The following is a 565,139-nucleotide window of genomic DNA, read 5'->3' on the forward strand; positions in this document are numbered from 1 at the left end:
ATTGTCTTTACAGATATTAATTACCATTGATTTAAGTTTTTCTTTGGTTTTACAATTATTTGCAGTGACATAATTTTCTATGCTTTTGTAGTCATTTCTGCATCAGTAGGCATGGCTACTACCTGCATCCCTTTGGTCACCTGCTGAAAGAATTGCACTCAGCAAGGTGTCATGCAAAAAGATTAGAGTTGCTATAGCACAGAAGAGTAGAAATAGTATTCATTTAACCCATAGATTGCCAGGTATCCATGACAACATGTCCCACTCCCATCCTTCCCACCTTCGGACTGCTACACGAACTTGATTTTCTTTGTTATTTGTTTGACCACTTTTCTGTTGCCATTTCTTTGCAACAGCAGTTTGAAGAATTTCATTTGCCACAAACTCCTCCTCCTTCTGCTAATAGATAATCTTATACCATCCAATGCTGAAATATTGCATTCCTCATTTGAGTGGATTGGTCGCCAAGAAGGTCAAGAGCTGTAGCTGTCTGGTTGCTTATTATTGCAGACAGCTTGTAACCTAAATAGCCCATTCAAATTATAAATGGGTTCTCTGGCACCTCATATTAATTCATAAGGATTTAAAGTGGCTGGTCCATAGTGTGGTATCATTTTTTCTGGTGGCCATTCATCTTTTCCCCATTTTGGGGTGCTCCCTCCAGCGAGGGCTGCATCAATTGGTTGCTTTTTCTAATAAAATCATCTTAGATTTTGATTCCTAAGTGATTTCCCTGAACTTGTGGTAGGTCTAATACGCCCCATATAACATCCTTGAGCAGTTTGGAGGTAAGCTGCAATACTCCTGTTGGCCGCAACGCCAATGGTGTCTTTTCAAAGCCCATGTTCCATTAAGGAGCCTTCCTACATTCTGTCATCAATTGGTGGGTCAAAGGATCACTCGTTTCCTGGCCCTAGCAGTCCTCCAATAGTAGTTACCCCACCCTAAGAGTTACAACATTTTGATTTCCAAGCTTCCCTGCAGGATTTCCAGCTACATTTAGGTCTGCAATCTGTTTGCTTGGATTTGGAGTACTCACTAAAAAGGGCTCAAGTTCCATTCTGTTGTTGACATTTGCACTGATAATCACAAACAACATGTGTTCTACTTGTGGAACTTTCTCGGAGGCAGCTTAAAAATAGGTAGTCAAAAAAACCCTTGTCTGTCCCCACTGCTTTACAGCCATCAAAGTCTTTTTGGTAATGATGGTGGGAACACCTCAGCCAGCTACCTTTAGTGAGCTTCATAGGCATTTGATTGCATTTGCTTAATGTTTGGAACAACTGCAAGAAGGGTAATTGGGAGTCCAGACCCAGTTGTTTAAACCCAAAGATAAAGTCAAATCACAATGCTTTTCCTACAAAGACACCCCCTGTCCTTTTTAGGCTATAAGTGCCTGATTCAGAAGAATGAAGTCACCATGGGCTTCCTTCTTTGTCCCCAAATCCTGTCCCATTATGGACCTCACTTAGGGTATTGACCCACCATTTAGATTCCACTGAGGTAGTCACCCATAGCCACTCTTCAAATCCTTCTGGCCCTCTGCAGACCCAACAACAGCTAAGGTTAAAAATTTTGGCTGCTTCTTCTCCTAAGGCTGGAAATGGATTCTTCCATTCCTGGCCTAAACTTAGCTGACAATAGAAAAGTAGAATTAGTAAGGAAAATATTCTAATAGTGTATTCTAATGACCTAGTCTAATTTTCACCTTGTCTTCCACGCCACCTGTGGCCAGTGAATGCACAAAAACCACCTAAGATAAAGAAAACAATGACAGCAAGTAGTAGCCCCCCAATGAGTGGAGATTCTAAAGGAAGATGTCCATACAGACTATTTCAGCAGACAGTCTGTGGGTAGGTACACGCAGCTTGCCCCAATGTCAACGCATTGGCTGCTGCTCCAGACCACTCCTGTGGAGTGTCAGTCAGAGGCTGCTGACCTTCTATTCTAGCTGAGATGTCCAAATCTCTGGGGCCTTAGAGACCTTGACCAGAGTGCGATAAGTCCACCTGTGTTCAGCTGTCTTGATGGATATTTCTGTGGTCAGTAATACTTGGAAAGTTCCATACCACTTCACCACCAGTGGTATGTCTTTCCACTCCTTAAGCAGGACTAAATCCCCTGGTTGGATGCTATGAACAGCCAAAGTCCAAAGGCAGGGGCTGTGCCAGCTGAGCTTCCCATTGAAGGGATTTCACAAGAGACAGTATCCTGGCCAAATATTGCTTTAAATATATATCACTTATCTCTATACCCACTAGGCTGAGAATTACCTGGGGGAGGAATTCCAAACAATAATTCAAAGGAAGAGAACTGATTCTGTCTTCTGGGTCTGGCCTTCATTCTTGCCAAAACCAATGGCAAAAGCCCTACCCATGGCATCTTGGTGGCTATTACTAGCTTCAAAAGGTGTTTCTTTATTTCTCTCTTCATTTTTTTTCTACCTGACACAGGCTCTGGCGTTGCCAGGGGGTATGGAAGATCCATTGTTTTCCTAAAGTAGTCATAACTCCTTGAAGGATCTTTTCTGTAAAATGAGTTCCCCTGAGTCTGTTGCTTCTGCAGTTCTGGTTCTTGGAATAATTTGTTCCAAAAAATTATCTTAATAGGTAATGCTGTAGGTGCTGAAGCAGTTGGGAATGCTTCTAGCCACCTTGTTATCTGATATACTATTACCAAAAGATATTTAAGCCTTCCCACTTGAGACATCTCAGTAAAATTTAAGCCTTCTCACTTGGCATCTTTAGAAGGGACATACAGCCCAAGGCCTCCCTCCTGGGGCAGCTTTCTTTGTAAGCCTGTTATTGGTTTCATCACAAGTCAAAGAAACTTCAACAGCTGCTTTAGCCAGACTAAAAAGATCCACAGCAAAATACATCTTAAAGAAGGCTTCTGCCAATCCTCCAGAATTCCAATGACTCCCTTCATGGAGTTGTTCTAATACTCGTATGGCCAAAGCTTCTGGTCTCCATTGTTTGCCATTCCTTGTAAACCAATTATTCCATTTTTTTCTCTGCCCAGCTCTTTTAAATTATCTCCAGCTCCTCTGGGGGAAAAGACAGTTTCTCTGGCAGTGGGAGCAAAGTATTTGGCAAATACTTTTGCCAAAACTGTCCCTTTGCTCCCCAAAACTGAGCAAAGGGACAGTTTTGGCAAAAGTATTTCTTTCTGAGTTTCTTCATTTGCCAGTCAACTGCCTATTGCCTCCTCTGAGTACCTTGCCTGATGTCCCCTAATGTACATAATTGTCCCCCTTTTTGGTAAATTCACCACCTCCATGAGAGGAGTAATAAAACTCTCATGCGCTAATGTATTTTCCCCTGCAGGTTAATAAACCTCTTTCCTCCCACAGATTTCTAAATGTGTATACCACTCCACATGCATGCTTAGAATCAGTACAAATGTGAATTCACAGGCTCTTACAAGCACATACAGCTTCACATGTCTGATCAGACCATGTGGGCAGCAACATCCTCCCTTTTTCTAATTCCCTTCCCTTAATAATAGCATCTCCTGTAACTTGCTTCTCTTCTACTTCCCGTGAAGGCTCATTTATGAACACATTTTCTCCCTTAGGCCAGGGGGCATCTCCTAAATTTTCCCTAGCCCAGGCCTGAAGATATATCACTTGAATGCAGTCATAGGTTTCTTACCAGTGCCCCTCTCCAGGACTGTTCAAAGACCTTGTTTAACGGGAAGCTGGGTTAAACCCTTCCCCATTTCCCAATCCTGAATCTTTCTGTTCCACTCAATAAGTTTTAGACCATATTAACCAAACCCTGGACATCCACTTAGAGGCTTTTTTGCTTCACAAAACTTTAATTTGATGTAAGACTTTCATAAGTCTCACAAAACCTTTTCCTGTCATCAGTTTTCAGGCTTCGGTTACTACTAAAGCCATAGCTGCAAAATTCTGCAGACAATGAGGCCAGCCTCCTGGTCTCTGGGTTTAATATCTTAGAAAAGTAGGCAACAAGCCTACCGGTAATCCATTGTTCCCACAGTAAAATTATTTTAGTATGGTCCTCTTTAACACATATATAGAATTCAAATTCTTTTTCCCTGTCAAGAAGGGCTAGGGCATGAGCTTCAGTTTTTTCCCCCTAACACTTTAAAATTCTGAGCTCCTTCTGGTGTCCATTCATTCAGTTTCTTAACTGGCAGGACAGGAGTATTCTAGGGAGACATGCATGGCTCCAAAAGACCTGCCTTTAACAAGGATTCAGTAATAGACTGCAGCCCCTTCTTTCTCTGTGTATTGCTTTTTAGACATCACTTATCCTGGTTGCTTCAAAGTAGTTTGGAGAGGCTCCATAGCTCATTTTCCAGATTTCCCTGGCACTGCCCACTCTTGTGGGTTTATCACAGCATAGGGTCTCTCAGACATTTGACACAAACTTACAATACGGTTAGTTTCTGTATCACTTTTTACAATGTTTTTTGCATTCCCCATGTAACTAGCAAATCCCTCTCCAGTAACTTATAATTACAAGTAGGAACAAATAGAAATTCATGCATTTCAAACCTAATCCCCACATGCTCTAATTGTGGTTGAAAGAAGACATCCCCACCTCTTTTCCACTTACCCCCTGAAGAATTAACGAACTTCTTGACAATTTTTCCCTTGAAGGGATAAAATTCAAAGTGGATTGAGAAGCCCCTGTGTCTATCAGAAAAACACCTCCTCCCTTTCCAGACCCACCCTAAATGTTATCAAAGGCTCCGATGTGGTGGGTCCCTGATATAACAGGAACCTCTGACACCCCTAACAATCCATCTCCGTTCATTGCTGGACTTGATCCTCCTGAGGATCCAGTTGTTTCTGTGGGCAAGCTTGCTTCCAGTGTTCTTGTGTTGCTGCCACTACAGGGCTATGGGTGTGGTGTCCCAGGTCGAGCACGGCTCTGTGGCAGCACCCCTGCCACACGGACCAAGACACATGCTGACACCAATGTGGTGGACGGTGAAATGGCATTTATTAACTGCCAACAGGGGTAATTTATAACAGGGGGGTAACGGCAGGGCAACGGTGAAGGGAGACGGATTAGGTGTAATATCACCAGCTGTCCAAGATAACGTGATATCTTAAGCCCACAGTACACAGATAGTACACTGATTCCTTCCAAGACACTCTTTAGGTGAGCTCTCCACTGCTGAGGAGGGAAAGCCTCCGCTCTGTTCTTGTGGCCAAACTCATCCCTTCTGTCCCGGCAGACCCCTTGCGCCCTGTGGTTTATCCCTCCACAGCAGTAAGAACACTGCCATCACCTTTGCCTTTATCTTTTCCTCATCATTTTTTACATACACTTGCTGTACCTTCCTAACCAGTTCCATCCAGGAGCTTTATTCTGCCCTTTCTTTAGCCCCCAGCCCCACTACTGCCTGTGAGTGCTCAGTCTTGCACAGCTCAAAATCATTTGTTTCTCCAGTGACCTAAATCAAATCCTTAAAAGAAAATCCAAATCCTACCACATACAATTTGCATTTCCCAAATATTCTTTGTTGCTCCTCTTTGTGCTCACCCTCTGCCATACGTCATATACTAGAGCCAGTCTCTGTCTTGCCATAGTGTACAAATGCAGCCCCAGCCGGCACACTCAGTGGACACAGCCAGAAGCACCACAGGCAGCTGGGGTGTCTGGCAGCCAGCTGGGGTGTCATGGGGGCCAGGACATCTAGCAGCCTTATGGAGCTTGGGGGGCCACTGCCATCCCTGCCTGGGGAGGCGGGGGTGGTGGGGTCAGGTACTGCCTGGAGCTGAGCCCTGGCTGCCCCACAGCCCCAGCCTGGGCCTGCACCTCCCCACAAGCCCCAAGCCCATGCTCACAGTCCCGCACTTCCGTGCCTGGTCCTGCCACTTCCAACCATAAAGAAACACCTCTTCATCATGACTTCCTTGTTTTTTCAGTCCTGGAAGCAGGGGATACAAAGAACCTGCAGCTGAATCAGGTGGCAAATTTTGATGATAAATGCCTTCTGCTACTACATGCCTTAACCATATTCATCCACATTCCACTTCAACCAGTCAATATACCCAACATACCAATACCATCTGTCCCCTGTTGCCGAAATCCCTTCTCAACTCTCCTTATTGCTCCTCGGGCGTGGATTGTCCTTAATTACCTCTAGGGGAAGGTGCAAATTATCTCAACATTCTCCCAAGAGATTCTTCAGAGATCTTACTGGATCATCATCCCTTTTGCTAGGACCCGTTGCTGGCTTTACCTATGGAAACCTCTATGGGTGTCGTCTCAGGTTTACTCCAAAAATCCCACTGATTGGTGACATTTTCAGTGGTCCTTCCCTGTGGACTCTTCATGGACCCTCTAGTCCACTACTCATCTGTCTTGAGCGGACACTATCGGGTACTCAACCAATTGCCCAGTGCTGGCTGCCACCAAACTGATCACCAAAGCTGGCTGAGGGGCACCTTGAGTTTCCACTCACTGCCATGGGATGGTGGAAGGACCCCGGATGAGTGCTCATTTTCTTAGGAAAGTTAATCACTCATTCCAGAGGTTTTTGTCCCAAAAAGAGACAGAGGAGTCCTGTAACTCTATTGGAATAAAGAGAGAGGCCGTGGGCCATTTCCCATAGGGTTTTTTAAGTGACTGGGGATTGCAGACTCCTTTTTATCCTAAGTTTCCCCCTGCATCACCCTCTTCTTTGCCCCATTGGCTGAGGTAATCAGACAGTACAGACTTCCAAAATCGCCTACTGTATGCCCTACTCTAATATGCACTCTCCCTTTTGCTATATAAAAGAAAGAAAAAGAAACTTCCTAATTCTATCAAGTCACTATTCTCTTGCTCTGGCTTCAGGAATTTAACACAGCTTTGGCTGAGCAACAGTCTGTGTCGATTAGTAACAGTTTCTAGAACTAAGGATCTCTTCTATTACTTCACTAGCCGAAAGTGACATAATGAGTCCTCGTCATAACAAACTTCGGAGCTCAAGAAAAAGGAGAGAGAGAATGAGATCAAGGCCATTGCATGCAGAAATGGAGTATTTATTCCTGGGACGTGGGGAGTTAGACCTGAGCAGTGGAAACAAACAAAGCAAAGGTGGGAGGAGAAGAACCAAAGGAGACAGAATAGGAGAAGAGCACAAAGAGCAAGAGGCACAGTCAGTTTGGATTCTTCCCCTAATCTCATAGGGGATGGGTTCTTTGCCAATGTTAAGGATGAAGGACAGTCTTAAATTAGTTGTGCGAGTTTTTGGAAATTTCTCTCTGTTCCTTGTGATATGTAGCCACATCTGTAGTGTGGATGGCATCAACAAAATATGTGGCTTACTTGGGCCAATGCTACTGGGGTGGATTTCTTTAGTTTATCCTTAACCATGCCAGGAGATCCTTTCCACGCATGTTTAATTGGTATCCCAATTGGTAACTGTACTGGTTTTGCAAAATGGGTAGGAGTTGGAGGAAAACCGTAGGTCAAAGCAATTAAACCAAGGACGAAGGATCGCTGGTGTAACATAGTCAGCGGTGGTACAAAATTGGACACATGCTAAATGTTGGGGATTAAGGCAAACGGCGAGGGCTTCCAAGCAGGTATAATAACACAATCACAGAATGAAAGCAGACTAGAGCCCCAAGAATTAGATTTGTTAGGATCAGTACCTGGAAGCTATTGCCTGTTTTTTAACTACTTTTTAAACCCACAACCAACTTCTATGAGCAATGTCCTAGTCCCATGACCCAAAAATAATAGTGTCATTCTTAATCCCAATTCTCCATGGTATCAGAATGTGAACAAATATTGCCATAATTGGACTTATACTGGAAGCCCAGGTGCAATTTCGACTGTAAGAAAGCTTCCACCAGGTGTCTTTTTAATCTGTGGGGACAGGGCATGGCCTGCAATTCCAACTAATTTGTTTGGTCATTCTTGTTACTTAGGAAAAATAACCATGTTTGCTGCTAGCATGTGCAAAATGCTGAATGAGACTATTTGGGTGGGAGGGAGGGCGAAACATAGCAAGAGAACTGAAAGAAAAATCACAAGCTTAAGACATGATAGCAACAATCATGTAGAGTTTTGGGGCACTCCAGCCAGAATAATAGCATCATTCCTTACTTCTGGTGTTGCTGCTGTCCAAGCTCTGGCTATGCTTAGTAAGTTGGGATGCTGGATGGTCAAACATCTAAAAGTAATTTCAGCTATTTTAAATCATATCCTCACTGACATAGATGCTATTAGACATGGCACACTGCAAAATAGAGCTGCTATAGATTTGTTGTTGTTCGCACATGGGCACGAGTGCGAGGAGTTTGAAGGAATATGTTGTATGAACCTCTCTGACCATTCTGCATCCATTCACAGGAAATTCAAACAACTACAAGATAACATGAAGAAATTGACTGCAAATGACTGGGGTTTGGATGAATGGTTTGAGGGATGGGAAATAACTGGATGGTTGAACGATCTTCTACAGGGATCTTTGTTATTACTAGCAGTCATTATTATATTGCTTTGTGTTTTTCCATGTATCATGAAGTTGGTGAGCTGCTTGGCAAAAAATATGGTGGAAAGGGTCTGTCTGGTGCAAGAAGAAGAAGGGAATTGTAGCAATGTATCTGAACCACTTAGACTACAGGGTGCACCAGCCATGGAGTTTGGAACTGTTCTTATCTGAATTTTCTCAGGGCCCTCTGGAATTCATTAATGTTACTAAGACATGAGCTGTGCTAAAATAAGACAGTAGAAGCTGAGAAACCAAATTCCAAGACCATGAGAACTCAATAACAGGGGGTGGTAAAGCACCTGGAGTGTAACCATACACATCTTCTGAGTGGTGCACGCAGAATGAGTGGACAAGACAAAGGCACCAATAAGAAATGTGTGACTAGCATGCGCAGAGTGTTAGAATGTGTAAATGCATCATGTCAACAATAAACGGCTTCTGCTTAATCCTCTTGGTCCATTGTCCAGGAGTCCTGAATTTCCCACAAGTGATACTTACTAAAAGGGCTCCGATTTTAATGATAGAGTTACTGTCTAGATGATGATTAATGGGAATAGTTCTTTAAAATCCTTTCCTTGCTGACATCAATAAGTTTCATCTTTTCCAGATTGTACTGGTATATTACTTACGAATATAAGGGAATGAGTTGTAGGGATATGTTGCAAGTAAGCAGATTGGTAGCTCTGGTTCCATTTCCACAGTCTAAGAAGAACTCTGATTATTTTTGGACTTTTCCTGGACCTCTGACTAGATTAGCATTTGTTTTTTATCGACCCCATAAATTTTAGGCTACTAGGCTTGACCAATGAATGGAAAGGGGAAAGTTACAGAGCTTAGGTGGTTCCTGTGTCAGCAATTTCTCAGTGGTAGGGAGATTTCTGTTCTCAAGTTTGTTACTTCCGCTAGCAGATTATGCTCACTCTAAAAAAGGTGAGAAGGTTGCTTCCCTAAATGGTCCAATAATTCTTCCTGTTATTTGTGACTCTTTTGTATTACTGGATTTTGTATTACTTTGTATTATTTTGTATATTGGATTTTGTCACAGAAAGTTGGATTAAATTGCATGTATCTGGGTTTGAGGGAAACAGAGTATTCTTTAGCCAATGGCATGTAGTCTTTTATCAAATAGTGATTGTCTTAACGGACTGGACACCTAAAACCCAGTAATACCTGCTAGTTCCAATTCCATTTTTAGGCTCAACAAACTGAATGGTAAACCTGCACCAGTAGGGCGGGACATTTAATTGGACTTTCTCCTTTTAGAGAAAAGCTAATGAAAAAGTTTCACCAGAATCAGAGCAGGCTGTAAAACAAGAAGAGAGTCATGAAAAGAGGCCAATCCTATCCTCTTAGTATTGCTAGTTCTGATTGGACAAGAATGAAATGTGTCAACTCTGTGTTCCTGGGTGTCACATCAGTAACAGATACTTCAGCTGCAGTACTTCTGTCCTAAAGCTAAGAACAGAATCCAAAGAATTGCGATTCCATGGTCACAATTCACCCTATGGTGCTGACAGGGGAAAAAGGAGTGGAAGGTGCACAGGTAAATTAACTTGAATGGCCTATCTAAATCAGAGGCCACTGATTTCCTGAAGGCTTCAACAGGTCAGTTGCCTATGTTTTTCTTGGAATTCTTTTAATCTTTGGTCATGTTTTTCTTGGGATTCTATTACCGTTTCCCCATTAGTTCAGCCTCTGCTCTCAAGCCTTTGCTGACATTTCAAGTATCCTGATAGCCTGGAAATGTGTTGTCTTTATTGATCATGTTGATCATTGATCATTCCCTTCCAAGGGTTGTTTGCCTCAAGTCTCATTTTTGCTGGTTTTCTGCTAGTTCATCAACAGAGGGCAGCAGGTGTTTTGTAAGAGCAAGTACACAATCCTATAACTTGCTTTTCTTTTGATTTGGCCTGTCTAGAAAATGGAATGACTGAATATCTCTGACAAGATTTTCTCTCTCCGTTATGTTTCACTGGAAGGGCAGATGCAAATCGTCCACCTAAACTCTTGGCACGGAAGAAACTAGTGGTTTGCTGTTGCGTATAGGTAGAACTTTGCAAAAGGAAGGCCTTGTAAAACCATGGCCAAGGCCTGTTACTTTGGCTAAGTAGAAAAGGAGTATGGGGAAGCGATGCAGCTGAATTAGAGGTAGATCAACAAGTTCTAGACTTAGAGGTAGATCAACAGGTTCTAGAAAACGCCTGTTCACAGCGTGGTATGTGGTGGTTGGTTCAATGATGTTTGTTATGGCTTAAAGCTATGTAACTGATAAAGGCCTGAGTGCTTCAAAAGCCTGATTTTTGCAATAAAGCGGCTTGCCTTTGCACTCGCCTGGGAACTCTGTGTCACTATGGACCCTCACTCCCAGTTTGCCAAGGAGATGATTGTTGTGTTTGTACAAGTTGGACTGTTCCATTTCCCCTTTTCATGTAATGGTTCTGTCCTGGTTCTCTCCTCCCTCCCTTGTGCTGCCAGTTATCCCCACTCCTCCCCAGATGCCTTGGAGACTAATTATCCTTTCTCAAATCCCTCTCCAGTGCCCTGTCCATCACTCGGCGCTCCCACCCTTCTCTCTAGAAACTTCCAGCTAGAGCATTGAGTGATTGGTTCAGGGGCCTCACCCTCAAGTTATCCTCATTGTTGTTCTCCCTAAGTCAATCTTTTGTATACCACTCCCTTCTAAAACTCTATTCGCCAGAGGACCGACTCCTCCCCTGTCTCCCTCTCTCCTTATAAGCTGCTGCAACCTCCCTGACTTTCTCTTCAGCTATTGGTTCCCCTGAGAGCCAATAAACTGTGATTCACTACAGCTGGAGCATGCTCTCTTTTTCTGCTGACTGTAGCCACAAGCCAAGCCACATCCTACGACAAGGTAGCGCTGCTGTCGTAGCACAGGGCATTTGCCTTAGGTGCTGTCCCGAACCACGGAGATTGGATTAGTGCGCCCCTGCTGCTGGCAGAGCTGGATAGCTAGCCCAGACGTCCAAGAAGGACAATCCTTCTCCAGCTTGACCGCTTCAAATGATCAGTAGGAATGTTGCAGAGTTGCTGTGTGCATATTACCGGAATGGCAGAGAGTGAAGCAGTGAACATTTCTGGGGTTTAGTACAATGCTGCTGCATTGGTGCCAGTTTAGTCAGTTTTCCATCAGTGGCCTTTCTGTCTGGAAGTACACTGCCCAGAGTCTTTCTAGCATTTGATGTCATTTCCTTCCTGTTGTTTTCATACCTTCCTTCAGTTGAAAGGATGATACAATCTTTACATTTTGAAGATCCCTGTTAGGAAACACTGCCAGGGGAGTCATCACTGCCTTTCTTTTGCCTCATTTGTAATTTTCATAGACTCATTTCAAATTTCTGCAAATGTCAGTAATACCGAGACCATTAACAGGGTTGACACTCGCAGCTGCTTTCCTCTTTCATACTGCTTCATACTGTATGTGATTTAATGGCCTCGTTTCGTCATCTGCATTTTGCTGTAGTTTGCTAAAACCTGGCATGCACTGCCAACTCACAATTGGGTGTTGGCATTTCAAGGACTTTGATAAGTTCCTTTCTGAGATTGCCATGCACTGGACTTTTACATTCACAAAGACTTCATCTTCCATTGGTCGTATTTCAGTATTTAATACTCTTTTCTGGAATGTAGGCAATATAGCAGGAAGTACTAAATTCCCTGCAAACCCTGTCTTCCCAAAGGACCATTTTAAGAGGTTTCTTTTATCCTCTGACTAATCTGGCTGTAATTAGATGGAGAATTTGGTACCTTAAATGAACCTCTTAGAAGGGATCTCATCAGAGGCAATATCTCAGGCTTTCTTGAAATGCTCACTCCTTTGGATCCTAATTCCATTTGGAGTGCACTGATGATTTTTTTTTACTGAAGCCATTCAACAATGCCTCTTGTCTTATAAAATGTGATATGCGTGACAAAGATGGATCCCCATGAAAGGTTATGCACATATCACAGTTCAGCGTAAGAATGGTGGCTCCCTCCTGCACTTCCATTTGTAACTGAGTTGATATTCCAAAGCTAAATATTCCAAGCCTGTGTACACAAAAGGAACTCTAGGCCTTTTGCAAGAACTACCCCTAGGAGGATTTGTGTTAATTTTGATTTCGACGGTGTTAGCTCTGTTGCAGAAAAAAAGGAGACTGTACTCTTCATGTGTACTTTCTTCTTGTGCTCTCATTCCCCCCCTCTCTGCTTTGCATGCCCTAGTTAATCTACCGGCATGACTCATTTGGCATCATCTCATAGTGAAAATTCTGCATAGTTTCATGTACTTGCAAATGCCAGTTGCCAAGGAGCCTATCTAACCATTCAAGGGGCAAAGAACTGTAGGGCTGGACAAGTTCAGGTGCTGAAACTCTAAGTGGTTAAGTCATGCCATATCAAAGTGACAGAGCAAATCAATTGATCTAGGACTTTCAGCTGAACACCTCTGAGAATAGCAGCTTGTCAGCAATGACACAGCCACCTTCCTAGCTGTATTTCAGAAAGAGAAAAGGGACACCTTCAATGCTTAATATGTTTGGCCTGAGAAAACAGCAAGCAATGTACCACAAAATATTTCAGCCAGATAAAGTGTGGTTTTCTAGTGAGAATTTTGCACTTGTTCTTTCTTGTCTGTGCCTTTACTTTTCACAGAAAACAGGGGGAGGGTTTAATTATTATTTTTCCTTTTGTTTTGTTTTGTTGGCCTTCTTCTTTCCATCTGCAATTAACAATTTTGCCTTTCTTTACTGGCTTCTCTTTCTTTACCTATAGAGGTTTGCATGAGGTCCTCCAACCTTGTCATAAACATTCTCATACTGTGGAAAAAAGTAGAAGATACATCTAAATGGATAAAACAAACTCACAAAAATAGAGGTTTTTTACAGTCTTCTGTGAGAACATTAAGACACAAGATATCTTTGAACTGTTTTATGCTGTATTGATTTACCTTTTAGTCCACTCATTAAAGAGTTTAGCCTTTAGTACATAGCCTTTGAAAACATCCAGCCCAATATTTTGGCTAATTTTGTTTTATTTCTAGCAAGGACTTTGTTTCTTAAGGAATAGTCCAGAGCAAGAGCATCCATGGCAGAGTTATGCTGCCATAATAAAAGGCGTCGTAAAAGCTGGTACAGTTTGTGCTGGTAATACGTCTAGACATGAAAGGTTTTAGATTGTTTTGACTTTCAAATGTAATCATTATTTGAAATAGTTAAGAGTTGGGTGTTGCCCCCCAAATACTTCTCCCTGAAATATTACTCAGGGTTTACACATAAAAGTCCACCCTGTAAAAAAAATTGCCGGATACTCTGCAGTAAGTGCAGCTTAGTAGCTAGAGATGATAATGTGGGTTAAATAACATTGCTTCTGCAGTGATGGAAACTCTGTCTACGCAGACATACTCAACAAAGGTTACAATGGCTTAGCTCCTGTGCTCAAGTTAACGTGCATTTTACAACTTCCCAAGAAGGTGAATTCAACCTCCTTCATTGCTCTCTGCTGGAGTCCCAAGAGAATTTCAGTCTGCTTTGTCATTTACAGCTGTCATTTTGTCATTTACAGCTGTCACTGCTTAGCTCTTGAACATGAGACTCCCTCATGACTGATGAAAGTTGTCTAGTTAAGAGTGGCTGAAAGACATGGTATTGCTCTAGAAGGAGATGAGAAGGTTTCTGCAGTCTTTGTCATCTCTACTGCTTGTGATTTCTAGACAAAACCCGTGGGAAGTTTTCTGAAGGCAGTCCAGAAGCTGGCAATATGGACAGCTTACAGCCGAACACTTGCTGCAGTGCAACCATGGTGACACCAGAAAGGACTTCAAAAATTAAAAAAGGCAAACAAAGCAGTTGGAAGGAGAAGAACACTACCATTATTCCATTTTTCTAATCTATCCTTCTTTAAATCATAATTTTCATACAGTTTCAGGGCTTGTGTTGGTATCCCTCAAAAGGAATTTGAGATAGAGTAAGCGTTTAATGGAGTAGAAGTGAGAAACGCAGGCCACGTTGCCTTTTTTGCCATCAAATACCGGCTATGCTAGAGCTACCCTTTGCTTAAGGTTCTTAGATCACACTAAGAATTTTATTCATGATTGAGTAAATTTTACTGTCACTCAGAATTTTACTGTCATGCTTGGCATTGAAACCTTTCAAGGAAAGCTCTGAATAACAATGCTTGTGTAAAAATAGTATTTTATCTGCTGTATTTGTGTGAAGCAGGTAAGCCTTTTGCTGTCAGCAGTGTTTCTTAAACTTTCATGTCATATCCCTCTTCATATCCATGTTGTGTTTTAGGGTTATTAATCTACTTCAGAATCAGCACATAGAATAAGACTACATTATCTTTTTGAAAGTTCATGTCATTTGACCTACATAAAGCAAATAATTCATTAATTGCAAGTCCCCAGCTAGCATCTTTTATGCATGTTCTAACCTTCTAAAGAAGTAACAAAAGCACTCTCCAATACTTTACCTACTTAAGCACACAAAATGCTTCCCTCCTTTGCAGTTGGCATCTCTAAAATGAACCATGTCTGCAGAATCTTAATGTGCACCATATTTAGCCAAGTAATTCAAAACAAACATAAAGCAGTCCCTTCAATTAAGAAATAGTTTTAAATTGTTTTTGAATATACAAAACATACCCTTACCATATGCATTGCATGCAGATTTAATGGTCGTGAAAGCAAACCCTATGTTTCTGTTCAGATAGTACAGCTTTCCACAGTTTTCCACAATTGTTCTTGGCACAATTTTCTAACACGACTGTGAGCACACTCAAAGGTACTTCTAAGGTACTGTAGTAAGCAGAAAAAGAGGAGAGGTTGTGCCTTATTTCTGGCTTCCTTTGGTTTTCTTTTTGGTTTTCTTCCTCTTGCTCTTTTTCATGTCACCTTTCTAAATATTGTGATTTAGATTTGCAGTATACGAAGCCATGTTTTTCATCTGGAATTCTTGTAAATTCTGAAAGGAACCCAACCAGTAAATATGCATCTTTTTATGATTTGCTAGCAGCTACATGTAAAATCTTCCTGCTGCTCTAAAATGCTTTTATTTGATATGCATTTTTATCACCATTCAAATGAAAAGAGAACGGTTCCTCTATTCACTGCTTTTCTACTGGATTTAGTTCAATGCATGCAAATTGACCAAGACACATGCTACAAGGGTCTTGTAAAGGTTTAAAGTTTCTCTTCCTTTCTGGCAGTCTGTCTTCACAGCAAGACTTGATGAGGTATTACGCTAGTATTTATTTGACAGAAAGTGATAGCAAAGCAAGAAAAATGGAGCAGCAAAAGAAGATAGCAGCCAAAGGTACATTATCCCCTCTGTTATTTATCGTTGTCAAAACAATTATTTTCTCACCATGTTACATAAAATACCTTAGTAGAGCTAAAGACTAAAAAAATGCCACTGTGTTCTGGATTCAGTAAAAGCAAAGCTGTCTGTGGGCAGAAGTGCCCAGCGTGATGCTGGGAACTCCTAGCTGGTTTCAGTAAGCTGCCTGGAGAACTGCATTTTTCAGTGGGCTTTACTTGCATGTCTGTAAGGTGGGGAGTTTATGTGCGGCCTTGAGCCCTGAGAGTGTGTGTTGGGCACAGACACCCATCGTGTAGCTCTCTGACCAGCCACAGCACACTGAGGCATGATGGATTATTCCCAGAGTTCACATGGTAGAAAGGTTTTCTGCCCCCATGTCCATTTTCTTGCTTAGACCCATTCTGTATGTTACAATGGTACCTTGAATTCATCAAGTGCTATTGACACAATGGCCAGTGATCTTGGATTCTTAAGCTTCTCGTGTTTGATATGTTTCCTGCTTCAGTAAATAGCAAAACTTCCAAGGACTGCAACAACAAGAAGATTGCTACCGTATTTCAAATGTTTGAGTAATAAAATGGTGATTCTTGCAATAATTGCAATGGTAATTTCAGGTACTGAAACAACAGCTCTGCTCAGGGCAATTCTGAAATTGACTTTAGCTGTTTTCCATATGTCTCTGGTGAACTGAGACCCTTCTAGATTTCAAGGCAAGGCCTTTGACAGCAGCCTCAAAAAGGCTCAGGCTGCTGGATGAAAAGGTGAAAAAACTGGGGTAAATGGGGGGAAATTTCACTTCTGGTTTATGTCATGATCAACAATCATTAGTTTAATGAGGTACTAGCATAGTCTTTCACTCTCCCAGATCCCCAAAAGCTTAAACCATCCAGCAGCTTCTTCCTTGCAACAAGTGCCACAGTCAAAAGCCAGGCCTGGCCGTCACCTTCTCCTCGCAGTCTACAAACTCTGCCAAACCTACTGTTTATTCTCATTTTCCTTCTCAGCTACATGGACAAGAACATCCTCCTCCATGTCGCTGAGTCCTTAGTGAAACCACACAGTGGTTCACCTTCAAACAGCTCAGTGTGCCAGGACAGAAAGCTTCCACTGACCTGTCCCCTTGCCTTTTCCTTGCAGCCTTTTATTTTCAGAGCATGCACCGAGGCATTGCACTTTGCTTCTCAGCTGAGTGCATTGCCATATTGCTGGAGTCCCACGCATCCATCTCCTTCTTGCACAAACTGCTTCTGTTGAAACATGCTCATGTGATGTACTTTCCTGCTCAGCTATTCACACCGTCACATTCTGTGTCCTGCTTGCAGCCTAAATCTAAATGGAGAAGTTTCTGGCTATATCTCACACACACAGATGTGCCTGGATGAAAAGGTTGCTTGGACCTTGCCACTTACGTTCAAATACATTCATTCACACACACACAGACACACACAGACACACAGACACACACACACACACACACACACACACACACACAAAAGAGCTATGTGCTTTCTTGCTTTCTTTCTTTCTTATCTGCATTCACCTATTTCCCACTTTGACCTCTCTACCACTTTGCTCTTGGCCTTGCTGTGCATGGACATTTCCTGTTAAAATACCCATTGTATTGCCTATACCTCCCCCACATTGCCTTGCCTTTCCTACCCAACCTTGCATTTCCTTGTCATTGCTGACCATTCCTTTCCTTTCCTTTGCCTTCCTGACTCATGCATGTCCTTCCGTTGCCCTTCATACCAACCCAGTGCCTTGCATTGACTTGCTCACCTATCCTTCTTTTCCTTCCCAGTTGTCCAGCTCCAATCTTTCATTTCCTTCTCCTTCTAGGACTCTTATTGCCTTGCCTCCCTCTCTTTTGTGTTGCCTGGCAAAGCCGCCACTTGTCTTGCCTTGCCCTTGAACCCCCTGCTCACCTGTCCCCCACCTGGAATTCACCACCTCTCTTTTTGTGGAATTTTATCAACTTGCATTGCCTTGCCTGCTTCTCCTAGGATTCTCCAAGCTTCTACTGGCTTTTTTTCTCAAGGCCCCAGTGTTTCAAGAGCATGTGAGAGGAAGCCTGGAGGAGGTCACGTGCAAGCGCACCTATCTGTCCTGATAGCTTTCTTCTGACATCTATCCATACATGTCTTGAATTTTGACACAAAATTCATCTTTCACCCTTGGGCTACAGGAGCAGAATGGCAGTTCTTTTGCATACAAAGGAAAGCAGGCAACCCAAGTGTCTTAGGTGCAGATTAGAGATGGCCCATACAAGATCAAGGCTGGACAGAGTGGTCTGTCCTGGCCGCTTTTGTGTACCAGCAATCTTTGAATGGACCTGCCACTTGCCTTTCTTTGGCAACCCAACAGTTTCCTTGCCTTGCCCTGATGATTCTCCATTGCTTTGCATTCCTTTGCATGCCCATGCCCCACATTTGACCTGCCTACAGTTTTCCTACAGGGCTCTGCCTTGCCTAGCCTTTCCTGTTACCATGACTTCCTATGCCCAGACTTGCCTCTAACTTCTGGGACTTCTCTCATCTCCCATTCCATTGGCTTCCCCTCACAGCTTCATCCTTGCCAACCTCTCCCTTGACTCGCCTACAATTGCCTACACTTGCTTTGCATTGCCTTACCTGCATGGAAGGCAAGGCAAAGAGTGGTAGGCAAGGCAAAGCAAAGCCAGGAAGTTATTTGTAGGGCTAGGCAAGGCAGACATAGGCAAACATGCAAAGCAAGGTTAGGCTAGGAAAACTAGGCATGGTACTAGAGGCAAGGCAAAGCCAAGTGACTTGAAGTGCTTTTCCCAGGGAAGTAAAAGATATGGTGGCAATGTTGGTAGGGGAGCTGAAAAGGTACCATGGGGAGGTACAGTCCAGCAAGTCATTTCTGTCCTGGCTCCTTGTGTTTCAGGTACATTACATTTGACTTAACATACAAGCAAGAAAACTGAAACATAACTAAAGTACACCTCCAGCTATTTACAGAGATCCTGGTGCTCCTTTCTGTATGTTGAACAGGTCTGAAGTTCCCATGCTACTGCGTTTACTCCTTTGAATGGAGGAATGAATAAAGGCAGTTTTTTCCTGACATGAGTGCTGATGAAAGGTTGACTAATAACTTTCTTTAGCAGTTCTGCAAAGAGCCTTCCTGGGACACAAGAAGAGAGAAACCATGACACATTTTCAAGATGAAGGCAGTTTGTTTAACCACAAAAATATATTCTCCCTATTAAACAGAGAAATATTTTAAATACATGTGTGCATACATATGTGCAAAGAATGGTGAAATATTTGAGAAATGCCTTGTTCTGGTCGTAATGTCTCTATAAGGGGATAAACATATAAAGACAGTGCCAAAAGGATAATACGATGATGAAATAGTTCCTAAGAGGAGGAGGAACAACAAATCCAACACAGCTGTGTGCATGTTATGGACCTGGCAGGGCTGATTCCTCGACAGACCACCAAGACTGCCATCAGCACACTATATACTGCCACGAACAGGGACGGGACACCCGAAATCAGTGCCGTGAGCTGTTTATTTCAAACATCAGTCTCAGTACATTGTTAGGACAACGGAGGCAACAGATGTGAACAGCTCGCTGATTCAAATGGAATGCCCAGGAAATGTAACGCTACAGCATAGCATAAAGCCATCTCAGTCCAAGTTTCAGCCAATCACACATAGAGAAACAACAAATTGACAATAATTCTATCCAATCATATGAAGCACACGTAACTGTAGTTAACACAATAGAGACTTATTCTTTAACACAATGGCTTGTTTATGAGAGACAAAGCACAGAAACTCATTCATATTAACCTTCTACAGATATACATTAAATAAACTTGTTGCAACCTCAAAGGGCAAATCACAGAGGCTTATTCTATTTCACACATCTGCCCTACAGCTTAGAAAACTTTTTCTGCTGCATTAGCACTGTTCACAAATCTGCTGTCTGAGGCCTGTCTTTTTTATAATTTTCTCAAAACCCTCTAATTTTATGGATCCAAACAACTCCCCCTCTCTCTTGTCAGGTCAAAATGCTTTAGGAAAAACACTGGAAGATGATTTGACATAATGAGTGGATAAAATTGAAAAGCTTTTAGAAAAAGAAGAAAAAAATTGGGAAAATTCTGTTAGCACTGTGCGGTTGGACTCTGATAAAAGGCCTTCCTTCTTTGCTTGTGGTAAACCGGGTCACCTTAAAAAGGATTGCTGTGTGACAACATTTCCACCAAATCAATTTTCTATCTGCCCTTGATGCTGAAAAGGGATTATCATGTGAAAACATTCCAACCAAAACAGTCAAAGTTGCGGGGGACAGGATAGGTATAAGTCCAATTGTGTCAGGAACCCACGCCTTAAAAAAGGAACCCACTAGGCCGCGGCAAAATATCCAAATATGGATAACATTGTAACCAGAGCAGTGAAGAGATTTTTGCTTTTATTTCCAGCACATCAGTCTCAAAATACAAAATGGAGACATGACAGCTCACTGATCCACACCAAAAAAAAGTCTCCTCCAGCAGCGCTGGTACAGAAATACATAAAATCATCTCAGACCAGAATTCAGCCAATCAGACACAGAAAACACGCATTGACAAGCATTCTATCCAATCCCACAAAGCACACGCAATGATAGTTAAAACAAAGACTAGTTCATAAGAGACAAAGAACAAAGTCCTATTCATGCTAACCTTCTAAAGATATACATTAAATAACCTTGTTGCCATCCTAAAGCCAATTCTACAGAAGCCTATTGTTATTTGTCACGTCTACTGCTTGGGAAACTTTTCTGCTTGCATGGGAAACTTTTCTGCAATGCTAACAAAACTCCAATCTAAGGCCTACATACTTTTTTTAACCATTTCTTAAAAATCCTCTAACCTTATGGATTCCAACATTTCCCCCTCTCTGTTTGACCCAGAAGCTTTCATTTTCTTGTCGCTTGCTACTTGCGTTTCATAGCTCTATTGCAAAATTTCTGCTTATTATCTGTTGAAGACCTATTTTTACTGAACTGAAGCATTGCTATATTACGGCACAGCAACTTCATGCTGTGAAGACTCAATCCCTGAAAGAGAGATATGAATCACGTTTGGCAACAGTCACAAGTTATCGTTCCAAAAACTCTGGTCGATTCCAAGGCCTTAATTCAAAACCTTCGTTCATGTCAATACCTTCATCTACCGCTTTTGTGAGATTTCGTACACTCTCCGTGCTTCTACTTCCTACTTCTCCTGCTTGAATGACAAAAACTTCTCGGACTGTTTTGTTCATCATTCGCCGAACACAACAGAGTATGCAAGGTACCACTATCAATATCAGTATTAGAACACCTAATACGTAAAGACCTATCTTGCAAAGTTGCCTTAGCCAAGGTGCAAAACTCCAATTTTGAAACAAATCATCCAGCCAGGAACCTCCATCTTCTTTAATTTGGGCTGTCAGATCCTTTAATTTTTGAATGCTTTTGTGAATGGATTCAGAATGATCAGACAAATTCATACAACACAATCCTTCAAATTCCTCACAACCATGTCCTTGTGCCAGTAAAAGAAAATCAATGGCTGCTCTGTTTTGAAGAGTAGCATGTCTAATACTATCAACATCGGTCAACATATCACTGATTGCAGAGGATGTGGCATTAGCTTGTTTGCTCAGCCAACATCCAACTCGATCTAATTGTCTCAATGCCACAGCTGACGCCAATTGGGGTAGAAATATGCCTGCTGAAACCCTTCTGGCGGCATTCCAAGGCATAAAATCACTCTGACAGTTCTCATCATAATGAGGAACAGCTCTTCTTTTCCTTTGTTTCTTTTTCATCACTGCTTTGGCAGTGGGGGCAATTATGGTGAGCATACCAATGCTACAAGGGCCACCTTCAAGGTGGGCTGGAATGCCTTGCCAAGCTCTGTCTCCGCAAATGAACCAATACCTTTTTGGCAATTGCCATGGATATTGATCCGTCTCTGGAACCACATCCCAACTGTTTGAAACATTACACCAAAACCTCAAATTTTTATATGCAAAATAATGAGGAGTAACACTGAACTTTGGGGGATCACCTTTTCGCCAGGCACGAGTCATGAAAGTAAAACAAAAATCCATGGTCAAAGAACCAAGGATTTCCAATTCTTGAGATTCAGATGCTGCCCTAAGGAGTTTTTTGGACCAAATGTTCCAATTGAAGGAAGGACTGTTTCCATTGTCAATTCCACCTGGTTTATCAGTAGATTTGGTTTTTTGACCAAAGGAAACTCTTTCACTGGCACACCAACCAGACAGGTTGAAAAAGGCTTTTCTGGTTCCGAATTAGACAGACATATAGTATCCGATCCGGCAGCCTTGGCTAAGGTCACCCAAACATTCGTTTTTCGTTGATCCACAGGCAAATCTGCACGACAAAAAACAATTAAAATCAAACAATCAAACAAGTATACCATTTGATTCTGCCCCATCTCTTTCAAGAACTAAGTTTTGGCAGAATTCTTTCTAAACAAAAACAACAACCTAAATTTTCAGCCAAAAATTAGCTTTGTTAAACAAACATTCAGCATTCAATTCGTATACTCATAAATAACATTGGCACAAAATCAGAGTTCATGGGTTCCACCGATGCACAAAGAACGTCAGGCACAAGAGGCGTCAGGCGAGACCCGGGATCCTTCCATTCGGTCCACGTCTGCGTACTCGCTTCCTCAGTTCTAGGCTCGACAACAGGTTCTGAAGTGCGATACGGTTTGACGTTTTTGGCAGGAACCCATTTAATTCCAACACCTGTGGAGACAAAAGCATACCCTTTCCCCAAATTATTAATCAAAATGGACCTTCACTTGAACTGTTTAAAAAATTAAAAACGTACAGAGCCTTGCTCAGTCTCATCTGTGGGGTGATCTCCATTCCCCCTCTCTGTTGATCTAATATGCATTTTAGGGTTTGATGTGTTCTTTCAATGATTGCTTGGCTTGTGGAAGAGTGGGGAATGCAAAAAATGTGTCAAACATCCCCTTCATTTAAAAATGTGGCCAATTTTTGAGATATGTATGCGGGACCATTGTCAGTTTTTACTTCTTGGGGTATACCAAATGAAACAAAAGCTTGCAGGAAATGATGACAGGCATGGCTGCCAGTTTCACCTGTGTGAAGGGAAGCAAAAACTGCACCAGAGAATGTGTCTACGGAAACATGAATACCCTAATGTGAGAAACAAAGCATGGATTAGTTATATATTGCGAAGTTATAAAAAGACAGGAAAGCCAACGATGTAAAGTTTCATTACTAACATCCTTTAAAATTGAACCTTCTATTCATTAAATTAAATTAAAAGATTGAGGGAAAAAGCTGAAATACTCGAACCACAGTCGGAGTCCAGTGATGAGGTTGTCTTCTTTGAAGAGTTGATGGTCTTCTTTGAAGAGATGATGTCTCAGTCTTGAATCTTTGTTGCATCCTTGGAATTTAGTTGTAGAAATGTCAAGTCCAGCACTTTTGGATTTCAGTCCCAACACCAGCACAGGTTTGCTGCATCTCTGTCTGTGTTGAGGCTGTGATGAGCAGATCATCCATGTAGTAGTAGAATCTTGAATCCTGGAAAATTCTGTGAACTGAGGACAAAACTTGTACAACAAGACATTAGCAGTTCATATATATCATGACAATCACATCCTATGACACGTAAAAAGTCACTTTGATTGAAATCTTTACAGATGACAATCCTTTTGTGACATGACCAGCCCAGTGGGAATATTCACCCATTGCCAGTGGGTACCACAAGTTGTGTCTGAGCGCAGTGGAACGCGCTGTTTTTGAAGTTTAATGACAGTGGGTTGCCATTGATATCAAATAGTGAGTGACAGAATTTAGCAAGATGCCTTCCTTTTCGGCATCGAGGGCAAATAGAAATTTGATTTGATGTCCCACAACAATCCTTTTTAAGGTGCCCTAGTTTACCACAACCAAAGCAGACAGGCTTTTTGTTAGAGTCCACTTGTACAGCATTAACAGAATTTTCCCAATGTTTTTCTTGTTTTTCTAAAAGCTTTTCAATTTTATCCATTCATTGTGTCAAATTATGTTCCAGTGTTTTTTCCAAAGCATTGACCTGTGAATTTGCAGCATTTTGTGAACCCCTAAGTCTACTGCAAGCTGTTAGCATCTGTGTAATTGTTGGAGGCTGATCAGGCAAAGCTAAAATAATTTTTCTACATTCATTATTAGCATTTACAGAAGCAAGATTTTGAATGATATAAGAGTGGGCTTGTTCATCTGGACATTGCCTTTCAACCGCTTGAGTTAATCTATCCAAAAAAGAGCCATAAGATTCAGTTTCACCTTGTTTGATCAGTGGATAAGAGCTTAAATGTGAGCCCGAAGGCTCAAGTGAAAGCAAGGCCTTTCTAGCAGCATCTTTAATGTCTGTTAACACAGGCCGAGGCAGTTCAGCTGCTTGATTTTCAGGCCTATTGTAAGGTGAATCACCAGCTAATTGAGCAACATCTAGATTAGCATAATCAGTATTTGCATATCCTTCAACCAACTTGTTAAGTAGTTTTTTCCATTGTAATTCCCATAGTAGGTACTGTGAATTGGTTAAGATCAGAGAAGCCACATTCCTGCAATCAGCAGGAACTAAGTCATAAGAGTTAAAAGTATTTTTCAACACACTATTAAAATAGGGAGAAGAAAATCCACTCTCTTTCAAAGCCTGTCACAACTCCTTTATATCATGATGATCAAGTCTTTCATATTTTGGATTTCTGTCATTTCTTCCACATTTTACTGGTAAAGCAAGATATTGTTCCTTTAAATCCGAATCTTTTTCCAGTTTCTGATTAATGTATGACCAATCAGGTAAATTTAATGGAAAATCAAAATTCTCACTTCGATCAATGACAGGTTGACCTTTACTTCTAATCAATATATTTTCTGATTCTGAGAAATCACTAAATCCAAACCTTCCAGGCCCTCTGCCCAAATCCAAATTCCTGACAGGGACACTGTACTCTTGTCCAGGAGTTCTGCCAACTCGGCCAGCTCTGGGAATTTGGCCAACTCCTTGGCGAACTCTGGGAACTCGGCCATAAAAGGCAGGGGTGGACTCCCACAAACAACACGCCTCCTCTGAAGCCCGGCCCAAAGGGGCCAGGACAGAGGCGTGTTCCTCTCTTCGGGCAACAGTGCCATTTAACCTTGAGTTCAATACTTTACTACAAGTTTCACATTGTCTCCCTGCCAAGAAAAACTCAGCTTGGGAGTCCCCAGATCTAGGTTTTAAATTTACATGGTTTTGTTTTAAAATACAAGAATTAGGATCATGACATTTTAAAAACTCAACCCGTGTTTTTTCAGGTTTTTCAGAGTTATCCATCCTTTCAAAGGACTCCACCCTTAAAGCCAATTCTTCTTTCTCTGTACCTATAGATTGACCAACACCAGAACAACCATGTTTTTGCTTAACTAAAAAAGAGTTCCCCGGAACCACAATTTCCCGAGTGGAAGCAGCCACCTCAGCCTCCACCCCAGGCCCAACAGAATCCAATTCAGGTTTCAGTGTCCCTGCACAAACAATTTTAGGAAGTACAGTCACCTTTTCATTCCCATCTTTTACACATTTTGTCCCATCCCCCTTACAAGAGTCACATATTTTTACGTTAACAGAACAACGCAAAGAAAAGTCCAAAAGAGTCTCATTTTTTCCCAGAGAAAGAGAAGAAAGATTTTGTTCAACAGAGTTCAAAGCAATACTTTCAGCATTTGCAACAACACTTGTAACATTCTCTGATACACACACAGTCTCCGGTTTACTGGAATTTAATGAGACAGAACCAGAAGCTTTGTTTTCCGAGTCCAAGTTGATCTTATTATCAGTTTGTTTAAAACACTCCAACAGCACTCTACAAATCGGCATAAGCTCTCTTAAGCTTTCATCTTTTTTGAGAGAGACTAGATTATAGATTCTCCAGTTTATCTGATCCCAAAAATGAAAAGTAAAAGCAGACTGCAGATTTAAATCTTGCGTATTCGCCTTAACCCAGACAAGTAAGTTTTAAGCTCAGTTTTTGAGACTGCAGAACGAGCTTTCTCTTGTAACATTGTCTTTTTATACAGTCTCTTGTAACATCCAACTTTTGATAACTTTGTTCCCATTTTAGTTTTCTTGTTACCCAAGCCTCTCCTGAGAAAAGTTACTTACAATTTTCTTGGCTTCGGCGGGAGAGATGTTACAGTGTCCTCCTTGTTAACACTTGGGTCTCCGCGGCCGGGACATCCACGATTTTTTTCTTCTATTCTATGTCCTCGGACGGACGGGGCGCCAATATGCGGGGGACAGGATAGGTATAAGTCCAATTGTGTCAGGAACCCACGCCTTAAAAAAGGAACCCACTAGGCCGCGGCAAAATATCCAAATATGGATAACATTGTAACCAGACCAGTGAAGAGATTTTTGCTTTTATTTCCAGCACATCAGTCTCAAAATACAAAATGGAGACATGACAGCTCACTGATCCACACCAAAAAAAAGTCTCCTCCAGCAGCGCTGGTACAGAAATACATAAAATCATCTCAGACCAGAATTCAGCCAATCAGACACAGAAAACACGCATTGACAAGCATTCTATCCAATCCCACAAAGCACACGCAATGATAGTTAAAACAAAGACTAGTTCATAAGAGACAAAGAACAAAGTTCTATTCATGCTAACCTTCTAAAGATATACATTAAATAACCTTGTTGCCATCCTAAAGCCAATTCTACAGAAGCCTGTTGTTATTTGACACGTCTACTGCTTGGGAAACTTTTCTGCTTGCTTTGAAAACTTTTCTGCTTGCATGGGAAACTTTTCTGCAATGCTAGCAAAACTCCAATCTAAGGCCTACATACTTTTTTTAACCATTTCTTAAAAATCCTCTAACCTTATGGATTCCAACAAAAGTTGTCATGATGTATATGATTTGCTAATATCTTTTTGTACAAGTTTTGTCCTCAGTTCACAGAAGTTTCCAAGATTCCAGATTCTACACTACATGGATGATTTGCTCATCGCAGCTTCAACGCAGACAGAGATGGAGCGAACCCATGCTAGTGTTGGGACTGAAATCCAAAATGCTGGACTTGACATTTCTACGACAAAAATTCAAGGCTACAACAAAGATCCAAGGCTGAGACATCAGCTCTTCAAAGACGACAAGCTCATCGCTGCATTCCGGACATGCCTTTCTTTTTCGCAGTTTTAGGAGAGAAGATGCAACTTTGTGGTCTCATTTTTCAGTGGCACCCTTCGAAGCCAGATCCTTTGTTGATAATAGAGTAGATTTTTCCTCCCTACAGGTTTCCAAAGACTATTTTCACAATTTTAGAAATGGTTGCATACGTTGTAATTAAGGCCAGAACCAGATTGTTAACTTTAGCAGGCCAAGAATTTTCAGTTATCTATTTACCATTGAAAAAAGATTACCTCAATTGGGCAATGCAAAATTCTGATGATTTACAATATGCATTCTTGGGTTTCCCAGGTGTTTGTTCTGTTCACTACCCAGCTCACAAACTATTGCAGGCAAAATTGAGTTTCAGAGAAAAACCTAAATTAAGTGAAGAACCTTTACATGCTGTGACTCTCTTCACTGATGGCTCTGGGAAAAGTCACAAATCAGTCGTAACTTGGTTGAATCAAAAAACTAATGCTTGGGAGTCTGATATTCAAATAGTAGAAGGGTCTCCTCAAATTGTTGAGCTTGCTGCTGTGGTTCAGGCTTTGCAGCTTTTCCCTCAACCTTTTAATTTAATCACAGATTCTGCTTATATTGCTAATGTTGTTAGGAGATCAGAAGGGTCAATTCTAAAGGATGTTAGTAATGAAACTTTATATCGTTGGCTTTCATGTCTTTTTACAACTTTGCAATATAGAACTAATCCATATTTTGTTTCTCACATGAGGGCTCATTCTTCACTTCCTGGATTTTTAGTGGAAGGGAACGTGAGAGCAGACAAACTGACAATGGTTATTTCAAACTTTGCCAAACATTTTTGAACAAGCAAAATTGAGTCATGATTTTTTCCACCAAAACGCACAAGCACTTGTGCGAATGTTTCAAATCTCTAAAAGTCAAGCTAAAGCTATCATCAGTACTTGCCCTGACTGTCAGCTTGTGCAACCTCCAGTTTCTACAGGAGCTGTCAAGCCACGAGGTTTGCAAAGTCTGTAGTTGTGGCAAACAGACATCACTAAATACCCTTCCTTTGGTAAATTCAAAAATATTCATGTCTCAGTGGACACATTCTCTGGTGCAATTTTTGCTTCTCTTCACACAGGTGAAACCGGCAATCATGCCTGTCATCATTTTCTGCAAGCTTTTGCTTCATTGGGTGTACCCCAAGAAGTAAAAACTGACAGTTGTCCCGCATACATATCTCAAAAATTGGCCACGTTTCTAAATGAATGGGGTGTTCGTCACATCTTTGGTATTCCTCACTCTCCCACAAGCCACGCATTTATTGAAAGGGCACATCAAACATTAAAATGCATTTTAGATCAACAGAGAGGGGGAGTTGAGGTCACACCACAGATGAGGCTGAACAAGGCTTTGTATGTTTTTAATTTTCTAAACAGTTCAAGTGCAGAACCTGATCCACCAATCTTTAGGCACTTTTCAAATAACACGCAGGCAAAATTGAAAGAAAATCCTCCTGTTTTAATTAGAAACCCTGAATCTGGACAAATTGAAGGTCCTTTTCGATTAATAACGTGAGGCAAAGGGTATGCTTCTGTCTCTACAGGTGCTGGAATTAACTGGGTCCCTGCCAAAAACGTCAAACCATATCACACCCCAGAATGTGTTGGCAAGTCCAGAACCGAGGAAGCAAGTACACAGACGTGAGCCGAGCAGAGGGATCCTGAGTCACGCCTGACATTCCATGTGCCTGCCGTTCTTTGTGCATCGGTGGAGCCTGAAAACTCTGATTTTGTGTTAATGTTATTTATGAGTATGCCAACTGTATGTTAAATGTTTTTTTAACAGGGCTGATTTTTGGAAAAAGTTTAGGTTTTTGTTTTTGCGGAGAACAAAATTTTAAGATTGATATATGTGTAAGGATTCTGCCAAAACTTAGCTCATGAAAAAGATGGAGCAAATGCAAGTTGTATGTTGGTATTGGTGGATTTCAATTGTTTTTTGTCGTGCAGATTTGCCTGTGGAACAACCGAAAACAAATGTTTGGGTGACCTTAGCCAAGGCAGCCAGCTTGGATACTATATGTTTGTCTAATTCGGAACCAGAAAAACCTTTTTCAACCTGTCTGGTTGGTGTGCCAGTAAAAGAGTTGCCTTTGGTCAAAAAACAATCCAATGGTAAGCCAGGTGGAATTGACAATGCAAACAATCCCTCATTGAATTGGAACGTTTGGTCCAAAAAACTTCCCAGGGCAGCATCTGAACTCCAAGAATTGGAAATCCTTGGCTCTTTAACATTTTTGCTTTACCTTCATAGCTAGTGCTTGGTGAAAAGGTGATCCTCCAAAGTACAATGTTACTCCTCATTATTTTGCATACAGAAATGTGAGGTTTTGGTGTAATTTTTCAAATAGTTGGGATGTGCTTTCTGAGGCTGACCAATATCCACAGCAATTGATGAAGGGGTATTGGTGCATTTGTGGAGATAGAGCTTGGCAAGGCATTGCAGCACACCTTGAAGGTGGCCCTTGTAGCATTGGGATGCTCACTATAATTGCACTCACTGCCAAAGCGGTCATGAAAAAGAAACAAAGGAGAACAAGAGCTGTTCCTCCTTATGAAGAGAACTGTCAGAGTGATTTTAGGCCTTGGAAAGCTGCCAGAAGGGTTTCAGCAGGTTTGTTTTTACCCCAATTGGCGTCAGCTGTGGCATTGAGACAATTAGATCGAGTTGGATGCTGGCTGAGCAAATAAGCTAATGTCACATCCTCTGCAATCAGTGATATGTTAACTGATATTGATAGTGTTAGACATGCTACTCTTCAAAACAGAGCAGCCATTGATTTTCTTTTACTGGCACAAGGACATGGTTGTGAGGAATATGAAGGATTGTGTTGTATGTATTTGTCTGATCATTCTGAATCCATTCACAAAAGCATACAAAAACTGAAAGATTTGACAACTCAAATTAAAGAAGATGGTGGTTCCTGGCTGGATGATTTGTTTCAAGAATGGAGCTTTTCACCTTGGCTAAGGCAACTTTGCAAGATAGGTCTTTATGTATTGGGTGCTCTGGTAGTGATATTGATAGTGATACCCTGCATACTTCAGTGCGTGCAGCGAATGATGAACAAAACAGTCCGAGAAGTTTTTGTCATACAAGAGAGAGAATTAGGAAGTAGAAGCACAGAGAGTATTCGAAATCTCACAAGGTAGTAGATGAAGGTATAGACATGGAGGAAGGTTTTGAATTAAGACCCTGGAAGCCACCAGAGTTTTTTGAACAATGACTTGTAACTATTGTCAGACGTGATTCATATCTCTTTCACTGACTGGGCCTTCACGGCACTAAGTTGCTGTGCTGTAACATAGCAATGCTTAGGATCAGCAAGAATAGGCCTCCAGCAGATAGTAAGCAGAAATTTTATAGTAGGGCTATGAAACGCAAGTAGTAAACGACATGACTATGAAGGTTTCAGATTTTGTGAACCCATGAGTCTGCTGCAAGCTGTTAGCATTTGTGTGACAGTTGGAGGCTGATCCGGCAAAGTTAAAATAATTTTTCTACATTCATCATTAGCATTTACAAAAGCAAGGTTTTGAACAATATAGGAACGGGCCTGTTCATCTGGACATTGCCTTTCAACAGCTTGAGTTAATCTATCCAAAAATGAACCATAGGATTCTGCTTCACCTTGTCTAAGTGTAGTTTGCATTTTATTTCTATCATTCATCAATACTTTTTCTGATTCAGGGGAACAGTCAATTTCACTGACAGTAGCTGTCCTGGGAATCCTGCCAGTGTCCGAGTTCTTGGCAGAGACGTTGTGGTAGTAACGAACTTTCCTGGAAACTCTGCCAGTGTGGGCAGGAGAAGACTCCGAATTCTTGGCAGAGACACTGTTGAGAGAACACATCCCCTCAGGAGCCCTGCCCAGAGGGGCAGGGGAGGAGGCGTGGTCTCCAGACCATGGACAAAAGCCAGAATTTGCCTTTGGCAGGGAAAATAACCTTGAATTTTTATCTCTGATAATTTTTAAAAAACAATGGCATGTTTCACAAAGTCCCTTTGCCTGTGGAGACTCAGCTGGAGAACAGCCAACATCAGACTGAGAATTTAACATCCTATCCTTTCTCTCAACAGCAAAAGAAATAGATTTTGAATTCTACAAAAACTCAGCTTGTTTCTCCCCCAGAAACCCTTCGAAAATCTCCTGCTCTTTCCTGAAGCCTCTGACCAGGCAGAGTCCCCCTAGTTTGGCTCAATTCCTAGCTGCTGCCTGCCGCATTTGTCCTCCCCCCTGCCCTGTCCTGTGAAGGAATCCCACTCACTGCTATTTCATCTGGTACATCAAAAGGCTGGCGAACAGCAGAAAAACCTGGCAGAAGCTTATTTGAACAATTTATCAAATTTCAGAACACATAATTCCTTTATCACAAAACCTCTGCAAATTCTCATCTCCCCCCTCCGCGCAGCTTGCACCCACCCCCAAACAAATTTCACAAACTCTTATGTTCCCGGAACACAAGGAAAATTCTGAACACTTTTCCCGACATGGAAAGAGTTCATCATTTCCCGGAGAGGTGCTAGAGAGATTCTTTTCTGCCGCAGGGACACAGAGAGACCCGGGGGAAACAGAAGATATGACCCAATCTGAAAGCCGTTCCAGTTCCCAGTTTCCGGAGGACGGGATGCAGCCAGCATTTCTGGGAGAAGCACCAGACGAATTAGGAGGGAGAAAATCATCCCGACTGAAACCCGAAAATTTCCCCCAGAGGGATGCAGGCTCAATTTTACTTGGATTTAAAGAGTCTGAGCAAGATATTTTGTTTTGTGGTTCAGAACTGTCTTGGTTACTGTCAGTTTGTTTGAAACACTCCAGCAAAGCAGGGATAAGTCAACTTAGACTCTCATCTTTTTTGAGAGAGAACACATTATAGATTTTCCAGTTTATTTGATCCCAAAAATCAAAGGTAAAAGCAGGCTGTAAATTTATATTTTGAGTGTTCGCTTTCACCCAGATGAGCAAATCTATAAGTTCAGTTTTTGAGATATCTGAATGTCCTTTATCCAGTTAAATTTTCTCAAGCTGGTAAAAAACGTCCCATTCTGTTTTAGATAAATGACTTCCTATTTCCATAACCCAGGAACCCCTAGAAAAATTACTTACAAACACATAAGATGCAAATGACGAGGGGATGAAATATTTCTCCTGATTAACACCTGGGTGTCCGACGGCTGGGTTTTTCCATGATTTTCTTTTTTATCCTAGTCTAGTTATATTCCTCACAGAGGAGAGGCACCATTTTGCACACTGCATACTGCCACGAACAGGGACGGGACACCCGAAATCAGTGCCGTGAGCTGTTTATTTCAAACATCAGTCTCAGTACATTGTTAGGACAACGGAGACAACAGATGTGAACAGCTCGCTGATTCAAATGGAATGCCCAGGAAATGTAACGCTACAGCATAGCATAAAGCCATCTCAGTCCAAGTTTCAGCCAATCACACATAGAGCAACAACATATTGACAATAATTCTATCCAATCATATGAAGCACACGTAACTGTAGTTAACACAATAGAGACTTATTCTTTAACACAATGGCTTGTTTATGAGAGACAAAGCACAGAAATTCATTCATATTAACCTTCTACAGATATACATTAAATAAACTTGTTGCAACCTCAAAGGGTAAATCATAGAGGCTTATTGTTCTATTTCTCACGTCTGCTCTACAGCTGAGAAAACTTTTTCTGCTGCATTAGCACTGTTCACAAATCTGCTGTCTGAGGCCTGTCTTTTTTACCATTTTCTCAAAACCCTCTAATTTTATGGATCCCAACAAGGACAAGCTCTCGCCCAGCAAATCCAGCCCCAGTCCTGCAGCTCCACCACTCTGGTTCTTTCCTCCTCCCGTGCTGTTAGGCAGGGGAGGGCAAAAAGAAAACACACTATTTAAAGCTTAATGTCTTCTCTTCAAAACCTTTTATACCTTCATGCCTCTGTTCTTGAGCAAAACAAGTGGCTGTGGGCAGAAATGGTCTTAGCCACAGAAATATGTTGCTGCAGATGCAGATTTCTAGTGATACTGAAACTTACAGAGTTTTCAGTATTTGAAGACTCAAGGAGAGTTTCATAATGATCACAACATGGTTGTTTTATCTGTACAAAGATTCTTCTACAAATACAAATATTCATCGTAACTAATTTTTTCCCTTAGTGGTGGGCTCCTTAAAATCCATTCTCTTCTGTGAATTCTTCTACTATAAAGATATAGAGCATTAAACATTAATGAACACCTTGCAAATTTCAAAAATATTTGATGAGGGGGACACACCACAGATTACAGACTTTTCAACAGTGCCAGCTACAATGAAATCATCAGCCTCCAGAGAAATGGAATAAAGACAACCAAAAGCCAAATTACACCTGAAGAACAAATACTTTCCTCCAAACTTCAAACATTAGTAGTTTAATCCTGGTTGTATGTAGCTACTGTTAAAATTTTCTAATATTTGGATAATCAGCTTGAAAAGCTAGCTACTGACAGCATATTTTTTGTTTGTTTCATATTCACACTCAGTCCCAGATGTTGCAGAACATCTTGTGTAAGTGGCTTTGCCTTCAGTTCGTGCTGTACACACAGTTTTTAGTCCCTGATGCAGACACTGCAGAGGGGGTGAGTATAAACTCTCAATGTATTGTTTTAAAAGATACCACTTAATCTTAAGTCATAGAGAATGCAGATACGTAGTTCTTCATATTTCCAATGCATTATTATGTAGGAAAGATAAGGCTCCATTTGGTGGTACAAACTTCAGACCATATTAATTATTCTCACAAAAAATCACTCACGTATCTTTTTCAAATACAGTATGGCCGTAAATGGCTGATTAGCAGTGACGTGACTTAAAACATTTTAATTATCTATGAACAAAAATGTAACTTGTGTTAGTAGCAGATTTCAAGTTAACTGTGTACTAAGAGAGGTGATATTCTGAAATTGCAAACTCGCTGTTTAGTTTTATGGCTTCCTTATGTTTGCGCCTATGTACAATATCTTTGTCCTATGTAATTTACATCCCAGGTGCAGCCCACCACCACAAAAACCAGAATATCATCTTCTCTTAGCCACAAACTCCTGCTCTTTACTGTTCAGCCTGTGCCTAATATAAGCTGATTTAATTACCAAGTATTTTGCTGGGCCAGAGAGTTAAATCAGTTCAGGAAAAATCAGAGCCAAAGTAGGGCAGTGAAAGGAGGACTGGCTCACTGTTATAGATGGAGCCCAGAAAGATTAGCTGGCTAATTTAACTGGTTAAGTCCAATACCCACAGTCAGGTCTTACAGACTCCTCTCAATTTATCTCCACAGCTGTTTCTGTAAAGGTTATGCTTCTTGCTAATTCCAACATCATGTTGGAATCCCATGGCCTGCTTCAGAGAGGTGACTTCCACACTGACATGGGGCTGACCTGATCAAGTTGCTTTCAATGGACTGGAAAGGGGCTGTCTCTGCTGTTTGCATGGGAGGAGATGCTGCCTGTATTCCATTCCTTTTATCACCACAGGACCCTGAATTTTTACTTAACACAGAAAAGCACTGTGCTAAAATAGACTATTTCAATTGTTATGCACACAATTATCAAAACATTTCTAATTGCTTTATAGACCTCTGTAATGCAGCTAAGTTGCTGAAGAACTATCACCACTTGACAGTTACATCTCCCCTTTGGTATTAATTCCTGAAAGGTGATATTCAGACTTCTTTTGAATGGCAGCAGTAGTCAGTGCAACTAAGAGCTTAAAAGCTCTCTTAAGTTTTTAAGCAGAAATAAAGCTGAAATTTTCTCCAGTTTACAGCCTCCTTGTAGAGAGAATAAACTTACTTTCTGAGAGCATAAGTACTCGCTGCCTCATTCTTGCCTATCAGTTTTGTCCTGGGTAATCCAAATTGGCATTCATGAAAGCAAACTGTGTAATCTACACCAAGCAATCAATGCTGGAAAACTCATTACAATTCTTACTAGTCTAGCCTTTAAATTCAACAGACAAACACCGATTTACCTGGTTTTGTATTTCCTTCAAAAGCAACATTCTACACTGCATAATCATAAGGGCAAAGTAACCAATAAAATTTGAATTCCACAAAACTTAATCAAAAATCTGTGTTGGTTTAGCACAATCAATAACAGAATTGGTTTGCATTCTTACTACTCCAGCTACCAATATTCAAAATGATTGCCACAAAGCATTCAATTTTCCTGCTGCCAGCGAAATGACTGCTAAAACAGAAATGCCAGAAAAATCTTCTAATGCAGGAATTCTACAAGACAGAGATAACTACTCTGTTTATCTCTGTGTCCTTCAAATGCCTATTCACAGTCATAAAGCAACATATGTCGCTCTGGGAATCACAGAGGCACAATTAGGAAATCAAATCCTGATCTGCTTGTAGGTGAGTCTTAGAAAAAATAAACTTTCTGTGCTTAGACTCCTGAATAATGAAATTGTATTTTCAAACAAGACTACTCTTCAGAAAATAATTCTTCAACTTCACACAAATCTTTACAAAAACCTGACAGGTTTTTTTTACTTACAACCCTGACCTCTCATATTTATTTTTCACAGTGATTTTCACATGTTGGAAGAGTAACCGTCCTTTTTTTTCTCATATAATTTGTGATCTGTGAGGAACAGATTAAAACTGCAAATCCTATAGAAAAGTTTCATGAGTCTTTTAAAGATGTTACAATTGAATTTTGCCTTCTTGTGCTGGTATTGGCTGGGCTAGAGTTAATTTTCTTCACAGTAGCTAGCACAGGGCTCTCTTGTGGATTTGGGGTGGAAACAGTGCTGATAACTCAGGGATTTTTGGTTATTGCTGAGCAGTGCTTGCACAGAGTCGAGACCTTTTCTGCCCCTCACACCACCCCAGCACCAAGGAGGTTGGAGGTGCACAAGAAGATGGGAGGGGACACAGCCAGAACAGCTGAGCCCAACTGACCCAAAGGACCTTCTGTGCCATATGGCACCATGGTCAGTGTAGAGAGCTGGGAGAAGGGGGAGGAAGGGGAGGATGTTGGGAGTGATGGTGTCTTCCTAAGCCACTGCTGTGTGTGCTTGAGCCCTGCTGTCCTGGAGATGGCTGAACATCTGCTTGCCCATGGGGAATGGTGAATTAATTCCTCGTTTTGCTTTGCTTGCATGCATGGCTTTTGCTTACCTATTAAACTTTTATCTCATCCCATGAGTTTTCCCACTTTTACTCTTCTGATTCTCTCCCTCAGCCCAAGAGGAGGAGAGAGGAAGTAGCTGCACAGGACTTTGTGGCCAGGTGGGGTTAAAGCACGACATTTCATTAAGAAAAACCCAAAGATAGTCATTATTTACTCCGGTTCTTTACTGGAAAGAATTGGAGTAAAGTTCCATAAACATTAGTTATCAGGAGAACAGAAAGGTACAAGATTGAGTTTTAGAGTTTAAAAAAAAAAGATCTATCTGGCCCATTGTATAACTAAAGATGATAAACATATTTTTGCCAAGACTTTCAGCTACTGATAGACTAAGCTCTGTTTGTGAAATTGTCAACACAGTGAGGGCTTTTATTTTTTGCCTTGAACATTGCCGGTCAATCTCTTTCAAATACATTCCTCTCCAAGTACAAAGTTCATCACTTGCAAGTTTGCTTTTTTGGTATTCGGTGTTTTTTTTCCCCCAGTCTAGAGTTAAACATGTAAGACGAAACAGGTGACCCGCACACGCAAGCCTGGGCAGACTTCTTCAGAGTGATGAGGAGGGGTGTAAGTTACTTCAAGTCGCTTATTAACATAAGCTGTTAACAGCGGTGCATTGCAGAAGTTGCACAGGCTGCATTTCATCTCCCAAGCTGCAACCCCTGCCAGGGACACTGGAAATGCATGGGAAAGGTGTCTGGAGCAGCAGAGCTCCTTTTTAGCGTGCCACAGATCGCAACTGCCCTCACACTGACCGTGCCCGGCAGGGTGGCACTGGGGCGGCAGGTCCCGAGTCCCCTCACACCACAGGCGGCTGCTGGAGCCGCCACTCCCCGGGGAGAAGAGAGGGCCGCGGGTGGATAAACAAAGGCCCCCAAGGTAGGCTAAGGAGCGCTAATGAGCTCCCGGGAGAATGGCTGCCCTGACGAGCGCTGGAAACCGGAAGACAGAAACCTGCCGCACAAGGACAACAGCGGGGCCGTGAGGAGCACCCAGCCATGGCAGGGGGCGCTACTGAACATCGACAGCGCGAACTACAGCTCCCGACATGCAATGCGCAGAAAGGCGCATGAGGCCCCCGTCGTTCCCGCCTTTACTCGGTGGGGCAGACAGCAGGACTCGTCAGCGCCTCCCTGCCCCTGCCGGCAGCTACGGCGGCCCAGGCCTGGTTCTGCTCCCGCTGCTCGGCCCAGCCGGTTATGACTCAAATCATTACTTTTAGCTCTTCTCAGCACCCGGGAGTGCCGCCGCGACCGGATGAGCATCCCGGGCGTCCCCGGAAGCGGTCGTAGGCGGTGTTTCGCGCTTTGTGCCGCCGTTAAACACCGCGCATCGTTCATTGCAGCGCCGCGCGGGGCCACGCTGACCACGCCCCCCCGCGCAAGCCATTGGCCGCGCAAGCCATTGGCGCTGCTCCGCCCGCCAATGGGCGCAGGCCACGCTCCGACAGCAGGAAACCGCACATGGAAAGTTATGATTGGCGGCGCCAGTCGAAAGCCCCGCCTTTCAAAGCTCTCCATTGGCTGCGTGTTTGGCGTGGTGCGCTGCTATTGGGCCGAATGGCGCGGTCCCCCCCACCCGGGGGTTGATAAGGCGGAGGGGGAGGGCTGCGGGCGCTCCAGTAGAATCGGCGGCTGCGCGGAACGGATTCCGGGGCGGCGGCGGCTCTTCGCTTGTCACTACGGCCGCCATGAAGTCGGTCTGGGGGCTCGCTCTGGCGTGTGTGCTGCTCCTGGCCGGTGAGCGCCTGCGGGTTTCTAGAAGGTTCTGGCGGAGGGGTGTCCGGGCCCCAGCCAACAGGCCCAACCCCTCTCCCCCCCTCCCCCCCCCCCCCCCCCCCCCGCTGTTTGCTGGGGTGAGGGGGACGGAGGCCGCCGAGGGGAGGTGGAGGGAGTCTCCGGCGGGACCCCTCAGTCTGGCCCACGGGGAGGGAAGCGATGCTCGAGCCCTCGCATGACCTACCCGGGCCTGGCCCTCTCCGGAGATGGGGCGGCGGGGGGAGGGGGCTGCGCCACTCTTGCGCTATCACGGGCGAGGGCGGAGGGTAGGAGGGTGCCTCCCACTGCCCATCTCCCGTGTCTCTGGTTGGGCTGAACTCTCCTAGGGAGGGGGATTCGAGGGGCAGCGCTGAGCCTGAAGGCGTGGGGAGGGGTAAGCGAAGAAGTTGGGCAGTGCTTAGTGTGGGGATCGGGCTCAGAACGCTGGTTTCCTTGTTTTCCCAGTGTCGGTCAGAGCTGATGAGGTGGATGTGGATGGGACTGTGGAAGATGACTTGGGCAAAAGCAGAGAAGGGTCTCGAACGGATGATGAAGTTGTTCAGAGGTTGGTACCCGGGGCGCTCTGATTTTGAATGGGTCAGTTTGAGCACCAGTAATGTCTCAAGTAAGGGGTGAATGCTGTTCGAAAGAGAGACCCAGTCAGTTGGGGGAAATAAAACGTTCCTGTCAAGACTGTTTCCTTCTAAGTAAAAATGAGCTGAGAACTTGGATTCAGAAAAGTTCAACTTGTTTTTATAGAGTATCGATAACTCAATTTGGGTTTTCTCGTGCACATCATAAATCATGTCAGTTTAGTGCCTGTGGATGAAATAGCTCTGTAACCATGAAATGCCTCACCCCTGTGAGGTGTACCACATGCTGAGGATTGCAGTAGCTTTAAGACTACCAGTATTATTCCCTGAATCTTTTATTAAAAAAGTCTTACTTGCAAGCATGAATTTTCAGTCAAGTTTTTGGATTATGGTAATGTAGTTGAGGATTGCTGCTCTTGCACCTGACTCATGTGATCATGTAATTTTGTACTGCATCAGTAGTTAAGTGCTATTGCTGCTGCTTCGTGATTAAATTAGTCTTGCTGTTTGTGGACGGGACTCCTTGATAGGTTTTTCACTGTCTTAACAGAGAGGAAGAAGCTATCCAGCTAGATGGCCTAAATGCATCCCAGATCAAAGAAATCAGAGAAAAATCTGAGAAGTTTGCATTTCAAGCAGAAGTGAACAGAATGATGAAGCTAATTATCAATTCTTTATATAAAAATAAAGAGGTTAGTGCCTTCATCTTCATATCATGTTAGAATTTTGGGAGGTGTGTGTCTGTTTCTCTCCTGCCATTCCTGACTACTGGTTCCTATTTCAGATTTTCCTGCGGGAACTTATTTCAAATGCATCAGATGCTTTAGATAAGATACGGTTGATATCGTTAACTGATGAAAATGCTCTTGCTGGCAATGAGGAACTTACAGTCAAAATCAAGGTAAGAAGGATTAGATACAAACATACTTTTTAAAGAAGTGGTGGAAGAATGTAAAAATACGCTCCATCGTTAAATTTCTTTTTTTTTGCTTAATACTGATGCAAATATAAACTAGGACCACATGAGGACCCTTGCAATTAACGCTACCAAAGACTACTCCTCTTCTAGTGGTAAAGATATGTTTCTGGTTTTATAAAGAGCAGCTGAAGTATTGGACTGCTTTGAAGGAGAGTCTTCCTCATTTCTATAGTTACTGCAGATTCAGTTTATTGTAGCTCGTCATGTTTGAATACCTACTATATACCAAGTTTCCTTGGCATGTACTAAAGATCACAGTGAAGTCAAACTGCATTTTTGTCTTCTTTTTTTTCAGTGTGATAAAGAGAAGAACATGCTTCATGTTACAGACACGGGTATTGGCATGACAAAGGAGGAGTTAGTTAAAAACCTGGGTACCATTGCAAAGTCTGGTACAAGTGAATTCTTAAACAAGATGACTGAAATGCAGGATGATAGCCAGTCAACATCTGAGTTAATTGGCCAGTTTGGTGTTGGCTTTTATTCTGCTTTCTTAGTAGCAGACAGAGTTATTGTCACATCAAAACACAACAATGATACTCAGCATATTTGGGAGTCAGATTCAAATGAATTCTCTGTGATCAATGACCCAAGAGGGAACACCTTAGGACGTGGCACAACCATAACGTAAGTATTAAGTTTCTTTAGTCTTAAAATAAAAAAGATTGTGTGGGTACACTTTGCTTACTGGAATAAGTGAGTGACTTTAGCTTTGTGACTGATTGACTTCTTGTAATACAGCTTTATTCAGTTTAATAGAAATATGCAAAATACAAACTGCATCCAAAAATAAATGTAGTAATGTAGTTTATGTTCTGTTAGATGAGCTAACAAAGCTATGAATGTCTTTACAACTGTCAGCAAGTAATTCCAGACAGTTCAGCTCCCTTCAGGCTCATTCTGGCCTGGCAAAACCTGTACAGGGGCTGTAGAGCTTTGCTGGGAATCTGGCTGCTGTTTATATATCAGTGAGGCTAGTCTGATGCAAAGTTCAAACTGGAGGTAGTTTGCTAGTCCTATTCTCTTTGCTTTCATGAGTAGGTAAATTTATTTGGCCTGAATTTAGAGGATGTCTTTCTGGAGGATGCACTCAGTGTAAAAAAATTGATCTTGATGCTCTAGTTTTGAAGTAAAGCCCATGGGGGTGCATCAAGATCCTGATAAGTATCAATATGATTTGATGTTTTCATTTAAACTTTTGAATATTGTGTTCTGCCTCAGTCAGTGAAAGCAATTGCTGGTTGAGTAAGAATTGCGTTTTTTAAGAGCTACTGGGAGCTGAACTAATAAAAAAGCTCACTTGCATAAATCTGAATTGCTACGGCTGCAGCAAAAATCACAGATTGTTCCGAGCTGGGACCCACAGTGATCATCAAGTCCAGCTCTTAAATGAATGATCCCATATGTGGCTCAACCCTCACTCTTGGTTATTAGCACCATGCTCTGGCTCAGTTGGTTGATCTCAGAGGCATAAGAAATGTATATTCTGCTATAAAACTGTCTAATACTTGTCCAGCACTTAAAAGGGTTTGGTTTTGTTTGGTTTTTTTTTCTTAAGCCTTGTCTTGAAGGAGGAAGCATCTGATTACCTTGAGCTGGACACAGTTAAAAATCTAGTGAAGAAATACTCCCAGTTCATAAACTTCCCCATATATGTGTGGAGCAGCAAGGTAAGTGTATTTAACTGAGCGTTGTTCAGTATAAGGTTTGGTTAAGATCTTCATGGCCAGATCTTTCATGAAGGCTGAGGGCCTGCCATAGAGCTGCTTCTTGTGCAGTTTCTAAAACTCTTCTGTTCCTGACTCTTTTGGCTACTATTTTACTAGGGAGTTTTCTTTTGTTTGTTAGTTTTTTTTTTTTTTCAAATGCTGATCTGTTGCTAAAATCACAAACTTGATAGGAACTTGGTTTTATTCTGATTCAAACAATTTTACCAAAGAAAAAACACTGCTAATTAATAATAAGGATGTTTCTTCCACTGGCTTTGGTAGATGGAAGCTCTGTTAAGTTTTCAAGCAGAGCCATAGCTAGATACCCTTCTATAAGAAACAGGGCAGTGTCTTAGATTTTAAGCTTGTTGTGATGTTTTCTTAGTGTAGCACCAACTTAAAATCCACCAAGTCTCTGATAAGCATTATGTGTAAAGCATTGAGAAACTTAAGTTTGAGTGTGGTGATCTCCCAGTGTATTGAAGGGAAGTATGTATTAATGAAAAAGTAACTGAAAAATATTAGTTGTAGAAAAGTTTGGTACAGACAAGTAGCAGAAATCAGGCTAGTGCTGGGAAAGATTAAACTGTTTGAGAGAATGCTACAACATACCTGGTAGGAAGTCAAGGTCTTCAAATCTCCACCTGTGGTTGTCTCTTTAGACAGAGACTGTTGAAGAACCCATTGAAGAGGAGGAAGCAAAGGAGAAAGAAGAAGAAGAAACAGATGATGAAGCAGCAGTTGAAGAAGAGGAGGAAGAAAAGAAACCAAAAACTAAGAAGGTGAGCTTTGTTAGCTTTGGTATCTTGTAGCTCACGTCAGATAGTAATTTTCCTAGGTAGTCTTGCAGAGGTGCATTTCAGTAGTGTGTGCTTTCAAGGAGCAAATCTTTTTAATGTGAGATGGTAGGAGAGAAGGTTTTAAATGAAACAGACTAGGTAGAAGTCAGGCAGATGATTGGCAGTAGCCTTGTGAAGCTGTGGTCACAGCTAATTATAAGTACTTGCATGAATTGCTGGAAATGGTAGTGGAATTTTGTAACCTGATGCTGTTGATAAGTTTAAATTTAAACATACTCTGCTGGGAAGATTTTTCCAGAGTAACATTAGAACAGAAGTGCTGGTGCTTAGTGAATGTGTTAAATGAACATGGAACACACTACATTGTAGACTAAAGTTTTGTTCCCATGTGTTGCACTAGTGTGTATGCTTAAAATGAGAATGTCCAGGTCATTGCATAATTTTGAGAGCATGTTTGGGATTTTTACATGCTATTTTATGTTTTGCTTCAGTGGAGTACATTTAATTGGCCTAACCTGAAGTAAAGAATGAGTCTTTTTAATACTATTGTGTTTATTTACCTAGGTTGAAAAGACTGTCTGGGATTGGGAGCTCATGAATGACATAAAACCAATCTGGCAGAGACCATCTAAAGAAGTTGAAGAAGATGAATACAAAGCTTTTTACAAAACCTTTTCCAAGGTAAACGCTGGGCTTCAAGATAATTCCAAAGCAAGAGGCTTGCTATAGTATCTCTTGCTATGTAAATAAAACTAAGTGCTTATAGAATGGGTTATTTGAGAAGAATTAATTAGTTGTCATCAGTAGATGGAACTGCAGAGAGCTTGGAAGGTATAACATCTCAGTCAGGAATTAATCTTTCTTCCAGAGAGAAGATACTGCCATCTGAGTGTTAATTTGTCTAGGTTTGTATATTATGTTGCAGCTCATGGGGAGCTTACTGATGTGTTTAAATGTTACAGGGAAATTTGTATTTAGTCTGAGAGTTGTGCTGTTTGTTGCATGTGGTAGAAGAAAGGAGGAGACAGTTTCTTAGAAGTGTTGTCTTTGTATCATACAGTGTAACGTGCAACTTGAGAGTATCTTAACTGTGGTATGATGATAACACTATTGGTTATTGTCCTGTTGGTAACTTTTTTTGTGACTAGCTTATTAAAATCCAGCAAAACTTGGGAGAGGTCTCCAGGAGGGTTACTTAGGAAAGCTATTTTTACATGAGTAACTCAGCTCTTGTAACTTAAACTTCTGTCTCCATGACAGACTCTTGCAAAGCATAGCTACCTGGATTAGTTGTAAAATAATTGCACTTATTTGCCAAACTCTTTCTTGTTATTGGAAACCTATTAATTCACTGGTATTTTCCCCATGTTAATTGGAAGTGTTTTCTCATCACAGGAACATGATGACCCGATGGCATACATCCACTTCACTGCTGAAGGGGAAGTCACTTTCAAATCCATCTTGTTTGTTCCTAATTCTGCTCCACGTGGACTGTTTGATGAATATGGATCCAAAAAAAGTGATTTCATTAAGGTAGGACAGAAAAGTGTGTGGGTATGGTTTTGTGGAAAAGCAAAAACCCCTAAAGTAACTTGGGTGCTCTCTGCTCTTGTAATTTAGCTGTATGTTCGAAGAGTGTTCATCACCGATGACTTCCATGACATGATGCCCAAGTATCTTAACTTTGTTAAGGGTGTTGTAAGTATTATAAATATTACTTTAATTTTTTTTTTTAGCTTCAGATATTGTCAGATATACTGAAAATTTTATTTCTTAATTAGGTGGATTCTGATGATCTTCCTTTGAATGTATCCCGTGAAACACTTCAGCAGCATAAATTGTTAAAGGTAAGCTAACTGGTTTTAAATTCCTTCATTGTAAGCACAACAGCAGCAAAGTTTAGGAGACTTAATAGCTTGATGAATTTTGTTGCATGGCTCTGAAATTAATGTGAAGGAAACTCAGTTATTGCTGTTTACAGATTACTTGTCTATTTCAGATCAGGGATACAAAGTGGAATTTGTATTGAAGTAAGGTTGCATTGAGGGCTATTCAAAATACTTATTGTTGTAACTCAGTATTACTGCTTTTTTTTTTTTTAGGTGATCAGAAAGAAACTTGTTCGCAAAACTCTTGATATGATCAAGAAAATTGCAGAGGAAAAATACAACGACACATTCTGGAAAGAGTTTGGCACTAATGTGAAGCTTGGTGTTATTGAGGATCACTCCAATCGTACCCGGCTCGCTAAACTTCTGCGCTTCCAGTCGTCTCATCATGAAAGTAACCTCACAAGCCTTGATCAGTATGTGGAAAGAATGAAAGAGAAGCAAGACAAAATCTATTTCATGGCTGGTGCCAGCAGAAAGGAGGTGTGTAAGAGTGAAAGAAAGAGGGAAGGAGTGCAGTATATTATAGCTTGTCATCTTAGTACCGTAGATGCTATGAATTGTCTATTTACTGTAAATGTGGAGACTCTATATTTATGTTACTACTGCAGTATTTGCCAGATAGTTGTACAGGTTTTCGTAGCTGCTATTATGAATGCAATTAAACTGATATCTGAAATGTTTCATCCTAGGCTGAGTCCTCACCATTTGTTGAGCGTTTGCTGAAAAAGGGCTATGAAGTGATCTATCTGACTGAACCTGTGGATGAATACTGTATTCAGGCTTTGCCAGAGTTCGATGGCAAGAGGTTTCAGAATGTAGCAAAAGAAGGAGTTAAGTTTGAAGAAAGTGAAAAGTCTAAAGAGAGTCGGGAAGCCTTGGAAAAGGAATTTGAGCCCCTCTTAAACTGGATGAAAGACAAAGCTCTCAAAGACAAGGTAAAATATTGTGTTATATGTAGTGATTATTTTTGTCATACTTGCTACAACATACCTTGCAGATTATTTGAGCACAGACTTGACAGTAGCTTCTCTGTCTTCATGGGTGAATCTTTATGGATAACATCTTTATTCAGGAAGATAAAGAGTTAAAATGTCACCTTAGACATTTTTCAGAGATTCTTGAATTGACAGGGAAGTGCGAGTTATTTACTTTATTAAGTATAAGCTATTAGCTCTGAGAACTAACATTAGGGTGTTTTGGGGTTTTTTCTTTACAGATTGAGAAAGCTGTGCTATCTCAACGTTTAACCCAATCTCCATGTGCTCTTGTGGCTAGTCAGTATGGATGGTCTGGTAACATGGAAAGAATCATGAAGGCTCAAGCTTACCAGACTGGGAAGGATATATCTACAAAGTAAGCTTCCAGTACTGTAGTAGCAGACAAGAAATGGCTTGGTGTGCCCAGTAACAAGCTTCTGCCCAGTTCAAATGATCCTGGGTGTTTTTAAGGTCATTTTACAACCAAGTTAGTCTCCATTATAGCCTTAAATTGTTATTTTCAAGCCCAGTATGTAAAACTACCTGGTGAGCAAGACTCATTGGTGGCATGTGGTATCTGCCATTTGTTTGCAAAAGATGAACTTAGTAACTGGAATGCTTTCTATAGTTGCACCAGTATTAAAGGAGGAGGGGATTTCACTTGTTACTGTGACTGTAACCAGTGCATGTAGATTTAAAGATCTCATTGGGTCCTGTATTTTGAAACTTAGCACTTAGTGCTGTAATTTCTCATCTCAGTTATTATGCCAGCCAAAAGAAGACATTTGAAATTAACCCCAGGCATCCACTGATCAAGGACATGCTGAGGAGGGTCAAGGTAATTAAATACAGTAGTGAAACATTGGCTGACTTGGCTGCATATAACCTGCTTTAACAGGTCTCTCTTGATTTTCTGGTGTTCTTCCATGCTAGGAAAATGAAGATGACAAAACTCTTTCAGATCTTGCAGTGGTATTGTTTGAAACTGCAACTCTGAGATCAGGATATATGTTGCCGGACACTAAGGAATATGGGGACAGAATAGAAAGGATGCTTCGTTTGAGTTTAAACATTGACCTGGATGCAAAGGTTAGTTTGTCTTCCACTTAGACTGATAATTGACCTACTGTTGCTCCATCTTAAAAAGTGCAGCTGCTTCATTCACTTGCATAAAATGAAATGTATCCAGCTTCCTGCAGTTAAGTGGGCCACCAAAAGTCCAGCCATGAATCTGTACTTAAAGCTCATGTTCTCCTTCCTTGCGCTTCTTTGTAGCTGCTTGAGATTCTGCTGTTTCATTATGCTACTTAAGCATATTCCTGTCCTTAGTCAAGTGCTGGCTCTACAGGAGTAAACTAGGCACACAGGCCTTTGGCTCCAGTCTCTATAATGAGGAGAAATTCCTAAATGGGTACAAGTAATACAGGTTCTCCTAATGCTGTGCAAGAACTTCTGCTGGCTGTTTTGCTGGAGTGGACCAGTGCTAAACAGATTTTACTTTTTCTTTCAGGTAGCTGGTGGCAAATGTTAGGAAATAATAGTGAATACTTCCATAGCCTGTATTTAGCTAGTGCACAACTAATTAAACAACCTAAGCAAGTAAAGCTAATTGCTTGTGACCTTTGTGTACAGGTGGATGAGGAACCTGAAGAGCCTGAAGATGCAGCTGAGGAGGCAGAGCAGGATGAAGAGGAACTGGATGCTGATGCTGAGGACAGTGATACACAGAAGGTAGGGTCTCAGGTTTGATGCTTTCTTGCCAATATTTATGTGCACCTTAATCTGTGGATGCTACCTGGCAATAAAGTTCACTTTGCCTTTCATGACACTAGATGTTAGTGTCAGGTGTTCCAGGCTTTTCTTGGAGGGGGAAGAAAACTGCAGAACAAATTTATTATTAAACTAGTATTTTGAAAAGATGACACTGAGGTATGTTCAAAGCTGGAGCTGAGTTAAGCTTTAGAGATGGTAACGGTGCCCAGTGGCAAGAAAAGGGTAGCAAATCCTCTAGTAAAGATAATTATCCATGGTACTTCCACAGCTTGTGGGCAAAAACATGAACAGTTGTTTGTAATTGTGTAATTTTAAATGCTTATAATACAGGCTTGGAACAACATTCCAGACAATACCATTGCTTCTGAACAGTTCACCTGTCATGTGAAGTCAGCCATCACTTAGCTCATGGCTGCAGTTTTAATTATGTCTTGATGATATGCTGAACTCCTCTAATACCATAGCTTCTTGATAGTACTAACTTGTAAAGTTGCTATGAGGTCCAAACTGGGCCTGCTTTCTTGGGTTGCTTTTGGAAGAGACCTGCAAGATGATACCCTGTGACTAGTGCAAATATATAGATTACAGCAATGTAATTTCCTACTGTTAAATGTCAGATTAGGTAAGAATAAATTTGAGAAACAGTATTTATTGTACTATACCTACTTAATTTTGATGCCACTGCTGTTATGTTTGCATAGCAGGATAATCTAATGTGCAGTGACGGTAATAAAAAATTCTGTTCTTCTGGGGCAGTTCTTGTTACCTTTTTCCACTTTCCAAAAGTAATATTCTAATTCTCTTTTTTGTCTTCACAGGAATCCACAGATGTGAAAGATGAACTGTAAACTACACTCAACTACTGTCCTGCATTGGGGGGTTAGGAGGGAATGTGAATTAGATTGTTTTGTTTTTTTCCACTGTAAAATGTTGATGGGTGGTATGGGGTTTTAAGGGTAAAGGAGATCTTTTTTTTTAAGTTGACTTTTCTAAAAACATTCCTCATGAATGTAAATTTGTATTATTTAACTGACATGGTGTCAAATCTTGTCATGTACAAAATAAAATGTTCCCAAACACCACCAACTCTAAATTTATACATAGCAAGCTGATTTTGTGGGCTGGCAGAAAGAAATGAAGGTATGGTCCTGGGTGTTCAGGTCCTCTGTGCAAACAGGCTGTTTGTTGGCAATACTTGGGCCTTCCTATGCTGGCACAGCCACACCTATTTGTCGCATCTGCCTGTGGCTGGGATTTATATTTCCAAACCTGCTGTGCTGCTTAAATACAAATACACCTGGGAGCTGAGAGCTGTATTGAACTTGCTAATTGAAATAAGACTTTCAGTTAGGTATCTTCTGCAAGCCTGAGAAAGAGGAGATTGGATGTTTAAAAATAGCATTGGAAATGAAGCTGACAGCTTGTGCTGGATTCTGACTTGACTCCATAGGATAGGCAGCAGGAGCTTTACAGATGAGGGGAGGAAAAAACATTTCCTTTCACTTACTATGTGGACAACTACCACCAGAACTGTCTTACTACCTATGAGCTGGTACCATCCTGCATGGCACTTAGAAACCCTGCCTTTGACTTGTGTAGCTACAGCAGTTCTATTTTCTACAAGCTTTTTTAAAGGTGGAAGTTCTTTTCACATACTCTTAATGCTGTTACTCCTAAATGTTTTCACTCTTGTTCTTGGTCTCTTATGGCAAAGCACTGTAGTTACTTAATGTTACTGAAGCTAAAGCTGGATAGTTTTAGACATGTTGAGCTTCCAATCATGTTAGCTTTATGTAGTGGTTGGATGAAGCACTACATTTTTTCACTAGTGCCTCTACTTGAAAACATCTTCCCAGACTTGGTAGAAAGTGTTTACAGTGAGGATTTGGGGGATTTTGCAGTGAGAATTTGGGTTTTGTTTTTTTTTCCTTCTTCTGTGGAAGAAGGATTCAGGAGGGATGCTTCTGCACAGTGATTCTACTTAAGAACCGATCTTTTCTGTTTTGTTAACAGAAGTTCTTAGAAGTTACAAGTTTCTGCAGCCTGAGGCAAGAAAAGCTTTCTTACTAGGTGAGGGCACTAAATACTGACCTGAAGCACTTGCTTTCCATTTACTAGGCTTCTGTATTGCCCAAAATATGCCATGTATGAGTGTGATTGTTGTGTCAGGATTTTAGAGTTGAAGTCTGAGATGTCAAGGAAAGGGAGCTTAGTTGGGGGGAGGGGGGGGTCTGGAGGGGGGTGGGGGGCTCTGGTTTCTGCTCACTGCAGTGGTATCCTAGAGAAAAGCCTTTTTGTTACTGGCCCGCCCTGAGTGGCCCGACATGAGTTTCAGCAGCTGGCACTGTCAGTTTTAGAAGCGGCCTTTAGCACTGTTACTAAATGGCAGAAAGGGCCTATCCCCTTACTTTAGGAGTGAAACTTTGTGCTCTGTAGCAATCAACCTCCTAAAGTATCACTTATTTTCAGTGATACACTCAGAAATGTATCATTACTACCTACATCTCTCTATTTGACTTCTGAGTTAACAAAGGTTGCTCCCACCTCCTGTATGATTTGGAAGTTTAGTTTGCCTAACAAACTAAAGGGAAAGGGTGGCCTCCTCCAGTATTTTTAATCTGTAAGTTACTTGTAGATTTAAGCAAACCTAGTTCTGTTGTATAGCTGAAATTCTCATTGCTTTGGTTGGTTTGAGGGTGACAAAACTGATTAAATTTCAGAAATAATAAAGAGCATACTTGAGAGTTATGCTTTCTGCCTCTTCATATACTCCAGCTGAGAATATCATGTGCAACATAGCTGTGGTCCAGCGGCTTTCTCTACAAGCTGCTGTGACAAGTGTTGTCTATTAATAAGCACAAAATGCACTTGTAAGTTGCCTTTTTTTTTTTGTCAGCTCTCAAGCAAAATGGTGGCAGTAGTGGAAGTTCACTCAGCACTGTTTCTTTCAGTGCTGCAGTTATGCTGATTCTAGGGCTGTCACCTCTGCTGTTAAAACTTGGTGCATTGTCAGCTTTGCTATTCTGAGATGGGCACTAATGAGGACATTTCCCTCAGTGCTAGAAAAGGCAGAGCTCCCTGTTGCTCAGTTTCTAGTAGCAGCAGGATACACTTAGAAATCCTAGCCTAATTAGTAGAAGCTTCCCTCTGCAGCCTTAAGATCTGAAAAACCTTTAGAAAATAGAGAAAAATGCATCTTGCATGTCAGAAATCAACAACATAAGAGGTGATAATCTGACAAAGTGCGAGGGCTGGTGAATGCTGGCTTGTTAAAGGGATCATCAAAAAACTGCTGTTCATGCCTCAGTTAGAAAAGAAACAAAATACTGAACTGTCCCATTTTCTCTCCAATAAACTTTATCTTCTGCTGAACTAGAAGGTTGACAATCTCAGCTTTGTTTAGGTGCAGTAAAGGAAAAAGGCTTTTCACTGGACGTCGATCTATTAAGATTTTCTCATTGATAGATTTTGTTTGGGCTTAACATCTTTTTTTTACCAGAACCTCTCTCTCACTGCCTGCTGTCATTAATAGAGATGCCTGAGAGGATGTGATTTAGTTATATAAAAAGTGCAGACATGGGCATACAAGAGCAGGAGGGGAGCTCATCCCACCAACAGCTGTAAAACTTGGTGAGAGCAGACACATACACATGCATAAGAACTATAAACCTTTTTTCCTAGGAAAACCACTCCAGCTTATGTAGGCACAAATAAAATAATAGCTTCATAGCGAGAACTGATGTAAATGTAGCACTTACTGTGATAATTTCTGGATCCCTCTGCTCTTACAAGACTTCCAAGTACTTTGGCAGTAGGAATTAGGGAGCTTTTTTGTTTCCTTACTGGGTAATGTGTCAGACTCTGTTTTTACATGTTAAACTTAAGGGACAACTGAGGATGAAGTCTGTGCTTTGTCCTGGCACCTTTCTCAAGTAAAACAATCCCAAACTTCCCAAATTCTATGTACTATTCAAAACTGGGTTGTTGAGCCATCTTCACAGGACGGTGACTGAATCTTAAAGTTCCTAGTGCAAGTGTTGTGGTGATTCTATTTCCAAACTGAAAGGTAAAGCTGCACTTTCTATTTCAGAGTTTTGCATATTTACAGCTATCAAAAGCAACCATAGACAGATGAAGATGCCCAAATGGAGCAAAAACAAATCTGATTTCAGTGTAATCTGCCCCATTTTAACGGAGATGACCAAACGGTAAGATTCCAGCCTTACAGTGGACCAAAGCAGATTTCCTGTCAGTGATACATCTGTGTCATGGTTTGATACCTTATTCTGAAGTATACTTAAAATGTAATCCAGATTTATGAACTCACAAGCATTTTGGCACACAACTGATGGGACAGCATTCACTGTATGTTTGTTTTTATTGCTGCCTGCAACTCTGCTCAAAGGAAAGCAAAGACAGGAGCACAGTATTTCACATATGTATTTCTGGAACTTAAATAGTTGGATAAATATTTTATCAGTTCTAGTTTTTACAACAAAAATAAACTCTGGTCAGTGTTGTGAAGTCTGAACTTCGCTTGATCTTTCTTTTAGACCCAACAGTTCAGTTCTCAGTTCTCCAGGCTTAGGAGGTATTTCAGGTATGCTCTATTAAAAACAGAGAAAGACATCAGTGTTGTGGCAGAGGAAAAACTAAACTCCCAAAACAGTAAATGAGCTTACTCTGCAAGAGCATGACAGCTAAACTGTGATTTTACCACCCTCTTTTCTGAGCAGAATATCATTCCTACATGCAAAAAACCTTAAGAATTATTACCTTTTTGAAACTTCACTTATTTTATAGTAGCAAAATACAATTTGGAAAAAAAAAAACAAGATAAAAGGAAGAACAGACTGTTTTAAAGGAGCAAAGCTTATTTTTGCCATTAAAGTGAGTTTGGTAAAGATAATTGATAAATACATCAGAATTCTAGCACAGCTGAAGTTTCCTCACATACGCTTGGTGATAGAAGAAAATGTTTCACTGCTTCTACTGCCCTGATTTAGAAATAAGGCACTGAAACTGGAGTTAAAATTTTAAAAAGGCACCAGATAACATGACATTTCAAGAACTGCACCTCTTCAAAATTCATGCTACTTAAGAGATATAGATCATTTGATCATTCTGAATAAATATGTCGATTTGCCAGTAATGAAGACTACAGTAGAGACTACTAAAACACAGAAATTCTGATGTATTTATAAATGACTGAAGCATCATTGCTTCAATTTTGACCTGACAGCTCAAGCATGGTAATTTTTTAAACTTGTTTCCCATTTGAAAGTAGCCCAGAGAATTAAAAAACCCAAGAATATGTGAGCAGAAGGATGAGAGAAAGCTTTCAAGTCAGACCTCCAGGAGGCTAAACTAAACTATTACTATTCCTAGTGGATGATCTCATTTAGAGTTTAATTCTGTGACTGCCATTTTTACATCCTCATCTGTCATTATTTCTAATGTTAACTTTTGATCACCTTCTTTTCCACTACTGGAGGAAATAAAGTCTGTTTTAAATCTAGTACAGCCCCTACTTGCCACTTTTGCACACACTTTTCAAAACCCAGCTTCCCACAGCAGAGACCCCTTCTCGACATGTGGTATTATGTCCACAGTGTCACAGTCACAGCATTTTTAAGAGTTGCAAGATCATCCTCTGGAGATCATCCAGTCCTAGCCCCCTTTCAAGAAGGGTCACCTAGAGCAGATCACACACGAATGTGTTCAGGTGGGTTGGAATGTGTCTAGGGAGGGAGCCTCCATGACCTCCGTGGACAGGCTGTTCCAGTGCTCTACCATCCTCAATGGAAAGAAGTTCTTCCTCATATTAAGGTGGAACTCCTTACCGTTTAGTTTATGGCCCTTGCTCCTCATCCTGTCGCTGGTACCACTGAAAACAGTCTGGCACCACTCTCCTGGCACCCACCTCTGAGGTATTTATAAACATTAATGAGATCCCCTCTCAATCGTCTCTCCCAAGAGACGCCGCAGACCCTGTATCATCTTCGTGACCCTTCACTGGACCCGCTCCAGCAGCTCCTTGTCTTTCTTGTACTGAGGAGCCCAGAACCGGCCACAATGAAATCCTGGCGGCCTGGCCAATGCCTCTGATCTCTGCTCACCGCCAGGCCAGAGAGCTCCCCGAGGCACAGCCTCTCCAGCACACCTTCCATCCCGCACACACCCTACCAGCGACTGGGACCCTCCCAGCACTTACAAGGTCAGGCCTGTAGTACCTGTGCACGACCTCGGCCCCCGCGAACATGGCCAGCATGCTGGCCGCCAGCGCCCGCAGATAGGCGGGCCACGGCGCGCCGGCGGGCATGGCTGCGGGGGCGGGCCCTGTGCATAGACCGTGCCGGACGTGCGTCATCCCCGGGGCCGTCAGGAGGGGGAACGGAACAGGGAAGAGGGTGCGAAGGCCCGCCCTTACCGGGGAGTATCGCGTCCGGCGGGGTGAGTCGCGACACATCGCCCGCACCTCGGCTCGGCCGCCCCCTCATGCCCCCGGCCCGGGGCGGCCGCGGCCCCGCCCTGCGCCCCCATTGGCCGGCATGGTCACGTGAGCGAGGCGCCCGGCCGGTCAGTGGGATCGTAGGGGCAGCCGGCGGTGACGACCGTGGCGACAGCGACGGGCCCGGCGGGCGCGCCCGGCATGGAGGGCCCGCAGCTGGGCAGGTACCGGCGGGCCGCCGCAGCCGCTCTCGGGCCTCGCGGTGGGGATCACCCATTGTCCTTCTCCTTTCCCGCATCCCGCGGGAAGCCGGGGCCGCCCTGTGGCGGCTGCCTTCCTCCCTGGGCACAAAGAGGGAGGAAAGGCGCTCCCGGGGCTCTGAGGCTCCCGGGCCTGCGGCTGGGGGAGCGCGGCGGCCCTAGGCAGCGTGGGCGCGATCGTGTCTCTGCCCCGAAAGGGATTTGAAAATTACTTAATACCTGGTTTTGTTGCAGTGAGCATATATTTTTCTTTTACCTTTTTCTTTTTTTCCTTTGTTTTTAGCGTGAACGGAAGGGGAGGGGCGGGGAGAGGAAAAAATAATGAACTGAAGGGAGGGGAGAGGAACAAATCACTACCTTTTCATGGTGATACTAAAAGTACTTAATTAAATGTTCTGTCATATGTATACATCAATACAAAAAATATTTCTGAACCCACGCAAGAAATCTGGCCTAAAGTATATACAAATCTGAAAATCAGCTTTTTTTTGGTTCGTTAACTGTACAAGTATTTTAAATAAAATGGAACTCGTCTAGCAGAGGGTTTAAAGTATTCCCTGTACTCAAAAAATCTCCTATAGCTTCGTTAGGCAACTTCCCTGGAATCTGACAGATGTATGTTCATATTCTCCTTGTTTCAGGATAGATATCTGGGTTAAAATTAGTGTCTTGATCACAAGACTGTGGGTTTCTTAAAAATCCAGTGTGTAGTAGGGACTGGTCCCCCCTTTTGAGAAATTTAAAATCAGAATCATTTAGGTTTGATAAGACCTCTAAAATTGTCAAATCCAGCCATTAGCACAGCACTGCCAAGCCCACCACTAAACCCTGTCCATAAATTTACACATCTGCAACATATTTTAAATACCTCCAGTGTGGTGACTCTGGGCAGTTCCCTGGGCAGCCTATTCCAATAGTTGACAAGCCTTTCCATGAAGAAATTTGTCCTAATATCCAATCTAAACCTACCCTGGCACAATATGAGGTAATTTCCCCTTCTCTTGTCACTTGTTGCTTGAGACCAACCCAGCTTCAACCTCTTTTCAACCTTCCTTATCATTGTGGAAAATTATAAGGTCACCCCTGAATTTCCTTTTCTTCAGGGTAAACACCCCCAGCTCCCTCAGCTGCTCCAGACCTTTCCCCAGATCTGTTGCCTTTCTCTGGGCATGCTCCAGCACCTTCCTGTAGTGAAAGGCCCAAAACTGAACATAGGGCTCAAGATGTGCCACAAGCAGTGCCAAGTCCAGGGGGACAATCCCTGCCCTGGTCCCACTGGCCGCACTATTGCTAACACAGGATACCATTGGCCTTCTTGGACAAATATCTCTATATCAGAAAATTATTTTGTGTTTTTAATTATAGCTCTGAGATGATAAAATTAATTCCTGAAAATCTACTGTTCACCAAGTCCTTGCTATATATTTGTGAGGCAGTAGAAGCTATGGACAAGAAGGTGGCTGTGTAGATAGAAGGGAGTGACAGAATAAAGTAGAAATGGGTGTGAGGGCTGTATATGACTAATAAATGTGTGGAGAGAGAGAACTGTCTATGGAAAAATGTCTTTATGCATAGGATCTCTGTATGTGTGAACACTGCCATATGGAATAAGTGCAATACTTGTGTTGGGATCCAGTGTGTGATAGCAGGACAACATCTGCCACACAATTTGTTAAAGCTGTTTAATAATCTGCATAGTGGCAAATCCTGTGTGTATTCTTAATGCTTTATAGCCCTGAATGATTCATCCATTCTGTATCTTATCAGATCAAGCAACTTTTTTATCAACCACATGAAAAAGATCTAAAATTTAGGGAACTTCTGGAAGCCCAGAGATCTTTAGCTCAACATGCGTTATAAATTGTTGGTCTGTTTGATAGACAGTTTGCTTTGGAAATATGTGCTACCATGATTTGACAAAAAAAAAGAAAAGATAAAAGCTCTATTCTGCCCTTACGAATGCTGTGTTAATTCCACATCATAGCAATTACAGGAGAACTGTGCTGTTAATGTTGGGGTTAACTGATACCAGCTAAGCAGCTAGACTGCTTTGATGTTGTGGGTTAACAGAGTCATCAGAGAATGTAAGTGCAGTACATGCCAGCCTTGATAAAGTTTGACCTTTACATTCTGTTTGGTACATCGGTAAGTTTCTAAATTGTTGATAAATTATTTCTTTCTTTCTTCCTCTCTAAGATACTGCACATATCTTCAGCAAGCTCAAGCATTTTACTCGTTTCCATTCCATCAGAGGATGACTGCAGTGCCCAGCATGGAAATGATGACTGAGCAGCCAACTCTAGAGGGCATTCCAGAGGCAAACATTGCTCAGGAGCCTCCAAAAGGTAGCTTGACTGGGCTATGTGAGTGAGCTGAAGTAAGAGTGAGTGATTGGGAAAAAAATATTGCTCTTAAATTGCTTCCTTGGACCTATTGGATTTCCTTTCCTTGATGGTCACTGCAGAAGTATTGATTAATTGTATTCTTTAAGAAACATGTTCTAACAGACAATTAAAAGAGAGGAAGTAAATGGATGTGAATATATGCACATTGTTCAGTCTCACATAATTATCTTGTTCCAAGAGAAGTAGATTTTTTTTTTCAATAGGTAAATGCATTATCTTTGCTGAAGTAGTGGGTTTTAGTATTGTGTTAGAGAAGGTTTTTTTAAGATTCTGGCTTCAAAATACCTATTTTTTAAAACTTTCTGCAAGAGAAGTACAGTATAATTTATTTGAAATATTTTTGTTTGAATGGTTGCTTAGTTTGTGTAGTAATCACAGGTAGGGAATTGGTTACTAAGAATTGTTTTGTATAGTGTGGCTTATTTAAATAAAGACTTACTGTTGGAAAGTGAGACTGTTCTACAGCTCAACATTATTAATGAACATAGAGAGAGCAATCTCTGGGTGGTCATGTCATGGCCAGTGCCTGTGCTGCCTGAATCTCTAAACTTTTAAGAGCCAGAAGATGAGAAAGCTTCAGGTGTGTTGCTTAAATTAATTAATTTTGAAGGTAAATTTACCTCTTTGCCTTCTCCTTGTGTCCATACATTTAGCTGAGTCTATTTGAATATCCACACTGCAACATGGGAAATGTACAAAAAGAGTATTTGTTGTGTGTTTCAGAAGTTAAAAAAGGAGGAAGGAAAAGAAAAGCCAAAGCAACTGAGCCAAAGCAACCCAAAAAGCCTGCTGCTAAAAAAGAAAAACCAGCCAAGTCCAAAGGCAAACAAGAAAAGATCACAGATACTTTTAAAGTCAAAAGAAAAGTGGACCGTTTTAATGGTGTATCTGAAGCTGAACTTCTGACCAAGACTTTGCCTGATATTTTGACCTTTGATCTGGATATTGTGATAGTGAGTAATTCAATTTCAAGATTAGGTAGAAAAGTCCTGTATTTACTTGTTGTGATTTATATTCTTTCTGCCTACTCATCTATATTGCTTATATGGCAAGATCTTGCAAGATAAAGTACATAAACTTTCCTGTGTGTAGAGCTGCTTTGCATTTTATGTTAAAACTTAGTCCTAATTTCTGAGGAATCTAAGGCTCATGTTTAGTACAGATTCATGAGAGCCCATAACTCAGTGCTTTATTTCCTGGAAGCTCTGCACCGTCTGAGCTGCTCTTTTGACCTTGCACATCTGAATGAGGCACTGCTGCAAAATTGTTAGGTTTTTTAAAAAATGATGGAAGGTGCCATTAATACATTTTTGTTTATTAACAGTAACTTTGTGAGAATTGAATAAGCATCCTTACTGTAACTTGATTAAATTCTTGACTAGCAAGCCATGTTGTCATTGTTAAAATGGACTGCTGTCTTTGTAGATTGGCATAAACCCTGGCCTGATGGCAGCTTACAAAGGACATCATTACCCAGGACCTGGAAACCATTTTTGTACGTTTTTGTTTTTCTTTCTTCTTTTAGCATTTGCAGAACTTTATTAGAACTTGTGGCATTTTAACTAAACTAGTTTGTTTTTTGTTTTTCTCCTGGGTTTTGGTTTGTTGGTTTTTGGGTATTTTTTCTTCAGAGAGGGATTTTTTTATGCTAAATATGAGTTCAAGACAGCAAGTTCTGTCAGAGAGGCCCAGTGAAAGGAGAAGCAACGGTAAATTGTCAAAGAAAGCTGACACATAGTATTTGCCACACTCTTTCCCCCCAAATCCATATTGATCGCTGCTTAAATGAATCACAAAATCTAAAGCTCTGTACTGAGCTTCTAGAATAGAAGACTGGTTTGCCTGATCATGATAAGGAATTCCTGTTCACTGGGGCCTTCGGAAGAGGTAAAGTAATATTGACTACTTTAAAACTTTCTGGATAGGTCAGTAGTCTTCCCAAATTAACTGATACTTTGTTAAAATAGATTCTTCCTTTAGCATTCCAGTAGTGCAGTAGTCAAGTGGAATTTTTTGGCTCTGTTTTCTTTTCCTTGGAAAAAGGTAAATGCATATCTGTCTTCCTACTTCACAGGGAAGTGTCTGTTCATGTCTGGTCTAAGTAATGAACAGCTGAACCACATGGATGACCACACCTTGCCACATAAATATGGGATTGGATTTACAAACATGGTTGAAAGGACAACACCTGGAAGCAAAGACCTCTCCAGGTAAGACAATAAAAGGAAATATCAGGCTTGTTATTGAATTAATAGTTGTGATTATAATTTTGAGTATTTTGTCTTTTAGCAAAGAGTTTCGGGAAGGAGGGCGAATTCTGATGCAGAAGCTACAAAAGTATAAACCTCGTATAGCAGCTTTTAATGGAAAATGTGAGGAACTTATACTTTTAAATGAATCTTTTTCTGCTGGTAGCTTTTTTTTTTCACTTACCTTATATTTTCATTTTAGGTATTTATGAAATTTTCAGTAAAGAAGTTTTTGGAATTAAAGTTAAGAACTTGGAATTTGGACTGCAGCCACACAAAGTGCCAGATACAGAAACTGTAAGTATTGAGACTGAGAAACAAAACTAGGGCACTCCATATTGATTATTTTAAAATTAATGAAATCTCAGCCTTTGCACACACTTAGGATTGCACCAGTCTGACCAGAGTACAAGAGGTGTGAAAGGTTTTTACTTAGAGAAAGGGGAGTAGTGCAGTTTTTGACACATCTTTAATGCAGCTTCTTCAGCCTTGCAGACTTCTTTTGAGAAATGGCTTGTTATGGTTCGTAGGTTGGTGCATTCTCTGAGGACTGCATAAAATACAAGTAACACGTGCCTGCTTTTATGATAATTTTCATCTGATCCCGTGTCCAATTCCCTGGGTATTTGTATTACTGGATTTTGATACTGACCGTAACCATGCCACAGTGCCACAGTGGGGGAGAAAGAACAGCAAGTCCATCCTTATGCTACTGCACGTGACCCTTCAACATTGCTGCATCTTGGCATGCCCAAGCTTTTCTGTCAGACTGGGTTTCCTTAACTTCCTGCAGTTTGAAGTTAAATTGGATGCTTAAGATAAAACAAGCAATTTGATGAAGAGTGCATTAGTCATAGAACTCTAATGCTTGAAAATATCTCAAGAGACCAGCTATGTATCATTAATAATTGGATTGTTTAATGTGTTCTTTAAATAAGTTTGAGCAAAGGCGATTACACTGCTTGCCAAGGTAGCTTATTCTAAAGCTTCATTATCTTGTCATTTCAAAAGTTTGGATTGTTTTTCTTCTTATTTCTATCCTCAATTACCTGTGCTGCAAGGTTCAGCTGCCTTTCTCTGAAGGTGGAAGTGTTGCCATTAGAGCCTGAAGAATCATTGGATAAAATATTTTCTCCTTAGGTAGCCCTTAAGGACTTCTACAGTAGATGTATTTGTAAGAAAAATAATCCCCTTTACTGGTACTTGTTCATAAAGACTGCATGATAATAGAAGTATTGAATACAGTTTGTTTTTCTTAAACTAACTTGATATCTTTAGTTAGGGTCGTAGGCAGAGGTAGAAACACTGAAGCTGGCTCCAACCGCACTAACAACAATTTCACACCCTGGTTTACATCATGCAGATGCACTTCGCCAATAGGCCAGGCTAATTAACCTGTGCTGCTTCCCTCACTGCTTTGGGATCTTTGCTTGCTATCATGTACTCCTCTATGCCTTGGCTTAGAGCTCTGCTTGTTCAGGGAGTTCTGGAGTGTGCTCTGCTCTCTTGTAACACACATGTTGTTGCTTCTCCTGCAGCACATAAATAACTGGTGAAAATTGTGCTCACTTAGCAGCTGGTAATCAGCCTTGTCTTCAGGGCAAGACAGATGGCTAGCCAAGAAAAATGAAAACTCATTTTAGCCCCTTCCACAACCACCTGTGGCATTAGTTGAAGTTTGTACAAATAGTTAGAACAGTTAAGTTGTTCTGAATGCACTAAGTATTAACTCATAGCTCAGGGATCAGTAATGCTTTTTTTCTTGGTCTTTGTCTCAAGCTCTGCTACGTTATGCCATCTTCCAGTGCAAGATGTGCTCAGTTTCCTCGGGCACAAGATAAAGTCCATTATTACATTAAGCTGAAAGACTTAAGGGATCAACTGAAAGGCATCGCACCCAACATGGAGGTCCAGGAGGTGCAGTACACGTTTGACTTGCAACTTGCACAAGGTATTGTTTTTATTTTGTTAACACTTCATTAAAACGTAATGTAGTGTACAATACTAACAGTTTCCCAAGCAGAAAGTAATAAAGAATTTTTTAATGGGGAGATGTGATTCACTAAACTGTGTGGTATAGAATTATAGATTCTGTTCTCTGTAGTACAGCCTACATTTTTTAAGGAGAGCAGGTAGAATCTTGTACAATTTGTGGCTTTTCTGATAAAAGTCCTCTTTGATAATTTTTATTCTAAATATTAATGCTTGAGCTGTTCTGTTTGTCCAGAGGATGCTAAAAAGATGGCTGTCAAAGAAGAAAAGTATGACCCAGGCTATGAAGCAGCGTATGGAGGAGCTTACTGTGACCGTGTGCTGTATGACACTGACCAGTGCAGCTTGTCTTCAAATGGAACTGGTAAAGTGCTTGGGGCATTCAGTCTGCAGCCATTGCTGGGGAACAAAGAGCCTGTGGTGTCAACTGCTGTTACAGGGCTTGCAAGGATCTTTCAGGGGTGAAGAGATAGATGAGATTGTTGACTTCATGATCAGAAAGCTGGATTTATTGATTTATGATATATGTTACATTAAAACTATACTAAAAGGAATAGAGAGAAAAGTTCAGAAGCTTGCTATCCTAACAATAGAAAAGGACAAGAATAAACAAAGGAGCTCTCTCTGACTCTGTCCCAGAGAGAGCTCGGCCTTTGATTGGCCCTTAATTGTACACATCCAACATGGGCCAATCACAGGTGCACCTGTTGCATTCCACAACAGCAGGTAACCATTGTTTACATTCCCCTTCTGGGGCCTCAGCTTCCCAGAAGGGGGAAAAATCCTAAAGAAAGGATTTTTCACAAAAGATGTCTGTGACAAACTGCCTTTAAAAATTGTGTGATTTTTGTTTGTTCAGCAGGAAGCAATCCACAGTACTGCAAAGGCTCATCCTTCAGTGAGGTTCCTAACGGACAGTGGATGACACAGTCCTTTGCAGACCAGATTCCAGAGTTCAATGCTGGCATGACACAAGAAAAGGAAGGAAGCAGCATGTAGGAGCTGTTTCTTCTTGGCTACGCACACATGCTGCAGTTTTAATGCAGTGATCAAGATTGGTACCTCAGTTCTCCAACTGAAGCATCTGAATAGTATTTTATTTCCCCTAGTTATTTTATTGTAGTCCAAAGTAAGTGTGTGGTAGGCTGAAATCCACGAACTAGATAATTTTAAGGAACTGTCCAAACTTTTTAAAAAAAGTTGGCCCCTTTTTGTATATGAGTTTTATATTTAACGTATACCATTTCTTCCAGTTTTAACAAATTGCTTTCTCATTTCTGAAGATTTCTTTGGGGTGTTAATTTTATTCCATAAATGGCAACGTGGTAGGAACAGCAGCAGTATACTTTTTACTGATGCCTCAATATTTGGATATCTCTTAGTATTTTTATATCCAGAGGAGAAAATGGAAAATGCACCCTTACCTTGTGTGAAACAGTGTTTTTAATCATGCACAGTTAAGGAAATAGCGCTTTTTAAGCCTGCCTTTTACCGTCTTAAAAAGCATAGAAAGTTGTGTTCTGCAGCTATTGGTGCTGTCTTCTGGGTGGGATGAGAGAGCTCTTTCTGTTCAGTTAGTGTACCATAATTAAGGATGAAGGGAGTGAAGACATAATCTCAAGTCACAACACTGGGGAGGAAAACTTGTGTCACACAGGACAGGGCCTAAATATTCTAGCTGAGATCTCTTAGGATAAGGTTTCTCTACCACTCCATCTCTTTCCTCCTTAAATTCCAATGTAAGGAACCAGAATTGCTTTTATAAAAAAAGCAAAAACAAAGAGCAGTGGTAGTTCTTGAATTCTGTGGTATTTAAACCCCATCATTTCCATAAAGTTAGTCCCTTTGCCTGACCTTTAGCAGGAGACAACCCCTTTGAATGAGACAGAGAACTGAAAGACTGCTTTGTCTTTAAAAGTCATGTACAGCTATGTTATTTACATCATGTACAATTAGCACTGGGTGAAATAGATTTGCAGTTTAGCATTTTTTAACATTAAGCTCTCTTCAATCTGTCCTACCTTAGAGGGTCTTCCCTTTATTCCACTTAAAAGTTAAAAACACTAAGTTGAATACAGGGACAGCAGTTCCATGAATAAGTTGTCTGTAGAAACTATAACTCTCTTCTGAGGAACTTGCCTAAATTATACACATTTTTGGCCAATATTAGTGACTGAGAAAAAAAAAAATTCATCCTGGTGCCTAACTCTCATCTTCTTTCCTTCTTTTATCATGTGAGGAAAAGATGAAGTAAAAGCAATAAGCTGATGAAAACACTAAAGTTTTGATAATCTTATGACATTTGGTGCTTCACGTACTTGAAAACAGACACAAACAGTATCTCCACACTCCATGCTGGTCAGAGATTCCTGTACCAGTATATTTATCCTCTCTTCACAGCTAGTGACATTTGTCAGTTGTGTGTAACTGGTTAATGTAGGTTCTAATCCTGCTGTAACACCTCTTACAGAGATCACATACTGTCAGCCTGTTGTGAGGCAGGCGTGTTTACAGTTTCTTCCCAAATTATGTGGGTTAATTCTGAAAATCTTCAATCGAGTGAGGGTGCATTATGATTCTGATTGTGTTTATTAGCTGCAGCAAAAAGCTATTCCACATATTGTCAGAAAGGTATAGGACTTGTCTTGTCTGTTATTTAAAGTGTACTGAAGCATGTATTGCTGTTTACATGGATGTTTTCCTGCAGGTGCTTGAAGTATCTTGTATCAGGGATTTGTTTAAATTTAGTTTTATTTTCAATAAAATTAGAAGCATGAAATTAGCACTGCTGCTTATGTAGCACAGTAGGATGTAACTCCTGAAAGGCTATCCTGTTTGATTGGAAGGGAAAGGTCTCTTCCTTAATGGAATCACCCACTTGGTTATCTGGATATAAAATACAGTTAAGTGTACAATGACCATTCCACTAAATACTGCAGTTCTGTGTCCTTCCTCAAAACTGGTGCTCTTTTTGTTACAGTGATACAGAAGTTCTTAATTTGTCTTAAATCTATCAATAAAATTGGGAATTGTACTTCAGTGTATTGGAATGTATTTTGCATCTTGATAGGATGTGTTATACACAGAGATGCCACAAAACAGTCACCCCACAACAGAACACAGTAACATCTGCCCAGGTTTTCAATTCAGGCTGTTTAATGTGGGCTAGATAACTAAACACTTCTTGTACATAACACTGCAGCTATCTCCTGTGTAGATTTTTTCCTCTTAGAAGATACGGGAATCTTACTTAGAAAGACCTTAAATTAAAGCACTCTTTCTGACACTGAATTTCACCTCTGTGTTTAATGAAAATACTTCATTGTCAAATACATTTGTTTCCTCACCTTACGGGAAAAATCTGAACCATGTATTCGTCACTCCAGCCTCCCTCAGCTGCCATAAGCACACAAAACTGATGGTCAGTTTTTCATATTTTTAACAAATACTTTGTTTTCTAAAATCATACAACATGTTGAATCTCAAACTATTAAATGCGTCCCATACACTATGTTATGCAGTATTTCAGTATCAGCTGTCAGGACAAGTTAATTTGAACTTCCCTGAGGGGTCAGGAATAAACCAGTTTTCCCAGAGATCAGTGTGGACACTGGGGTAGTCCCAAGGTTTGTATCTCCCATTCCAGTGAAGTAATTTAGCTTCTTGAAGAAATTGCTCTGAGTAACGGGCATCAGGACTCCAACCTGCATAGGTAGATTAAAAAAAAAATTTAAATGCAATTTTGATAATGGAAGACACTGTAGAGTGAGTCAAATTCAGGTGACTGTTTTCAGAAATCTGATAGGTATGCTTTCATGTTAGTTTACAACTAGTTGTATGATACAGCAGCTATTTTCAGCTTGATGCCTCTTATGCAGCATCGGCAAAAACTCTGAGGAAGTTTTCTCTCTCAACACTTTTAACATCTTGGCATAGCTGGGATTAAAAACAAAGTAAAATCTATTAATTTTACCATACCAGCTAAGCCATTATGTTTTTCCTAGGGTAATTCACCACTCCCTAGATGAAAGGTAACTACATCCTCCAAAATGTTGATAACAAACACTGCCAGGTCTCCCCTTTTCTTCCATTGCACCTGACTTTTTTCAGTCTCACTATATTCAGGTATTTCATATGTTCCTTCCATGTAAGTGGCACATGAGGTAAAGTCACCTAAGGTCTTGCACCGGAATCTCACAGATTCATCTTAGTTCCAACTTGCAAACAGTGATCAATCAACTTGTTGCAATCAACTTACCAAGATGCCTTATGTGCCACATAGGATTAATAGAGGAATATTTTCCATGAAATACAATCAGCATTGGGGAGGTTGCCACACCTCCCCCAAGGGTACTGCTATAGAGGTTTTCCCTGCAAAAGGAAAAATAAAATAATATGTTCAAAACCCCAAGGAATCTTTAGTACAAAAGGCAGATTAAAAATAAGTATCTGGCAAGAAGAAAATACTCCTCCTTCTTTAAGCTAGCCTCAGGAAGGGAAGATCATTCAGTGGCTTCATCCCAGGCTAAGTTGGTCACCCAAAATGAGAACCACATGTTCTCAATGTCCCTCAGGATTAAGTGTGGCTTGTGATTGAACACAAGACTAAAATTCCAAGTGGCCATTTTCTGGTACAGGATTGGTCAGATTTAAACAGATGGAAATGCTGGAACACAAGTTACTTCACTTGACAAGATCTCAAAAGAAAGACTGCTTGGAGTTAAAAAAACCTGTAAGAGCTTTTAAATGTAAAACTGTAAAACAAGTATTAAAAGTACAGTGTGAAGCTAGATTTCTACACATACTCTACATTTCTTCGCATCCACTTTTCCAATTGCTGTGTGATCCACTGATGTTTCCATTCAGTCATGTTACCAACAATTACTCCAGGATTAAAGGAGCAGGTGCTGGGGCTGATGCCAAGATCTCTAATGGCTTGCTTTCTGTAGTCCAGGAATCCCATGTATGTGTTCTAAGAAATAAAAAAGTATGTTCATCCCCTATGAATCTCTGTAAAGATATATTTAAATGCACCTCACTCTCACTGAGAAGGAGATTAAATATGCTCTTCCCAAGATAAGTTTCTAGATGGTAGTTACCTGTTGTTAGTTCTGTAAGACAAGACTGTAAGGCAGGATACTTCCAGATATTAAATTACTTTTTCCACAATATTGTACCATGGAAGTTTGATAAGCCTTTTCTCTTGCTATGTTTGTCTTTTGGTAGCCCACATTAAGTCATGCAGCATCACAATTGTACCAGTACAAAAAGTCCTTAATTACCTATACTATTACAAAGCTATCTATATCTACATATATAAAACTTTCACTTTGGGGAAAACACATAAAATCATCTTACCTTTATGGGCAAACAAATTTGTTATTAGTATTCCAGAATGGCATCTTACCTGCATCCCTACACTTCTAACCATTTCATGTGTAGAAGGCAGGTCACAATCATCTGAAAAAGCTGCTGCATGTCCAGGAGCTAACTTAGTATTGTAGAGTTCCTGAATGTCACCTGATTACAGAAAGGTCACAAGCATGAGACAACACCTACTGCACTGCTGCAGACCTGATAGGACAACATCAGCTCTCATATCTTATAAACACACCAGTCTTAAGGATAGCCCCTACTGAATTTTGTAATATGGTGTCCTAGGGTGACTTTATAATGCTTTTATCCCCAGTCATGTGTTCTGTTCATGCTGGATATTATATTCTGTGCCTTCAAAACTGGCTCTCAGAGCAAAGGCAGAGAGAAGAAGCACAAGGTTTTTGTTAGCAGCCTCACTCACTCCTCCACATTTGGCTGGACTGTTGGTATCTGGGCATAGATGGGGCAGAACATCATGCTCCTTTTGCTTTCTAGTTAGTTAGTTTAGCTAGCTGAGGCAGTCTGAGCTTTCCCTGGACTGTTTTTCTTTCCCTCTTCTTGGAACCATTTGAACCTGCTCCAGACCAGGCCCCGGGGAAACATCAAGAACACTTCACAGCCTGCTGGGACCCACTCTGCAGCCTTTTCCAGTGCCAGAGGGACTGATAACAGAGCAACCACCCACCAGAGAGACTTTCTGAATCTGTCATCTCTTCAGAGCAGTGAATGAGTTTCGTCATCTGGTATTGTTCATTTTGTGTGCTGGAGAGTGCTTTGCCTGTTAAATGAACGAACCAGTTGCGGGGAGGGGCCCCCTTTGGAGGTTTTCTCCCAAATTTGCTCTAAACCAGCACATATGGGACCATTTCCAAATTTGCACTTGGATATCTAAGGTCTATCTTTAGATAGGATCATTGGTATTCAATACATTGATATTGTTGTCCAAAATCAGCTACAGCAGAAGCCAACAGGACTGTTAAAAAGCCTGGTTACAAACTTATGCATTCATAGAGCTTCTCTATGGAGAGAGAGGGCAAAGGCAATTTTTCTGAGCCTCTTTAAGTCTCACAAAAGCTCCACTTCAGTGTTTTGCACAGATGAGGTTTTTCCTGTTATGGTGTATTTATCTCCTGGGAAGATACCTGGATTCCCAGCAATGGCTGATTGAGATGTGTCTGTCATTTGACCATCCCTGCTGGCTTCACATCCCACCCAGCTCCTTCTTGGTGGAGGGAAACATTGCAATGCCTGGCACCTCACTCATCACCTGACTGTCACATACCCAAGATGTGCCAGGATAGTTTCAAAGCAGGTAGGAAGCAGAACACACCCACAGCAATCAAGTGAGCCTGCATCTCAACCCCTTACAGCTTCCAGTTTTACTTTTGCTTTTATCTCTTTTACTTTTTGTACTGCTGGTCTTCTGCCAGGTCAAACAGCTGAATCAGCTGCTTCTGAAGCTGCACAACTGCATTTTACACACATAAAAGGAGCTGTCTGGGGACAGGAAAGGCCACTTGGTCAGCAGCAGCCCACCATGAGGTTTTATGTGAAACTACACCTTTACCCCGCAGCTCCACGATTATCATCAGCTGACACCCCCAGGGAAGGGGAGAGCCCTGTGCTGGTGAACACAAGTGCAGGGAGGGGTGACAGGGGAGTGGCAGGCTCAGCTTGAGCTGCTCCTGAAATTGGAGTCTAAAGGAAGACCTGGAACCTTTCAAAGAGTTAAATATTGCTGCTGCCCATTGATGACAGACAGAACAACAAAACCAAAAAAAAAGCAGAGATTGCCACTGGAAGCACCTGTACTGGAGAACTCTGATAGGAAATCTATGGCAAATTAAAATGAGGCAGAACAGATTAGTTGCCTTTTACAAAGCAGGAAATAGTGACCCCTTTAAGTGCAGGTTGTCTGAAATCTGCCTCTAGGGAGACAAAACTATAAAAAGGTGCAGAAAAGCAGTGGAGAATTACACGTTTGCCATTTGCAAATTCACTGGTCTTAGTGTTCTTACAGCAAAGACTAATAAAGGCCCAAAAATTTATTGTACTTATACCTTCCAAAGGAAATTTTGCTTAGTTGCCCACCAGGGTTAAAGCACAACACTCTGGTTAAAAAGTGCTTTAAAGTTACAAGAAAATATGATAAAACAAATATGAAGACAACAGCTCTACAGAGAAAAAAACCCCAACGATTTGGAAACAGAACAGAAAAAACTCACAGGAAATTAATCTTTAAAAAGAGATCAAAAGAGATCACTTAGATGATAAGAAAAAAAAAATAAAATATTTTTTCAGGATTTCAATGCCTTCTAAGTGCTCCCATTTGACTAGGAAGTCTGAAATCTTCGTGATTCTGCAAATTACATTCTGAGCTGAAGATGCTCAAAACCATATTTTGAGTGTTTGGAGCTTCCATCCACGTTTTTGACTAAATTTCTCTTGCTCTCAAGAACAGCAATTCTGGATAAAGAATTGGTAGCATTTGTGGGAATTTAAATACCAGAAGGAAATGCATGTCACACACTTAATAGACATTGCAGCTTCTGAGTGAAATCTATGGTATCTTCTAGCAATTAACCAGAATCAATTAAAATGAAACTCGCATACAATTTTGATCAAAATTATTCAAAATATATGCAGGTAAGTTCTTCTTCAAACTTTCATTTAAACAAACAGATCATTTGTAGTTTCCCCAACACTCCTACTAGCTGCCTCAGTTTCTGTCTCATAATTCCAAATGGCTGTAAAAGCTGCAATAACTTGGATTTTAATTCTGTTAGAAACTGGTTTTTAACAGCTTACCTTGAACAATGACATCATCATCCAAATATATTACTTTCTCATGCTTCTGGATAAGCAAAGGAAGATAAAATCGAACAAAGTTCAACTATTAAGGAGAAAGAAAAGGTAAAGACTAAATGGTAAAGCTATTTATCACAGCAGTCTCAGGCGTCTGTCTCTCTTAAGTCAGCTGGAATTTCTCTCTATTGAGCACTAATCAGTGACCATTTGCTTCTTCCCCCATAGCTTTACTGCTATCTCAAATCTGGTATTATTACTGTTATTGCTGTTATTACTTATCCACTATGGCCCTAACCATGCAACTCAAATATGTTGCTTCCTCACAGAATCCTTTAGGCTACAAGGGGCCTTTTGAGATCCTCTTGTTCAACCCCCTTGAGAGGGCTCAGCTGCAGCAGAGCCAACTCAAGCAGACTGACAAGGACCATGCCCAGTTGGGTTCTGAATATGTCCACAGATGGAGACCCAACAGTCTCTCTGGGCAACCTGAGACTTCTAAACTCATGCTTTAAAAAGCCTTTTCTTTAGCTCAGAGGGAATTTCATGTTATTTGTGCCCATTGTCTCTTGTTGCTCCCCTCAAGTATTTACACACATTGATAAGACCCTCCTGAATCTTGTCTTCTCCAGACTGAAACAGCCTCAACTCTTTCAGCCTCCCATATAAAAGATGCTTCAGCCTCTTAATCATCTTTGTAGCCCATGTCACACTCGCCCCAGTGAGCCCATTTCTTTCTTATACTGGTGGACTCAGAACTGGGCATTTTCAGATGCAGCCTCACCAGTGCAGAGCAGAGTGGAAAGAGCACCTTTCTGGACCTGCTGCCAATGTTCTTCCTAGTGCATTTTTACAGCATAAATCACACCAAACATTTAAAAATGTGATAGTACCATCAATCCACTCTAAAAGAATTATTTGACTAGTGACACAGACATGGGATAACTTCTACAACAGCAATGAAGAACAGAGCAGAGGGAAAGGGGACTGAGAATGTAAGAACAACCATAAGAATTCAGATAATTTTACCCAGCCCCTGCCTTCAGAGTGGTCCTAAAATAAAAATAGAGCAAGCACCCAGAACAGTTGCTCCATGTATTCTTCTAGCTTCCAACTATTTTCAGCTCAAGGGATTTTCTGATCTAGGTGTGATCTAAATATGAACTTTGATCCTAACTGAACCCCCTTAACATTTTTACATCCATCAGACCTTTCAGCAAGGAATTCCAGAGATGCAGTACTCATTGCATGAAAAGTGCGCAACATCTCTTGTTTATGCTATCACTCTGACTAACTGGCACATTGGCTCTTGCATTGGAAGAGACATATATGCACACCTCCTCCATGAAATGGAACAGATCTAGGACATTTTTAAGCCCATAATAAGCATTAAAAACCTCAATAATTTATTATGTGGTGTTCATTGACTCACAGGCTGCAGTAGCTCAGGACGTGATGCATCTTGTCTGATTTTTCCTTTTAGTACCATAGGATTGAATTCCACAACTTTAAATTTTATTTCTTTCAGTTTAGAATTTTCGATCCATTTTCTGTGATGGACAGAAAATAAGTAATAAAAGAAATATCAAGTACATGGCAAGTACTTCCGGCATGAAATTCACAGACACTTAGGAGAATAATAAGAGACCTTAAAATCTCACTTGATCTATTCTGTCCCAAGACAGAATCCCTTATGTCTACAGCTATTGCACATAGTCCTTTGTTAAACTTGTTCTTAAAATACAAAAAAATCCCCACAAAACCACAATAAAACAAACACCCCATACCACTCCCCAAACCAGAGACTCCATATATAGCCCAAACGACTAATCTTTCACTAATCTTTCTTTATTACCAATAAACTATATTTTTCTAAATTTTTTTGCTATAATTAAAGATTATAATTTCTTACCCTATCTACAGTGCTTTTAAAGCTGAGGTTAGTCTTCACCCTTTCACATCTTCATGGTCTTCCAGATGACTTCTACATCACCTCCTAATTATGTATTCTTTATACTAAACTAATTTTCTTTTCATCTTTTTGTCAGATTTTTTTATCACCCTGTTTATTTTCTCTCCTGACACAAATTGCAGATGCAAAGGCTACAGAAGTGAAGTAGCCAGAGATGAGAACTGCTAAGAAATGTTTTAGTTTGCATTCACAACTTGGTCCTCTTCAAGACAATGTTTGCAAATCTGAATGTTGAAACAAAAATAACTGAAACTTCATGAAATTACATTCATTGAAATGTCAGGATATAATTTCCTTTCATGAAATGAAGAATTCTCATTTATGAAGGAAATAAATAACAAATCAAGGAATGAAGTGAAATGAACATACATGAAATATAATGAAGTGGAAAAAGAAGAAAACTATGTAATGAAGTGAAACAAGTGAAAGGGAATAGAATGAAATGAAGTGCATTGAAATGAGATGAAACCTCAAGAAATTATACTCATTGAAATAGAGAATTCATTTTCTTTCATGAAATGAGGAATTTTCATTTCAGGAAGGGAAATAAAATGAGAAAAGATCGACTAAAGCAAAAAGGATAGAAAGGAAAGAAAAATGTATTGCAGTAAAACTGAGAAGAAGAAAATTCTGAAATTAAGTGAAAACAATTAAATTGAATGGAATGAAGTGCTGTGAAATGAAGTGAAATTTAATGAGATGAATATTCATTGAAATCCTGAGATTTCATTTCCTGTCATGAAATGAAGAATTCTTATTTCATGATAGGAAATTACATGAAAAATTAAGGAACGGAGTGAAATGGAAAGAAAGTCATCACAATACTTTTTGGGCCCCTTTTTTAGAACTTTAATACATCATCAACAGAAATTAGCTTTAAACAGCAAGTTTTTTCTACTCTGAAGATGAAGATTCAGCACCAGAAGAGAGGTAAGTGCAGTGGCACAAAGTGGGATTGCGACAAGCCGGCAGTGTATCCTTGCCTCACTACAGATTCTTCTGCAGCCTAACTATCAAAACCTAAGAACAGGCATGGCATGGTCTGGTTATTTCACACCTCTTTGCATGAGTCAGTGCCTTGTGGAGGACAAAGTGGTCCTTTTTTTATCACATACATAATCCTGGGGGTTGCTCCCAATACTACTAGATTTCTCTGAAAAGTCCTCTGAAGTCCAAAAGGACTAGTGCCTGGGCTAGGAGGAACAACAACATGGCTCTAACTACAGCCCAAACTAAAGCAAGGCTGATGTGTACCGAATGTGTGGGATGGTTGTCTTCAGCCCAATGATGTAGAATAAAACATTGGCCTCTGTGTTGCTGTAGATGCTGCTGATTGCTGCTACAGCTGCACCCATCCTGCCTGCAGCAGCACAGATCACCACTGGGATTTCTTCCTCCATTTCCTCAGGGTTCTCCAAATCCACTACAAGAAACAAACCCATTTTACACCAGATCTGGGTCACAAAGATGAGTAAGTACTACCATAAGCAGTAGAATCATTCTATCATCACTCCATTTTTCCTTACCACATCCTACACACATTCCCATCTCGCAAGGCACACAGCTTGAGCTGTTGCTAATCCAGAACCACTTGCAGGTTGACTGGACTGTTGGATGCCTCCAAATAGAATAAATAAGAGAGTTCTCAGAATCTTCTACTAAGCAGGGGCACAATTTAGCCTGTCCTTCATGTAGCTTCTTATTCATATGAAATCTGGAGAGGTTTGAATACCTTTGAGACTTCTACTTCTCAGCTATATTTAGTGCAAATTGAACAATAAGTTCCAAAATTATCAAAGGAAGGAGGCAAGTCAAAGAGACAGTGCAATTGCATGAGTTCCACTTCTTTGGCAAGCTGGTTTGAAAGGAAGAGTGCAAAAATTTATATCAGCAGGAAGTTGCTAATGATACAAGGGAAAAAACCCTAGACTACACTGAATCAGGTCACATTCCTGCTAAGGATTTAAATCCCTGATTAGCACTGATTAACTTACAGAACTTAAACAGATATAACTGTACTGGCTAAAACATAACAATTACAGTCATAACAACCCCAACAAAAATATATTGAAAATAAATTATTTATATCAAGATAGAGTTTGTTTACCTTGGCAGCAGTAAGCCAGCTCTTTATATAGATACTATATAAATAGCTTACTACATTTAATACTAGTCCAACCTAATTAACCTAGCAGGTTTCTGTCGCTATAAAAATTTCAGCTAAAACTTCTGCTGTAAACATGAAGATTTTATGGCCTATCTGAAATGAATAATCAAGCCAAGGAGGCAGAGCATGATCAAAGTTCATTACCACTTGACAACTCCAACCTGTTCAGCTCAAGTAAGGATATACTCCAGCATCCATCTACATCAGTTACATCTGGATAGAAACTTAATCAGAATTACAACTCTTAGTCATCAATATCAATCTCCTATAATTTTATTCACGTAATTCAGAAGCAAAATGCTTTTCGTTACAGACTATGTGAGACTAAGCAACAGTGTGAGTAGTTCATCTACTGCAAGACATTCAGTAAGGTGAAAAGTGCTGTTCACGTTAAGACATGAGGAATACAAAACAGGAACATAAATGAAACTGAAGTGACAGTCACTTACCCGTTTCATTTCTTAATGCCAAGGGCACTTGGTGAACTTTTCTATACAGAATAGCGCACACAGTTAAGACAAGAAGTAACAATAAGATCTGGTTAACTGAAACAAGAGGGAGAATGTGTTAACAATCACTATAACAGCTAATTCCCAAGTATCTGACTAAAGAAAAAAAAACCCCAATTTGCAACCACTACAGGTGATAGAAAAATTCGATAACCTGTATCTGTTGTGTTTTTCTCATGTTATTTGATCAACCTAAAAACTTGAAACATTAGAAACATAACAATAATTCTCCCTTATTAAAATAATCCCCAACAATCTGATTTTCATGGTTAATTTGCTCACTAAATCATAATAGTCACAATATATTTGGGTTATCCATACTAGAAAATACACATATTTCTGAATTTAACCAGGAGCTCAGAACAGTTTTTTTCCTGGCTAGTCTGTTGTCTGTTTACACTCACTTAATGAGTTAATTCTTTTTATGTAGCCCTTCCATTCTATTATGCTTCCCTGATGAAACTTCAGACACAGGAAAATTTTTATATCTATTTCAATGCTCAGATCCTGAAAGTGTATTTGAGCAAAACCCTAAAAATTCTAGAAAAACAAACCCACCATGCTAGTGAAACCAGGAATGTTCCAAAATATTTGAAAATACTTATTTTGACAGGGTAATTTAAATCAGTAAAATCAAGCAAGGCAAATACCTGCCTTTATATTCTGATTCATAGTTCCTAGAAGACTGTCTTGTACAGGTTTAAGTCATTCAACACAAACCAAGCATGTGCAGGTGTTGGGACAGTTCACCAAGCACAATAGGGAAGGAATACCTTGCCCTCATCAAAATGGGTGTTCTTTGTTTCAGACTACTTTGTTACTTTTGTACCATCATAAAATGTATTTAAGGTGTTCAAAAGAGCAAAGGGAACAGAGTTTTGATCTATTTTAATCAAAATGGCCAACTGGCCATAACTGGGCACAAGACTAGATTGAAATTGGTAAACCAAACCTGCACTAATTTAAACCAGCTGAGGAAAAAGCCCACTGACTTCTGAGAAATTTTGGGCACGTAAATAAATGCAAAAGCCCATTTTCAGTCACTGACCCTTACAGCTGATGAGAACCCCAAAATTCTGGGGGCCACACCTCAATATTGAGTATGAACAGCATTAATGTGCAGATCTCTGTAAAATTCAGCTTCAGTTCCCTGGGCAGAATTCACATGAAAACAGCAGCTACTTGCAGTATTGGTGGGAAATTTCACAATCTCCTGTCTCATGAACTAAAGCACTAAGTAATTTTAAATTAATATGAATTATGGTGGTACTTATCTGACACAGTTAACAGGAAAAGACTTATCTGCATACTTAAAGTTAAGCATAATTTAGCAATACCAGAACTATAAATTTGTACACTACTCTGAAAACAGTTGCATGAGAAATGGGATTTGATATTTCTGTCCTCTTTTAAAAAATACATCTTTCAAATGTTTTTAATCTCTCTTACCTTTCTTTAAAAGAGCCATGTGTCCTGTTAGATGAGAACTGTGATTTATGGTAAACTAAAATAAAAAATAATTAAAAGAAAAAAAAATAAAAGTGAGAAATATCATTGATGCCAGAAGCGTATTCTTGTTAATTATATAAAGGTCTAGGGTTTGGATTATCAAATTTTACTACGGAACTGACAAAAGTAAAATGGCAATTAATCTCTGTAAATACCTTTTGTTTTTGAACAAATACTAGCTTTATGGGTTTGAAATATTTTTATTAATAATTTAGCAACTAATAGGTTTTGAAAAACATTTTCATAAATCCCATCTGACCATCTACATAAGTACGTGATTTTTAGTACATTTTAAGATACTGTGCAAAGAAGTATTAAAACATCCACCAATGCAATTTATAAATATATTTATCTCTGATTTCACCTCCAACATAGTAACTATAGCAAATACTAATGTCTTGCTGGAGTATGCATTCCCAAACATATGGGAACCTTATACCAGGGCAGCGTCTTCAAGACCCTCAAAAAATTTCAGAGCAATAGTGCAAATATTTTCTAACAGCTTTTTTTTTTATTCTCTAACAGTGGGTGTAGTGGGCTTGTATTTATGCACATTTTTTGTGATGCTGAACAAAAGGAGGTAGCCTTCCCTAAAACTGTGCTTCTAGTCCAGGCCTGAGAGCAGCCATGTCTGAGAAGACAGAACATAACCCCTAAAGTACAGGATTATGAGAAATACAACATTCGATTGAATTCTGGACCCAAAACTACTGTTTATGAAAGAAAACACAAAGCACATAACCAAAACAACAACAACCAACAGTAAAAAACAGCACCAGAAGTTGGATGGGAGAGAAAAATCCACCTGTGTGATCCAACCTTTACACTATGTAGGGATAGAACAAAAACAATTTTACCTGCTTCCACACCTACAGATATGGACACATTACTGCACAGATTAAGATATAAGATCAGTTCTGTGCACACACAAAAGTGAAGTTTGTTCCAGCTCCTTAACAAATCAGACAGAACAGCAAGAATTCTTGAAATCTGAGTCACAAAGCGGACCACCTCCCATTGGTTAGTGCTCAACTTCAGGCAGAATATTAAATTAGTCTTTACTTTGACCAACAAGTTAAATGACAACAACAATAACAACAAAAATATATATATGAAATTTAAGATGTGGCATTGACTACAAACCACTTATATTCAAATTTATTTAAGTCAGCTAATGGCTAAATCGCAGTGAGAAAGGAGTACTCTGGAAGTTCTTCCACATCTGCACTACTTATCTACATTCCAGGAGACCATTCTCTTCATGTGGCATTAATTTACACAGAGGAAATCAAGCTTATTTGTCAGAAAAAAACACAGCTGAGAAAGCCTTTCTCTCGTGCATTACACAGAAGTATTACTTTCTTTTACACTTAAAAACTTTACACATTTAGGGAAGCAGAGGGACAACAGAACCTGCTATGCTCTTGGGCTAATTTTCTAACCCCACTTTAGCTGATCACAATCTTCCCCTGATTTCCACGGAGCTACCTTTGAACTAGCATTTGTAACAGTAGCCACAAATAATCCTGATGATCACTGCAAGATGAAAGCAGCACAGCCACAGCTTCATGTTATCTCCAGAAACTATTAAATCCACATAAACTGAACCATGTTTTAAACGTTAAAATCCAAAGACAGACTCTCACACAAGTCTGAGTTCTACAACTACAGCATTCCTACGCCCCTGATACACCAATTGATTACCTACTGATTTTTAAGGAAAGAGAGGTATATTTGTTCCCCTGCAAATATTTACTCATTTACTGTAGACATTATTTCCTGGAACCTGGCAGTCCCTAACTCAGCTGCCAAATCCTATAACAAAACAAGGGGCTGCAGAAGGGAAAGCTCAAAAAACAGTGACATTACTGATCAGATATTTCCTGCTTAATTAGTCTTTTTACCTCTTCAAAGCAGCACAGTATTTGGGACTCTTCTCTCCTGAAGCGCTGTGGAGTTATTTACTTGGATCCTAGATAGCCCACAGCTGTAAGCACTCTTGCCAAAGCGTCCTCGACCACCATCCTCCTTTGAAGTCACCCACACAAGGGCCTTACAGCGCACAGTAACAGTTTTACGATTTGATTCCTTTTTCAAACTCTTCAGAGTTTACTTTGGAGTTGTACTGGTTTTCTTTCCTTTCTCTGCTGCTGAGGAATAGGGCAGAGTCCAGACGCTGTGCTGGAGGAATGAGAGCACATAAACCACTTCCAGATGTGCAGAATGATGATACAGCCCCAGATCTGGCAAACTTGCCTCAGAAATTCAGCTAGCAGATTGCAAACAAATCCCATAAGACAAAAAGCCTTAAAGGGGTGGGGGAAAGAGAAGGAAACAAACCCTTCCAAAAGTCACTTCCAAAATCTAGCTGCAAGTTATGCTTTTAGTCATTATTTATGGTAAATATGAACAGGCAACTAGTGTGCCAGATCCAGACTACAGCATGCTGAAGTCTAACAGAAAGCCAAATGTGGTGGTATGTTTTATGAGTTCTATAGTTATTTCAATTGCAAGTTAGTGGTTCAATGTTATTTAAGAAAAATGGTTTGATCCTTGTACCCCTGTTTTATCCCCTCATAATTGTTTTTCTCAAGTTGTTTGCCCCTGAATTTTCCTGCCGCTTAGTTGGCCCTCAACATGCCTGATCCCTGCTCCTCCCTTCCTTCCCTTGTATGGACCTGTCAACCCAAGTTGTGCTATCTCCTTCCCTTGTCCATTGTTGTAGTGTGTTTTTATACTTTGTAATACTTTGAAGTAGTTCTGTTCTTGTATCCCCATATTTTTCCCAAATGGTTTATTCCAGATTGTACCCCACTCCCTATACCTGTGTAATCCCTCTTCCTTGCAGAGATCATCCCCAAACCCCAACCCTGGCTGTCAATCACTCAGCATCCCATCCCCTCCATCTAGAAGCTTCGGTCCAGGACATCGAGCGATTAGCCAGATGCTAAGGGTCAGCCCCCCAAGCCTTGCCCCATTCGCTGTCCTAAATGTCTATCCCCCAATATCCATTCCTTAGGGTCACTTATTGGTTAGTAAAATGTTATCTACTTTCGGTTTCCTACTCCCGTTAAATGTAACCTTGGCACATCTCCCGGGGCTCTCGGCAGGAGGCCCCCTAAGGTGCAGGAGCTCCCCAAAGCCCCTGAATAAAACCTTGGATTAACCCCTTCTAAGAGTCGGCCCTTTACCTTCTACCGATGTCTCCAGTGTCTCTTCTGCTGCAAAGGCAACTAGCCTAGGTGCCCTCAGTACCCTCGGGGCACAGGAGAGTGTCTCCCCGCTGTCGGCCGTGTCCGGACTGCCCCCCTGGTGTCTGCCAACTCGAGCCTGACTGAGGGTTCCTGAGAGGCGCCCAGAGGAACAGAGACAGTCCATCAACCTAGATCCACACTTTTTGTTCCCGAATGTTCAATGTCAATTACCCTGGTTTTAACAGTTGATTTGTCCTAGAGGCTTCTCTCCTCCCCCATGTTAATCCCATTGATCTTGTTAGATCCCATGCTCCTCCCCAAGTGTTCTCCCATTGGTTAGGTGATGCTCCCACCCCCTAAAGTAGCCTCCTTTAAAAACCCTAGCCAGACCACTCTTCTCTCGTCACATATTCCTGACCCATCCTCTGAATACAGCTTCATTGGACTGCATACCAGTGTCCTCTCCTTCATCTCTTTGCCTTGGGATCCTAGTGGTGTCCTGTTGCAGTGTCACCCATGCTGCTACACCCACTGCCACCTGAAAGGCCTTGGTAGAAGCTCAGGGGCAGCCTCTCTTGTGTGTCCCTCTGGTCACGGGGAGCTTGCTAGCCGGCATTCCAAAGCTCTGTGACCGCAGGACAGCCACAGCCAACTGTTGGCAGAGTTCTTGAGAGTTAAAAGCTAAGGGAAACTTGCAAAAGTCAACTCTAAATGTGCATTTTGACTTGAATTACCTCATTTCCTAATCTTTTAGCATTTAATCCACAGGTTTGATTTAGATTCAAAAGGATCTTGATCAAGGTAACCAGCACATGGTGATATCCTGTCTCCTAAACTCTTCTGGAATGCTTTTGAAGTTTTCTTTCTACAGCACTTCTTTTATTTGAATTCTGTCCCTCTCTTCTAGGAATGAACTTTCTAAATTATAAACCACTGTTTTGTAACAAGACTTTCATGACTACTGAAAGGAATAACAACAAACATCTTCAACTCTAAACTAATTTTTGTATTTTTACCATGAGGCAGTGCCAGATTTATGAGTAGTAGTCAATAAAGTTCTTAATAATCTTAACTGTTTTAAATGACAATTACTCCATTTGCAGGAGCCAAAAATGTGGGATTTCAATGATGTGCCTCAAACATGCCCAAACTGTGTCTGATTTTGCACAGGACTCTATCTTCCGCTTGAGCAAAAATTAAATGAAGAGTTATACATACAGATATATGCTTTGTGTAGATGGCCACAACTATTAGTGTTTTGTTGTGCTATTTAAGTTGTATTAAGCTCATGTTCACCAAAATCCACCCATGTTTTTTTCACCTTCCCTTCCATTTCTATGTGAATCTGAACAGATCTAAGCAGCACGCAGTCATGTGAGCCTGCAGAACTGGGACTGGCTGCTTCACCTGGCAGAACCGTCGGGATTGCTGGCAATGCAGTAAATAGCACCTTCACAGAATCACACAATCAGGTTGGAAAACCATTCTGAAACCATCAAGTCCAAACAACAACCAATCACTACCTTGTCAACAAGACCATGGCAGTAAGAGCCACATCCAGTTCTTCCTTAAACACCTCCACCACATCCCTGGGCAGCCCATTCTAATGTCTAATCACTCTTTCCATGAGGAAATTCCTCCTAATGTCCAACCTCAATTACACATCTCAGCATCATCATTTACCGTGTAGAACTGAACAATGGGAAGAGACTTTTAGCACCAGATACACCTTCTTTGGATTCCCCTCAGCATCATACATTTATATTCTCACTAAACACTCCCCTCACACAGGAAAGAGCATCTTCTCTCCTGTAGAACGAGACCTTCGAATTCACTTAGATCACCCGCTGCCAGCTGTAGAGCCAAAACCTCGGTTGCTAATCGCAACCTTCGGTGTTTGAACAGGAACTCATTTCTTCGGTGTTTGAACAGGAACCTCGCAAGCAGCAGCATTGCCTCGCCTACCACTAGCCAGTTAAAAATAAATTTAAAAAAGGATAACGTTTCTGAGGGCTTGACGGCAGAGGGGGTGCCCCAAGCAGAGGAGTCCACGCCGCCCCTGCGGTGCCCGAGCGCCCCTCGGGAGGCGTACGCTGCAGGTACGGGGTCCCAACACAGGGCACCCGCCGGAGCACGGCCGGGCCCGGAGGCGCCGCAGGAGCGGAGGGGGCCGTGCCGAGCCGGGGCCGGGGCCGCGGCGGAGGCGGCCGCGGGGCGGGACACGGACCCGCCACCCTCACGTCAGCACTCCCCCTTCCCCGGCGGGCTGCCCCGGCCGCGCAGTGCGTTGTGGGAGCGGCTCTGAGATGGCGGCGGCCGCTGCCGGGCTGAGCTGGAGGCGGGTGTCCTCCTTCACGGGGCCGGTGCCACGCTCCCGCCACGGGCACCGCGCGGTCGCCATCCGAGAGTTGCTCATTATCTTCGGCGGCGGCAACGAGGGCATCGCCGACGAGCTGCACGTCTACAACACGGGTGCGCGGGGCGGGGCCCCGCCACGGGGGAGACAGCGGCGGGGCTGTCCCGTCTGCGACCGCCGGTGGCACCGGGCTCCGCACGGCGCCGGGGATCCCCCCCAGGCCTCCCGCCCTCCCCCGGCACTGCCCGCGGGGGGCCTGGCCGAGGGGGCGGCGGGCGGGCTGAGGAGCTGCCCAGAGCCGAAATGGCGGGGAAAATATGCCTGGGCCAGGGGTCTTCCGTGGGGTAGTGCTGTGCCCTGGCTGGTGCTGCGGGGTTGGTTCTCCTTGCTGGGGAAAAGCGACCGGGAGGATCACGGCTGCTCTGCTGTCCCCGACCGTCGCGCAGGCATGTGGTGCCTCTTCCCTGGCAGGTCGCGGCTGAATGGCGGCAGGCGGGATTAGTCCCTACGAGTGTCCGGATCCCTCCCCTCCTTCCCTCTGGTGGCGGCAGCTCACGAGAGCCGAATGCCCTGGAATGGGAATCTTGTTTGGAAAACTGAACGTGTTGGCATCGGGAGCCTTTCCAAACAGGAAGCTGCCCAAGACCGATTTTATTTGTGAAAGATCAGATGCCCAAATAGTTACTGTACTGAATGCTGGATGAGGCTGGAAAACTTGTGTGTAATTTCAGGGCTTAGGCCGAGAGGGGGGAGTTCAGTGACTGATCTGTGCTTCTCAGTCAGACAGTGTTGGCTGCTTGAGGTTTTTCTAGGCCGATTTTTCCGGATATCTTCAAGACTTACTATGCTTGAATCAGATTTCTGACAGGAGAACGAAAAAATCTCTTAACCTTTCTGTTCTGACAAGTAATCCAAAGAAAACTCTTAACATAGTTATGCCATCAGAAACAGAGGTTCTGACAAGTGCCTTTTGAGTAAGTCTTATAATGACTTGGTTTTTTTCTTCCCAGACTTGCTGCTTAAGGTGTTTCCCCTTTGCAGCAGTGACAAAAAGCATCATGACTTAGTTGCTCCAGTTTCTGGATGAGTGCTTGGCCGCAACTGACCTTTTTTATTCTGGGGTTAAGATGCAGGGTTATGACCTGAACTGCCCGAGTGTGGGATATCATCCATGGCCCTTGCTGTGCATGTGATGATTTTTGAGGAGCTGGCACACACTGAGAGCATCTTAATCCCCTGCAGCAACGTTCACTGGAAGCTTCTAATTTCCTACTTCTCCTCTTCATGCTCGTAAAATGTGTAGGAAAAAGAAGACATTGTCCCCTGTAATTCTTAAATTTCAGAACAGTTTAGGCACCACTTTGCTGCTGCTGGATCAGACTGTCTCAGTTCCTTTTTCTCGACTCTGTGCCTCTCCTCTCCCACTCTGTGGATATTAAAATGAGTCTCAGAACAGTGTAATTAGTTTTTGAATAGGGCTATTAAGTCCAGGCACAGTGCCATGGTGCTGTAGCTCTAATAATTCTGTTTCTAGAGCTAGCTCCCTCTGAGTTAGCGTGGTTATCTCTTTTGTGTGAAACTGCACTTGTGTTCCTCATTAGCCTCTATTCTTGGCAAGTGACTGACTTAATTACAGTGACCTCATGGGCTCATTCATCTACTGGGTAACACTGGTTTGATAGAGGTCTTTGCTTTTCTTGTCATTAAAAAAAATAAGAATTAATTTAAAACTTAGTGTGAAGCAAATAACCGTAGTTGTCTGCAGATAAAAGGTAATTCTTTAGAAAGCAGAGGTGTTTAAAAATACATGTTTTGGTGTTGGAAATATTTTTGTAATCTATTTTTCTGGATTTTGGCTTTTTATTTCCTACAATAGTTACGAATCAATGGTTCCTTCCTGCTGTTAGGGGAGATATTCCTCCAGGCTGTGCAGCACATGGATTTGTTTGTGATGGTACCAGAATACTAGTTTTTGGAGGAATGGTTGAATATGGAAGATATAGCAATGATTTATATGAATTGCAGGTAGGAAATGTATGATTATGTTTTGATTTTCAGGACTACTATATTTATCTGTTTATGAAGAAACACATTTTATTTTACCAACTGCAGAAGAAAGTTAGATGATCTTTGCTTTTCAGAAGATTTTTTTCCATCTTAAGAATCTAAAGTTTATTCTAAATAACTTTGAAATAGAGACTTTCATCTAGTCTAAATTAAGTGTAATATATTCAATATTTTATTAAGGTTAGCTCTTACATATCCTTTTTAATGAATGTCCTAAGAAAAGCTCAGCATTCCCTTAAAAATAATTCAGAAAATATATAAGTGTTAATATTATATGAATTCTATCTGTTATGACAGACTATCAATGATATTATTTTAAAATAATTTTTTTTGTCTTCAAGGCAAGTCGATGGCTCTGGAAAAAAGTAAAACCTCAAGCTCCTTCAAATGGATCACCACCCTGTCCTCGGCTTGGCCACAGCTTTTCTTTGTATGGTAACAAGTGCTATTTATTTGGTGGCCTGGCAAATGAAAGTGAAGATTCAAATAATAATGTTCCCAGGTATGCTGATTTGTTTTTGAATTTAATGCTTTAAAAACAAATTACTTGATTTAACAGCTTTGAAAAGGAACATTCTAGGCAGGCTGTCCTGCACACCAAGTGCTCAAAGTTGGATTATTTGTGCAGTGAAGGGGTTACATGTGAAGAAGGTTAGGTATTCCTTTTGCTAATCCCACAATATGGAACACTGAGTGACAGCTTTGACACTTTTGTAGGGCAACCTGAGTAGGCTTTTGTATTTCTCCTGGTATTTTGGGTGATGTTTCTAAGAATGGCTTGTTTGTTAGAATTACCTCAATCAGCAGAGTCTCATGAGTCATCAGGGACTTGGATGTTTCTTCTGTATTGCTGTGAAAAACAGTTATAAATTCATCTGGAAATTTTTTTTACTATAGCAGCTGAAGTTGCCATTATTGTAAGAAACTGTGTTAGAATGCTGAAGTTTTATATCGACATTCACCTGCAGCTCAGAGCACTTATATCCACTGAGCTATAAACTGGCAATTTCAAGCTCAGTAAACAAAAGGTATCTGGTGTGAATGCCAAGATTCAAAGACCATTATCTAAAAATAACTTGCCGATAGATTCAGCAACAAATGGCTAATTGTGTATTGGCCAGCCTGAAGACACAAGAAAACAACAGCTTCTCACCTTCATTGCTTTAAGAGTTGCAGAAATTTCTCTCTAATACCTCTTGTCATCATGTATTTCCCACTGCTTTGCAGTTTATTGTGTGTCCGTATGTAGCAATTTTTGCAATAAATGTTGTTTTCATGTTTCTTTTATGTAATACAATGTATCAAATAAGAGCATGTTTTATCAGAGGCAACAAGTTATAACTGTTTTTTTTTTTTTTAAATCCATTTTGAATTCAGATTTGGTACTGCCCACAATGCATCAAATATTTTGAGAGTTTAGAACTCTGCACCCTCCCAAGACAGAAGTTTGTAATACCTGGAAGTAGTCAGTATTTAAAGTGCACTTGTTGTCATGCTTATAAGTGAGTTTTTCATACTTTGACAATAATACTCTAGATATTTAAATGATTTCTATGAACTGGAGCTGCAACATGGGTCTGGTGTGGTCGGCTGGAGTATTCCTGTGACCAAAGGAATCTTGCCATCTCCCCGAGAATCTCACACAGCCATAGTGTACTGCAGAAAAGATGTGGGAAGCCCAAAGATGTATATTTTTGGAGGCATGTGTGGCTGTCGGCTTAATGATCTCTGGGAACTTGACATAGGTGAGTTGGTTTGCCAGCAGAAGTCAGTGCTTACTGGCTGAGGGGAAAAAATACAGTATAGAATGGTTAATGGCAGGCTGTGGTGCAGATATTATTGAGACTGACACCATAGTGTTAACCTTTTGTAATATTTGGAATTAAATAGATTGTTTGCATATATTATCCTCACTAATTATGAGTACTACATGACGCAGATACCATAGTCTAAAACACTCTAAAGAAGCCAAGTTGAATAACCATAATGAAACCATAATTTATGTTTTTGATAAACACTTAGTTTGTCAGTATTTCCCGTGTTTTTTTAAAAAGAAGTTCCAAGTGCTTGTTATTGCACCCTTTTTCTAAAAGTAGCCATTTTAAAAAGGTGAAATTTAGCTTTGCTGAGTATTAGAGGTAGGTTTCCTCCTAAAATGCAGGTAGTGAAATATGTAGCAACAAGATTTTTTTTTTTTTTTTGAGAATTTTTTTCTCTTTCTTTTAGAAACCATGACCTGGTCAAGACCAGAAACCAAAGGGACAGTACCACTTCCTCGCAGTCTCCATACGGCCAATGTAATAGGAAACAAGTATGTCTGTTGTTAAAAGCTCAACTCTAGAAAGGTATACCTAGTAGGGGAATGATGATGCTTATCCACTACTGTATACTCAGTATAAACATCAGCCCTGTAGAGTAGTTTTCTTCTGCTGTTTCAGTGCCACTATTAACTCAAGGGTAGAAGTCCGTCAGTGTTTCTATCCAGCAGGACAATCTGCCCAAGCCACCAGCAGCTTTCTGGGCTTCTTGGAGCACCTGTGTGCATTCTGGGGCAGCCTCAGCTGGGCTTGAGCTCTGTCAGGAGTAAGCTTCAGTGCTGCTATGTGTGTGACACAGATTAGGTAGCTATACAAAAAAACTTCTCAAAGAGTGAAACCAGTTCCAGGCAAAACTGTTCCCCGCTTCTTCTGCAGTCTTTCCCTCATTACTCTGCTTCTTGCCAATATGGTTTGTTTTGGCAGGTAGCATTGATAAAATGGATTTTAAAATGTGGGTTTCAGTCCATTTTGTATCAATTTACAAGCTGGCATGAGGAGAAAGAGGCAAGGGAGTAAAGTATGAAAGCTTTATATCATCTGATCCAACAGCTTAGCTTTTTATTATTTACTTAAAATGTCAGTAGTTTGTAGCCTGCATTATATTTTTAAATTTTAATATCTGAATTATATAAAAATTAAATATGATGCTATGATGCCAGTCATCTTGTTTTAGCCTGACTTACAGAGGGCTCTGCAGTAAAGGATTGTAGAAATTCTGTTGTACGTGTGGTATTTTTGGAGAGTGTTAGTAGTTTGATGGTTTGCTAAACCTTACAGTATTGACTGCTGTTTCTAGGAAGTTGTTTGAGAAGTTTCTGGGACTTTTTTGTGTGGTTGCATTTTTCAATCAGTCAGCTTACTCAGAAATTTTAGGAGATAGATATCCACCTCAGTACTTCATAAAGACAGTAGATACAAATAAACTTTGCTGTGAACAAGAACTGTAACACACTGGAAATTTTCCTTTTTGTCCTAGTTTGAAAGAGCCCATGCAACACATCTAGCTGTTAATTGGTGTTTCTTTTCTTTTCTTTTCTTTTTCCCTTTTCCCTCTTTTTCTGTATTTCAGAATGTATGTTTTTGGTGGATGGGTTCCACAGTCAGCAGGAGGTGAAATTTCTGCTCCTGATGGTGAATGGAAATGCACCGGTTCTTTTTCTTATCTTAATTTGGGTTAGTGTTTCTTTCTTTCTGGAAGTAGGTATTTTGAATTAATATTTTCTTAACAGAGTAGAGTAACTATTTTGAAGACATTGAGAAATGTTTAGGATACATAGTTGTAATCCTGGCTGACTAAAAAAGTTGCCAGTTTTTTGCACATTACTTGAAAATAAATATTTTAATTATTATTTTTCTTTGAAGATTTAGCAGGTTTGCTTTTTCAAATCTTTGTTAATACAACTTTAATGCTAAGTAATGTAAATATTCCTTTATTCATAGAAGAACACAGGAGACAGATTCTGAAATGAGGTTTTTCTAAGCATGTTAGTACTATCCCTGTATTCTCAATTTCTGATCTGTTTGCCTGAGAGAGATAACCAGAGGTCAAACTTCAGCCTGTATGAATTGGTTTTATCTTGCACACTAATTGGAAAGTGACTGTGTCTTCATAATATTTCCATTTTAAATGCAGCTGTCTATAAAAAAGAGAGGTGATTTATTTTCATTTTTTTCTGAGCAGTTAAGTGTGTTAACATCTTTATTTCTTGTTTTGGAGATCATCTAGAAACTAAATGCTTTGAGTTTCATTTACTAGATACCACAGAATGGATAGGTCTGATCTCAGATTGCCAGGAGGACAAAAGTAACTTGTTACCAGGGCCAAGAGCAGGACACTGTGCTGTAGCTGTTGGCACTCGTCTGTATATCTGGAGTGGTAGAGATGGTTACAGAAAAGCTTGGAACAATCAAGTTTGCTGCAAAGATCTTTGGTACCTTGATACTGGTGAGTCAGAAATAAATAAGAGACTTGTACTATGTTATGTGTTTTATTAACATATGGAAAGCTTGCATGACTGATGAGCAAACTTGAAGAGTATTTACATTTTAAAAATGGTTTTTAAATCATGCTTTACTGCTGGTTGTTTGAAGGCTATTACTTAAAAAAAAATAGGAAGGCTTGTTTAAAGCCTCTGAAAGAAATTTGTGCTAAATTCTGCACTGCATGCCATAGTCAGTTGATACAAGATGCTAAAGGCTGTTTTGCCTAAACTCAGGGTTCCTGGCCTCTTTTTAGTGATCTTTTCTGCTACTGCTTACTTTTTTCACCAAATCCCATCTCTTGGGATCATTGCTGCTGCTGCTGCTTCCTCATTTCTCGGACTGCAAAAAGATACTCTTCAATCTAAGAAAGGACCAAATTGTTCCTGAGGATGAAGGGAATTCTGGAGACTAATCATTCATTAGTAGCTGCATTGATAGTAGGACACTGAGTTGAGAGAGAGGGAATTAGAATAGAACTTTTTTTTCCTGTTTAATTTTTCCCTCCGAAAATGAAAAATAGCAGGGGAGGGGTGCACTTAGGACTGCAGCCTGGTCAGGCATAGAGGCACGTGAGAGGAGCAAGCCATTGGCTAGTCATGTCCAGGTTTCAGCCTGTGCAGAAGTTAAAGCTCACTTCAGCTACACAGAGCAAGCAAAAAGGAAGAGGAAAAATTTGTGAATTAGAGGAATATGTAAAGCTTTAGGAGCCAAAGAGCTACCTGCAGCGTTTCAGGAAAGCACAAGGATCTGCTCTCTCTGTAATCCCTACAGTGATGTAGCTACAACTTAAAGGCTTACTGGCAGCAGAAGAACCATTAAAAACAAAGCATAAAAACTGGAGCATTTTTGAACACTCTGAAAAGACACTTTGTAATTCTCTGTCTTGACTTGCCTCCTTTGACAGTGGTTTCTTGTTGAGTATATGTTCGTATATATTGTACATCAGTGAAAAAGGAGCAACTGATTTTACTTCCAATATACAGCTATTTAATAAACTGGTAGGGGAAGGCAATTTCTAACATGCCATCTGTGTTTTATTGGTTTCCTGTAGAGAGACCTCTAGCACCATCACAGGTACAGCTGATCAGAGCTACAACCAACTCTTTTCAATTGAAGTGGGATGAAGTACCTACAGTTGAAGGATATCTTCTTCAATTACATGCTGACTCACCAGTGCCACTGGTGGCTGGAACTCCTGGTGCTGGCGTTCCTGAGACATCAGTGCTGAGTTCACAAGGTAGCAGTCAGATGCCATTACACTAATGCTCGTGCACAGGTGGACTGGAGGGTTGCATAAGTAATAAATATGAGTTTTGTTTTTTAAAGAACCATTCTGTGAGAGAGAGACCCTGTTTCTTTGGTTATTCTACAAATGCCTGCATCATAATTATGGCAAACTCCCCTTTAACTTGTTTCTGTTGGTTTTGGCCAGCTGTCTGAATTATGAACATATTTGTAGAATGCTAGGCACAAGTTGAGAAAGGAAACAGTGAGGAAGGGATTATATCTGACTATTTAGCCATACAGTTTCATTTCAGACTTACAATAAAGTTTTCCTTCAGGCAATTTTGGCCTCCCTTTTTCTTACTGAAATAGGTTAAAACCATCATAATATTAAGTTTTGCAGAACTGATGGGAATTTGCTTTTGTTTACCTGCAAGGTGGCTGTTCTCTTCATCAGAGTCTGCAATCAGTGCCTAGCATCCCTTATGCAGAAATGAAGGTGGATCATCCCAGCCAAACAAATAATCTCATTCCTAATAACGTAAGTGTAAGCTGAAAAATGCTTCAGTGTCAAAACAGTGTGATAAGGTAGTGAACTGCCAAAATGTTTCTCAGTTTCAAAACTCCCTGCATACTTTTTAGGTCTTAGAAAAGAAAAAAAAAGCAAATTAAAAAAAAGAAAGACACCTGCTGAAGTAGTTGTCTGTTTTCTTACATACTTCTTGCTTTTATGATTGAGATGCAATCTTTCAAGACCTCTTCTTGTTAATGCAGAAGAGAATTGTAACTGTATCGTCTTCCACAGTGCCAACTGTGAGTCTGACACCAATAGGAATACTATTCATTCTCAGAATGCTGGTGACATTATGTGGGAAGCAAAAAGAATAAGGCATATTCCTTCTTTGTTAGTCTAGTTTAGTTTTATGCTAGTCTGCTTATTTGTAAGTTCCTACAGCAAGTTAAATCCAGTTATTATCTGTGGTGTGCAGTTGTACGTGTTCCTCTGTTCCGCCAATTTAACAGAAATAGTGAGGACAAACTCTGGCTAAAGGATCTTGTTTCTAGAACTTTGGACCATTTCTTAGTTGTGTAAAGTCTGAGATCTGTATGGGATCCATAATGTATTCCTGGAGAAAACACATGTAGAAATACCATAAATTTCACTAAGAGTAGAAATATCTCAAGTACATGTCAGGAAAGCGAAGGTTGAAAGCCTAATTGTAATTTTCCCCATTGCCCAAAGTCCCTCCAGTAGACTAAATATTTTATACACAGCAATGAAATGCCATGTAATGATAAAATTTACTGTGAGTCTTCCAAGTCAACTCAGTGTTTGAGTCTTTGTTTTATAATGACTAAGATAAAGATTGAGAGATTGATTTCTTGGTCTAATTTAAAGTACTAGAAGGAATTATTGGAGGAGTTTATATTGTTGTTTATGAGCAAGCATTTTCGTGCCATGTTTGCAATTGAAATTTCTGGACTTTGCATTGTAACATTAACAAATGTGTTGTTTTGGTTAGGTCCGAGTTGCCCTTTCATCCAGTTTAAAAGTAGAAGGAAAAGAAAAGGTTGCAGCACCTGAAAACAAGGTTACACAGGAGAGTATGAAAAACCACACAGACGCTACAGGATTCAAAGAATTAAATGCCCCTTCTCTTTTGCCTGTTTGTACTTCTTCAAGTAAGATGACTATAGGAAAAAAAATAGAGGAAAAAAAAAACTGAGAGTTAAAATTAATCTCAAAAACATAAAATAAGATTGTTTCTGTCTTGTAGTTTAAAATTATTTAAAGAGTCCTTTGTAGTTTAAGAAACCCAACTTGTGTTAGTTATTACTGAACGTATGTTTAGAAGATACAAAGAAAATTGAAATCTTAACTTGTTTGAAGTGTTGCAAGGTACAGGAAATTCTCAATATATTCATTGTTATGATGGACAATCTCTCTAAACATAAATAGCCATTTTTAGCATCAAGTAAAAAGGGACAGACGACATTTTACAACATTATGGTGATAGTAACTCCAAACTCCAACACTGTGTCTGTCTCTTAGCTATTGGCTGATGTAAAATTTCAGGCAATGTAGAGACAAGCATGTTTCTCTCTGACTGTAGAGGAAGTTAAAGATCGCAAGGCTCTGATTTATGCATGTCACTGAAGTACCTTAAGTTCAGTGTAGTGAATCCGGGCTTAATCACCTGATCTGTTTATATTTGATCTCAATGTATTTTATAGGTAGCTGGATTTTTATTTTCTTCACCGTGTAATTTAATTAAATGAGGAAGTGTTGGTTCTTATTGCTAAGTGACAAACAGACTTCTACAGGGGTTAATCTTAAATTGATTTTTAGAAACCTGTGATACTGATTTGTGTGGATGCTTTATTTTAGTAGGGTTTTTTCCTCTAATTAATTTTTTGTGACCAAATACATAAAAAACAGCAAACTTAAAATAACTGTTAACATACACCTGCTTATGACTGTGGAGACAGACTCCTGTTAATTTATAAACCTAAAGGAAGCATTAGCAATCAATATAATCAGATCTGTTCTAACCTAATTCTGAGCTAAACTCAGGCTTTATATGAAAATAAATCCATTAGATCAAGTTGAGATTTGGTCTGTTATCAATATTGAATTTTTGCTAATATTTTCTTCTTTTTTAAGGTGCTCAGACATCACCAAATGTAGCTGAATTACATGACTTGGACAAACAAAGTGTAAATCCTGATTCTTCTCTAACGAGTAATGTCTCCAGCACACAAACTATGGTAACCCAGCAGGCTGTTAAAACTGAGTCATCAAGTACAAATGGGGCAGTTGTTAAAGATGAAACTTCACTAACAACATTCAATTCAAAATCTGAAGGTTTGAAATGTGTTTCACATACTGTATTTTGAGCCATATATTTCTAAGGCCATCAGAGTTCCTATAGTGTGGTGGGATTCCTGTCTTGAGTAGTACCTGGGATGTAGATAGGGCTTTGGGCATTGAAGACCTTGTGCAGCCTGGATTTATACATCTTTTAAAATTAGGATTTTCCTTCTATGCATTTGTAAATCACCCTGTTTCCTATAGGTGACAAATCTTCATTTATGCAGAGGTCAGTTTTCTAAATATCAGGGGTAGCCTGTTTTGCTGCTCATTGTACATTAATTTTCATTCAGTGCTTGTCTATTTAGTCAGCAAAAGACTAAAATGGTAACCTTGGATGATTTTGACTTTAAGCAACTGACCTCTGTAATAAATGTGGCCAGCTCACTGCTGGTCTAATGTGCTGGCCTCTTCATAGGCTGCTGGAAATAACCAAAATAAGCAGCAATGCAGAACATAAATGGGTAGTTTTTCAAGGTTTGTTTTTGACAAATATCCACAAGCAGTGCTTGTTACTGTTTTGAGTGTTAGCTAAAGAACTGTATTGTCATATTGATGTGTGATTTTTACCAAGCAGTATTTTGTTTTAAGAGCAGAACCCAGGAACACAAGTATAGAATACTAACACTCCCATGTGTTACTCATGTGCTTAATCTTTTTTTTTCTTTAAAGATTCCATTTTAAATTTAATGAATGCTCTGCTCCCATTTGTTAAGGTTGTTTACAGTTTAACTGCTTATGCTCAGAATTCAAACTGTATCGATGTCAGAAAAAATGCAATCAAATTAAGAATTCACACTTAGACTATTCATACAATGTCCCCAGTATGTGCCTCAATCTGGTATTTAGATTATTTGTTCACAAATATAATATATTGGTTTCATAATGCTGTCACTTTTTAGGATTTTCTGAGTCCTGCCTTCTGTTTGTATTATCTGTAGCAGCCTCCAGTGCCAGACTTTCAGAATTGTTCTGAATTTGATAGAAGCCAGAATTAGTTTGTGTTATAAATAGAACTGCATACGAAAAAAGTCTGAGACATTCTTGTGCAACAAATATTTGTAAGTGGCTATTGAGGTCAACTTTCATACTCTGTGGGTTTTGTATTACATTTTTTCTATTGCTTACGTTTTTAAGTTTTCATGTTTTGTTTTTAGCTGCTGAAACTGCTTATGTCACGCCTTCAACAAGGGTCAGTACTGGACAGACAAATGATTCACACTCTTCTGTAAGTCTGAAAAAGTATTATCAAATTGCTTTACCTATTGTTCTGTTGGTTAGTTGTAAGGGCTCTTCTGTTTTCCTTTAATTATATTTTTGAAAGAAAAGCAGTGTTTATTTTGAGCTTGGAGTGACTAATACAGGGGTAAACATTTCTGTTGTAAAACTAATTGCATTGTGTGGGTTAGATGTGAATCTAAGTAACACTTTTGTAGTTGGGAGGAGATCCAAGTTCATGTTTCAGCTGTTGAATCGTTTTCATCAACTGGCACAGTGGAATGGTCTCTGCTGCATGATGTACAAATATAAAAAGTTTTTCTGTATGCACAACTGAATTTAGAATGAAGTATGTATTAAATCAGACTAGTGTTAGCTGCTGATTCTATAGATTTAAACGTAACTGAACTGACATCTTGATGTTTTTCCCTAGAGGAGATGGGGACTGACTATGCAAGCTGTAAATACTGCCTGAAAAAGTAAATGCTTCCTATTTCACCTGCTTACAACTTAATACACAAACCCAAGGTGCCACTGTTGCTACCAAAAGCGAGGAACTAAGGATGGGGAGAAGCAGCTGCTGCCAAAGGGTGGGGTGCTTTTGCCAAGAGCAGCTGCAGCTCCTGCTCCATTTCCATGCTAGCAGGATCTGTGCTGGGCACCTGACTGTGCAAGTGCTCTCCCTGGTGCCTGGAGACCAGCAAGAAAGCCAGTTTGTCTTACTGGGTCAGTCAGGAGCAGTTTGCATGCCCTCCATCCCCACGGCCCCCTGCCACAGCAGAAGGCTGTTCTCAGCTGCAGGCGAGTTCCACAGTGCCTGAGAAAGAGCACCTGTGGGGCTGAGCTACAGCTGAGCCCTAGGGGGAGCTGCTGATGTTGGACCACCTTGGGAAACTCTGCAAGTCAAGATCTTCTCTCAACTACATGCTTCTACAGACACCTAGTTCTACAGATTTAAGCTTCTTCCCTGCCCCATTCAGATTATCAGATGTGACATCCCAGCTGTTACTTTTTAAATGACAGACTGTGTCTGAGTAAATGTATAAGAACCAGTTGGTTTTGCACAGTATTTTAATAATACATGCATATTCATTTGAAGTATAGGAAGTAATACTGGTATAAAAGGGGGTTGTCTATTACATATACTAGAGGCTTGACATTTTTTTCCATGGCATTGACGTGTGGGTAATCTACATGATGTGTTCTTCAAATACTAGAGAGCTCCCCAGAGGCTGCCAGTGCCGGTGAAAACCAGGGACCGCCGGTGGTATGATGTGGGAATTTTTAAGAACAACAGTGCTGTGGTGAGCCAGTTCTACTTGCTGCCAGAGGAAACACTGAACATCAATAGCAAGGTAGCTGCTGCTTCTCTGATATAACTTGCATATATCTATTACAGAATTTGTTGCTTATATAGTTCACAACAAAATATGGGATTTTCTAATACTGCAGCAGAATCTGGTGCTTGTAGGAGTTGTATTTTATGACCAGTATTTCTTCATGTATTTTTCTCACCTTTTTTTACTATTTCCTAAACTAGATGAATTTCCTTTGTTATTTATGTATGATAATACAAAATATCTTATTTTGCTATTGCTTATTCTTTTTTTTATTTCTTGCCTTAGAAAACAATTTTAAACTTATAAATTTTCAAGCCAGTAAAATTCTTAAAAGCTAAAACCCCCACAATTTCTTAATATGTTATTTCAGTCCAGCATTGAAATGTTTCAATTTCTTCTCTATTCCCAGAATCTTTGCATAAAAATTTTAAAGACATTAGTAAGACATAGGCTAGACTGTTTAAAAATAGTAGATCTGGAACTGTACTGGCTTTTCTATTAGATCTTTCTAACTTACTATTTGGTACATGTAAGTGGATACATGAAAATTATGAGTGTGAAACTCGAAAAAGTGTAACAGTTTTGACAGTAAAAGTGTAAATTAGTGATGTCCTCATTAACTAGAAACAAAAATTGTGTCTTCTTGAGACAGAAACAAAAAAAAACTGAAGCCTTCCTTTGCAAGCACTTCACTATAAATATTCTATGTCTTAGTTTTAAAGAGCACAGTACATTATGCAGTGTTTACACTAATTGTGGTTCTTTTACATTATTCAGTAGGAAAATAGTTCCACTGTAAGGATCAGTGATGCATCAATGCATATTTTAATAATGGAAGTATGGTAGCACATAATGTTTCAGAAAGCTGTTTGTTACTAAGTTACTGGGTGTTTCCGTAAAAACATTTTGATTACCTACACAGCTCCTAATGTTAGAAATAACTGCTTTTGAAATAAAAATATTTTTTAGGACAGAAGATTATCTTAATTAAATCATAACTTTTGTAGTTGTAAATGCTACTTTGTTTTAACTTTCCTGAGTAAAAATAACCACAAGGTACAGTTTAATTTAAATGACTGAAAAAATGGGATATCATTTGGTCTAGACATGTAGTCTTACTTTGCATATTACATCAGCTGTTTTGATGTGAAATACTGTTAGTCAAAATCTTTTCATAATTCTGATGTAAGTACAGCAGTATTAAATAGATTTCAGTTTCAATTAAACTTTATTAATCTCAGTTTAACACTTTTTAGGCTAATTGTGTTTATAATATTTTAAAAATTACCACAAATGTTGCTTTATTTTCAGATGGAAGGTGCAGATGTACCAGACTACAGATTACTAAAGAAACAAGATCTATTTCCAGGCACAGTGTACAGATTCAGAGTTGCTGCAATTAATGGCTGTGGTGTCGGGCCTTTCAGTAAAATCAGTGAATTCAAGACGTGCATTCCAGGTTTTCCTGGAGCTCCTTCAACAGTCAAAATCACCAAGGTGAGAAATAGAGGTTATTCTGATTCTGGTTCTGATGTGTGAAATTCTCATTGCCAGTGTAATCTCAGAGCTCTTAGTTATTGTTAGTTTTATTTTTAAGTTAAAATTGTCATACAAAATAGTGTCCAAAGGTTACTTAGTTAACTCTGCCCAATATTTCTTTAAGAAATTTGCTAAAAAGAATTCTTTTAAGAGCTAATTACAGTTTCCCCATGATTTTCTAGTGTTGGATCATTAAATCTATAGGGGCTTACCACACTTGTTAAAAAAAAGTCAAAAGACATCCTTATCTCCAGAGTGGTGGTGATAGGTTAGAATTTTCACATAATCTTTAGAATTTGGTGGTTTTTTGTATTATTGTTTAGATATTTACGGTTAGCTACATACTATCATACGTTTCTCTCTTTCTTCAGAGTGTAGACTGTATTCATCTTTCTTGGGAGCCTCCTGCTTCACCCTCTGGAAATATTTTAGAGTATTCTGCCTACTTAGCCATCCGTTCCACGCAACTACAGGAAAATCCAAGTCAACTTGTATTTATGAGGATATACTGTGGTCTTAAAACATCTTGCATAGTGACTGCTGCCCAGCTTTCCAGTGCCCATGTGGATTACACCTCCCGGCCTGCCATAGTGTTCAGGATTTCAGCCAAGAATGAGAGAGGCTACGGCCCAGCCACACAAGTTCGGTGGCTCCAAGGTAAAGTCACTGTCACACACAGCATTTGAGTGGAGCAGGAGCTGTGCATTTCTTCCAGAACCAACACAGCACTGCATGTGAACTGCTTGAAATGTTAGTTTGTTCCTTATGGGAGTGTTATGCAATTCTAGTTGTTGCTTCTGAATAATTCAGGGGTTTTTTCAGTCTTTTCACCTTCCTGAATGGAAAAAAAATTCTATCAGGTGATGTCAGGTGCATTTTTGTGATGCATATACACTTTAAAATCTGTGTTAGAGCCAGAAAAAGTTTTGTCATCTTGTCCCTGGGCTTGAATTTGTACAGGTTCATGATGATTTGGGGATGGAATGGATCCACTGAAACTAAAATTAGTGTTAGCCTGGTCAGTTTTGGCCTGCCTTATAAGTAAGTCAATATGGGGTATCAAGTTTTGCCAGCTTCTCATCCTGCTCCTTGCTGTTTCTGGATTAGCTTTGTTGGGAGCTGGCTTTGCTCAGCAAGAGGTACTGTGGGCACAGAGGAAGGTAGGAAGGGCAGAGTGCCCATCCCCTTGGGCAGCAAGGAACTGTGGTGGAGGAGTAGCTGATCTCAGCTGCTGGACTGGGACCCACCTGTTGAATGCTCCACTGCTTGGTTTCTAATATGTGCTTTTCTAAGATGGGGAGTAACAATGAAGAAGTTGTCTTGTGAAGTTCAGTATTTCAGTGCTATTTTAACACTTTATTTGGCAGGGGTTTTGACCATTACCTATATCCTACAACTTTGAAATAGTGTCTGTTTGAAAATGTTTGAGTGTGTACACCATGTGAAATTATGAAACATTTAACAATGTCTCCTTTGCTTTGCAGATATGAAAACATCAGGCTCAAAGTAGAAATTACTTAATAAATCTCAATTTTCAAATGTAGTGTTTAATGTAACTCTTGTACTATTTGTAAATGCTACAAATATTTTATTTTTGCATTGTTTTTATCTTAAAAATATATAACCTTTTTTACGTTTGACACATCGATGTTGTAGAGCCTTGCTCAGGTATGAGTATCTTACAGAAAATATATCCAAGATGGTGGGGTGGAGGATTGCTCTCTGTCCAGCAGCTCTTTTTGGTAGTGATAAGTTAAAATGTAAAGAACACAGAGTTTCAAATCAAAAATTAATAAAACAATTGGCACAAGTAGTAGTGTTTGAGGTAGAGTCCCCAGGATTGCCACAGATCTTGCATAGATAATTCATAAGATTTGGGATATGAGCAAATTCTGTTTGGTTTCCATTCCCTATATCACATTCTTCATTCTGGTGCCTGAGTACAAGGCAAAAATTTCCAGATATTATATAGTAACTTAAAATGTATAACTATTTTAATATATACTTTTTTTTGTAAAGAAATGATTTTTTCTACTATTTGTAACAAATATCTTAGTCTTGAAAAATATCCCCTGAAAATTTAAAAGGAAAAAGATAAACTTATCCATTGCTCTTATTACAAAAACCATAAATTCATTGTAAATGCACTACTATTACTTAAAATTATCATTTTGTAATTGTACAAATCTTAAACTTGTAAATACCAGTGTTTACAAGAGACCTTTCTGGTCTTGTATTAAAACATCCATGAGATTTATTACCTTTTTTTTTTTTTAATCCATATGCTTTGCTTTTAGCATATGCTTGCTTTTTGCACTAATAATAACTTACCTCATTCCTGTGTTAGTAATCACTTGTGTTGCTTCCATAATGTTTCTGTAAAACTTCAATCTGAAAATTTTAACCAAAGTTTGGAATACATGGTAAGCAATTTTGCACACATTATATGGCAACTTTCAACATATTTATTCCAGTTAATCTTCTTAAGTGCTTGTTTGCTTTACCAATATATTCTACCAATCAAGTTCAGTATCTCCCTTTTACTATGCATCTTTTACATTAACTAGCTAGCTGATAAAATCAACAAGCATTACTTCTAGGAATAGGTTCATCCATTCCTATGGGAAAAGAGAAAAATTGTTCACAGTAGTAAAATAAAGGTAAACATTTTAAATGCTATTTATGTATCTGTATATAAAACTATGTTTACCAAAGTGTAGAGGCTGAGTTGGACAAGGTCACTAGGTGAATAGATTGAGGCACCTAAATAAGATTTATTTTAAAATAAAATCTAAATTATTTACTGTGCAATGAAGTTTATACTTTGCACTTTAATTTTGCCCCAAATGCCAAAAGATTATACATCAAAGTAGAATTTCTTGCCTCTTCCAGTAAAATTTGTCTTAAGAACATTTGTAAAGATATAAACTAAAATCAATGATGTGCCTGGTTTGGTGGGAGAAGTATCACTAAAATAGTAAAGATTTAGCAGCTCAAGTCTCCCAGAGGAGATTTAACAGCCAAGTGTTGGCTGCCCTGAGAATCAAGGTTATAACGAAGTGCTGGTACAGCCTTAAGTTATCGCAATGCATCACATGCTCCAATAGCATCAAGAAAGTGCTAGGGACCATAAATGGCTATAATAGTGTTAATTGTGGCACAGGAGTAACACACGTGGTTTGACTCCAGAGAAGAATCATGTTTTTATGTCAATGATAGCTACTCCAGTTTCACTTTAAACAGTGTTTATAGTATGAATGTATAGGACTTTTCCTGAAGTTAACTGGCTTTAAGATATTTGTGTTTTAATGGCCCATTTCGTCAGGTAGGATCTCACTACCAATACTGTCTGATAACAAAAGTACCATACAAATGAACTGTCTACTAGAAGAATAGAACTTGGATTTTCTTATTAGTACTGTGAAAGAAGCCTTTAGAGAAAATACTTGTGGCTTTGATTTTGTTGGTTGATAGCTGTGATTGTAGAGTTGTTATTTAAGAATAAAACCCGTTGGGTGTGTCTCGGTGGAGTTTTTTTGCACTTGGTTTCACATGCTTTGCACAATTTCTTTTTTCAGTGGGTGTGTTATGACTACCAAAGGGTAAAACTGTGGCATTTTCAGTGAAAGTATAATTTCCTTGTGAGTGTGCTTTCTTCAGCTGACTTGACATAAGATGTCACTTTTTCTTTTTTGTCCAAGTTGGGTAACGTTGAATATTGATCATATGCAACTCTTCAGTTGCTTACATTTTTACTTTAAACTGAAATTGTGGTACACACTGTAAAATAGACTTTTTGGTCTGTTTTTAGAACTGTATTTATAATGTCTAAATCCCACCTGTTTGCTTATCAACTAGGTATCAGACAAATATTGATTGTTTGATTTTAAAGTCTAGAAGATTGTTGACACCAGCTCTTTGAGACTCCATGTTATCCATTTATTTCAGATACTGCTGAAGGACATGCAACAGAAGCTGAAATCTAGCAGATTACTATATCCATATTGTAGAAATGTCTACGTTTACTGAACTTCTTAGGGAGGTTGTGACTGTGTAAGCATAGAACAGTTGTGCCAGTTATGGCAGGCACTGCTACAATTTCATCTTCAGAATGTTCTTGTGAAAGTGGAAATGAAGTGAACAATAACTTACACTTTGTGTTTTCAAAGTAATTATAGCAATATCTTTTGAATGTAATTTGGAGTAGTGCACATGATCTTGCCATAAACTCTGAAGATGTAGTAAGTATTACTGTTGTTATCTGATTATTTCAGGATAGCGAATTTGATGTGAACTTAATCTTACAGCCTGTTACTTCATGACCTCTACAAGGAAATTGACATTTTGTACAATACAAGTTGATTAGTCTTATTTTGAAGCATTGTTTGTTCTTTGTAATAAAGTGGTTGTCCTATCAAACACATTGTTAATACTGAAGTGTGTCTGTTTTTTCAGAGGTGTATGTGTACAAACTTGGAATTTCTGATGCAGACAGTCAATTTCTCAAATTGGGGAAGAGGGTTTAATGATAAGCACTGTCATAGTACTATTACTCTTCCATAAATATTGTCTCCTAAGTTAATTCTTGGTTACCTCATGAGCTTTTCTCTAGTTGAGGTCTCCAGTATCACTGCCCCACCTTCTACAGTTGCTGTACACTCACCATTACTTTACTCCCATGCCTTTGTGCCTTGCAGGCTGTGACCTCTGAACTGAAATTCTGACATTACTTCCCCTGTCTATACAGGGGTCACTGTTGCTGACAGTGAGTCACAAAGAGTTTGGTGTTGCTTTGTTGCAGTTTGTTAAAAAGATGTGTGAGCACAAAGTCTGCTCAGAAGGCTCCTAAAAAGGATTTGAATTGTGTTCATGTCCGCAAGAAGTGGGGGAGCAGAAAGGAGCAAATGAACTGAAAGATCTACTGGATTGTTTCTAGATCTCCTTAAGAGACTTCACATGATAAACTGCTGAAAGCTGTCTGCTACAGGTTGATTCCTTCTTTGTGTTCCTAGCTATCATAATAATGGTTGTTGTCTTGTTATTTACGATGCTTGCATTAGTGGAAAACAAATGGGAAGGCCTAAAACATCAGTGAAGAATCCTCTTGTGCTGTTTTTGTTCTGTTAATAAGATTTTAAGAGTAGGAGTTATTTTCTCTTGAAGGCAAATTTGAATTTACTGTATGAATTTATCTTATAAACAACTCTGATTTATTTTTTCTTTGTTGCATTGTTTGGTCCCTAGGATATTTTTATAATATTTCCAGTGAGCTAAACATCAAGGCTTTTATTCTGTGGCTTCCAGTTCTGACACTGAAGGATTTCCTGATTCTCAGGACAGGGGTGGAGCACTGACTGCTGGCACTGTATGGGCAATGGGTTCCTCCTTCTGTTAAAAATAGTGAAATCTTCATTTTGAGGTGTTTGCCATTGGTCTGGAAGTGGAGATCCCTTTTATTAGAATTTCAATGAGTCAGCTTAAAGTATCAGGAAGATGAGCTTAAAATAATTCCTCTTGATCCATAGAGTCTTTAAGATACTGCACCTCCAGCACTTTCCCCAGAGAGGAAATCCCTGTGATGTGGGGTAGGTGGGGGTAGGGTGGGCATCCAGCTGAATCCCAGCACAAATGATTGGTGGTGGGGCTCAGCCAGAGAATGTCTAGCACCTGCAGCCCCTGGAAGGGGAGTTAGGATGGCAGGAAGGCCCAAGAGATCCATGCAAGCTACTGGGCCCCTTGGTCTTACTCGTTCCTTATATGTGCCTCATGCTAAGTGGTGAAAATCTGGCATCTATAAATGCGGTCAATTTCAACTGGGTCTGTTCTCTACATTCTTCAAAAGCCTGAAGTATTTAATGTATTTTTTGGGTTTACAGTCCTGACAGGAACAACAAAAATATCTCAGATTGGGAGTGGGCATAGTTTGCTGTCATTGGTTTTGTTTTGGGGTAGGGTTTTTTTGGTTTTTAGGGGTTTTTTGTTTGTTTGCTTGTTTTGGGGGTTTTGTTTGTTTTGGTTTTTGGTGGTTGTTGTTTGTTTTGGTTTTTTTTTTTTTTTTTTGAGGGGATTCTTGCCTCTAACAAGCATCTGCTTTTAATATCTGATGTAATTGCTAAGTTGGTACAGCAGCTCCTTAAAATGAAAACTTAGGCTTGGATGTGGTATCTTCAAAGAGAAAAAGAGATTAAGCATTTCATTGTGTCCTAGCATTCAGAATTATTTCTGTATCTGTTGAAATTATAAAATACTGTTGTCCACACATGGAAGTTATCAATATACAGTTATTTCAAAGCAATTCTTAAAAGAGGCACACTGGCTATATGCCATTTTAGAAGGTTCAAAACCTTTTACAAGGTCCAAAATGTTGGTTTATTTGTATCCTCTTTTTTTTTTTTTTTTTATTGTTTCCATTCACTCATTTAAATGTTTAACTGCCTTTTAGAGTAACCATCAGTCTTGCATGCAGTGCTGGTAATTATCATTCAACAAAACGTTATTAGGTACAAGCAGTTATCTTGTAACTTTGAGCAGTATTAACAAATATCTGAAACTCTTCTTCTTAGCAGCAGTTTCCTAATTATTTCTTCATTGTATTTTGCCTGAGTAGGAAAGAGACTTTATATGTTGACTTTAAATGCTGTCTGCTCCAGAAGGAAACTGTTTGGAGTTTGGGAGCAACTCTTTGAAATTATTGTCTTGAAAAAGAATACCTGAAATATCCAACAGCTTGAGGTTTCAGCTACTTACATTTCAGCCATCTGAAGCAACATGAAAGCTGTCAAGCCAGATGACACAAAATGGCCAGGTTTTGTCAATATTTCTTCTTCTTGTGTGTACAGAACTTGGTCCCACTGCATCTACTCCAGAAACATTTTGGTTGAGTTTCAGCTGCTTGGCTTGTGAAACGTGGCTGTTGCTTGTGGTTTTGGATAGAGTGAGAGCAGACTCATCCTCTGCTGCCCTCCCCAGGCTCCAGTCTCCACATTCTCATCCCACAGTGCTGGAGCCTGTTTCATTGTAGCAGAAATGCACTCCAGCTGGCTGGAGGTGAGATTTCCGATCCTTCCCCTTCTCCCCCCGTGCTTAGCTTTTCCTGTCAGCTGGCTCCTGGCATCTGCCTGTTCACCAGGTTGTTACACTGCACAGGGAGCTCAGGTGTCTGGTGGGTTTGAATTTCCTGGCTGGGGCCAAGGAAGAGTTGAATAGTGCAGAAACAAACTTGTGCATCCCAGCATCCTTTTTCTGTGTCATGCTGCCCTTGACAGTGTTGGGACATGGGCTCTGCTGTGCTGGACTGTCTTCCTCCAGGGTGCAGAGAGGAATATATACTGTTGCAAATGTTTTGGCTGCAGTTGCATTTTGAGTGACACAGCCCTTGCACATAAACTGAGTCTTGGTTCTGCTGTTGGAGGTAATTTTATTTGCTGTTCATGTTGCTGTAAGGGTAATTATCAGGCACACACACATTAAATTAGCCGCCCAAAGGCTGCTCCTCTGCCCAGCAGATTTAAACCCTCAATAGTTTTCTTTCACAGAATCACAGAATCACAGAAATTCAAGGTTGGAAGAGACCTGTAAGATCATCAAGTCCAACCCATGTTCTAACAATTCAACTAGATCATGGCAGCAAGTGCCACATCCAGTCTTTTTTTGAATTCTTTGAGGGATGATGACTCTACCACCTCACTGGGTAAATGATTCCAGTATCTGACCACTCTTTCTGTAAAATACTTCCTTCTTAATTCTAACTTGCATCTCCCTTGACGCAGCTTGAGACTGTGTCCTCTTGTTCTATCTGTTGTCGCCTGGAAAAAGAGACTGACCCCCAGCTCACCACAGCCACCCTTCAGGAAGTTGTAGAGAGTGATGAGGTCGCCCCTTAGTCTCCTTTTCTCCAGGCTGAACAACCCCAGCTCCCTCAGTCGTTCTTCATATGGCTTGTACTCCAAGCCCCTCACCAGCCTCGTTGCTCTCCTCTGGACATGCTCAAGCAACTCAACATCCCTCCTAAAGTGAGGGGCCCAGAACTGGATACAATACTCCAAGTGAGGCCTCACCAGTGCCGAGTACAGGGGAAGAATGACCTCCCTGCTCCTGCTGGCCACACCATTCCTGATACTGGCCAGGATGCCATTGGCCCTCTTGGCCACCTGGGCACACTGCTTGGCTCATATGCAATCAACTGTCAACCAGCACCCCCAGGTCCCTTTCCACCTGAGCACTGTCCAGCTACACCGTCCCCAGCTTGTATCGGTGCAGGGGGTTATTATGGCCGAAGTGCAGGACTCGGCACTTGGACTTCTTGAACTTCATCCCATTCGATTCTGCCCATCCATCCAACAGTTCCAAATCTCTCTGCAGAGCCCTACGTCCCTCTAGCAGATCTACACACATTCCCAATTTAGTGTCATCTGCAAATTTACTAATAAAAGACACTAAACCCTCATCCATGTCGTCAATAAAAATATTGAACAGAACTGGCCCCAGCACAGACCCCTGAGGGACACCACTGGTGACTGGTCGCCAGCTGGATGCAACACCATTCACCACCACTCTCTGAGCCCGGCCATCCAGCCAGTTCTGAACCCAGCAAAGGGTTTTCCTGTCCAGACCACGGCCTGCAAGTTTGTCTAGGAGTAAGCTATGGGAGACAGTGTCAAAGGCCTTGCTGAAATCCAAGTAAACAACATCTACAGCCTTCCCTGCATCCACTAGCCTGGTTACCTGGTCATAAAAGGTGACCAGGTTAGTCAGACATGATCTACCCCTCCTAAATCCATGCTGGCTGGGTCTGATACCCTGGCCATCCTGCAAATTTTGCATGATGGCGCATAATATAAACTGTTCCATTATTTTGCCAGGTATAGAGGTCAGGCTGACTGGTCTATAATTGCCGGAACCTCACCAGTAAACCATGACTGTTGGTAAATGATGGAGAGTGGCTTTGCAAACTCATTTGCCAGATCTCTCATTACCCTGGGGTGGATCCCATCTGGTCCCATAGATTTATGAGTATCCAAGCATTTCAGTAGTTCTATGACAGCCTCCTCTTGGATAATGTGGGGACCATTCTGCTCCCTGACACCATCAACCAGCCCAAACGGGCGGGTGTCTTGAGGGCAAGTCATCTTCCCTTTAAAAACTGAGGCAAAATAGGCATTAAATATTTCTGCCTTCTCCTCATCTGCAAATACTAAGTTCCCACCTTTGTCCAATAAAGAACAAAGGCTGGTCTTACCTTTCTTCCTACCATTAATATATTTATAAAAACATTTTTTATTATCCTTAACAGTAGTCGTCATTCTGAGTTCAAACTGAGCTTTGGCCTCCCTAATTTTTTTTCTGCATACTCTAGCAGCCCTCTTGAATACTTCCTTAGAGACCTGACCCTTCTTCCAACGCTGATACATCCTCTTTTTATTCTTAAGTTCCTCCAAGACCTCCTTTCCCAGCCAGGCTGGACGTTTACCCCGTTGACTGATCTTTCGGGACACAGGGATGGTCTGTTCCTGCGCCCTCAAGATCTCTGTTTTGAAGTATGCCCACCCTTCCTGAACTCCTTTGTTTTTAAGGGCTGCTTCCCAAGGGACGCTCTGAATAAGTCTCCTGAACAGGCCAAAGTCTGCCCTCCGGAAGTCCAGTGCAAGAGTTTTACTGGTGCTCTTCTTGACTTCACCAAGTATTGAGAACTCTATTATTTAATGATCACTCTGCCCCAAACGACCTCCAACCACCACATCTCCCACCAGCCCATCTCTATTTGTAAATAGCAGATCTAACATAGTCCCTCCCCTGGTGGGTTCATCCACCAGGTGCAACAAAATGTTGTCCTCCATACATTCTAAGAATTTCCTGGACTGCCTCTTTACTGCTGTATTAAGTTCCCAGCAGATGTCTGGTAGGTTGAAGTCACCCACAAGAACAAGAGCTGATGATCTTGAAACATTGCCTAACTGCTTATAAAATAAGTCATCTACTTCTTCTTCCTGATCGGGTCGACCATAACAGACTCCCAATATGGTCTTGTTGGCCTTCCCCTTAATTCTTATCCATAGACATTCAACTCCATCTTCCTTTGTTTCAATTTCGATGGCATCAAAAGTTTGCTTAATATAAAGGGCTACCCCACCTCCTCTTCTTCCTTTCCTATCTCTTCTGAAGAGTTTGTATCCATCCAGTGTAGTACTCCAGTTATGTGAGTCATCCCACCACGTTTCCGTGATGGCAACTACATCATAGCTCTGCAGTTGCCCCATGGCCTCCAGCTCTTCTTGTTTATTGCCCAAACTGCATGCATTGGTATACATGCACCTCATCTGGGCAACTGAGTTCACCCCTAACTCCGCCTTGCAATTTTTGGGCCTGTTTCCAGATAGCTCAGCTGGTTCCCCTTCCCCTTTCAAACTTAGTTTAAAGCTCTCTCAATGAGGTCTGCCAGTTTGTGAGCTAAAATCCTTTTTGCCCTTAACAGAGAGGTGTACCCAAGAGAAAATTGGATATACAAGAACATCATCGAAATCAGCTTTTCTCACAACTGCATTTGGACTAGAGATAACAGCATTTTTGTGCTTTTAAAGATACCAAAAGCACCCTATAAAGAAATACCAGAAGGATCAAGTTATACAAAAATGCATTTTTCAAAAAATTACTGTGGTAAAACTTGCTTGTCTTGTGAAAAGGCACCTAAAAAGTCACTGCTCTTGGAAAAAGATCTTTGAACATCACTGCTTTTCAAGCAGCCTTTCTCCAAGTCTTAACATATGCTGCCACAGTTGTCTCGAACTCAAGCTCAGTTTGGGGGTATCTTAGTTCAAAAAAACATTCAGAGGACTAAAGACAGGAGTGTTGTAGAAGCAGGCGAGATGTAGCAAGAATGGTCATTCTTGGTCCAGGTCTTAGCTACTTGTAAATTTTAAACACCAAACAGAAAAAATGAGAACACAGATTTGTTGAATATAAAGAATGCACTGGTTGTGCTGCTGCTAATAAAATTAGGCAAGTATTTCTTCAGACCACATTTCTTTTTATTTGGTGTACCATGGCTACCCTGCAAAATTTTATCAGGAGAAAGGTTTCAGAGAGACATGGAACAAAGTTTTGTACTATTGCTTTTACTGCTGTGGTTTCAGGAAGAGAATGAGAAGTTATGCAGTTTTGTCCCTGGCCCTCAAAGGGAGAAGAAACAAAAAGGAAAAACTAGGTATCAGCTTCATTGCTCACATGATGGAGTATAAACTACAAACTTAACACACATCAACCTAAATTCACAGCAGAGAAGGGAGCCTGAAAAATGTTTCTTGTTTCAAGTGTGGGGGATCACCTCAACCCACTTTCTATATATCAAAATGCCAAATCTTTCCTAGCTTCTCCTTACTTGGTATCACAGCTTTTTTCCATTGCAAATCTGGGAACAGCAAGAACAGGCTATGCTGGCCTGAAATAAATGGAATAGAAACAGAAGGGGCTCTTGCAGGGATTGTGTTATTCAGTTTTACATTTAATGAGAAACTCCATTTGCTCATAGCTGCTGAACAACAACAGGCAGCCACAAAGCCCAGAACATCCTGCAGACTGCCCTGAATACACTGGATCGTCTCCAGAGGCTCTGCCAGCAGGACGCTGACTGGTAGGAAACACTGCTCAAATCTGCACATGAAGTTTTTGTTTTGCTAAAGAGCTGGGATATCTTAGGTTATGCTAATTTCCCAATATTGAACTATTACATTTCTTTTTTTTTTTAAAGAAAAGACAAAACCAGCAAGAGATCATATGGCAAGAGTTTCAAGGTGTGGTTTGCTTAAATTAATAACATACCTGTTATTAATTTAAGGATATATTTATTATCCTTCTAATAAGGATAATATATTTATTATCCTTATTAGAAGGATAATAAATATATTACATTTCAGTCCACTGGAAACAGTAAAAATACGGAAGGTCCCAAAATGCAGTCTGAGTAAGCTATTACTAAAACCTTCATCCCTACTCTAATAGGCTAAGACATGGCAACAAAATTACCCATCCAATTATGAAGAAACAGCGATGTTACCAAGAACAGCTCACTTAATATACAGAACTACATTACCTAGGTAGAGTTTATTGCAAAACCAAGAAAGAGACAGCAAACCTGAAGTCTGTCTTCCATTTCAGATTTGTATCACTTAATCAGCTGTCAGCCACTCATGCCCATACACACCCACACAACATGCAGCCCAGACACAGAAAGTCACTACCACTTTTGAGTTTCCACAGGCTCACAAGAAATGTTAAAACATTTCAGTAAAAAATTAAAATGAGATCTTTTACCACAAGGACTATAAAATCCCCCCTACCCTTGGATTTCAAAGTTTGGGATTCTACAAGCCATACATAAAAAGGAGGAGTTATTTCAATAGCAGAAAGACTACCTTAAAAGTATCAAAGTAATTCGAACGAGAATTAATGCAACTGAAAAAAAATTTAAAAAAGAAAACCTGCATTGCTTTCATTAACACTGTTGTAAGCTCTAAACCTCTAAATGTAGTAGAGCATTCATTGGTTTTGATTAACCTTTAATTCAGAAGTTACATTAGAAAAAACAATTGTAGCAATGCTTTTGAGCTGCTAGTTTCATGAGGAAAAAGTCCCTTACAAAATCTCAATAAATAAGCTGACGTGTCAGGTTAGTTGAGGTTGTCATGCAAGACAAGTTACATAACCAAGACTAACTCAATCTTTATAATAAAGGCAACTTGCATTCAAAAATGAACTTTACCCTTACAATTTTATTCAAAGGGTAAGCATGAATTAACCCAGCTGTTCACCTGAATTACAAAAGTAACATGATTCAATATGAAAATAAGAAACTGTCTACAAATCTCTGACAGTAATAAATTGCAATATACAATGCATACAGGAGTTATACAGAGCAACAAACTCTTGTACAAAACAAAAATACTTTAATACCTTTAAAATCCAATTATTTCTTTAAAATCATCATGAAAAAGATTTGAGTCAGAACTCTCACCTCAATTAGTCAAGCTTCTGGTAGCTACATTACAGCTATTTAATATACAAAGAGATAAATCTCTTCACCAGTCATTAAAACTGCCTCTTCGTTAGAGTTGCACAGGTTTTCCGTCTCATGTTCCCAGATGGAAAATTTTCTTCAAAATCATGAGAACTGAATTTGTTGAACACCAGAGATCTAGAGAAAGAAAATTCAAGCTTACATTCCACTGCACATTTTCTGAAGCTGCAGAGCAGTTCACAGCAAGCAGCCATGAATTCTCAGTGTCAGAATGGCATGACAGCCACCACCAAAGGACTATATAAAATTAATTCTCATCTTTCAGAACAAAGCAGCTGAACAAGTGTTTGGATTTTAGCAGCAGAAGGGAGAGTAGGGGACAAGATACAGGATCATACCTGTTGATATGATGTTGTATAGACCATAACATTCTGCTGTTGGCCATCTGTGGTTATTAAGCCTGCTGGCAACTGGTTAGCTGAAAGAAAGAGCATTTTAAAAACATTAGGCAGGAATGCTTGATATACAGAGCCTTGTTTGATGTGTCTGTCACCATTAAATAACTGTGGTCCACTCCAGGACTACAGAGCCATTAATCTCCTGAGTTACCATCCTACACTGGTAAATTCACACTTGTTACCAAGTGCTACAGGTGAACAAGTTTATTCCCATTCAGAAGAAATAATAAAATCCAACTTGATTTTGTTCTGAGAGTAAGCAGAATGTCCAAACCTGCACACAGGCAAATGGAGCGGAGCTCACCACCCTGACCACTGAAAAGGCCATCTCCAGTGCTCAGTATCCAACAAGCCTGAAGAATTCAGTTGGCTTTGTTTAGCACTTGAGCATAGCCATGTGGGAGGAACTCAATTAAATCATTGTGCTGCTTTATAAATTGGGATCCATCAGGGACTCCATAATACAGAAGCTCCATGGAAGGCAGAAGAGAGGAACAGGAACAGGCAATAACAAAAAATAAAAGGCACTGCCAGAGCCTGACATTGTAGTGGTCGACTTCAGCATGTCCTTTAGGGCACACAGAAGAGCTCTGATTTTGCAGAGGAAAGAGGAGGCCAACAAAAGGAGTAAAAAGTACTTCTGAGATACCAAGAGAAAACACAGGGAGTGATGCCCCAAGGTAGACCTTCACAAATATGCATATTAAGCTCTCACACTCAGAGTAGGTGCCTTACAACTGCTATTTGAAAGCAAAGCAGCACACTGATTTATACTGTAGGTTGTCACTGTAGCACATATTCCCCTAGGACACAAATAATAAGGTTTTGTTCATGTAGTTACTAAATATAAACAAGATGCATAACCAATACAAAATTCTGAAAGCACAGCATAATCCTAACAGTTTTCATTTGAAAGCTGATGTTTGAGGGTTTTGTAATTAGATTTTTGGTTCGTTGGTTGGTTGGTTGTTTTTATTTTTTTTCCTTCCTCCTTCATTGAACAAAATTTCAATTGCTTCAGTTGCAGGCTGAGAGATGCATGAAGATTAGTGAGAGTGGCTCTGGCAGGTCCAAAATTTACTGCTCTTCAATGTGCACATTCCACATCCAACACAGCTTAATGGAGAGACCCCAACCCAGCCCCGGCATGAGGCCACCACAAAGATCTGAGGGTTATGCCACAGAAGCACAGCTATCACTACTACTGCTGCAGTGACACCATCATTCATTCCAGACAGAGCTGCCCCTGTGAAGGGAAAAACCTGCAGCACTTGACATGATCAGTTATTTAACATAATTTTTTTTTAACTTTCTTTTAATACTGCAACAGCTCCTTTGCATCCTTAATCCTGCCAGGACATTTCTAAAGTTGCTCTTTTCAAGTCACAGCAACCTGAAGTTTTTAAGAATCTGAATCTAAATATTAGAAGGGACCCTTGCAATATTTAGATTTAGATTCCTAATTTCCAGCCAGTTTTATAAGCTCCTCTTCCAGGCTAGAAGAGACACAACAAGACTGCATTGTTTTATGCAGCCAAAGTCAAACTGAGAGCAAAGTGTATTTCCAATCCTGAACAGGTCATTTTAGCCCTCAGGCTTTGAAGTTTTGCTAGTTTGGTGGTTTACCAGTGATTTTATCACATACTTAAAAATCTAAAGCTTGTCAGTAGATAGGACTAGAGCTGTGCTTTCTAATTTGTCTTCTATCAGGTTCAACACTACCAGCCCATAACATTTAAAAGCCAAGGTGGAGACTACACGCAAAAATCAGCACCAACAAAATCAGTGTAAATCCCAAAAAACTGACAGGTTTTAATCCACAGTAAAAGGAAGAAAACTACACTGAATGCTACACCCTACACCTTCTAGCTGCCAATCTGTGCATTCTTTTGAATGTAAGAAATATTAAGGTCTTTAGAATTAGACAAAGATGATTTTCTTCTCTGCCTCATTTCTCAAAGATGAGCTCCTCAAGTCAGTTTAACTTTTTTCCCCCAAGAGTCTTGCAAGTAGAATGGACGGGGCCTAAATATGTAGCTACTGGGGGAAAAGGAAAAAAAAGGTTTGCACCTTTCATTACAACCTGTGTTTAAGTGTATACAAGGACTAATACATGCATTTATAAATTTTTCACAATTGACATGAGCTATTACTAGTCCAGGATATATTCCTCAAGTAAGAATGCTGCCAGAAGTGCTGTATTTACAACAGCTGTAGTAAGAACATAATAAATTAAAAAGTACTACTCACTAAATGCTTCTTCTGTGAGCTCCTCACTTAGACCATCTGCAGTTGTAACTGTTCCCCCAATTCCCTTTTCTCCTTTCATTGCCTAAGAAGAGAGAGCACAAAATAAGCAGAAAAAAAGCTTGAGATTTTTTTCAAAGCCCCAGGAACTCTAGCCAAGGTTTGAAACTTGCAGAAGAGTTACAGTGCAACAGCTGGAGCTTGAAATTCCAAGAACTGTAAAACTCTATGGGATTTGAGAATGTGCATATTACATAAGTGTTTTTCATCTTAACCATACTCCTGAAACAAAAACTTGTCAAACTAGGACTGTGTGGTTCTAAGAAAGGCTTTTCACCTTCTGCAGAAAGTTCAAAATCTGTGGTAATCCAGAAGGAGAATTTACAAGAAATCACAGAGTCTCACCTATCAAGAATGTGCAACATTTGCTTACCAACCACACACAAGCACCATCACCATAAACTAAGAGCTGACATTTAAAACCAAGATTTGGAATTTCTTCTCCCACATCAAGGACTACAGCCAGAAAGGATATCAATATAGAAAGCCAAGGCCCCAAGTCATCTGCATGCAGTTTTTGATGCTCTATGCTATTACATAAGAATGTCTAGAAAAATAATGTGGGCATAAAAAGATTCTCTGCAACTGCTTGCTTCAGACAAAATACTCAATTACAAAACTGAAGTATTTCACCCTGAAGACACCCTTGCTGGAAAGGAGATTTAAAACTGATGAGCAAAGCTGTTTAACCCATCCATGCAATTAAAATCCAATCCAATTACTCTGCTACCACAGTATCTATAATCTGCAAAACTGATCAATTAAGAATGAAAGTATCACAGACCCACTTCAGACTTATTTGGTAAGAACTGGAACTAGTTAGGGAATACTTGCCTTTTTAAAAGCACATACAGCCCTATCACAGCATGCGCAACTGCCACACAGAACTGGAAAAGGCACATAGCACTACTCCAACTTTATACCTCCTGTTACTCAGTTATTCAGCAAATGACCTTCTGGGAAGGGGAAGCTTCAAGTGTTGTTAGCAAAACAAATACGGTTAGCAAGTCTGAACTAAAAAAATCTTAGGTTTACAAAACAAAGAAACTCAGAAGAGCACCCTTATCTACTGTTCTGGCAATTTAGACAGGAGGAGGCAGACCAGAAAAAAAAATCTCAAGCGGAAGCAACTTCCTTTTTTGATAAGGTCTAAACTGCTGAGAGGAATAAAGTCACTTTCTGCTACAGAAGGGATAAATTAAATTAACTGTTTGGATCACATATCTAGCATGTACTATGTATCAAAAGCAAACTGAGGGACAAGCTAAAATAGTAATTTTAAAAAACCCATTGAAACAGATAGTTTTCCATGTGAATCATTATTCCAACATGAGAAAAACAGCTTTTTTCTTTTGCAGACCTGAAGTCCAGACAAACAATAGGCATTAGGCCAGTTCCTCAGAGGATGTAGTCAGTACATACTGACTGAACCCAAAGATCAAATTAAACATTCTTAATAGGCACTTCAAAGAGCAGAGCAATTTATGACCACCAATATATTAGAGAATTTGAATAATATTGAATATTGAAGAATATTGAATAAAGTTGAAAGCTTTAACTACTCTGAATCAGCAAGTCTAACCAAAATGTTTACTTCCTCCTTTTTCTCTTGACATCCTCTGAGAGTCAAGAGTCCTCTGGAATGCTTTTAAACATAACATTACTCCCTAACCAAAAGCTGTGAGATACTGTGCAAGTTAGCCATTATACAGTTACAACAACAGAGAGCTAAGGATAAATGCAAGCAGGTTAAATAAATGAGCAAATACCCATATATACCAACCTCTCTGAATTTTTGGAGGTATAACTTCAAAGGTTCAACATAACTATCAAACCCCAAGGTAGACATGGCAAAGAGAATATCCTCTCCATTGATGGTCTTTCTTTTCTCTTGGTGACACCTCTCACTTGCTTCTGATGTTATAAAGCTGATGAATTCACTTACACACTCTTGTACACATTCCTTTGCATCCTTAGCAATCTAGTAAGGAAAAAAGTATCACAAAATCATTAATAAAGACATAAGACTTTAAAAAACTCACCACTAACCCCCCAAAGAGTACATAATAGAGGAAACATTCCAAATCCCAATGATAATACCCATTTAGGCAACACCCACACAGCAAACCACTGGATGTCCTCACTCCTCTACATAAGACCAGCTGCAATGTGATTTTACTCATGTTTTACTATTTCAAGCAGCACAGCCAACTGCCAGGATCTCCTGAAGTCCTAAGTTCTATACAAGCTCTTACACCCAGATGCTTCTTGCTTTGCTTACCTATGTCTCTTCAAACCTGTTCATCACAATGTCACAGCCCACTTCCTCTTCTTTTTAAGAGACCTGGTAGCTCCAACCTCAGTTCATCACATTCCCACCAATTCAGCACTGACAAGTATTTTTATCCTGCCTAGATTCAAGCACTAGAATATACATCTACCAGAAAGCCTTTCTAATGCTTTATTATAAATTTACCAAATAAATATACATATATATATACACACATATATACATGTACATATACATATACATATATATACATATATATATATGCTCTGGTATAAATTTACCAAATGAGAACTCAAATGAAGCAACATATGCCCCTGGCAAGAATGAAGTAAGTAAATTTGATTACAGCTTTCAGCTGGACAAAAGTAATTTACCTGACTTAAAATTACAGAAAGTATTACTCATGATTACTTGGGAAGCTGATAAGAATCAGTAAGAAGATTATAATAATTAAGATTCTTATTCTTCACATGAAAAGAACCTAAAAAATTGAAGCAGTAACTGTGTGCAGAGTCTTCACCAGCTCCTCTGATATTTTCAGACAGGTAGGGTGAGATTTTCAGAAGTCATCAGTCAGCAGCTTCTCTTGCAGTTTTTTACAAAAAACCATCCTTATTTTTCACAATAGCTCCACATCCCATATGCTAAATTCTAAAGAAAAATCTCATTTTGATCACTAAAAATTTATGACAATATGAACTAGGGTACAGTTTTTCACAGCAAAGTTATAAACGTAACATTCAGATCTCCAGAAAGCCTTGAACACTATGAAAATACAAGCAGAGGCGAGTAAATGATGTCTTGCTTCTATTTAGAGTGATCTCCAAAGAGATCAGTTTTAGCTGAAGGAAATGTTACTGCGGCTGGAATTGTATTGGAATACAATAGAGAAAGAGCAAATCATAGATTTGCTCTTTGCAATGCAAAGATTTAAGATAAACCAGTAGAATGAAGAAGTACTTATACAATCACCAGCTCAGCAGAATGGATTAAAAAGTCTATTCTTAGAAGTAAGAAATAAACAAGGCTCTCAATATCTAGCCTTATCTGCTCCATGATATAAAGCAGACTTCTTATGTCACTTTGGCATTTGGGTATGCAAATATTTGGGCAATGGAAGGCTAACCATTCTCTTCCCTTCAGGATGAGCACTGAATTTCTATTTCAGCCAAAATTTTTCACTTATTCCAAATTTTGTGCACATCAATGAAAGCAGACTAAATCTCTCAAGAGAATTGCATAGAAAATATTCTTAGTGATTGGCTTAGTCTCAATCACCTCCTGCTCCTGGGGCTTTTTCCCCTTTCCTTTATAATGCTTTTCTTCAATAAACCAGCATCATTTGGAAAAATATGTTGTTCTAATCAGCTCAAGTTCATGGAGAGGAAGGAATAAAACTCATTAACACACTTTCTTTACCAGACAACAGTATTACCTTTCCTGTTTGGGGTATGGCATTTTTCATTATCCTTGCCACATTTGCAATTGGAAGATATATATCTTGTTCTCTGAAACTCTCTTTTGAACCGTTTGTATCTTCATGATCATTCATGCTGTCTTCTGTGTCTAATGAAATGAAGAAAAGTTAACAGAAATTATATTTGATAGACAACAGGCAATAATTCAGTTTAAAATCTTACACTGTAGGATGAAGACCTTTGAAAACACAATGTGTTAACATCATAGAAATAATTTTAAAAATAGATGCAACATCAGGGTACCTTTATAAAGATAGCATTTAATCACATTATGCACTGAAGTGTACATGGCTCTGATCAACAACCATTATTAATGCCATGCCAAAATACAAACTGCTTCCTATAACATAAATTTTTTTGTCATCCCCCTAAGGTCTCTGTACCAACATCAAAAAATCCAACTCCCCCCTTCAAACTGTAGAAAATGCTTTATACAGTGAGGCATTACAAAAACAATGGCAAATTCTTAGCCTGAGAGAAGATAGCAGAGAATGATATAAGAACTGGAAGAAAATTTATGTATACACACATATGCAGAGAAATAGTAGCATTTTCTCTCTCACTTCTTACCATCCTGAGGCTGTATGACATAATGACTGCCACCAATGTAATCTCCAGCAATTCCTAACTGAGAAGCATCTGTTGTGGAGCTGTCACCATCCATCTACAACCAGAAGAAGGAAACCTTTCAGGTGCGATTGTTACATCACTAAGTGCAGCTATTACTCAAACCCAGCACAAACTATGAGATCACTTTATACAAAGCATAAATATTTTGCTATTGGAGAACAGCATCCCCACTGTCATTAATGAGTTGTACTGACAATGGAAATAGTTCAACTGTTTTGTGAGGCTTTTCAACAAACTCGGCCAGAGGCACAGGCCATGACAGAATCATTTGGTTTATGTAACACATAGCTCCTGTGAAAGTCTGACCAGAATGTGCAATGTATCTTGAACAACCCTCAAAACCTACATCAGCCCCCTGTTCACTGAATGCTTTACCTATTAGTTCCTACACAGAATGCATCACTCACTCACTCACTCACTCACTCACTCACTCACTCACTCACTCACTCACTCACTCACTCACTCACTCACTCACCTTTACTCTTCGTGTTGGTTTGTCAAGCCCACTGATAAACTTCTAGCCAGACCGTGGGACCAGCTCCACATTCTCATCCTCCCTGAGACACCAGCTACTCCTATGTGCCATCTGAGTCACATTTTAGAATTCCATGGTCCTGCCCTGCCTCACTCTCTGGGCATCCTTTGGTGCTCTTCTCTCAAGGTTCTGATGTGGTGGCCAAAAAGAAGACTTCTTCATGACGGTTTGGAGATGGGGGCGGTCACAGTTTAATAGGTAACTTAAAAGCCAGGAGAAAAAGGGAAGCCAAAAGAGCCTGTGCTTCTCTCCTTCTTACTGACAAGCTACACACATGGGCCCTGGAGAGGCAGAGCCCAGCTGACTTCACTCATTGACCCCACATCCACTGTATGGGTACCTTGGTGTCTTTGAAGGATCTCGTGGTTGTTGTCAGTGAGACAACACAAAGAGGGAGAGAAGGGAGGGAGAGAGGGAGAAGCAATGTTGTGATTTTTTTACATCTACCCAGAAATATGAGCATTTAACCTTTCGCTAATCTGCAATTTGCTTGTGGCCACAGGGCTGAGTTTCACTTTGAAACCTTCCAGCAATGTCCGGTGTTACATTTGGCCAGAGATGCAAAATAACGCAAGCGCTGCTCACATTCCAACAAAAGCTGGACAGAGCCTTAGGAGCTGTTCAAGAGAAAAAGACTATTCCAGCTCTTCGTCACTGAACAGAATATTACACTTCCATAAAGAATTTCAGGTCCCTTTTGCTGGGATTTTGCAAACCAGCTTCACTTCTTACACAGTAGCTCTACCCAAAGGAAGGGCAGTATTTTAGGCATCAACCTTCCATGTGCCATCCTTAACATAAATTCACTTTATCCACATTTTGCAGATTCTTTGTTGGGAGATTTAACTTTGCTTTTCAATCTCCCAAGGGGTCTGCAGTTTGCTTTCTCAGCTTACTGTAATGACAATGCAAGGATATCACAATTCTGCATGTCATGATCACCAAAATTGACATCACACATCATTAAGAGAATTGTGCCTCCCTCTCCCTTCTGCACTCTGAAAGAATTAAAATTGCAGTCTGGTAAATCCCAAAAGCTACCTCCAAAATTATGTTAGAGTTTTCTGGTAGTCTTCTCAGTTTTGGCTCTCTGATCACTGAAGGAATTTAATTTAGGATCTCAATCTTTACCAGCCCCAATACGAGGTATTTTTATACCTTGATCTTTCTTTCCTTCTCTTTTTTCAATCTTCTGTGAAACATTTCTTCTAAATTATTTCCTTCCTTCAGGGTTGCAATATTCTTCAAATTTCTGACATGATGTGATAACTAACTGGTTTCTGCTCACCTCTCCTGCAGGCTACTCCATCTGAATCTTTATTGCCAAGACCCAGCAACAGTAAGAAAACATCTTACTTTCATTAGCCCAACTTGCTTTCAATAGACAATTCCTGCTTGAATCTCTTTCAAACCTGTGCTGCATCTACAGACATTTTGGTCATATTAAACTAATGCATCCTCAAGGTAATACCTTTGCTTCTATTTTTTTCTGTGCACATATTTCCAGATCTACTTACAGGATGTATTATTTCACCATTATTGGGCATTTGTGTGGACATTTATCAGCACTATGAATGTAAAATAGTGATTAGCAAAATTGACAGGAAAAGGCTTGCAACAGAAAAAGACAGATCTGACTCAGATGAAGAAAACAGGTATTGACAGCTTAACATCAACTGAAATTACTTCTGTTGGTATTACTTGAAGAAAGATTTTTAGCTGCCAGGACAACTTTGGGACAGGAGATGAGGGACAGCACTAACACCCTTCTGCATAATGCTCAGCATAACCAGGTCGTGATCCAGGCCCACAGGATAATTCATGTTGGAAGTGGCTGTGGGAGGTCTCTACTCCAGCCCCTGCTAAAAGCAGGGTCAGCTCCGAGCTCAGAGCAGAGCACTCAAGGTTTTCTCCAGCCACATCTTGAAGGCCACCACAGACAGAGCTGGCCCAGCTGCCCCACATGCCTCCTCCAGCTGACCACACTGTGAGGGAAGGAGGGGATCTCAGCACACTACTTCAATCCAAGTAAGTTGATGGAAGAATTTCAGCCAGAGTTGTCATTCAATTCAAATCTAGATCCAGGCATCTGAATATAGCAGCTGTAATTAATGTGCCATCCAAGTCACCCTACTAGTATTTCTTTGAGCCTGATGGATGACAAACACGACCTTGCAGGAAAACGTGGCCACGGCTATCCCAGCCATCTCATAACAAACAGTTATATGCTCACACATTACAGTTTTAATTTCAGGTGTTCAAAACTCCAGTTAATCCCCACATTATCTGACTGTCAAGCTCAGCACAAGTTCTGTAACACATACAACAATGTTCAGAAAATGAGAAAACATTTTCTTCAATCTTCTCACTACACTGTTGCTAATTAATCCCCCTCCTTTAAACAAACAAAAACCCCAAACAACCAATAAAACACTTCCAAAACTATGACACAAACTAAATTCTGTGTCCATGAAGTTGCTCTGGAAAAGGCAGCAGTGCAGTATAGCATAGAAACAACACCTCACCTACACTAACAGCAGTCACTAGGAGACTAAAAAGGCCAACAGTTCTTATATTGGCCCATTTAGTAGGAAGATCTGCTACTTCAGATGGAAGTAGATGCTAGAACAGGCAAAATCCTGGAAGATCTAATCCTAAAAGGTTTAGCTGGGAAAGAACTTTCCTCTCAGATTTTGCTTTAGATTGCCAAATTGTTACAACTTGCTTTAAGGAGAAGTAGCCATTTGCAGATTATACATCACATTTGCATGGCAGTTTCAGCCTGCAAACATTGCAGTGCTTTTTAATACAAGAGCATCTCCTACCTCTGTGTGGCTGCCAAATTGCACGAGGGAGGGCTTCCAACACCTCAGTCCTCCAGCAGCAAGTGCAGTGCATAACTGCAGGAAGCAATTACTACAGGTTGTACATTATCCTCAGCTTCCTGTGCTAGGAAGACAATGAAGCTCCTCCATGGATACACATGGACTGGATGACATGTCAGTTTCTAAAATGACCATGCCACTATCTGATTTTATCAACAACCAGGGAGAGTAAACAAGTACAGGACAAACATTCAGCACTACACAGCACAATTAAAATCTGAATACAGAGCAGCAGCACAATGCTTTCTGTTAGTGGCTTTCTGTTTGTTTTTTCTCTCTCTAATAATAAAAGAATATTACTAGGGATATACATAGTTTGTATATCCCTAGATGCATGGAAATTAACCGAAGAAATATGTTATAAGAGAAACATTTCAAGAGCATCAAAGAAGGTTCAATGATAAGATGCACATGAATGAATGAACACACAGGTTTACACTGACATTTGGTATAAATATTCTTGAGGATGCTTAAAAAAAATTTGCTCCTGTCAGCTGCTCACAACTCAGACTGTTCCTATAATATGTCTGTACTAAACTAATAAAACATCAGTATCTCAAAGTAAATCTTGCATCCTGTTTAATCTTATAAACTCCCTTAAGACTGCAGTCAATACCAGTGGCTCAGCTAAATTATAACTAAAGAAGAATACAAGCCCAAGCCTGCTAGCACTGAGAAGAGAGGACTAAAACTTAGATCAGTATAAAAGGAAAAACAAAGAAGAAAAAAGAAATTTGAAGAAACACGATTTTTGTTTTCATAACGAGGAAGTTATATGGCAATGACTTACAAACTGCCCTCTTGAAGGGAAACCAAAGGCCTCTTGTGATTTAAGTATTTCATGTGGTATTTATCCACCCCGTCTCCCAAAATTTCTACCCTATGAGAGGGGAGTGGAAAATTATATGCAATGAACTGAAGCACTTGGTACACATTCCATGCAGTCATGTCTGCCAAAGAAGCAGGACAGAAACAATAACTAAAGCTGTAGGTAGTAACCACATCATTCATTTTGCCACACTTTGTCACAAGAGATGTAAAGCTGTGAATCAGTACATAACAGCAGAGACACAAAGTTTTATTCGAGCTTTCTGCACGCTTGCCTCTTAAGCAGAAAGACTTTTCCATTAAAAATGCACCTTTAATTTTCTTTTATTTTTCAGTGACTTCTGGGGATCCTAATTTCCCACTGAATTCCCACCTTCAGGTATTTAAGAAATACCAACTGGTCAATGCATTCACAGGACATTGTTTCAGCAGACACATAAAAATATAATGCCAAACACCTTCACACATAGAACAAAACCAGATGCTGCACTCTCTCTCCATCTCAGACTTCTCTAATCCCTTACATTCAGTGTTTCCCCCCACAGCAGAGTAACACTGAGAAAAGCAGATTGATGCTGAGAGGACTACAGTGTCACCAAGGCTCATTAGCATCTGGGCTATACCAGAATCCTTCCCCTGGCCCATGGGGAGGAAACTTTCTCTTATGAAATCCAAAAGGGGCATTGCCACCTTTACACCTTCCCACTCCATGTAACAGTCTAACAACTTTATTCTTATCTTAAAAGCCCCAGTGCCACTGACTACAGGCCCCCTTCACGTGGATCCAGCTCTGCTAGAGCAGCTGATGACTCCTTCCAAGACTGGCTAATTTCCACAAGCACTGTTAGCTGCAATATATATGGCTGGACTAAAACCTCATGCATTTTCACATCGAGAGGGTCAGTGATACAGAGCAAGCAGGAGAAATCCAGTTTCCACACCTTCTCTTTTTTGGCAGTAGAAGAGAGAAGCTGGAGGAGAAAATAAGATGAGCAGAGGAATGGAGGCAGTTTAATTGCATTTGCAGAAGCTGGAAAAGGAAAGCAGTGCTGAACACACTGCACCAGCACCTCCTTCCTTCAGCAACCTCACTGAAATCCCCATATTACCTTTCAATAGTACTTTTGATACTTTTCTAGTATTTTTTTGTAAAAAACTAAGATTATCTGTTTTTTAAAGCAGCAATCCATAAATCCTGTCTTTTTCCTTTTAGAAGTTTGGTAACATTTTTAAGTAGGTAATTCTTCCTTTGTTGAGGTAGTAACTCAAGTATGCCAAGCAGCTTTTTTCCTCTAAAGCAACAGGGCAAGTAAGAGTTTTACAAAACTAGTTCAGACCAGACCGAACTAGCTTCAGACCAGACTATTTTCGGCCAAAACAGTTGAATTTGCTGACACTTGCTTTTATTCTACCAATGTTATTTACCCATATTGTTTAGTATGCATATATATATAGTAATGTTTTGCTCTTTTTACAAGCATCCTGCCACTAAAACATCAATTTTCAAATACTAAGTTCCTTCAAAACACTACTGCAAAAGTCTGTACTAAGTCAAGTTTCTTTCTAAGCAGAATTTTAAAGGTGGAGCACCATTAGAGTTATATTTGAAAGCACTAAAGGAAGAACCTTGCAAACCTTTTTTAAATGTTGACAAAACAAGGTATCAGACTTTCAAAGTTTCAGTGTTTAATGTTTCATATCTTGACATTATCTTAAACATTATATTTCATTCAATTTCTGAACATTGCCTCCCTTCATCTAATTGTTACCACAAAAAAGAGTTAAGCTTTGAACTCTGTGGCGGTCAAATCCAGAAGTCTAAAGAGTAACACCCAGTGCTTCTAACTTCTCCCAATATAATGCCATAGCTGTAAATCCCAGCAGCCAAGACCATGTATAACCACCTGCTCAATGCATAGCACAAAAGCAACTCACACAGGCCTCAGAAAGGTTCAGATTGAGCCATCTTGGGTGTCCTAGAGAACTGAAGATAGATCTTGCCTTTACATTGCAACTGTCATGCCACAGGTCACATAATCAAAGATAAAAAGAAAGCAACCACTAGCTTATTGTTTAGGAACAATATGTTAATGATTATATATAGATTTATTTTCTCCATTCCTGCAAGCCAATTAAAGCCAGACACTGAATACTGCCCAAAGTGGCACCTGCCATTTTCCTTTTTCCAACCATTTTGCCAGAGCTGCTTTTGAGAAAGTTGATTTTTTTCTTTCATTGACAATAACTGCCATCCACCAAGATGCCAAGGAAAAGTTATTACATGTAATAGAGTCGATGAATGGGCTAAAATACAGATTTCTGTGCTCCTCATTGCCTAAAAATGTCCAGATCATTGTTATCATTAATTTTGCCATCCCAAAAGCAACCCAACCACACTAGGTAGCTTTTACCTGACAGCTCTTTTCAGAACAAATCTTTTTGGTTAAGCCTCAAAGAAATTGGTAAAGCTAAACCTGATTTTCTACTGCGGTTGTACTGCAGAATATATATCATAGCTGCAGAAACATTACTAGAACATATGAATTTTTGTGGTTTTCCAGTATGATTGTCTATAGGATTGTTGTTAATATGTCGACGGTACTCTTCAGGATCACCAACTACATAATTTCCGGAGGTAGCACAGTGGCTAACACACAGAGGTCTGCCCAAGAACACCTCCCACACACCGAAAAGTTATGTAGACATTGATAATGGCAGGGTCCCGTCTCTCTCCCATCTGTCATGTGTGTCACAGGACAGCCATCCAGGCAGCCACCCAGCTGCCTCTCCGCCACTGCAAGCTGCTCGATCCCATTTCCTGATTTCATGCCCTTCAATGATGCAAACGCAGTTAGTGCTGGGGCACAAAGGGGGAGGGGGAGGAGGGACGGGGACGACGACGACACCTTCCTACTTATATCAACAGCCTCTGAGCCTTCCGGGCACCCAGCTTAGATCTGTTCGAAAGGTAACTCGTCTATCGTGACCCCTTATTTACAAATGGCACAAGACGACGAGTGCTCAGTTAATCACCAACTTTATTGTTGATCACGCTGGCTGTGATTTCCGCGCTGCCCGCACCTGCCCGGGGGCGGCCGGGCGCCTCTGCCGGGCCCCCGTGCAGCCCACCAAGGCCTCGCATTCCCGCCCGCACTGCCAGCCGGTCACCGGCACCACATCCCGGAGCCTCACCCTACGCTCCTCATCCCTGCAAATACCGCCAAACCCTTCAGGAAATTTCGGTCCCGATAACGGCGCCCGGGGTACCGGGAGGAGAGCTCGGGCCGCTGTGGCACCGCTACCCAGCTCACGGCCCGGCTGGGGACCGTGGGCGTGGTGGGGGCCACGGCCCCTCGCTCCCGTGGCGAGGGGAGGGGGTTCGGTGGGCGGACACAAAAGAGCGCCGAGCCCGCTCCGCCCGGCGCGGTCGCCACAAAGCCGCGGCCCCGGGGCGCAGCGAGCGCGGCTGGCGCGGAGACGGAGAGATGGCGGGAGGCCGCACGCCCGCGAGTACCCGCCGCTTCTCAGCCAGCGGTGAGGGGTGTCGGCCGGCCGCGGGGCAGCTCCGCCTGCTGCCTCCACCCCTGCCCTAGGCCGCAAAATGGAGCCGTAGCGGGAAGGGCCCCGCGGAGAGAGCGGGACAGCGGCGGGGGCAGCCGCCCCACCGCCCCTGGCGACACCCCCCTCCCTGCTTGCCCGCCCGTTCCGCTCCCCTCCCCAGCCGCCCACCCCGCTCGGCTCCCCGGTCGCATAAAGCGACGCGCGGCCGGTGCGGGGCCCGGGGCGGCAGCCCCGCACTTCCTGGTGCCCGCGGCGGCGGCGTGGCGGCAGCGCCGGGGCCCGGGGAGGGAGACGGACATTTCATTCGAGCCTGCAGTGCAACCGGTTACCAATCATTGGCCGGAGCCAGGCACAAACCTCCAGTGCGGCCCTGGTTGGCTCCCTCCGCAAATCGGCTGTTTGGTTGGACGGAAAATGGCTGCGAAGGAACCAGTCCCAGCGCGGAGCCTCGCTTCCCGCAGCCAGGCTGCCCTCCCTCCGCGCCGCCTCCCCGCCACTCGTGTCGGCTCTTCCCTCAGCGCGCCCCCTCCCGCCGGGCCGAGCCTGCCCGCCTCCTTTATGGAACGTCTGGGCCGGGGGGCGCTGATCCCGCCCCCCCACCCGCGCGGGGCTGGGGCGCCGCGGCGGCCGTGGCTGCTACCGAGGGCTGTCCCTGCCACGGGGCTCGGTCCCGCAGGGCGGCTCCTGGCGATTGTATAGAGGGGCCTCTGAGCAGGGGCAGCTCGTCCTGCGGCGTCGGTCTCACAGAATCACAAATGGGTCAGGTTGGAAGGGACCACAGTTTGATAGCTGGTCCAACCTCCCTGCTCAAGCAGAGTCATCCTGGAGCACAAGCACAGGATTGCATCCAGGCAGTTCTGAAATATCTGCAGTGAGGGAGACTGCAGTCTCCCTGGGCTACCTATTCCAGTGTGTAGTCGCCACACAGTAAAGAATGTCTTCCTTATGTTCAGATAGAGCTTTCTGTGCATCAGTTTCTGCCCGTTGTCGCTTGTTCTACTTGCTTGTTACCATCAAAAATGCCTGGCTTCATCCTATGACCCCCTCCTTCCAGATACTGATGGACATTGATGAGGTCCCCTCTCAGTCATCTCTTCTTGAGGCTGAACAGGCCCAGATCCTCCAGCCTTTCCTCATAAAAGAGATGCTCCAGTCCCCCAGTCATCCTTGCTGTCCTGGGAGATGGGGGCTGGGGGAGAGTGGCCAGCTGTGTCCCAGTGGCCTTGTCCCTGGCCTCACGCCCCTGCTGCCTCACCAGTCTGGTGTCTGTTGTCAGCAAGGCAGGCACCATTGTTGTGAGAATTCCTTAGATCTATTCTAATCTGTCTTCCACCTGCATCAAGATTTACCAGCTGAGAGAAGAACAGGTTATCTCCCCAATGACTTCCTACATTTTGTGCAGCCTGAAAAAGAGGAGGATGGCTCATGGAACATAGGTCCAACCAACCATTTCATGGAATAGAACCTTGGGTGAGGGGATCTGTGGGTGTGTATAACTTTCCCCTTTCCCCGAATAAAGTAAAATTTCACTGGAAACCAAAAAGGATCCTTTCCCCCTGGTGATACAGGGCTTAAAGAGAACATTTTTCTTCCATTTTTAGGCTTTGTTTTGAAGAAATACAGGCAGCTGAGTGAAGATATTAGTTGGACTGACTTCTCCACTGAGATTTATAGGCCTCTCTTGTGAAGCATTTGTATGAAACACTTCATAATCCCTCCATTAATTCATAGTCCCTTCATTAATTAGAAACAGAAAGGGCCAAAGAGCAGCCAAAGACATTCCACACATCTGCCACCAACTCGTCTGTGTGCAATCTCTCAATGGAGGTAATAAGAATATTTTTGGTTTGTGCAATTCTTAATAACCTTCATTATTTGAAGGTCTTAAGTATTTTAACTAAACTAGTATGAAACATTTCACAGTAGTTTCTACTAGCATCCTCTTCTGGTTAATATCTGATAAGCACAGTACATGCATTTCCTAACTCTCTTCTGGTACTGGGGTTTACACAAAGCAAAACTCATTTCCACATGGTTTCACATAACAACATTAGTTTCACGTGCTTTGATATATCATAAAGATTTCGATTCACTCCAAATGTCCATGTGTTTGGATTGTTTTGAGTTTAAAGTGAAACATCAAGCAAGAAGAATTTTGCATGGCTATGGGTTTTTACTGCAAATGCTATATGCAGCTTAATGCTGCCTCATAGGTACTATGAGCAGTAATTAGTAATTTTTTTCTTTTTAAATACCCAGAAGATGTTAAGTAATGCAAGAATATTCACTAAGTTTGGGACCTTAGGGAATGCATTTTCCCCTTTATCTATTTTATAGCTTGTGTTCACTAAGTACAATGCTGTGACAATACACTATTAATCTGTGCACTCTTAAGATCTTTGGGTGGATTTTGTCATGTCAGTTCAGAATTTCACAAGTGATTAGAAAGACAAACGCTGACCAGTGTGCAGGATTGCAGGGCACAGAGTAGGGAGTGCCCTGTTTTTGAGCTGCTAGTTGCTAGTTTTGAATCTTCTTGAAAACACAGCCCTCAAATTTTTCTACTGCATTTTTTTCAAATTTTCAAATATTCAAATTTGAAATTTTTCAAATTTGAAATGAAAATATTGTTTATCCTGTGGTTTTTGTACTGATATTTATCAATGTTGTGTTGATAGAAAAACTACTTAACCTCTTATACTCAGCACTTTTCTTTAGGACAGCATAATGGGAACAAATGTTCACCGTTACTGGTGACAGGACAGCACTCAGTGGTTAAAGTTGTCAGCCAGATGGAGCCAGGGAATCCAAGACAGCATTCCCATTTACAAACATTTTATTTTGTGTTCCTCCATTAATAACAATTTCTGTCACACACACACATTTATTTTGTATTCTTCTGTTAGTAAAAATTTATATCACACACTTGTAACTCAGTCTTTGATCGGTTTGTTATTTTATTCCTATGCTAAGTATATTCTCAAGCTCCATATTTTGTGAGGCAGTGATCTACTTCCTGAAATTGTCATTCTGTGCCTAAAATTTTCAGTGAGGAAATAAAAATCTTCAGATATTTTATATTCTACTTAGTAGGTGTTAGCTAAGGTGAGCAAGTATGCTTCTTTATACCAGAACAGACATATCAGCTTTTTCCAGAATGTTTGTGGACTCTTACTTGTGTTGTGGACTCTGTCATTTGGAAAAATAAGTGCTTGAAATAAGAAATTCTGATTTTTGTAGAAATAGCATTGGATGTAGGGTGATTGAGTTGTTCATCTATCTTTCTCCAGAGTTCTCAAAACTGTGAAATTCTTAGTGTAATAGACTGGAAATAGGTTTGTCATCAAACTGTGAACTCCATGGGGCATCAGGAACTGGTATTCATACTTCATAGTGATCATTCTAATGTTCATTGTCTTCTTTGTTTTTGTCAATTGGAGAATTCTTATTTGTATTCAATGATCCTAAATAAAAGATTCTCGAAGCTACAGAGCTAAGCAACGCTATCTGAAAAAGATGAAATGTGAAAATCCACAAGAAATTAGCTACAGGTAATTAACCAAGTCAGAATGGGATGAAACCAGGTGGAATTTTAAAAGTTCAAGACATTTTTATTTTTGTAATGATCAGTAGCTTGCTGTTGTGTTGAAAAATTCTTTTGCTAATTAGACATGCCTTCCTTTTAGATAGTATTCCCCCTTTAACAGTAAAATTTTTGCTACACTGGAAGGAGCTGTGTGCTCAGGTGGCCTTTATGCTTTGTGATCCCCACAGCTTTGAAGGGGAGACATGTACAGCATCTGCACTGTGCCAGTGTGCCTGAGAGGCAGATCTAGAAGAGTAGCTAGCTTTGATGCTCATGCCACAAGGACCAAAGGATGGGTTTATTCACAGCAGACTGGTGTCCACCAAAGAGGGGGCTGGGAAGGTGCAATTCTGAAATTACTACATCCCATTTAGGAAGTATGGTCCAAAGAGCAAAGTGCAAGCTTGGATGCAATTTCCCAGGCCTATTGCATGCTTCTTGTATGACCTTGGGAAATTACTGTAAATTCAAGCCATCCGCTTTCAATTGAGACATGCATAAATATCTGTGAAATCTGAGTTTCAATAATATTGTGCCTCAATTCCCCATCTGCTAATTTAGTAGCAGTATCATTTTCCTATCTTGAGCTGAACTGTGAATGGCTGAGATACTGGGAAAGCAGGGGAGGTTGGAGTACCAGAGGTAAGAAATGATAAGCGAAAGTATTTTTTGAAGGCTTCTTGAGATCAAGCTGCTATATGCCAATCCCTAAGGAGAGTTGAACTCATTTTTGAGGCTTTTCGTAACTACTGGTCAACTGTCTTTCCTTCACAGGATGCACAGAAATGTAGTTTGTTGAGACATATTCCACTAAGTAAATTTTATTAAAATTGACCAACGTTTCAAAATTTATTGGGAGAGCTAAGACACATAGGCTGTACCTAATGCCTAAATTTTGTTCCTTTAGAGAAAAGAAAAACCAACTTACTGTTTTCACCAGTGGAATGGGTAGTCAAGCAAATAGATGCAAAGATACAGCTTGAAGCTTAGGTTTGCTAGTTAATCTTAGCCCAGTGGGGTTAAATGTGGCTGGCAGCAATCCTTTGAAAGGTAGCTGAAATAGTACTGACTTATAATCAGGTAATTTATATGTTAAGACATGTCTAAAACATCAAGTATAGACATTCCACACAAGCAATAGGAACTTCAAAGTACACATGCAAGACAGAACCACTTGAAGGACTAGAAGAGATCTTGGCAGAAGCTTTTAACTTGTCCATGCGTAATACAGCACAAGTGGAGGTGAAACTATAACAATATCTTCTCTTCTTTGTTTTCTAGAAAGGAATGACACCATTTTGTGATGCAGTCTGAGAAGAGGTCGCTTTTCAACTGTGCCATTACAACCTCCTGGATAAAACCATTAGCATTGGTTTTGTCTCTTCTCAAAACACAGAACAGAAAAAAAATCAATATTTATTTTAAATAGCAAAGGTTGAATTAATTTAGCTTTTTCAAACCTTATGACAAGTAATATAAAGTATAAAATGAAAACGCTAAGTAGCTCTGGTAAAACTTAAAATTAATTTTTCATAACTATATTTATTACACATTTGCAAGGGTCATTCACATGGATTTGTTTGATATCACTAGCATTGAGCTGCATTCTATGGTTATGTTTTAGATTTTCTCCTTATTACATGTGGGATTGAAATTTCTCAGTGATACAAGTATGGTGAAAGATATCTTATTTAATCCTACTCGGAAGAGAACAAGCAGCTGCTTAATGGCTATGCAGTGAAATCCTACATCTCCCAGGGGTGGGGAAGCTGCATTGCATTACAGCTCTGTTTTGGGTAGTGCAGAGGGAGCACAGAAGGCATGTCAGATGAAGATGGGAAGTAAGGAAATGTGGACTTTTGCTCAGTCCAGTTCTGATTATAAAGTTACAGTTATGAAAGCCCTGAGGCTGTCAGCATTGACATAGTGGGTTTACAGAGCAGAAGCCCTGGTGGCCTACAGAACGAAGCTTTTCTCTGGATCATGAAAATTTACTTACATAATGCCCATGTTTTCACATTGTGACCATGTGGTTGAATTGCACAGGTTTGAGCACTTGGTTTTCTTGGCATGTGCCATGGTTTAACCCCAGTCAGCAAATTCCACGCAGTTGTTCACTCAGTCCCCCTCACCTCAAGTGGGAGGAGAATCTGAACAAAAAAGTAAACTTGATATCAGAACAATTTAATAATTAAAATAAAATGCTATGATACTACTAGTAGTAGTAGTAAAGAAGAGGAGAGAGAGGAATATAACTCCAGAGAAACAAGTGATGTGCAGCACAGTTGCACACTACCCACTGACCAGTGCCTAGCCTGACCCCAAGTCATCAGCATCTTCTGGATAACTGCCCATAATTTATTTACTAAACATGGCATTCTGTGGTATGAATTATCCCTTTGGCAAGGCCGGGGCAGCTGTCCTCACTATGTGCTTCCCCCAGCTCCTTGGACCCCTGCTAACTGGCACAGCTTGGGAAGACAAAAAGTCCTTGATTTAGAGTAAAACACAATTTAGTAACAACTAAAACATCAATATATTATCAATAATATTCTAATACTAAATCTAAAACAAACACGGTGCCAGCAACTATGGAAAAAAACTAACTCGTTCTCAGCTAAACCCAGCATGAATGGAAGAATTCAGGACTTTCCTAAAGGTATCAGAGGTTTCCAGAGGCTATGGCATTTGTCAGTATTTGTAGTTTCCTTCTTGTAGATATGGGCCCCTAAACTGCACTGCTTCAAAGGCCTGTGTACATTACCATTCTGTCAGCAGCATGATGAAAATAAAACTCTTCTCTTACAATTGGTCACACAAGGAACATCTTAGCCATGGCCCTGAACTCTCACTAACATACTGACTGACACCATTGCATTTGCAGTGTAGGCAGAGACATAGATGACTTCTGTCAACTTAAACATGAAAGCTGAAATTCTTTTCTCTTGAATTTGTCCAGACTAAGGACTGGATATGGGGTCACTCTTTGAAGTGCCTTTCTTCAGAAGGATGGGTTAACTCCTGGATATGCCTATCTTTCTCTATTGGCTGCAGAAGGATCTTAGATCCAGAGCTTATACAAGAGGCCAAATTTTGAGGTGAGATCTGGAGGTAAGAAGATGAATCTAAGCTTGCGAAAATGACCTGTGGCATTTCAATTACATTAATATTTGTCTCTGATGATGCAGATAGGAATGTGACAAGAACACACTGAGATCATGCAGCAACACCCATATTTCATTGTTGGTCGCCTTTTATAGGGGCTTCAAATTTCCACTGGCCAATGATATGGATGCATTCCATTTGCGGTTCAGAGGGCTTGGATGAGGTCCCCTGTTTGAATTGAAATCTGACCTATAAGTACTGTGTCTAGGGGCTTGTTTACTTCCTTCCACTCTCTGATAAGCCAGGCTGGTTGAGTTGGTGTCTATTATGCTAAATTATCTGGGAGGCTATAGACCAGCTATAACTGTTACACTTTCCCCTTTCTGTTTTAAAAAATGCAAAGTGTTCTTTGTCATGCCTCTGCAGGTGCCCTCCAGACAGGATGACAACACAGCATGATTGATGCCTTAGGCTTTACCTTTTTTATTTTTGAGATCCTTTACTGTTTTAGTGTGTAGTTCTGAGCTTCAAATTAAGGGATGATAAGCTCTCTTCACAGAGTAGCTGCACAAAAAAATTCCTTTCCTAGCTTGGGACCAAGGACAACTGATCCAAGTTTCAGGCCCAAGAGCATAAACAATGGTGGAGTGAAGAGAGAAAAACAAGAAGGCTGGGACTTCATAACCAAAAGCTATAATTGGACAATTAACTCAAATATGCTAATGGACCATAACTTATAAAGGTGAGAGAGACCTTATGATTAGTCATCCATTTTGTGACTATTTTGGGTTCATCTTCGGTCTAGCCCTGGCTGGGCTCTCGTGTGACTCAAGGTGTATCCATTGAGGCCTTCTAATAAACACATACTGCGGAGGATCAGTAACAGGACATCATGCCATGATCAATATAATCAAGTGAAGCCGATTTATTACAAAAAGCAAACTATATATATATTCAGAGACATTATCAGAGACATTATACTGTTCTCTATTGTTCACGCCTCAAGCTAATACATGATTGGTTAAATCCTTTTTACACACACATTTTAATATTTCAGTTAATTTTAGTTAGTCTTTCTTCTTCATGTGTCTTGCTATGGTTTTCTCATCTGTCTTTGCATCCTGAACTGTCTGCTTTTGGGTGTGTTCTTCTCCTTTCATGTCCTTTAAGGGCATGATGACCTTACTCAGTTTCTATTAAGGCTGGATTGTGCATATGTTGCATATATTCATTGTCCTGCAAAAAAACCTCAACAGTTCCCCTGTCTTTTTGCACAAACCAGACCAAATTAATAGCACATTCAGTTATTCTTTGCACACACTGTAATAAGCAGGGTACAATAAGCAAAATTAGTAAAATAATGCAAAAAACCATAATGCCAAAGCGAACTAAGTCTTTAAGCCACCCAGTAATGCCCAAGATTCTAACCACTCATTAAAAGGGTTATTAACAACTGTGAGTTCCTTCATGTTTTCTTTAAGTTGTGAAAGTTTCTTGTGAATTGATTCAGAGTGATCAGAGAGGTTTATGCCAGATATCCCTTCAAAATCTTTACACCCATTCCCTTGTGCTAGCAATAAAAAATCTATGGCAACCCTATTTTGCAACACAGCATGGCCTATGCTATCAACATCAGCGGTGAGTTCATCTAACACTGTGGATGTGATGTTAATTTGTTTCCCTGCCCAACACACTAGTTGGCTTAATTGTGTGAGGGCCTGTGCCAAGGCTACTCCTGGCATGAAAAATTATGCCAAGATAACTGATAGTGAGTCCCATAACTGTACCTCCTCTCTACATCCAGGGCCCAGCTGATGCACACTACGTCTTGAGCACTGGGACTTGTGACTTATGTTAAGCATCTGGTGGATGTTAGGGGCAAATAATGTTACTTTGCCAAAATAACATGGTCCTCCCAACGCTTTCTGGGGCACTGCAGGCCAGGCTCTATCGCCGCAAATGAGGAAAACCCCAGGAGGTAGCATTTGAGCTGCACCTTGCTCTGTTGGTAAAGGCCTTATCCAATTGTTACAATAATCTGTGGTATTGTAGTACCCTGAGGAACCAGGGGATATCCAAGTGCTATCATTTTTTTGGTCATCCCTCTTTTATGCTAAACAAATCTGAGCCTATAGAAGAATAACCAAAAAATAGACAGTAATTGCCTGGCATAGAAGCCAGGATGTCTAGCTCCTATGGCTTCATGCTGGTGATATTCAATCCCTGGGCAATTGTAAAAGCTTGTGCTCCCAGGGGGTTCATTGAAATCCCAAAAGTGTCACACCAATTTGCAGAGGTTGGTCCACCCTGGATATTCCACCATTGGACCATGCACCAACTTGATCAAGCCTCATTTAAATTTTTGTGCACTCTGGCTTTAGTCCAAGGTCCAAATTCTTCTATAGAATCTAATGGAACTCCAATTAAACAAGTATGAAATAGATCAGAAGTAGTAGCCAAGATAAGCAAATAGATTCCTGCCTGGTTTGATTAGCCCGTGTAACCCACATGTTTGTTTGCTGATCAGTGTTGTGCAATCCCTGTGTTTTTCCTATTATCATAATGATTATCATCAATATTATTTGCAGGACAATTGCCATTGTCACCACCTTTGCTGATCACATCTACACTTTAGCCAATATTCTTTGCCTCATCCCACTGACTGTCAGAAACGTGATGCTGTTGTGGCACTGCTATTCCTCTCCCACACTCTGCAGCTGTAATCTGACTTTGCAATACAATTTGATTTGCTATTCCCTGTTTTGCCAATTGAAATTGAATCCAAAGCAAACTTTGCTGATCCTATGTTTCAATAAGGGCTAAATCCTGGTTAAAATTCCAATGCTGTAAAATATCCCTCTAAGGAGTTCAGGGGGATGTTGTCTTCTATGACAAGGCCCTAAAAATATTTCTAGTGTGCGCTCAACATTAGACGTATTAAATATACTAAAACATTTATTTCAAGCTAAATTAGTAGAGCTAAATTTTTGCTTTTTCCTGTGAGCTATAAATAGATTATTTTCCTGACGGACTTGTCGCCACCACTTCAGTTTGCATTTAACACACTGGACCCTGATCCATGGTTTGCAAAAATAGCCAGCAACAGAACAAGCTTGTTCAATTTGGTTTAAGACCTGTATTGGAAGTGCTGGTAAGCTGTTGTTACTAGTTACCGTAACCCCAGGTCCAGGTAGTTGGCCCGCATCTGTTAATAGCTGTAGAAAAAATTTCAACTGTTGTTCAACCATCAGGTGCTGGAGTATCGGGTTCAGCTGCATCTGGAGTTGGCATTGGTGCCGACGTTCTGCTTCTGGACACAGCATTAGCTGGCAGGTGTGACTTTAGGTAAGGTTTTACCCACTTAGCTGGAATCCAGCAAATTCCCTTATCTGTAAGTAAGCACATGTAACCTCTTCCCATTAATTTCACTGTTGCTGGCTCATCCCATATCCCTGTTTCTGGGCTTTTAAACATGACTTGAATACCATCACTTGGCCTACGTATGAGGGCATGATGCACAAGAATAGGTGGTTCATCCCTATCTCCTGTTGTTCTGAGATAATTAAGTACAAAGTTAGCCTTAGCTGTCCTTTCTTCCAGGGATCTATCATTCTCCCTTTTTGTTTTTGCAGCATGCCCTTGAACATCTGATGGGCGCACTCAATAATTGCCTGACCTGTAGGGTTGTGTGGAGTACCAGTATCATGTTGGATACCCCTCAAATTACAGAAATGTTGAAACTTTAAAGAACAATAAGCAGGGTCGTTATTCATCGTGATGGCTATAGGGATTCCCAATGCTGCAAAGCAATTGTACAAATGTTTCTCAACATGACATGCTGTTTCACCTGTTAAAGGGGTAGCCCATATAACACAATAGTAAGTATCAATACAAACATGCACAAACTTCTTCTGGCCAAATTCTGCTACATATGTTAAATCCATTTGCCATAATTGCAAAGGCTGAGTACCTCTTGGGTTAACACCAGTGCCTAAGCCAATGCCACCCCTTTGACAATATGGGCAGGATCATACAATGCCAGTGGCATCAGTAAGAGGGGTACCTAATTGTTTAGCCAACATCTTTGCAGATTGATGTAAAAAGCATAAGAATTTTTTGCTTGTTGAAATTTATTGGAAGTTGGCATTGGCCAGACAAGTAGCTACCAACCGATCGGCTCAAGTGTTACCTTCAGACAGACCAGGGAGATTTTGATGACTGCGAACATGAGTAATGAAACACTCTTGTCGGCGTTGGTTCAAATTTCTCAGTAGTCAGCTTAAAAGTGAATACAGATTTTTGTTATTAACTTTCTTAACTACTACCCTTTCAAGGCATTGTACACAGCCAACCATGTAAAGTGAACCAGAAACAATGTTAATAGCCTGATCGTTCCAATTCTCAAAGGCCCAAATAACTGCCTTCAACTCCAAGGTTTGCAATGTATCTCCTACTTCCCCAGGAATTATATGCTGATTCCATGAACCCTTTTGCAGCCACATACAAGCAGCCCTTTTAGACCGTTTGCCTGCATCAATAAAAATTGTTAGTCCTAGTACCAGACACTCAGACTGCCATGGTCTGTCCTCCAGCCACTGCTAAAAAGGCTGTGTAACAATTGTAACCTTTAGTTGACTTAACATATCCCTACCAATTAAACCTAACAAATTTCTGGGACTCTGCGTGACATAGGGTCTTGTTGTTACATTCACTCCTTCTGGGAAAGTAAAGGTAATTACCTTCCTGCTTAATCGAGATTCTTGGGTTCCACCAATCCCTGCAATTCCCAAAACAGGATTGACTACTGGCCAATTTTTGGGCCATATAATTCTTGATTGATTTGTAGCAATTGTGAGTCTCTTGGTAATAGAATTACCGTTGGGATGTGTCAAGGTTACCTGCTTATCTGGCTTACCTCTTGTAATGTCCATTGCCCAATAAATTTCTGGGTTACCTGTGGAACCAAAACTGCCTGTTCCCCACTCCTTCAATCCTGTACAGGGAACACAAGACTTAAAAGGAACAAATTGAGAAATTTGTGATCCTTTAGGGATAGATACAGGAGGGAAAAATGTCCTAACCATAATTTTGATAACCCCTTGATAGACTGCATCAATAACCCTGGGAATTATTTCCAATTCCCTTTTGCTTGCAGATGCCTTCCTTACAGGAAAGCACTAAACCCACCTCCCAGAGGTCCCTTTACATTAGTCTCTACCAGATGTACTGCAGAGTCAGTAATGGTAATGTCTACCATGGTTTCCATGTCCATTCTGGTGCTTCCAGGAGTTGCGGATTGGAGTGAGTAAAGTCCTCCAGACGTTTGAGCTACCCATGAAGCTCTTTTTGCAACATGTCTAAAATCTGCTAAGTCTTGTCATTAGTGTTGTCAAAGGAAAGCATCTTAAACAGCTTCTGCTATTTTTCTGGATCCAGGTTGGGATGATCATAAATAGCTCTATGCAAGCGGTCTATGAATTTATTGAAGTCCTCATTTACCCCTTGACATATCTGTCTAAAAGCCTGAGTATGCAGCCCATCAGGCAATGCAAGGATCGAGTGGTATGCAAGTTGTTGGCTTACATGCAAAACTTCATCAATACTTTGGGCTTGGGCAGTTGCTGTGGACCAGGGACATTCTCCTAATAACTGTTGTGCTGTAATTCCTAACAATATGTCCTCCTGAGCCCGATGTCTTGCTTCCTCTTTTTTACATGCCCCTTCCCAATTCTTATGGAGCTGAATCTGCTGGTGAGGAGGCATGATTAACCTAACCAAAGTCTGAACATCAGCTGGAATAAAGGTATTTGCTGTAAAAATTAATTGTAATAATGATTGGGCTAATTGAGATTTTAAGCCATATTGTGTAACAGTGCTTTTCAATTTTTCTAATATCTTCCAATCAAATGGCTCCCACCCTCACCCTGTGGCTCAGGTTAGCACAGGGAAGGCTTCTATAGTACTAGGGGAGAATGTCCCCTCAATTGTTGCCTCAGTAATAACTCCTTTCCTCTTTCTTTTTGGTGCTGTTTTTATTTCGGGATTTAGCTCTAACTCCCAAACTTCCATGGCTGAGGGGGGTATCTGCCTCCCCCTCCGCTCCTCAAGAGCCCTTTCAGAGCTCAAAATAGCTGGCAGCTCCCTCCTTTCAAAAGAATAGTCCTTATGGGGAACAACTCAATCACTTTGTTGAATTAACTAACTTCTGCAAAGTGTCTACCAAAGCTTTTAATTACTTGTCTACTGAGGCAGATCCTGAATCTGTCTTTTCTTCTTCAGCCTTATCTTCAGATGATGAGTGCATTATTTCTAAAACTTCACCATCAGCTGCCCCCTTTTCCTGAATACTTTTATTCTTGGGTTGGCAGCTGGAACCTCCAAGGGAGGCTGCTTCCTGACTCTGTTTCTCATCTGAGAGTCCTGAGGTTTCAAGTTCCTCTTTGGTTAGTGGAACCAGGCTACAGGGTCCTGGGCAGTGCAAAGGAATGTCTAACGTAGTTGAAAATAACTTGCTAGCAGGAAATGCCTGTGGCTCAGGATCAGAGTTTGGGAAAAAGCAATGCAAGCTGCTGCAGCAGCTTTCTTGTCCACCTTCATTGCCCTTAATACCTCTACAATGATTTTCCACAGGTTAGCATATTTAGATGCCTCTTTAGCCTCACCTCCTCCCGAAGCAATACAGTCCCACAACATGCTGCCCATGGCTTCCCATGCCGATATCTCAAAAGGGATCTGCGCCCCTGGTGTGAAGTTTCATTCCCACACCCAGTAAATAAGTCCCTTCAGAGAGGAGACCCATGCTGGAGCAGGTGCCCCAAGCAGGGATGTGAACACTTGGAAAACCCCTGCTGGAGAAGGCTCCAGGCAGGACCTGTGAATCTGTGGAGAGAGGACTCCGTACTGGAACATGTTTCTGGTAGGAGTTGTGACCCTGTGAGGGGCCCAGGCTGCAGTAGGCTGTGCCTGAAGGACTGCACCCTGTGGAAGAGTGACACACATTGCAGCAATTCATGGAGAACTGCTGTCCATGAGATGAACTCATGTTGGACGAGTTCATGTGGGATGGACAACCATCTTCTGTGGGAGGGACCCCATGCTGGAGCAGGGAAATAAAGTCTGTCCCTGAGCAGCAGCTGAAACAACCTGGGATGAACTGATCATAACCTCCACTCCCTGTCTCCTTGCACTGCTGGAGAAGAGGAGGTAGAGCTGGGAAGGAGGGAGGGCTGGGGGGAAGGTGTTTTTAAGACTCATTTTACTTCTCACTATCCTGCTCTGGGTTTGTTAGTAATACATTCAGTTAATATCTCCAATTCAAGTCTGTTTTGCCTGTGATGGTGTTTGGTGAGTGGTCTCTCCCAGACCCTATCTCAACCCATGAACCTTCTGTTATATTTTTTGGAGACAAAAATGAAAAAAAAAATCTATCCATTTGTGGAAGAGAGGGACAGAAGGGCTTTGGTGGATGCCTGGTATCCAGCCAGGGTCAAACCACTAGGAGAGTGAAGAAAGTTCATATTGACCGACAGCAACAGCGGACATTTGTGTACAGGCTTGATAGTAGTTTAAAGGGTTAAGGCTTACATCTTGCTTTGGCTTCTCAGCTGATTCCATCAGTCCTTGGCAGATGTTCCTCTTGCCACATATTTGAGTGTAAGCCACCAGAATGGGGCCACAGCCTTGGCAGCACTGTAAGGTAACGGTGGCAAATAATGGCCCAAGCCCAGACAGGAGCACTGTGACCAGCCTCACACAGGTAACCTTCCAGTTCCGGCATCTCTTCTTATCTATGCATTTCTCAGCACGAACCATTAATTCTGAGGGGAAACCCTCTCCCAGAACGTCTCCTGAACGCCCTTGTCTCGCCAACACCCCACAGCCCGCAGGAAGGAGGGCTCGCTCGGGGGCGCAGGGCCCGGGCCCGCCCGGACCCCGCCACGGGCCGCACAAGCCCCTGGCTGTGCCCGCCAGCGTCCGTCTCCATCGCAACCCGGGTCGCGCTGGGGCGCCGGGGCTGAGGGAGGGGCATCGGCCGCCAGGGGGCGCCGTCGCCGACGGGGCGGCGATCCGGGCCCATCCCAGCCCGTCCGGCCGCACCATGGGCAGCACCTTGCGGAAGAGCCAGGCCGTGCGGCAGGCGCCCGGCGGCGCCCGCCAGGTATGTAGCAGGCGGCTGCCGGCGGACAGAGCCCGCCCGGCAGCGCTTCGCACCTGGCGGGCTCCCAGCGCAGTGGGGCGGGAGGGCTGCCGGAGGGACCGGCTCCGGTTTCCCTGTGAAATATCCGGCAAAGCAGAGTTGGGCTCCCTCCCTTGCTGGCGGCCGGGCGCCCCGCGTGGGTACCGCGCTGCAGAACAACTTTGCTGTGCCTTCAGCAGGGTGACCGCGGGTCCCTCGCGGGTGTTGGGGAGCTGTTCCCTAACACTGCCTCTGCCGCCTGGCTGTCCCCTGACTTTATCAGGCAGGCTATGCGCATCATCCCTCTCACAGTAGATCAGAACTATTCTGGGTGTGGGACCCCGTCCCCAGGAACTGCCACAGTGTGGCTTGAAGGATGTCTGTGCTGAGGAGGGAACGAGATTTGGAGTTAGGAACACCATTTGGAGTTGGATGTGAATTAAATGGTCCTCTGGTCCATGGATACGATTTCTGCCTACCAGGATTGAGGCATCTTAACACGATAGAATGGGGAAATTTGTGTTTCAGGTGACTACTCTGTATCTTGTCAGAGTCAGAGCTTCAGGCTGAGATCCTCCATGGGCATAGCATTAACCGTGCTCTCATCAGGTCTATAAAACCCAATGAAAGAAGCTAAATAATGGGCTTGAAGTAGTGAACGCTTGAAAATGAGCCTATGCTCACATCTGGTGCCGAGCAGCAGTTCTGCCTAAATGAGCTTGTTTAACTATTTCTTAATTATAACTATTTCTTAGTTATAACTATAACTTGTTTAAGTGTTTTCAGCTCTACCACATCCCTGGGAGAGGAGACTGTTTTAAAACATGCTCTTACATTTGCAATAATTTGAGGATATGGACACAAAACCACCTTAGGAGCTTTAAGGTGTTACATGATATTTTAAGTCTTATTATGCAGGATGGAAATCATCAAAACCATGGCAAACTAAAAGTAAAGATGCCTGTGCACTAAGAACTTGCATAAGGCACAGCAGAAGCTGACAAATACAAAGATGATATTGTCCTTACCTTGTGCTTTCAAAAAGGTTGTTCTCAATCTTCAAATACCATTCAGTATACTTCAACAATTGCATTTTGCAGGTGCAGTATTTATGACATTTTGCGAGTGTAAAGGTTTGAAAATTAGAACTGAGAAGACAGTGCTTTTCCTAATACATTTGTTAAATTATCTCCACACTTACTTCTTGTATTCATATTTCTCAAGTCCCATACTGTACCAAGCTGTTCCTCTCTGCAGCACAGTTCTTCACATGTCTTCTCAGGCACTCCTCCTGGGCTCTCAACCCATCCGTATTTATTCCAGTTACCTTCACAAGCCACAGCTGCTGCCCAACTAAGGACTTCGCAGCTGTAACTCATTTGGAGTAACTAGGACCCACACATATCTTACAGGGACTCTCTCCATAAGGACCCACTTATTTAATACATAGATCTTACAACATATAGATCTTAAGCAGGGACTCTCTCCATAACAATACATATATTCAGGCCCCCACACTTACTTAATTTTCTGTATTATAAACAGCCACTTTACTGCAGAAAGGATTAATGACAAAATTCAAAGCTGTACAATAAGGGGCTAAACTTACACGTCTCAGAATTAAGATAGCCTGGGTTGCAGCTTTTACTTTATAAGACACATTCTTTGTTTCTGTGGGACTCTAACTTGTTATAATGTTAAGTGCTGCTTTTTTTCCATCCCAGACTCTCATAGTTGAATATTATGAGGGGCTGTGTTTTAGTTTGGTTCGACTTTGTTGTATGTTGAAGCTGCTCAGCTTCTTTCAGGACTGGGCACTCAGGACACACTCACTGCTGAGCCTGGGAAGTAGACTGGGAATGAAATTTGGGCTGGATTCTACAAAGTCAGTTTAAAAGGTAGTTTTAGCATAATTATTCCTAATTTTTAGTGCTAATATGAGAGCCTCTGAATGCAGCATAACTGTGAGATGGAGTAACAGGGGATCCACTTTGGTGGTCCTAGTTCTGTGCTGTAGTACAAACACCAGTGGTAATTAGGTTATGTTGACATTTACATGTGGTGAGCATCGCAGTAATGAGGCCCCAAATATTTTTGCTTTTGCAGTATTTCCTGGAAATATGTTGACCATATAATTTACATGTGCGTTGCTCAGGTGACAACAACAGATGTGTCATAGCACGCTTTGTGCAAAAAAGTAGAGTGAATTCAAATCTTGGATGTAGCTTACTGGATGCCCATGTATTTCCTCTACCCTTGTTATTAATTATGCCATCCCCTTGATTTCTGCTGTGAACAGAAACGGTGCTTGGCCTTCAACAATGTATGGTATTCACCTCCTTTTTCCAGTTCTTTTTTATGGTTTCTCTATTTTCAAAACTTTGGAGGTAGAACTCCATTGCTTGTTCCTGTTTGAAGGTTGTTCCTCCATTAAGCCCATCTCAGTTACCCTTTGGTAGGGTGTCTTGTTTCTGTTTTGATTGTGCTTGTAGAAAACAAACCAAATAGCAGATAAAATTGTGCACTGGGGCTTAGTGTGCTGAATTGCTAAAGTGTTCTCCTTTTTCTTTACCACTGCTATCTCCAGAGGACATCTTATCTACAGCGACTCCCTTGTTTTTGATACCTGGTTTTTTATACCTGCCTGTTGTCATGCAGCTGCCTTCCAGTTTATAGCTCAACTCATGTATTTCCTGGTGTTTTTTTCCGTTGCTTATTCATTTCCCCCCATTCATACTTTTAAATAACTTCATTTTTGAATGTGCTGTCACATTTTAGGTCTTACTTGCATAACCATCCCCTAACTTGCTTGGTTATATATGATGTCCTGTCTTTTTCCTTATCTTCAGTTTGGTTTTACCTTCTGTTTTTCCTCCATAAAGTTCACAAGTTCACAGCTGTTTCTTTCCATAGCATATTGCCTTTCCTATATATACCCTTTGTGCCGTGTAGGGATTCTTCTATGATAAACTCCATGGAATTGTGTGATCCCCACAACCCTAACTGACCCAGCACTGTCTTTTGCATAAAAGAGATACAAATGCAAAGAGAGGAAGTAAGTAGAGCATGCAAATACTTTTATTTCCATAGAAAATAGTAGTGATGTAGTCTAGTGTAGACCTAGCTTTTCCTAAGAAGCTGCTAATGGACTTATTTTACTGAGTGAATGTAGATACCATCTCATTTTATCTTCTGTTCTAGCAAAGTTGCCTGTTTTGCTTGTTGAGTCAGATGCTCAAGGAGGAAAGAGCTGTTTGACATGGTCACCTCTCTTGTGTCCTGGCATTGCATCCTTAGCATGGTGGGAAGGAAACTCCTAACTTCCTTATCTCCTCTGTTGTTTGCACAGCCTGACACAAAGCAAGCACTTCTCGGTAGCTCTGGCTCACAGGTATAAGGTATTTCTTCTTTTCCAGCCTTGTTTTCCTTCACAACCATTCCCAGACAGACCTTTGTCAGGGCCGTGTGCATAGGGTTGGTTTCCTGGATTGCTTTGGTGGCAGGAGAGTTCAGAGTGACCTGTTAGGCTGTGCTGCTTCCCTCTCCTCACAGAAATTCTGTGTCATTGTTTGCTGAACTGCTACAAACAGGATTAAATAGTTCCACTCAAATCCTTTTTTTCTTCAAAGATAAAAAATTTGATTACTCTGGATTCAAATATCTAGTTTTTTTCCTCATCTCTTAAAAAGGTCCCAGGAGGGACTTTGTGGGAGGGGAATAAATCACATGTTTCTGAGTCAGGTACCCAAGTACTTTTCATGGTATTGTACCTGCCTTAAACTTCATGCCCTTACTGTAAGATTACCTGCAAAGAGCTTATTTTCCTTTAATTGTGTTCAATTTTAATAACTGGTTTGTTAGACAAAAAAGCCTGATTTTGTGCGAGTTGTTTTCCACCGTTTTTTATGTTCTCTATGACTCAAATGCAAGCCTGATTTCAAAGAAAAGAATGTGTGAATAAATAAATGGCTTTAGTTGTGGTAGAAACAATAAAGGCATGGCCAGTGGCAGTAGGGACTAATGAATGGCACCAGCACCAGGAGATCCTGTTCCATCCCTGCTGAGTACTGTTTTACCTCTCTGGCCTCAGGTGCCACACTTATTCAAGTGAGGCTGGTGATGCTTCCTCCTTGTGTCAGAGAGTTATTTATTTACTGACCAGGAATTAAAAAAAGGTAGCATGAGAATATTAATCACAGTTTGTGGGAACCACAGGTTTGTGTTGGCCCAGGAATTTCAAGAAGTCAGGAAGCTCAGCCCTTTCAGGTCATCCCAAATAAAGGGTGAACCAGTATGAATGGCACTGTGAGCATGATACACTTTACAGGTAGTTATATCAGAACCCAGCTTCCTTTGGTTTTGATTCAGATTAGATAAAGCATTAATTAATATGAGTGAATCTCAAAGAAACTGTGACATTTGAAGGAAATAGACAAAAATTTATGCCAAAATTACTGGTACTGTAAGGTGATATTTTCCATTAAAATTGCATATAAATTGTTATATGAGATATTGTAGCTTTTACTACAGCTCCAGAGGCAGACAAGTTTTGTATTAAGATTTTCATATCCTACTTAGTTTAGTTCACAATAAAATAAAATTGAAGATGAAAGTGCTCCAAGATACATAATTAATGTAAGATTGGTTGCCTTTTATTGAGGAGAAGAGAATCTGAAAGTTACTTTTGTTAAATTTGTACAGCTTGTTCTGTTAAAGCCAACAGAGTTTGTATTGTAGATGTTCTGGAAATACTTGAGGTCAGCATGTGATGCTATGCTTGCAGAAAACATCTCTATTAGTGCTAATTAGAGCAACCTGGCTAATTCCTGTATGGCTTACTGTAAACAATGACATAAGGAATGAGGAATGGCCGAAGACTTTCAAGGGTATGTACCCACTGCCTGATACTGCTGAGAAACTTCTGTGGATGAGAGCACTAGTAGGAAAGTCTGTAAGAAAGCCCAGGTCTTGTTGGAGTGGGATTTTAAGTTCCATAATTATTATGGCAGAAATATGTCTTGTAGGACTTCATAGCAAATGAAGAAATATAATTATGTCCCTGTTAAAATCTCTAAAGTAATATACTTTTTCATAAAGCAGTTGGACTTTGTGATAGCTGCATGAATATTCAGAAAAGCAAAAGGAAAACAAAAACCTGGAAGTAGGAATTACTTCTTTTGCTAGGAACTAGAAACTGAGACCAGTTTTAGGAGCCCTGTTTTCAGACTAACTGGATGAGACAGATTATAAATTTGAGGGGATAATTGTTAGAGAAGGGGATGTTTGAGTGTTGAGTATTTTGCCCTGGGTTCTTGGATGGAAAGGTGGTGGATTGCAGCCCTCCAAACACAGCGCTGACCTATCTTGAGTGGAAAACTGATTGGAGGATGTTGTTGAGTCAGTCCCCAGATGTTAATTGGAAAATTAACCTGAAAGGGTGAATTTTGTCACTTAATCCCATTTTTGAGTGGGAACTTTTCGGCTGGGTATAGAGAGCTTTGATTCAGGCTCTCCAATTGATGTTTGTCTTCTCCACTTGAAAGTTTGTCTTCCCTTTGATCTGGCATTCATCATTCCTCTGGCAGTGTTTCTTCTTTGGTTGGTCTTGGTTTTGTAATTCCTGTCCTGCTATGCCTATGCAGAAGTTAGATTAACAGTTATCAGTAGATTTTTACTGTCCTTTGAGAATACTGTGCTCTGGGGCTTTCTGCTGTCTTCTGCATTTTTCATATATTAACTGCATTTGTTTGGCTGAGAATGATGAGGGGTTTTTTTCTCTTCTGGCTTAGAGTGCTCAACACTTAGGTTGGAAAGTTCCCTGAAGTGAAGTTTGTATCTAAATGTTTTCCCACTTATGGAATTTACTTTAAATGCTTTTTGTACTCAGATAGTTGTGGTAAAACCAAAGAATTTATATTTTCATGAAGGAAATAGGTGTTCTGGAGTAGTACTATGTACCACTGTCAGGACTCCGCTAACAGAAACCTGATCAAGTAGAGTCCTTCTTCATAGAGCTTCAACTAGTTGCAAAGTTCAGTTATTCCACATTATGCCTTGATGTTGATCCAAGTCAAGCTGTCCCTTATTTAAATGGAAGGAGTTTTAAGCTCTTAGATATGAAAAGGGCATGAACAAAAATAGAATTAAAATTCAAGGGCTTTGCAGCAACATACTGGATAAATATAAGCAATAACATAGTTCAGAGAATTTCTCATTTCTTAGGAAAATGCACTTTACTCTTTTAATAGTCAAATGTTAAAGCTTGATGGGTTTTGGATTTGAGAGGCCAGCAGACAGCTCAGCCCCATTCATCCCTCCCTGGTGGGATGGGGAGAAAATTGGAAGAGTGAAGGTGAGAAAACTTGTAACTGGGACAAAGACAATTTAGTAGGTAAAGCAAATGACACCATGCCAGCAAGGCTGCAGGCTTCCATTTCCTCTCAGTTTTGTCAGTTCAGCTGATTGCAAGGCAGCCTCTCAGTGTGCAATTGTGAAATGATCCAGGCTGGAGGTGTATCTTTTAAGGGCTCAGGGATTTTCCCTGGTAATCTGAATGATATAATGGCTCTGTTGCCATCACTACCAAATGTTTGAGTTTGCTCAATAGGGGAGGTAGTGACCTGTGAGGATAGTGCAGAAATGAGCATATCTAGAAGAAGGAAGAGATGAGAATTTCTCAAACTACAAAGATAACTTGAACACAAGGTAAATACTCATTGTCATGTTAAATAGCCTGTACTTCCCAAATGTCTGAAGATAGGGCTGTAAAGCAATTTATGTGCTTGCTCAGAAACATTTTAAATTTAGACGTGTCTTCTGAACTTATTGTTCATTAAAATGTGAAGTTTGTTCTTGTTGGTAATGTTCTTTTCCATGATATAGAAACTCTAGGTAAATCAGTGGAGACTTTTGCCTTGAAGCACCACCTCTAGACCTCCAGAGTGAGTTGTTGAAAGGCAAGTGCTTTCCATGGGTGCCCATGTCCTGCCTCTGCAGCTGGTGGGATCCCTGGATCACTTTTGCAGGGTAAGGCAATTTTTATCCTGGAGCAGTTTTGCTTACCAAGCTCATCCAGGCTGTTGGGTTGGGCTGGTCCTGTTCCCACCTGATCAAAGCCTTCTGAAACCAATAATGCCTTTTTTCTTTCCAGCCAGAAGTTACACAACAAACAGTCAAAAGTTCAGAGGCCTCAGTGCTAGGGAGGACTTTGGTTTGTGAGGAAGCTCCCTCCCAGTAAGGAAGGATATGGGTTGAAAATACCACAGTTGTTTCACTGTATTTTTTTTATCTCCCCAGGTAAGGTTTTTTCTGGTTTAACAAGTTCTGAGCAAACCTGGCAGTTTTGCCACTACCAGCAAGAGGTGTAGCTGCCTCCTCTTACTCTCTGCTGGTCTGGCATGCCTTTGTCCTGGCACCAGCAGGGGTGATCACAGGATTGTTCCCTGGCTTGAATGAGCTGGCTGAGCTTGTTAGACTGGTGGGAAACTGTCCACAACTTTTCTTCTCCTGGGTTAGTTTTGTCCTAGGTTAATGAGTTGATATAGCTCATGCACGGGTCTGAAGTCTGCTAGAACTGGTGCCAAGTATGCAGACATAAAGAAGGAAAAAACAGTGTGGTGAAAGATAATAGAGTTGTCCCCCTTTTTTTAGTATTGGTTGATTATATTGATTCACCCCGTACCAAGGAGCACTTGGCAGGTCACAGGGAAGGTGCCACCTCACCAGCCACCACCTCCTAGACTGGGATTAACAAAACCAAAAGTTGGTGGTTATGCAGGGCAAGAGTGTCACTGGGCTTCCCTGCTACAGACTTGTTAAATAATGCTGATGCATACCAGGCGGAGAGTCATCCTCACCACCACATCTAGGAGAGTTATCCAGAGCAGATCCATGGTTCAGGTTCTCTTTAGCAGTCACACTCTGAACAAAATGTGTCTGCTGACTTGTTTTTGGAAAGTGTCAATTATTCACCAGGAGTCTGGATTATCACAACTGCTGTTAACAGGTGGAATTCTATGGAGAGCAAGCTGATGACACACATAGCACTTTCTGCTTTGTCATGCTGCCTGTGGCAGGTTGCCCAAACCAACAAGGGAGAGGCCCCCAGAAGCAGAGCCAGCCAACATACAAACTCTTTCAAGTCTTTGCCAGGGGCTAGGTTGCCTTTGGGTTTTGGGGCTATTGCTAAAACTTGGTACCTCTGGCACAGATCTACCTGAAAATGATTAGAGATATTTATACAAGTGCCCGTGTTGGCTAATGTCTAGATTTTATCTCACTGAAGCTACGGTTTTAGGTGAACATTCCCGAGATTGTTCAAACTTGCAGGAATAAAATATTCCTTCTGTTGCTTTGGATACACACAGGACTGTAACTTTAGTATAATATAGCAAAGCAAAAATTTGTGAAGGCTGTTCAAAACCTGTGTTCTTGCTTTTCTTTTTTTACATGTGTGTATTCCCCAACTGGAACAGGAAAAGTAGTATCCATCACTAATATTACTGTTAGGAGTTCTGATCTTTAAACCCCTTTACCAACATCACCAAAGTACTCTTCCCAATATCTTTGTGAGATAAAGGAATTTTAGCAACAAGTTCCGGAGAAGAAATCAGAAATTACAAGATGACAGACCAGTTTTCAATGACTGCCTTTTTTAATTTGTGTGTATGTGAATGTTTTTCAGGTTTGTGGGCTCAATGCCCAAGGAATGTATACATAGCGTTCAGTATGGCTGTTTCTCTAAGTATGGGCACATGTCAGGGTTTGCTAATTAATGCTGGTTGTACAGTGCAAAGTATGTATGTGATTAAGTACAAACAACTGTGTACTAACCCATTTATTAGAAATTAAGCATAATGTAATTCAGGGTTATGTGGAGGAAGGCAGAGCTGATAATTCATTCCAATCCACTTTTTTCTTTTCCAATACTACATCAAATAGTTTCACTCTGTGTAAATATGATTTTTTTTCTTTTCACTAATATGCTTAAACTTCTATATTGGGTATACATATATATATATAAGCACTCTGTTATGACCAGTGGGAACACTGATCTTTCCCAGCCTTCTTATCAATACATTGAACTGAAAGAAGTTTCCAGGCAATTAATTGCAGGAGAAAACTAAAAACTTTTAATTAAGTTTAAAAAGTATGAGACTTTACGTGTCACTTTCTGGGCAAGAAAGATAAAGATTATCATGTTCTTCTAAGACTGAAGTTTCAGGCTTAGTCACAGAAATATGATTTCCTTGCTTTGATGCAGTCATGTTGTTAGATTTGCCAAAAGTACTGAAATCACAGCCAACTCTTGTTTGGGATTTTATTCAGCAGGAAAATATTGCAAGTCATCCTAACATTGCAAATGAGTCATGAGTCACCTTAGGAAACTCTCCCCTGGGACAGACATGCCACAGATGAGGAAGCGATGAAGCTGCCAGGCCACACCCCCAGATAATTTCTCTCGAGGAGCACAACACTCATAAAAGACATCTCTCCAGACACTACGTTATTTTATCCTTGATTTCACAGGGGGAGCCCTGAAGCTGCAAGAAGGGCAGCACGAAGCAGCAGCAGAAACTTCCCAGCCTGTTGTTTCGGCACAGGAGAAGCAAACAGGAGATCATGAGAGAACTTTAAAGGTAGGGGGAGGTACATTTCAAAGTCTGTAATTTTTGACATTGAAAAATAATCAGTGTGTAGAATTTATTGTAAAATCTGTAGTTCATGGGTGAGAGAGTAGACAGTTCATCTCTACTCTTCAGTAGAGATGATCTGTTCTCAGGATAGGATCATGGCATGAAGAAGTTCCCCCAGTAAATGGGATGTGGAGCTTGTCAAGAGCCTGGCTGCTTTGGAGCAGGGTTTGGGAGGAAGAGAGGAAGCTTGTAATCTACTTTGTCTAATCTAAGCTTTTAATATGTTTTCGTGAAGAGCTATTATGAAGAATTAATGAGAAATGAACCAAACAGTAGGAAATAAAAGCTGAAATTTCACAATCCATGTGAAAACAAAGCATTTTTAAAAGGAGAAAAAAAAAGTAGCATGATGAAAGTAGTGATCTAAGCAAATGAGTAGTTGGTGTGGTTTCCTTCTGTTCATCATCAAGATACCATTCTTGGTAGCTGGGTCTGATGACTGTGGGGGAGTTAGTCTCCCCTTATGTGTCACACTGTCCTGTTTCCACTAAGCTAGCAAGGTGTGCTTTGAAAAGGCACCCTTTCTCTGATTTTATATCTCTAAATACAAATGAAGTGAAGCTGCATATCACAGTATAATACATGCCCCTCTGCTCTTATTGTGGTAGGAAGTTTGATCCTGGCTAATGGCAGTGTTAGCGAAACAGAAAAAAGGGAATCAAGCGCAAAGTAGGTTCAGTGGCGGGGTGGTGGAGCAGGAGGAAAAGAGGAAGGAGAATGAGGTATTTTTGGATGTTTTCACAGTGGTCTCAGGTGTTTTCTAGGTTTTGTGTCTACTGTTAACATGCTGCCTGGGGTTATGAAATACTACTACAATCTAACTTCGCAGACAGATATGCAGCCTGAATTTCTCCTGGCATTGCTGTGTAATTCATCTAAGCACGAGGGGATTTTTGTCAGTGGGATGGCTGCACTGGCAGCAGTCAGTAGAGCAGACCAAGTTATAGAGAGGGACTAATCAAACCTCAGAGGAGGGCGATGGAGAGGGAATAACCTCTGAGGAGGCAACAGTAGAATGGGTTGAGTACAAAGGGCTGTTTAATGCAAAACAAAATCAGGATGAAAAGACAAGGGAAACTTTTTGGGCTCTCATCTTTCCTTTGATTTACCACAACTATTCCAGTAGTACCGAAACAAGTCCTACCAAGCTAGACGGACATAAACACATATTTGTAAAGTGGCAAAGTATGGGTTTCTTAGTTGATGTGTTGGGTATTAAAAGTTTTTTCATTACTTTAGTTGATGCTCACTTGTTGAAGTGAGGGGAGAACGACCATCCTGTGATGCATCGAACTCGATTTATTGATCGATCAGTCAGCTTAAATAATAGTGTTAACGAACTTCATGCATATTCCAAAATACAGGTTTATGATAGGCTAACAGAGAAAACTCTAACCACACCTTTTGTTTTACTACACCGTTGATTGTTTACACAAAACAAAACCAGTGTTCTCACTGTGATATGAACGGTTCTCAAAACTTCCACATCTGTTCTCAGGGTGCCATCTTTTCCCAGAGAGAGTGTTACACTTGTTATGGGAAGACTGCCTGAGAACTTTATTGTTTATACAATGATGCCTGAAAGAGTCTAATTGTTTATAGAAGTCAGGCTGGGAACTGCTTTGGAACTGCTTTGCAACTACCTTTTACTTTTCTCTCAATTGTATGCCTTCATGGCCTTTTCTTTAAGCCATGCTTGAACTAAACTCCCGACATTTCCCCCGCTTTTTTTTCTTTAAGAGAAAGGAGTTTAGTTTGCCAGGTTTTCTCTATCGTCCTACTAACCATCTTTTGAATACAGCTACAGAAACAAGGTAATAAAAGTAAAAGCAATAAGAGTACCCTTAATATCCCTATAGCATATATTACAAGGTTTCTTAGCCATAGTCTCAATCTGAAACTTTTAAGCTACTCATCAATACTTAATCTTTCTTCTTCCTTAAGTTTGTTGAATCCTAGCCGTAGCTCTTTTAACTTAGCATGAATAGATACAGAATGATCAGATAAGTTCATGCAACACATCCCTTCAAACTCCTCACACCCATGGCCTTGTGCTAATAGTAAGAAATTCTATGGCAGCTCTATTTTGCAGAACAGCGTGATTAACACTCTGTACATCTGAAGTTAACATATCTAATATCTGTGAAGTTTTATTCAGTTCACCCTTAGCCCAACACCCTATTTGTTTTGCTAGAGTCAATGCTTTGCTGGCAGCACCCCATGGTAGGAAAGCTGAAACCATCACTTGCTTAAATTTACTCCAGAACCACGGATCTCCTATTTGACTACAGTCTAAATTATGTAAGCTACGTTTTTGCCTGCTTATCTTATGGCTTAATTGCATTAGCACAGATATATTAGGGTGGAATAAAGATAACTTGCCTAAATAACAAGGTCCACCCTGAGACTGGGCAGGTATACCATTCCAGGCTCTATCTCCGCAAATTAGAAATATACCCGTAGGTAATTTCTTAGGTGTTATGATGCTAGAGCCTTTACAATGATTGTAGAGTTGTTTATACACTATGTTTGGCTTTAGAGCTGAATCCAGAGTAGCCCATGTTTGTTTATGTTGATTCATCTTTTGAGGATTAGAATAATCAAAGCTAAACTACCACCGTCGGAAGTGCTGGTCATGCTAGCATTTGCACTTCCGAAAAGCTCCAACTCCTCAGGTGGAGAATGCAAAGGAATATTAAGTGATTGAATTAACAGGCATTGGCGGTAGCCGTCACTTTGACTGGCAGTATACCCTTTAGGCAATTTGATATTTACCATACTGCGCATACATAAGGCACGGTTATTAATAAAACTGCAGAATTCTTGAGGAGACCATACTGGAAGTCCTACCAAACATGTTCGAAAGGGGTTAGTAACTTCTCCAATGCTGAGACAAAGCGATGTCTGATTAATCTGCCTAGCAAGTGTTATCCATACATTATCTCTAGGTTGACTAAAATGTGTTACCTTTAATTCCTCAGCTACCACTACACCAAGTAATATAATAAAAGTAAACCTCACTTTTCTGTTTTTACTTTGACCTTCTTTTTCTTATAACTGTTTTTAACCTTACTGTTCCTGAGACCTGAAGACCACACCTTTGTAACCTTCTAATGCAGTTATCTAATGCCTGATTGGGATCTCCTTTTATAGGCTCTACAACGGAATGTTGTGTTAAAGGCACCAGTTTTTTACACCTTACAGAGGTTATATATGATGCACTTTGAGCTTTAATCCTTTTCAAAATACACTGTACCTCCCACCGATAATAAGCCAAGATTTTCTGCTCATGCGATTCATAAAGATCTAAAGCTGAGGCAGTGTTTAGTCCTGTTTCATTCCGTAGTGCCCACTCCCAATTATGTTCCCAGTTATGTTCATAATTACAGGTATTACACCATAAATGAAAAAGTGACAACTGATCCACCCAAAAGGTCTTGTCACGACTCCCACAACACAGTGCAACCCAAGCAGCACAATTGGGGCTGTGACATTCAAGACAGTTCTCTTTTGCCGGTCCTTTTATATGGAAAGATGATAATGATTCAATAATGTCAATCAGTTCTCTGGTCCTCCGGCAACGGCGTTTTATCCCAAAGGGTTAAACGCACCCCCAGCTGAGCCACAATGTCCGGCCTTATCAGGCATTGCAAGGTAGATGGTAATTGGACTAAGAAAAGAAAGCTGTTAGCTGTTTTCATTCATGCGAACCTGGAGAGGAGGTGAACGGCAAGTCTGAAAACAATCTTTTTTGTCCTTGAGATTTTCACATCCACCCCTTCCCCGGGCCTCTCAGAAAAGTTCAAAATCAGTTTTACAGTCTGTAATCCTTTAGTCATTTGGCTGAAATGGCATCAGCTGGGCGATTCTCAGTCCTTTGTTGACTTGGAGTGGTGAGAAAATAGTATACACTTAAAGCACTTAAAATATTTAACTTAGCAGACTTATTTGTAAATTAACAGAACTTAACTGGCTTCAAAATTCTATGGGCTAGCTGTGTTACACTCTTTGCAACATAAGAATAGGCAGTTCTAATAATTAAATAGTATTTTCAGCTAGCAAGGTTTCTCTGAAGTTCACAACAACACTTTGCACACAAGCCATAAAATAAACGCCTATCGTAAAAGCATAAATCTATCTAACATCACTTAAACTTAATAGCACTTATACTTAAAATACTTAAACTTAAAATATTTAAACTTAATAGATCTTAACATTACTTAAACTTATCTTTACTTAAACTTAATAGATTTTTAAATCAACAGAACTTACATGTAAAATCTCTTAATTCTAATAAAACTTAACTATAACAAAACTTAACTGACTTTAAATAACAGACTTATTTGTAAATAATGTAAGATCAAACTTAACAGAAAATAAACTTAACAAACTTAACCTTAATAGAACGGCACTTAATAAATAACTTAAACTACTTAATAACAGATAACTTACTATAAACATAAAATATAGCATTCACTATCACTCACCCACAGGCCTGACTCCAAAACACTAAATCAAAACAACCTTTCTCACGTTTCTGCTGCAGCGTTTATACCAAAAAGCACACTCATACAATCTCACTCATACAATCAATCCAACACATCCCAACATTTTTAAACTTTTCAAAATATAATTTTAGAGTCTGATGTTCCACTGACTGAACCATCTGGGCTTCTGATGTTAAAGTCTACGTTAATGCAGGTGATTTCAAGACAGCATAACCAATGCCGAGCCAAATCGGCCGAAATTTGACCCATGCATACAGTACGCTGATTCCTGTTTCATAGTCTCTGCCAGGAAGAACAAAAGTGCCTTTAACTTTCCTTGTTTACCATCACTTGTTTCTTAATTTCAACAGGGATCTTTTCCTTTTGCTGACAAAAGTTACATCCATTAGGCTGTTAGGTCCTAGACCGAGGCATCCATTAGGCTGTTAGGTCTTAAACTGAAGCTTTTGCCGGCTGTGGGGGGAGGGAGAAACGCTCCCGCTGCAAAAAGCGCTCCAGTCCCGCGGCGCGTGTGTCGGAGCGGGCGAAACCCCCCCGCTGCGCTGGGCTCTTTGTTTAGTCACCGGCGGGCTGACTCCGCTGCAGCCACCGCTGCACCCGTGGCGGCTCCCCCCGCAGCGGCTTCGCTCTCTCCCGGGGCGGCGCGCCTCGGCTCCCGCGGCGGCGGCTCGGCTCTCCCCGCCGCTGCCTCCGCTCCCGCGTCGCTCGCCGCGGCTGCTCGCCATGGCGGAGCGCCCGTGCCGAGTTCGGAGTAGCACAGCCCCGCAAGCTCCACGAGCCGCGGCCACTGTCTTGCACTCAGAGAGATAGTAAAACAGTCCACCATATATCACTCGCCATGGCTTACCTAGCTTCTTGGCAGTTTTACCACTCTCTAAAGCAGCCTCTGACAATAAATCACCGAATTCACGCAATTCCGTTAACTCGTAAACTGTGTGGGGATTCACGAAGACTCCCCATTCCAGACCATAAGCCAAAAGACCTTGCAATTCCTTCCGTAAGTCTATTCCCTTAATTTGCCTTTTTTGCAAAAACGTAATAAAAAGTTCATATGTGGCTTGCCTTTCCATACCTCTTTTAAGTGCGCACTTTTACCTAGCAGCGATTTCCAGGCATCGGCCACACGTATCAGCTGGTCCCATCTATATGGTCGCCAGGGCACGGCGCGTATCGGCGGCTTTTTTTTCCTCCGCTTTGGTTTCGTGCTTATTTGCCGCTCCCACTGCTTCGGAGCCTGAACCAGTCCTCACTTCTCGTGGTGTTCGCAATCCCCGTGGTGGTCGCGATCGTCGTGTCCGCTATCACGTCCGGGTGGTCACCATTTGTCGAAGTGAGGGGAGAACGACCATCCTGTGATGCATCGAACTCGATTTATTGATCGATCAGTCAGCTTAAATAATAGTGTTAACGAACTTCATGCATATTCCAAAATACAGGTTTATGATAGGCTAACAGAGAAAACTCTAACCACACCTTTTGTTTTACTACACCGTTGATTGTTTACACAAAACAAAACCAGTGTTCTCACTGTGATATGAACGGTTCTCAAAACTTCCACATCTGTTCTCAGGGTGCCATCTTTTCCCAGAGAGAGTGTTACACTTGTTATGGGAAGACTGCCTGAGAACTTTATTGTTTATACAATGATGCCTGAAAGAGTCTAATTGTTTATAGAAGTCAGGCTGGGAACTGCTTTGCAACTACCTTTTACTTTTCTCTCAATTGTATGCCTTCATGGCCTTTTCTTTAAGCCATGCTTGAACTAAACTCCCGACACTCACTGATTTACATCAGCTAAGGAATCTGATTTTTACTCACTCCAGGTCTTGTCCTGCAGTTTGAGAGGCATTGAGAATTTTGCCAGAACTCCAAAGGCTTGAAGGTCTGAAGCCCTAATAAATTGGAGTTTCACAAATGAAGTATGAAGGCTCATTTTAGAAAGTGTATATGAAGAGAGTGCCTTGTTTGTGGCATAAACTGCCAAAATGCATTTTAGGACTAATGGGTAGTTTTTCTGTGGTAGTGATTTCTGTGATTAAAAAATAAGTCTTTTGTGAAACCATAGTGGTCACACTTAATCCATTTAATGCAAAAGTTGTGCTAAACCAAAGAGATGATAAACACTGGCCTATTACAAAAATACAGATTTCAGACATGGTTTTCTTCATTCAGTTCTGTTCATTCAGTTAGTAAGGCTGGTAATTATTGAGGATTAGTACAGTGCTGCACAGGATTGTTGTATTTTCCTACATACGCATGAGGAGGAGAAAAACACTAATTAGGGAAGTCCAGGGCAGATGAAAAGAATAAAATAAATTAATCGAATGCTTGTGTCAGCACTTATGTATTGTGGTATACAGTATGAGCAGGCTCTAGGGTTGCATTGTTGTGGGAAACTAAGTTCTGCAAGGAAGCCCAAGTGCTCCAATGAACAGGAAAATATATAGTTCAGTATCTGACAGGTATAGAGCTATTCATAGATGGATTAGAAAGATGAATTTGAAAGCTAATTAAAAGCAGAGCTCAGAAAATTATGATGCAATTATGTTCTCTTATCACATTATTTGAAACTGAAAATACTAATTTATGACTACTGTAGGTAATGTTTCAATATTCCCTAATACTTTTTGTTTTTTCTGTTCAGGCACATAAGGAAGAAGAAAATCCTCGGAAGACAATGGAAGTGAATGGGTTTATGCCAGTGCCAGATTCCTATGACTATGATCTCATTGTCATCGGTGGAGGCTCAGGAGGTCTGGCAGCTGCCAAGGTATGAGGAGGAAAATACACATTTATACTTTCCTTGTAAGTAGATGGGTGACATCCCCAGTGTCTTGGATTTGGTATCTTTAACACTGTAGGGGCATAACATTTTTGTTTGATCGGTGAAATTTCTTTCACTATTTCACTTTTTCACCATTTGGGTTAGTGCCAATTATTCAATATTCTTTTCTTTATGTTCTGAAGATGGAAAACATGGTATACTCCTTAATATTCCCTAAAACTCCTTACTAGAATTAAACTTGGTCCCCATTTATGGGAGATGATGCTGCTGGAAAACAGCAAGTAAATATCTTAATAGTGTTTTAGTAGTTGAATTTAAACTCGACTCAACAATGAAAAGGTTCTATTCAAAATTACCATCAGTAGGTATCTACTTTTGTATAGAAGTAGTATCTTTTCAGACATAGTTGTGTATCTTGTTTTAATTCTTGGCAATGGGGGAGATTCTGTGATTTTTGAGCTTACATAGTTGCATAAATTGAGATTTTGCCTATACTTGAGCTATGGTCTCACCCTTCCTTTCCAGGGTCTGGTGTTTCCTTCCTGTAGCCAGATGAATTATGGAGTTTTGTTAGGAAATTGCTATTAGAAGCATATCTAGAATTAAATAAAATTTTAAAAAGCTGGTACAAAATACACCAGCTGTTAGAGCTGTCATAATCCCAAATATTCTAAACTTGAAGAAATTTAGTGTAAGTTAGCAACTCTCCTTTACATCAGTAGTCAGGCACATTGTGTTTCTTCTGTCTATGGTAGGATTAGCTATTTAGAAGTGAATTGAGCATTCCTGTGAATAAAATTACTTTGTTGTTCAAGACCTGGAGCTGGATTATTCCTCCATTTGGGAACATTTCTTTTGTTCTTGAGAAGTGGAGGAGGTCATGCACAGTGAAAGAAAATAAGGAGAAAATATTTCAGAATAGTGTTGAATTCACAGTGAACCCTGGTCCCTTAGAAATACTTCTGTTATAATGGAAATATGCATGGCTGAGTGATGGATTGTAGATCCATCTATTTTCATAGGTTACTGCTTTCCTATGATAGGGGCACAGTTGTCATGGTGTAGGATTGAGGACTGAAGGAAAGATCTATGAAAGTTCTAAGAACCACAAAGAGAAGCAAGTCCTGATTTTCAGAGGATGGAGATGTTCTGGGTCAGGAGAGATTAACAAGAGTAAAATAGAGTTTGCAGTATTGCAAAAGAGTTTGCAGTAATAAGAAGCCAGCAGTTGAAATTTCTATAAGAAGACTAACTGACACAGTGATGTTTATTGCATCATTTTTCAGTTGTAGAATAGAAAAAGTGTGCAGTAGGAAAATAAATTGCCTAATTCCTTCAACTCAGTATGTGAAGTATATTGATTCTCAGTGTTCTCAGCTGATTGTTTAGTAGAACAGAAGATGGTAGATCAATGAAGTCAACATCCCTATCAGTAGTAATGTATGTATTTCTAATCAGTTTAATAAAGTTGAAGTGAAACTGTTTTACACACATATACTTCAGACTTTTACTTAGATTGTTCAATTTTTAAAAAAATAATTCACTGACAGTGCTTTAAAATAACCAAACCAAAACAGGAAAAAAACCCAGCTACACAGCTCTCATACAAAGTTCCAGATACCTGCACTCAGGTTTGCAGCAGTTTACCCAGACTGATTAGATGTGTGTTTTCACTCTGAAACCTGCACCTTTGTGTGCACATCTCCCTCTCTACATTGTGCCCAGATCTTGTTCCTTTGGAGGCCATTCTTCACAGGGAATGCAAACACTGTCAGGCTGACTTGGTACAACTCAGCTACAGACTCAGAATGGTGCAAGGCCCCTCCTCTCAGCTCACACAGAATAGCTCCCTAAGCAGCCTTGCTGCATTCCCGCAGCACTGCACTGAGCCCTGAAAGGTTTGAGAGCCTACAGGGCTGGTTTGTGGCTGTGGGCAGATCACTCAGCCCACTCAGAAATGGTTATATCTGTGTATGATCTCCACCAAGGTGGCGATGCAATGCTGTGTTGTGTTATGTGAGCATGTAGCTAAAAGGAAGCTTGGGAATCCATGCATTCTGCTTAGCTAACCCTGGTTAAGGCTCTTTGGAGCAGTGCTTAAGAGTTGTCGTCATAAAGGAGCTTTAATGACGCGTCTCAGTCCCTAAGTGCCTTTCTGAGGAACTTTCTCAGAGGTGCTGCTAATGGATAGGAATTAGCTTCTTGGCCAGACTAGATCTTCATTGAAAGTGGAAATCCAGTACAGCAATATTTTCTGAAAGTGTCTACAGCCTGTGTTATTTGTAGCGTGATTTGCATTTTGCATGAAGTAAGATTCATTTAAAATTGAAATTCTGATTGTCAAATTTTGGATTAACAAGTATTACCGGTAACAGAATGCTGAAAGCTGTCCAGCTCCTCCTAAACCAAACCCAAGGCCTGCTCATGTAGTTGTTACTGCTCACATGTCTAAGAATTTATGATATGATGCCAGCATAGTTGTGACTACTGCAAGTAGCAAAATTATTTTGCTTCATCTTGTGGGATAGTTCTCAGTATCATTTACAGGCATTAATTGTAGATTTGCTAGTGAAACTTAGGGGGAATATAGGATCATAGAGTCATTAAGGCTGTCATGCTTGGCCATATGACTGGTTGTGTCATTTTATGATGTGTTTTCAAACAAATGCTGGAGAAACCATCTTTGAAGGGAAAACTGGATTAATTAGGAATCTGTTAAGTAGGTTAAAAGTAAATGGGTATGTTGGGAAATAGTCTGAACAAAGTGACAAGAAGGAGGAGTGAAGAGGAGGTTGGACTCACAGAATCTCCTGCGTATCAGCTGGTGCCGTGTTGTTTTGTAGTAGGATGAATGCCTTTTTTTGCCTTTCAGCTTCTTTTTCCTACTGAATGCACAGGTGAATTCAGAAGATTAATGACTGTCTGCTCCCTTGCAAATCATTCACTGTTACTTAATTAAAAGTCACAAAGCTTTTCAGCAATGCATGATGTTATTGTCTGTTTCAAGTTTAACTTCTCATATTTAGAAATGTGTCTTATTTAATTGGTTTTGCAGGAGGCTGCCAAATATGAAAAGAAAGTGATGGTGCTGGACTTTGTCGTGCCTACACCTCAGGGAAGCTCGTGGGGTAAATTTCTCTTCATTGCAATCCTGTTATAAAGGAGCTTTGCTCAGAGACTCTTATTTTCATGTTTGAAATCTACTACACTGATGTGAAAACCACATTCTCTTCCTTTCTTTCAGGTCTTGGAGGAACATGTGTAAACGTGGGCTGTATACCTAAAAAATTGATGCACCAGGCAGCTTTACTGGGACAAGCCTTGCAAGATTCACGCAAATTTGGGTGGCAGTTTACAGAAGAAGGTAAAGAAGGACACTTTTTCCAGTTTTGTCATTTGCACTGAAAATCCTGAGGTGCTTCATAATCAGGAACACGTTGCACTGCAGCATATGTTGGCTTTAACAATGTGAGGTAACTTTGGAGAGCTTACACATAAATTGAAGTGCTTTTCAAGTCTAAAGCCATGGGGCCTATTGCTTCCATGTTTTCTATGTTTGTTAATAGCTCCTGATCATGTTAGTGATTGATGAGACTGTTGTATGAAAAAAACCAGTAAGGTGCTCTTCCATTTCTGAATGTACCAAAACATCTAAGGGAATACACCAGAATGTTGACTGACATAAACTTCTTATAGTTACAAGCAAGGATTTCCTTTCCCTAAGTGTCTATCACTACTGTGTAAGAAGATGGATTTTACTTTTTATTATCTCTGTGCATGGTTATGGGATTATGATTTATTTAGGCTGCAGTCCTGTTTTTGGAAGCATGCAGAGGCACCTCTCAGACATGCATTGTCTTCATTTGTTGAGCAATGTCACCTCTTACAGCTGTAAATATATATTTGTCAATATAAAACTGTCAATAATTCAGTAAGTCTTAATTTTCAATGTTTTAAGTCAGACCTATTGCACTGTGACCTCTCATGTTATCCGTGCCAATGTAATTCTTTGAATTTCAGTAGCTTTACCCTGAAATAAAACAGAAGTAAGACAAACTCAGGAAGACTGGGTCATGAAAATAATCTCTTTGAGAATAGCAATTTTGCTGTGGAAAAAGAAAAACTCAGACTAAAAGGTGAACCTTCCTCTTTTGTTGCTGACAGTCAAACACAACTGGATGACCATGACAGAATCTGTTCAGAATTACATTGGTTCACTGAACTGGGGCTATCGGGTTGCCCTGAGAGACAAGAAGGTCACATATGAGAATGCATATGGAGAATTTGTCGGGCCACACACAATTAAGGTACATCATAGTCATTCTTTGCTGTGTCTTCCTGTAGTACTGTCTGAATAGAGATACTTCTCAAATAAAATAATTTTTCCTGTGGTGGGACTGTAAAACGCTCACTTTGCACCAATACTTTGTATGCAGGCAACGAATAAAAAGGGAGTTGAGAAGCTGTACACAGCTGAGACATTTATCATTGCCACTGGTGAACGACCACGCTACCTGGGTATACCTGGAGACAAAGAAAATTGCATTACCAGGTAAAAACAGGGAGGAATACAAAGTCATTCCTTGTGTGTAAATATTTCCCCATACTGAGAAGCACAGTCTACTTGAAAGAAAACTCTGTACTTAGATATTAGGGAAAGTGGGAATAGCATAGGTGCTGATGTTATGAAGTTGGTAGGAATCTGTCCTCATGCATTGGGGCAGTCTTGAAATTCAGCACCATTTTTTTCCCAGCTACTCAGTGAAGATAATTTAGTTTTGGGAAAAACTGATTTTGAGTGTCTGGTTAATTGCTAATGCCAAGCAAAAATGTTATATGAAGATTAAATGTGTTTTCATATCAGAGTATCTTTTAAGTTATTTGCTGTAGAAACAGAGGTTGGAATTACAGGCTGGCAAACCTATAGCAGTGAAATAAATAAGTGGCACAATTCCTCTGAAACCAAAACACCAAGTGGTGTGCTTCTCTTTTAATAAGTGGTAATGAAATTAAAGATGACAGATAATACAGCCTGTTAAGTGGTGCTTTAAAGTAGCTTCAAGATGGAGGACTGAGAAATCCCAGAGTTCGACTATCAGATTGAGGCTATCTGTGTAATCTTCATTGAGTTCCTTGGGGTGTAGGAGCTATGCCACAGCCTTTAATTGCATAATCACATTTTATTACATCACGCTGAGAAAGGGACACTTATTTTAGAGTGAAATATCCACAGAATTGTACTGTCAGACACTAAGTGTGTAAACATGGTGCCTCCATGAGTCCTGGCTCTGTGGAGAAGCCCTAGTTTTATAGCCTAGGTCCAAAGTGTGGTAGAACTGATGTAGCTTGATGAAGCAGTTGAAAGAAATGATAAACAGACAAAGGAGCATGTTTTCCATAATTTCATACTTCTATCTTTGCCTGTTACTGTTGTTGTGTATATATCTGGCACTGTGTATAATGCTTCAGCAAAATGATAAGTCTTCAAAGTGATGATGGTATTTTATCTTAAAGCTGAACCCCTTCCACTTTTAGTTCTCAGGAGTTAAATTTGCTGCAAAATATTTAAAGCAAGATTTAGAGGGGAAATAAACACCTACCTTTTTCAACAATTTGTCCTAAATTTCTGTTAAAAAAAACTCTCCACATTTTTGTGGTGATTCAGAATTTTCATACTCCTTTTTTTTGTATGTGTACTCCTAAATATAACTTTTTCATCTGTCATACACTGGTTTTGTATTCCAGATGAACTTCCAAAAAAATTAGGCAGGGTTTTTTGTGAACAGGGAAAGGAATAAAGTTCTATTCTTACAGAAAAAAAATTGTATAAATATAAAGCACACTACATTTTTCTGACTGCCTCTAATTTCCTTATTCCTTTTTTTTTTTTTTTTCCAGTGATGACCTTTTCTCTCTGCCTTACTGTCCAGGGAGAACCCTAGTGGTTGGAGCTTCCTATGTTGCCTTAGAGTGTGCAGGATTTCTTGCAGGCCTTGGATTAGATGTCACTGTAATGGTGAGATCCATTCTCTTAAGAGGATTTGACCAGGACTTGGCAAACAGAATTGGTGAATATATGAAAGAACATGGAGTCAACTTCATTAGGGAGTTTGTGCCAATCAAGGTAGGCTCAAAGTGACTACAATTGATTGGGATGTACCCATCATAGTGTTTTAAGATGTAAATTATTTCAGTTAATACAAAAGTTGAACTTTCATTACAGTATCTGCTGTGACATAGAATGGGTTAATTTTTGTTTTAAACCAACTCCATGAAACTTAATTAATTGAATTAATTAATCTTAATATGAAAATTTTATGAGATTATGAAATTCACTGTTTTTATCAGAATTAGTTAGATTAGTTTATGTTACACAGAAAATGTTACACCTGCTTATCCTGGTTCTTCTTGCAGGCCCATAATTAAGGAGATACATAATTTCCTCGAATATCAGGGCCCAGTGCATCAAAAACAATTCAATTTTTCATTGCCAATTTTCAAATTTTCTTTCAGCAAATTCTGTTTATATGCTGAGGATTAGTCGACAATCCAGAAAAGTAAATGGTCTTTAGAAGTATCATCTGTATAATTTACTTAGCAGAGTCCTTAAATACTTGCTCAATTTTTGTTGAGTTCAGTAAGAGTACTCATGCAGCTACTTACATATATTTATAGGCACGTGTGTAGGTAAATTCAGGTCGAATTTAAACCAAATTAGGAGTTCTGGAGCTTTTCTAATTTTCCAATGGAAAATTGACCTATCAAAGACTTCAGAGGGTGCTAATAGTATTTTTTTTATGTTTTATTCACCATAGTCCTTACTTATTTAGACATAGCAAATCATGTGTTAAGCAATTTCAATTTGGGGTTAAACCAGTGTGCTGCTGAGTTTAACACTTTGGGGTTTAAAATTCAGTGAAGACTGTTCATTTCCGTTCTTAGCAGTATCAATAGCAGCTTTAAAAATGCTCTTGCCAGTTGGTACTGCGAGTCTGAGCGTCTCTCACAGAATGAGAGTTGCTGTAAGAAGACAAAATGGATCTTTCCAGGAACTTAGTTTTTATGCAAGTTTTTGTTGCATAAATCCCATGCTGTATGAAAAGTAGGGATGATTATCTAGGTTTTGTTGCAGACATGGCCTTTTGTAAGCCCTATTGGGGAATGAGAAAGAAGGAAGCTGTGTTTAGAAGCAGATAATTTCAACTAAATGGCAAACAGGCTCCTCCAGACGCATCCTGTGATAAGCAGTTCATCGCCACCATCACAAAATGCACTTCTGTGTATTTTGCCCTGTCCTGTCATTATATGTCTTTGATTTCAATGGGAATAAAATATTTGGCCCTGTTTCTGATTGAGAATATCCTTCAGCTTAAGTTGCTTGGTAGGTTTTTAGCAGGTTTTCTCATCTCTTTCAGACATTGTGTTTGAAGTTATGCAAAGTTATGCAAGTTATGTTGTGCTTATTAAAACCCTTTGTTGGGACTTTTGAAGGTAGAAGTTGAATTATTATAAATAATGTTGCCTTTGAATAGGAGCAGTTTAGCACAGTGATCCTTTAAGGTTGGTAGGATGGCACAGTTGGCTTTTCTAAATATAAATAATGGACAGAAATAAAATCTTTATCAGAAACTTTGCTCTTTCTGCCTCTAAATATTGAACATGAAGTAGGAACAAGGGTGTTGTTGAAAAGTACCTTTTCATCTGTAGGATGAACACTAAAATTTCCCAGAATTATGTTAAATGTTGCACACTTACATGTCTGTTGTATGTACTGATGAGGCTTTTCTATGACAGTAGCTTCCCATGGGTGGAGGGAATGATGCCAGCACTTAGAGAAAATGTCTGATGGTGTTTCCTTCCTACTTGTGTCCTCTGTCCCCACAGGAATGAGGGCATATGTCCCCAGGTCATGTGATGGACTTGGACAAGAACTTAACCATGAGACCACTTTTAAAAACAGAAATGACATTTTGTTTTCTTGGTCATAAAAATAAATGTAGGGACATAAAAAACCACATTAAAATATGCAAGTAGAAATGTAAAGAATTTTTAGAATGCCTTATTTTAGATCATGGTTAAAACTCTCTCAGTGATATTTGGTGGAAAATCTTAAATTGGTATATTTTTATATGAAACTTTTTTTTTTTACCCTATCCAATCCCCAAATTGTTGTAGGTTGAGCGGGTTGAGGAAGGAACTCCTGGAATACTGAAAGTTACAGCCAAATCCACAACAGGGGATCAAATAATTGAAGTGGAATGCAATACTGTGAGTCCTGTCTGTATGCATGAAGCATGTGAAATAGTCTTGCATTAAATGTTGATATTTTGTGGGGTGTTTTTATCCACACATTAGATTTTTAAAAATTATTTTAGTCATTACAATATGCTAATTGCACACACTCAGCAGGTAATTAATCTGGAAATAAAAGTCCCCAAATCAATGGTTATTTTGTCTTGGCAAATCAGTTTGCATGCTTTTGAAACCTATTTCTTAGCTTAGGGGTGTAGATGAGCTTGGTCCTGTGGAATCAGTTGCAGGATTTTTTCCCTGTGAGATATTTGTAATAAATTATAAGTAATGATTTATAATAGCTTTCATAGTGATTAGGGCATGTTTTGTTGTTAGCACAAAACAATGGTCAGTACAGGAGTTAAACAAATGCATGACATGTCATCTCAAGACCTGTTCTTGACACATCTTCACAAACACAGCAAATGCCCTGTGGCAAGTCAGTCAGGAAACGTCGTTACACACTTAAGACAGTAAAATTGTAGCGTGCAGGCATGGTATTGTATGTTTGATTGACTGTTTCCATCACACCTCACTCCACTCATTTTCATCGGCCTTGATGCTGAAAGGAGAAAAAAAAAATTGTGAATAGAGTATTTGGAACCACACAGAATGCATAAAGACAGGCCTTTGCCAGCCTGGGACTTCAGACTGCAAATACTGTGTGCCAGTGACCTCGTTTAGCTGTACAGTGCATCAGTCATCCCCTATAAAGGACACACAGTGCATCTGGGAGCCAATACTGTGAGAAAGTTTAACAATGACAGCAGAGCTGTTTTACAGGATTGTAATACTGGGGTTTTTCTAGTCCATAATAGTGAAAGCTTATTAGGAAGGAAATCAATTCCATCCTTTTATTAACGAAACTTCTGGTTTCTTGTTGCTACATCGTCACTGAAATGCTGTCACTCCTCACAGAAGCTGAGAGCTGTGTGTGCTGCATTATAAGACCTTCAGCTCTAAAGATGTGGTGTGTTTGATCATCTGTAAGACTTGAAGGAGATCTTGGGATTCCTCCAGGACAGTTCTTAGTTGTCATATGAAAAGCATTGTTAGTTATCCGGGCAGTTGTCCAAGACTACAAAGCATGTAGCAATTTTCCTTGTGATAGCAGAAGTTGGAACACGATTTATTAAGCTAGCAGAGTTGATAGGATGGGATTTCAGCCTTGACAAATGTTCAAACAAATAATATTAAAAAAATAATATTCTTTGAGAGTGGTTGACTGAGAGCCTATATAAGTAAATTATATTTTCAGATAAAAAATATTATTTTATGATATTTTTATTTGCTTAAGCATCTGAGTTTCTTTCTTAAAGAGCCCTTTCCTTATGGAGCATTTTGAGGTCACTTGCTCTGGTAAGGATTCGGGATAATATCTTGGTGTAAAACTGTAAGGAAATAAAGAATCTGTCCCTAACTGATTGGTTTAGAATATTCATGGAGTATTCCTCAAGGGAATGCTGTTTGCCTGTTTTTAATATTAGCATTAAAACCTGGTATTGTTAGGTCATGGTGGTAACATGGCTTGTCATAAACTCTGTGAATGTACAATGGATAACAAATGTATTCACCTTACTGTGACCAAGCTTTAGATACTAATCTCTAGTGTATATACAGAAGATAATAGCCAAAGAAAATGCACTTTTGGGTTTCTAAAAATCAGTCATGTGCATTGCTGTTTCGCAGATGCTGCTGGCAGTTGGACGAGATCCATGCACAAGAAAAATTGGTTTGGACAAAGTTGGAGTGAATATCAATGAAAGGTAAGGACGGAAGTCTGTGTACCACTCACTGCTGAGTTTGTGTCATGTGCTGCCACAATGGTAGTAGTGCAGAGACACCCAAATCTTTGGGGAAAAATTTGTTTTTTGTTTCTGTACACTTGGATGGGAGAACATGTAGCAGATAGCTGCATTTTCTCCCATGGTACTGCTACATTTGCTTTTTTGTTGCTGAAATGTCAGTTTCTAATTCCTGGGAGAAAAAAGTGTCTATTTCATTCTTTCTAGATTTACAGGTCCATCTTAGCTTCTTCCAGCCACAGGGTTTTCTAGGATCTTGTTGTTCCTTATACTCTCTTTTTCTCATCTTCTTGCTTTTATCACCTCTTGGAACAAAAATCTGTTCATTCATACAGGCTTTTAGAGCAGTGAGTTTTGTTCAAATTTTAATGTAAAAGCTACTATATGTTATTTTGAAAGATAAGGTTCAAGCAGCATTCCTTAAACTCTCACATGAAATTCTTGATGTGTTTTAGGTTTTGGAGGGTTTTATTTCTTGGCTTTAATCAACCCTTGGATACGATCTGTGTCTTCCATAGAAGAGTACTTGATGTTAAATGTAGTGAGGTTGTTGTACCAGGGAGCGGAGCTATCAGTAACGTTTTCAATATTGGTAACTAAAACATCTTGCAGGAATGTGGGTCCTCAGAGATCTTCCCTTTGAAGTGAAAACAAGGGACCATGACCCTGACCAATGCAGAGTATTTATATATGAATGCAGCAACTGATGTTGTCAAGGGGCACAATGTGATATTTCAAATAAGTGGAAATTTTGGTCCACTCAAAATTGGCAGATCCATGTTGGTGTGTAGAACAGTACACATCTTTCTGATGTCAGGACACCTATTACTAGCTTAATAGAATGAACTATAAAGATATTAGCATAAACTGTATAATTTTTAGTGAGTGCAAAATTGAGGAAGTTGGATTTTTAATATGGGAATTGCTGCTGGTTTCTCAAGTAACTGTGTTTCTGTGTCTGTCTGATTAGGTTTCCCTGTTACATGTGTTTCCTGGGGTGATTACTGCACTATTTCATTTATTGATGAAGTAGGAAATATTAATAATTAAAAACTTCCATTAGCTCAGTGCACTTACATCTAAAAAGCTTGTTGTCTGTTCCTTAGGTAGGGTATGTACCAGCTTGACTTGTTTCTGTGTAGAAGCCTGAAAAATAAGTTTCTATAAAAAGCTTCAGCCACTGGACTGAAATTTCAGTAGTGGAAAAATTGTTTTGTCCTACAAAAGGAGTGGGAAAATGTCTCTTCCTGCCATTCCTGAAAGTTGCCAGTACACAGTTCAGCTGGTGGTAGGTTTTCAGGAAGAGGTTTATGCTTCACCTCAGTGATTCAGGAGATGAATTGCAGCTTCTGAAGCTACCTCCTTGTCCAGTGTGTGAATTCCTGTAGTTTTGGTCAAATTTGCCCTATTTTATATTCCTGCCCGAGACTGTAAGTTTATGAATATGAATTTTTCATACTTCACATACAAGTCTTTCTCTTAAAGCTAAGGGGCCTGCAAGGTTATTTACACCTCCAGCCTTCACAGCAGAAGACTTGGATCTTTTTCTTGTTAATTCCAATTGCAGAACAGGAAAAATTCCTGTCAATAATGAGGAGCAGACAAATGTTCCGTATATCTATGCTGTTGGAGATATCCTGCAGGACAAGCTGGAACTCACACCGGTGGCAATCCAGGCAGGAAGGTTGTTAGTTCAGAGGCTTTATGCTGGGACAACCACTAAGGTAAGGAACCAGTCTGCTTGCTTGTGGAAAACCCAGTAGAATTTTAAGGATTAGCTTTGATGATCATTTTAATTTTCCCCTGGCAAAGATATTACTGCAGATGTGTTTGGCTAATTGTGTAGGATGAAATTAATACCTTGTGGATTAAGCAGTAGTATCTTTTGTTCCTATTAAGAGGGTTTAGTTTTCTCTCAAAGTACGATGATAATGAAATTAACAGAGATCATTTAACTTGTTTTCAATTCTACTGCCTTCCTTAAAAGTCATCAATCTTTCCCATCCTGTTAAATGCTTTAACACCAATTCAAAGGCAGTTTGCTGAACCTACCTACGGTCCCTAAATAGAGTGGAATAGGAGTTTGTGATCTTAATTTTCAGTCTTATTTTAATGATTTTTTTTCGTTTCTCATCTGTATGTTTTCAATGTAATATGCAGTCCCAATTGTAGTTGAATGTGGACACAAAGGAAGATGACATGTACCAGTAACTCAGCACATGTTTATACCTGAGTAGTTGAATTAATGGATTCAGTGTTCATGTTTTGTACTAGTGCAGTTCTGGGTTTCAGCCAGGTTATGGTTTTTCAAATGGGAGTAATGTGAGTACTCATTTACACCTTATGTTTAAACCAGAAGGAAAGGAGAGTGTCTTTAAAGAACTGTTACACTGATATGGGTACTTGTCTCACCTTCATAACCATATGGCATGACCATAAAGGTTTATCCCTTTCAGAGCCTGCTGTATTCATAGCAAGTTCAACTATCAGCCAGATTTAGAGCATGATCGAGTTGTTTGTTTTACATTGGCAGTAACAGAACCCTGAATCAGTGCACATGATGTCATTGAAATAGCCAGACAAGGTTTAAGAAACTGTAGCAGAAGCCAAATTTTTTTATTGCTGCAATGCTATGGATATGTCTTAATTTACATTTTATGCTAGATAAGTCTGTCAAAAATTGCCATGCTGCCAAAGGAAGGATTCTTATTCAGTGAATCCAAGAAACGAGTAACTACTTTAAAAAAATGGGAGTGTGGCTCATACTACCTTTGTAACAAATCTGGAGAAGGTGATTGAAATATAATGAGGTGTTATGGATAGGTGGGGCAAGAACAGTAGTCAGCACCTTAGTTGATCCCCAGTCACAAAGGAAATTAATTAGAGTTGAAATATGTAGAAAATAAAATTGCTAGACATGAAATAGAGCTGACCGGCCTGCTAGTCTGCTATAGCAGAATGACTCATTTGGTGTATATGGGAAGAGCAGAGTATGTTTGTTTATTTTGAGTCTAGTGAAAGCTTTTGACACTGCCTCCATAACATTGTCATGGACAAAGGGATGAATTGCAGGCTGGGTAAGTGGGCAGTGAGGTGGGTTGAAAACTGGCTGAACAGACAAGCTTAAAGGCTCAGCATTCCAAAGACCAGCTGAAGGCCAGTCCCTGGTGGTGTGCCACAGGCTTGGGCTTGGTTCCAGTGCTGTTTAACAGCTAATGGATCTGGATGCTGAGAACAATGCTCAGGAAGTTTGGAGATGATACAAAACTGGGAGAAATGACAAGTTTTCACTGTCCCCCCAGATGGTTGTACTACATGTCATTGGTTTTTCAGCATCACCTAGGCCACAGCTGATGAAAAATGAGTTTTGAATGGTAGTGGTGCCCTTGCAGCATCTCCAACTAAAAATAGTATGCATCCTAGAAGTGGTTGAACAGGCAACTTTTATGTCCAGTTTGGCCTGTGATCTGGTATATTTGTTAAATAGGGCACTGAATTTCCTTTTCCATTTAATCAATGCCTACTAATGTTTGAGTGGCTTTAAGCTGTCTTTTTTTTTTTTTCTTGCTCTAATTAGCACCTCTGTAATGAACAAACAAAAAACTGTACCTTAATTTAAGACAATTTAAAAAAAAAAAAGAGCTTTCAGAATTGTGAATAATCAAGCTTTTCTTGCTGTATTTCAGACTACTGTATGCTGATTTTATTACTGATGTTGTGTGGGTTTTCATTTTGTTTTGAATGCCATGCAGTGTGACTATGTGAATGTTCCAACTACTGTATTTACTCCTTTGGAGTATGGAGCCTGTGGGTACTCTGAAGAGACCGCAGTGGAGAAATTTGGGGAGGAAAACATTGAGGTAAATGCCTTAATTTCACCTGGGTTTTATTTTTCCAATTTGTAATTTAAAATAATATTAAGAGTAAATTAAAACAGCATTTTGTGCTCTGATGTAAGGACAGGAGGTGACTAGGTACATGTTTTGTCTTCCTTGGCTGTTCCTAGACATGTTATAAAAATAATCTTCAATTCCAATAGCTCTAATTGCAGGTATGTTCTATTTTTGGCAAAAGGAGGCTTAAAGGTGGAATGTTTGGTTAAAAAAAAAATAAAAAAAGGGTTTGCATGTGTCTGAAAATACTAAAGGTTAATTTTAAACTGGGTATATGCTGGAAACAATGCACTGGTTTTAATGGCAAAGTGGAGCTTTTCTACCTACAGCACGGCAAATTTCTTACCATAGTGATTTTTACTTTATAAAGCCAAGTGTTAGCTCATTTTCCTGTTTCCTTTGACTGTACAAAGAGGTATGTGCTTAATTATACTCATGTGAGTAATCCCTTTTCATTCCCTGGGATTGCTGGTCAGGAGTGAAATTAGACAAATACAAGCACTTAGTGTCTGAGGCTGTTCTTCCAAAATGCTGTATTGACCACATTACAGAAAGCATGAGGGGAGGAAGTCTCACAATAAACTGAACTTTTATGTCCTGCAAATATCACCTGAGGAGCATTATTTACAGAAATAAGCAGGTAAGTGGTAGTGCATGAAGTTGAGAACTTGTCCCCCTCTTAGCTGACTTTTTCCGATTTGAACTGTGGAGGAAAATAAGTAAATAAAACTCAAAATAGCTGTGTGAAAAATACTGTAAACCTGACCACAGGGCAAAGTCTTAGACTCTTTTCTCCCTGCAAAGTTTGTATATACCCAGGCAAATTTTTGTTGTTGAGTGAAATTCTTGGTGTTATGTGTGAAACACTGGACCGTTTATTCTTGAAAATGCCCTTTTGATTTTGAAAGTATTTTATTTTTTAAAATATGCACACAGAAGCATTTGTGCTCTGGCTAAGTCCTCATTTAATGTATTCTGACCTCTTTATTGTGTCACCTTATTGGCTTTTGCAAGGTTTTTGCAAGCCTCAATAAGATTATTGAGTCACTTGTGATTTTGTAATTTAATAAGAACACGGTGAACTGTGTAATATTCTGGAAGTGTAATATTCTTATGGCTTCTCATTTTTAAAATATTGGATGTCACTAGTACTTGGTTTATAGAGACTTCTGTCTTTGGCATTCATTGAGGGAAAAGAGTATCATCATAATTTCAGATGTTCTAAATGCTGTGTACATAGCTCATTATTTAGGATAATCGGGCAGCTTTTGGAAGATCATGTTCTATCCTTGGAAATTTTACGACTCTTTTTTTAACCTGTGTTTTATTTCTAGGTGTACCATAGTCATTTCTGGCCACTGGAGTGGACTGTACCATCCAGAGATAACAACAAATGCTATGCAAAGATAATTTGCAATACTCAAGATAATGTAAGTTATCCTTAACATAAGTTATTTCCTTCCTGGGAAAACAATATCTAAATGTTTATCATAAAACTGTTGATGACACAAGAGCTATAAATAGGTTGTTTTTAACAAATTAAAATGAATTTAAATTTGCTTACCTTTTGAAGTGTAATAAATATTTATAGTGATGCATATTTCTGTGTATACAAAACCAATTCCCAGTAAAATACAAAATTCTGCCATTGTTATTTGTATATGATACTTCTTCCATATATGTAAAATAAGAAGTAGAGATCTTTAAGACTGTTGATTAACTTTGAGAGGAGAGCAAATCAATGTATGTAAAAAGGGTTAGGAATTTTATTGGTTTATTCTCTCTGCCCCAGACTTGGACATTCTCTACTGGGAGACTCTTCTCTCTGAAATTGAGGTCTCTCAGAAACTATCACAACTTGTAACCACTCCAAATTCGCATGTGTTCATAAAATTCTTGAGCTTGTTCTAACAGGATAATGTATCTTCCCTGCACAAATCCCATTTAGGATGATAATACCAGGATTATCCTTGGACTAGGATCAAATTTCCTGGCCATGGAAATGTACAGTACCCGCTGAAGCAAAAGCAAAACTAGTAATTGGTTAGAAGAATTGGTGTGGCCATCTTAGAATGATCATCATCTGTTCAATAAACTGTAGTTGATTTTATTATTATAAATTATTATGAAGAGTAATATTCTATTAAAATATATTCCTGTTAAGATGGTAGCATATCTGTCCTATGAGAAAAAACAAAACTAACTTAACTTATATTCATCTTTCTTAGATACAGATTTTTCTTTCTGCCATCTTTCTAAGCATCTTGTCAACATTTTGTAAAATTTGCACACCTGTCCATCTCCTCTTTCTGGAGGAGTTTGCAGTAGTGTGGAAGGTATTTTAGAGCCTTTAGCCATGCTCTAATCCAGAATCACTTAAGAAAATGCAAAGATTTAATGGTGATTTAAAGTGTTTCGTTAATTTATTTTCATTCCTTGTCTTGAAAACTTGAAATGTGTTTAAACATCTAGGTGTAGAGTTGAAAGTTACCCTGGAAAAAAAATAATAGTTCAGTAACTATTTAAATCTCTCATTGCCTTGGTTTCATTGCTATGGTTTTATTTTGACATATGTCAATATTTCTAAAGGAAAATAAGATAATTCCATTTTACTTATTACCTGATTAGAACTTTTCTTATTTAAATAAACCCTGTGGTAAATCTCAGTGCTCAGATTTACTGAAAGAATAATAACCTTTCAGTAGTATTCACTATACCCAATATATGTGATATTTAGCAGGAAGAGCAGATAACTTTTGATACTCAACTGAGCTATATCTATGCTCACCAAAAACTGATGAATTTCTCGAAGGCCACTAAAGTTCACAGCAAGTGATGTGCTAAATTTTCATGTTTCTCTCATTAAGAAACGCAGATCAAGTCAGTACAGCTTGTTCTGCTGGATGTTTTCTGAGGGTGTATGTGCAGTGTAATGTGTTCTGCAATTGAACAGGAGTATAGAGAGGAAGAATGTGAATGGTACCTTCCTTGTAACTGGATGGGTTTTTTGCCAGTCTCTAAGTGTAGTATCTCCCACTGAAAGCCAACACTGCCACAAGAGTCATTGACAGTTCAGTTAGAATAGACTTCTTGCCATGTCTGGTTGGCCACAACTTCAGCTTGTGGTCCTTTTCTGTGAACAACTATCAAACTGAAAATTCTTCAACAGATACAGACCCTGTAGCCACCTACCGCAGGCCCTCATACTGGAAACCTTAATGCAGGGTGCTCACCTTTAGTTAGGCAAATGTTCTGTTGGCATGAGTGGAATAACTCACCTGAATAAAATCTCCTGAGTTCCTAGTTGAATCTTTGGAGAGAGAGAACTAAATTACGTGGCCACACATCTGTTGGTGCTAATTATAATTAATATTTTAGTGGTTACATTAATTTGTGATACATTTTGTGAGCTGAATAAATTATATACTCTGAATAAGAAAACTTTACACGTTGTCTAAAGAGAACTGAATTCATGATTGTGCTTGCATTTGATTGTCTTTGACTTTTAGGAGAGAGTCATTGGCTTCCATGTCCTTGGTCCAAATGCTGGAGAGGTCACCCAAGGGTTTGCAGCTGCTATTAAATGTGGGTTGACAAAAGAACAGCTGGACAGCACCGTAGGAATTCATCCTATCTGTGCCGAGGTTTGTATACAAAGTCACCTCAGAGCCCAGCTTTCATGGCATTCTGGGGTAAGGTGTTAGAAATCTGAATAACGGAGCTCTGTTAAAGAGGTCCAAATTTGCAGGAAGGTGGGGGGAGGAAAGGAGAGGAAATTATCTGGTTTTATGTTTAAAATTCTAACACTTAGGCTTAGTCTAGGATTTTTTAAATTGTTTTTTAAAAATTGTGTTCATTTGTGAAAAGTTTATGCCTTCCCTTAATCCAGTTCTCTCTCTACTGGGACGTATAGAATTTTTATCCCAGTCAAGATTATGAAGGCTTCAAATACTATTTCTGCTAAAGCTAGATTAGTGCACCCAAAATGGGCTTACAAACTAGTGCTGGGAAAGGGGACCAGTTACATGACAATTTTTCTATTAAACTCCCTCCTCTTAAAGATCTCTTCTTTATCATGTAGGCTTTCAATTAAGGAAGCCACACAAATATTTCTACTTTTTATCTTGCTGTTCCTCTTGAATGAAGAGCTCAATTTTCTCTAGCAGGTGTGGAACAGCTCCTTCCAGATGTAAATCAGAGATTGATTTTAGTAGCATTAGGACCAGTTTATATTAGCTGAGGATCCCTGAAAGCTTTTTTATGACCTGTGTAAATCTTCATACAGAGTTTCTGGTTGTGTTAGAAGTAAAGCAGTACAAGGGAGCACCAGAATGCTCCTCTGCAGAAGTGACATCCATCTCTCTTCTTTCCTACTTTCTAGATGGTTTAGTAAAAGCAACACAATAAGGACTTCATTAATGGACTGCTAGCAATCTAAATCCTCTACAAAGCATCCACAATATATTCTGTTCTTTGTAGTACCATTTAATGGTATTCTTGGAGGCCCTTGAAGAGGGCTAGCAGGTCCTTGTCTTCCCAGGGGGCCTGTGGAGGGGGATCTCTGAGGGCAGCATTCAAACCTGTGAACTCAAGTGGGGTATTAGCATATGCAGTGTGAAGAGAGGATGAGAGTCATAATTTATTCTGGACATCTGAGCTGCTAAAACAGAAACTGAATACAGTGATGATTAGACATAATTCAGGGAGGTAATTTCAGATAATCAGATTTGTTTGAATGGGGGAGGAAGAAATTGGCTCAGGAAAAATATGCTATTTAAAAACTCCAGGAAACACTGATCATTTTTAGTGACAGTCTTCAAAAGGGTTTTTTATGCTTTTACTTAATTTAATCTCTTGAGCAGTAAATAAAAATCAAAGTGCAAGAGGGCACTCTTTGATTAGAAAAATACTTGAAAACTGGGATTTGTGAGAAATGAGCATATTGGATTAATAGAATGATGGATAATATCACCGTTATCTTTGTTACATCCCTGTAAAAGTTAAAGAAAATGAAGTCTATTTGAACAGGAAGGACCAGTGTTACAGGGTCAAGTGCTGACATCTTCACTGTCACTAGTACTAATTAATTGCTGAGTCTCTTGTGAAACATGGTTTTATTCCACTTGAAGAAAACCTTAAGACTGAGGGTCCCATTTTCACTGTCTATGAATTAGAGCCAGATTTTCCTTCTCTTCTTGAAGCAGCATTTTCTTCAGCAGAAAACAGGAGCTCAGAATGAAATTTCTTGCAAGGCTGAGTGCAAATAACTGCAAGCACAGAACTGGTAGGACCTCAGCCCTACAGAGAATTACATCTCAGCCTCAACTGCACTGTGCTGCCTGAAATTCAGGGGGGTACTATTGATCATCTGTGATGAAGAGAAATTGTGTCCTGAAAGCTGGGGTGATTCTTCCGAGTAGCTAATGATGGCTTTCCAGCCATTGGATCTAAGGTTTTGTCTTCCCTTAAGTAAAAAACAAATTCTATCTAAAATACTTGTTTCCAACAATTTTCAAATTACTCCAGCTGGCTTACTAGGGAGCAGTGTGCTCCCCTCCCGCACCTGGAGGTTGCAGCCTGGCCAGGAGGAAAGCAGATAAATTTTGTGTTTTTTAATCTTGGTCTTTTGAAATGAAATAACAATAAATGAAGACGCCCATATGTTGTCAGGCTGTGGATCAGAAATGAAGTCTACAAACCCCTCTCTCAAAACATGCACTATGTTTTAGATTAGTCACTGTTATTATGCCATATACATTAGACATGCATTTGTCCTCCTGATTTGTGGATAATGCTTTATGTGCTTATAGAAAGTGGAAGAGGTTTATCATTTATTGATGTTGTCCTCTGAAGACCTGCTAGCAGTCCTAATGCAGCAAAACTTCTACTTGAAGAAATATAAGTCTTTCTGATCCCCATTATCTTTAGATACTTCAATGTTATTTGTATAGCTGAAACGTGTATGTACTATGTTCTGTGCTAAGTTTATTCTTCCTGAGAGATAGCTCTGATGATAACTAATTATTGCAACTCTGGAACATTTAGATAACAGTGGTTTTGATTTCTGTTTTTCCTTTCTATATTGTATGTATGCAAAACAATGCAATTATTTGCATAGTAAAGTACCAGTATTAAGCAAATGTTGTATAATTAATTTTCCTTCCCAAATTCTAATCTGTTATTTTTACAATAATTATTTAGGAATAATATTTTTTTAATGTGACTTGAAAGCAGTAAAGACTGGTATTTTTCAAACTAGTTTTACTCAGTGTTCCCATAACTGTTGTCAAGAGGACACAGATTGCAGACATAATGTCTTTATCAGCAATCACTTCCATGTTTTTATAATGGCTAGAAAGGCACAAAGGCAAAATTCTCTCCAAATGCCCAGGCCTTGAGTTAACTTCACTTTCCCCAACAAAGAAGTTTTCTTTGAGCCATAAAGACACTTATTCATTAGGTGTACTGGAGTCTATTATTGCTGAGCTTGTTCCCACTGTAAAAACTTGGGAGCATTAAGATGAGAAGTGGTATAAAGCCATGTGACTTCCTTAATTCTTTCTTTTCCACTGTAAAAGGAAGAACATAAGTTAAATGAAGAGAACAGAAGTAATTTGTGTGTGCTGTTTAATGACAAGGATTTTAAAAGTAGGACTTTCATTATTTTCTTACTTTAAGAATTGGCTCCGATTTTGAGCATCATGCCCATTTTAATCTTCCAGGAAAAAATGTAAATTTAACTGTGCTGAGAATCTTCTTTCTTCTTTGTCTCAAGGTATTCACCACCCTGTCTGTGACTAAGCGTTCTGGTGAAAACACCACTGTGAGTGGATGCTGAGGTTAAATTCCCCCATAATTGCTATTGCCAGAGACTGACTTTCATCACAGTGTCTGACTCCTGCAATTCAGAAGATTTTGGGAGAAGTTGCCCTTGGACACCTGCAGAAATGTGTAGAGCTTAACCTGGACATTCCATCATCTTAGTGAGAAGAGCTCTGTGGGAGTTGGTTACTTGTGGTGCCTGGCTGGCAATTAGCAATACAATGGGAATCTGGACTGCTGAGTTGCTGATTAGCAGGGCATTTAATAAATGCCTTCATGAAGTCATACCCTGAAGCCTGCATTGTCTGGTGGGCAGTGATGGAAGAACTGCTAGCACAGCTGGAAAACAACTGTTTTGGTTTGGCTTTATTCCTCTCTAGTTTCTTTCATGAACATTCCTTTCTAGTTCTTTCCAGAACAAAGAACCTCCCACCACAGAAAAATTCCTCCGAAGTTCAGGTAGTTGTATCAGATAAAACAGCTCCTTTGTTCTGGATCATGACACACAAATGCAAGGTCTCCTCATGAGCATACATTTTACCAGCTCACGTGCCTATAGAGGGCAAGTTCTACTTGTTTGATCGTGAGGAAGAAAATAGCCTTGGAAAAAAGTTTAGTACCTGTTGCAGACATTTTTTCACAGAAATCCTTTCTTTCAGATTTCTGCATTTTCTGGGAAGCTGAGGGCCCCCAGAAAGAGAATATAAACAATTGCTGTCAGCTGCTGTGGCATGCAGTGGGATGCACCTTGATTGGCTCATGTTTCTATGTTTATAATTAAGGGCCAATCACAAGTGCAAGCTAGGGACAGAGTCCCTGGACACAACTTTGTTATAGGTTCTTTCTTTCTATTCTTGGCCTGGCAAGCATCTGCAACTTCTCTCTTTATTCTATTTAGTATAGTCATAATGTATTATATATCATATATCAATAAATCCAGCCTTCTGATCAAGAAACAAGATTCTCGTCTTTCTCTCACCATGGAGACCTTCAACAGGTCCCTGTAATAAGTACCACTTAAAATAACATATTTCTTGTATTTCAAACTGACTATGTTGTGACTTTTCATTTAGAGAGCCTTATTTGTGAAAACATTCTTCTCAATGAGAAAGGAAAATAATTTATGAAGGCCTTTTGAAACAGAAAGTTGCTGTGTTTCTTCCCTGAAATCATGCATATAATGCAGATGTGATGATTTTAGCTCTTTCTCAAGCTTATGTGATTATAATGAATCTGATTTGGAGCTGACAGAATTCCAATGTTGAATGAACTGTCCTTCCAAGAACTTTGTGCAACTTCATTAAATTTGAGTAAATTTCTTTCTTTCCAGGTGAGCTGTCATAAGCTGCACTGTTTCAGGTCTCAAATGGCCACTTTGAACACAGAAGTATTGAGATTTCCTGGAGATTAGTGAACCTTTAGGATAAAAAAAATTATGCAACCAAACAATACCCCCCCAAAACAGCTATCCAAACAAACCCTCCAGCCAAACTTCAAAAACCAGTAGTGAAAAATCTGTTATGTATAAATAGGGTCTAAAAGTTCTATTTAGTTCAGTATGTGCTATGTTTTATATTTAATTAAGAAAACAATAGTTTTAAAACAGAGGTTTCAGTGAAAATACCAGATTCTTGAATATCCCTCCTGTGTTGGATAAGCTGCATATTTACTTGTCAAGAAATGGCAAAAGTGGTTCTTTGTAATGGAGATGAATGTGGTTTTTTGATCTGTTTTTCCATTTCCCTCTCTTTTAGCAGAAAGATTTGCATTACTTTTATTAAATGGTTCTTGGGAGTTCAGTAGTGCAGTGTGAACAGGGGGTGAATTCCCCAGCCATGTGGGCAGAATGCCTCATGCCTAAATTCCTACCTGGTAACAAATTCTTGTATTTCTACTGAGATTTCTAAAATAGTGTTGTTAGTTATTTTTATAAACCCGTACATAACTGAAGAATTTTTAAACGTGTTTTGTATGGTATTTGGAAGGGTCTGTGACGGTATTTTTCTGGCCAGTTTAATAAATAAATCCATTTGCACAATCAGATGCTCCTTGTGATGCCTATTCCAAGCAGAGACCCGGTGACAGCAAGGCGACTGTTTTTTTAAGGGCCAGAAGAGGGCACTGTGATAAACCCAGCTTGATTTGCCTTTGTCTTTTGCACTTTGAGGGTAGATATTTCTCTTAAAAACGGGGTTTGGGGCTGTTTCATGAACATTTGTTTTGCATGTTAAATATTTCAGAAGGACATACTTAAAAATAAAAGATAATTAGGAAACAAATCTTACACTATTTGCACCAGCTGCCATCCATGTCACTTCTGAAAACCAGGAGTGCCGGTTCCTGAGCTGCTGGGCAGTATAGCTGCTCATATTTAAGCACATGGATATCAGCATTTTCAGGCAGGTGTCTAAGAGAGGTTCTGGGGATCAGGATCCTTTATTTCCTGGAGGGAATAAAGATATGTATGAGCTTGGCTTTGCAAGGCTAGACCTACACATATCTATTCTTGGGTTGTGTCATCATTTATGATGCATGTTTCTACACTGGGCTTAATTACTTCTATTTTTACTTAAAATTTAAAATTGTGAGACTTTTTTTGGTAGAGTTTTTTCCATTAATCCTCCATAAGGAAGACATTTTCAGGTGTGTATTTATGTAATCTGTGCATGATGATACAGTATATAATATATTATATAATTATTATTATATAATAATATATTATCACATAAGGATTTATTAAATGCCAAAGCTAAGCATTCGGTGTTTTTTATCAAATTAAGCATGCTTGGGGTAATGCATGCTTTGGAAGCACATACTAGAAAATTCACTAAGATAATCAGTATTTATGTTCTGATTGTATTGATTTGTAATTAACATTTTTGGATGCTCTTACATGAGGGTTGAAATCATCCTCAGATACTATAGATACAAATGTTGACAGGAAATTTCACAGATTTGAATAGGGAATTTAATAGAGTTTCACTGACAGCTCACAGATTTTTTTCTTTTTTACCCCTCTCCCCTTGGTGTCAGTCATCTGAGCAATCCCAACTTTTCTGTAAGTTTTGTATTCCAACTTGCATCCCACTTTCCCTCCTTTGAGCCCTGCTGCCTGTCCAGAACCCCAGTGCAAAAGGCTCCCTTGCTGTGGAGCTGTAGGCTGGGCAGGACCTGTGCCAGACACGGTGGATTTTCTGGACATGCCGTGAATGCTGGAGATTTCATGACAGGGTCTTGCTGTGCCGTGTGGGATGACCTTGCACTCATAAAGCCTGTTACTGATCTTGCCTCTGGCTGTGCCAGAAGGAACCATATGGCTGAGTCTTTTACACAAGACTTAATAGACACCTTTCAGGTCAAAATAGGGTATAAATGTTTGTGGAAACTGTCAGCCCTGCCGAGAGTGACTGTTGCCGTTCATTTGGGGGGAGGCTCCCCAGGGAGTCCCTGGTGGGCCACCTAAGCTGTAAATTCCCTGATAGCAGCAGGCAGGCAAGGAGACTCCAGGCAGCTTCTGAGGGTGCTAACTAGGTGAGAGTATATTGGGAGTCTCACCCCTGGGAGCAGCATGGTTTCTAAGGGGGAAAGGGGGAGAGATGGAGAGCCTAGGGAGAAAAGGGGCCAAGAGAGAGCAACGGGCTAAGAGGGCTCCCTCGAACAGCTTAACAGGGAGATTCAAAGTGGGCACGGAATAAGACTTGGGCCAATGGGATTACAGATCAGAGGAGGATCACAGGCTTGGAACAAACTGTACATTTTCGAGGGGTGAGACAGAGCATACCATTTAACTAAAACGTAACATCACAAGTGACGTTTCAGAAGCTCTTTCTCTTTGATGATCAGCTTTTTTGATTGCTCAGTTGTCTTCAGTGGGGGATGATGTGAGACTGTTCTTGCCAAGGCCTGCTTGGCCTCCAGAGAGAAATTAAACCTGAAAAGTACAAAGAAAAAACCTAGAAAGAAGGCACCAGGGGATCTGCCACACCACTGTTCTCCCTTCTTTATGCACAAAATGGCAAAATGCTCCTGAAATATTTCCATCCTGGAGGCGACCATTTGTGCCTCTGGGGTTTTGGTTTGGGTGCGGCTGGTGGGGGGTGGGAGTAGAGCAAGGGCTTTGGCATTCATCAGGAAGGGTGGCCAGTGTGGAAAGGCAAAGACACAGAGCAAGTCACATGCTGTGATGGGTATCAGAGGGCTTGGGATGGGAGTGGGGGTGGTGGTGGTATGGCTGAGAGCGCTCCCAAGATTCCATGGAGCTTGGGAAACGCAGGAGGGCCTCTGCAGTGAGGGGCTGTCCTTCAGCTGGGCCCATCCTACAGGGTCCTGTGGGAGCTTGCAGATCTAAATATGTTTGTTTTCCTTTTATTTGCCAAACGCTCTTGACAAATTCTGTTGTGCAGAATTTGACTTTACACATATGATATCTTTTTCATTCAATTGTTCTTTTTATGTCTCTTTTCTAGAAGCTAGAAATCTTCCTAATCACAGACTTGTCTGAGGGAGTTCTCCCAGTGCACTTCTGCATCTTAACATCATAAAAAATGTTGGCACCAAGTGGGGTGTATATCAGGACAGAGAGGGCAGGCTTTCCTTTCCCCTTGCACACCTCTGGACTGACCCTGCCCAGCACTACCAGTGACTCCTGACCTACCCCGTAAAGTTGGCTGACCATCAGGTGCCAACAAGGGATGTTTTTCTGCCAAGAAGGCCGTGATGTGACCACACTCCTTGAGTGAGCCCATTCCCTGCTGCAAGTGGCCATCATGAGCCCTTCTCTAGACTTCAACAGAAGCTAGCATAGGCCTATAGTGACAAATCTGCCACTAAATCCCAGATCCTTCCTTCCTCTGTATATACTTGTCTCATCAAGTGATTCTTTCCATAAAAATAGGGTTTATCGTAGGTTGGGCAAAGAATAAATTAAGCTCTGCCCTTTTCACCTGCTTTCAAAAATAAATGGTAACACATTTAGCCTGAAGATCTTCTTCTCCTCTTAATGTCAGTGTAAATTGACCACCACGATGAGAAGTGTATGTATGCCAGGTAGGCAAAAGTGGTGACTCGCTTTTGGGTTTCACTCTGGAGCTTCTGCACAATTACATATATCTATATGTATATACAGATACATATACATGAACTGTGGAATGGGGCAACTCATTCCACACTCTTTGCATCCATATTTTCTCTTGGGTGACACTTTGAGGTTGCTACATCATGGAAGGGAGGGACAATACAGAGAGAAACTGCATGATGTGAGGTGTCCCGTAGACCCAATACCACAAGTGTATCTGAAAATAAAAGCTCATGACTTGTTTTAACTTCCTCTGGGGCGTGGGGGGCCACAATGGAGCTGTGCATGGAAGAGAGCATGGCAGGTCAGCACCATGGTGCCAGTACAAGAGAGGATACAGAGAGTCCACACTACCCTTATTTATGTTTTTCTTGGCTCTGCAAGCACCATTGTTTCCTTACCTCTACAGCTGCTAAAAATAACCATGCTAAATTAATGGCTTACACTCACATTAAACTGTTGAAGTTGCACTGGTCACTCAAACATGGCATGCCAAAAGGGCTACTTATTGCACATTTAAAGCTTAAGTCCTCCAGGTTTCTTTTTGGTAGCTGAAGTTGGGTAGGTAATCCTGATTGTGGAGGTGTTTGCTTTTTCTTGGAGCAGTGATTTCTTGGAGGAGGGTCAGCTACAATCCAGGGAAGGTAGGAAGGTCCTCATGTCTGAGGTGAGTAGTCTCCCTGAGGGCTTCAACAATAGACTTGTGGGTTATTTCTGGAGGACATTTGATGAGCAGAACTCATCACAGGGCTGGGATAGGTGAAGGCAGCATGTCAAGGCTATTTCTGCAGATCACCCCCCCCCCCTCCCATGAACACTCTGAGCAGCTCTTACTGCAGGGCCAGAAGAGGAAGCAAAGCAGTGATGCTGCTAACCCCTTTGAATGTGTTATTTTAATGAGTCTGACAGAGGTACAATGTTAAAAGAAAACAATGGAAAATGTATGGGAGCCACACCTCAGTGCTCAGACAGCTCTTGGGCTCTTTTTAATGCCTGAGGCAAATTAAAGCACAGTTTTTAGACTGGGACACTCGATGGGAATTATGTTGGGGTGTATGGGTGTGTTATGGGTGCCTTTCAATTTAGGAAGTTAAAAATGAAAAATGTGTGTGAAAGCAAGAGTTAGCAAGACTCTTGACTAGTCTGAGGATGTATACATGAACACGCTGTGTACACTGTGAAGTACCTTTACAGGTGAAGTCATGGTGGAAATCAAAGCAGCCTGAAAATAAAACCAGTGAGAAAGTTGCCATAAAGCACCTCAAAGTAGTACCTTATTTAGACATGCTGCCTCCTATAAATAAGACAGAAGAAAAGCGATGCACTCAGGAAATGTGAGGTGTTACTGATTTTCTTAGAAAAAGGGGCATGGTACCAACACCTATTTAAATGCTGTAGAGTTTTAACACTCTGAGTTGATACATATTTACTTTTGCCTTAATCTGCCTGTCTTTCTTCTCCCTTTGTTTCTTTATCACTTTTTTATTGGTTTAGACTTGTCTTGTGGGGTTCTCTCAGCATGCTTTTAGAAGGCAAACAAGGAACAAGGATTCACCATTTCTCACATAAAACAGCTATGGCTGAAGCAGTCAAGGAAGGCTGAGGTTTTCTGCATTACACATAGCTAAGTGTAAGTTACTGTCATGGTATGTTATATTCTAAAAATACACCTATGTTGAAAAAGAGATTAATTGTATGCATACAGAGTGGGGGTTAGCGAAATCTGACTGTAGTTTATGGTGGAGGAAGCAGTGGAAGCTTGGGCAGGAATCCTACAGGAAACATCACTATATATTCATTATGGGTTTTCTTATATAACCTTTAACTAATCATTTTTTAGTGAAGTGGTTAGACCTGCAGTTTACATGAAGGTGTTTTGTCTCCATTTTGGAGTGGTTCTAGCACTGTGCAGTTATTGCAAGATGTGTTCATACTGCTGTTTGAAGAACATTCAGCTCTCCTCCAGTGGTGCCATGAGCTGAATCAATGTCTCTGGTATGTAAAAATGGCATTATCCTATCTAAGATACTTCAGTTGAGAGAGTTGTTAACACTGGTCCTGTATGTGAATTTTCTCATGCACAGCTGCTGTGGAGTCCCCCATGTGTCTGCCCTGGTTGATGACACCAAACCCTGTGGATACAGAAGAATTACAATAATTGTTTATGAAGGGTGATTTGTACTGGAGACTGCAAGCTCAGTAACCTTCTGAGTTCACTGCTTACATAGTTCTCTGGAGAAGGGACCTCTCCCCAGCTGGCCCTGCATTCATCTGTTTTTCAGTTTGGTGGATTTTGTTCTCAGATCTTCTCCCCTTCCTTCCTGAGAGAGGATAAACCCAGAAAAACAAACAAAACCAGAAGCCGTCACTACCACTTAAGATGAAAAACTGCCTTTTTAATGGCTAAAATCATGAAGAGCCAAATCCAACTCTAGGGAACATGAAGACTTGACAGAACTGACTGCTCTGGACTGTGACAAATTATACATATTTCTATGGAGGAGGATTTCTGTGCTTTGAATGGAGATGAGACATATCCAAAATCAGTTACTTAATCCCATTAATATAAATTGAGAGTTTTTGTTGTGATGGCACCAATCTTATTCCAGCTGCCATTAAAAGCTGTCATTCTGGTGGACAGACAAGTCAAGTTAGGAATAGCTACAGGAATGGATTTACCTCCCACATAAGGCAAAACTATGTGTCACATCAGAGCATCATGCAGGAATACTCCCCCTAAATTACCTCCCTCCTTCTCAGCCTGGGCAGCATGCTCAGCCAGGTGGCTATTCCATGTTGCCACCCAAGCCTCAGGCTCTGGAAGGCAGATCTATTATCTCCACATGGTGCTTCCCTGTGCTGTGATCTTTCAGAGCACAGGCAGGGTGGAAGAAGAAGGCCTGGTGTCCTGCAAGTTGGAAAACTGCATCCTCTATCAGGCAAATCAACACAGTGATTTCACTCTTGCTGCATCAGATAAGGGATCTGACTCCTCCCAGTTCTGCCCTACTGTGGGTACTCAAGGCTGTCACTATACTGATTTATTCCAGATTTTCTTTCAAAACTTGTCCTTGTAGGGTTTTTCAGTCTGTTGTTCCTAGTAAGAAACTGTATTTTTTAATGGACTGTAAAGACATAAAACAGTCTAAGCTTATATGACTTGTTAATTAAAGTCATAGTCAGTAAGCATAAAATTGTACAGAGCCACCCAAAAAGGATGAGTGTGCCTGTCCGTGCGATTCAACTTGCATTTTAAATCACATCTATTAATAACCAACTTGTTTACAGAAAACAGACCAGTAGAACAGTTTAAAACTTTAATAAAAATTTACAGAAACTTTTTTTACTATTCCTTACCTTTCTCTTAATGAGTTACTCTTGGAGCACAGCAAAGCTGATGTTATTAGCTTGCTTGCAAACTTCGGAAAACCACCCACAGTACCTGACTGTGGGATATTTTTCTTAAATTGGTGTGTTTCCCAGAAGAAACAGTTTCCCAGTTTAGTACAAGTCCAGAGCACTGCTGGTTATGAATCTAGGCTTACAGAGAGAGTGTTCTGGGATTAAATAGCCATTGGCTAATAAAGACAGTGTTCCACAAGCTGCATCCTCCTCTTCCTCCAGCTACAATGTGGAATTAGAGGTTCATTAACTTTTGCATATGGAATTAAAGCTTGGTTGCAAAATAATTCTGTTTGAGCATTAACGTTGCAGAATGAAATCTTGTTTTGTGGAGAATGTATTTGTATCTGTTATAAAAAATGTCACTTTTTGAAAAGACAAAAAATAGCATTACTTCTCCAAAGTGGAAAATGATATCATTATTTGCAGTGGAAAATGTCATTGCTGTGCTGATAGCTGTTGACAGGTACTTGTCATGGCTGTGTGCTGTGATGTGCTAATTAGTCTGAAGTTCAATCAGATGGCATTTTGTGTTTTCATTTCTACTGTAAAAACACAGTATTTGTGACGTGTTGACAAGTGCGTGTTTAATTTCTCCATGGATATCTTTCCAACTTGTGTGTTTCCCACTTACTTTGTGGAGAAAGAGGCATAATTAGGTCTCAGTCCACAAGGTAGGTTGCTCATTATTGTATTTTCATTTCCTTTGCAGTGATAAATCCAGAATGGTGACACATGTGAAAACACATCTTTGATGCTGAATGCCACCTCAACTGGATTGCAAAGGTGGCGAGTTCTGGCTGATTTTGCAAATCAAGGACATGAGCCATCCATGGTAAGATGTGTTTTCTTTTCTTCCTTAACCTCTCTCTGCCTCACTTCCTTTTATAGCTCTAGAACCTACAGGAAATTATCCAAGTGAATCACACATTTAAAATGTCACCATATATGTTGGGGACAGTCTTTAGCATTCTGCTAAAGACTGTATCTGTTGTCTTTCTTGCTTATTTCCTTGAGACTGTGCTAATTTGTGTCATTGGTGTCAGGATCATGATGCTCGATGATCAAGCATTGAGCTTCATGATGCTCAAACAAACAAAACATTACAACTTCTCTAACCAGCTCAAAGTAAGTGAATTGGGCAGATGTAACTGGAAATAGAGTTGTGTTGTCTTTTAGTCCAAAATTGCTTTTCCCTGGACTCAAGAGGGTCTGGGTCTAAATACCATAGCTGTTAACTCTTCTGGTGCAAAATGTACATCCATGTTTAGACACTGAATTTTGTCCCTTGTAGATGATCAGGACAGATATTTTCTCCATAAAGCTTCTAGTCTGCATGTGTGCAGGCCTGTATTCAGTGACCCTGGAACTGCCTCATGGTCCTGTCGCTTACGGACCTGCCCATGGTTAGGAGGCAATTGACATAAAACTGAAACCAGTAGCAGTAACCAGTAACCAGTAGTTATCTACCATTTTCACTGATGCTGAAGGTTGCCATGCTGGATCCTAGTGAGGAGTGCTTTGAATAACTCTACTAACCAGGATGAGATTTAGGAGAAAAAGCATGAAGATTACACACCCTTCTTCCCTTACAAGGATGATCTTCAGTTGCTCCTCAGATCAGGAAGAAGATGAAGATGATGGTCTTCAGGTGCATACATGCATTAGGCTGGCTTTCATAAGAATTCATTACATGCAATTATACAGAAATTATAATTGTAATACTTGGTTTTGGTTTGGGTTTTTCTCTTTTCCAAATACATTGTATGGATTGTTTTAAAGACAGATACACAACTATCTTTCCTCTGTTAGAAAATTGTTTAAGTTAAGTTGTTTGTTTGCTGCTTGGCTAGGAGAGACCCAGGAGTGTTAAGACTCATGAGAGTTACCACTGTGCAGCCTGGTTTTTTGTCCTTTCAGAAACTGTCTAGATTGGAAGCATCATTGTCCCTTTCAAAGTGATTCATACTTGTTGATACCCTACGTGACAGACAGAAACAACGAGGAGGTGGTAAATATCATTCTTATGGCCTTTCCTACTTGATATGGAAGAACCAAGGCCATGGTAGTAACTCATAGAACTTTCTTCTGCTCTCCTTCTCTGCACTGCCATCCCCTCTTGGCTAAGCTTGCTGCTCCCTGTGGTCTACCTGCCTGTCCCTCATGTGCTCCATCGCAAGCAGATCTATTTGAAAGCAAGACTGGTTAGTTATGGCTGTCTGAAGGTGGGTGCAAGTGTGTGCCTTGTGTTTCTTGCGTGGTGTTCAGTGATAGAGACACTTTTCAGGTAATTTTGGTGTTGAATTACAGTTCTGACTCATTAATTCTTGTTATGTTGAGAATTCAGAATAGCCAAAGTGTTTGAAGGATCCATCAATCAAGCTGTTCTCTTCTCCCTCTTCCCCTTTAACCTTATAGTTCTCTCCCTTTCCTTAGCTAAACCTCTTATGATCCAAGAAAACTGAGAAGCAAAGCAGGGCCTCATCTGAAAGGGCCAAACTTTGGGCCTGAATTTCAGCATGCCTTCCCTGTAACTTGAGCTGGGAAGTTCTGCTATTCAAGTTACAAACTTATGCAACATCACAATAAGCTTGCCGGGATCCTCCAGCAAAGAATGTGCAGCCATGTTTTAATATTTGTAGTCTGTTGTTTTGGTTTGAAAGCAAAACCAGTGAGAGACTACAAGTCAGAAATATAATTTATTAGGAAAAAGTAACAAACAAACAAACAAACAAACCTAACCAAAATACATGCAATAATACAAAAGAAAAACCAATGACAGAGTCAGAATACAGCCTGACACCCTGCTAGTTAGGGTGGTGGTAGCAGTACAGATGAAACGGTCTGTAGCAGTACAGATGAAATGGTCTTTTTGAAACGGTGATCCTATAGAAACCATCTGGTAGCTTTTGTCCTCTGGAAACCAGTGGCTAAGGGCTGCTTGTTGTGTCCCAAAACCCAGATTATATCCAGCTGGGGATGCTTAGCTCCTCCCCACTGGGCGGAGCATCTCACAATGGGCTGGCATGTTCTGTATCATGAAGTGGGTCCTTGATTACCCATTAAACATAAATGGCTCCCTGAAGGAGTTATCTGTGAGGCATGTGGAAAGACATTGATGGGCCCATTAACAGGAGATAAGGAAAAAAACGATGCCCCTCCTGGTTTCAACAGTTCTTGAAGATGAGAATAGAATACATCTTTGTATTGTAACCTACAGCACCTATGTAAAAATAGAGGGGAAATGATTTAATTAAATACAGAGAAAAGGAGAAATAGGAGGTATTTCTTCTGCTCCTTTCTTTGCTAGTGTAAGGACCAGCCACTGTGGTGTGAGATATCCTCATCTGAGCCTTCTGCTTTTCTTTTGAAATGACCATAAAGTTATTCTGCTTTTCTGCCTTCAAATGCTATTTGTTTAAACATTTATTTTTACCTCACAAGGCTAAGTCAAATGGTTTTGATATGTAGGCTCTTACTCTGGTACTTGAGGGAAAATACATTCATTTATTTTCACACACTGATGTATAGGCAGCAATCCCATTATAGATATGGAAGCTATTCCCTCTCCCCCCTGCATTGTGACTGTTTTTGAGTATAATAGCCAGTGGAATTAGTATCTTGCAGAAGTATTAAGAAACATGAAAATTATTACCGTCACAATTGCCACAACTCTCATGTGGCATGTGCAGTTTAATGTTTTTATCTTGTTTGAAACTCTTTTACAGACTTAGTTCCCTGTCTTTTGTGTTTGTGTCTTTGCACAGAAGTAGTTTATTTCTCCACATACAATAAATAGCAGGTATGTGAGGACAAGCCAGCCCAAAACTCAATCAAAGGATATAGTTACAAAGATGCTGTGTGTAGCCACAGCTCTCTCCATGGAGAGCAGCAGGCAAGACTTTCCCAGGCATTTTACTGGGAAAGGCTGTGAGAAGATCAGAGAAAAGAATGAGAAACAGTTCTTATTTCCACTTGCTGCACCTGTTGTGCACATGTGGAGTGTGTTATGGAGATTTGTTTATCAAAGGGTGATTTCTTAATTGGACACTGGATGGTATTTAGATTCATTGACCAATTAAATCTGTCTGTATCAGACTGCTGGTAAGGGGATGAGTTTCTTAATAAGTATAGTATAATATAGTATAGTAGAATAAAGCAATTGATCCTTTTTTGATTCCAAAAAACCTTTTGGAATCACGGAGTCAATGCTAATTATTACCCAGCTAAGGACCTGTGACGACAGCTATGGCTTTTGGCTTAGATTTTTGAAAAGGTTCAACTGAGTGGTAATGGTTTTATCAATCAGGTTAAAATGTGGGTTACTGTTAATGAAGATAGCTGGGATCCTTTCAGCCACAACAGTACCTGATATAAATCACTGATACAAAAACTTGTACCTCAGATGAGGTGGGTTCATCTCCCCTTGCTTCAGGCATCTAAAAATGTGCTTCTAATCAAAGTTAGCCATCAAGCTCCCTTCTAGCCATCAAGTTGTTGCAGAGAGAAAGGATAAGAGAGACACCTACAAAGGGCCATTCTTCCCACTTCTCTTAGATAGATGTCTTAAAAGGCAATGGTGAATGAGATGACTTCCCTCACTCTGCTGATGCAGCTATAGGCATCTTCTCAGAATCTGAGCCAAATATAGGCTAAGTTTGATAGAAAGCTCAACTGTAGCATAAGCAATCTTTAGACTGCCAGTCTCAGGCATGAACAATGTCCCAGGCTTTTGAGGCAGGATGACACTTGTACTGATCTTGTACAAAGTCACTGCAGCTTGCTACTGGGCACTGAGTGCCTCAAGCATCACTTCAGAAGGAGCTGGCCCCACAAGTGAGGGTCAGTGGCACATCCATCTGCATATTTAACTTTATTCAGGATGCTCAGAAGCGACAGTGGGGAAGGTCACAAACATGTTCCCTGGTGTAGGAGCTGGGGAACTAACTCATGTCTTCTGCTTTCTCTTTTTTTTTTTTTTTAATTTTATTCCCATCATCCCCGCCTGCACACTTGACTGATGTTGAATACTGCCCATCCCTTGGGGAACATAACTTTCATTTTCAGTAGGGAAACAGTCTTGCAATCATAAAAAATTGGTGGCTGTCTGATGCAGCTGTTAATCTTGCTTGAGAACTGCATCATTAACCTACAGCACAACGTACCCATTATGGGCACATTTATAAATGGGAGAGAGTGTAGAATTCAGTTTCTAATTTCTTTCTTGTGGAGACTCATAAAACTCACAGGGAAAACACTGCCTCTGACATGTTGCCATGGCAAACTTCTCCGCTTCTGTAGTTCCTTCCAGAAAAAGGATTGTGTTGCTCCCTGTGGCCTTGTCAATGGAGTACCACAGAAGAGAAACCTTTTCGTTGTTTCTTTTCTAGGTGGGTGATTTTGGCATCTCCGTAGTGATGCCAGATATTGTGAGAAATATGCCCATCACCATGTGCAGCAGCCCAGAGCTGCAAGTGACCTATAAGGCTCAGTGGTGTGAATAACTGGCAACTGAGGTGTGAAATGCCCAGCCTGTCAAACTTTGGTCACCAGATGTGAGTGGACCTGGACACCCAGGAAAATACTGTTTCTCATCTTCACAAGTTTCTGAGATGCTAATCATCTGGAATCTTGAATCTCCTGTCTGACCCTCTCAGCCCTCACAGAAGGCATACGTCAAATTCACCATCCCAGTCAGATAACTTTGTGAGTTACACCCATGATGTGACCTGAAACAATAAGTGTATCCTGAGCCTCATGTGAGCTCACATCACTAATAATGGGAATAGAAGGGAACATCTAACACAATGTTGGGTTCTCCCTGCATCGCATTTACTGTAAGCAGTGTTTTACTATCTTCACCCACAGCAATAAGCCCACACATGTATGTCCTGAAGGACCAGGGTTCTGTCCAACTCAGGAAGACAATTTCCTACCTCAACACAGATCTATTTCCTCATGACTGTCATTGTCCTACCTATCTTCATGCTTCATTTCTTCATCAGTGAAGAAAGAGCAGTACTTTTTCCTCTGTTCATCTCTTTGTTTAGATTAAACAAATTTTATCATTTATAACTTAAGTAAACTTTATGTTAAGCTGACAAAAAATGAGTGAACCTGGACCAGTTTGCTGTAGTCAATGACTGAGACCTGCTTTTTATTATGAATGGTAAACTTTTCTGTCAGGCATTTTAAGTTTGGACTTTTTATGAGCAACAGATAAACAAGATTTTTTTCTGTATATTTCAAGTGAATTACATCAGCTTTAAGAAAAAAAATCACCATTTCACACATCCAGGTTCTTAGGTGTGTTTAGTCCATTTTAGTAATTCAGTGGTCGAGACACAGTTAAATTTGTCTAGCTATGAATTCTCTCTGAGATGACCCTGTATCTTTGAAAGGGACTAGAAGGTCACAGATAGCAGCCTAGTTCTTGGTTACTGTCCTAGGTTGACTATATGATGCTTTTATTCTCAATTGTCTTGTTCTGTTTATGCTAAATAATAAGTTTTGCACCTTTGAGACTTGTTCCAGAGAGTGAAGGGGGAGAGAAGAAGCGTGCAGTCTGTTTTCAGACACTGCACTCACTCCTCCACATTCCTGCTCCTGGACTGTGTTGTCTGTGGATGGACAGACAGCGGGACAGAGCTCTCCTTTGCTTTTAGTTAGTTTAGCTAGCTGAGGCAAAGAAGTTCCCTGGACTGTGGTTTTTTCCTTTCCCCCTTTTCTTTGGACCTGTTTAAACCTGCTTTGGACTGAACACCCACAACAGCAGAGGCAGCTCACACCTGTGGCCCACCGGACCAGGCCTGGGCCACAGCATTTCCAGCACGGGAGGGACTGATCAGAGACTGAGTGAGCTGCAACACGGAGAGGGACTTTCTGAGTTTGTCATCTCTTTGGACGACAAAGTGAGAAAGCTGCTCCTTGGAATAGCAAGAGGTTTTATTGTTTAACATTGTTTAGGTTTTATTATTTAAAAAACAGGTTTTTTCCACTTTTCTCTAAGGAGGTATTTTCTCCCGGACCGGTTGGGAGGAGGGGTGGATTGAATCTGCTTACCTAGAGAAGCCCCTTTGTGGGGGGGTCTCTCCAAAATTTGCCCTTAACCAGGACAGTTACTCCTAAATACATTGGAGTTAGGGTTGCTCAAGAGGAATCTTATAACTTAGAGAAAAAAAATGGAAAATATTCCAGTCTGTGGCAAAAAAAGGTGGTTATGTTACAGTTGGGTACCTTAAGCAGTACAATTTGTTTTATTCTGCCAGTTCTTCAGAGACAGTGACATCGGTAGGAACTGTGAAGAGTGAAAAGCAATAGCTGAAAGCTGACTGCCAACAAACATCTTTTTGATCTATGTGCATGCATAATTTACAAATAACCTCAGAGGTGTTTCCTGGTAAGGTGTTTGCTGTTCTCCTAATTTGAAAATGATGGCAACAGTACTCCAGTTATGCTGTGGCCTTATATGCTTTTAAAACACATAGGTGTGTGGACAAAAAATGTTTCCAGGGCCTGTTGAGAGCTTGTAATTGAACATGTTATTTCTCAAGCCTACTTCTAAAATTTCCACTTCTCCTTGTACACTCACTATGGAAATTAATTTGATACAGAAAGGTTATTCTTGTCAAAACAGAAATTTGTCTTTGGGACATTTCATAGTGCAACCAGTCACTAAACCAGACTTTGCTGTCCCAGCAGCATATCTGTAAACAACTGGCAGTGAATAGATATCTTAGAAATAACACCCTTTTTAGTTTTTGTTTTTTGTTTAGAAAGCAAAAAAACTGGAGAGATTTCTTTGCTCAGGAAAGGAGAGGACTGAAAGTTCTGGTGATGGCTGAGCTTAGCAACAGTAGGCAAATAATGAATTACATTCAGTTCTACTAATGCCCTGTGTACCATATGTAAAGAGGCCTGCTGTTTAGCTGCTCCACTCCTAAGCTGTAGGATAAATGTATTTTCCTTACATCCCCAGCTTCCCCTCTTTAACCACTGACATATGTGTCTTAAGGGACTTACACGTTAAAGAAATAAACCTACAAGGCTGTGTCTACCAGTAAACAGAAGGGACGGCCAAAGTGCCTGTTCCCAGCATGTGCTTGTCAGGAATATTCTGGAGTCCTGCTGTGTGGCTGAAGGTTGTGGGAACTACAATAACACAAACTAGACTGAGTCTCTCATACTGACCTGAATGACTGTGGAGAGTCCTCTCATCCTGCCCTCTTACCTTGCCTTGTCTTGGTCTGTCTTGTTTCCTTAGCTTTTAAGTGTTGCAAGTAATAATAAGTACTTTTAATCAAATAAGCATGAACAAAGGAAATATTTTTCAATTTGTTGGAGTAATGGAGGTCATGGGAGATTCCCCATTTGGAGCAAATGTATTAAAGTTCTATAGAAGCATCAGAAATGGACTCAGCCACTTGAAGGTTAGTGTCAAAGCTGTACTGAGAAAGCATGTGAAGTGTCACATAAACAGAAGGAAAAGCCCTGAATGCTGTGATTTTTCTCCCATTCATCTCTGCTTTCAAAGCAGCTGAGGACCTCTGAAGCTGAGCTTAACTGCAGCAGGCTTTGTACTCTACATCTCTGTAAGTTGTTATCTGAAATTGGCATCCCAAGGAAACTTAGAGGTTCTGATGTGAGCATATTTTGTGGCCCAGGGGCTTGCTCTATCACCATCACAGCTTGCAATCTCTGTAGGGATGGGTCAAGTGCTTTAGGGCTCATTGTTTCCCACTGCACCATTCTCCAGACCCTAAATAGCACAAGAAGATTAATTTCTCTTTCATGTTGGGATAGATCCTGCCATCTTTCAGCAGCAGCACAAACTCCACAATCAGATCTTGCTAGGAGTCCAGTCTTGGTTGGATCTATGATGAATGGCAACTTAAAGGGTCCTGACTGTCCAGCCTGGATATTCTCTCTCTCGAGTGAATAAATTTGCTCTTGGCCAGGGGGACTTTTGTATTGCAGATAAAAAAATCTTATAAACTAAACTGGGATGAAGTCAAAAATAACTACTGGAGCTTTAAGAGAGCATGTCAGGATTTTGCCCTGTGAACCTTAACAAGAAAAAAGAAACTCTTACCTTACTCTGGATGGAAGTCTATTTTTCTTATTACAAATTAAATAACAATGACAGAACTCTGACCTTTTCCATGCCAAAACCCAATCCCAAAGAAACAGAGTCACTGGAAATTTAATTGGCCAGTCAAACAGTTCACTTTCTTGCATGGCTGCTGTTCCAGTTAGGAATGTCACCTCAGAGAATAGTCAGTTTAGAGTTTCAACTGAGAAGCTGTAGAGAATTTCACACATCAAAACTGGATTCACTCCCACACCTGTTTCTTCAGCAAAAGTAGGTGTCTGTATAAACACAAAGAAACAAAGAGTTCTTGGAGGGATGGGTTTTATAAACAGCAACCTAGATTGCTCATAATATGACAGAAATCTTTCCATGGCAGATATTTTACACGGCATCCTTTTTTTAAACAATGTGTATTTGGGATCTACTACTACTCAAAATGTTTTGGGGACAGGATGGCAAAGCCAAGTAGCTGCAGTGCTGAAGAGAGAAGTTACTTCAGGCACAAGTCAGTCCTACGGCTCTAACATAGAGAGCAGTAAGGCAGAGCATGAAGCTGGGGGCTGGGGGCCAGGGACACCCAGTGGAGCTGGCAGCAGGAGCTGCTACTTGCTCACATCCTCCCGCTGCCTTAGATCAAGTAGCAGAAACTGCACCAGCCTGGAGGAATGCTCTGCATGGGAGCTGGGCTGTGCAGTGAAAAAGAGCCCACTGCGCTCTGCAGGCACTCAGCCTATCCCAAAAATGCACAGGCTTGTTTGCATCATCTCTTCTTCAAAATGTGTAACAATAGCTGAAATGGCAATCTTTTTGACTTGCCATTATGGTTTTCTGCAGTGCCAATGGAAAAGTGCAGGAAGAGGTTTCATGTGCATTTGACATCCTAGAGTTTTTGTTCCCAGGGGTTTTGCCAAGGGGCATTTGGAAATTTTGACCATTTGTTCGGAGTTTTGAGATGACCTTCAGCCTTGCTAGATAAAATATCATGCATTACTGCTGGCCACACCTCATACATTACTTCTGTCCCAGGCATTCTGCTTAAACATCTGGAAATACTTGCCCCTGAATGATAGTGAGGCACCTGGATAGATTATCCAGGAAGACAGCATTATCTTCGTTACTGGAAAAGTATTTAAGAAACATCTAGAAAACTGTCAGTCAAGTGTGGCATATACCAAGTTCATCCCTGCAAGGATCAGATCCTTTCCAGCTCTTCATGTGTGAATTCTGTGTACAAAATTTCCTAGAGCAATGTGGGCATGTCCACTGTAGCATAAGCATTTGTGTTGTAGCCTCTCTGCATATAAAATATTCTCTAGCAAGGAATTCTTTTCAGAATAGCCTTCTGTGTAACTTGCCACATCCCTCTCAATGGCATTTTTCCATTTCTGCTGACACAAGGGCTCATTTGTAGTTCTCAGCAGAAGTAGTCTGTGTTATAAATACTTCCTTTCCTCCTGCCAAAAGGTAAAGGTGGAAACAGCAAACTGGTTAAGAAAGGCATTTTGTTAAGAGTATGTTTCTCAGTATGACACGTGGTTTGCAGAATATTCTTTTTATGAAGAGCATTTTCTGTCAAAGGGGAGTATCTCCCAGGGAGAATAAAATACTCTGGCATGGACTTCTGCCACACTCCTTTCTGTATCCAGAAGCCCCTAAATTCTAGTAGGCTATTTTCCTTCTACTTCTCTCTATTTGTGGCTTCTGGGTAAACCTCACTCATCTCCTCTGAGCTCAAGTTAAGTGTATCAGAGCATAAAGCTCCAGCACAGACTGGAGCCATTCCTTGTCTTATGCATCTCTGTCTGATCTCTGGTCCTCTGACAAAAATGCAAACAAGAAAATGTTTTCAAAGGATTTGTGACGTCTGGGGAAAGAAAGAATTTCCAACGAGCTACCTTCATCCCACCACCTGTCAAAACTCCCCCAAAAAGGCCACAGGGGTAATAATATTTAATTAGTAATAACAGAGAAATTTTACTCTGAAATTACAGAAAATACCCCTTTTCTTTAATTCCTCTTTCAGGCAGTACATGTGGTGGGAAAGCCCTTACTTCTAAAGCAATGTCACAGTACCCATCAAGGAGCTTGGTGTCATTATCAAGCATGACACAGTACAAAGTACCACAACTCCATCAGAAGGCTGCAAGAGAGATTTATTACAGCAACATGTTGTTTTTATACTTTTTCAAGATATTTACATTCACTGCCCATTGGTTATAGGAAAGAAACAAAGTTCTCCTTGGGTGACCAAGGAGCCAGCTAGAGTCTGTATCTCTTAACTTTCTCTCCTTCATCATGTCTCTATGGTGACAACCTTGGTGTCTTCCTCAGGAGAGATATGGGACTTTCCTTTATCTTCAGGAGGCCTTTGCTGGCTCACAAGAACAGCACAGAATGTGTCTCCTACAGGTAAGTGCCTTTGGTGGGGGGCAGCTGAAACATGGTGTTGTGGGCAGTCTATTTTGGCCAAGGTCTGGTTTTAAAATTTAGATGAGCATAAGATTATTGGTGCTGTACCGGTTTTGAGATGCTCTGGTGTGAGAGCAAGGACCATTTGAGTGTATTTTTCAATATAAAATGACAAAAAAGAAAAGACAAGGTAAAATAAACTTCTACTCTAAAGTTTTATTTATACAGACAGACACATTCGGTGCAGCATTGTTATCCCACTGCTTTACCAGCTTCAGCCTTTGTCCAAGTGGAAGAAAGTTCTCAAGTCTTCACCACTGCAAAATACCACTTTGGTAAAACAAGCAGACAAAGCTCCTGTATCGCTAAAACAAGCTTCAGGTAGTGGATCATTATTTTGGGCAGGAAGGAGAAGAAAACACTGGGATTATCTTTTCCCCTCTCTTTTTTCTTAGTTCAATCTTTTTGCCCAGTGATTCAGATTTCAGGAGAAGCCTTAAGGCAAATGACACTGAAGAACTGCCTCTTTTCTCCACTTTTGGTGGTGGGACTCATGTGAGTTTGTTGCAGGACAAGATGCTACTTGACTGCCATCCTCCCATCTCAGGCTGGTTATCCCACACTGATGAATGTCCAGGAGCAGAAGGTGCCCAGCGCTTCATTCCCTGCAGGCCTTTCTCCTGCAGCTGTGCGGTGTCCCTACCCAACGCCACCTGGTCACTATATAATCCCTCTCATGCCAAGAGGCCAGTGGCAGTCCAGCCATGGTTGGCTCCACCAGGAGCTTGGACATCTGATGATATCAAAAAATATCCTGAGTTGGAAGTGATCCACAAGGATCATTGTCCTGGTTTAGGACAAATTAGGGGAAATCTCCAAAAGGGAGCCCCCCAAAACAAAACAAACCTCCAACCACCCCTCCCCCAATACCGGGTTCGGGAAGGAATTTCTCGGAGGAGCAAAGTGGAAAACAAAACCTATTTATTTACAAGTAACAAAAGAACACTCCCCAACACAAGAAAAGAAAAGAAACCAGGCTGTATTGTGGAGGACGCTGAGCTTCTCTCGCAAACTCCGGGGGTCCTGGACGTCCAGGTCAGGTCCGGAGCCGGTCCAGTACCTTCAGGGGAGGGTAAGAAAGAGGGAACAAAAGAAAAGGAAAAAAAAACAGCGCAGAAAGCAGAAAGCAAGCAAGCAAGCGGCTAGCCAAGCCAAGCAGCCAAAAGCCAAAAGCGAAAGTGCCCGGTCACCCTCCCTCCTCTCTTCCCCGCCCCACCGCAGCAAGACGGCCGGGGGGGGCGGGGTAAGAGAGAGAAAAGGCACAGCTGCCAGACACAACACACGATATTGGGATAAAGGCTGTCACCCCACGACACTCCACCCCTTATCCCATATCGTGAACGTACAATAAAAAACTTTCATTTCACTTACTCACACCTTTGACACTTACGCATTCCTCTCATCTTACTTGCTCAGACCTTTGACACTTACAGTTTCCTTCTGTCTCCCATTTAACAAACAATGACTCATATATGAGTCTCATCCCACAATCAGGTCTCCCTGAGATACACACCGTGTTGTTCCATCTTCCTGCATTATCCACCATGTATAACCTGGTCCTTGAGCAAAGACAATCCCACGGATGGGTTTGTCTGTACTCGAGGCAGGGTTGATCCATACTGTCTTTCCCAACAAACCTCTGACATGGGCCACTGGGGCTTTATCCCCATCTGCTATATTAAGGAGCTCAGACTGAGCAGGACCCGCTCAGTTGGTGGAACCTCAAGTGTTAACTAACCAGGTAGCCTTTGTCAAATGCTGCTCCCAGTTTTTTAAAGACCCCCCCACCCAATGTTTTTAAGGTGGTTTTTAACAATCCATTGTACCTTTCCACTTTCCCTGCAGCTGGTGCATGATAGGGGATATGGTATACCCACTCGATGCCATGTTCCCTAGCCCAAGTATTAATAAGATTGTTTTTAAAATGAGTTCCATTATCCAACTCAATTCTCTCGGCAGTACCGTGCCTCCAAAGGACCTGCTTTTCAAGGCCCACGATAGTGTTACGGGCTGTAGCATGAGACACAGGGTAGGTTTCCAACCATCCCATGGTGGCTTCTACCATGGTTAGTACATAGCGCTTGCCTTGGCAGGTTTGAGGCAGTGTGATGTAATCAATCTGCCAGGCCTCCCCGTATTTGTACTTAGACCACCGCCCCCCATACCAGAGGTGCTTCACCCGCTTGGCCTGCTTGATGGCAGCGCACGTCTCACAGTCACGAATAACCTGAGAGATACTGTCCATGGTTAGATCCACCCCTCGGTCTCGTCGTGCCCACTTAGAGGTAGCATCTCTACCCTGGTGGCCTGAGGCATCATGGGCCCATCGTGCTAAGAATAACTCTCCCTTAGGCTTCCAGTCAAGATCTATCTTCAACTCCCCTATCTTTGCAGCCTGATGGACTTGCTGGTTGTTTTGCTGCTCTTCATTAGCTCTACTTCTGGGGACATGGGCATCTACATGGCGAACCTTCACAGGTAACTTCTCTAACCGAGTAGCGATATCTTTCCACTCTTCCGTAGCCCAAATTGGTTTTCCTCTGCGCTGCCAGTTGGCCTCTTTCCATCTCTTCAGCCATCCCCATAGAGCATAGGCTGCCATCCAAGAATCGGTATACAAATAGAGCCTTGGCCACTTCTCTCTCTCTGCAATACCTAGGGCCAGTTGAATAGCTTTGATTTCAGCAAATTGACTGGATTCATCCTCTCCTTCAGTAGCCTCTGCAACCCGTCGACTGGGACTCCATACAGCTTCTTTCCACCTCCGTTTCATCCCTGTGACGCGACAAGAACCATCCGTGAATAGAGCGTAACGTGTTTCTTCTACTGGCAACTGATTGTATGGCGGAGCTTCCTCAACCCGGGTCACTGGCTCTTGTTCCTCATCCGCGACACTAAAGCTTTCACCTTCGGGCCAATTTGTAATTATTTCCAGAATCCCAGGGCGATTTAACTTCCCAATTCGAGTGCGCTGCATAATGAGGGCAATCCACTTACTCCAAGTAGCACTGGTGGCATGGTGGGTAGAGGGAACCTTTCCTCTGAACATCCATCCCAGCACTGGTAGTCGGGGTGCCAGAAGGAGTTGTGCCTCTGTACCAATCACCTCTGAGGCGGCTTGGACTCCTTCATAGACGGCCAAGATTTCCTTTTCTGTTGGAGTATAGTTATCTTCAGACCCCCTGTAGCTCCAACTCCAAAATCCCAATGGTTGGCCTTGGGTCTCGCCAGGTAGGTTTTGCCAAAGGCTCCAGGACAGACCATGGCTCCTGGCTGCAGAGTAGAGCACGTTCTTCACATCTGGTCCCGTCCTGACTGGACCAAGGGCTACAGCATGAGTGATCTCCTGCTTGATCTGGACGAAAGCCGCACTCAGTGGTGGAGTCACTTCATTCAAGGCACGATAGTCCACAGTCAGTCTCCATTCTCCGTCAGATTTTCGCACGGGCCAGATAGGGCTGTTAAAGGGTGAGTGGGTTTTACTGACCACCCCCTGGCTCTCCAGCTCTCGGATCATCTTGTGGATGGGGATCACCGCATCTCGATTCGTCCGGTACTGCCTGCGGTGCACTGTTGAGGTGGCAATTGGCACTCATTGCTCCTCTACTTTCAAGAGTCCTACTGCAGATGGGTTCTCTGATAGTCCAGACAAGGTATTCAATTGTTTAATACCCTCTATCTTCACTGCAGCTATTCCAAAAGCCCACCTGAATCCCTTGGGATCTTTGTAATAGCCGGAGGAAGTCTATGTCCAAAATACACGGAGCCTCTGGACCAGTCACAATCGGATGTTCCTGCCACTCCTTCCCAGTCAAGCTCACCTCAGCTTCCAACAAAGTCAACTGTTGTGATCCCCCCGTCACTCCAGCAATGGAAACAGGTTGTGTCCCCACGTGTTCCGATGGCATTAAGGTACACTGTGATCCAGTGTCAACCAATGCTTCATAGTCTTGTGGCTCTGATGTGCCAGGCCATCTGATCCACACCTTCCAAAAAACCCGGTTTTCCCGTGCCTCTTCCTGGCTGGAGGCAGGGCCCCTCTAAGCCAGATTGTCCTTCTTTCCTTGGGCGTATGCCTTAGAAGTTCCTTCAAGGGGATCGGACATGTCATCGTCATCATCATACTTAACATCTCGGCTACGAGCGACCGGAGCTGCTATCTTTTTGGTGATACTTCCTCTTTCCTTCAAATCACGCACCCGTTGTGCCAAAGCAGCAGTGGGTTTTCCATCCCATCTCCTCATGTCTTCTCCAGACTCACGCAGAAAAACCCATAACTCAGCCCGTGGGATGTACCTTCTCTCCCCATCAAAGGAGCACCAGCGTTGGATACCAGGGCCTCTAATTTGTACAGCTGAGATTTGAATAAGGTCCTCCTTAATCTCTTCCCGGAGTTTCTTATGATTCTCCTCTATTTTGTCCTCTAGTTTCTGCAGTCGGGTTTCCACTGCTGCAATTCTGGCATGAGTTGGGCCATGCACAGCATCTGCATATGCTCGAAGCTTCTTTGCCATATCAAGCACAGTCTCATATGTATCATCCCGCTTCATTATTGCTAGGGCAGAAGCGTATTCAGGTGGCCCAAGTCGCACAAGTTTCCTCCACATTACAGGTGTGCATGGTACCAGGTCTGGATTCCTAGTTGTTGTATCATCTGAGAAAATGAGCTCTGCCACCGCCATCTCTCTCAGGCATTGGATCCCCGGTTCTATGGTCTTCCACTGTGTCTGTTGTATATAGAGATCATCCGCACACAGGTATCGTTCTGCTATGCTTCTTAGGACCCATTCCCAGAGGCTGTGAGGGTTAGCCCCCCTCATCATACCTTGATCGATGACAGGATCATGTGACAGGGATCTCAAATGCCTCGCTTCAGTACCATCCAAAATCGTAACCTCCCCTGCAGCATCCCAAAGGCGGACTAACCAACTAATTATAGATTCGTCAGGTTGTCGTCTGTAATCCTTTCTTAGGCCTCTGAGGTCCTTCAGAGAAAAGGAGTCAATATTAGCTCCAGATTCTGTGCCCCTTGATGTGGCCTCTGATTTTGGTGAGGGTCCTTCTCCTGCATCATCATCATCATCATCCTCCACCTTTCGATCGGTCGCATCATCATCATCATCATCATCCTCCACCTTTCGATCGGTCTTGCCTTTACACTTTCCACCTCTTGTATTAGCTGCAACAGCCATGGGTTGGGGCCTATTGTCTGATTCAGCTGCTAGCCTGGAGCCTGGGATGTTAGCAGCAACCTGGGTCACTGGGATAGTAACTAACTTATCTCCCTGTTCCCTTTCTGCTATCTGCTGCTCCACAGTATCTAGCAGAGTACGGTAAACAAACGCCAAGGCCCAGCTCACTGCAGTAATCCTTTCTTCCTTAGTATTACCATGGCACTTCTCCCTCAAATACTTTGCCACCTTGACTGGATCCTGAATTTGATCAGATGGAAAGTCCCAGTCTATAGGATCAGAAAATTCCTTTAAAGTCTGGCCCATATCCTCCCATTTCCCACTCCAGTCAAGATTTTTCCTGCTTTGTTTTACTCCTGAATCAGGAGTCTCTCTAACCCCTCTAGAAATCTCAGCTTTCATTTTATACACACTCCAGACAGTATAGAAAAGGCTTAATAAATTAAATGCCAGAAAGATGGTTTCTTTTAAACTCAGGGGAAATTCAGTATTTTCTAATAGAGATGTCAACAATTTGGAGGAGAAGGAAGACAAAGGCTGAAAAGCCCCTTCCCCTTCTTCTCCCCAAACAAACTGAGTACACAGCCATAACAACAATCCATACATTCCTGAAACAAAGTCCAGCATTTTTATCCGACACATCATCACACATAAGACCAGCACAATGACTATTCTGGTTAGTGCTCCCCGCTTACAAAAGCTACTTATTAGGGACAACACCAGAGCTATTTTTGGGTAAAGAAATAACCCTAGGGACCACAAAAGTATTAAAACTTCAAAAACCCCTAGGGACCAGAAATACCGGCAAGCTTCCACTCCAAATGACATTATGAATTACCAATATGCCCACAAAACAACCAAAACCAAAATATTAATGTTATAGGTTTTTTTCCCACTGTCTTTGGCCTCCATTTCCCGGCCAATGCACCAAAAAATATACTGTCCTGGTTTAGGACAAATTAGGGGAAATCTCCAAAAGGGAGCCCCCCAAAACAAAACAAACCTCCAACCACCCCTCCCCCAATACCGGGTTCGGGAAGGAATTTCTCGGAGGAGCAAAGTGGAAAACAAAACCTATTTATTTACAAGTAACAAAAGAACACTCCCCAACACAAGAAAAGAAAAGAAACCAGGCTGTATTGTGGAGGACGCTGAGCTTCTCTCGCAAACTCTGGGGGTCCTGGACGTCCAGGTCAGGTCCGGAGCCGGTCCAGTACCTTCAGGGGAGGGTAAGAAAGAGGGAACAAAAGAAATGGAAAAAAAAAAACAGTGCAGAAAGCAGAAAGCAAGCAAGCAAGCGGCTAGCCAAGCCAAGCAGCCAAAAGCCAAAAGCGAAAGTGCCCGGTCACACTCCCTCCTCTCTTTCCCACCCCGCCGCAGCAAGACGGCCGGGGGCGGGGGGAGAGAGAGAGAAAAGGCACAGCTGCCAGACACAACACACGATATTGGGATAAAGGCTGTCACCCCACGACAATCATCAAGGTCCATCTCCTGGCCCTGCTCAGAACAGCTCCAAGAGTCGCACAATGTGCCTGAGAGCATTCTCTAAACCCTTCTTGAACTCTGACAGGCCTGTGGGGAGTGTTCCAGTGCCCAGCCAGATTCTGGGTGAAGAACCTTTCCCTAACATGAAATCTAGACCTCCCCTGGCATAGCCTCAGGCCATTCCCTCAAGTCCTGTCACTGGCCACCGCTGGGCAGAGATCGCTGCATAGCCTGAACTTCGCCTCGTGAGGATATAGCAGACCCTCAGTCTGCTCTTCTTCAGGCTCAACAACCCAAGCGACCTCAGCCCCTCCTCGTGCGGCTTCCCCTGGGCCCTTCCGCAGTCCCGCGGCGCTGCTTTGGGGCAATAACGCCGAAATTCCCCATTTCCCTGAGGCGCCAGGCCGGGCCGTGCCCTTCTGTGCCGCCAGGTGGCGCCACCGCCGCGCGGGCCGGGCCCTCCCCGAGGCCCGGGAAAGCAACACACCATCAAATTATTAGTTTTTAATTACCAACGAACTCTTAATTCCTATACGAAAAAGTACTAGCAAAAAAAAAAAAAAATAAAAGAAAGTAAGAACTTTCCTTTGTTCTGACTTACGGGTTATTTAATTTTGCCTGAACATACGTGCTTTCTTTTGGTACTAGAAAATCTTACTTCCACATAATCTTAGGAACTGATGCAGTGATTCAAAAAGAATATATAGCACATATTTTATATATGTGTTTGTATATTTTAACACTAAAAATAATTATACCTTAATTTTTGGGAAAGATGGTTAATTGGCTTCTTTTTTCTATCACAATAATTGCACAGAAGATGTTTTTCTCTATGTTTTCACTGACATCTTCTTTGTATGCATCACATCAATGCATTTTTTGTGATGTGTTGTCTTTCTCCTTGTTGCTGGTGACAAAAAGGACATGTCCATAAACTTAAACTCAGTATTAAATACTTGTGCCACCTCCTCTGTGCCCCACTACACCTCCAAGGGGAGGAAACCCTGCTGTCCCCTCTGGGGCTTGACAGTGGGAGCAACTTGGGCTTGACTCACCTCCCACTTCTCAGGGCAGCAAAATTCAATTTTCTCTGCACCTTAATCTGTTCCAGCTTCCTTACAAAGGAGGAGCAAATTGGTGTTTAGCAAAAACCACCCAGTTAGCTGGAATCCTGGGCCTCCCTACTGGGAGAATGTAGGGGAATTCCAGTCCCAGCAGATGAAGCTCTGTATAGGCAAGAGAGGGGGAAAGAAGTTAATTTTCAGGCCTAAATCCTTATTTTCTATTTCTAAGAGACCTAAGGGACTCTGTTTTTCATTGTGGTTTTCATTATATGTAGGGCTGGCCCTGGGAACCTACAAAAATCCCAAGTGCCTTAAAGCTATAGAAACACCAGGCTCTCCATCCTCTGTGGGAATCTCTTCAGTAAGCCAGATTTTGCAGCTGATGTTCATCACTGATTTCTGCCTGAGTTGCTCTCAGGACTTCCCAGACCCAATTTGTAAACGTGTAGCTGCTTGAGAGCAGAAGACAGAAGCTTAACAAAGAGTTAAATGATGGAGCAGCACAGATGTTCTTACCTAATCTACATCTAGCATAGCACCCTCTCGGGCTGCACGGGCATTGCTGCTCTGCAGCTTTCCCTTTCCCCTCTGGTGGCAGAGAAGGGCAGTGCCTTCTGTCCTAGTGTGCTTTAATCTTAGGCACCGTGATGGCTGCAGGAGCTGCTGCTCTGGGAGCTGCGGTGGCTGCCTGCCCTGGGCTAGGCAGCCTGAGTTGGTGTGAGGAATGTGCTGAGATGATCCCTTGTGAGGAAGCCAAGACTAAAGCTGTCTGGAGTGTTGTACGCATCAATCTGCCGCTGATATTCAGGAGAAGAAAGGGATTTAACCAGTCATACACAATGCTCGAAATTGCTGGGGGAAGAGGCAGTTGCCTAATCCTCATCTTTTACTGGAGCTGGACTCTGTCACCTGATCCTCATCTTTTACTTGGAGCTCTGTGCGTCCATATACTGACTCATGGTCCCCTGCACACTGTAAACCCACTGGAAGAGGCGCTGCTTTTTCATTCAAGGTGTGTCCAGTACAAGATTCTGTGGTGGCCTTTTTCACTGATTAGAGACCGGTAATGACACCATGGCTAATTAGCAGTGATAGTCATTGCAAAAGCAGAAAGTGCAGAACACATCCAAGAAACATATTGGAGAGTAGGTGAGATAGACCATAAAGAGCTTTTCAGCTGTTACTGATTGTGGGTGGTACTCAAACAATGCAAGGAGGAAGGTGACTGCTTCTGTAGGAGAAATAGCTTCAGATAGCACAAGCAAGATAATTGAAACGGAAACATTCAAATGCTGTATTCTGGCTTGCTCTCCCACTTTTGGTTAGGCCAGAAGTCTTCCCTCTTTCCTGAAACATTAGTAGCCCTTTGTGACAATATCCATTTTATCTGTACTTTGGAGGTAAAGGAGCTGAGGAAGATGATGAACATGAAGCACTGGCCTTACATAGTATCTTCATAGTTAAGGTAGAAGCAGAATCCTGCTTTTCTTCTCCGAGGAAGAAAATACAGCACCTGGAGGGCATGATGGTAACATATCACACTGTATGAAGAATCATGCTGTTCCAGAATTGGAGGTACTCCTAGTGTGTTCTGAACATAAATAATTTGCCTGTAAGTGAGATGGAGAAACAAAGAACTGCACCAGCTTACCTTTGAAAAATTGTCTTTATTAGACCAGTCTTGCTAAAATTGCTGGGAGTAACAGATTCTAAAATTGAGCTACTGAATTAGTCTCAAATGGAAACTGTGATAGCCAGCCTTAAAGTGGAGAAAATTGGATTTAAGAATTGCACCTTGGGCTTAGCAGGATGTCTAGGAAGTTGCTGTGCTGTAGCTGATGGACTCATATGGAGGACGGATTTCATGCTGGTGAATAGCAACGTAGTAAATGTTCTACAGAAATGTTACAAACCCGGGCTGGAGAAAATCCCTTTAAAGAGGTGACCCAGGTGAGAAAACAGTTTGTAGACATCTTCTTCGAGCAAACTGCAATCCTGGAGGATTACGCTCTCACAATCATGTGTGGTATGTTCCCAGCCCATGAGGAAGGAGGGAGGAAATGGCCTTCGAAACAGAGTAGTGAGAGTGGAATGGGCAAGTCCTTTTGCGTGATTTCAGCTGTGCAACAGCATTTCCAGGATCAGGGCTCAGTGACAAGGGCTCTTGAAGGAACGCATCTCTGGTAGACCAGGAAGCTCTAACGGCAATGACAACAACCATGCCCTTAGAGCATGGTAGGTTCTGGCTCCAGGGAACAAGGTAAGGAAAAGGTGAAGGTAGGTGTAGAAAGTTTGAAAGGGACTGAACACTTAAATAAGTTAGGTCTGAATGGTTTTCTGGAGAAGATAGTAAGGTTTATTAAGGTCCTTCTAATATTAGCTTGCTTCATTCACACAAAGGGAAAAAATCCATTACTATTATCCAATTCAGAAATGATGGTTTCTAGTCTCAAAGAATACAATTCTGTAAGTACTTTACACGGAAGAAGAATCTCTTTGAGAAATACGTGTGAGCAGCTTTGCTTGTTGGGAGGGAAAGGGGCCAAGGGTTCATAGGACTAACACCCATAGGCACTAACACCCAAAATGCATTATGGCAGAAAAAAAAGAAATTAAACAAAAAGCTCCTCCCCTTAGTAATTCTACAAAACAAGATTTTTTTACAATGGATTTTCCTACTGATATGGTGTATACAGCAGCTCGGTGGTATTGAAATCAAGGTTGCTGCAGGTTTCTCAGAGACCCATACTGCAGTTCTCCATCTGCCTAGGTTTCTGCCTGATATCAGGATCCTTTCTGGAATGCAGGAGTCATTCTTGGCTATCAGTATATTCCTTAAAATAATCAAATGAGGTCACTGTGATTGAGTTTTTCAATTCTGGAATACAAATTCATAAATTCCACATTTGGTAGGTACTCTGTGTTAAAGAGTTCCCATTCATTACTAAGCCCAGAGCAGAATTCTGGGTTAGCTGACAGTTTCAGTGAAGATTTTCAGTGCACCTTGAGTGATTTAACTTAATCCATCTCCCTGTCTTAGCTCCTTATCGACAAGATGGAGATGATAACACCATCCCATAGGGGTGACCCGATAAGGTAATCAAGAGATTGTGCAGGCATTACTGTACTAACAACCACAAAATACCTAAGATTTCTTATCTAAATGTGAAGGTTAATTGCCGTCTTCAGAGGTAGTTAGCTTGCATTCTTTTTAGCTGATAAAAAGGAGCATGCTCCATCCGGTTTCAGACCACTCATCAAGAATGCAGTTGTATAGTATTGGATTTTCAGCTGCAAAACAATTGCTATGGACATAGCACGTGGGTATGTAATGCTCTCCAAAACACCAAGGGTTGGATTTCCAACAGAGCTGCACACTCTAAATGAAGATTTGACATTTTCTAAGGGGCTCATCTCCCATTGAGAACAAGAGACTCTGGGAGCTTAGGCTCTTTTGAAAAAAAATAAAAAATCTGGCCTCTCTGCAGAAGCTGAGCTTTCTTAAGACTGAAAAAAACAGTTGAAGGGTGTGTGAAATCAAACCATAAATGAGCTCGGAGCAGCAGCACCCTGTGACCTGGCTGGCAAGTGGAACAGTGTGAGCGTAATGTGCACATGGATGGTGGAGAGAGAATTATCCCAGAACTGATGAGGCACCTGGACCAGAGTTTCAAAAGGTTAATATGCTTGTCAGAAGACAGAAGTTGATCTCTACTGGCAGCAATAGCTCTTTAAAGCTCTTCTGACTATTTGTTTTACCAAAGCTGCATGCAGAAGTTTTGTGCTTTTCAGCCATATATGTGGCCTTTAAGTCTTAATCCTGTTCTGACTTAGGGTCAAATTCAAAGGCTTCTCCCTGCCCCATACCATTAAGCTTCTGATATGACTTTTATTGTGAGGCAGTCAGGCATTATACCAATTCCTGGGTTTAAAAATGCAAAGCTACATTTTCCTATTATGATAGGCATCCTGCTCCGTTCACACAAGCTGGACACCCTGCAGAAGTTTTTCACTTTTGGTTGGATTGAAAAGATTTGAAACTATCCAAATGTTTTTTTTTCCCTGTTTCTCAGTCACTGCTTTTCTGCTCCTGTTCTGAAGCAGTCTGCCACAGATGTGCTGGAATACCAGCACACATTGAAGTGCAGCTGTCGTTCCTTTGTAGCAGTCTTGCCTTGGAGCTCTGTGCGCTAGAAAAGGACATGTTCAACCCTCTCTTTCTAGATAGTCTTCTGCAGAGGGAGCCAGCTTGGAGTGCTTGGAATTAGTGTGGTATATTACACCTTCTGACAGATAATGGGTCCCTGTATTAGTTTCAGTAGGAATACAGGTTTTCTGTGGACTTTGCCCTCAATTTCTCTCAGATCTGCATGGATCCTCCCTTCAGACACTGCTGAGTTTTACGGCTATGTAGTTTTCAGGGGGAATGTTTGCTGCTCCCTATACTGTCAGGCTTACTTCCAGCTCTGTCTTGCCTTCAAATTCTGACATTCTAGGCTGTATGGAGGAGTGTGAATCCACAATCCAGTTGTGGATATGTTCCTAGGTGAAATACCTGTGTCATAAATGGAGGAGGTCTCAAAAACACCTTCCTAGAAGAGATTAATTCTGTTGAACAGTGGTAATTCTTGTCTCATTTATGTAGGTGAACAACTTAGCATCAGCCACACTGTCCCTCTTCTCCACCCTCTACTGTGCTCCCCAATGTCCACTTCACGGGCAATACCATTGAAGAGAAATCAAGCTGTGGAGAGCAGCTGTGTTCCCTCTGTTATGCAGGCAATCCAGTTTTATCTGAGGGCACTGGCACTGTGGTTTCTATTCTTTTCTCTGTCCCAGCCAGGTACCAACCTCAGGTACATCCTTTGCTTGTGATCTTGGCAGAAGATCCAGCCCAATGGGAGTATTGGTATTCTGATTTCACCTCCTTCTTCTTGTAGCTGAGAGGTTATAAACTGAAAATGGAAGACATTAAACTGACACTTATTTGTCTTCTGTCTAAAGTGAGTAGAAGATTAATATTTTGGTTGAGAATATATTTTATGCTAAATACAATATTTTACTAGACTTGAAAATATAGAAGAGTTTAAATGTTTTGCTTTTTAGGTTTTATGTGCAATAAAATGATGACTGGTATCAAATAGGTGTAATTTCATTTTTACGTGACAGTTTCTCCCTCTCCAATTCTCAAATAAAATGCTCAGCACCTTTTAAAGAGCCCACCTGCACTGAGACTGCTTTTTGTTGGCCTCCAGAGCACTAGTTTTAATTTGTTAACAGGAAAATATCTTTTGAAGGAGGATTATACAAGCTAAGAGATGTTTTTAGAATGGCAGAGAGAAACTGAAATTGCAGGCAATGAACTCCTGGAAACAGACTCAAGCATGGGATAAAGAAGTGCAGCCTTAACCATGCACCCTCTTCTGCAAAGTGCTAAAATCCTGCCTATTTTGCTTGCTGCACAGGGGAGGTCCTTCAGTTAGACCATCCTGCTGCCCCTTGTGCTGCAGCTAGCAGGAAAAACCAGAATTGCTAATGCTCTTTGTAAAGGTGGTTTAGATTCTTTCAACCATTTGGTCCTGCTTGTAGGAATCCTTCTGGCAGATCTTGCTCTTAATTGAGTCCAAGGTGACCTTCCTCCCATACTTTGTTAGCCAGCAGGTCCAGAACTCTGTACAGGGAGGAGCCTAAATAGAGATATATGGAAATGCAGGCAAGGGAGTTGTTCTCCAAGTTCAAAGAAAGCCTACTCCTGGAGCCCCCCTTTGAGGGCTACAAAGGGCACCAACTTCACTATGGGGTCTCCAGTGGCCATGGCCATGAAATAGAGTCATGGAACAGGACAAGAGGCAAGATGCCAGCCTTTCCTTCAGGACTCTCTGAGGAACTCTGTTCCTTGTCAGTCTTAAGAATCTCTGAGAACAGGAAGATTCCTCTGTGGAGTTAAAACATCTAATTCCTTTCATAGATTTTCTTCTGATAAGCTTCTGCTATGCAGCTGTGGCAGCTTTGTGTTACTTGTACATTACCTGTTTTTCTAACATGAGGATTTGCTGAATGAAGTGTATTTCCATGCTCTTTGAACAGTAAAAACCTTGAAGCCATCTTCTTTATTCTCAAAGGATAAAACTCCCAAAACTCTTACCAATATAAATAAGGTTTAACATAGTTAAGGATTGCTGAACTGAGCTTATAGCATACTACAAATAGTAAAAAAAAAACCCCAAAACCTTACATTTTTTGTTGCTGTTTAAATGGCTCAAGTAGACCCTCTGCTTCTGAAACAGCTCATGTATTTTTGGATTTGGTTACAAACTGACCAAGCATCGCAAACAGCACTGATCTGTGGAGATATCTGTTTTTATACACAACATGAGACTGGCAATAGAGATGTGTTTAATCAGTGTTTTAGAAGTCAGACAGGAATGGTAGGACTCCAGCTGGCACAGCCTTACATGTCCTTGTAATTTCGCTTCCCTACCACTTAATTTGTATAAAATAGGGAAAATTTTAAATGGATGTTACCATAATGGGAGAATCTAATGAATCCATAGTTTAGGGCAAAATAAAGCTGTCCATCTAAGGTGACTTCACTCTAGCCTCCTGTGATTCACACAGGATGTGCAATTACAGCATTTGTTCTTGAGCAGAATTATGGATGAGGCCCAAGACTAACTGACAGCTCAGTTATTTCTTCCTGATACATTTCATTAATAGCCCCTGCACCTCTCACCTCTATGAAATTGGCAGCTAGTGAGGTGCCCATAAGAAGATAATTGCCTCCAGAGTAACTTGTCCTGGAGCCAATTGCTAATCTCCTGGTGTTAATTGCCAAAATCGGGGGAAATCAGGGTAGGCAGGAGGCACAGGAGCTGCATGCATATTAGAGCTGTGTAGCAAAATGTTCAACTGTGCTCCATGACACCACAGCAGAACTTAGAGAGTTGGAAACATAATAAGGCACAAGCTGAGTGTAAATCCTGCATGCAAATGTTTTGCTGCGTTTTTTCATTCATCACCTAGATTACTATTCTATGAGGGAGCTATAAAACAGGTGGTGTGGAACCTGGGCTCCGAGGAAGTCAAATAAAAGTACCAAGGATCTGACTGGGGAGCTTGTACTACCTGATGTTGAGATAACACTAGCAGTATTGTGATGAGTTGGGAAAGAAAAAGAATGGAAGTGCAACAGTTGTATAGTTTAGTTCTCTGTTTTGCCATGGCTTTTCAATGTGAAGTTTCCAGACAGAAGAGTAAGTTTAATCCTAGAGCTAAATGAATCTCTGGAAATCTTCTAGTAACTTCAGTTGAATCGATCCTATCTCCATAAAGATATGTCTATAGGGTGTTTGACTTGTGCTTTTGCATCTGCTTTTCTAACATTAGATGATTGAGTACCTCCCTGAAATAGACAAAACTGTGTTACTTTGTGGATAAGCTAGGATGCATAAACAACTATGTAGTTATGTAGACTGTAGTTTGAGCCAAAATCTGAGCAAGGTATGTTTGATAAGATACCCATTATGCACTTAATCTGCTGAGAAGGGCCCTGCTTGGCTCTTATTTCAGTCTGTCAGACTAGTGACTTTTGAACATCCCAGTTTACCGCTTATGTCTAGACTATGGTTTGACCTTTTGTTCCTGGTGTCAGATGGGGACTTTCAAGAGCTGAAGTATGCTGCTGTTGGGCAGTGATGAAAGTGTGTATTCTGCTAACCTGAGCAGCTGGAACATCTGTTGGGGAAATACAACCATCAGTTGTTTGTCTGGATGTTTGAGTGATAAGAGACTTTGGTTGAGGGGTTTTGTCAGCCTGTGTGGCAAATGTTTTATCATCTCCCAGTTTACAGTAGAATTCTTTTAAATAAATACAGATTACTTTAGATATTTTAAAAATTTTTAATCCTTTTTTATTTTCAACCTGTGGGGAAGAAAACAGAAATTTTCTGTGGCTACTATATATTGTAATGGCCATTTTGCAGTCTAGTGGAGGCAACAATTAATTTAGCTTACAAGTTCCAGTCTGGAAGCTGTCTGCATGACTCAAAGGTCTGAGAAACATTTGAAAAAATAGCCCTGAAGATTTTTTGGATGCTGGTGACATGAATGGGAAAATTAAATTTAAAAAAAAGGAGGAGGTAATATTATCACATTGATAGTGTTATGGTTAGTGACCAGTGTAACAGTAACAGATTAAAAGAGCATCTCTGTTTTGATTTGGTTCTCATGTTGGCTGCAAGCTGTACTTTTAACATATGATGTAGATGTGCTGGAGAGCCATCTACAAAGCTCTACCCTTCAGCATATTTTTTCCTCTGGGTAATATAATGCACTAACATATATAGGAGCTGCGAATGAAAGAGGAAATAAGCTTTGCGACCAAGTTTTATACACAAATTAGAAGGCTTAATTTGAGGCACAATCATTTCATCAGGTGTGTGTTAACTGGCAGGATGATTAGGTCCCTTGATAGAGAATTTAATTTTGATTTATTTTTTCCTGCCCTAACTGAAAAGCTACTTGATATTTGCTTTAATTTGGCACCTGCAGCTAGCATTGTGGCAGATAGAGATAGTTACAAAAATTAGCATAAATTTATAAATGAAGTAGTGAAAAGCACAACTGCAAAGATAAAGCTAAATGTGGGCCCTGCCACTGAACATAGTGATTAAAGAAATGGCCTATTTTTCTGTTCTTCCTTCTCCTCAGTACCTTCTGGACGGTCCATAACACTGAGTTACATAACATCAAATCAAAGCAACAAAGTTGCAGGTATTTTAGGAAAATCTCTTCTGTGGAATGGAGAGGAGACTCTTACAAGGGAGCTTCTCTGTGTACCCAAAAATGCAGTGAAATATTGTCACAAGCCTTTGCTTGCTGCCCGAAGAGGAAAGGCAATCTCCTAGCATACTACAGGACATTCCCTCCTCCATGAGGATGATAGCCTCTGAGATGAGAAACACAGTAGTGGCTGCCTGCACTGAGGACCTGTCAGTGCATTGTTACCATAATGGCTTGTATGCCTTAAGGAGGACTCTGCCTCCAGTGCTGGAAGAAACCTGGAGTGGCCTTCAGAGGGAGGAGCTCTGCAGGAAGCAGCCAACCTGAGGAGCACCAGAAGCACTACTGCTACTGCTGAGAACTTCTGCAGGAAGGGATGGTGTCGTTCTCCAGCCTCTAGCCTGGGACTTGTGCCAGTGGCACAGAATGCTACTGTTGAGTTCTGTAAAGTCTCAAACCTCGTTTCAGTAAAAGTTGTGTTAATGTGTATCCAAGCTGCGCACACACTGTTAAAATCCACCTCTCTAAAGTGCTTTCTGATCATGTTTATATTCTCCTTAGAATGAATCACAGATGTTTTGTTGTTTGGGGTTTTTTCCCCCTTAATCCCATCACTCACATGGTGGGTGAGCATGCTGTTATTTGAGCACTCTGTGGTTTGAACTAGGTCTGTTTAATTTTTTACTTCACAAACTGGTAGTAATAGTGGAAAAGGAGGGGGAGAAAGGTTTATAGTCCAAACACAAAAAGAAAGATCATATCTACTTCCTCAGTGTGTTGAACTTATGTGTCCATGTCTTGGCAGCAGGAAGGCTGTAAGAAGAGATCAGGAGCTGGCCCCATGTTGGATACAGCTGGCTCTAAAACAGTCCCACTGCTGTCCAAAGCTGAGTCTATCAGTGAGGCTGGTGGCACCTTGATGGAAAAGTGTTTAAGAAAGGGCAAAAAATGCTGTGTAGAAGTTGTGTGAGAGAGGAATGAGGCAAAAACCCCCAACAAAATAACAGCTCTGCAGGCACCAAGGTCAAGGAAAAAAGAGAGGGAGGAGGTGCTTCAGGCACTGGAGCAGAGGTCACCCTACAGCCCATGGAGAAGGCTGTGCTGAGGCAGGTTGTCCTCCTGCAGCCCATGGAGGATCATATCAAAGCAGTCATCCACTGCACAAGACCCCATGCTGAAGCAGAGGAACAGCGTGAGGAGGAAGGACAGCCAGAGAGGAACTGTGTATATGGACTGACCACAAACCCCATTCCTCCATCCCCCTGTGCTGCTTGGGGGAGAGGAAGGCAGAAGAGTCAGGAGGTTCAGCTAGGTGGAATGGGATTTGGGGTGAAGGTCAGGTTATTTTTCTGGATTTTACTGGGGTTTGGGCTTTTTGTTTGTTTGGTTTTGTGGGGTTTTTTTGTTTGCTTTTTAGTTCTGTTTTTGTTACTCACCATATTTGTTTATTTCTTATTGGCTATAAGTGAATTGGCAGAGGTTGATGTCCTCTAAGAAAATCTCTCTCTCCCTAGTAATGTCAACAGTTTAATTGCATGGCATCATTTGCAGAAAGGGCACTCTCTCAGTAGATCAGTTTGCTTTTCAACAGCATAAGCTTGAAGCACTGTCATTCAAATAGAATCTCTACCAGTAGTTATTTTTAAAGTGATTTCAAGTCTGTTTTGTGCCATTGAAGGATGAGTTTGCAGTTGTGTTGACAGAAAACTTTCTTCTTAGGGTTAGCTATATGTTTTTTGGGGAAAAACAATATGCCTTTCAGGATGCATTTGCAACACTATTTGATTTTGAGACCAGTGAAAAGGGAACTAATGCAGATTTGAAAGTTGTCAGTCATAATCTTCTGCAGACTGCACTATGCATATGCATTCTCTATTTGCTTTACCTAAATACTGACAAGAAGAGAATAACAAGGCAGCATGAAACCTCCAGAAAATCCAGAAAACAACTTTGTTTTGTGGTGGTTTTTGGTTTTGTTTTGGTTTTTGTTTGTTTGGTTGGTTTTTGTTTGGTTTTTGTTTGGGTGGGGTTTTTTGTTGTTTTTGTTTTGGGTTTTGGGTTTTTTGTTTGTTTTTTTGGTTTTTGGTTTTTGGGGTTTTTTATGATGATGAATCACATGCAGAAAATGTGCATGAATCACATGTAGCAAATGGTCATTCTTCTTCCCGTGCAGGTCTGGGCAGACAGCTTAATCGTATTTGTTCTTCATCAGCCTTTGATAGATGTTATAGAGTCAATATGGATATGTTATCCTAGCTCATCTCCAGGAAGAGATAAGCTGTGATAGAATTAAGGCTCATGTTTCATAAATCAGATCTGAAACCATACCAGGATGGATCAAGAAAATGTGCTGTAGCTGCTGCTGTTACTCTGGAAGACATTGTTAACTTTCTGTTCTGAAGAAATGTGACATAAATATCCCTTTTTGCCTTCCAGACTGTAGAAAGAAGATGTATCAAATTACCAGAACTGGGTAACCTTTCTAATTGAGTTAATTTTTCTTAATATAATTGAACTAGTGGTAAACTCAAACTTTTCCTCTCACATAGGCCAAGGTATACTTCATGTTTCAGCTATGGCTTTCCATAGTCACATCTCAACAAGGTTTATAGATTCTCTTTGCTGGAGCTAAGTCATGTTCTCCTTTGCAAGTACTTCACAGCACAGTCGGAATTGTAACTCCAGTGTGGGCAGTCCATAAGAATAGGGAGCCACACCACAGGGCAAAGGTAAGGAGCAACTCATTACACAGATGTGACACTCATGGAGTGTTGGGTGTGTGAAATGATTTGGAAAAATGTCTTTTCGGGTTGAACAATATTATTTCAACAGCTGCTGTGTGATTTATTATCTCTGTTCCCTCTCCTGTAAAATCACCTAGACATCCTTTAAATACAAAGAGTCTCTGAAGTCCCACCTTTTAATTGAGAAGGGATGGTGAAAGAGAAAAAAAACCTAGCATTTAATTAGCTCTAGAAAATACTTTTCTTTTAAATGTGTTCCTAAACTGCTGCTTATAATCCCATAGTGCTTTTCAGTTAAGCACCTCATAGCACTTCCCAAGCCTAAGGTCACAGTAGAGTAGACTGAGAAAAATCCTACTTGTAAGTACAAATTTCTGCCTCTCCTCTTCAGTATATTGATTTTGAGTTGTGCAGTTGTCCTTTGGGCACAAAACCCACCTTGTTTTCAACCTTGGATCTCCTTTTAATAACCATACTTCTACTGGCTTCAGTGGATTTTTTTCTCCTAGTGCAAATGTCAAAGGAATGAGACAGGAAAAGCATAGCAACATAAGAGGTATCTAACTCTCCACTTAATGTTGTTGACTTGCTGTTGGTTTTGGAAATTATTCAACACATTTAAGCACACAATTAAATCAAATACATATGTAACTTGAAGATGTAGTAGTTTACATGTAAATGAGAATGAAAAATTGCATAGAACTCATTTCACTACTGAAAAATAGCTAAGAAATTTTCCAGCATCTGTCGGCTTAAAATGGTCTTCTGAACATGTTCCAGGTATCCAAAGAGGGTGTGTGCTTGTCTTCAGTTTTGGCATAAAAGGAAAAGAAAAGAGAAAACTCTATCTCAAAATTCCATACTTTCATACAAGATTTCAGTTTGTTATGATTGCCAGAAAATTGGTTAATGCTTTTATGGGAAAACATTTCATAAATAAAAATGCTTATATTTGTATGTAGGGTTGGTGGGTTTTTTTTGGTAGAAAAAAATCTGGGAATAGAGAGGACACATTATTTGTGAGAACTCAGCACATCCCTCTGGATGTCCAGAGTTGCCAAGAACTCTCTTGAGGGGCTTGGAAGTCCTGGAATGTTGCCAGGAACACCTGGTGGCTTGACTTTGATCCTTCCAACGAATTGCCACCTGTGTTTGAGGACATGAGAGTCACATGGGTTTGAATGGTGCAAGAATGATGTATTTACAGGCTGAAAATATAGATTTTAAGGTTTTTGGTATAGGGGTTATGGGGACAAGATGGAGGAATCAGGATGTCCCGTCCTTCTTTCTTCTTCTTGTCATCCATTTTCTGTGATGATGTTAGCACTTGGGGATTGGTTTAGAATAGAAGTGCACTGTGATAGGTGATGGGTATTGGGAAATAAAAGTATTTATGATATACGTGGTTTGTAGTATATAAAGACAACACCACCTCGGGAGTGGTCAGAGTGCCTGTGGCTGCCTTGCTGAGCAGATCTCAGCTGGGCAAAAAGAAAATTTTGTAGATAAGAAATAATAAACAACCTGAAGACCGAAAAAGCGAAGAGTCCAGACTCATTCTTTGAAAGCGCAGGCTGCCACAGAACCACCATCCCATGCATCTCGGGGCAGAGACAGACAGCTGGACCCGAGAATTATTGACCTAAAATAACCTCTACTGAGATTAACATGGTCAAATACAAGAAAAAATCAGGGTCTCATTTTGACTGTAATGTAGGTGAAAAGATAAAAGGATACCAGATGAACATTAGAGCACAGAAAACATGAGCTTTGACAGCATTTCCTTCAAAAACAGAAGATTTAGAAGGCTCTGCTGGGAATTTTTTCACCTAGCTGTGCAATATAGGTGCCTGTAGCAGAGACAGACATCCAGGAGCTTTTCAGTCAATGGGCACTTTCAGGGCATGATTCACCTTATTGCATTTTGGATGTCTAAAACAGGGCAAATTAATTGTGTCATGTAAATGTGTTTTCTGTTGACTAACCATGTATCAACATTTTACCAGTTGGAGACCAGATGGATGGAATATGAGAGCTGGGACAATGGATCTACCCTAGGAGAGACAATAGTAATGGTTTGGAAAGAAACCATTTTCTTTCATAAAGAAACTTTACAGAAAATACCAGCAATTGACTTATATAACCAGAAATAGAGACTGTTTCAGAAGAGCCAAAATATAATGTAAAAGTTCTTATAAAATCCCAAACACAGGAGATGGTTATGGATTTTTATTTTACAAAAATTACAATCTTGACAATATGAGTAACTGATTTTCCAGTTTCCTTTTTCTTTTTGGGTGGGGCAGATCTTTCCTTGCTCCAAATCCCTCCAATAATAATTTATTCTACGATCCTCTTCATGTCTTCTGCAATGATGTTTTTGGGGTTTTTTTTAAGTCTGTGTGTTCATTCCTATTCAGCTGGATTTTTCTCCCCAAGCCCCACATAAGCCACTCCAACTCTTGGAGACAAATCAATTTGCTCCCAAAAGCATCTTGCTTGAACTTTAGCTGGGAAAGTGCTACCTGGTGAATGGAGTGAGCTGCTTGTGTTTTGTAAACTGTATGCAGTTTATGCTGTTCTGGTGCTGTGTGGCTTCTGCTCACTACATCCTGCCTTCCTGGCTACCAGGCTTTATCCTAATACCCTTGTGTCTAATGAGCAGCAGAGCAGGATGCCAGCAATATGTTCTGAAGAGCATGAGTAATCCCTGGTGTCTGAGAATAGAATTGGTGTGAGCAACCCTAAAAAAAAAGCTGGTGATTCCTCTTATTTCAGCCTCTCTGTGCTCTGAGTCACACTGGAGATGATGCCCCAAAGGTCAGCTGACAAAGAGATCTGAATTTCAGTGCAACTTAAGGGTGCACTGTCATTGCTGGGGAAAATGCTTGTCCATTTAAAAATCTCCTTTCAACACAGGCAACAAAGTCAACAAGGGGGTTCTGATTGTCTTGCAGCTGCTTTGGCCCCTACAATTGTTAAGTTTTACTCCAATATTTCACTTCATGAAAAGTGCCCTTCATTAGCAATGGGGAAAACTGCAAAGGAAGTATACACACAGTAAAAAAAAAAAAGAGAGCTGAACTTCAATGGAACTTGGCAAATATTTTAATGTCTGCTTTGCCCAGGCTGCTCTGTTTGTAACTGTGGTGACAGGATGCACTGGAATTTTTCTTGGATTTGATTTTCAGGAGAGTGTTCCCCAAGTGAAGCCATTTGCATTGCAGGACAAAAGCTAAGCTCTACCTAATAAATGTCACAAGCAAACACCAATTTTTTGGCAGACTTGACCACTGCTACCTATTGCAGGGCAAACTGATGTTTCCTCTGAAGCCGATGACATTGTCCTGGACAGTGCTGGACCACTGGGTTTGATCCCCTACAGCTGTTTATTGCAGTGGGCAGAGGTGTAAACATCCACCACCTCTAGAAATTGCATCCTTCAAAGCCAAGCTTAAAAATTGCTTCTATGCCTATCACCTCCAAGTCTTGTTACTAAGAACTTTACAATTAATACCACAGTGCTCTTACATCAAGTATAGATTTTGCTTGAAATACAGCATATATTTTAATCTTGAAATACAGCATATATTGCTTCTCCTGTGTGGGATCTCAGCGCCTCAGGACTGAGGTGCAGAGTGACCGAGACCACCCTTGGGGGGCTTGGGAGTCCTGGAATATTGCCAGAAGTGTCTGGTGGCTGGACTTTGATCCTACACAGGAGACGACACCTGTATGAGGATGGGAGGATTTCACTGGGTGAATGTTGAAGGGATAAGTTACTTAGAGTGTAAGACACAGGGTTTAGGATTTCTGTACAGGGGGGTCTAAAGAAGTAAGATGGAGGAATTGGGGCGTGTCCTGTTCTTCTTCTTCTTCTTCTTCTTGGCTTCCATCTTCTGTGGTGATGTTGGCACTTTGGGATTGGTTATTACTAAAAGTGCACTGGTTAATAAGGGTAAAAGGTATTGGGGAAAAATGATAAATACTGTATACGTAATTTCGAGTATAAAGATAGGTGACCGCCCCGGGGGCTCTCAGTGTGCTCATGGTTGGCTGCTGAGCAGACCTCTGTCGGGCCAAAAGAAATCTTTTAGATAAACAATTAATGAACACCGAGACCGAGAAAAGATCTGAAGTCTCTTCTTGTCCTTTGAAGCGCGGGCTGTCCAAGGCCACCTCGGGCCTTTCCAGGTCACCCAAACAGCCGAGAAACCGACACTCCTGGTTTCTTCACAGGTACATGGGGGGACTTATTTGGAGGGAAGAAGAAGGGGGCAAGACATCTGCTTAGCTCCAGAAAGGATTGTCTTTCAGTTCTCTATGAAGATGGCTTCCTGGAGATGGGTGGCCTTTCATTCATGCAGACAGTGAGTTTCTGACTGAGAAATCTGTGTAGGGAAATTAGCTTTGTCCTAATTCCACTGGAATAAGCTGGGTTAGGGAGATTCTCACATATTTTTTTTAATGAGCTCGGTATCTTAGAATGTGGTACCATATGTTAATGGAATAACATTGCCAAACACTTTTGGACTGACAGGCAATCTCAGGCTGAGGTAGGGAGAGTCTCTGAATATTAACATAGTTATTTATTTGTCCACCTGCCTTCAGACAGCACATTTTAGGGCAGCTTGTCAAATGAAAGGTCCACAGACTGGCTGGCATCATTAAAGCAATGTCCATATTCCTTGGGGGATAAAGCCTGAGACCCTAAGACCTTTATGATATTGCTGTTCCCACCAGAGAAGTTAAAAACTTATCCCCACAGAATATAATCAGAAGATACATCCCGAAGATTTTCTCATCCACCTGTCTTTATCCTATGGTGTGATGGGATTGGAGTCACAATGGTCTCAGGTTAGACAGAGTCTGAAATTTGTAGTTTCTGTTTCAGATCTGAAGGCAGCCTTCGTTCCTAAATCTTGTGAGTATTTCTTCAACAACATTAGACATTCTGTAAAAATTTCACCCTCTGTTTTTAAAGGATGAAGCTTATCAGTATAAAACAAAACAACTTTTTTTTTTTTTTTCTGGGATTCTTTCCTTAGAGAGAAAAAGTTGCACAGAACCTATATGTGTCTCACAGATACCTCTGTTTTATAATGGCATTCTGTTTAACCTTTCAACACACTCTTCAATATTAGCCTGCTTGTAATTTTTTTGATAAATTGCACCCTGAATTTTCTACATGCTGTATTTACATCTGTGCTGTTCTTCAATTGCAGTTTTGCTATTTTTTGAGTTTTATCAATAAATAGTGATGCGGGCAGTTGTGTTTGGCAGTTTGTTGGGTTTCTTTTGTGAAGCTCTTTTATTATACAAAATAATCCACAAAATATTGTCTGTACTTTTGATGTCACTGGCATCTAGTTCTTAATCTCTTAAGTTTTTCTTTCCAGATATCTCTTGGATGATGGGACAATTTTTATTCAGAGATACTGGTTATTGTCATGGCAATGATAGGTGATCACACCTACAGTACTATCCAGACTCCCTGCTGCTCTGGAGCTGCTGAAGTTTCTACTCAGAGAGAGGCATACTTTAGAAGAAGTGCCTAAGCTGTTCATATGCTTATTCTACAACTTGGCAACCACCTGGAAAGACAACTGTGTTTTCTTGTTATGCTCCTTGTTATGTTCCTCAGTTATGCTTTTCTTTGTGGGAAAACAAAAAACTGGCTATCTCAAAAATAGGCTGCTGCATTTCATTGTCCTGACTCACCAGGAAGGTTGTCATAGTTGGAAATTTGCAGAGATGCTGTAAGCTGTGGATACTGAGTTTATAATCGACAATGTCCATACTGATGCTTTTTCTTTATAATGTTCTTTTAAAAATAAATGGCAACACAGCTGGTGATTTTCTTCTGAATGCTTTAAAACTCTCCATCATTCCATTAGAGGATGATGCCTACAAAAAAAAAAACAAAACCAGTCCGCCTTCTCTAACTCTCTAACAGTATAAAGATTTATATTGCGTAACTTGGCTGAGTATTGAGTTCTAGGCTTTTTCCCTCAGTCCTCAATATCTTATCCAGGCTCCTGGAGACAGTCCAGTTTTCTGTTAAAATACTGCGCACTGTTGTGCTGCAGCACATGAATTGCCAGGGGATGCTGAAATGCCAGGCTCTGCTTCTGGTTGACTTTTGCTGACTGCCTTAAATATCCACCACTTTGCATTACATAAAAATGCTTCTCTTTGTCTAGTGCTTATCATAGAATGACTTTTTGTCATGTTTGCAGTTTGGACTTAAAAGAGAAAAATTAATGTAAAGCTTCCTTTACATTAGGAAGACTAGAAAATGGTCACTGCATATTAAAACTGCTAAAAGAAAAAAATGGAGAAAATCTAGAGAAAGTAAGAAAAATGTGTCAAACCTTTGTTAATCAACAATGGAATTTGTTTCTGATAAAAGGAACTCCAGGCCAAAACTAAATAATCTACTCCATTGCAAATGCCTAACTAATTACTGGTTTATCCTTGAGGTAAAATCTTTGCCTTTTGGAAAGTGGAAGATGACTCTCATGACTTTGCATGTTTCTGTCACGATTAACTGGAATAAACACTCATACCTTCTGGGTTTGTTTGCTTGTTTGTTTTGTTTGGGGTTGTCTGTTTGTGGGGTTTGCCTCTTTTGAGGGCGCAGGGGGCAGTGATGGGAGGGGATGGAAGTTGGAGGATTTTTTTTAGCCTAAAGTATGTTTTACTCCACTTCCTTCCCATCTTTGGATTCAGACTGTTCAGGGCTATTTTCATTTTAAAGACCCCTCCCCCCAACTAATCGGAAGAGCAGAAAGAAGCGCGAGAGCAAAAAAATCCCTTTATGCGAGAAGATGGTATCAACATCAGTATAATGTTCTTCATTTTAGCAAAAAACAAAACTAATAGCAAAGTGGTATTTGGGCGCGTCAGGGGAACAAACAGGACTGTCACCACCGCACAAAGATGAATGGTATATTGCTAAGAAGACATTTCCATTCAGCACTGTACTTTCAACACCTGTGTAGGTCAGAGCAAGAGGACAGTCCCAGTTAGAGAGCTGTGCCGTGTGGTTCGCCGCTGGGAAACCTCGCTCGGGGCTCCGCCGAGCCGCACTCGCTCACAGTGCCCGGCTCCCCAGCAGCCCCAGCTGTCCCAAACCCGATGCTCGCTTGGGCACGGCAGAGGCCTTTTGTTCTGTAGCTCGCAGCTCCTCTACATTCCTCCCACGTACGGGCTCGTACCTCATGGCCTGGTGCTGCTCTCGATTACGGAAAGGTAGATCCACCTTCGGCGGGCCGACTGCGGCGCAAGGACCTTTTGATTCCACCGACAAATGAACAGTGTTAGTTAATGCATAAAACTTAGAAGTCTCGGGTTTGAAAACAAAATAAACCCCTTTCATTTCCGTCAGGCCAGGTGGCACTGTTTGCCCCCGAATGGTTCCGTGCGCCTGAAGTTGGCGTTTGCGCCGCTGATAAAATGAACAGCTCCCGGACGGGACAGCGCGCCACCGGCAAAACACGACGGCAGGGACCGGCTGTAGCACAACCTGCGGAGCGAGGGGAGACCTGCAAGGAGGCATTTAGGGTTACCGGAGCGACGGACACCGCTAAGAGTGCGAGAATTTCTCTTCACGAACGGGGCGTCGGGCAGATCCAGGCAGGAACGAACGCTCCTGCCCGCCGGCGGCTGCCGGACCCCGCCCCCCTGAAGAGGTCGAGAGTGACCCAGAGGTGGTCAAATTCACGGGCAGCGGGGCCGCTCGGACGGCGGCCGCCGCACGCCCCCGCAGCCCCTCGGGGCGGCCCGGCTCGTCCCCGCCCGCCGCCGGGCGGGACCATCTCTGCCCTTGGCGAGGGGGGGCCGCGCTCCGCCCCGGCTCGCCGCCTGGCCCGCCTCCCCCCACCTCCGTGCGCGCAGAGCGCCCCTCCGCCTGGCGCGCCGCATGGTCACGCCCAGCGCGGCATTAACGCTCCCCGGCGCGGGGCGCGGGCGCCCGCGCATCCTCTGGCGGCGGCGCCTCGGTGAGGGGTGGGCGCGGAGCGGTTCCTGGCGCTAGACCTGCGCGCTCCGCCGCCCTCTCTGCGCCGCCGGACAACGCCATGAAGCCAGCGGTGCTGGAAGTAATGAGGATGAACCGGGTGTGCAGGATGGTCCTGGTCACTTCTGTGGGCTCCTTCATCCTCGTCATCTTCTATTTCCAAAGTATGTTGTACCCAGGTAGGGCACTGCAACCGCACCGGCCCCGCCGAGGGCGGCGCCCTCCTCGCTCCCCGCCGGCGCAGGTGGCGGCCGCCCTGCGAGCCCTCGCCGGCTGCCCCCGGCTTCAGCTTTCGGCTCCCGGCGCCGCTGCGGCAGGCGCGGGGCTCGGTGGCGGCGAGCACAGCGCCCGCAGTGGCTGCGGGAAGGTCGCCTCGCCCCCCGTTGGAAACTTCCCGCGGGAGGGAGGAAAGTTGGTTTGTTTAAGAATTTTATTATTTTCCGCTTTATATTGTGTGTCTGGTGAGAGGGGGAGGGAGACGACAGCGGCTGGCAAGCGCTTCATGGCTGAGGGGCGACGGGAGCTGCCGACGGGTCCCCCTCGCCGGGAGCGCGACCTCAGCTCCCCTCTCCTGTCAGGGGTCGCGGGCCTTCGTCTTCTCATCTTTTCGTTTTTGGAAGGGTCAGGGACACCGCGGCCGGCAAGGGCACCCGCTACCGCCGGCGGCAGCTCCGCTTCAGCTCGCCCGAGTTGTCTGGAGCGGCGGGGGCGGCTGCCCGGCCCGGTCCTGCCGTGTTCGGGCGGCCGCGGAGCCGCTGGCTGGGCACGGGTGTCCGCAGGGACGCAGGCTGCGGAATGCTGTGCAGGGATCACCTCGGATCCGCACTCCCGGGTACCAAAAGCGACTTCAGCTTTTCAGTTTCCCTCATCCTAGGGACGGACCTGTGTCGGGGGCAGCGGATGCTGGCTCCCAGGGAAGTCCCACGTCGATCAGCTACTGATTCACACAAAGGTGGGCTTGGGCTGTAGAAGTTTAATGAGGTGTCCAGCTGTGTGCACAGACCCCTCGTAGATGCTTTGTGCAGCTTGGTGAAATTTGTCCAGCATGGCAAAAAAAAAAAAAAAAAATTGGTCTGTCTGTCTGTCTCACTTTCCCCCCTTCTGCTTGAGAAATGACGTGGGAATTGCACTTGCAGTGACTTTCTGGAGGGATCTGACAGCTGAGCAGAGGAGCGACGCTGGGGACAGGGAATGATACCTCGCAGTGGGCCAGCAGCTGTAGCTGGCAGGCTGGCCACACTCCTCAGCAGGCGAGTCTTCCCAGCTGTTATTGTCTACTGTCTGCTCTCAAGTGTCCTGCCTACAGGCATATACCTGTGGCTGATAAGGGAATTGCAGTCTAGTGAAAGGAAAAAGAATCTATTCAGGTCGAATTTTTCTTTCCCTGTTTGTGGCTCCCATAGTTGCCATATGTCTATGTGGTGCTTAGAGGCGTAGTTTAGTGGTGGACTTGGCAGTGCTGAGTTAGTGGTTGGACTCAGTCTCAGAGGTCTCTTCCAACCTAAATTATTCTATGAGAATTGATTTTTCCTGAAAGTTTTTGGAGAATTTTTCATCAAATGGTAGAGGCTTGATGCACTGAAAGAATTAGGAATCAGTAGATCTGCTGTTCTGTGGTGAAGCCAAGTCGTGTTTGGTGTTTTTCTATCAGCTGTCTGCTCCTCCAGAGTTGGTATAATTTGCTTGATTAATGTGTTCTTGTATGGTGCCCTTCTGTGTTAATACCTGCCAACTTCTTGGGAAAGTTAGCATATTTATTATCTTTCCTGCTGTGTCTGTCCCATGTTTACAGGTTTCACAAGGATTGCTCAGTCCTTAGCAGACCTGGAGAAGGCTTTATTTCTGGTCTTCAAGGCACCATGCAGAATTATGGGTTGTAACATAGCTTCACCAATTGAATAGAAATGTGGTATTTTAATTGGTGGAGTTCCACGGATAATATAGTTTACAGACATATTCAGAAAATTTGGCCAAGACTTATTATTTCCCCTTGTTTCAGATGAATTATACTGCTGGAACACAAACTTTGCATGCAGTAGGTGAGAGATTAGACTAAATATTCTTGTGCGATTTTTTGAATGTAGAAAAATCATATTTTAAGAATTCTCAATATGCTCTATAGTTAACTATTGGAGATTATGGCTTTATAGTCATTATATTGTGAGGCTATAAATAGGCTGATATTTTAGTACAGTTCAAAGGATTTAGCATAAGCTCCAAGGAGAGAATGCGATGCTGTGAAATCACTGGGAGGATAATGTGCACCTGTTTTCTGTGTGGCACATAGGTTGTTAGTGTGAATGGAGTAGATCTGGAAATAAATAGAATGCAAACTTTATTGTGCCTTTTCCATCATAACTTATTCTGAGGTTTTGGGGGTTTTTTTTTGGAGGGCTGTTTCCATGGCAGGAACTGCTGGGAAGCTCTCAAGTTCTGCTTCGGTATCTAGTTCCTACACAGTTACACATGTTCTGTAAGGCTCAGACAGCTGCTCTCCCAGATATGTTGGGCCATTGTACGTGTTACCATCGTGATAACGCAACTGATAGATGAATGTAGAGTTCCTGAAGGGTCAGTAGGGAGGTGGTAGACCTGTGAATGTGATATAGATTGTGTAGTGGATCATTTTTAGGAATTAAGTCTTTTTTTGTAACATGTGCTTGTAACCTTTATTGTGTGGCAGAATTCACTGGAGCCAGATCCTGGGCAGAGTGTATACTGGGACTGGAGGTGTTAAGAGCTTTCAAAATCTTGGTTAATGTCCTTTTTGTTGTTGAAGGGTGTTCTAAATTCTAGCTGGTCTTCACTGAAGCATGTCTTTGGATGGCTGCAGGAGGGAGCTCTCTCATCTCTGGCTTGCCAGTGTCACTGTTGTTGGTAGCTTACCATGGTGTCTGGCAGAGGCACTTTCAATCAGAATTAGATGAAAAACTCCCACCCAAACCTTTTGGAGAGAAAATAAGATTTTCAGATAAGTCCTCAGCGAGAAGTGTCAGGTCCTTCTTGAGCCCCAGAGTTCTCTCAGTGAATTTCGGGAGGCTGCTTACAGGGCTTTCTCGTCAGTTTCAGGTGAGAGAAAGTGAAGGTGAAAGATGCTAGGAGGCCACCAGATGATGAGTCCAACCCCTTGTGGGTTAAGATAAATCTTTATCTGTTAGAGGGGATTTTCCATTTTAGGAGATCTGAACATGGAACTCTTGCTAGAAGTGTGAGACCCAAATTTCTGCTGATAGCTTTTTTTTCTTTGGGGTAAAAAAGAGAAAATTACATAGTTAACAGAAACCTTTTTTTTTTTTTTTTTAAAGACAGGCAAAAACCCCAAACAACACAAACACACTTAATGCCTGAAGCTGAGAAGATGAGCTTTGCCTTATCTTTGCAAAAGAATATAATGTGTCCCTTGTTCCCTATCTTAAATACCAACACATTCATGCTGGAAGGAAATCAGGTGGTTTTTACTGTTTCTTCTCTTTTTGGCTGTGTTCCCATTCTTTGCTGGGAAGCCAGCTGTAAATGTGCTGTTTGGTTATTGCACCTTTGCGTTATCTGAGTTTTGTCAGAGATTACCGAAGAGCTGGGAACCCACCCTCCCAAGTTAGGTTCCCCAACCAGTTGTTGTTGAGGGAAGGTGAATTATGCAGCTCTCCAGTGCTCAGGACCACTGTAAAGAAAATGCTGGAGATGATCCTGGCTGTCTGAAGCTATGTTTGTTCCTGGGGGATGAAGTGGTAGTGGGGACTTCAATGTGTTTTACCATTGCCTGTCCAGCCTTTACTGAAAAAAATCCATGCTGCAGTGTTTGCTATAGCTGGAGATATAGCAGTATAGAGCTGATTTTCCCTGTCTCTTTTGCTCAAATATTTCCCCCTTTCAGTCTCCTGCCATGTGCTATCTAGATAACTGAGTGCAAGCTTATTATTGCTCCATGCTCCTGGAACTTCAGTCTGTGTGAAATAGCTCAGTCTTGGGCTTTTATGTGACAGCACATCATAGTTTTATCTGCTGTATTTCCTATGAAATCAGTTTTCTCACTGGTCTTTAGCCTGCCTACACTTTCACAGATGTTTGCTTTGTTCTGTTGCTTCCCAGCTGCAGCAGGTGGGGGACTGTGAGTCACCCAGTGGAGGCAGGAGCTGCTCTGCTGGGCTGGGGGTCACACTGGTGGTGTGTTAGGATCCCCCAAGGTGTAAAATTGAGGCAGGATAATTAATACTGTTTTTATCTTACCTCAGACAGGTTTATGAAACTGACTTATTCTAAACCTGGTTCCCTTCCCATCCCTCCCACTTGCCTTTTTTTTTTTTTGCTCCATTTTCCATGTCCTGTTTTAGACTCGTACTACTCTCCTCTGGATGCTGATGAAGGCTAGATCTCACAGGTCAGACTTGCCTCATCTCCATGATCATCTCAGTTACATTTGCAGAATGGTATGGTTAATGTCTGCCTTTGCTCAAATATCAGAACAACTCAGACCACAGGAGATTTTTTTTTTCCTTAGGTTTGAAGACAAGCTTACCATTGGTTTTGATGGCAGATTCTGTTTGAAAATCAATGCAGCAGTCTCCCATCTTGCAACTGATCCTTGCTTTCTCCCTTGCTTACAAAGGAGAAGAGATCTGCAAGGCGGTTGGGTGTGTGCCATTCCTTTGATGGACCCTGTATACTGATTTTAAATTATTGTGTTTGGGATACAGAGAAATTTGACAGCCACAAGAAACTGGCCCTCATTTAATTGCATGCAATGAAATCCATCCCCCAGAAACCCTGCTGTGTGCTGTATCTGTTTGTTGGTGTCCCTATAAAAGCTTTTCATAGATTTCCATGGAACTGTCATCAGTGTGAGCAAACCTACTCTGGTGACTATGCTTCAGAAAGACTGGTAGTCTGGAATTGCTTTGAGTTGAGAGTTAAGCTGCTCTTTGTATCTTGTGAAAATCTTTGTGGTTAGTGAATATTAATCTTATTAGAAGAACAGCTTTTTCTGTTGCAGTGCAAATGAGTGTAGATTTTTGCAACAACTGCTTGCTGAACTGAAGAAATAAAAATGTCTCTGAATGTGTTCAAGCAAAAATTACCTGGGTAATTATGTTGCAGTCCTGTCTTATTTCATCAGGATATTTTTTACTCCACTGTTACATTTTCTACTTTGTAGGTTTTTATAAGTTTTTTTTTTTAATTAATACTGTGTATCAATATTGGGAAAGTAACTGTCCTAACTTTCCGCGTACTGATGCTCTATTCACAGATGTAAAGTGTCATGATTTAGCTTAAGTAACTTTTTCAGAGATAAAGTCAGTGTGCATGGAAACTTTGTCTTGAACTCAGCAAAATGGCATATAGAGCAGAAATGCCCAGTGCTTTTTATGAACAAATTGATACAATTGATTTGTTGCAACTAGAATCTCATTTTTATTTCATACTCAGAAATATAAGCATCTTTCTGAATTCTTAAGTTGCTTCCATTATGCTTCAGAAGTGACAGGTAATTTATCTTGTACTGTACCATGTAATTAACTTTAAAAATGGTTCAGACAATTGGAAGAAATTAGATTCATGTTACTTTTTTGAAAGCTGGCACTACTGTATTTTGTTTGACTCTGTTGCTAGATGTACTATATCAAATCCTGCCTGACAAAGCTTCTGCAGTTGTCCTTGTGTGAATGTCATTCTAGCACAGTGTTTTTTCCTCTCAAACCTTTTGGGCTGGTGCATATGTATTATGTATCAACTCTAATTTAATCCTGAGGAAGTTAAGGACTGGGATGGAGGACACAATGATTTGAATCTGATGGTTTTTCTTTCTGATTGTTTGTGCTGTTCAAAGCAAATGTTTGAGTTCTGTGTGTGACTTGAAGTGTCAACATACATAAAATGAAGCATAAGATGCATGGATGAAGGGTCCATTTGAAATCAATGAAAAGAGTTTTCCCCTTCACATTAAAGGAATGGAATTAGGATCAGGAATGATCCTTGTGTAGGCCTGGCATGTCCAGGATAAAGATGAAGACATGTCTGTGGTGAGTTACATAGATTCAGCAGCCACCTACTATCTTACAAGGATAACATTGCAAAGCGTGTTTGTGCTTTTTTGCATGTTCCTGTTCCCTGTAGCTCATTCATATAGGATCTCTGTGGGCAAGGTATTTGTTGTTACAGTCAGAATTCTGACTGGTTCAGTTAATTCCTCATTATTTGCGATTCAGTACCCAGGTTATATCCTTTTGTTATGGTCAGAATGCTTGCGTGTGACAAAGTGGTGTTTCTGGCACAAGCCTTGTGCTCTTAACTAGAGGATGAGACCACCAGAGGCTACTGTGAACCAGGGAAAGAATTCAGTTCCTAATTATCTCCAGTTCATGCCACAGGATTTTCTTGGATTTCAATACTGTGACTGTAATCAGCATTGGGTGCAATATGTTCCCGCTTTGATGTAATTGTTTGGCACCTGAAACTAAGGTTTCATGGATAAACCAAAATTTTACCACATATGCACTTGAACTCTGCGTTGCTTCTTTTGTGTAATGTTTTCATCCTCCACTTTTCATTTAATGCTGATCAATGTATATGGTTTGTTTTCTTGCCCTCCCCACATGCTCCTTCATAAGGAGCTAGATGTTGGGGAGTTGTCTGGAGTAGCTCCCTTCCCTTCTGTGGAACTGAAATTCTAAGTTTCCACATGAATGGCCCATGTTAGATTTCAGCTCCCTCCCCTGTGTCCTCTGGTGCTGTCGCAACATGACTAGGCACTACCTAATGGAAGGCGACCTGTGCCTAGATTAGGAGCACTTATCCACAAGGACTATCCTGTGGCAGTGTGCATTCTCTGCTCTGCCCTTTCTGCAGATCCCGGCAGGCTGGTGGGGAGCCCCTCTGGCAGAACATGGAAACTGCAGGCATGTCTGTGGGAGCTGGTGTGTTTTACTGGTTCCACTACAGGAACTCGGGGACTGAAAAGCTCTGTGGCAGGAAGCCTCAGAGAGCCACAGTGGATGACAGGACTCAATTCTGTGATATGCAAACAGGACTTTGGGTAACAGCATGGTATAAGTAGGTGCAGCACAAGCACTTTGTAATTTGCAGTAAGGAAGCTTTGTGTCCATGGGAGTCAAGGAAGGCTTCCTTGTGTAAAAAAAACCAATTCACTGCCTTATGCATTTAAAATTTAATTATCCAGGGTTTTTGGAGTTATTTTAAAATAGTAATGCTTTTTTGAGTTGCCTTTTACACTGTGCCCAGTGTTGGCAATGAAAGCAAATGACAGCTTTCCTTTTGGTCATATTAATTTTACACATTAGAGATGCAGTCCTGAATAAGGCATTAACATTTAGGTTACAGGCATCAGAAGGGGATGCTGTTTAAAAGAAATAAAGATGGCTGCCATTGGAACATTTGAAGGAAAATGTTCATTAGAACACACTGACTGGAATTGAGGCTAGATTTGGAAACTGAGTATTTCATGTCTTTTCCCCTGACAAATTTGAATCTGTACATTAAAAAAGCCAAGTATGAGCACTTATAAAATGCTGACTGGAAAAAAAGGGCTATATGCACAAATGTGTATGAATGTGCACATGCACTCACTCATCTTCCCACCCTCTACAAAATCTGTAGTTGGTGGCCCAGGTAATCCAAATGCACAGATTTCTGCAGTGCAAACCTTTTTCTCCTAACAAGGCTGCTGAAGTTCTTTGATATTAAAAGAAATCCCAAAAGTGCCACATGCTCCACATAGGTGCCTTTGTTATTTTACTATGTGCAATGAGTGATAAGTGTGGTTTCTCATTTCTGCTACTCTTTTTCAACTTACACATTTGGAAACATCCAGGTTGAGAGAGGAATCATTTTATTAATTCTTTGTAGGCTGTAGAAGAGCAAGGATTTTTATAGTTTGTCAGGGTATCTATTTAAACAGTAAGAGTGCCTCTTCAAGGGAGCCTTTGTCTTGTTTGTGCCTGGCTGTAGACACTGAGGGATGACTTTGCTCCATTACTATCAGTCACTGCTGCAATGGCTTCACACTCCTATGAAAAAATGTAAAAGAAGGTGCTGGGGGAAATGGAAAATACAAACAATGCAATCAAGCAGAATTTCTCACAGCACTGTGATTCTGGGGGTTTGAGAGATGGTAGCTCTATCCAACACATGTCATGGAGGTAAGTTGCCTGCACTGTGCAAAAACAGGTGTGAAATGCTCACATCCTTAAGTGTTGTCTGCCCTTCCTTTGGCAGGGAGAGGCAGCCTTGGTTTCTTTGAGCATTGTCTCAGGCTAAAAGATGCTCTCCTTAGTCATCTTAATATCAAAAGATTTTCTCTTTTTATGTTATTTGGCTGAGTGGTAGGAGATATAGATTTTAATTGCAGAGTGCATGTATATAATCCACAAGGAATAAAAGGCTTTGTTGGGTTTCAATCCACTTCTTGAACACACTGTACTCTGTAAAAAGCAGGGAACTGTGGAATTCTTTTTTTTTTTTTTTTGTCTTTTATTAATTTTTAAGGCATCGACACTCAAGATACATTTTCTAAACGATAAAAAGGTGGGCTTCAAGACCCTTAGAGTAATGCCTTCTGAATTCATTTAATAAATGACATTGTAGCTAGTAATTGTCATGCTTTTTTGGCTAATAAATGATTGTATAAAGGAATCAAACTTCAAAATGGATAGCCTGTAGGGATTTTTGAATTAGTCAAGGTAGCCATATAATTATTAAGGTGACTGTAATTGGATCTCATGGATGATCTTTACTGTAATACCTTGTCTTAAAACAAAGAGCTTTAGATAGTTAAAATCCTTTAAAAGACTATTTGCATTATAGTGCTTTAAAGCTGATTGGTATGCAGGCAGAACAAAAATGTCTGCATTATCTGAAGTGACCTGATGTGGAATAGCACATTCTGCACCCATGCTGGTGGGTACCAGGAACAGAATATGTCCTTCTAGTAGTCTGTATTTTTACAGTCTGTGTTGGAAGTGGTAGCAGAAAATTTATAGTAACTGAGGAGGAGGGCCTTAACACTTTTTAAACACTTGATGATTAATAAAATGTGTCAGTTGGTGTCATAAATACAAAACGATATTTTTGTCTTGATTGTGTATTTTGGTCTTGATTAACTTCTAAAATACATTTGAGTTTCCAGATGGTGATAAGCTTGTGATAAGTTTTATCTTTAGAATTAGGCATGTGTATGTGTGCACATAATTATGAAGTTGAAGTAACTGCTAATCATTGGGGCAATACACCAGAGTGTGATGGACTAAAAGGGTGACTGGACATGTGCTCTGTCCCACTTGCTGGATTTATTAATTGTTACAGGATCAGTCAGCTGGACATTGTGCAGAGTTCCTGCCCCTATGGCACTGGCAATCCTGTGGACTGTGCCAGGTAATCTCTGCCTCTCCACATTCCTTCTCTTCCCAAATCAGTCTTACTTGTCCTTGTGGCAAGATTAGGGAAGCTCAGATAGAGTGAACATGGCTCCCTACTAGAGTGTTGGGTTTGGGGTTTTGTTTTGGGCAAGACCATAAGATTTTTTTTTTTTTTTTCTGAAAGGTATACACTAAGTGGTTTGAATTTGCTGGTGGGTGGATGGCATGAGGTCTGCATAATGACTGGAGGAGACACTGGTTGCTTTTCAGTTGATTTTGGTGAGTACTAGGTCAGATCTATTGTGCTTAGAGCAGAGGATTTTGGATTGCACGGGTGTAGAAATATAGGATTGCTGGCTTGGTTGGAGCCCTGGACTCTTTCTCCCCTGTATATCTGGGTCAGTTCCATTGACTAGGTTAGATAAATTCTGGATCATAGGTACTGTAATGAAGAGCAGAATTTGTCCCTCTGTGTCTTCCCACAGACCAGTATACAGTAGAGCAACAACAGCTTTGCTTGTCTGTTTTCCCAGTTATTGTCCTTTCTACAGTCAAGAGAATGGAATTTTTTTTTCCTGAAGAGATGCATGCTTGAAGTATTGAGAGGGGTGCTGCCTATTTTCAATAGCTTCAGTAGAGATTACATTGACAGACAAGCTGTAACCATTAGCATGCAGATCATCAGTAGGATCGAAGCTTTCTTGTCCTGCTGTAGAGCTTTTCTGTCTCATGCAGAAAAGGCTATTAATATTTCTGGTGCAGCAGCAAAAATGTAATTGCATTAAAGAAAAATAACTGAAAAAGTCGGGGCTTCTAGAGCTATTAACTCTTTTGAGATAATACTCGTTTGAGATGCTAAATTAGCTGAAATAGATGATATAAGATAGACATGATTTAATTAAAATTGTCTTCATATTTGGCTGTCCTGATCCAGCTTTTGTGGTTTTTTTTTTTTGGTTTTTTTTTTGGGTTTTTTTTTGGTTTTTTTTTTTGGTTTTTTTTTTTGGTTTTTTTTTTGGTTTTTTTTTTTGGTTTTTTTTTGGTTTTTTTTTTGGTTTTTTTTTTGGTTTTTTTTGGTGTTTTTTTTTGGTTTTTTTTTTTGGTTTTTTTTTTGGTTTTTTTTTTGGTTTTTTTTTTGGTTTTTTTTTTGGTTTTTTTTTTGGTTTTTTTTTTGGTTTTTTTTTGGTTTTTTTTTTGGGTTTTTTTTTGGTTTTTTTTTGGGTTTTTTTTTGGTTTTTTTTTTTGGTTTTTTTTTTGTTTGTTTGTTTTTTTTGTTTTTTTTTTTTTTTTTTTGTGGTTTGTTTTGTTTCATTTTTTTCTTTGTCTCCTCCCCAGAGCACATCAGTGTTGCTGGTGAGTCTTTCCCCATTCTCTGCCTGTTTCATGTACACTTTTAAAGAAAAAACTTTCAGAGCAGAGAGAGGAGAATATTTGCAGAGGATGCAAAGCAAAAATATATGCGGGGCTATTGTGTCTAAATGATTAGTAATGCCTGAAGTCCATATATCAGTATAATGTCAGTGCCTTACAGCCTCATCCATCTCCAGAATGCTATAGCCAGCGTGTTAACACAGTACTGTGAGAACTCTTTGTGCAGCTGGAAAGGTCTCATTCCCCCCAGTGTGCCTGGGCACCAAGGGAAACAGGCCATAATTCTTGTTTGTCTAAACTAACTGGGTTTTTTTGCCACTGACAGTCTTTACAGAGGCATTTCCCCCCATCCTTTTAGGTTTTTTTTTTTTTTTTTTTTTTTGTACTCTTCAGATCTTTTGCTTGTTTCTGCATTCATTGGGATGTGACCAAGAGATTTATTTCAGGCTCCCATTCCAGCTGTGAGGGGATCTCTTGTCATCAGATTGTACCTCAACCACTCCTACTTTGCCAGAATGGTTTATGCTTGGTGTACTTGTTCAGCATTTTGGGAGCCCAGAAACACTGCTTAGTGTCAAGCCATGTGTGTTGTATGTTGGTTAATGACGAGTCTGTACTTTGATGCTGTCTGTTGCAGTTGAAGCTTTCATTGCAAGCAAGTTATGAGCGGTGTTTTTGGAAATCTTTGAGAATTTGGGTCCAAATCTACTTCTGAGACAGTTAATACTTTAATCAGAAGGCTTCAAAATGGTCCACAAAGTAGGTCCAGGTTTTCTTTTTCACTCTATAGCTAGGAACACTGAGGCATGGTGGGAAGGGTATGTGTGCTGGGATTTTTTTAATGGTTTCCCACCAGGCTAGTGGCACATTTAGGAATAAAACTGGAGGGGTAGGGTGGATTTCTTGAGCTTATATGATCTGAGGTTTGCAATCCCTTATAGGCTTGGAATAGACGATATGCAAGCTAGATATGAGGCACAGCCCGGTTCCCAGCACTCAGCCCAAGTAACGCCTCTGCAGCCACCTTCAAGTGTGCTCTCTGCTTGTGAGAATGACAGTTGTGGACAATCTTGTGTCCTGTGGAGTGCTCCTGACAGGAAAATGCTTCTGGTGCAGATACACAGGGCTCTGAGAGCTCCTTTTGAAAGCTCCTGTACAAAGTGTTGCCTTCATGAGACCAGACTGAGGTGGAGGCCACACCTGTGCCCAGAAGTCCGTTTTCTGGAATAGCAAGCTGGACTTAATCTAGATAGTGTTGTGCCTGGACAGCTTTTGCCACTGAAAGTTTTACTGGATCAATATAAGTGGGAAAAAGGTCTGCCTCTTATCTTTTCATTTTCTTTTACCTCTGTGTCCAGGTCTGCTAGAGGCTTTGGCAGCAAATCTAAGTTTACTAAAATAAGGAAAAAAAACCACATACAGTGAAACTGTATCCTTTCTATGGTCTTGCTATGTCAGCAGAGCTTTTACATGTTGATCAAGGCTGATGTGCATGATGCATCCTGGGTTTTTATTCATGCACCAATGTTTAACATAGTTGTAAATTAAAATAGCACCTCTCTGTAAAGTATGTTGTCCCTGCACTTTGCTTATTCTTCTCTTATTGCAGTTTTAAAGTCAAAGTCAGGAAGATATCATCAGCTGTCGCTGTGAGGGGCTGCAGCTGCTGGCTGATGCTCTTCCAGATCCTTCCCTTTTAGACCTCCATGTTTCTGTGGTGCCTATGGGACATGGTTGATGTTCATTCCTTGAAAAAGAAAACCTTACTACAGCATTTCATGAATGTGTTTGCTCAGAATGGCCTCTGATCTCAATCTAGGATCTTTTTGAGTTCCTATGAAATTCTGGGGCATTAGAAACAATGCTTCATGCAGTGCAAGGTGGGGAAATGGAAGCTACTTAATGTGTTTGAAAGGGTATTTTTTTACCTCAGTCTTGGAAACAAAACATTTCACATCTGTCTCGCTGAACATGTGTGATTGTTTGCCACAAGTACACAGGACAAAGAACTGCAGTTCTTTGGCATTTTGAAGAGATGGACGTCTTGTCATCACTGCAAGGCATCTAGGAATGCTTTTCTTCATACCTTTTCTCTCCCTTGCTTACCTTTAAGTTTCTGTGTCCCCCTCACAGTCAAGCGTAATAAAAAATATATCTGTGTCTGGAGTTCTGGTGCTTGTTTGCTTCTTGCTCATCTGTCAGATTAATTTTGCATTGAATTATGTAAAATGTTGCTCTGTCACAAGTTGTGGCTGGTAGTGGATTGCTTGCACACTACATCTGTTCAAATGTTCAGGGGAGGGACCACTTTAAAATTTCAATTATAGCCTAAAAATACATGTGGTGCCTTTTTTTCACATTTGATTCCCTTGCTGGAAATAGCAGGGTTCTGTCATGTTTTCTAGCTGCAGGTAGTTTTAAGCACCAAATAATATGTGAGTACAACTCAGGGTTGTACTCACAGGTCAATGTCGCAAGTTGAGCACTTATGCCCCAAATGCATCTCACTTTCTCATATGCAAGCAGGGCAGCTGCAAGGGAATTGTGCTGTAAATGAATGTGATCTGAGAACTCCCTGTTTCTGCACTCATGGCTAAAGTGTGACTGGGACTTCTTGTGAAGGGTGTTGATCCAGAACAAAGGGTGCAAAGATGAGTTCCGGTTCAAGTGGACCAAAGCAATTTGCTATCAGGAAGGAGGGGTTGGTTCTTGCCTTGCTTTTGTCTCTGTTCTTGTTCTTCTGCAGTGCCAGGGCGCACTCCACCTCTGTGGCTCGGCTGAAGCATGGTCCTGTGGCAGGCACAAAGCAGACCAGATGTTGAGGGCAAGGAGTCTGATGGGCCTGACACAGAGCAGCAACAGTGGTGTGTGTTACAGAGCTTCTGTGAACCTGAACAGTTGAGCATAGGGAGGGGATATCACCAGCACAATAGAAAAGCAAATTACTGCTGAAAACAATTGCTGGCTACCAAAACTGAAAATTCTGACAGATTTACTCAAACTCAAGTGTGAGCCTGTGCATGACCCCAATTATCGCCTCACTTCTGCAATTTCTTTGAAATGGGTTTGTGTCAGATACAGGCTACATGGGAGCTCCAAGGTATGGATGGAGAAAACACTCATCCTTTCATTACTGCTGGAGTAGGCATATGTACACCCATGTCTGCAGCATGGTAAGCCAAGCACAACAGTTGTCTGTAGCTTCCCACTTGTGTTCTTCCCTGCATATCTTGAAATGCCTTCTACCAGTACTGTGAGCTTGTGGTCTGTAAGTTGGTCCTGTGGCCTCCTTTCTGGGACAGACAGTGTTCTGCTTTGTAGGGCACTGGGCTGAGCTGTCTCTGTGAGCAGCATGCCTCTCATGACATCTGTATTGGGATGAGTTGTGCCCCTGCAATGTTCTTGTGTGGGTCATCTGCTATGTTGGGAGACCAGGTTGTAGTAAACTGGCCAGATCAGTAAAACTAACCTCCTTCCTAGCATATGCCCATAACTTCAGGAAGTGATTGGAAGAGCTGGGACTTCAACCTAGGAAGCTTCAGGCTTGCTACTGAATGATCATGTCTTTGGATAATGTCAGTGGAACAAGGACAAGCATGGTGGGAAGGAAGCGATGGTCCTAGTGACAGAGGTGCGACTCTAGGAAGATTGGTTGAGTCAATTGAGATCTCTTGGTTCCCTCAGGATTCTGGAAGTAGGCTTGCTAGCTCATTTTTGATTTACTAACTTACCAACTCCTGAAGAAGCTCTTCTGACAGCCCCCACAGATGGGCTTGTGCTACAGAGGAACCCAGAGACAAGTGGTAGGCGGTGAGAAGAATTTGCTGTACCAGTTGATCACCACCATGGTTGTAAGGGTTTTGTGTTTTGTGTGGTGGGTTACAGTTAACCTTGGCTCTAAGACTTTCTCAGTTTTGGAAGCTAAATATGAGTATACTTTCAGGACAGAAAGCAAAGGCATAATTTAGGAGGAGTAATCTCTCCTAGGGGAATCTGTTTCATCAGAAATATTTATGCAAAGGAAAGCCAGTAATTTCCCGCTAAATGGATACACATAGCCTAGCATGTGTTCACAGAGGCGCAGGACTGACTTTCCAAGTGTTTGATCTCTGGCAGAGCTGGCTGGTGACATGCCAGAACATTGAAGGTCATAGCTTTTGTTGCTTCCTCTTCTGCCTGCTGGCCCTTTTGTCTCGCTGTGGTGGTGCTGGCATGCAAACTACACCCTGCTATTCCATGCTGGGCTATTCCTTACAGTTCCTGGTGCCTCTTTAGCTGGAACTGGTGGTGAAGCAGGCAAAAGCTTGTCAAAGCACACATCTAATTGAATTTTTAGATCTTGAAAATGTGGGATTTTCAAATACTCCCATTAGTGAGCGTTAGTACTGAGGAGAGACATGTCACCAGGTAGGGTTTTTTGAGTCAGAATTTCAGTATAATTAAAAAGAGATAACTGAACTTAATATTGTTAAAAGAAATGCTTTCATGAAATAAAGAACACCACTGGAACCTCTGGGTGCATGTAGGAAGTGTGCTGAGCCATTGCCTGCAGCTTGATGTTAAGGCAAGTGAAGCTTTTTTGTAAGTATGGAAAAAGGGAGCTGCTGCGCACTGGAGCTTCTTACTCTTTGCTCTGTCAGAGGTTCTTCTGGAAGGAGGGCATTGTACTTCTGAAGGACTGAGCAGAAGAAACATGTGGATTCAACCGAAGTGTCAACATAACTAGCAAAAGATTCTGCAGTTTGTGTTGGAATAATAAACTGATAACTAGAATTTTAATTATTAACTTACATTTTTAATACTTTGCCATGTATCCTAGTTAATTTGCAAATGAATGTTCTTTTGCAGTGTTGCTGTGCTTTTCATTCTGGCAGTCACCACCTTAGGACTGGGTTATCAGTGCTAACACATACTTCAAATTAAATTGAGAGGTAACAGTGAGAGCAATTTATCTTCAGCAGTAAGGTAACTTCTCCTAATTCTCAATCGTGTGTCACTCAATCCCATTATGACAGGAATATATTAATCCTTTCTTATGAGCAATTGAGTGTGCCACTTTCTACTGCTAAGGCTTGCATTTTTATAATGCATTATTGTTTAATATTGTTAGGGTTTGTGTTTCACTACTGGATATTCTTAGCTGTGATTTCTGTCTTGTACTTGACTGCTGTTGCTGTTCCTGAAGTACATTATTCAGGGGCAATACCTCTGGAGGAGGACAGTATTTCCACCTGTGCACAGGACTGACTGGCAAGCACAAGTAATTAGTTGACAGCATGACCAAGAGTGCTTAGAAGCCATAGGAGAGTCTGTTAGGACTTTTCTAGCAAGACTGGCAATGGATTTGTTTGATATTTTTATTTTGATCTTTCCATGCTTGCTGTAGAACTGCATTGGCAGAAGCAGTTGTGCTGCTTGGCTTTCCCAGGGTCTACTACAGTGCTGGAAGTATGGGTGTTGCCAGTTCTCCTTGAAGGAAGGCAAGAAGACAAAGCAGATATGACACTCACATTAAAAACAAATGAATCTTGTTTTATCTTCATATATTGTCTGGGAAAAAAAAAACCAACCCTCCTGATTTACATTAGTCTGAAAGAGACAGATTTCGTGGCATCCAAGAGCTCAGTCTTGGGGTTGGACTTCTGGTGAAGCCAAACTGTGAATGGAAAGTTTAACTGATCTGGCTGTAAAAATTTACATTTGCGCAAGGAAAATTTAAACTTATGTCAATTTATACAATGTTAATCTCTGCAGAGGGGATCTTCATTGCAAGACCGACAATTTGGGTCATGTTTGAAATTGATTCAGAGACTGGTCCTTGATAACTTTGGATCCGTTTCCAAAGCTGACTTGCGAATGAGATTGAGGATCAAAGCCTAAATGTCACTTTGTTTATTGAAGATGAAGGTGAGACTGTGTACTTGTAAGCATTATAAGAAGAGACCTCAGTATAAATAAAGTGCAAGTGGCATGGAGAATTCTGGTGAAAGAGAATTGTTGCTAGGAAGTTAAAAGATGAATGTTTGAAGGCAGTGGCTTTGGCTGTGTTTGAAGTTGTAACATTTATGAGTAGGGATGTGCTGCCTTTCTTCAGGGAGGGAGGCTGGGGAGGATTGGGTAGCCTTCAGAGGACAGCAGCTTTGGTGGGGGATAGTCACTTGTAGCTGCTGCTGCATCATTGTGTAGAACTAATGTGCTTATGGCTAACAGTGATGAAAAGCCAATCCAGAGAATGTTTTCAAAAACATGCTTACAGATGTGCCTGTAGCTGTAAGTTACACCTTTAAATCACCCTTACAGGCACAGCTTTCAAAATCAAGTCATTGGCATAGCTGAAGTGGAGGAAAGCACTCATCCCATAGAATCATCTTCCTGCCTTTGCTCACCAATGTGAGGTAATATACTGACAGCTGGGAGGGGAGGATGAGCAGCACGGGAGTGCCAGGAGGTCTCAGGTGGGTGGGAGTTCTTTGGGAGATGCTGTGAAAAAAATCAAGGGTAAAACAATTGGATGTCCATTTGGAGCAGGAGTCTGTTCATTTTTTTTAACCCATTTTGTATTTCTTATGTTAGTTTTCTGTATGTCACCTGATGTGTGTCACCTGCATACAGTTGTCTTTGTCCTGCTCTATCTGCTCCAGCCCCACTGCTCTGGTATCTCTAGCACTTGCCTGTTTGATCAGGCAGTTCATCAGAATCATGTTTTTTGGAGGGATGTGTGTGCCTCAGGCAGTTTTTAGGAAGTGTGATGCCTTGGCCCATGAGGTCAGTGTGGTGTGAGAGCTGCTGGGGAGCTGCAGGTGCAAACAGGCAGCAAGGTCAGGGCAGGTGTCACCATGCACAGTCACAGCCAGGTGAGCTGTCAGGATGGCCCTCCCTCAGCTCCATCTGAACTTGAGTTTCAGCAAGAAGCAGATTTACTGTTGTCTCTTAAGTTTATTCCTTCTATTTTCCCTTTCCAGTAAGTGAATCTGGAGGGGACTGTAATAGACTGGTACAGGGAATAGGCGCGTCTGCTTAGAAATTGCAAAGAATGTAACATTTGGCGATAACGGCTGTATCTTTTTTGGCAGGATCCAAAGAGCTCATAAGGTACTTTCTCTTCATCAGTGATCCAAATTTTATGATCACTTCTGTGTTTTGGAAGCATTCTCAACAAGGATGAAATTATCTAATTATCCAAGATTTCCTATTTTTTTAAGAACTTACGAAGTTTTGAATGTGAATTGGGTGCTGAAAATGTTCTGATTCTAGGTCACCTCTACATCTCCCTTGGGCATAGATAGCCCTGAAAGCCAAGAGGATATGTGTCAGTCTAAGCTGCTTCAGGGTCTGCTGTCAAGTGAAGACTTCCTGGGAATGCTCTGTGATGTGGACACAGATAAGATGAGAAAGGTTTTTAGGTTTTTTTATTTTATTTTACTTTTTTTATTCCAAGCTCAGTGTAAGCTGTCTGACCTCCAACATGCTCCTAACAGTTAGGTTTTGGTGGTGCTATGAAAACTTTTTGTTTCAAACTGTTTCTGGTGTCTCTGAACAAGCCCCAGAGTCTTAATTAAACATTTTTGATCAGGCATGACTCCACGATAACTCTAATCCTTTGCCTTTGGTGTTTTGTTTTATTTAATCACTAGACTATGTCTCTATGTAGAACACTGCAGCACTCATCTGACTTCCTTTGTTAGTATTTCATTAAAAAATATTTTAACTGACCTTTTTCTGTTTTTATTTAACTTTTCAGTGACCTATTCCTTCCTTTCCTTTTTCCTATCTCCTGCTGCAAAATTGCTTGTTTTCAAAGCTTACTTGCCTAAGGAAGTTGAAATTCTTGAGTTCTGTCTGCTTTACCCAATTGAGATGAAATTGTGTCCCTCAAATGGCTCCCAGGGAAGCAGGGAAAATAAACTTTGTGACCCCTCATTTTTCAGAAGGCAGCCCATGGCATTGAGCTGTGAGGATTGGTGTTCCCTCTGCCTTGTGAAGCTGTTCTACTTGGCCAAGGTGGTCAGCCAAAGGGACTTCATATCCTGGTGGTTATGTCCTCTCCTTCCAGCAGCACGTTTAATTGCTGTCCTCAATGAACAGTTTAATAGTTTCTTGCTTTCACAGCTACTTTGTGTTAGAGAAATTCAGCTAAATGAGAAAGGAGAAAACTTAAAAGCTCTTTTTGTGTGTGTGTATAAGATTGTGGAAAAGCTATTTAAGAAGAAATCAAAAGAAAAGTTTCTCATTTCTTATTTTGTCACTGAGCTACGGCAGTCTTTTTATAGCATGGTTTTGTAGGATCACTATCAGCTGGCTGACCTACAGCATCTGAGAAAGTTTAAAGTACTTGGCAGCTTGGTTTTTGGGCTCTGCCTTCAGCTTTCCAATTAGTGTCATTAGAATTCAGAGAATTTAATATGTAAAATACTTACAAAATACTAATGAGTTCTTAGATTGCTAATGTGTATTATTTATTTAATTCAAAATGTACCCTTCTGAAGTGACAATCAGCCCTCCTCCCCAGGGACTCCTGTTTACTCATCTAGCTATATGTATGTGAAAGATCACCTGCTGAGTCATCCTGGTCCATGCTGAGCACTTTTCACTTATTTCCGTACTTTGCTTGTAAGTTCTGACACTTGGTATGGCTGTGGTTATGTTAGGATCTCGACACAGTGGGAAATTTGTGAGCAAAGTGAGACCTAATTTGAATTCAATATCTGAAGAAAGCATGCAAACCTGAATTCAGAAGTCTCCTGTAAGACAACCACTTAAGTGCAAGATGGTTCCTTCCTGCATGCTTTGTTGCGGATGGGACAGAAGTTGTGCATGAGCTAGTAGAGTAGCATTTGTCCTGGTGTCTGAACCTTCTCAGCACTGTCTGATGGTAGGCCCAGGAGGCTGTACAAACAGTGGATTACACTGCTGAATACTCTCAGGATTACTGGTGAGGGCCTCATGCTGGAGATATTTGCCTGTATCAGTATATTTTACACTTCTATGCAGTGCCACCCTATGTATTTGGTTGAGTTTGTTGCTAAGTAACTTGAAACATCTTCTAATTTGATGTGAAATAAATGGTACTAAATGATATTGAGATGAAGAACTAGAAGGTAATCCATGTTCATTTTATCAGTGAATTGTGCATGTGAATTTTATATCTAATATAGTGGAACAACACTAAAAACATTTGGCATGTGCTTTATGTTGGCTGAGGGGATGCATGGCTTTAATGCTAATTGGTGACAGTGGGTATGAAGCACTGGTTGGCAAATGAGGGAGTTCCCTTTATAAACATGTTTTTCCAACATGCTGTGCTTTTCTTGCTGTATCTCATGCTTCATGCAATGATGTTTAGGAGGTTATTTGAATACAGCTTAGTGCTAATGGGCTGCAAGCTTAATTCATGTTGTCCCTGTTGTATTTGGGAATTTCCTCTTCTGTCCTGTCTCTCCTTCTGTTCCTGGGTATGTGATCACAGCAACAAATTTTAAGTTATCCTTTTTATCCCTCAAGTTTCTTACTAGTTATGTGACTTTATTTTTTTTTTAATTTTGGTGTAATTTGGCAATATCTGAGTTCAGTTGTCCGCAAATGTATCAACACAACTTAAGATCTACAGACTATAATGTCTCCTATCACAGGGAAAAGCTGTGTTAAAAAGCTGATTCACACCAGAACATTTGGAGACTTGTGAAAAGCACAATCTTTGGCTGTGTGAGTTGGGCAAATTAAGTGGCTGAGATAAAGTCCTGTAGATGAAGAGCAAGGTGACTTCAAAGGTGTGTCAACCAGGTATGCACCCTGAAAGCTTTGAATGGTTAAAAGAAACCAAACCAACTCAGCTCATGGTAGGCTATGCAGTGTGAAATAAAGCACATGACAGATTTCATCAGGGTTTGCTGTAGAACACTAGAAGGACAATGAAACACCAGTAATAATTAACATCTTCAAGGCTGAATTTCAATGTGAAGCATACACCATTAAAATGAATGAGTGCTTGAGGGAATGCCTAAGAGAAACCCCTGTTTGTCAAGCAAAGGTTCATTCTTACAGATATGCTGTGTATCTCCTGGTAAGTAGATACCACATGTGTAGGGGAATCAATGCCCTGATAATAGTATGTGAAAGTGGTTTTAATTCTCATTTTTAAAAATAATTGACTAGTATTTGAATAAAGAACAAATTTAGTGAACCATAACAAAAGAGGTGAGGTTTTTCCCCACCCCTTAGTTAATTATTAAAGACTGCCCTAACAGTTCCCAACTCATCTCTTCTATTGGCTGGAGGGAAACGAAGAAGGAATTTGAGTTGCATACCTGCAAGTTGCTGAGTATATTGAATGAGGTGGGAGGTCACCTGGCTTTGTGTCCAGTTTCCAGTTAGTGGCAGGGAATTGTTTGTAGAAGTCGAGTACTTAGCCATGGCTCAAGCAAAGTGGGTTCTTCATTCAAAACCTGCATGTACCGTTTGCACTGAGAGAGTGGAAGTGGAGTCCCAAAATACCACACCTTCTGTGTTGACACCATAAACTTTTGGACTTTCCACAGTTTAGAGGGGAGGATTTTTTTCCAAAGCTTGGCATCTGGCTTCAACAGGAACTTTCTGCACCAACTTTCTTAGGTCAAAAGCACTCAGTTAAGCAGCTGTACCAGGACTCCTCTGTAGGCTCCCAAGCTTAGATCATCACAAGAATGATGACAGCTGCTTCCACAATATCCTTGTTTGAAATACACAGAGCTCCTTGCTATAAAGTCCCTGGGTCTTTTTTTCAGTGTTAGCTGTAGGTGCTTCACTCTGGTGAGGGGAAACTGCTGCTTGCAGATGTATTTACAAGAATGACACAAGATGAGGGAGACTTGATTAGTTTTAAAAATGATGGACAAATATACATACTTTGTGCATGAATAAATTAGCCACCAGAAGAGTTTTTGCAAAGAAGGAAGAAAAATAAAATAAATGAATGTTAAACCTTTAAATACTTTAAAAAAAAGTCTTAAAATATGGCTACCTGCAGTAGTATGAAGCAATGATCTATCCTGAACTTGACTTCCTACAATAACTAGCCTTAGTCATGTCTTAATGCAGCCAGGCCCTGTGGCAGTCATAATTGCTCTAGTGCACTTGGGAAATAGATGGGTTTTGCTTGAAAGGAAACACTGAATTCTGGATCTCTACTGTTTTGTTACACAGTCTATATGCTTGAAGAGGGAAACACTATTAGATAACTTCAGTTCCAGACTCCAAAGACTGATTTAGATCTGTATGTCACAAAGTACATAATACACAAATAAGTGATAACTGCACCTATTCTTGGGTCTTTCCCGTCATGGTGGGGGGGATTTGTTTTAGTCTAGGTTTTTTTTGTTTGTTTGTTTTTAAGAATTTACCCATTTTTCTTATTCCAAAAGTCTAAAATATGACAAGATGATGGTACAAGTCGATGGCAATGTTGCTAATGACTTTCTTAGACCAAATCACAGATCCTCTTGGGGATCATGTGGACTGCAAGGGAGAATGTGGGCATGGACTAAAGCACATCCTGAAAATGTGGAAAAATACATTAAAAAAATCCTGTTAAGGTTCTGACAGCAAATTTTCACTCTGAATCTCTCCCATGTCAAACCACCCTCATTCCCTAATAAATCAGTTAAATGAACATTTGGCTGCATCTGTGGCTAAGCCCAGTTCAAGCTACTGGGTGTGGTTGAGCATTCCAGTGCTGTGCTCAGTTCTTTCTTGTGGCCTGGTCCAGTTAAAGTTGGTCCCAATTCTCCTTATCCAGCAGCCTGATCCAAGGGCCATCACTGTAGTAACAGTGCATTGTTTTTCCCACTAGGATGTGCCCGTGAGACATTAGCTGCTGTGTAAAAGCATTATTCTGTTAAAGTTGGTTGTTGAGTTGAACAAAGTAAACTGTAACATTAATCACTTTTTTCAGAAGTGGGGAAAGTCTAAAAAAGCCTTTGGTTCAGTATTTTTGTTGAATCTACTTGAAGAGACCTAAGCTAAAAGAAGACACTACTCTTTGATAGATCCTACTTCTGTGAAAGTGTTTTGGAGCAGGAGCCACCATCTCTTCCTGCCTTGAGGCTACTGAAATCAAAGCTTCTCTGCCTGTTGGCTGGGACTTCTACAAACAAATAATTACCTTTTGAGTGTGTGTCTCTGTGTTACCTTGACCTTGAAGCTGTCTCTCCTATCACAGACTATGTAGTAGAAAAAACTTGTTCTCTAAAGCTGGTGGCAGTTCTCACTATCTGTACGTAGCAGTAACAGAAAATTGCTTAGTGTCACTGTTGTGCCAAAATAAGGCCAGGCTAGAATGATAGAATATGGGAAAGGTCATACTTGTGAAACCATGGCAAATACTAGATAAAGCTTGTTGTGATTTATCGTTTTTCCATAGTTGTTGTTCTTCTCTTTATTTTTTTGCTAGTAATTTAGACCAAGTGTGCTTTTAAGCATGGTACTGCAGATTGCTTGTGTTTTAAACAAAGCACTGCTGGTTACTATTGGTTGTGGGAGTGCATGGCTTTGAAACCATTTAGGCTTTTTACTTTACCAAAGTAAATTAATTTGAAAAACTCCAGGTGAAGAGTTGTTCTGTATAAGATACAGGCAGCCTAATTATTTTTCTTTTTTTTTTTTTTTTTTTTTTTTGTTTGTCTTTTCCTATTTTCCTAACTTAGCAACTCCACTGCAAGTATTTTGTTCCTTCCACTGAAAACTTAGATTTCTTCCATCGAGATTTCAAATTCACAATTGCTTTTCACATTTAACTTGATTCCTGTGTAATCTCACTTGTGGGCTCTGGAAGCTGGGAGCACTTATGGGCCTACAGGCTGGAGTGAGAGGTGGTGGCAGGATCTGGCCTCCTTTTGCAGCAGGCTCTGTGGCTAGAGGAGACTCCAGACTGCAGTGGGGTTGTCATTTATCAGCACAAAGCTAGAGCATCTAAGTTGACTGACTCATCCCCTTGCTTGTGACTCACTTTGTCTTCTCTTTCCTGAGTGGAAAAATAACTCCTTTGTTTCTAATAGGAACACAAAGTGACAGTCAGACCATAGATACCACTTTGTATCAGACACACATTTAGAAGTATTTTTATTACAGGAGCCTTGGTATCCTAGGAAATGCATTCTTATATGGCTTGAAGTGAGGGCTGAGTCGAAATGTGAATTGTTTCAGCTGTTGGGACTGGGAAGGATGCCCTAGCACAGAAACTGAGTAGATTGTTCATGATTGTATTGGGTTCAGTGCAGAGCCAGAGAGTGAATACATCTCCCTTGATTCATCTCTGGTCCTGTATACCATCAGCCATTACACCTCTCGGGGTATTTCAATCAAGTTCATTATTTCTCCTTTGCAGTATGTCAGTAGAAGTGGATTTCTCTTTCTGTATCTCTGATGGTCAGAAGAGCCTCTTCCTGTGTCAGTTCTTTTCTGTTTACTTAGTTGTTTTTATTAAAGGACAAGACTTTTCTCATAGGAGCTCTTATACTAGTCCTCTACTTCATTTATCTAGATCGGTCTCCACTGGTTTTCCAGTGTAACATTGTAGCTGCAACCTCCTCTCCTCCATGCTCAAATGTATTCTCATGTAACGTGCACCAAGGAGCTGATTCCCCAGTGTCTTACTGTGCATTTACATAGGAGACTCTAGGGGTTAATGAAGTCCAGTTTTGTGTCAAACCAAGTAATGCTGTCTTGTATCTTCATAGAAGTTTTCTCTCCTGATATTAAGTTCAATTTTCATGTGTATTTTTGTCTATTAAAGGAAACTTTCAGAACTGCACCACAACTGGCTCTCTCTGGAAGAGCTGGTGTAGTCCTTTTGCATTTGCCTCTAACATGAGCTCCCTGGCTCCTGTGCACAGGTGTGCTTCTGTGGGCACTTAGGTGGCCACCCTCTCTCCTGGAAAGGCCTCATGAGCCCATTGCAGCTGCTGAGTCCATAGCCTGGCTTGGGATCTGAGAGGGTGGGATGGAAGCAGGCAGCTGACAGAAGCCACTACAATTACACAGGCCAGTTAAAGTAATTTAGCTTTTGTGCAGAAATAGATGAATAATTCTGTAGGGGGAGGGTGCTTAAGTGTTCAGTTCTTTCACAATAAATCTGTTTCTTTCAGATACCTCTAAAATACAATCTGCTATTCCTGCTGAGTCTGCAGTCAGGTCTGCATATATTAGCCCCTCCCACTTTCAGCTTACTAAATTCTTTTTTATTTAATACTTACATTGAGGCAACAGTGAATGACAGAAACTTACTCCACTGAAATTCTAAGGATGTGTATGCTTAAATGTGGAAAAGGTCACATTGACTGACGCCTGACATGTTGATAGTAGGTCTGTGCCCTAGGCTCTGTGTGCATCACTGGGGTTTGTGGGTTGTGTGTGTGATGATGGATGTAAATATAATTTCTTAGGCTTGTGCTTGCTTGCTGTTGCTGTAATTCACGTTTTTCCTTGTGACTCTGGAATGGCATTGCTATGGCTGATCTTTTTAAACTACTGGATACTGTTTCATACTAGAATTACCATGGGCCGGGCTGCAGGGTGGATCTGGCTGGGGCTCAGGGAAGATGCAGCCACGTCTGGTTTCCCAGCTTGTGTCGCAGGGAAGGAGTAATGGTGTGGGCAGCTCTTTTCCACTCAGTTGTTTTATGCCGAGTCTTGTTTTTCATGGCAACTCATGAAATCATCAGGGTACTTTCACATCTGAGCCAAAGGAGTGTGAGGGAAACCTCATGTTGCATCTGTCTAGGGAGGTGTTTCGTAAGGCAGAACAACATACCCTAAATACTTTACAGAAAAATAGAGAGTACTTTAAACAAGGATAAATAATAAAGGTGCTGTCCAGGCTCCCTTTAGCTAGTCAATACAACAGATCCAGACTTTTCTGTGAGGAATTGTATGAGGGTTGGATTCAGGTTGTGAAGAATGATGTGATCAGAAACTGAAACAAAAGTCTGTCTGAACCATAACAGTATTTTGTCAAGACACTTTTCCTGACCTGGCATTGCATTACAGGGCTTTAGCATTTAGACTGAACTGCCTGAAACTGTTCTTCATCTCCTTTGTAACCTGAACTTCTCCACACATACGTGACCTTCAGAAGTCCAAGTATATGTAGAATAAAGATAGATGACTTTCATTTGCAATAGCTTTTTTGTTTGCTTTGCCTAAATTGAATTGTCTTTAAATCAATAGCTGATTTATTTGAGGTTCACTCAGTGCTGTTGACTTATTGACCCTTTTCTAAATGCACAGTTTATTAAACATTAGATTAGTCCTCACACAATCTGGTGGTTTAAGTTTTGAATTTTCTTGCATTGAAACTTCCTTTCTTTTCCAAAACTTTTTAGAAAGTTGCTAACAGCCTTCAGCCCACAAAATCTATATAAAGAAGTTTTTGTTGCCTCTGAATTTGTTAAACCTACATTAGTGTGAGATGTTACTTGTTTGTAAGACAGCTCTTGTAAATTTGGTTTAAAATGTTGTTCAGAAACATGAGACAAGAGACTCTCTTCAACTTGCAAAAAGACAATCCAAGACACTCATATCTTTTCTAGAGAATGATTGTCAGAGATTGCTTAGAGTTCATCTAAGGAACCTTTCCCATGTAGCAAGTATGGAAATGTGACATATGAAGGAAACATTTTTAAGAAGGGTTTAGGCATTCATTCTTTATTGCAGGATTTCAGCCCCAGGAGCTCCCCCTCTTCCTCCTCTTCTTTTTCTCTTCCTTCTCTCTTCCAAATGTTCAGATTTGATCTTGGTGGCTAAACAGGGACTAGGTAATTGAAAAAGTCCATTATTCATGGATGAGGTTCTTTTGTAAATCTGTGTTCCTTAAGCGACTGCCCCAAATCCTGCTTCTTGACACTTTCCTTTTTCTAAATGAGCCTAGGGGATTTCAGAACATTTGGACATATTCTGATCTCTTTAAGTGGCATTGCTGCTACTGCTACAAGCCTACTGTCTTGTTGCAATGAGCTGGGAGAGCTGAAGAGTAGCAAAGCAGCATGGTCCTTTCAGATAGCATCAGTGATAAAAAGTTGAGGATGATCCTTAGACATCTTGGCTCATGGGTGTGTGTTGTAACTATTGAGGAAAAGGATATGTTCACCAGGTACTTAAAAAGAAAATTCTAATCACTGCATCTCTCTTGAAGACCCTCAGAGTATGAAAGTGTTGGCATATTTTGGGCAATCCTTTTCAGTCAGCCCCATGAGAGACCACATGAACATGTAGGGTAGAAGCTGAAGACTAAATCCTAGTTAAGGCTAAATCTAGGATTTGCGTGTTATCTGTTTTTTGTGTGTGTATACTGGATTTTGTTCATCAGTTGCTGCTTAGCCCAAAAGGAGGCCAAAGTGCATGCCTGCTGTTCTGTGTCCTTTATTCTGCCTCCAGTGCAAATAATCCCATGATGACAACTGACAGAGGTGCCGCGAGATGCTGGTATACAATTTAATTTTTTTTTTTTTCTGCCAATGGTGTAGATGGAGGAAGGGGGAAAACAATGTTACATTTAAGACCAAACCATGTTGCGTCATTTCTTTCACAGAAGTGAGGCTTGTGGCATTTTTTCGTGGTCCATGAGGCAGGAAGCCTAAGTTGCCTTCTGAATTTCTGGCTCTGCATGGCTGGTTCCTATGGCTCCCAGGCAGATGTGGCATGAGGAGCATCTGGGCTCTGCAGGGGCTCCTGCCACTCATCTGAGCTCATCTGCAGCCCCAGGGTGGTGGCAGCAGGCCTATCACTGAGAGCAGCTGCCTTGGGGAGGAGGGAAGCTGCAGGTGGAGGCAGGATTCAGTCAACTGCCAATGAGGCAGCTGCAACATTTATCTGATGCTGCTGCAGTCTGAATCCCTGATCGCTGGGAGGAAGAGGAAGGGGAAGGACTGTATTTAGTTTACCCAGCCGCAGGTGTGTAAGGGGAGGAAGCTGGAGGCAAGACAAATGAAAGGGCAGAATTTCTTCCTAAAATCTAACCTAAAATCACTCTCCTTCAGTTTAAAGCCATTGCCCCTTGTCCCATCACTACATGTCGTTGTAAAAGGATAAGATTACTTGCAGGTCCCCTTTAGGTACTGGAAAGTGCTGTAAGTTCTCTCTAGACCCTTCTGTTCTCCAGTATGAACAACTCAGCTTTCTCAGCCTGCCCTCATAGCAGAGGTGCTCTAGCCCTCTGATCACCTTTGTGGCCCTCTGGATTTGTTCCAGCAGGTCCACATCCTCCTTATTCTGGGGATCCCAGAGCTGGATGCAGCACCACAGGTGCGGTCTCACCAGAGCAGAGCAGAATGGCAGAGTCCCTTCTCTCACTCTGCTGCCCACACTGCATTTGGTGCACCCCAGGACACATTTGGCTTTCTGTCTGTAAGTGCCCATTGTAGCTCATTCGAGCTTCTCATCCACCAACACCCGCAAGTCCTCCTCAGAGCTGCTCTTGATCCATTTTCCAGCCAGCCTACATTTGTGCTTAGGACTGCCCTGACCTTTTGCTTTAATGACAATTATTTGTCATGCTTCTGGTTTTGAACTGCTACCACACAGCACTGAGATCTCCTGCAAGGCTCAGATAGGGTACCTTAATTAAAAAAAAAAAAAAAATCTGCTGTACTGTATACATTTAGAAGTAATTTAAGGAACTTGGAAAGCTGCTGATCTCTGTGAGGGTATTTTCTGTTTCAAAGAGATTGCTGCTACTTATGGCAAGACATCTGTCATCTGAGCAGCCCTGGAAGGCACTGAACAATAGACATGTTCTTTGGCAGGTTTTATGGTCATCAGCAACCAGTGGAAGGTCTCCACTCAATAGCAGTTATGCTGATGTGTGCAAGCAGGTGTGTACTTTAGTTGTCTGTCATATAGAGTCTAAGATCTTAACTTGTGCAGTTTCTAGCTCAGGACTACTATGTTTGTAGTCAAATCCTGATGCACCATTGGAGAGATAATTTGTCCCTTCTGTTCAGATGAGTAAAAGGCTCTTGGAACAGTGAAGTGCACTCACCTGACACAAGCAGCGTCATGGGGAAGTTTGCTGATGCAGCTGTGTATTTTGTGCTTGGAGCACCGTCTCAACGTCCTCCTTTCATCTTCCCTGTCAGCATTCCCCCCATGCAGTGTTGAATTTCTGCTTTATAATGAGTGCTAAGACATGTGGCCTTTCCTTGTGGGGAACACTGGTAGTCTCTCTCTCCTCTGCTGCTTACATTCCCAAGAGTTCCGGGAAGTAGATGACTTTGAGATTCCTATGTCATGTTCATTTCTGAGTTACTCTAAAGTTAACAGGAATTGAAGCATGCACAGCTAGGGCTATGTCTGCACAGAAATAACATCTTATGCAGAAGAAGCTTATAGCTTAGAAGTTTGGCTTTTATATTCCAATGCCTATCTTCAGAGCCGGTAAGAACCGGCAATTTCCGTCCCATAGGAAACTTTGATCTTTGAAAGGAAAACCTTGAGACTGTGTCAATGCAAACAACAACTCAGAGACTTGGAGCACTGAATACTTTTTCCCTGTTGCTGCTGATTTCTTTGCAAGTATCCTCTGTGTGTCTGGAGGCTCTAAGACCTGGGGCTTTGAATCCAGGCAGGGTGTGCACTGGGCGGAAAGAACCATGTGTCATTTGAAGCCTGGTATCTGTGATTTTCTAATTCCCTGCACAGCAGATTTTATTGGGTTTTTGGAGAAGGAAAAGTCATGTGATAATATACCTGGCACTAAGAGGCAATAGGAGTACCATGCCTGGAGTCTTTTGTAGAGAATGGTGAGGTCCCTGGAAAACACCATAGCTGAGTATATTCTTGTTTAGGAGCAAGGCATCTGAGGAGAGAGCCAGAAATAGGGATGAAACTTCAGTTCACTTGTCATTTGTGATCAGGCTTTCAATAACAAATCTGGCAAGAGCAGGGAAGATGCTGTACAGATGGTCTAAGAGAATGGACAAATAGAAGAAGTGAAAACAAAGATTAACTGGCAATTATTTTCTTGTGCCTGCAGTTTGGGAGAGTATCCTCTTTGAAAGTGGACTTGCTTCTGAGTGCATTTTCCTTAGAAAATGGAATATTTTACAACTCAAATCTGGTCTGGATAGTTTAGCCCCAAAACTTTAACATTCTTTCATTCTTTTGAGATCATTCTTTTGAGATCATTAAAAAAAACCTTCCAGCCACATTTGAACAAATAGCTTTTCACTGAGTGCTCACCTTCATTTTAATATAGGACTGAAACTAAAAGGCTCTTTTTCTCCCTGGTGATGTGTGTGCCAAAGAGGAAAAGAATTGCCCTGTGGACTAAATGTGGGGTAACAGGAGGAGATACTTTGGTAGCTGTGTGTTTATTAATTCTCAACTCATGAGCAAGCTGCAGGAGTTCAAGTTACTGCTCATTTGCTTAGCGGCAGAATCTGCCCCTGTGAGTTCCTGTATAAATCTCCAGTAGTCCCAGTTGCCTTAACACTGAAACTGGTTTAGAAGTGCCTGTCCAAGAGCAGGTGTGGGATAAAGAATGCCTGTCTCAATTTCAGTAATGGTATGTCTTAATCCTTAGCAAAGCTAAGAATGAAAACATGGAAATTGAGTTTAAAGACATCAAAACATCACTGTCACTAGAAACCCCTAGGCAAATAAAATTCTTTGCCTGCTAGCCTTATATACTTTTTATTGCTTGTAGTGAGATGGTTGGTATGACTGAAAATAAGCATCAATTTAAGTACTTGCAGAATTGGTACCTAGAAAAGGATGCAGCCTTCAGAAAACAAGAATATGAAGTTAAATTTGACTCCTTGTCTTCCCAGCCTCTGTTCTCTGTATCAGAATTTGCAGCAAGGCCTGCAAGATAGGGCCTGTCTTTGTCCTGAACAATAAATCATTTTTGAACACTCTTCAGTGTCAGACATTAAAAAAAAAAAAAGGAAGAAAAAGCCAAAAAGCTCTGCCCCATCCTGTCTAATATGCATAGAATTGAAGTTCCAAAGATAGTTTAAAGATGAAAAGTTAGTCTATGTAGGGTTTTACAGTGTCTTTTTGTTCATTCAGTTTCTATGAACATTATGTAAACCTTTCTTGAAAAATACTCTGACCACACTGCTATTATTTTTTTTTAATTCAGAAAGTTGTTCCAAACTGTTCAGGCCCAGATCCACATAAAATCATATTAAGTTAGGTACCTGCTGGCAAAGTAGTTCAGTGTGTGCTGGTGATAGGGCTTCCCTCCCCATCGCTGCTGGGGAGTTATTGCTGTCATTATCAGTAGGAGCAGCAGGGGCCCAGTGGTCTTCAAAATTAGGCTGATTTTACTTTACAAAGTAAAAAAACATATGCTGGAAGTGCTAGCTGGTACTGAAGTTCTACAGTGTACAGTGGATATTTGTATGTATTGCACTGCAGTGATTTGACAGGCTTTTAAAGCATTCACATGGTTTTTACTGTTGTTGCTGTCACCATACAAAGCAGTGCTGGAGAGGATTTGTTCCTGCTGCAGTTACTGCTCGTATTTCTGCATGAGCTTTTACTGGATCTGTACCTGAGCCTGTAATGGGTGGGTAAAGACTGATAAGAAAGATGGGGACAAACTTTTTAGCAGGATCTGTAGTGATTGGACAAGGGGTTATGGTTTTAAACTCAAAGAAATTTTATTTAGATTAGATACAAGGAAGAGTTTTTTTGCAATGTGGATGATGAAACACTGGGAAAGGTTGCAGAGAGAGATCCTGGATACCCCATCCCTGGAAACATTCAAGTCAGATTGGACAGAGCTCTGAGAATCCCGATCTGGTTGAAGATGTCCTTTTTCACTGTAGAGAAGTTGGATTACATAGCCTTTAAAAGTCCCTTCCAAGCCCCAAACCATTTTATGATGTGACACTTGAGAACTATGGATTTGTCCACTTAAGCTCTTTTACTGATTTTAGTAGTGATGAAATACTTCTGTTCCTGTGCAAACATTTGTTTTGTTTCCAAGTTTTCTGGGCCAGATTCGTTGGCCAGGGAGGTATTTCACAGCCACTGATCAAAGGCTGGGCATGGACACGTCCTAACTTGGACAGCAGAAATTAAACCATTTAATGTGAAGCGGCAAGAGTACTTGTGCTCAATGAAGGAAGATGGAAAAATCCACTTAGAACATTTGCTGCTCTGTGGATTATGCAGAGATTGTGGAATCTCCTGGTCATACAGAGTCAAGGGATGGGCAGCCATCCCTGGAAAGATATCAGACCGTTAGAAGATCCTTTGAAGGAGGCAGTTGGGAAGAAATGCAAACAGTGTGTGAAACTTCATGTCTTGTGGGGGTTTTAGAGGTTTTGCCATCTGACAGAGATTGGCCCTAAGTTAATGAACTTGGGGGAGGATCCCTGTGTGGGGCCAGTGCTGTATGGGCAGGCAGGTTAGATGGTCACTGTGGTCCATGTCCCAGGTTATGTCTTATTTGTAGGAGAGCTGTCAGTCACTGGGAAAGCTTCTAACAATGCTTCTCAAGGCATGTACGCTGCCATCAGAAAGACCCTGGCATGTCCCCACTTACTGGCTGTAGCTGGCTGGTGTTTATACTTCTTTTATTTTGGGAGCCACCTGTCTTTGAAGGAGAGTGGGTTACTTTGTTGCTTCATATAGGTAATAAATAACTGCTGGTGATGAAATGATTGCTTTGTTGTAACTGTCATTATCAGAAAACCTGTCACAAAAAAGTAATCTACTCTTTCATATTTTACTAGTTAACTAATTAAATTTTATACTTATTAACTGTGTTACTTTCATCCTGACATTGTCTTTTTAAACAAAACAAAACAAAAAATTCTTTCTTGTCTGGAGTAAAATTTTAAAAACTAGATAGCAATATTGATGCTCAAAGCATGGGAAAGTGGAGAGCTTATATGAAATGTTCTATCATTGGCTTTGCTTCACACATCAAAGCAATTCATCCTAAAAAAAAAGGAAAAAGATAATTAGGAAAGCATGCAAAGTACAAGAGAAACATTGTTTAATTAAGAACAAGATTTTCATACCACTCTATATGGGGAATTAGCTGCAGAGAATTTAGGAAAACATTTTTTATAATGAGAACTTCAACTAAACACATTGGCTTCTTAAAAAAAAAAAAAAGAAAGCATTGGATTTTAGGGTATATAACTGCTTCCACAAGGGGAATATCTCTGTTCCTAGGGGGATTTTTTGCTTCCTGTGATTCCATGTTAGTCACCAAAACTCAATCAAGAGGGGAAAAAAGGATATCTTTAACAGTGAATGCAGTGAAGCAGTGGGACTGATTATCATCGATGTGATAAATCCTCAGTTGCCCACAGTGTTTACTTAAATTGGATGGGATTCTATATAATGCGATCCATGTTAGATGAAGGTTGTTGAACAAAGAGCTGTAGTGAAAGCAGAGGCTTGATTTATGCAGAATATCAAATCCAATAACCATTTTACTTTTGCTGGAAACAGAGATCTGTCAAAAACTGGGCAAAGGCTGCAGCCTATGTTTGTTTCTTGATTGAAGCTTCCGGGGACTATGTAAGGCCTCTGTGATTTTGTTCTATTTTTGTTCCATAGCTGAGAGCCTAATGTGATTTTATGGGTTTGCAAATCGTGTTTCTGGCTACTTCTGTTATATTTAACATTAAAGGAGAAAGACTCTGAATTGTCTGTTTGAAATGTTTTCAGCTATGAGATCACTGTAAAGCTGAGAGCAACCAGGTTATTATTCATTAAAATCACATGGAAAAACTTGCAGCATCTGTGGGGCGGGTTGTGGTCAGAGTCAGATATGGAGAATTCATTAGTACCGCATCTTTTTAATTTCTGCTCCATTTCCAGGAGTCTCAGTATTATTTAGCAAGTGTCTTGGGAGGCTTGTATCACAAGGCTGGAGGACGAGTGACCTTGTCACTGTGGTTTTGATGTGAAGGGGAGCTGCAGTTCTGCTGTGTGTTCCTTAATGAGAGCTGGGTTGCCCAGGTCCTCAAAGTTGAGCACCCATTCCTCAAAATCAGTCAGTGACAGCTGCCACTCTACCTTGGAAAGGCACCACTTTCATCTCTCCCTCCATCAGCTGCTTTCTGTGGAGTGGCAGATAAGACATGCATCAGAACTGCCCTGCAGGCCAAGGAGAGTATGTGCTAGGGTGCTTTCCTGAGAGGTCCTGCCTTAGTGGGGGATGTTCTGCAGCAAAAGCAGGTCCCTGGTTCTGTGCTGGAGCTTCTGGGTGAATTTACTGTATACAAAATTATCTGGAAATCAGTCTCCTGCGCTGCCACAACCAGTGCAGAATTTGCCTTTGCAAGATTAAACTCTGTTGTGCTACCCATCAAAACAAGGACACTATAAAATCAGAGAGCGAAGTGCGCTGTCCTTTGATGCTGCTTGGATGATTTATACTATCAGTTTTATGGAACTGCACTAATTCTTCTTATAAAGAGGGTAAGGTAATTGTCATGGAAATTTTAGGAATAAACAAGTGTTCTGTGAAGTTGGAATGATTTTGATTCCCTGTGGCAGATAAAGTATTTTTGTGTGGGACATTAATATTTATTGGGATTGGTAGTGATAGAATTGATTTTGGTGACTAATCTTTGTAGCTTTGTAACAATTACAGGTATAATTTGCTAGCTGTGTAAATACATTATATCAGTGTATAAACAAAATGATAGCCCAATTACATAAAAATACCCAACTGTTCTTAGGCTTTACTGTTTATTCAGTGCACAGTTCTATCTATTTTGCTGTTGCAGAGGAGTTACCAAAATGGCCCTATCTTATTCCAGTGGAAGCTATTAGAAAAAATGTGTGTGAACTTTAACAGCAGCAAAATCTGTTCCACTGCTAACACTTTCAAGTAACCTTTCTCAGGATAATGTACTATGTCTGTCCTGACATGTAATAGTACTTTGGTCTCACCTTTTGAATCCACTATTTATAAAATAACCAAAACAAAAACAAAAAAATATGTGCTTGAAATTTTGAATTTAATTGTTTAAATGGTTATATTTTTTTGGATAATAGTACCATGAAGATGGAGGAAAAAATAAAAAAATGACAGCCTTTAAATACATTCTTTTGTAACAAAGATACATGTTTCTGATCATCCACATACTTAAAAGTTTAGTACGTCTAGTATCTTGGGCTTGTTGATGTGTAGGATCTGCAGTATATACAGCCAGTGAACTTCAGGTTCAGAAACTTTTATCAGTTTAATTCCATTGCATATTTCTTCCATGTGTTGATGTTTTAGCTTTTAATTAGTCTAAATTAAGATCATGCAACTGACTTATGGTCCATATTGCATCCACTTTATTTAAAATATTTAACCTCAGACACCTCTTCATAATATATATATTAGCTTTTTCATAAAGGTGGGTTTTTAGTGACTTCAGTATGTGAGCCCTCTTAAAAAATAATTGGAGATATTCTTCTGAGCCCTCTAGACCTTTTCAAAACTCAGCCAGATTATCATAAATGTCATAAACAGACATGGTGTATTGAGTAGCTCCCATGTTCACAGAGACTGCACAGCTGCTCAGAAGAAAAGGTCCCCTTGAGAATATTTATTCTGGTGCAGTAGCCAGATCTTAAGGAGAATAATTTTGAAATCAAGTTTACCCTACAGTTTTTCTGTGGTTTTAACCAAAATCTGCACTTTGTTGTTCCATTATGTAATATTTTCAGTCCAGAAAGACAAGTTTGATTGTTGCTGTGTGCAGGAGGCATTTCTGGGCTGCTGAACCAAAAGCAGAATCTATGTAACATACTTCACCCTGTTCTTCTGTGTCCTCTCGTTTTCCTGATGCGTTCATAGCTCAATTTTTGGCAGCAGCAGCTGCAATAGAAATCTTCCTTTTTTCTTTTCCCTATTGCACTTCAGCTCTTAGGGGCAATGGGTGTGCAGAATTTTGGCTGAGGGATGTGTTGAAAGAGCAGTCATTTTGTAGAGTCAGGAAAATGTGGAATGAATTTGCAGCTTCAGAGGTCTTTTTTTTTTTTTTTTTTACATTTTTTTCCTTCTCTTTGTGCACTGTGTAATAAAATACTGCCTGGAGAACAGGAGGCTTGGAGGGTAAATTGGCGGAGATGAAAACTGGATTGCAAAAACTGTGATTTTGTTTTTCTTCAACCTTATCTTGACAGGGTGGTTTCTGAGTATTAAGTTTCCAAAGATTGCATATGGAGTTGTACATATATTCTCCATTAACTGGCAAGGTAGAGCTTTTCCAGCTGATTCCTGTGCAATCTGCCATGGGTTTTGTTGGATTTGGAGGTGCCAGGAACTGCGTAACAGATTCTTGAGTGCTGCCTGCTGGTAGCTTTGTCCGCTGGCTAATTACAGATGTACAGATGGAGAACAGAGGCCAAAACCACAGAAGGAAGGCCCCTGGATGGCTCAAGTCTGATCTGGGGCTGCACATCCCACATCTGCAGTAGGGAGCTGCAGTGTGGCAGGAGCAGCCAGGGAGGGCAATGGCCTTGCCAGGGGCATCTCTGCTTGTGGCTGCCCCTTTCTTGCCAGCCTGCCAGGGCTCACATGGGGAAGACACCAAGTGGGAACTGGGGCTGGATGATGTTCCACAATGTTCAATGGCAATGTTTGCAGTTAAAACTGTTTTGATCTTCTTTCTACTGTAAGTTTTCTGTTCTTTGAAAACAAAGCCAAGGTACTGTTTTAAGGATCCAGATTACATCAGTGTTGAAAGTCCAATACTTCATAACCCTGTTCTCTTTTATACTCCGGTACCCTGTTCAGATTATACCTCTTAAAAGTGTTTGATCAAGGGAAATGTTGAGTTAGAAGGGACCCATCAGGATCATTTGAGTCCAATGATCCTCCAGACCCTGCACACGACACCCACCTCACAAGTCACACTATGTGCCTGAGAGTGTTGTCAAAATGCCTCTTGAACTCAGACAGGCTTGGTGATGTGACCACTTCTCTGGGAAGCCTATGCCACCCTCTGAGTGAAAAACCTTTTCCTTTTGATTTCACCCCCTGCATGGTAAAGTCACATAGCCACAAAACATATTGGATTTAAAGCCCACCAAATGAAGCAGGGCTCCAACAGGGCATCTATCCTGGCTGTGACCCCTCCCAGCTTTCTGGTGAAGCTCAGCCTACTCACTGGTAGGGTGGGATGAGAGCCAGGAAAGGCCTTGACTCTCTATAAGCACTGCTCATCAGTAAGGAAAACATCCCAGTGTTACTTAACAGTGTTTTCAATAAAATCCAAAGCATAGCCACTGTGAAGAAAATAAACTGTTCTAGTGGAAACCAGTGCAGTGTGGCTGGGGATGCAGTCTGAGCCAAGCATGGGTGTGAAGGACATGGCCTGGCTCAGTGCTGCTGTTGCCTGCCTTGTTGCAGCTGCTCTGCCCCAATTGGAGCAGCTCATGGGTCAGTCTCACCTTTTAAAGACAGATTTGTGCTTTTGTTTCAGATGTAGACCACTCAGAAAGGATTATCCACGAAGTTTTACTGGTGATGAAATCCTCTAAAATCGCTTCCATTTGCTTTTACAAAAAAATCTGACATTTGATCTCCTTTTCTGTTGATATGCTGTTGAGTGCAGATACAGGTGCATTAAAACTCAGAATTTTTATGAACATTTATGTTATTGAGGCCTCTTAGCATAGAATCTTTTCAGTAGTTGTAGGGCTTGTATAAAGCCATAGCATAAATTTAAAGAAATGCCAGGGAGGCGTTATCTTTGACAGCCACTCAAGAGTTTAATGCTGTGTGTTTTGCTGCTTGTCCGAGTGAACAAGTCCAAGTGTCACTGGGCCCTGTAAGTGCAAAGATAGGTGCAGAGTTTCTCTGGAAATTACAGTTTTTCTTTCAAACATTCTAGTGAGATGCTGGTGGAATCAAAGGAGCTGTTTGGGAGGTTGTAAAGAGAGAATGGTCTCAGAAAACCAGTGAGGATAAATTGGATCAAAGGCATACATACTAGAGATCTGTCTCTGTGTATATAGTTCATGTCAGTCTAGTGGAGAAAACTAGTTTCCTGTAGTGCCTGATCACTTATAGGTAACAGTTCAGGTATCTTTGTATAGGTTGTTTACTCACCATGAGCAGAATTCCTTGGGGCTCCTTGCTGATGTGAGTCTTCCTTTCCTTGTTTCTCAGAGACTAGTGGGAGATAAGCATTTTCCTTCAAACTAGTTGGTTTTCCTTCCTAGTGCTGTCCTATGGTCCTTTCTTTTCTTGTTGAACACTCCAGCAAGACATTGTAAATGCCTTGCTTAGGGTGTCTTCTGTCACCCTTATATTGGATATTTATCCGCTGCTACTCTATCTTTCACCCAAGGTACTGCAGGGGGGAGTGGCTAAGGAAAGGAGTGAATAACTCATGTATAAGTTTCAAAACAATTCTTAATAGAAATATAGGAGAGAAAAGCACAGAGAAAAGTGATGTGAACATTTTTTTTAATAATTCCTGCATTTCTAGAAAGAGGGATGGAAAACTTCTGAAAAAGCTAATGCAGAGAAACTAGAAAGACTTGTCACAGAAAAATGGCTGTGATAATAAAGACCCTTGTTATTGTTGGAAGAAGAAAGAGAAGAATCTATTCACAATTTTGTTTAAGGTTATGTTTGTTTACATAATACTCCTAATGTAAAAAAAAAAACATGGGCATATTTAAGACCATAAAACATGTACATTTTGAACAAAACCAAGACAACACACAACAGAACACTACTGGAATATGTTGAATAAGCACTCAATTATCTGGAGTGGGTCTTGTCAATGTTTATCAGCTTCCTTATTTTTGTGGTGTTGAGGAAATCCATAAATCAAATCTTTTGATTTACATATCTAATTCTGTGATGTCCTATGAAAACATCCTTTGTAGATTTACCAGTCCTTTTCAGCTGTAAAAAATCCTGCTCTGTGCCCCAGTTAGGAGCTATAAGAAGCCTCTTTTTAGACAACTGCTGGGTAACTTTGCTCCCTGACAAAGGCAGCAGCAGAAAAAACTTCTTTCAAGAGTACAGATTAATTATAAATTTTAGGGAGTGTCTTTTCTTTCTAGAAAAATGTAGTTTGTAATTGAGAAAGCAGAAGTGTGCCAGTTGTTGATTTGCTGACTTCGTGCTAAGCTGCAAGGTAACTGTGAAGGAATTTTGGGGGGAATCTAAATCTCTTTTGCAATCTGTTTGGCAAGATAATTCTTTATGTAGCATATAGCACATGCGCTATATGCCTCTGCTGCATTTTATGAAATAATGGCTCTGAACCTACCTGAGAGACCAGTCATACTTGCCAAGCCATAAAATGCGTGACAGATGAATGACTAAATAAAAGCCTGAGCAGCACCACCCATTGTCTGAGAAACAGAGCTGAAGCAATCAGGTGAGCACATACGGGGAAGCTTTCTTATCCAGGGGATGCTTTGCCAAGGCAGTAATAGCTGGTGAGGACGGAGATGTTTTATTTATATTTGAGGAAAAGAGCATTATGTATCTGTCAGCTATGCAGTGCAAACATGCCACCAGTTGCCATCATTCAACATCATAGAAAGGCACTGTATGTGATAAATGATGTCAAAGGAGGCTTTCTTGCTCTGGGGGAAGTGACATCCACAATAGTTAACCAATCTTTTTCTGACACTATCCAGAGAAGACATTTAAAAGGCCAGGTGAAGGGTGACTTCCTTCTCTTTTTTTGGGAAAAAAAAAATCACCTAGCAATTGTCATCTTCACGGACTGAATTTTTTATAACTGCTTTGATCTGTCAAAAATGACCCTCTCTCCCAAAACAAGTCGTAAGAGTAAAAGGCACCAGGCACTTTGGCAAAAGGTACCCTCAAGTACCTTTGTGAATGGAAACTGTAGCCCTACTACATGTACATGCTTTAGCAAGGCAAAGCAGTTTAGTTATAGAAAACCAGCCATTGACTTTTCTAACTAATAGTTTCAAGATATCTTGTTTTATGTCTCATCTTTCACCTCAAGTACTTTAGCTAAGGGGAAGCAAAATCTTATTTTTCTTTTATTTGAACTGTCTGGAGTTATTGACTCTTAAAACTTTATTCATCCTGTATCAAACCACGGTAAAAGGCCAGAACAAAATGACTTTAGTAGTCCAGCCCTCATGTTGTAGAAAAATATCAAAGTCACAGAAAGGAGAGTATTCTAGCTATCTGTGTTGTCCTCATATCCCTGGAGCCTCTGTTACAGCAATTCACAGCTGCAAAGAGCTGTGTTTGGAAAGGTTGGAAATTGTCGATTTTTGCAGAGAAGTAGCAAATCCCTCAAGTGAAAGTATGTTCAACCTCCTTTCTAAGTGATTTTTTTCAAAATCATTATAATTCATCTAATTAACTAGCATATTCTTTTTATGCTTTTGGGTCTGCAAGTGCAGTGTCCAAATTGGCAAGCATGTGGGAATGAAGTAGTTTTCAGTATTTCACCCAGAAGATAAAGTCAGACTCAGAGTGTCATTGGGAAAGCTTGCTAAGATGGACTCTGTTTCATGGACCACACAACGATTTATTTCCTTACACTTTTCCTTAAACCCCCATATTAAAATCTCTGCTGCAGAAACGCACTAAGCACAGTAAACAATAATGACTCCTGCTTCCTTTCACCCCAAAAGTAAGGTTAACTGAGCCTGGTAAGTTGCTTGAACCAGATGGTGAAGGTTAAATTGCAGAAGCATGTACAAAGTGATGAGAAAATATTTTTGAGAAATTAAATCCTGTGTAATGTCTTCCTTTTCTGTGAGCAAATAGTGATTGTGTGTGCTGCAGCTGTACTTTCAAATCACATCTGTAGCTTGGTGTTAACTATTTCCTCAAAGCTAGAGTATCCCTCATTTTGAGAGCAAAGCAAATTTGAAATAAAAGTAGTTGCATGTGTGCACATTAACACCTGTGTTAATCCTCCCATTTAGCAGGCCCTCTGTGCTGCTTAATTATTTTAGAAAAGACAAATCCACACAAAAGCAACCTAAAAAGTGATTAGTCTGTCTTTACTTGTCATTTGATTAGTTCTGTAATAAATACTTATATTTTTCTCCAATACATTCACACCATCTTTACATTGCATTAAGTGACGAGACAATATTTCATTTTAAGCGCAACATGAAGTTAATGAAGTTTTACATCATTGCTGTCAGGGAATCAGTGTTTGTATTTTAGCCAGTGTAATGAATTGGTATCTTGTGGAACTGCTTGGTTTCTAACAGTTTGCTGCAGTTTAAGCAGCTCTTTAAGATGGAGGGACATGGTTAACAGTCCTTTAAAACATAAGCATGGGAAACTGAGTGGAAGTTTTCATTTGTTATTATTTATCATTGCAAGATGTGTATTTTTTAAATTGACATGTTGTATGTTCTGAAAATGGTGATTTTTCCTGGGGATGTATACCACCTCCCCTCCTCTTCCTCTGTGTGTGGAAATGCTTGATGGGTATTTCAAAGAGCTCCACCCAAAAGCACAACAATGTCAATTAGTAATTTAAGTAGAACAGAGAGGCTATGCCATGGTGGCATTCAGGATGGGATTTAATCTGTTAATAGAGTCCCTTGCTGTAATTCCAGCCAGTGAGCTGACCATCAGTGTTTACCCTGCTCTCTCTTGATGGAAGCATCATGCTGAGCACCTGCAGAGATCAGGCAGGGACTGGCAGTGCTCCCTCTCCTCTGCACTGAATGGCCAGAGGCTATAGGGGGGAAAAAGCGGGTCCTGTCATAGGTGCAGTGCAAGGCCTCCAGATATGTGCTTTCTGCTTTTTGGCTGACAAGCTTCATGTATATGGAAAGAGGGTTCCCAAAAACTATGGGGCAAGGCAGAAGTGCTGAACCACACCAGTTGGAGATATTTTGGTTTCCATACAGAAGCCCTTTGCCTCCCTTCCATGTGTTGTTTATGTTGGATGATGAGGTTTGTGTTGGAAAGGTCAGAAGTACAAAAGAGCTTCATTGGAGAAAGACAAAAAGAGGGAAAGAACTGAACTATGGTGCCAGCTATGGAAGCTGTAAAGGAAAGGCAGTTCAGCTTCTCAAATGTGATGAGGGAGAGGGAATGCTCTGTGTCCAGTGGGGCTTGAAAACCTGTTATTGTGATTTTCTTATGAAAACTACATCAGAAATAGTCTTGATGTGGCCTAATTCTGGGTGTGGCTAGATAGGATTTATTAAGAGTCTGCATCTATTATCATTGACAGTTGAGGGAAAGAAAACAGAAGTTTTCACTGTAATTCTGCCATCAATGCTGGAAAAGCAATTTCCATTTTAGTGAGTGTCCAAGCATGAAAAAATGAAGCTGTTTCCTTACTTATCATGTTGTTTCTCATTGGTAAAATACTGTCATATTTTCAAAATAAGGTTTCTTCGAGCATGCTGGTCAGAGCAAGGCTGCACCCCAGCTATGTGCTAATGCCTAAGCTGTGCTCAGGTTCTGCAAGGGTTCCTTTCATCTGCAAAGAATAACCTGAGAAAGTTAACATAATGGTAAGTAAAACTGACCTGGAGGCTATAACTAACTTGAATTTTCAAAATTGAAGCCTTCCCTTTAAAAGCAGCTGTTCTGGAAAATAAGTAGTTATATGAAATGAAGCTCTACAAAATAAGATGAAAGAGGCAATTTAGCTAGAAACTAGGAAGTAGAATTGTGATAGGCAAAATAGAGAATCAATGTGAGCACAATGTTCTTGAATTGTTAAGTAACATTATTGGAGGTGGGCAGTCTGGGACCAGGGCTGGCACAGCCTCATTTGAGAGAGATCTGGGCAGATCTCTTTGAAAGAGACTTGAATAAATGAATGTATGAGCAAGAATGTGTAATGAGTTAGTGTGTGCAAGTTTTTTTTATCCTAGAAAGAGAAAAGATCTCTTGATTAAAAGGAGAAAAAATTTCATTCTTTGGTCAGACCAGGTATGATCTTGGTTTTGTCAAAGTGAAACTAAATTGTCTAAAAGAAATTGTTTGAAGTTAAAGTGCAAGAGAAATGGTCTACTATTTCTCCTCACAGTGACTTCCCTTGTCAAGTATGTAAAGCTTAGGTTGGTTATGGTAATAATGCATTCACCACTGGAAGACCATGGTTGGTGTTAGGACATAATTTTTGCTTTTGTGTTCAGCCAAGCATCAGATCTTTAATTGGATACTTTCTGTAGAAACATAAATGGGGCCACAGCAAGCTGTGAGATGCTTAGATGGATTAATTATCTTCTATGGCAAATTTTATATTCCTATTTCAGGCTTTGCCCTTGCTATGTATTCTTGTGTAGGTTTCCAACCCTGAATTATGGTGTGGAGATGATATGAGACTGTATCTTCCACTTTATTTTTTCCTTCTCAGAAAGCTTTTTTTTTTTTTTCCAAAGGTCATTTCAATTGCTATAGCTTTCTCCTTTATTTATCCTTTTTAGCCTCCTCTCTGCTCTATGCTGTCGGATTTCCCAGATTGCTTCTTGCTTTGTACTCTGGCAGCATTGCTCTGCCTGTATCTGCTGCCTATCTTCTTTTCATCAGTGAATCCAGCCTGTGCTTCCTCCAGAGTTTTGTCCCAACCTGTCTTGTCATTCCTCTTTAATGACAGCTGCTTTTTTTCTTGTTTCTTTTTACTTCTGGCTCCATTCAGTGCTTGTGATCCAACTAATCTGAGACCACTTGCCCTTTCTTTGATCCCTGTGTGTTCCCGAGAAGTGTCCTTCCCTACCTTTGGTGTGTGGGATGTCAAGTCATGTCCTTCATTTTGCTGCCTAAAAGCTTCTTCACCGGTTACCACAGTCCTAGCTCCCAGCTGGAGTTGTAGCTTGATGCATCAGCCAGCTCAGTTTCCTCTCTCCTCTTTTCCCTGCTTACCTTTGACCTTCCTTAGTTTTGGCAGTGTTAAGTCAAGAAAGAGATCTCTTGTGCCTCCTCTGTCTTTATCACAGATTTCTGTCAAAGTAGTTGAGGTTGGAGTCCAGATTTGCAAACTGCAGTATTTTAAATCACAATTGTTGATTTTTAAAAAATAAAACTACTATAGCGACTATTTCTTCTGTTAGTACTGTGCTAGTACTTCGCATCTTTTATGATGCAGTTTTTGATGTTACTTCTACTTCTTATATTTGGTTCGTATGCTAAGGGCAGACTGCTGTATCTTTCCATTTCACAGATTCTGCTATTTCAGTGTCAGGTTTTAACAAGGAAAAGAAAATTAGAAAAAAATCAAATATTTTAATCCAGGTAGGTTTTTTTTTTGTGTACGTTTAGAAGATTGTTATGTAATTGTAAAGTTCCAGTTTTTTGTGCTGTCATTTATTTTTTTATTACATAGAGAAAGAAATGACAGTATTTGACTAGTTTTGTCCTGCATCGGGAGAGGAGACAGAGCTCCACCCACTGAACGTGTTTTTACTATATCCTGGTTTAAAACTGTAGTCAGTTCCAGTTTAGACCTTCTGCATGTCCCAGCTAGGTTGCTTAGGCTACAGGAGAGTATGCTTCTAAACAAAATAAATTAATAGTTTTCACTTTTTTAGCCTAAATTAGGGAGGAATTAGTCCAAGATTCAGATTTGCTTTTGAACTGTAAGGATGCCTTTAATAATTTCTACATAAATATGGTTGTTCGGTATGGCCTCTGTCTAGTTTGGTTTTGACAGTACATGTGGTCAATGTGGCCTATATTAAATACAACCAGAGGGACATCACTCCCTTTTTTTGAGACTTGGATCAAGAGTCCGTGTGGGAAAAAGCCCAAACCCTGCCCTGTTACGATGGAGGTGCAGCTACCTTGTGGCTCAGTCTCAGAGCTGGCTGTGATATGGATTGCTGGCTCCAGATCCTTCCCTGTTCACCCCAAAAACACAAGTCACAGGGTGTTTCTGCAGGGGTTTCTGTGCTGGCAGCTTCCCTGTGCTGTCCAAATACTGTTCTACCACACTCCACTCCTTGCTCCATGGATTTGCTTGCTCTGGTGTTTTCCTGGAACAACTGCAAGATCTCCCTCAGCACAGAGGGTTTTGTGTTTGCTTTCAGCAGTTGCTTGTACATGTGCAGCCCTATTGATTTACAGTTGCTTGTGATGCTCTGTCCTTTTAAAAAATATGATTTATATCATCCATGTGTGGCTGAGTTATTTAGGGAAGCTGTAGTTAGACATTTTACAACACATTCCTATGAAGCTTTAATTCTGTCAGGTTTTCAGTGCTATTTGGGCATCTTTGTGCTATTTTCAGTGGCTTCTCATTTACTATGGGGATCCTATTTTGAAAATAACCAGATGTTTCAGCAGTTTGTGGGATTTAAAAAAAATAGTATTATCTTTTGTTGTATCGTACTTCTTCCCTACAATTGTGGTTTCGTAGTCTTTCAAATAAATTATATGTGGACATATTTAAGTTATGTTTTTAGAAAAGGACATATTTTGTGTGCTGTCTGTAGTACATTTTTATCCTCTATTAGTAATAATGAGTCAGTAACAATTTTGATGGAATCTGTGTGACTAATATTTAACTTCAAATAGCTCAATATTTTTTGTTTTGTTTTAAATATTTTGCTTTTATATGATGACTGTTGTATTTTTTCTGGTTTTGCTTTGTCCAGAAAACTTAAACGCAATGACTGCTTGCTTCCAGTAATGAAAGATAACTGTAGGAGTGGAGGCAGCAGGCAGTTATTTTAAGCAGCATGTAGTTCTTTGTTAGGTTTGAGCACATGAGCACATTTTTGCCTGGGCGAGTAGAAACCTAAGTCAGTACTTTCAGTTTTGTTAGCGGCAGGCACTGGGTTTTCAAATGGGAATCAAAATTTAGGGTGTTACTGTTTTATTTGTAATTGTTAAGACTTTAGATCCAATATCTCAACTGCTTTAGATTTGTGTAGTGTTGTCAAAGTCACTGAATTTGCTGAGATTTGTATCAGATGTACATGTGCCTCTATGTCTTTTGATAGTGCTGTAAATCATTAAAAGAATAAGGGAATATCTTTGTCCTTTTTTTTTTTAATCACAGTCACCATCACTTTTTTTTCCCTCCATTGGAAGGAAACCTCTGTTGGCTCTGAGTCCTATTACATGCACGTTGAGTGATCTCAGAGGATTCCTCGCTTCATCATGCAGAGACTTTAATCATCCTGCCAGGGTGATAGTTCCTTGCTCTGTTTAATGAGTTCAGGAGAGACTCAGCAAAGAAGATGGTGGAAGAGTGGAGCACTTGCACAGATTAATTGCTCGAGCTCTGCTCAATAAGAGTTAATTACATAAGCCTTTTTTATCCATCAGCTTGCTGATCCCAGTTTTTCTCTCCTAAGCTCATGGGACAATGTGTAACTTAGACTGAAATTCAGTGAGAAGGGCAAAGGAGTGGGAACCCGCCAGGACTTACTACTTGTGCTAAGCTTATGTGTTGGTAGGGGCTGTAAAAGACATGAATTACAGCAAGTTTAGTGGTAATTTCCATGGCAGGCTTATGCAGTGGATAATGTAACCAACACTACCCTGATAAATACTGCTCATCTGTGTTTTATCAGTGTGATATCAATCTCTTTATCTGTATCTCTGATACATGAGTCTGTGGAGTGGACAAGAGGATTAATAGTCAGTGGATGTTTAATTGAAACTCTTGGAAAGAGTTGTTTTACCAGGCTTATTGTTTTAAAACTGGTACTCTGAGGAGTTCTATCCATGTGGCTGAAAAAGAACCTAGTGTTGCTATCTTTGATATATCTTGATAAAAATATATCCCGTGTCTCTGCTTATTTCTTGTCATACCTTATATCTTATTGATGTAATGGCCATGGTCATAGTGCCCACGGCATTTTGATGGCTGGAGTTTCAGTGAAGGTCAGAAAACAAACACAACTTTCTCTTTAAATCCCTCAGTGTGGCAGTTGTCATCCTGTGGCAGTGCTTTTCACTTTTCCTGTCTCTCTTTCCAATGAGCCCACTGACCCATGGAGTCATTGTGTAGGTATTGCTGGCAGTAATTTACCCTGTCACACACACAGTGAGGAATTCATCATCAGAAATGCAGACTATTACAGATTTGTGAAGTATCAGTTTGACAGAATTACTCAAATTACTGACAGCTGGCATCCTTCCAACAGACCAGTAGTTGCTTAGCTGTGAAAAATAGCAGAAGATGGACAAATATATTAGAAAGAAAATCTCTACAACACAGAAGCAGTGCTAATATGATATGATTCATAACTGGTTGCTGTTACAAAGAGTCAACTTCAAACGTTTGAGCCCATTCTTCTTTCTTCTCTGGGAAGTGATTTACTTTGTGACAGGTAGCTTAGTGAATTAGATTGTTTCTTACCTTGTTTGGTCTTTGTCCCTCTTATTTTTTAGGGAGCTGACCAGGCTAAATGCATTTTACATGTTATTCTGTCAGGTTGCAGAAGAGCAGGTATTAGACATTAATTTCTAGTGAGGCTGAAGTGGGATTTTAAATATTTAAAGGAGTAATTTATGTAAAGGGAATTCCTACCATTTCCTAAAATGATTATTTTTTTATAATTTGGGTTTGGATATCCATAGGCAATTAATCTAAAATTTCTATTGCTTTAGTTTTGCTCCCTTTGCATGAGCTCTTTATATAAAAATGTGTTTTCAATACATGCCAACAGGCCTGTATTTTAAGCTAATTATGATTGTCATTCTTATCATACTTGATTACTTTTTCCCAAGGACAGAAATGGGCAAGTGACATGGGGGTGGAAATTGGAGCCCAGAGCCATCAAATGTAACGATGACAGAACTGGGACGCATTACCTGATCACTACAATGACTCAGACCACGTGCAGAATTGTTTCCCCTGTTAATTCATGCAAATGTGGCCTGGAGGTTAAAGGAATTGATCTTGAGATCAGGAGGTCTCTTCTTTATTTCCAACTCTGTCACCAGTTTTTTTCTGACATTCAGCAAGTCATGACTGTATCAATATACTTACATTGACTTTGAACTCATAGCATGATGTGAAGCGAGGACTTCAGTATACTGATGAATTTGGGCTGAAGTGGTACCCCCAAGGTTACACAAGAAGATTGTGAGGGAGCCAAAAGTAAAAGCCAGAAGTAAAGTCCAGTGGGAGGTGTCAGCTGGGGGACACTTTTGCTTCCTGGGAAAGAATTTTGGCCCAAGACTTGAGTTTTGCCCATGGACTTTGAGAAGTGCATATGTACATTTAAGAACGGGACACAAAGTATATGATGATGGTGTGAAAGAAGATTATTATGGGATTAGACACTTCTCAACTTGGATTGGTTAACTCTTGCTAAATAAATAGGAGCTGTTCTTTAGGAATGTTAAATGGAGACAAATAATGATCTTAGATTTAGATTATCCTTGAGTTGGTATGTAAAGATTGGTTACTTTCAGTAGGGAATCTGAAGTCTGAGTGTTTTTGCTGAATCTGTTCTTGAATTTCAGGCATATTTTATCCTCAGATGTGTTCTTTTGTTTTTCAATATCTGCTATTTTGCAGTTTAGTAACTCAAAAATTCCTTGGGCCTAGAGAAGGGTCATTGAAGTCACTCATAGTGGAGGGAAAGAAGGTGAGAGGCAGCCAGTTCTGAGTGGTGTGAGTAGCTGTTGGTGTGTAAATCTAAGACAACAGATTTGCTGCTCTTGCTGATTCCTGAAAAGAGTCATAGTTTTTCTCTTTCCTCCATGGTGGAGTTCAGGTTTTATACATTGAAAATTAATCCTGTCTACCAAGGACTAGTTTGCTAATATCTTCCAAATAGATATAATCCTTAATGTCATCTTTTGCCTTAGTGGCACTGTTCTTTTGGCCCAGCCCCACACTGTTGTAGTCAGGGAAGTATTTTCCTCCCCGTTGCTGGCAGCAGAGGGGTCAAGCTTGGCTTGTGGCCATGCTCTTTCTGCCTTGGACCTCTCCATCATTCTCTGCTTTCCTCTGGAAGGGCTCTGCAGTGTGGGTAGTGGCAGTGGGAGCCAGCTGAGTGTCTATGTGACCTAGTCTCTGCTCCCACTCACCCAGGGCTGTGGTTGGGAGCCACACCGCTTCTCTGTGTGCTTCCCTTCAGCTGTGTGCTCCTTCTCACTGCGGAGCATGAGCAGCAGCTCACATCAAGAGAGGCAGGTGATCTGTAACTGTGCTTTTATTTTTATCCAGTGTTGCCAAGGCATTGGTTGTGTAACTCAAAAGAACAACCTAATAATAAACCTGTGCTTGCATTCAAAATTCAGGCTGAGTGTTCCTGCTTTGCAGTCACTTCATGCTCCTGCTCTATTTTGAAGCAGTTTGGATAGACATGGATTGGTCATGCTTTTGGCTCCAGTTGGCAATGTGGTACCAGCTCATATTTTAGGAAACGGCCATAATTCAGGAAAGCTGCTGTGTTTTGCACTGGATTGTGTAATTTGTATTTTTAATAACCTTTTGGCTGTGACTCCATGTAAATTCAGTACCACTGGTGCCTGTGCAGTGACAGCAGTCAAATTATAGAATTGGGTAAGAAAGTGTACAAATCTTTCCTGTAGTGGCTGTCATTGCAAAAAGAAAGATGATAGAATACCGTTAGGTTTTTAAGAAAATTGGGGGGTTTTTTGGAAACTTTTTAAATTTCTTCTTATTTGTGACAAATAGGCATAGCTTTTTATTAGTCTTATTTTCACTTTATCACTTTTTTCCCACTTTTTCAGGAGAAAGGCCATGGGAAGAGGAAAGGGGTGATTTAGGGAGGAAGAAGTTTTTGATCTTGCTGTGTTCTACGCTTCTCAAGTCAAGCAGTAATGCTGATTGCTGTGATGCCATATCTGTTAGAAATAGATTACATCATTTTTGACTATTGCGGGTGGCCTGCAGTTCATCCCTGCTCATCTCCTCTCAGTGTGCTTTGGGGGGAGCAAGATGTCTCTATGTGCTTGTTGAGGTATTAGTCCAGAGAAAGTGATTTTACCAAGTGACAAGTGGTAGGGCTGGCTGTCACCCTGTGTGTTTAGCTTGGCACCCAGCCTTGATGGCTGCTTTTAGTGGCTACTTTTTGCTAGGAAGTAGCACTGAAAATCTTCCTTTGGCTTTTATCATTTCTGTCTCGCATACTGTAGTTGATGTGGCCAGTAAAAGGCCTGTTGTATTTCAAACATTCACTCCCTTCCTTTAATCCTGACTTAAACTTTATTATAAGGAGGATAAATGGCATTGCTGGGAGGGAGATTCTGGGAAGGAGATTGCAGAGCCCTGTGACTGGTGTGACTATGTTTTGTCTGGATGCTGGGGAAGAATGCTGCTTGGGTTTGGAAGAAACGTTTTGGTCACTTGTTTCTCAATAATAAAGACTATCTGACTATCTTAATCTCAAGTTTAAAGGGAGGGAAGAAGCCTCCAGCCCTGAGAAGTGTTTTGTTTTGTCTGTGGTGAGCAAACAGATGCTGTTTGAAAAACACAGGAGAAAGGAAATGAAGTCTTGTAGTTTCTTTCTTCAGTGTTGTCCTACAGATACACTATTTTTACAACCCAAAAAATTTGCGATGGAGCTTGTTGACTTTTTGATTAGACAAATAGCATAGGGAAACTCCTGTGCTGGAAACCCTTACTCATGTGCCTAGCTTAACTTTGTCTTTTGGCTGTACAAAGAGCTAACAAGTGAATGAGAGAAACCCTAAATATTTGGTTGGGGCTCGCTATGCTTGTATTTCACTTCCTGTTTTCTCCCCCTCCACTGAGAGTTTTATTAGGGATTGACTTAAGGATAGGGATGACTTGACTGCCAGCTGTTTTTTGTGGAGAGCACGCTGGGATGGGCTTGAACCTGCCACCAACCCTCAGCACCATCTAAAGGGTGTGCTGAAGATTCAGCTCCCACACGGCCATGAAGAAGCTTCTCTGAAGCTTCTTTGCATGGAAAATGGTGGGAATATAGCTGGAGCATTTCCACCCTTTTCCACACAAAGAAGCATTGATGCAAAAAACTGCCTCCAACAGGGAGTCTGTGAAGCAAAACAGGTTTGGAAAGAGATTTGCGGTTACATTGTCCGAATGCAAATTGGTGTTTAGCTGTAGCTGTGATGGGGTACACATTTGGAAAGTTGGATAATGCTGTCAGATGTTTTAAAGAAAACTACAAGTGGAAGCTTATGGAAGAGTTCACACCAAATCCCAAAGCACATGTTATTTCTGAGACCTTGAACTTTAGCCTAAGACAGTTTATTTGAATTTCAGTACTTGCTAGCATTACTGTTTACAAGTGCATGGAGTGACAAGACAAGGGGTAATGGCTCTTAAGTGAAAAAGAATAGATTCAGATTAAATAAAAGGAAGAAATACTTCACTGTAAGGGTGATGAGGAGCTGGAACAGGTTGCCCAGAGAAGCTTTGGGCATCCCACCCATGATGTGTTCAAGGCCAGGTTGAATGGAGCTTTAAGCAACCTGGCCTGGAGGAAAGTATCCTTTCCCATGGCGAGGGGGTTGGAACTAGATGATCTTTAAGGTCACTTCCAACCCAAACCATCCCATGATTCTGTAATTACTGGTATAGCAAGATGACATAGGTAGGGAGAGCCTCCTGCTTAAAGGGATATTCCACAGTGAGGCATGAGGCCCTTGGTGCTAGGGCTGGGCTGATGGAAGGTGCAGGTTTTGTCCTGCACCTGTTGTCCACTCTGAGAAAGGAAGTAGCATGGTTGTGAGAGAAACAGTGACATTGTCTTACCATGGTGAACAGAGTATGAACAGAGTACACAGTAAACTACCCTGTGTTTTAATTTCTTCATAGGATAAGTAGGACACAAATGAACATGTGCAGGGTCTGGAATTAATCTTGTTCATGTAAGGAGGATCTAAATTAAATCACTTGTTACCTTCACCCTGCACTCTTTACTTATATTGCAATTATCTTGGGGTCATCCAAAGCACTTATTTTTCAGTTTCACTCATATCCTCTTCTACAGCCTTTGTATCCCTCATTATTTTGTGGGCAGTGTAAAACAGTAACAAGAAAGAGATAGCGAAGTTCTTGAGTAAAATTAGTTGGTGCCAGTGGTTTAAATTTGAATTTTTAAAGTACGCATATTCAGCTGTCCTTCGAAATTAGCACACATTTTGCAGTAGCCACAAACACAAATGCAGTTTCTGCAAGGTTAGTGACAGTGGGGTTACCAACTTGTGGTGTACTCCTTTTCTTTTCTATTAGGGGTTCCCATTACAAAGAAACATTCAGAGCTGAGGTAGAGGCAGTAGGCAGTGTTAATTTCTAAGGGTGTTTGTATTTACCTGAATGTTTTTTCCAACACTGATTTTGGCTGGAGTGCAGCCTTGATGGGGGAAGAGTAAAATTCTCAAGTACGATATCAGAAAATAGCATGTAAAGTCTTGGACTATTTTCCATACTCACAGCCTTTAATGGTCTGAGGGATCACTGCTCCTTACTTAAACATTTGGAATTGAGAACTGAAAGTGAATATGTAAAAAGGAAAGGAAAAGCTGCCTTTTATTTGTTGAGAAATGGGAAAGCACTTGGCAATGTCGCCGCCAAACAGTTTGGTGACAACGCTCCTTGCCTTGAACTCTGTCATCTTCCTTGAATATTTTAACTGCAGAAAAAACAAAGCCTTGAGTTAAAACTATAAATAAGACCAGTCATGCCTCCTCACCTTTCTGCACTGTAGCTCCTGGCCTTGTAATTTGCTTGTCTATCAAGCCTCTTGTTCATTATTTTTGGTTTCAGCTGATGCAGGGCCCTGGGTAGATGGGGTCTCTTGGGAGTAGAGGAGGTGAAGGTGTGGAGTGACAGCACGGAGCTGGGAATGGAGCACGGAGACAATGGAAGAAGTCTACCAGTCTCAGGGATGGGCGTAAAACCTGAAAACCTAGGGGGACACATGGGAGAGGGCTGGTTTGTGTTTCCTCCTGAGCAACTGAGGCTGTCTCCCATGCCTTCAGCATCCCTTGTCCTCACCACCCCTACATCTATGTTGGGCAGGACACAGGTTCTAGTGTGGTGGCCAGCTTAGGGAGTAAGTTGGTATTTTTCTTGGTTTGTGTCTTTTGAGGGTGGAAGAAGGGAGCTGGATTGTGGTGGAAAGACTAGGAAAGATGAGGGAAGAGAAATGGTTAGCTGGGAAACAGCATAAAAGATTGGTAGAGGCATGTAGGGGCAGCAGAGCAGCAAAGGGAGTAATTTGGTGAGGGGAGAAAAGGTCAGAGAGGAATAAAGAGAGGATAAAGATTCCAGAAAAATAGAATAGATTTTGACAGGAAAATATTATGTCAAGAGCTTGATTAAATAGAGTAGCTGAAAAGTCGTGTGTTCTGGAAAAAAAAGGTTATTAAATAAGAGACTACTATTAAATGAAAAAAATCACATTGCCATTTTCTCTGAATTTCTCTGTAATGAAATAGAGAGAAGCAAAATACAGAGAATGAAAAGGAGAAACCAAAATAAGCTGGTATTTCATTGTTGGATTTGGATAGTAGAACATAATGTAGCATGTTACTATTTTTGAAAATTGTTTAAAAATAAAAATAAACAAACCAGCATCTGGCAGTGGGTTAAACACTGGTTTGCTGTTTCAACATCAATAATGCGAGTATATACTCACTCGTGTATGGGTGTAATCTATTCACTCATATCATACCTGCATGAGTAGCTCCACGTAAGAACACAAATGGTGTCCTTCCCAGCTGAATAAAATGATTACACTGCTTTGCCTGCTGAGGACTCAAGCAGTCAATCTCAGTAAATCTTCCTTTCACCTTTCACAGTTCAGGTGCAATTCCCAACCATGCAGAAGAACAGAGATCTGTTTGAGTTCATGGAGCTGAGATGATTTATCTCAGCTTGGAAAGGGGTAATATGTGACAACCCCTTATTGTAAATTTGAAATCAAATCAGCCTTTTTTTTTCAATTGTTGTGTTTTGTTATTTAACACAGCTTTTACATATACTCCTTGGTTAAGGCTGATTAATGTTTAATGAAGACAAAGGGAGTTTTCAGAATAAAGTGAAGAATTTCCCCAAAAGCAGCAACCAGGCTCTGAGATAAGAATTATCAGGAGGGAACAATCTGCCATTCAGCTCTGTGGCTGGAGAAAGCATCACTTAGACTGCAGTTTTTATTCTGCTCTATATTTTTAAGCTGAAAGTATAAAGTACTTTCAAGTAAAATGCAGTTTTGATGTGTCAGCTTTCAAGAACTTGTGATAAAATTAACCTTTACATAGTTGAGAGCAAAGCAAGACTGGAATACATCACAGAAGCCGCCTCTGCAGCCTTGGAAGGTTAGAGACAGGCAAGGAGACTAAATGTCTTTTTGGAAATAACTGCTTTAAAATTAATTGTGCATGCTGATGACCCTCTTTGTTTTAATGATACAATATTTGAATGTCAGAATTACTCCTATACAGGTGATATGGAATGAACAACCCAAAAGTTAAATTGGCAAGTGAATGCATGTCAATTTGGCACACATATTACTGATTTTAAAAATTTGGAACAGTTTTTAAAAATAGCTGTAACTGGAAAATCATCACTAAGGAGATATATTTCCCATGGGATCCCTGGGAGACCAGAGTTTGGGCTGATGCTTGTTAAATATTCTAATTTATCAACCAGAACAAAACATACTCTTTTATTGATCAAATTTACAGAGGATGCAAAAGTTAGGGCAGTGGTAAATCGAGAGGAAGAGAACTGCAGATCAGTAATGCAGAATTGTGAATACCCAGTGACTTGGGTGGCAGCCTTGTTTTAGTCATCTTGCAGCACAAAATGCATAGAGGAATAAAATTTAGGTGATGCTTACTTAGTAGAGAACCCTTTTTTGTTGTAAGTGAGGTCTGGGAAGGGCTTGAGGGTGATGGTTCATCAGCTGGCCTGCCTGCTGCCTGGCACACAGGGAAGCACAGGAGGGTGGGGGACAGGGCCAGCAAGGGGAGGTGGCATTTGCTCATTCTGTGAGTCCTGCCACAGCTTGTGCTTTGTGATGTGGGGCACCCTGGTGTCAGCAATCTGCAGTGATAGCTTTGAGTGTGTTCAGAAGAAAGGAAGGAATGATGAGATGCCCAGATGATTTGTCACAGAATAAAAGAAAATTAGAAGGTGCCTTGATCATAAGTTATATGCATAGAGGTGAGGAGACAGATGTACCACAAGATCAAGTGGCTGAGAGGTGCAGACAGGTCACATCAGCTTAGCAAAAGAGTATGGTTGGGGAGGAAAATTTGACATCAAATCAGTTTCTCAAGGTGAATTTTCTGTTCCTGGCAAATTTAGAAACAAGATGAGTTGTCTTTCTGGAAGGTGAACTATTGCTTGGTTGGGAATTATTTCAGGAAAATCTTCTGAAAAGGGTGATTTCCTTGGTTTCCTCTCCTGTTCTTTCTATCGTTCTCTGCATGAGACATCACTACGGCAAGAATCACATTTGTTGCCTAGAGAAGAACTTTTTGAGTCTATGGCTTTTTGAGTTTTCTGAGAACTTTTTGAGACTATGTCAAGCAGTTTTGTTGCCTGTCTCCATCAGAATGATATTGTCAGAGAGATCCTGGATTTTAGCTACTTACTGGTCACTGGCTGCAACACTTACAGAGTTTCTCAATGCACTTGGCAAGCTATTTTACTGAAAGCAAAGCTTAGTATTTTGCACGCTAATTATTAAATAGTGTTATTATCAGTAGAGGTCACAGGTATCCAGTATTCTGGAGCCTTAGAAGCTACATGTTGAAGTGCTGTGTGATTCCTTAATTCTCATCTAATGGAGAGGAAAACCACTTGCATAGTGGCTTCATGCTATTTCTGCATGTTGCTTTTATTTGCATATAGCATATCTGTATTATTTGAAGAGTCCCAGTAAATTTAAAATGTTTAGTCTACCCTATTTGTTAGTGATAGCAGAATATTTATTTTTTACAGCTGCTGCCTGTTCTGATTCCCCTTTGAATGCTCTCATTGGATGTAAAATCACAGAAAAATCATTCCTTGTTCATTCCTTTTTTCTGTGGGGTGTGCCTTCAGGAGGTTGATATGGTTGGCTCATCCACTTGTCTGTGTGTGAAGCGTGGCTGCATTTCCTCACTGTAGACAAAAGTCCATCAAAAGGTTTTAATTAAAGTCATTGAAATGATGGGTAGAGTGGAAGGAGACAGGTAGGAGAGTACGACCACATAAAGATAAGCAGGCAGTGAGACCTCATGCATTTGCCATGCTGAATAGTTTTCTTGTGTTTTGAAAAAATTCTCCTCAGAGAAAGACAGATCCAGACTGCTCAGTGCCTCACCCAGAGTTGGCTGGGCTCTATAATGGAAATACAGATTATGCTAATTGAGATGAAGTTTTATAGTGCTAATGTCTATTTTACTCTTCTGTGTGATGAAATGCAGTCTGAGTCTGAGGGAGTTGAAAACGTCCTATTCATATGTAAAATGTTGTGAAGGATCTGTGGTTTGGGGTATTTCAAAAATGCCACATGAGGAGATTCCTACATCTGAAAGCAATATTATCCATGTACACTCATTGCTAATGGAGAGAGGAGTGTGTGAAAGCAGCTTCCCAGCCTCCCTGTACAGATGTGTAGATCCTGCTGGAAGAAGGAGGAGTGGTGGAGAACTTCTGTGATCCAGTGGGGCAGGTTGTGGGGCCAGCACTGCTCTACAGACCTGGAGCTGTGCTGAGCTTGGTCAGCTGAGGCAATAAACAGCAGCTGGGAAAGTAAAAGATCTTGCAAAGAAGCCCATTGCATCTCTGTGCCTTGGGATTACTTGGAGTTTAGAAGTCTTAAACAGAATAAACTCTTGGAATAAGGCAGTAAGCCCAGCTGTGTATTAATTATTAGTTCGGACAACTTCCAAATCGCAGAATCAGGCCTCTGCTGTCCGTGATACTTTCTTCCTTTTAATATCAGCATTTGGCCTTCACATTGCCAAGCAAGATGCGTCTTTAATTTGTGAGAGCTCATCTGCTTATCCAACAAGCTACAGTCATAATCCTCTTTGCCATAATGAATGACTGCTCTGGAAGTGATTACTAAAGGATTTCATACTGTCTTTTCTGCTTATTGAATTCTTTAGTGCTTCTTTTTTGTAAAGAAAATTGTTGCTCCTAAATCACAGTAAAGTATCAGGGGGCTGTGACTGCAGTAAAGTACCAGAGGCACTGCTTCAGAGGTGGTAAATCTTGGTCTATCTGGAGATGTTGCTAGGACAGGAATGACCTGAGTCCCTTGGCTTCTTTTTGTCAGGTCGGTGTGCATAAGTGTGTGAACACTGCTTCTGCCTCAAGTTCAGATACCACCAGTGAGCCTTTCATTGCTCCAGGTTAAAAAGACTGCTGCAGCTCTATTTGCTATTCTGCTTGGCTTGTGAGAAGACTTGCTGTGCATTTCAGTATATCCATTGCAAATATAATTTTGTATTTCATCTTCTGTGTACGTCTGTTGAAGAATGGCAAAGAAGCAGTAGCTCAAATAGGCTGCAGCAGTTGTCGTTTTCATTTTGACTGTGATTCAAGACAAAGGCTTTTAAAATTACAGCTTTCTAAAGAAACCTTCCTCCTTTAAAGATTTCTCTCTCTTTCTCTCTTTTTTTGTGAACGCACAAATCATTTTTAAGTAGACTGGTACTAACGGCATGATGGAAGTAGTGGGAAATTTAGAAAAAGAAATCCAGCTTCTTATTTTTTTAGGACAATCTGCTTTTTTTCCCCTGGACCTACATTTACACAGTTTTCTTTTGAACTTACATCAGAGAGATGGGATATAACCAACTATCTACAAGCTTGAAAACTAGGCTGATAAGAAGACCAGAGTAGAAAATTTAGCTCCTTGCTATGAAGACAGCACACCAGATGTGCCTGCTGATGTTGTTACAGTGAGTATCTAGAAATTGGAAGAAGGTGTATTTAGAAACCTGTAAGTCTCATTAGAAATCTTCCTACCTTTCCAGATTGTTGCAGTCTCATTTGCCAAAACACATGCCTGACTTATAATGGAAAAGTAGGAAAATGTGTAATGTCCAGAAGAAGTTAGAAAGAGTTGTTCTTTGCATTTGATGTACTGGATCCGCAGTGTCCCTTCATGCCAATTCATAATGCACGTGTTTGTTTGTGAAATACATATATTTTGAGTCATAATTCCTAAGCGTCTAACTGCATTTGAGATGGAAAAATAAAAGGAAACAAAGAAATTCTTAAGTTGATGTAGATGGCAAAATTTTTTTAATTTATTTATGAACACGTAGAAGTACTTCAGCAAGAAAATAAATATACTATTTTGATGAATATTATGTGACACCTGGCTTTGCTAATTGATGACCTAAATTACAGCATTCTCAGAGGTGAGCAGACAGCTGAGATGGTCAGTGATCCATCTAGAATGGGCCTGTGAAATACTGTGATGCTCCCACATATGTATTTCATGCCAGAGACAACAAGGTTGTATCAGAAAAGTTTTGACAGACTTATACAGTTTGTGGTTTGCACCCACAGAAACTTGCAGCGTTTAAAAAAGCCTGTGTGTTTGAGATAAACAAAATAGAGTTCTCCTCATGGGAGTAGTAATGCCTGTGGAAAAGTCTCTTGATTTAGGTTTGTGGATAAGTTCTTGAGACTTCTAAAGAAATGCTGTATATATTCACAATTTTTTTTAATTACTGGAAAAAAGTTTCTCATTGTTCATTAACAGGGAAGATGTTGTGCTAATTTATGCCACATGCAATGTCTGTAGGGTGACCAAGGATCTAAGTCTACATAATTTCACCCAAGGATATTAACTTCCCCACTGTGCCCAATTAAATTCATCCCCATGCTAATCTGAGAACAAACAGGATAAAATACAAATTTGTTTCTGGAAAACTGTCTAAAGCAAAAAGGAACTAAATATCTCTTGATTCTTTGGAGGGCATTTACAACTTTTGTAATTAGTGATTAGAGCCAAGAAACAAATGTTGAGATGAATTTCCTTACTTGTGCCGGGATTTATTTTACGTAACCTCAACCATTTAGGATTGCTCCTCAGTGGAAAGCAGAGGAGCCACCTCCAGGGCCCCCTGGTTTGGCCCACCTATGCACGTGTGGCTCTCTGTAATTGTAGGAGCTTAAATTAATAGCTTATAGAAATCTCACTTCCTAATACGAATTCAGAACGTAGCAACTAATAGGTTTAGTGGGAGTTTTTAGGGTCTTTGCCTCTACTTTTCTGACCTGAGAAGTGACGATTGTTACTTTGCTGGTCCCTGGCCCCATATCTGGAGCTTTTCTGCTCTTCTTAGCTATAATCATTTCACTAAGGTGTGATCTCTTCTTTATTTTTTTATCCTTTGCTTTTATTGTATTTATTTTTGTTTGTTTCTCAAGCTAAGTAGATCCTTGTTTCTGTAGTTACTGTCTGATGTAAGGTAAAATCTGTTCTCCATTGATAAACAGAAGAATTGTCGCATTCTCTGGGTTTAAGACTTTGGCAGACTTATATACAATGCCTAATCTGATTTTGACTTTCTAAAAATAGATCTCTCAAGCTCCAGGGAAGAAAGCTGCAGTGTTGCCTTAAGAAATCAAAGGAGGCCAGACAAGAATTTAGTCATAAATCCTTGTACCTGTGGTATTCAGATGAAGGACCAATAATTTAGTCAAAAATCCTGAGCCGAATGCAGCAAAGCACAAGGCCCCAGATGTCACAAAATGTTGCTATCAATTCATTGATCTTTGTGAATCTCTGCTGAAAGATTAGTGTTCATAAATCATTGCCTAGAGAGCTATCTCAAAGTCTCCTTATTTAAGCTTTTACGTTCACTTCTCATGTTTCTGGTTGCTGATTAAAAATTAACCCTTTCATATCATTCAGTATGCTTAGCCTGATTACTCTGTAGAAGGGAGCCCAGGAATTTTAATGACATTTGAAATGAGTTAGACTTCTTTTGCTGAGTTTCCTGTTTTGCCTGTGGTTTAAACTTGGCTGAAGTCTTGCAGAGCAAACTGTTGTAAATCATTATGCAAGACTTGTTTTCCTGCAGCAGTACAAGCTGTTTACTAATCACAAGCTTGTTCAGCATGATTTTAGCTAACTGTCAGAAAGGTATGTTCCAAGACAAGATATTCCAAATTGAACAATAAAAAAACAAAATCAGTCCCAAACCTCTGAGGAACTCTGGGAAAGGGCTACTTCTTTGGGTCACTTACTTCAACTCTGCGCTGTTATCATGCTTCAAGAACATTTGATGTGCAAAATGTTGTTGGATTGAACCTTGCTTGATTTGTATTCAGATATGACCAGCTTGCCTTGAGTGTAATTCTTGCCAGTACAGACAGAGCATTGTTTCATAATACCATTTACAGAAGAATGTTTACAATTGGGCTGTGGCTGTCTCACTGTGGTTAAGGTGTTTGGTGTAGTATTGAGATAGGTATTCCAATGCTTCATCCTATATACCAAGTAGAAGTACTTTTCTGTGCTGCTTTGGGATTGTAGTAGAAATCTATGCAAGAAAAACCATGTCCAGGTCTTTAGCTGAAGAGAATCTCTCTCACCTTTCAGTACGGGTATAATTATATATTTTTGCTTTGACTTAAAAATTCAGGAAGTTTAAAGGTGGTAGCTGGTGTAAACATGGGTAGAGATGGCAAAGGTGTAAGTAACCATTTTGGTGCTGCTGTCTTGCTATGACCAAGTGGCACTGATTTTTTTGTCTAGGTTGGATAAGGAATGTTTAGGTGAATGTTTGGCCCTAACCCAGTGGGTCAAGCAAAATCTACTATGCTCTTTGCTGTCAAGAAGATGCTCCATGGAAAGCATTTACTTTGGCCTGAAATTAGGGGTGGTTGGGCAGGAGGAGAGCAATGGATTAGCTGGAGAGCAGTGTATTTCAGGCAAAAGAAGCAACCATTTTCAGCCTATCATGCAGAAATCAGACCAAAAATGAAGATCAATCAGACTAAAAAGAGGAATATATTGGATTTGTTTCTTTTAAAAAAGAAGAGGATCTGATCCTCAACTAGAGTCTCACCATGCTGCTGCCAGTGCATACTGTTTCCTCCTCAGTATCAGTTACAAGAGAAAGCTTGTATCCCAATAGGAGGAATGAATTATGTAGGTCAGCTTTAAGCAATGCTGTATTAGGGAATTTTGTTCTTTGTGCTTTAGACCAGTGTAATGAAAAGTTAAATATTGATATGTCCTCAGAACTTTTCTCAAATATTGGTAATAGGAGACTTAAATTAAGAGGCAGTGAACAGAGGTAAAAATTTTACATTTGGCTTTTGTTATCATGCCAGTAATTAGAGTAGTCAGAGCAATGTAAATTAAATGTTGCAAAGCAGGGCAGCAGTTGCTAGAAAGCAGCCCGGTACCTTTTAATATACAGAAGTCTTGGGAAGTGGAGCTTCAGACATCTATGAGATAGTAGATTGGTAGTGAAAGAGATGGCTGCTGAATGCAGGCACCCATCCTTGAAGAGATGACTTGTCTCTCTCAGTGCTGAAGAAGTGGCAGTTATTTTGTGTGTCTCTTCCAGCAAAGTCTCCTCTGGGACTTAATCCCACACAGACTTGGGAGAAATGTTTGATTTGCCCTTCTGACACTTTGTGAGAAGGTGACCTTTTATGGCTTTCAGTCTTCAAAAGTCTTGAATCTCATGATTTCTGCCTGACCCCCTTTCACTTTGTCTAGGTAATCGCAGTGTTCACATTCATTTTAGGCCAGTAATCTCCCAATAGAAGTGCTACCATGTCCTCTTGTCTCAAGTTTTTGTAGCTCCTGATAGGGAGAGGCAGAAATTATATTTATGCAGCTTCTTACATTCAGTATTTTCTCCAGAGGTCTCCAATTCTAGGATAGGGTCTTTGAAGGGTTACCAAATGCATTAGTAATGCCTTCTTGCCAAGGAAAAGTAACAGATTAAGCCTGGCTCACATGTTTCTGTATGAATGATCTTCAGTGTTCTTGTCCTAAGTGCACTGAAACTCACTGGTCAAATTCCTGCTGTTGGTACTGGTGGATCTAAATGGAGTTTTCTGGAAGCTGGAGCTGTGCGCAGATGCTCCTGTTCTGAGGTGATTTAAGGCCTACACACTCCCCTGTATGTATACAGAGCATACACAGCTGATTGTTGTGTTGATTATGCAGGGCTGTTTATCTTCCTCTTTTGAGAAATTGAAATTTGGTGTCTAGATAGCATGCTCTACAAACTTCCTTATTAGATTCATAACTAGTGGTACCACACATATTTTAGCAAAATGGGCCAAGGCTGCATTTTTGACAAATCATTCCTGGGGATGGAACAAAGGTCTTGTTTTTAAAGCTCTTGTATTTAAGTAACAAACTCACGATACATCCAGTTGTTCACACTCCTGGCTAAATTCAGAGGATTCATGTTCTTGCTGCCCTTGCAGTGTTAGCACTACTCTTGAATCATTAAAGGCGCGGAATGCTATTGATCTTATAGGTCTTTTACAACCTAGACAATTCTAAAATCCTTTGTCAGCTGCTTCACACTGTTGGTGTGTCTGAATGTGATCTTTTGAATGATTCTCGTGATCTTTTGAGCGATTCTTGGAGCCATGCATGTGCAGTACTTATCATTAGATTATAATTAACCATAATTATGTATGGAGATCAGCCCAAGCCATAAAATGTAGATTGTTATATTTACTGTGCTAATAAGATTTGGTGAGGATAAAGGGCTTGATTTTTTAATTTTCACTTCCACAATGGTGTAATGGATCCTTAGCTAAAGTGTTGTTAAAATTAGTAGAGCTCCATACTACAGTTCTTCTTACTGCAGATTGCTATAGGTGAGGTTCAGGCCCAATAGGTTTTGTCATTGGCATAATGAAGCACTGCCTCAGAGAAGCTGAGACAGTAGAAAACATGTTGTAGGAGCCCTGAGAGGTAAATGTGCCCACAGACATGTTAGAAAGTGTTTTGGACTATATAAAAACATTCCTGATTGTTATTCACTTGAGGACAGTTGTACAAACAGTGCAGGTGGGATTTCTGCTGAGCAAAGGGGAGTATTTGCCTTTATCTTGATGCTGCAGTAATATTCCAGGCACAAGTACGTTCCAGGTGTGCACAGATGTATCAGGGAGTGCTGTTCCTGGAATCAATAAATAGGAAACCAAGTGCAGTGTTGCTATGCTAACCCCACAGTCTGATTCTAAAAGCTTTATTGAAAAAACAAAACAAATTAAGTAATACTGGAAATGATAAAATAAGGTTGAATCACCTCTATGATTAAGGCTCTACATTAGCATTTAGCTTTTGCTGGGGCGATAGCTTTTTCTACTGTCTATTTACATCTGGAAACAAATCTTTCATGTTGCGTAAATAATTTAATCTTTATTATTGTTACTGCTGCAAATAACGTGTTGATACCTGCTGGCTAAGTGAAGCAGGAAGCGATAGATACACTTATGCATTGTACTATTTACTGTATTTAATGGAAATTAAAAGTGAAATAACAAGGAACACCACACTAGAATTCTTGTTATTCTTCATTTTAGAACATCAGTGTTGCAGGACCTTATCACAGTCTAATGAGCTGTATTACACTAAAATGTTCCCCTCTCCCTTTCCCCCTGCTGTGGTGTTTTAATGTGCTTTGCCCTGGAGTAGAAGGCTTCATTTTGGAAAGGTTTCTTTATTGAGGAAGAGGCTACAAAATGATTTTGAAAGCTTCTCTGGACACAGTTCTGGTACAAGAGCATGGAGGGGGCATAAGGTGGACAGGAGCTCTGTAGTTAGAATGGCTGTTGGATATCTCACATTCTCATTTCAAAATTTTCTTCCTAAAACCACTTCCAGGCTTTGGAAGCTAACTGTTACTGTAAAACATTTCTTAAGTTTTAATTTTCTAAAACACATTGTAAGTTATCTTTTAAAAAGACACATTAGCACAACAATGGAGGAATTGCAGTACTTGTCTGCATCACTAAAAATGCTCAGAATTTAATCTGGTGTTTAAATGTGTAAAATAAAATTATTGCCTCTACTAACATTACTGTCCTAATTGTGAAGAAAACTGAAGCCAGTTTGTTTACTGAATATGTCTGTCTCCTGCCACAAGACTTGTGGAATCTGTTTGCTTAGGAAAAAAGCAACCCAGCATGTTAATAGATAATTACCTCCTATTGAAAATATTAAAGATATTGAGTGAGTGAAGGAATCAATTATGTTTCCAGATTGGACTGTATACACTTTTCTGCGGTTTATATTACTTGATGTATCATTTATGATATTAGGTCTCAGTATTAAAACATTACTGGACTGTATTCTCTGACTTGGCTTGAAGCCCATGATAGCATGTCTGCAAGTGGTGCAGCTCATTGTTCTAGGACGCTTCAATAGTTTCTGGTTACAAAATGTGGTGAGATGATAAAAGCATGCCTGACTTGGCTTAACATGATGTTCCCAGCAGGAACATCTCTTTTCCCCTTTTTTTTTGGTTATGTCTTAATCAAATATTGATGAGACAAAATGCTGCGATGCTGGATGTGGGTGTCTGACAGCCTGATGCTCCTTCTGTATTTCCCAGGGCAAGCTGGGGGCAGGAGAGTGTTAGCAGAGGATGATGTGGGCCGTGTGAGATATGAAACACAGCAAGCTCTTGTTTTCCTCCTGACTATAGACGGTGGAGCTGAATGTCTTCTAACAGAGTTTTATGGCCACAGAGGTCTAACTTGAAGCTGATGGTCTGCATCCCTGCTGGGGCTCAGGCCAACAGCTCTCCTAAAAAATTTCTCATCCAAAATGCTCCTTGATCAGACCTTTGACAAAGCCTTTGGTTTGAAAGCCAGCTCGCCTTTAATGGTATAACAGAGTGCATGTTGTTCTGTGGATCAGTCAAAATTTCCAGTTGTAATATGTAAAGCAAAATTGCGGCAAGAAGGGCAGCAGTGTTTGATTGTATGTGTGTCATGTACTGATTAGTATCTGTTCTAGGAGAAACAGAAGAACTAGGCCAAAAGCTTTAAAATCATGCAATTTAATATGAGGTTCCTGTATACATCTGTGTTTAGGCAGAGAAAGGCTCAGACGTTGCCTCTCAGAGGTGCTGGTTATAGGAATCCATCTGTCTCCTTCCTGATGATCAGACAAGCAGGTGTCTAGCACTGCTGAAAATTGTGTTGCATTGGTCCCAGTGATTGAATTTTTGTGCACCCAAACTGAGAGTTGTTGCATAACAATTTTTATAAGAGAGTTTTTATTTTCAGTAACTTCCACAATAGATAAGGGATTTAGCTCTTAGACAATTTCTAGGGAAAGGAAAATCAGGAGTTAAGTGACAACACTGTCTAGAATCCTATGATCTATGGTCAAAAAATCTTTTCTTGCTCTAAGTATTGCAATTGCTTTCTGCTAGCCAATGTTGCTAACCTGCACTAATTTCAATTTCCCCTTGCAGTAATGCGTAGAAATCCATTTGGGATGGACATTTGCTGTCGGAAGGGATCCAGGAGCCCACTCCAGGAACTGTATAATCCCACCCAGGTGAGTGTCTTGTGGCTATAATTAAGCTTCCCAATGCAGCATACAAATGCAGTCTCTTTTGATATTTTGGTGTTTTCTTATTTGCATGTAACAGCTGTCTTCATTTGAGAGAACTGATCCTGGATACTGCAGGGTTTACTATAACATTCTACAGTTTAAGTTAAAGCCTGATTTTTAAAGGCTTTTAGTTTAATGATGCAGACTTCTCCAAAATGTTTTCTTAGGTACCCAAAAGCCTTAAAAGGATACTTAGATAGAAGCTGAGGCAATGTGTTGACATGGACTGGCAGGGTGGTGTGAGAGAATGTGACATGCTCTACATGAGACAAGGAGTCCAGTAAGACTGTAAATTGCCATAATATTACATTAATATAATTTATATTACTTTCAGATAGCCAGCTGCCTTTCTTGTCCTGGTCTGTGGCTTGTATGGAGTCTAGACAAACACTGTAGCTCATGTATGCTATTCAATACCTGATTGTCCTGATGAGAGCTAGGACCTCAGTTATTGCTCTTCTTTTGACAAGTAGCATAAGAAAACTACCTGAAATTCATTCTCCTGTTTGCTCCTCTAGATCAATGTGTTCCCCACATATGGGCTGAATTGGCACATTCAGGAGAAGCATTTCCTGTTGGCAGCTGAGAGGAAGTGCTGCCATTGAGAGAAAATGCCAGCTGACTATTAAACATATTTATTAAAGTTTAACAACCACCTATTATATATTTATCCATGAATGAATAGATTGAGTTTTATTAAATTGGCTATTAGGGAAAGTGACTATCCCAGTAAATCTAACTTATTATATTTAACAAGGCAATAAATGTTTTAAATACTATTTGATTATGAAGACACTATATCATGTGGAAAACAAAGTCTGAGAGATTTAAAGTATTTACATAAAGAATTGACAGCAATCCAAAGATATGTGATATCTGTTATGAAGCACAGTAAAGGTCCATTTGTTTGTTAATGTTGTTTTTATGAACACAGGCTGACTTTCTAATTCAATTCGAATTCTGGGCATGGCTGGGAACATAAGTTTGTCATACTCTTATACTGCCCTTTATTGACCATTATGGGAGTCAGCATTGCATAAATGGGAAGCGCATGCAGAAGCCCTGAAGAGGAACAAACCAGTGCTGCAAAGGAAAACTATTAGTATTTGCAGGTCAAATTTAAAGACTCTTTGCAGATGTTCAAGAGGAGCAGGTAAGGGAGAAGAGATGGGCTGAGTAATTGGTCTCTCTGGGGTCTGCTGTGTGTCAGTCAAGACCTTTTGCCCTTTAACATTATTAAAGGCCAAGCTGTAGGAAAGAAACATCCCCATCCAGTGAAGGGCCATAATCCCAGAGCCCTTGCAAACCTGGACAACTGAAAAGATTTCCTGAGCTTCCTGAAGCAGGGGGACGTAACTGGCAGCTCCTTCCTTTCTGTGTACCCTGACCAAGTGAGCTGTTAGCATCCCTTTCTGGGCTCACCTGTGAGCCAGCCAATGTCAATGTTTGAGGGAGTGCAGTAGTTCTGGTGGCTGAGGTTAAACTAAAGATATTTATTGTTATTCATGTTATTGAAATTTTTTTATGCAGAAGTGTTTCTATCAGCTTGCTGATATCCATTTTATGAAGCTTTTAATTTTTGTTTCTTTCTTTGTTTTTAGTTGGTGCTTGATTTTTTTGGAAGGGGCTTTGCATGCTGCCCTCAGTACCAGAGGGACAGACAAATGAGCATATGCAATCTGGGAAAACAGTAACAAGAAAAGGCAGTGAGTAGAGGCTGCCAGAGGAAACAACAGGTTGGAGATGACACCTAGAATGCTTCATCAGATATATGGTTCATCTTTTTTTTTTCCATTGGTGCCCAAAGAGACTTCTGTCTCACCTTTCTTAAGGCAGCAGATTAGAGACTGTTGTATGTTTTGACAGGAGGGTGCTTGTTCCTCAAGGGTTCACCTGTACTTGCAAGGATGGGGGGAGATGGAGGGCAGATCTCTCATGTTTGTTTCCTTGCTGAAGCAGTTGCAATCAGTCTTTTGTAGTCAGTCAGAAGTCAAATATATAATAAATATGCAAGAAGACAAGGCCAGGCTGGATGGAAGCTGTAGTGGAAGGTGTCCCTGCTCATGGTAGTTGGAACAAGATGATTGAGGTTCCTTCCAGCCCAAACCAATCTTTAATTCTATGAAGACATTTTTGGCCAAAATCTCTCTTACTAATCTAAGTGATGAAAACAGTTAGATCTTTAACCTCTGACTCTCAGAACCTTTTGGACTCCTGATGTTGTGAATCCATGTTTCTCTCCTGGGTGCCAGTGGCTGTGTGTGCCATCACAGAAACTCTCTGGCACTCAGCTTAGCTGCCTCAGAGCAGCAGCAGAGTTGATTGAGCAGATATTCGTAGTTCAAAATAACATGTGTAATTTAAACATCAAACTTAGGCCACTGAAAGATGCCTTGAAGCTATGGTTTTGGATTACTACAAGCTAGGTGTAGCTGTGATTTTTTTAAAGGGTAGGAAACTTTAAATTTGAGAAGTATTAAGGGCCCATTCTGCCTTGCGTTCTGTGTGCTCCTGCCTGTTCCCTGCCTGGGAGATGAGAGTTTGGTCATTGATTGAAATAGGTGTCAGATAGGGTCAATACTCACTGGGATTTCGGTTGCTGTATTTTAACATGAGTGAGTTTTTTCTACTCGTGTTTGATATCAAGTTGCACTGCCCTCATGAAACCAGATGGAGACAGGTTGATTTCCACTAGCTGAGCGTTTGACTGTGGTTATTTAATATGTTGACATATAACAGCCTCTCTGATCCTGGCCTGGTTTTTCCTTCTGTGGAGTACTTGAGTTGTTTGCAGATGCCATAATTTGTCTCTTAAATCTTTTTTTGGCCTTGTGAATAATTGTGAAAAGGAAAGAGAAAAAGAAGAGAAGGAAAAAATAAAAAATAATAACAGTAAAAAAAGGCAGAAATAAAGATTAGTCTTCAGAAAATTCAAATGTAGCAATGATCTGAAGGTGACTGAATGGGTCATTGGGTGGTTTGTAGGAGCTGAATGTTAGTATTGTAGTCAGATTTTCAGAGGATTAATCTTAATTGTTGCTATGTTCAGTGGAGAAAGAGAGGACAAGTGGGTGGAGATAACACTTGAATTAGGACTTCAGAAAATGTCCATTACAAAGCCCATGTGGGATCTATGCCTTAACTGGGTGTCTGGCCTTGTGATTATTGTAAAAGTATAGCACATTTGCTCTTTTGCTTCTGGTAATAAAGCAGAAAATGGGAAGTGCATTTGTCTATGGACAAAAGATTTCTTCTCTAGGGCTTTCACTGCAAGATTTTTCATGAGCACTAATATACCATGAGGGAAAGAAAAGTCAATATAACCAAACTGGATTTACACTGACTAAGTGGATTTCCAGGCTGTGGTCTCCTCATACACAGCAGGCGATGTGCAGCACGTCTCAGACCTTACTATCTGTTGTTTTGCCTTTCCTTTTTAGGTGGAGGCTTAGTACTAAGCTGCAGAGATACCAGTGGCAAATTTTGAGGGCTGAAATGGATTGTTTATTTAATGAGTTTATTAAAAAGCCACATCATTATAAATGGAAAGAGAAACAGGATTCAATCACATAACAAATGGCAAAGGAGAGAATCTAGATGTAACTGAACACAGATGAAGGGCCCTGCAGGAATGTGACACAAGCTTGCATTTTATCTTGGGTAGATTTTGTGGGGTTTTTATTGCATATGAAACCCCGGGAATTTAAGAATGTGGGGAAACAAATACATGCAAGACATATTCTTAGAAGACAACATATACAACTGTGTCTTGTAATTTACATAGCTTTGTACAGCCCTACTGCTCCAAGAAAAACAGATAATTGTGGGTCAGCCCATGAGCTGGAGTCACCAGAAGTTCAGAACTGGGTAACACTGCTCACACTTTCATGGTTAACATTGATCTGTTTGGTACAGAGGGTGTGCTACTTAATTACAAGAAGTTTCAAACCAAAACAGAAATGTTGGTGGAATGGGAAATAATTGCATATTTAAGGTTAGATTTTTGTCTTCTAGTTGTCAAGATTACCATTTAATTTTCATTAAATGCAAGTAGCACCATTGCTTAGTCTAAGTGTCTAGGCTTCTGAGAGGAACATAGAAGAGGTAAAGTTCTGTATCCATCAGGATCCAAATCCAAGGACAAGTTTGTTTCACTTTCTAGTTTGACATTGACATTGCCTAACTTTAATTCATGAATCAACCTGACTGTTTTGCTGAAGGTCACACTGTTTGCCAATTTCTTTTTGTCGAGGAGAGGTATTTCTAGGTGTCGGCTTTTGGTGTAGCTGGAGCCAGGTCTAGTAATTTGCTAAAACTCGTGAGTCAGAACTGTAGACCAACTGTTTGTTGCCTTTGCATTATGAAATTGTATCAACTGGTCATTCCAGAATGACCCAATTTTTATTCTATTTTTCCCCCCTTGTCTCCTTCCCACCAGGAGAAGGGAAGTAAGTGAACTGTTGCCTTGCAGACAGTGTTTATATATCCTCAGTCTCTTCAGGCCACAAATGCTGCATTTTGGGAGCTGCCCTGTGATTATCTGTGGCTTAGACTGCCTGGGTAGCATCAGCAAATCCTAGCCTAGTTCAGCCCACATCACCCACCGGGGTTGTAGTTTGCTATCTTCAATTGATTTCCACTCCCTAGGATGACTCTGGGGGCTGTACCCATTCCTGGACAGAGATTTGTGGTGAGCTTTGTGGTCTGAGCTCTGTGTGCACGTCATCCACAGCACTTTGTACCAGAGGTTCCAGTGCTAAGGACCTGTTATTTCTGTCCTTGGTGTGTCTGAGGCTCTGAGAACTGTGCAGTTTGTTTCAGTGTGCTCTGGATCCTCATTCTCAGGAACAGAGCAGACAAAGAGCAGGTCATTGAATAGGATGAGAGGTCCAGTTCGCCTAGTGGTTTCTTTTCAGCAGCAAGTGACCAGACTACAAGAAAGATAAAAAACTCATGATACTCTTCCAGAGCACAACCTGTGGGTCATGAGCATCCTGAGCCGGACTTGCTTTTTTGTCAGCTATATCATGCAAGAAAAGCCTGAGATGACTGACAATTACTATATCAGTCAGAAAGGGGTGAAAAAAAGTAGATCTCTAGAGTTACTTGACAATTCCAGTAAGACAAGAAAATTACACCAGCACTGTGCACCAGTGCTATCCATTATTTTTTCTCCAGTTTTTGTGTAGATATGTTCTGGGTTTCAGATTTCTTCCTTGAGACAGCCATATAGCTGTCCTGGGAAGTGAATTTTTGAATATGAGAAATAGTGCAGTTTATCTAAAGAACAGTATGTTAGAAGTTATTGATGCTTTGCAACTGAGTAATAAATATATGTATGTGTGTAATAAATATGTATACCCTCCTTATCGAGGGCAAGTAGTGTCCCAAAAGTTCTACCAGTACTGAGAATATATGTTGTTTGGTTGATGCTGATCTTTGTAGGCAAATCTGTGCAGGTGATAACAGGATGGTAAGTATGGCTCATAATCACAGTATTTGATTGATCATAAATTAAAAACTCCTTAATGGGAAAAGTACAGCATGAAGACATAAGGAAGAACAGTTGATGTGCAATGTCAAACTTTAGGTACCTACTCCTGTTGGTAAACAACAACTTCATATGTAATTAGCATGATTTGCTACAGCAAAATGACTGCTGATGAAAGAGGAGATAATTGATTTATTCCATGGATGACTTCTTATGGAGAGACATTACTTACTGTCATGCTTGGAAGTCATAAAATAACAGCTGGCCTGGAATGAAATATTACATTAACCTTAGTAGAAAAATTGCACTTGTGAGAATGCTTTGTTGTTAATTACTGATTACAAATGATAAGAGCTGGTTTTAGATGCTGAGGAGATGACTTGGAGAGGGGAACGTTTCAGGTATGGTGTGCTTCATAGATCATTCACTGTGACATGATGGATACCTTTGTAAGTCAAGAGGAATTAATCAGAAAAGTATGTACAGTAACTACCAGCCCTCAAGGCTAGAATTATCCACAGGACATGCTCGTTCAAGTTCCTGCAGTGCATTGGGATGAATTTTTGGGCACCGGTGTTTAATAAAAGACTCATTACCTGCATGAAATGGAAGAAAATACTGTTACTCAAAGTAGCTCAGATTTCCCAGATAGAAAAAAAAAATTAATTTCTCCAGTCCTTGATTTGTATTTCATTCTTTTGAGAGCATGTGAGTTTTACTATAAAAGATTTCTGGAGGCATAAAAGTATGAGAGGAAAGATTTAATAATGCAAGAGACGTGGCCAAAACCAAAAGGATTTTTTGTGGTGGAGGTGAAAGAGCATAGCGCAGCTTTTCAAAATTATCTGTATGCAATATGTGGGCTCTCTGTTAGACAAGCACTTGGACAGATGGGTGGAGAGAACACCTGGACTCAGCACTCCGACCTGGTGCCATTCAGTGGCTTTTTGTGTTTAATTGTCTCCAAATCGACCTCTGAAGATCTGAACCATGTTGGTTCAGTCAAATGCTTGCTCTGAACTCAGTAATATTCTGATGGGACACCTTGCCTGCCTCTTTCTCTGCATGAAATTCCTCATTTTTTCTCCCCAGTTTTAAGTTTTGGACCTGAAAAACTGGGTAATCATACTTCAGAATGCAGGGGGATATGGCAGTTTGGAGGAAGCAAAGGGCAATGGGAGTATGTCTGTAATGATCACAGATTTCTGCTCCTGGTCCCTGCAGAGCAGTGTCTCCTTTCTGTGCTCCAAGCATCTGAAACCATCAAGTGTTCCAGTGTCAGTGGCTAAATTGCTGTATCCCAGTGTTTACAGACTAGTCCTTGGAAACTGTAGCTTCTCTTGCTTGTTTCTGGTGCTAGTAGTTTTGGGGCAGCTTTCTCAGTTGCCTGAAGGAAGGCAGCTGTGTTTGGTTAAACATCTGCCTTCTTTTCCCTGCGTTGGGTATTTTTATTCTTTTAGTAGAAGAGGTTTCTTAACTGCAGCAGAGTTGTTGCCCGCTTGTGACAGGGCAAGATGATCTCTTTAAATCCTGAGAGCCCAGCTGTAACCTCTCTTTCCCCCGGGGGATTGTAATGTATCCCAATAGATGTAACTATGAAAATCAGAGAATATAGACATACAATCTGTCTACAGGTACTTGTAATTCTTATTTAGTTTAATTTTAAGGTGGGACAGAAGAAGTTGGTAAATTTGCAATTAGTTTCAAGAGATTAGATTCCACAAGTTCCATTTTTGCAGACTTTACTGTATATGATGCAGAACCTCGAGTTGTACAAAATGGTCTATAATATCCATTGATATTGTATGTAATGTCAAGATGTATTATTCATTCACTTTTTCACTTTGTACAATATTAATTAACCTCAACGATGTAATGAGCTGCACCTTAACAAAGCTTTATTCAGTAAAAGTATAATAATCTTGACTGTTTATGCAGAGAAATTTGGGAATGTGTCTCTGTGAATGCCACAGACATAGCAAGATTAACATAACATACTGCCTTTTGAAAGATGTGGCTGCAGGAGCCAGTGTGCCTTTTGGGATTCCTACACTAAGGAAATTCATGGTACTGTGGGGAGACAGGCTGTAGAGTTTTTGTACAAGTGTGTAAATCATCAAATCAAGCACAAATTATTTAAGGGCACTTTCTAAAGAAGTTTTTGTTTAGTCGAAGTTTGTGGGGAAGTGTAAGGTGGGTCAAGCCAGATGCTGCAGTCCAATCCACACTTAGTGCACTACAAGAAGTGGCTTCCCCTGGAGTGAGTTTGCTCTCCATGGTGTTATGGACAGGGCTGAGCAGAGAGGTCAGCTGGAAAATACAGAGTTTGTGGATGGCTGAAAGCAGTTGTGAGTTTGGGCTGCATTCTTCCAGTTGTGGTAGGTGGTGAACACTTGGGTTGGCTTGGAGTTAATCTCACAGGGGTTGTGTGCATGTGGGCAATGATAGATTTGAGATGATGCAGTTGTGCATCCCAGACTGGGCAGGTCATGTATCCAGATGACACAGTGCAGAGAGTGTCTTCAGTCTCTGCTGTCATGCGTTTTGAAACTAAACAGAAGAAATGAAGAGGATTTCAGGCTGGTAGGCTCTGCATTAAGCCTCTGTTAGGATGATCTGAGGATATAATAGAGTAACAACCACGGCTGATTTAAGACCTTGTGTGCTCGTCTGTTGATCTAGTAAAACAAGGAGGAAATTCTGCCTTGCCCTGACAGTCTTGTTTGGTGACATCAAACCCTTGTGACAGCAGTAATTAACAATTCCCTGAATCCAGAGCACAAATTGAAGGGTCCTGGGCTATTCCTGCCAGTGATCAGGGTGCTCTCACAGAACTGGGGTCTGAATCCTTGCAAACAGAGGACATGTGCCCCATGCGTGGGAAACACCCAGCTGCTGGTTGTTGTCATTACATTTGTTTGTTTAATTATTAGACTGAGAGATTGGTTCAGTAATCATCATCTGGGCAGCCACACTTAAACTGCTTTTATTCACTAGTTTTCAGACCTTGCTTCTTACTCACATGGAGCAGGTACGGAAAGAAAAGTAAGAAAAAAGTATTTTTACAAGGCAATACTTATACAGCATTTGAACAAAAAAAGTGTTTGTATTGTGTATGTCTCCTTTTCCTCTATAAATAAAGTAGTATCTATCATACTGAGGCCACTCAAGGAGGTCATTCTTGGTTTATTTACCTGTTGCAGTTGTATATTCTAGTGTGGATGGGATCTTGTATTTGAACCATCCCTATGTTCATGAGGCAATGGCAAAATGCAGGGGGCAGAATGAAAGCAAAATTTTATTTCCTTCACAGTGATTCTTTTGTGCAGTTGCTTTGGAAGGAGGAATAGATTTTTATTCCAGGTTTTCCAGCATGCTATCAGTGTAGATGTTTCTATCATTTTATTACCTTGGGATAAAAGTGATACTCAATCTATTGAAAATTGATAGCAAAACTCCTGAGGTCTAAAGAGGCCAAAATTCAAGTTAAAAGGTCTCATCCAGGGGTTCAGAAAGGAGCTGTGGTTGTGAGCAATTTTTTACCTGTCTTTGCATCATTCCACACATTCCACACTATAAAATACTGAAGGTCTTATGCCAAAAAGATTTCCCTTTTTTTTTTTTTCCTCCCTGGTAGTGGCATAATAAATACATCCAAACCAAAGAGAGTTGGAAAATTTACAGTGCACTGAAATTGATGTGTATTTCTGGTGCCCGGAAAATCCAGGAAGGAGTGTTCCTTTCTTTTCGACCTTAAATCACATCTGAACAGTATTCCGAGTGTTGTCCAGCATAGAGTTGAAAGCAAAACATTATATCCAAATTTTAAAAGAACAGTAAAAAATCAGAACATCCCCACAGTCAGACCACCTGACTGCACAGCAGATTAGCAACCTCTGTATCTATCAAATTCATGCTTTAATATAAATCTTTTCTCCATGTAAATGTGAACTGTGTCTTAGATAATTTCAGACAAGCATCTGGGGATTAGTAAGAGGAAGTGAATATTAATTCAATTAGAGGACAGAAGATGAACGTACAAGCTGGCATGGGGAACTGACATTGGGAGTCCAAGTAACAGAGACATCTCTATAGCTAGGAGAGAATAGTTTCATCTGTTCAAGTCAGACTTGGCTTTTGCCTTGCATATATTTTACTTATGGAATAGTGGTTGAAGGAGTTGTATTTACATAAAAATATAGTTAGTGTCATATTTTGTGAATTGAGCATGGCTGACAATACATGGATGAAAGATCTGGAGAGCAGATGCATAGTGCTAGCTTTCCATTGATTTTGATACATTAAATATTCATTAAAAGCTTGGCTGAAGGAGAAAAGAAATGTTTCATTGAACCAGTAAGGAAATGCTGAAATCACTGGTACTTCTCCAAAAGTGTACCATCTTACCTAATGTAAATTGAATAAAGGCTCCTGTGGGGAAGGTGAGATATGCAATATTAGGCACCGTTTTCTTTCTATAAGAGATTGTTTTACCAGTGACATCTCTATATAAAGTAATAGCCAAAAGTCACTATTCTGAGCACAGGAGAGGTTTTTTGTTCTTTAATTTCCATAACTTTGGACCTAAAAAAGCATATCCATGCACTTTCTTATTCTTAAATGCCATGTATTTACAGCCTGAAAACAAATCCTTTCACACTGCATTTTCCAGGCAGGAGCACACTGTCACTATGGGAGTAAGCCCTGGATCTGTAGGCTTTTCTCACCTCTTCTATGACACACTCATTTGTGCATGAATTTCTGCTAATCTGGGTCTTTATCTGAAGAACATGGGCACTCTGCTCAGCTCCCCACCTGATGCAGAGATGTTTTTGTCTCTGTCCCTGCACAGTTTCAAGCTCAGGTAGGGCTTGGACTCTGGCAGGAACTCAGGGGTTCTGGGGTAATGCTAAAAATGAATGCAATATGCATGTACAGATGTGTGGTTGTGTGCATTTGGTAGGAAATGTCACAGCACAGACAACTCTGCACTGACAGAGTGATGAGGAGTGCAGCACACACAGCGAGCACGTCCAGGTCCTAAACAGCCTCATGGGACTCAGTTACTCTGGGCAGGGTGCCTCACTGGAGGCATAGGAATGATCCTGCTGCTTTCTCTGCAGCTGCTTTTATCTTCTTTATTTCATGTAAACTTGGAGTAATAAACTGTTGCTGAATTCACAGCTGTGTGCAGGGGGGTAAGGTTGTCTTCTTGCCAAGACCTACTTCTCCGTTCTTTCCATTCCTTTCTGCCATTTCCTCCAGCCCTGAAGTCTCCTTCTCAGCTTCAATCCTTCTCAGACTTCAGCTCTGCTCAGTCTCCCTCTCCCATTCGTATTTTTTATCTTACAAAAATGAGTATTTTTTTTTAATTAATTTACTGTGCTAATTTATGATCTTGACTGTCAGAAAGTGGAGGACCCACACAGTGAAAGAATGACTTGGAGACACTTTTCCCTCTGAAAATTGCACTATTGCTTATTTGTTTATTTTAGGCGACTACTGCAAAAGCAAACCAGGTAAAAGAAAAGTTTTATCTGTTTGCTGGTAGAAGTAACATGAAAGTGTGTCACCAAAGTAATGACAGGCCAGGTGTTTATGAAAATGGAAGGAGCTAGAAAACAAATAGTGCAAGACCTACGGTTTCACCTCCAACAACCACTAAAGAAGTCATGGGACACTGAGATGTAAATGCATTGAAGGGGTTTGTTTTCAAAAGGAATGTAACAGATCTCTCCCTGATCCTGCTTACGATCCTTCAATCACACAGCCACTGATCTGTCACAGGAAGATTGGTGGAATCTTCAAGCATTACCTTCGTGCCTTGCATGGAGTATCATGTGCTGGTCCTCTTTGAGAGACCCACTTCAATTTTCACTTGGGCTGTAAAGTGAGTTACTGTATAAAATATTGACACGGAAGGAAGAAAACTGCCTTTTTACCCAAGTGTAAATGATCTTGAAACAAAATACATGGGATAAAAGAATGATTTCTTAGGCAGGTTTAATGAATAATTTATTTTTGCTTCTCATTACATCAGTGTAATTAAATCTGCGACTAAAGAAGTAAGACAGAAGGTATCATCTGCTAAGACACTGAATCTCTTTATACCACCACTGGCAATGTAGTCTCATCTGTTATTAAAGGCTCTCCTGCAGTTGTGTGGGTTCCAAATCTGTCATGTCACTAACAAGTTGTTCTTGTGTAAGTGCCAACATGATAAAAATCCATGTATTTAATCTGATATCTGCATCCAAAAATAACCTAAATAAGCTTCCTTTCCTGCTAAAGCTGCTCCTACTTTGGAAGCTGTACATTGAAATGATTCTTGCTTTGTGCTGAAGGCTTTGTGCGTGGTGTGTCGATATTTGTGTGTGTTTCCAGTTGATCTATCACAGAACTATGGGTGGTCTCTAACTTGGGTCATTCACCAGGCTGCACCAGGTACTTGCTGTTGTGATTTCTTTAGCTCTGTTAAAAGCATGTTGACAAATCAGGCCTGAGAAATAAGAACAGGGGGTAGGAAAGTAGTCTGAATGCAACTCTGCTTGGCCAGTGTGGCTTTAGAAAACATGCTTATATGGGACTGTGGTTTCTTCACATGGGTTCTGTCTTGGAGAAATGGGGCTTGGAGGGTGATTGTAGTGGCCAAACAAGGATAAAACTAAAGGCAATACTCAGTCTGCAGTCGCAGACACTGAAAGTGCATTGATTTAGAAATTGGGAGTTATATATCTATTACACTTGTCAGCCACTGTTGCTTTGTTTTGTAAAATTAACTCTGAGAAGCAGTTTTTGACTTTCCTCCAAGTAACATTTCCTGGACACCACAGTGGTCTCCTGGAATAACTCACTCCCTTGTGATTTTTCACTTGTCATACACATCAGCCTCAGATCTCTTACACAATGAAGTGCTAGAGTGTGTTTCACTGCAAAGCTGCAAGTCCACATGGAATAAGAAATCTAAATACTGTACTGTATGTATGCGTGTAGGTGATGACATAGCCTGATGCATTTTGAAAGTCAACAGATCTTTTTCCAGATGTCAGAGCAGCTCTTTGTATCACACATAAGAGGCGTCTCATTCGGTGGCTACTGAAGTCAGTAGACAGATTCCCCATGGCTTAGGTTGCCTTAGGGACAGTCCCTTAGTTTCAGAGACTTAGGAAAATGCTCCACTCACAATGTTAGCAGCTCCGATTGTGTTATAAATACCACACTGAGTTTCTGGAGAACTCCCATCTGTTCAGCGATACTCAGCCCTGCGTACTGCAGCCTGTGTCTCTGAGTGTGGCAGCACTAAAACTTTCCTTGAATCACCATCTAAATGATGATACAGTAATCAGCACCACATCAGGGTCACTGCAGTAGCAGCTTGTTCCTGCCGTGCTGCAGGATGTTCAGCCAGTGCCTGAGCTGGTTTGCACCATCAGCACACCATGCATCCTAATACTGGTTCTGCCATTAGTGCTTTTTGTCATCTGGTTGTTGTCTCTCTGATACACTTGTAATGCCTGTAGCAGTTCTGCCTGTTTATCTGTTCCTCAGGGGCACATTGGTGGTTTAATTATTGTCTGCATAGTGTTTTGATCATAAAAAATGACAAGTGTAATTACTCGTTACAAGGTAAATTTGGCATCTAGCAAAACTATACAGCTGCCATGTGATGTACCTCTGAAATTCCTTCCTTACTTGAAGGCAAGCCAAGTATTTGCTCCTTCCTATAATTATCTAAGATGTGCTCATTTGATTTTTCTGACATATGTCTTTGTCACTGCAGCCTTATATATACGGAGTCTGAAGTGTTCATCTAAATGACTTCAGGGAGAACCAGTGTTTGTGTCAAGACCTTTATGGACCAAGGGCAATCTGCTTTCTCATGCACAAATATATGAGCATGAGTGTGTGCATGCCCCAGCTGCTGCTGAAGTCTATGAATTAGGGATGAGCTCAGTGCTGCCAACAGCTTTTGTACCAGTCTTGAAAAGAGATGGTTTTGTAGGCCCAGTGCTTCATTATGCATCCAAAATACGCATTAGTAAACCTGTGTTTTGATTCCACAAGATGTACTTGCATGACTGGCTATAGATGGTTTTCTGTACTCCAGCTGCTGAGCTTTGAGCTGAAACAAGTATTTCTCAATGGGAAGAGTAATTTTTTCAGCTCGGAATTAAGTGGCTAATCATTAAGAATTCAACTGGCGTGAAATGCACCGCATTAATCATGATGCACTAACATTTTGATAATGTGGATGTAGGGTGTGTGCTCCACTGAAATTCGCTAAATGATATATCTATTTTTTATTGAAAAGTATTAAAGTGGGCTCTGTTGTTAAGCAAGAGATGGAAGTGTGAGACCTGCAGGGGTTTTAAAGAGACTGCCCTGCTGTTCAGGGCACACATTACTGAGGGCTGAAGCCCTTAGAAAGGTACCTTTTTTTTCCTCTGAAATCTGATATTAAAATTGACACCAAAGTTGATACTTGAATAAAGTACTGTCCCTATCTTGAGTATCCCTTATGGCCTGACAAGGGAGTCCCAGCTTGCAGCAGTAGTAGGGGATAGAGGTGCTTTTTGTAGACCTGATCCAGAGGGGTAGGGGGCATTGCCACCCGCCTGACAGCTTTCATCAGAAACCTCAGCCCCCAGAGGCAGGGGCCAGCTGTGATCTCTGTGAAAACTGGCTGCAGAGGACCTCTGCATCTGAGTCCCAATGCTAGAGAGTCAGAGTCCTGCACCTGGAGCTGTTTCTGCACCATTCTTGCTATTGCCTGTGTTACCTTGAAATATTTTGATCTCTGTTCTGAAACTACTGAAAAATATTATACTATAACATAACGAATATTGATGAATATTAAGCTGAATAACATCTGGCATATTCTAAATAACTTCAGATAAAATGTTGCTATTTCCCAGTGTTGTGGAAAATTCCCTTCTTGCTAACCAGCAGTTACTGCATTTCTCTGAAAAAATTATTCCTTGTGTTCATTTGCTTTTCAGCATGTGAACTCCCATGTTGAGAATTAAAAAAGTCTCTAATGTTTAATGTCTGAGGGCACAAATGTAACCTGTTCAAATATCATTATTCAATTATCCTTTGAATCATCTGCCTTCCAACTCTTCTTAGATTCTGTAAAATACCCTTCTGACTATTTATCAAAAAAATAGTACATCTGTTATTTCAGTTCATTTCCCTAAACTGTAATCAAGCACTATCTATGCAATAAAAGTGAAAAGGAATGTCTATCTGGAACAGCAATCTTCACTTTTATTATTGGAAAATGCATTAATATTCCCTTATCAAACATATCCATTTAACAAATAATTCAATTTCTTTCCATATTCAGCTATTTTTAAAAGAAAAATGCACAGAAAGGCATTCTTTCCTGATCATAAAGGCCAAGCTTGATTTTATTCTTATTCATGTAGTTTCACAAAAACTAAAAATAGATTATGGTAAATAACCTATTGACCTCTCTTTTGTTGAAACATAGCAAAAAAAATGATAGGCCCTTAGTAAATCTGGTCTAAGCTGCCATTTATATTAAGGCAGTGTGGCATAGATTGTTAATGGAATTATATTTAGGTTTAGGGTAAAACCTTTTGTGTCTTAGGTTGAAGTCAGTTTCCAGCCTCGTTACTGCAGTTAGAAAATGTGTGATTCGTCCAGGTTTGTGGTTGTTAAGTATTGGCAACAGGGACTCTAAGCGGTTTAGAAAATGCTTCCTTTTCTGTCTCCACTCAGAGGAAAGGGAGAGAGCACTTCAACTGCTCGATTCAGAGGCTTAGTTGTTTCTTCCAGTGGCTGTGGAGGCTTTATGAAGTTCCTTGAGTAGGGAAGGACTGCTGCCCAGGTGCCTTAGTCTGCCAAATCCAGGCAGCATCATTCTGCATCCACTCTGCCCCACTTTCCACTGGCATGAGGCTTACACCAGGTTCAGGGTAGAGGAGGGTAGGCCGGAAGGAGCCCCCCTTGGGTGCCTTTTTGTAGGTCCTTACAAGGCAGCAGCAATATCCAGATGTGTCTGACTGAGGTTTGCTTCTGGACAGATTCTTCTAGCCACATCCTTCCAGGCAAGATCTGTCCAACTGCAGGAAGTGCTGCTCTGTGGTCCAGCTGTCTAAAGTATGAAGAGAAATGGTGACCACCCACCTTCCCCAGCAGCAAACACGGGCTCTCCAGAGCTCCATCATGATCCTGTGCGTGCTGGCACTCAGGAGCTGCTGCTGTGCTGCACCAAAGAGAGCTAAACAGTCCCAGGGGATGAGAACATCTCCTTCAGTGATGGCCAGGCACCTTTAAAAAGGTGTTTATCATGCCTGATATCTGTTTAGCTCAGGAAGAAGTGGAACATCTATTGGTTTTAGAATAATTAGATAATTAGAGATAGTCACTGTGTGTTGGTTTTCCCAAAAGACTGAGATACTGATACCATGGGTTTTCTGAGACTCCCAAGTGCCTAGGATGTGGGCACTTGAAAATCTCACTCAGGGATTCTAGAAGGCAGTTAAACCGGTCATTAACAGCAGTCTTGGTGGGCACCCAGCAGTGTTAAAAGCTAGGCCTGGGATTCAGGGCAGTCAGCAGCACCTGGGGTGGAGAAGGCCTGTACGCAGTGAGTTGTTACATTGGCATGTGAGATGCTTGGTCAGATCAGTGCAGAAGCAAAACACTCAGCTCCTGCTCAGTCAGAGCCTATAAATACATTCAATTAAGTGAAGACAAGTGTATGTTCATGTTAAAGGCAGTATTCAACTTCATGCAATGTTTGGCTCCATGAATTATCAGTCTTTGACTGTTCTTGCACGTGCTGAAATCCCAAGGAAAACGTAAGGTCCACTAAGACTTGCTGCTTCCCTGGGCGTACAATGTGCAAGCACCAGGATTCCCAAGCTGTTTTTTTTTTTTTTCAGTCTTGAAACATCACATGTGTACTTATTTAAGTATGTCTGTAAAAAAAAACCAAAAAACCAAACCAAAAAGCCAGTCATACAAAAAGCCAGCAGCTGGGGGAAAAATAAGATTTTGGTGAAATTAAGAGTTTTTTTGAGCACTAGCATCTAGTAAAATTTAAAATCCATGATTATTCAGTAGATAAGGAACATAATGACCTGATGGGGGAAAAAAAAAGTCCTGCTTATATGCCCTTTTAGAATGGAGCTAAGATCAATAGTTCTTGCTCTGTTCATTAAGTTTTAATGTGGAGACAGGCACTCTGTGCATACCAGAGTGTCTGTGGAGTCATCAGTGAGAGCTAATAAATGTCTGTCATATGACGAATACATTACAGAGGGAGCCAAGTTAAGTGAACCATTTAGTTACCATTAGTTATTTTTCATTAATATTTTTAACTGTAGTATTATCCACTATGCATTAGGTAGGATAGAGAGCATAATGCCTGTGATGTACTTTATGCTAAAAACAGAGATTTCTTCTGAAATTGTGTGTGGTTGGTGGGGATCGGGATGAACATTTCAGCTGTGATCTCAATGGTGTCTTTTTTGTTTATTTAAGACTACAAGAACCCAGGTGGGAAAGGAAATAATTTCATCACATGACTTGGCATTAACCAGCTCTGGCCATTTACATGAATGGCAATTGAATAGTAATAACTGTGCTAGAAATGGAAATACCTATAAGCATGTTTAATACTGGAAATACCTATAAGCATGTTTAATATTAAAAATAGCACTGGAAAGGAATTTCCACAATAGCAAATGCATTATTCTAATTCTGTGTGTTCCATTCTGGGATATGCATCTGCTCCTGTGATCCTGTTCAGCTGTGACCTTTGAAGCACAACCAGACTGGGACCACTGGGGTCCCAGAGGTGGGAGAGAGGAGGGAACTGTCCATGACCCTGCAGGTCCTGCTCTGGACTCGAGCCACTTCTGGGCAGGACTTCCTTTTCTGACACATTGTTCACTGGAGGGCTGGATGAAGCTGGGGTCCAGTCATCATGGAAGAGTTACAAGAATAAATATGTTGGATCTTATGCTCATAAATTTTTCCCTAGGATAATATGCTTCTGTCATTTTACACTTTTTAATTTTTATCTGTTGTTTTTTTTGGGTTTTTTTTTTTTTTTTTTTCATTACTATCTGCTTTAAACTCAAGGATTCTGATTTCTAAATGTAATAATAGCATGGTTGGACACACATGTGAAAATGTATCCTTCCCAAGATCCCAAACATTTAACAGATAGAGAAAGAGGTACACACTTGAAGTGTGATATAAAGGCTTGTTAGCATGGATTTATGATTACTCCCAAATTTGCATCATTCTCAACTTACATCAGTAATGTTCCACTTCTAAAAGTACTATCCATTAGTCACAGAGGCTCCAAGGAGTGAGGGAGGAAATTAAAATAAATTTTAGAAACGCTTACAAATTACTTTGCACAGTTTTTTTCAACTGTGACAAAACTGAAAGTGAAGTTTGATGGTTCAGTATCTCTGAAAGTTAGAAAGGGATATTGTAATTCTTTTTGGAAGGAAGAGATGCTGCCTTTTAAAGCATCAAAAGCTTTGATCTGTGCTTTTGTTGAGTTGTGAAATATCAGCTCCAAAACATGTAATTGTCTTGGAACTAAAATTTGCACATATTCAAAATGAGGCTAATATTGTCCAGTGGGGAATGGATTTGCACTATAGAGGGAAATACACATATTTTTTTATTTGGGAAGTAAATTACTCTTGCTAAGTGTAAATTACTCTTGCTAATTACTCTTTGTTAAGTGTCCCAAATTATTTTATTCTGTATGTTCCAAAAAGAATTTATTTGTACATATGGACATGAATTTTTTTATTTTCTGAAGGATGCAGAACTGTCAGATGTGGATTTAACCACAATTCAGATGTATTACAGTATCTATTGCTGTTCCCTTGGGACAGGCAAACAGGCAAGAACAGTGTCCAGCCATCAGTTCCTTGCATTAATTTTCTGTGACTGAAGTAATGCTGTCTCTGGAGGATGAGAACGTGCGTCCATGTTTGCTTCTATACACCGCTGAATTGACTCCTAAATTCTAACATTGCATCTGGTGCAGAAACAACCTTTTGCTTGATTTTAGAGTAGGGTTCACAGAGGTGATGCAGAGAACCCTAGTCAGGTACTGTTGTATGAGCACTGTGGCCCTGTGGTGGAAAGCAGTGATTAGGACATGGCTATAAATCTGTAGGGGAGGTAAATTTAAGAGATGCTATCAAGTAGTAGTCAATTTGCATATCAGATTTGGACGCATAAATATTCCACCTTTCTGGGCTGTGTCTGTATGCTGACTATCAGCACCAATAGCTTCTTTAATGAGTAGAAGTATTTCACTGTTTCATATTCTCCAGGGCCTAATTTTTGTAAGTGAACTGCTGACTCAGTTCTACCTCACAAAATAACTCAGTTTGACAATAATTCAAGGCTAAAAATGTGAGCTGCCTGCTCTTTATCAAACAAGCAATTACACAGAACAGTGTATCATTCCATCAAGCAATGCTTAAATTCTTCTAATTGTGTTTTAGAAAGTGATGTCTCCTGGTTTTGCTTTTGTTTCTCAGTGGCTCGCAGTACCATGGCTGTGGGCAGCCCACTGCTATGGCTCACTGTGATAATGTTTGATCCTGACCTCTTGCAGGCTTTGAGGGGTCAGGGTTGGTGAGGAAATGCTAATGTGTTTTTCTTGTTGCTGCGCTTATCGATCCTTCAACCAGACTGAATCATCTGACTGGGTCTTGATCAGCTTTCTGTGTCCTTTTCCTCATTTGCCAGCCACTCAGCACTAAAGCTTTGACTGGAGCATTGCATGAGGTCCTTTGGATATCACGTTCCTACTTCATCTATGTATCATTTATACTTCTTCAGATCTTACATAGAGAGCTGCAGGGATTTACATAAGATCTAGATTTTTGATCTTAGGACTGGGATGGACCACTTTATCATCAAAGACCCGTTTAAGATCTGCACATCTTAAATTTGAAAGCATTTGTCTTTGTTCAGCCCCATGTTTTGGTGGTGCTGATGTTATTAACTATACTTATGTAGCCAAGCCCACCCTTTGCTTGCCACTGATAAGGTAAGAGGGCCATCCAATTAAATGGTGTTTGGATGGGATATTGTGGAGGTGGTGAGAGGAGCCTGTGCTTCACCCATGTGCTCATTTTTGAAGCTGTGGTGCACGACAGAGGTGAAGGCGTGCTTTCCAGTGCTGCTGTAAATGCTTCAGGCAGCCAGCAGCATGGAGAATTTCAAAGTGCAATTCTATTCTATAAAATAGCTGCTGCACAAAAACGTTACATACACTGGTCCTGTGCTTTCAGCTGATGCTGGGAAGGGCTGCTTGAGTTTCTCATTTTGAAGCTCCATTTGGAATCTGAAAACTGGAAAAATTTTCACCTCTTCCTTTTCTCCTGCCCCCTCCCCCCACTCCAAAATGTAATGAGAAAGAAAAAGGCCCAGTGGCCCAAATAAAATCTGCAGGGAGGCTGGTGCAGGCTCTAAAATTTCCAGTTTGGTCTGGTTTTGCCCTTGTTCCCAGTGTCTCAGAGGTGGAGTGCAATAGTTTGGCTCAACTCCTTGTCTTTGGTGAGCCAGAAATTGTCAGTCTGAAATACTCTCGACAGGATTGTTTCATGGTGGAAAAGGAGAAATGGAGTGTAAGCTGTGCATTTTTTAACAGGACTGATTCTAAAGGGGTGTGAACAGTAAAATCCTACAGGAACTCTGTGGAGCTTGGACTGTATTTTTAATCACTTGGCATTGTGTATAAATAAGCAGGTTTATGAAGTAGAGCAGTACTGTATTTGCATTAATGCTTTTCAAACTAAGGCATGTTTCAAAGGAATAAAATTGTCATTTTAATCTTCTGTGAAAGCCTCATGGTGGTTTCATTATTTGACATACAGTGATCACCATTAAAAAATTGAACATTTACTACCAGTTCATGGCTAAACCCAGAACAACACAGGATTTCCCTGAATTTGGAATATTTAATTGCCAGTTGAGACACTGTTATCTGATAAGCAGTGGTCTCTGTAGACAGCCATATAAATTAATATCTAAGCTCATATGGAAAACATGTCCTTCATAGATAATTCTATATCTTTTTATAAAAGCCTTGAAAAACACTGGCAGAATACCATTTTTTTGCTTGGTTGTTTTTCCTTGTTGTTGCAGACATCCTAGTGAACCCTAAATGGAATTCCTAAAAATTGCATTATGCCGTCAACCTATGTCACAGTAATATAATAGTTGTTTTATCATTGGCAGCTGCTTCTGTAAGTAATGACTTCTAAGCTATACCCCTGCATTCAAGCAGTGTGCAGTAAGTCATGTATTCTAAATCAGTTCAAAATGGAACAGAGATGAGATTCCTGCCTGTTAACATGGGACTAAGAAGAGAAGTCTGTTATAGTCACTGCAATCATAAATAAGGTTTATAGTTCTGTCTCCCCCCACAAATGGCGAGGAACTTCTGGTACTTTTGTAATAATTTTCAGTTAAGTAATTTTCAGTCTTATATAGGATAGAATTACATTTACCAGGTGTTGTTCCTGCTGCCTGCTTCCTGAACTCTCTCTTTTGACCCTTTTTTGATGAGTTGACTGCTTGTGAGCCACCTCTTCATTCATTACTGCTGTTTAAAAATCCCATGCTCACATTCCCAGGTTAGGAACCTTTGTGACATGTCACGAGCTGGTAAGGTGCATGCACCAGGTAAATATTGTAGTATAAAGAAGACTCAAATGAAAACCAACGGTGAAAGCCCTTCTGCCTTCTAACAACACAGAGCACATTTGAATGTATTCTTGAATACATCAAAGAGCTGGGCATCACCAGGGTGCCATTCAGCTGTGAGACTCTTCCAGCTGTATTGAGTGAGGCTCTCAGTCAGTGTTTTAAGGATTATTGCACCCGTCACCATAATTCCTGGACTCTGCTGCCTTGTGTGTTGCCCTGGCTTCATGCACTGCTGGGTGCTGACACCTTCATTCAGCAGAGTTCATAGTCAAGTGTGAGCTTCAAGAGTGAACTTGAATAAATTGCCACATTGAGGCTTGTATGGGGAACGCTGTATTACTAAATCCCTGTTCTTTTTACATAAGATATTAGCTGCAGTTGCCAACTGCCAATCTGACAGTGTGGGTGAATGTTGGAGAGGCAGTGATTAGGGAAACTGAACTGTGTGATTGTTCTTCCTCTGCTCTCTTCATTATTCATAAATTCACAGTTAGTGTCTCTGTAGTTAATAGTTATCTATGCTTCTGTACAGCCTTCAATCAGAGGTTCTCTCTAGTACTCTGTGAACATCAATGAATCAGTGTCCTCCCACTGTGTCCTCTGTGGGCACTTTTAATCCTGGTTCAGTGTCTTGCCCAGTGTGCTCTGTGCTACCCTTGTAGCGCTGAGCTTTAATTTTTTAAGATCATTACTCCAATGTACTAAAAGCAGCCATCTAACCTTTGTAGAATCAAAGATTGGTTTGGGTTGGAAGGGATGTTAAAGATCATCTAGTTTCAACCCCTTGCCACAGGCAGGGACACCTTCCACTAGAACAGGTGTATCTACCAACAACACTTGTTTTTCAGGATTTACAATACTGGAAGAAGGAGAGTTACTGGTGGATTTCCCTTACTTGTTAGTTTGGTACTTGTAGCTAACATTTCTCAACCTGAAGGACATAATGTCAGGTCTGTGACTTAGAATCATACAGTAGTTTAGGTTGGAAGAGACTTTTTAAAGTCGTCTAGTCCACCCTCCCAGCCATGGGCAGGGACATCTTGAACTAGGTCAGATTGCTCAGAGCCCAGTACAACCTGGCCTTGAATACTTCCAGAGATGAGGCCTCTTCAGCCTCTCTGGGCAACTTGTTCCACTGTTTCAACACCCTCATTGTAAAAAAAAATATAATTCTTAGTCTAAATCTACCCTCTTTCAGTTTAAATCATTCTCCCCTTGCTAAATCCCTCCATGCCCTTATCAAAAGTCCCTTTCCAGCACTAGGACACTAGCTTTTGGAATTAAGGCATTTTAGAGCTAACTTCCACTTGAATAGATGTTGATTATTTGTATGAAATTATACCACAGAGACCAAAGAAGCTACAGGCATATTGCCTGGTAGGTGAGGAGTGAATGAGTGTGAGAGAAAGACAGTACCACCAATTGTCCCACATACTGCTCATTGCCATTTGGGGTAAAAGGGCACTTCATTTTTCAGTCTGTTTTGATTTTCTTTGCATGTGGTCAGAATTGTTCCAATTCTGTGCTGAGGAAATAAAATATCTGGTTTGGTTGAAAATGTCACATTTTGCACTGGGTAATAATTTGAATATTTCTGCAGATGTGTTTCAACAGCTCTGAGTGTTTGCTATTAATGTAGTGTTACAAATAAAGCAAGGGGTGTTTGTAGCGCATAGAGAAGAAAGGTTTTGATGTAAGAGACTGAAATAAATGGAGTCTTACTTAAGAGAGAATGAAAAAATTAGGCCAACTGAGTATTCCTAAATTCATGGAAACCTTCATCTGAATTTGCCTCTGGTCTCCTGATTTGATCAGTATGCTAGCAACCTTCCTAATGAAGTTATGTCTTATTAAATAAGCTTTCTAGGCTTATTAGGCAATGCCTAAGTTTTAAGATTTGCAGCTAAGAAGGAGAAAGCTCAAACCATTAAAAATCTCTCCAACTAAGTGGGTAAGTTTCTGTAGCACTGGGCAGATTTGGAGTTGGCAGGATTTGAAGTGGTCACAGTATTAAACACTGAAAAGTGTAGTCTGCTTTGGCAGTATAAAGGTTTGATTTTCAACTTCATCTTTAGAGGATTTTTATTTCTCCCTCACATTTGATTTTCTTCATCAGCCTTTGCATAGTGCTCTTTAGTGGGATAGTTTCAATACTGGTCTGACAGGAACCTACGCATGCTTTCATTGTTTTCTGTTTCTGGTGACACGTTCATTGAAATCTATCCCCATTTGCCTGATCTTGATTGCATTCAGTTCACAAGGTGATGTGTTGCATGATTCATTAAATGCCTGATATGCACTAGGCCTTTTCAAGATTGACAAAATAGGCATGGTGAAAATGTCAGTAATCTTCCCCAGAAATGCCAGTCCTTTTCTTATCAGCATGCTTCTGTACAGCTATTGTGTTTCAGCTTTTTCACTTTCTTCCTATTCAGCTTTAATAATATAAAAAAGTTGTAGTGGTAGCTGTAAGTGGTAGCTATTTTACAGTGTTAGCTGTAAGTCTGCTGTTTCCACCCTAGAAATTAGAGTGTCACAGAATCTTCTGTCTTTTCTCTGTCTCTTGTTCCCTGTTGCCTCTGTCAGTGCAGCAGAGCACTTGATGCTACTGAGTCCACAGTGTTTCCGTTTACAAAGAGGTGGAAGAATGGGGCTGTTGAGGTCAAAATCTCTTTTGTAGTGATATGTGCTAAATTTGCCAAGGGGCTCAGCTGGTACTCTCTGCCTCAAAACTGTGGTGTTTACCAGCAGGAATCAGCTCATGGAGCAATTTCAGTGCAGATGCTGTGCATCATGCTTTGCTGCCTTGTAAGCAGTTATTTGTGTAAAAGGAACATTCATTTGCAAGTGCAACAGCTGAAGCAAAATGTATTTGTAACCTATACAGTGTTCTGAAGGAAACAGCAATAACATTAATTGACAAACCTTAATGTAAATTGTACTTGTTCCCTGGAGTCCTCCTTTCAAATCATCAGCTTTACATAAATCTTTTACCAAGAGAAACATGCAGGTGGAATAACATGGTAGTAGAAACTCCAAAGGTCGATTTTTACAGCAAAAGCAGATATTGCCTGGAGGAATATAGTTCTTCCCATTGTACATACACATTATTTCTCTTTAGAACACTGATTTTTTATTTTTAATGGAAACAGTGCTAGTCCTCCTTTGCATGGGCTCTGTAGGTTTCTTCAAGTCAGTGGACACATTTCTGGGAAAGTAGAATTGGACCTCTTGTGTTTTCTGCGTCTGTAGAATTTAAACTAATGTTTAGTCTAATTAGACTAGTGTTTAGTCTGATTTGTTCAGAGGCAAGTATTAAAGGCACCAATTTTTCCAGAAACAGGACATTAAATATAGACTGTATTGCTGACACCTGCAAGGTTTGGTATTGTTCTATCTGTCATCAGCCCATGGTAGCCTGAATATTTAAGGAGGGGAAAACCTTTGATTACAAAGTAAATTTCTTACTACTGTATTTGTGTTCTGTTCACCTTGTTATTGCCTCCAGCAGTTTAAATAGCAAAAAGGGGAGACCTGTCTGCCAGGCTGGGGGGCACAGGCACTCCTTCCATGGTCGCCTTTGGCATGATTTACAGCCTGCCATATTTTCCTGCTCTGTTCAGGTTGGTGAGGGAAAAAAGCCTGCTAGGAAAGGATAAAGAAATATTTTTTGAGACTGGATTTATCTGAAGCATGGTAATGTTTTCAGTTATTAGCCCAGGCATAGCTCTGAAGCAGGTAGGTTACATGGAGAGGCTGTTGGAGCTGAAGGCTTCTCACTCAGGCTGTAGCTGAAGACAGTAAAGGTGTACCTGGTTGAAGAATTGCAGAGTAAGTTGGTATTGTTCAGGCTGGAAGTGTCAGGGGAAAAAAAAGACAGCTTGAGCAAGAAAAAAAACTGATCTTCTTAGGCAAGGCTCAGTGTAGCAGCTCATTATGCCTGGAGTGCTTTACCTTCCTCAGCTATGGTGTCTGGGTTGCTCCAGGGGACTCCCAATTCCCCATTTGTCAGGATTATGGATATTCTGTTTGGAAACACTATTACTGAATGTACTTCCCCTTTGGCTTATTAGGAGCTCCAAAAGCTCTTCCTAATGTGCTCTCCACATTGTCTGAAATTTGTTTGGTCTTTGTGCTGTCCAAATAGCATACTACATAGTTACATTTGCCAAATTGTTATTTACATTTGCAAATTGTTATAAAAATGATAAAAAATACTGGTATTGTGTTGGGAAAATAAACATTTTTTCTTTTGGTGTCTTAATCTATTTCAGAAAAAAGTCAGGATCCCATTTTGTGGGGTTTCACTTAGTCTACCTCTTAATAATGCTTAGATTAACATACAGACCTCTAGACAGCATTTAGTCTATATAATGTTGTCATGGTTTGAGCCTGGTGCAATGCCACTGCCCCCATGAGAATACATTGTCCCTGGCGTCTGCTGTGAGATGTGACCAGGAATAAGCAAAGCAGGCCCCCACTTAGAAATAAAGAAAAGAAAACTTTATTAACTAAACTACAACTCTTAGTAAAAAGAAAACACACAGGGAAAATGAAAACCTTCCAAAAACATCTCCTCCTCCCCCACCAAATTTCCACTACATCTGTCCCCCAAATCACCAACTCTTGGTCCATCACCACCCTTCAGATAATCAATTCTCAGTTCATCAAGAGGAGAGGAGTCCTTCTTGTGCCATAGGCTTCCCCAGGAAATACAGTTGAAACCTCATGTGCTTCTATGTCACTCGTGGCACTGCCCAGAGAACATTTGCCGTCATGACATCTTCCTTCCATGCCCAGTGCTCTCATCACTGCACATGGACCAGAGCTGCTTCTAGGGTTCCACTTTTAAGGATGCTTTGTCCCGTTCCAAAAAGAGCACAGTCTCTCACCTTTGGGACACCTGTCCCCCCCAGATTTCACCCCCTGGGGCCAAGGGGTACCAACACTGAACCCTCTTGGCTCTGAGCCATTGCCTCCCCCTGGATGAAGTCTCTGTGTCACAAGAAACATGGTTCTGTCCATGGCTATAACAAGAAGAGTCCAGCTAAGGCCACTCCATGATCTCCTCCTACCTAAGATTCTTCTCTACTCTTCCGCATCTTTCACTTGTACAAACCTTCATCATACTTGCCCATTTCTTCCTCTATTTCATCTCTGTCTCTCTTCTAGGAAGGTTAATGTTCTGCAAAGTTTTCATGGTCCAAAAAACTGTTAAAAGCTCGGGCTCTGCTCGGCTAAAACTTCCACAAGCGGCCGCACACATTCTCGCTGCACGCCCCCACCTTCTCCGCCGGCCAGGCTGTGCTGCCAGCGCATTATATCAAATTTCAAGGTGGCACAGGCTCTCTCTCTCTCTCTCTCTCTCTCTCCCCTGGGGGCGGGGAGGCTGCCCGATGCCTCTCCGTGCTCTCTCTCTTCCACCCTTCCATCCTCAGGGCCAGGCCTACCTCACCCGGCCGCATGGCTTCCCCGCCCAGCCAGCAGCTGGGCCGGGGGAGGTCTGACCTGCTTCCCTCTGCCAGAACCCAAGAGAGGGTTTCCTCAGAATGCTCTGCTTTTAACCCGTGTTCTCAGAGGCATATCCAATGTCTCCAGTGGCCACACCAGGTGCCAGTATTCAAATCTGAGCATCCATTGGTGTGACCACAGCATCCCAGAAAACTTACTTCCTCTCATACCACAACAAATGTCACTGTTCTCTTTTGCCTCATCCTATTTCAATTTCTACTCTCTATCAACAGCAATCTTCATTTCCGCTATACCTGAAGAGAGAACAGAGAAAGTTAGACCTCCCAGCCTAGCCTGTATGCATTAACCTTTTAGCACAATCAATCCATGTAAAATAAAGGAAAATATATTAGGCAAACATTGAGAGCTTATTCAGATGGATGATAGAAGTATTAAGAACAAAAGGTCGTATACTTAGCCGATTAAATAGACATAACAATACCGAATGTTTCTCCACGTGACACTTGATACAGAATTTGACCTCTGCTTTTCTTAATATTTGCCCATCTCCTGCTGGTTCTGAGAAGATAAGTTCTTTCTTCCAGTTCTGAAATTGAAGAGCATTATCTGTCCACCCAATTATAATAATAACTATTATTGTTAATATTATGCATGTACAATAGGCCTTAAAAGGTGCAAATTGGATAAAAATTGTGCTTAGTCAAGAAAAGCTGTGTTGCTCTAATGGATTAGTGGTAAAACTCTGGTAGACTGAGACAAGTAGTGTTGGAGGCAGTTTTGATATTTCAACTTTAACTGTTTCTCCAAACTTTATATTTGCATGAAATATTTAATGCAAGTCCATGTGATATTTGGTTTCAAATGACAGCTGTTTCATTTTAATTTGCACAAAGATATTTCAAAACCCAGAGGAATTTCTGTAATGAGGTTTTAAAATCCCTCCTCTTTTCCCCCCTGAATCTCCCAGTGAGGCTGACAATTATTGCCTCTCAGTGTTACTGTGCAAAAAAATGAGATGACAGCTAAGCTGTAGAAAATTTTTGATTTAGCCTAAAACATGGACCTGAAGAAGAGGTTGTTCTTAGGTTTCCAGTCATGCACTTAAACATTTGTTTAGGAGCCTTCAAAGCTGAGGTTTGCCTCATTCCCTGGCTGCTGGCACCCTTCTGGGCAGGGGAGTGGCAGCAGCCCCTGGGGCCTGACAGCCACTCGGATTCCATTTAGGGACTTAAGTGGGACCCAAATGTGGAAGGCTTGGGCTTGCCCTGTGTCTTTGTTAAACCACACATGTATTACAGGAGTTAGTTGGAAATGTGGCCCCTTGTGTGAAGATCTCACATCATAAGTAGGTGAGGCAGATGAGAGGTTCCCATCCCTGTTTTGCAGGTGGGGAAATGAAATGTAGAGAGATGACAGGGCTTGGTGGAGATCACAGGGGAAGCCAAGTAGAGAATAACAATTGAATCAAGGTCTCAGGAAGGCTGTTCTTTGCCTTTAATTAGTCTGTCAGAAACATGACATAGTTTCTTATACAGTGTATCAATAATTACAAAAGCATACACAGCAGCCTGTGTTTGGAGGGTTGCCCAGACGGGAAAACAAAACTGTTTGTTGAGCAAGTAATAGGATTTGTATGAAGGCATAATAAATGAAATTTATTTGAAGGTAGCTTAGTAGATACGTGGTGCGGAAAGGCAAGGTGTACTCCGTGCAGTGAGAAAATGCAGTAGTTATCTTCTTACTAAATTATAGTGTGAATATCCCTACTAACTTCTTAACAGATCTCTAAGTGGTTTTCTGTGTCTGGAAACATAATTAGAATCACTGGCAACAAATGCCACATCTGGCAGTGGAGAAGAATGTAGCACCTCTTCTTGCTGTGTTGAGGCAGAAGTGGAGCTGTGTGACTGGCTTTGCTGTGCAGAGGTGTAGGTGGTGTCTGTCCCCAGGACCATGCTCATCTCACCCTTTTGAGGCAAAAAAAAAATCAATTAAAAGGTAAAGAACTGTTATAGAGTCTGTAGCTTCTGGTAAGGAGACTGGTAAAAACTTGGACCAACACTTGTTCTTCTCAATGTAATAAGTATCTGAATAGAGGCTCTTTCTGTTAACCCTCCAGAGGGGACTGCTTGACTGCAGCTCTTAACTGGCAGCATTATTTGGCATTCTGAATTTTGTAAAGATCATCCCTTAAAAGCTGAGAGAGACCACCTGATGGCTTTTTGATGTGTCTTTATGGCATGATAACGATAACATGATTATGATAACATGATAACAATTTTGGTAGATTCAATAGCTGTCTTAATATTTTACAAATTATTAATGATGGCTGAAGCTGTGATGAAAGTGACAGACCTGTCCAGCTGATCTGAAGGGCACACTGAAATGTGGTCAGTGGTAGCTAGCCTGTCTTTAACCTGTCTCTTGCCATGTCCCTAGTAAATCCAGCCACAAGGACTACACCACAGTTACAAGGCTGAACTCAGTACCCACCAGGGCTGGCCTTCGCTTTTCCATCTTTCAGTGGAGCGGTGTTGTAGCTCTGCTCAATGAAATCTGGAGAAACAGTCTTTCTGGATTTTTATGCAGAGATGAGCCCTTTCCTAGCTGCATGTAGACATTGACTTTGGTGCAGTCGTCTGCAGATTTTCAATAGCAATTTCTTGAGAGTTCTCTGAAAGCCATTTTCCCATTCAGTGTCATTTCCATACATGACAGCAGCTTTCTCTGAAGGAACACCCTAAATTAATAGGAGAGTTGGCTCATCTGTTGCTTTCCTGAAGAATAATCTTTAATTCATTATCTGTTCACTATGGGCTGGGTGCTACTTAGCCATGGATTTGAGAGGGAGTTTTGTTTAAAGCCTTCAGTATAAGCCCACTGGGTTTAGCTGAATATTTCTTGAAACATAAAAAAAAAAGCTTGGGAGACTGATAAGGCACACAAGTTCTGTTATTAATCTATTATTTCTTTTAAGACATACTTTTTTATATGATGCCATTGTTAAAGAATAGAGACAAACTATGAGCTGGCCCACACCTCTCTAGAGATTACTGGCACTCTGCAAAATGAGATACTTAAAGGATTAAACAATTAAACGCAGTTGATGATAAGAAATAGGACTTGATTTAAAACCCCATTAATGTCAATAGAACTAGTTCTTGTTAACTTCAGGGGTGGGCTTTAGATCCTAATGTAAGACAGTGCATGTATTTGAAGTACCCAGACTAGATAGTCCTACACATGGATTGTCTACTGCTGACAGTGAAAGTGCTGGAGGTTCACTGGGAGAATATCTCAGTTATTTGGGAGAATGGTGGATGCAAGCTGAAGGTCTGGAGGTGAAATTTTATTTTCTCTGAAGACTCTCAAAGTATTCAAAAATGTCTCTCTAGTTTGTACTGCCTAACTTCCTGGACTGTTTGTTTTTCAGAAAATAATGTTGGGAAATGAACATACAGATGTATTGTTTTGATGTGTTTTTTTTCTTGCCAGACCTAGACAAACTTATTATTGATAATATATTCCTGCATCTTAGGAGACTATACTGCAGTAGGCATTCGAAAGCTGTTTGTGTCATTAAGCCCCCATAAAAAATGACAAAATTGGATTTTAAAAATCCAGTTTTTTCAAATGCTTACATTGTTGAAATATTCTTTAAAAACCCCCAGAACTGTTCTAGTGTGTCATAGCTGAGAATCTCCTAAGTGAACAAAAATGAATTTTGTGTGAATCTCACTAAAAATATTTTAATTATTTTCCTTCCTACTTTGACATCTGAGTAGAGCTCTGCAAGAGGTAAAACCAACTCTCATGGTCTCATTCTGTGTGGGATACCTCAGGAGGCAAAGGAAAAGGACAAGGGTGTCTGCAAGTGAGTTGAAGTTGGGCCTGTGCCCTGTAACTGTATCTCCTGTGTCTGGCTTGTCTGACTGCAGGTGAATACCTGCATACAAAGCAGCTGGGAAGTTCAGACCTCAGTCCTAAGCCTAGATTTGGATTCATTAAGTGATTCTCCTTCTATTGTATCTATTGTTTGTTCCTAAAATACACTGGGACCCACCAGAGTCAAAGTTAGGGGTTGCAAAACCACCCCACACCATACATGACAGCACTGAAATGAGTGGCTGCTTGTTCATCCTATGGCCTAAACGAGAAAACAAAGTTTCCTGGATGAAACTCCAAATCCCTCTTCAACCTGCACGCCTAACAGGGGTGGAAAAATATCCTTTTTTATTATGTCTGTGCTGAAATATGCCGCTAAAACCAATTTCCCCAGAACCAGCACAGTTTAATGGTGATTTATGCACTGAAGCAGGTCTGACATTTAGATCCCTACTTGGTTTTTTATTATACTGTTATCACTCAGACCACTCTACATTCAGGGAAAAATGGCTTTCTGACTGAAAATAATTTTTTGAAAAGGTATTTCATCAGTAACGTTTGGGGTTTTGTTAAAAACAAAGAGCCAACTAAAAATCCTCAGCCCAGCACAGCAGTCAGACAGTGAAAGACAGAGCTGCAAGTTTTTAAACCTTCGAGTTTTCAGCCCTGGAAGGGAAAATATATACACCAAGTAAAGCATGGCACCATGATCTATGCAGCAGCTTCACATTTGGGTGATGATAATAGTGAATCACAGAGCTGATTAATTTATTCTGCTTGGTAGCAGAGAATGTGTTGTAGATATACCCATGACTTAGATCATTCAGAACAGCTGTAATATATATGGGGAAGAGAAAACTATATTATGACAAAACAAATTTCAACAGGATATACCAGGCACCTTCTAAAGTGGGTTGCTGGGTGTCCAAATCACTCATGCAAAGCCTTTTGACGTGTGAGAAAGGGTCTGTTAAAAAAAATGGAAAATACTGTGAGGGTAGTTTGTAGTTAAGCTGTTGGATGCTGTGAAAATTAGTAGCATTAGTCCATTCAGGTCCTACTATCCTTGGAAGTTTTCAGTCACTCAGTGCATGATGAAGTGCAGCTCTGGTGTGGATGTGTTAACAGGGAGAGCTGGGCATAATAGCAGGCATTGTATCCCCATCACACATTCAGCAACACACTGTAAAAATTATCACAGGGGTTTGTCAGCAGGATGTAAGCATTTGCTAGTCATATGTCTTTTGGGATTTCTGCCTGGCAGAGGCCCTCTCTGACATATCTTCTCACTTCCCAGTATCAATACAACAAGTATTTGAATATTTCCATATAATTTGTTCCAAAGGGAATACAGAGGATGCAAGAGAGTGAAATGAGTGTTTTACTGTTTTACTCAGAACTGAGGTTTTTTTCCCCCCATCTCCATTAGTAAATTGAAAAACACCATCAGCTGGGGGAATGTTTAATATGAAACAGTAGTAAAGATGTCATTACAGCATTTTTCTTCTTCAGAGCTCTGCCCGCCAGGTCCCATAATTCCACCACAGAGGAATGCTGGCTTCTTTGCTTTGCTATCTTATATCAACGAGTTTTATTGAGGATTTTTTTTCAGTACCTGGTTCACAATACATTGCAGAAAAATAGAGCTGGGATCCAGGTGTATCACGAAACACCAGCTGAAGATGAGTCCCTCATTTCTCCTACTGAGAGGGGTCTAAGTCAGTGAGGCAAGGCACAGCTCTCAGCACAGACAGTGTATTGTGCACTCTCAGGGAATGAACTCCATAACCAGGGAGTCTGTCTCCATCTCTGCTGCCATCAACAGTGTTTTAAAGGCTCCACTCAGTGCTCCAGCACTGACTTCCTTGCTGCAGCTCACAGCACATGCTCCTTGGGACAGCAATGGCTGGTGGTAATCAAAGAGCTGATAAGGAAGTATCTCATGAGAGTCCTTAGTGATGTGCTGCTGGAGGAGAACTATCCCTGGCATTCTTAAATAAAGAGGAGTTTTTTTGTTACACAGGACCTCTCAGGGAAAGGAGGAATAGGAGTGTTTGGGATCGGATTCTCTCTTGACTTGGTATTGTTTGCTCAAGTTTGGAAACTTGGCAGCCTCGGAGTTTACTTAAATTTTGATTTTTGTGTATTTAGACCAGGCTGCAGGATGAGATAGAGTAGTTTTGGGTTTATCAAAGCAGTTTTGCTAGAGAGTTTTCATGCTGTTTATTAACTGTAAATTTTAATGTGTGCTTTTTGGTTTTTGTAAGGTAGGAAGACTTAGTGGCTCTTCTTTGCCTCCAAGTCTTTTGCTTTCCACAACTTTTCAGGTTGTTCCCATTGAAGCGGCTTTTGTCTCAAAGAGTACGTGCCTCAACATTGCAAATGGGCAGAGGGCTCAAACTCACTCTGCTGTTTTGGGGAGCAGATAAACATTTTAGGTTTGACTCAGAATCGTACAATGGCCAGGGCTGGAAGGGATGTTCAAGATCTAGTTGCAACCCCTGGCCTGGACAGGGACTGCCACAGTGATACTTGACTGACTGGCCTTTGAGTTAGTCCTGGTGTGGAAGGAAACTTGTGGGACTTAGCAGCAGACTAAGCCACAAGCAACTTAGCGGCTGCTCTGCTCAAGTGCTCTAATTTTAAATACATACACTTCCATATCTCAGTACCATTTGTCATCTTGCAAAGCATCTTTTAATCTTTTCCTGGTTTCAGAGTGCCAGATTCTTCATCACCTGTTGCATACCTTAACAACCAATGAATTCTCATCTTGTTGTGCCTTGTCTTCTGGAAAGCTGTCAACCATCGTCACCTTGCGAGGCAGGCTTTGCAAGCAAAAAGCAGCAGATAGAGAGGAACTTGAGTGAAGTCACTCAGCTTTGCCTTCTCATTCATTCCTCTAGTTCCCTCACACTTTAATAGTCACAAGTAGTAACCTATTTTTGTTGAGCCCAATTATAGTGAGATTTTTTTAGAAATCCCTACAGCTGGATGTTTATATTGGCAGGAAGGTATGTTTAATGCATATTTTACAGACCAAAGAGCTAATTTTGGGAAACTGCTAGCAACATTTGAATGCTCCATTATAATGCCAGGATTTGTAAATTGAGGCTTTGAATAGGTTTGGCTTAAACGCTGAGGGAATGAGATGGTCTTTAGACCTGGCTGCAAGTTTAGCATCTGATATAAAGTCAGTGGAAAATCAATTCGTCTTTCCATTTGCCTTAATGGATTTTTGGAACAAACCCATGTTCTTAAAAGCATTTGAGTACACGAATAGTCTCAGGTTTTTAGACAGGTTTTTAATTTGCAAGCCTGAGTAGTTGCTGGTGGAACCCCAGGTATGCAGACATCTGCAGATAGGGCCTTCTTCTTCTGAGTGACTGTACCAGAGCCTGTGTATGCTTGTGTCCAGAAAAAAAAAGAGAAGCTTTTTTCAGTCTGGTCTAAAAATTCAATGCCTTTTTGTTTTTTAAAGTATTTTGTTAGAGAATTTATACTTCAGAAATATGAGTGTAAAAAGACAGTCAACTGACATCCTTCCTTAAGGAATGCTGGGAGTTTGGGAAGAAAGGGCTTGCTCTGGGCCAATCACTGCAAGCATATGACTGCCTTCACCCAAATGCCACAATGACTGAAGGATTATGAGCAAAGCCCTGTAGAAGACAACAGTGAGTTTCCCTGTGTTAAAAAAAATATTTTAAAAAAATCAACAGAAGCACTACTAATCTACATAATTATGCTATAGATCCTTCAAATGCAAATAGTCTATCAGTTTGCCTATACAATAAATTCACTGCCAAAACAACTCTTCACATACCTTATGCTTTCAACTGCTGAAAATGTTCTTTATTTAATGCTTCAATGTTCCTACTGGTTGGCAAGTTTCTGGTTCAGCACATAAGGGGAATTTGATTGAAAGGCTGTGCTACATTTAGGATCAAATCCTCAGGGGCCAATTCACTAAGAATGTAGCGCAGCTCTGTGAAGGATCTACTAAGGCTTCTGGAAGCTGAGGTTGGTTCTAACAAAAAGAAGTTGTTTTTTTAGTCAGTTGAAGCCTCCTGCCAATTTAGAAATTAGCAGCAACTACTCAATTTAGAAATTGGCAGGAGCCTTCCCCAGCAGGTGCCTTGTTGATCCTGCCCTCCAGTTGTGTGAAACCCTCTTTAAGTGTGGGGATGCCACCAGGACATGCCATGAAGCCTCACAGAGCTGGGATCTGCCATAAGGTGTGGGAGGGCAGCTTTGCACGCTGCATCTTGCACCTCCTATATATGAATCAAGGCTAACACAATATAGTTCTGTAAAATGTCATGGAAATTTTAGCCTCCTCCATGGTGCATGTGTGCGTGCCCAGGGCATAAGCATCTGGCATTAAATACTTTGTGAAATTTCTTCTGAGCTGGAGTCTTAAATCTGAGTTTGGTTATTTTAAGTCCAGTCTGACTGGTCCTGGATGCTTGATGGTGTTGTCTTTTCTCTGTTTCTCCCCCTCATTTGTATGATATTTATGTCAGAAATCAGGAATAATGTAACAGAGAAGATAGAGATAGTTGCATGAAGAAAGTCAGGGCTGTTTGAAGCTTCTTTCATGACTTTTATACTTCCTTTTGTTGCATTTGATGGTTTGCCTTGAGGCAGGAAAGGGAGGTAGGAAATTTGCATGAAGATGGAATTGCTTCTAGGCTTTCCTCTTTGAATTTACATGGGCTACTCAGTTTTTTACTGAGGCCTAAGTTATTTTCATCAAGGTCCAGTTAGGCAAGAGACAGCACATGAGATCAGCCTTACTGACCTTACATGTGGCTTCAGTGCTGCACTAGGAAAGAAGAAACCACCCATGCTTCCCTGCATGAATGCAGGCGGAGCAGTTTGTCTGGGACTTGGATGAGATTCTGGCAAAATGAGCCAGCAGTCTGGCTGCTGAGGTGAGCAGAGGAAGCCTGAGGAGGTCCTGGGAGTCCTCTCAATCTTGCTATGATGAAATATTACATTGGCCCTGCTCCTGGAGTGTTTACATGCTTTTCCAAATTTGAGCTATTAACAAATAATAAACCTATGTAATAAGCATACTTCTCATCCTTAATCATTCTTGTGTATAAAGGGCTTTGGTATTATTTGGATGGAAAGTTCCAGCTGTAAAGAGCAATCCCTGCTCTTATCAACAGAGTGTTTGCAAATCCTGTCAAACTTTAATTTAGGGTAGTTTAAAATTACCTTGTTGTCCTTGTTTGAAATCCAGAGAATCTAAGCACTTTTGAAAATGCCTTGCTGGACACAGACATCCTTACAAATTTCCAACTGTCTGCCCAAGTGTGTACAAAAAGCTAGCAGTAGAATAAGGAATTTTGCCATTCCCCCCACCCAAACCCCATCCCATATGTTCAGAGGGCTGCTTAAGCCTGTAACTGTACAGTCATGGGGAGGAAAAGCAAGCTCTCTGTAAACTGCTATTTTAAGAGCAACTTGTAGCTTTATTACTCAGTTGCTTGTTTTCAAGTTAGCAAAAATCTAACTTTGAGAATAAACAAGGTTTGCAGGGAAAGGTTCTCAAGGGTGCTTCATGGCCAAATTACCTTAGAATTCTGTAGAAATTGGGTACTTGAACTCCTTCAATTTCTTCTGAAAATCTCAGCCTTTGTCCCTCTATTGCAGTGGGTTTTCTGCAGTCTGGTGAAAAATTACTCCCTTTCAGAGCTAAGTAAATTGTAATGATTTAGAACCCATCTTTTACATATGTTTGGGGGTAAGTGGGATGTTTGTTTATTTATTATAGAATACACTAGCTGGCTGTCTGGCTTCCACTGCCATGGAGAAATGCAGTGAGAGACCCTATTCAAAACCAGCATTAGTTGCGGGGAGCAGCCTGCACAGGGAAGCCTGCCCAGATTACCATTCTGAACTCCTTTTTTTTTCTTTGGCACACCTCTGATGAAATTTTGGACAATTACACACATTTTTGGTCTGATTTTATAGTTTTCTTCAGAGCAGAGATTGAGAACTTCACTGTGAGCAAATATGGAGGACAAATGTGGGTATTAAAGAGCCTCTTCATTCTGTCTTGTCCCTGAGCTAAACTGTATCTGGATCATTTGAGAAGAAAAAGGCCTGAATGATCAGCATCAGTGTTAAGTTCACTTGATTTTTGCACATTTCACTTTGTAGCCCACCATACTTGCAGCAAAGGCTTTCTGTGGCCACCCTGCAACACAGCATATGACTAATTTGCACACCTTTATGCAGTTTTTTTTGGAAAAGTCATGTCTTGGTTAAGAGTTCCCCCCCTGTTTTTTTGTAAACAGCTATTTAATCTTGCAGAAACCTTTGGTTTTGACTGCTGACAATTAAGACAGTGAGTTAAAAACCACTTCTGGAACAGGTTTTGGCATAACAGAGATGCTATGTCTCTGCGGAGAGAGCGGGAGCAGATCCTGTTAGGCACAGCACCAGTTGTGCACCATTAGGATCCTGCCTGTTGCCATCGAAGCACCACAGCCCCAGCCCCATGGGACTAGCACGGCTTAGGGCAGCCTTTGCATCCTGCTGTGCTCAGATTAGTTGACTACTGACCAAGCATATGTCTGCTTTCCCAGGCTGAATTGCTGAGAGCACCTGTAGGGCAAGGAGAGAAAATCAGGGAACAGTTTGTCTCAATGGATTAATTCAAACTTGTCATGCCTCATTTGTGCAGTATGGTGCACAGCTGTGCCAGCTCAGTGCCTTGGGGACACAGGGTGGCTCAGGTGCAGAGTGGTGTGCTGCTGAATCCCAGCTTTCAGAACAGGGCACAAAACTCAGACCAGTGTTCCCAAAACCCCTCGTCTTGCTGCCTGCGTCGTTCAGCATGCAAGTACAATGTGCCCCTGCAGTTCTGAGGTTGATTTAGTACAGGGCATTTCATTCACGTTAAGTGCACTGTACGTAAACTCTGTAAGGCTTCTTCCTTCACTGTTGCTACAATTATTTTTTCCTTCTTGAAATTCCAATTAACTCATTGCCACTTTTTTCTTACTTGCAGCAAAAATCAGTTGGCATTCTCTTTAGGTAGAGAGAGCAGTTCTGAGGTCAGAGAAGCCCAAGGCTTGGCGGCTGGCCTGCCTCCCTTCGTCCTCTGGCCTCCAGAGAGGGAACATTTACTCTTTTGAAATTCCCACCAAAGACTCTTTGCTTCTGCTTTCTTTCTAATAATTTATTTACAGAAATTGTCTTTTTAGAAAAATCTGCAGGATGTGTCCTGAGCACACCTATGTATTTTTAAAGAGCTTTTAGCTGGTTCCCCTGGTGTGAAAGATGAGATTGATAAGGGGAATAAAGACGTCTTAAAACAGAAGTAAGAGGTCATTTATTACCCTGTACCACCTCATATTGCTTGGTTTCCAGCTATTAAGAATACATGAGATACTGGGCTGTTGTAAGTGGACACACAATCCTTACTTTTATCCTGAGGTAGACTCTGGCCCATGTAATTTAACAGTGTCCTAAAAGTCCAGCTTATATTTTACAGGCTCAGGCTCTGAAGTATGATACTAGCACTCAGGATGTGACAGGCATTAAATTTCAGTACTTGTTAAATCACGAATAATTGTCTCCACTCTGCTCAGTTTTGTGTAAGGAATGAGCCAAGCAAGATTTTCACATTAACCATCTGAGCTCAGTTGTGCCATGCCTGTCAAAAAGTGGAACATGCTCAAGTTTCCCATTGCATTTCCACCACTTTCCTGGATTTGTAGGTATTTATTCCCAGCTAAGGAAGTTTGAGGATTTCAGGGTGCCCTGTTGGAAATGTGTGGGAATGTCTCTCAATAAGCAATCTGTGACTGCTCTGGCTTAAGGTAAAATTTAGCATCCAGTCGAGCCTGTAGAGGAATAAAGACATGCTTTCTTTCCCCCTGAAGTGCATGGAGCCAGGGCTGGGAGGTGAGCGTAGAACAACACTAACAGTGTTTCTGGACACCCGGCTGCCTCCCCTGCTGTAGTTTTCCACAGTGGCAGAGGGAGTCAAGCAATCTGCAGAGGCAAGGCAAGTCTTTAAAGGAAAATTATGTGCACAGAGAAAGAGAAAATAAGGCAGGGTGGTGACTCCAAAGCCAGCATCTTTGCTGCTGTGTGCATTCAGTCAGTCTCCAAGCAACCAGCACTATAATAAGGACACGATGAGTCAGACTCAAACAGTGGTGTTTATGCACCTTCATATAGAGGTTTTGTATATATTCAGTGTCAGTAAGTCCAATCTTACCTTCCTTATCCATGCTAATTTATTAAATGTGAGGAGCTCGCAGGCAGCTGCCCCCACTGCATGCTTGGTGCAGCCTCCTCAGCCAGATCTCCAGCTGGAGTGGCTTGGGTGCAGGTCATCATGCTCACTTCTGCCAGGCTTCCTTGCAGCCATCTTCCAAGCCTACCGCTTATTTTCCAAGAACTCCTTTTATTTTGCAGCTTCTATAAAGCTTTGTGCTAAGTCTGTTAGTCCTCCTGCTGTAGATTTGCAGCTTGCCTGGGCTTTGAAAGGTGGAGGTGCATGAAGATGGGTAGTAACCTCTCTGGGAAAAGAAGCCCCTGAATTTCTGAGCACAGAGGGAGTATAGATAAGAGATGCACAGTGTGTTTGGATTTATTGGCCCTGTCTTGGCAGTGATATTGGCAGTACCTGTGCTTGGCACAGTTCATGACTTTGCTGAATGCTTGGTCTTGGTGCCAGCACTGCTACAGACAGCACAGCTTGGTATTCAGACACAGGAAAGCACACTGAAGTAGTTTCATCTATTTTAGGTGCATCATTGGAAATGGCTCAACACAGATATAATAAAAGCACACTTTGTAGCTGAGAGGAAACTACTGAAAGAGAATACTGTTACAAAAAAAAAAAAAAAAAAAAAAAAAAACACATGAAGGAAATTTCCACTGATCCCAGAAAAACAGCTACGTACAGCCTCCAGACCAAACCTCCTTCAGTCTCCAGTGCAATTCTTTCAGATAAAATCAATATTTATGGTTTTTTTTTCAGTTAGCACATTTTGGAGGTGATTGATAAATGTAAGAAATCATAAGTGCATTACTTGGGGCCAAAAAAATGTTTAACAAGCACATCTGGAAGTGCTCAAGGCAGGGTTGGATGGGGCTTTGAACGACCTGGTCTCCTGTAAGGTATCTCTGTCCATGGCACGGGGTTTGGAACTAGATGATCTTTCAAGGTCCCTTCCTGCCCATGATCCGCATTCTGTGGTTCCATGACAGCCCCGACCTGGGGTCCATTAGGGAGGCTTCCAGATAGGGCTCTCCATGTCTCCTCAGGTCTGGCTGCTGGTGCAGCCCCCTCTAACCCTTGTAGCCTTCGTGCAGAGACTCAGGGAAGGGTGTGCCCCCTTAAACGTGGGCTGTCATACCTGATCCCATCTAAAAAGCTCCAGCAAAAAGAGCTGGGGAAAAGAAAAAAGTGTCAAAGCATTTATTGTTTGGTTCAATGCATTAGTCCTTTTGGGTTGGCAGTAGTTGTGGTGGGCAAGTAACAAAACCCAAGCCAAAGCAACAGCACTGTGGGACTGGTAATTTTTAATAAAGACATTAATCAAAGCACTTGGATCCCCTGCAGCATTTTTACTGTCATAAAAAGCTCCTCTTCACAAGTGTTTGCCCTCATCTAATGAGTGGAACACAGAAGCCCAGTAATAGCCCTGCCCCAGCAGCATGAGCCAGGCTCACTTTATGGCACACTTCCAAAAGCTTCCCAGTGGAAAAACTGTATGTAGTCACAAGCTCCCATGTGGAGAGAGGGGAGATGGGAATACTTTGACAAAACCTCAGGATTTTGTCATGGGTGAAACCCAAGCCTCATCTCTCTGTGGGACACACTGGCAATGCTATGTGGCTTTTAGTGGAAATTAATGGTCAGGTTCTTACAGTAAATGCAGTGCTAGACTGTCCCAGCAATTAGAGCACATCACCCCTTCTGAAAAGGAATGGCCCTTTCTCATCAGAGGTTTGAGCAGTAATCTTAATAAGAGCGACCTCTAGGTCTGTTCATGATTGTGTTTTCACCCAATCTGGCTTATATTTGTAATTTTCTTTTCTTCAATGAGGCAAATCTTTTTTTCCTCGTCTTGGGTGGCAGAAAAAAAAAGGCTTTTCTGGAAAATAAAAAAGCCTTTTGAGGAAAACAACAGAAAAGAAGTTTATGTATTAAAATAGAAAACTTACTTTAAAAGACCCAGCTGTGAGGTTGACTCAAAATAGATTTGTTAATCATACAGTCTTGATCCAAATCAAAGATTAAAATTTGAGAATAAAGGTTCACTTTTATTTTGTAAATTCTCGTACATGTTGTTCTAGTCTTCTGTAAGAAAATTCACTAATTTATTTTGCTTTTCTCTGCTTTGTTTCCCCTCCCCCATTTTTTACATTATAGTCTCCATGATCTGTAAAAATAACCCTAATTTTCCTCTCCTCTGGATAAACCCATAGCTATTATAAACTAGAAGAAAAAGCCCCTTGACATATTGTTGATATTGGATGTTTGTTTAATTTCAGTGGGGCTTTCTAAAAGTGTAATGCAAGTAGAGTTTATTACTATTTGAGGCTTTAATTGCTGCAGTAATATTTTTTACAGCTCCTTATTTTTATGTTTAAGGGTCCCCAGACCCCTTGATTTATTGGCATTGGTGAATGATTGATAAATGATTGAGGTTATGTAGAAAAATTGAAGGCATTGTATGAAATGGAAGTGGTGCCAGAATGACTGTGCAGGACCCACCAGTGTATATAATGTGATGCATACTACACAGCTGCTACAAGCTGCAGCTAAAGATTTCACAACTGTTCACTGGGAAGAGATTAAAAAACATAAAAACAGTATGAGTGGGATGGTTTTCTTGCTCATCAGAAGTGTGGTGTGTTCCCTTACAGTCCAGCTTTCTATTTTAATGTCTCAGGGTGTTTATTTCTGGAATATCATAACAAAAAAAGAGAATAAGAAAAAGAAAGGTAGTAGGCAGGGTTTTCACAGGCATCTAAAGCAGTTAGACACCTAATTTCTGTGACATTTCAATGGGAGTTGTTATTTTTCCCTCTTAAGCTCTTTAAAATAGCAAACAAGGGTTTCTGTTTCAGGCTTGTGAGCTTCCTCACTGCTTCTGCTGTTCTTACTGAATAACAGAAAATTTGGGAGGCTCAGGTACCTGGCAGAAACTGTTTTTATACTGTTTGTATTTTGAGCCTGAATTCCAAACAGTTTACACTTATCAGAGTAAGAAGTAATGGGTGCATTCCTGGGTGAATGCAGAAGACATTTGTTTTAACAAAATGCTTCTGCTTATAATGCTTCTTGTGTTAGGTCAGGTTGCTTTTTTTCCTTGATGTCTTAAAATGCTTTGAAACGTTGGTTCTTTAGGAGGAAAGCACTGAGATAAGTGCAGGATGCCTGTGCTGGAAATGGAAGGGTCAAACAGTACAAAAGATGAACAAGGAGCATTGATTGTTGCCCTTGGCTTGTTTCTCAATTCCTTACTTTTCAAGCTCCTGATATTCTTCCTACTGGAGCAATAGCTCCTGAGGTGGGTGGGGGATGCTCCTGCAGGGTTAAGCCCCTGCACAGTGAAGAGGAAGCCCTGGTAACTGTATTTGTGGTAGTGTTTTGTGAAGCCTTGCGGGTAACTAAACACACTCTCCCCAGTGTCTGATCTAGGAGCTGATCTGATCCATGAAAAGCTGGACAGGATAAGGAAACCAGGACTACCTGCTTTGGCTGGAGTCCCCCACTGAACTGAACAAAACGTGACACAGAGCTGCACCCTGACAGGTGCCAGCTGACTTCAGCTGGGAGCTGGAGCAAGCCCGGCCACAGCATATGTTCACAATCAAAAAGTCATTAAAAATTCACATAGACAAGTTACTCAGTTTAGAGCCTGTCTTTGAAACTCTGCACTCCATCTGAGGCAGTAGCTCGGGCTCGATGCTCCTGGTAATCTTCCCCAATCCTGTGAATCTGCAGGAGATGGGAGGAGGGCACTTGCTCCGGTTTGGATTTCTCATTTTCTTAATCTTAAGGGAATGATTTCCCTCCCACTGTCCTTGGTGTGGATGTCTCCTGAAAGGCATATCTCTGACTATCATCTTCCTTGACAGGCATTCTGCTGAAACTCAGCCTGGGGGGGAAGTAATTCATTTTGTCCCTATGTTAATTGTGTGGGCTAACATAGTCCTCTGGTTTGGACTCTGATTTTGGTTGCTAAATATAAAAGTAATTTAAAAGGTTAATGTGTGAGCCCTCCTCCCACTCAGGATGCTGCTGTAGGAAATCCATAGGAAGCCGGTCATCCATAGGCACCTTGGAAATGAAGTGAGGTGCACAGTAACATGCAATGAGTTAGACGAAAACAAGTTTATTCTGGGTTTATAAGCACTCTCGCAATGAAAAAGAGTTTGATACTGAAAAAGCAACAAATTAGAGGCCCTGGTAATTTGCTGCTGGCAACCACATTTGTGCTTGTGTGCAGTGTGATTGACACGTACTGCAGGCTTTCCATGAATGTCATTGCCTCTTGGAAGTGCAGTGGGCTTCACCCTCCTCTGTGGGAGGAGACACTTGCCATTAAATATTTCCCTTGGTCCTGTCCTTCTCTTGCAGACCATTTCCCAGGTGCCTGCTCCCCAGGGGATTGGACTCTCTCTGGTGGTCTCCCATAATAAATCAGTAGATATTCCCTTCTGGCTTCTTACACAGCGGCTTTCACTGAAGGTGAAGATGGAACTTCAACTGAAGTTTAACTGAAGTTTATGCTGTTCTACTTACCAAAATTTCAGTGCCACTCTTCTTTCTGTCACTGCTCTTTTGAAGGTGCAAAGTCCTTGAAGGAAGCAGAGAAGTAGGAGAGATGATCAAGAAGTCCACTTTTATTGTATCACAGGGAGAAATCCAGCACTGAAGGCAAATTCTTAGCAACTTCTTTGTGGTATGACAGTCTTTGGAAAAATGAAAATCATTAGGTAGTCAGTCCTTGTTCAGAGTTGAGCTTTGGATAAATTAGCAACTCTTCAAGGCACAATTTTGTTAATTGCCAACAATTACATACTTTGTTTTTACATTAGATCAGCTGTGCTGAAAGTTCCTGTCCCTCTAGTGCATTTTCCATTTTTTAATGGGCTTGGTATTAGGCCTCAACAATCAGGAGCTTGTTTGTATGTTAGGAAAAGTTCTCTGTGTGATCTGTAAAATTAACCAGGTAATTTTAACTTTTTGTTTTATTTGCGGAGTAGTGTTTATTTGTTTATGAATCCTTTCTTCCCTCATTTTAGTTATTCAAGTACAGTCTTTTTGACTTTGAGGTTGTTTTTACATGACAAGCACTTGATCTCAGAAACAGATGCTTCTGGTTTGGAATAATACAAGTCTGAAAAACTTGGCTGCATACTTTTGGAATATCAAACAGTTTGATAAGGTATGAAAATATGTTTCTAATGTTTATTTGCGATAGTTAAAGGCAGTGTAAACCAATTTCTGAGTTTATTTGCTTTTATGCATTTGCTCTGGCATGAGTGCTAACCTCACTTTTGAGATGTGACAAGGACAAACACAGGACTGTGTTGAACTTCCTAAAGTTCAGGATGTGTAAAAAATACAGAATAAAAACACTGATGGCTTGTGCCAGGCAGACACTGCCTCTGAAGGGCGGAGCTGTATGGCATTTATTTACTTTCTTTTTCCTCTTTGAGAGAAGAATTGTCACAAAAGGAAAACTCTCCTCTCCCCTGAATTAAAGAAAAGGTGTGCAGCAGCTGAAGGCACCATGGCTGTAAGGTGCAGGCTTCTCTTGAGGGAGAACTATGTAATACCAGCTCCAAGTATCAATATCAGGCTCTGCAGGGGTAAGATGGGCAAAGAGGTGCTCAGCACGAGCCAGTTCAAGGCCAGAGTGACCAAGCAATGACTTGTGGTGTCCACATCAGAAATGGAGGGCTGAGACCCTCATGTGCCAGACCCACCGTGTGCTTGGATGGGAATGGGGTGAGATGTCCTGGTACATCCCAGGCTTGTTGGGCTGGTGCTTGGACCTCAAAAAACCTCAGCTGAATCTGGTCAGTATACCTATATTCCATGAGGTGTGGAAACTGTGGGTAATTCCTCAAAGTACCAGAGAAAGCAAATCTAAGAAAGGTCATCCTGGGGCTCTTCCAGCTTCACTTGGTGGTGGGACATTAACCAAGGATTGTGTTGGCTGGACTGACTAATTCTCTGGAGCTGTCACCAGCAGAGATATGGTGATATTCATGAAGCAAGTTTGGATGCCACTTATCACAGCCATGTTAGGTGCAAGCTGGCTCATTTGCCAGCTTGGCCAGGACAGAGCTTGCTGGGGTTAGTATCTCCTGGTAGTGGTGGGAGAGAGCATGGAGGCACATTTCCATGCCTCTGTCCTTGTCTCCTTACCCTAGCAGCTCTCAAAAAACCGAAATACAAGCAGGAATTAAGTTCCTTGTTGAGTGTGAGGCTGGCTGTTGCAACAGTGAAGCCTTGCTCCTTGCCTGAAAACTCTTCTTTCTTTTTAATACCCACTGCAGGAAGTTGGTGCTCTTAAATCTGAGTAATAAATTTATGGTTTTCTGAGACCCTCTATGACCTGCTCTTGGTCTGGTCTAAAGCCCATTTGAGTGAATCACATGGAATCCCATGGATTTGTCAGTGTTTATGAATCAAGCCCTATAGCTTTCAGTATATTACAAACAGAAAACACTGTGTTACTATTTTTTGTGAGTCACTTGCACCTAGATGGCTCTTAACAGGGGAGCAGCAGTTCAGTCAACGCTTTTTTCCAAGGAATGCCCCTACAGAAAAGCAGCTTCTGTTCTTTCAAGGAAATTTTAATTTTTGTCCTTTCTGTAGTTAACCATTTAGTGGTGACACACATTAACCTCATTCTTCTTCCATATTGTCAGGTCTGCTCCCATTTATCCAAACAGCCAAGCAGCTCCACCCTGGAGACCAGGTGGCAAACCCTTGCACCCCTTCCCAAATCCATGCTGCTGCAATGTATTTGCTGCCATCTGCTGCAGAGGCTTGTTTTGCTCATATATGCTGGAGCATCTCTCTTCTCCATTGATGGAATCTGAAGGTCGATATCATCTCCTGTTTTTCCAGAGCAAACTGTTGGCAGATAAGGCTTCTGTCTCTACTGCCATCCAGAGGCATGCCAGCAGGGAAGGATGTTCTATCCCCAGATTTATTCTCAGTCCACCCCCATCCTCAGTTGCTGGTATGATGAAGGGTGGGATGGATTCTTGCTTTATTCACTGTCATATCTTGTGTACTGGGTACAAAATTTCAAAGGGTGGTAACAGGAGAGTGATTTTGCTGCTGCTGAGGCTCTCTGGCAGCACTTACTGAAAATACACAGATTGGCAATCACTCTCTTGAACTCTTAGTGCAGTCCCCAAGGGCCACATTTCCCAACCATCACTGGCTCCCTAATAATAATTAAAAAAAATAAATGAGTTGCATATTTTTAAAACAAAACTTCTAAAGACATGTTTGCTTTTATTTCCTCTTAAGTTTTTATGGTTTACCTATCTGTGTGACTGTAAGCATCAGGGAATTGTCCTGCTTTCCCCCACCTGGTGGGTCTCATGTAGATAGGTCATCTAGATTGGAATGTCATCTAGGTAGCCTCATCCCTTCTCCCAGAACATGCTGGGATTGTGAGACTTGCTTTATAATCAAAGTAGCTGACAGCAAGATGCTCTCAGATCCTGGGTCTTCAAAATGCAGTCTGTATTAGGAAAACCAAAATTAATTCAAAACAAAATTTCCAGAACTTTGAGAGCACAAATGAATGGGCTCCTGACAGAACAGTCAATCCTTTGTAAATGGAATTCTTGGAGATTCCCTGCTTCAGCAGCTGAATGATAACCAGTGTGTCTCTCATGCACAGTCTAATTTTACAAACCAGTACTTTCTTAAAGGCTAGTTATGGTTTTTTTCCTCTGTTCTTATTTTTGTCTGGATTAGCTTCAGGAAAGAGTGATGAGTTTGGAATGGATGAATGGATCTGCAGACATCAATTAAGTTGATAAAGCTGCACAAATTATGCCCAATGTGCAAGAAAGTCTACAACAGGTTTACTCATCCAGCCCTCCATCATACAATTTTAGCAATGCAAACAGAAGCCTCTACAGATTTAGGATGTGCAGACTGCACAGGCTGGGTAGCTCTATCAGCCCCTTAGCAAACTGGAAACCATTTTGCAGTGGGACATTGGAGCATGGCTGTTCTGCAACAGGACTCAGAGCCAAACTCCTCAGAGCAGCATTTGGCTGATCATTTGGATTGAAACAAATGACACATTGAGATTACCACTTTCTGCTCCTGCAAGATTTCAGGCAGTGATGTTTGTTTGTTTGTTTGTTTGTTTACTCATGTATTTGAAAAGAGAAAGGTATTTCAGTGCTTATGAAAAGCCAATACCCGGCAGGACTGAGAACAGCCTGAAACGATGCTGGCAAGTGCCAAGGCATTTCCTTCACCTTGCCAAAGTACCCCAAGCTTTCCTGACAATAGCCCTATTCCCTCCTGTGCCCCTCCAGAGCAATGATTGAAAATTACACCTCTGTGTTGATTTCTTCTTGTTGTTTTTTAAAATATATAGCATGTATGTGTTTTAGTCTTTATTAGCCACCATTAAAAAGTAAATGAAACAAGGGACAACAAATAAAGCTTTTATTTCAAGAAGAGTTAGGTTAAACAAATGATCAGTCCTTAGCTGAAAGAGCCAGTATAGTGGTTACAGAAAGCAGACCAGAAACCATACAGAATTGTTTTAGGAAAAAAACAAACAAAAAAACCCCCCCAAAAAAAAAAAAAAAAAAAAAAACCCAAAACAAAAAACCACAACAACAAAACAAACAAACAACCCAACAACAACAACAAAAAAAAACACCAACAACAAAAACAACACCCTGAGACAGCAGGAAACAAAGTTATTCAATTGAACAAGTGATAGACACCTGTGAATGGGTCAAGGGATGCAAGACCCTGTGAAGAACATTTCATTTTAAATACCCCACTTAAGCCTGTTGCATGGAAGGGAGTTTATGCTAGAAAAGGCTGGATATATTGCTGTGCCTATCAGCAGTGACAGAACACAAAGAGCAGCAGTGTTTGATCAGACTTTCACAGGTAATGTAATGTTTCTTTTAGGAATTAAATATAAAACTTTGTGGGGTTTTATAATGCAGAAGCAGGCAGACTTGTAACAAACAATAGTTTATTGGATATTTGCAGTCCAAAGCAGCACTCTAAAATGATACTTAATGGTGCTATTGCTTTATGGAGGAGAGGTAAACCCACCATCTACACACAGATCTATGCCAATGCACAGCAGCCCAGGACACAGGGCTGTAATGATTTTTTAAGCTTAAAAGACTGCTTTAAATGTTACATGAAAATTATAGCAATGGTATTGCTAATATGACTGTTTAGTTTGTGTATTAGTGTGCTCAGTTGAAGGTGAGGGTATACACAGGACGCCTTCAGGGTGAGGCACCACCTCTCCCATGAATTGTGTCTGCCAAAGGCTGCTCAGAGCCAGAGTAGCCTCTGGGAGTTGTGGGATGGAGATGGGAGCAATTCCCAGGTACCCAGCATGGCCCAGGGAGACACTACCAGCTGACTCCTGGGTGCTGTAGCTAAACTTCCACAACAAGAAGAAGTGGCTATGGGAAGGTTGAAGATTTGCAGGACACAGCCTTTCTGTCTGGATGTGCCCTCTCCTATAAATGTAGGAAAAAAAACAAGTACCTAAAAAGCTTTATTTTTTAAAATACATTAATTGTTTCCAACTTGCAAAGAGAAACTGTAGACTTTCCAGAGTGATGTGCAACAAAAGTACATGTGATTAATTTCCTTTAATTGAAATGTTTACATAGACCTTATTGTAACAGTTTGTTTCAGTGTTTCACAGATTTTAGGGTTGGGAGATGTCCTTTAGCCCAAAATTTCTTCTCCATTGGGGATTGCATGGTAGGAGACTGAACTGACTGAACCCTAAGCCCATCCGTACCATTGACTCCTTTCTGTCCTGCACAGTAGCAAATAGTCAAACCATATGGCTTAGCTTCTCTCAAGATTTTTGCAGGTTACAGGGATCTTGAGACACCCAGGCTAGCTCTGAAATATATGAATGGAGTCTAGGAGTCATGTTGAGATGTGCAACATATTTGGGATGAGCTTTTTGCATGGGTCTCCTTTTTTTCTCATATCCAGGGTGCCAGCACAGGCATCTCTTCATGCTACTGAGTAGGATTGTATAGTGACTATAATGTCTCTAGAGATCATGGAGATTGAGGAATGCCATTGAGATATGGCCTTTCTAAAACTTGATTTGGATATCCTCAATTGTCTCTTCCTGCACTGGGAATCTTGAACCTGTGAATCTTAGGGTCTGCCTGGTTCCCTATGAGAGTTTCTGCTGGTGCACAGGAGGTTGCACAAAGCACCTCAGTTCTATAAGGGAACAGCAGAAGCAAAAAGCATAGTGACCATAGCAAAATACCAAACATGGATGGTAACGTCCATGAACTACTGTAGTAGTTCAGAGAAGAGATGTGAGGGCCAAGGAAGAAGTGCCAGAAGAACCTGGCTGCTTTGCGGTTTGTTATTTCTATACTTGCCAAGCTGGCCACTGGATCACCAGGAGTGTTTTCTTGTACTCTTTTAAAAATTTTTAAGCCTAATGATTAACTGTTTGAAACAGCATTTGACTTCCAATTTAAGTAGCTTTAAAGAATTTCTTTAAATAATCAGAATTGTATGCTAAAAAGAAGAAAAGCCACAGTGAAGACTGGAGAATGGAACAGCAGACTAAATAGGCTGAATCCCAGTAAACTGCGTTTAGGCATGTAAATAGTAGTACTGATTTCAGCTGAGCTGTTGTCATGAGGGCAGCCAGCTCACTCTGGGGCTTAGTGCATTGTCATCCAGATAGAGCTAGAAGAGATCTCAAAGGTAGATACGCCTGCTGCCTGTTTATAAAAAGAAACCTAGAAAGTTTTCTGCCCTAAATGGAGTCAGAACTGTGCAATAGATGTGCATAAAAATTAGGCTAATGTTCTGCCTCCAGGCAAGTAATTAGCAACCCTTGTAATTAGTAGGTACCAGTTACAATTCTTTAGTTTTGATGTGCATTCCTCTTTGACTTTTTAAACAAATCTTTAAAAGACCAGTGTATTTCCTTAGGTATGCCCTTACTTTTCTCTCTGAAGATTTCCATTTATAGTTTTTGAAATATTGGCAAGTATGCAGAAGATATAGGTTGTGCTATTGCAAAACCCAGCACAAGCCAGCACCAAGCAATTGCCATACAGGAACCTTAAATTAGAATTATAACAGGCTTGGTAGTAGTTGAGCTGAATCCTTGATTTCTTCAGATAGTTGACCATCCAGCAAGTTAACAGAAAATGTATCTGAGGTGAACAAAAGAAAGGGATTTCCCAATTAAAATGAAATCCAAAATTAAGATTTATAAATTATGTTTTTTGTTCTCAGCCCAAGCTGAATGATTTTTTGTGGTAGAGAAAAATATTTTCCTGCAGGCTAGGTTTCCTTCTCCTGCCAGTGACTTTAAAATGTTTTTTTTTGAATAAACATTTAAAATTCTTGCCCACTACAAATATGCCCTTTTTGATTGAAATAGTTTGTGGAATTTATGGCCTGATTTGTTGGCCTGAGGTGTATTTTGAAGGAAAAAGAATCATTGCAAAGGAAATTTGTTCAACTATCTAGCACTTCTTTGGTCCTTTCTGCTTCCCTGGGTACTAGTTACATATTTCCACTTCACTTTGTTTTCTTTAGGGAGAAGATAGTGTTATTCAAGTCTTTTTTAATGCAGTAGTTACAATTTTACACAGTGAGCAGAAGGACTTGGTGTGTTGCTTTCTTTGGGTACTTATATTCTCATGTATATTGCTGGCCCAGCTGGGCACTGGCACTGGCTTCTGGACCAACCATCTATAAAATCAGGCCAAGTTTTGCTCAGATCAACTTAGGATTGCTGAGATTTCCAGCCTGTGCTCTCTTATGATGAAGCTGGAATACTTTAGCACTCCTTTATTTAGATTAGAACCTTTAATATGGTAGTACATCCCCATAATCACCACAAACAGTTGATAAGCTGGTGCTTCAAGGAGTTATTCTCATAGGTACAGGCTACAAACGAAGAAGGTGGCAGTATGTGCAGATAGATAGCAGCTTTCAGAAAAGATAATTTCCAGTAATGATTATTTGTTAATGCTTCCACAACATGAGAGCAGAGTAAGGGCATTCATTGATTATGAAAACTTAACAAGAGGTGCTCTTTGTATGAAAGTGTGGCAGGTGAAAGAACTGTTTGGGAGCAGTGACATTATCTGAATTTCTTGCTTTGTTACAACTTACCTAGACATAATTAAGGTTGAAAATAAAAAAAAAATAAGGTTGTTTTTCTTCCTCTGGAGTATAAAATGTCTAACAGAAGGGGAAGGCAGAATTTTTGTGAGAAGTGCTGTCCTGTTTCCAGCATTGGTCCAATGTTTGTTTTTTGTTATATGTCAGACTGAGACTTTTGTTACTTCATGAGCCTCTTAGTCAATAAACTAAGAGGCTCATGAAGTAACAAAAAACTAAGTTTAGGTTTGAAGAATGTGTGATGTCGTATAGTATACATTTCATAGAAATATTGTGGCTGAACAGGAAGCCACAGAAAGCAGATACTTTATTCCTTGATTTCTTAATAGTGCTCTGTAACCTGTTTAAGTTCTCCTTGACTTGTGACTGGAGTTATTTAAGAACAATAACCCTTATGCAGTTGCGTACAAAACCTGTGCCAAGGTAAGAGGTGGACTATTTACTAGTGTTTTAAATTTGAGAGCCAAACTAGTCTTTTCCAAACTCCTGTGAGTTAGGTGTCTGGTGTCAGAGACCACAGCTCTGAGCAAAGGATGACATGATTACAAGGGTTTGATGAGAGCTGTGGGGCTGGAACAGGGCAAGGGGTGCTCCCAAATCCTGCTCAAGGATGGCTGCTGGGATGGAGGTTGCACAAGCATGTCATTTATGCCAAGGGATTATGCTCAACACATTTCAGAGGGGTGGAACAGGAGATAGAGTTAAGGAAACCATGGGAATTTGGGACTGTTTTCAGACCCAAAAGCAGACTGTGGTTTCGGACAGTAAACATTATTCAACAGTGTGAATAGGAAATTGTTCCTGCTTTTCTACAGACCCATGCCATCACTGCATGCAAACTGCACATGGTGTGCACGTTTGATATTGGGCCCCATACCCAACCTGTGTGCTTCTAGGTTCATTTCCTGACAACCCTGCAGTGCTGCAGAGATGTTATGGTTCTGAGGCTGAAATGTTGTTTGGATGTAAAAAACACATGAAAGACCCTCAGGGTGCCACCAGCAGCCTGTCACTGTTGTGGGGGGCTTGCACCATGCCTTCTCAGAGGTTTTAGCACTGCTAAGTGCAATGATGTGCCTGGCACAGAGTCACACAGACATTTTCCTCAGCAGCCCTGGCTGCATGTGAGCGGGTGTCTTGTGTGCCTCAGTATCTCTATTCCCTTGCCTTGTGGCATTGCTTTGAGGCTGTCACCCTGGCTGTATGATCACAAACCTCCTAAACCATTCCTCAACCCCTCAGAAACCTGAGAATTTGTGTAATGTGGAGATTTTATCTGCATTTCGTGTGGGAACATAGGTTTATACTGAAATAGTCGTATCAGTTGAACATCTCGTGAATGTGGTTACACAATGTAGATGCAGGATCGATTTAACTTTACAGCGGAAGGATCAGAGAGCTTACTTGGGTCTTGTAACTGGATATGTGTAATCAGCTTCTGCTTGCAGGCTGCCTGATTAGGCAAGATCTCAAAGCATTACTATGTCAATTTAGTCCTTCTGAAATGACTGTGGACTTTGTGTCCACAAAGCTCTGTAGACATGTGCAACAATCTCAGTCCTATGTATGCACTGTATAAGTATATATTTAACTTCTGCAAATGTAGAATGTGGTGTGTTGGGGGCACTCAGTGGCACTTGATCCACACATGGCTTTCCCAATGTTCCTCTCCATCCACAGTAGCACAGGGTAGCCACTGGGACAGGCTGGTTGTCCTGTGGTAGTGCTGATGGGACACCTAAGCAGGAGCATCCTGGGATACTACTGTTGGGCATGGAGTGATGGGGAGAAGGCTGAGATTTGGAGAGCTGCCAGGAGAAGGATAAGGCCCAGGCTAAGGAGGCTGCTGCAGCCATTAGCTCCAGCCTTGGAGAAGGCTGAGTCTTCAGCCTCCCTCCAGCTGCTCTCACTTCTCCCCCTTTCCCAACCTCAGCCCGGTTTTGTCATGTGCTGAAAATGTACTTGGTCTGCATCTTGTCTTTACCAGTGGTTGCTGGGGGAGGGAGGGAGGCTGGTATTTTGTTTTTAGTTCCTCCACAAGCTCAGCCCTCATTGATACTTGCCAGGTCTGAGCTGTAGCAGAGACACTTTAAGCTCAGAACAGCTTGAGTGCATACATGTCTGTGGGGAAAAAAAGAGAGCTAGTTGGTTTTGTTTTAATAATAAAATAAAAGTCCCACTAAAATTCATCCATGGGCCAAGAAACAAACGTGATAAATTGCAGCCCAGAGGGTAATTCTTCTGGAAAGGTAAAATTATCTAAAAAATAGCACCTTCGAATGAAAATGCTTCATTGACAATAACTACCGTGTTGCTACGGTGATGCTGGAAAAAAATGATTGTTGTTATACAACCACAGAACTGCTCCCCCGCCCTCCAATGCCATGAATCAACTGCTACTATTAAAATCACAGACAAATTTTGTGTTACATTTCAATTTTTTTCCTTGTCTGAATGCTTCTCTGTTCTAGTGCATGTCCCACAGACAAATGAAACACCATCAGGGGAAGGCATTGAAATAAAATTTATTGGTCAGCTCAGTGTGATCTATTTATGTATTATCTCAATTGCAACTCATGCTCTTTCTTTTGTCGGAACAGCTTGCTCCAAGAGCAGGAAGGCAGCAGTCAGAACAAGATCCAAAGGTAATAGCTTGATGGGACTGTTAATGGATTTTTTTTCCACCCTGCAGCAAGTAAAAGACATAATACTGATGAAATCCAGAGCCTTTTGTTTCAACAGGTTTCAAGTTAAACACCTCCCAGGGTACATGCTATCCTGCTTTGTGAGGATTATGAGAAATGAGGAAGTTGAAACTCCAAATTTCTTTTAAGAAAACATAGTTTGGCAACAGTGTTTTTTTTAGCATTCTTTCATTCTTACCAACAACAGAAGAGCTGGATAATACCCTTTTGATATACTCAGCCCATTCAGGGCCATTTTGGGGGATTTGAAGTGCAACATGACTTCAAAACGTTTATGGCTCTGCAAAGACTGTATTTGCAGGCAAGTAGAGCTTCACAATCTTTTATATGGCAGCTGAAACCTACTTAACCGTCTGTCTTATGTGAAGCTGGTAAATGGCTCTGTTTATACAGCAGCTGCATCTCAAATGCAATCCATACAGCTGGCAGCAGACCAGTTGCAATGTAGATGATATTTTAATTTCCCCATCAAATGCTGTCTGTAATTTGTGAGGCTTTCCTTAGACAAATGAGCCAATATTAAATCACACAGCAGGTACTGTGTGGTACTTCCTGCCTTCCTTGAGGAGCCTGGAGTATGCCAGTTACACTGTAGACAATGTTGTATGAACATGAAAAAAGATATATCCATGTGTTCATAAAATTAAGTTTAATTTCTAGCTTCATGTAGAGTCTCTGACTTTCTCCATGTTGATTTTGGGCTAGAGCCATCAGTATGCAGACAATTGCTTCTATGTGGCACCTGGCCATACCTAAAGAAGATACAGTGTCAGTTTCACGGGCTCAAGAAATTATATAATTAGACTTTTAGGGGATTTGTAGCTCTCTGAAGCTAGGAATTGAATTTTATGAAGAGTAATTTTAAGAGTGGTTGACTGGCAGCGTGGGAGGATGGAGCATTAGATGGCAAAGGAGGAGGGTTTTATTAACTGTTTTTCTCTGCTTTTGCTTCAGGATAATTATTGGGCCAAACTGCATTGAATTCAGAGGAGATGGATGCATCTGAGACTTTGTAATGTTACATAATATTTTTAAACAGTGACTCAAACTCTGGCTTTGCTAGCTGGAAGGTTTGGTGCTCTCCTTTGTAGCTGGTATTCCAGTGGTGAGGAAGAGTAAGAATGTGCAGGAAAGTGAGGCTGGATTTAGTTTTTCATACTGCATGCAGGAAGATAATGACGGGCTCTTATCTTGACGTGGCACTGAATGAAAAGATTCAATTCAGGCAGAGCATTATAGAAACATAAAGAATTTCACAATGCTTTCCTCCACATGGTTATATATAGCATATTCCTTTTGTTCAGCTTTCCACAGAGTTCAGGTATGAAAGACTGTGTTTAGAAGGTATTGTGATTCAGGTTTAAAGTGATGCTGATCCACACTCACTGAAAATAATGAAAGACTTTCTCTGACTTCATCAAGCTTCAGTTTGGGGTTACAAGGCAGGGGGCTCAGACATGAGACCTCCCTCATGCATCCTAATGCTCTAACACAATTGCTGATAGCTCTGACATAGAGAGCAGAATTTACACTTCTGAAAGTCATTAAATGCAGACCTGTTTTGCTGCCTGCAAATACACAGAGGGAAATAGGTATGCCAGGTAACAGCAGAATTGGGCACAGCCACCAAGGTGACTTTCAGAAGGTGAGAGGCATGGTGTCCAGTCCAAAAGGGTCTGAAATTCAGTGGGAGCCTTGCCCAGAGGTAGGATACTGGTGGGCAGCTGCCTGGTGTCACAATGCCTCTTTGGGAGGCAGCTTCTCCCAGGTCCTGCTGGTCTGTGCAGCCCCTGGTTGGGGAAGGGAGGAAGCACATCCCTTCTTCTCTCATGCTGCACCTGCTTACATTACAGCCCTCTTTGTAATTCTGAAATGGAATTGAATCAATAGTTTTGAGAACTGAAGAACAGCATTTCAAAGTGATATTAATTCTTGAAGAGCTGAATACTTACGCAAACATACATAGGTATCTGCCTTGGGGGACCAAACTATGTCCTCCATGTCCAAACAGGACAGATTATGAAATTACAGGTTCACTGACTGTACATCAAAAGCAAGGTCACAGTGGAAACATTTTTCTTAACTGGAAGCTTAGCTCCTGCTGGAGTTCTTGCTGGTGGGAGGTAACATTTACATGCTGGTAAAGTAAGATTCCTGGACCAGCCTTACGTGGGGGTTAACCATTCCTTCTCATTTTACAGGATCTGTCTTTATAACAATGGCTCTCAGCCTTAGCATACATGCCTACCTCCATTTGTGCATCCCCATTATCATTTACCCTCTTTAGCTATTTCAAGTAATGGCAGGCTGAGGGCAAGTGAGGGACAGAGGCATGAGCTAGCCCCCCATCACCCTGAGGCTGATGAGTTTCTTTCCTTGAAAGACCCTTCCCAGGCCCTGTGTTTCTGATTCACTTCCTGCAGTAATTACTGTGGCTGATGTTAAGGGCTTGTAATATCCAGTGCATAAATTCTGCTGTGGCAGAATCATTGCCTTTTATATCCACTGGGATTAAGCTAATCTGTTGTGTTATGCTGGGAACTCAGAAACTTTCATACATTACAACATCATTTAGTAGAGGTTATTTAAAAGTTGCTAGAGCCTCTTTATAAAACAGTGATCATGAAAGCACTCATCTGCCATATATTCATGTGATGTGCAGTGCTTACACTGCAGTTAGTAGAGATTGAGGAATGAGTAAACAGATGTCCTTGGGAGTGATCTCAGCCTTGGCCTGAAAAGCAGTGACCTTTTCCAGAGTGAGATGTGGATATGTTAATTGCTGATCTTGTAACATCACCGGCCGCTGCACTAAATAAGTCCCAGGTGTGTGAAATATCATCCATTTGTCTCGTGTTTCAGCAACTGAATTCGTGTAACAGAGAACTTCCATGGGCTACAGGCTGAGATTTTATCTTCTCTGCAGCATCAGTTCAAATGATTCTTGAGTCCTTGGCCACACACAAAACCTGCCCTTCTGGGTGTCGTGGCAAGTAGAAGTTGGGGCAGCAGGCTCACCTGGAAATATACTCAGGTACACCTTTGCTTCCAGATGCTGACTGGCCCTCTCTGTAGCAAGGGTCCTGAAAGGACCATCCTGCTTTCAAGCAAGGATATTCTTCTCATTTTGCTTCAGGACCTTTTGCTATTCAGTGTGCCCAGAAATGCGAACAGACCTCGCTGTGTTGACTGCCAAAGAACTACTTGTGGAAGCCCAGGAGACTGGGTGATTTTCCTCAACAGAGCATTGCTGTGTCTGGTGCTCTGTGTGATGTACACATGAGGATGTACTGTCTCTAGTAAAGTTTTGCAGGATGTCCACTCAAAATCAGCCTCAGCTGAGCAGGGCAGCCTGAGCTAACTTAGCAACAGAGGCTTATTTGTAGTGATCAAAGTCATCACAGACTGTTCTGTTGTCTTGAATGTGACTTTTGCTTAATAAAAACACTCAATAGGAGTAGATCTATTGCTCAGGGTTTCATCTGTGGCTTTGTAATTCAGTGTATATCTCTGTAAATGTTATGCTGAGTTCCTGACAATTCCATAAGGCTACAAGCACTTATCCTCTTGGACAACACAGAACAGTTTTGCTCTGATACTTCTTTTTCTAGCTGATTGCACCAACAGCACATCTGCTCTCTTGGGTTAGACTTTAGCTCTGAGTTTGGTGCCATCCCACTATCACTGCCTTCAGCCTTGAGACTGTCTATTCCACAAGTGAAAAAACGGCTTTGCCCAGAGCCGTTTTTGTTTGTTTGGTCTTGGTTTGTTTTGGTTTTTTGTTATTCTAGCTCAGTAAAGCTGACCTTGTCTTGAGGTTTTGAAGCCCACAGATCCACAGATCAGAGCCCTAGGGAAGAAGCAGTACTGTTAAATACCTGATCACTGTGCAGAACTGACAGTGAGTAAACCCTGATCTCTCAAGGTGCTGTCTTCAGTTAGCTTTATGTCCCCCCACCCTGAAGTTCCAGGAGATACAATGGTCTGCCAGAGGTGAACTTCATCTGAAAAGAGTCCTGTGAGCAGTAACTTGTTCTTATTTCCTACAGTTCAGCTATATCTGGGAACATGTTGATCGTGGTTCGACTAACAGGTCTATGAGTCAGTTTTGTGAGTTCAGCTTTGGAAATAACTGTATTTAGTTCCAAGAATAAGAGCTCTGTTTTCTCTCATGACCTGCTGTTCCCATTCCAGTAATTGACCACAATAGTAGCATCCTGAGGATCATGCATTTTTGGACCTACATTGTTGTTCTTGCAGAGGGAAAACCTCTTTGTCTTCTGTAAGTGCATTTGTATGCATTCCTGTTGTAGAGTTCTTAAAGGGATTAGCAAAAGATCATCTATCATGGATAGCTGGCTAAAGGAAATAATTCCTCTCCTCTTAATCTTTGTAATTTTCCCTATATTGACACTTCTCAAATTTTTTCACAAATAGTATAATTTAGAACAATTTTCTTAGCACATCTGAGGACGTCTGTTTTCTCTTTGGAGCCTCACCTGTTGCCATAACACAAATATTCCCTTGACTCATCTTTGTTCCATTTCTAATAAAAGTCACAGTCATCACTAACTTCAGGTTAAACAGGGCTGTATGCAAGAATGCAAGGAAAAAGTCAGTCTCTGAGAACTTAAGAAAGAACAGGATTAGAGATGCCTGGTAACCTTAACACAGTCCCTCTGGGTGTTATAGAATAGACCTTGATTGTGTAGTTTTATGTGGCCCATGGGCCTTTCTAACTTGAGCCAAACTAATGCATGACTTAGAACAGGAGCCAGTGTTGGCATGTGCTTCAGCTTTCCTTCCCTGGGCACCCAACATCCTTTGTTTGCACAAGAGATGTGAGGCCTTTTGGCTACTGTTCTACGTGTGGAACCATTCTAGACCTTGCCAGTGGTGTTTCCAGTAGCTCGTAAGAGGAGGTTTTCTCTCAGGGTGCACTTTCATAGGCATTAGAAAGCAAATTGAGGGTCGGATCCGATGGTCTTTAAGGTCTTTTCCAAGCAAATGATTCCGTGGTTCTGGGAAAGACAGAAAACAACATATGACATTATAATTCCTTTTCTGTCTACCATGTAAGCAATATGTCCAGTAATTAAATCAAAGTGCAAACCTAACATTTTGGGAGAGCTGTAGCTTACAGTCCCAGTAACTGAAAGACAACTCTGCATTTACCCATCCCTAGCATTATTTTTCAGGGCCTAGAACCAGGTTTTCTTTGCAAAAGCTCAAGGAGTCTTGCTTTATGTGCCTCTGAAATGTTCTTTTGTTGGATTGTAGTGCATGTGTGTTAGGAAGAGAGATGCTTGGTGAGCATGTGGTTTTGCTGTCATGCCGTGCTTGTGTGGGGAAGATGTCAGCAGTTGTGGCTGCTCTCAGCTGTGCCTCACAGCAGATCCACTGCAGGGGACAGGCAGTGTCCATGGCTAGCAAGGATGTTTGACACAGGAGAAGAATTGATCAAATGGTGCTGGCTCTCCTTTATCTCATAAAATGTAAAAAAATACTCAGTAGAATACATAGACTACTGCCCAAGTATGTTATTGCTGCAGGGGATGCTGTTCTCTGCTTGCTTATGGGAGCAAATGAGGTTGTAGACATCAGTGTAGGAAAATCTGGTCCCCTGAACCACTCTGGAGCTGAAGCCTCAATCAGTCTGGCCTAATTAGAACATTTATTGTCCTAATCTAGAATATTTATTGTCCTTCTCAAACACATGAGCAACCAGTTTCAAGAAAACTTCCTCAAGGAAGGCACATGCTCCAAGATATGTAATTCTCCATTCCCACAGCCTAGTTTGGGAAGATGGGAATTACAAATTTGTAATCAGTGCAGCACCGTTTCTTGGTTTCCATCTCAAGTTTTGTAGCAAAACTTTGGATCACAAAGCCTTCCTCATGTACTTCTTAAGCTTTTAAAGGGAGTATCAATAGAGGATGATGTTTGTCTAGCAGCTAATACTTTTTATGAGAAATCAAGTGGCACATACCACATGGCAAGATTCTCTGGAATCACACATTTGCCCTCAAAATGTGAAGATAATTGCACTCTCGTGTGTTGAGAAACCATAGCAGTCATGGAAAGAGATACTGATGGTGATGATTTTGTAAGGACCCCCAAGATTCTTAGCACTTAACAGGGGATGGAGTAAGTTTTTCTATTACTTTTCGTAGCTATTTCTTAAAAAAGAAGAAGGCACAGTTCTTCAAAGTGACAGAACAGCTGCTTGATTTTCACAACTACTAAGCACGGGCTTAATGCTAAACACATGCTTAAGTGCACAGCTCTGTCAAGATGATGAGCTAAGTTGGAGTCTGACATTTTCTCCAAAATATATGTAAATTAGATCTGTAATATGTGATTTCTGCAGGCCACTAAGTAAATCAGCTGAGTGCCAGTTCAGGCATGTGTACTCTGAAGCAGACAGTGCCTGTAATGTCCATCCATACAAACAGCTCCCTTCTCTTCCCTGAATGAAAGGCAAAGCTTATTCCAACTTAGAGAGTGATGCCAGTAGAAGTGGTGAATGTCTAAAATGGGTCTGTGTTACTGGCTGTGTTTCTGGTTTGCTTCGCAATCAGTTGTCATGAAAAGAATTTACCTTTGTGAAAAAGACCATATGAAAACATGCAGTTGTGCTTTGTGAGTGTGATTGAAAATGAAGCCCAAAATAACCAAGGACTCAGTGTAATGGATAAAATGGGTGGATTGGATTTCTAATGGATTTCTAATTCTCTTGATATCTAAAGTGAGAAGAATTTCTCTGAAGCTGAAGAGCTCCTTTACTGCAGAGAAAATTCTGCTCCTGTCTCTGTAGGAAGAAGAGGGCCCCTGTGCAGGCGTAACGCGATGATGGGCCAGGGAAGCTCAGATGGAGGGGTAGGCGGTTTGCACCATCTGATACAGAGCTCAGCTCCTTGAGGCTCCTGGCAGGAGGCTTTGAAGGGGTGGAGGAATGCTGCTGGGTTTGGTGGCCATAACTGAGCTGCTCCAGAGCCTAGCAGAAGGAGCTGCTTGCGCTCCCCACGTCTCCAACAGCCACCCATGGTGCTGACAGAGGCTGCTGGCACTGTAGCCAGCAGGATTGGCCATAGCAGCCTGGCAGCCTTGTGGTTAGAGGTGGAGGCTTCTTGGCAGTGCTCAGTAGGATGGCTCTTCATGGGATTCAGGGTTCCACACTCTCCAAATCCCATTATGCTCTTCAGTGGAAGGATGAGTGATCCATCCCCAGGGAATGGAAAGAGCTTATGTGACAAGGATGGTACTGTTCATGTCCCATCTGGATGTGTGTGAGGGGGGTGAAGCAAGTTGTATGAGAAGTCTAGTTCAGGTAAGGTATCATTACCTCAGGCTGTTACCACAGTGTGAAAAAGGGTTCTTTGTAAAGGTTTAGCATCTAAACACAATATTACAATGTCATCCAAGTGAGTAAATGTAGCACTACAGCTACCATGAAGGCTTACCTACACTCAACTAATTACAGGATCAATATTAAAACATGAATCACAGCTTAGTGGGATTTGTATCAAGAGTAACAGGAATAAATGAAGCAGCACGGTGTATTTAATTTTGTAAATGCTGGGAAAATGCATACTATTCTCCAATTGATGTAGCAGCAGGAATTGCCAACATCTTGTAGGAGGAGAAAACTCAGACTGAGGATTAATGCTCCTTACCCAGAGCTGCAAAAGCTCTTGGTCATAAGAGGCATTATTCTCAGGTACTCTTTTTAAAAAAAATTAAAATCCTGGTTTTCTCATGAAATGTACATAGCATCTGCCCATTCTGACCTTGGTAGGAGGAAGCCAGGATGGGAAACTTTCCTTTTCTGCCAACACCACTGGGGTGTGCTCTGTCTTGGTGCCTGGTTGTAAGCAGGGGTTGTGCCTCTAGGTTGTCAGTTCTGCTCATTTTTTTATCTTTGTACTTGCATAGTTTCCATTGCTTTCATTTCATTTATTTGCCTTTAACTGTCTATAATATGGTGACTTCTGCCACCCAGTCCTGGGCAACATCCCAAGTGGCATCTTCTGCTGGCAAACCCTATCCTGGAAGATCTTCATGCTCCAGCTTTTCCAGAAACCAGTGGGGAGAAAAAAACCCAAAAAACCCCAAAACAACAAATCTAATTTCATTTGTTTAACTTCGCACTGAGTCACATGCACCCTTAGCCTGAGGGACAGACCTGCATTCCAGGCAGTGTTGCCTGAGGACCCCTGTCAAGAAGCTTCATGAGAATTTCTGAAGCTCATCATATCAGTGCAGAGAGGGCTTAACACTGACTCTCAAACCTAATCCCAGAATGTCTGGGGTCTAACTGTCCAACAGTGTCCAATCCCAACCTCAGCCTCACAAAAATTCAGGATTGAATTTGCATTCTTGTCAGAAGCACTCCTGGAGTGAGGATACTTCCTTGTGAGACTAAAAGGGGGTGGTGAACACTTTGTGCTCAGAGAATCTGAGGGGGATGTCAGGTAACAGAGGATGGCATTTAGCAAGCTGGACATTATTTAATAATACTAATGACATAATTGGGGTCTCAGTTACCTGGTCCCCTCTGAGCAGGGGTGCTTGTTAGAATGGTTTTGCACAGGTATTTTTGGACTTCTGTGCTTGTATCAAGCATAAATCATCATTTTAATGGCATAAACAAGAGCTATGACATGACAGTTAATGGCATTATTGGCTAAATGAGTTAATTAAAGGGGATATAAGGTACTAATTTTTCAGACTGAAAAGGAAGGATTGGGGTGGAGGGATGCCCTAAAGCAATGCTATTTTACCTAATGCCAGATATGTGAAACGTATCCAGAAAGCATTGATTTTTCCATTGGAGGTCGTACTTCATTTACCTCATTTACCTAATTATTCCTAAAGGCAGGGGTTTAATAAAATGACTTTGGAGAAATCATTGAGATTTGCCATCTGTGGTGTGCCAGGGTTAATTGGCTGGAACTGAGAAAGCACTTCTGTCCTGCTTCTGTGACTTCTTTGTCACCATTCATAGCAGTGTGATTGGCACTGACTTGCAACCTGTATTGCTCCCATGGGTCCATAAATCGTGCTGTTCCTGTCTTCAGTGCCTCACCAGTTTGCCAAGAATGTCTCCCAAACTCCTCTTCCACCTACTTCCTCAGCTGCTGAAATACCTGAGCAGATGCACAAGAAACCACTTGTGCATTCCTACCACTGGAAGCTCCTCTCAGGCCTGCTGGGAAGGGAGGGCTTGCTGGGCCTCAGGACTTCTAGATGGAGAAGGGTTTCCACAACCTAAAGGCAGCCTTCAACTTGAGTTATTGTGGGACTAAATGAATAATTTCTTGTTGATGAAGAAGTTTTATGTATAGCCAGATCCAGACTGGCTATACATAAAGACTTTGAGCTCTTTCTCTGCATGTTCCATGGGCCAGCCACATTGCAGATCGTTCCATCACTAATCTTTATGACTTCCCAAGATTACTGCTTGCATTGTGCTTTGTGAGTGTTGCTTTAGCCAAATAACTCCACCATACAGGAAAATCGAGTTCATTGGGATGCATTAGATTTATAAAGATTTCAATGAAAAGGTTAAATTGATGGGCAACATCAAGTATTCTACTTATTGCAAACCAAAAGACCAAAAAGGCTTTTAAACTCAAAAGCGTATCAGAGTATAAATCAAAACATTTTACTTTGTAGAGCAGAGTGAACGAAAAGCTTGAAATTTAACAGCAGGCAAAGAGAGCCAGTCTGCTCTCTGGCCCAGAGATGAGCTGCCAGGGCACAGATTGCTTTCCTGCAGCTCAGCTGCCTCACCTCCTGATCAGGACTGCTGTGTCCAGTCCATCCAGATGGTCCAGGGTGGGCAAATCACGCCCAGGGAATGACTAGGAGAGGACTGCATGGCACTGGCCACAGGGATGGACACGGCAGACCATTGCTGAGGTGCAGGGATGAGTCTGGCCAACCTGGTCAGTATATAGAGTAGCTTTGTACTGGGAACACTTTCAGCTGAAAAAGGCTGGCATATTAATCCCCTTAGTCAGGTGCCTACATCAAGTGGTCTCAGTATTTAATCCATTTTACTGTGACTGCACAGTATATGACATATCAGTGGTCAAGTAACCTTTCCCCCCACTACCTTGGAAGAAAGAGCAGGGCAGGGCAAACGTTTCCAGTTACCCCAAATATTGCTATGCTTTTGGATCGTTTTGATCTGAGAAACTCCATCCTGTCAGCCATCTGAGAGCATGGGGGTGATAACAAAGAGATCATGAAGGGGTGTTTCATGTAGCTGCTAAATATTATGAAGCCTTTGGGGTCACAGGTACAAGAGGTGAAGCATAATGAAGGTCTGTTTTAATTACAGCACTCAAATATGGTGGTAATAGGCAACTGTATAAGTCTGTGTTAGAGTTAGGGTTTTCATTATGTTTTTAATGAAATACTGATTAGCCTGTACTAATTGACATGAACCCTGAGCAGACTGCAGCAAATGAAAACAATCTGGCAACTGGCTGCTACTATGCATTGGTTGTGTCCAGCCCTTCCTCACTGCAGGCTGCTGGGATGTGAGTGAGGTGATGGCAGTAACAGGGCCTATTCCATGGATTTCAGTATTTAAGGTGTCTCTTGTCTTCTTCCTTTCTTCCTCTTCTATTTCCAAATTAATTGAGCTCATTTCTTATACCTGCTTCACTCACATTTTTGTTTGCTGACTTTTATGGACAAGCAATGGCTTTAAGCAGCCAAGTAAAATAGACCTGCCTTCATGTCAGCTGTTGGTGAATAGATTTTATATGTGGATTGGTGGGTTTTCATGAGAGCTTTACAAGTTCAGTTCCTGTTTACTCTCTGCTCGCTTCCAGGAACAGGATTTTGTATGAGCTTAACATTTTTCTTTATAATCAGTATATTGTGCTTATGGTATGTCTGTTGCTGAAATGCAAGTACTAGATGAAATATTTTTATCTGAGAGTAAATGTCTGACAGCTTTAGCCAGACTGACGTTTCAGTTGGACTTTTAGTCCTTAGGACTGCCTGGCAATTAGGTGGTTCCTTTTTTTTAAAATGAAGATTTTCATCCTAGACACATCAGCTCAAGTTTCATCTTGAATCATGTTAACCTGACTTTCAGAAAATCAGGTTAAAAGCCCAGAGCCAGCTGAAAATTTAGCTGCTTCATTTTATCTAAAGTTGATTTTTGATGGTTTGTACCCACTTTAAAATATATAGGCCATTATCTCTTGCAGTGTAAACACTGTGGAAAATGTCACATTTAATAAAAACTATGACCTCATTCTTGGCATCATTTTAAATGAGTTTCATTACTTTACTCAATATATTATTTATTCATGTATTCAAATATATTTTTTCAGTCAAGCCAGAGATATTTTGATTAATTCAAAGACTAAATGCTCTGTACTTCTCATGCAAATTGATGCAGAAAGAAAAAGGAAAAAAAGGTTAAACTCTTCGTACTCTGAGGGCTAAATGCATCATCAGAATGTAATAAATGCTGTTTGTGTGCAGTCAAGTGAGGAGTCATGTTATCCTGAATCTCTCTCCACAGCTTTTATTATTATAGCAAAAATAAAATTCAGCACATGGGTTATATATTTGTTCAGTGTTTATTTACAGACCCCATTTAGATGGGGAGTAAATGGTTAGATGAGCCTTGACAGTTATTCAGGTATTGTGGCATGACTCAAATATTTCTTTGCTATTTTTTCTATAATTCTACCAACTTTGCCTTTCTCAATTGAAATATAATAATTAAGGAAAAAAACCAAACAGCCTACAATGCAAAAGAAGTGAGATTTTTCAACCAGCACTCACCATTATAATAATTAATTCCCCACTGAAGTGGGGAGTTAATCTCATTGGCATGACTTTGGTGGGAGCAGAGCTCAGGCCAATGCTCAGCACTATTAACCCACAGAGCAGTAATGCGTGGTAACGTTTGCACAGTTTGACAGTATGTCCAGGCTGTGGGAATTGCAGCAGAGTAAAATCTTAAAGGGGCTTTGGATTAGGCCTGTTATTTTCAACTGAAATCACTCATAGAATTTTCATAAAGTGAATTTTGCTTAGGAAAAAAAGCCTGGTGAATTTTTTTACTTTTGGTTTTCATACGTATTTGGGGCAATATGTGTACTTTTTAGAGCACAAGTCCTGTGGGGAGCATCTGAGGGAGATGGGGTTGTTTAGCTTGAAGAAAAGGAGGCAGACAGGGAACCTTCTTGTTCTCCACAAGTACCTGACAAGAGGCTGTAGCCAGGTGGGGAGTGAGTCTCTTCTCCCAGTAACAGGACAAGAGGAAATGGCCTCAAGTTTTGTCCAGTGAGTTTTAGATAAGATAGTGGGAGAAATGTCTTTACTGAAAGGGTTGTCAGGCGTTGGAACAGTCTGCTTGGAAAAGCAGTGGAGTTGCCACCCTTAAAGGGATTTAAAAGATGTGACCAACCTCAGCATGCCCAGCTGGGTCTGATGATGTAGATGATGATGATGAAGTAGCAACTATTATGGGCTCTTCTCTTGCTCACGCACAGTCAATCCAGGGTCAAGGTGGGGATGCCCAGGGGTCAGGAAACCTTATTTTCCATCGTCCAGATCCTGCTGTTTCCCCTGTCTATTCTGTGGTTCTCGACAGGAAGGGAAATGCTGCTATCACATTGCAGAGTAGTTTTGTTATGTGATTCTCCATCTGGTGGGCCTGACAAACAAACAAACAAACACATCATGTCTGAGAGATGAACATGGAATATGTCCATGCAGCCTGCTGTAATGCAGGTCACTATTCATAGAATCACAGAATGGTTTTGGTTGGATGAGACCTTGCAGATCACCTAGTTCCGCCCCCCTACCATGAGCAGGGACACCTTTCCCTGATTGCTCAATGTCACACCCAACTGGGGCTTGAAAATAGGGCATAACCCTGTCTCTGGTGCAAGTCCCAGTTGTGTGCTGGGCTGCCTGCCTGAAAGCCTGGAAATTTTAATCTGATCCTCTTCATAGATATGGCTGGAAAAAGGTCCAAGGTAGTGGAAACCCAGTGCCTCTGCTGTGCAGTGACTGACAGTGGCATGAGCCAGGCATTTTTCTGAGCATCATCCAGAAAACAGCCTTCCCAACTGCAGGGCAAGAATTTCTCTCTCAGGTCTCTGTACCCATCTTTCTCTCTCATGTTTTATTTGGTCCCCAAGAGGGAATTTCATTGACATTACCAGATCCTCTGGGTATTACGGATCTGAAAGCAGAAATTTTGTGCTCAGATTCCCAGAGTCTATGCATACAAAAAAAAAATGTCAGCCTGCTGCAGCCCAGTATAAATCACTGGTAGAAACAGGAAGGTTTTTGTTCTGATTCTCCATAGATCAGCCCATAAGCTTCTGGCTGGGCATTCCCACACATTTGCATGCACCCCCAGACAATATTCTGTCTTGTAGCCATTATGTACAATATGGAAATTGATGTGATTGTGTAATACAGAAATTTCCATTGGAGGCACCTGTTCCTCTTACCTATGATAAAGTCTCCCAGCCACTTACACTGCAGTTCATCTGAACTATGAAGTGTAAAGCAGCTAATCTTTTTGATCAAAATTAGAGTATTGAGATAAGAGCATTCCTCTTTCCCTTGCAATATCTGTATTGCTCTATTGCATTAACAGGATTCTGCAATACTAGTTTTAACATACGAAGCACAAGACAGTAGCTGTTTGTGCATCTAAGAATAGTTATGCTATATCAATAAACTGAGGATATCCATCTGTCTACTGAAGCATGCCCTTCACATGGGATTTGCCCAAAATAAGAACTTGCTGTTCCAAAAATCTGGTAACAGAAATTGGAATGTTTCTCAGAGCATGAAATAACTGCCTTGGCATGAATGTCCCATTGGCTTCTGGTATCTGCAGGGGCAGGAAAAAATGACCTGTAAGGCTGGGAAAATGTCTTCAGGTCAGAACTTACCAACCCTCAATGTCTCTCTTATGTTCTTCAAAGTGAGAGATCTTAAACCCCAGCACCAGAGAAGGCACCTGCAGAGTACTGTCAGTGTGTTGATTTAGACATCAGACTCTTCTCATCTGTTTGCAGTTCTCAGTCACATCACTGTGTAAACTTTGAGGACTTGACTCATGCTTAGGATATCAAAATAATTTCTTTTGTCTTTTTTTTTTCTTTTTGTTTCAATTCCTTCTGTGTGAAAACTTGGCTGTGAAGCTTAATAATAAAACCCGTGGGCAGCTGTTCTTATAATATAAATCTCCCTTGTGTCAGTGGGCCATTCGCTGAGCCCTCAGCAGGGTGCGTTGCATCCTGCAAGAATTCTCATAATTTTCTCAGGTAGATATTTTCATAACTGCTGGACAGTTTCCATCATTTGAGGCTGATGAAACAGAGCAGCCCTGTAGAGGCATAGAGTTTGGAAACACTAACAGATTTTCCACTTTGTGGTTTTGTTTTTTACAAAAACTTTTTGTACATTCCCTCATTATACAAAGTGGTGCTTTCTTCTGGAACTGCTGTTGATGCTCTACCCTAAGGCATTAGAAAGAAAACATCTTACAACTGGCTTTGTAATAACAAGAACATTGCCATAAAGCAGCAAAGTATATTAATGTTATTTGTCTATGTTCTCACTGTTTCTCATTTTCTTTGCCTTTTAATTTGGGTCTGCTTAGTTTCTCCATTATTTTTACTATTTATTGGAACAGCACTTACTGGTCTCAGCTAGCAATCAGCCCTTCATGGTTCTGGACATAGCACAAGCACAGTGGAGGAAATTATTAATTCCTTGAAGTCACTGACAGGCTTGAAATTAATTTTCATAAGGCACATGATCCAGTCCACAGTTTCCTTGCAGTGAAATGTGGACATGGTAGAAATTTATGCTGTGCTTTATTCCAGCCTTGTTGATGGCACATTTTTCACTGAGCACTGAAAATAAGAAAATTGAAAAGTGTGATACAGAAAGGGAAATGTTGGACAAGAAACTGGGAAAGCTTTACTTTGACTGTCTTGTTATTTTGGTATATTTACTGCTTGCAGTAAAGCTGATGACAGGAGACCAGGACACTGTTGAGCGTATGTGGCTTGGCCCTGCCACAGACTCAGCATGGCCAAGTTTCACATTTATTGGGCAGTGATAATGTTTGCATGCTTCACAGTGGGCCTGAGAGTTTGTAATTCTGGAGACTGCCCATGCTCCTACATAGACTTAGACTGACTGCTTGTTCACAAGTGTCCCCAGTGAAAGGCTGCTGCTTTATGACTGCATGACAGATGGGCTTGGGCTAATCACGTTTTTATGGGGGTTCACCTCTTCAGTGTGCAGCAGTGAGAGCACTGCTGAGTGCTCTTCCTTAATCTCTTAAGTAAAGTGTGCATTTTCTCTATCTGCAGGTCTTGCTAAGTTAAATATAAAAGATAGGTTGTTGTTGTGAGAAATTGTACATTGTCTAGACTCAGACTTACAGCAGCTGAGCCTGGGAATAATCTGTATTTTCTCTGCTTTGTTGAGCTGCAGAGGGAGCAATGCCTGATGACCACAACCAGATCTAGTCAAGCTGTTTCTTTTTTAGTTTTAATCACTTGCTTTTCAAATGTCTAGAAGAGGCACTGATTTACAAGTCCTTGTAAACTTCACACAAGGTTCAGGAAAGTCATGAATGCACAGAAGGCAGGGCCATTAGAAAAAGTAAAACAAGGGTGTCAACATGTGCATATAAAAAATACATCTGTAAATTTCTCATCCAAAATTGTAATTTTTTATTCTTCACAGTAGCTGTGTAGCTGTGAGCTACCTATCAAATTACTCAGGCAACCTTGAACATAAAATTTTGTTGGGTAAGTAACATCCAAAAGTGTTTTCTTATGGCACTATAGAACCTTTTTAGTCATCCTACCTCTGCCCAACCTGTCTGATTCAGAGATGCAGAGCTTTTTACATCTCCATGAAGTGATATGTTACATCTCTAACTGCATCCTCATGATTTCACATATCCACACATTCTGTTAACTTTGTTAATTTGGCAGCAAACCTATCAGATTGGCCAGTTCTGGGAAACCAGATGGTTAGAAATGCTCAAGGGCCCATGAGTCACCAAACACCAGGTTTTCCACAGACACATCCACCAGTTTGGCTCTTCCAGTATGGCTGAGCTGGTCGCTGCCCTGCTCTCCAGGTAGCTGGGTGACTTTGAGCAGGTAACAAGACCCATCACTATTCCTTTCCAATGGCATGACAGGGAGAACTGGGCTCCTCTGTGGGCTTTTTGATTGCCTTTGCTCCTGGCAAGGGATAGCTCAGGACCCTTCTCCAGCTGCACGTCTTGCTCCCGCTGATGGTGGCACTGGACAAGAGCATTCACAAGTCAACACTATAAAAAATTGCCAGGAGTTGGACGCAGTCCATGGATTTTCTATAAAAAAAGTAATTATAGACTTTATTGCTGAGTGCCAAATCCATTTTTCCTCCTTCTGGGAGCCATTCAATAAACTTTATGTTCTGAGGTAGAGCAAAACTGTCGTAGTTTAATACAGTGTTTTATGCCTCTTCCCTGCACTCTAACACCTGATTGTGCTAATAGCCCAGTGTGGATTTTCTTTTTCTTTCTAAATTATATTAATAGGTCTGAAGTCCCCTGTGACTTGTCATTTCCCTTTGGACGCTTACCCCTTCTTGCCCAGGAAGAAGCCAGTATTTCCAAGAGCAGTTGCCTTTTCAGATTTGCCTTTTCAGGTGATCAGCATCTGCGTTTATACTCCTTTCAGACTTTGTTAGTGCAAGTTCTTGGGCATCAACCAGAACAAACCATGGCTTGGAAATGAAAAACAACCCTACCGAAAATGAAAGCCCCATCCTCCAAGAAATGCACATACAGAGCAACAGACTCAGAATTTACATTGTCACAGTGGTTTTCATTCAGCCTTTTCTAACTGACACATTTCCACATTCATGATCTTCTGGGTATATTTAAGGGGGGATGGGTTGGGAAAGGAAACTAACTTTAGCAGAATATCAAAAGAAATGTTTCTCAACAGAGAAGTGCATGAGGATTACAGAATACTTTCCTCACCTAAAGCAAATGTCCTTCAAAAACAAGACTAGGTGATGCATTGAATATGACACACTATGATATTCCACAGCAGGAAATGAAAACATCTTTTCTAACTGACAGCTCTGATGGGGGAAAATTTTCAAAGGTTTTAAGAACCACTGGTGCAGTAACTCCCATATGCAGTTTCAACAATAATCATCTCCATAACACTGCAGGTAACCCTCCCTAATGCCTCACACCAGGATTTGGGATGAGCCATCATCCTCTACTGAGCAGAGAAGCTGGGTGACTTCTGGCAGTAACCCTTCTGTCCTACAGAATCTCTGTGTGACATGGTGTGAGCTGTGGGGCTTCTTTCAGGGGTGATAGTGTTAGTAAATGTCTCTTAATAACATCAGAAATCCCCAAGGAGCCACATTTTCAAAGCATTTGGAAATCAAGAGGAAATTTTTATTAACTTCAATAGTTTTTGAACCAGGCCTATATGTGGGGCGTTTTGTTTTGACATTGCCTAAGACAGGGGGGAATTGGTTTTTGATAGTACAGCACCAGATTGCAGGCTCTGCGTCTGTGGTTTTGTTTTTTTTTAATTCAGAACAACTCTCCCTTTACTAGATTTGTGTTATCTCTTATTTTACTACAATCTTTTTTGCATTTCATAAAGATTAATTCCCCAAGTAGTCTCTTTTGTTTACTAGTTTTATCTATCACAGACTTTTCTGTTTTCCTTTCCTCTCTTGTCCCAGAGACATATCATCCTCTGCCATCAAAACCAAGTTTTCTTCCTTCTCCAAGGAAGTTCTTCAGCCCAGAGACATAGGAGCAGTATTTTTGCTGAGTGTCATTTTTGTTTCCTTCCCCTTCACTGTCTAACACCAGTGCCAGGCTCTGATTTCACTTGCTTCCTTGGAAGGAACAACTTTACCAATGTTGTTTTCTCTTGTCATCCATGGATAGACATTTTAGACCATTTATTTGTCTTTGTACTGATGTGGACATACCAGGCTGCTTTAGCAGATGCCATTCACACCCAGAGGCCTGTTCCCAGGCAGGCTGTGGTTTTGTTACTGTTTGGAAGTTTTTTAATGGAATTGCTCCGACTGCTTACTTTCCTTCACATTTTCCTTCACCTTCTCTGCTGTATTTCTAGTTATTTTTAGTGCCAATGAGTAAGTTGTGGTTGGCTCCAACAGGTAGGTAGATTTGTAGTACTTCATTTAAGCTCTACCCACTAACCAGCTTCTTGATGCTACTTCTCCAAATTGGACTGGTTGGCTTAATATTGTCCACCTATTCCAGATAAACTGTTTGCTTCTCACCTTTCTCTTGTCTGCACTGAACCAGTATTTTGAAAAAAATAAAAAATCTAATTTCTTTTTTTAGCTGTGGGCTTTATAGATCAGTAAATTTTATGGTTTGGTTTTCCTTTTCAGTAACATACAGGTTGATTTTTGGGACTGTAGAAAACTCATACTATTAAATCAAAAATGAGACCAACACATGCAACTCTTCTATTTTGTACTTCAAGTGATTTTTTAAAATTCTGGTACGTCTTGGAGTACTCTGACTGTACTTAACTCTGATGACTTTCTGTGAGATCTCAGTGGCATTTAAGATAGTTGTTTTGATAAACAGAAAGCTAAATGCATTACTGCAGAACATGCTAAATTTTTGCAATGGGCAGTGCCAAATGTCTGTTACTGATTTCTTGTAGACACTGAGTTGCTATGGAATTTACATCCAAAAGTGAATCTCTCCAATGTTGTTCAGAGAAGAAATGACTAGGAGGGAAAGGTATAAGCCTAAACTGAATGTTTTGAATATCTGTAATCGACTGATTCCAGCATTCTTTACTGCCACAGTTTCTCAATCTGTATCTTGAGTCTCCAGTTTAAACCATTTACTTAGCCTGTCTGTAGCAGAAAGGACTAGAAACCTCAGGGGGGACAAATATTTGGAGATATATCTTGTTCTGAAATTTTCCCAGAGCAGTACCAGGAACCAGTGCTGAAAATAAATCCCATTTCCCTTCTTAAGAAAAAGGCAAGATGACAAAAAATTGAAAGTGCTGATAGCATTAGGTTGCTGTGTCTTGAGCTGTCAGTTGCACTTGGACAGAGGTGTTGGAAGAGGACAAGGTTCAGCTTGTGAAGATGGTAGAAGAATGCAGCAACACTGAACTGGTTCTTTGTGGCTGGCTTTTCACATCTGGAAAGTGGGGATGATGCTTTAAAGTTTGTAGATTGAAAAAATACCAGATAAGTACTGAGTGTTATTTTTATCCCAGACCTTGATCTGCAATAGTGGCTCCAGGTGCAGCCTCAGGAGAAGTTATCCATCCTGCCAGCACCTGCAGATAGATCCCTCTGCAGTTTATCTGAGCTTTATTTGGGAATAAGCATTTATTGCCATTGAACATACGTCTGTTGCCTTCAGTCCCTAAAGAGGCTGGTCATAGCTAAAATATGCCCGTATTTTTGTGGACTCACATCTGCTCCACTGCTCACCACAGGAAGCTGAGAGATCTCATAGTACTTCTAACAAGCTGCACTTTGAGGCAGCAATTGTGGCCCTGAGATTTACTGATCTCAGTTGATCTCCAAAAACTAAGCGGGGTCCAGAGGATGGGAGGGCACAGTCCTGTCTACAACGGATGAAGATGGAACAAAAAATATTGTTACACTGATGTGCAGGCTCTTCATAGCTTAGCTGTCTGTTGAGCAGTTCAGGTTTTCTCAGTTCATCTTGGCAAGTGTTTTCTCCTCCTGGAAAAAGTCGACTGAACCAGCAGTTTGTCTCTGCTTAGGTGGTCCTTCTCTCTCCAGAGTTGCAGACAAGAGGGCATGAATCATGAAAAGCAAAACAGGAGCAGATGTTCTGCATCAGGTTTAAAGTAGCAGGGTATGGTAGTTGCTTTATCTCAGTCTCCTAAGAATACCTGTGTTTTGGGGCAGGCTTCTACTCATCCTGTTTAACATCCATGTCTTCCTTTGAAAACATTTGCATCTCCCCCGCTCTTCTCCCAGGCCTTCCATGGGTTTGAAAGATTAACTTGAGCTCCAGTGATGTTGAGGGCAGCTTGCAAAAGGGGTTGTTAAATGGAGAACAGTCAAGGAAAGAGAGGGAAGAGCAGTGAGAAGCAGAAGTGGAAAATAAGTTCAGGTGGAAGGACGAGATAGTGCTAACTTTAAAATAACTGGGATTACCTTAGACCCTCTATCGCATTAACCAGGGGTTGAGTGGACATGGTGATGTTGATAAGGTGAGTTAAGGGGCCATAACCACTTCTGAAGGGCTCTGGTAAGAAGGACTGAAGTTATGGTCTTGGACTTGCAGGTGCATAAAGAGAGGTGATGGGAGAGCTGGAGTAAGACAGTGCCTGGGAAAGCAGAATAAATTGAATGAAATTGCAGTTTGCTCCTGGAACCAGTGAATCCTATGTACTGCTTTCCCCTGTGAACAAAGTTTTTTTAAACAAAGCCAGAGATAAAGTTAGGTCATGAAGCAGGAAGTGAGTATCTCTAAAAACAGGAGAAGTTGGGAAGAGGCTTTGTGAGACTTCCCTGCTCGTGCTGGCTGGGATACACATCAGTGGAAGATATGCACGGGATAGATTGCAGGATTGGACATAGAGTTGCAAACACCAGATCAAAAGTGTTTAAGTATGGTCCTTACAAGTGGGCCTTTGTGCAGTGACGTGCTCCAGCTAGGATCAACCATCAGAAGGAATTTAGAAACAATATGATAAACAGACTTTCATGAAATCAGTTTTGTATTTGAAATGCAAAACTAAGATGGTTGAAAGCAGTTTGGATGTCCTTGGTAATCCCTAGGTCAGCTGTGCTGATATATCTCATAAAAGACAGAATACGTTCAAAGAGGAAAATCCACTGTTCATTATCAGAGTGTTTGTGGAGACATGTGTGCCATGGAAGCATCCCCATCAGCTGAAGGGCACGGAGCATTGGCAGCTCTCCCTGCCTTGAGAAGACAGGTCCTGCAGCAGGCAATGCTGCGGGTTGGAGGAGAAACCTTGAGCTCTTCATTCATGGATCCAGTGGGTAAAAGCTCCTGTGAGTGTCTAAAATGACAGTTCTCTTAGCAAGAAACTGTAATTTAAACTACTTCTGTCAGGAATATCAGTTCTTCCTACATTATGTGAACTTGTCACTTTTCTCTGCTGGTGAAGTCTATGTCACCTGGCAGCTCTGGTGAAGGACAACCTCTTTTCAGTACACCAGAATATAATCTACTGCCAGTATTTCTCAGGAGCCATCAGACATCTCTGCTGATGGCTTGACTGAAATCATCAGGGAGTTGGCAGCAGTTTCAGGTACTGACTGAATAGGCACCATGGATGCTTCTCACACCATCCTACTAAGAAAAATCAGTGACAAGTGTGTTTTTTCCCTCCACTTTGCCGCTGAATTTTTTCAATCCTACCTGTTTATACATCAGAATGTGTTTCAGTGCTTCAGGACAGCCTGGGAGCATTCATCAGCCCTGGTCTGTGACCCACATAACTGCTTGTGCCATCTGGGTGCTTACTGCTTGGATGTGGGTAGGGATGCATATACTAGTATCCATAGGTATGTGCGGAGGGAGATGCATGCATTCCTGCCTAACGTCTTGGCATTATTGTTCATCAAAGAGAAAATAAGCAGCTTATGAAAGCAAAAGTCCTGGGAACCATAACAGAATGGTAAGGGTGGGCAAGCAGAAGTCAGGGGTAGCTGACAACAACAACAAGCAGCACAGTGAGTGTGAACTGCCAGGCTCTGTGTCCTACCTGAGCTGAGATGGAGCTGACGCCGCTGTGAGCAGCTTCAGGCCAAGCTCACCCTGTGCCACTGAGGAGCCTGCAGAGGCAGAACAGGCCAGGCTGTGTGTGGGACAGAGCCGCCCTGTTCCCCAAAGCAGCAGCAGGCATGGTTCCATGGAGCACATGGGCGCTTTGCCACAGAGCCTCACGGAGCACACACTCTTGGCTCCGCTCGCCCTGCAGCTGAATGCCTCGACTCACTGCTGGCTGTCGGACCACGTCTCTTCGGGCTGCAGGTTGGCAGCTCTCTGTGTTGCCTTGCTGCTCAGGGACAGGGGAGAGCTTCCTGATCTTTCCATGTCCTCCGCACTCGCCAAGGTCCCTGCCTGGTGCTGTAGGCTTGTTAGCTCAAGGGACAGCAGGGACCTGCTCCAGGGGTCTTTGCATGCAGAGCGAGAGCTGGCTGAAAACTCAGTCCTGGAGCTCTGTTTTCTTCCCATCTTTGCTGGCATGCTTTAGCTGCAGGTGGGATAAAGCAGATGACAAGGGTATAAGAGCAAGGAAGAAGGAGCCAGCCCTTTCGCTAGATAGAGAGGGAACTGATGAGAGGCTGGCATGCCTTCAGGATCTGTGAAAGGAGCAGAGGGCGAGGAGACAGCACTTGGCTGCAGCCAAAGAAGGATCCCAGAAGCCTGAGCTCAGAGGGACCTTTTCTGCTCATTTTCTTTGGGGATTTTTAAAAGAATGAGCATTTTAAAAAAGGAAAAGAAGATGATGTGCAATTTCTTTTAGACTGTAGTTGAGGTAACAGTTTGAAAAAAATAACTGCCATTTAAAGAAACACTAAGAATTTGTTCTTTTATTGTAAAACGACATTTAGTACGCAGTCCATAAATAGATCTGTTATTAGATGAGACAGAGAACTCTTAGAAATCACAGTAAACACAGCTGTAGAGGTGAGGAAAATGAATAAGGCATCATACTAATATTCGTACCTTCTAGTTGTCTTGAATGGCTGACAAAAGGGACTTTTAACATTATCCTCATGCTCTGACATAAGAAGAATTAATGTAGCAAAAATGGAACCAATCTTTAAGGAAGATTACCTAGGTGCATTTTCTGTTCTTTTATTTCTGTGCTGAGGAACCCAGGAAGACTGAAATTTTCCAGCAAGGCCCTGGTGGTTGAATCCAGAGAATGTTGGATGTTGTCTGTGTAGAGCAGACACAGTGGGTGGAGCATGTTGGCGTTTGGGAAGAGGTGATAGTTTAATCAAGGAGAAGAAAATCATTACCCAAAGGGTTTAGGTGTTTTGCCAGTCTGTGCCAGGATGAATTCATCCAGATCATTACAAGAAAAAAGAGCCATATTGAGATAGGAGATGCAATCTGTTCTTGTTTCTGACACTGATCTTCTGGGACGGTGAGATTAGCTCTTTCTTCCCTGTCTTCTCTGGACCTTGGCACCATCCAGTTAGACAGAAGCAGGGCTCACAGGGTAGACCTTACAGCAAGGTTACACATGGCAGGCATCAGCACTTCTACTTCCAGCCTCTTACCTTAAAAATAACAACACAGCATTTCTTAGTGAAGGCCTGAACCTGCATCCCACAGGAGTAGCATTCACCTGACCTGCTCAGAGATATTCTCATCATCCTCGTGTCCTCATATGGAAACAACCAATGGCCCTCAACCTTCGTAAAAACCAGCAAATCCTCAAAATCATCAACAACGCCCTAATCGACCTCCCAGCGCCATCAAACATCTCAACATGATGAAACTTCGGGTCTCTACTGGGCGTTTGCTTAATTACCCAAATCATCACAGGCCTTCTGCTAGCTATGCACGACTCAGCAGACACCAATCTGGCCTTCTCCTCTGTCGCTCACATATGCCGAGACGTGCAAATCGGCTGACTCATCTGTAACCTCCACGCAAAAGGAGCCTCTTTCTTCTTCATCTGCATTTACCTACACATCGGCCGAGGACTTTACTACGGCTCATACCTAAACAAAGAAACCTGACACATTGGAGTCATCCTCCTCCTAACCTTCATAGCAGCCGCCTTCGTAGGATACATCCTACCATGAGGCCAAATATCATTCTGAGGAGCTACCGTAATCACAATATCATTGTGGGAAGGGACATCCCACTGTGTCCCATTGTCCCAACCAAAGGCCTGCTTGGATTGGGGAACTAAACACACTAAACACATAATTGCAGGGTTCCCCTCTCCTCAAGGGGGTTGCTAAAGCCCATGAATTCTATGTAAGGAAACCAGCTATGCAGCAACTCTCTCCTATTTCTCCTATTTTGGTTTCAAAAGCTCTGGGTGTGCTGCACACTGAGTTAAAAATTGGAAACATATTACCCTGATTTAGCATGGGACTGAGTAAATTGTATTCACTTAAAATAGCAGATATCCTGCTGAGAAAAAAAAAAGTATTTCTACTTGACTGTGTGACACCCGAACTGCAACCCAGAGGTAAAGGAGGAGGATTTGTGTTACTAAGAAAGCCATAAATGTTGGCTGCCAGGTCAGAGCTGCTGAGGGTAGCAGGGCACATATGTCCCAGGCAACTCCAGGCATTCAGACCTCCTGTATCTCCTCCCCACGTCCTGTGCAGGGTTTCACACAATTTCTGTCTGAGCTCCTGTCTGGTCTCAGCTCATCCTGGAGGTGGATGGTGTTGCCTTTTCCTCAGGGGTGTTTCATTCACAGCACTGACTGGCTCCTGCCTGTATGGGTCTGCAATGTTTGCCAAAAACCTTGCTCCTGGAGTGTGTGGAATACTGAGATTAATGATAGTGAGCTTAGCTTACAGAAGCCACCATCCCACATTTGCAAAGCATGACGGACCTGCAAGACAACACCTGCCTGTGTGGTGGGATAATTTGAGTCCTTTTCCCCTTTTCTGGGCAGATGGATGTTCCCAATGCTGGACATTCCTCATTCTGTTTCAGCACAGATGTATCTTACCTTTCTGTTAGCATCTATCCTGTATCTGAATTGCTCTTGTTTAGCTCTGTTATTACTTGTCCTAACCAGACTGAGTCCAAATTATTCCTTTCCTCCTTGTGGAATTTCTTATGTATTTTTGTATTTACGTATCTACTCTATCCTGTTTCCTCACTCCACCCAGTTTATCTCACCCCTGTCACCACAACTCCTTGCAACACAGAAACAAATGTCAGTTTTTCCATTGTCTCCTAGATGCCAGCTATGTTAAAATGTTGTTTCTTACTCTGTTTTTTAAGGGCTACTCCCAGCTCCACCCTGGCTGACTCCATGTATGCCCAGCCCAGTGCTCCTCTTTGTGCATCATGTGCTGATGTCCATGGCATGCCTTTTCCTAAACAATTCTCAAGCCTTTCCTTGAAAATCATATCTACAGCTCCCACAGTAAAGATGTAACAGCAGAGTGCAGCAGCTATAGGTCACTCACCTGGCTTTGAGCTTCCCAACCCATGTGCTTGTCCCTGAGTTTGGGTTGTACCAGTTAATGTTTCATCTATGCCCCAACAGTAACCTGGCAGTTGTGAGACAGGAAGTGGAAGCCTTTTTGACCCTGCTTGCTGTCCCTGCTGACTTGGAGACAGTTCTGCAAGCCTGGCCCTTTCCCAAGCACCTGTGGACAACAGTAGTTTATCCTTGGGAAAGGAGGGTTAGAAGGACAGTGGTTGTGTCCCTGTGTGTTACAGGTTCCACACACAGGTCTGGAGAGCACGAGCTCAGCCCCAGCTATCAGAAGTGTGAACATCTGTCAATGTGCTTGTGTTGGAGGGGAAAGGACAGAGAGCTTTCATTTTAAAATTAAATTCATACAATAACCAGACCTTTCAGCTTTTTCATGCAAAAAGTGATTTATCGCTGCATTACAGAATGAGCCAGGAGCAAAGAGATTCATCACGTGCCATCCTTTCATACCAGAGCAGCGGCGAGAAGCTGTGGCAGTGGTGCAGAGAGGTCAGGTCCCACCACAGAGCCTCTGACATGGGAAAGCAGCACAGCTCCATCACCCTCACCCCACATGGCTGCTGAGGTCCCAGCCTGGGGTTTCATCCATTTCTTCTTGTGAGAGAACAAAAAAAAGGATTGATCATCTATTCGCCTTCTCCCCCTCCTTTTGTTTGGCTGCTGGAAAGACAGTGCAAAGTGCTCTTTGTACAAGCAACACAAAGCTCCAAACTCATCTTCAATAAATTAAATCCCAATAAGCCCACCAGCATGAAGATTGCTTGCTTCAAGTGTTCCCAGCTCAAGACTTCTCCAGCCCTCCGTGAAGATTTCTTACCTCTTACATGTATTGCACTTAAACTCAGTCACTTCAGGTTTTTCCTGCCCTGTGTTTAGAATATTTCCCCAGAGCTTCAGAACAGCAACATGCATGTCAGCACATCCTTCACCCTCGATATGGCCAGGCCATAGGTCTTTATGCATGATTTTCCTTGGGACTTCCAACTTTTCCCTCTCCTTGTTCAGAGGAGACACTTTACAAGAGGTATTACATTTATTTTATTAGCCCCAAACCCTGTGTATGGCATGAGTCCTGATACCAAATAGTTCCTATTAGGGAGAATGGGAATGGACAGGCTTCCGAAGATGTATGGGATTATACAAGAGAAGGTGGTATTGGAAGGGAGCAGGTTCTTTTTTTCCTGGATCAGTATGTTGTGTGACAGTTTTAGCCTTATTAAAAAGCTGGTTTTCTATACAGCTGTGCCATTTGTTGTCAGTCTCTGATTTTTCAAGACTTTGCATCATTTAGCCTCTCTGTGGTACTTAACTTTCTGTCCAAGATGAAAAGGCCAATACTTAATGACCTATTTGTGAAATTTTCCCAGGCTAGTACCACCATCTGTGCCTGCATGTGTGTCTGTTGCCAGGTTTTACCCAGTTCAGTATTGTTTTTTTCCTACCACCCAATTAGTACTTGTCTAGCACCTGGTCAAAGAAGAGTGAAGATCAAAGTTGATGTGGGTTTGGGGTTTAATTAAATCATTGTAGTCCCCACAGTAATGCTGAATTGTCTCACCCTTCCCTGCTGTGCCCTTCTCTGAGTGCACACAGACACACAGGGACAAAGTTGGAGACGTGCATAGGAAGAAGAAGGAGGGAATGTATGAAGCAATTTGTGATTTTTGGCAATACAGTTTTAGCAACTACTCTGTATGACTGTTTTATTTTCAAGAGTTTTGAGCCTTCTTTTCATAGCCCTGGTGCATTCTCTGCTATGGCAACTGTGGTTATCTTGGTTTGCAATTGAATAAATAAAGCATATTCAGCGTAATCTTCTCCGTAGGGCACTAGGTTCAATGCATGAAATGGAGAAAATAATAAAGCTTTGTAACATTTCAAGAGTTTCCTTCAGAGGATATAATTTGCTTCTAAAATGTTCTCATTTGGTAAAAATGCTCTAAGTTAATATTAGTTTTATCTTCTATTATCCAGTCACTGTATAGAGACATTTTCAGAGCAAATTCATATTCCAGTTTGTCTGTCCACAGGTTTTCAGGGAAGATGTTAAGCATTTACATCTTCAGGACACACAATATTCTTTCTCTGAATATTAATTTTTGGTATGCTCCTCATTTGAGTGCTCAAACATTTTGAAAAAGTAAAGTCAAAATTAATATGCCATGAAATGTGAAGTAAATCAAAGTATGAAAAGTTGCAAAGCTATTACTTTAAAAAAATGCTGCAGTTCAGGTCAGTTTAATAAAATCCCTTTATTGAAAATGCAATTGTTCTTTTATATACAGTGTTTTGATTTGCACAGCTACAATTGTCTGACTGTCATCTGTATAAATCTGCACCGAGTAATAATTATTTGTGATGATTTGAGAAATGCTTGGACTGTCAAGTATGAAAAATTGTTGGTCCCCATTATTGTCTAATGCTGAACATTTTGAAGAATACAATCTAGAACTTGGTGTATAGCACATATATACACTAAGTAGGGTAGATATGGATGCAAATTGTAAAAGCCAAGTCTTAAAATAGTCTAAACCGTGTTTGTAACTTCAAGGCTCTCCATCAAGGTTTCAAGAATCTTATTTACACCTTTCATGTGAAAACAGAATTGAAAACATGCTTGCATGTAACCTCATGCTCAAAAATTCCCCACCCTTTTAGCATCTGGTAAAACAAAAATAATACTAAAAACCATTTTGTATCTTGAATAACAAACACCTCCTAAAACTGAGATGGTGTAATTGATGGGCTGGGGGAAGGAGAGCTGATAATAATTGAGATTTCAGACAACTGACTCTCTTGATGTCACACAACCAGGACCGTTAGTGCCACCTATAGTTAGTCTGTCTGACAGTTCTCACTTGAAGACCTTTCTTTCTGTGGATTTTGAGGCTGCTATACACACTTCTTCTGAACAAATACTGTTAAGAAGAATTTGGTGGACATGAGCTCTGGTTTTATCAGTTCTGGACAGACACAGCTGGGTGTCAGCTGGTTTTTAGTTGATGGACCACAGATGAGGGGAGCTCTGCAGCAACTAGTACAGTTCTAGCATAGGGCACAAACCAAACCTCCAAATATGATGGTAACTGAAGAATTAAAGGCAGATGCAAAGTCTTCGTTGAGGCAAAATTGAAGAGAAAAAACAATTTAGCAAGGAATGGGCCTGCAAATGCCATTCACGATATTTATCCTCTTTATTCCTTGCTAAATTAATTTGGATAATTTTGCCCTTCAGTCTGCCATGATCAAGTGTCATGTTAGCAGTCCCAGCATAGACTGGTTGTGAGCCAATACAGAACTATCTGCGGGCGATGCAATAGAAATAAACAAAATCCTGCCTGGTAAATGTGGAGGGTTTCCACCATAATTTTCATAGTGAGACAGAACCTAATTAATGGGCTTTTTGAGTTACATTTCAGTATTTCCATACTTCTATTAAAAAACTGCTTTCAGTGCAGGTACCTATGAATTGACTTGATGTCTGCACCTAGTTTTCAGTAGACTACTATATTCAGAAAAATTTTTTTTAAAAAATTCCCTGCATTTAAATCTGTACTTGCTGCTTGGCCATCAAGCTTGGAAAGGTCTTCAAAGATTACTTTATCCTGCTGTGCCTAAGTAACCAGAAGGAAATACCTCCCATCTCATTACTCTGGTTTACCTTGAATAACCTTTGCCTGTAATGGGTTGATGACTGCCAGCTGGTCAGCGTATGCATTTCTGGTCAGCATATTCTCTAGTGCTCTCCACAAAACACCCTCCTGCCCTCCCTGCACACACACCCCCACCTTCCACTGAACAGAGGGCAGAGTGTATTGGACTTTCCTCCCTTGTTGTTACTTTGGGACTGATAGAGATGAGAAGCTTCTGCAGAGTGTCCCCAGACTACTTTTTTCTTTTTCTTCTTTTAATGCCACTGAGCTTAGAAGTCTCCCACTGCTCATGTCGCTTCACTGTTCAACTCAGTTACTGCATCAGAAAAGGAAGGAAAACTTTGATCTTGACACACGCTTCTTCTCTGTCCCCCTTTACAACTTCTGCAGGAAAACAAAAACATTATTAAGTGCATCTCTGGTGTCAATCCTTTCAGGGGAGAACAGCTGCTTTTATCAGATGTCTTCCCAAAACCTTTAATGGCCTGATGAAGTCCAAGTTGAACTGTCAGAGGACACACCTGAGCACGACTTTATCACCATCCCCACACTGCTCTTAGGCTTAAAAGTGTCCTCAGCCAAAGTGGATTTAGACCATTACTTATTGTGGTTTCTAGAACTGAGGGGTCAGCAGGGACCTCTCGTAATGAGCATGGGCACAGCCATCAGTGTCCAGGCAGCAGCTGCATGCTCACGACTCTGCTGTAGCCACATCTGTTACAGCTTTGGAGGAAAAAAAGTTCATTACCCCAATTGTTTTCTTGTCCTTTACCATCCATGGGTTTAAAGATATCTGTTCCTTGGATCTTCTCTCAGGCTGCCTAATTTTGTGGGGTATATTTTCCTCATTACCTGTGAGCACATTTGCACATTTTCCTTGGCCAGGGAGTCTCTAGTTTAAACAAATGTGTTTCCAGTCTCATTTAAACTTAACCATTTCTCCAGGTCCCCTTACCAGTTTCAGGAGTGAAATCGTTATGTGGCTTAAAAGCCCTGCCTGTAACTTTAAAAGAAGAGGAACCATATTACCATCAGCTCACCCACTGTTGATATATTGTTTCAAAATACTAAATTGAAAATGCTCTTATGATTACCCTCCATGGTGCTGTGTAGACTCTAGGGGCCTAGAGCGTGTCCTTTGTGCAAAGGAGAGTTTGGTTCTTTCAGGGTTCCACTAAAGGCTCTCAGGTGCCTTACCTGGCCTTTCACTAGAGCAGGGTCAATATGGCTTTTCTCTCAGCCACTCCTTCAGCAAGGGGGCTGTTGCCATCAAACCTCAAGGAGAGCCAGCAGGACTCTGTGTCTCTGGGAGAAGCAGGTAGGTCAGTTTTTCTAGGGTGCATCAGGTGTGTTAGTCAGCTGCAGAAGAAATGGGCTTTGAAACACTTGGCATTGTTCTAAGACAGTCACTGGATTGGCCTTTTATCTTTTTTGTTTGTTTGTTTTAATAAACTGAAGTTAGTAGGATAGAATAAAAAGGAAGTCAAGCTTTCTATTTCCTATGTGGCCCTTTATCCATCCGCCATTCCAAAGAGTGCTGTCATTGATGAGAACTAGACAATCTTTTACTGTTTAATGCTATTTAATATGCATTCTGTGTGCCCCCAGGCAGGTCAGAGCACATGCACAGCTCACCCTGGGGTGTTGCTGTGTACTTAGTGCTTGAAATGGCTTTTATGCCATTTCTTCATTTTTTTTTCCATGTTAAAAAGAATGAGAGGAAAGTACCACTTGAAAATGCACAATTACTTAAATGAATTTAAGTAATACAAGCTCATTGGTAACTGCAAATACTAAAGCTGCGTTTTTCCCCTTACTCTAAATGTCTGAAAAGCTCATTAGTGTTAATGTATGGGGAAGTGCTTAGCCTATTGATGGAGGAATGAAATCCGGAGCAAAGCACAGCTCTACAAAGATTCATCTGCAGATTAGGGTCTGAAGCAACCATTAGATTATCAAATCTGACCTTCTATCTAATACAGACCATAGAATCTCATCCACTTAATTCTGTATTTATCCTAACAACAGCACCAGAAAATTAGACACAGTGCATTAACATATTATAATGTAGCAATATATTCAGGCATTTCTTTCTTTTCCTTCCTTCCTTCCTTCCTTCCTTCCTTCCTTCCTTCCTTCCTTCCTTCCTTCCTTCCTTCCTTCCTTCCTTCCTTCCTTCCTTCCTTCCTTCCTTCCTTCCTTCCTTCCTTCCTTCCTTCCTTCCTTCCTTCCTTCCTTCCTTCCTTCCTTCCTTCCTTCCTTCCTTCCTTCCTTCCTTCCTTCCTTCCTTCCTTCCTTCCTTCCTTCCTTCCTTCCTTCCTTCCTTCCTTCCTTCCTTCCGACACTTCCTTCCGACACTTCCTTCCGACACTTCCTTCCGACACTTCCTTCCGACACTTCCTTCCGACACTTCCTTCCTTCCTTCCGACACTTCCTTCCGACACTTCCTTCCGACACTTCCTTCCGACACTTACTTCCTTCCTTCCTTCCTTCCTTCCTTCCTTCCTTCCTTCCTTCCTTCCTTCCTTCCTTCCTTCCTTCCTTCCTTCCTTCCTTCCTTCCTTCCTTCCTTCCTTCCTTCCTTCCTTCCTTCCTTCCGACACTTCCTTCCTTCCTTCCGACACTTCCTTCCGACACTTCCTTCCGACACTTCCTTCCGACACTTCCTTCCGACACTTCCTTCCGACACTTCCTTCCTTCCTTCCGACACTTCCTTCCGACACTTCCTTCCGACACTTCCTTCCGACACTTCCTTCCGACACTTCCTTCCTTCCTTCCGACACTTCCTTCCTTCCTTCCGACACTTCCTTCCTTCCGACACTTCCTTCCTTCCGACACTTCCTTCCTTCCGACACTTCCTTCCTTCCGACACTTCCTTCCTTCCGACACTTCCTTCCGACACTTCCTTCCTTCCGACACTTCCTTCCTTCCTTCCTTCCTTCCTTCCTTCCTTCCTTCCTTCCTTCCTTCCTTCCTTCCTTCCTTCCTTCCTTCCTTCCTTCCTTCCTTCCTTCCTTCCTTCCTTCCTTCCTTCCTTCCTTCCTTCCTTCCGACACTTCCTTCCGACACTTCCTTCCGACACTTCCTTCCGACACTTCCTTCCGACACTTCCTTCCGACACTTCCTTCCGACACTTCCTTCCGACACTTCCTTCCGACACTTCCTTCCGACACTTCCTTCCGACACTTCCTTCCTTCCGACACTTCCTTCCTTCCGACACTTCCTTCCTTCCGACACTTCCTTCCTTCCTTCCTTCCTTCCTTCCTTCCTTCCTTCCTTCCTTCCTTCCTTCCTTCCTTCCTTCCTTCCTTCCTTCCTTCCTTCCTTCCTTCCTTCCTTCCTTCCTTCCTTCCTTCCTTCCTTCCTTCCTTCCTTCCTTCCTTCCTTCCTTCCTTCCTTCCTTCCTTCCGACACTTCCTTCCTTCCGACACTTCCTTCCTTCCGACACTTCCTTCCTTCCGACACTTCCTTCCTTCCGACACTTCCTTCCTTCCTTCCTTCCTTCCTTCCTTCCTTCCTTCCTTCCTTCCTTCCTTCCTTCCTTCCTTCCTTCCTTCCTTCCTTCCTTCCTTCCTTCCTTCCTTCCGACACTTCCTTCCTTCCTTCCTTCCGACACTTCCTTCCTTCCTTCCTTCCGACACTTCCTTCCGACACTTCCTTCCTTCCTTCCGACACTTCCTTCCGACACTTCCTTCCTTCCGACACTTCCTTCCTTCCGACACTTCCTTCCTTCCGACACTTCCTTCCGACACTTCCTTCCGACACTTCCTTCCTTCCTTCCGACACTTCCTTCCGACACTTCCTTCCTTCCGACACTTCCTTCCTTCCGACACTTCCTTCCTTCCGACACTTCCTTCCGACACTTCCTTCCGACACTTCCTTCCGACACTTCCTTCCTTCCGACACTTCCTTCTTTCCTTTCCCCTTCTTCCTTCCCTTCCCTTCCCTTCCCTTCCCTTCCCTTCCCTTCCCTTCCCTTCCCTTCCCTTCCCTTCCCTTCCCTTCCCTTCCCTTCCCTTCCCTTCCCTTCCCTTCCCTTCCCTCCCCTCCCCTCCCCTCCCCTCCCCCCTCCCCTCTCCCCCTCCCCCTCCGCTCTCCCTAAAACCTGGGGCAAACAGCATTCCTGTGCTATATGATTTTTGATGAAAATCTGCAGGAGGAGAGATTTCAGCTTTTTATTTGCAAAAGGGAATTTGTATGTCTGTGTGTTTGCATAGGGTTTTGTTTAGTGCTTTGGAAATTATTGACTGGTAACTAATGAGTATAGAGCTGGTTGAGATCCATAATTTCTGTTTTTCTCTGAGGACATCATAAATTGAAAAAGGGATTTTTTTAAAAGAAAAAGTAATTTTCTTGAAAAATCGGTGTGGTCCTTCAGAATTGCTTTCTAACATCTAATTTGGAAACTCCCTGCCAGTCAGTTTTCCTAGGAAGCACGAAGCACATTTCACATCTGGCTTCTCATCACTTTGACTGTGACACAAAACTGCCCTTGAAGTGCACCTGGGAGATATCCAGGGGGATACCACATACACATAAAAGACAAGCCAAGCTGTCTAAAAGAACTCCACTGGGCTAGTGCACATTTTAACCACTAGCCAGCATTTCACTGAACAGAGGAGCAAAATAGATGAGGAAAGTATCAGGGAATTCAGACGAGAAGTGGTAGACTGTGCAAAATACAGAGGTCCCAGGCTTGGCACATACACACTCTCTTGAAGAAAAAGTCCTCCTGCCCAGAGCTGAGCTACATCAGCCCCTTGGTGTTGCTCATACTATCGAGACATTTCTCTGCAACCCACCACAGCCCAGGCAGAGGGAGAGTCTTTGTTGCTCACGTGCTGCAAAAGCTTTTGTTGCCCTTTGGGTGGGTGAAACTTGGACTCCTAGCACTAGTCTGTAACAAAACAATTTCTATTTATTTTCTCTGCAAAGCTCAGAAATCCTGCAACTGGCTTGGTCCCATTTTGGACTTTCATTTGGGTTTTGACTCTACAGTTCATTTGGATTCTGTTCCTTGAGTTTTGGTGGGTTTTTAAAATAGGAATCATGGCTAAGTACTGCTACTGAAAGCAGAGATTTGACCCGTGACTGCAGGAACTGGAGGTTCAGAACTCCCAAGCTGGTGCAAAACCATTTGCCAAGGTTTTGCCTGGCATGTACTGTTTTTTCCTGGTATACTGGCAGGGAGAAAGATGCCTATAATCAAAGGAACACACATAACAGGTGCATAGAGTCTGCATTGCCTCAAATACTTCTTTTCAGTGTCCTGTGATTCATGTTAATTCAACAAGAAGGTACAAGATAAATACTTTTGAAAGATTCAGCATAGAAGAAGGAATCTCAGACCTCCTTGCCTATCAAATAGGAAGGTCAATACTTGCAATTAATTCTTGTCTTTGAGGCTAAACTCATTATTGAGCATAAGGTTCTTCAAAATTCACAGGTAAACGGTGTTAAATAAATGCAAATGACATTACTAACATCTTTCCACTATTACTTTGATGCAGTTTGTTCTCAATAAGTAATAAGGTATTTATAGCAGTGAGGATAGGGCTGCACAGAAAAACCTCATGCCATGCAGAGACACCTCTGAATAACCAAACACAGGAGCCCTGCACCGGCATGGTCTGAATGAATCTTCCTCTTGGGGAGTTGCAGGAATATCCATGGACTTCATTTATTCTGGCCATAGCTATGTAAGCCATATTCAAGGTCATAGCCAAGAAACAAGCCATGACTATTAAATTTTCTAACCAAAAAGACACCAATAACAAGAACACACAGTATTTTCATTTTGTCAAATTTTCCAGTGTCTTCCTACCCCATCTCAGCAGCAAAAGGTCCAACACTGCTGTAGCTGTGGATTTAACTGCAGAGTGAAGGCAAAATTTGTTTTCCAGGCCTAAGAGAAGCAGTGACCACATCTGAGGATGAGGGTTCTGTAACTGCACTTGCCACCATGCTGTGTGAGCACTTGTGCTCCTTAATATTATCTTCAAAGCAAAGCTCTGGATACTCTGTGAACAGCATTTAATCAATGTGTATCAAGAAGTTTTGAGACAAAAAGTTTGTCTTCTAGAATAGTGTCAGTTGTACTCAGTCACATAATGAATTATTCCATGCAGGGAAAGATCTGCTTTTCTATGAATTTGTATAATAAACAAAAAAGGCATTGAGAGTTTCCCAGCCCTTTACTTCTGGTGCCTGTGCTTCCTTTGCAGTTGTCCAACACAGCAATTCTTCATCAGATCAGACGAGACCAAGTGACAGACACATGCCGAGCAAACAGCGTGTCCAGCAGGAAGCGCCGTGTGCTGACACCCAACGATCTCAAGCACCTGGTCGTGGATGAGGATCATGAAATGATCTATTGCTATGTTCCCAAAGTGGCCTGCACAAACTGGAAGAGAGTCATGATGGTTCTGACGGGAAGAGGGAAGTACAGCGATCCAATGGAAATCCCAGCCAACGAAGCCCACGTGTCTTCAAACCTGAAGACTCTCAACCAGTACAGCATCCCAGAGATCAACCACCGCTTGAAAAACTACATGAAGTTCCTCTTTGTTCGCGAGCCTTTTGAAAGACTGGTGTCAGCCTACAGGAACAAGTTCACCCAGAAGTACAACACTTCCTTCCACAAACGATATGGCACCAAAATTGTGAGGCGCCAAAGGAAAAACGCAACCCAGGAGGCTCTGCGGAAAGGTGATGATGTGAAATTTGAAGAGTTCGTGGCATATCTCATCGACCCACACACCCAAAGAGAAGAGCCCTTCAACGAGCACTGGCAGACTGTGTACTCCCTCTGCCACCCTTGCCACATCCACTACGACCTCATAGGAAAGTACGAAACGCTCGAAGAGGATTCAAATTACATTCTCCAGCTGGCAGGAGTAGGCAACTACCTGAAATTCCCCACCTATGCAAAGTCTACGAGAACTACTGATGAAATGACCACAGAGTTCTTCCAGAACATCAGCTCCTTGCACCAAATGCAGCTGTATGAAGTCTACAAACTTGATTTTTTAATGTTTAATTACTCAGTGCCAAGCTACCTGAAATTGGAATGAGGGATGGGTTGTGGGGAAAGAGGGGAGAGAAAGCCTGTTTTATTTAAGATTTTTATTTGTCATAATAAATATGGAGAATGGGTTATTTTGTAAATTAATATTTTCTTTTTTTGAATGATGCTGCGAGCAGCACAGTCAAAATTATTTAAATCAACTGTAAGAAAGGACAGCTCTCTTTGCAGGGTAACGGGATTGTGATGATCTAGCTGTAGAAATGAATAATACTGCTACACTGTTTAAACAAATGTTAATTGTGTTCTGGTGAATTTCATTGATCTTGCATTCCTCCAGTTCTAATTAATGTTATTTATACTTATTTAAAACATTGTCTCTTGGTAGGTTTCACTTCAGCAGCAGAGATAGGATAACATGTGGACAAAAGGAGTCTGGTTTTGGGCTTTCCTCGATTTCCAGCTTGCTCTGGGTAATAATAATCTTCCATTAGGCAATGATGCAGGTAAATATGGAAATGGTTCTGGAGCCACATGCTTTGGGAAGATTGGTGAAAATAAGTTCTTTAGAAAGTGATGTTGCGCTCCATACTAGTACAAAATCTGTCTTTCTAGGCCTGAAAAAGAAAAGTAACCCAGATTTGGGTAGATTCATGGGTATCTAATACCCATGACTGAAAGAAACATTAATGTATTCTTTAGGAAGAGAACCTTTTATAAGTCTTAATGAGTTTTTGGAGAATACGACCACTCCCACTGGCTCTTAATTTGAAGCCTCCCAGCCCAAATGAATTGGGGATGGTCCATCAGAAAAGAATCAGCATTTGGAAAGTGGCTGTAAGAGATTTTTTGAATGCCCAAAGCAATTGGCATCAACTTAATTCATATCCAGGATGGAGCTGTGGGGACATCCATCCTCTTCAAGTCATGCCTCCCTAATTGATCCTAAGATGGGCAACCAACTGGTAATGATACGTTGCTGTAAACAATCTGGGCATGTAATTTGAAAATTCAAAAAGTCATCTTCATGTTGATTCTCTAAGCATGCAAGGCAATAAAAAAGCTTTCATCTTCCTACATGATGGATTCATGGCTTTTTCCTAGGGAGGAGAAGAAGCCTTCTTTTTTAGTTGATGCCTAAATGCCATTGACAGGAATTTTTCTAAGTTCTGATGTGTTAGAAATTCATCCAAGTCATCTCTAATGTAACACCATAACCTTTTATCTTAAGGGGAATGTCTCAGTAGCAGTTGTTTTGTGTTTAACTGCTTTTTGAGATGGCAGATTGTTTTGGGTAAGCAGATAGTAATCTATGCACGGCAGATAAACAATGAAAAATGGTATTTCAGTGTGGATCTGTTAGTAGCTAGTGGGAGCAGAAAATCAGGCTTCTCTAGATGTTTGCTTCAGTTGGAAGCAGGTGAGGGAATGCTCTGTAGCCACAGGCATACACAGGCAGCTGATGGGCAAAAGTAGGCAGAGGCTAAACTGACACTTGTAAAAATATAAGATCTGTTTTAAAGTTGATAGATAGTTAAAACAAGGGGTTTAACTTGCCTGCATGTCAATCTTTTGATGAAAACAAACCCTTTCAGAAAAGACTGATGATTTAAATAAACTCAGCTCAAGGCAGAGCTGTTTCAACAGTATCAGAGCCAGATCGTGAAAAATGTCAAATTGTACAGTAGCCAGTAATATCCACTGAATTGCATTAGTTTCCAGGACACAGATGTGATTAAAGAAGAAAATAGTTTGCATTTTATTTGATAAAAATAAGTTGCTGAATAAATCTCGTTGAAAAACTAACGTAACAAACAGCAACTGAAGTCCTTTCACAATTGGATTTGGTCTTAGGCAGGATTCAGGTCATTATTTTCTCTATCATACCATACAAATAAATCTCTTATCCATTCTGGAACAGCCACAGTTTTCATAACCCAGCCCCTATTTATAACCTGGAGCACTGGGCCAGTGGCTGACAAGGGGCTGGCTGGCTGGCTCACCCCTCTGAATTCCTGATCCATTGCTAATTACTGATTGTTGTTTTACTTTAAAGCAGTTTAGTCTCATTTAGAGTGTGTGGAGCTATACCTCTCACAGTGGCCTGGCCCTCTTATGTTCCTAGTTCAATGGTTCTATGTTTGTTAAAAAAACAACTGTCTGAGGCAGGTTGCCCTTCTCCTCACAATACTTCCTACAAGCTATTTGTGTGTTAGTTTGATCTTGCATCCTACAGTGCTCATATTTTGATCCAATTTTCTTCTCAGTCAGCTCTTCATCCATCCAGCAGAATGTGATGCAATTTTTTTCATTTAAGACAAAAGTTGCTTCAGAAAGTAAATATTTCAAGAACAGAGTGTGCTTCCCCCTTTCTTTTTGTACTTTTCTCTGGCACCATCACCACATTTTTATGCATTCTGAAATATTCTCTGTAGTTTCACAGCTTAGGAGACACCAAACCTCTATGTGGTAGCTGTGACAGAAAAGCTTTAAGTGAAAAATGTGTTCAGGAGATATGAGGGGTGACCATTGCTCCAGCCAGGATTTTTAGCAACAGCTTTGGGTTGGATTTCCTAAATTCTGGCTCCCCACAGAGGGTAGCTCTACGGGTGGATGCTCAGCACTGAGAAGGCTTTTATGTGAACTTCAGTGGGTGCATGAAATCCCTTGCTTTTGAAAAACCTTGATCCCAAACTACTACAACCTGGCTATTTAGTGCATTATATCTATTTTGAGGTGCTGTGAATGGGCTGTAGATCTGTGTTTAAAATGAATAGCTGACATGCTAGATATGATCATGTCCTGTGCAGTGAGCAGCAAGCCCTCACCAGCTCAGAGCAGGATGACAAATGCAGAGGAATAGCCATTTCTTTTGGCCTATTCGGCACGCTGTTTTGACTGAGCAAAAAAATCTGTCTTTCCAGTGCAGCTACACAGGAGGACATTCAGGGTTGTTCATGCTCATGTCAGTGAGCTGGTAGCCACCACCTGCCGTGGGGGGCAGCCAGAGAACTGGGTTGGTTTTACCCTCTAACTCTCTCTTCCCTGGGTTTCCCAGCTGCAGAAGAGGGGCTGGTCTGCTCCTGAGTTCTGCCTCTCTCCCAGCTCCATTTCTGCTGTGGCCACAGCTGATCCTGGGAGACAAATGGGCAGCACAGAGCCACAGCAAAATGTGAAACACAGACATGCCCATGGGGCTGCAAGGGCCACCTGGGAAGCTGCTGTTGTAGAAGGGCGTGTATTAATTATGTCTAGTAGTGATAAGCACAGAGAGAACAGCAGTGTTCCTGCTCCCCACCTCTGTTCCCAGCCCCCTCAAAGCTGCTGGAGCAGTGATCCTTATCTCTGAGCAGCAGTTGCCTCCCTGTCATTTGACAGGGCCAGCCCTGAGCCCAGCAGTGCTGGTGGCTCTGTACTTGGCACGATACCCACAGCTGAGGGGTCATTCCCCCCAAATGGCATCAAGCACCTTAACTTGGGAGTGCAGGCTGAATTTGGCCCATATGAACATGATAGAGACTGTTGGGTGGTGGGATGTTCCCCCAAACCTGGCTCAGTCCATGCTTCAGCCTCTTCATAAACCATGTCCATTATGACAGAAACATGCAAGCTGCGTGAACCATGCGCTGTGTAAAACAAGTGAAATAAATAATCCACTAGCAGAAGTGCTTTTAGAAGTAAGCTGACCCCAGATGTTTTAGGGTTTCACTGTAGTCTGCTGCACTTTTCAGGTACAAAAAGGGACTGTCCTTACTATTACTCTTGTTACAGAGAGTGTTATTTTCTTACATGCATGCACAATACAATGTGTACGAATAATTTAACATCAAGTGGGGTTGGATTTTTTTTTAATCTATTTGTATGCAGTAGAAGGCTTGTTGTAGAAAAGTATCTCCTTATACTTAAATATACTGTTAATAAAGCAAAAAAGATAAATTACACATTGCCAACACAAGTGTGACCTGCTCATGAGTCTTTCCTTAAAAAAGCCATTCAAGCCTGATTATTTTTCTAAGTAACTTCAATTAAATTGAAGAAAGAAAATTCCTCTCTGTGTGCTTTATTTATGGCTCATTCTTTCAGGGCGGATTTTTCAGGGTGGGATTTTTGTCCACATAGCTTTGCTTTCTTACCTGCTTTATTGTATATTATAGGCAGGACACACTGAAAACTCAAAATTATCTACTCCTGTGGAGTAGGAGAAATCCCTTGGTGGGGTTCAGTGGGCAGAGCAGCCAGGGAACCGAGACCAGGGAAGCAACAGCTGCAGAACTCAACCATGGACAGAGGGAGGGAGCTGGGGGCTTTACAAAATTGAAATCACTTGCATACAAACCCAGAAACTTCCATTTTTGGGGTAATGGAGTAAGAAATGGCCTCTCTGCACAGCCTTGGGTGCACAGCTTTTGTGTGGTTTCCTTCATTGCTTGTGAGATAGTGGAAAGACCAGTCTCTCATACTGCCACAGAGACTGAAAAAACTGGATTTGCACCAGTGAAGGAAACTTGAAGATCTGTCCTTTTGGCCTCAATTTTTCCATTAAATAACCCCAAATTTACAAAATCCCTTCCTATTTATATCCAGCAGCTGCCCCGTGGTACTGGCCTCAGGAAGCTGCTGTAGGACAGGAGAGCTGGCAGCAGCAGGGCTGTGGGCAGCATCCTGGCACTGGGAGATGGATAGGGAGCACTGCAGGGTATGACAAAGTGACAGGATCCTGCACAACTGAAGTGTCCTCTGGCCCAAATAAGAGATTAAGTCCAGTAGAGATGATGCAAAGTTTGAAGAAAGACTGTTCCTGTGGTCATAACCTGCTCCCTGTGCAGGCATGAACTCCAGTACTTCCAAACCTTTGGTTGGATAAAAACACGTTTCATTCAATTCCATCATAATTATGAAAGAATTTAAAATGTGGAGAATGGGAAGGAAAAGAGAAAAAAATCAAGCACGTTCAGCCAGCAGCAGAGCAGCAATCAGGGCATATGCTTGCCAACCAGCAGCACCATGCCTTTCTCACTAGCTGTATTACACATCATCACGTACCAGACTCCTGAAGCCACACAAAAATAAAATATCTTGCTTTTCCAGTTGCACTTACAACTTTGCCAAAGATTGAAATTTTTGAAATATTAGAGTCTGGTTTATTCCTCAGTGCACTGGAAGACGTACCCAAATGCCACCTCCCCAGATTGCATGCTAATCAATTGTATAAAATCTATGTTAAAAGAGTAAAATCAACTTCATCTTCTCTATTGGCATGACAAGAAGCCACTTGTTTCCCCTATTACTTGAAATGTCACTCTACTGTCGTGCTCGAGCCTCTGGACTCTGAGATTCAACTCACTGTCAATAAAAACCTTCTGCTTGGCTAAGTCAGAGACATTAAGGACCTACAGTAGTGACTTCTTCATGGAGGAAAACATATAGAAAATATTATTTCTTTATACATTATTTAAAATATATTTTGCCAATATCTTAATAAGATTACTGATTTTGACATTGACTGTCCCTATTTTTTTAGTAAAAGCAACCTGAGCTAACATTCCTTTAGGAGCACACATCCTAGCACTATGCAACAAATGGACAGATCATTTTGGAAAATGAGACATAGCACTTGCAGTAAAATTAGGTGGATTTGAAAATCTCATTTCAATCAGAGTTTTTAATTAAAAAACAAGCAACCAGCAAAGCTGTTTTCCTCAGTCAGAGAAAAAAAATCAATCCAAAGTTTATTCCCTGGTTTCTCTTTTTTTCACTAATACATAAAGCTGTCAGGGTAACATACAGCTGAGTGATAACAGCTTACCCATTAGGCTTTGGCTTGTTCTAAAAACTAGAATTTTACTGTGGCAATTCATGCCTTTTTAGCAGAAAGAGGTCTCTGTGCTGTCAGCAGGTATTTGCAGTCCTACAATCAAGTCAAAATCCGCAACCCACAGCAGCCCGAATTTCCCATAAAAGCTTGTGCAAAGTCAGGGTTTAACCTTTATCTAAGCCTTTCTTAGGCTCAATTTATTCAGACTTCCTTTAGCAGATAACTATTCTAGCTAAAACTGATTGAGTTTTATGTTTGAAGTAGAGGGTTTTTTTTAAAAAATGATTGCTCTATGAATGAAATCAATCACTGCATTTTTTACTACATTTTAAACGTCAAGGAAATTAATTTAGATAGAAAGGTCAAATCAGAGCAAGCAGCCATGCTGTGGAGAGACAACCACTGTGTCCAGGTAAATGCTGAGACCTCCATTGAAGAAAAACAAAACATATTCCTTTCAGGAATAACAGCTATTCATGATTTATTAAGACATTTGCCTTGGTTATATGGAAGGACATAACAACTTCACTAGCTTGAATTAATTTTACAATGTGCTTTTCTAGTTTATCGTAGAAATGTTCCTGCTCTGTATGCAATATGATTTTACATGCTAGATGTAGAATTCCCAAAGCAGCTGCTTTCAAAGCCTCCCTTTTTCCCTTCGAAAAAATCAAAAACTAAATCCACAATTTTTTAATGAAAAAAGTTCTTGGAGTAATGGTGCAAAGATTAGAAGGAAGCACAGGTGAGTGCAATTCAGGTGAGAAATTAAGTCTGTATAGCTGTGGAAAAGCGGAAATAGCCCTCCTATTCCTGGTCCTGTGTTGGAAAAGAAATTCCAGATTATTCTGTGGCCTTCAGAGGCTTCCTGCAAACAGGACACAACTGAGAGCATACAGAAAGGTGAATGGGTCTGGCCTAGTCTACAGAGTTGTAAGCCATATCTTCCTAAAAGCAGAAGAATAGCGGGGGAAAATCTCCTTTTATGTGGGGCAGGAGTTTTCTTTATAGGTATGGACAGGAGAAAATGGATTACAAGTTGATATCCTTAGATAAGGATATCCTTAGATAAGGAGCAGGAGATTTGACCATGACCAGAAAAAGACAAGATAACTAAAAATGAGCTTTTGCTGAACAACACTTCAATTCCATAATATGACAGAAAACTGTATGCAATGTAGTTAGAGCTGAATGAGAATCAACAACCAAAAAGGTGAACATTCATTAGTTTTGTCTCATGTCATTGTGAGAGAGTTCCTATGGTAATAGGATCTCTTTCTCCTGCTTGTAATGCATGCTAAAAATGTTTCTTTCTCTTAGTGCCAGTCTAAAAGCTACACAAATTCCAGAGGTATGTGTGCATTCACCAGCGCTTTAATGCCAAGGCTCTACAGTCAGGCTCAAAGCAGGGGGTTTATTTCTCCCTGAGGGGTCAACGCTGTTGCAGCTCATGTCAGTCTCATGTACAGGGCACGTAACCAGTGTGGGGTCTAACAGAGCTGCATTTCCTGCACTTTGGCTCAGTAACTTTACAGTGCTTCCAAAACGCTGGGGTTTTTTTTAAATGAAGCAGCTTTCTAATGTGGTAATATAGCAAAGGCCAGCTAGAAGTGAAGCCAGGGAATAAGTATGTCTTTTTGGATCTGAATTCAAAGAACTTAGATCTTTCGTTTTGGACAAATGACATGCAGGTTTTTTAGAAGTTTCTTTTTTTCAAAGGCCTTGCTGTCTGCTCTTACAAGGGGACCACAGTCCCCATACACACGTGGGGACTTACATACTACCATAGTACTTAGTGGCCTTACTGGGTTGGGACTAAAGAAGCTGCAATAGCAAAGCATGAAGATGAAATTAATGAAAGAGATAGAGCTGATCAGCCAATCCTCATGTATCAGACAAATACAGAGCTTGCTTTTGTCTCCAAATCATCCAAACTTTTGTCCACAAATTGGCACCTGAGCTGATCCCAGTTACCTAAATGTGGTCAAGCTTAGAAAGCTCACTTGGATTCTGGAAATCCTCCAAACTAATCTCTTTTAAGTGAAAGCTACCCTTCATCTCCTTAGAACCAGAATTAATCAGACATATCAGTTTTCCTTTTTAGCTAGTAAAAATTGGTTCATTCTTCAAAACAATTGGCATGAAGTATGTTCTGATATTACTCCAGAACTCTGGATGCTATAAGGTAATAAAATAATTAGTTCTGTCAGCACTGAGAGAACAGAAACAAAAAGGGGGGAAAAGGGCTTTGGATAATTTAAAGTTAACCATAGTATGAGGATGCAGAGGAAAATAGTGGATGATTGCTTCTCAAGTACAAAACAAGTATTGTTGTTCATAACTTTTGAAATACCATTCAGAATGTCAGATTTATTAAAATACTATTCTACTGTACATGGGACAAGGCAACAGTTTCATTAATTTGAACCAAGAAGTGAGAGAAAAAAGTTATTAAACAGACAAAATCTTTTAAAAGATCCTATTCATAGTAAAACTTCAAATGTAAATCTGAGAACTTAGCATTATTAAATCCTGAGGATCTGTTCAGAAAGTGTCCACCATATAATTAATTCAGGATTTCACTTGCACCCCATTTCACTTGCAAAAAGTGAATTTAGAATTAGAATTATTCAAGGAAATTCAGATTTAGAATTATTCAAGGAAAGCACTTCCTCTACCTTTTAAGACCTTAAGCAGCTCTTGAGGAGGAAACAATCTCCCAAAAGTGCAAGTTGAAGAATGCTAAGTAAGGAAGAAGCATACTTCAAGTATAGTTTGGACTGAGAAATAAAAGCAAAAACAGAGGATATGATGAACTAGCCTGCATATTAAATAAATAACTAGCAGGACTTGAAACCAAGACATTTTTTTGACATTTTTTTAGCTGCAGAGAAGGTAAAGCCCACCCAGTCCAGCCAATGCTGAATGACTCCTGCTTTTGAGTACCCACCCAATCTTGTATATTTAGTAAACATACTGGTTCTTAGCTTTAACTGTGAATTATTCATGTCTTGCTAATATTGGATTCCCCAGAGTATTCATGCACAGCATGCAGGATGATCAAATTTTCATTAAATTTAACCGAAAGACTTTCCTTTAGGACTAACAGAATGAGGCTTTAATGACAAAACACACTTTTTTTTCCTAGTTCTTTACTGACCTATATATAAAAAACACTGTTTATTTAACTCCAAATACATATGAGAAAATGATAATCCTAAAGATTACTAAACAAGAGACTGAAGTGATTGGGAATGGATTAGAAAACACAAAACAGTGTATGGTATCACAAAAAATCTAGTCAAAGAAAGAAAAGAAAAATCCTACTAAGAGACTTCACAGCACTTCCAGTCCTTCTAGTACTGTTTGTGAACATTACCTTACTTTTTCCAAAGAAGATTATAATTCAATTATCATATTCTGTTGCCATTTTCTGCACCTCTAAAGAGACTATCTCATTTGCAATAGAAATTTTACCATTACAATAATAATAAGGAATTTCCAACACTTCATTTCACAGAGCACTTATGCTACTGTTTCATGACATGTATTCTGAGGCTATTCTTGCATTTAAGACAGCTTTTAGTGACGCTCACAACTGAAGCAGCAAATACATTAAAAAGATGATAGGTCTCATTTTGAATCCTGATTCTGCAAACTGTACTGCATTTGTAAAGCCTTAATCCTCATGCTGTTCTAATCTTTATATGAGAAAAGTCTAATTTTGTTTGCAAATTGTAAAAAGGAGGGAAATTAATTTGCTGCTCACCAGTTTCTCATCAATATTCTAAAAATCCCAGTGAAATTAATATATTAAACATGGGAGTGGGAGATAATTTTACCAATTAAAACATTACAGATTAAGACAAGATGTACAGTAATGCTGTAAAAATCAAAATATTGATCTACATATGTTAAAAGAAGAATCCTCCCTTATATCAAACAGCATAATAAAGCAGAGGAACAATCATGGCTATATAATTACTCTAAAAAGGAGCTGGAGTCATTCAGTAACACACTAGAATGATAATTTTCAAAGCATTACACAGGAAAAGAAAACACCTATGGTATGAAACACTACTGACTCCACATTTAAAAGCTGCACCTGACTGTACTTTACAAATAAGATTATCCCTTTTCATGCACACTCACAGAGCCATTGAGATGGCCAGAGAGTCCTTCAGAATGGAAAACAACACACATTTCAAATAACCTGCCTGTAGTTCTACTCCCCTTAGAGATATTTCTGCAGTAGAGGAAAAAAAATAACAGACAATAAGAAAGGCCAAACAAGACAACCCCAAGAGTTGCTCAGCACCAGGTTACAGACAGTAACTTGTAAGGCATTCCACCTGCAGCTTCTGGCTGGTCTAGCTCATCAGCAGAATGAAAATGTTCCAGGAGGAGCTTTAGGATGACCCACAAGTTAAAAGAGGTGAATGAGATGATAAAAGCAAGAATCGAAGGAAGTGCTCCATGCTGACTCAAAAGCAAAGAGATGTGAACCAGCCATAGCCCTACTTGGGCAGATTATAACGGAAGTTTTGAAAGAATCTTCTGGCAGCCTGAAAGGAGGAAAGGACTTAATGAATTTTAATACCAAGAGTCATCATTTTATCTGCAAGATTATAAAATATGGCTGTTTTGATAAAAAGAGACAATAACATCTCAGGATGTCCCTTTCAATTCTATATTTTAAGCAGTACAAAAAGCACACAATTTGTCTCTGACAGAATTTCTGCTAACATTTCTTAGCCACATATGAAGTAAAGTAATTCATTATTACTGGGCTTTTTTAAAAAATCAAGTAGGTGGAACGCTGTGAAGAGATTGACTTGACTAAAATTAAAATTGGTTAAGGGTGTTCAGCTTTTGAGTACTTGAAAAAATTCTCTGGTATCCAAGCACTCTTTTGTGCCACCTCCCATATTATCCTCACAGCTGGAATACATGAAATGTGGTAAGAGTTGTTTGCCTTCTTAACACAAGGTAGCAGACTTTGTGAAGCCTCTAAATCCCTAAAATGCTCCTTTCATATAGGAATCAAACCCCTTGGACATCATAGATTATTTATTCCTTGGTTTTCTGGACATCAAGGTTTTTCCTGTTTTATCAGTGTTGCACTTCTTTCCTCACAAAGTTCCTCTTTAATCATATGTAAGAGCATTCTTTTTTTCTCCCTCACTTCCACCCCTCCTAAAGTATCTCTTTTTATACCTCTTCCCTAAATCCTTTCAACACAAGTTATATTTTTCTTCCCTTCCTGAGAAACACGTTTGGCTGTTCCTTTTGATTCTTTTCTCCAAATAACTTCCTTCTGTTTGCTCTTGCCTCTAATAATGAATGCTTTGTGAAAGTCTGCACCTTTTTCTTCCCCACAAAATGGGTTTTGCTCTCTCAACCATGCAATGCTCTCTCAACCCTTTTTTGAACTAACACATTTTTCCATTATACTTCCCCATCACTTATTGTTTTCAAGACCAGATAATTTCAGTCTGGCAATACACTTCCGTTTTTCAAATTTTACTTAATTTTACTCATGTAACATTTCTTTCCCACTTTGATGATCTAAACAGTCACTGTACCAACAGTTGCTTATTTACTGGGGAAATATTTAGGATACTAATCACTAAGGATACTGCCATACTACAACTCCCTCATGCATTGGATGAGATCACATGTATCTCAAGAAATTTTAATTTTTAAGAATCCTACAATTCATTTAAAAATTACCCTAAAGTCCAGTAACTACAATAAGTGCATGAAATGTCAGTTGAGTTGATTCAGATGGCAGTTTTAACAAATACAAAAATTTGCGTCTATGGCTGTATCAAAAATAATTAACCATTGTTTGAAAAAATTGAGTTTCTTCTATTCCATTTTAAACATTTTAATAATATTTCCTGCAGTGCTACATACAAGAAACTATTTTAAATAACATTAATACAAATTTAAAAAAAGTCAGAGAACCTGAAGTTAGAAAGAGTTCATCTTTCTCTCACATAATAAAAGACATAATACATATGATTCATTCAAACAACTATATTATAATAACAGTAAGAAAATGCTTAAATAAAAATATTTAAATGAGGGAGCTAAAATTCAGGCATCTAAAGCCATCTGTAGGCACTGAATAGATGGTTTAATTTTCAAGATTGCAAATACTTTGAACTTCCAAAGAGTTGAAGGTGAGCAACACATATAGAAGTCCCATTAGCATTTATCCATGTAATCTACTCATCTGAGTAGATCCATCAAATTAAAAAGCATTTGTATACATAAAGCAGATGACTAATGTTTACAAGATTAAACTATATGCTGATATATGGATTCAGTTGTCTTATTTAAATCTCAAAATTTAAAACTTTCAATCACAACAGTTAAAATACAATTTGTTTATTTCATTATGCATTTTGGATGTGTGCAGTAGTCTTCTAAAACTTATGCTGTGAGTAACTCCCAGTAGATTTTAAAATAGAGTAATTAGTACCTTTTTTCCGATATGGCAACCAGAGTCCTCATGATCAATGTATTATTTGAAATATTCAGGTCTAAAAATAAGAGAAATCATTGAGAAGCCATAAATTTCCTTATTGACCGTATTATTTGCACGGCTTGAAAGCAGAGATTTCTACTCAGAAATTGATGACATAGGTCTGGACTTTGACGTGTAACTTCCTAAGGGCCTATAAAAGAAACTTCATCTTTTATACTGCAAGTTTAAGCAGGGATCAGTATATACAGTTAAATAAACACCTCTAAATACTTCATTAAAATCAGGATACTGGCCATCACAACACCATTAATATCAGTTAGTTAAACATCTTTTCAGTTGCTAAATGAACATACACTTTTCAACACAAGGAGTTTTAACCATTCACCCATTAATAGTGACCAGATCACAGTGTCACATTATTATTTGCCTTTTCTATTTTTGTTCTAATAAATCCCAACAGGAAAATAATTAGGTTGCTCATTTTAGCACAAAGAAAACAGGCTGAGTCCTGCAGACACTTTCCAAGTGTCTAATTTCATAAACGCTGATAGTCATATTCTTCTACAGAAAATAAAGCCTGTGACAAAATGTGTGGACAATAACAGTCATTATTGGTGTCAAGTCTACAACGGTCAAAGAGCTGCAACACTGAAATTGCAAGGTAAGAACGTATCATCAACTCTTTAGGCAACTTAAAACTTGATGAAGGATTCATCTGCTCTTTATTGTGTCTACTCAGATATCTTCAGCTACTCCAATCCACCTTGGTTTCAGAAAAAAGCTCTCATGTACTCCATCCAAGTAGTAGTTCCATCCAAGTTTTTAAAAGCAAACCAAACTATAATAATTAAGGCTGTTTTATGTCTGTGTCAACTGGATTTACTTAGACCAAAAGGAACAAAGACTTTGAGGACCCTCAAGTGGAGTGAGCAGTCTTGTCAATATTCCAGGAAAAGTCACTGCATCCATTGGAATAATTAGTCACCAACATCACCATCTCTGTCACCTATGAGCCACAGAAAATGAAAACCTATAGCTAATAAGGCAGTTCCAAGCAGATCTCCCAGTGCAGTAAGATAAGGGATAGAAAAACTATCGGGGTCTTTTCCTTTTTTCCAGAAGTGGTGCACCATCCAGTCAGCAATCCACAACAAAGTAAACACCTACACAACATCAAACAAATAAAATCTGTATTATTATCCTGTAAGTTACATCAAAAGGAAGTCAATAGCCATCATTATTGTCTCCATACTAGACCAAAGTGTTGCATACCATTGCTTTTCAAAAATACAAATAATTAATATGAATTAATTCCAGATAATTAAAGTGCTGCACAGCCAGGGAGAAGGAGTCTTAGACAATTTCTCTCAATCACAGGCATTGCTGGAAGGAACATACAGAACTACTGAAAGCATTTTTTACCCAGACTATGCTTGAGGACTTCTGAAAATGGCAGGAAAAGCCAAAAAAGTTCCACCAAACACACAACTGCATTTCTCTTATAACACATCAGTCTGTAGAGAGAGAAAATAAGTACGGCTTTGAGATAATTCAGAACCAAATCATGTTGCCCCACATGAACACACTCAACCCAGGCATAATTCCTGTTTGGACAGGTCTAGTACTGAAATCAGATGTGATGTAAAGAATAACAGGTAAAATTAACAAGTTTCACCTGGGTTATGTGAACTGCAAAAAATGGCCTAGAATCTACTTTTATGGCTGAAAAACACCTTCAGCCCTTCTGCAATAAGGCACACCTGCAATGAAATTGTCACTCCAGGCTGAATTTTTCCCAAAGTAAAAGGTTTAATTCCCATCTGTGAATGTCTGAACATTTGAGGGGCTTGATCTTCATATGAAAGATATGCATAATGATTAACCCAATTTTAGAAAAGAATCCTTTTAATGTTGCACAGCTGTATGATAGGGGATTCTGGTTCAGTGGAATCATGTGGCGCGGAATGGCACAAGATGAATGGAGAAAGGGCCACTGAGTTTCATTTCTTCTTGTAGCCTCTAAGGAGATGCTTAAGTTGAAATAAATTCTGTATTTTAGGTATTTTTAGTTAATCAGATCTTTAAGAAGGGTAAACTTAAGACATGTACTACCATAATTAATTTTTCAAAACTCTAGTATCTACATTTAAAATAATGTAGGTATCAAAAGTAGTAAAAAGTATGACAATATTTTATTTACTAAATAATCAATTATCAGCATCAAAAGCATGCTTATAAATGCATACACTCATATAGCTGAAAGACACTTCTCCACCATAAGTACAGCAAAATGAATATCATACAAATAATTGTGTTGAAAAAGTTTCTCAATTAATCCTTGCTTTGCAAAACTGTATGTTAAAATACAAGCCTGAATTTATAATTAAAAAAAAATAAAAAAAGGGAGAAAGGAAGAGTATTTGCTTAATGAAAAATGCATGGCTTATTTATATAAACGTAACTTTTGAAAAGGGAACTGTGTAGTCTAAGCTAATTATGCAAGTCCTAGGTGCGCTGACTGGAATCCAAACAAATATATTTAAAACAGATGTTTTCTTTGGAAGACGATCAGATTCCTTGAGTCAGCTCCTTCTTCTTACAGAGGCAAAAAGAGGCCTGTTTATAAAAGATCCTGCACATTCCCATCTCCTGCAGGATGTGCTCAGAGGATGCTGCAGTGCCCCACATCCACAATGATTACACATGTTCCATTGGAAGATGGGAGCACCCATTCCAAGAAAAATATACACTGCCTTTATATAACACAACCAATTAGACATAACACATACACTCCATTTCAGATGACAGTATTCACTTTTGACTCTTAAAAATCACAACATGAAAACCTTTCAGTTGGCTATGTTTTCCATCCTGAAATTAGACTACAGTGTTAAGGGGGCAGTTTGGAAACTCAGTGAACCTTCCCAAATAATTTTTTTTGCTGTGTTAATGTACAGGTGCACAACAAATAATGCAAATTATAACAAGTCTGCATTTTGTAAGTCATAAGAAAAATTTATAGCAGATTATATTAACTGGTGCTTGTAACAGTATGTGATGGCAATCAGGACTTTGTGCCCACAGATTAAGTTATGAGACTCCAGTTCCAGCCTTCACTTATTTTGGTGAAGGAATGATGCGATCATTCATCATGCATTTGCATGGCTAGAAAACTCACATACATTTAAGAATTATTTGGCTCAGTCTTTGGAAATGGTTACTTATTTGTTCACATTAGTATTTAGTGCAAGATGGAATTGATGTGACTAAGACTTCAAGAAGATTTTGCTTCTCATCACTGTTAAGACAAGGCAATCGAAGTCATCAATCAAATTATTATTTTGGGGGAAAAATAAAATAAAGGGAAAAATAGAAAATAGGCACTCTACTATGAGTTTGCTGAATTTTTGAAAGAGTTTTGAATTCAAAGTGATAAGTGACTCATAAAGATCTGACAGATTAAAAAAAAACGTTGTAAAAGAGACATTGCAAGATGACACTTCACATTTTGTGAGATTTTTTATTTATCAGTGACAGATACTTCTGTCAGTAAATTGACGCAGATGGCACAGCAGTACAAACACTGCATTTCTGCCCTGCAGCCATGCTATGAAGAAGAAAGCCTTACTTCTCCCAATGGTAAACCAGCTGGTTTTGAGGGGAAAAAAACAAGGGATGAACATCACAGAAAAGCCTAATAATACAGTACAAAAATTTGATGTTTAGAATGAAATGCTGTAGAAAATTAGTAGGAAAACTTGTAAATATATGCAGCACTGTTCAAGATATGAGCTGAAATTATTTAGCATAGAAATTATTTAATATAGAGTTTTCTGCAAAAAGGGAGATGAGTAGTAGTAGAATTATGAAAAAAAGCTCTAGGAATTCTTCCATTCTGAAGGATGAAATAACTGCAGGCTTTAAGAAAGGGAAAAAATAACCAAATATCTATCTATATAAAAAGATCTGGCTAAGAAAAGAAAAGACACTCAACAGTCACTGATCAGGGAAAAAAAGGGTCCAGAGACAGGATTGCAAAAATACTAGTAAAATTCCAGATGTTTTAAAAGGAAAATCATGCTATATTATTATCGTTATTACAGGGGAAAAAATCACAATCAAAAGAGAGAAAAATGAAACTAAAGGCATGATCAGACTTAGACTGCATTTCTAAAAATCACCCTTCGGTCTCACTGTCAAAAAAAGTCCTCAGAAGAAGCAGAATACAGAAATTAGAGTAGGAGGGAGGGGAAAATCTTGAAAAATCCTAAAGATGAAGAATCTAAAAATAAGGAATATAAGTACTCACATTATTTGGTACAACAAAGGATGGAAATTGAGAGTAATTCTTGATACTGAACTTTCTGACTCAAATCATGAATTTCAGATTGGAAGTGAAATAACATGAATACTTAAATATGAGTGAGCTTTACTATTTTGAAAGTTCAAATCTTATGACTGCAAGACTAGAAATGGGAACATAACACACTACAAAGCAGTTTTTTTTTTTCCTTTGTTATTGTATACTAAATTTACTTTCATTCTTTCAAGGTCTTTAGATATAAATAACACGGAAAGTTAGGTGAAGAAAAGTTATTTTTGATCTTTTTCATGTAGTACATCTGTATTTTCTCATGAAAATAATTTCTTATGATTCCTAAAATGGGAAAAGACAAAAATTCTATTATTTAAAATAAAAATACATAACTCCTTCCAAACATTCTTAATACTGCCTAGGCTTCCTACAGCCTTATTAATAAGTTGCAGGATGCTACCATATTTTTATTGTTTCTTTCATCTGTAATGTCAATTTGTCATGTGGACATGTCAAATTGGATGCACGTGAATGCACGTCAAATTCACAGTGATAAAAGTATAATATTCAAATGAAGAATATTTGTAAAACAGCATAGCATTGTTCAATTTTATTATTTACTGTGATAAGTGAATTGCAACACCAAGCTGGAAAATTAAACTGTTAAACTGCCTGTTGCTATTACTGATGATTCCACCTTAAATTTTTTCCATCTGAAGATGCATTACAAAATAGTCGCATTCTATTACCTTAGACAGGAAACACAGATGTAAATAAACTGAGATAATCTTTTTCAAATGTGTTTTAAGTCTCCTTTACTTTCAAAATTATACTGAATTAAAATTTATCCATAACTTCACTATGAAAAGATCCGGCAATTACTGGCTAAGAACTTACAAATCTATGAAATTCAAATGTAAGTTTATTTATTTGATATTTTAATTATGACTAAAAAATCCCATTTAAGAATCTCTAAAGACTACAGTGTTCTGACTGTCGTTCTCACCAGAGTTATGATTTAGGTCTTCCAGTGGCTTTGACCGTTCATGAAGTTCATTTTCAAATTATGCATGACATGTCTCCAATTTTAAATGGCTTTTGATGAAGTAGTAACTGTAAAGTGCTTGTAGTAGATCTACACTGAACTCTCTGAGTTTCCATTTCTACAGCCAGAAATTTGTTGTCAGTGAACTCTCAGACTAGGAACAACACACATTTTTCAAAATACATTTTTCTGTATGATTTTCTCTGGTAGAGTATCTGGCATGTGTCATGTCCAGAGGGGACAAGTCACTGTTTCCTCCAAACATGCAGAGATTTCCTTTAATGCCTGGCTGCAAAGAAACCACTGAACAGCAAGCTTTTTCTTGTTACTGTTGTTTCTGTTGTAAGTAAGTGGCATCAGCTCCTCTAAGGTATCCAAGTACCCAGACAGCACAGCATACACTGATGTCACCCTAAGACCTCTTTGAAGTAAAAAAAAGAAACCACTTTAACTGAAGTTGTTTCTGAGTCAATTTCATTATATTGACCTAATTTTGTGGGAAGGAACTTTTTTTTTTTGGATTTCATATTTCATATAAGCTTTTCATATTGTCCTCTTGATTTCTTTGTAGCTTTGACAGACACCCTGGTTTCACCAAAACAGTCCTAATTTCAGGCTGTTTCTCAGCTATCCGCCAGCATGTGTAACCCAGACCAGTAAGTGCTCTGGTATGCTCATACACAAGCCCTTTGAGCCCAGCCTTCTGGAGGCAAAAATGACAAATTCCTGCTATGACTCGGTAGGAGCTGGGCTTCTACCCCAGACAGCAACATGGCTGGAAAGGAAGGAGCTGTTGTACCCATGGTCAGACCCCAATGAGTCTAGCAAGTCTGCTTGTCATGCTGCAAGGAGAAAGCACTGAACATACAGAACTGTCCAGATTTGGGCTTGGCTTTCCGTATTTCCTTGAAATATAGTCTCTTTAGCAGTTATACGCTTCATCTTTTGGAAGTAACCTCTCCTGTTAGAAAAAGCAATATTTGAAATGCATCAATATTTTGTCTATAAACACAACCTTCCTTTTTTCTCTGTAATGTACAGTATATCCCACAAGCTATGTTTCCACATTAAAGAGGCCCATACCATCATTAGAATCCTCACATTGGTGAGAAATCCTAGACATTTTTTATGTAAGCAGGAAATCGTTATAAGCACTGCTGAATTCTTGGTTTTCTATTGCCCCAAACAGCCCTGAAGCACTGCAAAAGTGACTCCACAGCTGTGCACATCCGACCTTTCACTGGGTAAGAAGAATTTTGGAATTACTTATTTGCTTGGTAATAGCTCTGGGAATCTCCTATTGTTTGTTTATTCCCTGAGACTTTAACATAACTGTGTGTTCAGATTTGGTCAGTAGGTGTGAAAATTCCTGACAGGGCATTTTACTGGCTCAGTGAGAACACGCAGAATAGAGGCTGCCTTTGAGCGCCCTGAGCCATGCACCAGGACTGACAGCTTGGCAATTCCAGTGCTGCTCTCCTTCTGCTGCAGCCTGACAAGACAGGGGATGAAACTCTACTTGATGCACAGCCTCATACAGAAAAAAAATACTTGTGCCTTTGTGAGGAATAAGAGGAGGACTGTTTCCCAGTTAATAGAACCTTCATCAGTCAAATGCCATATTAAAACTGCATGCAGTGTGCTGGTGCATGTTTGTGGCTTGCTCTTGTAAGACTTTCAAGGAAAGAATTTTCTTCTTGAACACTCACCAAATCCAACGGCACTTTATAATATTATACTGGCTTTGATTAGGCACATTGGCTTGCCCTGATACTGTACAGTGCATTGTATGAAGCACCCTGCATGCTTACAGGGTATACAATCCCCATAGTGCCTTTCATTGCATTTTCCTCTGGTGCTGCCATTCATAAACACAGAAAAGTCTCTTCACTACGGAGCTAAACCTTTTAGACTTCCGCCTAAAAGTTTTACCTGAATGCAGATTAATATAAATAATTGTGCAGTTTTTCCCCCTTTATGGAAAAATAATTGTGAAATCCCAGCCCCTCTCAAGTTAAAGTGAGTACAGCCTTGGATGTCAAGACAATCAATTTATAAATTTAATTGAAGAACATTTCAAGAATCTATATTTATTTAAAGATTAGAAACAGCTGTATTATTAAGGATAGGAAAACGAAAATGAAATTAAATAAAATGTTTTCTGGTTTTTATTAAGCTTGGAAACCCAGAACAGTTTCATTCACAGAGAATCAAAAAGAATGCAAATCATAGCTCTGACTACTCATATTACTTAAAATATCTTAATGTAATGATTTTTAGAAAAAAACTGCTTATTCAGGGAAACTGCACTTTGTTTTATTACACGGCATATTTTCAACCAATAAAAAGTGAATTATACTATTGATAATACATCATGCATGTTAATTATTTAGTTCCCATAAATAGCTTATTTAAATGAAATGCTGTGGAGAAAATATCTAAGAATACCTCAGAACAGGCAGGGAGATGAGATGAAAGAAGCTGGTAGGCCTGGGTGGTGAAAAAAACAATCAAAGATGAATTTCATCAGATTTGGATGAAAATTAAACTATCTGACTGGAACTTCAGTGATGCTGCATAGAGCTTTCAATGCAAATAAATTCCATTTTTATCACTTTGGGATGGATAGTGTAGTTTACAGGCAATTTGAAAAAGTCTTGTTAAAATGTAAAATAGAATTCATATACATGTTACAGTTTTACTGTAGAAATAATGTAGGATTGCATAAACTGATAGAGACAGAGAAAAATATAAAAGGAATAATCAATATCTTTGCATTAACATTTTCTTGATTTTTTCCCATTTACTCCAACATTCCATTTAGAGTTCTACATTTGCCATTTCTCCAGCCCTTTCCTCTCCATTTTAAATAAACAGAGATGGACTGTCAGAAATAATAAACAGAATCAAAGTCAATTAACAATCTATTGCAGTCCACTGTGAAATATGTCATTAAAGAATTTAACACCTTACAATAGTCACTTGAATTTTAAAGACAGAAAACTAATTTAATTGCTGTTGTTATTTTTTAATTTAGCATTATTTTTTAACATAGTGAGGAAAAACCGACATAGGTGGTATATTGCCATAATAATTTTTAGCAACACTTTCTGGCCCCCAGCTCAATACAAGTAAGGGATGGCAAAGGTCAAAACAGTGATATCAATACCGTATTCTGCTAAATTATCATCTACCACCTCAAACACAAAATATCCAGCTTGTAAGCAGGATTTTAATTTTTGACATCCATTTTCATGTATCTTCCACGCAAAGTGAAAATAAATCAAAGTGCAATATATTATTAAAAAGAGAATGCAGATCTCTCACTGCTCAAAAGACTGTTAATGCATTTAGTTTGTTGTTAATTGAAATAATAATACTTAGCTGTGAGGCTTTTCAGTTTTACAGAGGAACTGGTAAAGCTCTCACTGAGAGGGCAAAAATATAAAAGAATTCAGGAAAAATAAGATCAGTAGCTGTTAGGTTACGCCAAAATAAATGGCAGATTGAAAACTGGTTTTTGCTGTTTGCAGGCACATATATGTTGTCACTGAAAAAGGGAAGAGGAATGAGTACAAATATTTAAGTGCTTTCCTTGAGACAGGAGAAACTTAAAAGCATGAAACTGCAGTATGGAAATACTTCGGATCGACAGGTAAATAAACTGTGATGAAGATTTAAGGGTTAAAGCAAGCATCATCTCTCTGAAAACTAAATCTGCTCTAATTAGAGATATGCAACACTACAAGAATCACTACTAGAGAAATGCCAGAATAATCCAAATCGGGAAAGGAATCTATTAAATATTTCCAGGTCTTTAAAACCAAAGGGTTTCAAATTGTAAATATGTCAAGACCCATGAGAAGTTATAGTTTGCAATACTGGTACTCAGTTTCCAAGTAAATACATCTCAAATTGCCTTTTATGACTAAAGACAGAAGATAGAGAGGAAAAAATATTCCATAAAAGAGAGCAGGGGAAAAAAAGAGAAAAGCTCTATGTCTGCTTTCTTGGTGAAAAATCAAGAAAATCAGGTGTGGCCTGATGTACTGCAATAGACATACATGACTAAAATCTGAATACTCCAATCAGATCCTGAATTAATGAAAATTCAACTTTACACCTGTATACATGCTGCTGCTGGGTTTAAATTACTATGTCATTTGAGAGTTCTGCCATAATGCCTCAGGTTTTCAGGTGAAAACCTGAGATTTCTGCATTTGTCAAGTCTTGCTGCTGAAGAAATTGTCCCTAAACATGCTGTGATTGCAGTTTTGTGAGCAGGTGAACTGGATTTATGAATTCAGGTTGATTCCCACAGGAAATCTTGGAAGTTTAATACTGACGGGAATCACTCTGCAATCTTCCATTACCAGGGGCTGTTGCCCCAACCCAGACAGAACAGACAGAGTAAAGGAATAGCATCATTTCCTCAGGAAAACACATTATAAAGCAAGTGATAAGGCTGGAAACTAGGAATATTATATAAGAAGGAAATGAAAACTAATTTATATCTTTTAGTATGACACTCTCACTTGCAAAGGTTGAAACATTATCAGTCATGTTCTACCAGAAAGGTATAAAATTCCCATGTAAAACTGTAACAGTTTTTGAAACCTGTCCTTGTTGAGATAGCAGTGTGAAAAGAATGGGACAATTCAGAACATTAAGAATTATCATTTCATTAAGTATTGACCTGTTGATAATGTCATTGTTTGTTTTCTAAAACTTAATTGGTCACATTTTTTTAAGTAGCACATATATTTAAATTATGGATATTGCAATTACATTTCTACTGTGTAACACAGTCACTTTTTGGTTTTAAGGTGTAAGGAAACATAATAGTTAATTCAGGCAAGTTATACCTAAAAATTAGGTGTGACTTTAATAAAATATTTTATTCTGTATTAGTGATTTCTCAAAATGAAATCATTTCACTTTAAGACATTGCTATTTCAAAAGGCATCTTTCAAGAACTGCCCTTGCTGGGTATGAACAGACCATTAGGTAAAACAGCCAAATAAGGTAATGAAGTTTGACAATTAATGCAACTACAATTTCTTGTACGATGTTTGCTGTCATATTAATTTAAACTAATAAATATTAAGAACACACCAAGGAAGCTGTAATATTTTCATCTACTGGACTATGTTAACTAAAACAGTAATGTGAACCACTTTAGGAGATTTTTTTAACAGTTTTCCTCGACTTTCATTATTCATAAATGCTACCTTTCTTTCTTTCCATTTCCCTTCCCTTCTTTCCATTTCCCCTCTAGTTGATTACAATGATGGGGGTTTAGATGCAATGGTTCCAAAAGCAGGTGAAAAATACATGACAAGGAGATAATGCAGTCAAGTATGTTCTGCAGAGCACTCACAACAACAGTACACCTGTGTAAACTGTATATTTGTGCAGATAATCAGCTAATCCAGAACTGTGCTGAAAGTCTCTATTAAACCACACCTTCTTGTACCCTTCATAAGATTTCAGATACCAGAAAAAAAATTATTTTCTTCAAGAACTTGATTTTATACAAGCATTTGCCAGTTGTACTTATTCTTACCTGCAGCAGAGCAGCCAACAAATAGACTGCTATAAAGATGGGGGTTAAAGAAGTATGTCCGCTTTTCATTAAGTGGATAGTGTACAAGAAAATCAAGTGTCCAGGAATCACCAAGAGAAGTAGAACTTGGGCTGATTTGTTATTTACTCCTACAATAAAAAGAATAAAAATAAAAAAATACAACATTTGGTTAAGCTCTTCAACTCCTATATTAGATTTTTATTCATTTCAGTATAAAATCTCCCATTTTTGGAATTCCACAGCATTGGCTGCTGTGAAACAGGAGGCATTATTTTCCACTAAAAGACTCCTTGAGGAATTTCACTGTCTTCCAGAAAAGGTAAGCAGAGCCCTTCTGGAAAAGGGTGCAAACTGCCTTCATTCTGTGCTCATGTAATACCATCTACATTTTTGGACTGCCTAAAGTCTTACTAGTAAAGAGGATCTTTTGGACTCCATATTCAAGACATCCTCAAAAATACCTTATATTTCTAGAAAGTAATCCCACATTTACCACTTTCACATCTGTTTCAATTCATTTAATAAATATGGAAGTGTAATACACGGTGGTGACACATCACATTTCACAACAGTTACTACATCATTAGGAAAGTGGGAAATACAGGGGAGGAATAACCTGTGAATAAATAATCTAGAGAAAAAATGGCAAACTGGAAATGGAAAGCAGGGATTTGGCTTAGTAATTATGTCCGTTTGGCCCTAACAGGAAATTGGTTTGAAGTTCTGAAGGCAGACAAAACTTGGGAGCAGGTAGAGAAGCTAAGGAAAGCTGAAGGCTGAAACCTTTCTGAGTGGTTATCCCGGTGTCCTGCCTCATCAGCCTATTCCGGGGCTTCATGCTTCTCTGTGCTCCTCTCTGCTAATCCATCCCTCTGGGAGTTTTTTGTGATTCTCACAGGCAAAAACAGCAGCAGGTAAATGAAACTGCCAAGCCTCACCCAGCCTTTGAATTGCACACAGCAAGTTCAGTTCATTGCCATTTCTCACTAGTGATACAGTTTGGCACACAGGGATAAAGAGATGTGAGACAGGGTTTTTAACTCAGACATACCTGCACCACAGTATGTTCTGCATGGGTAATAGCAACCCTTGGCCTCCTCTGGCAGCTCTCCAGGAATGCTGTGTAAATGGAGGTAGGTAGAAATTCTGCTAGCTTGAATAGCTACTAGATTGCCACCAATACCTGAAATGCAAAGGGAAACCAATGAAAAATGTTCAAGTATTTTTTTCCTCTAGCAGGCAATATTTTTGCACATTTACCAACTTCCTCTGTGTTTATCACAGTACCTTGCAAACAAAAGCCAAAATGAAAGATATCTTTAGAATGTATATTAGTTGTAGACAGGCTGCAAGTCATTAAAATCAGTCCAAAAAATGTGGGCTACAGTTTAATGTATCACTGGGAATTTGAAGATCAGTTTTGAAACATGGCTAGTGCAGAAAATCCAAAAGGTTCAATCTTACGCTTTCTCATAGGTCAAACTCTTTTTTATCACTGCCTCTTCTTTGGAAACCCCTCTTGGATCACCAGAAGTATGACATAGTTGCGCCACTGCTGGATTACCTCCGCAGGGGAGTATTTCTGGCCAGGGTAAGTAATGAAAGCTCACTAACACAAACATAAATGCAGATTTCACACACACGACCACAGGGCCAGAGAAGGCTTCAAGAGTTAATATATTCATTCCCCTCTGAGACAAAGCATGAGTAACTATAGCCTTCCGCCACTTTTAACTCAGGCTGAAAGAGCAAGATGAGTGTCTGAAGAGCAGATTGTTAAAAGAATGGTAGTGGATAGAGATTCTAGTTTCTTTCTGAAAAGGGGCAACGAGTACAAGTTGTACTGGCAGAGTATTCACCTCAATATAAAAAATAAATCTGTTAGGGTGAGAAAAATTCAATGGAACAACCACCCCAGGGACATAGTGGAGTCCACTTCACAAGAGATTTTCTAGATGTGACTGGAGCACGTGCCAGAAAATCTCATCCAGGCTGCCTTTCTCACATAAGGTTGAGCCAGATGATATTTCGAGGTTCCTTCCACTCTAGGCTGTTTCACGTCCTGTGAATTTTTACTTCAATGAACACAAAACTAAAACAACTTGTTATATCCACACTGCAGAGTGCAGTAACATGAAACCCTCCTAATATTATACTCTGTTGCTGTCTACTTGCATATCAAGCAAATGCTTTTTCTTTCCCTGATTTGGATACTTTACATAGCAATGGGTTGGTCTGAGAAGATGCAGAAGTAATGCATATCTTGTCCCCACATCAGAAGGAGAAAGGCCTTGTTTATTGTAGTTGAATTAATTTGTTTATCTGATGCTTAGGGCTTTGTCTGGTTGCAGAACAAGTATTTCTGGTGAACAGAAGGTACTGTTTCCCAAATTCTTTTGGTGATTACAGAGTGGTTAGCACAGAGATCTAATACTGAGATCTGAAAGATGTCCTGCCTCACTGCTAGTTAAAGATAATAAATGGCTGAAGTTAACAAGAAAGGCCTTTTAAGAAAAATGTCAGATACAAATCAGGAAATGCATGTTCCCAGTCAGGAGAAACAGGGATAAATGAAGAACTACCAAAAGGCTGAGTGAGAGTTTGCAAAGAAAATTAAAACAGTAGTAGATCTTTCTTCAGATGAACTACAAGAAAAGTACCAAAGTAAGGAATTTATCTAAATTAGGAGAGATTTAAAATTATTAAAACTTATCTAAATAGGACTCAAAATGTGTCCTTCCATTGAGAATAATAAATTAGATATTTTTGACTAGGGAGAATAAGATACAGAAAGAGAGGCAGAAGTAAAATTAAGGATCAATATACTACATTTGGAAGGGGATCAGATAACTTCAATGATTGAATTATGAAAAAGCTGTCATGTAAAACCTCTTCTTAATAGAGCTACAAAGTGGAGATAGTGCCATATGACTGGAAAATATGAAAGTTTCTGCTGAAAGTGAGGCCATAAAGGCAATCTGGGTAATTACAATCAGGCTAACAGGTGCAATAATTGATTTACGCACAACAATATTAAAAGAAAAAAAAAGTAAAATATTCTGCCACTATCTGCTTCTCTTATAGCACTACAAAAAGAAATAAAAGACAGAAGTACATAGGGCTGGTTTCAGTTTTTAGCAATGCACCTACAAACCACTTTGGCACAACTCTCTAGATTTTAAACATTTTCTAGGATGTATGTAGTCTTCTTTTGTGACTGATAATTATTTGCTTCAACAAATTCAGACACGGAAATATAACAGGTGATCTGGACTTTTTTTCCCTAGTTAACAATACAGGAAACTGAATGAGATAAAAGAATTAAGGAAGATAGAAATAAATTCACTTGAAATGGTGATTAAAAAATCTGTCTGGACAACAGACATTGACAAGTCTATGAAAGAAGGTGTAAGATTGGTTGTCAATCCTTTGATGGAAAGCTATTAATGACAAACCTTTTCACTTTTATACCCATCATTTAGAGAAAGTATTCCCCAAGCCCTATTGCTCATGTAGATAGCAAGAAATTACTGACATGTATCAAAATGATGCTAAAAGAAACTGGCCAGCCATGGAATACAGGTAAAAGAGGTGATAGCTGCTCTGCAAAGGAAGCTGACAAGCTAACCAGAACAGCCAGTGCAGAGTGTAATTTCAAGAGGTGTAACTAATTACAGCTGAGTTGAACAATCTATTTTAGCTAAATGAAAATGAAATATTTGTATGTTTAGCAAAATTATTTTAAATTATATCACTAATATTAGTGATATAATTTGAACTCACAGAAGATAGTCAGGTATAGTGAAGTGTAAATGCTTCTAGAATCCATAGTCTCAGCCTCAGCCAGCCAACAATGCATGGTGGTCACAGCAGCAGTGACAATGTATTTCAGTTCTGCTCATTCACTATTCAATTTCAATTCCTAAAAACTTGTTTTTGAACTTTTGGGCCAATTTCAACCACATATGACACAAGGACAGACATGGTAACTACTTCCAGGCATATTTAAACAATCTACCAAAAACAAAACAGCGACTAGATGAATAAAAGAAAAGATCCAAAGCCATGTCCTCAGTGAGACAAAGACAGTAATATGAGCTATATAGTTCATGGCATAAGCGTAAGCAGGCCAGCTGGCAAGTCAGCACTCAGCTTGGAGAGAGGCATGATGCCTCTTGCTCAGCCAGCAGCTCAGTGAGCCAGAAGATGAATGGCAATGCTGTGGAAAGCAGAGAGAAAATGGAGATGATGTTGTGAGCAGTGGGTCAGGAACATGAGACAATACGGAGCACCACAGGCTGAAAAGACTGTCTAAAAACCGTAGGATACAAATGAGAACAGAGTCAGGTCTCACTATTCTGCTGGTCACCGAATGACTCGTATAAGGCTGAATGAATCACTTCATATGTACAGAGATAATCAGTTTGTTTGGTAACAGCAGCTACTGTGCATGTGCAATAACCATCTCAGCTACACCAGATTAATCAGATCTCTGCAAGAAACAGAAAACAGATAAAACTGCATAGGTTGGCAAGGTGTCAATATGCAAAACTGATAACTTCTCAGCATCTTCTGAATGTATAAAATAGTCACATGCTCAGTAGCTGCTCATATTATTAAAAGCTCTGTGGATGTATATGAGGACTGTTTACTTCAACATTTGATTAATCCAGAAATTTTTCTCCTGGAAAACACTACTGCAGCCACCATAGCAAATACTATACTACAACATAGGGGGAAACAATTTATATTAAAAGTAAAATCCAGCAATTATTACTTCATTCCTCTCAGAAGAGCAAATGTGTTTTACTTCAATACGAGAGTGCTGCTTTGTCAATAAGCAAAGACATGTTGTCTGCTAAAGTGCAAAGGATGTCACACTGACTTAAAACTTTAAAGGAAATTTAAAACCTCATCATTTTATTAAGGCAGTTAAGGGCTAAGCAAGAATATTTCTTGTAAAAATTGTTGTTACAGGTCTTTTGTCTAACAAGCACAGGAAACCATATTGAAAATAGAGCCAAAACCATACCATGTATTTGCAAACAGGCCTATGGGCACAATTCTATTAATCATCATCTAGTAAAAAGAAATTTTTCTAACAACAGAACTAATCATGCTATTCAGAAAACCACATTAAAGCACTTTACATCAATGACTCTTAATCGTTCAAAGCAAATCTGTGTCTCATAACTGAGTGCAGGTAAAAAAAGAGAAGTTAAGGGAAGCTGGATCTTGCTGATCTCAGTCTGAGATCATCCCCTCCTCTGGGTAATGCATTTGGCTGGTTTTTCCCTCTGATCTTACACTGAACTTTTGGATAAATAGAGTAAGGTTTTTCAGGGAATACTGGAAGGAGTAGTTGATAAACCAGAGGGCTGTGCTGCCATTCAGAGGGAACTGGATAGGATGGAGAGCTGGGTAAAGAGAAATCTCCTGAAATTCAACAAAAGGAAGTGCAAAGTCCTCCATCTGAGTAGGAATAACCCCATGCATCATGTTATTATTAACCAGTAAAAAATCATGATTTAGGTACTTGTTTAATACAAAGGGACAACTGTACAACAGGCAACATAAAATGTTCAGAGCAGTATTCAACTACCTATATATATGAACCCTGTCAGTTCCCATTTCATTCTTTTCTGTTCATTTCCTTAGATGCATATAATTGAAGAATTATTCCTGTAGGAAACTGCCTCAAATTAAAGTATTGAGAGCACCAGATAAAGTGAACATACTCAGCTTTAATGACCACTGCTATGACTGTTCATGAAAATATAAATAGTTGCATGATGAGGCACACAAAAAATTGTGTAAGAACAGGCAAAGCAAACCTGAGATTAAAGACTTTTAGAAACCCAGTTCTATGGACAGGGATTAATCAGCCACAGAATAATGTGTTGTTCCCAAGCAGCTATAATACAGGTTGTGCACTGGGCCTAAAATCAATTAATATCTACATAAGGGGAAAATCAGGCCAACATAATTCCCAAATTGATCTTTCTTGTAAATCTATCTAAGAGAGGGAAGGCTAGAAGATTCTCATTTTTGCACATTCCTGAGCACAATCCACAGTTCAAAATAGTCAGTTTTGCCAAACAGGCTTTTTTGAAGTTCAACATTTGCATCACAAAAATGAAATTAAATGGATGAAAAAGAATCTCAGTTGCAATGGTGACTGAAAACTCTAAATTTTGCAATAATCATCTTATTTTTCAGAAAATGCAAGATGAATGCCCCAACCTCTCTACCATTAACTTTTAAAAATCCTGTTTTATGCAAGTGAAATACTTAGATTAGAAACCTAACTAGCTACCTCTTCATATGGGCTTTTCTTCATTTATCTTCCATTTTATTTTGAAGCATGTGTTTTAGTACTTTCAAATGTTTGGGGGAAAGCAGATGGAAAATATTAGCTTTACCTAGATGGACTTTTTTTAGGAGAAAGCTTTATTATATATGCAACTATTACATTCCAAGTTTGATTTGACTCATAAATAATTCCTTTCATATGACTAATAAAAAATGTCAAGAAATGAAAATGCTCTGGATATAACTGAATTGTGAAAACAACACCATGATTACTGAAATCTTCTAAAAAATTTACAAGACTTAAAAGAAAGATCACACACTGAAAGTATATGCAGATTTACATGTACAAATTAGCAACTAAAAGGTAGTAAATCTATTACCCAATAATGCATCAGAAGAAAATAATAAAAATTAAAACCCTCCTCCTTATTAACGCCAAAATAAAGACTGAATTATACAGTTCTCATACAGTAGAGGTGCTTTCTGAGACTAACACATTCTTTCCAACTCAGGATGCAGAAAAATTAATTTTTACCCAGCCAAATTGCTCTACTCTCATCCAGGTAACACTAATGTTTTCCCTTGTGATTTACAAAGGCAAATTTCAGATGCTCAGCTCTCTGAGAGAATGCTTATATTCTAATCAAAACATCACTCAGTTGTGGGAAAAATCAAAGTACAATTATACTAAAAGAAATATAAATAAATAGCTATTAAAAGCCGGGGTTTTCTGAGGAGGAAGAATGGTTTCTTGGGTTTTTTTTCCATATTCTCCAAAACAATTTACAGTAAAAGCTCTCCGAAAAACCTGAAAGTCTGTCATTTAATCTACCCTACTAACAGATAAAAAAGAGATGTTTTGGGGAATGTATTTTATAAGCTTAATTTTCACCTCCCAGACAACTGGCATTCACTAAGTCTTGTATTAAATTTTCCTATATGTGTTTCTCATATTCCTTGATAGCTCTGTATTCCCACCAGACAGCAAATAATTTTAAAGTATGAACAGCCAAAGACTAAAAAATATTAGAACAGGTTTGTGTTACCTTTAAAGAGTACTGCTTTAAACCACCTGCAAAGGAAAGTTTTTTGATATGAAGCATTTCCAAATTTCAGGTGTTTTAAGAATTAATTTGCAGAATTGTCATTCTTTAAGGTGCATAAAAATGGGGTAAAGTCTACTGACATGTTGGTTATTACCCAGTAACTTCTGAAATGCAAATACTTAGAAGATATCTCAAAATATTTTGTATAAACACATAAAAATGGAGAGGAAAGTGGCTTTATCTGGTAACTGCACCTTAGCTCATTTCTGTTGCATATTCAGAAGCATGTAATATTATCTTTTTTTTTCTGCACGAAAGGAACTCAGTTACTTGCAAATTGCAAATCCTGAGCCAAATTCAACATGCTGTGATGCCATAAGGATTTGCAAATTTTAATTCATGAAAAAACACAACTCAAAATCAACTCCAGAATGAAGCATAGCCACACTTGGGCTTAGTTATTTTATTCAGAATTTCAGTACATAAAAGAGACATCTAAATCTCAAATACTCTGCAAGTTGCCTGAAACAACAAAATCATTTGTTTATTTTCAAAAAGCAGAGATGCAATTTAACCCAGCCAACCACAGAATTAAACATGTGTCTAACAGTGAGAAAAATAGAAAAAACAGTTGTGAAATATGTTTGGCCACTGGTTGTAAAGCTGACTATAAATGCTTTTCTGCTTAAAAAATATTTTAATATTTTGGGCAAATATTTGTAGGTATTGTTAATAGGAGTGGGAAACTTTGAGGTTGCTCAAGTTTCAGACCAGAGTATCTTTAGAATATTGAATATCTACAATATTCTAAAATATTTATGGCTCCACAGTGTAAGACATGATTAAAGTCACTTGTCTCACATCTAAGAATAAGCAAACTATCTAGGCAGGACTTGAATGAAACCTACTTAATGGTGCACAGGAAACCTATCTAACACCTGAGCGTTTTGCAGTCAATATTGTTCAGGTGTTCAAGATACAGCAAATGGCCCTGAAGAAACAGTGACAGCTTGAAATTCTGGACAAATTTACAATGTCCTCAAATTTTGGCTGGACAAATTCCCAATAGAAAAGAATATTTCTTTCAGGTTTCCCTGATGTTTTTTTCCCCCAGGTTTTCTGTCCCATAGGAGCAACAAACTTTAAGGTAAAAGAAAATAGAAGACAGAAACCCTCAATTTCTTTCAGCACTTAGGCTTACAATGAGAATTCCAAGGCCAAGAAAGGTAGAGAAAACTTTCTGCAACACTAATATTTTAAAAGTCATCTGTTAAGTGACCTAACACATCTTTCATGTCAGTAAATGAATGTCAACAGATGTACTTTTTTAACTGGAGAACTGCCTTACCCCCAGTTTACTACACTGTACTGACCAGCAATATCAAAAGTAGAATTATGAAACCCAGGAGAGGCTAATCTAACAGCAACCCAAAAAATTACCTACCTATAGTTTCCTTTTCCAGGAGGTGTACCATAAACCCCTGCATCCTCTACAAAGTACATATCTTCTCTGTATTTTCCAATAGAAATGCCTCTACCTTTAGAATTCTGAGTCAAGCGTGCCTCTTGCAATGCCAGCCTCCTGGAAAGACTCTTTCCCTCCCTGTCTGCTGAAGGAGCCTCAGCTTCCCCTCTCTTACACCTGCCTAACTCTTCAAGGATGTTTTGACCTGTCAGCTAAACCTCCAGGGCTCTAGGTTTTGGCTAGTTCTTTTCCCATAAAGACAGTTCAAAAGCATGTATGGGCATTGCCTTAATACTGGTTTGGGTACACCTGCCTAAAAAGAAAGAAGAACAATCCTCTTCTCTTAGGAAGCAAATTCAGGGGGTTAACCAAAAAAGGACTACTATAAGAAAAGTTACAGGTGTAAAGCAGAAATAAAGCTGGAGATCAACACATCTGCCTTTCCTTTTAGGTATCTGGAAATCAAAATGGAAACACACAAAAGTTACATGCAAGTATTTACAATTTTGAATTAATAGAAAGGCAAGGAACAGATAAGGAAACCTAATGGCTGCAGTGTAAAATTTCATTTACAGTTAGTAAGGAACTCAAGTTGCAACATGGAAGTGTTTCACATTAAAAGTAAGAAGAAAGGAAATAGAGGGCCTTAGTGAGAAAGAAGAGCAAGCATGAGCAGAGCCACATGCTCTGCTGAAGACTTAAATAGTCTGTTTCTTTTGTCTATTGCCTTCATAAAAATGGTGATACCTGATCACAAGTAAATAAATACTAGAGTCTGGGAGTTATGTTAGATTTACTGCATCTAGAAAGCTAAATGAACAATCCATTAATTATTAGTGATCATTTTTGCAAACTGATTATTTTGGAGGTTAGAGAATACCTGAGGGCTGTGGTGGAGAAAACAGAAAATATATCTTTAAAATGGGTCAAAAAGGATGATGCAGAGAATCTGTTTATCAGTGAAATTTATATTCCTGCATAAGAATTAGAGCAAATTATTAAAAAGACAATTTATAAGCATCCAGAAGACATGAAAGCTGTAAAACAAGGGCTAACATGAATTTACCAATAACATGCTTCTGTCAAAGCCTCTAACTGAACAGCTTGTTTAATGTTTGTAGCAATAGATCTACTAACTCTCAACCACAATAAAGCTTACAAAATGTTAGGTACTGTCCAGTGTTACATTTCCATTAACAGTGTCTGGAAAATTAATTATATCAAGCCAATGTGGTTCAAAACTAAAATCCAGCGACCATATTAACATCTTATTATCAAGGTGGAAAAGAAGTGGCCATAATTAATTTAATTTGTAGCTTAGGAAACAGAATAGAACATATTCGTATGAAACTCGCAAGGGCAAACTTAAGTTAAAACAGAATCATCTTGGTAACTAGAGAAATGGTTTTAATAACAACACATAAAAGTGCAAATTAGTGTAAGAAATCAAATGAAAAAAACACAAAAAGGAGAAAGAACAGCTAGACAGCAACACAGTAGAAACAGAGCTGGTGATTATAGTTGTTGCAAACCAAACAGGTATCAACTTTGTGGTAATATACTAGGAAAGAAATTTTCAAACTGCACCAGCCTAACAAGATATAAACTATTCTTCTGAAATTTGGCTTGTTCTTATCCTTAGGAGGTAGAACACTTAACGATGAAATTTCCACAAAGTCATTCTTTACTCATCTCAAAAGTGCATACCAATCACCAGAAACAGCACACATTTACCTTGAGAAATGTATTTACTTGCCTGTAAGTATGCTTCTTAGTTCTTACATCTATATACATTACAGGTGCATAGTAAATTATTGTTTGAAAATTTGTCTTGGATGTTCAGGGAAAAAAACACTTTGAAATAAAAAAAAAATCTCCATTTTCCAAGACATAACTGCTTCAATATAATATTTGATAATTTAATATTTGAATACACTCTTTCAATATTTACACTTTCAGTTTCTTAATGCATACTTGAGGTTTCTACTTCTCACATTCTCTATTATGTTTCGGTGGTTGTAGTGAAAACAGGAAGCACTTCTCAGGTGTTCAAATAAACAGCTGTTGACATCAAAATCAAAATTTGAAATTAATATTCCAGTCATTAATTAGCACAAGAGAAATATACTGTAATAGACAAGTCTCAAAACAAGGTATATCAATTGATACATAGTAGCAATTAATCCTGTCAGAGTCTTACCATTAATTACCGGGGTATAAACAACAATTCCAACCAAGTTAGGATCAGATACTGTTGTGTCCAGAATAAGGCCACCAATACTGAAAGGAAAGTACAATATTTAAAATAAGGCAAGCAAGATCATTAAATATAAGATCATTACCTCATTCTCAGCTACAGACTAACATCACAATAGCTATTCACTTATTAAAACTGGCTCTTGTATAACAAAGACCACAGAGCATTAGCCAATTCCTCTACTTTTAAGATTCATAACTTTCATTGGATTAAATAATCTCTTAGATCAGAGGAAAAATTCCAAAGTCTATATTCTAGAGGCCCTTAATTGTGTCTCCCAAGTACAATCAAGTAAGATACACAGAGATACAGGAGGACAATCAAGATGCTTCCATTCAGCAAAACAAAGAGACCTACCTGCTAATAATCATGGCAGTTATAACAGGCTCCCATCCTGAGCGGAGGACAGTTCTGGTAGCTGGGTGTTTGGCAGCTATGACAATCCCCATTGGAGTCAGAGCCAAAAAAAAGGCACCAACCAAAGGAGATACATAGTAATATGTCTCTAAAATAATAATAAAGAAAAAAATCCTTCTTTTACTCTCCAAATATTCCTACATGTTTTTCTTAATTCAGAAATTATTTATATCTAAAATAAATTATGATCTACGCCATACAACTGAGAAATTTTAATAGCCTTCATTACCATTACACCTGAAGTTTCAACTACTGCACTAAACAATATGGTTAATATCTGCCATCTGTGATCACTGTCTCTCATCTTCTCAAGGACAAAACCATCAGTACAAAGAATGAATTTTGAAAAGGAATTTTGTATAATGTTTTATGATAAAAAATACAGTAAGGATGTAGAATACAAAACATTACTTTGTAACTGAAGAAAAATGTTTAAAAGAAACTGAATATAAATTCTTAGCGTATGTACACTCCCTTCTTCCCAAAGCAGGTAAAATGGAAATCCTTCCAGAAATAGCATATCTAAAAAGATTCAAGCACGATGTGCAAAATTGAGACATTTATATCAGTAGTTCAGTTCTTTCATAGCCAGTCTGAGTCTGAGAATTAACAGGCAATTCTGCTGCCTGCCCCTACCCATGACAATTCCATCCTATTTCATAGCAATATAACTGCAAACACTGGTGAGTACCATCATAAAGCTGAGACTGTAAAGTAAACAGTTGCTTCCACAGAAAGAATACTACTTTTTTCTGATTAATTGGTTTTATAATCCCATCCTCACAGAAGCTACTACAGCGATCCAAAACTTCCTAATTCAACAGTGAGGTAAATAATGGAAAATTTATCCTAATGGCAAATATATATGTATGAACTGTGCAAATATTCAATTTTTAAATATTTGTTTTATGAGAAGTGTGGTCATGTAACTAATGCTAAAACACATTTTGATAAAACCTTCAAAATTTAGACAAGTCTTGCAGCAAAATATATTTTGAATTAACAGATTGAAATAATTAATATAGATCACACAAACACTACCAAAGAGGAGTAGCTGGTATATAAAAAATATCCTCACCCATGTGTTATGGCTTATTACAATGGTTGCAAATCCAAGCAATTACTATTTTGATATTACCATAGTAGATCTCCTGAAAGAATTGCTGTAGAATTTTTAGAAGTTACTACCCTTCTGCATCAAGTAACAACCTCTGCAGCAGTGCCAGAGGCTGTAAGGTAACTTAGATAACATAGTAACTTATGTTTCCCTGGGCAAACTAAAAGTAGAAAGCTTTTAGAGTGAGAACAAGACAAAGACCAAGAGAGAAGTAATTTTTTCCTGTCCTTATCTAATTATTCTACAGTGTATTATCTCCCTCTTCCTTTGTGGGGTCTTTTTTTCATCCATTCACCTATTTTTGTGACCTAAGAGGTGGACCATGAGAATACTGAGCTCCAGTCTAACTCTTGGGAACAGTGAGGGACCTTTTTTTTTAAATCTATGGCAGACTCTACTAGTAGAACATCTTACTACAAAAATCTAAAAATATTAACCTTGAGATGCATCTTTCAAGAAAAGGATAGACATCTTCCTCTTCATATTTAATTCACAGAAGAACCAAATGTATTTTACAATAGCAGAAGAATGGGAAGAGAAAATAAATTAATTCTTTTTTAGACCTCATTTCACTCTTTTTTTCTTGGATTTATAGCAGGCAGCTTACATGGGAAAAGACATCTTGCTCAAATAATGCAGCCTCTATTAGAAATTAGAGGTAATCTGGAAATGTACTGCTTCAAAACAACTGCTAAGAACCTGAAAACAATAATGTGAATCACACACTTTGTCTTCTCAACCTGGATCAAATATATATGAGAGCTAAGTGCATATTCTGTGAGAAAAATGGAAAGCTTTAAAGAAGTTTCCAGATCATTACTGACAAATAACAGGCAACACAGACCTCCACATTTAATTTACTGAGTGTTCCCATTCCAGAGCACTTCCTGTGCTCTGTTGGAGGGTATGTGCCAGGTTCCAGCGACAGTCCTGGGGAGCCCTCTAGTGCTTTTCCCCAGCTATTTGACAAGGATTCACAGCTCTTTTCCGGGAGCTGTTAAGAACTGTTAACTTTTCACTATTTGAATCCCCGTGTTTGATAACTTTGTCACTATTTTCGAAGCACTTAGATGAACCTTTAAAAAATTATATATATGATGGTGGCCAAAGAGGGTGTTTCATTTGGCCCTGGCCTGGGTAAAAATGCCTTCCCCTGTCTATTCAGGGTATGCCATAAAGTATTGTAACAACCCAAAGGATGTACACCTCTGTTACAGACAAACATAAAGCTTGTACACAAATCATTTCCATCCTTACAGTCTTGTTGTCTGAAAACAACTCATCCCTTGCAGAGAGCAGCCAGAAAGTTATTTTTGTTTCTGACCATTTCATTAGTTAGGCTAATAAATCACAGGGGAAAATGGTTAATTCTGAACACAATCCAGAAGTGAATCCCACCAGTTTCATTACTACCCTATAAACTGAAGATTTCTTTTCAACATTCCCATTGTGCTTCTTATCTGAGCATTGAGAAAGCATGGAAACATAGAAAGAACATAAGAATATCTGTGCTGGATGAGGCAAAGCTCTCATCTAGTCTAGTATCCTTTGTCAGACTATGGTCAACAGTTCAATTATGGGGAGAAGAAAATAAAAATGACAGGTTTAGAGTGATGGTTCTTTCAGCATGCTCTGCCAGCTTTTGCTGTGGTTTGCATCAGGGATTCCATCTCTCAAGTCTCTACATCTGTCTCGTCAATGCTTCTCAAAGGATTTCTTTCTGACTGGTTTATCCAAAGTTTTCTAAAATCACTCTGGACCTCTTAATAGATCACAACATTAGAATTTCACATCCCATTCATGTATTGTGTAAAAAAAATTCTTTAACTTTTTTAACCTGCTGCCTAATCATTCTCTGAATGTCTCTTGCCTGCCATTCACAACTTGATATACTTCCCCTGAGCAGAGGATGCTCCATACTTTTATTCCTTGTTACTGTTTCATAGTTCAAACACATGCATCTTGGAGACCACCTGTTTCCAAGGTCTTCATGGCATGTCCCTTCTTTAGAAAGACTTTCTTGTTTCCAAAACCAAAGAATACAAAGACATTGAAAAAAATACAAAAAGCAGAATGAGCAACTAGATAACTACATACTTCACCAAAAGAGAAGTATTTCCAGAAGACAGTATAGATAGAAAATCGGGAGTAACTCTTGGAAGCATACTGATTCTTACCCCTACACATGTAGGATCTGCTTTCCAGCTGCAGTGGGAGAGCAAAATGTGAGTGGTCACGACAGCTATTAAAGCAGCAAAGGATCAGTTCAAACTGTACCCACTTCTTTTTTTATTCCTCCGAGATACATTAGGATTTCTGTATCTAGAAAGGTAAATTTCTACAAATGTGTCAAAGGGAGAAAGAAGTCCAAGTTTCTTTATCCATCTCTTTTGGGGGGGCTGAGTGTTTTTTGTTTAGCTTGATGGATTGACAGGAATAGAACATTATTGGACTTTCTCTCATCAGAAGAAAAGAAATAAGAGATGCTAAAAAATATCTTCATCAATTTTCACTGTGAATTTACAAACTTCCTTAAAAGACACATTTAAAAGAAGTATTTGAGAAATACAGTTATTAGAATATAATAGGAAGGATTTAAATATAGTTATGAAACAAAAAATACGATTTAAGTTTTAACAAAAATACAGAAAATATTTAAAAATACTTCTTTTGCATGCTGATACATTTAAGCTGACATCATGACAACACTTTGTAAACATGAAAAACCAAACACTGAAAAAAACCCTGCAAGTCACACTATGGTAGCTTGAGTCTTATTAGATACTTTTTCTGGCTGATGTTGTAATGCAGAAAATTGTTGTAAATATGAAAAATTTTGGACAATGAGCTGTAAAGACTATATGTGATGATATCAGCATCTCTGGTAAGTTATGGACAACACAATATTTTATCTGTGGTATATTATAGTATAATTGCCTACAATTATGTCTTTTAAAACACAATAAACTTCTAATTGTTTCTATGGCATGAGTTAGTTGCAGCAATGATTTCATTTTTAATAAGGCTCTTAACATTCTTTTCCCACTGTGAGAAAATGTTTTCATGTTATTTGTTTCTTCATTATCATGGTTTGTATTTCACATGTAGGTTGCCTGTGATATTGTCAAAGTCTTTCAAATATTTCTAGATTGTGCCGAAGTTCAGGTTAGTGACTTCTATGATTTATTAACATAAAGGGGAAAAAATCATGGTACTCTAAGATTTACCATTTAATGGTATAAATGTTGACAGAAAAGTAAGTCAGACTAAAAGTTTTGCTGAAGTTCTCCCTCCCAGCCTTCTCCCCACCCTCCTAACCCAAAAAAGGTTCCTAGGGAATCATACACATTTAAAAGCACACTTACCAAGGCAAGTGTACAGACCCTGACTTATCCATGCTAATATGGCAAGGGTGATGAGATCGCCAAAACTTGCTGCAATAGGAGTGGCAACGTTGTCAGGATTAATACCAGTCTTCTTAGATCCAACAATAACTCCAACCATTATTACTCCTAAATTCAACAAAGAAGACAGTACAGTAAAACTGCATCCACTGTTGCAATTCCCCAGAAAATCCCAAGACTATGACAATTTCAAACTTAATAAATAAGAAGTCAGTGCTTTTTTTCCCAGGATTATTGGTCTTCCTTCCTGATTGACGACTGTGTTTTTAAGTTTTAGCCATTTAAAAAAATGAACATATACATTTTTTTAAAATACAGTAAGCACATAAAATCCCAACAACAATCTGTACAATGAACGACTTTGCTTATTAGAATAATAAGCTACTTTGCTTTACCGGAATTATTGCACTATTGTCAGGCAGCTATTTCCTGAAAAAAATAATAATAATAAATAATAAATAAATAATTATAAATTATAAATAAATAAATAATAATAAATAAATAATAATAAATAAATAATAATAAAAATAAGGAGTGTATCCTTTTCCAATCCAACTTCAGTCAGGTGAAGTTACCTTTCAGTAACTTCAAGAACAACCTTTCAGTAACTTCAAGTAACAACCAAGAAGCTACATAATAAATTAAACGAAGACAACATATAAAAAATATTACTTGCTACACACTTGAAAAAATTAGAGGTGCCAATTTGTATAAACATCAACACTAACTTTTGAAGAGTAATCTCCTTGCAAAATGTAAGTGGCTACAAAAAAATAAAATTCACACTGTTACAGTCTTTGGCACAACCTGAGTAACTTCCCTCTCATCAGATATTATGTATAAGAACTTCAACTGTATATGCTATCCTTTATGTTATATTATAAATCTATGCTACATTAGGAGTTCACTTTCAGAGAAACTAAAGAGTTTAAGGAGTTTAAGGATTTATAAGGAATTATAGACACCAGGAAATTCTCTAAAGAAAGAACTGGCATGATCCTGTAGGGTAAAAATATATTGCAAAAGCACCTACTTCACATGTAGAAGAATAAAGCTTAGAAAGCAATTTCCTGTACTGACACATCACCAGGACAAAAAACGAAGTTTCTCTTCATGTCCAAATCATACATGAGAAGTGTAAAACATGCACTCATGTTCCACAGTTTTCTCGCTACCCTTAATTCTGCACATGATCAAACTCAGTGGCTTTCTAGTCTCTAAAAACCATGTGTGCTCTTAATTCCATGCAAAACTTTAACTATTTTGTAATTTTCACATAAGTAAGGATAGCAAAGCAGTAAAACAAGGAAGGTTACCCATTTCACTTGACTTACTATTCTTAAGACTACTGACCGTGTATTTTCATTAAGAACATGTCACAAGTAGAGCTACTTTCCTCCTCCCCTTCCTGTCCATTAAGTACAACGTTTTATAATTAAATGTTTCCTGACAATTAGGAAGAGAATTAAATTCATCATGCCATATTGCTCCAGACAGACACTGGTACTGTTTGTAGAGCTGGACTTGAACTTGGTCCAAACCTTTCAAATAATGGGCCAAATTGTTCACTCAGCCACAAAGCAGAGCACAAACTAACACACAAGCAGCATGGGCAACCTGGAACTCTGAATTCAATTAAGCTAACATCCAGGATCACTTGAGTGTAATTATAAACAAGTTTTACCTGCTTAGTAGTAAGAATATATTTTGTACATGAATGAATATAGAAGGTGGGGGAGAAGTTGTGCATCATAGTAGGTAAATTCTCAAGACCACACTTTTTTGTTTAGATATGCTCGGGAGGTCATGAAAATCAAAAGCTTTTCAAAGACTATGAGAGGAGAGGAATGCAACATGCCCACCTATATGGAAATTGCAAACTGCAATATCCTCAGCTGCTTTTCAGATGTATTGTACCTTACTGGATTGAAATTCTAAAGGAATAGCAACATAAGACACATTCTGCATCCACAGAAAAATAAATACCACAAAGTAATACATGTACCCCCTTTACCTTGCAAAAGAGAAGCTATGAAGGCAGTTGCTACACTGCTAGAACACAAAAGGACTGAATGATCAAAGTGGTATTTGCCCTCTGGAATCCAGCCCAATATTACTGCTGCCACTGCTGCCAGAAAACCAACCACTGTTGCCTGAACCTGGAAAAGAAAGTGAATTAATAAAATAATTGACACACTTAGAAGGACCACAGAATCATTTTCTGCTAGCCTTTCCTCCTATCTACATTAACATGCCAGGTATAACAGGAGCATGCTCATCTATTTTGTAGAGAGGATAACAAACTTGGATGACGAAGAAGAAAAATCTTAGGCCAGCAGAAAGGGCTATTAGCAGCATTTTACAGACTCCAGAATAGCAAAAGTTGTCACAGACATCTTTTCATAAAAATCCTTTCTTTAGGATTTTCCCTTCTGGGAAGCTGAGGTCCTAGAAAAAGAGTGTAAACGATGGTTATCTGCTGCTGTGGAATGCAACAGGTGCACCTGTGATTGGCCCATGTTGGATGTGTATAGTTAATGGCCAATCAAGGACCGAGCTCTCTCTGAGACAGAGTCGGAGAGAGCTCCTTTGTTATTCATTCTTTTCTATTCTTAGCTTAGCTAGCCTTCTGAGAACTTTTCCTTCTATTTCTTTTTAGTATAGTCATAATGTAATATATATCATAAAATAATAAATCAAGCCTTCTGAACATGAGGTCAACATTCTCGTCTCTCTCTTCACCCTGAAAACCCTTATGACCACTGTGACAAGAAGTAAAATCAGGAAGAGGAGCTCAGAAATTACAAGAAGCCAATGCCTAAAGAAGCTTCTAAACCACTCAAAGTAGGTTAGTCACAACATAAATATTTCACCTGTGATTTAGGAATGTTACATTATAACTTCTGAATCAGAAATAGTTCTCAAGAAACAGCTGCTTTGGAGAGCATGCACTCCTTTCCTCAAATGACTCAGCTATCTAAAATATTGTTTATTATCTGAAAGCTCTATCCCATACTTCCTTTAAACATTGAATCCAATGCAAATATGGTACTAGAAACATTTGAAAGGTCAAATTTCAAGGGCTTTACCAAATCTGAAATTTTTCTCTAATCACCCTCAGATTCTTTCTCAGGAAAAATTATAAAGGAAATACCCTTGGTACAGTCACAAGCAATACTTTAGTTCTTTTTCTAATAAATATAAGCTCATATTGTTTTAGAGAAGAGTGAGTGTAGTAGAGCTACTCTCCCATTAACACTGTTCATCTCCATATTTAACAATGTTTGTGATTTAACTTTTTCAATAACTTCACTCACAAGAATTAATCCAATAAACCCATCATATTTACCTGTTTTAAGGCCAGATTGCCAATTATTAGGTTCCATTTCTCAATGGGAGAATCCATTTTTCCAATATTTACCTATCAAAATCAGAAGAGAAATTCAGACATTTGGGGTTAAAATGGTATTATTTGAAAATATCCAAGAATAATTCAGCTAATAAAATAAGACACTTTGATTAAAAACAAGATATGTCTTTAAAAAGTCAAACACTGCTCTTGATTTTACATCATACTTACATTATCCTTCCAAAAGCAGCTAAATTTGATGGAGTTTTACATAGTAACTTATTTACCATTAGCTTGCTCTGCAAGATATAAGAGCCATCTTAAATTCCTGGAATGTCCAAGAACCACCAGTGATTAGATCAGTGGCTGGAAGATCCCTTTACACTAAGCTTGTTCCTATGGTGCTTAAATTCTGAAAATAAAAAATGCTAGAATCTAATACTGTTTAGCATTCTAACTTTTCATTTATACAGTACAGCTAGAGATTTCTGATGATAAAAAGTTATGTAAGTCCATTATTAAGGTAGTAGCTGAAAGATAGTAAATAAATTATTCCAAGCAATTTAGTACATACACCCCTCATATAATGTATTTCCTCCTTTTGCTTTTTTTTTTGAGTTAGATGACAAGATCTGATACATGACTGTGTTTAAAATAACTTCATTTTTGAGATAACAGAACATTTTTTACATGTTGAGCATAAATTTTAGTGGTTTTTCCTATACAATACTAATTGATAAGATCACATACTCCTCAAATAATAAAAAAAACTTCATATATTTTTCATCTTTTGGTAATTCCTTTTCAGTTGATTTCAATTCAATTTCTTTTCCATTTTGTGATAGTAGCAACTTGAAAGGAACAAAGTATTAAAAGAAATGCTAATTTAAAACCAGAAATATAATGAGGTATTTTATCTCAATCAAACTATAAATACTTTATAATGTGCAAACTACAGTGAAAGCTCTGCAAATACATCCAGTAAGTTTAGATAGTACAGCCATTATTTCAGGAACTGCTCATAAGAATCTCCATTGCATCCTTCTTAAATATATATGCTAAATGAACAAAATGGCAGGCTGTGGAGTTTCACTCCTTCTTTCCTTTAAAAAAGTTTTGGAAAATACCCCAAAAATCCCTGTTAAAAAAAGTAATCTTGCAAAATGCTTAATCCTAAAGGTGAGCTCCTGCCAAATGCCACAGCTCTTCTTTCTCCTACTGTCACCTACATACTCACTTTTTTTTTCTTGAATCAGTTCCATGAGTGAGTTCATGGCACCAAAAAATTGCTGATTTGGTGGAAAACATTTTTATTCAGGGAGTGAAAAGGGGTCATCTCCTATAAAATTATCTGATCCATCACATCCACTCATGTAACCTTGCTCTCAGGGTTTGGAAGGGAGAAAGAGCAGGACCACTCCTCACAGCTGCAAATTTCTACAAACTGAGATCAAGTTTAGTGTGATACTATGAAATACATGGATCTAAACAAAAGGTTTGTAAAGTCATACTGCTAATGCTTAACAATGAGAACACACGGTCTGAACAAGAGTCTGCACAAATTTACAGGAATGAATGAATAAGCGGGGTTTTGGTGTTGGTGGTGTGTCATTTCTTTGGGGGTTTTTTGTTATTATTACTCTTTAAAAATTAAAAGAGAATAGAGAGAAGAGACAGCAGTGTGAATTGAGACAATGACCCAAAGAACAGAACAAAGCTGAAGAACTGAAGGACACAAAACCCAACATAAATATTGGGCTTGAACGGGCAGTTGACCTAAGTGCACCTCCCATAGTTATGCCAGCACAGCAATGGGCAGAGGGAGAAGGGCTTACTGAGACAGAACTCCAGAAGCACCTTCTTGCTCTTTTCTATTTGTATGCTACATATGAAGTAACTTCTGGTGAGATAAAAATAATGTTTTAAAAACAGTAGGCTGTAAGATTGCCAGGGTATGGAATGTTTACACTAACTAACACCAAAGGGAAGTACATCTGTGCTGAGACAGATGAAAAACACAGTCTTTAAGACAGATTTAGTGAAATAACTGATTCTAAAGTGTATGGGAAATTGTGAGTGATCAGTAAGATGCAGCTAAAAGAGAAATTTGGGCAACAAGATGAAGGAAAGTGACCAGACAATGCTTGAAACTGATGTACTATGGATAAGATATTTGCTAAGAAGACACTACTTTTTGGCTGACCACATAATTAACAATGAAGTAAATATAATTAGTATACAGCCCCAGGAGCACAGACATGTCTGCAAATTCAGATGCAATAATAAGCTGAGTGAGTGAGCAGGACATGAATTAACTCCAATGCTGAGCTCATGTCAGAAATTTCATCCTCAAAAGGTAAAGCTGGTCACAGGGGCACCATCTAGCTTTTACTTAAAGACAGGTGTCTGCTGGGGTGCCAGAAAGGGGAAGATTAATCAGACAAGTGGGTTCCAAATAACTGTTTAGATATACTCTGAATTCATGTTCTCCTCCTGTTCTCCTAGGATGAGGATGACAGGACCAAAAGTTGAGTGGCTAAAGAGAGTAGGGATCAATGAAATCAATGGGAAGAATACAAAAGTCAGAATGACCTCTTTCTGATAGAATTGGCATGTAAATTACAGGTCTAGCAGTAAGGCATCACCTGTAACAGGTTTCCACAACTTGGGTTTGGGGTTTTATTTATTTGTTTGGGGTTTTTAGGCTTTTTTTAACATAAAAACTTAAATATAATCTTGTTAGCATACCCTTGATAATGAATGATGTATACTGTTCTTATCTTGTACAGGATTGTTCTCGTAGTTTATCCACTGGACGTGCAGCCTGTGTTGTGAAAACTCCAGTACCCTTCATCTGTGTGTGAGAGGGGGATCAGCTCCTGTCTTGGTAGCAGCTGGTGGATAATAAGGACCTAGGTCAGGAGTCACAGTGCAGAGAAAGGTCTGTGTAACCCTTTTCCAAATGTCCCGTGAGAGTTGTGATGCTCACAAATGTGATGGCACTGGTAGGATGGGGAATTCAGTCACTGATCAAGCCAGAGAAGTTCTGGATTTGTGATCTGGCAGAGGTCATAAGCTCAACTGAGACAAAGAATCAAAGATCACATTAACCTAAGCCGAAGTGGTGAAGTGTATTCTGACCTTCTTTATTTTAAGCCTTCAGTAAGACAGTGGTAGATCTTGGACTTGGTGTATTTTTCACTATGCAATACAAGCATTTTTAATCCTCAGGCCACAAACTATACCAGTCAGAAACCAATTTAGCAACAGGTCAACAAAAACCAAAAGGTAAAGTAATAGATAAAAGCATTCATGCCTGACAATAAAGGTAGTAAGGTTTAAACACAAAATACTGTTAAGAAACAGTAAGAATTCTCAGAAAAGTAAGAACAATAAAATCAAACAGAAAACAAGATTGAATGACTAAGGATGATGTTGATAAAGATACAATAGAAATGTCAATGTCCTTACGTATGAAAGTAATCAATTTCTGTAATGGGCATGAACAAGCAAACCCTCACAGGACTGCCAAGGCTGTGTCCATCACAGTGTGCATTCAGGCAACAACTCAACAGAATGTGGGAATGGCATTTATTAATGACAGAACACAGGGAGACCCTGTCAATACAAAGCATTCGTAATACAATACAAAAACTGAATGTCTTGAGGGTTACAGCAGCAAAAACTGCTGATAATACTCAAAAGTAGAAATGTAAGGTCATGGACTTATGGATTAATATTTCTGACAGAAGATAGGAGTGACAGCTGGAAATGAACAAAAGCATAAATAATAGGGCACAGCCACTGATCACAAAGTGACTGAGAGGTTTAAAACTGACCCTTCTAGGCAAGAAAGCACATAACACCCTAGAAAGTTTCAAGAGCAATATTCTACAAAGACATAGTAAAATATCATCTAGAGTTATGTACACCTTTGTACATAGACCAGACATATACTAGAAAAATTCATTCAAGTAGGAAGAGGCAAAGAGTGGGGCTTTGCTGGAGAACTGAAGCTCTGTGTTAGGCAGTCTTAGAGAGATACCCAGTGCAGCCATCAGAAATAGCCTAGCTACATTATTAGACTGATCTAATCACTAGTTATTCACACACACACAAAAGATATACAGGAAGGCAATCTGCCTTACTTAGACTAGAAAAACGAAGATATATAACATCCCCTGAAATGTAAAAAACAGCTATAAAAAACACATGAGAAAGAACCCACAGAAAAAACCCTAGTTATACTACATTACAGTGTTGGCACACACAAAACATAAGCAGCACAAAAAAAAAAACCCAAAACAACCTCGCCGCAACAAAAATAAATAAATTTGTTTAGCCAGAAAGCTTAAAAAAAATTCTTGCAGGTTAATCCACAGAGATCTGGAATAGCAATGTTACCAATGCTTTATTTTGCTGCCACACTAATGGTCTTTTAAAAAATGCGCTTAAAACACGACCTTTTTTTAGCCTATTCGAAATCCCTCAAGGTCAAAGAGATCTCTCAATACACCTATAAATCTCAAAAATCTGCTTTATCTGTTCTGAATGATGAGTTGGAAGAGACTTTAGAAGTGAAGTTTTGATGTGTGGAAACAATGGTCACCTTTTCAACTTTGCCAACTTAATAACAGATTTAAACTGCCCCATAACAGGCAGATGAATTCATAAACATAAAACACTCATGTCTCAAAGATTTGCTTCCTTTGAAATGTTTAAACATGTATCTGAAGAGTGAAGAGGAAGAGAAAGTTACTTACAGCAGTTGACAGCCGGGATGCTAAGGTCATTTCCAAATTTCCTTTGAGACCAAGGAGCGCAGGAACCAAGATAAAGACTTCAGTAACATTCTTGAACACATCCCAGTGCTATACGAAGGACACAGTGGGAAACATTTAATTGAAAGATTATCTTTAGACCATCCATAAACTATTAAAAAAATTCTGTAAATCATAACTTAACCCTCTAAAAAAATGTTTTATTTTTGTATTAGACCTAAAAGTCTGAAGTCAGAACTATTACCTATTTAGATAAAACAGATTTATGACTGCATATTACTACTTCAAAGATAAGCAAGAGATACAAAACTTGGCCTTAAAACAAACATAGTTAAAAAAATATGTCATCAATCTGAAGTATTTGCTTTTCATTATTTAAAATAGTCCCACATACTATGATTGCTCTTGAATTCTGCTCTTAATTTTCAATATTTTCATCTTTTCCTTTCAAGCTGTGTAGAAACCATACATAAAACCAGCAAGGAATTAATTATCATATGAACAGAGCTTGTAAGTAAAAAAAGCTTGTCTTTATTCTCTTATCTCTAAGTGTGAAATTTACAAGAGCACAGCTTTCCAAAACCCACATTTTTTAAAGAAAATTATTTTTCTTTTTTGTGCACCAAGTTCTCAGCACTGAAGTGCTATGCTACTTTGTGTCTTGTCAACCCATGTTATTTAATTTGTCATCATTTACCAACTCTAACTAAACTAACAAAACTGTAAATTGTCTTTTTATTTGGGGATCTGCAATAATTTAAATTATTATTTTAATGAAAATAAAAGGATTCAATTAACACATCTGTATAAAGAATAAATTTGTACGATGTAAATGAACAAAGCACCAGACTGGTGTCAAATACACCAAGGAAGCAGTAAAGTTTCCATGTGAAATTTTATTTACCTTTTTTTTCAGGTAACAAAGTCTCTTTCCATTGCAACTAATTGAAGTCCAAGCTTCTTTTACTTTCTTAAGATTTTGAGTGACAAAGATTGCCACCTCTTCCTTGTATTTTAATTAACGTTGTAAACTCTTTAAGTGTAGATAAAGAAATTCCTACATCTGAACAAAGCAAAACCAAACAAAAGTGGAGAAATCCACAAAGATTAATTTCTGTATTGTAGTTCTGTTTAAATATTGTGCTTCTTTCAAACTTTTTAAATAAGCTCATAGTAGCAGAACCACACACAGACCTAATTACATCTCAATATTGCAGACATCTACAGTGTCACATGTTAGAACTATAGACATAACAGACTACCTGTTAAAAAAGCCTTACAAAGCAAATACCAACCTGTACAATATCCAAAACCATGCCAGCAGAAACAGTTCCAAACCCTGCCAGCAAAAAAGGTACAAGTATCTGCAGTGCCATAATACTACTCGATTCTTTGGGTTGTTTTCTACTTCCTTCCACAATGATATCCTCATTACTGTCACTAGAAAGAGTGTCATCCTGCAACATGGCATCTGTTTCTGAAGTGTCCATTCCATCACAGTAATTGTAACTGGTAAAATCATCATATTTAGGGCTACAGCTGGATGGGCTGTGTCCATTGCTACCATGAAAGCTCGCTTCTGAGAAGTGATGGTACTCTGGGTGTTGTTCGGACCTGACATTAAAATTGTGTCCTACTGGTAGCAATCCATCTTGCCAGACACCATTCACCTTTTTGTATCTTTCCTCTTGGTTTATTTGGTAAACAACAGGAACCATACTTAAAAGCAGCCTCAAAAATTTATCAGACTGAATTGTATTAAGATTTATGGTCCAGTTTACAAAGCCTTCTCTGTCATGGACTTTGCCATTTGTTTTGGAGATGGTAGATCTGCCTTTACAGTTAGTCATAGTGCTATAGAAGTACAGGTTGAAAAGCACTTTGTTCTTCAGATGTCAGCCAAGAAATCTTGCAGGTGAGTCACCAAGTGTCACACTTACAAGTGGACCAAAATGTTCCTTTTTTGCAAGCAAAAGTGTTTTTTCACTGCTCTCAAATCTTCAACATTTCCATAAGCAAGACTGGATCTGCAAAAAAAGTAGAAAGTATATATTCACTTCTAAAATATTTTAACTCTACAGAATACATGAGACATTGGTTTCATTTTTCAGATCACAATCTTTTCTCTTTTCTGTTTACCATGATTTAAAGTGATGTTGCTTCTACTTTGAAATTTCCATCATGGGAAGAAAATAAACTGATATACTGACAGTCTGAAGTCATTTCACATTTGCTCCACCAGAAGCCACTTTACCTTCCCTTTCTTCAATCTTCATGTTGTGGTAATAATTGTAGCAACTTAGTAAAAGAACGGTTCTAATGTGACTCAAAGCTTTGCTGACTTTGGTATTTATTACTAAACTCCATAAATACAAGTAAATTATTGGCATAAACAGAGAAATAATAGTCAGGGAGACTGCACCAGCACGATGTAGGATAACACATGGCGTGGTATCTATGCAAAGCTGTGAAAACATTTTACAGACTGCAGGAAATGAAAATATTGTAGAGCTGGAGGACTTTTAAACTGCATTTCCTAAGAAACTCAGCTTCCTATGATCATATCTTTTATGATTCCTATACTTCCCTTCCCTCTATTTCAAAACTTTTAAGTCACCCAGTATTTTTAGAGCAATTTCAGGTAGACTTTACAGGAAGTGGAGATGCCAAAGCTTTTAGCAACTAATAGACTTGTAAGAGACCCAAGTTTGTGCCTTTGCTGCCAAGTGTCTTCAAACATTAGCTGGGATAACTCACTCCAATATGGCCAGAGCAAGTCCACTTCAGAATTCCTGTTGCTCACAGAACTACTAGATTTGGGGTTCCTGAGTGAAATGACTCAGAAGCAACATGATGATTTTTCCCTCTACCATTTGCTTTATCCAAGGGAGCTTTGACCAAGAAACAAATATTTTTAAAATGACAATGAAATGTATGGCTTGATCTAGAAAAAAGTCAAGTTTTGCAAGAAACAGCAATCTTTTTTCCACAAAGCCAACAGAGGAATTTAAGTAACCACGATTCCTGCAATCTTTTGCCACTCTAGCAGATTGTGCTTTGTTGAATCTTTCCATTTCAGTGCATAAAAAACTCCTAGGCCTCAATTCTGGTTTCCATACACTTTAATTAGGAATAAAAAAAAAAACTGTAGCTGCTATCCTGGAGCAGCTCTAACCACAGGTCAAAATGGTGCTCTGTTAAGTGCTACAGAAAGCCAGAACAAGAAGAAATTGAAGGATTTCACTTCACTCCTAGGAAAATGCACTGAGAAAATTTTCTGATAGCTTTAGCAATGCAGAGTCTGGCTCACTGCAGTTTCTCCCATATGTCCGCCATTCACATCACCAAAGTGCTAGACCAGTGACTCATGGAAATTATTCACTGCTCTGGAACTCTGGCCAAAAATATTTGGGTTAATTATCCATATCTTTTTTAGCATATAGATGGTTCTCCTTTAAAATGTTTATATTTTCTAGGGTTTTTTTGAGAAATGAATCCTTTGATAAGATTGCGGTTTCATTTAATATAAGTAAGTATTAAGAAATAGAAATCATATTTAAAAGGAAAAAAAAAGGAAACAAACATTATTTGGTCAAGTTCCAAATGGAAGAAGGGCTAGTGCGGATGGCTAGTAATTCAGTAGTACAAAGCAGTTTGGATGACAGCCTTTTATGTTTTTCCTACCACAAAGACTTAGAATGACAATATGGGAACTTAGTGATAAAAGCTGGAAAATGAGAACTTAAGAAGATAAACTGAAAACCATAGAACCATAAAATTGTTTAGGTTGGAAAAGTATTGTATAGTACAATATACAGGAAAGAGTAATAGTTCCTTCAGAGTATACAGAGAGAAGATAACTACAAACCTTTCTAAATGTAACTAAATGTAACTCATTTCTAAACGTGTTCCAACAAAAATGATTTTCCAAATGTCATCTGGTGCAATATTTTCATCCTAAGTTACAAGATGCTAATAATTGCTGTATTTTCAGGGGTATTTTGTACCCACAAGATGCAGGAAACCATTTTGTTCGTGTTGTACTAAGGAAGAACAAGAACTTCCTGAGAAGCTTTATCATTGACAAGAAAAATGCCTATGTTGTCGTGTTGTCTAGAAAAGATATGGGAGCTAAAAAAGCAAGCTCTGCTTGAGTAATTCATATGAAGAAAAGGCAGTTAAAATCTCAAAAATCTCTTTCCCGGTCTCTGTAGGAAGAGGAGATAAGTGGTTCTGGTTCCTTGACATATAATCTGGAGGTTACAGAAAAAATGAAGTACTGAAAAAAAAAAAAAAAAAAAAAAGAAAGAGACAAAGATCCTTTCAGAAGTCAGGAATTAGCCTCAGATTTATCATAGCTGGCATATTACATATGAAATGAAAGGACACCTTGTCTTTGTCCCTACAGACAAAATAATGAGTTATGCCCAAACTATGAAAATAATTATTTCCTCTTCCATATTGTTTCCCAGGTATCTACTTTCAATAGCTTCTTCTTTTCCTTCATATATTTCATAGCAAATAACAATTCCTATGTACTACCCACCTCTTTCTCTCAGTCCTGCAAGCATACACAAACAAAAACAAATAGTTCTGTAAACCTAAACAAATAGCAAATGCAGCCATACCCTGCCATTCATTGAAAATGTGTTCCTGAAAAATTAAACACTTGGCAATCCAAAAGAGAGCAAGCCAATTTTACCCATAAGAGTTAATACAATGCATGCAGCAATTTAAAAAACACACATGGAGACAGTGTACATGATGGACAGGAAGAAATAAATGCTGTAGAAAACCACAAAATGCTGTAGAAGGACCACAAAATGGAAGAGATGCTGACTTTTGCAAATGCAAAGCTGCTTTAGAAAGATCTCAGGTACTTGAGCTATGAAACTGAACACCTGATCATTATGTCATTTTTCTATCCTCCACCTTTGGTTGGCTTGCTTCATTTGAGAAAGACCACATGACCAAAAATATTCAACTGTTCAGGAAGAAGCTCAAAGAACTCTCATCACTATTGCCCAAAGAATTGTCCACATTGTTCCAGACAGATCTGTAATGCTGTTCTCAAGAGCATGGGAAAGAAAATGCTTCTTCTTTACTTCCCCTTGGTTTAAAGAACATCTAGCATTAGCAGGATTAAGGGACCAGATTCTACAGCTAAATTTGATCAGAAAAATATTAGACTGCCAACAATTCATTTAAAGCGTGAACACAATAAATCATGGTGACCTTTTAAGAACCTTCAAAAAAAGGGGAAGGAGGAAGAATCAAGCAGGAAATTTCTGTAGAGTAAACATTTTGACAGGCTAAAACAAATACCAAAGTTTAGGTTGAGGGAAATTTCTGATTTTTTTTCAGAGCTTGGCTAACTAAACCAAAAGATAACATCTATCTAAGTAATTCTGAGGGCTTTCATGGGACCCAAAGCTAATCACACCACAGCTGAAACCTGTTTTTCCTAAAAGTTGCCAACATTTTTTACAGCATTAATAATCTCTACACTGCACTTCCAGGCAGACCACAATAAAATACAATTCTGTTAACATACCTGTCTGAGAAATGCCTCTCAGGACAAGAACAAGCCTTGGAAAAGGATTCAGGAAAGTAATACGAAACGCTAACAAAACACTGAACTTTAACAATTTGCCATAATAAGCAAAGATGAAGCTGGATTATTCCTTGGCATGAAAGACTGTTTTTGTGTCTTCAGAGATGAAACCAGACTCCTCTCACTGAAAGGATGAGAGGTAGCAGGCACCAACTGAAACAATGGAAATGGCATTTGAATATAAGAAAAAGCTGGGGGTTTTAACCATGACAGTGGCTGAACACAGGTTCAAAAAAGTTCTGAAAACTCCATCCTTGGTGATATTTGAAACCAAACTGGACATGGTCCCAAGAAACCTGCTCTTCTTGACCCTACACTGAGCAGACGTGGCTGAATAGAAAATTTCCTGAGATTCCTTCTGACCTCGGCAATTCTGAGATTCTGTAAAGCTGGAAATATGAGGGTTTGGGGGCATTCTTTAAGTTCAGAAAACAGGTGATACAGGGATCTGCATGGCCTCCTGTCCACTATTGTCATATCTATAAATACAAGTGTCAGTATCACACTGACACCCTTATCACAGCCATGGCTAATCATTTATATTAGTGTAGTGGGCCTATCAGTAGAATGGGAATGCTACATCATATCACCTCAGCATTACAGAGAGTAAACAGGCTGTATTATCACCAACCATTCCACAGAACCCGGAAACCAATGTGGTACACTGGGCTAAGATTACTTACACCAGATATTGAGGATAGCGTGTACAAGGCTGCAAAACATGCTGAAAATCAACAAATGTTGCATGCAAGACAGATATAAGAACATTACGTACCATTTTTAAGTACTATGCAGTAAACTGGTTAACACTGTGTTTATTGTATGGCAGTTGCTGGTTAAATTAACAGCAAAAGAAACAAATAACAAGAGGAAAAAAACAGACTAGAGAACTGCCAAATGCCTTCTTGACAGTAAGGCACTGAATGATCTGCCACCCTCAGGCTCAGTTTTCAGACAAGTTTGAGACTGCTGCATTCCACTTCCTTTACACAACAGCTTTCAATTTTGGCCCTGAGGAAGAGAAAGGCAACTGAGAGAAAAAGACTTGGTTTGACTCTGCACTTTTAAGGCAAGTCATCTAGAAAAGATCAAAACAGAGTCAAAACACAACAGCAAGGCTGTGAAATGTGGTTGGTTGTAAAATTACACAAATGGAATACCAGCATGAAAAATACCAGGCAAATCACATCCTTCAGACAATAAAAAGCAGGTGGGGTTAATGCAGTCCTCTAGATTAAGTAACCAATAAGTACTTACCAGGATGAATCCTAACTACACTTTGGGATCCTGATTACCGGTCTCTACTGTCATCACCAAGGAGAGATTAATTACTTATTAACTCAGGCACTAGGACACAGACTTCCTACTGCTTTTGTGGATATATAGTACAGATATTTGAAAAGAAAATTATACACTGTTATTTTTCCTCCTGAAGTATCTACCAGGCATACTACAGTATTTACGGATCCAGTTTCACAATCTCTTTAGGGCAGTAGATGTAGGGACGTAGGGACTGCTGCCAAAACGGGTCATCCTACCTGATCTCATCTTTTTACCCACATTACTAAACTGGTAAACTGAGGATAACTAGGCATGTATTCTAAACATTGCTAGGACTCTTCCTCAAGACTAAACAATTATTTTATTTTATATGATCCACATACTGTAGTGTGGTCTATAACCTAGATTCAAATGTGAGTGAAGAAGACACTCAACTACATACTGGACAGTGGGCCAGGGGAGGCAGAAATAATAACATTCAGTGAAACTACAGAAATAGCTACAACCTGAAGTTAACTGAGAATTAATGAGAGCATAGAAAGTAAAGTAGAATAAATCACAAAAAGCTTCTATGTTTTAGCAGAAAAGTATGGAAAGAGAATAAATGTGCTATCACACGTTAATTACGCTTAATTACACATTAAATAACATTTGTTAACAAAAAATAGATGGTCGTTGAAGTCTATACGCGTGCTGTTCAGGTATAGGTTCCATGCTTGTCTAGTGACGCATATGCAGTGACCATCTGGCACATTTTTATGGGTGCAAAGGTGGGACCAGAACTGTCTGTACATACGGATGTAAAGAGTGCCAAGGAATAGGGGCTACTGGGAGTGTTGGGCAGGTCTTATGCAGGCACAGAGAAACAGAAGAAAAGGATCATTGTCCCGGCTACCTGGAGCAGTGAATAATTACGCGCACATGATGAAACGCGCTGCGGGGCCCTGAGGAGAGCAGGGTACCGGCCCGCCGGCGAGCAGCGGAGCCCGCCCGGCGCCGGGGGGCAGACGGGGGTGCGGGAGAAGGGCGGGCGGGAGCGTCGGGGCCCGCAGCACGGGGAGAGCGAGCCCCGCGGCATCCGGGAACGCCGGCCGGGGCGGGAGGCAGGTGGCAACGAGTGCCCCCCAGCCCTGGGCGCTCTGGGCACCCCGGCATCGGGGCGGGTCAGCGTGGCGCTCGGGGGCCCGCCGCTGGCCAGGAAACTTTATCACCCGCGGCCCCCGCCACCTCCCCCGGCTCGAGGCGGCAGGTCCCCGGCCCGCCCAGTCCCGCTGCCCTCGCTCCCCGCGCCGCCCCCTCGGGCCGCTCCCTCCCCTCACCTGGGCGAGAGTGGTGCCGGCAGCGTGGCGGGGTTGCGTTCCATCGCTGCGGCGGAGCGGGAACAGCCGTCGGCGGTGACAGCTCCGCGCTAGGCAAGCGCCGCCGCCACTGAGCAGGCGCGGAAGCGGGCGGCCCCCGCGATGATGTGGCCGGTGATGCGCAGAGCCGCCACCACCACCGGCCGCTCCGAGCTGCCGCTGGGCGGGGGAGGGAGGAGCCGAGCGCCGCCAGCCCGCGTCGCCCGTGGGACGGGACGGGATGGGGATGGATGGGATGGGATGGGATGGGATGGGATGGGATGGGATGGGATGGGATGGGATGGGATGGGATGGGATGGGATGGGATGGGATGGGGCTCCGTGGCCATGGTCGCTCCCAGCCTGGCCCCCGGGGCGAATCCCCGCTGCCCGCGCTGCGAGCCCGCCTGAGTCCCCTTGTCACTGGTCCTGCCGGCCACCCGGCGGTAGCGGGGGACGAAGCTGCACCCCCGCCTCTCTGCCCCCGCAAGGGCCCGGCTGGTGCCCCGCAGCCAGGAAAACAAAGCGCTGGGGAGTGGGGCGCCAGACCGCTCCCCGGGCAGCGCCGGCCGCGGCAGTGCCTTTGCTTCCACTCGCAGAAGCTTTCTTGGCCGTAGCACAGGAGACGCCGTTTTGTACTGCCTCCTGATTGCCAGTTACCAGAACATTTGCACTCTTTCCTGCCAGTTGGCAAAAAGCAGCTTCCCCAAGAATCCAATTCTGTAAAGTGTTTGGGTCAGTTGGAATATCCTTGTTCTTGCCCAACTGGACTCTACATCCTGCAAACAGCATGTAAGTCTACAATTTCTTCCCTTGACATCAGCTGCCTCTGTTTAACTAAGTATGAAGCCAAGGCCTTGCTGGACTCCTGTTTTGCAAAACACTTAATATTAACACTTTACATTAATGCATTGAAATGGTCAAGCCAGCTAAATTTGTGCATTTATTATCAATACTAGTATTATTCCTCAGTTGTTGCTCAACACTTTGAAGTGGTGAGGATGCCTTAACTGGAAGGTAAAAGGGAGGAAAGGAAGAAAGAGAATAAAAAGAGAAGATTTAATGATGGTGACAACAGCCAAGCCCACAGCATTTCTTTTCCTGTCTACAGAGAGAAAAAAGCACTGGCAAGTCACCAAGTGTCTGCCATAAACTGGAGGTAGTTGTGGTGGTGAAATGTATTCGCAGGACTGGGGCCAAAACATTCTGCACTACGAGAGTGAAACATACAGGATCAGCTTGAACATTCACATAAATACCACCTTAAATGAATGAAGCAGCCCAAACTTCAGAGCTAATAATTTGGCTGTCTCAAGCCTGTATGTACTGGGGATTTGGGCTGCAGATACCGTAACTTCCCTACCCTAGTACCAAACCTATATATCCATGGCCTGTGTGAGCTCAGGTGTTACACAGCTTGGATACTTAGTTGGGCTACCCTACAAATCAGATGAAGATCACATCTGCGTATGTTGCCAACGGGTGAGACTGTAAATCTGAGGTTTGGCAATAGCACCTGAGGGTGCTGTTTCTGGCTTTTCTAATTGCTTGTCTGGTTATCTTGGGCAATCATTTCATCACTCACTACTACAGGTTCCTTGACAGCATTATGCCCCACCTTCCATGGAAATCACATCATACCCATGGATGAAATATATTGTTTGAGGTTCACACACTATTATGGGGTTGTGTACAAATTCAGAAATTCACTTTTGAGGCCCAGGGCAAAAAACTCAGTCTTCAAGATTTTTCAGTTATTAAAGCTAGCAATAGGAATTTTTTGGGAAATAGAAATTCTGGAGTGCAGCTGAGGAAGAAAAGGTGCAGGTAGCAAATTCGGTGGAATGCACCTGACACTGTGGATGGGCTGGGGAAGTGGCAGAGGACACTTGTTTGGGACAGTCTGTCAGGAAAACAGCAGGGTGGTCTCTTGCTTGAGGCCTTGCAGAGGCTTGCTTCTTATTCATGTTAATTCCAAGATACTGGGATCTGGGTGGTTGTGTGGTTGGGTTTTTTCCTTCGTCATTTTCCTCTGTCCTTTGCAATGAGGGCCTATAATCACCACTTACCTGATTACTATTTATTCTCATTTTCATCTTGGACTTCCTGTCTTGTTTCTTATGAACCATTCAGTTTTCTTTTTGCAGTTTTCACATTGTCTAGATGTGAAAGGACAGAAACTGCGGAACCGATAATGATAGATAAGGACAGAGATTGCAGAAGAAATCCTGACTAACAGGCTGTTAGTATCAGTGTCATCTGAACTTGGTGGTTGTGTAAGTTTCTTTTCCTAAGGATGATTAAAACTCCCTCAGGCTCTGATATTTAATTTTAGGTTCATTTATCAAATTCTGAAAATGAAAATGGGAGAGTTTTGAGAGACAAGCAGCTACTGGCAGGTGTTCAGGTGATGTTACCTGCTGGTAGATTGGTTTGACAGGCTCTTCATAGTGTTGGGATGGACTTTTTGTCCCAAATCACAGAATCAATCAATTTGGAAAGGACCATATTGAATCATCTGGTCCAACCTACCTGCTTAGGCAGGGTTTGCACAAAATTTTATGTCCAAACAGTTCTTGAATATCTCCAGTATGGGATACTCCACAATGTGTCTGGGCAACTGTTCTAGTGTGTGGTCACCTGCACAGTAAAGAAGGTCCTCCTCATGTTCAGGTGGAACTTCCTGGGCATCAGTTTCTGCCTCTTGCCTCTCGTCCTGTTGCTTGGTAGCACCAAGAAGAGCCTGGCTCCATCCTCTTGTCACTCTTGCCACTGATGAAATCTCCTCTCAGTCATCTCTTCTCAAAGCTAAACAGGCCTCCAGCTGCCTCAGCCCTTCCTCTTAAAGAGATGCTTCAGTTCCTTAATCACCGTTGTTGCCTTCGCTGGACCCGCTCCGGGAGCTCCATATCCCTCTTGTCCTGAGGCGCGCAGAACTGGACACAGCCCTCCAAATGTGCCTCACCAGGGCTAAGCAGAGGAGCAGGACCACCAACCTTGACCTGCTGGCAATGCCCTTCCAAATGCACGCCAGGACAGCGGTGCCCCTAGAGCCTTTGTGTTTCAGGAGGTTCAGTCCGTGTCACGACGATCTCCCCACGGAGCGCTGTCCCCGCTGTCGCGCGCGGGCGGCAGCGCCGCTGCTCCTCCCGCCCAGCAGGGGGCGAGCCGTCGCCGAGCGCGCGGGTCGCTCCACTTCCGTGTGGGCGGGCGCATGGCGGGGCCCGGCGGCGCGGCGGGGCCGGCGGCGGTCCGGGAGCTGCTGGACGTGAGACCCCGACCAGGTGAGTCCGGCACCGGCCTGCAGCCAGCGGGGGCTCCCAGGTAGCCCGAGGGAGGGGCTCATCGGGCCGCCGGTGACCCACTGGATTGCGTCCCGCGTGTGTTGAAGAGCTGCTCTCCCGGGGAGGGGTAATGCGGGGAAATCCACGTTAAGCTATGGGAAGTCGTAACGACGTTTTTCTGAGGACAAAGAAAAAAGTTAAAAGGACAGAACGCTGCGCTTTAATTAATGATACCGGGCGGATGGCTTCGTTGATGGTCATAAGGATAATAAGTATAATTAATGCCCAATTCCCTGGCACGCGTTTGGGTTTTCCGGCGCTGCTGCTGCCCACGGTTAGCAGAGGTCATTGGCACCGGGATTTAAATCAGTGCGACTGGCACGCCTCAGCTCCCACCTCACCCTGCCCTGCAGAGGGGAATTAGAGGTTGTTTTTCTAATTGCTATAACTGTAGCTTTATCAAAATTTGTCTCAAAAACAGCTTAAGGAACTTTAGCTTAAACTCAAGGAGTGTATGAAAGGTGACCTGCAGGCTGAGAACCCTGGCCTGTGTAGGCCTGTATTTCTTCCAAGAGCAGGAAAAGCTGATGGCAATTATGGAGAACTTGTCAGCTTAAGCATTTCAATACTCATTTGTTTGTTTGCAGGGCTGGAAGACATTTTGCTGATTAATTCAAAATGTAGCAGCAAGAAGGCCACAACTTTACAGACGGTTAAGGTGCCAAGGAGCAATGGTAAGTGCTTGTCCCTTGTACTGTGTCAAGTAGTACATAACATTTGTGACACAACGTTTGCTTTGGTGCTTTCCTTGAAAAGGGGGAAGCCTTTGTGTTCAGTTTCTAGAGGTGGTTGATCCTCCTCTCATTACAGTTCCATGTCCCACTGGTGAGTCACCTAACTGCTGCTGCAAAATTAGATTTTGCAGTGCTGGCGTTACAGCTCTAAAGATTTTTCTTTCCCAATATCTTTTTTAGAAGATTTTTTTTGGGGGGGGGCTCTTTTTTAGAAGTAATTTCTCAGTATGATATATTTGTTGTATTAAAGCATTTAATTTACAAAGGACTCCTGTCAAATTACTTTATGTTTTGTGATTCATCTGAAATTTGAAAAGATTGTTACATCAAATTCTTTATTGGATAAAAGTCTCTTCAAAAATGACAGTGTTTCAAAGATAGATTATAACTGTTAGATCTTTGTGGAGCTCACCTGAAATAGTACCTCTTCTTAAAGAAAGAAAACTAGTGTTTGGCTCATCTGCATTGTTGAGATCCATAAAATTAGAAGGTTTTGAAAAAATGGTAAAAAAGACAGGCCTCAGGCAGCAGATTGGTGAACGGTGCTAATGCAGCAGGAAAGGTTTTCTAGGCTGTAGAGCAGACGTAAGAAATAGAACAATAAGCCTCTATGATTTGCCCTTTTAGGTTGCAACAAGTTTATTTAATGTATATCTGTAGAAGGTTAATATGAATGAATTTCTGTGCTTTGTCTCTCATAAACAAGCCATTGTGTTAAAGAATAAGTCTCTATTGTGTTAACTACAGTTACGTGTGCTTCATATGATTGGATAGAATTATTGTCAATATGTTGTTGCTCTATGTGTGATTGGCTGAAACTTGGACTGAGATGGCTTTATGCTATGCTGTAGCGTTACATTTCCTGGGCATTCCATTTGAATCAGCGAGCTGTTCACATGTTGTCTCCGTTGTCCTAACAATATACTGAGACTGATGTTTGAAATTTATTTGAAGTTTGAGTTTATTTGAAGAAATTCTGGAGGTGAAAATATTGTCTTCCTCCAAGGAAGGGTTATGAGTGTGATTCTCCTAATTTCCATTGATTACATTAAAATTCTTGTGAACTCCCACTGGAGCTGTAGAGGATAAGTGCTTTGTACTTCAACCTGGAGCTTCCATCTCTCTTTCACCATCTTAATTTCAGACTTTCTTTTGTTAATTATGTTGACCTTTCATTAGTCTATCATGGCATCTGCTGCAGCTAATTTTTCCATCTTCTTTGAGACCTTCAGTCTATACTTAGTTATTGTAGACAGCTGGAAATTACAGTTGAAATGGAATCTGTTATAAAGGCTTATATCTGAGGTATAAATGTGAGCACTAACGAGCATCTCTTTGACTTTACATATATATGTATCTTTTCAGTTTTGGACCAAGTACAGAGCTTTTTACCACAGATGGCCCAGGCAAATGATGAGCTCAAAAGAAAAATGGTAACAGCACCCACTCATCAGTTTGATATTGAACATCTAGACAGTGAAACAGAAGAAGTTATAGAAATGGTAAATAATTTTTTTTATTTTAACATCAATCTAGATGGGATTAAAATAACTCTCTGATCTTAGAATGAGTAATATGGTAGATAAAGCGAAGTCTTTACCGTCATACTTGCAGAATTTAATCACAGGGGATTAAGTAGTTTAAGACTGGAATAAGACATGCTTTTGAATCTACAACTCTGAATCAAAAGTCACAAATTGTATTTTAAATGTCATCTAGGTGATTATGTTTAGAAACAGGACAATATAAAGCCTAGTAAGGCATAACAGAAGGCTTTAGTATAAGAGTAATAACTGGCTTTCAGCTCTGCTATGTTGGTATTTTTAGGAATGACTAGATCTTGGGTTTAGAAAAGTTGCTAGTGTTGTTGTGATCCTTTGTTGCTGCTAATTGTCTGTTTCTTTACAGTCACATAAATATTTTATTTCTGTTTTAACTGAAGTGCTGCAGCCACATGCTTATATAAGAAAACTTTATTTTGAAGGTGATATATGTGCATGACCCAGCCAAATGCCTTCTGGCTAAGCAGACCTCAAAAATTATGGGTCTGTATATGCATATAGGAGATCTCTTCAAAAGAAATTCTGGTGGCTTAAACTGCTAGTTATTTTAGCGTAGTTGTAGTGCCCTGAATACTACTACGTTTTAAGATATAAAGTATATTAATATTTATATCTACATGTGTTTGTATTTTTGTAAAGACCCCTTATACACTAAATGTTTTGGATTTTTTACTGAAAAGTAGTTTTGTTGCCTGCTGCTTGTTAGTTTAAATACCTGATTTAGACAATCTGAGTTCAGCTATTGACTAAGTTCTGTCTTTGATAGTGATATAAATATGGCGTTAGATTTCCTAGGCCAGTAATACTGATGAATCTCTTAATGATATTTGTAAAACCCTAGGAAAACTCAAAAGTCTTTTTTATGGTGGCTGTGATTTTCTTATGGTAGCAGGCTGTTTAGTGTGTTTACCTTGTTTTACTCCAGTGATAGAAGTGCTGTAGTGTGTGTGTATATATATGTGTATGTATGTAGTATACATAACATGTAAACCAAGATGGTTTTTTTTCAGAATGTGGCTGTAGTTGAACTGAGTGATTCTGATACAGATGAAGAATTGCTGACTTCAGAAGATGACTCAGAATCTGATGAAGATGACTCTGTAACTGATGAAGTGACAGCAGACAACATTAAGTTTCCTAAACAAAAGGGAGAAAAGGGCAAAATAGAAATTTTGGACAGCAAAGCAAACGAGTAAATCCACTTTATTTTACTTTTAAAAACCCCAAACCAACCAAATAATGTTTTTTCACTTCGAAGAGTTGTCCTTTAAAACCACTTTGTTTCCCAGTGTAGGATCTCTCAGTATCCTGTGAAATGCTATAGTTTACATGGTGGAGAATTCAGGATCCGCTTATGGCTGGGGAAGGCTGGGTTTCTGAAGAATGAAGTGCAATTTTATTCATCAAATAACAGGAAAATGCACTTCATAGTAGATTACACCCAGAAAACAGCTAGAGTAAAGGGGCACTTGAAAATTGAAAATTCCTGTTCTGTTGCTTTGTTCTTTGTTGAATAAAGATTTTTTTTATAGGAAGACAGAAGTTTTTGCTTCAGGGGCAAAAAAGAGTTAACTAGGAAAAAAGCTTTGTTTTCATATTCCATGTACTGTGAAGTGTTATGTACACTCTCTTCACTATTAAACATGATCTTTAAATACCCTAGAGGTATGTCTACATTGCGTTAATGGCAGTGACTGCTCAACACTGGAGCCATGGCTGAGCTCATTTCCAGATGAGCCAGCCTGGGTAAGGACAGCCATGAGCAGAGAATTCAGCAAAGGTTACTTAGTACTTAACCTGCGTGCCTGCACTGGGCTCCACACCAGCACAGGAGGCTTAGAGGCTCCTCTGGGAAACCTTTGTAGCTGTGGTGCAAACACCCTCCATACTCAAAAGATCAAGGCTGCCTCTGGGGTGTTAAGATGGCTTTAAGCTACACATCTCATCCTCTGATTTCCCTGCCATGTTTCCAATCTCCATTTTGTTACTGACAGAAGGACAAAAAGGTGAATTTTCTTAATCGTGTCAAGCCTGTACTTAAGTTGGCTTGACACAATTGTGAAACCAGAATCAGTGAAAATGTGTCCCATTTTATTTACCTCAGATTGATCAAGTACAATGGTTTGGGTTATTACATTTACTTCATAGATCAGTCTGCATTTCAGAAGAATCTGTCATGCTCCTGGATGTCATTGTTTCTTAAAGGAACATTGTATTTTCTACACCATTAAAGTAAAATTTTCTATACTGTATTTGCTCAAATATTAAACTTAATGTCATGACTCGAAATCTGCAGTTATCTATAGAATTTATTTTGAATCCTGTACTTAAAAGTTCTAGTTTTAATACCTGTTTCTGTAGTATTTGTGCTAAGAAATAACAGGAATTCTAGTCTTTATTTTACAATGTGGCTTAAATGTAAGATTATTTACTGATTAAACCATGGAATATTTTAGTGAAGGGGAAGGATGGGGATCAAAGAATCAGACTGCTGTCTTTAATAGCAGCCCACAGATAAATGATGCTTTGGTGTTTTTGCATTCTAAGAGCAAGGAGTCTTAAAAGGCTTAGTTAAATAAGTTCTCAATCTATAGAAAATTTCTTCCAAACTGAAAAAAGTTTGAAAACCAACATCTGATCTTGCTCATTTAACAAGGCATTTTCCCAGAGATTAAAAAGAACCCAAAAGTGTGAAATACAAAGTAATAATCATACAGTATGAAACAGTGATTACAGTCCATGTGCACAGACACAAAATGTGATTTTAATCCATTAATGTAACCACCTTTCAGACTGCAGGCAGATCACACATTCTGTATCAACAAAAAGGTAGAAAATATTTTCAGTAACTTTAGCTTGATATGCATAGTTTAACACCAATATTGAACTCTGTATGTACTATACAAAGATCATAGTAAGTGCACTTCCTTGCGTTGATTTACTTCTTATGGCACAAAGATTTTCTGTACTGCTGAAAAGTCACCAGAGCAGAGCGTTTCATTGCTACCATAAAACCTGAACTGGCTTATAGCAAAAATGGCATAATCAGTATATTCTAGTTCAACTTTGGAAGCCTAATGACTGAGGATTTAAAATGATCATGTAAACTTGTCACAGAAATATGAAGTAGGTGTGTGAGAACTTATTCTTCAAGTCTATTTAAAAAACAGAAACTGAACCATATTATTGGGGGAGGAGGTTTGGTGAGGGGAGGATGGGGGGAAATTGGGCTACCAACTGTTGCTGCTACATAATTCAAATAACTTCAGAGTGGTTTCCAAAAGCCATTGTCTGTCAAACTAAAATCTGGACCTAATTTGTAGAAACTTATCCGTGGAATGAGTACTTGTTTTTTTGGTTGTAGCACTGCAGACAGCATATCCTAGGTGTGATATCAAGCGCTTCATGTGGTAATCAAGATTCAAACTCTGCTGGAAGTCTGCTTCCCAAGTGAAGCTGTTACTTTAATATTCTACAGTGATGGCTTTGGTTCTGAGATATTCATGAAGAGCTTCTTCACCTGTTCAAGCACAATATTCACCTGTTAGAACAGCAGCTAAATGAATTGTGTGAGACTGTACTTTTTATTAAGAAAAAATTTGAAACACTGTAGCCAATATTTGAGTCCTTAAGGAACAATGAAAACTAATTACCTTCCCACTGTGATTTACAAACCTGGTTTGACAAGGAGCCAGACCCAACACATGTGGAAGAAAAAGGAACTGGATTTAACAAGCAGTTCCCCAAGCAGTAGCAGTTTTTAGATGGCCACTGGCGTCTCATAGCTGTATTTATGAACTTTACTTCTCTGAGATAGAGAAGCTGTGTGAAAATCAGTAATTATTTTTTTTCCCTGACATCATCACTCATTTTGGTTTCAGGAAACATCTTTGAAGATTCCGAAAGCAAAAATCTGTTGTGTGAATGAAATTTGATTTTCCTTTTTTCTCTGCCCTGAAGCTTGATCTGTCCCGACTTGCAAAGCTTCTTTGACAGAGTGGATTTCACTTTTCTAGAAAGTTGTTTTGAAAAGAGAGTGTTTTTTAATGCATCTTTTTCTGAGTCTGTTGACAAATTTTGGTGACATTTTAAGCTATAAAAAGTTTCCCATGCTCTTACCTAGAGGAGAAACCTAAATTAGCATTCTCTCTGAGGGAAATAATATTTTGGCCAATACCATTGTTACTTGATAGCCTTTTGTAGCCTATACAGAGCTCTAAAAGCTGTAATTTATTTGTCTGCTCTCAGAGCAGTTGGAGAGGAATATTCTGTGTTATTTAGCAAATGTACAGGAAATGCTGAATGGGAGGTATTGAAGTGGGAATATTTAGGGAGGGAGAGGAATTGGGTTAAGGATTGTAATTCTTTGATTGATTAGGACTCTGAGACAATAAATGAAGGAAGGGGACAACTTACCTAAATCTTTCCCAAAGCCAGACAGTTTAAATCCACCAAATGGTGCTGCCACATCAGTTTTGTTGTAAGTGTTAATAAAAACTGTTCCAGCTTCTAGCTTTTCACTGATGTAGAGAGCTTTGTTTATGTCTTTTGTGAAAACTCCTGAAGCTAAGCCATACTCTGTGGCATTTGCCCGTTGCAATACTCCATCGACATCCCTGTGGGTGAAATAAATTATTTAATTGCAACTATGTAAAATAAACAAGTGTTAGCAACCTTCCACCTTCAGTGTCATTGAAACAACTTTTCCCATGGCCTTTCTTCTCCAGCGAGCTTTTTAAAAATTGACTTATTAAGGACGAATCTGTGTGTCAATCTGACAGATCCATGGCAGTTCACACCCTTGCTTCAAGCTCATGAAGCTTGTAACTTCACTTTTCAAAGGTTAATAGCTACACTGAGAAATGCCACAGGAAATGTTGCTACTGTACAACTTGGGAATTAGAGCAATACAAAAATGCCTGTAAAGCAGATGATGAATCAGTTTGCTCAAATTGTGTCCAGCTTTACAAGTTAATGCAGAATTAAAGCTGGAATTTAAACTGCTGTCAAGACATAACTTTCAGACTATTTCCAGAGTGCTATTTTCTATCTGCATCTCATCTCCATACAGCTTCAAAAATCAATAGTAGTTTAAAACTTTAAAAAATTCAATGCAGTTCATTAAGACTACAGAATTTATGGATGTGAAAGGTTATCTACATGGCTGGTTCTTAACTTTATTATCAAACTGCAGAAGATGAAACCTGATGGAAATATTTATGTGAAGTTTCTATGGAATGTTTTAATCTCATCTGTATGCTAAATAATTCTTATGATCCAGAATGAAAGAGATTAGAAAATACAGTTTACAAAATAAATAGAGCAATTTTCATTTGCAACAGTAATGTGCCAGTGTTACACAATACACAACACTGCAGTCTTCTATAACAGGAAAAATAAGTAATTCCTCTGGGAAAAATACACATTTTGTAATTTGAGCAAGCTGTTGCAATTACCACACAAACTTCACTAAATACTAGGTATTCAGATTGGTCTAACAAGATTTTACAAACTACTGTGTATGCTGTTACTTCTTCACTTTGGGTGAAAATACAGTAACCAGATGAGAACATACCCATTTTTAAATTTAGAGATGACCATCACAGGACCAAAGGATTCTTCCTGGGCAATATACATGTGGTCTTCAACATCTGTGAATACAGTGGGTTCCATGAAGAAACCTAAAGAGAGGATAGAGCATGGTTTTGAGCATGGTGAAAGGGTTTGCTGTTGTCCAGGCCATTTCTGTCCCATGCTTTGAGGTCATAAATAACTTGCAACTTGAAACAGGAAATAATTAGGAATGAAGTATGAATGGAAATGCATGCACTTCAAGAGAAATAGCGGACAAAAGGGTAAAAGAACAGCCTGTACATCGGTGACAACGTGTGCTGCTCCCTGCCAGGCTGGGAGGTCTGCATGCCACAGCCCAGGTGACTTCTTGGGGGAAGACCCCTGTTATCAGACCCCTGTTATCTGACAGCAGGAAGACAAGGTTACAGCAAGCCACAGAGGCCACTGTTCTTCTTGCTACCCAACAAGAAGATGGATTGTAAGATCTAAATAAAGATCTCATACTTTATTTGCACAGCTTCTCATAATATGAGATTTGAAAGCTCTGTGGTATCATGGGCTTACCTGGTACTGTTCCCACGATATTGCAACTCCACAAAATACAGCTGAGATAATCGTGACTGCTCTTGCATAAAGTGTAAAAGTTCTAAATATCTCTGGAAAGCCTTTTACCTGGTCTACGTACTTGTCTTCCTCCATATACTAGAGTGGCTCCTTCTTTTACTCCAGTTTCACAGTATTGAAGCAGCTTTTCCAAATGTGCCTTGTGATTTTGTGGACCATGATCTGTAGATCTGTCAAGTGGGTCACCAATTTTCATCTTTTTTATTTCTTCAACCTATGGGTTACCCAATTAAAATGAAGTCACATAACACAGCAATATTGTTAAAGTGACCAGAAATTAGGAATGCTGTCTTTGGTGCTAGGAAGATGGAATCTAAGAAAATACTGGATTCTTAGATATAATGCTTTTCTCTTTTTGTAATTAGGCTTTGTCTTTTGTTTCATAATCTCTAATTACTTCCAAAAGTTTTTGATGCTTTGTTCATGCGTGTATTATCTTCTGCTATTAAGATAGGCATGTAAAATGTTAAATTTTACCAGTGGTAAATGACTTAGGACAGACATTTCCTGTTCTTAAGCAAAATAAATGAATTCTCCAGTGCCACAGCATGGCGACTACTGCATTTTTTAATAGCAACCTTTGTATTATTCTAGCTGCGCTTCCTATATTCCTTTTTTTGACTTTACAGAAGCCTTCTTCAAACATATTGACCTGAGTTCAGTAATTATTTGTAATCTTATTTTCCTAGTCAAATATGAATTTTCACTGAAGGTACAATATCTATTTAACTGCCACTTAGCTGTGTATTACTGGTACAAATATCTCCCTTCAATGCTTCCTTTTAACCATGTAAGAGGGCCCTGAGAAGCATCACTGTCTATCATAAGCAATAATGAGAAAATAGGCAATTGAAAATAAGAAACACAAGTGTGTATAAAACTAGTGGATCCTTCTGCCACAGTAAAACATATGCATAAACTTTAGTCCTTGAATATCTTACCACTTTTCTAACAAACTCATCATGAATTGATTCTTCCACAAACAGCCTGCCAGCTGCAATGCAGTTTTCTCCTTTGTTGAAATACACTGCTCCCATACCCTGATCAGGAAAAAAACATAAATATTTATATGCATGTTGTTCAGTCGCCATTCTGCTCCCTTAGGTTGTATGCAGTGTTTGTGACCCCAGATGTTTAATGCTTTATGTTAAAGGATATTACCAATGCAATATCTAATGAACTTTGAACACAATATGGCTGGTAGGGAGGTGAATTATTATGATTGATAATTGATGCATGATTGATTGATTGATCGATTGATGAACTAAAAACTATATGGCAATAGGGAGCTCAATTCTTTGTTTTGTTGTAATTGCTAATGTATATTTCTTGTAGTATTGCCTTTTTGGAGCAGCATGAACAGTTAAATTGTGCTAGCATAAAGAAATATGAGTCTGTTTTCTAACAGATCTCAAGGTTTTTTGTGTAAAGGATCCCTGATAATTTTTTGTCAAGTCAAGAATACTGCAGTACTGTGAGGATTTGGATAAAGGCTTTGAATAAATTTTACTTCAAAGAAACATTACCATTTTTACAGCTCTGTCAAGTTCACAGTCACTGAATATGATCAATGGTGATTTGCCACCAAGTTCCAGAGAAACTTTCTTCAGGTTAGCAGCTGCACTGTAAAAAAATAAAAATAGTAATATAAACCAAATTTTTAATATATTTTTCCATTGTTTCCTTTGAATCATAACTAGTGAAAATGTATAAACTCTACTGTCCAGTAGTGATTTAATAGAATTCTACATGGGGGTAAACAACCATATAAAGTTATGTTTTTTCGTTACTGCTACATGCACAACATATCTAGTAAGGTACTTCAGAACCAGACTAAGCAGTGTTTATTTATGATCCTTTTGCTAAGAGTACCTCTTCATGATCTGTTTACCAGTTGGCGTTGAACCAGTGAATCCAACTTTGCGAACATCTGGATGTTCAGAGAGGTGCTGTCCCACTAAGCCACCTATCAGAGTGATGAAAGCAGTGTAACTGGATGGTATATGGACAATTGTTACTATTCCAGCAGCAGCACTGGAGCTGCTGAGAAGGAGCTTACCCCACAAATCAAATACAGTATCACATTTCTATTTATATTTGCAGCTTTATTCCTATGTCTATGAATAAGCTTCATAATTAAGTGAACATGTTTCTCTGTAATACGTTGTTTTCCAGAGAGTTTGTGTCAATTGTGTGAACTTGTAAAGAGTGTAGGCTGACAGATCCTACCACTAACTAAAGCCAGATTTTTCCAATTCTCTTCTGGAAACATATGAAATCACTGCATGAAAAGATGCAAGCCTAGTACCTGTGAACAGACCTATGTAATAGAGCTTCAAAAAGGTGAAGAACTTCACCAGTTTTAGCATGATTTCTCCCAGAAAAATAATGAGTTCAAGTTTTACCTGAACCAGGCAGAATATTTATAACGCCCTTAGGAAATCCAGCTTTAGCTGAGAGTTCTGCAAACTTCAAGGAAGTCAGAGGTGTGACCTAAGTAGAAACATTTATATTTGGTCTCCTGTTTTAATCAAATGCATGATACCTTTTACATTCAATACATCTTAGTTTTGATACAATATTCACCTTACAGTATTGGCATATTAGAAGTGATGGCTTCTTATGGAAAATAATTAATTCTTGAAAATGAGATTAGCACCGGAGCAGAATTGGAGTCAATCAATACTTTTTATCACCATGGCAGCTTGTATTATTACAAATGCACTTTCCAATATATGACACAGTCAACATATGACAGATCAATCTATGAGTGAAATCTGCTATATTGCCTAAATCATTCTGCCTTAACAGGGGCATCTGGGCCATCTGTATATTTCTTTTTGTTCTTACCTGAGCTGGTTTGAGTACAAGGGTATTGCCTGCAGCCAAGCATGCTGCGCTCTTCCATGCAAGCATCATCAGTGGGTAATTCCAGGGGATAATAATTGCACAGACACTTCAGGTGGGGAAAAATGGGGAAAGATTACATATTTGATGGCAGCTTTTCACTGGCTTTTCTGCATGTCAAATCTGTCACTAAGAAGAAAAAGTGACACTCACCCGATTGGCTCTTTCTTGGTGAATGTTAGATTATGGTTTGGCCGGGCCTGGTTAATTGGAATTGTAGCACCCTAAAAGACAAAGGAGGGACAAATCTTCATACTGATTTATAACTTTTATCACAAATATATTTGCCATGTAAGTATGTTTCGGAAAGCTACAGAGTAGGCTTCAAAATCACAAGCATTTTTGCATGAGGGAAAGGGGCACAGATGCTTCTACTGTATGATTTCCTATTGTGAATATTGTAAGGGTCCTGATTGTCATCTGGGTGAAATAACAGCACAGATTAAAAAAAAAAGTATGGGAGAACATAAATCAAGGGTCTGATGAACAAAAATAAAGCTGGATGATATTCTTGCTTGGTCTTAAAGATACTGGAAGAAATGTTCTTGAATGTGTGCCACACGTTCTGCCATCAAGCAAACTCACCAGCCTTGGTCAGACTGCAGCAAAGGACAAGTCTCTGCACTTACCTGCTTAATAAGCACAGTGACATTCTGCTTCATGAATAACCAAGAGCTGACCAAGCAAGTATATTCACTGTGACACCTCAGCTGATTTCTTCACTATTTAGAGCCACATTCTAAATCCATATTCTCCAGATGGATGTGGACTTTCCTTTTGTATTGACAGGGAAACCCATTCTAGGTAAAATTCTAATTTTGCTTTAGTTTTTGATTCCTCAGTAAATTTTTCCTTTTACTACTTTTTGGCACTGTTTCAGAAGAATAACAACAAGAAAGAAGCGTAGAGAAGCACTGCCATTGATCATTTCCTTTACATATTCACTTGCCTGAATTTTGTCACACCATCCAGCAAAGTATCTGAATGTTTGCACAGACATTCCAATATGAGTCTTCAGAGCTAAAGTGTAGACAGCTCCTGAGTCAATAGACTCTATTGTCGCTAACTCCTCTTGATGTTCTTCCATCAGATCTGCAAGTCTTTTTAGAAAAATGTTAAAAATCTGCATTAAAGGAAATGACATCTAAAATTATATTGGGTGTGGCAAAGAAGCATAATAAAAATAGCATTGTCACTAAATTTGGAGTGGAGGCACTACTCCTTAATATCAGCGAAGGATTGAACAATTGCCCATTACTCTGCAAATGCCTTCACATTGGCTGTAGTAGAGACTGAATGAAGACATGAACTGTGCAAACTAACTTAAGGTGTAAGTAAGACCATAGTAAGTATTAATAAATTGATAATAACTATCAATGTTTCAAAAATACATCTGCACAGATTGATATCTGTACTTATGAGGCACTACTGTTAGTTTAGTGTCCCCTGTTGAGGTCTATTTCCATCAAAGAATTTTCGCATTCAGTCCTCTGCATTGTCTCACATGCATTAATGTTTTTCTTCAACTTCCCTCTGTGATTTGGTACTCAGATATATAATCAGTGCTCCCACGTGATTTTGAGAGCTTAAGAGAAGTGCATTTTGGATCCTGTAAAGAGTATTCAAAACTGGGTGTGAAACTTGTGAAATTTTTCCATTATATAAATTCTGGCCATTTAAACCATTTGCATAGATGTGGGAAAATGCTCTTTTAGTACCTGTTTTAAGTGTACCTTGGAGACCCAGCTACAGGTCACAGCGTTGGCAGTGTTGTGTAAGAGAATGGATTTGGGCATGTGAGGGACTTTTAAGTGTGCTTAAATTGTGTGACTTTAAAGTGTGCTTAATATTTTCTATTAATGATTCCTTAAGACAAAGCAGCAGAGCAAGGAGCTTTAATGGCACACACATTCCCTTTGGTTCAGCACTCAAAATCTCCAGTTTGAACAGAGGCCTGAGAACAAGGGGTCTTATTTCAATTAAGGTGGTTCAGAGAGAACTTTTATCCACTGGGAATGGTTTGCAACATAAACACTCTGGTGTTTTATCCTAAAGTTCCCTAAGCAAAGCTTTTAATCCAGGGATAACCAGCCCATGGGAAGGGAACTGTATTTTTGTCTACCTGATATTGCTATTCTTGCAAATCTTCCAAGTCTAAAAGAGAGCAGGAGTTTTCACACCTTAAAATTTTCTCTTTAGGTCAGAGTTAACTTCGTTTCTCAAGTACTTTACATTCCTGATACAAATTAAACACAAGTTTATGCATGCCTTGAATATGTGCACACTCATGAAAAACATAAGTATTTAACGTTCAGCTCTGACTTGCCCATTTTCTCTTGTGATGACTACTAACTTTGCAAGAGTCCTGCAGGCCTTTTTCCATGGCCTGGTCACATACTTAATAAGATAAGAATGTTCCGCTTTGCTTTCATTCTTTTTTGCTAAGATTCCTGCAATGTTTTATAAAACATGTGGCATTTTTTCAGGAGAAGCAACCTGAAAAAGTAGCTTCTTTACTCATGTCTGCTCATTCATTTGCATGTTTAGACCTGAAAAAGCATTGAAAGCTTTTCATATAGCCCACAAAAGAGGTTTTCTTTATAGGGAAGCTCTGATGCTTCTAGTCACCTGAAGTTTGTAGGACAGTGTTCTCCCTGTGCTTTGGGAGAAGCATCATACTGCATATGGAGAACCTGTAATACTTGGGGTTTTATTAGCTGCCTCCTGTGTCACGCTCACACTATCTAGTCAGCATTGCCATCTTTCTAAGATCACCTCTGCCCCTTCAAGAACCAAAGCTCACCATTAAAATAGCATTAATTCAACAAAACTTCTGCTTATCTTCTGAACCAACAGCAACATGGCCAAAAATAAGAACCAGGCATTAACCAGACACGGTGAGACAGATTCAAAAAAGAGATAAAAGTATCTCAGGTAAATGTTTAAATTAGCTTAGAAAATTCCTGCACAGGACAATTCTTTCTCTGCAGACCATAACACATCTCCTACAGTGGGTCTTTAGCCAGCTGCTGGCATATGATCCTGGAAAAATCTAGCATCAGTTACAGTCTACTTCAAAATTAGTGGCAATGAAGGTGTACATTTACTGTATGGAGTGCACATGCAGGCAGGCTTAGCAAGGTCAAATCTCTGCCTACCTAACTCACGTAGACAGTTTTTAAAGCTTAGCCTCACTTACATGGAAGGATGGGTGTTTACAAGGGAATTCTCAATCTTTGCAATGAAACTCATGTAGATTAAATGAAGACATCAAGTATTTAAAATATATTTTGCTCAAATTCTTTGCTTCCATTCATAAATAATAATGAAAGGTTGGCAGCAGTGAGAGACCACAAGTTCTCTGACACAAGAAAGGTTGGCAGGCTAAGAGCTGAGGCTGCTACACTGAAATCAATCAGGGGATGAAAAGATGGCTAGTCTGGATCCTCTGACAGTGGAATTATGAACATCCATCACCTTCAGAAAATGTATACAACAATTCTTCAGAGAAACAAAACAAGATTTGAGGAAATGAAACAAATGCAAGCTGTCTTGTACATACCTGTACATGAGTCGCCCCCTTTCCCTCGCATTCATCCTCCCCCATTCACCATTTTCAAAAGCCTCCTTTGCTGCTGCCACTGCCTTGTCAACATCAGCCACTGAGGCAGAAGATACACTGGCTATTACCTGTGCAAAGGTAGCATTGTGTTAGCTCAAAAAGAAATATTGGGATAGAGAATGTTACTCCTTCCTCCCAAACTTCTAGACTGGGTATAAGCAAATACTTAATATCCTCATCTGTGGCAGTTGTCGTGGGCAAGCCACGTGGGCTGCAAAAAGACACAATTGAGGTGGCAGAATTTGGAGGACACTGCAGGGAGACAGATTCCTTAATCTTTCTTTTTCTTCAAAGTAAGGTGCACTGTCCTGGGGGTGCGTTTCTCCTCACAGAGAAAAGAAAGGCACACCTTCCCAAGGATATTTTCTGGGAATCATAGTGAGGAACCTCAGAGAAAGAGGAAACAATTCTTATCTCATTTGCTGTGCCTCTGTTTGTGCAAAAGTAGAAAGCAATGTGGAGATTGTTTACCCAAAGTGATGGGTTTTTGTTTCATTGGCCTATCAGGGCCAAGTGCATGTCCAGACTGTCAGCCAGCAGACAGGGACAAGATTCTGTTTAGTTGAGTTGAGTGCTGGTGCAGATTCAGTTTATATGTAATATAGTATAATAAAGTAATTAATTAGCCTTCTGATATCAATGGAGTCCTCCTTGTCATTTCTTCCCTTCATCAGGGTTGCCCTGCTTATACTATATTGTCCCACTGGATCTCACCCTCTCTTTCCATATATAAAACCAATGTGGTATTGGTTTCACACTTCCAACAAAAGCTGGAAGTCTTTTTGTGTGGTATCTCAATCTAATATCTCAACATGCTAAAACAACTCCCACATGTTCCATTTCTACGGAAGGCAGCTTCTGTTATCATAAACCACCATAAACACACAGTATTTTATGATGATTGTGTTCTAAATACATGCATTGTAAATCCTAACACAGAATGGTTTTGACTTTCATTCCATTCTATAATGAGTTTCAGGAAAAGTATCAGAGTCTGACTTCTAATGATAGTGAAATTTTTGTCATTGATTTCAGGAGACTTCATTTACTTCAGAATTAAATGGCATCTACATGGACATCAGAATCACTTCTCTTATATATAATTCATAGTTATGATTTGCTCAACCAATATTGGGTAGTTCAACAGCATGTATTAAAGTGCAACAGTATGTATTTTCCTATTGAAAAGTTATTTTTCTTACTGAGAATTTAAAGAGACATTTTAGTGTCAAAATTACCCTAATGTATCAGATTTACTTTAAAAAGTAAAAAAGAAAGAAGTTGATTACTGACAGAAATATACCAAATATCCTAAAAGAAACACTTCTTTAGCAAATGAACTCCATCAATTTCTGTTTGCAAAGCTAAACAAGAATGAAATCAAGGCAAAATGTTCAGCTGGGTGTGAAAAGTGATGTAATAATTGAAGTAGAAGTAGGTTATTTTTGCTTTGCAGCTTGACTCAAATGGAAGAAATTGTAGAATACCCCAAATGTAAAGTAAACTGAAATTTGAAATTATTTAAAGAGGTTTAATTTATTATACTTTAAAATACAAGTTTTAAAATTTAAGTTTTAGAATTACCAATATTCAGGTGATGTGTCAAATTTTTAATAGGCAATACCAATTCAATAATCTGGCATTAATCATATTTAGAAATTACTTACTGATCCATCTGCTGGATTTATAGTGTCATATGTTTTTCCATCATCAGCATCTATAAATTTCCCATTTATGAAACATTGGTATGGCATATTCACAGTCATGTTGTTCATATTTTTTGAAACCTGGATGAAATAAAATCTAAATTATTTTAAAATTATAATAACTAAAATTTTAATGTAGCTTAACAAGCTTTTGATATCTGCAGCCAATATCCAGACACATTTCAGCCTATATATGCGGCTGTTAGAAGTAAAATGTAATGGAAAGCAGATACAAATATATAGAAATTTGTATAACCAAGTAGTTTGCTTTCCTACTGCATCAAGCAGTCTAATAAAATGCATTGTCTGCCCTCCCCTAAAACCCAGGAAAGACTAAGCAACAATGCAAAATTAAAGGCCTTACATAATCAATGACTAACTCTTCTTCTTTGTCTTCTCCTCTGAGTCTTCTGACAGCCATCTGAATAAAGTCTGCAAACTTAGTGGCCATATACACATCTTCATTCTGTAGCTGCAGTCCACAATGTTTCTGTTTGATCTCTTCTAGCATTCTAAAGATTTTGAAGAAGGAGTAAGTTTAATTAAAAATTAAAGAATTCTCCAGATAATTGAATCATTAGAAGGGTAAAAGGGATCAAAACTGGGCCTCAGTTTGCATGCATGTGAATATGTGTGTGTGTTTCTCTGAAAAGGGCACAGAAATGATGCACTTTCCTGAAATTTGTTGGTTTAATTGTGGATGCTATGAAAAAGAAAACATAATTTCTGGAATACTCTCAATAAAACTTTTTAAAAATCAATTACTAGAAGATATTGATATGCCATTGGAAAATAATATTTGGGACTACTCCAACCAAAATATGGAGGACTTTGAGCTTGGTAGGTATCCAGCACAATAATCAGTTTGTTTAAAAATGCTGGTTTTATATCATGGTCTGTGCTGCAAAAAGAAGGCAAACGAGGTGACCCAAGCCATGACAAACTCAGTGCATCTTTAAGCATGGGCTCAATTCCTTCTGTCAAAGGTTTCTCTTTCCCTCTGGGGAGGTCTTTGCTCAGGTTTCCAGTCAGTCCCCTGGTCTGGAGATACCTGTGGCTGCACACAGACAGGTTTGAGCATCACCATGCTCCTCTGGGCGTGATGTTCCTGAAGTTTAGGGGAATTTTCCTTCAGTAGAAAGAGCAGGATTACAGCAATATCTCATAACTTAGGGAGAAGAACTGATTCCAAGGTAAGAAAGGGAATATTAAGGTTATTGGAAAACATAGAGGGATAAGGTTTTTTAACACCACTGATTTAAATGCACCATGACAACTTTTTTCATTAACTTTGGCTTTGCAATTTCCTTATTTTGAATATTCCGACCTGACAACATGCATAGAGGATGCTCCAGATTTGAAGAAGTCTGTGGAATCCTCAATCACAGCAACATTGCTTAAAATTCTCTTCCAAATAGCCTAATAATAGAGAACAATAACAGAGGCAATAATGAATAATCATCTAATAGCAAAAAGTATTTATCCAACTGTATTTTCTATAGTATTACTACCTACAACATATATTATTTCAAAGGTTTCTAAAATATGAAGTTATTTTAAGAGGGTCTAAAACAGTCTAGAGGCATGATGTCAGACAAGAAATTTTTCAGTACAATTAGATGATCAAAATATAGTGTTTTGTCCATGGTAATTTTACCCAATCAGGCAAGAAACCTGAATGGTGTAGTGCTAAAACTTTTCAGGCCCATCTTTGAAAGATGTTTTATCCCCCAAATAATAAGTTCCTATTGCATTACAGAATGTGTCATCAGTATAGGCAAGGACAGCCTAGGGCACTTTATGAATGGATTGATGGTATTTCAGGCACCTGGCCAAGACTGAGAAGTAGTTTAAGCTGCATGCATGAGATGGAGAAATAAACAGTTCAATAACTGGTAATGTAATATTTCAATTAATTATAACTGAGTTTCGCAGTTAGCAGGCAGTGTCATCAATTGATCAGTTTATAATTATTTTCATAATTTTCTCAGTCATTCAATAGCTTCAGGCAGCATTTATGTTGCTGGCAGCAGGTTCAAGGTAATCTTGAATCAGCAGCTTAAAATATTAGTACATGAAGCTGCCTGACCTGTGCCAAAAGTTATTACCCTGCAGCAGAGTCAGCACAAGGGAAGACATCTATGATTCATTTGCTCCGGCTCTTTAATGATAAATGCAGCTTTCAGCTAAGGCCCTGACACTACAGAGGGATGGATTTCAGGAGAGGGTAGGAAAGTTCCTCTCTGGCTATGAGAGTTTTCTGCCCCAGCTGTTCGCATCCCTCTGGCAGCCAGCCCCTTGTGTGTTGTTGTGGTAGAAGAAGTGCACACAGGTACAGTGAGAAAACTGCTGTTTTCTCAAAATTTAGAAGGTTGTTTTGAGACTCCCTGGAGCCTGTCCAACAGGCCCATTCTGAGCACATCCCAGTGATGAACACCACAGCGAAAAAAAAATTCCAAGAACTGTCCGAGTCTGCCAGTGTTGAAAACTTCACTTCTATGAGGTGAAGCTCAGTCTGTTTTTCCTCACCCCACCTTCATCACTTGTAGATATTTACCACTACCTGCACTGACTGGTTTTGTATCACCTGTATCTGAAAGAAAACTTTGTAAAGTGAGACAAATACACCAGTGAATCCCCACCTGAATTATTATCAATAACTAAACCTTCACCCCCAATATACTTTGAGTACATTTTATCAAAAATTTTCTTGCATGACTAAACAAAAGATATGCCTTGCCAAAAATAAGTATGTAAAGCTTTTGTCTGAATAATATCCCACTGAAGCAGTTTAGGGAATTACTCTGATATCTTCTGCAATCTTTTTCTCCTCTTCTGTAAGTTCCAGGGCAGTTGTGTCATCAGCAGAGAAGTATTTAGATGCAGGGATCATTTTTCCATCCTCAAACTGCAGATTTCTCACTAGTACCTGAAAAATGAGAGGATATGATTTTAAATTGTTTGGGAGGTAGCACATCCTTGGGTAAAGAGTTTTTAGGCATTAATAGAGTGATTGAAATAGTGAAATAAATTGCTTACAGGAAATCTGATATGACGCAGGCAATTTAGCACAGGCCACTCGTACCTGTCTTTTAAATTCTCTCCTAGTAAGAACAGATTTTACTCCATATAGGAAATTACTATGGATTGAGTGAAAAGCACAACGTGAATGTCTTCTCTATAGGATGGTAGAGGATTGATAAAACTCCAAGTGAATCAGCTGTCAGTCGGTAGCACCTGGATTTATCTAGCTTGACAGTTCCGCACTACCTGCCCTTCTTGCTCAAACTATTCCATCCATGCTTATGTTTGCCAGACTGAGCACTTACCATCTTCCCATCATTTCCAAAAACAACTAGACCATTCTTTGTCACAAGTCCTGGTCTTGAAGCACCTTTTATTGTCAGCTCTTGTCCAGCAGGCACTGAAGAATCAAGTAATGATGAGCCATAAAAAGTAACCACCTAAAAGAAATGCAATTAAAAGTGCACAGGTTCTAGGTGCACTGTAAAGTTTTAACAACTTTATTATACTGTTTTAAAATGGAAATAAAATATAATTACCTATACATGGAAAACATGTTACAACATTTCTAGATCTTTACAACACTGAACAAGTAAAACTTCGCAAATTGCCTAAACCTGCAAAGCAGCTGAGCTGTAACAATATGCATACTGCAACCAGTGCAGGAAAGGGAGCAGCTTTTGACAGTGCGTGCCCAGAGTGAGGGACCACTTCACTCTATAAAATTTCATAGATTTATTTTTGCAAACTATCTAGGCCCACATCTCCTTAAAATGAAACCCTGTTATTTCAGCAGCCCACAGTGTTTCATTTTGCTGGCCATACTGTGATGTTGGCCACTATACGTGGGCTGTATTATATTGTAATGCATACCTGCTTCCCAAAATGACTGGCACAGTTTGTTCTACTCTTCATACCTTTGTACCATGTCTCTTTTTTTTCATATATTGTACTTATAATTCTTCAAATTAAATTAATTCTGCTATTAAGACCTCTTAACTACTGTGTTCTGCATATTTCTTTAGGTGCCTGTTCTAGATACACACAAAACATAAAGTCATCAGACTAGAGCTACTCCAGTGTAATAGCCATTTATATTCACCTGTATGCAGATATCTTTAATTTTATAATAAAAAGGAGTCAAAAAGGGAGTATAGATAAAAATATTTTTCTGGTTTTCAGAGCATACCTGTCCATTTATTGTTGTCCATGCTCCAGGCACTTTATCATGCCCTCGAATCCAATTGTGCAAAGCTGCTGCAGGTTGGTCCCAGGAGATCTAGGAAATCAAGACATGCTAGGATGCACCACCACACCTTCCCAAACACAAATAAGATCATATAATGCAGTAGGGATGCTTAGATAAAATAATTCTAATATGGGAATTCAATTAATATTTTTATCTGTTCTTTATATGGCCAGTGTTATTTTTTGGCACTAGAAGGAAAGGCGCCAAAACTTTTTTTTCCTAAAATCAAATGTATTTCTGGTAGAGAATTTCATATGGCCTGTTGGCAAACAAAGAGTGACCTTGATTCAATTTTGTATTCACAAGTATGGTGGCTTAGTAAGAATCCACTGAAATTGCAGCGGCCTCTTAGCTGCCTGTACATGATCCCGAATAGGACACCAAGTTTCTAAATACATGCAACTACTGAAAGGAAAATGGAAGTTAACCTAGGGCTCCATTACATGCATCCTAAGAGGTATTCCAGGAAAAAGAGGTAAGGAAACAACTCAGTTAAAATTCACGTTAACTTCATATTGCTGCTACTGTAATCTGAATTAATAACTTTTTTAGTACTATGCACAAAAAAATGGTGTTACTTCATACTACCTCTGCATTTTCCTTTTTCTGGATCCTTTCATATGTTGCTCCTTCTTCAGGCTGAGGTATACGAGGGGCCTTACCATTAGCAATTAGATGTACAGCTTCCACCTACATTAAAAAGTAGATTTAATGTTAGCTTGGTTCACCTTTTTCTTCAGTCATACTTCAGAATAACAGCATAAGACTTTCTGCCACAAGGATGAATTGGTTTCAAATTTTTCAAACCTGGTATTTCCAAACTCCAAGGGACCAGTGCTGCCCTGAACAGACGTGTGTTTCCTTGAATCTCTTTGACAAAAGAAATAGCCTCCAGAATTTCATGGGAGTACCTAGTCACCAAACTCAGAGCAGCTGTCTGAATTCTCCAGAACAAAAATGTGCCTCAGTATGATTGCATTCAACTTTTTCCTTTTTCTCTCTCCAAAAAGTTATTTTTCTGCATTTAAATGAAAGGAGAGAAAAAATCTCTAAGGAGCAATACTGAGTAATTTTTGTGCCTTTTTTTTATTCACTTTAAAAAATACAAAAAATGACAAGCATAGACCCAAAGCTAATTAACCAGAACTCTGAGCCTCAAACACCATACTGCTGTTTTTTTAAAAATCTCACACCTAATTTTTTTGCTGTTGCTAAGCCTTTAAAAGATTTGGTCTTGCATGGAAAGAGGCACATTCCAAACAAATTCAACTTCATGCCATCTGTGGAAACAGAATATGCTCTGCCTGCTGTCAGCAACAAATATTCTGAGGTCATATCCTCAGCTGTTGGGCAGCCACACAGCTCCAGTGAAATCTAGGATTTGGCTGAGTATCACAACCTCTGCCTTCCCAAATGCATATATCTTGTCTGTTTTTCCTTTACTTTCAAGCCCTTTTCCTCTTAAAAAGCTGGTATTTAGTACAGTTAAACATACCATAGCCTTTATTCCTTCTGGGAAGAGAAACCGGTTATACAGGTCATCCACGGTATCATTTTGGCCAACATCACATTCTCGCTGTAGAAGTATCGGTCCAGTGTCTAAACCATCATCAGCCCAAAAAATAGTAAATCCTGCTTTCTTATCTCCTTGAATTAAAGTCCTAGGCATAAAAAATACTTACAGTAAATACAGAAAAATTAAAGTAGTTAGGAATATCAGCTTGCATGTTACATTCATGTTTGCATTCATTTTCTTCAGGAAGATAGAAAAGAAAATCCTAACAATCTTTGCTATATTTTCACTGCTCACTTCACATCCAGGAACCCACAGTTTTGAAACTGTTGATGTATGGTTCCCACAAAGTGACATAGGAAATGCTGCAAGTGAAGCCAGGCTGTCTCACATAGTTCACTGTGATAATTACTTTTAAAGTATTATTAATGGTAAGACACAGAGCAAAAGCTGTGCAACAGTTATGACAGAATTTTAAAGATGGAAGCATCTAACAGAATATTATCTTAATAATTCATGATTAGCTAAGCCTCATGGTTCATCTGTAGGTCAAAAAGGAAAGTACATTTGACACACAGCTGAAAAGGAGTTAAACTCAGAGTGGAAAATGATAAATATGCAACTGTTTAAGGAAAAGTTATTAATGGAATTAAGGCTTTCCAGCCAGATTCTGAGCTGCTGTGCATGAACATAGCAATGCTTACATTAGACCTGTGCTGATTTACCTCAGCTCAGAATCTGCTTCTGCATCCAAAGGGAGCTTCAGCCACCTAAAATTTTACAGCTCTCCTTTGGCACATGTCTCAGAATAATGGAAAATCAGACTGAAGTGTGCTTAAGGGAGCAGCCAGAAATTATGAGAAAAATATTTCCTGCATGTTTTCAGCCATTTGTATGCATGCAAACTTCAATGCTATTTTAAGTAATACATATCTCATGTAAGTATTCCCTCAGCAGCCCATGTTGTAACAGGATTGTCTGAGATCTGGCTTATATACAGGAAAATTCATTATTAATTATAAGCAGTGAAAGCTGCATTACTAAAATGAGTGAAGTACACAAAAGTACATATAGGATGAACAACGGACAAACTCCAAAGACAACTGGGAAGTTGGCAGGTATAACAGAAGTGAAAGCTTACAGAAGTTTGGCTAGCCCTTATCAGATCTTTCACATATTTAGCTGCATTTCTTCTGGCTTTTATTACGTAAAAATTCCAAAAGAGTTCTCTAGTGAGAAATGGATGTCCTCAGCATGGAAAAGAAGGTTTTATAAGCAAATGCCTCTGATGCTGAATAGGTGACAAGGTAAGAACTACTGTGTGTCGCCTCCTCTGTCCGCCAGCTCCCTCCACAAAGGGCTGCTGATAACAGAGTGGCAGCAGCTGGAAGAGACTGTAAAGGAAGTGAGTGAGGAACCCTGTGCACCCCAGGGCCCTTGTTTGCACCTAGTTATGTTTAGCCATGCCTAATTCTCAAAGGTTTTCTTGGTTATACTGTGGGGATAAAGGATCTGATCAGCACCAGGGCTGTAGCCGCAATATGTGAAAGTAGTGATTAGAGTGAGGGGTGAGAGGGTGAAACACAAGAACAATCAGTCAAGGCCAAATCCTAGTTTAGTTTAAAGGCCTTGGGACAATGGCCTTTACTTGAGAAGGGCAGGAGAAGATAGATTCCTTTTGTAGAAGGAATATGCAAAATGGAGCAAGACACAGTGATACAACACTGTAATACATTCCATTTCTGCAAATCTTTGCACTTGCTGAAAGAACTTCCTGAAAGAGAGTTTGTGTCTACAGCTTCCTGTGAAATACATCTTGATGAACTTCTCCTCCATAAAAGCATCCTTTTAGAGCTCTCTATATATGAGGTTGCACAATTTAACAACAAACAGCATGGAGTAAAAGGATCTCATTTATTTGGAAAAATTCTACTACTTGATGTCTTTGCTAGCTGCTCCCTGACTTTTGATTAGAATGAGCAAACATTCCTCTTTCATCTTTCCATGTCTTCCATGGCTCAGCTAGTGTGTGCACTTCCCAATGACCTCTTTTCCAGTCTGAAGACTCCATTATTTGTCTCCAGTCATGTCAAAACTGTCCTATACCCTTGACCATCTTTCTTAGCCTTTTCTTAACTCAGCTAGTTCATGTTCCAACTGAGATGCAGACAGTATTTAAGACCACAGAATCACAGAATATTTTGAATTGGAAGAGACTCACAAGGACCATCAAGTAAAACTCTTGAATGAATGGATCCTTACATGGTGAGTAACAATAATCCTTTTCTGAGTAACAACAATTAACTTTAACACTGCTTATATATAGTCATGGGGGTTTCCCCCTTGTGTGCATTGTGTAATGTTTCTTAATTTTGAATTTGACCTCTCATTTTCTTACTCTTACATTATCACATTTACTCATTTGCATAGAAAGTGTATTCCTTATTATTTAAGGAATTTAAATATTTAAATCAGAGTCATTGATCTAAAGTTTCCTGGCTTTCTCTTTCAGCCTTTTTAAAACTGGTATTACTTTTGCTATTTCCCAGTCACCTGCATCAATATAACCTTAAGAAAATGAAATGTTGCACGTCATCTCAAATCTGCAACTTCCAATTTGCTGAAGTCCTGTGGTCCTGACAAAGTGCTTCTTATTCCTTCATCAGTTCACAAAAATATCTTCTGCTCACAATTCAGCTCAAAAGAATTGTTTTGATTTATTCCACACAAAGAAGGACTGTAGGATAGTAACATCTTAAGCTCCTTTATCCTGAATACCAATACAGATTTCCTACTGTGGTATTCTCTTTGATAAAATACCTTTGTTAAATCCCACATCTCTACCACTCACATACCTCCAACCTTTAACATATTTGGAGGAACTGTTGGTATTACATTTTGTGCCTTAAAAAGCTGGTTCTTTATTTATTTTCTGGACTGTCTCATTCTCATTTTCTGCTGAGTTGATGCTATTTTACTTTACACACTTGGACACAACTGACACTTTTTGAAAACTTTACCTCTCTAATAGTCTCCTCAACACCTCTGTTTAAGTATTTCAGTTTGGTACTTTTTCCAGGAAGGATTAAATTTAAACAAAACTAAGTATGCTGTTGCTTTGAATCCACAACACTGTGGATTCAGATAATCATCATGCTGCCTGTAAGATTATTTTAAAATTGTTTCTCCATATTTAGATTATTTCTTACTGAATTTAGACACTGTGATAATGTCATTTCTGTAGTCACAAGAATGCCTGATTTGAGTCTGTTGAGGCCATTTTTGCAGTGTAGTTCTTTTAGGGTGATGATTTGAGCCTATCTTGTGAGATAAAGGTTTTTTCTTGTGGGCTCTCTCTTCTCCCTTCCACTCTGTGAAATCTTAAGGTCTGTATCAGACATTCCTGTGATAGTTATTGAGTGTTTGTGGGCATGAATCACTACAGCAGTGTTCTGCTTATGGAAACTTCAGATTGTCGATTCATGCATGTGAGTAAAATATATGAATGTACAGCTCATACCACTGATCCTCCCAGAGTAACAGCTGAGCTCACATTGGAAATAATAACGAATCCCAGATATGAAGTGCAGTTCATGTACCAAATAGTCAGCTGCTCCAGAGAAGTTCCTTCAGAGCACTTGCAAGTCAAGAGAACTGCAGCATTTACAAGAGTAACAGGTGCAGACCAGCACCCTAACATGACAAACACGTGGTTTTGGTGCACAGAACTCACCAGTTGATTGCAGAAGCTCCTCGGTGGCGTGGCAGGATGGATGGATGATAAATAATAGAGCCATGTTTTGGGCAGTCAATAACATCCATGGGGATAAACTGTGTACAGAATGGAAGGACATTTAACTCTGCTCCAACTGATTTGTAGGCTGCAACTACTTCCTGGATAGGCTTGCCTTTAGCTCTCCATTTGGGGAACTTAAAAACAGGAGTACCATCCTTCTCTGCTGCCAGTGCTGAGGGACAAGAACAGTATTATTTTTTTTTTATTTTGTGTTAAAAATTCAAGTCAGAGACATATGACATGACAACTGAAGCGAATCATCAATTATGTGACCACAGAGTGCTCTTCTGTATGCTGTTTAAAAACCTTTGTGCTTGGATATATTTTATTAATTCTGTCTTTGATTATCTTTCCTACATCTTAGGTAAATCTCAACTTTCAGTTCACTTTTATGACTTTGCTAGTAAGTACCAATGAAGCAGAAAAGACAGGTACTCAAACTTTACTTTCCCTTTTTTGTCTGTGAAACTGGATCTTGAGCTTGACCTGAAGCATCTTTAGCCTGTTGATTAAATCTTAGGTAAATTCTTATTTAAATATTACTCCATGCAAGTTAGTGTGTAGTGAAGTTACTTTAAGAAAACAAAGACTGTAGCTGACTGAGGGCACAGAAAACTTCAGGAAACACTTGAGACAAGCTTTTGAGTCATCTGGAAGTAAAAAGAAGTGAAGTTATTTAGTAATTTAATTTCATTTTTTTCCCCCAATCAGGAAAGACTTGACTAAATTAATCCTGTGGTTTTAGTTAAAAATAAACACATGGTTGCAAGATTGGAAGATTTACTCAGTTGCATTTGTTAGTGTAACAACTGTACAAGAAAAATTTATATAATGTAAACAAGTTATGCTATATTGTACATAAACTTTTTATACAATGTAATCCAACAAGACTTGGATGGTCAATTTTTCATTTTCTAAGCTAATAGTTGCCTTCTCTAATTTTTCCAAAGTGTGATTAAATCTTTTAATGAGGTAGAGTTGAGAATTACATGCTAGTCTGTGAACACCACAGCACCAGTAAGCAAAACTTATGTTTGATTCTTCCCTCATGAGAGTTCTGTAAAAACGTGTCAGGACCATACAAACAAAAACAAAAACAAACAAAACCCCAAAACACTAAACAAAAACCAAACCAAAACAAAAACCACCAAAAGAGCCCCCAACCAAACCAAGAGAGAATTGAAACAGCTCATGGAATGTAGTTTTGATTTCAGATTCTCCATAAAGGTACATTCCATTCTGGCACTTTTTTTTGCTAATCATATTAACTCGCTGTCTTTGAACTTGTGTCACTGAAACAAAAACAAAGAAAAGTGACAATTCAGATGGTTCCAAATTAGCTTCTTTGCCATGCTGGGTTCTAAGTAAAATGAGTACAAAACTGAATAAGAAAAATTTCTTTCTTTAGTAAGCCTAGAAAATCCTTATGCACCTTGAGAATGGAAAAAGGGAGAGCAAAGCCTCCTCCAACCTTTTGAATGTGTTTTCCATAGTCCAGATGGAAGAGAAATAGCCTCTGCAGGTACACTGCCACACACAAGCTTGTCAAAAAGGGCAGAAAGCCCAGGATGAACAATCTTGGCTCAGTACCTTGAGTGTCCCAGCCAGCACAAAGAAGCAGGTGACAGACATTTGCACTTGAATGTAGGCTCAGCAGCTACTTGCTGTAAGATACAGCTCTAGTTCAGAATGATTACTTCTAGGGTGTACATTCAAATAAGATATTCAAATTAATTTTGGTTTTCCAATACCTTAATATACAGCCCTGCATATTTAGAAACTACTTTAAAAGTTGCTTTTCTAAAGTACTGACAATGGACAAGATTAAACTGGTTCTGGGACCGGTGTTTCTTAAAGGATAGGTCTTGTACTGGATTTAGTGGATCAAAGGCAATATATGCAAGTTATTCCCATATAGATGTAACCTTCTAATGAAAAGGAAAACTATGTACACCTGTAATTTTTACATTTGGATTCAGGTTACACTTACCCAAAGGATCAGCTTGTCCATTCTTGTCAGGCACGGTGAATACACCCACAACCTTATGTCCTTCTTTTCTCAGCTTGTTATAAACTTCTTGTCCAAAAATACTTTGGCCTATTAGGGCTAGCTTTAGCTTATGTTGATAAGCCTGGTAAAAAGAATTATAACAAAACATATTGTAGAATGCAAAGAAAATATGTTGTTGCTTACATTTCTGTCTTGCTCTTTCTTTGTCAATTTTCAGTTTGATTTAAAATGGAATAGTTTTTCTAACATAATCATCTTTGAAGAAACAATAATCAAATTTTTGAGATTAATGACAGGTAACATACAATTCAGAGAGAGCATACTTCACATGAAACTTATCATCTGATACTGTCAGTGGTGTCTGTATGGCTTTTTTAGAATTTTCATTAGACAGACGAGCCACTGCTTCTTATGAGAGGCTCCATGATCTTATCCATAGTCAGAAATGAAAATACATTTTTTTAAACATACATAAAACACTTTTTGTAGACATAATTTATGTGGCTGGAACATGCCCTCTAAATCCCTGTAATTAAACTGAGGTATATTATTTGTGTTTAACATGTAGAGGCTAAAGAAGACAAACTTGCACTGTTCCTGCCAAGTTAAAGGTGATGATCATCCATTTGATACGCCTACTAGCAAAAAAAGATGCTAAAGGTGAGGTTCCCTTGCTGGACTTCTACTGCCTGCTGCATTTGGATCCCAGCACATTGGATTGGATTGGGATTTAAGCTTCTTCAGACAGAGTGATTTGAGCTTCTTCAGACAGAGCAAGTAACCACCTCCACTTTTTTTTTTAATTTATGATAGTTAAATTTATGATAATTTATGAAATTTATGATAGAATCACAACACTACAATTATATCACAATATCAGATATTGCTATGTTTTTCAAGTGATCGCTTCCTGAAAAAACTACTTTTTCCTTCTGAGTCCTTTTAGATTTATGTGGCAGTTGTGCTCCTCTCTCACCCTAACTCCAGTCCCTCACCTCTAACACCTCCTTTATCCCAGAACTGGTACTGCTGTAGCTGCAAGAACTGCATTAGGGTACTGAAATGAGCAGGCACCGACATGAAAAATGCAGCTTATTTATAACTGGATCTCTCCACTGGTCTAATTTATAGCGCAGCCACAAGTCCTAACATAGGGCCAGCAGGGGAGCAGAAATGAGCATGGAAACATGGCAGAAGGGTGGAACAGTCTCTATATGCATTGCATTCTTAGTCAGCTTTTGGAAAATAAAAACTGGAAACCTTTGAAAAAGAAATGGACTATAACACCTGGTGAAAAAGGAAAGGTCCGTGCAGAATAAAGAGAAAACTAACCTTCCTCAAGCTGAATCTGGCACAAACTGTTCCTAGACTCAAACCATACAGATCCCTCCTCTTGGGAGGCCTGATAGAAAGGTAGGAAATAAATCCACACACTCCCCACCTTTGTTCTGAACTTCATTTTTCACTACTGGACTTTGCCTTCTTTTTTTCCTTCTGACCCATTAGAGGAATCAACACGCCCTATGAATGTCTTAACCACTGACGTTTGTTTTCCTTGTAAGTTGGCACCTGTCTGTTTATCTTCTCCCTCCTCTTCCTTTTCTTAGGGTGCTGGGACATGAGTATACTTTGACTGAGTGGGTTATTGATTGGATAACAAATGGTCTGCACTGCCCATCAGATCACATGACAAAGAGAAATGTCCTGAAAAACAGGTTACTTAAAACCACAATTCACTGAAATTCATTTCACAGCTGACATATCATGGGTGTATTTTACTGGTTTCAGGTTACATTTTTGTTGTGCAGCTGGCTTTAGAAAAGGGAGTTATAAATTGGTAGGTTCCATTATAGGAATATTGAAGTGTGAGGTTTTTTAAATATAAAACAATAGGAAATAATTATTTGTACTGAAAAAAATATATTCCCTGAGAATGAAACTGCATAATAAAGTGTCACTGCAGCAGAAACAAGCAGTAAGATGCAAAGATGGACACAACTCAGGCCCTTGCAAAATCAGACTGTTAAAACTGGCCAGCAAAAAATGTCTGTGACACTGCTGATCACAATACTACTAACCAACACTGCATTGCTGGCAGCTATACCTCAAATAGTCCACTATTTCGTTCTTAACAAAGACAAGACCTTGTTCTGAATAACAGCTTATCCTTGCAATCCTTATCCAGCAAGGCCAAACTGATGCAGGTGGTGCTTAGTATCAATGTTTTATGATGGATGTCGTTACAGCAGAAATGTTGCTGCACTACAAAAAACAATTATTAGATTTTCCCAAGTATTTTAACTATAGCCAGGCAAATTGGAGAAAGATTAACCTGCTGGATCATTGACCATGTTTAACATGGTATGAAATCCTCTGATTTCTGTACTGTGCTATCTGCTGCTTTTCTGATACTTGGACAATCTTCTTGTAATTTTAAGTCCAAATTTATCACCACTTAAAGAGTTACTTTTTCACAAAGAGTTTATTCATGAAGTGTTAATAACATATGCACCTTCTATTCCTACACTTTCACTTCATGTTGCCCTGTGAATAAATCTGATTCTCATATTACATGGAATGGCATAGCAGTTCCAGTACCAAATCATGAGTTGCTGTAAATCAACATAATTTCAGTAAAGCCACACATTTAATTTGTGCTAGTTGTGGAACTGAATCAACAAATGGTGAGAAGCAAAGAGAGAATGTAGTCCCCAAATGAATAACAAATTAAAAAACAAACCACCAAATCCAAACTGAAACTGGCAAGACTGAGAAGATTGCAGTGTGGAAAATTCTGTAGTACACAAAAACATCACTCTGGCAGTAAATCAGCTTTGCTGCCTCTCACTTCCAGATGATAGCTCAAATTGACTGGTTTCAATCGCACGATGGTTCTGGTAACCATGAGCAGTGATTGTTGAGTTCTCTCTCCACTGAATGATACCCACAAGTCAGCCATGAACAGGATTTCTACTGAGTTAAAAAAAAAAAAGTTATCTGTGTGGATAACAGTGTGTGAAAAAAAAATATCTGTGTGGAAGGGCTTGCATGCTCAGACCACAAGTTCAGTTCTTTGTTTTTTGTTTTATTTGAAAAATTACAGTGGAACAAGTGCATGCAATGTTATAGCCATTCATATCTTCTCTTGGAAACTCTCCCTAAGCATTTGTACCTAAAATGGATCAGACCTGTGGAAGTGGGAAAATTCTGTAGAAGAATTTAATGTGGACATAGCACTCAATTAAAATGGAAAGTTCTATAAGATGACACAGAGAAGAAAAAGAGTTTGGTGTTTTCTGTCTTACAGAAATGGCACATTTTGGCTAGAGTGCCACTGCTAGCATTCATCACAAAACTTTAGAAATTCTGTTAAAGAACAACAAAACAATCTTGGTTTTGAATAATGTGCTAGACAGATACTCCATCATTCTCACTAACACACACAGAGATTAAACTTTTTATTGTTTTTGACAATGATGTTAAGAGATATACTAGACTCGTTTTGCAGCTGACCATGAACGTGTAGTGTGCATGAACCATACCTGTGAAGGTTAATGGTCATGTAGCATCAGAGTGGATCTTTTGCTGCACTTTTGTAAGATTATCCAATTCCTATTTATAGTAAACAATGCAGCTCAAGTGAATTGGGGAGATGTGGCCTTCTTTTATGATTAATCATAGAATAATACAGTTATTGTGACAGAGCTGCCAAATACAATATTTAAGGAAATCAGTTTTCACACTGCTGTAATTCTGTTGTTTTCACTGTCTGAACCTTTAATTTCTTCTTTAACTTTATATTTTTTATAGCATAATACAGATTAACAGTGATTATGTTTTCTTGACTCAAGTACTCATGATTTGAATGAAGACAGTAAGATAAAGGTAGAAGCATAAAATCCAATAGGTGTTTGTACAAGCAGTCTTATCTTAAATGCTCAACATGTCTCAAAGTTCACATGTGTTTGACCACCTCAATACAAAAGCACAGATTTAAGTTTAACTTGCGTATTTAAAAATTATGTCCATGTGATCTCTAGATACCATACTGGAATATATTTTAAAATAGCTCATTAAAAGTTATACAGTATTTTAATGTTTGATTCCACCCTGGTTCTCTTTTTCTTCCAAAACATTTAAATAGAAATAAAACTAACAAATAGAATTTAGTACTGCATAGATGACAGCCTGACAAATACTGGTAACTATCTTGTCAAGTTCTACTTTCTAGAAACGGGAGATGAATCCAACATATACATTTTCTTCTCTAAGAAGAGTCTAAACTTACAAAATCTCTTCAGAGGAGAATTTTTTTTTTAATAAAAATAATTTTATGTTACTGCCTTTTTTGTATGTGCATCTAAACTTCAATTGGTTATCGCTTCTAAATAAGTTTCCTGAAAATTAAGATTTGGTAACTGCTACTCTAGGTACAAACCTTTTATTAAAAAAGATTAAAATATTTTACTTAATTCCCATAAGAATTTAGTAAAGCTAAAAAAATTTGAACATTACATCTTTTTAAAATTATTAGAGAGATGCTTCTTTTGAAAAGCAGTACTGCAACTTTATTTCCACTGAGATCCCCATACATGTGCTGAATTCAAGTGCCTGCAAATAGAAGCCTATAGTAGAGCCCCGCCCCCATCTACATACACATCCAGGGCAATGTGTTCCCATCGTTCATTCATTCTCTTTTTTTTGGCACTGCTGGTTGCATTTCCAAAAGGCTTGTGTTAAATCTCCTTATTCTAATGCCTTCCATGCAGATACATTTGGAGGATTGCTGTCCTCAAAGAAAACTGAGCTGCCAATCATGAAACAACGAACAATTTCTAGAGAAGAAAAAAATCCCCCGAGCCTCATTCAACTAGCCAGACGTACACATCTGGACAATTTGGACTGGACATGGCTTTCAGGGAGAGGTTCCTTGCAGGAATCCTGCAGTTTATATATGTAACCAGACACAAAGAAAATGGCTTGAAACAAATGCTCAGAGCTGTAAAAGACTAAACCATGGGGTGCAGAGGAATTTAGGCCATCAACTTCAGCCCTGAGCAGCCCATGCCAGAGCAATGAACCGCTATGGGAAGGTCACAAACGAAACAGGCCAGAGCCGCGGGCTTCACTGAGGCGCTGGGAACGAGCACGGTCCCTTCTAATTGAGAAGACAGCCTTCAGCTTCATGCAGGGCAAATCCAGCCCGAGGGAGGCAGAGAACGGCTGCATCACATTGTTCTTGACACACGATTACGGGCACTATCACAGCATCGCTGGTACCTGTTCCCCGCAGCTTCCAGGCACATCCCTGCAAGATGCAGCGCCCAGATGATGGCTGCGACCGGGCTCGCCGAAAAGGGCAAGATGCAGCCTTTGCACCCACACCGAGCCCTTTCCCGACCCTGCCGTGCCACAAGCGCTTTGCTAAATCCTCGGCAGAGACAATAGGCATCACATCCTGGAAAATACCCGCTTCCGCCATCCCCCTCCTTGCGGTTGCCCCCCGACCGGTTCTATCGCGGGCTCGGCACAGCACAGCGCAGCACGGGAGGACCCAGGTGCGCGGCCGCCCGCCCCGCGCCACTCACCGCAGCCGTGGTGCAGATGGTCCGCAGCAGCCGGGGTGATGTCCGCAGCATCTTGCGGCCACCCGGCCAACACCGAGCCGGCTCCGCGGCCGCGGCGGAGCGCCTCGTCTGATGCAACACGCGCCGATCCGCTGGCGACGGGCCAGCGCCTGCATCGGCGGCGGCGCCACCCCGCCCGGGCCCGCGGGCACCGAAGGGAGCGGGGCCGCCCCGCACCTGCCGGGAGGGGAGGGGAGGGGAGGGGAGGGGAGGGGAGGGGAGGGGAGGGGAGGGGAGGGGAGGGGAGGGGAGGGGAGGGGAGGGGAGGGGAGGGGAGGGGAGGGGAGGGGAGGGGAGGGGAGGGGACCGCCGATTCTCCCCGATCCCAGCGTGGCGGTCGAGCTCTCCCGCTGATGCCGCCGGGCACCAGGGCAGGAACCAGTGGGGTGGCGTGGCGGGCTCCCGGCCCGAGAGCACGGGAGTCACAGAATCACAAACTCGTTAGGTTTGGAAGGGTTCTCTGGAGATCATCCAGTCCAGCCCCCCCCCCCCCGCCAAGGCAGGGTCACCTAGAGCAGGTCACACAGGAACGCGTCCAGGTGAGTTTTGAATGTCTCCATGGAGAGAGACTCCCTGGACAGCCTGTTCGAGTCCTCTGCCACCCTCAATGTACAGTTCTTCCTCATGTTGAGGTGAAAATTCTCGTGTTTTAGTTTATGGCCATTGCTCCTCGTTGCTGGGCACCACTGGAAAGAGTCCGGCACCACCCTGTAAGCACCCGTCTTTGAGGTATTTGTAGGCGTTAATGAGATCTCCTCTCAGCCCTCTCTAGACTGAAATAGACCCAGCTCCCACAGCTCTTGCTCAGACCCCTCATCATCTTTGTGGCTCTCCACTGCACCCTCTCCAGCCACTCCTTGTCTTTTGCGTAGTCACGACTACCAATACCACCCGGGGGGCATTTTGCGGCCTGAGATGCATGCAGTGTCCCCAGCAGTGCTCCAGCCATTTGCAGCTTGAGGGGACAGAGCCCCTCGGATTCACCTTTGCTCTCTCTACCGAGGCTGTTGGCAAGACATTCCCTTGACTCTCCCATGGCAGTAAAAGATCATGTGGATTATTACCATTAATTTTTAGTTTATTTCATGCTAGTAATGGGGTTAAAAAACATTAATGACTTACTGGAAATCCATATCACCTCCTTTGCCAAGTATTATTAAAGCAGCTCACTCTACTTAGCTATTTCTTAAAAATCTTGCTCTTGAGTTCTACTACTAAAAGTGTTTCAATTTTAATATTATTTGGAAGCTACAACAAAATCTTCTTGTGAGAGGTATGGAGAAGGTCTTAAAAACACAAATTCAAGGTGCTAAAAAGACCAGAAAGGAAGCATAAATGACCCCAAAAAGGACAGGAATAGCAAAAGGAAGAGTAGATAGCATGACAGTAATAATTTGCATCATTGCAAATTAGGTCAGGTTTAAACCCCAGCAATACAAAGAACACAAGTGTGTAATAAACTGAAATACATGACGTTCCTGTCAGGAGAACAAGGAAGACAAAAATGGAAAAATATTTCATATAGCCAAGTTGTGAACTATGTCAGAGGCAATGATTAAGCCAAAGTTATGACCTGCAGTCACCTTGCTACAGTTAAAAACAGAGTAGATATGCAAATATCCATGTCTCAGTGAGATACCACATTTTTTAATGCTTTCCTGCAAAAGAACTGCAGCAGTGATCAGCAGGGTTTTACTCCCAGGCCCCCAATGTCTTCCTTAGGGTATTTCAAATGCTGAGAAGTACCTTAAGGACAAGAACTGCTGAAGTCTGGCTGTTCCATCCCTGTTCAGGGGGCATAGGAAGAAGAGGTGCTGCAAGAGGTAGATTGTGTCAGTCCCCAAGGAAGTTGGGTTGGCACAACACAATCCCCCCACAGAGTAAAGTTACACAAGGGCTTGCATTATGACTCTCATACCATTATTCATTCCCTGATTTAGTCCTGGGTAGCACAATTATATCCTGTCCTTTATTCAAGGGTCATAAGTGTAGGTGGCACTGAGTGGAATAAACAGAAATTAAAACCAAAACTTTTAAATTATTATAAACCACTGCACTTCTGTTTTGCAAAGAAAGTTCCACAAAGAAAAATCACTAGTCAGTTCCTATAATTTCTTTTCTATTGGGTGAAAAAGCTACAGGAGTACTTGTCTGCTTCAGTGAAAATTCTTCTTATGATGGTATCATGTGGAGTATATGGTGATTTGTTAGATCATGGAATAATCAGCCAAGGGAGTTAGTGACTTTCTTTGCTCTGAAGTATTAAAAGCTAAGCAAGTAAAATTCATCAAAAAGTTCTATTAACAAAGTGGGACAATATGTTTATAGAAGAAGTTCCTTCTCTAGTATCTGTGGCACTGTGGGTTTAAAAAGAATGGTGTACAATAATTCCAGATTTCATTAAGAAAGCTAAAAGATTTTGCTTTGCGGTTTATTCTTAAAATATTATTGCCTACTTTCATGGGTATGCAGCTTCATATCTTCCAATGATCTCACAGAAAATGTACAAAATTTCATTACTACATTTCTTTAAAATATTCCTTCTTTAAATTGTACAATAAAACAATTAAACCTCATAATTTTGTTGGACTAAAATGCATCATTTAACTACCGCAGGAGCCGTTGCTCTGAAATGCCTGTTGTTAATATCTTGTTTTCCTTTTTGAATTGGCAGTTTCTTTCAGAAAGATTAACTGCCCAGTCTGATAGGTCATGTAGCAATACAAGGATTTTACAAGCTCATGTGCAGCTCAATTTGCAGCTCAACGAACCCACAAACAAGTATTGACAGTCCTCACTAAAGGAATTATAACACTACCTCTGACAGTAGGAGAAATGAATGTGTGGGTAGTATTCCCATGACTTGATGGAAGCTGCACAAATTCCATACAATAAATAGGATGCAATCAACTCCTACTATAAGAGCTGGCATCAATGTGGTCCTATAATGCAAAGTTTGGAACTGGATTAAAGCATTGCTGAAGTTCATGGAACTTCAAATCTTGGTTCATGATCCAAAATCCTCTCCAACTTGAACAGTACACTTGGCATTTAACCACTGACACACAAGCTTACAGCAAAATGCCTGGTTTTCCTGGGCAAGCAATTTGTGGCTCTATTCCCTGTACACACACAACATAGACAGTTCAACAATGCAAGTGTAAAGCACCAAAGTTTATTTAGTTGGTACACCTTCATCTCCAAACACAATTCTTAACCTAGTGAGAAAATAATAGACATCCATTTACTTCACAGACTACTAAAATGTTAGGTAACAAAAGGGAAAAATCACAAGAGGAGGTATCTGTTGTCACCATAAAGAGCTATATAAATAAGAACTGGGAAGGAAGAGGAGGGATTTATTTTAGATTTATTAACAATAAGAGGGGCAGGGACATGAATGGCCATGAAGGTGTGCTAAAGCACAGACAAAGATGTGTCTTCATACCATCAGCTTCACATTATCATCAGAGTTATGAATTCATACAAATGGGTTTTAATAACCACTTAACAAATTGCCTATGTAGAATTTCAAGTGCAAATACTTACAATCAAGATTTTTGGTATCCAGAAAATTATTAGGCTGACCTCTTTGAGATAGGTCTAGTATGACCTAGTAAATCCATCATAAGTGTTAAATATCGTAACACTTACAGTGCATTCCTCTGGGCTTTATGTTATTGGAAAAAGTGACACAAAGTATTACCCATTAATTTTTGTACCCCAGTCAGAGAAGTACCTTACAAATTATTAATTTCTTGTTCGTTTGGGGAAAAATATCCTAGCATCAGTGCTTACTTTGTTTGGAGCACATTTTATACATTAAGCTTAATTTTCTGATTTTTTTTCCCCTTTCAGTTCTGATCCCTTGTCATAAAGCCAGAGTTTATAGGGAAAAAAACTGCAAATACCTATAGTAAGCTTTTCAGCATAGGATTTTTCCTTTGTGTCACCAAATTTTAAGGAGATGTATGTCAGCAAATGGCAAAAACTGATAGGGGGGTATGTTCACCAAAGCTATTCAGGAGTTAAACGTGCTTGTACAATAGCAAAAATGTGTTTGCATGTGCAGAAATGTACAGAACAAATATAAGACCTAATGTAGCTGAATATTTTAAATACTTTCTGTGAAGCAGAAGCTACTCAGTGTCTTTGAAGACACCATCAAGACTTGGCAAGATCATTAGGAAAGACTGTTCCGCACAGCGTGCACAAACTGAAGTGCTTGAGAAACTGCTTGGAATCCTCCAGGATTTGCTTTCTTTTGAAAATCATGCCCTGGGACTCAGTAATCAACTAAATTAGCTCTGCATAGGCTTTTTGTTGTTGGAAATCAGCCCTGATGGGGCTTTTCATCATGATTAAAGATTTGGTCATAGGTCAGACTCAAATTCCTCAGGAGTACTTTAGAGTTTACCCAGTTTTAAAGACTGAGTAATCAAAAAAAATAAAATAAGTCTTTGTATGGTTGTTAATTGTTAATTAATGGCTAAGTATGTTAATTGCATGACAAGTTTCAACTAAAATTTTACACAATAAAAACATTTCATGTTCATTTCCACTTGCTGAAGCAAAATTTTATGGGAAAGTTACTTTGTCTGTTATCTCTGAAACACTTATATTTAAAACTTTTATTATTTTTTCCCACAGAGGATCCTAATTAGACATTAACCATTTAAAACCTTACACTTGACATTTGATTTTTCCAGACTAACCAAAAGGAGGTATATATTTCATGATAAAAGGAGATTATTCCACCAATGTAACAAGTAGCAAGAACTATCATGTGCAGATGCCTTACTCATATGGATAGATGGAATTCTCTCAGATTGCATATGACAGATTAGGAACTACATCTGCAAAAGTTGTTGCTGTCTTAGTGGAGTGGAGCTGCAAAGAGCAGATCTCAGATAGTAAATCTTTTCTGGGAATTCTGCCACAAAAACTTCAAGCAAGATCTTCATTTTATTTAAAATGTTCAGAGCTAAGCATCAAACATTCCACAGACAAAGAACATAGAGAATAGTTGGGTTTTTGCAGATACAGCAACTCAAATTCTTTCTCCTGTAAGTAATTACAATTCTAGTAATTAGTGACTGTCAATAATCTTGGTGAAGCTTTGCCTGTATACACAAGAAGCAATATCTGATCTGGGTGCTTTTCTGCCCCCCCACCCCCTTTATTTTTTTTCAGAAAATGGTTTCTGTTTGGATGGTTAAAATATCTGATGGATGGTTTCAAATATCAGAAAAATGCTGTTTAAAATACCAGGCAACTGAATTGCCCATTGTAGTATGATATTTCCAATTGGGATTATTTCAAGGAAAAAGGGTTTTTAATACCTCATGGAATCAGGCTCCTGTTGATTTATGAATCCATAGAAACCTAACCGCTTCATAAATGAAATGGTCATAGCACAATATTAATTCTACTATATTTTGGACTTTATTCTCTCATCTACTTTTCCAGTACTCAAGTGTAACAAGTAATTTCAGCTGGAACATATTTGTGTTCACATTTTACTCAGTTCCTGTGAAAGTTCATGATGAAATTTCATTTAATGACCAATTAGGCTTGACCAAAAGAAACGATTGTTTTATAGATTATGTTTGTGTTCAGTAATGGTCAGCTTAGAAACCACTGTCTATCAAACAAAGTCTAAAGAATTTTCTTACTATACTATTTCCTGAAGATTCTAACAGATATTTGAGCAATCTTAGCAATTCCTATGAGTTTGTACCACATAAAAGCTTCCTGGTACAATGGAAGCTGTGTCATCCAACTTGCAGAAATTCTGTTTATAAAATGTCAATAATTTCACACGAGTGAACAGCATAAAGCCATTCACTGATAAGACAGCCCAGCAAACTTATCAATCAAATCCAAGCCAGTCTCACTGCCAGTGAGCTTCAAGACAAAGTCTAAATCAGATTTTCAGAGAAAACAGAAATTCTAGCAGAATCTCCAAATGACCTAAATGATTTCAGTGTGAGCAACAAAATACTGCCACCTAGGGAGCCAAAGGAAAAGACAATTATCAGTCATTTAAATAAAACCAACCATGAATGGCAACATAAATTTAACTGGTGTACTTAATTGAGTATAATTGTGAAATTTTTTTTCAGTTAAGGAGCCTCCTGCTCCCTTTTTTTAAAAACCCATTCTATTTCAATGTATTTTCTTTTGAAGAAATTTTCTTTTTCCATATTTAAAATAAGGGCTACATCACTTATGCTGTGGGGATCACAGTGCACCCTTTGGTTTGGTGTGGCCACTGCACAGGCCACCCACCTGGATTACCTTGCCTCCAGTTTTGATGATCTCACAACCTTGCAATAAGCAACCCTGCAATATTTACTTTACAAATTCAGTTTAGATGTAGGAAGTGAGGGCCCTACCAAGGGCCAGTTCTGCAGGTTCCTCCCTCGTACCATCCTGCAGAATTGAAGGACGCCTTTTTCTGGGACAGAGAGCAAAAGGCCTGATAACTACCTTGTAAGCAGTCTGAAAGCCTCTGTTCATGTGCAGTCTTACACAGCTGAAAGAAACTTTGTTTCAAAGAAGGTTTGTGAAGAAAACTCTATTTTATTATTTCATTTTTCAGAATTGGAAGACATATGTTGATTTTGAATAAATGTACAGCAGCTACACTGACTTCTAATAAAGCTGCATGGACAGAAAAAGATCCTTAAAATCTAGCAGAAGTTGTATTTTCATTTTGTGCGATAATCGTCATCTCCTTAGAGGCACTTGTGTTCACTGCCAGCTGTCAGTATCCTGCATAATTAAACTTCTGGTTCCATTAAAACCCAGTGTGAACAGTTTGAGTAAGAGCCAAAGAGTGGAGAAGATGTATTGACATATTACATCATGATTATTTGACAACATGACAACAAATCAGAGTTCTCTCCAGTAAAAAAGAACCCAACAAAACAAACAACTTATTCCAAACAGTCTTTATTTAATTTCACACAAAGCTGAATTTGATTTCTTCTTTCTCAGGGTGGCCTCTTAAAATGCACTTTAGGTAAGAAAAATTCATCAATAAATGTGATAATTCAACCAACCATATCTTTTATCCCTAGAAACTCTAAAATCAATAGATGCCAAAGGATGGCTTCCTTTGAAAGCAACCAGAAGGTAGGTGCTATTTTCAGAATTGTTGCACTACAAAGTTAGCTTTTATGGATGGTCATGCACTCATTTCAGAATTGTTGCATTACAAAATTAGCTTTTATGGATGGTCCTGATACATGTCTCATCCGGGTTGCTATTTTTCTTGCATTTTCCCCACTGACATTGCTGATGCTCCTCATGATACTTCTTTTGAAAGCCATTTCCTTTTATGCTGATGCTACTGATTCTGCTGAGCTAATGAAATTGGTGTGGTCGCTGCTAATGGTCCTGAACGGTTACTTCTCTTCCTTTCCCAAGTATTTATATTCTTATACTGATTTTACACCCCCTAGGGTCCTGGGAAAAAAGAGAAAAAGTGGTACGCCGGTAAGTACCTCACGGCCATTGTGAGGCCGTGACACAAACGACAAGGGGGATGATTAGCGGGAGCTTCGCAACTCTCCCTGAGCTCCAGACCGTCCCAGACCAGGGGCAATTCCTCATACCGCTTCCTTCCTCCGGCACCAGAAAGGGGAAGGGCTGGGGCGGCTGCGGGTCTGTCACGCTTTAGGCGGCAGAGCTTTCCCTCATGCCAGCAGCCTGGCAGAGCTGCAGAGTCGGTGTCACAGGGACTGGGCTGGGCTGCCGAGCCCCAGCCGAAAACCAGGAAAGCTCCCAAAGCCCCCGTGCCTCCGAGGCCAGCCCTGCCTCACCCAGCACGACCGGCTCAAGCTGCCGGGGGTCGGAGGAAAGGGGGGACCGAACTCCCCGCCCCGCCGCGGGCATCGGGCCATCGCGGGGGCCACCCTCAGCGCTTTCTCAGCCGCGGCACCGCCGCCCGGCGCCGACCCCAGGGCGCGGCGGGCGGCCGGAGGGAAGCAGGGAGGGGCGGCGGAGCGGCGCCAGCGCTGTCCCGCCTCCTCCTGCGGAGCCCCGACTCCCCTCCGCCTCCATTTCCCGGCGTGCGGCGCGGGCGCGGGGCAGGAAGTCCCGTGCGCCTGAGTCAGGGGCGGCCGGGCGGCCGCTGCCTGTATCGGCGGCGATGGCGCTGGAGACCCTGTCCCCGGACTGGGAGTTCGACCGCCTCGACGACGGCTCGCAGAGTGAGCACCCGCGGAGGGCGGGCCGGGCCGGCGGAGTGCGGCGGGAGCCGCCTCGGAGCCACCTCGGAGCGGGGGGAGGCGCGGGCTGAGCAGAGCCTGCTCCCCCTGAACCGCCCCGCTGCATCTCCGCCGGGAACGGAAGGGAGGGGGGGACGGAGGAGGAAGCAGTCGCGGGAGCTGAGCGGGGTCGCTCTCCCCGCCCCGCGGACTCTGCCCCGCGGACTCTGCCCCGCGCCCCCGCCGCCAGCCCAGTGCTGGTCCGCCTGCGGCCCGGCCTGCAGTAGTGGGCGGCCGCCGTGACCTTCTTTGCTCTCACCATCTTCTCCGTAGCTGTCGGGGTTGTTTTAGGGTGGGGGGAGTAGCTTTTACAGCCCTTCATCCTTTGCTCCCTCGGGGGAGTCGTCTGCGGTGCCCCCCGTGCGGCGGGGAGGGTTAGGCTGCTTTGTGCCGCCCTGTCTTTTCTCGCACTGACGGGGCTTGTCGTGGGAACGGTGTTTCTTTCCTTCCCGGTCATTTCTTGTGGCTCACAAATTTTTGCAGTGGCTTCCTTGGTTATTCAGAGAAGTCACATCAAGATATGTTGTGAGCAGTTAGTTGTATTCAGCTTTCATTGGTAAAGGCTCTCTGTCACGGGAGGTGGGCGGTCATTTGTAGTTTCACCTTTAAAATAGAATTGAATAAGATCTTCAGCGATGCCGAAGTCTTTCACGGTGGATTCGTATGCCCGTCAAAATACACGTTTTACTCAGCCTGTGGAGGTGACCTAGTTTCTAAACAGGGAACTTATATGGTTGTCACACTGTAATACACGCTGTAAATTGAACTGAGCCAAGTTAATTATACCAGGTGTTGCTGTGGAAATATGTCACTCGTGGACCAACTGTTTCACATATAATGTTATCCCAGGGGATGATACTGTTTATGCCATGTTTGGATAGTCCGGTTTCAGTGGAAACAGGCTGTCCTGAGCAGAGCTTTTTATCAATTCTCTAGCTGTGGAAAGGAAAATGTAGCTTTTACTCAAAATGCCAGCTCTCCGCTAGTTTGACTAGGACTTGAAATGAAACTCCAAAAAATTTACATGACTTAATATGCCCTGTTATCACCATCTCAAGGGTGAAGAAACAGGCTGATCTTCCATCCAGAACAGCACACAGTGTTCTAGGGAAAAGCCAAAGAATAATCGTGTGACTTGAAAGGCATTTTTTGTTCTTGTTGTCTACTTTTGCTTTGCATCGCTAACATTTAGCAATTACAACTTTCTCAACTGAGAACATAAGATAAGTCTAGTTTGTAAGATCTCTGTCCTAGATGTGTATGGCTATGACGCTTGCAAATCTTACTGCCAGTGACTTCATTGAATATTGATATTGCTGATTTTGGAAGAAGTTAAGATTGAGGCATCTGCTGCTGAGTTGATCTCTTGCACTGTTCCAACTATAATGCTTTAGTTTTATCACCTGAGGGGAAACTAAATCAAACTTTCTTCTAAACACATTAGACCTTATCAAGCATGTATGCTGCTCTGAAGAAAAGGATGATATTTGCTTTCTATGATTTCATTTTCTTCCTCTGTGTGAGTCAGTTTATTTAGGAAAAATGTTCTGCATCTTAGAAAGCTTCTCTCATCTCCCAGGTAATTTTTTACCTGTGGAACTGCCTATCTCTGGCTAGCTAAGAGCTTCCACTCTCTTGTCTCACTAAGAAAGTGAGAAATTATTCCTGTGTCTTATTTTATAGGTAGCAAATTGATGGCTGTCAATAATTTAGTATTTGGAAGTATTTAATGAGTGTACTGTTGCTCAAATCCATCATTTGTCTGCTGGAAGGGTGACAGTCAGTGAATTTCTAGCAGAGTGCTGTTGTGAGATTTTGTTTGAGAAATGCTCAATGTTTTTGTTTCATAGAAACTGATTTAAACAGCAATGCCGATTTCCTACTCTTGTATGACTTTGAAGTTTTTTCTGTTCTTCCTTTAAAGCCCCAGTGCCTGTCTGGTTTTTTGTTGTCAGTTTGTCTTTTGTGTGAAGGGAGGAGATGTGATGAGGAAAGTACCAGAGCATACCTCTTTAATGTCTCCCCTACTCTGGATTTTGTAGCAGTAAAGCACTGAAGCTGACATGATGGCTGGTTAAAATCCATTCAACGGGGCTGTGGATCTATCAGTGTTTTACTGGTTTGCTGCAGCAGAGCCTGCAGAATATGCACTGGAAAGAACCTGAAGGATGAGATGAACTTGATGGAATAGAATTGTACAATGATACAACTTAAGGGCTACACATCAGTACTTGGAGTGCTGCTGATGGAGAGTGTTTTACTCACTTCTCCTACATGAAATTCATTCTCCTGATCCTGTCAATGCCTGTGCTCTGTCTAGGCTGCAGGTACTGCTAGGACTGAATGGCGCTAATGCCATTATTGTGGGAGAGTGTTCTGTGCTCCTTGGGTAGGCTTTGCAGTCTGCATGCCTTTATGGTTGGCATTGCTGCTACTTTCAAAGTACTATTTTAAAATTAATTCAGTCTTCACTGCAGTCATTTCTCCTTCTTAGTCTCAACCTCCCTACGTGTAGTCCTTTTCATCTTTTCCTTATCAAATTGTCTTTATTCATTCTTCCTTTTCTGGCTGGTGCAGTTTCTCAGTCAGATATTTTCTTTCTGCAAAAAATGTTTCAATGATGATTGATTCAGCAGTGCTCTCCCACTGAAGTAGAAATCAGCTACCATTTGGCTCAGTTGTTTGCAAAGACAATGATTAAGAGGTTGAACATGCAGAATAAAAGAATATATTATTTTTAACTTCTAGGCAAGTCCACTTGCTGAAATGCAAAAAGGGCACCTATAAAGCTACGTGACAGCTGAATTCTTGTGTAAGAAAAGTTCAGTTGTCCAGTTGACCTTCATTCTCTAACTTTTTTTAGATAATCCTATTTTCAATGAATAGCAAATGATCACAAGCTGTTAGATTTGTTATCTAATGATGGGAAAGGCACTTTAGTTTTCACATGAAAAAAGATTGTACTTCCTGAGTGTAGGAGCCTTGAACATTTACTCTGTCGTTCAGATTGTGCAGCTAAGTCAGCAATTATGTATAATTTGGGGAAGAGTGTTAATATGAGAAATAAAAAAGATCAGGATAGAGAGCATGAAACTGTTTTGCACCAATTGCCTTTCGATTTACTTTGCTACTTAAGACTGCTGTTGCTTTTGTTAGACCAGCTGAATGTTAGCCTTTGAACCTGTTTGTCCCTTTGAACCTACTTGCCCCTGACACTAACAGGATAGCTATGCATTTCAATGCCCAGCAGAAGAAAAATTCTGCCTGAGAAGAGTGAATTTGAAAGTGAGAGGAAATTACTAAAAGCCATAAGCTTTCCGTGTAATGGTCAAATAACTCACTGAGAGATACCAGGGAGAAATGGAAAGTGGATTGCTGGAAAGTCAACTGCCACTCAGGCTGAAATGATTAGACCCATTGCCTCAAAGTTCTTATATAATTGCATTTGTACTGGTTCAGCTGATGGGTAGGGTCGCCTGCTGTGCTGCAATTTCCACAGTAGTTTCTTTGCTCAGCACCTTATGTGATTATTAAGGTCTTAGTTTAACAATACACGTACCTTGAAAAAAAATAATTTTCTGCATACTGCTTAGATGTTCGAAACTCTTCAAGTAGTATTTGAATTTCTTTTAAACCAACACTAAGTTATAGGATTGTTTTTAAACAAATAAGAACTTTGCATTAAATCTGCATTTTATTAAAGAAAAATGCCACAGCAAAAAGAAGAATACAGGACTAAAGTTAAATAGCAAGATATTGAATGTTTTTAATAACATTTTTTGAAATTGCAGTTTATTGAATTGTCTGTAAAACTGTATGATGTTATCAATTCTCAGAAATTCATGCTGAAGTGCAGTTGAAGAGCTACGGAAAATTTCTTGAGGAATATACATCTCAGCTGAAAAGAATTGAAGATGCTTTGGATGACTCTGTTGGAGATGTTTGGGACTTCAGTCTTGATCCCATTGCTTTAAAGGTCTTCATATATTTAATATACATTGCATCTGTTACTTTCCTAGTTTGTCCTTTCCTTCAAAACCTCCTAAGTAAAAGCTTGATGCATTTGTGCTCTTAAAATTTTGACTTGTGTCTTTGAGAAAACTATCCAGTACTAGTTTAATTATCAAATAATTAATAAATTGGTGCATATCATATGGGAAAAAGTTTTCACATGATTAGTTTCTAGTCCTATGGTTACTACCTGAAGTTGAATGAATTTCTAATTCTTCATGTGTTGGGAAGGCTGGTTGCAGCAGATGTCTTCCCTGTGACTGTTAGTGTTTTTATCTGGGGGCTGGGGTTCCAGGAGAGCTCACTAATAGTTGTAAAACTGCACAGTGAACTGTGTATGTATTGACCTAATGGCCTTGGTGCAGTATTGGCTGTTTTCTTGGTCTCCTCTGTGGAGCATTAGCTTTTCCTCTTCACTGAATTTGCAGACATAATTTAAAAGCACTTTTGTTGCCATATGAAACTTGTCTGTGCTGAAGACGCACTCTCAAGCAGTCATCTGTCTGAATAATTTGAATAAATTATGTGTAGTACTGCACAGTACTGTATGTTTATGGACTAGTCAAAATCAGGCTGACTTAAGTACAAATTGCCAGTGCCTGCATACAGGTGTACTTTCTGCTTCCTGTTTCCAGCATTTGGAATAATTTAATAATGTTTTAGTTTTCCTGAGCTGTTTTTCTCCTACATATGCCATAATGATTGTGCTTTTCCTTTACAAGTTTTGTAAGTAAATTGTTGAAAATGCTATATAATATACCTTGGTATTTGTCTGTCTGCCTAAAGTGAAAGGAAAGGTATTTCCATATGAACATGAAGAGTGAAGGGCTCCTCCAGTGCAGGCTGGCAGTCATGTGCAATTGTGGCTCTCTTATTACTGACCCTATTTGAGATTAAACTGGAGGGAATACTTGCCTAGTTGGATGAATGTATTTTTGACTAATGTTTATTTAAAGTTGTTGATTTTTTGTTTCTGTTTGGTTGTTTTGTGTTTTTTTGTTTGCTTTTTTTTTTAATTCTAGCTTTTGCCATATGAACAGTCCTCCCTACTGGAGCTCATAAAGACAGAAAACAAGGTAAGCAGTTTATGCTTAAAGGGAAAAAAAGTTATTCAACCTCAGTCCAAGCCCTCTAAATGTGAACTTGCTTGTAATCTGTGTGATTTTTTTTCCTCACTTTGAGTCTAGGTTCTAAACAAAGTTATTACAGTGTATGCTGCTCTTTGCTGTGAAATCAAGAAGTTAAAATATGAGGTAAATTCAACTGACTTTTATTATTGTATATGAAAAGTTTTGCAGTTTGGCATGATGCTGATATATGCATTTATTTTTATCAATAAAGAAACAAGACATGTCTAAATAATTTTGTAGCTTGATTACATATATCCTATTTATTAAAAACCACATTTCTGCTTTTGTTGTTAGGCAGAAACTAAATTTTATAATGGCCTCCTGTTTTATGGAGAAGGAGGTAAGTAGCTTCTTTTTCTGTAAACGTATGTAGTTTTATATTATGGCTTCAGGTTATATTAAATGCTACAATTACTGTAATTTTTATTATATGGATATATGCTTTCTCTGTGATGCACACCAAATAGAGAACTTTGAGCCTATAGGGATATATGTTAGTGTCTTGTAGCTATCCTGAGTTAGCTTAAGATAAGGTTTCTCTGTTAAGCCCTGCAGTATGTGTTGTTACACGAACAGGAAATTTTGTTGCAGCCTTGTTTACATGGGAAGTAGGGAGTGTGAGCTCCCTACATACAGCTTGTCTGCTGTAGCAGCTATTTTGCAAGGTATGGCACTGAAAACATGTTTTTCACATGTAAACACATCCTAAACCAACTTACTTCCTTTTGGAGCTACATTTGACATCGGTTGTAGTTAAACAGTAAATCTGTGATTTAACTGAAGTAAAACAATGAAACCATTAATAAATAACTTGGCCCAAGTCCTGGCCTCTTCACTTATGCAATTGGTATTCCAAGACAAGTTGGAGTATGTTGATATCACCTCCCCTTTCAGTGCAGGGGAGGTGATATCAACATACTACATGTTCAGACCATGTCATAAGAGGGGGCCCAAGTCATCATAAGTCAGTTCACAAATGCTGAGACACTGCTGTAGGTGACAGTTTTTTGCCTTGGAGTTAAAACTGGTAACTCCTGAATGACTTGGGGTACTAGTGTGGGAATAAGCACAGATCTTTGTCATACGAGACATCAGAAATATCAGGGAATGTGAAATCTTTGAGCTCGGGGCACTTATATAGCACTTATAATTCTTTTAAGTGCTATATAAGATAACTGTTGTGCTTAAGGAGCATAGAAAAGTGGGGGATTTGTTAGCTTGTTATGTGGGAGGTTTTTTGGGGGGTGTGTGTGTTTGGTTGTTTTCCCTTTCTTCTTAGTAGACTTATGTGTCTTATCAGATATGGTTTTAAATATTTTAAAGTCATATGCTGCCAAAATGGTACTAGGAGATCCTTCAGAATTTTCCATGTCTCTAGTGTGAAAAAACCAGAGTATAGCAGATCATTATATTACAGCAGCAATTTGTTCCTGATGGGTATTGTGCAGAGAATGCTTGGAAATGTCAGGAACTGAGAGGTCAGCCTTCTGAGGATTAAGTAGGAATGCAGTAATTATGTTCTTTATTTCCATATCCCTACTTGTAGCATTTTCTTTGATAACAGCAAACTTGCTTACTTTAAACAACTGGCAAAGTTACTTGCTCAAGGATGGTTGAAATTTAAACCAATACTATGCTGGCTTTTTCTATCTATGTAAAGAGAACTTTTTGCCCCATCTTGTCATTGCAGTGGCTAGGACTAGTCTAGGAACTTCAGGTAGTGGGGTAGGGTTTTTTGGAACATACACTGAAGAGATTAAAAGTTGCATAAAATGTGGAAATGGGAAGCAAAGCAATGTTTAGTATTCTGTCCCAGAGCTCCATGTTGGAGAAAAATGGAGACTCCTTTAATCTCTGACAGCTGTAAAAGAATATATTTTATGTAGCAAGAAGACCTGCATTTCTTAGGTAAACTTGTAATTTTAAGTGAGCTCTTCTTGCTCAGAGTGACTCAGAAGAAAAATCTCAAGTCTAGAGCATCTATCTGTTGTCGCATTAAAAAGACAGTATTTTGTCAGGTGATGTTCAAACCGCTCCAAATGACTGAAACACTTTGGCATGGCTGATGTAATTATTGTAGTTCTGTGTTCTGAGTCATACAGATAATGCTGTGAAGCTATGGTGGTAAGCCACATATCTTTTATGCAGAAGGATATGTAGGAAAAAAAAAATAATCTTTCTAGTTAATCATGTAGTATATTCTCTCCATAAAAAACATCTGGATGTTTCTTGCAAGATAAATAACTAGTATTTTCATGCAAATTTCTTAAAAATAGAAACATTTACATGAAGTTACATAATACATATGCCCTTAAAGAATTATGGGGTTTATTTTTTTTTCTTTCAGATGAAGAAGACTTTTCCCAGCTTTGTATCTAATTTATAAACCATGTAGTTTTTAATGAAAAAGAAACTCCAAAAATAAGTCCACCTTAGCAAAGCAAAATTAGGAGGTTTTGAGGCTCCATCAATACACTTATAATAGTGCACTCTAATAGTATGAGAAATAAATGGCTTGGAGGGCAAGATTCAGTGTTAGTTTAACAGGTACAACACAGGCTTTAGAAACTGTTGACAAATGTTTCTCTTTTAAGCCACAGATTCCAGCATGGTGGAGGGAGATTGCCAAATACAGATGGGAAGATTTGTTTCTTTCTTGCAGGTAGAGTATGTTTTGATTGTTTGACAGCAATATAATCTTAATTTTACTTGCAAAATGGATTTAACAGTCTGCCATATCCCGTTTGCATTTTGCTGAAAGGCATAGCAGTCATCTGATATGTTGCTATGTTTTGCCTGCAGACCAGCTGATGTATCACACATTGTTTGGGGATTTTTTTATACTTCTCTCTGGAAGTCTAATGAGAGAAGGAATTAGAAATTACTTTAAAATATTTCAGTAGGAGAAGATAAATTGAGGTTGCTTTCATCCGTAGTTAAAGATAACTGAGTTTAGTTAGCAAATTCTGGTGTTTATTGAACATTGGAAATGGGTTGATTGTTTTATATATTTGGGTTTTTTTAGCTGGTAGAAAAAAACAAAATCAAAGTATGTACCTGAAAAAAATTGCTTATGTTACCTTCAAACATTTTTGGAAGATCACTCCTTTCAATGAAAACAGGATCTGTTTTTATTCTGAGGAATACCTGTGCTCTTGGGATTCAGTCTATTGTGGAGTTTTTTGTCCTTAGTATAACTTAAGCAACTGTCTCATTCCCAAAAATGTTTCTATTTTTATGCAATATTGCTTGTAAGGAGTAGATGTGGTGAAGTAGAGAATATAGAGGAAGCTTCCAGAATATTTAAATAAATTCTGGTTGACCAAGGGTTAAAATTTATGTTCTGATTCTGCAGCATGACACTAATCATTGTCGTGACAAGACAAATGCTGTGTAGGAAGTAATTTCTCAACTTCCTTTACTATTTCTCAACTTCCTTTACTACACTGAAGTGCAGTGAATTGTTAGGATCACTCATGTTTTCTTTCTCATTTTCCAACCTCTTTGTCTTACCAGCTTTGTAGGTTTCATCCTTCATTCTCTGTTTTGCTTATGAAGTTTGTTCTTTTTCAGCAGTTGGGTTGTCCTAAATCCGTTCAGTGTTCTACCTCCCTAGATTAGGAAATGCTGTTCTGGTCAGCTTTCATAGAGCTAATCACCATGTATTGGTTTCTTGGCTCTTCTGGGCTTTCTGGATTAGCTAGATGCAGTAGCCTCAAATTTGCTAGGTCAGAAAGTTTTTTTAAAGCATTATCAAAATAATGCTCTGAAATATTAGTTTATTACAGTATTTTTTGTATTATGTAGCTGCTAATATGTGTGTACTGTTGAATTGGACTTCTTTCCAGAAATTTTAAAATGGCAGCTAATGCTGCCTCCCCAGGAAACATGATCTCATCTGTCTATTAATCCATTCTTCCGTTGGCTTATTTCAGCTGCATTTGTTAGAGCAGTACAATTTTAAGAAGTAATGTTTTGTGAAAACTGGTGACTAATAGAAGGCAGAAGCCCAAATAGGATCTATTTTTGATGGAGAGGAAGACAGAATTCAGCTGTTAGCCAGTCTCCTGGCTGGCTGACTGTTCATCCAGTGTGAGCTGTCTGCTATAAAGCCATCTACATGCAGACTGGCTAGACTCATCATACACTGACATTTCCCTGATGGGATTTGTAAGGTAAATTAATGAGCAGATATTACTGCAGTTAAGGGAAACTCATATTAATTTATCCTGTTGTTCAAGGAATGCCATGTTAAAATCCATTATATAAATTAAGATGCTTCTTTACATAGTCAGAGTTGACATGTTCTTACTCATTTTGTGTTACATAACCAAGCCTAAGTTCTGCCTTCATCAGGCAAACCTTTCAAAGACATTGACTTTCTTTGTTTTAAAGCAATATTCTCTGGCTTATCACTCTTACAGTAAGAGCTCCTATGGTAATTTCTAATTTGAATTTGGCTATTACCAGCATCCAGAGTGTGACTCTTGAATCTAGTGGGGAAAAAGCACAACCTCTGCTGGATTTTGTCCCTGAAAGTACTTGGGATCTGTTGTCAAGTCACTTCTTGCTGTCTTTGATAGATTGAACCAATACTTTAAAGGGTCAGAGTTGTACTGGAAGCTTGTGTTTGGTAGTTTCTTAGCTTAGTCCCAGATCCTTTTTCAGAGCTGTTAGTAGGATATTTTCCATCCTGCTGTAAATCTGTCCACTGACTTGGGTTAGGGATGTAGTTGGAGCTTTGGCTGCGTATTCTGTAGTGTATGTTCAGGGGGTTTTTTTGTGTAATGACAACTTGTCTATGAGGAGGATCTATACATTTATATGCATTTTGTTTTCTTGTATTTCAGGAGCTGTCTTGCTTTGTTACCCGATGTTATGAAGTGGTGGTGAATGTAGTGCATCAGCTGGCTGTTCTGTATACCAGCAACAAGTAATTATTTTCTAAAATGCTGTATTGTTACTATGTAGAGTTAAATGTATAAAACATTAATGTTCTGTTTAAGGCATAGTCATTTTTGGAATATTGTTGTCTAGAGATAGAGTGCTTTGCTGTGTAAGTTTCATAAACAGTTATGGAAATGGTTTTGTTTTGCTTTCAGAAAAGATAAGTGCTTGTATATAGTGAGATGCAAGGATGTTCGTGTTTGTCATTTTTAGTCTTTATATTTGAGAAATATTGCTGATTTTTTTATCCTTGCTCTGTTTGAGAGGCTCCTCCTGTTTCTTGATACATAGCTTAAAAATCAAATCACTTCTACAGTCTAATTTGAAAATGTAAATCTTGGCATATATTTTTCACAGAACAGCCATGGTTTTAACATCTGAAGTTTAGCTTGGTAAGGGATGTTTGGTTTAGCTCCTTTGAAAACTGTGAGGAAGGTTTAGTTCTGGACAGGATTGTTGGAGTTAGCATTGAATACCTCTGCAGGACTCTCAATTGTTTCCCCATCCCCCAACAGGATAGCATCATTCTTCTCAGTTTTATTTGTTGCTTTTATTTTTGACTTATACCACAGCACAAGGCAGACTTCCTGTGTGGTGTTGGATGTGTTGCTTGGACATGGCTTGAGTAGATACAAAGTGGTTTTATTCTCTGGGTGTGTAAAGGCTATTCATATAACTAAAGTGGGAATTGCTGACACACCTGTGCATTGAATACGCTTGGTGGTTTCAACCAGTCACATGCTGTCTCTTTAAAAATAAAGTTTTAAATTTGATCAGAGCATACAGATTTCAAACAGTATATACTTTTCATCAGGTTTTGATGTTCTTTTGTTTCCTGAAGTTACTATGTTAATGAAGAAAAATGTACCCAGAACACAGAGAACACACCATGATACAGAACTGATAAATGTGATCTGTTCTAAGGATTAAAAAGGCATTAAAATACTGATTTTATTTACAGGAATGCACCTAAAATTATAGAGACATCTGGAGTTCATTTTCAGGTGGGAATGATTTGGAACCCTTTTGCTTATGTGAATATATATAGGTCTTGATTAATCCTGAGAAAGACAGCATGAAAGTGACCTTAGAGAACAGCTTTCAATTTAAAGGTTTTATTTTATTAATCAGCTTTTTCTGACCTTTGTATGGGAAGGCCTGGTGTCTCCATGTCTGTCATATTCTAGATATCTTAACAACAAAGTGTTTGCATGCTCCTTTATTGCAATGTGTGCCTTAGCATATAGACTATTTAAAAAATTGCGTCTTCAGTGTCAAGATAGATCAAGGAATTTAATTTGTGTGCAGACATCCCTTTAATATTTCTTGTGTCACTACAAGTCAAATCTTTAAGCTGCTAAGCCACAATTTCTCCTGTTTAACTGTCTAGCTGATATCTTGTTGGCTGAAAATGCATTGAAAGGAACTGAAATTTTATGTGCCTCATATGACTGCAGTAAACTTTCTAATAATTACAGTCCTTTTCTTTCTTTTTTTTTCCCTTCACGAACAGGCAATGTATGAGCATCTAGGAGAGTTGCTCACAATCTTGATAACTCTGGATGAAATAATTGACAATCATGCCACACTGAAAGATCACTGGACCATGTATAAGAGGTGTGTCTCCGATGTGAAAAATACTCCCACAAATTAAGCCATAAAAGCATATGCATCTGTCTGTGTTCCAAGAAAGTCACCGTGGGAACATGGATTTTGGTAGTCTCTCCAGAAATTTGTGGAAGAGCAGGGCTAAGCTCCCACAGTGTCCTTCTAAAGGCACCAGTAAATATTTTGTCTGTTTGAGTATGAGTGTTGCATTTTCAGTGCAGGGTAGGCATCTTGGCAAATAACGTAATAGTTGGTGGGATTTCAAGAATATTCAGTAAGAAATTTAGTTGTGTAAAGAACTGAGCTAAGACTATCCCTGTCCATATTGATCATGGGAATGGGCATAGAGCTTTAAAAAGGGATGGTACCTTAAGTAAAAGCTGAAGAGTCAGCAATTATAAAGGTGGCTGAATTAGTGGAATATTAACTCTGTCCTTGAAAACCCAAGTAGTTACTCAAATGCAAATTGTTTATACAGTCTGAGTGTATTTTTGGGGGTTTTTTGGCTTTCTTTTTGGTTGATTGGTTGGTTTTTTTATTTGTTGGTTTGATTTTTGTGTGGGGGTTTTTTGTTTGTTTGGTTTGGTTTGGTTTTTGTTTGTTTTTGTGGTTTTTCTTTTATTTTGGGGTTGCTGCTAGGGGCAGGAGGGGGGAATTAAAACGTCTTATCAAAATAGTGCAGGATATGATAAAACTATGACTATGTTTTAAGTGTGCTGCATGTGTGTGTTCCACATCTACCCCTTACAGGCTGCTAAAATCTGTCCATCATAACCCTTCTAAGTTTGGGATTCAAGAAGATAAGCTAAAGCCATTTGAAAAATTGCTGTTAAAACTGGAATGCCAGTTACTTGATGGAATGATATTTCAGGTAATGAGCTTCATATTCCGCAGTATGATAAAGGAAGCTTACATGAAAGCAAGACTCTTTTCAGAATGGTTAGTTTGTTTGTATTTTGGTTTTGTTCCAGTCACAGTGATGTGTGAATTTGGCTCTTGGATCTGTGCCTGGGAGAAGAAAGGATCGTACAACAGAGCCTTTCTTGCACTTCTCGTGTGCTTGAACTGTGCCAAGCTTTGAATGATAGCAGTAAATGCTGACTGTTTTGCTGAACTAGAGAAACACAGACAGCTTGGCATTAGGACTGTGTATTATCAGAATTCTGCTTTGTCCACATAATAGTGAGCAGGTTTACATAGCATAGGTCTTTATTTTAGCTGCAAATTAATTAGTTTCCACAATAATCTTTAAAATTTAAAATATGTTGAGTATGACCTGTCATTAGAGACCACTGTGGTGGTACATACCCCTGGATCATTCAGCAATACAGGTGGATGAGAAGGATTTCATTACATTTTCTGTGTAGTTAAATTAAACTTTATTAAATTCATACAAGAACCCATTTCTTTAGAAAAGTGTATATTACAGACATTGAAATGGGATGTTGTGGCATAGTGGCCAGATGATAATGTTGTTGAACCTGTTCAAAGCAGAGTCAGTTGCTTGAGTGGTACCATTACATCTTAAATGGCATTAGGAAAAAATTGTTTTGATCTTCAAAAGGAAATTGTAGGTAAATAATTAAGCACAGTTTGGCTTATTCTTTCAAAGGACAATGCTACCAGCTATCCATTTTTCATGTTGTATTTCCTTAATGCTGTTTAAGTACAAAGACTTAATTATAGGTTTGAGACATCAATACGATTTGACTGGAATTTATTCAGGAAGTTTCCTCTCCTGTCCTGCAAATGCCTCTTACAAACAAAAATTCGTTAAAAATATTAGATGCAGTTCTAATAAAGACTTTTCTAGTCTCTTTGTAAATTATGGAATGTGTCTCTATTTTTTGACTGTCATGAAGTTTTGGGAGCTTTTTTAAACTGCCAGCAGTAGAGTGTGATTTTATGCTGCAAGGCCATGAGCCACATCCTGTAAGTGACTTGTGTGATAATATTGATTAAAGGACAGTTAGTAACAGGTTATAATGTGATAATAAAAATATGCAACTAGTTTCTTAGCACTAGCTCATCAAATGGCTTCTTTAAAAATGCTCCTTAAAGGAAACGGGAAAATAAATAAAATGGGGTTTGGAATGTCAAGTTGTAAGAGTGTTTTAATATTTTCTGGTTTTATATTTAAAAATGTAAGCATAGTTAAGAATATGTATGTCATAGTTCAGAATATGTATGTCATAAAAAGTTAAGGCTTACTTTAGGTTACTGTTAAATCGGTGTGCTCTTCCAGTATTCTCTTGAAAACCAGTACTCTTTCAAGGTCCAAAACTCATGGCATTATCTTGATATATTGATATTTCCCCCCACCTTTTTATTCAGGCCTGTATAGAGCAACAGTTTGATTCTTTAAATGGTGGAGTGTCTGTGTCAAAGAACAGCACATTTGCTGAAGAATTTGCTCATATTCTTCGTACATCTTTCTCAAATGTCGAAGCCAAACTTGGTAAGGCAAGCTCATGCTTTTCCAGACAGACAGCTTCACTGTTTCTCAAATTGTTTATATTGTTTGTGTGGCAGTAAAATTCACAAGGGTGTATTTTTCAGGTGAACCTTCAGAAATTGACCAGAGAGATAAATATGTGGGCATCTGTGGCCTGTTTGTATTGCATTTTCAGATTTTTCGGACTGTAGACAAGAAATTTTATAAGTCATTGTTGGATGTCTGTAAGAAGGTAAGTGCTTTATTCTTTTGTCTTTCAGTAATGAAGTAGATAATTTCCTGAGTTACATAGTGTAGCACAGTGTTGGGAAAAGAAAGAACACAAAAACATCTGAAAACAGAGTTAAAAATTTTCCACCTTTTATAATACTCCCCTGCTATTTTCTTTTAAAGATGGTCTAAAATTGGTGCACTCACATAGCAGCAAGGTAAAATAAACTTACCATTTCTATTGCAATCTTTCTTCTCAAGATTAATATGGCACTGAAGACAAGAATCTCTTTGAGTTATGAATACTCTGGTGCTGAATAAATGCTTTGGGTTTTGACTGTGACTAGAAACATTTGTTTTGGAAGACCTCTAAATGCAAAGTTGAGTGGGATGTTTTCATATTGGATGGTATGAAGAAATTATTAAATTGTCTAATATTGTTTAGAATCACTGAGAGTGGTTATAATTTTGCCCATGGTGTCCTTAGTGAATATCCAGGGGAACTTTTTAATATCAATGCAATACTCTGTAGAAAACAGTTACACAGAAATAAACTGAACTGTCTTAATTGTGTTTATTGCTACTTGGTAGTATTTCCCCCTCCTTTGTTTTTTTTCTTCCCAGGTACCAGCCATTACATTAACAGCTAACATTATCTGGTTTGCTGACAATTTTCTGATTCAGAAGATTCCATCTGCTGCCAAACTACTGGACAAGAAAAGTATTCATACAGTTAAAACACAAAGGGAGAACTTTCTACAGCAGAGGGCACAGTCACTTACCAAGTATGCATCTTAATACTGCCTCATGATGCTATTTGGCAAATAGTTTTTGAGCACGTGGGCTTGGGCTTTTTCATTCGGTGTAGTAGCATGTTCTGTGGTGTCTCTCAGTGGTGTTAGTCACTTGTTCCACTTCACTGCAGCAGTGTGTGTGTGTGTGTGTGTGTGTGTTACGGTTGGTGCAAAAATTTTGGTCAAAACTAAGCTGCATTTCATGTCATGCTTTCAGAAAAATATGTATTATTACACCAAAATAGCAATGTTCCTAGCAGTTCTAAATATTTGCTTCAGTTAGTTCTGTTTCTATATTTTCAAATTCCCTTTTGTTTTTTAAACTAGTGTCTAGTGACCTGGGCGGGCTGCTTTGTTTTCTATTAGGGCTCTCTGCTTTCTATGTGTTTATGGAGGTAAGTTGCTAGTAGACTTACAGTGGAGCTTTCCTCTGCTTGGTGATGATACTTTCTTTGCAAGGTTTTCTTTCTTTGTGACTTTTTTATTGCTTGTTTAATGGTCTTTGAAATTATCTGTTTTTGAAGAAAGCCTCTCTTGTTTTGTGTTCTGCATGTAGTGTGTAGCTCACTTCATTGTCTTCTAAAATATGCTTAAAGATGAGATGGAATATTTTTAGCTGTTAGTCTTAAGAACAAGTGTCCTGCATAGGAAGATAACAAGGCTAAGGTTGGTATGTTTGAGAACAAAACAAGAAAGTGCAAACTGGGGTCTGTGGAATGGCAATAAAAACTTAGATTTTGCACTTTGTCTTCCAATAAGCAAGCTGGAAGAACTGAGTTGGAGGCAGAGGAGGGAAGGGGGGAAAAGGCAGCTCTGTGCCTGATTCTCTGACAGATTATTTTCAATTCTGCCCTGCTTTCTTTTTCAACCCACTTTTTCCCAGCCCTGATTCTTTCCTGGGCTTTAATTCCTAGGTAGGGCATAATTGCACTGCTGCTTTGCTTCTGGTCTTGGGCAGTGGTACAACTCTTAAGATTAAGAAGAAGTTCAGAAAAACATCTTGGTATTCATATACATTTCACAGAAACATAGAATCATTTAACTTGGAGAAGGCCTGAAGGATCACCAGTTATAACTCAGCAGTGCCAAGTTCACCACCAAACCATGTCCCCAGGGCCCAGATCTGCACATCTTTTAGATGCCTCCAGCAATGGTGATCCAACCCCTTCCCTGGACAGCCTGTTCCAATGTTTAATAGCCCATTTGGTGAAGAAATTTTCCTAATCTTCAATCTAAACCTCCTCTTGTGCAGTTTTCTCTTGGGCTGTCATTTGTTACTTGGGAGAAGAGACCAGACCCCACCTCACAAAAATCTGCTTTCAGGGAGTTGTAGAGAGCAGTGAGGTCTCCCTGGCTCTCCAGGGAGAACACCCTCAGCTCCCTTGCAGGCCTTATGCTCCTTCCCCAGTTTTGTTGCCTTACTTTTTACACACAATTTTGAGAATATTTTAATAAAATCCAGGTTTTGCATCTGCTGATTTGAATTGTGCAAATAACTTTTTCTTGCTTGTTTACAAATCCTTGCACTGCCTTTGATAATTGGACTGTTCCCAGCATCAATGACCTAAATACTTTTCTACTACAACTGCTGGAAGAAGTTATATTACAGTGTCACAATTCTCTAACTCTACTTAACCATTTATTAAAACTAGTGTAATTCACACAGATGAACTTCTGTGGAATTATGTTACTTAAAAACAGTCCAGTCTGGCATTGATGTAATCACAAATTGTATTTGTTTGTGTGTGTGTGTGTTTGTGTAAGCAGCAAAAATTTGAACTGGGGTGAAAAAAAGTAGCACCAGTGTTGGACTTTTCTGTCTAGTGTTTAAAGCATTTTCTAACAGTTTTATGTAGTCTTTTAATTTAAGGAAGTGTGGTATATGCATAACAGGGCCATGTGTTCTCTTGAAAAGTAGATTATTTTTGACTCATTGTATAGACATAATTGGCAGACTAACTAATCCTTACCTGTAGAGAATTTAAATGTAAATGAGTATAGGGTTCTGATACTTTAGGGAAGGTGAGTTATTTTGGGGACTGAAGGTTTAGAATATTTCTCCTGCAAGGGAAAGGTTTGGAAAGAAAAAGAAAATCTTCATAATCTTCTTACTTGAAGTGAGCAACTTTCTCTGTTTCCTTCCCCAGAGATATGCAGTCATATTATGTTTTTGTGAGCTCGTGGATGACAAAAATGGAATCTATCTTGTCCAAGGAGCAGCGCACAACAAAGTTTTCTGAAGATCTTTCTAACCGCTGCAATGTCTTCATCCAGGTGTGCAATCTTTTAATGTGGTGATGCAGCAAACTGATGTTTTGGTGCAAGTTGTTGAACATAAAAAGAAATCACAGGAGCTCTGTGATCACTGGTGTGTAATGTCACAGTTTTGGAATTCTTATAAAGTTTTTAATGTCCAGGACTCTTCCAAGAAAATCTGTAAAAGATCTTTTGATAAAGAATGTGGGGAGAGGGAATCTGACTAAATATTCAGTGGCTAGAATTTTGGATTTTTCTCGACACAGGAAATCAAGAAAGCTTAACCTTCTCTGTAGTAAAGGTTTTGGGTTTCTTTCCTTTTGAGTCATGAGGTACTTACAGTGGACTGAACCAGTGTCTATTTAGTTTTATCTAGGACAGTACATACTCCCAGTAAAGGTTTTGTGTTGTTTCATTGTGCTTTGCCTAGTGATGATACATGGTAAGAATCTTACTACCTTCCAAGACAGCTGGGGTATTTTTGCCTACAAACAGCATCTTAATTATTATACAGTAATCTTTATTATTTCTTAATTTATTTTTTGCTAGTTTTTATAAGTATCTCTCTCTCTGACACAAATTTGATGAGAATAGGTGTGTGAAAGTGGCATGATCTTGAGTCTCCTTTAGCTAAAGATAGGCATGTACCAGGATCTGTGTTTTTTACATTTGAATTAGTTGCAGTGGACTTAAAAATTTGCTCCATACTGAATTGAGTTTGCCACACCACTTACTGTATTTTCCTAGTCCCTTTTTAGTTTTTTCTTCTTTGTTACTGCTTCTTCTTTGAAGTAAGTTTAATAATTGTTTGTCATGTTGTATATAATCAACATTTTACAGCTTAGCATATATTGATGTCGAAATGATTGGTATCTTTATTATGGGATGGACATCTCTATTTAGAAAGTGTAAAACTGTCTAAATACTGTCAGTGTATTTGTTCCACAGAATCTGGAAGGTTTAGATTGTTTTTGTGATGGGATATTTCTTAGGGAGATGGAAATTGTTTGATGGGTTAGTTTACGATAGACTGAAGCTATTAGACCTTTGAGGCTCTGTGATTATTTGACTCACTAAACTGTGTTTAATTGGAATGGCTTTAGAAGATGTTAATATATGATCTAATGAGTCATAGGCAGTTTCATGGTGTCTGCTAATAAAAGGGTCTCATTCAGCTTTGGTATCCCAGGCTTGATTAGTGGACTGGTAGGCTCTCTGTTGTGCAAAGGCAAAGATTAGCTGTCATGTATGGAATGGAACAGAGGGCACTTACTTTATTGACATGTGGAAAAACAGATTTTTAATTTTTCTTCCCCTTGTATTCATTTTATTTTTAGGGTTTTCTTTATGCATACAGTCTTAGCAACATCATTAAAACAACAATGAATCTTTACATGTCAATGCAAAAACCTATGACCAAAACCTCAGTAAAAGCCTTGTGCAGACTTGTGGAGCTTCTGAAGGTAGGTCACTGGATGAAAATTACTTCTTTCATGTAGGAAATACAGAGAACATTGACCAAACATCCCATATTAAAAAAAAACTGTGATGAGAAGTGTTTTTGCATGCATGACCTCTTGTTTGAGAGTGGTTTGGTTAGAGAATAGATTAGGGAGGCTAGGACTGAGTTGGTTTGTTCGTTTGTTTGGTTTTTTTCCATAGCTTCTAACTGACTTCCTTAGTTGATGTCACAGAATGTTTGAGGTTGGAAGGTATCTCTGGAGATCATTGGTCCAGCTATCCCTTCTCAAGCAGAGACGTGTAGAGCCAGTTGTCCAGAGCTGTGTCCAGATGACTTTTGAATATCTGCAAAGGTGGAGACTCCACAACCTTTCTGGCCAATCAGACTGTGACAGTGCTTGGTTATCCTCATAGTAAGAAAGTGTTTTCTGATGTTCAGAGGGAAACTCCTGTGTTTCAGTTTGTGCTCATTGCCCCTTGTTCTGTCACTGGGCACATCTGACAAGAGCCTGGCTCCATCTTCTTTGCACCCTCCCTCCAGGTATTTATGTACAATGGCAAGATCCCCCTCCAAGTCTTTTCTTCTCTGGCTGAACAGTCCCAGCTCTCCCAGCCTTTCCTCACATTTGAGGTGCTCCAGTCTGTGAATTACCTTCATGGCCCTTGGCTCGACTCTGCAGTGTGTCCATGTCTCTCTTGTACTGAGGAGCCAAGAACTGGACCCAGGACTCCAGATGTGGCCTCATGAGTGCTGAACAGGGGGAAGGGTCACCTCCTTCGAGCTGCCAGCAAAGTGTTGTCCAGTGGAGCCAAAGCTACCGTTGGCCTTCTTTGGGACAAGGGTACATTGCTGCCTTGCAGTCTAACCTGCTGTTCACCAGGATCCCCCAGGTTCTTTCCTTCCAAGCTGCTTTCCAGTTGGGTGATTCCTGGTATATACTCGTGTATGGGAGATTGTTCCTTCCCAGATGTGGCACTTCATGTTTCTCCTGGTAGTTTTTCCAAAAAGAAGATACTCTTTTTCATGATAACTTCAGAAAGCAGTGGTGAACAAAACAGAAAAAAAATCCAAAACCAAAAAACAAAACTTAAATCAGTCCTGAAACTTTTAAATGCTCATAAATAGTTTTATTTTCTTGGTTTCTAAGGGTTAATTGTAACTGCTAGTAACAGCACGTTACAAAATTGAAAGAGTCTGTATTTGCAGTGTGGATGAGTCACACAGCATAAAGCCAGATTCCTAAGGCAGCAATTTTGGTAGCTGCATGAGCTAATGTGTTTTGGGATTGACTTCAGGCAATAGAATATATGTTTTACCGAAGAAGCATGGTTGTGGCAGACTCTGTGACGCACATCACTCAGCATCTGCAGTATCAGGCTCTTCTCTCTATCTCTGTGGCCAAGGTATGTAATCAAAGTTATAATAATTAATCTCCCTAAGTATTTTAAAAAGTATTAAGTTTAAATTAAAGTGGTTTTTTTATTTTTTTCTACATGTGTAGTGTAATGCTCTATCATAATCCAGAGATATATAAGCTTTCCAGTCATTCTAAGCTTTTTCCTAGGAAACTGTACAGCATAGATGATTACCTGTTTTTTGACTAAAAAATGGTTCCCCTCTTCCTCTAAGCTGCTGCATCTCTTGTTATCTTCTTCTTTTGTTGTTTTTAGATTTTATTTCTTGTGAGTTTTCACAAGCTGACCTTTGGTTACGTCTTTTCTGATGCACATTGATAAAGCAATCTGTTGCTGGGCTAAGCAAGCAGGCTGTTACTTAAATCTTTGTCTTTTTGGCAAAATAGCAGTACGTGATGGCTTACAGCAGCCTACTGTGGGCATAAATTCTGTTTCACTGGGGAATAAAATAATTTCTTTTGCTTGTCAAACCTTGAATTTCAGAATACAGGTCAAAGGGAAAAATGAGACTTTAGTATGCCTGTTCTGATGTATTACTCATTGGTTTTATTCTTCATCACATTCAGTCACAGAGTTACAAAGGATATGTGCTATTGTTACTGGTGCAGCTATGAAATTTCCTTTTTATTTGACTGTAATCTCAATTTATGTATCTGGCATCTCTATATTTTCTAGGGTAAGCAAAAAAATAGTTGTATCTATAAAAATTTATATACAGATATATAAATTGAACTGAGGAGTTTCCAAACTTCAAAGTCACTAAGAAAAATTGTATATCTTCAAACGCTTCATGTGTATATATCTATATCTATATATATCTATATCTATATATATATATAGATATATATATCTTTCATAAACATTTCAAATTATAGCTGTAATTACATTGCAATTATTTTTAAATTAAGAAAAATATGTTAAAACTTTTGCACTGAAGGATATTAAACACTTGTGTGAACAGGTCTTGATATTTTGACTGCTTATCAGAAAATATGTTAAAAGGCAAATGTTGGTAAATAGAAGGATCCATTAGTATGACTTAAACTATGTTCATGTTGGCTGCACATATTCCAAGAGTATAGACAGGTAATATCACTGAATTGGCAGAGTAAGTGAATTTGGATTCAGTTAACTCTGTTCACAAAATATATTTGCAGAAATAGTTAATTTATGACTAGTCCGCAAGCTTTGGGAAGAAGTAGTAAGCTATTGCCTTTAGGCTTAGGTAACTTTTCTTTGAATTTCTGTGTCTTTTGTCATCAAGAAAAGGGTGATTTCTGATAGAAAGTACAGTGAGCAGCGCCTGGATGTCCTCTCTGCTTTGGTGTTGGCTGAGAACACCCTCAATGGGCCAAGCACAAAACAGAGGCGACTGATTGTTTCCCTTGCACTGAGTGTGGGAACACAGATGGTAAGTGCCATCATTGTGCCAGCCCTTCATTTGTTTGGTGGAGTGTCTTATGAAAAAGTATCAGCTTGTGATCTCTTGGGTTTTTTTTTTCTTCATTTCTACAGAAAACATTTAAAGATGAAGAACTTATTCCCCTTCAGTTAGTTCTGAAAAAACTGGACTTGATCAGTGAACTTACAGAGAGGTAAGCAATGACAGCAGTATATAGAAGGTAGCATAGTGTCTTGGGGGTGGTGGATCCTCACTGTGTGAATGATAAAATCTGGTCTCTGCATGCTGGTAGTGATTTTTGCATGTTTTTTAGACCAGGAATGAACAGAAAGAATTACAGAGTTAAGCCCGAAGCTCACTTGTCTTTGTGCAAGTTATATTTCACCTGGTTGTTGATTGTTTAGAAATTCTGCGACTTTCTTGGATGACTTGGTTTTATGATAATCTGAAGTGTTCCCGTTAACCCAACTCCAAAATTTCTGAGTTAGTATCAGTCTGTTTGGGAGATTGGGCTGCTAGTTTACATGTGAACCATGTTTTACTGCTGCTGTAGTTTCTGTGCACACTCAAGTTACATCATGCTGGCCATTTGTAAGCCAGGTGGATATCTGGGTTACATGCAGTTTTTAGGGGAGAGACAAACATCTTTAGTGGTTTGTAGTAAACCCCACAGGTTTAGCAAAGGCACCATGGAGGATTTAACAATAGGAATGCTGACACAGCAGCAGAGAAGTTTCTGACCCCCTGACTCAGAGCCTATCTTTATACCCTTTTCAGGAAAAAGCTTGTATTGGTCACTTTATGGTCCCTCTAACCCTTTGCCATTGGTGAAGCTTGGGTTCTGGCCAAGGCTATAAAAGTAGCATACTGTACCCCTACTAACTTAGAAGAAGACGAGCTGAGACCCTTCATGGACTCCCCAAATAAAGCCATCTTCGTGTAATAGCCTGCGTCTTCTTCCTTCTCATCTCTCTCCATCTGCTGGAGCCTCGAGCCAAGGGCAAACTTACCCAGCAGCAAGCTGAAATCTTATGAGCTGGCTAATCACTACAAGAGCTGAATCTCACCCTGCTTGCTGGCAGTTTGACCCGCGGCGTCTTGGTCTAAGCGAGCTAACTTCTGGCACTCTGTGCCCCTGGGGACAGAGATCCCGGGCTCATGATCTGCCTGGGATAAGGCCAATACGGGCTCTCTTGGTGGTTGACTTATGAGATACAACCTGTCTGCATTTATCCCAGGAATTTATCAGGAGAGGACTTTGACTTACAGGAGAAATTTAAAAATATGTTTGATCTCTAGGCTATTAATTGCATGTAGTAAGACAACAGTTATTTAGGAATTTGCTGTAATGTAAGATTTAAGTCTTTCAGAGACTGAGTTAACTTTTTCTCAAAAGCAAGTACCTTTGATTTGTAAATAGGCTAGTGGAAAAAAAAAGTTCTTTAATAAAGAACTTTCTTCTGATGGTCAGTGCATCTGGAACATTAAAGTAATGGTGTAAAACTTAGGCTTGAAATGCACTTGTCTTTAGTTTAAACACACTCACTGTGTTAGAAGAATGGTTTCTTCCAAATCTGTGTCTAACAATTAAACTTTTATTCCAGAGTTCGAGCACAATGTGACTGTTGTTTCTTATACTGGCATCGAGCTGTCTTTCCAATCTATTTAGATGATGTCTATGAAAATGCAGTGGATTCTGCTAGACTGCATGTAAGTAATAATGTTAAAATTGTTGTGACAGATTCAGATGAATAAATGATAAACCTCAGACTGAAGCTCTTAAATGAAGAGCTCAAAAAGCAAATCCTTGACTACTACTGAGTCAGACATTTCTTCTCATCCTGGAGGATATAAAAGCAATATTTGTTCTAAATCTATTAGATTTCTTTAAAAAATTTCGGGTTGCTATTGTTGACTCTGTGTCTGTCTCTTTGTTTCTCTCTTCATTCTAATTTGAAATGAACACCAGCTAGACTTGAACATTAAAAGTCTTTGTTCCTCTTTGTGGTTACATATTTCTAAAGCATTTATCACTGTGTTCAGGGGTTCTGTGTTAGATAGTTGTTCTGTAGTTTTTTCCACCCCTCATCTCTTCTCCTCATGTTGAAGTAATGTGTGCTTTCTGCAGATGTGAATCAGGCTTTGGCATGATAATCCTGATAAAAATCAAATGTCTGTTCCAAGGTTCTATAGTACTGAAATAAATAAAGTGCAAATAATTTCTGATTAAATAGCTAATAATTAGGATCTTCCAGTCAGTAGCAAATAATACCTCAGATTAAGTACAGGACACTTCAGTAGGGTTTATGAAGTCAGTTTTTAATGAAAATGGGAAGACTAGTGGTTCTGATTTTTGATAGCTTTGAACTCTGTTTGAGGTGCTGGTGACATGTCTGTCTGTTAATAATATGTGTTTTTTAATAAGTATATGTTTAGTGCACTACGGGACTGTGTACCTGCTATGATGTATGCAAGACACTTGGAATCTTATGAGGTGCTTCTGGAATGCTATGACAAAGAAATCATGGAAGTGCTCAATGAGGTAATTTTTTGTGGTTGGGAATTAAACACACCACTGTGCTTGAAATATCTTTAGCTCAGATTAGCATCTATTGTAGCAAATCTGATATGATCTGTAAAAATAGCACAGAGAACTTTGGTGTGAAGTGTTTTAATAAATAGGAAAGTGTTTGGTTTGACTGACAATTTTGTTTATTTAAGACTCATGTTTAATGGTATCTGTGTTGGCTGGGAATATGAAAATACTGCACTCTAAATTATGTAAATTTACAATACCTCAGTTATAGATTTGAATGTGCAGACAGAGGAGTGCTTTTTTTCAGATTAGCTTCTGTTTGGATGAATGCCTAAAATCAATGCTACTGTTCTTAGTTTCCATGCATGGCTTTTAGTAGTGAAGGGTCTGTAAATACAGATGCCCTCTTGAGTGAATTATTATCTAGAATTATGAAGGAGATTTGACAAAGAAAATGCAAATTTGGATTTCCCAAGTCTTAGTTTTTAACCTTTGAAATATGCTTTTTATTTGACTAGTTCAAGACAAAACATTACATATTATTCAGAAAATCAGACCAAATTTCTTATTGCAAGACTCTTCCTCACTGAATTTGTTCTTACTATTTAGATAGATAGCCCTAAGCTTAGTTCCCCTTAAAATGAGAAGTGAGAATACTTGAGTTGTGTTAAACTTGCATGTGGAAGTTTTAAGCATGTAAAAAATGACATTAGGTAGGTAAACCTTTATGTTTTCAGAGCTGGGTAGCTTTTTCTTGCTATTTGTACTAGAACAAGAACACAGGAAATCAGTATCTTTCTGGTTCCCAAGTATTTATTCTCTTTGACTGGTGTGGCCTTACCAAAGCAAAGCTTTCTTCATGAGTTTAATCAGTCTTACACATATCTGTGGGGAGAAATGTTGATTCTTCTAACAGAGCATTGTAAGTGGACACTGAACGTGACTTTTTTTTTTGTGTGTGTTATTTGTTTGTGTGTTTGTTTGGTGTTTTGGTGGGTTTTCCTTTTGTTTTTGTTTTTTTAACTTTTTTGAATAGCACTTGCTGGACAAATTGTGTAAAGAGATAGAAAAGGACCTGCGCTTATCAGTTCACACTCACCTGAAGCTAGATGACAGAAACCCCTTCAGAGCTGGCATGAAGGACCTGGCTCACTTCTTCTTTCTGAACCCAATACGCTTTTTCAATCGGTTCATTGACATAAAAGGTAAGGAGTTATGCATTTGCTTGGTTCTATTATTTTCATCTCTTATACTTTGGCTTTGTATATCTTTTCACTTCTTTACACACTTTCCTAACTAAATAGATAGCATTATTTTAGTTCATCCTTCGTGTTCACAGCTTATGTAACTCATTATTTGGACAAGACCTTCTACAACTTAACAACTGTAGCACTTCACGACTGGGCCACCTACAGCGAGATGAGAAATTTGGCAACCCAGCGCTATGGTTTAAGTATGACTGAGGCTCACCTTCCCAGCCAGACTCTGGAGCAGGTACAGTGCCCACAGGGCAGGAATAGAATTTAAACCACCATTCCACTGTCATAGGACTGAAACACTGAAATGAAAGTATCCAAGAGCAGAGAACTGTTTGGAAAAAGTGACCTTTAATTTCTGGTTGAATTGTGAGACAGCATCTGTATCTGCCTTTGGAGATCACACTGATATTCATTAATGTTATGTTGGACTTGAATTTTTCATTTTTTTAATGTAATGTAATGAAATGAATTGAGTATGCAAAGCCAGAGACAGTGTTCTTGAAAATTCAGTGTCAGCAGTTTGGCAAACTGCCAAGACAACTGTTACAAGTCTGGAATGACCTTTGAGTGATGGGTCTTTCTCCCTGGTTTATTGCTAGCTTTTGCTTAGTGATCATCAAGAGAAATTATTTCACAGGCTGGAGATGGAAGACTTTGGGACACCTATGAATTAGATTCTAGGAGAGTGATTTAGAGCCTCCTAAAAGCTGCTAAACATGGTGACATTCAGAATGAAGTTGTGGAGTCATCAAGTTAGTGGTGAAGATATTCACTGTTACAGGGTCTACATATTGCATAGTTCTGGAGACTTTCCTTCTGGAGTTACAATATCTTGGACATTTTTGACAGTTTGCTTCTTTCCCTCATTTAGGTTAGCACATTGGTGAAGGCTCTTAGAAACACAGCCCCTTTTTTTCTAATGTTCATAATGGCTGTGTCTTCCTAAGTTGAAAGACTGCATAGAACTAAAAACTTGAGCTGTTTTTTTGGCGCAGAAGTGCTGTAGATCAGTTTCTGTTTCCAGCTTTGATTTTCTCTTGGCCATATTTGATCAGCACATTGTTACAAAGAACTAAACAATTTAACAAATTGGTTTCATAACATTGATTCTGGTATGAACTTTACTTCACAACAAAGACACCTCACACTTCAAAAACCCCCAGCCTCAAAAGCGTGATGAAATCCCTGGCACAACTGGAAATAGGGTATATAAATTAAATAGCATCATCTCTAGGCACAATGATAATTAAAGGACTCCTTAGGGGAAATAGCGTAAACAGTTGTAAAATTTATACTGTTAAATAGCAAACTTCAGTATTTTTTACAGGTTGGGTCAACAGTACTGATAATTAGCTAGTTGCTTATTTCTCTGTAGACATTTGTATGTCTGTAGGAATCTCTAAGGCAAGATTCTATATTTTAGAATGTGAAAACAGATACATCTCAATTTTTAAATTTTTATTGTTTAATTCCACCTTGTGGAATAGGCTGGAGAATTCCTTACTTTCAGGGGAAGCTGGAAAAAGCCAGGCAGGAGTGCAAATATTAAAACATGGGCTGAGCTGCTTTTTTCTTCTCTAAGTGTTATCTTTCAGACACCAAACAAAAATTGTTAAGAGGTTCTTCATTTTGCAAAGAAAGACACTGCTTTCTAAAATACCTTCAAATAACTGCATAAATAGTATTTCTGCACCTTAGTGGTTAGGTGTGTCAGGAGGTCTTGAGAAGTCTTATCATAGTAATTCTCAATAAATAATATTGTTTCAGGGTCTGGATGTTTTGGAAATCATGAGAAATATTCATGTTTTTGTATCCCGCTACCTCTACAATCTGAATAATCAGGTAAGGTATATCCCATACTTTTCCTGGCATTTGGCTCCAATTTGAAGGGATTCCGAAATGCAGAGTGTAGTATGCATAAAAAAACCCAGGCAGAACGTGCATAGTGAGAGGCTATAAAATGGTATTGGTGCTCTAGAAAAACATCTTGGGGGATGCTATGGCTTGGTTTTGGAGAATGTTGTGTAGCATATTTTAGAAATGTGTTGCCAGTAGGATCACTGCATGTCAATTTTCCAGGGAAGCCAGATGACAGCAGGGATAATTGGCTGCTCTGTAAGAACATACTAAGTATGTTATGATTTTTGAGCTTGAAAAATGTGTATCTGAAAATGGCTTATTGGAGAGATGAAGCGGTGAATGACATGGAGAACATGGACAGGGAACAAACCTTTGGGGTTTCTCACAGTGTGAGAATGAGGTGCCCATTACAAAAATGAGCAGCTTCCTGAAAGAAAATAAGTACCTTTTTTCATAGCTTAAAATTCAGTAGTGGAACTCATTGCTGTGGTATATGTGGGGTCAAAAGTGCAAACAGGTGCCAAAAGAATTTAGACCACTTAATGTAGGATATAATCTCAGATATGGGAGTCTTTAGTGCAACATCTGCCTTAGAATTGTTGAATCAATGCTGTGTTGAAGTTGGAAGAATTGACTAAATAAAGTTCATTGTATCCATGCTGGATTTTCTTGGTTCTTTCCCTAATCACCAGTTATCAGCTACTCTCAGGATATGGGCTATTTTGATCAATAATTTATCACAGAACCAGTTTTGAGTACTTAACTTTATTTTCCCTCCCTGCCTCCCAGATCTTCATTGAAAGAACAAGTAATAACAAACACTTGAACACCATCAATATCCGACACATCGCTAACTCAATTCGAACTCACGGAACAGGAATCATGAACACAACTGTGAGTATCTTTTGCACTGCTGCTGTTGGGTTATTTGTTTGTGATTGTGCACAAAAACCTCCTCCTTGCATCTCCTAATAGTTTATTTGGTTATGCAGTTTGAATAATGCAGTAATAATGTTCTGCATGAATTAATAAAACAAATGAGTTCTTGGATATGGCACAAATCACAATGTTTTGAGTGTTATCACTTCCAGTTACCTATATGTTAAGGAAGCAATCTAAAACCACATCAAAGGAGAAATAGATGTGCTGGTTGGACTGTTCTGGACAGTATGGCCTGATTTTCTCCTTATTGACACTTAACTGCAGCAAAAGTATCTCTCTATTAAAGCAAATCTTGAAAAAATGCAATGTGGATTTTTGAAGTTTTTCTTGTAATTGTTATGCTTAAGAAATACCAGCTTTTCAATTTGCAAAATAAAGCTACAGACCTCTGATCACTTGTTGGAAAAATGGGTTCCTATTACAAAGCTTTAAATGATGTCTGAGGTGTAGGTGGCCATTTTAACCAGCCAAAGGTATTTTCCTCTTTGCAAGGTAAATGCAAAGAGGTGCATTGTGTCTGCTACAGCAGGAATTTGTCATTGGGATTCTCAAATTTGGATACAGTGACAAAGGTGTTTTCAGGTCAGTGCTTTTCAGTCTGCTGCTTCAGTTCTACCTTGTTGCTGTTTCCTTTTTTCTATTCTTCTGGCTCTATCAAATAAGGAAAAAAAAAGAAAATGAATTGGTTGAAATATTGAACCCATTCTCAAGTCATTATTTCAGAAGTGGAAATTACTAAAAGTTTTGATGATTTCTTTCACTTTTCTTCTGAGACTGGGACAGTGGGGACTGTCTCAAAAAATGCTGCTACAAACATTATTTTTTGGTGATGTAGATTTACTCACTTGTGATGGTGAGTTAAGTTGTTTTGGCAGACATGAGAAGTATTGAGATAAGAAAGTACTTTAGAAAACTTTTTGAGGAAGTAAAAAATTTGTGTCAGGAGGTTATGAAGATTCTACAGACTGAGGAAGTTGATCGTGTCTGCCTGTTTCCACTTGATCTTTGTATTGTTTCAAAAGGGCAGTTACAGGGTATTCCAGATAAACTAATGGCTGTGTAGGGCAGGGGATCAACTGAAATACTGACCTTGTTCCTTGGTCCTTTCCTGGAAGAGAATAGGCCTTCCAGGAGAATGTTTATTCATTTTTCCTTATTCTTTTAAAACAGTGAAATTAAAGTAAATTGAGAACTTGCATTAGAAGTTACTCAGGCATGTGGTGAAAACAGGGTGTTAGATGTCTTTGTTTTACTTTGTTAACTTTTTTGATTTGACATTTTTTTTCTTCTTGCCTTCAAGGTAAATTTCACTTACCAGTTCTTGAGGAAAAAGTTTTACATTTTTAGCCAGTTCATGTATGATGAACATATCAAATCCAGACTTATCAAAGACATCAGATTCTTCAGGGAAGTCAAAGATCAAAGTGATCACAAGGTATAGTAGTTTTTGAAGGCTCAAGAGTATTTTTCTAAAAGAAGTGCTACTGTCATGTGACCAAACCATAACCCTGCTATTATTCAAATGTGTATACCCAGACAAAGAGACAGCTTTTCTCCTGGCAAAATGCAGTGTTACCAATGTCTGTATTCAGGAGGGCTTTGTTTCATTCTGTGTGCTGTGTAAATCTGGAGTTGGCTAAAATCATTCTCCTCAGTGGCTTAAGGATGATTTGATGGAGTTGTAGTCTGTTGAAGGTTGCTTCTTGTTCAACTCATGCATAATAGTTTTCAGTTTTGAATAATGAGCTTACTTGAATGGAATCCAAAATGATGATTCATGTAGCACTCATTCTAGTATGTCAGGATTTGGGAATGAGGTTTTCCATCCTAGAAGATTGTCTTAAAATGAGAGAGACAATGTATTTCATAAAATAGACTGCTAGCTTCTTTACGTGTCCAGTGCTTATTTGTTTAAGAATACTTTCTTTTTCAAAGAAAAACTATTTAACTTGTCAACTTGCAGAAGTGACTTAGTAAAATGACTCTTGGGAACTAATACAGACAAGCAGGTCTATAATTTATAAAAAAAAAAGCTGTAAATGTGACGTAGAACTACATTTCAAATAGAACTTTATTGATGTGATGAAAAGCTTTTTTGCTAAGGGTAGGTAATTATTACAAATAATTAAAATTTTTTTTTCTAGTATCCCTTTGAAAGAGCAGATAAATTCAACCGTGGCATCAGAAAACTTGGAATAACTCCAGATGGCCAGAGCTATCTTGACCAGTTCAGACAACTCATAAGTCAAATTGGTATGAAATGCTATCTAACGTGTTATAAACGTTATTAAATGTAAGAGATCTTCATCACCTAGTAACTGACCTTTTAGCTGAGGCTAAAGCTAGATTTATTTCCACTCAGATGGAAAATAGTTCACTTGTGTCCCATGCTAAGAACGTGCTCTCACCTATTTACGCAGAAATGGCCTTTACATGTCTTAATCTAAAATACAGTTATAGCTTGCATAGATTCCTGTTCCCTTTTTAGTTCTTTTCTTTGTTTTGGAACTGACTTTTACCCATGTTGAGTGTATTTCCTAATAAAGACCTATTAGTGCTTAGTTTCGTGTATTTCAAAAATGAGCCATATATCCAGCTGAAGTATCCTCCTTAAGGGATGCATGATGTGACAATGATATTTTCAGCCACTGATGCTGTAAATGTGCAGAACTGATCTGAACTTACAACTGTTTAATGTGCCCACTGGAAAGAGTTTGTACCGAAGTGGACAAAACCTTGCTTGATGATGCATTTTTCTTTTATTTTTTTACATAGACTTTTGTTAGCAGGGTTCAATTTAACTTCTCTTAACTTAGCTTTCAGAGCCAAGTTCTGTGACAGAACTACATGGCAACTTTAATTTACATTTCAGAGCCTATAGGAGCTATGCAGAGTGTGTGTGTGTTTAAGTAATTATAAATTGCTTCTTTGTTTTTTCTTGTTTTTAAAGGCAACGCTTTGGGTTATGTACGAATGATAAGATCTGGTGGACTTCACTGCTGCAGTAGTGCCATTAGGTATTTCTACAAATAGTTCATTTTTCTCTTAGCTCCTTCTCTTCCCCTAGCTCTCTATTCTTGCTGATATTCCCTAAACCCTTACCTATTCCCCATCAATTTTGAAAAGCTCCATTTATATGCTTTCATTTAAGTGTAATTCTTGAAGACAGTGCTGGGATTCAACACTGTACAGTCATGGACATAAATCACTAAAAATAAAACAATTTCTATCAAAGCATGCAAAAACATGGCAATAGAGTTAATAGAATGTACACATTAGTAAGATATTAGTCCATAAGCCAGCAATTTGTGATATTAAATAATTTCAAGGATGTGTTAAGGAAAAATAATACAAACATTGAGGAACTTGGAAAACACATTCCTTTCATACCTTTTTCTGTACAGATTTTGTCTGTGTTTATGAAAAGTCATTAAAACATAGTAACTTTTACGCAATAAGGAATAGTTAGTTTTCTTGCAAATAGTAGGAAACATAGAGTTACCAAGAGTATCCAGTGCTAGAGGGAGGAGATGATAGCCCAGTAAAAACAGAAGTACAGCTGATGATGTGTCTGTGTTTGGAAATGAGGTTAATAATGCTTGGATGAGAATGCGTGACAGATATGACATTACTTGAACTAAGTAGTTCAAGCCCAGAAGGTTAAATTAAGTAAATTATAAATTAGGGTAGATACTTCAATGAGCATAATCCTAGCAAACAGTAAATTTTCAGGTTTGTTCCTGATCTGGAAGATATTGTTAACTTTGAAGAGCTGGTGAAAGAAGAAAGTCTCTCAGAAGAAACACAAAAAGCAGCAAGGTACACTAACATCATTTGAGATCTGGGGCAGGGGTGGGATGAGAAAATTGACATTATATGTTACTAAATGCAGCTATTAGTTGTTTGTGTGTGTATGTGTTAAAAGTTCTGCTGCCTTTATGCAAAAATATTTGTTTTAAGCAAAACAAATAGAAGCAGTTGTTTTGAAAATGTGAAGTAGCATTGATAGTAATAGACCTAGAACCTGATTTCGTGAAGAAATCGTTGTTCAAAAGCTAACAAGCTTTCCTCACTGTGTGCCCGAGCTCTACTGTTAAGATTTTCAGGGTCTTAGGTAAAAAAGATGCAAGTGTTCTATTCACAGGCCTTTTTTTGAGACAATGAAATCAAAAACCACTATTCAAATGGGCTGTAGAGGGAGGGTACTCTCCCAAATCCTTGACACTGGCAAAGGGCAAAGAGAGGGTTGTTTTCCAAGAGGTGGGTAAGCAAAGGGGTTTTCAGCAGAACTAGGTAACTCATTGCTCATCCCTTGCAGGCAGCTGGACTCTGTGCTGAGTGACCTGACCCGGAACTTTGCAGAGGGAACAGAGTACTTCAAAATGCTGGTGGATGTGTTTGCCCCTGAGTTCCGCAGCACGAAGAACATGCACTTGCGGAACTTCTACATCATTGTTCCCCCCCTGGTGAGTGTCTGCATTGCAACAGGGCTTGCTTCAAAAAGGTCTTGTCAGATCAGGGCTGTGTTTAAATGTTTTGTATTAGACTGTAGTAGCATGTATGACAATGCTTTGTGACATTTGTGAGTTTCTTTGTGATTCCAAGTCAGCCTTTCATTCTTTCAGACCCTCAATTTTGTGGAGCATTCAATCAGTTGCAAGGAGAAGTTGAATAAGAAGAACAAAAGTGGAGCAGCTTTCACTGATGATGGGTTTGCCATGGGTAAGTTTCAGCATTCTCACTAACCTTTGGGTAAGCCAACATAATGGACATTTGCAAGAAAAGTTTTGTTTATACTTTGTTCCCATAATTAAAAATTCCATAATTTATTTGGATTTCTCTTTGCATCAGCACAAGGGATTTGAGGGTTATGGTTGTGGTCAGAATTTCCTAACCATGGAATAGGTGTGTATGGGAGCAGACAGTTTTAACACGTTGGTGTTTCCAAATTTCTTTCCAAGCTTGTGGTTCTCATCCAGATGAGAAGGAATGCAAGTATTTGGAGAAGTGATGTTTTAAAAAAATTTAAGCTTGTTCTTTATTGTGATTTTTCCTGATAGATTAATTGTAAGTTTATAGCAATTTAAATTATATTTGCATGGAAATATTAACTTAGGTTCATCCACTGAAGACATTCACAAAATGTTTTGCTAATTGCATGTTGATTTCAATACATGGTTTGTTAATGACTAGGTGTGGCTTACATTCTGAAGCTTTTGGATCAGTACCAGGAGTTTGATTCTCTGCACTGGTTCCAGTCTGTTAGAGAGAAGTATGTGAAGGAAATAAGAGCCGTAGCTAAGCAACAGAACATACAGTCCACTAATCAAGATGAAAAACTACTACAGACTATGAACCTTACCCACAAGCGACTGGAAGTTTGTTTACAGGTACAGCACGAGCCTGGTTACGTGTTCTGGTAACAATTTCTGTTCTGTATTGAGTTCAACACTTACTCATTACAAATCATGTAACTGTTCTAATGGAACACATTGAGAGCAAAATCCTGAACACTGACTACAGCAACAGTGCAGAAAGAGCATAAAGACTTGGTGTATGACCTGGAGGGAATACCATTAGTTTTTGTGATATTTGAAGACCTGTTTCATTGGAATTCTTTGTCCCATGGAATTTGAAGGCTAATGCAACTAAACCATAAATGCTTAAATAGGAGAAAATATATTTTGGTTAAACTTCTTATAACAAGGATTGCACATAATGCTGTGAACCCTCAGAGCTGCCTGTGTGTTAATTCTGAGCTGCATGATGAATGATGCATTACCTATCAAATAGAGGAAAGGTGTATTTGAATTTTTGAGCACAGCAGCTCAGGTTTCATCTATGGTGTGGTGCTTTCTCTCTCTTGATTGGAGAAGCCTATGGGACAAATCTGTCAATGGCTATTTTTACAACCCATGATTACATGCTGTAATGTCTTGTTGGACTAGATAAGGCCCTGTATGCCGTCATGGTTCCCAGGAGTGTGCACTGTTTGGTCCTCTGTTAAAAAAACACATTGCTGAGCCTTGTTCATACAGGCTTGTGGTTGTTTAAACTATTGGCTGCATGAGTTTCCATGGGCAAGTTGCTCTGTTCTCACTGCTGTTACAAACCTCATTTTCAGCCTCAGTAGATCATTGACAGATTTATTGCAGTGATGCTGCTTTGCTTAGGTTGCCCTTTAATGTAATTTGATGTTTGCTTTGTAAAATGTGTGTGAATAAGGAATGAAAGGAGGAAGATTTTCAAGAGCATTTAAGTGATTTAGATACTGAAATCTTAGGAGCCTAAGATACTAATGAAAAATCCCATTGATATTTGTCTTCATATTTGTGATACACTGATGCTCCTCTTTATCTTTTCCCTTAGGAATTTGAACTCCTCTATTTCTCGCTAAGTAGTGCAAGAATTTTTTTCAGAGCAGATAAAACTGCAGCAGAAGAAAGCCAGGAAAAGAAAGAAAAAGAAGGTGAGTGAATCCTATAAGTAGATCATTTTGGCTAATGAGATTGTGTGCCTTAATAGTGTATTTTTTTAATATCTGCTTTCTTGCTCATAGGTTAATGAGAGAGGTTTATGTGGTCATGGGTGATTTAGACTCAGCAAGAACAGCTCAAGAAGTCCTTCTTTGGAATATGTGAATTCCAAGCTGGGCTTCTGGAGTGTGGGAAAAAAATATACCACCACAGAAGACCCAGCTGACAAAAAATGGGCTGTAAAGCCTGGTACAGGGAGAATTGCATACTTGCAGTAATATTAAATTCAGTAACTTCAGCATCCTTACCTCTTCAGTTACCAATGTTGACAATGACAGCCTTAGGTGGTGGTTTTCACCTTTTGTACTGGCTGACTTTCAACTTACATAGCAGATGATGCAGTTACTATAGATATTTAGATGTTTGATATGCTTGTTCTCCCATTGAATTCTATATTCAAAGGATAAGATCTTAATTTGTGGTGTGGTCTCTTGACTAGGTAACACTGGTATTTTGCATTTCTATTCCTGGTTGTATATTCTCCCTCATGAATTCTGATTCTCTTGGGAAAATTCTTTCCAAAGAAATGAGAATGCTCCTAAGGATTAAGATACAGAAATGCAGTTTGGTCACAAGTTACTTAGAAACTCAAGGAACAGTAGTATCTTAAAAACTGAATTGGTAAATAATTCTCCACTGTACTTCTGACAAAGGCGCGAGTGACCTGTGAGGTTATAGTCACTGGAGAAAAAGATTAGTTTTCTTCTGCACTAGAAAAACAGTTTGTAAAGAAAAATTCTTTTAGCATTAATTTATATTTGATCATATTCAGTGAAGTTGCTCAGATAAATATTCAGTGCATGAAAAAAAAAAATCAACAAATTCAAAGAACTCCAAGAATTGTGGGAAGAATAGACATGCTGCTCTGGAGTTTGTAGGAGACCATTCTGGAGAACATCAGCTAATTATATTTGAGGTTAAATATTCTCTGTTATGATACTGGTTCAGTTCCCCAGGCAATGTATTTTGCAGGGAGAAAAACTGGAAATGCATACCAGGGAGAGTTTTCAACATGGTAATAATATCTATGCCCTCTACCATGATCTTTGGACTTGGACTCTGAAATGTGTGAGCATTGTATATGTAATTTTTAGACAAGTACTGCTGATTGAAGAACCTTTCACCCCAGATAGGAATTTCTTCAAAGGTCTTGTGCTGCGAGATCAGGTTGCATATGCTGACTGTGAAATACTGCATAAGGTGTTCCTGTGGATATCAGCATCATATATATATATGTATATATATATATGTGTGTGTATATATATATATATATATATATATAATATATATATGTGTGTGTATGTGTATATGTGTGTATATATATATATGTATACGCTAGAATCTGAGGGGTTTTGTTTCAAATACAGTGTTAAACATCATCCATGCTTTTTTATTTTGTCTTTGTAGAAGAATCTGGTAAAGCAAGCAATGGAGATCTTTCCAACTCTACACCTGCAGAGCCTGTTGTGAAATGATGTGGCTGGTATGGGTGAAGATTACTTACTCAAATAACTCATGTCCTTGTCTTCATCAGTAACACTCTGTAGGGGCTAAAGCTCTAGATTTGACTTACTTGCTCTGTTAAATCCAAGAGAAGCATACTAGCATCCACTGAGGCTAGGTCTGTGTTTGTCTGTATTTTCTGTAGAAACTCCTATTTTTCAGGAGTTTGCATTATTTACAGCACTTTCTTTAGATTGAAAATAATTTAATAAAATGTTGACCTTGGAGGTATTTTAAAGTACAGATGTGCAGATAAAAAAAAAATCCTTATTAATTTCTAGATGCATTCTCGCATCTCTATCATAGCATTTTAAAAAAACCCAAACTCATAGGCTGTTGGTCCAAGGTTTGAACTGGCATCTCTTCAACCCAAAAAAAACCCTGAATCCAGATATTGGCTGTATCTATTGTCCAAAAAATAATTGAGACATGTCATTGTGCAATCCTGTTGCATTTAATGCAGTCACAGATTACACTGTGGGTGTAACTGTATGTTGTGAATATATGTTAAATCTGTTACACAAAATGGAAATGCTTATTACTGTTTTATTCCAAACTCCCTTGTTATTACTGTAGACAGCATTTGTACTGTGGGAACTTAGGATCCCATCAAACATTTATTTCCCCCTGGTTTTGCCCCCTTATCAAAGAATGGGGAAACAAGAAAAGTGAATGTTAACAAATTCTCATTTCACACCGAAGGTTTGATTTGCATCCACAGAAGTAAGGAAATCCAGAGCCAAGACAGAACCACAATCAGCTCTTTCTTTCATGACCAGGCACTGTGATGAGTGTCTGTAACTATTAAGTGATCTCACAGTTCATGAACATGTTGCACCTAATTGCAAGTTTCAGCCTCAATTCTGTATTTCCTAGCCTCTGTAGGTCTGTTGTACTGTGTGTTGGTTATATAGTCTTACATGCCTGATTATTAACAATAATTGCACTGCAGGCTCAGAAGCTGCTGAACACTGTGAGAACTCTTATTTAACATCTGTCCATCCCTGCAAGTAGAGGTTCTAGATTGTGCAAGAATTACTCAGATTCCTAACTTAACTAACTAGCTAGAGTTAAAAGAAAACACCACCTTTATTAAAATATACGGGTGTGTTTTAATCTCCCAGAACATTAACACCCTTCTAGTTCTTACCAACCAGAATACACTACTCCAGTCAGTCCCTTGCTGGGGGGTTTTCTGGCACTCTTAAACTGTATTTTTAGACAAAACTTTCTTTAATGTTTGTTTTAATGGTTCATATTGTTCCACCCACTCTTGGGTCATTGGTTTAAACAATTCCTGACGTACTTTGATTCGCCCTTTCCTGCCTGTCACTTCAACATTCAGACAGCAAGGATTAATGTTTTCTCGCAACTGGAAAGACCAGACTGATACGAACATTCCATTTATTGGTTCTGAGAACATGACACAAGCTTCGTGGACTGTTAAAATCAGTTGGGCTCATTAAAGTTTTTATTTTTAGTTCATTATAACTGCCCTAAAAAAATGCTGCATTACTTGATTTATATTTTTGCTTTTTTACTTTGATACAGTTTTTTTTTTTTTTAATTTGTGTACACTTTTTTGACCAAACTGTGCCCACACTGAATGCTCAGTAGCATTGCTGAGATCACCATTCTTGCTGCTGCTTCCCATCCTCCTGCAGTTGCTGTGCACATCCTTCCACAATCCCATCTCTGCTGAAGTCACCCAAGTTCGTGGAGTGGAATGGCTAAGTGCTGCATTTCCTTCTTCCACAGCAACGGCAGAATCACCCACACATGATGTTCCTTTCCCCAGGATGGCCTTGCTAGGGAGCTGTGTGCAGTCAATACACAGCTCACACTCTAGTCTGCACTTGTATTTTCCCTTCTCCATTTTTTCTTTTGGAGACATTATCTTGCTAAGGTAAGACTTTGCAGTTGAACATAACGTGAACTGAGCATTGCCTTTGTGTACAATAGTTAACAAATTCATGTGGTTCTGGTGATGGAAATTCTAGAGGAAAGACATAGCCTATTTTTATAGATGCCTGTTTAATCTGGGAGAACTGAATGTATACTCTATGTGGGAAAAATATATACATACGCAAACATGTACAGTGATAATAGAGCTATTCTTGCTAATACAGGACTGTAGTTTGTATTTCCTTCTTTCTCTTTGTCATGTAGCACCATAGATATGCAGAAAGATTTTTCTCATCTGAAATCCAAGGTGGGTCCTGGGTTTGGATGTCACGTGACTGAGTTGCATTAAGTCTTTTTTCTCCCCACAAGGATATGGAAGGGGGGCAAAATTCATGCTGTGGTGCTACAACTCTTTCTGTTGCTTTTGACCTCCTGTCACAATTACAGGAACCAAATGGACCCTAATTGTTGTCTGGAGAGGAGAATGGAGCTAAAACAAAAAAATCCCCTAAACTAAACCACACATGCTCACTCAGAAATTCCTAGGGGTGACAGAAGTGATGATGAATTTTCTGCAGGGATACAAAACATGTCTAGGGTTTTTTTTTCCTTCAGGGCAGGGTTGGAACTGGCTAAAGGCCAGGCTCTCACCCCCAGCAGGCAGCTGTCAGCACTGCCCTCAGGTCTTCAGCCTTGTGCCAAGGCTGCTGGAAGTGCAGCAGCTGCTCTCTGAGGGGTTGTGGACACCCAGCTCTCTGTCAGCCCTGCCACCAAGGGTTTGCATGGCCCCAGCAGCTGCAAACGCCTGGTGCTGAAGGGCACACTCTGCAGGTCCTAATGCAGCCTTGAACCAGAAAAACATTTGAGTTGCATCAGACATCCATCAACAGCTGTTTTCAGCTTCTCAGGTACAAAGGACCAAATGTAATACTTAATGTTTCCTAACTCATTGTACAAAAGGGTATTTTGTTACTCCAGTCTCTTTGGTTTGGGAGTAGAGAACGTTATGTATATAAAACTGTGTTAATAAATGCAATTTTGAGAACCTCATTCCCAGTGTTTTCAATAACACCAGTTCAGTAGGTGTTAATTTTTTTAATAAGATAGCTTCAGCTTTTATTTATGATTAAGTTTTTTTCCACGGTACTTTTAAACATTCAATAACCGGTTAGACTTATTCTACATCAAACACTTCCAATCTGGGATCTTTCAGATACTGTTGCACAGATTCTGCTTATGGAAAATCTAATTTCTTGGTGACTGAGTTAAATTAAGTTTGAGGAATTTCAGGCGTATTTTCTAGGTACCTTATCTTGATTAATATAAACTATACTACAGCTTACACCCCCTCCCCCACTAACAGCTCTTTATTTTGTCTATTTTGTTTGTTCTTGCAAAGTGATGTTGCTGATGTTTTCAGGATGGAAAAATGTAAACTTATTAGCCAAATCTCTCTAGCGTCTAATCTCAGGAATGTACTGTGAGACTTTTCAGTACCTTGTAGACTTGTAATCTAACATTTTATTGCTCAGTTTCTTAAAATCAAAGGTTGCTGTCAGACTCAGCTGTTGCATGTTACGTAAGAATTCTTACTTCTTCATATAAGTAAGAAGTGACAAGAAACCTAACCACAGGAAAACTGCACACAGCTGCCTGCTTCTGAGGTTTGCATGTCAGTGGTACTTAGAATAATAAATCAAGGAAGTACAATTTGTCTAGTAATTACAGAATGTGAGAGTACAGTCCCCTGGAAGGTAAGAGTAGGCACTTAAATTTGTTTTGTAAGCTTTTTCTAGATGCAATATAAAAATAGATTATATTAATAGGAAAAATTTAGTGTTTAACAAATAGTTTTGTAAATAGGCTAACACAAAAGGTAAATCTTGTTACACATAAACTAGACTAAAAATAACTTCATCTGAAATAAAGTAGGTAGTGCATTTTTAACCTTCAATCAGATGCACATGATCATGCAAACTATGAACATTGACTGTGGTAGGAAATCTGAGGCCTGATATTTGTCAGAGGAGCTGGCAGCTCACACAAATTTCAGTGGAATGAGAGGCTGCTGGCCCTGTAAATGTAAGAAATGCCATTAACCCTTAGTTGCTGACATCTGTGCTCTCCTGCCCACCAGCAGCACTAGCCTCCTGCTCAGGACTGTCAGCTCCCCAGACACAGTTCCACCCTACGCATTCACAAATGCTAAATGCGAGTCCTGCTGTGCTTCCACTGTAAATCCAGAGGGACTCCACTGCAGACACACCACTGCTCTCCAGCAGGAAAGGGCAGCTGGCCTCAGGTGTGTGCAGGTGACTGAAAACCAGAGATTCTTGCAAAAAGACTCCCTGCTTTTCTGCTCCCACAAAGGCTGCAGGAAGTGACAGGAGCTGCTTATGCTTCTGATTCCTCCCCTCCTTCATGCATGGTTCCATCCTCTTCTGACAAGTCATGCAGAAGCATGAACTTCCCATCATTTGTTAATGGCACAGACTTCATTAGCTGAGCTAATGCTTCTGGATCCTGAAGAAAAAGAAGAGAGGTCAGCAAGCTGCAGCAGCCTTTGAGGAACACACATTTCCCAGTACTTCTTGCTAAGCTTTTGCAACTTTGTCTATTTTTAACAAGCTTTAGAATAAAGATTTGAAACACAAGTGATACCTTTTTGGGTACGTAAAGACTCAAGTACAGCTTGAGCATTTAAGAAGAAAAAAAAGTAATTAATTTTGAGCCTTTATTTTGCTTTAGTTACTGAAAAGCAAGGAAAAAAGTAACTGTCTCAAGAATTTATTATACATGTGCTTAGTGGTTGTGACTAAAAGCTCATTCCCCAACTGGTTCTGAAACCTTAGCAGCAAAAATATACAGCAAATAATAACATCACACCTATATAGATAAAATATATCTACAAGGGACAGGATAATTCTGCCATTCATTTTAACTGGAGAAACACTGATTTTCATGCCTAGGTGAGGAAAGAATGTAAGTTTCTAAAAGTGAAACAGCAGTGTGTGTGATTTACACATCATCCCAAAAAGTGTGTTTGGTTTTTTGAAAACTTTGCTCACACCTTTCTTTCAGATGTGAACATTTGGATTTGTGTCATTTTGAACTTGGATTGGGGTGGCACATTTTCTCTGAAATCACATTACTGAGAAATCAAACAGTTTATTTTTGCTGTGTTAAATAATGCCTGCAAAACTGTCCTTAGGAGAAGTAGCAGTTCATTTTTCTTATGCACACCAGAGGTACCTGGACAGTGCAGGTGAAAACCAGAACAAGATGTATCATACACATGTGGGGAATGAAACAAACTTACCCTCTGTGCCTCAATAATTTCTTTTCCCAAGCTAATGGCATAGCATATCTACAAAGAAGAAATACATGTAAAGTTCCATTCAGTTCTGTTTTGGCTTTTTGTTCCTTGATTAAAAATACACCACACAACTGTCAGTGCAGACTTAAGTCTTAAAACCAGGCCTAAAAGCAGAGGTGGAATACCAATTTGCTATGCTAACTACTGGTGAAGAAAACTATCTTGGGTTCAGCTTCAAAGCTCACGGGGGCTGGTAAATCTTTGTCAGTTTTAGTCACCACACTTTATTTCCACACTGTGCATGTAAGTGTTTGTAGGGACAAAAGTTCTCCATCCCACTCCTTATTTCTGTTGCAGCAGGCAGCAAACAGTCAATGGTGTAAGTACATACACCATTGTCTGTGAAAGCTTCACAGCTGTACATGTCTCAGCATAGCTGACATTCCTTTTGTTAGTGCTGCTGATGGACAGCATTTTCCCATCTCTCTTAATGCTGGGATTAGCAATCCCATCCTTTCCTCCTTATACATGCTTCTTCATTATCTGTCCATTTGGTCCCTTTTAGACATAAGCCAGTAAAGGCTTACACGTTAACGCATGTTTTCTTGACCAGAAACTGAGCTGCTCGTTTCTACAGCACTGTTTCCCAGATGTGTAAGTCAAGAAGCCACAGACCTATTTCTAAATAAAGAATTTTATTAAATGTTACACAAACCTTTTCCCCTTCTGTGTTGCTCTCAAAAACATATGCACTCATGGATTCTTCTCCCAGAGTATCACTGAAGTGGATCACAAAGCCAATCAGTCTCCTGTTCTCCTGATGGGCAGCAAACTGTGTCACAGTGGTGAGTTCAAACTGGAAAAGTCAAATAAATTATTTATTTGTTTTATTCAGCTCAAGTTAGCAGGTTAGCTCAGGTTCATGTAACTGAGTAGTCACTGCTGTGATAGAAAAAGTTACTTACGCTTGCTCGTGTAACTTGGGTTTGAGGGTCTATTAACCTGCAATTACATGTAGGGAAAAAAAGAAAACTATTTTAGAGCGATTCCTGGTAATTTCAAGGGCCTTTATAATACAAAAGCAGTAACTCCAGCAGTTTTACAGATGAGGAAACATGCATAGAATCAGGTGCTTTAGCTTTGATTGGCAAGATTCGAAACTAGGCTTTGACTCTCAGCTGCATGACAGGTACAGCAAAAATATACAGCAAATAATAACATCACATCTATATAGATAGATGTGATGTTGTTATTATAGATAGCACCTTTCTTAGTCACTTGGAAAGGATCCTGAGTGCCTGAACTAACACAAATGCAGAGGGACATAAACTTACCTCACTGAAAGGGAATGTCTGACATCAGCATATTCTACAGTGACACTACTGTCAAAGGACATTATTAGTAAAGATTTTTGCATTAAAACAATCATAGTTTTGCATCTCTTTTTTGTATCTTTGCAGGGTCTTACAGCCCCCCACTATAAGACTGTCCCTTAGATTTTGATAGGACATTCTTACAACTTGGTCTGGAGGATCATTTCTAGGTACCAAAGAATAAGAAAAGAGGCATTTCTTTCTAGGTAAAGTGACTCTTGGGATCTTGCTTCCTCAAAGGTTGTGTGTCTTAGAAAAACAAAACCAACAATACATAATAAATTACAAATTGTATGAAGAGAACAGAACATTGACAAGTTAAAGCTTTTACAATACCTCAGGTTCTTGCTGGTGACCATGAGGTGGGATTCAGTCATGCGGAAGATGTTGTGAATGGCCCGAGCAGCCAGCACTTGTCTCATGGCTTCATAAATCACCTCGCACGTCTCATCGGACTGAACAGCCATGGACCCTAAAAACCGAACCACGAACATCTGCTGCAGCAGGGAATCTGCAAGAGAAAAGCCACGACTTCCTTCACTATGCTATTTCAATTTCCCAGTAGCTCAAAGTATCGATGGAATTATTTTATTCACTTTAGAAATTCAACAGTAAGCCTGTGGTTGGTGGCCATCATGAGCAGTGGCTTTCTGCCATGAGTCACACAGTGCCCTGACCCAGTTTCAAACTGTGTGAACAGGCAGCAGTGTGGAGATGGGGAAGGAAGTTTTTAAAAGTGTGACTGGTCCTTTATGATTCATTTGACCATATGCTAGTAAAATTCCCTTGCCTATTTTGCTATTGGGTGCACATAAACTATGATGAATTTATGATTGGGCATAAGCCTTGGCTTCCATTAAGCCTCATACATTCTTCCGTTTCTTCTATGTCCTTCTGACCTTCCATGCAGTTGGGCACAGTAAGGTTTATACCAAATCCTTCCTTGCTCCTTGACTGTCACTAGAAGATTTAATGACAGCTAAGCAGCCATTATGCAGCAAAGCCATCACACTTGATCAGGCTCCCTTTATGGCCGATGGTGAGCAAGGGAAAGCAGGGTGAATGTTCAGAACAGTAGGTACTGCTTTGGTTCTGAGAGCACTTTTCTGACAGGGCCATGGGTTCCAGGCACAGAGGAGAACAGCCAGGGCCAAGCCCTACACAAGCTAGTACAGGAAGGTCACTTTACTATGGATCTGTTACTTCTGCTCCATGATGTCAGGTGCTTTTCTTAAGAGACACTGGGTAGCTAAAATAATGACTTGACTTTATCTGGATGAAGAAGCACTGACCTTCCTCCTCATCTTTGCTGCTGTCTTCAGATTCCCCAAATGGGTTTGCATGCCTGTGAAATAAGAAAACTTGAATTACAGATTCTGGTCATCACTACTAACAGATGCTGCAATACTTCATCTCGCCTGAAATCATACTGTTACAGTGATGGATCACTGTCTCTGGCCATACCTGCCACCTCTGTTCTGGTCCAGAAATTCCATAGCAGGCAGTACGATATCAAATTGAATTGGTGTTCCAGGAGCAATGAGTTGTGTGGAATCTTGAATGCCAGCTGATCCACTGGGAATTACTTCATAATTTTCCATATTCTTTACAGTCTGGCTGAAGTGCAAATGTAAAAAAAAAAAAAATTATGTTTCTATCCATCAGTGACATCCTACCTTTGCTCTGGAAGAAAGATAAGAATATTCAAAAGTCCAAAGAGGGACTGAACCGCTCTGCAGATATCTAAGGTATTTTCCTATTTACTTATTACTGAGGACTCCAATAAAATCCTTTTTTTAATCTAGCATTATTTAGGACAAAAATAAACATTGGTATATTAAACCTGAATACAGATCAACTCTGAGCGTGGGCTGACTTTCAGTAATAGGTGACCATGTGTCTCCCTGCCCTGTCCATATTCACAGCTGTATTACCAGCAGAGACCTCGACTTGTGTCTACACTTCTCAGTGACAATCCCAACATCTTAAGATCCCTCAGCCCCAGGATCAATACAACTGCACATGGTCCCTGCTCCACACAAGGGAGAACATTACCTGGGGTGCTGAACTTCATGTTTTTTTCCCAAGCTGGTAATGGGAGTCACTGCTTGCAGGGCTGTCTGATTTAATTTTATTGCAGCTGCCTATGAAAACAGGACAGAACAGTTTTTTTAGACATGCAGCTTACCTTACCATGTTGAGTAATGGGAGAACAAGTTGAAGGAATGGATTGAAAGATCAAAAGAAGCTCCCACCTCTGGATTGTCAGTGAGATAGATCTGTCTGGAGATATTGTTGATGGCACATATCCACTGGAAGGGAAAATGAAATTGAAGTCTTCAAGCTCACTTATATGCAAGAATAATAACATTAAGAAAATATTTTTACCTCCTCATATTCTTTCTTGCTTTCTGCTTGAAGGGTTATACCCCTAAAATACAAACACAGTGTATAAGTGCTAACAGTGGACACCAGGACTGTCTGACTGCAGTGCTTACAGTAATATACCAAGCTTTATATCTATTAACTGCCAAAGGAACAAGAATCATGAAAAAGCTGCAGCTAAAAGACACCACATGTTCCATTCAGGCATTTGTGGGGGAGGATTGGAAGGAATAAGCTTTTAATTTGGAAACATCCTTCTGGAAACCCAGAAAAGCTTACTACTACACCAAGCAAGTTTTACAGGAAAGAGCATCTGAAGGGGTAGGTGTGACTAGCTGTCCTCAAACAAAACCTTTCTCATACACTTTGCCTGTAGGAGTAGTGATCTGAAAGCAGTATCTTCTGTCTTCACAGTCCACAGCCATAACAGAGCAGTTATCCAGGTCCTGAATCAATCCTCCAGCTACTGCTCCCCTTGGCTGACACATCAAGTTGCCACCTTGAGTGAAGAAATAGAGTCTTTCCCAAGTTGTAGTCACCAGACCTGTTTTACTGATGAGAAGATACAGTGATAAAGACTCATTACTGTTTGTGAGTAACAGGTATGAAACGGCAAACACATCCTGATACTAATCAGAACTTCATGTTCACCCGGGCATTTTTTAAATGGTCTCTTTTAAGAAGAAAAAACAGCACCTGTTTCTAGCAGAAACTAATCTGTAATGAAAGCTGAAAAATTAAGTTAATTCCAAAAATCCAAGTTAAAATTCTTATCTTCTAGCTAAGGAATAAGAGAGTATTGAGTAACTGACATGAAATACTATGAGCAGTTTCAGCACAAAATCATAATATAAAAAAAGTATCTGCTGCAGTACTATCTCAGAGTCCATCTCTTGCTTAGCTGTAGAGTCCTATTATAGTGTAATCCAGCTTTTGGACTACTAAGAGAAATTATCAGATGTATACTCACAAAGAAAAAAAATTACTAGATAAACAAAATAATAAACTGATATTTAATCAATCACAGAAATAGGGTTATTACATGCCACCGGTATACCTAACTTCTGTGGAAGTTTATGGAAAATTTTATATGTAAAATCTGCAGAGGTAATTCTACATATGATACACATTCAAAGTTACAAACTTGCACTGTCCATAAAGCTTTTATTTATGTAAAAAAGGTCATTCATGAAAACACATGTTAACTACAAAATATAGCTGCTTTTGTAAACACCACGTCTCCTTTAAGATCTGGAAACAATGTGAACCCAGTCTCATTAGCTTCTAATTTTTAGCCACTTGAATGCAGGAAATTTTTCCTGTAGGTACATTCAATCAGAAGCAATGTTTCTGTTTTCAGAAAAACAGTCTCAAATGTCTCTAATTAGGTTAAAGCTTCAAAAATACATTTCCAAAGATGACAGGTGTACTCAGAGGATGAAAAGTAGAGCTACCAAACTGATTTAGGACCCTCAAACATCAATACCTGACAAGTCCTTATGACCCTCCCCCAAAAAATGTAGCCACTAAACAAATCAACAGATAACAACAATCTTCTTACGTTCTAAGATTAAGGTAGCCAGCCTTCTGGATGAGATTTCTATTGATAGCAGGTGAAATTACATCAGAATCTGGGGTGTAAACAGATTCATTAACTGCAATTAAGTCCTGCTGGGATATTCTCATTTTTTCAGCTTCGGCATCCAGCTCTCCTTGTATGCTGGGAAAAAACCAACAACAACACAAAAAGAAACGCAAACCATCATTAGCCATTTATACCAGGATAAAGGTAACATCTGTAAGCCAAAATGAACAAAAATACCATCTGAGATTACCTTGGAGGGTAGTGCAAAGATGAAATTTATTTTTCAAATAGACTTTATAGGAAATACTGTTCTGTGATACTGAAATGAGCATGTGAGAACTGTTGAGACATGTTGAGAAAAAAGAGTAAAGTTTATTTTTTGAGAGACAGCTTCTAAAAGTAATGCTTCTATGAATTTACACTGCTGAACACATACAGACATTGCCCTACTATAACAGCATAGTTCAAAGCAGGCTGTACTAGAGGATCTCTTGGCTTTCTTAGAACTGTCTAATGCCTCCAAGGCTGTAACACACAGGAATTCCTGCCTTGACACCACCTATTAACTGGTAATGGATTTTCATTAATTCAGAACAATACAGTAAAAAGACCTAGAGCTCAAGTCTCCCTTTAGCTTTAATTCTTTGTTTATAATACTGCGTTCTGCTTTGGTGTGATGCAGAAAACATCAGATCTGAATTAAGTTAGACCATATTTTGCAAACTAATGCCTTTTCACTCCATCACTGAATGTCAGAATAAGAATTATTTAAATTCCATTTTTAAATACAATGGAACTATGCTGTCAGTTTTTACCTCAGTGTTACTTCAATCAATCTTTTGATCTGTCATTTTTGTTGCACCACAAAATGCTTTTGACAAAATGTCCCTGACACCTTCATGGTTTCTGAGGCTATATTCCTCTTTCTAAGATGTGCTTCTCCCATCTCCAAGGCAGGAAGAAAAGTGCTGACAATTCTGAAGTTATATGCATTTGTGGCAATTAGGCCAAGTGGTCACTGAGAATGTCTTAGCATAGATTTCTCCTGTGTTTTTACACCATTAACAATATTCACTGTATAAATGAAAATGCTTTTAAATACCACTGAAATTCTGTAGCTGTACAATGGGTCACATCAGCTTGTTGTTCCAAAAGAACAAATATGACAAGTGAAAAGCTTTTAGCTTGACTAGCAAGCAGATCTGACTCACTGAGGCCTTGTGATCCCCAGCACTAAGGAAGGAGAGCAGTGGGCAGCACAGTTTTCTGTGGCTGTGCAAACTGAAGTCATGAAACTCCATCCTCTGTCAGTAATTCTGTGCAGCACAGTGCTATTCAGAATTTTACAAGCTTCTCTTTTGGTTTTTCCACAGACATCACACTCTTTTACTAGTTAAATTTGAGCTGTACTTTCAAGCTTTACTGTGTGACAGACTCTAAACACAAAAACCAGACTCAGGAAAATAACTGAGCAGCCTATTTTTGTTTCCATTTACTACTGTACATTGTCCAGAACTCAAACTCATCTGACTGTGGAAAACAAGGGCTTATTCTACGGTGAGTATCCAAGAGCAAGATCCTCCCTGTGCCCATAAGACAGAAGTAAGATGCCCTACACTTTTTAAACAAAACTCACAATTTCAATGGCATTTAAAATCTGTCCTCCAGTCAGTACAAATGTTGTGTAGAGGGATTTATTTCACAAGTGAGTGTGCCAAGATTATATAATTATGTAAGTACAAAAAGTAAAGAATCATTTAGTGAAATAATCCACTGTACAGAGCATTTGTTTGTAGCATGGTTCTCAAATTAACAAATATGCATTATTTAAAGTGCCACCAGAGTGAGAATAAATAATGATCTGGCTACGGCTCGGTATGAAAGGAATGAAGGATTAAGTCAAGGACTCAGTTGGGACTATATTATCTTTATGGTCCATTCCAACCCCTTAACATTTTATCATTCCATGAAGAATATTCTCGCTATTACAATTACAGTTCAAGTGTAAAGTTTGCATTTACAGGGACTTAATTATAATTAAACGCTTCACTACAAGTAGAAGATGTGGAGGGAGGTGTAAGAAAAACGATCACAAAATCAGGAGTACAAAAGCAGTTTACTGAAATTTACAACTTAGTCAAAGTAGGTTGAACTCACTGGACTAATACAGCCTACACTGGATGCAATGAATATGTTCCCTACGGTGAGGAGTTTTGTTTGCCTTGTGTAGCTACACCATCAAACACTTTAGGTCCTAAATTTGAGAGGTTAATGAGTTATTGTTGCTGTATTATTACAGAATACCCAGTAAATATAAATACCTATAATTCAGAGAGCACCTTAAGTTATTTTATTAATACTGTTAACCCATTTCTAGCCCAAATTCCATGCTTTTCTGTTCATGACAAGACACAGGGATGTAAGGAAGCATGTGAACACTTTACAGTATATAGTTTCTGACTATACTGTAAAAATACTCTCTTCAGTGTACAGACAGCATTTTCTTTTCCATGTACAAACATTTCCTTTCTACCTGTTACTTCAACAAAATATGCCCAATGATGCCACGTAAGCATAGAAGGAATCTCATTAGAAAGAAAAAGAGGCACTCTCTCGTATGTGCCGAAGGTTAGAGCGCTACAGCTCGGACTCCAAGGAATGACAAAAGCAAACAAAAGCACTAGGTTACCTCTGAACCATGTCTGAAACAGATGACAAAAAGCTGTCCATCCTTTTGGAAAACATCTCTGCTCCTTTCTTAAAGAAGTTGATCTGAAAAATACCAAGAAAAAGGGTACTGAAGGTTCTCTTGGCTTTGGCAGACAAGGAGCAGATTGTGGGAGTGTTAACAGTGCTCCCATTATGACTGAACTTCTGGCGGGTGATCAAACACATGGGCAAAACAGCTGCATTGCCTTTCTTGCTACCTCCCACTTTTGCAACTCTACAACCTTTCACACACAGATAAGCTGCTGACTGCTGACAAGTACGTTTCCAAAGAACTTGCTAAATGACTCAAATAAGGGAACAGGTAGCTTCTCCCACACTAGCACTGGGCAGGGCTAGGAACTGTTAGGAACTGCTGTGTGCAATGCCACCCTATCGAAGGGAAATCATCCATTAGATTTTGCAGTCCAACCTGAACTACCAACTTCACGATGAAAGTCTTCAAAGCGCTGTAATAAAGTCAGTCAGGAAAGTGTAGCTGTGCTTGCAGAAGCCTCCAGAGCAATTGGTTGTATCCACTACAGTTTTACCATTGGTTTTCTTCTACTGAAGGAGCTAAAAAAATAAGCTACTAGGGCCAAAGTGCACATGATGTGACAGAAGATTAATTCTCTTAGCTGGTTTTGATCAGCAGGCACACAATAAAGCAAAGCACTTGGTGTAGACTTGACCTTGTACTATCAGTCATCATTAGAGCCTACTGGCAACTGCAGGAAACATGGATACAGATAGCATGCGTGTGCAATTAATCAGGATAAACACATAAAAATCAGTGATCTACTCTGGGAAGAGATGTAAAAGCAAATGTTATAGACCACAGCCTCCCTTTACAAAGGAGAGGAAGAATGGCCTCCTAAAGAATGATTTACCTATTCTATTTCTGAAGCCTGCTTCAAGAGGAAAGAGCTCTAAAATCCACTGATGATAAATGCTGGATGGCCAGTTTTCAGTCAAAATGAACCCTCTATTAGCCACTGCTTCTTCCAAAATTTCCATTTGACCTACTCATTTGTTGGAAATGTGAAACTGGACACACATGTTTGAATAATTAATTAAGAAAATACATATTTGTACTGAAAGGCAGTTCACAAAATTTAAGCATCAACTGGCTGCTGGTTATTCAGTCATTCCCATGACAACCTGAGACTTCCCCATATAAAGCACTGAGATAAAGCAGTTTTGCCAGATGAAGTATGGGGAAAGTTCTGTTTGGTTTCCAGTAAAGGAAATCAATGCAGTTCTTTCACTTAGGATAGCTACAGCAGAGAAGCAGTGTGATCTCCTGTGGTGGGGAATGTGACTGAATCCTCATTCGCTATCTATTTTAAATGAGGCACATGGGCTGCAAAAGACAGGATGATGTAGATGATGATGATCCACACTACAATCTCAAACAGAGCACCACATCCATTTTTCCTCTTTTCATAGCCCAGTTCTCATTTTCCAAACACTTTCTTTCATCAAAATCAAAGACCCTTAAAATGGGTGATAGTGAGAATCAAGTGCTGTGATAATACTGGTTTGTTGATCCCCCTGATATTCTGGAGGGTCAGACTGTCAGAGTTGAGAAATGCTCTATCAAATTGCTGTTAGAATAAAAACTAGAAAAAGGATTTGCCAGCCTTATGCTCAATCCTCTCTACTATTCTGTCCTTCCAGCTCTCGAGAGCATGCTCTGTTCCTCACCATGCACACTCCTCATTAGTATGCTGAACATTATGTGCCAGGAAGGGAACTGCTACATAGGAGAGTTTGTGCAGACTGGGTAAACAGTGGAAGTAAATGATACTGCATTTAGCTCAGCTGTGAAAAGACTAACCCTAGGCTGATTTTGCATAGAAGTGTATTGGATTTTCTTTTCATTAGTGTCTTTCCTGAATATCTAAACATTCAACTATCTGCCACACACAAAATCTGCTGATAGAATCTAGGCAAGCTGAATGCAAATTGTTTCTCCACCACCCTTGTTATAATTTGTCAGGTCTCAAAATAAATCCAGAACAACAATGCTTCACCTTTCCCAGGAACATGTCTAAGTGATACAGACACTTTGCTGTCAATACCTGTCCTCGTGTATATCCTAGCATAGGTTCCATCATAGCCACCCTCTTCCTGTACTGCAGAGCATTCAGGGCACAGTAATATTGCAAGGATGAAAGGTGCTGCTTTCTTCTTGCATTTGCCACTTCTTTTGCAACTTCTGCCTTAAGCTGAACAAAAAATTATAAAGAGGTTGACAAAGTGTTACTGTGTATATGGATGCATTTACTGATCATCTTCAAGTTATTTTTAAATCACTGTCTTTACAGAACTTCTCCAGGTTAAAATGAAGTATGAGAAACAAAGAAAGCAAATCAAAAACTCAAAGCAAGTACTTCAAACCTTTATCTGTCATGAAACTAAAGCATTTGGGGAGCCCCAGTGACTACAAACTATGTAACTAATGCCACTAAAAATCTGGATCCGATCTCTGTGCAAGAAATTTATTTGCAGCTGAGATCACAACATAAGTCTGCAAGTGCAGAATTCAGAGGTGAGTAATTAACAGTATGCTATATCACACTGTGCTCTGTAAGGCATTTTCTTTCAAGAACCATCCTGTAGAACAGATTCACTCTCAGGACAGGGCCAGCCATACACTTTTTGACAAAGGGATGTATTTTAGAATAGCAGTCCAGGGGGCAAAGAAGGAGGAATGTAGAACAGTCCTACCAAGAGAGTTATGTGCACTGTTGAGTGGAATGACAGGCCATACAGAGTAATTAAACAGGAAGGTACATGCAAAGAAATGCAATGCTTTAGGAACAGCAGACACAAGGCTTCATGGCAGTTCACAATGAATTGTGCTCAGTGATACTGCATCACCACCTCAGCTGTACAACTCTAGGCCTATACAAAGCTATTTATAGTCACTTGGATTGCTTCTATCTGAAAAGCTCCCATGGATCTGAAAGGCTCTAGTTGAGCACAATATTTCACCACTTGCCTAACTTGGCGAAAACAGGTATGAGTGCTGAGTTGATGTTTAAAAGCTTTGTGTCTGCTTGGAAACAAAATCACAAGTATTCTTGAGCTACTGTGAATTTAAGCAATGAACTATCCGAAGTTCACAATGAACAAGGATGCAGACAGAACGGCTGATGAAAACATTCTATTTTCCCTTTCACATTTGTTACCTTTTCATTTTCTTTCCTTTTCGGTAACCTGCTATATTTTGCCATGGACACGTCATGTTCTGTAGACAAGGAATATTATTTTTTTTTAGAAATATGATATGTGTATGTGCACGGATTCAACATGTCTTCTTTGCTCTAGCAGCTGCACATGAATAGAAACAAAACAGCGACACATACCATTGCTAGCAAGGCCAAAGAGATCCTTCAGTGTGCTTACTTCTGGAAAAGAGAAATCAAATATTCAAAGTAAAACCAGCTGTGAACACTTTGTACAACTTAGACCATTTATGCCATATTTACTGTCCAAGTCACTCCAGCCCTTCCACAGCAGAGACGTATGCATTGTGCCTGTCTTGAAAACGCTAAACCAGATCAGCTGCTAGAGGAATGAATAATTAAGGGTGGAGTGAGTTTATTTTATTGAGCAAGTTGTCACTCCAAGAAAGATGCCTTATCTGCCAGTGTCATTTGTCCAAAAAAGCACCATTTCAGTATGTTTATTCTGACTAAAGGCCCACCACTATCATGCAAGATCAGCAGTTCTGAACAACCTGACAGTGCTTATGTGATACTGGAAATTTAAGACACATGGATGTATGAAGTAAAGCCTTTTTCCTGTACATGAATCTCCCTCAGTGTGGAACATTTTTGCTAAGCTGCTCTGTGAAAATAAATCTGTATACAACACACCTGACTGCTGGTGTAATGATGCTGGCATTACAAATACTGGCCATGAGATTCTCATACAGGTAGAGAGAAGACAGACTGAACAGACAATGTAACTTCACAAGTGTCAGGCACAAGCTACTCTTAGTATCCTCACCAACATATTCTGCAACTGGCAAAAACTCTCTCAAAAAGTTACAAAGAAAGCACATTTACAAGAACAGACATTATGCAACTGTGAAAATACCAAGGGGAAACTGTAGGATGTCATCATGGTCTCTGATTATTTTTAACATCCTACTCATTAATCCGTTTCACTCCACCTTTTTTTTTTCCCCAGAATGCTTCTTTATGACTCAGATGAAGAAAAGACAGAAGGTTTTTTCATTTGTAACTAACTTGTATTTAGAGGTTTCTACAATATTCAATATAGATTTAACAAGATGAAAAGTAAAAACAATAACACAGTTATTCTTTCTGGCTTCCTTGTTTAATCCCTCTATGAAATTCCAATGCAGCCAGGTCTCTAACAAAAATGCTGTTCTACAAACTGCATCAGAAAAAGTGGATAGAATTTAAAAAAAAATAGACATCCAAGGAAGTTGAAGAAACTTTTGGTTTTTGTCATGCAGCAGCTGAAGCTGTGGTTGCAGGCTTCATATGTGTTTTCATATCTTTTTTAATGAACAAGAGGGAAGAAACCATAAATATGGAAAAAGAATTACTATCTCTGAGGCCACATGAAAGAGGTGAGGAAATGTTTATCCCATCAACATCTTACCATCCAAATTCTCCTTTATATTTGACAGTATATGATAAACAACATATTGTTAACATAGACACCTAGATGTCCTCACAATTTCCAATCAGATCCTATAACGAACTTAAACCAGCCAATGTTTTGCTGTAGTCATTTTGTCTCACACCAAAATGATGTCTACAAGAAGGACCTAAGTGGGACTGCAAAAAGTGAAATAAGTAGTGGGAAGGAAGAAGAGGGGGGAAGAAAGAAAAGAAGAGAAGAAAGAAAAAAAAGAGAAGAAAAGAAATGCTGCTGCAAAAAGTCAGATTTCTGTTGCATAAGTAAGACTGCCCTTGACCTTGCATATGAGTTTTTTTCTTCTGTAATTACATAAAATGTTTGTGTTACTGCCTTGCTGTTTAAGTAATGAAATCCCATATCTGTGAAATCAGGTAACTTGCATGGAATTACCCTTGCATGGCAAAAATTTAAAGAGGACTGATTCCTTAAAAAGGACGGAATATACTATTCTCTGAAGTTAAAACAACATTTTTGCTTGTGCTTGTCAAACAGCCCCAAACTTCTGAAGTGGAATAAATACTGTTTGCAAGCCCAATTTACTGCTAAATTTCCCTTCTGGCAATTACAACATCAGTGACTTCAGTGAAATTACATTAGTATAAAAACACAGTGACCCAACAAAGAATAAAACTGTGTATTTTTAAACTTGCACCATATGGCGCATAAAACTTGAACTTGAACTGCTTTTGTCTGAGTAAAACATTATGTCTCAGTTTGTGATGAAATAAACAAGAAGGAGCATATAAGGAAAACTGAAACTTAGAATAAAATTTACCTGTGAGATCTTTTTCTCGAAATTGTATTATTGGGAGAACCATTGTATCTGCAAGCTGTTTTGCCAGTTCAGAATGAAGAATATTGAGCTGAAACAGAGAATTGTTCTGAGACACAATGTACATAAAAAACCCAAACCACAGAGAACATCAAAACACACCTGCCATTTGTGTCCAGTGGATATAATGTACTTCAATACTTGAAATACACTTCTCATGGTATCTAAGTCAGATGGGATGCTCTCCCTAAATGTTTCATTCCTGCCTGGTATTTCTCAAGGATCCAAGAACTTCTCAGTTCCCGCATGAAGGATTAGGGCAATTCACTTGACCATTAATTCTAATGCTTAACCACAACATGATTTAAACCGTAATTATCCTTTATTGACCTGTTTTAGTTAAGTCTCAATGCCATGGAGTTACAGTCCCACCACCACAACTACAGCGTCTTTCCATGAACAAGGACTAACCAGGACACAATCACAACAGGGGGCAACTGCAACGCAAGATCCCATTCAAGTATTTTCCCTTGACAGCAGTTGCCCATTGTTGTTTTTGTGTTTCTAAACTTCAGCAAACAGCTGTTTTAAAGCACCCACGTGGCACCATTTAGGATGAAGGCAGGCAAGGCTCTCATGTCAACACTGGCCTGGTAGGAATATGAGATGGGAGCAGGTAGGACAGCTATCAGTCACACTGCTGGAGCACCAGGAGGGTGCAACACCTTGCGGTGATATCCTGCCTGTTTGCTCAGTGTCCTGGATACCTCCAGGCAGCCTCATGCAGGTAAGGGTGAACTGAGGATCTCCCATGAGACAATACAATTCAATGCTGATAGAACAGACAACTAAAACAGGTACAAGGGGAAGCTAACACACAGAAAAGGAGGCCAAGGAATGGAGCATGTTCTCATGAGGGAAAATGTGACTGACAGAACTGAGCAGCAACTTTCAGCTTTCTGCCCTCAAATGTCACCGTTCTCTTGAACCTGGGAAGGATAAACTTCTTGTTTTGATCTATTTGGAGGCACATAAGCAATTGCAAGACTTGTGATAACAAATGCTACTTTCAAGCATCCTGAGAACACACATGCAAAAAGAAAAGCCTAAGAAAAAAGTAAACCTTTGGGACTCCTCTCAATACATCCTCAGAGTTATTCACGGGCTCTAAAATTTTTAACTTACTTTTTTCCCACAACCTTCTCTCCTCTCCCAAACAGCAGACCTCAGTACAGCCTTTTGCCTTCTTAATCAAAGTTGGAAGTAGACCAACAAGAACAGACTTTTCTGATGGCACAGCACTGCTCAAAGCAGAGAGAGTGATTTGACAAAACCTAAGCAAGAAGGACCTAGATACCAAGGCCATACTGAAAAGTTACATGGGCAGGTCTAACAAAAGCATTTACAAACACTTCCAGTACTTAGCAAAAACCTCCAGGGCATGGGAGTATTCAGTGCACACAGATTCACTGTCTTCACCTCACAGTACTGCAGCCTTCCCTAAACTTCTCTGGATTCTGCATGATCTCATAGCAACTAAATTGCAACTTTACCAATTCACAGCTGCCCTGCATCCACATCTAGCAAGTTTTGGTTCAAACTGCAGTGTTTAAAACTTAGAAATGTGTCATTTTAATATGGAATTATAGAAAAGATAGCCCTAGCCTAGATGGAACATCCTGTTTTATTCTCTAGGTTCCCCTCGGAAATTCAGCCTTGTTCTGAGGACAGAATATGGGAGGAAGCCACAGAAACAGCTCTAACCATTATGGAAGGGTGGTTTCAAATATCTTTACCCAAAATTAAACTCTCTAAATCTAGCCTTCAGTGGGAAGGCTCTGAATCAAAAGGAGAGACCCAAAGAAGAACCACTAATATTCTGTATTGTAAAAAGAGAATATTAGCAATTCAAATTACCTCATCCACAACTTTTGAAAAATAATGGAGGGTGGATATCACTTCTTCATCTCCTTTACCTAAGGCAAAATGCTGGAAATAGAAAAACACATTTGGTTGATAACTTTATTTAAAGACGAATATAAAATACAACGCTTGTTTTACTGCAAATCTAATGAATATTTCTACAAAATGCAACAAATACTAAAAATAAATGTAAAAACAGAAGCTCATTAATATACATAATTTTACTCTGCTCTTCTTGTGTTAAATGAATTAATTTTGGACAACACTTAATTCTTATTATACTCATTTTAAACTCATAGAACTGGAACAAAATGACTTGTATCTTCATAAATTTATTAACTCGGATTTTGTACCCTTTTGGGTTTTTTCTAATCCGGTTCTTTTCTTAAGATTCTCAGAAATGACCCAACTCCCTTGAACATCCTGGGGAAATTCACAACTGCCTTCACATGATACCAAGTAAAGCAAATGCCCCGAGCACTTCCAGAAAAGTGCTGGTTTACAGTTTACAGATTTCTTCACAAGTGCTGAGGCAGAAAAAAAAATCAAAGTCACGTGCTGAACATACCTGCTTTTCATAGGCAAGGAGCTGCTTTGAAAGCTGTTGTGTGGCAAGACACATTTCATTCTACAAACAAAAATGACATGTTAATAGAAATAATGAAAGGTGCTCAGTGCTGCTGTTACCACTACTTTGTTAGGAACTTCTTGACTGAATCTGAAACTACTTACACCATCATTCAGCTAGGTGCAAACAGCTAGTCCCAAAATACCTGCACAGATGTCCTGCTTTCAGTTAAGACAGAGTTAATTTCTTCTCAGGAGCTGTTACAGTGCTGTGTTTTCGATTCAGATTAATAATAGTGCAGAAAACACACTTATGTTTTGGATTTTTGTGAAGTTGTGTTCATCCTAAGTAAAGGATTTTTTTTCCTTGTCCCACACTTGGTCAATGAGAAGGCACGCAAAGAAACTGGGAGGAAGTACAGCTGGGCCAGACAACCCAAAAGGACCAAAGGGATGCTCCACACCACAGAACATCAGGCCCAGTAAATAAACTGGGGCAAGTACCCTAACGGGAGGCCAGTCGGGGTTCAGGAAGAGAGCTCTGGCATCAGTTAGTGGGAGGTGAACAGCTGCAATGCACATCACAATTTTTCCCCTTTTTATTATTGTTATCATAAGTTACCATTATTATTGTATTTTACTTTATTTTGCATTATTAAACTTCCTTTATCTCAAAATACAAGTTTTACTTTGATTCTCCTCCACATTCCACTGGAGTGAGGCAAACAGAAATGGGGTTGGGCAAGCCCCACAAATGGGGCTGGTAGAATTTCCAGCTGGGCTTAAGCCATGACGACAGAGTAAGAGGGACATGCTTCAGATCTACAGTTTAACTACTTTGAATAGAGCTAATGTTTGGGGATTTGGTTTCAGGCTTGGGTTTCCCCCATCACAAGAATATAACAAAACTAGAACAACATCAAAGACATAGGCTGCCATACCAGCAAATGAATGTTTCATACTGGTTAATCATCTCTCCCCAAAACCTACATCAATAAAGAGAAACAGAAGGTGTGCCTCACACTGCGTTCACACTCAGGGAATGTACCAATGTAATTACAGTACTTTAAGTGGCTATAAGAGCACAAACCAGCACATCTGTCTTTTCCTGAAAATACACACACACTTAAGATGTGCTTATGTCAGGTAAGATTTGTAGGGAAGTTGTATAATTTTACTTGACAGCTGGAAAAACCAGACAAGCACTTGGATATGTCAATCTTTAATCAATGTATTCCTAAGACTAGCATATCAAGTGCTCTGTCCCTGATTTGTTAACAAGGACTTACAACAAGAATAAAAGAAAAAAGAGAAGGGGGTAACTGACACCCATCTTAATCCCTATCAGATCCTTCTCATCCTCAGAAAGGCAGAGAACTAGTAAATTTAAACTTAATTTTAAACCTTAACAAACTATTCCTGTCTCCAAATATATAAGGCCATAGAGAGTTTGTAAAACTAGGAACAGATCTCTGAACTGCTTTAATAGAGCCCTTTTTACTAGGGCTGATACAGAAAACCATTAAAACTGGGACAGAACTTGCATGCTGTCTTATTGTCCCTTATCATCCTGAGCAAGCAGAGCCCAGCACAGTGAACTACCTGGGCCAGAGACCCAGAAACACCCTTTGCTTTGGCCTGCTGCCACCTATCACATATTGCATTACAGCCTAGTACTTCTGCTCCACCTCGACACACCAGGAACAGGGGTCTATAGGGCAGCAGGGCCCAACATTGAGTCAGCCTTAAAGTGTGCTCAAGTGCTCAGGGGAAAAATAAAAAAAGCAAAACCAAACCAGCCACAGCCTATGTACCAGCAGCTGCATATGAACACAGGACAGGAAAAGCTGAATGAGGTAATTTTGACCATCTTAAAACAGCATGATGATAACACTCCCAGGCAGGAGGAGATGGCACAGCAGAGACTTAAAAGGTATTAACACGTTGTCATCTTATTGTAGGGGTTCCATACTGCTGTCTCCATATCGCAAAAGTTTTGTGCCTTCTTGGTAGGTCTCATGGACAGCTCCTCAGAGCACAGACTCTTCTTCACAAAGCAGCCAACTGACTCCAGCTCCCCTCTCAAGGGGCCATCTCGCTCTTTTATAGCATCTTCTTCTCACTGGTTACAGCTGCGGCCTGTTAAAGTCAGGCCTGTTCCTAATCTTTGATAATTGGCCCAGCTGCAACTCCTTAGCGGTAAGATTACTTTCTTCACTATCTTTATATTCTATCCCCCTACATCAACAGGAGTTCAAAGCTGAGATAATGTGGGCCCATGCTCAGGTCATGCACATCCCATGACTATTCTCACTTCACAGTGACGGATTAGTCTTATTTCTTGTTTCAGCCCAATTAGTAATAAGCACACTTTCAGACAACAATAATGCCAATGGTTCCTCTAAGATTTGCAGGAGTTTTTACAGATTACGTAGTTTTGACAATGAAAAAGCTTTACACAAACACTTGGCATTCAAGTATTTCCCAAGCTACAGGATGGAAAAGGATGTTCTGCCTTATAATAAAAAATAAACCCTGTTAAGGGCTCAGACGTGGATAGGAATGAGCCTTAATTATCTGTCCCCAAGCAGTAAGAATACCAGAGAGACTTTGCCACCTTCCAAGTGGGAGCTAGCAAGCAATGAACTTATGTCAGGGAGGACAGGACTCCCTGCAAGTATACAGAAGACATTAAAAGGGTTTGTTTGTGTGCATGTGGGAGGAAATTGACATTACAAAAAAAAAAATCAGAAGTTCGCAGACCTGGCATCTTTTTCATAAACACAATCTCAAAGACAGTCTTCTTGCAGTTCCTACCCAGCTCTAAGTCCTCATACAGCAACTGTGATGCCACCTGTAAGTTGTACAGCTGGATCAGGGTGAGAGAAATCTTTTGAAATAAACCAAGTATCAGAAACATGCCTCTTTTTGCCATTTGTTTCAATTTACTTATTCCTGCAAAGTCTGCAGTTTTGTGATCTGCTCTGAATCTGGAAAAGACATGCTTCTGGCCTAAATTTGCTAACACTAAAAGAAGCTTCAGAATAATGGGCTGAGACAAACAAACAAAATCCCCAACCCCAAAAAACCCTGGCCGAAGACATCCTGTTCTTTTGTGTTCACCATCCACAAAGCCTACCAGTTTGGTTTTTAGACTCAATCCTCAATTACCTCACTTAATATTCAAAGGGCATCACTACTCATCTGTGTGGGGCAGTTTGAAGATGGGCAGTGTAAAGAGGTATGTGGAATAAGCATCTTCCAGGGATCACCACTCCCCAGGAGTGATCTCCAGTATGTGACAGGATGATGGGAGAACACAGCAACTCTGAGGATCTCAAAGGGGTGTAAACGAACAACACCTTACCAAGTACACAACCAGGTGACAACAGTTAATTACAGACCCCAAGCAGACATTCGTAGCCTACTACTCCAGATACAGAACAAACTGAGAGGTGTGCCTGACACAAAACTTACTCTGGGATTTTAGGCTGATCTGGGAACAACAGTTCACAACCCACTGCTGCCAGCTGGTCACATTTTTCATTTATTGGCTCAGTTCTTTGTGTCAGAGCACCACAGACTTGTTACTCAATCCCTACCCATGTGGAAAAATTAATCCTGGGTCCTTCATCCTCCCTCCTAACACCTGCCAGACTTAGTTCCCATTAGAGGTATAAAATCATTCATTGTATCATTTGGGGGAAAAAACCCAAACAAAAATCAAAACAAAACAGGCACATGCCCAAAAACTGTAAACAAATCAAATTAAGCTAGCAAGCTGAAACACACTCCACTGCACAAGGAACACAAGCAAGCAAAATGCTCTGCTGACCTAGTGGTAATACTGCATTGCTAAGCACACTAATCTGGGAAAGTTTAGTTTAATCCTCCTCCCATTTCTTCCTAATCAGCCTTTTCCCCTCCCCCTACCCTGCTGCCATTCAGTTTCAAGACTTAGAAGTTATTTGCATTGCTTCAGTTGATAGATCCACTAAATCCAGGCAAATTATTTTAACAGGTTTTAATCTATTTCCAAGGCATTTTCCCATGGATACAGCAACATTGATTTCCTTTGTCCTGAAGTGGCTGCAATGCAATACATCACTGCAAAAGAAAAACTACAGTACCTTCCTGATTCCACATCTCCTCCATATTATCTTGACATTTCAGAATTCACCCCACATTTATGGAGTAGGACAGCTATCAATGAGATGATATATCATGCAAAAACTCAAAAAAAAAAAGTCCTGAACAGAAATTGAAGCCTTCTAAAAGGAAGGGAAACATAACTAGTACTGGGCCTTGCAAATAAATCCATTTGCACTAGATCGTTTTGCTTAACAGGTAAGACATCTCTGCAGCATTAATGTAAAAAAAACATAGCAGAAGGAATAAAAAAACATACATAAATAAGTATAATTAAATCAGTAGTGATTACAGATGTGCTGACTTTTTTTTCCACTTTTCTCTAAACCTGGCTTGCATGATAGCCCTACGAATAAATTTCTCTAAGTCCAGTTCAAATGGATAAGGTAACAAAAGCAGGTCTTGATTCTAGCATTAATCTACCAGAAACGAAAAACAGCTAGTATAAAAAATATTGTTTAATTTTCAAGTTACTTCAATACCTGACCCAGCCTTCAAATAAGTCAGTGGGAAAAAACAAAGTCTGTCTTACTTTCTAAGCTAGTGCCCAGAGTAAAGACATCAGGTTGATTCCACCTTCTTCATTATCACTTGTATTCACTAAGCTGTTTGTATCATCAGAAGACACTGATTTTTCTCTAACTTCTGTAATAAAATATCCATGCCATTTACAATTTCCCAGTGAGGCAGTCCATCCATTTTTAGGATCTATGTATTTTTCCAAAATAAACTCTGAGGACTAATCTGCTGAAATCCAAAGATATTTCTCTAGACAGTTGTCTAACAGACAACAGATTTGAGGGCATGTAAAAGATAAAGTCGACCTATAAATTAACTTCCAAAGACACAGAACTATTCCAGCACATCCAGTTCCAAGAAGCTTTCTGCAAAGCAACTTTCCTATTACAGCTACAGTTGGCATTTTTAAAACTACAAGTAATGTAACACAGAACTGCCAAAGGCTGCTTCATATAAACAAGCATATTTATCCATGGACTCTGTATGTCCAGAATAACACATAATAAATTTTGGCTTACATCTGGAAAAACTTAATGCCTCATCAAAGAGAAAGAAGATCCAGGTATGTGATTTAAGTGGAAGACCCAGGAGGTAGTTCCAGCCTGTCCACCCCTTCAGAACCAGGCAACACATTTACCTTCAAAATCAGGCACCGCACAGAAAGAACTGGGTTTTGATACAACAGTTTTACACAGCTTCCTTTACATATGCTTACCTTCCTACAAAACAGAATTAGCCAGCAATCTAGCAAATGGCACAGACCCACAGGCTTAGGTTTGCATATTAAATGGCTTGGAAACATGAACCCAGGGCTGCAGAAGCTAAGCATCACCAGGGGGCTCAGGCTGTGCAGCATTTTACAAGATCAGGCTAACATATGGCTTGCCCTTGTGGTGATTCACAGCATGGCATCCTATCCTAACAAATGGGAACAGTTCAGCAAAGAATCATCCAGCAGCTCCAAGGAACAGAAGCAACCAGTCAAAGCTCTGCTGAAAAACACCAAAAGCAGCTACAGGATGGTTAGTTCAGTACAAAAAGAACCTCTTCTGTCAAAACAATTACTATCAGCAGAATATCTATACATTCATGCTGCCTCAGATCCCCAGATCCTCCTTGGCACAATGTTAACCTGCTTCCAGGCATGGTGACAACTCTGACTTTATAGGCAGCACTAAACCCAACTCCCATGCCTTTGTAATGGCATTACAAATAATTGTAATATTATTAAATACATTAGTTCTCATGTAGTAATCTTCTGCTTATCTCTGTCAGCAATATATGGTGAATAAGCCTCAGGAAGGTAAGAGGTATGATGCAAACTTGCAAGTATGGAATAATAACACACACAGTATTTCACAGAAGTCAGTGATGACCATTGTCGTTTACTGCAAATGTTTGTCCCATTCTAACTCTCTGTTGAAGCTTCTCTATGTCAAAATAGAAGTTTATAAAATGCTAACTTAATTTTTATTCCATCAAAACGTTTTAGGAAAAAAAAAGGTCTTATAATTTGAAAAGCCAACACAAATGTTCCCTTAGACATGAAAAGAAAACCATTAAAAGAAAAGCTGTATCAGTGCTTACTTGCTAAATAAGCAAGAACTCTCAGCACTTGGGGTTAGCTATGCAACATAATCAATATGAAAGTCCACGCAAAGTCTAAAGAGCCTGACACCCAACTACTGAGTTACAGCCTCCTGAAGGCAATACACAGGAAAATCAAACAAGCAGCACTGTTGAAAAATGCAGACATGAGGAATCATGAATTTACAGAGAGAAGTAACATTTATAAAGCACTACTTTAAAAATAGCTTGACAGATTCAAGCTGTCCTGACACCCATAACATGGTACCTATAAACCAAGACTGTTCCATAATTGTCAAAAGTTTCTGTAAGAGTCTGGATGTAAAAAGGCAGTGAGCTACAGCAGTTGTTGCTGCTTTGCCTGTGTGCCTCTGGAATCACAAGACAACTGCTCACAGAGATGCTGAACAAGATCATGCTTCACAATTCCCATGCTGTTCCCTCTCCAGATATATTGATAAATACATTTGTTTCTTTGTAGTCCTCTTCTGACATCATTGCCCCTGTATCTAGACAGGTCTAGTCAGGACTCGTGAGATGAAATATCTTAACAATGACAAAAGAATGCATCTTCCTCTCCTCTCACCTGCTCAACTATTTATCTCTTCTAATAGTCAGCAGACATGCGAGAGTCTCCTAAGTTTCCTAAAGGCATTTTGCTTCAAGTGAAGACTCCCTGCTCAGCCATTTCTAGAGCATGATGGAGAACTGGAAATGACAGCAAAGCTCTGAAAACAATTTACTATGACAGTGGTCAGGAAGGTAAACTGGGCACACTTTGCTCATACACTATTACAAGAACCTCAGCATTGTAAATTCAGCAAATTAAATTTTCTAACAGTCCTTGCTTGCTGCTGCATTATAATATTGCTCAGGTAATAAAATATCCAGACTGACAAACACAACATTCACAGAAATCAGCAGAATGGATCTGCAACACCAGGGCTTGCACAAAAGAAGGAAGCACTACAAGAATAAACTCTGTAAGGAAGATCTCCTGTATAAGACAACTGCTGTGGTAACGATTCCAGAGTACTACAGCACAGCTGGGAGATGTACAGAAGGAAGTATGTACTCACACAGGTGTGGTTTATTTGACGAATATAAAAATGCTTCACTGTATTTAATCACATTGGTTTGCCAGATCAACAAGCCCTACTGCTCCAGTGCTAATTTTGGGTTCTGTGACTTCTCCTTAATCAGGGCATCAGGGCAACCTCACTCCCCTAGTGCCACTTTTGGGTCCTGTGACTTCTTAATCAGGGCATCACACACTGCATCTACCTTGTAGCATCACAGCTTCTTTTGCACTAAAGAGTTACCACCTGATCCCATGTGGTGTGGGTGCCCAGGAGGTGAGAGCACTGTCCTCATCCTGCAGGGCAACCAGAGGCTTGTAAAGCACTGAGGGCCTTGCAGCCAAGGCAATCTGCTATCCATGCATCACCCAGCTGCGGCCCAGGCAGCAGAGCCACTGCTACACAGGATGTTGCACATCCCTCCTCACACTCTTTTTAAAGTCCTGCTTGAACACACATAAGTCTGAAAAGATGTTTAAAAGGATTCCTATTTTCCTAAATGTTTTTTTTTTTACAATTTCTTTTTCACATTCCTTTCAAATGCACTGATCAAAGTGCTTGAAGCAGTTTGAGCTGTCACTTTACAAATTTAGTGTGGCTCTCCACACAGAGCAGTGTTTTGACACAGCTAGAGACAGCATGCAGTTGGTACTAATTGCTACTCCCCTGAGACTCTGCACTGAATCTCCTGAGAGCCATTAATTATTGTTATTTGATCACAAGCTACAGTGGCTTGAATAACATGAAAATCAGAGTTTTCATCAGAAGAAACGCCAAATTTCCAGTAAGCTAGTCCAAAAAACTGTTGAAAACATGGTTAAAACATCTGGGAAATGTTAAAGTTCAGAAAAAACTATGGAAGAAAACAAAATTAACATTTTTTTTAAACTGTCATAAGTGTTTTGAGGGGGCATAAACCCAGAATTTTCAGTACTGGATACTAGTACAATCCACTGATGCTTTGTCTGACTGCCTTGACTGTGATCCCAGTCATTTTATGGCCATTGCTTTAAAGTAGATCAGTAACTGTAATTCCTACCTTACAGACATGGAAATCAGAGCAGGAGATGACAATGACTTTGCAAAGAGAAAATTTGACTTTGCAGAGTCAAAATTTAAATCATGAAAATAAAAAGGCAAATTCAGAAAGTGGCTTCTCAATACTCAGCTTTTACAGGGTTGGTAACATCTCTTAATATGCTGCTATTGAGGCCCAGATAACATATCAACAAAAGTGCTTTTTCTCTCAAGTTGTGATTAGGCAGACAAGAAATACCACATACGTTTTTCTTAACTGTCAATACCTAACTTTATGTTTAGTAGGCAATTCAGCATTACCCTTCTATTTCTACATCTCAAAACTGCATCAAACTCCAAAGACCTATTTTAAAGAATCAGATTTTATATCAAATAGTCACAAGCGACTGAATAGTTACATCATACTAGTAAGTGCTGGAAAAATGAAGTAGACTCAGTAGTACTGCAAAATAGTGATGGGTAAATGTACTGAGACAATGAGAAGAAAAAGGAAATGTAATTGTGGTGAAACAGAAATGGAGAAGGCTAAAAACCAAGATGAAAAGGAAGAGGCAAAGAAAAGCAGAAAAAGCGCTTTTTTTTCTTGAATCACATAGAGCAACCACTTCCTAAAATGCCAGCCTAAAATGTCATCAGCAGTGGAAAGGGACATGAAGCCCTCAGGGGGGACATTAGGAATCAGATTTATCTCCTGATTCCCTTCTTCATCCATTTCAATCCTACTCAGTCTTTGCTGTCAGATGCCTACCACACAACATGCCCACACTCTTTGTTACTCTTAAAGCACAGTGACTCCACCAAAATGCCTATCCCCGACTTTTAGTGCTGATTTCATGCCACCTCTCAAGCCCTTGGCCATGCCCTGCATAATTTCCTACGTACCTAAGCTGTGCTACAAACCTATGGCTGCTCTGCATTTGCACAACATCCAGGATGTGGAGACTGTGAAGCTCTCCAAAGCTTGATCCTCCAGGTGCAGGCAGCCAGATCCTGGGCAAATTGTTCTTCCAGGTCAAACTATCAGTCATCCAAAGAGCAATCCCATCAAATGGACATAAGTCTTGCTTATAGCAAGACTTACAGCTGAGCTGATTTCTAATAATGTAGAGATCAGGCACTCCTCAGGTAAATTCAAAATACCCCATAGCTCTTAATCTCTCAGTGGGCTCTGATTTACTGGTTTAAGAACAGAAAAGTTGTTTCTAGTGAACTCAGGAATTTAACCTATGTAAATACTTGCAAAACTTCCATGAGACACTGTGTATGTCTTTAAAGACCCAAATATGGAATTTTGAAACACCTAATTTTATGCACATGGGAATCAGCTTCACTGAAAATCACTCAGATTTACATTTTCCAAAGCACTGCATGCAATTTCTCTTACAGGTTTTACTTTCAAAGGGATTTAGTCATCTAGGTCATGTAAACACTCTAGAAAATGTTATTTTTTCTGCTCCTGCTCATTTCTTTCACAACTACTCTAGGCACTTGGCTTTAGTATGACCCAAAGTGCACATCTGCTCTGTAATCAATGGACATGGGCAGTTCCCTCCATGAGGCGAATCACAGCATCAAAGTTAGGTGCCTAAAGTCAGTGTGCAGACCTGGGAATTGTGTCTGCATTTTGGCAAGCAATTTTGCCAAGGCTGGCCTCCCAATGTACCATAAGGTAAGGACACAGCACAGTTTCACTCTGATTAATTGTTTGCAGACAAAATAAAGAACTTTTTTTTTTTTTTTTTAATGAATACTACTTTTCTGAGCATCAAGGCAGGAAGGGGTTGAGCTATCAGATGATAAACACCCACAACTCCTCTTAAACCACATAAGAAACATGCACTTAGCAACTCTAATGTAAATAACAGCATCATAGTAGCAATTTATCTTCTACTCCAGATAGAACAAAAGAAATACAAATGAAAAATTACCTGGGCACCATAGACTCGTTGCATTGCCTGAAGCAACTGGTTTGTGTATTCTGTAAGGGTTCCTGCATCTTCTTCAAAGACACTGAGCAAAGAACGAGTCTTCAATAAAAGAAAAAAAAAAAGCAAAGCTTTCAGTCCTAAGCAGAAATATAAAAAAGAATCAAACAACTACAAAGAGATGGTAGTAAAAAGTAAAAAACAATCAGAAATAATATGCCCTTGACTTGCATGATTCTGTTTATTCAGAATCTCTAAACATGTGGAAATAGGTTCTTTTATTAGGGATGTTAAACTGAGGCACAAGGATGCAAACTAATAAAATGCTAGAGCCACATCACAACTCCCAGGCTCTTGCTCCTACTAACAGTCCTTCCAATAGTCCATAATCAGGGATGTAAAAAATCCTGGATATCTTCCTGACGACAGTAATTCAAACCCTGTTAAGGACTGGGGGTCAAACACCACTGCTTGCTCATTTTACTTCTCCAGTGTCAGACTGCATTGAAAGCATCCCTTTCCACTGAGATAATTTACACTCTGTTATTCACTCCCCACTGTCCTGAGCAACTCTTAAGGGGCCCTGGCCAAAGCAAGCTGATGTCACTGGACCAAACAACTGAGTGTTCATCTCCAAGAGGCACACAAGGATACACCCACTCAGAGATACCCTGTACTTTCTTCACTCTACTAATTCATCCTAGCCAGCAAGCAGGAAGGGGAAGGAAGAACTTGTTATCTTAAAAGACAGAAATTCCCTTGGTTTGTTCAGGCAGATTTGTCAGGAATAAAGAATTATGTTGCTGACACAGCTCCCAAGATAGGATAAAAAAGATATTTCAGAATAATGCTGGGCTCTAAAATTTGCTAGATCTTTACAATAATTAAAGAGGAAAGATTGTCTCTTTAACAAACTCATGATCCATACTTAGTCTTAGCTTTGATAAATCAAATCTACTAGAGGCTAACTGGAAATGTCTCTCCATCTGTACAGCTAAGCCCTATGATATTAATGAGCTTCATCTGCTTACATGAGGGGCACACATAAACTCCAATACTTTCATAAACATGTCAGTCCTGTAAAAGAGCAAGGCCTTTATTTATCCCCCTCTTACAGGAATCTCTAATGTACCTGATTCAAATTTGGGAAATTTGTTTTCAAAGTTTTAAGATAATCCGCTGCTTTGACAGAAGGCACGTGCATTTTTCAAGGCATTTTTTCTTCTCTGCAAAACTCTCTACCCAGACTTTCTTCATCCTGGAAAACTCAACACCAGCATCCTTCAAGAATTCTGGCCTATGATTAACTATGATTTCATCTCTGCTGAGAAGTATCCAAGTCAGAAACTAGTGCTGATCAGTGGTTAAAATACATGACCTGGGAGTCAGTCTTTGGGTTCTTTTCAGAACCTTCTTCCTATGAGCAGCTTTAAAAGCTCTCAACAGTTCACTTGGCTGATGTGCTGAGCTGCTACAACAACCCCTACCTGAGAGATGCTGGCAGTTTGGGAAGCTAGTTTGAGATCCTAGCATGTAAGGGAATATGCATTACAAAGTATTGTTCTCAAATTAAATGAACATAAAAACCAAAGAATGGAGAGAAGTCCAAGTCAATGAAATTTATACCACGAACCCAAATGTTTAAAGCACCTTTGTACAGAACTTCCCTGTAAGGACAGAGGCATGATTTTGAGTGTCTTCCACATTAACATATTATTTCAGTAACTGCAAACATATTGATTTTTAAAAATATCTGGTTTCAAATGTTTTATCTTCAATGATGTAAAGCAAAATAATGTCAACAAACTATTTTGTATCTATGCAGTACTCAATTTGTGTACCTGGTTTGTGTTACAATGGCACATAAAAAGTACAGGGTACAAAGATGGTTAAAAAATAAAACTGGGAAAAGCAAAAATTATAAAACTTGACACAATGTTTATCAAGCCAAATCTGAAGCCAAAATTCAAAGGTTGTAAAGAAATTGCCTGAAGTAGGCTACAAATCACACACTTCTGCCTGCTGGAAAAGGTTCCCAAAACCAGGAATGTCAGCTGCATTTGTAAATTTTACTGAATTTTTGCAGATTCAGATTTTTCATTTGTCTAAATACGGTTTGAGGTAAAACAGCTCCAGGAACCAACTTCTGAAAGTCTTGGCCTCTGTTATTACCACATTGTTCAAAAATAATAAAATGACAAATTATTCAGACAGTCTGGAAGTTATTCTTGGAAACTTTTACATTTAAGAATATCACATGAAATCACTGTAACAAAATACCAGCATGTACGTATTTTCTTTCTTGCTGTATTGACAAATATTGGAATAGAAGCTAATTCTGCTGAAATAAATCAGTAATCCAAATATTAAGCTAACATTTAGGAGGCTCCATTATTCACAACATTGTCTCAACTTCTGCAAGGACAGGAAAAAAAATTTCTAGTTTCATGTAAGTACTTCCCTTGATTTTAGCATCACTGCTGACATAAATTTTTCTGTATTTTGTAGCCAAACATGTCAAAATTAAGACACTTCTTATGGCTTGTTTCAGCCAGTGTCTGGAGACAAATCAAGACAAAAGTACTGTACTGATGGGGAGAGATAAATCAAGTTCCAGAAATCTGATGAAGAAATAACTTTGCCTAATTCTCCTCGGTCTTGCATGTAAATCACATACTTCGCACAGATTATGCGAAGTGAGGTTATATCCTCATTTCGCCATCGCTTTGCACTACTGTAACTGCAGAGAGCAGGAGAGAATCAGGCTCCTTCTTGTGGAAGTAACTGATCCTATAAAATGCTATGCTGCTTATTTCTGTGGAACAGAGATTAACTTTTTGCCTTGATTTTGTGAATCTAAAGCTCTCCCCAGTGAAAAAAAGTAATAAAAATATAAAAGATTGAAAAAACCCGCTTCTTCTTCCTTGCATGACAATAATATATTTTAGCAACACTGGGACATTATAAAAATTAAACATCACCCCCTCTAAAAGCTGTAGAGCTTGAAGAAAAACCAATGACCAAATCAGGATAAAACATCCTGGCAATACCCAGGTTTATGCATTGCCTGGTATTCCAGTGATTGCAAAGGAGACGTTGACAGCCTTCATTTCAGGACACAGGAAAAATGATGACCTCCAAATTCCGTTCATTGCATTGTTCAGCTGCTTTCAGTCAGCGTTATATTTCTTATCATTGAGGGAAGTGTTGACTGAAGAGGTAAATTAGTTCATTTCTCCTGCATGTCAATTTCTTCAGCTTTAGGACACAGTGGGTAGTTTAACACTAAAAATGTTACTAACTACCCATAATGAATCTGGTACATTCTGGTAAACTGTGGAACATGGAAAAGCTCAGGCTGGTAAGGAACTCTGTAGGTCACCTTGTCCAAACCTCTGCTCCAAGCAGGGCTGACTTTGGTGTAACATCACATTACTCAACACTTCTTCCAGCCCAGAGTTTAAAATTCCTAAGGATGATTACAAATACGCCACATCAAACAGATGATGAAATCCTTCCTACTAGAATGAGATTTCATGAAATTACCAAAAAAACAGGATAAAATGAGGCAATTAAGACCCAAAGCTCACTAAGTCCTGACAAGTGCATTTCCAATCTTTCCTCCAAAATGTCTCATGACAGACTCTGTAACACCTTGCAGCAATCTGCTCTACAGCTTACCTTATCATTCCTCCTCCTGATCCATCAGCACACGACTTAGGATTACAACACAGGCTTACCTGGGAGCTGCACCCATACTGATCCACCCTGCCCTCATTTGTTTATTCCCTGCTTCACCAACTACTTTTGTATCTCGTTCCACACCATGCTTTGTCCCCAAAACACATTCCACATCCCCCAGCGAAATTTCCATTCTTTCCCCTTCCTGTTACTTCTCTCTTCCACTCAACCAGCCCCTGAACACATCAAGACACGGCATGTTCTTCTCGGGGGGGGTTCCACAGTGCCAGGGGTGCCCTGTGCAGCTGCGGCACATCGCGGCTCCCGGCGGCGGGGCACGGGACGCTGGGGCCAACGGAGGAATATCCTCCCCTGCCCGCACTCGGGAAGGAAAGGGAAGGGCAGCGACCGCCTCTGTTCGTTCCTCACACCCCTTCAAAGGAGGTCATCTTCGGTGGTATCCGCCTCACTTATCCTCAAGGAAGCTCCTATATGGGAACTGCGGCCCTTGAGGATCAGGCACGCTGGTGGTGACACTCCTCCAGCCTATTTTGCCACCGGGGCAAGGTGACTCACTGCGCACAGGTGTCGTTTTCCCTTTGGGGGAAGCCAGCGCACCGAGCCCACCTGTCGTTCCCCGACACATCTCGGCTGTTCCAGGCAACCTTTATAGCCATCAAGCGCACCACCCAGACAGGACGGTACGAGGAAGAAGCCACAGCAGTTTCACTAAGGGCGGTGAGGAGAACGGGCGCAGTGTCCCCCGCGCTGGGGGACGCCGAGGAGCAGATTCTGCCTGCTTTTCCCCCGAAGAACGCCCCGCAGGACACCAGACCTCCCCCGCGGCCGCACGGCTGCCACCCGCGCCTCTCAGCGCATCCCCGCTCCCCGACGGCTCCGACCGCCGAGCTCGCCCCGACCAATTCCTGGCCCGCCGCGCCACCCCCCCGCACCGCCCTCGGCACCCCTCTCCTCGGCTCTCGCCTGCTCTCAGCCCACCCCGGTCCAGCCCGACCCGCCGGCACCGAGCACTCAGGTGCGTCACACCGACGGACGGACGGGCTGTCCCGGCAGCGGCCGCTACCTGCGGGCTGTCCTGCAGAGCCTCTTCCAGGAGGAGCTTGTCGACGGTGGGCATGTTGGCGCTGCAGCGCGGCGGAGCCCTGGCAGGAGCGGGATGCGCAGCGCAGGCACGCCCCGGCGGCGGGGCTCGGCTGCGTCCGTCCGTCCGTCTGTCCGTCCCTCCCTCCCTCTCCCCCTCCGTCCCGTCCCCGCGGAGGCAGCCGCGGCACTCTGCAGGCACTGAGCACGCCCGGACGACTCCGCTGGCGGGGCCAGGGCCGCTCACTCCGCCCAGTTCCCGTCCGGCGAAGGAAGCGAGTCACGGGGAGGGCCGGTGGGGGGAGGCGTCCTGCCGCCCTCAGCTCTGCGGGCCGCGGCACGGAGGGCGCCGGGGGAGGGCGGCTCGGAGCGGCCTCCCGCAGATCCGTGGCGAGAGGAGGGACGCAGCAGCGGCCCCGGATGCCCCCTCAGCTGAGAGAGGCTGTGAGGGCGCGTGTGTGTGATAAAAACCAGGGGAAGATCAGCTCCTCCAGCCTGAGCTCGTGGGGCTTGGGGACTCGGAGTTGTTGGTGAGCCCTTGGCTGTGCTCTCCTCAGGTGCGCGGCAGGGACACTTCTGGCATCACACAGCCGCTTGCTTATCAGTGACCCTCCTTTGTGGCATCTGCATTTGTTCTTGTCCATGGACAGTTCTGCAAGAGAAACTGTGGGACCTTGTGCTCGAGACAGGCAAATCCCAGCACAGCCATAGCCCATATCACCATAACCCCATAACACTTGGGGGGTTGGAAGGGATGCATTTTGAGTTACTAGTCCTTCACGTACTGAGCTATGTTTTTATGAGTCTTGATGCTGTCTTAATTGTGTTGGATAACTTCAGCATTTAGACATTAATTTGGATGCTTAGTTAAACAAAATTAATATTTGCAAAGTAACCACAGCTTGATATTTATTTGATTATGTACATGCCTTTGAAGGGTGTCCATAGCTTTTAGGTGCCTTAGATTCTCCAAAAGTCCAGGGTTACGGATCTTGCAGGGAAGTTGCTCCATTCTTGTCAGCTGTAGCTTTTGTTGCTCCAGTGTGGCTTTAGATAAAAATGGAGATACTTAAATCCAGAATCTCATTTAAGGAAAAAAAAAAAACAACAAAACCCAAAAACCAACAAACCAACAAAATACAAAACCCCCAAAATAACAACAACAACATCAAAACCAACAAACAAAACAAAACCCAAACAACAAAAACCCACTTCTGAAGACTTCAGGAAGAATCCTGCCAATTAAACAATATGCAAACAACCATACTGGCTGTAAGATAATACCATCTTTGAAGAAATTTCACAATCTTCAGATAACTCATATTGCTGGCCTCTATTAAAAGAAGAAAATTGTAAAAAATGCAGCTTGTGTGGTAAAAGAACTCCAGACATTAATATTGACCAGCTTTTTGCATCTAAATCCCAGTGGATTTTTCCACTTCTGTTGTTCTTAAGCAATAGGAAACATTTTATATGACAAGGTGATTGCTAATAAAGATTGAGGGTGTTTTTCCCTAATTAAAAGACTTTTTGCAGATTGGCTAGATGATTATTTGCTTAATTATGTATGAGAAAGACCAGTGAACCCTGCAATTTCGGCTACAGTATTTCTGTGTGTCTGACATTGATTGGTATTGCTTCTGAAGCTTGTGACGGGACCTTTAACCCAATGTGCCAAGCCATAACAGTGGGACTGCTCCACCAGTCCTGAAGCTGGACTCCCTGTTCCAGGCCTTTGAGTAAGAAGAGAGGTCTCACATTCAGTTCTTTTTCCTGCCTGAATAAAGACACTGAACCATAATAAAAATCTCTAGCTATTGGATGGCTAGTATGTATTTACACAAAGAGAAAATAAAAATAGATACATATTTATCATAATAATGTTTCAGAGAACTTTAGAGTGGTGAAAAGAGGCCAGAGATTTTTTTTTCTACAGAATATGAAATAGGACACCAGTTAAGCATTAGGCTTAAGAATCTGCGATCACATTTGAGCCAATTTTGTCAGTCTGTGTTAAGCCTTATTTTTCTTTCACTAGAGATTTTGAAAGCATTACTTGACATTAATGGAGAACAAGAAAACCATGCTGCATCAGATTTTCTGTATCTGTTAAAGTACCTTCAGGGCATTTTTTTAACATTTCCCAAATACTTAGTTTTAGTTATAACTCTTGCCTCTTCCTTTCCCCCTCTTGTCTTGAAATAGTTCAGCAACAGCTCTTTCCCATTGAGTTGAAGTATTTCCTTCACCATGAAAGCATTGAGGTGGTTTGTGGTTTTATTTCACATCACTGCAATAACCTGGAAGGTTTTGTGTTCTTCTTTTTGATGTCTTCGTTTAGTCTGAGGTTCACGAGTGGAAACCTGTTGCCATTCCAAAGTTCAGAATAGTTATTTCCAGAACAGGTTCTACTGGTTTTATTTAAATAAAACAAAAAACACTTCATTAACTTACTGAAGGGTGATTTTTTTACTAGTTGTCATTCTTTGTTGTATCATTTCCTACACAGCTGTAAACTTGGCAGATTGCTTATTTATGGTGAAAAAATGTTTGTATTGAACTTTACCAATTCAGTCCAGCTGGTTTTGAATTTCAAAAGTTGCCTATTAGGAATTGAAATTAATTTTAATTTCCCAGTCACTTGGTTTTATTGGGTCTTAAGAATTATTCTTCAGTTTTGGTAACTCCAAATAATGTTTCTAAAAGAATTAAAATAACCCACAGTACCACCACCAAACATTTCAACAATTTATTTATGCAGCATTAGCAGTATTATAAAAAGAATTTAAGTGCCTTGTCCACGGGCAGTCCTTTGGGTAGAGGTGATTCATTCTTTGACACAAGAAAACACAGTTTCTGGGTTTCCTGAGTTTCCATGTTCTATATCCAGGTACTGAATGCAGTATACTCAACTACCACAAAAAGTCACGCTGACTGAAAAGCACTCTTACAGCCATTCTGGGAACATTGAACATAAGAAAAGAGAATAGGGAAACAGTAGGCACAGTACCCAGAATCAGTCACCTGACTGCTCAAAAGACCTGCCACAGAAGTGTGAAGTGAACTTGAGATCACTTCAGGAAGCAGCTCAATTAATTTGCATGTGTGTATTTCATAACCTACAGATGACTCAATCATGTTAAGGAAAATGGCTCCTAGAGTGGGAAAACTTTAGGGAAAAACCTCAGAAAAACTACAATTAAAGTGATCCATACTGCTTACAAAACTAGCAAGAGATCATAGTATCAAGTAAAATCAATAAATAATTGAGAGTTGAGTATGAAGTAATTTATTACATAAACTAATTATCCTACTTCTAAGAAAAGATGATGCTTCCTTCCAGCAAAAGCCTGACAGTAGCCAAAAAATCTCATAGTTGGGAGAATGATCAATTTTAAAGGAAAGAAGAAAGTTTGAATCCATCTGGAATTTCAAGATTTGTCTTCTTAACAAATCTCTTCGCAAAATGATATAAAATCTTCCAGTATTACTGTAGGCCCACAGAAACTGGTGAATCTTCAAACCTGAAACTGGGGTTTTACACAGGACAGTCTTGTTCCTGTTTGAGGATGGTCAGGAAAATCCCTTGGTAACCAGCCAGTCAAGTCTGACCATGTTCCAGGACAGGAGGGACCACAGTGTGAGGTGGCAGCTGGGACTGTGCCTTCTGCAGGACGGAAGGTGTCAGTGCCATGCTTCCAGTCTGCCCAAGTGCTTTCCCCCTAACTGCCCAGCACCAGCTCAGGGCTGGAAGCAGCAGTGCCAAGCCTGGATGGTGCTGTCCCTGAGTTAATAAGCCCTGCCAGCTTTAATTGGACTGTTTGGAAGCAAGGCAGCTGTTGTGCATCCTTAGCCTAATTTATTTCCAAATTTGATAATCCACCCAGTATTAATGGAGAGCTGACTATAATTATTTTTTTCTGGTTAGACTGGTTGCAGAGTAAGTCATAGTGCATTGTGCTCTCTTTCTCATATGTTCCATTATATCTTTAAAGAACTTATTGCATTATGCTTCCTTTTTGGCTTCACACCTTATACTTTACAAGAAATTTCTGAGCAGTGGTGTGGTAGTCACATATTTGCTAAGTCAGCTGAGTATATTTATGCTTTTAACAAAGTGTCTCATATTCTTCTTTGTGCTCAGTAACAAATCTTTGAACTACAGATGACTTTTAGACATGTAATAATTTACCATAAGTTGTGCAACTTTATATAAATGTATATATAAATACAGAGGATATGTTATATGATAGTAGCAATAAATTGCTTCAAATGAATACAAGTGAAAGATGTGAAAAGGACTCTTAGTACTTTCACTGTCAGAAGCATCCCAAAACAATTTTTTTAATAGTATCTGAATAAATAACTGGTTAAATTAATACTAGGACATCTGATGTACTGGACATCTCTTGGACACACAGGAAACGAGTATCTTGTGATTTTGTGTATGACCCATAATACTGAACTGAAATAAAATTCCACTGAAATTATGAATTGCTTTGTGACCAAGAGGTCGTGTTCTTTGTTTTAACATAAAACACATGGCTTTGTTTATTTCCATTAAACATGTTAGTAATATGCCAAAATGGACATGCAGAGATGGACTGGCTGGTGGGATGAATCTAATTAAAACCTCATTGAAGGTGAAGGGTATAACTACCATCTTTAATTTCATGTAATTTAAGGACAATTAAGTGCCCTCCTGTAACCAAGCACAGCAGCAGTCTCCACCTAGATCCAGAATAAAAATATGGTTTCAAATGCTGAAGTCACCGATGGCAATACCAGTCAGAGGTGTTGCCACGACTTCCTCCATGCCTGCCCTGCCCTGCGCTGTGTGGGCTCGGATAGTGTTGCTGTGACTTTTTGTTTGGGGGCGGCCTGTCTGATGGAGGGCATCTGATTTAACAGTTTGCATTTGCATTGCAAGAAATAGGAGCATGAGATAGCGGGTAGTTCGTTGGAGAATTAGTGGAATATTTTAAGCTAAAAGTTTTATGGTTTTGCAGCGCAAATTCAATGCACAGGCTCCTTCCTCCTCCTAGCTGTGCTTTTTGTGGTATATGTTGCTCCCTAACCTGCTTCAGGTGATGGTCCAATAGAGTTCAGGGCTGTGTGAGAAGTGGTGAAAAATCTTTGGATGAAATACAAGAAGTGACAGAAAGAATAATAAAGGTACTTCATCAAAGAAATGCATGTCCGATATGATTCTGTACATTAATATGAGACCTCTAATGCCTGACATATGATTATCAAGTGCCAATAAATAACATGTTAGACATAAAGGTTACCAAAAGTCAGAAAACCACATTCAAGTGCAGGCTGGATCTGCAGAAAAGACTGTCAGTTCAGTGTCAGAGGGAACCTGGTTTTTTAGTCTTTGCAACATCAATACAATTATCAGAAGCAAATGCCCTTACTGTGTCTAAAGCCAGATCTTGGTCTAATTTTTTTATCATGAGATCACATGAAACAATCAAGCCCTGTAGTTTTGTGTTTCTTTCTGAACACAACTGAAAAATTCATGTGGTCTTAATTCTGATTACTCCCTTTGATTCACTTTTGTTAATTTTTCTATGGCTGGTTAGGCTAAAAAAAGCTGACTGATAATGTCTTAACATTTATATGTAGCAGAACATACCTTAAGGCCTATTAGAAGTCCACATAAGTTTGCCAGTGTAATTATATCCTTTTTGGTCTTCCTGTTTTCTGTTTGGACTCTTTTTGTTCTCCATACACCATGTAGCACAACAGGGTCTGGGTACATAACTGAGGCTGCTGGAGACCACAGAAGCCCCCCTGAGCAGGGCCTGTCTGTGCTGCCCGGGGCAAAGGCAGAGCAGGATGTGGTGGTGCAATAGGATGTCATTTTGTATTTTTAGAGAAACAGCAAAACCTCCAGAGGATGATACAGAAAGCATTAAGGAAACTCTAGGCAGCACCCAAATAGCACAGATACCACAATCTGTTTGTTTCCTGCTGGGCAGTGACTCCTCCCAGCAGGTTGCTGAGACAATGTCAGGAGCACAAGTACACAACCAAGCTCAGTCGTACAAGGAAAATACAGTGCTGCGTTGCTGCCCAGGCAGCAGGTCTGTGCACCCCCAGTGCAGCTCAGCAGGAATCCTCTCACCCCAGAGCGCTGGGTTCCTCCACAGTGCTCAGATGCTTCCACTGTCACAGGATCAGATGTTTCCAATTCTTCTTCCTGTGGCGGCTGCTTAGAAGTTCTTCTGCTGTCTGGAGAAAGCCAAATACTGGGAACCCTTTCTGTCATATGACTGGACCTACTGCTGCAAATGAGGGGCTTGCCAGACAGCTGGAATTCTGCAGCATGTGCGCTGAGCACTCCATCCAGCATTGTTGCTGGAGGCAGGGCTGTTGCTGTGGCGAGCTGGTGACTTGCTTTAGGAAGGGCCAGTGAGGAGTGTGAGGGGAGCAGAGTTGAATCATTATAGGAGAGGTTGCAAGCTACACATTGTGATTGCCTTTTGCAGCTTTGTAGCTCTTGGAGGGTCTTTTCAGAGGGGTGTTGCCCTTACAGCATGGGTGACAGAGCACAGGCCCTAGGAGGCTGACAGCAGAGCTGTTAGCAAAATAAGTCTTCCAGTTGGCAAAGCTCTCTCAGTAATTTCCTTGGATAAAGGTCACTGTGAGCAAGGTACAAGCAAGGTGAATCTCACCAGGCTATGGCCAGCTCTTTGGGCTATAAAATGCCCACCATATGTGACTGCTCAAGCACCTGAACTTGTGCAGAATTTGCCTTGCAGCTGAGAACCTGCCCCACCCTTTTGCTTTCCATCATGTGATTTGCCATGCAGGCAGGCGGTTTGTAACCCTGCAACAATACCACATGTTACCTGTGGACTTGACAGCCCAGCTCCAGTCCTGCAAACTTAGAAACTTGTGTTTAGCCTGTCAGATTCCTGGAAATTAATCAGGCATATAAATGTTGGCTGGATCAGTAAATAGTTTCTCAGTTCTTTCAAGTTCATTTATGATAACATATTGCTTTTCCTTGTTTTTCTTTCACATTTTAAAACCAGAACATTTAGTTCAAGTCACATACAGTCATTATCTTTAAATACTCTGTAAACGTAAGTTCTTCCAAGATCCTAGGTCAGCAACTATCAGTTGAAGCATGAAGCATGCAGACAGCATGTACTGCTGTTAGAGTCAACAGCACCTAGTAATGTGCATAGTTTTTTCTCAGAAAGGACCAGTGGTTTCTAATTATTTTTTCACCCTCTCAAATCACACTTCTGTGAAATAGCAAAAAGAAAAAAATCCCTCCAAAAAGAGCAGTATCATATCTGTTACTGGGAGAACATGAATAGAAATGCAATGGGAAATGTTCTCATCAGTGTTTTAGCTAACTTAAAAGTTTTGAAAGAAATCTGTGACAGAAGTTGCCAGAGTTTTTCATTGGCCCCCTGAACAGAACTGCTTGTGCATACAGAATTTCAGAGGTTTTATTAGATTTGATTTACATTGTGTTGTAGCCTTGCCAAATGGAGCAATGTTCAGTACTTTGAAAACTAAATCAAAAAAGAGTGTCTTTGTTTCAAATAAGTGCTCTGGTCATTGTTAGGTTTGAGTCCAGATCTCTTGTTTTTGCTGTTGTACATCAGGACTGTTGCTGCCAGCACCTGTGGTTTTACCATGTCTCAGCCTTCTAGGGCAAGTTTGCTGTGAGGGACTACCAGGCTGTCAGCCCCCATCAGACCTTCCATAAGTGACATGTTCTTCTTATTGTGAGATGGAAGGGATTTGGGATTGGTTGGAAAGTGGCTGGCCCATCTCATTCTGGAGGAAAGAGAAAAGCAAGTCCTTGAATCCTAAATGCTCACTGTCAGAAATCAAAGAATTAAATCTCCACAGCAATTATTTTAATCTATGTTCATTGTTTTCACACAATTCTGTGCATTTTAGGAGCCCCAAGTTATGTATTTTGAAATGCCATGCAAATACTAATAAACAAAATACCAGTCTTTTGGGAGTAATTCCAGGTATATATTAAGGAACAGATGGTTTGGGTGTGCTGCCTCCACTTTGCTGTTAAACCTGGAATAAATGAAACTAGATAAAGTATTTATTGCAGAAAATCCCAAACTGTCAATTTCTTTGTCTGTCTCTACCATTTGCCTCTATTTGTGGACTCCAAAAGCTGAGTCTGTGTTTAACAAGGGCGAATTTCTTAATCTTTATTAATTATAAATGAGAGGAGTTTGTCACCCTTATATAGGTACTAAAAGGATGCCTCCTATGAGAACATGTGAGGACCTCATATAACTACTATTGATTGCTTACAGTTGGTTTTTTTTCATGGGTACAAATATTCTGCTCTTACAAATATTTGAAATTATGCATACAAGAGCCACCCTTAAATGCTTAAAAATTGCTAGTACTTTATCTGTCAAGAACTTACATTCTGTGTGTTAAAAGTCACCAAAGCACAATATGTACTCGGTATTTGTGGGTGCCTTTTTCTTTTCAATGACCTAACACACACTGCTTCCATATTGCTAATGGTAAGAACTTCTGTTTACTGTATGCTGAGTATAACAGAAGTTTTGATTAATCAAAATTGTTAGCATCTTCTTGTGTTAAACCCATATTTATATAGAGAGGTGCTGTTTTGATGCACATTTATCTTTTCTTAGTCTGGTTGGTATTTGCTGAAGCAGAATTCTATTATTTCAATTAAATGGCACTTGCAAGTTATGAAAGTCACAGTCTGTGTGAATTATAAATAGCTACTCTAAAAAGACTAGCAAATTTTCCCTAAGTTTTCAAAAGCTAAGACGTTAATTAAGCAGAGGTAGATAAATATACAGCTTTGATGAAGACAATTTTTGTTGTGAGGATGTGTCTGCTGCTTCGATAGTCTTCAGGCACACTGCATACAAAAACAAGGCAGAGACTGTGCTGGTTGGCATCAGTACCAATATAGGGCAAAAGCAATTTTTATGTGTGGAAAACTGCAATGGAAATTTATATGAACAACAGAGGAAGAATTGGCATCTGAAAAAGTGCAGGAAAATAAAACATAATCAAGCAGGGATATCGTCTTCCCACAGAAGTGCACAAATAACAGCTGTGTGTACAGAGGAGCCTCTTGAAATAAAAGTGTGGGACTTGAAACAAGAGATGTGCCTTTCTCATACACAGTTCTGAGGCAGAGAGAGTTTCCTCTCATGGATCTAAATGCAGTTGTCTTGCACTACTCGAGTACTAATTTAGGCTTTTTAAATGGAGCAAGTGTGTTTGAGGTACACACGTGCCTGAAGTGATGTTTTTTTCAAGTGACTTTGTTTCAAGAAGATGCAGTGCTGCACTGACATCTTCAAGACAGCACAGTATAAAGGTCCTTTCTCTAGCATTTTGTCAGTTTTTCATATTTTTATTTTGTAATGCTGTCGTTGGAAAAGCTGAATTATCTGCATCTTGCAAATTAATTTATGAAGTGAGAGACAGGGAAAGAAATTAATCTGTCTGCATAGTATATTAAAATAAGAGAGTAAGATGCTTTTCTCCTCTGGAATAGAGCTTTGGGAGGCTTTTTGTTGAGATAGTACAATGAAGCTTCAGGCATCTCAGAGGTAAGAAGCAACCTTACTTATCTCCTGTATTTTTCTGAAACCTTTAATAGAAGGATCTCATACATCATATATATCACCTTTTGGGCACAGAAGGGATTCCAAACTGTTTCTTAGTATCCGATTTAAGCATTTGGCCACTTTTTATTTTCAAGGGCACCTGAAAATAACTCTTAAAGAGAAATCTTTAAGAAATCCAGACTTTTTAGGAACAGATATAACACTGATGTGAACACAGTAGCATTGAATTACGATTTATTTCTTCCCCGCACATACCTTTGAATGTTTTAGTCTTGAGCTCCATTTCTACTTTGTGAATCAGCTAAGAATCAGATGCTCCTTTTAAAAACAAAGGGGGTTTCATGACTGTGGACAACAATCACATTCAGAAAGAATTATTGCAAAATTAATTGATATTTATTCTGTCAGAGACCGGGGAGGAGGGAGGTGCAGAAATTTCTGTAAAGCTGGCATATCCACTAACAGAATTTTCACATTTCTTTGGCACTTACTGATTGGCTGATGGGTTCCTTGTTCATTGCTTACTAGATTTTTTAGGAGAAATCATTGATTTTGTCTCAATTCATGTCTGATTTAGCCCAACAGTAAGAATTTTATTAGTGACTTTCATGAGAGCAGGAACAGTTAGATAAATTAAAATCTTGACTTAGGAGGAAAGAAAATCCTTCGCATTGGCAAATACACTTTTTTTGCTTTAAAGTGAGGTATTTAAATAATATTTTTTAAGTCTGCTTCCACAGACCCTTATAAACATACATGTTCTACCATTTTATGGTGTCTTTTTTAACAAAAGGATTCATAATTTTAATTTAAAAGAAATATTCAAGACAAACTATCCACAGTCCCTTCAAGGAGAAAGACAAATTGCTTTTCCCCTTACATTCTTGCGGTTTGATTCTGTTCCTCACTGTGCTGGCATGATAAGTAATGCCACATGGATCATTTAAGGTTAGATGGTAGCTGGCCCATCTGTGGACTACTCACTGTGGTGTGAGCTGAAGGTGAGGCAAGACCAGCTCAGAGCTCAGAGGAGTGTAGGGCAGGTGCTGAAAAACTCCCCTGGTGAGTGCGGGGCTGCCAGGCAGCCAGAAAAGGGACTGAGAGGCATGTAAAAAGCCCTCTACCACATTTTCTCATTGCTGACAAGTAATACAAGGGGGGACACGCTGCGTGGATTACAGTAAGTCTATGAGGGGCAAAGAAATGTGGCTGCTCCCTCCATGCAGGGTCCCTCCCCTGCACAAGTCGTATAAACTTGGTATTACTAGCAGAACCTGGTCTCTAGAATGGGGTTTCTAAACCCTTTCACAGAAAATCTCTTTCAGAAAAAGTGTTCTAACTACCTATTGATCAACTGCCAGAAAATGACAACTTGCTATCACTGCTGCTAACTAAAGGTGAAGGAAGGGGATATGGCATATTGATTTTTTGGTGTTTATTCTGCTATGAAGAACAAAAACTCAGAAATGTCTGAAGTGGGGAATTGATTATTCAATGTTTATCCTGATATAAGGAACAAACCACCAACAGCTGAAGTGGGCAGGCACCAGGCTCAAAGCACACGAAAGTAGATTCTTCAATTCAATTCAATGTGGCTGGGAGGTGGAACAGAGGATGCTGTGGGTGCCAGGGTCTTACATGTGTTCAAGGGTTGGTGGAACAAGCTTATAGAAGAGAATGTGTTAAGGGTTGCTAAATACATCTGCCTCAGGCAGACGGTGACCTGTAAATGCTGGATGATGGGAGACTTTGGGGGGCACATACCATATGAGTTTCCTATGTTCTCTTCAGCTGCTGCCAGAGGCAGAATTCTGAATAAGGTTGATCTTTCCTTTGACCTAATATAGATTTTTTTTTTTTTTTGTTCTTGTTAGGCACATCCATTTTATAAATAGTAATGCTATCTCACTGCTTCCTACTTTGGCTCCTCTATTATCTCATCCATCAGCTATTTCTTGTCTTTCTGACTGCCAGCAAAGATGAACATTCTTGATGTGTCCAGATAGTACCTTGCACTGTTGGGGTCACGTGGTGCGAGCAAGTGCTTCCACAATACGGCCATTATTAGAAAATGGTATAGAAACAGGGGGAATTGTAGGTTTCTTTCCTTTTGTTGCCCTCTGTGTTTTGTTATGACTGTCATTTGGCTTCTGTAACCCAAATCAAATTAGTCAACCCTTTTTGTTAAAAATTAAATGTTCCCAGCAATGTAGAGATCTTCTCAATGTCTCCCTTAGCCATGTAGTAAGCAACTTCAAGGGCTGTGGAATCATGATACCTTTTACTAAGAAGTTCTTGATTTTCCCCCCTCTCTATTAATGTAAATAATTTGAGGGGGTTTTGTTTGGGTTTTTTTGAGCGGGGGGTTGGGGGGTTTTTGGGGTTGGGGGGTTTTTTTTTTGGTTAGGTTGGGGCTTGGACTACAGAATTTTTCAAGAAGAATCATCCTTTCAGGCTTACTGGAAAATTGGGTCGTAACTTTCTGTCATTTACTGGCTAAGTGTTCACAAGCACCATCTATCCTGTATCATAATATTTGAAGAAGTCAGTGAAACCTACAAGCCCAGGTTGCCAGCTATAAAACAACAGTGCTCTAGCAAGACTGTAAAGTTGGACAGGGAGAAACAAGGTAGCCTGAAAACATGGGAAGTAGAACTTGAAAGCAATGGAATTGAGAATCAACATAAACAAGGTGGTTGCACTGGCAAACTCTGACCACGTATTTGCAGTGCAACTTGCGCCTCTTAAACAGGGCAAGTTTTGTCTAAATTGAATTCCTGTTTGATTAGGAAAAAAATTATCTCATGGTGCTAACTACTGATGAAGAACTGATAATATTTTCAGGACATTTGCAATTTTGAGAACATCCATGTCTATGAGACACAGTTCAAAAAAAATACTCAGAAGATGCTAATTAGCACTATATTTTTTTAATATAAAATCACAGAATATCCTGAGTTGGAAGAGACACACAAGGATCATCAAAGTCTTGCTCTAATACTTGCATAAACTGAGATCTAACCTTTTGTAAGCAAATGTTTTGTTAGAAAGAAATAATGGATACATAATGTTTCTGTGTGGATACTTAAATGAAAAAAGGATTTTGGAAAGTAGATATTATTGTGCAAATAAGGGATGTTCCCTAGGACCCAGAAGTAATGGGTTTTATCGATCCTTTCCATAGACTTGCATACCAGCTTGACAGACAGATTGTTTGGATTTTAAGCACTCAGACAAGCAAAAATGCCCAAAAGGGGAAAATCACTGGAATTTCAGATTTAGATAATCCCATTAATCAATCTGTTTTCTCAGCTGGGTAAATTTTCTGTTAATTTAGGGAAAGAATAATGAAATCCTTTTCCACTACATCTTCTGAAATACTTACAGAAGTTTACATCCATACATCTCCCAGTCTTCCTCAGAGGAGATGATATACACAGGGTGTGTGATGGCAGGAGTTTGCTGATGCACGTAACACATTGCTCCCTTCCCTTAATGTCAAGTGTTCATTTAATTAACTTGCTTAGGTGACTGTATTTTGCTACCAGTTATTTTCAGTAATGAAGTGAAATGCTCTGTTAGTGTAAAACACAAGTAAAGTTGAAACTAAAATGTGTCTTCCCATTTGTAGTAGGAGGCAAGTACAATAGAGCTGCCAAGATAGGGGCTGACTCATTACAATCCCAGACACTGTATAGAGGAATACATCACATTTCCTGTCATAAGTCCCCTGAAAGTGCTACTAACTCCAGCTTTGGATGGGTGTGCTGGAAGTTTCTTTTCTTATTGTGTGGACAACAGTGCAGCCCTTAGTTTGTGCACACAGGGTGCTTGGCTTGTGTGCAATACACTGAACTTGTAGAGGAGTGAGAACATTTAGAAGTAACATCACCTTTCTGTCATCCTTAATACCACTGCAGGTTACCACAGCCTCATGTCTTCTCCTCGTGGCCAGGGCAGTGGCTCGGTGTCAAGGCATCTCCAGGGGAATTTTGCCTCCCAGCTGCCTTTATGTGAGGACATATGTGAGGACATGACTGGGTTTCTGTGCTCGCCACAACTGCTTCCTACAAGGTAAACTGCATATTAAAAATACACTCATAGATACTTCAAAATGTGCCAAGCCTATATAGGGTCAGTGTGGGTTGCTGGGAGTTTGGTTTTTTTTTTTTTTGTTTCTTTTTACTTTAGAAAACCATGGGGCCTTAAGGAGGATGTCTTTCAGCATTGCTTTCAGAGCACCCTTTCTTCCTTCTTAACTCTGCCACTAAAAATTCTCTTTGAGCTGATGCTTGGTGCTGAAAGCTAGGCCTGAGGGTTCATTTTTCAATGTGTGAATTTCAGAAAACTGGCTATCAAAAAGGTGTGGTTTTGAACCTTTGTGAGATTTTG

General features: G+C 40.1%; 15 protein-coding genes and 1 long non-coding RNA gene across 34 annotated transcripts; 7 read left to right on the forward strand and 9 right to left on the reverse strand.

Moving 5' to 3' along the window:
* Positions 1 to 19,302: 19,302 nt before the first annotated feature.
* LOC134417273 (uncharacterized) lies at positions 19,303 to 25,698 on the reverse strand. Its single transcript, XM_063154318.1, has 2 exons — positions 23,142 to 25,698; positions 19,303 to 22,568 (listed from the first exon to the last, which is right to left on the reverse strand). The coding sequence occupies exon 1, from the start codon at positions 25,696 to 25,698 to the stop codon at positions 24,499 to 24,501; it is 1,200 nt and encodes a 399-aa protein (XP_063010388.1). The 3' UTR covers positions 19,303 to 22,568; positions 23,142 to 24,498.
* A 12,107-nt stretch (positions 25,699 to 37,805) lies between these two features.
* Positions 37,806 to 47,763, forward strand: HSP90B1 (heat shock protein 90 beta family member 1). The gene is made up of 18 exons (XM_063154317.1): positions 37,806 to 37,940; positions 38,424 to 38,523; positions 39,102 to 39,243; positions 39,336 to 39,452; positions 39,826 to 40,157; positions 41,089 to 41,200; positions 41,902 to 42,021; positions 42,604 to 42,720; positions 43,435 to 43,572; positions 43,660 to 43,737; positions 43,821 to 43,886; positions 44,142 to 44,411; positions 44,621 to 44,866; positions 45,148 to 45,284; positions 45,668 to 45,746; positions 45,842 to 45,997; positions 46,541 to 46,639; positions 47,500 to 47,763. The coding sequence occupies exons 1-18, from the start codon at positions 37,892 to 37,894 to the stop codon at positions 47,527 to 47,529; spliced, it is 2,388 nt and encodes a 795-aa protein (XP_063010387.1). The 5' UTR covers positions 37,806 to 37,891; the 3' UTR covers positions 47,530 to 47,763.
* Positions 47,764 to 51,040: 3,277 nt separating this feature from the next.
* On the reverse strand, positions 51,041 to 53,027 carry LOC134417277 (ubiquinol-cytochrome-c reductase complex assembly factor 6). Its single transcript, XM_063154325.1, has 2 exons — positions 52,896 to 53,027; positions 51,041 to 51,288 (listed from the first exon to the last, which is right to left on the reverse strand). Exons 1-2 carry the CDS (start codon positions 53,001 to 53,003, stop codon positions 51,193 to 51,195), a joined length of 204 nt encoding a protein of 67 aa, XP_063010395.1. The 5' UTR covers positions 53,004 to 53,027; the 3' UTR covers positions 51,041 to 51,192.
* Positions 53,028 to 53,059: 32 nt separating this feature from the next.
* TDG (thymine DNA glycosylase) lies at positions 53,060 to 63,072 on the forward strand. Of its 3 annotated transcripts, none has more exons than XM_063154321.1 (10): positions 53,060 to 53,134; positions 55,589 to 55,737; positions 56,521 to 56,750; positions 57,223 to 57,292; positions 57,872 to 58,007; positions 58,087 to 58,169; positions 58,249 to 58,343; positions 59,826 to 59,997; positions 60,274 to 60,402; positions 60,898 to 63,072. In XM_063154321.1, the coding sequence occupies exons 2-10, from the start codon at positions 55,647 to 55,649 to the stop codon at positions 61,035 to 61,037; spliced, it is 1,146 nt and encodes a 381-aa protein (XP_063010391.1). In that variant the 5' UTR covers positions 53,060 to 53,134; positions 55,589 to 55,646; the 3' UTR covers positions 61,038 to 63,072. The 3 variants fall into 3 exon arrangements, with proteins under 3 accessions (XP_063010391.1, XP_063010390.1, XP_063010389.1); XM_063154320.1 differs by lacking the exon at positions 53,060 to 53,134 and adding an exon at positions 53,263 to 53,356 and having other exon boundaries at positions 60,901 to 63,072; XM_063154319.1 differs by lacking the exon at positions 53,060 to 53,134 and adding an exon at positions 53,264 to 53,356.
* Positions 63,073 to 63,325: 253 nt separating this feature from the next.
* GLT8D2 (glycosyltransferase 8 domain containing 2) lies at positions 63,326 to 77,831 on the reverse strand. Of its 3 annotated transcripts, none has more exons than XM_063154324.1 (11): positions 77,568 to 77,831; positions 76,281 to 76,557; positions 74,317 to 74,371; positions 72,808 to 72,903; positions 71,446 to 71,614; positions 69,652 to 69,769; positions 68,223 to 68,268; positions 65,446 to 65,558; positions 64,844 to 65,010; positions 64,297 to 64,409; positions 63,326 to 63,742 (listed from the first exon to the last, which is right to left on the reverse strand). In XM_063154324.1, exons 3-11 carry the CDS (start codon positions 74,333 to 74,335, stop codon positions 63,570 to 63,572), a joined length of 1,014 nt encoding a protein of 337 aa, XP_063010394.1. In that variant the 5' UTR covers positions 74,336 to 74,371; positions 76,281 to 76,557; positions 77,568 to 77,831; the 3' UTR covers positions 63,326 to 63,569. The 3 variants fall into 3 exon arrangements, with proteins under 3 accessions (XP_063010394.1, XP_063010393.1, XP_063010392.1); XM_063154323.1 differs by having other exon boundaries at positions 68,223 to 68,307; positions 76,281 to 76,552; positions 77,568 to 77,830; XM_063154322.1 differs by having other exon boundaries at positions 68,223 to 68,307; positions 77,568 to 77,830.
* Positions 77,832 to 79,870: 2,039 nt separating this feature from the next.
* Positions 79,871 to 98,908, forward strand: HCFC2 (host cell factor C2). 3 transcript variants are annotated; one of them, XM_063154327.1, is made up of 16 exons: positions 79,871 to 80,042; positions 81,803 to 81,951; positions 82,335 to 82,495; positions 83,530 to 83,738; positions 84,220 to 84,304; positions 85,381 to 85,484; positions 86,068 to 86,256; positions 87,346 to 87,531; positions 87,956 to 88,059; positions 89,042 to 89,201; positions 90,184 to 90,384; positions 91,548 to 91,618; positions 92,826 to 92,963; positions 94,260 to 94,445; positions 94,859 to 95,144; positions 95,972 to 98,908. In XM_063154327.1, exons 1-16 carry the CDS (start codon positions 79,877 to 79,879, stop codon positions 95,995 to 95,997), a joined length of 2,421 nt encoding a protein of 806 aa, XP_063010397.1. In that variant the 5' UTR covers positions 79,871 to 79,876; the 3' UTR covers positions 95,998 to 98,908. The 3 variants fall into 3 exon arrangements, with proteins under 3 accessions (XP_063010397.1, XP_063010396.1, XP_063010398.1); XM_063154326.1 differs by having other exon boundaries at positions 98,436 to 98,908; XM_063154328.1 differs by having other exon boundaries at positions 89,042 to 89,240; positions 94,859 to 98,908.
* A 2,976-nt stretch (positions 98,909 to 101,884) lies between these two features.
* LOC134418005 (uncharacterized) lies at positions 101,885 to 104,691 on the reverse strand. The gene is made up of 2 exons (XM_063155856.1): positions 104,617 to 104,691; positions 101,885 to 102,649 (listed from the first exon to the last, which is right to left on the reverse strand). The coding sequence occupies exons 1-2, from the start codon at positions 104,689 to 104,691 to the stop codon at positions 102,101 to 102,103; spliced, it is 624 nt and encodes a 207-aa protein (XP_063011926.1). The 3' UTR covers positions 101,885 to 102,100.
* A 1,873-nt stretch (positions 104,692 to 106,564) lies between these two features.
* NFYB (nuclear transcription factor Y subunit beta) lies at positions 106,565 to 122,955 on the reverse strand. The gene is made up of 7 exons (XM_063154332.1): positions 122,826 to 122,955; positions 114,600 to 114,693; positions 113,987 to 114,117; positions 112,045 to 112,242; positions 110,205 to 110,286; positions 107,895 to 107,974; positions 106,565 to 107,673 (listed from the first exon to the last, which is right to left on the reverse strand). The coding sequence occupies exons 2-7, from the start codon at positions 114,691 to 114,693 to the stop codon at positions 107,641 to 107,643; spliced, it is 618 nt and encodes a 205-aa protein (XP_063010402.1). The 5' UTR covers positions 122,826 to 122,955; the 3' UTR covers positions 106,565 to 107,640.
* On the forward strand, positions 121,827 to 177,161 carry TXNRD1 (thioredoxin reductase 1). 2 transcript variants are annotated; one of them, XM_063154330.1, is made up of 14 exons: positions 121,827 to 121,875; positions 154,183 to 154,308; positions 157,379 to 157,451; positions 157,568 to 157,687; positions 158,488 to 158,630; positions 158,760 to 158,875; positions 160,222 to 160,447; positions 162,499 to 162,591; positions 164,305 to 164,381; positions 165,988 to 166,144; positions 168,173 to 168,280; positions 169,648 to 169,743; positions 171,823 to 171,957; positions 175,089 to 177,161. In XM_063154330.1, exons 2-14 carry the CDS (start codon positions 154,216 to 154,218, stop codon positions 175,149 to 175,151), a joined length of 1,500 nt encoding a protein of 499 aa, XP_063010400.1. In that variant the 5' UTR covers positions 121,827 to 121,875; positions 154,183 to 154,215; the 3' UTR covers positions 175,152 to 177,161. The 2 variants fall into 2 exon arrangements, with proteins under 2 accessions (XP_063010400.1, XP_063010401.1); XM_063154331.1 differs by lacking the exon at positions 121,827 to 121,875 and adding an exon at positions 146,824 to 146,973.
* Positions 177,162 to 222,393: 45,232 nt separating this feature from the next.
* CHST11 (carbohydrate sulfotransferase 11) lies at positions 222,394 to 381,342 on the forward strand. Of its 2 annotated transcripts, none has more exons than XM_063154341.1 (3): positions 222,394 to 222,621; positions 287,483 to 287,568; positions 376,499 to 381,342. In XM_063154341.1, the coding sequence occupies exons 1-3, from the start codon at positions 222,519 to 222,521 to the stop codon at positions 377,345 to 377,347; spliced, it is 1,038 nt and encodes a 345-aa protein (XP_063010411.1). In that variant the 5' UTR covers positions 222,394 to 222,518; the 3' UTR covers positions 377,348 to 381,342. The 2 variants fall into 2 exon arrangements, with proteins under 2 accessions (XP_063010411.1, XP_063010413.1); XM_063154343.1 differs by lacking the exon at positions 222,394 to 222,621 and adding an exon at positions 232,027 to 232,104.
* On the reverse strand, positions 345,775 to 363,293 carry LOC134417284 (uncharacterized). Its single transcript, XR_010027544.1, has 3 exons — positions 363,172 to 363,293; positions 353,784 to 354,032; positions 345,775 to 346,359 (listed from the first exon to the last, which is right to left on the reverse strand). It is a non-coding gene; the product is annotated as an uncharacterized LOC134417284 (long non-coding RNA).
* Positions 368,859 to 433,023, reverse strand: SLC41A2 (solute carrier family 41 member 2). Of its 10 annotated transcripts, none has more exons than XR_010027543.1 (12): positions 432,919 to 433,023; positions 426,000 to 426,731; positions 424,687 to 424,794; positions 419,924 to 419,995; positions 418,589 to 418,733; positions 416,536 to 416,682; positions 411,994 to 412,141; positions 411,580 to 411,659; positions 401,608 to 401,739; positions 400,536 to 400,684; positions 389,604 to 389,664; positions 385,464 to 387,678 (listed from the first exon to the last, which is right to left on the reverse strand). XR_010027543.1 is itself a non-coding variant. In XM_063154335.1 (12 exons), the coding sequence occupies exons 2-12, from the start codon at positions 426,552 to 426,554 to the stop codon at positions 395,892 to 395,894; spliced, it is 1,617 nt and encodes a 538-aa protein (XP_063010405.1). In that variant the 5' UTR covers positions 426,555 to 426,731; positions 432,919 to 433,023; the 3' UTR covers positions 391,130 to 395,891. The 10 variants fall into 10 exon arrangements, 8 of the variants coding, with proteins under 8 accessions (XP_063010408.1, XP_063010409.1, XP_063010403.1 ...); XR_010027542.1 differs by having other exon boundaries at positions 389,604 to 390,772; XM_063154335.1 differs by lacking the exons at positions 385,464 to 387,678; positions 389,604 to 389,664 and adding exons at positions 391,130 to 395,930; positions 397,418 to 397,459.
* Positions 433,024 to 436,147: 3,124 nt separating this feature from the next.
* NOPCHAP1 (NOP protein chaperone 1) lies at positions 436,148 to 440,864 on the forward strand. The gene is made up of 4 exons (XM_063154345.1): positions 436,148 to 436,219; positions 436,867 to 436,953; positions 438,379 to 438,515; positions 439,586 to 440,864. The coding sequence occupies exons 1-4, from the start codon at positions 436,150 to 436,152 to the stop codon at positions 439,769 to 439,771; spliced, it is 480 nt and encodes a 159-aa protein (XP_063010415.1). The 5' UTR covers positions 436,148 to 436,149; the 3' UTR covers positions 439,772 to 440,864.
* A 453-nt stretch (positions 440,865 to 441,317) lies between these two features.
* ALDH1L2 (aldehyde dehydrogenase 1 family member L2) lies at positions 441,318 to 470,334 on the reverse strand. The gene is made up of 23 exons (XM_063154344.1): positions 470,190 to 470,334; positions 464,581 to 464,722; positions 462,528 to 462,762; positions 458,777 to 458,942; positions 457,870 to 457,971; positions 457,222 to 457,311; positions 456,338 to 456,472; positions 455,812 to 455,937; positions 454,336 to 454,427; positions 453,373 to 453,520; positions 452,970 to 453,089; positions 451,243 to 451,370; positions 448,630 to 448,780; positions 447,834 to 447,904; positions 447,624 to 447,729; positions 447,179 to 447,266; positions 446,646 to 446,739; positions 446,300 to 446,396; positions 445,715 to 445,813; positions 444,822 to 444,987; positions 444,151 to 444,256; positions 442,992 to 443,191; positions 441,318 to 442,095 (listed from the first exon to the last, which is right to left on the reverse strand). The coding sequence occupies exons 1-23, from the start codon at positions 470,238 to 470,240 to the stop codon at positions 442,040 to 442,042; spliced, it is 2,769 nt and encodes a 922-aa protein (XP_063010414.1). The 5' UTR covers positions 470,241 to 470,334; the 3' UTR covers positions 441,318 to 442,039.
* Positions 470,335 to 478,326: 7,992 nt separating this feature from the next.
* WASHC4 (WASH complex subunit 4) lies at positions 478,327 to 517,785 on the forward strand. 2 transcript variants are annotated; one of them, XM_063154347.1, is made up of 34 exons: positions 478,327 to 478,447; positions 482,341 to 482,480; positions 483,538 to 483,591; positions 483,703 to 483,768; positions 483,940 to 483,985; positions 486,240 to 486,307; positions 488,496 to 488,578; positions 489,554 to 489,596; positions 490,106 to 490,209; positions 490,951 to 491,071; positions 492,535 to 492,658; positions 492,760 to 492,887; positions 493,490 to 493,650; positions 495,807 to 495,933; positions 497,253 to 497,378; positions 498,673 to 498,780; positions 500,057 to 500,203; positions 500,308 to 500,387; positions 501,799 to 501,904; positions 502,620 to 502,736; positions 503,767 to 503,935; positions 504,070 to 504,224; positions 505,757 to 505,831; positions 506,639 to 506,743; positions 508,092 to 508,226; positions 508,936 to 509,044; positions 509,742 to 509,808; positions 510,524 to 510,610; positions 511,110 to 511,257; positions 511,417 to 511,513; positions 511,985 to 512,181; positions 513,161 to 513,260; positions 514,735 to 514,810; positions 516,589 to 517,785. In XM_063154347.1, exons 1-33 carry the CDS (start codon positions 478,387 to 478,389, stop codon positions 514,800 to 514,802), a joined length of 3,522 nt encoding a protein of 1,173 aa, XP_063010417.1. In that variant the 5' UTR covers positions 478,327 to 478,386; the 3' UTR covers positions 514,803 to 514,810; positions 516,589 to 517,785. The 2 variants fall into 2 exon arrangements, with proteins under 2 accessions (XP_063010417.1, XP_063010416.1); XM_063154346.1 differs by having other exon boundaries at positions 514,735 to 517,785.
* Positions 516,218 to 551,245, reverse strand: APPL2 (adaptor protein, phosphotyrosine interacting with PH domain and leucine zipper 2). The gene is made up of 21 exons (XM_063154348.1): positions 551,111 to 551,245; positions 546,349 to 546,447; positions 536,050 to 536,109; positions 535,476 to 535,547; positions 533,562 to 533,649; positions 531,475 to 531,516; positions 531,298 to 531,356; positions 530,185 to 530,331; positions 528,084 to 528,166; positions 525,371 to 525,529; positions 524,173 to 524,361; positions 523,813 to 523,855; positions 523,680 to 523,736; positions 523,480 to 523,568; positions 522,889 to 523,041; positions 522,717 to 522,769; positions 521,761 to 521,935; positions 521,017 to 521,053; positions 520,767 to 520,907; positions 520,055 to 520,102; positions 516,218 to 519,258 (listed from the first exon to the last, which is right to left on the reverse strand). Exons 1-21 carry the CDS (start codon positions 551,162 to 551,164, stop codon positions 519,130 to 519,132), a joined length of 1,977 nt encoding a protein of 658 aa, XP_063010418.1. The 5' UTR covers positions 551,165 to 551,245; the 3' UTR covers positions 516,218 to 519,129.
* Positions 551,246 to 565,139: the final 13,894 nt, after the last annotated feature.

This window comes from Melospiza melodia, chromosome 4 (assembly GCF_035770615.1).
Source record: "Melospiza melodia melodia isolate bMelMel2 chromosome 4, bMelMel2.pri, whole genome shotgun sequence".
Lineage (NCBI taxonomy): Eukaryota > Metazoa > Chordata > Aves > Passeriformes > Passerellidae > Melospiza > Melospiza melodia.

Bases quoted from the DNA above. Each gene is read 5' to 3' on its own strand.
- LOC134417273 (XM_063154318.1), bottom strand. From the start codon at position 25,698: ATGCCGATTTGTAGAGTGCTGTTGGAGTGTTTTAAACAAACTGATAAT.
- HSP90B1 (XM_063154317.1), top strand. From the start codon at position 37,892: ATGAAGTCGGTCTGGGGGCTCGCTCTGGCGTGTGTGCTGCTCCTGGCC. The intron at 45,747-45,841 runs GTAATTAAATAC...CTTCCATGCTAG, and splicing joins ACATGCTGAGGAGGGTCAAG to GAAAATGAAGATGACAAAAC. The intron at 45,998-46,540 runs GTTAGTTTGTCT...CTTTGTGTACAG, and splicing joins ACATTGACCTGGATGCAAAG to GTGGATGAGGAACCTGAAGA.
- LOC134417277 (XM_063154325.1), bottom strand. From the start codon at position 53,003: ATGCCCGCCGGCGCGCCGTGGCCCGCCTATCTGCGGGCGCTGGCGGCC. The intron at 51,289-52,895 runs GTAAGTGCTGGG...TGTTTTTAATAG, and splicing joins GGTACTACAGGCCTGACCTT to AGCATACCTGAAATACCTCC.
- TDG (XM_063154319.1), top strand. From the start codon at position 53,334: ATGGAGGGCCCGCAGCTGGGCAG. The intron at 53,357-55,588 runs GTACCGGCGGGC...TTCCTCTCTAAG, and splicing joins GAGGGCCCGCAGCTGGGCAG to ATACTGCACATATCTTCAGC. The intron at 59,998-60,273 runs GTATTGTTTTTA...CTGTTTGTCCAG, and splicing joins TGACTTGCAACTTGCACAAG to AGGATGCTAAAAAGATGGCT.
- GLT8D2 (XM_063154323.1), bottom strand. The intron at 71,615-72,807 runs GTAAGTGACTGT...TGTTTCTTGTAG, and splicing joins GGCATTAAGAAATGAAACGG to TGGATTTGGAGAACCCTGAG. The intron at 69,770-71,445 runs GTACACATCAGC...TGTCCATCACAG, and splicing joins ACAACCATCCCACACATTCG to AAAATGGATCGAAAATTCTA.
- HCFC2 (XM_063154328.1), top strand. From the start codon at position 79,877: ATGGCGGCGGCCGCTGCCGGGCTGAGCTGGAGGCGGGTGTCCTCCTTC. The intron at 80,043-81,802 runs GTGCGCGGGGCG...TTCCTACAATAG, and splicing joins GCTGCACGTCTACAACACGG to TTACGAATCAATGGTTCCTT. The intron at 90,385-91,547 runs GTTTGAAATGTG...TTTTGTTTTTAG, and splicing joins ATTCAATTCAAAATCTGAAG to CTGCTGAAACTGCTTATGTC.
- LOC134418005 (XM_063155856.1), bottom strand. From the start codon at position 104,691: ATGACTCACATAACTGGAGTACTACACTGGATGGATACAAACTCTTCA. The intron at 102,650-104,616 runs GTGGGGTAGCCC...ATATGAGCCAAG, and splicing joins TAGGAAAGGAAGAAGAGGAG to CAGTGTGCCCAGGTGGCCAA.
- NFYB (XM_063154332.1), bottom strand. From the start codon at position 114,693: ATGGATGGTGACAGCTCCACAACAGATGCTTCTCAGTTAGGAATTGCT. The intron at 112,243-113,986 runs GTAATACTGTTG...TTTCCTTACTAG, and splicing joins CCATACCCCAAACAGGAAAG to ATTGCTAAGGATGCAAAGGA. The intron at 110,287-112,044 runs GTTGGTATATAT...CTCTCTTCTTAG, and splicing joins ACCTCCAAAAATTCAGAGAG to GCAATGAAAGGAGAAAAGGG.
- TXNRD1 (XM_063154330.1), top strand. From the start codon at position 154,216: ATGGAAGTGAATGGGTTTATGCCAGTGCCAGATTCCTATGACTATGAT. The intron at 154,309-157,378 runs GTATGAGGAGGA...TTGGTTTTGCAG, and splicing joins GAGGTCTGGCAGCTGCCAAG to GAGGCTGCCAAATATGAAAA. The intron at 158,876-160,221 runs GTAAAAACAGGG...TTTTTTTTCCAG, and splicing joins AAAGAAAATTGCATTACCAG to TGATGACCTTTTCTCTCTGC.
- CHST11 (XM_063154341.1), top strand. From the start codon at position 222,519: ATGAAGCCAGCGGTGCTGGAAGTAATGAGGATGAACCGGGTGTGCAGG. The intron at 222,622-287,482 runs GTATGTTGTACC...TTCCCCTTGCAG, and splicing joins CGTCATCTTCTATTTCCAAA to TAATGCGTAGAAATCCATTT. The intron at 287,569-376,498 runs GTGAGTGTCTTG...CTTCCTTTGCAG, and splicing joins AACTGTATAATCCCACCCAG to TTGTCCAACACAGCAATTCT.
- SLC41A2 (XM_063154333.1), bottom strand. From the start codon at position 426,554: ATGACTAACTGTAAAGGCAGATCTACCATCTCCAAAACAAATGGCAAA. The intron at 418,734-419,923 runs GTAAATATGATG...TTTCTTTTCCAG, and splicing joins GCAATCTGGCCTTAAAACAG to GTTCAGGCAACAGTGGTTGG. The intron at 412,142-416,535 runs GTAAGTGTGCTT...TTATTATTTTAG, and splicing joins GGGTCTGTACACTTGCCTTG to AGACATATTACTATGTATCT.
- NOPCHAP1 (XM_063154345.1), top strand. From the start codon at position 436,150: ATGGCGGGGCCCGGCGGCGCGGCGGGGCCGGCGGCGGTCCGGGAGCTG. The intron at 436,954-438,378 runs GTAAGTGCTTGT...GTATCTTTTCAG, and splicing joins TAAGGTGCCAAGGAGCAATG to TTTTGGACCAAGTACAGAGC. The intron at 438,516-439,585 runs GTAAATAATTTT...GTTTTTTTTCAG, and splicing joins CAGAAGAAGTTATAGAAATG to AATGTGGCTGTAGTTGAACT.
- ALDH1L2 (XM_063154344.1), bottom strand. From the start codon at position 470,240: ATGCTGCGGACATCACCCCGGCTGCTGCGGACCATCTGCACCACGGCT. The intron at 457,972-458,776 runs GTATGTTTAACT...TTTTTAATGTAG, and splicing joins CAGAAGGAATAAAGGCTATG to GTGGAAGCTGTACATCTAAT. The intron at 457,312-457,869 runs GTAGTATGAAGT...TTGATTTCCTAG, and splicing joins AGAAAAAGGAAAATGCAGAG to ATCTCCTGGGACCAACCTGC.
- WASHC4 (XM_063154346.1), top strand. From the start codon at position 478,387: ATGGCGCTGGAGACCCTGTCCCCGGACTGGGAGTTCGACCGCCTCGAC. The intron at 493,651-495,806 runs GTATGCATCTTA...TTCCTTCCCCAG, and splicing joins AGGGCACAGTCACTTACCAA to AGATATGCAGTCATATTATG. The intron at 509,809-510,523 runs GTATTTCTACAA...GTAAATTTTCAG, and splicing joins TGCTGCAGTAGTGCCATTAG to GTTTGTTCCTGATCTGGAAG.
- APPL2 (XM_063154348.1), bottom strand. From the start codon at position 551,164: ATGCCCACCGTCGACAAGCTCCTCCTGGAAGAGGCTCTGCAGGACAGC. The intron at 531,357-531,474 runs GTATGTGTCGCT...CCTTGTCTACAG, and splicing joins CTTTGGCCTTGCTAGCAATG to AACATGACGTGTCCATGGCA. The intron at 523,856-524,172 runs GTATGAGAAAGG...TTTGTATTTTAG, and splicing joins ACTACTCCTACAGGCAAAGT to GGGTATAACCCTTCAAGCAG.